Raw genomic sequence first — 515,000 nt, 5'->3', positions numbered from 1 at the left:
ATGGTTTCGTATTCGCGCGCTTTCGCTGAGGCAATGTGCGGCGTGCCGCCAAAAGCGCCATCTCGTTTCTCCAGAGCAAACTGCTTCGCGAAAAGGGTCAATATGGTCCGGCGTTCTGGTAAACGCCGGCGGACTGGGCAAGCTGCGTAGACGTGTGCGGCTCGACAGGTGCTGTCACGCCGTGGGGCAGAGCTGAACCAGACAAACACAGAGCTAACATTGAATCAACCAAGTAAATTCAACTTCGCTGCTGATGTTGGTGCTGATGTGATGCTGGTTGAGCTCTGCGTCACCAGGTGGCTGCACCATTCCGGCCGCTCACGTTTACGCCAAAGCCCCTCCGGTAAAACGCTCACTCGGCCTGCGTAAACCGGAGTACCGGACTAGCAAAAACTCTCTATTGTTGTCAGGAGGGCCTTATCATCAATTATGTAGTTCGGATGCTTGTTTCGTACTCGTTCTTTATTGAAACGAATGCTGTTTTGTATGTGGTATGCGTGATTACAAAGAATGTATGCAGTTTTAGCTTCATCTTGCTGAGTGCTTGAAGCCTGCTTAACCTCCGCCGCGGGTCAGTCCGGTATTGCACTACTTCCGGAATCTGCCCACATATTGCCCACAGACATGGACACGAAAACTGCCAATCAACAAAAGGCAAACAACTTCACTGTAAAAGGACAATGGACTTGCGGGGCCATGCATAATCACAGCCGAATTGCCTGTAATTGCATTAAGAAATTCACTTGCCTGTAGTTAAATCACACATTTTAACACCGTGCCCACATGTGATTTACCTATGTGAAACATTGTCACATATAATGCTTTGGGGAACTTGATGGAGACATTTTTAGCAAAGGTCGTACATTACCCGCACAAATTAAATTTCGTATGTTCATGAGCCACAATGTGTGGCCCATGGAGTGAAATACACTTGGTTATGGAAATATAATCTGTCTTTGCCTGGTTGAACTACGCGACACCAGGTGGCTGCGCTGTGGAAGCCACTCACGTTTCTCCTCTAAGTCCAGACGATTCATCATGGCAGTACAGGCATAAACGCGCATTTGCCCAAGGACATGGTGACAAGAGGCACTTTGACAAGAACATCACCAACATTAAGCTAGGTAATCTGCTCGAGCCCGCACCTTGCCGTCCGTCCTTCCATTAGCGCTGCTATACCCGGGCAGCACCGACTTGTACAAACCATTCCAGTTCGTGACCGTCTAGCAGGCGCCACTCTCTCAGATGTGCCAGGAAGAAAGAAAGCATTACCTCGATGACCCGCTTAGTTCTTACGAAATCGCCACTGCTGAGCATTATGTGGCCTCACTATCAACCCTCGCGAAGTTTTGACGGTACGCTTAAGGGAGAGAAATATGGCGCTAAGCATAGGTGAGCCGGCTGAGTGGTTCCAACGTCGTTGGCGCCACTTGCGACAACCGGCTAAAGAGCATTATCGTCTTTCCCATCGGGAGCCTTCAAATTGCTCTGTCACTAACGCCCCGGCAAGGAATGCGTTAGCCGCTGACGAGACTGTCTTTGCTGTATTTTCTTTTGTTCTTGCTGCCTGAAACGACAGCATTCAAAATTGCTAGAAAGAGGGGCTATTTACTAAATTAAGAGAGGTTTGCCTGACCGCCCACCTATAGCACAGCCCTCTCCAGAAGTATGTGATGACGTGTGAAGCAGATGCACATTATAGTAGGCGAGAGTGTCACGGCGACAGTGGTAAGTGGTGTCGCACCGTTTCTCTTTCTGAACCACGGCGGGTTCGTAAAGTGTAGAGTTGAATATCGCAGCAATGTTGTGTTTGCATCTGGGCTCATGTCTTGAATTACTGGCCACAGAAATATGGTTTTATTTGGGGTTTTACGTCACTGGCTCACAGGTATATTCAGTCCAGGAGGAGGAGCAAAAGTTTAAAGAAGAGACGAGAAAAGAAATAGAGAATGGAGATATGTTTGCCAGAAAAGCGTCCGGTCAGGTATACCCTACGCCGCAGGAAGCGAAAAGTGCAATAGGGAGAAGAGAGAGGAAGGAAAGACGTGGTTAGTGCGTACACGCGTGCACCTGTACCTTCCGTTCAGCGTGCTAACACGAAGGAGCTAGCAATAAACAAAATCCAGGTTTGGACGAGTTCGTGTATTCATAAGGTTTTCCAAGACCAGTTACCATCCGTCCGCCCGCACCCGTCCCGCCTTTGTGCGTTCGTTGCCCCGACCTTTTCGCGCTGTGTTTAGAAAGCCTGCTAGCAGAAAGTCGTACTCTCACTCATTCACGCCTTATTGATAAACTCTGGTAGTAATCGTCGTCACGGAGGTGATTAGAGCACAGCACTGTTGTTCTTGAGCGATTGAAATTCTTCCGATTCACAGCAGCCTCCCACTTAGCTGCAAGCTTCTTGTCTTGCGGGGAGCAATGGAACATCGTCACGGCCGCTGGTGTTCGTGCAACCGTAGGCTGCACAGAACGCCGGCATGATCAGCCCACCACTTCAATTGATGCTGCGCACGTCAACTAGCACTCTACATACACACAAACAAAGGAATGCAGGCTCGAGCGAGGCATATTATGACGGCACGCACGCAGAAACAAGCGCGGTCAGGCACGGTCGCGGAGGCTGCGAAGGAGCGGAACACCTGTGCTGACGTCACTACGGCGTGGTTTCCGGTCTCCACTCGGTATCGTCAGCGTCAGCAGCAGCGTGCGGCGCTCGACGGGGGGCGGAGCGACAGCGCAATATTAACCGGCGATTACGTCGTTCCTAAGTGAAAAATCCCGCCCAAAATTTCACGTGCATGGTTTATAAGGTTCCTGCATCAGTATATGAGCGCCTTATTGAATTCGACAGACTCTTCAGCTTCCCTTTAACACTGTCAGGTTTGTTAAGCATAAAGAAGTGAATGTAGGAGCTATAGTTTGTCCCGTGGTCTAGGCATGGTTGAAAGCTACTGTATATACTAGGTTTAGCTATAGTGTCGGATCAAAGCAGAAGCGTAGCTATTACTGCTCCAGTCGGTGGCTGAGTAACACGCGATCGCGCAGTGGGGGTTCATATTATCGAACGGCGCACTGTAAGGGTTGCGAATTTTGCGATTATCCTTATTTTGGTCGGTTATGAGGCAAGTGGCTGTGCCGCGAAGCGGTCGACATCCGTACAGTCTATACATTAAAAAATATATCATATTTTTGCTTGCCTGAGTCTTTGCTACCGTTTTTTAAAGGGCCCGGCCATGTTGAGCTGACAAGCGTATAGAGCATACAATGCGCGCTAACGATCGTATTTGCAAAGAATTACATCGCTAGGCGCCGCGATGTAATTCTTTGCAAATACTAAAATTTCAATCCGAACGCCGTTTTCCCTTTCCCTCACGGCGACCGCGCTCCAAGCCGGACGATGACGTACTCGTGTCCCTGAGCCTACGTACTGGTGTCCGCAGTGTGACGTCGCTCGTAGTGACACGCGACTGCGAGAGTTATTCAAGGCTGTTATTTGAGTGATATATTGCTTGAATTGACGAATTGAAGGTCGTACAGTCACGTCCATAGGTACCGAAACTATGCCATTTTTTACCGTGTTTCAGCGCGTAATCATGCTCTGTGATCCGCTTGTCCTGTTTCAGTATTCGTGTAGCGTCGAATTATACCACTAGTCATGTGTCCTTGTGCACAGCGCGCAAAATCGTGCGCTGCGCGAAACGAGACAATCACGACAGCTCGCGCGCCACGCCATCAGCAAATGTGCGTAGCGCAAAAAAAAAAAGAAAGAAAAGAAAGAAAAGGGACGAGAAGCAAAATTGAAGGTGGGGCCCGTGACGTATGTGTCACGCGATCCTCGAGGTCCGGTATGGGAGAACACAGGGAAGGAATTTCGCGTGCGGAGGCTAGACGGGGCGTGTGGAGAGTGTGTCTCGCTTGGCGGTGGAGCTCGCCTGCTGAAATCATGGGTTCGCGGCACTGAAATATTTATATCTCGGCTATTATTGAGCCGAGTTGAAAAATTTTTACTACAGAACGCTCCCTAGAGGACTCGTAACAACTTCCCGCGTATAACCAAAATTTGCTATGGGGCCTGGTGAAGGGCCCTTTAAGAATGGCTTTCTGGGTAGAAGACAGCCGCCGCGAAAAATACATTTTTGATCCTTCCTGTTTCTAAAAAAAAATTGTCTGCAGCTTGCTTCCGAGGGTCTGTTTACAGAGAGTTGTGAACTTTTTGGTTCGATTAAAGGTTTTTCCTTTGCATTACCGAAAATACAAAACCCATTTCAATGTAGAGGCTGTTGGCTTTGCGCGTCAGTTATGTTTAGGCAATTTCAGTTTATAGAGATTATACTGAATTCTTTATCTGACTAAAATTCACACTATTAGTATTACTGAGGATGTTCTCGCGATCACGTAATCTACAAAATGACGCAATGCACCTGTCAAACCCTCTTTGGCCCGCTTGTTACTGAGTGGCTGAGGGCATAGGCTAAGGAGAGCGCGAGCGATCAGCTATACGATAATGGTTCAAAAATCTTCAAAAAGTGTTTCGGGGTCGCTTTAGGAATTTCGCCAGGTCGACAAGGCCCTGGTATACCCCAACACCATGGCAAATATCTTATACCCACCACGGCATACATTATCCTAATCCTTAACATTGCCACTGAGAATCCTCCGCAACTTCGCAGGACATTGGCGAACCCCCCACCTCATTCCTCCCTATATTATGAGCCGTTCGATTCGACTTGAGCATGCCGATATCTTCTTGAACCAGCAAAAACAATAAACTGCAAACTTTATTATTCCCCCAAAATCTACGTGTTAATTGTACTGGCCAGTTGGGTTTCTTTTCTTGTGTGGATTTTTCAGCAAATGTGTATATGGCTAGGGTTACGTGCATTTTCGTTCTCCGCGAACAAAAACTGTCATCATTAATGGCTCATACCCCCGTAAGCATTCATGATCCCGTAAGCAAGCAAAAAAGGCAACGGCTCATAGTCCCGTAAGGCAGAGGCCACAAGCACTCAGCAAAGTGAAGCGAATAGTGCTTAAATTCTTCCTAATTACGCATACAACAGAAAGAACAGCATGTCGAAAACTGTCATCATCAATGGCGCATACCCCCTTGTCCAATGGCTCATACCCTCTTAAGCAAGCAAAAATGCAATGACCCATAGTCCCATGAGGTTCATGGCTAGTCACGTTGCGTGAATTAGCTGCGGTCCGACAGATATGTGCAGAGTCTGCCGGAAGGAAACCGCAGACTACATGCACATCTTGTGGGACTGCATTAAATATCCAGAAGACGCTAAATCAAGAACACTCCCACCGCGGCTCGAGGCAGCCGCGAAGGGCTACGACCGAGACGATCAGCTCTGGGCTGTCCAGCAGGTCCTCGAGGCGCTCGAAAGGCACGGACCCAGCGAGCCGGCAACGGCGAGCGGAGACCCGCGCCGAGTAACGGCAACTTCGAGGATGACGTAGGCCCTCGTCGGGGCGCGCGAGCGCCCATCTGCAGGCATAAATAAAGTTTCTCCAATCCAATCCAATCCAATGCGGTGGCGCTACCCCTGTTGTGGTTGTCAGTGATTTCAATGTGGATGTGACGGTACCGAAAAGGGAGCGGTTTGTGTTGCAGACATATCCAATGCGATGCCACACCTATCCAGCCCAACTGACCAGCCAGCGGCGTACGTGCATCGATTTGACATTATCAAAGATTGTGATTGCAGTTGCGAATGAATTAATACCACCGATCAATACAATAAATGACTGTGCGTACCTTTCGTGCGATAACCACTCTTCAAGACAATAAATGAGTTCATACTTTTGTTCAAAGTTATAAACGTCACCTCCGCGTCGTGTGCTAAACAGCTTCGCTGGTCAGCGACCTTCACAGAGTGGAATGTGTCATGATTTGTTTTTGTTGCTGTTGTGTTCGTCATGAGAGATAAACTCACACCTAGAAAGTACAACCAGGACAAAAAGTGAAGATAAAGGACTAGAAAGCAGTGCAATATTCAAATCGGTATCTTTTGGTGGGAGATATGTGCAACCAATCGGTCCAAACATACACATTGTTCGGAGACTTTTTCGTAATAACATTTGCTTTGCCTCGAAAAAGAGAATGTGGAAGTTATTGGACTCGACGGTCCACCTGAGGCCGCTCAAAGCAGGTGCATCGCTCGCTGGCAAGATAGGTGGATTGGAGACAGGCCGTGTTTAAGATAGGTGGATTGGAGACAGGCCGTGTTTCCCTGTATATGCCAGACGCTAACTCATTACTCGTACGCGTCGCTCATGATGCTGGCGTTCTCAGGCCGCATTAGGCGTACGGATATGAGGGCCGAGTTTCCATCGACGGGCTCTCCGACTGAGTAATGTAACCGGCGGCGAATAATCCACGTGCGTCTGTTGCCGAACGATATTAAGATTGGTCGAGTCCTTGCAGCATTATTTTTCCGGGCCCGCTGTGATGGCCACGCCCGTATCGTTCCTGTGAGAGGCTTGCGCGAGATCGATCAGACGCCCCCACAATGCCGCCAATGCCGCTAAGCGGTTGCTTACCGCGAGACTAACCCCGTAGGAGCGTCGCACGAACGCACTTACTGTGCGCACGCACAACAATGCATATTGCCTCCGGCATGCGTGAGTTCTGGACGGAAATCGATTACGGTGGCGGCGGCTCTGTTAGAGACAGGTTGCGATAAAGTTCCCCAGCCCATTCTGCCCTCGTCCACGAAGCGACCTAGGGATGATACGGCAACCGTTGGACAGCTTTGACATTGACTGGTGTTGGTCGATGTGGTTCATAACTTCATTGTGCCTAATACTCCATTTATTTTTTGGAATTCATAGGGTCTCATATATTTTCATGGATTTACTTTAAAGGAGCACTGAAACGATTTTGACGATTCTGTACAAACTTACCGAGTCGTTAGAGTAGGTCCTTCTGACCATTAATTGACTCATCTGAGTGCTTCGCGTAAAGCGCGTAATTTATTATAAGGTTTTAAAACTGTACATCGTGGCCGATCGCAGCACATCGCTCGGCTGAATTTTAAGCTGCCCCTACCCATTTGACGTCGCTTGCCCCAATGACCTTAGTAGGGCGAGCTATCCGATTGGCTGCCCAGGGCGCGTCATCAATAACTTTTCCAACTTTATGGTGAACGAATGTTGTCCGTAATAGTTAGAATGTTACTTGATTTGTTTCTATAAAAAGAAAGTAACAGAAAGGGAAGGCACAAGATCAATTTCTCACTATATTTAAGCGCTTCCGGCACACAGCAAGCATCGTCTGTTTGTGTTACAACGTGCTCCATTTTGACGAGAGCTCCGCGGTCAGAGTCGGTCTCAGTCTTTTCGTGAGCACCATGATTCGACTTTGTTGCGTTGTTGGCTGCAAAGTAGCCACTGGCAATATCTCAAGCTGCGACATCGTGTCCCTCTGCAAGGCAGCAGAGGAGCGGACTGGCTGCAGCGCATCGAACTGTCGCTATCCGATCGGAGCCAGGATATGCGCGTTTGCGGCCGTCACTGGAGGATTACTACCCCAATAGCATTTAGCGAGTCCGGTATTCGGGTAAACGCAAGCGCAAGGGGACATGGTCTGGCCGTTTGACCATGCCGTTTCACGATATGACCAGAAGCGCAAATGTGAGTGGTCTGCACGGCGCAGCCACCTGGTGGCACAGAGCTCAACCACACACAGTAGCAGTAACGAAATGAATTCTTCTTTGCTGCTGGTGTAAATTTTTCGCAGGAGTGTAATCGTTAACACGTTGTTTTTGTAAATGTTTAAAATGTTTTACACTTGGTTAGAGCAATATTAGCGCTTTGGTTGACTCGTTAAGCTCTGCTCCAACAGACGGCCGATTAGGCCCCTAACGTACGTCTGGGCTAAAGTTCCTTCATCAGCTTGAGTTTATGCCTCCACCCATCCGTCTAAACGCCCAGCTCGCCTGTGGTTACCGGAATAGACACGTTCGGCGCTCCGACAGAATGCTCGCAACGTACGCTGCTTCGATAGCTCTCGCTTGTGGTCGACTACCAAGCAGCTGGCGGAGAGTTTGAAGAGGCTTTGTGCGCTCGCTTTAGAGAACCGGAAGTCTACGAGACGACGTGCCATCATGACGCAGGGGCAGTGAAGGCGGAGCTTAGTCTCGATCACTTGGCGAACGAGTTGAGGAGAAAATGCATGACCATGGAGGAAGGTAACTTGTAATCGCCCGTAGTTCTCTTAATATGAGACGATTCACATAAATTATGGTGCGAATGATTAACTTTAGCTGTACCCTATGCGTCTACAAAATTTGTCCGAACCGTTTCAGGGGCCCTTTAACTGGTGTCACATTTTGGCGCGCCTCTCCCAATTGCGGACACATCTACAACTAGCCATGAAAAGAGAAGTGATGCATACTGCTTCCTGGTTACGAGTTCATGTATGGGCGCAACATGAATATAGCATTGTTGCTTTCATTTCAAATCGATTCGCTTTATTTGGTTCTCTTGACCGTTTTTATAGTAAGTCGGAGGTACGACGGTGGATGGAACTGGGCGGGGGAAGCTGAGGAAACGTGCCGATGGAAATGGCGCGTGCTCTCGGGCAACCAAGTAGCCCGAAGAGGTGGCAAAGAGAGGGAGGGGGGAGGAGAAGGGACCGTCACTCGCTCGCTCATTCATTCGGGCTACCCGCTTACATTGACAATTATTGTCGATGGTTTATGGATAACTTCTTTGTTACTAGTGAAGAAACTGTATAAATAACATTAACGCGTGTGCTGCTCTGTAGGGGAACAAGAAGTTCAGGGATGTGTGATACTTTCTATATCCTGCCATGAATCGAGCAGGCATCCCAGCCATGTATTCACGGTGACATCTTGCGTCATTGACGTCCATGTATGCAAAACATTACTTATTGCCCTTATTGCATTACTCCATTGCCGTTCTTATTAGAGCTTAAACCAATGCCATAAGAAAATGTCTGCTTCCGCCAGGTCGTCGACTAAGTCTGACCAATCCTGACATACGTGTGCTTTTTTGCGTGCTGCAACAGTTTCTAGGTATACTGCCACTCACACTCATATCACTGCTCGCACGTGTGTCGTCGTCTTCTTCCACAGCTGGCTCCGATGGCGCTCATCATACCAGCGTCAGTCTGTCAGTCCCGTCGTGGGATTAGCCGGGTGCGCGTTTTATCGCGTTTTGCTGGACCCAATAAAAGGTCACTCACTCACTCACTCACTCACTCACTCACTCACTCACTCACTCACTCACTCACTCACTCACTCACTCACTCACTCACTCACTCACTCACTCACTCACTCACTCACTCACTCACTCACTCACTCACTCACTCACTCACTCACTCACTCACTCACTCACTCACTCATTCACTCACTCAGCATGCTAGCGTTCCCACAACGCCAATCCCTCGGCGAAGGCACTGGCGTGACTAGCCTCCTGCCACACGGTGCGGTGATTTGAGTCTCAAATTATTTACTACAATATATGGCAAAATGAAAACAAGTGCAAAAGTGCACTGAAATTTCGTATTAGGGAGTATCGTAATCGTCGGGCATATTTTTGACCGCTGTTATGTACAGCACTGATAATTGTTTTAGGTGGCATGATATGTGTATATTGTATATTCCTTGTCATGCGCCCGTCTGGTTTTCTTCATATGTTTACCCATGTTTACGTCATGAAGTAATTATTGCCACAGCGCTTTCTGTCTCGTTATTCTGAACATTCGATACTATGCAATTACTATCTTGTATGCTCACTGTCTTGCTGGAAATTGAAAAATGTTGACAGTATCCTTAAGTGAGTAGCAAAAGTAAACCACCTTTGCTATATTATTCCTATTCCGAATATTTCGCTATAGTGGAAGCTGGTGTAGAATTGTGGCAGAGTGTGGGGTAACTCGATTGGTTTGAACTTCATGAACATTGAACCACGGCTTTCTCATGAACGTCGCAGTTACGTCCTTTCTCGAACTTCACGGGAGAAACGTACGACGTAACGGTGGAATTTCCAGTCATGCTCCAAATATGCCACGGCTACTCGTAAGAAGGAATGTAACTGCACAATGAGACCTCCCACCTGCCAGCAGGAAAGTCCATCAGGATTAGAGGTCGCACCGAATTGAAGGCCTGCAACGTTTGTGTCAGTGCACCATTCAATGTATCATCAAGAAAGGAAAACGTGTGGCTACCAGTTGACAGGAGATTACCCTTATGATAGTAGACAATGCGGTAGCTCGCGAGTGTCTTCTTTTCCTTCTGTCATCTTATTGTAAATTGAGGAGTCCTTGGCACGAATTGGCGATCTACCCTCAATAGAACGGCTAGTTCAATGTCAGCGCTCAGCCCTGTCACTTGTTGCTTTTCCTATACGCTTCGCGGGTGCTGTAGCTCAACTACGATAGACGCATTACTTTTCGTAAATCATGTTGCATATTCCTGGCGTCTAAAAGAAGTGAAAGTGTAAGCATAAAAGTAAAATGATCACAGAATGGACGAAGGTATAAATGAAGACGTGGCAGTGACGCAGGGAAACCTTTTGCGTTTGATAAAATTTTTGATGGACTCCCCGCTTTGCAATTCAATTGCTACTTAGCAAAACCTCGTTCCGACGGAGTTCGTCGCTTCCTTTTTTTTTTGGTTCTGCTTTCTTTTCTTGAAGCAAGTATTGCAGTCTACCAGTGAAACATTTATCGCGTAGTACTTACTTTCCTCCTCTATGTCATGAAATCGTTTTCCCCAAGTGGAAGAAACGACTGTAGAGAGAACATGAGGTGCCGAGGGGGAGGCCTCAGAACCTGACCGCCAAAAAACCTGCTATGCAAAAAAAAAGAGGAAATGATATCAACGAAAACAAAAAAGTGCCGAACGAATCCGGTCACGTACTGACGCAAGAGCATCGCCATTTGCGAACAAATGACTCACGTACAGGCAAGCGCGAGAAACGAGCCGTAAGAATCGTGTTTGAAGAGGCGACGAGACGGGCGTGATGGGATATATATATGGGAGAATGGAGGAAACGAAGGCTTCCCATCATTTCTTCAGCTGCAGTACTGTCTCCGCTTGTCATTCGCGCGGCATTTCCACCCGAAGTAGTGGCTTTCGATCGAGCTTAAGTGCATGCTCAAAGTGGATCCGCCTCATCAACATAGAGAGGCCCAACGAACGCGGATAATGTATGACAAGAAGTGAACGGCGTTGAAAGAGGAAAAAAAATAGATGTGGTCCTCCACGCTGCGATATTAGTGGTGAAGAAAAACGTACGCAGATTCAAAGCGCATGTTGGAATCACAATGAAGTGAAGCTCTCGTGAAGCGTCACTTCATATATATATATATATATATATATATATATATATATATATATATATATATATATATATATATATATATATATATATATATATATATATATATATATACGTATATATATATCTCTATTGCGAGCACGTCACGCGCTGAAGACGATGCCGCTGGCCATGGTAATGAATATATACAGATGAAGAAGATGAAGGGGTAATATAATGCTCACACAATTTGCCCCGCGCGTGGAAGCGGATGACCTGGTCGCTGGTTATGACGGCAAACGCCGTATGAAAGGCTTTAAACGCGAAACATGCGCAATCTCTGTGGCACGGCAGCGGCCGGCCAAAGGCAAAACAACTGGAGTGACCCGATAGTTAACTGACGAAGTCTGTTCCCGAACAATGTAGGGCCCGATAAAACGGTACTGAAATTTCTCGCATAAGCCAGGAGCGCGAAATGGGGTCCACAGCAACACTTCGTCTCCAGGGTGGAAGGAAACGACATGGTGGGATGCATCATAGCGAGTTTTGCGGTGCTGTTGACTGGCGTTGGGGTTGAGGCGGGAACGTTGCTGACACCGGGCAATGCGCGAAACGAACTGCTCATACATTGACGTGGACGAGGGCACGGGGACACCTAAGAAAGAAAAGTCGAGGATAGTGATCGGTTGACAACCATACACAAGGAAAAAGGGCGAGTACCCTGTAGTGCGTTGGATGGCCGTGTTGTATGCGAAAGTGACGAATAGTAGCATGACATCCCAATTGTGTGGTCAAGGATGATGTACATTGATATCATGTCGGACAGCTTGCGATGGAAGCGCTCTGTAAGACAATTAGTTTGAGGGTGGTATATGCAAGTCGTTTTATGGATGGTATTGGACGCCCGGAGAACATCGTCGAGAAGTTTAGACAGGAAGGTCCTGCCGCGGTCACTCAAAAGGACACGTGGGGCTCCGTGCCATAAAAAGATGGCTTCCAAGAAAAGTGCTGCAACCTTCCCGAAGATAGTGCGGCTGTTTCTGCGTACGGTGTGAAGTGGTCTACAGGTGTGAAGATGTGAACAGTGTTTACCGCCAGTGGATAATGGTAGCAGTCCATAGAGGTCGATACCAATGACTGCAAATGAGCTTCAGGACACGGGACAGGTTGGAGCAGTCCAGCCGGAGGTGAGATCAGTCTTTTGCGGTGCTGGCAGAGCGAACAGGAAGCCACGTATTTAGCTATGCTGGTTGCAAGTCCAGGCCAAGAGAAGCGGCTGCGAATTCGCTCATAGGTTTCATGGAAAGCAATGTGACCAGCCGTGGGATTGTCGTGAAAGGTTTCCAGTATCTGGGCCCGAAATGACCGGGGAACTACGAGAACCCAACCGTGTCCTTCGGCATGAAACACGTACCGGTATAACATAGAATTTTCAATCTTGAAGTCCTTCAACTGGCGACGGAGCCGAACTTTAGGTGTGCGAGATGACCCGCGAAAACGTTCCATAACGGAGTGGTAGTAGGAGTCCCTGCGTTGGCAAGATGCAAACGTATGAGAATGGCTGAGTGGGAGCCGGTCGAGATGTGCGAGTGAAGGGAATGCGGGCGATGCGTCCTGCGGTTTGCTCACGGAAGCTTGTTAGCAAGCAGCGTTTGAAGACGATGGTAGGAGACAACTAGAGAGAGCATCGGCATCCTGGTGTCTCTTTCCAGACTTGTAACCTCGAAGTCAAATTCTTGTAAACGAAGTATCCAACGGCCGAGACGTCTCGTTAAATTATTTAGCGCCGTCAACCAGCACAAGGCGTGGTCATCAGTAACTACCGTAATGTGGCGGCCGTGCAGATAAGGCCGAAATTTTAGGACGGACCAAACAACGGCGAGACACTCTTGCTCGGTAATCGTATAATTTTTCTCGGCAGTTGTTAGCGTGCGACTTGCATATGCAACCACACGTTCTTCAGAATTTTGCTGACGTTGCAGAAGAACAGCGCCGATATCGTGTGCGCTGGCGTCAGTATGTAGAAGAATGGGTGCGGTGTTGTCGAAATGACAAAGCACAGGTTCAGACGTGAGGGCACGCTCGAGGGCGTCTAAACCAGTTTGGCATTCGTCCGACCATGCGTAGGGAGCTCCAGAAGGAAGGAGTTGATGGAGCGGCGCCGCAATGGTGGCAAAATTACGTATGAAGCGCCGGAAATACGAAGCTAGGCCAAGGAAGCTACGCCAGTCTTCGGCGCGTTGAGGCCTGGGGAAGCGGAGGACAGCGGTAATCTTAGCGGGGTCAGGTCGAAGGCCCTCCTTGCTGACAAGGTGTCCGAGTACTTTAATGGCTTTGCTGGCGAAGGGGCACATTTTTGTATTCAGCCGAAGGCCAGCAGCTGAGAGGCATGTCAGCACTTCGTCGAGGCGCTGCGAGTGCTGATGGAAGGTCGACTAAAATGTGATGATGTCGTCAAGGTAGCATAAGCAAGTCTCCCACTTTAGGCCCAGTAGTACGGTGTCAATCATCCGCTCAAATGTGGCGGGAGCATTACACATGCCGAAAGGCATTACGTTAAATTCGTAAAGTCCATCGGGTGTGGCAAAGGCAGTCTTTTCCTTGTCTGCTTCGTGCATGGGGATCTGCCAGTATCCGGAGCGTAGATCAAGGCTGGAGAAATACTACGCGCCTAGTAATAAATCTAACGCATCATCGATTCAGGGCAGTGGATACACATTTTTGCGGGTTATTTTGTTCAAGGCACGGTAGCTTACGCAAAATTAGCCTATTAACGGTCATTTATTGCGGGTTTTGCACGCATCACCTCACCTCTCACCTACCTAACCAGAGAAGGTGTCACGTTTGCGTGGGGCGAAGAGCAGGAGGCGACATTTAACGAGTTGCAGCACCGTCTACAAACTCCTCCTGTTCTTGCCCACTTTGACGTGGACGCGCCGACAATGATCCACACCGATGCCAGCAACGTGGGTCTAGGCGCCGTCCTTGTTCAGCGGCAAGACGGCGCTGTGCGAGTCACCGTTTACGTGAGTAGAACACCGTCACGTGCCGAGTCGAACTACTCCACCACAGAGAAGGAATGCTTGGCTGGAGTATGGGCAGTTACCAAGTTCCGCCCGTACATGTGCGGCCCATCGTTTCAAGTCATAAGTGACGACCATTCTCTCTGTTGGTTGACTAACATGAAAGATCCATCTGCACGTTTGGCACTTTGGAGCCTACGGCTTCAAGAGTGTGAGATGACAGTGGTCTATAAATCGGGAAGGCAGCACTTAGACGCTGACTGCCTTTCCAGATCGCCGATCGAGTCGTCAGGCGGAGATGATGGTGAATACGCAGGCATTTTGGGAGTTGTTGATGCGGCCACCATCTCAACAACAGCAAGAGGACCAGGAGCTCGCTTCACTAATTGATTTCTTAGAAGCCCAAAAGCCCATTGTGAAATTTTCAGTGAATGTTTGGATGTTATGATGCAATTGTTATGTTGTGGTGACGTTGAAACGAATTCGTGTCCTGAACGGGAGTTACTAGAACAAATTCTGGCTGAAATTAAAGGGTTGAATACTGATGTGACCGACCTAAAGGCAACAGTTGCTAAGGTTGAGACTCTTGTGTCAAGATGAAGATTCACGGCACCCCTTACGCCTGGGATGACGTGAAGAAGCAATGTAATGCAATGTTATGTAATTTATCAGCAAAAGACAGACCCGAACGCAGCTGTAACTAATGCGTTTACATCTGACTGACGTCACCAGACGCGCAGGCTTCACTTGCTCATTATTAATGCCCGTAGCCTTTTAAACAAAAGCGTTGAACTGGAGTAAGTTTTGACCGAACACGAGCCCGATGTAGTGATAGTGACTGAAACACGGCTCTACTCCGAAGTCTATGACCACGATATCTGTCCGCCGGGGTACAAAATGATGAGGACCGACCGTAGCAGCCGAGGTGGGGCTGTGGCGATTTTCATTGATAGCAGACTGCGGTATAGAGTATTTGAGTATCCTTTAGATATAGAAACAGCGTGGTGTAAAATTTTTTGGGGGTAAACTAAGTTGTTATCGGTGCAGTGTATCGCCCACCTGGGACAAGCGCAGCAGCTATCGAGAGACTGAATGATTTCATGCATTGCCTGCGTGTACAACACAAGAACGTTATTGTAGCAGGTTATCTTTATGTTCCTGGACTATTGAGGGACAGCACGTTGCTTCGAAATAGGGAATGCGAGTCTGCCACCGCACTAATAGAAATGTGTTTTTCGCACAGTCTTCCCCAAGTTGTCAATGAATACACTCGTGTCCAGCAAGCCAGCAAATCTGTCCTTGACCTTATATTTCTGAGTAAAAACGTGTTTGTCCGGCCACACAAAGTTGAGATTTTCCTGGAATTTCTTATCATTCCATTGTTGGCATAACACTGACGTTGCAGCAAAATGGAAATATATCCAGACGTGTTTCGACTTACAGGGTCTACAATATGGCCGATGATACGGCTATACTTGACGAATTCGACATTTCTTTTGAACGGTTTTAGGCGCTTTATCTTCAACAAAATACGCATATAAAGAAATTTTGGCTAATCTTTAAAGCCCTTGTACACAAATGCATAACCCAGTTTGTGCCCTTGAGGGTAAAAAAGAAACATGTGCATAACCCCCGGATATCACGCGAGGTTATCCATTTGAATAGGAAGATACAACGATCCAAAACAATGTACAAACGTGTGCGTGATTTAGATCTGTTAGAACAGATTATTGCGCTCAAAAAAGAGTTGAAGGATAAAATAAGAGAGTCGAAACAGAAGTATTTTACTGTTACAAGGCCAAAGTTCCTTAAAGGCTCACCCCAGAAGTTCTGGAGGCACTTTTCAAAAGACAAAAAGGCAATCTCTGAGTTGAGTACGACTCAAGGCTTTGTTACTAATGGAGAGGATATTGCAAATGAGCTTAACAGTTTCTTCTCCAGTGTCTTTACTACACACAATGGCGAAGTAGACGACTTTTGCGTTTCTCGTTGCTTCTTTCCTCTAGGGGAACTCCAGCTTTCTGAGTGAGGTATATTTAAACTATTGCTCAATCTAAAGCAATGTAAATCGTCTGGACCTGATGAAATTCCTAACGCATTTTTAATGAGGTATTGTTGTGACGGAGACGTCTCAACGCTGCCGCCACTGTTGCGAAGGAGGATCCAAGGCGACGGTGATTAAACGAAACATTTATATGCAGTATGTACAAGGGCGTTACATGAACGTCCCAGAGGCCGGGGCATAAGGGACTCGCACTAAAGCGTGCGGTGAGAAACGGGAGCACGCCTCTGCTTGCTGTCGTCGTCGTCGTCCCGTGGTTCGGGCTTTTATAACCACAGGAGTCGACGCAGTTGCCATCGGCTCGAACCTCCAATCAGGACCCACCACGGGTTACTGTGCGAATTTCGACGAATGGACGAGAGGCACCTGCATCAGGCGATCCCGGTGAAGTGGTTCAACGGCGCCGCTCCGGCGGCGCCACCGGATGTAAACCGAACACGACCCGCCGTCGGGCCGGGCGAATTCGTTCGGCGCCCAGCTTCAGCCGCATGCCGGCAAAGCGAACCTTTGTTGTGAGCTCTAGCACAACAGTATGCAAAGTGGATGGCCAAATACCTCTTAGTTATCTTTCAAAAATCACTGTCGTCGGGGGTTCTACCTGACGACTGGAAATTAAGTAAAATAATCCCCATACCAAAAGGCGGAGATTCTAAATGTGTTTCCAACTGCAGGCCTATTGCACTAACGTCAACACCATGCAAGATTCTTGAACACATTGTCTTCAAACACATCAGAGAATTTCTGACGAGCAAACATTTCGTCAGTGAGTCTCAGCATGGTTTTCGTAGCGGCCTCTCGACAGTGACACAATTTGTGGAAACAGTGCATTTCATCTGTGAAGTGCTAGATCAAAGAGGCCAAGTAGATATAATTGATGTAGATTTTAAAAAGGCATTCGATACGGTTAGTCACACGAAACTATTATTGAAGTTAAGAGTCGTGTTAGGTAACTGCAAAGTTGTCCAATGGATCGAAGCTTTTCTAATAAATCGCCGACAGTTCGTTAGTGTTAAAGAAAGCCAGTCTACAGTACGTGAGGTTGCCTCCGGAGTGCCGCGGGGCTCTGTGCTTGGACCCCTGCTCTTCCTAATATATATCAATGACCTGATAGCAGACCCATCAATTCAAGCCAAATTATTTGCAGATGATTGGTATTTTCACTGAAGTAACCTCCGCAGCTGATCAACTTCAACTTAATTCTAACTTAGATCAAATACATGATTGGTGTAGGAAATGGCAAATGTCACTGAACTTGGAAAAAAGTGTATGCATGACAATATCGAACGAACACGCCCCTTTACAGTTCAACTACTCCCTATCGGGTACCCCACTAACTCGAGTGACAGAATACAAGTACTTGGGCGTAACTTTGACTGCAAATATGAGTTGGACGACGCACATTGACGATATAGTAGGCAAGGCAAATCAAAGATTAGGATTTATTCGACAGACTTTCATACAAGCACCCGCAGAATCCAAACTTATCGTATACAAAATGCTAGTTCACCCTATATTGGAATATGCATGCGAAGTCTGGAATCCGTACGACCAATAGAAGGCACAAACATTAGGTGTGCAATGGCGTGCGTTGCGCTTCATTTTTTCCAAATATCGAAGACAAGTCTCGGTGTCACCGCTTTATGAACAGGTAAACCTTCCTTTATTTAAAATGCGAAGGAAATGGAAAAGGCTGAGCCGCTTTTACAGCATTATACGACAAGAAGGGGGGTTAACCGAGGGGCCCGATTTTTATTCGTCATATCATAAGAAGCCAACGAACACTGACACCAAGGGCAACATAGGGGACATTACTTGCGCTTAATAAATGATATAAAGAAACGATGAATTAATGAAAATTAAAGTGGGTGAAAAAACAACTTGCCGCAGGTGGGAACTGAACCCACAATCTTCGCATTTCGCGTGCGATGCTCTACCAATTGAGCTACCGCGGCGCCGTTTTGACTGAGATGCCGTATATGACAGTAACAGGGATGCCGTAATTGTGGAGTCACCGGCGGAATAGTTTCGGTACCACGAGGCTGTTTAACGTTCCTCTAAACTTATAAATGCACGGGCGTATCTGCACTCCACTGCCAGTGAAATTCGGCCACCGCGGTTAGGAATGGAACCCTTGTCCTCCGGCTCGGCACCGGCACACCCTGTAGGCACTGAGCAACTGCGGCGGTTTTCAGTACCTTTGTTCTGTAGCGCTGACTTGACCGGGACGTCCAGTTGATCATGTCCTATATTTGAATGCCCACATTACGAGCGCGTGGTTTAGAGCTGTAGCTCCCATTGCCTGGTTATGGCCGTTCTTTATAAACTGGAGTGCTCTTTCGTATACTGCAATCAAATTAAATCCTGCGGATTTTACGGTCGGAAACCACGATCCTATTATGATGCGCGCTTTAGCCGAACACTATCGAATTAATTTTGATCACTAGAGGTCCTCTAACGGTGCACTCAATGCACGGTACACGGTCCTTTTTCATTTCGCCCTCATCAGATTGCGTCCGCCGAGGCCAGGTTCGAACCCCAGAGCAACCGCGGTGGGCTTTTCTTATATTGTAACCTGGTGACTTTCGAAATTTGGATGTCTTGCGCAACTGTTAGCTGTACTGCATATTGTGAACGTGCTCGCAAAACATTTTACCTTGAAGAATTGGCGAAACAGAAAGAAATATTTAGTTGATGGCTACACTGCCGTAGAGTTAGCGCAGAAGCCGCCTCAAGATACAGACGGCGTGCATAGTACACCAATTATGGGAGTTTCGCGTTTCACAATCCTAAACATATATTTTTTTTTCGCACAAGTGCTCTCCTCTTGCGATTGCTCCCTTGTAACGTCCACATGTTGAAGTATTATTTTTTTACGAAGGTGAGTGTACGCTTAACATATGCGTACTACGGTTCTAAGAACTACTGTGTTATCCTTCATGGCTTAGCTCGTAGTAAAGTGCCCCCGCGGCGCTGGCAGGCTCAATGAGATGCCGGCATGGGGGATTCTCATGGGAATAAGCCGACGTATACCATACTCGTCCCGACCTTAAGCTTGATCGTGGATTTTTTCAACACTGCCGGGTATGCACAGAGAACGACACTCGATGCTACCAACTTATTCTTTTTTTTCGCCTTTGGCGATGCCGTCGGGGACGCAGATGAACAGCAAGCTTGTAGACGAGACGTCGTATTACGAGAGCTGAGAAGCCTGTATGCCTGTTTGTTGAAATGCTTTACAAGGTGGCGCTAGAACCCTAGTCTGGAGAACGAATCGCTGTATGAGTCTTCGTGCTGACATCAAAGGTTAGATAGCGGCCGCCAAGAAGCCTCTGCAACGTCAAGTATTATTGCGAAATTCTCTGTCTCCTTCAACTTTGCCTGTTTTCTTACCTTCGTGTTTACACTCCTTCTCTTTTTTTTTCTTATCCCTTTTCCTTTCTTTCCTTTTTTCTTTCGTTTAAAGAATGGCATGCTTTGCGAAGGCTTGAATGCCAATACAGTGCACGCAGTGTTTTATGGTATGTGGCGGAATTTTTACACAAGCCAGCCTGTTTCACCCCACGGTTTCCTTGCAGTACTGCCTCGCCGATTTGAACGCCCCATTCTGGAGCGCATTTTTATTCCAGCAATACGCAGCTGTTTTCATTTCGCGACACATTGCAAACAAAGCTGCATTGAAGTTCGACAACCACAAAGCCGCACCAATTTGCATATCTGGTTTGCTTGTATGCTTAGGCTTTTCATTTTTCTCCTACGTCCCCATTGTGAAGCTCGTCGAAACTTCAGTCGTTCATTTGCCTCCGCCGTTCTCGCCCTTAATATTTTCGCGCACCACTTTCAAACACCCCTTTAGAGAATTCTACAAGATAAATTTCTGATGCCTGTACCTTTCTCGCCATTTATGTTTTTTTTTTTTGTTTTACGTGGGCAATATCTTAAAGCGAAGCTTTCTATTTCTCACTGATTCGTCCGTGAGTGCCGAAAACGCACTGCAGGAAAGCCAACCTACACATCTGCATAGAACACTACAATTTGCATTCGCAGTACCTCGCCAGCGTCGCCTGGCCGGCCGGTCTGACAACGGCGCGAATCGATTAGCTGAGCAAGAGCAGCGTATGGGCACAAAGTTCACTGGAAGCGCAAGTTGCATCAGCTAGGAATGACACCAACCATTTTGCTATTAACTGCGCTTCCCTTCTCATCGGAGACAGCATGTGCGTGTGAACACGGGATCATTTTAGAATCTGGGAAAAAAAAGCTGTCAACCATTCCACTCTGTGAACATGGAATGGCAGCGAAAGCTGACGACGGTCAAAGTTCTCAAACGAAAAGCAACGTGTTTTCGCTGCCATTCCATCTTGACAAACTGGAATGGTTGCCATTTGTTCGTTCAGCATTTCGGGAACGTTCTTCGTTGGTGGTCGTTTCGCGCCGGCGCCGTTTACATTCTCATTGCTGATCCCTCCGGCGCTCCTCGGACGCATGTTGTTCTTCGGGTGTACGATCTATACGTGTCCGCCCCATCGATAACGCAGCTGTTTTAAGCGCCAATACCTCTCCTGCTTATATACTGCGATGACCTTCACGTCACGCTATCTTTCATGGCGAGAGTTTAGTCTGTTCCGCATTTTGACATCTGCGCCACCGCACTGCACCCGTACGTGATCACACACAAAGGAAACAATGGAACCCATTGTGTATGGGTTTGTTAGAAATTGCTAGGTCCGTTTCTATTGCCGGACGACAATAGGTAGCTATTGCTAAACGGCGCCGTGGTAGCTCAATTGGTAGAGCATCACACGCGAAATTCGAAGGTTGTGGGATCGTTCCTCACGTGCGGCAAGTTGTTTTTTCATCCACTTTCATTTTCCATTAATTTATCGTTTCTTTATTTCCATTTATTAAGCACAAGTCATTTCCCCTATGTTGTCCTTGGTGTCCGTGTTTGTTGGCTTCTTATGATATGACTAATAAACGACGGGCCCCTCGGTTAACCCCTTTCTTCTCGTTTATTACATAACAAGGCTCTCGAATGCGGCAACATTGATGCCTTCAGGTAGCGTGTGTGGGTTTATTGACCGGTTGCCTTCACCCAAAAAGATCGCGTTCTCGTGACTCCTGCGGCAGAAAGGATGTTACACATCCGCTGCCAAGGTCTGTGAGTGATGGCGCTGGCTAACACTCCCAGGGTTCTCCAAGGAAAACATAAATACCCAAGAAAGTGGACGAGTAAACGGCGCCGCGGTAGCTCGATCGGTAGAGCATCGCACGCGAAATGCGTAGGTTGTGGGATCGTTCCCCACCTGCGGCAAGTTGTTTTTTCATGCACTTTCATTTTCTATTAATTCATCGTTTCTCTATTTTCATTTATTAAGCACAAGTAATTTCCCCTATGCTGTCCTTGGTGTCAGTGTTTGTTGGCTTCTTATGATATGACTTATTGAATCGTGTAGCACGCGTACGATATTCTACCTACGGGATGTGGGCTACTGGTTTACTGCGAAAGCCGGCTCTGCCAATGTTGCAACACAACTGCACTCTGAGAATACTGGACTCATCGAGCATTTAAAATAACGTCGAATGCGGTTTATTCGGTACAATAGCCAAGAGCATGCTGTACTCAACCATCACTTCGTCAAATACTACTTTAAAAGTGCTTCAGCATATTCATAGTTGGCCTGAATCCGTCCTGCCTTTTATGCTGTGTTCGAGATTATGTCCAAGAGGAGCAATGTTGCCAACCTACTGATTACTTACAGAAACAAAGAAACGTCACGAAAATATTTCAAGTATACGCAAAGTACGCGGATGCCACCAGCAAGTCGGCGAAATACACTTGTCATGAAGCTAGTTATTGCGGTACGAAATATCTCACTCTTAAGGCTGCTGCATTTTCCCATGGCTTAAACTTTAACCCTTAAGGCTGTAAAAAATTGTTGCACACGGCAGCAATCTCAAACTTCTCAAGCACCAATTATGACCGCATGGTACGCCCTGGAATAGGGGCGCTATAACGTAAAGCTATTCCAAACTTTTCTATTACAATTCCACAATCACTCCTCCGCGACTGGTCAAAAACTTGTTTGAACCACCCCTCCTTCGTCTGTCTGTAACGCGACGTCACGAAAACCGCGATAACTCCCCATCTGGTATGACGCGTACACACTGATTATGCATGATTTGACCGAAAAAAGAAAAACAGTTCTCTTTCTGATTTGACGCCTTTTCGCCATTAGCCCCCGGCTATTGGTCAAAAGTTTTCGCGCTGCACCCAATTCACCTGCCTGTAACGCGATGTCACAAAACCGCGAAAGCTCACCGCGTCAAAGTGACGCGTACGCATTAAAGATGAATTAATATGTCGAACAAAACTGAATTTTTCTCTGAACAGCCACAGGCTGCCCCGTTCCGAAAGGAATAAAAGATGGCTGCCGCCGATCACTCAGGCGCTGGCAACTCGCACCTGCCGGAGAGCATGGGCGTATTTGCGTATAATAAAACTTCTTTCGTGACCGTGTAACGTTTTCGAGAATTTTTGGCACGTTTACGACCTCATTCTGCCAACTCTTCTTTGCTGAGGAACCGTTTTAGCGTCATTCTTAAGCTTCCGTTGCATGCCGCCACGATTGTCGACGAGCCACCGCAAGCTACGTAAGAGAAAGCGTGCCAATCGCAGACGCCGGCACCACCCTCTTCATCCGGTTATCGATGTTCATTGCACTGGCTCGGCCCTATCGAATCCCTCTCCACTTGTGCATGCTCCTCGCCTCTTGTCAGCCAATTTGATACGACAAGCCGCTCACTGTAGGCAATGTTTTTCGTTTTTAAAGCAAACAAAAGTGACCTCCTATAAACGACGAGAGTGTTTGATTGGTCTGTCCCGACAACGCTGCGGGTCACCGCCCGACGCTTGCATCGGCGGTTACGCAAATTAGACGTCAGGACACTGGAATAAAAGCATATTGGAATAGTTTTACGTTGTAGGGGCCTAGATTTCAGTTTTCAAGTTTATTTATTTATTGTGCGCGTACATGAAAAATACATTCGTGACCTTACAGGAGGAGGTCCCAGAGCGCAGGGTTGTGTGTGGACCTTCTGTCAGGTCATTACGTAAAACATAAGTGAAATAAAACAGCAGTTTTACAGCAAAAAAAAAAAAAAAAAACGTTTCTAGTAGTCATCACAGACAATTACAACGCAAGAAACATAACGCCGAAGCAGAAAACAAAACTCAAACGAGATCATCGAAGGTATGTTGAAATGGGGACTATTAGATATTGATAGGAAAGCAAAGTAGTACTTTTTTGAACTGGTTTAATGAATACACTTTTTTAATACGTGGTGTTAAGTTATTCCAAATTGACAGTTCAGTAAACGCAGCTGTCGGCCTTCCATAATTAGTGTGTATTTTTGACAACAATAAGTTTTTGTTACAAGAGCATCAAGTTGAGTTTGTATTTACTGGAAAAACACAAACACAACTGCACAGGTATTAGCACAAGTATTGGAAAGTGATATCTATGAAAGTGTACTTCATAGAATTTTCGTGACGGTTGTTTAGTGTTTAGCAATTTATAGTCGTTATGTTTACGTGCCGCAGAAAGCCACCGGAAAATAATATTTGTGCAGAAACCATCAAAGATGATTGCCAGTGTAAGTAATAGGCCGAACGAATGAACGAACAAGCGAGACAGAGCAACAACGACAACAACAACAAAAAAGAACGTTCCCCTGCCGATCCCGACCATCGACAGTGGTCAACCACGAAAAGGGCCGAAAGATCCAAAGAAAGCTATTCGCTTTAAAAATTAATATTTGTTCCCATACACCATTCGACCTTGCCCCTGAAAAGTACGGGTATTTGCCTCGGGATGAACGAGCACCTCTAAGGGTAAAAAAAAATTTTTTACTCGGTTTGTTAGGCGCAATGTTGATTGAAGCACGCGTGGGTTGCACCATAACATACGAATCTCAACGTACTGGAAAATTGTAATAGGACCCAGGTAAACACGAACACTAATCCGGCCATATCTCCGCTCCTTTTGTGGCGCGCTCATTCGGAGACGCGAGCTTCTGGCGCTTTTTGGTTTTGCTCGCCGGGCAGAAAGATGAAACGAAATGTTTCGCAAGAGCCCCGACGGCTTGGTAATCTCGCGCACACGGAGCGTGGACGTTCCTACTTTTGTGAGCTTAACGCGATCCGCAGCGGGTGTTCGCCTGTCCCCAATAGACGGCTTGCTCTGTCAGCTTCCCGCTACGAGCCCTCTGAGGGATGCGAACGCCCGTACATTCCTTTTTTCATAACGGAGCTCTCCTCTGAAGCACTTCCTTTTGTGTGCGTGCCTTCTATTCTTTCCCTCGGCGGTCGTGTGAGCTTACGTGTGCTTTTTTTTTTCTTCTTTTCTCTGTGACACTTTTCTTGTTGCTCGATTTCATCATGTTCCTACTGGATGCCTTCTGTTTCATTCGATACCGGGATCGTGATGAAGTACACCTTTTCAAGAGGTGTGCTAGCCTAATTGCGTCTGGATTACTGGTGTTGGCAATCGGGAGCTCGTGAATGCATTAGGCGTGCTGGTGGTTCATTTTTGCGCTAGTTGTCTTATGTCACTCTCGGCTGCTCAGACATGATAGAATCTCGCACTTGAAACTTTGAGCGTGAAGGTATGGATTCTCAATAAAAGTAGGTAGTGACATTCATCATAGACTCTAAAACTAAACAAAATGACTGTTAATCTTGGTCACTGCAAAATAAGAAAATTGCAAACCTTTGCTGTTGAAGAAATGCCCCCTACTGGGGGCTTTTTGGTACAACCCAGTGCTTGGGTAGTTCCAAGTAATGTTTGGGATGACCGGACAACCCCTCTACTAGATATAATAGGAGACTCGCATTCTCACTTGTGGAGGTCCACAAAGGACTCTATTCATGTCGGATTCGAACCCAGCCTTCAGTATTGGTTCTATATAAACGATGCGCGAAAGAACGAGGCTACAAGCAAAGAACCACAACGACATCGTTGCTTCCATTCTCGTATTATCCCGCATAGTTTAGAGTCGCGCACCTCTACAACGAATATATTTACAACAAAATAAGGTGTATAACGAAGAAATAATTCTGTCCCGGGGTTCCACTGTGAGCTGTGCGATGCGCAACATTTATAACGAAGTGAACCTGTATACCAGTGATTTCGGAGGCGGCAAGCCCTTTGTTATAAACGCATTCAGTCTTACATTGAATGCATTTTGACTTGCCCAACTTGCAGTCGTTCATCAGTACAATATTCTTTGAGAACGCGAGCTCACGACATTACTAGCGCGTTATAACGTACGACTAACTAACAAAGTCTAACCCACCGTCACTTACTTCATTGCACTTAGTGGACTGATGGAGAAGCAGCACCGCTGATTTTGGACATCTATGCAGAAGAGTAGGCCGATCCTGCTCTTACTCTGTATATAGGAGAGTGTGGCCACCCAAGATGGTGGCCGTACTGATAACCGTCGGCGTAGGACAATTGCCAGTGCAACGCTCGCGTAATGTGGATGTTATGGGTTCGTATCCCACCGGTGGGATGTGATGCTTCCGTCCACTTAAATTTTCCCCTTTTTTGTCATTACTTTTTGCTTATCAATTGTAAACACAGTTAATTTCCCGTATGCTTTCCTTGAGAGAGAGAGAGAGAAAGAGAGAGAGAGGGGGCTCTTTATTAGAAAAACAGAGAATTTTGCCGGCGCGTATATAACCGCTGGCATGCTACTCTGTATAGGGATGGGGAATGGGATTAAAAGATTCCAGAAGAGAGTGGGAGAAAAAGAGGATAAAAATAAATATGAAATGTCCGAGTGGACCCGATACTAATATTGACAGGTGACATGGCGGGTAAATTTAGGCTTTTGTATATGGAGGGTGCAATTTTTAAAGCTTTCCTATTAGACCAATTTCTGATAGGTATTTGAACAATAAATCCAAAACCCGTCGCTGTTTTGAAGGGCCGGGCATTGAACCTAAGATGCTCGGTAACGTTAACGGTTGGTGGCAAATCATGTCCATTTTTTGCTAAAAAAATTGTCTCTCGTCGCGGTACGCGGGGCATTCTAGTAATATGTGCTCAATTGTCTCTAAGTTGCGACAGTTATCACAGTATGGGTTAGTGGTAAGCCCTATGCGGTACAGATAATTGTTCGTGTATGCCACGTTCAGTCGAAGACGATGATACAACGTCTCTAAGTGTTGAGGAAGTGGTCGTGAAATTTTCGGTCTCATTTCTGGGTCAATGTAACGCAGGAAGTTATCTTGGTGAAGCGGCAGATCCTAGATGCAGTCGTTTTCTTGATAGGCATATTTTTTTGCCATGTTTGAAGCGTCGGCTTTCCTTGGCTTCATGTCTGTTGGCTTTAAATGAACACAAATAACAAATCCAGCCCCCATATATATATATATATATATATATATATTTAAAGTCATATCATAAGAAGCCAACAAACATTGACACCAAGGAAAACATAAGGGAAATTACTTGCGCTTAACAAATGTAATAAAGAAATGATAAATTAATGGAAATGAAAGTTGATGAAAAAACAACTTGCCGCAGGTGGGGAACGATCCCTCATAATAATAATGCATAATAACCCATAATAATCTCCGTGATGTGCAGCATAAAACGGCGCATGCAAGACGATCTATGTATGTTGTATATATATATATATATATATATATATATATATATATATATATATAGTTGAGATTTTATTTTTGATTCACTTATGTTTAGCTAACGCAGCGCATCATTATTTAAGTTTTGTTATTCCTGCTTTATTGAATAGGTAGAGCCACTGTTTTGCTTTATGGGCAGGTGTTGCCATTTTCCTTTGTTATGCTGTCACTTAACCCTGCCGATTTTTCCAAGCAATCTTTGTAGTGTCGTATTAAATTTTTTTAAGTTGTAGCTGTTTTTAATTTGTAGCTTTTAGTGGGCCGTCAGCGCATGCGAATTCTCAGCTAAGCTCAAATTATCTCGCGAGAAATGTTGCGTTCTATGCTTTATAGTCTGCTTGTTCATCTCCGCTGCAGATTTGCATGGTCACGCAAGGGAGCGTGGTGGTGATGTGGTTCATTCGGGGGCCTCGGTGACTTTGTTTGCTGCGCGCTTTATTGTGGAGGTGATACCTATTTGCTGGTCTCGTGATGCGTATAAAGTTGGTATTTTCTCAATAAACCAGAGTTCGAAGTTAGCGCCAGTCCTGTGTTCTCGTCTCGTCCTCGTTTCTTTTGCGCTACTATTTCTTTTTTCGTTCTCAGCCACAGGACTCGGCCAAATACCCAGGATTCCTCGCTTCGCGTTACGTAAAGTCAGGATATACAGTTATAGGAAGCTTTCTACGCGCAGGTTGCGAGTGGGGAAGTGTTGCGAACGAGACGGCCTGAAAGTTGAACTTTGCCTTGTTCCTCTACGTCAGCGTTTGAAGCCGTCGACGTGAGTTCCTCCGAGCCACCACTAATGTTCGCGCATTGGCTGCGTAAACACGACAGTACTCAAGTTAAGCAGGGGGGTTGGGCAGTGAACACGCTTGCAATAAACAAATTAGAGGAGGAAAAAAGAAATTGTTGTGCGTTTCTAACGTTTACGGGTGTTCTAATTAGGGCGCACGGCAGCTGTGCCTCGTTTCTACGTAATTTCCTGTCGTTGTACAAGCGGGCCACGCCCGAGTAATCATCTTCAATGTTTGTGCTCGGGTTTCAGTTGAACGGACTGCCCTATATGGCCGTATTATTACGCAGCCCCGCAGGATGGCGTTCTTTACGGCGCTTTAATGACGGGAGCAGAACGTGCTCACCTTTCGTTTAACGACCTCGTTAGCTCCGAAGCACGCCGAGTCAGCGCTGATGGAAGTTTCAGCATGCCCATGCACATTCGCGTGAGCTTACTGACCTTACTTGGAGCGTCGTTTAAGACCAACTCACGATAACTGCCGACGCGTTTGTAGCTTCTTTAGCGTTCACTGCCTTATGTAAAGCCTTAAATCATGATACATGTAGCTGCTATCTAAACGAGGCCTTTCCTGGAGACAACGTTGCGACGAAACGTATGGCCTGGAAACAGCGAAGTAAAATGTAGGAATTATGTAGCCCAGAGTTGCGCAGCAAACGCCTTAACCGCCCCATTCTCTTTTTTGAATGAGATGGCTAAGGGTCAGCCAATGCAGTAACGGCTTGACAGCATTGGTGCACCTTATATGCGGTATCTAGGCAATATACTTTTTTTTTGCCGTATTTTTTCTGTGTATACTTGTTTTGGTGTCCTCAGCTCCCTGTCGCGCTACTAACTCCCTTTTTAACAAGTTTGCACTCATTTCAGGAAATAATTAGCTATGACATACTCCATTGCACCATACGTTCAAACGGACTGGTTCTCAGACGAACCGCCCAGCCGTTTCTAACCAGGAGGCTGATGAATAACTAGCCACTATACGGGTAGGTTTAAGGGGGTATGTTTGCATAGCGATGCTTTAGTCTTCTCCCCTATTTGTATCGTGGTCTTGTCTAGTACTCTCTTGTGCACGGTAACAAAAAATGAAAAAAGAAAGTGTGGAATATTGTGCAAGGGATACACGTGGGCTAGACACGATTAGCGATAATCCCCACTCGTTCTTTTTATTTCCGTATAAGCCGCTGGTGGGGCTGTAAGAAGGAACATCGTAACTGCCGAACGTCACATCTTTTACCCTGGCTCAAACCGCATGTACCGGTAAAGCTATCGCTCTTGCAAACACTAAACGGGCGTGAGTGGCCTTTCCAAGATTGCTTCCTGTACGCACCGGAAGATAACGAACAAGTTTCGAATCACTGACAACAAGCGGTCCTCAATGCGATGGGGATTCGTGTCCAGGGACGAGTCCTTAATTCTATCAAGGAGCAGGGGCCGAATTCACGAAGCTTTTTGTTCGCAAGTGCTGCTTGCTATTAACCGGCCTGCTTCCGTCAACAATATTAATCATCAAAAAATATTTCAATGACAACTTAATTAAATATCTACGACGTCGCGATTAGCTGGCATCTGATCTTTCAAACAGTTCTAGCGTAAGAACATTTTTTGGGAATAAGAGCCCACATGAATATGCAGTTAGTTCACCAATGGGAGTGAGTAGTGTATTTCTGTTCCTTGTATTAATGTGTACATTTTTTTTACTTTCGTGTGCATTTTTGCGACCACACCAGAGAGAGAAAAATTGTTTTGCAATAATTTTCTGCTAATTTATGCGCCATTTGCCATACGTTAAGTGTCGCCCGCTAAGTGCGCGATGCTGATGCATGTCTTATGCTTGTGTGGTTCTCCATCCTTGTTTTATTATTATTCTCTCTTCTCTCCTTCACTGACCATGTTTGCTCCACCTTATTTTATCACACGCATTCGGCTGAATATCTTTTTTCTAGTTACCTTTTCCCCTCCAGAGCCGGTAGACGTTGTGGCCCTTCTAGTGGCAGTTTCCAGCTAGCCTTTTCTGTCCCCTCTCAGATCATGTCGATGTATACAAATACATTACTGCTACTGCTACTACTACTACTACTACTACTACTACTACTACTACTACTACCACTAGTAATAATAATAATAATAATAATAATATTCCATTATTCAATAACTTATGTAATGTTCCCACGAACGACACTGAGGTCTGGAAGCTGGTGCGCAGAAAAACAAAAGCGATAGAAGGTATACATGTAATACAACTACTACTAAAAGTTATGGGATAAAAACAAATCAAATGAACCAACAGAATATGCCACAAGAAGTTATTTCGGCAACTCTCATCAGCACTACATAATCAGCAGGATAAGGGAAGACGATATTGCGGCATAGCCGAGAGACATAATTCTGTTTTTCGCTGAATTTAGAGTGAGGCCGGTTAACTTGCACCATTCAGAGAATGGCGATAGGGCCGTCTGCAGAGCGCGGCATTCCTCAATGCTGCGTACCTCCTGAAATATTTTGATCTCATCAACGTAAATATAAGAAAGTCGCAGTTTCGCCCGAAAGGCAATACTCGACTCGTTTGTCATAACAAATTAGCAAACAACCACAGGAGAGTACTTTTATCGGTCATCGGCCGTATCAACTTCTAAACGTTCGCTTGCTAACTAAATTAACAAGCATGGTGTCAGCGCGCACAGCAAACACGAACACATTCCGCTCGACGACCGCGGACACTCGCCGTCAAAACGCTGGCGCAAGGAAACGCGGCAGCAGCAGCGAGCGAAGTTATCTTCGTGCTGCCTATCGCTTCAACGCAAAGTGAGCGCCCAAGACGCACAGCACGCACAAATCTACGAGCCGCCGACTCAACTAGACTCTCCCCAACGCGGATCGCTCTCGGGATACGGCCGCGTGACCGCCTGCAGCCGCCGCCACATGCGCAGCTACAGCCGGGGTAGAACTCCGCCCCTCCTACCTGCCTTCCCTCCACCCCCAGGTGCTCTTGTGATCGCGTCCGTACTCGCTGTGCTCGCGTCCGTACCCGCTGGAAACCGTTGTATCTTCACTCCCAGGTGCTTCGTAACGCTGGGTGCGTCGCGCGCCACGGAAGACGGCGCGCTTCCTCCCCACTTCCGTCCCTTTCGCGCGATCGACATTGAGCCCCCATGCACGCTCTCCCTCCCACATACAGCGAGGGCGCGCGGCGACGGTGTTATCGCCGTCGTTAATAGGGAACCTCACGACGACGGCGACGCTGACGCCGGCGCCGAAGGCAAACATGCACTTGGAGTGTCCGCATAATTGCAGTCGCAATAAAATAAAGACTTCTGGGTTGCTGAGAAAACATAATTGGTGAAAATGAAGAGGAGAAGGGGACCTAACGCGGAACCTTGGGATACCGTGTAGACAAAAGATCCCGCCGTGGTTGGTCAGTGGCTATGGTGCTTGGCTGCTGAGCATGAGGTCACGGGATCGAATTCCGGCCACGGCGGCCGCATTTCGATGGGGGCGAAATGCGAAAACACCCGTGTACTTAGATTTAGGTGCACGTTAAAGAACCCCAGGTGGTCAAAATTTCCGGAGTCCCCCACTACGGCGTGCCTCATAATCAGAAAGTGGTTTTGGCACGTAAAACCCCATAGAAGGAAGGAAGGTAGACAAAAGATGACTGATAATTGAGGCTCAAGAAGCCGGACCTATCTGTGAGATAGCTGCATAGTAGGGTTACAACGGCATCTTCAACACCGTGCTGTGCAAACCTATCGAGCAGTAGGGGATGATTGACTTAGTCGAAGGCCTTGCTGGGATCGCAGTACACAGCATGAACTTGCCCACTTAGCGTGACGGGTGTGGAAACCTGCATCATAAAGCTGACAAGGCTGGTGTCGACTAGACAGAAACTGATGATGATTTGCAACGAGAACAGTTGTATTTCTTTACATTGAGCAACAATGCAGGTTGAATAGATAATTCGAAAAGCTTGGAAATTACATAGAGAAGATAAACTGGCCGATAGTTTGCGACATCCGTTGTGGGACTGAATTTAGAGACATGAAATACGTCAGTGGTTTTCCAAGCATGCGGGAAAGTGGAATTATTCACATAGTTATTAAAGATTGATGTCAGCACAGGTACGAAGATACTGCCGTAGGCTTTGATAATGGTGGCCGGGTTGCCATCTGGGCGGCAGGACAAAGATAGCCTCAGACGCCTCAGGCATTCGCTGATGAGGGTTTCGTCTGAGAACTGAGCTGGACAGTGCTGTCAGGTGATGGTTTACATATAGAGAAAGAACGGACAGCGAAAGAGTCAGTGACTACTTGCACTTCTCCGCCACAGGAATAAAGCAGGTGGATGCGATCTCCACGTTCACTGAAGTTCATACGAAAGTGTCTCTGAAACACCGCCTGTTCATTAGAGGCGTTGTCTCCAATAACCTAATGTGAAACTCATCACCCCCCCCCCCCTTATACAGGCTTTTACAGGGGGACCTCAACAGGCGGAATTCTCCTATCCATTTGTAAGCAATATATATATATATATATATATATATATATATATATATATATATGTAATTTGTGTCCAGTTGCTCCTCTCTCGGAGTAGCGCAACGAACCGAACACAGTTCTGATTTGCCTGTCAATCTTCCCTATCATTTTGCTCCCCGTCCCAGGCGTGGTTGCAGCGAATGCGCTGAAGGCTTTGTGTCTGATTGCCTCTTGCGCATCGTTTTGAATGTGTAAGTGCCGTCGACCTCGAAAAGTTTAATAAAGAGCGTGGAATCTGGGAATACAAGAAATGTCATCGTATCGAAGCTCGCATGGAAAGGTGTCGTTAATTCCGCCCCGACAGAAAGAAGTGCGGACCTAAATTGCTGAACGATGTGATCGCGAATTCCGCGCTGCTTGTATATGTGTTGTTGCGCTTCCACAATGGTCGCTTGCTCTTTATGCCCCGATAGCCGAATGCTCTCTAAGCCAGGACTAGTTCATTCAGTAAACGCGTGCAATGAGAAAACTACAAGGTTATGTTGCAATAGAGTACAAAATCCGTTTCATCAACCCAGACAGGTAGCAGCAAATCTCATCGAAAGCAAACTTAACTGCGCATTCCAACAGCTTACCCTGTTGAGCAGAGCGCAGCGTGACGTGTAATCTGCTGCCAGCGTGAACATGGTTTCGTCGTTACGCAATATAATTAATGCATCCAGGGGCGCGATCACCTGCCGAGCCTTGCACTCTTTACGTAACTCTTTCATTACCTGGACGGACTGTCGGGGTCCACTCGCGATGGGCGCTGGCCAGGTAACGGGCAATGGTAACGAGCCTAGCGTATCACGTGTTGCGTAACACGGGGTCGACGTTTACAACTGGCCGGATGCCGTCGCGATTGCACCCTTGAGCGACGAGCTGACGACTCTTGCGAAAGAGCGCGCGCGTTACCCATCGGCTCCACGTCTGAATTACTGAGGTCGCACGGTTCCGTGTACCGTGCAACCCTCGAATAGGGTGCCCCGACAGCAGCGCTTGCCGTTCGTGGCGGAGACACCCATTTAGCTGGTCGGTGCAGCCTTTCGAAAGCGCGGGCGCTATATTGGTTCTCTGTCTCGCAGTCGCGTATACTACAGTTGCTGCTTGTGGGACGGCTTTCTTCACCTTGTTTTAGGTTAGCTTTGCGTGTGTGCGGGTTTGTGCTTGCGCGTGTTTATGAGTGTGTGTGCGTGTGCGTGCGCACGTGTGTGCACGCGCATTTCATATAGTTCGCAGAGTATGCCTTCACAGGCAACACTCCTCTTCTGGTGGCCGAGAAAAGCGGTTTTACGTTTCACGTGTATTTAGACCCTGAATAAACCTTTCTCCTAAATGCCCAACCTTGTGTTTGGCGCTTTCTTGCGAATATAGTACGAACGGTAAACCTTGTTTTTCCAAATTATGACTCACGATTCACTTTTCACGGTCGAATGCGGACGATTCCGCCAAAATGACGGTGGCCTTCGTGCACGCTCAAAGGCGGTTCGGCGGAGTTGCGAACCGATGTGGCACCGGCGGGGGCTACGTCTCCACCGTGAAAGCCGGGCTCGGCGTCGAGGCGCCCTAACCTCGAAAGCGCGCAAAGCACTGAATTGCGGCCGTCTGGTGTGAACTGATGCGCAAGAGAATCGTTCGCACTGACGCGTTGTGAACGAAACTGAATGCATCTCTTTTACGTCAACAATAAAGGGCGATAGACATTTTTTTTCTCTCTTTTCTTTGTATATTGCGTAACCAACATTCGCTGGCGATTTTAAGAATGTTCTTTCGTTATCGATCTGTCGAGCTCATAACCGCTCAATATGCTGATTCATTGCTGGTGTCTTCCCTTCTCCGCAGCCAGCGTTTACAAAAGTTTTCTACATTTTCTCTTTCCTGAACCCACTGATTCGGAATATATCAGATATACGCTCTAACGGATTCCTCGCGCTCTCCGCCTCGCCCATAGGCAGATAAGGGTTCCATACAGGAATAAGAATTCGGCAGCGCTAAATGATACAGGCGTCAAAAAAAAAAAAAAAAGGGAAGTAACGCAGTCTTAACACGCGCTCGTTCTGCTTCTATTATATTTGCGCTATGCCTGATCCTTGGCAATTTCGTGAGTTGGTGTATATTATATTACTGAAATGTCTCTGTCTGCACTACTGCTCTTTTCCTGGATAATCCGCGATGTAGCCAATGTCGGCAGGCGACCACAGTCGGATGGTGCGACTCTTGGGATACGGCGGGACTCTATATACAACTGCGAAGCAGACCACGAAAAAGAAAGAAACGTTGTTGGAGTTCCGGCATGCTACGAGGCCGAAAGCGCGGCTTTAATGTAACCGAAGTGCGATAAGCACACCCATCTACTTCTTCCCTTCGCATCACCATCATTCATCGCCTACTACTGCTCCGTTTCCCTCTTCCCCATTGAGGAGTAGCATGGTAGAGAGCACTGTGCCTCAGACCACGTCACCGGCCTTTCCTGTAAATAAATCCTCGCTCTTCCTTCCTCAGATAAAATAAAAGCAAATAAGCTATTGCATTTATACGCACAAGGCAAACATACAGCTAGGCATACAGAGGAGTGTTCACAAGTGCTCCTATACCATCTCCCCTCCTCCCCCCCCCCCCCTTCCCCCTTGTGTTCCACGTAATCTAACTCGAACGGAGGAAGCTTTCCGTAGGCTTCGGGCAGGAGTGGCCCTTGCCCCTTCCGTAACCAAGGCGTAACCGTAACCAAGGCTCTGCACGTGCCCAGTACGTGCAGAGCCTCTGAAGCGCCCGAAATATATGGTGCCTAGTCATCTGCAGCGGACGCTCGTTTTCTACTGCGGCTGTGTTCAGGGGCAAAGTGCACGAAGAAAAAAGTGCGTAGAGGCACCGGGATACGCATAGACCGTCAACACAAAAGAATTACGCAGCTTTTTCACAAAAAAGACTGCGTACACATTTATTTAATAATTATACGCCGGATGAAACAACGCGCGCGATCTAAAAAAATAAAAAGAAATTGAACAGGGTCCCAATGTCGGAGGTGACAGTAGGATACTTAGCAGCAATGACAACAAAAAACTGAACAAGTAGCAAGTAATTGAAGTAACAAGTAATTCATATGGAATAAGAAACTCGAAGACACTAGACATAAACAATACAACCTTATATTTTGCAAATAATACGGAAGGAATGCAGGCATATGAATGGGAAAGTAAGGAAGAAAAGCAGTAAAAACAAGTGGCAACATAAAACACGTTACTTTTAATGCAAAATAAAAGACTTATGAGGCGGAAACAATGTAAGAAACGTGGACAACGATCTTATTGCGCCTTCGAAACTATATTACACAGTTTAATTGCCTGAGAAGCTGAAGTCATTTTCTCGTGACCAGTGCTCACAATAGGGAGCAAAACGTTATTGGCAGCGAATCGGGGAGCGTTGTTACTAATTAGTAAATTTCTGTCAGTGTACAGACATGAAAGTTGATTCGTGAGCACCTTGTAGGAAATTAGGCACAAGTTGTAGTAGAAATGATTCTTAACAAACCATGTATACTGATATTGCGTGGTTGGGAATTAATATCAGAAGTGTCCAAACTACTAGTAATGATGTGAACAGCTTGGTTTCAAGTGTGTTGCGTTGGAGACAAGCGACAACTGTCAGCGCCTCCCCGAGCGATAATTCCATTATTAATATAACTATTAATATGACTGTGAACAAAGGCAAAGTACAATGATAAGAGTGTTCGGGCAGAAATATATGATGGTTCTTTAATTTAAGCTGGTATACCGAACGTTGTTTTCTTTCTTAAATGCATAATGTGGTTTCGAAATGTGAGGCTCACCAACACTGAAGCGAAAGGACTTAAATGAAGCCAGTGACAAAATGAGAAACGTGGAATACGAAAGAACATGAAATAGCCGCGTTGCTCCCCAATGGAGTTTTCTTCCTCTTCTCCTCTACTGGAAATCGATCCGGGCACCATCTACCAATGTTTACTTCAAAAAATACCGCATGGCATTGTGGAAGGCTTACTCTATCTAATATTGGCGCTTCGCTTACACCACAACAGAAAATAATAACGCAGCTCGAGAGAAATGACTTACTGAGACACCGCGTAACAGCTGATCTGTAACAGCAACAATCTAAAATAGACAGGGAGCTAGAGAAGTGACAAGAGAAAGGCAGGGAGGGTAACCAGATCCAGGCCGAATGGTAACCTTGCGTTGGGGAAGCGGGAAACGCAGTCTGAAAGGCGAGAAGGTGGAGAGAAAGTATCCGTTCGCACGTACACGATGAAGCGTTCGTCGTTCAGTTCTTTGCAAGCGGCGAAAGATTTGAAACGAAGGCAACGGTAACAAGCGAAAGGCGGAACAGGAGCCAGAATTAAGTTAGAGCCGGGTCTCTCGCCCTGCTTACCAGCGGGGAGCGCCGACCTTGAAAGAGGAAGACGAGGTGGACTAGAGTGGACATTTAGAAAATTTCTTCTTCTTCTCGAAAGAAGCTTGCTCGCGCACGTCTTTGAATATTCATTCGAATCGATACCAGATGAAACAGTAATCAAAACATGCTCAGTATAACAGTGAGCCAGCCACGGCCTCAGTGTTCGGCATTATGAGCAACATGGCATTTCTTCTTTCTGCATCTCCTGAAACAAGCGGATATAAACCTTAGGTTCTGTGATTAGTTCTCTCAGCGACTTTTATAGAATATTTCTCGGGGCTCATATACCCAAGGACTCGATGGGGGTGCCTATCCCGAGGATCGAGCAGATTGCACGCATGTCGTTCTACGTCGGTTTAACGATTCGCTTTATTCTCATTCCGAAAGTGTCAGCACAAGTCACTTTTTTTGTGTCCCGCTTTTTGGCGTTTGCCGAGCCTTGCGACTGCTCGTATAAAAGAGCTGGCTTTCATGAAATATGAAATAGTCATTTCGGTGGCTGTTGTAGGTCATGGTCTTTCGAACGACGAAATTGGTTGCTTGTCGTAAACATAGCTGACTAAAGTATCTAGCACAGTGCTCTTGAGTATATATGCGCGAGTCAGCCTGTTTTTCATGAATAGTGAATTCGCGTATAGTGATAGAAAACATCGGAGAGGATGGCCTTCGCGCATCGCTGTAATCTTCTTCCCTAAGCTGGTTTTGCTGAATATTTTACGGCCCGACTCATCACACTGCTCGGCTAAATTATTTGGACGTTCTCGAATATTTCTTTTGTTCTTCTGCTTCTGAAGCTGCGCCGCCGCCGCCAACGCCAAAAACTACGATATGATTAAGACGCAAGCCGTAGTGGGAGACTTCGGAGTAATTATGACCACACGGGGTTCTTTACAGAGCGCATAAATCTAGATACACGGTTTATTTTTTTTATTTGTTTTTTGTATTTCGGCCCCATCTAAATATGGTCGCCAGGACCGGAGTCCGCAACGTGACCCCGAACTCGGCAGCGCAATACCATAGCCTCTGAGAAACTACGGTGTGTATGACACTTGTCCTGTCAACTTAACAGTCACGTGTTGAACATTGCTAGGTTCATTTTCTAACAACCATGCAGCCTGTTCACATCCAGGGATTCTCATTCCCGTCTCCTACGCAAGAACTCCATCCACCACCTTGGTGGAGTGCTCCTCATACACAGTGGATTGGTGGCCAACGGCTAACTACATGATTAATCGGCCAAAAGGTACACTTCACCGCAGCGGTGGCCTAGTGGTAGAGCATCCACCTCATTTGCGGGTGGTACAGGGTTCGAATACCGGTGCCGCCGGAAGCCCACCGATTTTTCTAAGGGGGTAGATGTGTCCCGGCCCGATGCTCCGGTATACTTGTGGGGGTTAATACCTCGAAAGGTGGTTCTATGGAGATTTCTATGCGTGGTCTCTGGGTACCTTGTACAACCGCAGACTGTTTTGGTGCATAGCATCCGCCGCTGCTGTGGGTTACAGAGGGGAGCAGCGGCACGGTATACCTTTCGGTAGAATAGGTACAAGTGCTCTGCCGGTCTGGTGCTCGGCCATTGCGGGAACTGAAGGCTTGGAGAGGGGTGTTTCTTTCCAAATCGAGCGCGTCCCCCACCTAATTGATGGTTTGGAACGCCACGTGGAAAATTGCTGCTGTGAGAGCAACCACAACCTCCGTTTTCGGAGTTTCGTTGTGTCCACAGGATTCGACGCGATTTGCATGGCGCGGTTTCCTTTCCCAGTATGATTCTACCCAGAATGAAGCTGTGTGTTGGACCGGAGTCACGCTTGTACCCGTTTTTATTACTGTTGGGTAACCGGCGGCAGCGTGGTTTTGAACCCACGTTCTTCAGCAACCGAGGCTAACATTGGAACACGAGGTCGCGGCTGCGGGCCGACGAAGAGCCTGTTCCGTGATGCTCAAAATGAGAAAATTGCTTCAGTATGCCAAATTGAACTCTTTGCTCGACAGTAGAACGCATAGTGGTGAAATATAACTACAATTGAACTTTCTTGTTGATCCCTACGTTTTTGAAGATATCTAGAACATTTTTTTTGTTTATTTGCATAACAAAAAATGAACGAGGCGCAGCGGTTATGCCGATTCCTTGCTCCCTCTTTACTTTTCGCTAGGTTTAGTTATCTATTTCGTCTTTCTTTCAAGCCACAATCTAACATGTGTTGAGACATGTGTTGACCCGAATATGTTGATACAATTTCATTCTTGCATTGGAATAAAGACACATTCATTCATTGAATATACACGAAAACATGTTTTGACGACAGCTCGGCGCTTTCCTGATTTTGGTGAGGCCAAGCATCACAATTTGCCGTACCCACATTTTCTAAAATAAATTTTCCTCGGTGACACATATCCCACCACTATGAGAAATGCATAGCCTTTGAAGTTTTCCAAGAAGCACCTGTTTTACGAGAACCCTTGTGACACTGGGAATCCCTCAATGAGCATGCCCGCACAAAGCATGCTCAATAACGAGAATGAAAAGACGTAAAGCATGCGTTTTCACGTGCTGCTTGTATAGTTTACCAGGGTTCACAGACAGCTCGTGATCATTTTACAAGCACCCATCAAAAGGTAGAAGTGGGCCATGACGCCACCTAATGCATTCTTTATGGAAAATTTCTTACATGGGCAGTGGGATTGTAGATACCACTTTTGTCATACTATGCAGAATGCTCATTATCTTTCAGATTTAACTTTTCGCGAACAATACCTGATCCAGTACCCAACTGTAGTGATTTAGACCTAAAATGACCAGTTCACTCCTTGTGTCCATCAGAGCGTAGCGCAATTTCATTTTCAATTAAAATACATCAAATAATAAAAGTAAGTGGGCAGAGCTTTCATGTTTTGCGACCTCTCACCAGCCCTCTGGCGGTGCAGTTGTATTGACCACCTTAGCTACTCACCACCTGAATCAAAAACACCACTGCCAGCATAAAATACGGCAACGACACAAAAAACGAAGAAACTGCATGCTCAAAAGGGGTAGGGAATAAGTCATCATCACAATAATAATAATAATAAACATCATCATCAGCAGCAGCAGCAGCATCAAAATAACTAGGAAGAATGCAAGAAACCTCTTAAAAATATTGCTGTAAATTTATGAACTAAGCAGAAAATTTTTCCGCCACTCGTGGGGTTTGACCGCAGCAACCACGTGCCTTCAATCTCGGCCAAATCAATTTTTTTTTCTTCTTCCAAGGCGATGCTCTGTTGCCGAGGGAAGCACATGTGTTTGCCTTGCGAAAGCTCGTGTTCTTTATTTAGTACATCGTTAAAGCATGTGGCCGGATGCTTGAGATACGCCGAGGATATTAATACACGTCGTTCCCATCGCACGTCTCTCATCACCGCATTAAAGGCCCACTTAGTCTCGGCCTACTTTGAAAGGACCCTAGCCTTGAAGCATGTTGCTTTGACGTGGCGGGCATCTTCGTTTGAAGTGCTTCTCAAGCTTCCTACCTTCCCTCAGTAGCTTCTAGCGTTATTGAAGTGCCTCCTGAAATTGCGGGGCTTCTTTTCTCAGACGAACCGTGAGAAAAAGTGATTCTACCTTTACCGCTCGATCAGGCCTGTACACAGACGCTACGTCCCCGGTAACTCTCTCTAATGAATTGTTTAAGGAGAGAGTAATATTCCATCCTGGTTCCGATACCTGGAGCCAGATGGTTTCAGCAGTTCAATTCGCATAAGACATTTTCGCAAATATAGCTTTTGAGAGTTTTCCGTTACCCTCTGCCTGAAGTGGTAGATTGTTGTCCAAGAGTTGTCGTCTTTTGCGCTAGTGAGAATTATCGTGTCATCAAGAATAGAAGTAGAATCAGAAAGTTGTGCTGGTGCGTTCTTCCTTGCATCAGCCAGAACATTCCATCATGAGAGTGAGTGAGTGAGTGAGTGAGTGAGTGAGTGAGTGAGTGAGTGAGTGAGTGAGTGAGTGAGTGAGTGAGTGAGTGAGTGAGTGAGTGAGTGAGTGAGTGAGTGAGTGAGTGAGTGAGTGAGTGAGTGAGTGAGTGAGTGAGTGAGTGAGTGAGTGAGTGAGAATAGATGAAAACATTTTTGGAGGATTTGCGGAAGTTCCGTGTCAATCACAGCGGCTAATAGACGGCGTTCTTTTACAGCATTCCTCTCCGCCTACTCTACCTGGGTACCGGTGTACTTAGTGTCAGCTGCTAATTCGCTTATTCCAGGTTTACGCAACGTACTCCTCGCTTCTCATTTAATCCAATTGCCATCAAATCTATGTTGGCCCCGTGTATCATGGGCTCTCTACTGGCCCCTTAACGATGGTGTGTGACGCACATGCGTGTTTTATTTTTATGTTGTTTTTCACCCCCCTCAATTTATGTAATTGTCTCTTCCTTGTAATATCTGTCCTGTTCTTCATACACTATTCTTTCTCTATGTACATTTTCTCTTCTAGAGCCCGCAGGCGTAGTGCCTCTCCTAGTGGCAGTTGCTACGTAGCTGTCTACCTCTTCTCTTCGATTGCTCTTAGGAGTGCAGACAAACAAATGGCTGGCTCTCCCGTAATCTACAGTAGATGGAAAGCTGAAATGGCAACCGGTAAAGCAAATTGGTTGGATATGATACTAGCCACAATCTTAAAATGGGTGTAGCGCATGTTCGAAGCGGCACACCCCACCACACCACGCCGCACCACGCCGCACCACGCAGCACCACGCAGCACCCCACCACGCCACACCTCACCACACTGCACCACACCGCACCACGCCACACTGTGCCCTGGTCCATATAGACGCTGTCCAGCTAGAAGAAGAAAACCGGCTGAAAGCCGCACGACAGGCAGTGAAAGATGCCACAAGGACAGAGCACACTGCCCAGCTAGGCAAAGAAAAGCGCCTGAAGGAGGTGTCACGCAGCGTGGCGCCATCTCTCGAGGCGACTGAAAACCCTCACCGCGGAACTCAAGGACCGCTGGCGTCCAAAAGAGCACAGGGAACCGTGTCTCAGCACCAAAGGAGGACAATGAAGTGTATGGTGCCCTGTGTCTGCTTTTTAACGACGCTATTGGAAATGGCAAATAAAATTACAGCGTACTAGAAGTTATAGCTTGGGTGATATTGTGAACAAACATTACGAAGAACTCGGAAGCAATGTTTTTGTTAATTTTTTTGGCAGTAACTAGCGTATGTAATGCGGTTCAATACAAAGGGTTGGAGGGCCAGATACAGCTTGTTCTTAAGTTTTGATTGGTTGCCCGGATGTTCTCGTTTGAGTGCCCAGATAATGGCTCTTGCTTTTGGCTCAAGGACGCCGACAACGGGAGCTAAACGCATTTCATGCCTAATAATAATAATAATAATAATAATAATAATAATAATAATAATAATAATAATGATAATAATAATAATAATAATAATAATAATAATATCTTTATTGCCATAACACATATACAGCATTATAATCAGGCCTGTCTAAGCCTACAAGGGCTTGTGGGACATGGCCCTGCAGAATTGGCAAGGCAATACATTGAAATAGGAAAACAATCATATATCAAAGAAAATAATGACGCTGTTACATAAAGCGCGCGACACTACATTTGGCTGCGCAAATTTATTGCAGCAGTACCTAGAGTTCAAGCTTACATAAAACGAACAAAACATACAACACAGAATGCAAGAATTCGAATCTTTGAAACAATTTCCTCATAAATGTTACCCGAGATGAGAAGGCAAAGCAATGTGAATATGGAACACGTTTAGCCTACAGAGCACGTATCATCTTTTTCAGTGATCTTTTCGAAGTTGCTGTGAAAATGCCCTCTGGTAGATTGTTAAACAAATTAGGAACGTACACACATCGCCGGGCCTCACCGTATCTCGTTGCGGAACGAGGCACAGTGAAACGCAAGCCCGAACGGAGCATGCGCACAGGTTTATGCTCAACTTTGAAATCTGAGTTCCAAAAATGACGTAATACCACTGTTTCAACAAACAATGAGCGGAACGTAGGAAAACTTACGGCGGTAAATAGGTTTCGAGAAGAAAGCAGAGGCGAATTATACGCTACACTTTGGAGCATGTTTTTTAATAGAGCGTCCACCCGGCTCTCCCAACGCGCAGAACAGAAGGCGAAAATTGTGATGCCATACCTTAATATTCCGTACGCAAGAGCGTTCACAATTGTTTTTTTGACTGAAAAAGGAACTATACTTTTACAGTGATAAAGTACCCACGCAACGCTTCGGAGTTTACTGCATAAATACGCTAAATGCGATTCCCACGACATGTTTGAGTCAAAAAATACGCCCATGTATTTTATAGACTGCACATATTCCACTGGAGTACAGCTACAATGCGAACATGACTTATTGTGCAAAAAGATATGTTCATCTATCAACGTCATCTTTAAGGGATTTCTGAAGCAAATCAACTTTGTTTTTGAATTGTTGATTACAAGAAAATTTTTAGAAAACCAATCAATTACGTTATAGACATCTTTTTGTAACATATTGATTGCTGATTTGTAGCATAAATGCTTTGCTAGCAGAACGGTGTCATCGGCATATTGAAAAATTGTGCATTTTGAAACAGTGGACGCAAAGTCATTCATGAAAATATTAAAGAGTAGCGGGGCTATGATGGACCCTTGAGGGACTCCAGCTTTAATAGGCAAAATAGAGCTAGAGTGATTGCCTAATACTACTGTTTGCGATCCGTTCGATAGATATTTTTTCAGGATGTCATGAAATGGCCCCCGGAAGCCCAATAAATGTAATTTGTTCAACAAAATGTCGTGGTTAACTGTTTCAAAGGCTTTACTAATATCTAAGAATAATGCAATGCTAAACAAATTTTGGTCGAAAGCGGAAACAATTTCATCCGAAAAGGATTCTAAAAGTAAGGTAGTACCTTTACCACCGACAGAACCAAACTGATGAGGGGACAAAATAGAGAACTTATTAATGAAGGAAAGCATTATTTCCAATAGAAACTTTTCTAACACTTTGGAGAGTATAGGCAAAATGGATATGGGTCTATAGTTTTCAATTACATCTTTTTTTCCTCCTTTGTGAAGTGGCTTGACTAAAGCAGTTTTGAGTTTTTCAGGGATAGAAGAATCGTCCAGAAACCCGTTAAGCATAAAAAGAAGAATGCCCGACAGGGTTTCAAAGTTTCTTTGGAGCATGCGCGCTGAAAGGCTATCAAGACCGGGTGGTTTGTTCTGTCTGAAGCTGAAAATAATCCTATGTAAGTCAAGTTCCGACAACTTCGGCAGGAAGGCTGAGGCAGATATAGATTTTTGAAGCGTGCAGTCCAGAGCATGCCCTTGACTAGCTCCGTCAGACGAACGAGCAAAATGACGGTTAAATAGATTAGCCGTTGTTGCGGGGTCGTTCGAAAACGAATGAATGGCAGATCTCGAGTCTGCTTTTCCTCGAAGGTGATTTATTAAAGACCAAGTCTTCGCTGGGTTTTTCAAAGCTAGATTAAATTGATGTAAAAAATACAGCCGTTTTGCCGATCTAATGAGGGCAACTACCCTGTTTCTAGCTGCTGTGTACTCAGCGCGAAGTGTTATATATAATAATATATTATAATAATAATATATTATTATTAATATATAATAATAATAATAATAATAATCAACAATGTTGGCTGCGTGTCGGTGAACCTCCCGACGTACTTGAGCTTCTGTGTGCACTCTTTTTTTGCATAAGTTGGCACTAGGCGCTCCGCTTTACGATCCTCAATGTAAAAGCGCGACGAGGTATTGGGTTGGTCTTTGTCTATATGTGCCAACGGTTTTACAACGCTGAATGTTATTGTTAACATAGCTTCTTGGACAGCCTCCTTATCTCTCTTTTTTTCTTTTGTGAACTTTGCTTTCATTGCTTACAAGGGCGAAATAAACATCAATCTCCCTTTGGTGGCTCGTGACGAACTGTCAGGTGGCGGAGAACACGCGAGTCGTACCCTTCGACATTCTCCCCTATAGTTACCAATTGTGCTTCAGTGGCAAAAAATATAATTAAATTTTGGGATAATACGTGTCAAAATGACGATCTCATCATGAGGCACGCCGTATTGGGGGACTCTCGACCAATTTTGACAACTTCGGGTCCTATAACGTGATACCATATTTATTTATTGACGAGGTGACTGCTGGATTTAACATAATGTTTTTAGCAGGAGTGGGCGACTAGTCATACGCATTATTATCAAAGAGCTACACAAATTGGAAGTACAAATTACACATGTCTCGCGCAAGAAGTACGGATATGGTATACAGAAATAGAGAAGGCAGCATAAACGCGAGCTACAGAAAGAAAAAAGTGAAACAAACTGTATGCAAAATATATAGCTTTATTTCACTCAGTTCAAAGCTCTGGCATAGCGAGCCCCGATAACAAATATGTGCCGTAGAGCAGAAAATAATGTAAGAAAAGCCACAAAACCACGAGAAGAGCTGCAAACTAGGTCAGTGATAACACAATGCAAGAATGGAACGTGCGCTTCAAATTACAGAAGAAATAAACAGAAAGAGCTGGCGGTGGCGTTGAAGGAAGATGACATATTTTGAAGCAATGAAACAAATGATGATACAGATGGCTGCTCAAAGATGTCTCGCAGAAGGCTGTTCTATTCGCACATGCTGAATTCATAGGAAAAAAGAGTTCCGACAGGTTTACTTTTTTAGAATGTCAGGCAGGCTTGTTCCGATGACTAAAGTCATCTACGTATGAACGACTCTTTATATCAAGCATATCATGGTAAAGCAAATGCATGTATTTCATTCATGGTATCGCCTACGATATAAGGAATCAAGGTTCACTCTCCTAATTAAGGCGCTTTCCGGCGTTTGCCAGCTGTAAGATGTGTAAGTAAATGAAACCGATCTCTTGTGGACTGCTTCTGGTTTCTAGATATTTATCCGGGTGTATGGATCCCCGATTATGGCGGAATATTCTCAAACGGGCCAATTGAAGGTTTTACATGCCAATAGCTTTATTTCTTGTTTCGACTGGCATAGTGATCTTTTGAATTCTGATAGTTTCCACGTTGCCTTCTTTGTTATGAAGGTAATATGGTCCTTCCACCCCAGATCAGACGTTATAGTCAAGCCTTGATATTATAACTGCTAACGTTTGAAAGGTATTGACTATTGATTAAGTGTGAAAAATGCAATGGTTCTTTTCTTTCTAGTTAATGTCACAGTAACAGATTTTTTAGTACTTACAGTGCATTGCCATGTTGCACACCCTTCTAATATTTTAGTTAACGTCGTATAAAATATAGTCTGATGTTTAGAAATCTGTATTTCCTGCTAGGGGGCACAATCTTCAACAAATAACGTAATTTCTGCGGGCATTTCCTGAAAAAGGTATCATTAAAGAATAATAAGAAAACGATTGCTCCCAGCACTGAGACCTGCGGACCACCTGACCGGTGCTGGCCCCGAGCTAGTGCTCCGAATAGACACACAGTGGCACCGAGGCATTAGATAAGCTTCTACCCATGAAAGTAGTGTAGTGTTTTTCAATATTGGATGTGCTTTAATAGAAGTTTTTGATGTGAAATATAATGAAACGGTTGACAGCACACAACAGTGACAGCACACTGAGAAGGAACAAAAACAGGGCAAGGCGCTTGACAAGTGCCTTGTCCTCTCATGTTTCTTCTTAGTGTGCTGTCACCGTTGGCGTTTCATCATTTGAAAGTTATGCACCAACAAGCCCCACAACGTGCTTTACTATAATGAAACGTCTTTTCGAAATTAAAAAATATATGATAGCGATCTGGCTTTCTTTGTCTGTAGCGGCAGAAAATTCATGAACCTTTTCAAGTAGCTGGGAGATTGCCGTGAATGTCTTACGGAAATCGTCTTGTCGAGGATCAATCCCGCTGTTCATCTTCAAGAAGCTAGACACATGTTTACATTCTATACGTTCTGGCAATATGCACCAGCTCGCCCAACAACAAGTCCTTCTAAGCTCTATGTATTTAATTGATGCTTTTCAAATCCTCAAGTTTATTAATAATGCTTCGGCCGTTAAACTGAACGCACAGGGAGGGTTTGCTTGCCCTAGCTTTGATTCATTGTCCCGCACCCTTTATCTCATGGCCCCTCAGCCGAACTGTTATCATCCCGTGCGAACAGGGCTTTGTCGACGCTGATTCTGTCGTAGAATAAATAGCTTGACCTTTTGACCCGGCTTCGATTTTCATGCGTGCTTTGCAAAACCTTGCTTGGCTTTTATGGTGTTACTTTTCAACAGTCTAGGGCCACCTATATGTTTTTTGCTTTTGGTTTAAAGCCATTTTCCTGCACATTAATTTTAATACGATGATAAATTAGCTTTATAATCGCCGGCCGGCGTTTAACTAAATGTTTGCGTCCCATTCTGTGAATCCTTTCAGCTGAGGCCACTCGCGCCCTTAAAATATCGGTGAATGCGTCCTTCAGCACGTGCTCATCTTGAGTTGTTTCGTTAATTTTTTTTCTGCCACTCCGAGCACCACGAGGTTGTTGCGTTGACGCCGCTCTTCAACGGGAGTGAGTTTGCTTTTCACGCTTCGCCCCCTTTGTTCTTGTTTGGACTATAGTGATGGTTCTCATCCCATTTATTGTCAATACGGTTTACACGACTTCTTTGAATGCGTTCTATACCGTCGAGCCGTTCCTGATTATTCTACCACTCTTCAACAAAGCACACTAACCAAGCTGGTTTACTGTGGTCGAACTTGTGCCCAGAAACTAAAGATTAAAACACTTTCGCACAACTTGTAAGCAAAGTTAACCGGAACCTAGTCAACAGAGTACGGGGACTCATGGTGCTCGATGCGTGCGCGGGCCACTAGAGACAAGCGCTGTGTTGCCATGCGAGAGGCATTGCTGGCGCTCTTCTAATGGCGATGAGATGTAGCGCTTGGAAGGGTACCTCGCAAGAGTGCTAGTAAGTTGCACATGGAAAGCTCTCTCTCTCTCTGCGGCAATATTTGCTCTGAACCTCAAGAATTTCCGCTAGCATATGATCAACCTTCGGCGCAAAGTTTGGTTCAACATCGCTGCAAAACACAAGCAGAGAAATCAACCGTTCACAAGATAATTAACCTATTGCGCACCGCCCACGTGGGCCTAGCTGACAGCTGGAAAGAAAGGGTCATTATATTCGAGAGAGAAACCATCATCCCCAACCTGCATGAAAAACACAAGCGGGTTTGATATGATGCCGACTTGAGGCCAGCCGACATACCCACGGAAGTGTGCTTATGGATACAGTGGCTTTATAGCTTGACATGACGTCATTGACTTGGTAACACGTGACAATCCCCAGCGCTCTCTACAGTATACTGAGTCCTGCGCTCAGCCTCCAAGCTCATCCGTGTGTTGGCCATGGGTGAATGCTGTGCTGCGCGCTCCGCTGGCCATCGTTTTCGAACGCAGAAGAAGCAGCTGCATGAAAAATACAAATGGGTTTCACATGATGCCGACTTGGGGCCAGTCAATATGACCATTCAGCATGCCGACACATGTCATGTGTCGACACCCACGAGCGTTTTTGCATGTCACCCCCATTGAGCTGCGGCCGCAACAGTTGGGATCCAACACGCAGCCTCGAATTCAGCAGCCCAAGGACATGGATACTAAGCTACCGCGGCGGGTTGGTCGTGACAAAGCACATTGCTTTTCCCTTGCAGTTGTCTTCGTAGTTCACGCCAATGTTTACTGCGAAGTGTTGGTTCTTATTGATTTCCGTAATGCCGTGTAGTGCGTTTAGCGTATTTGTCCACTTCATATAACGGGTATTTTATGGCAACTTTAACAAAATTAGAAAAAAATCGCCTGCGGCATTTTGCACAATTCTACTTATTGAGCTGGAAAACTCCAAGATATATACAATGCTTACACTAGAAATCAATACACATCATTGAATAATTAGCGTGGTCATACTAATTGACTTTTCAACTAATCACTCTAGAGCACCTTTTGCGATACAGGAATTGAGATCAGTGAGTGATTTCACAAGACACATCCACTTGGAACTTATTTTGAAACTAGCGCCTGTTTTGAGATAAGCGCAGTGAAACTTGTCGTAAAAATGGACTGTCGTTCCACTTACTTTTTAACAAAACGCCTTCTTGTGCTTTGAAGCTCGAAAGTTACTGGAGCCATGACGGCCGCATTTCGATGGGGGCGAAATGCGAAAACACCCGTGTACTTAGATTTAGGTGCACGTTAATGATCCCCAGGTGGTCGAAATTTCCGGAGTCCTCCACTACGGCGTGCCTCATAATCAGAAAGTGGTTTTGGCAAGTAAAACCCCATAATTTTTTTAAAAGTTACTGGAACACCAATGAACTTCGTCGTAAATTTGGGGAACGCATACTTCGAAACAGGTGATATCCTTCGAATTCGTTCCAAGTAGATATCACCATAAAGGTCACCGCCTACTATTTCTAAATTGCAATATGTGTTCTGAAGTAATTAGTTTAAGACTCGGTAAGGTAAAATTAGTTAATTAGTCATATGTTCACTTTCATTTGGCGTGAAAATAATGTCTGCCTCTCAGAATAACCTAGCTCAAGAAATAGAATTGTGCTACATGTCACGGGAGTGATCTTTAAAAAATTACGTTAACCATGAAACAAAAAGCCCCGTAAATTTCCCGTCTGCCTTTGTCAATTTGGGATGCCGATCCGGGATGAATTTTCAAAAGTGGGCTGAGGTGGTAAGAAGGGATGGCTGCGCAGATATCGGTAGACAAAGCGGTGGCCGAATTGGACGAAGCTCAATGGACACGCTTTTGCGGTTCAATAAGGTGACCTGTAACGCAAAACTGTTTCAGTCTGTTTTTATTTCTCTTCCGTGACGTCAAGCTCACGTAAACACCAACGCAGGCATTGGGCTGTGATCCGCAGCGTTGTTTCCACAGCCCAATCAACCGCTCCCCTCGTTTATATATCCGGTCACTTTTGTTTGCTTTCAAAGCAAATAGCATTGCCTACCTTGACTGGCTTTCATTATCTGATTGGCTGACAACAGGCGAGGTGAACCGTGAAGTGGAGAGGGTATTAATGGGACCGAGCTAGCGCAGTGAAAGTAGATAACCAGATGAAGAGGGTTGTTCCGGCGTCTGCGATTGACCCGCTTCCCCTTGCTTAGCTTGCTAGGGTTCGTAGAAAATAGCACCGGCGTAAAACGGAAGGTTAAAAATGCCGCTTAAGCAGATCCTTGGCGAATATTAATTGGCAGAGCGATGTCGTATACGCGGTTAAAGGCATGGACAACGTTATACTGCTGCGCAAATTTCTTTGTTATACGCAAATAAATCATTCTGCCCAACAGCTCCGAATAGCCATTGCCAGGACGATCGACGGGAAGACATTTTCTATTCCTTTTGTAACGGGGAAGTCACCGGCTATTAAAAAAAATTAGTTTTGTTCCGCATGTTAATGAATTTTTAGTGAGCACACGTCACTCCGGCATGGCCAGTTTCGGACGCCGCGTGACGTCGCGTGACAAACAGAAGTGGGCGCAGCGCGACAAAATTTTAACCAATACCGGTCGACTAAGAGCGAAAGAAGCGTATAATTGGGAAATGTTTATTTTTTGTTTTGTTCGGTTTAATAATTTATAATCAGTGTGTACACGTCATATCAGAAGGGGAGTTCTCGCGGTTTTCGTGATGTCGCGCGACAGAAAGGCAAAGTGGGTGTGACCCCAAAAATGCTTGACCAATCGTGGATGGCTGATAGCATAAACGGAATAGAAAAGTTTGGAACAGCTTTACGTTATGGCACCCCGATTAGGCGAAGCGTTTCTTCGAGTTAATGTTTAGCACGCACTGTTTCACTGCTATTCAAACAACCTGGTAACTTCATTGTTTTTGCCACCTGCAAATCAATTCCCCCCAAATTACAGTAGCCATACTTTGAACTGATCTTCGACTTTATCGTTACTGATTATGCGATTGTTAAACAGGTTAAAAACATACATTTTCAGTGCCGAAGAAAAACTAAGTACAATCGGATTCACCTGATTTCAACCTAAACATATTCTGGAATCCCTTACTGCGGCATGCCTCATACAGTCATATCGTGCTCTTGGCATGTAAAACCCCCGAATTTGATTCAATTCAACTTTGAACGACAGCCACCGCCGCAGTCTACGCCACTTAATCTCAGTCTAACTATTTTTTAAAGATTGTAATTGGACTCTAGTCTATCAAGCAAGCTTCGCTTTACGAAAGAGCGAAAATTGCCGGCAACCAAAAAAGTAGCTTCGTGCTTGCGCACCATGCTTTAGCGTAATTACCTCGTCGCTCTCTCTCCGCATGAAATCAGCATCGTTTCCTGGAACGCCAGGTGCTGACACTTCGCTCGAGTTGCTATATTCTACGACTGACGCAGCGAGACTCTCGCTTCCTGCCCATGCTACATTCTTTTGCTAAGCGCAGCCGCTTAGTTCGCCCCAGGTGGCCGATAGATGGGCTGCCAGTGGCATTCCCATTGCGCGTTGGTAGCAGGCGTGCTCCCAGATGCGGTGTTTGGCTCTCACAGCAGCTCTTAGCAGAATAATTTGTTATCTCTCTTCCATTTCCAACTCCTTTCTTTGGCGTGCCTCTCTATACATAACTGAACAGTCTGCGGCATGAAGGCCATGCTTGCAATCGCCGCGTCTGTTCTGCTTCGTAAAAGGTATAAATTCCTCGTAAATATTCCACATATAACGTCGGCCCATAGGCATATCTAAAACACATCGACCGACCTGTTAATGGAATAGCGCATTGTCTTTGACTATTATTTCAGTCTCTCTCTCTCTTTCTCTCTCTCTCTCTGTCTCATCCTTCCTCTGTCTTTCTAGTTTTATCTCCCTACTCCTTTTCCTGTCCAGGGCAGCCAACCGGAACTACCTTGGTTAACCTCCCGGCTTTTCTATGCAACCTTTCTATCTCTCGCTCTTACTTTTTCGTGTGTGATCACGTGATTGACGTGTGATAAATGCAGCATAAATAGTTCGGAGGAACGATAACAAAAACCGCTGATGCAGCCTCGGGCGCAATCAACACGCACTGAAGCAGAAAATTAAAGGGGCTGAGGCCCTTCTGGTTTGTTTGCTGTTGTTTGTTCGGCTTTCTGCTGGCTTACATGCTTTCCCTTTTTTGAGACACCTGTCTCACTTTTTCTTTTAATGTCGCGGCCATGTAATGAGGTACAGCAACGTGCTGGCTTAGAGAAAACTAGTGATTAATAGTGTGCTTTCATTCCTTCAACTGAACCATCGTTCATTTTCTACTATTGTTTATTATAAACGCCGAACAGTCCTAATGACTCCTAATGGAGGCCCTGATTATGCACCAGGCTGCACAGTAACAGGTTGCTGCGTCGTGCATCCTTTACATTGATGCTAGCAACTTCACTATTTATGTCCGCGCTGAAGCTTCTGATTTATTCAAACGGACATCGCTTGCCTTACGGGCGTTAGCGGCTTTGGCGGCAGTCATCTCTTTTCCTTATTTATAACCCGCCAATAGCTGCTTTAATAACAATAATCACGAGAAGCTACCATTATTTACCTGTTTAATACAGCCAGAACCTGTCCTCATTAGGCAAGCACATTGCTAATCGATACTGCTGACTTATCCTTCTGGCTATGCAAAGCCTACAGACTGTGTGCAGGCAAATTAATTTACAAGCGTGTTGTTACGCGGACAGGAGGAAGGTAAATATAGTTTAAAGGTTATTTATCGACCTCGTTCGTAATTTTACCAGTGGCGCAACTGACTCACGCACAGCTACATATTAGAGAGTTTTAGGCTAGGGGATGCAAGCGGCTTGCGTATGCAAGAACCAGGGACGAGGGTAGTGCGCATGCGCGTACTCAAACGTAGGTGAGTGCGCATGCGCAGTACCATGGCCTCTAGTTCTTGCGTACCAAGCCGCTTGCGTCCCCTAATCTAAATCTCGCTGTTATAGAGAATGTCGCATGTTTCGTGTATCCACTTGCGGGCGAATTGTGCAGTTTACGTTGGTGATGCTGGCGAATTAAACCCTGCTCAAATTGTGACTTAGGTGTGTAGCTCTCTGCTCGCCGCCGTATCTCGGAGGCGAACATAGCGCTATAGCATTCATCTGCCGAGCGCGAGGTCACGGGTTCGTTGCCCGCCCTCGGCGGTCGCATTTCGATGCATGGCTAAATGGGAGAACAGTCCTGCGTGCTCAGATTCAGGGGCACGTTAAAAGGACCCCAGGTGGTCAAAATTATTTCAGGGGCTCTATTCAATATACGGCGTCTCTATAATAGCCCCGTCGTTGATCCTGGAACGTTAAAAATAAATGAAGAATTTGATTCCTTATTCGGTGAACTAGCACCCAGATAGAAAACAACACGGCGGGGAGCACAGTCGTCCTTCGTCGAATCTAAACTCGCATGTCTCAGAGAAACGTTGGTGAAGCGCACGATCAACATCGTCTGCGAAATCCCGCTCACCCGAGTGAAGACCTACACGATGGGCAAGACGGGTCGGTGAGCGGCTACCTCCGACTGCTGCCAGAATGAAGGCAGCAATATGGTCATTCACTGTGGCACGTGGGTGTGTGCTCCAGACTTTGCAAAGTGCAAGGTGACAAGACGATACCGCCGGTCTTACGTTCGCTTGATTTCTTCCGCGCACGCGATCAATAAAAGCGCCCTATCGTAAGTGTTATAATTAAAGAAGAAGAACTTACATAGCATGACAGAGCATAGTAGCCTATGCGGACAGAATGTTGCATATTTAGTTTTTCGTTTTCTTTTATATATCCTTTTTTGTTGTTATTATTATTATTATTCGTGCTTCGTTTTAGCAGGCGTAATGTTCTCGCAGGAACAAGCTCTTACTGTGACGTACGTGTTTGGTTGCTACTGCTATTTATTTGCGCTCGTCCCAATAAACCCTTCAGTTATTAGTTAAAGCATTGTGGTGTCCGTTGTGTCCACTGTAAGTCTTCGTTTCTTGCATCGTATTTTACCGCTAGTCAAAACTGTCTTCTATCTATACCTGCATAAGTATCGCCATATACGCTCCAGAGAACCCGCCGTGGTTGTTCAGTGGCTATGGTGTTGGGCTGCTAAGCACGAAGTGGCAGGATCGAATCCAGGCCACGGCGGCCGCATTTGGATGGGGGCGAAATGCCTAAAGCACCTGTGGGTGCTTAGATTTATATGCACGTTAAAGAACCCCTGGTGGCACAAATTATTCCGGAGTCCCCCCACTATGGCGTGCATCATAATGGAATCCTTGTTTTGAGAGGTAAAACCCAATTTATTATTTTTTTACATTCCGGAGCAATTGCTGTAGCTCACCCATAATTACTTTGTTTAGCGCAAAACAACGGACACAAGAAAGACGACAGGACAAGGCGTATTTCCAGTGTCCTTTGTTTTGTGCTAAACAAAGTAATTATTAATTTAATTAAGTAATTATTAAAATTAATTATTATTAGTAACTAGCCCGGCAACGCACTGTGCTGTAACTCACTTACATTCGAAAATGTACAACACTAGTCGCGTCATGCGCGACCTATCATTAGGCAAAACTGCCAAAGCTCTCTCGCCGTAGGAGTCTACGGCGCTATTATATCAATTTTGGATCCAGTGTGCGGGCCTTGCGCCAAGCATTAAGTTGATAACAGTGATAATACGGTAAATAATGGTCGCTCACAAAAAGTAATACTATGTACGCGCGACAGCACTTTTTTTTAGCAATGTTGCTAAACTACTGCATTGCCCTCGTTCAGATGCTTACGTAACTGGATGTAACGCCAACGCACATCACCACCTTAAGTCAGGGTAGAACAATACACTAGCGTAGACACTTTCTGAAACTGAAGTTTCGAGACCTACAAAAAAGAAGAGGTTACGTCACTGGCTGAAGTGCCGACGTAACATAGATTATAATAAATGCGATAAGACAGTTTTACATGTTCATCCTCGCAGACACTGCAGTGTATGCGAACGTCGCTGGCGTCAGCAACCGCCGAAGCGGAATAATAGACAAAGGCCTTTTATAGAAAACACACACACAAAAGAAAGCTTATCGCTTCAGTGCCTCGAAATTTCAGAGCGCGACGTCACAAAATTGCGCTAGTGATTCTCCGAATTTCAATGCAGGCAAGATGAGTTTAGTAAGCATATTACTTGCACGAGTTTTCTCCAAAGTCATGTTTAATAGTTCGGTAGGCCAGTATTGAGAAGTTATTTGACACGCGTTGCCGTACAAGCGGTCGATAACCGAGAAGCAAAGTAATGTGACCTAATGGATGCTTCGCTTTCGGAAACAGCGCGACGTCATGGACCGTGCGCAAAGCGAAGTGTGAGACGCGTGCAAGGAGCTGGTGGGCACAAAGTTTCCCTCGTTCCACGACATCTGCTGCGATGGATTTATCCGAGAACGTGAGTTCGTTGCCATAAGCTGCCCGTCAGGGGGCACGTCGAGAAGCTATTTGCCTGTGGCGAGCCGTATCCTTATCCTTTCCTCATAGACGAACGGAAAAATTATCCGAAGTGCTGGACAAATGTGTGATTCGGAGACTAGTATTCTTATGTGTTTGCCTCGTGAAGAAGCCTGGAACATACGCTATACGGGAGTGATGAAATGGTACCGCTCGTGAAATACCGGTCGCAGATGTGTGGACATGTGCTCAACCGCACATGTTTGATTGACCGCAGTGAACATTGAGGCTGCAGATGATTCACTTCTACGATCGCGATGACGAAACTCGATTAAGATTGAATGAATCTGTCTTGAGCAAAATCGCGATCGGAAATGACAGTGTCGCTGCACTCTATACGGATCTGGCTCGGTCGCGATCGAATGTACCCGTTTGACATTACTTAACGCAGAAGAAGTTTTAAATGCTTGTTCGCTACAGTATCAAACCACTGTTCACATAGTTCACAATAATCTAATACAATATTTCAAGTAGAGAGCTGTCTACGTGACATTTGCTGTCTTTACCACGTAAGCGTGAACGTGACCGCATTTCTCCCCGGTGGTTGCCTCCTGCGTTCCTGCTTTAAGTTAACATCATCCAGCATGAAAGCAGCAGGTCACTGCCAAGGCAGCAGCCACTAAGTCCGAGTTTGAGCCACTTGGTTCGAGAGTTTGGTTTACGTACAACTTGTGACTGAGAAACAGGGTCTCGTATCCCAACAGCGTCGGAATGCGCTCGGCGGTCGTTCGTTATTGCAGGCATCAGCGGATAGTTCGTTCATATGGGCATGCTCCGTTAATCGCGACAAATATTTCAGGTGAATAGGTAAATGAGAGGTCGTACCCGCGGACAATTTTCTGTTGCAATGAAGAGAAAGCTACGCAGGCGAAACGCGCACAACCGAGAGCACTCGCGAAGAAAGTCCCGCGTTCTCATCCGCGTTAGCTTAGGATGGGGCAAAAATATTATTTCGATGGCAAAATAGGACAAACTAAACGCTTGTTGTTAAATTTAACAGATCTTTCGTTTCCCTTCCGCATCTGGGGCGACCACGCGACGACGATTCGGGTCGCTTTCCATGCTTTTGCCTTCTCCAGTTTTCGAAATATTTTGCCAAGTGCGCTTCCTTTTACCGAATCATTTTTTGAAATAGCGTCCCCAAACATATCTGTCGCTTCATTTGGCACGTTCTCTCCAACAGTCACTCTGCTATCTGCGCTTTAACTGACCAAATAATTTTTTAGTCGTTTCCTTTCTTTTGGTAAGCAGGATCTTCAGCACATGTTGCCACGCGAGAATCACAGCCTAGGAGCTGCAAAGGCGCTGCAAAAAAAAAAGAAAATTTTTTTACGATACGTAAAGCTACTTCGAAACACGTTCACTGCGAATCAATAAGAACTGTTTGCCTCAGTGGCTCAACCGCAGTTACCTTCTGCGTTTGGGCTCGAGGCCGCGCGTTCGACTCCCGTCCACGGAGGCCTGTCTAATAGTGGGCGTGGAGTGCACGAAGACCCGTTGGCTGAGATCCCTTTGCAAAGAATTCGGAGACTCTAAGATCATTCCACACCCTCCCAGCGATGCTTTTACGCACGCACTTTGATCGCAGGCCCGCGTCGTTTAAATCCTTTTGCATTCCTCGTGCCTAAGTCGTGGCCGGCGGGTATGTAAATTGGGTCCAGCTGGAGAGGCTGGCAGCAGCCTGCCTTCGCCTATTCTAATTCACTTATAAGGAAAACGAAACATTTTTTTTTCATAATGTGTAAATTAAAGTGAAAAAAGAAACTATAATTAAGGTGTAACTAAAGCACGCAGAAACAGCACATACAAGATAAAAAGAGAGAGAGAGAGAGACGAACCGTAAACAAGGAAGGTTAGTCACTGTATAAAATCGTCCTTAAAGGGACACTAAAGCAAAACAGGAAATCAGTGTAGACTAATGAATCATTGTTTGAGAACCCCTGCAGGCAGTCATTTCAAAAAAATAGTTTGATTATTAGATGAGAAAATGAATGTCCAAGTATAAGTATTTGAATTTCGCGCCGAAACCCCAGCGCCGGTACGTCAGCGTGACGTCAGGGATTCCAAAGTATGTTTTCGTATTCGGGCCGCGTTGGCTGAATAAAGGTTCCCGAAACTTGCCACGTTTAATACTTGGTTCCTTTATAACACAATGCAATCAATCTGTACCGCTATATATAGTTAGTAGGCCTTAGAAGATGACATCAAAATCCAAGACGTCACAGCCCCCAGGTGCGGGAACTTAAGTAGGTGTCGCCACCCGTATTTCGTTCTTGCGCTTTTTCTGGCTTACCAAACGTCCAGTCATTGTAAGAGCGGTGTTTTTGGTGTTGTACAACGGTAATTTACTGATGCAAAAGAAATAATTTTTCACTTTAGTGTCCCTTTAACATTTGGAGCACATGTCTCTATAATTGAAAAGTTGACAGTCACTTTAGCATACCCTAAAGATGATGAAGGTGAAAGCCGGCACACATTCATTCAATTACTTTGTCATTCTCGTTCGAATGCGTTGTTACTTTCAATTGTTTGTTCTCCCTTTACTTGTTTTTCTCTTTACTCGCTCTCTTTATTGGTCGCCTTGACATCGCCACCAGTTCTGCGTGGAGGAGGAGGTGAATGGAGGACAGGATATACATGTGCTGGATTGGATTTCATGGCTTTTGTCGGTGCTCCTGGCATGTAGCGCAAGCTGGTGCTAATCTTTTCCAGCACGTTTAGAGCCGAGCCAACACTAACCCGTAGTTCTCTCTGGACACGATTTTTCAAGGTTTTCCTGGAGGCACAATAAAATAAAAGCGAAATCGTTTGACCCGTACTCAGAATAGAAAATGGCCGCCCGTCTGATGTAGCGACGTGAGCCGCATGCTATTTCCGCTAGCTCAGTGATGATGTAAACGTGTAGACTATCATGCTCCTGGTCACGTAGGCGGTACAGCCGGCTTCCTACGGGGATAACTAGGAAAAGGACTTTACGCAATCTTTGTGCAGTACCTGTCGCTGACATTGTAGTCATTTATTATCATTGTGTTTTCTTGGCTGAAGAAGTCGTCAGCAAACTCCACTTGTCCCAGCCTCTCCCCCCCCCCCCCCCCCCCCCTCTAGGTTTCTAGGTTTAGATACCCGGTGTTATAAAATATGATTTTCCGGCGCAGGTTTATTCTCGACGGAGCGATATCCACCAAACTAATGCCTAAATTGGTGCCGGAAAATTACGTTCCACAACTAAAATGCAACTAATTAAAACATCTTTGTTGCCTGATCAGATGCCGCAGTGGATCCTGGTGACACCACAATAATCAATGAACTAGAAGCCAGCCAGAATCGCGCCCCACGCTTGAGCTCGCGCAGCTACCAACGCATGGCCACTGTGAGCGAAACGAAGCAAAATCTCAACATTCCTCTACTCCCGACTAGATGCAAGATCTCTCGCCTCAGGCTGTTCTGTGAAACTTAGTAAAGCCGCCTTCATTTATTTCGGCTCGCGTTGACCGCACACAAAAGATTCACGTTCCGTGCATCCTCCCCCCCTTCGAACTACTGCTTATTCACGATCATTTTTCCCCACACTAGGAGCGAGTATAAACGCCTCACACTGTTACAAACATTGCCCAGCATGACATTTTATTTCTACTTCGTTACTTCGAACATGCGCACACGACAACCGTCGTGAGATTTCTCTTTATTTATTTGTTTTATTTTGCTTGTTGTTTGCTTGTTTGTTTGTTTGCTTGTTTGTTTGTTCGTTCGTTCGTTCGTTCGTTCGTTCGTTCGTTCGTTCGTTCGTTCGTTCGTTCGTTCGTTCACTTGAATATAAGCACCAATATAAATTATTGTATACTTACGTATATTTATTTTTGTTTCTGGTCTAAGTTGCTCTCACATAATGGATGTGATAATTACCTATAGCGTGCGTTGTTTATTTACTGCTAACTATTATTTTACTAGACCGAAGTTCTGAACCAGTCGCAGATTGACACAGCTATACCTTAACTAGCTATTTTACCACTATCATCATGATTTGTTGTTCCATCTGTTTTGATTGTTCCCCTAATCGATGTAGCATGTTGGCTCGTTACCAGAGCCGTCGTGCTTTCTACCGTGTGTTTCTGTGCTCCTCCGCTAATGTGAAATATAACAATGTCGCATTTTGCTACGAGTTATTAAACGATTTATCAGTGAAACCGCTTGTTGCGTTTGCCACCTACTTCAAAAATGTAAGTCCCGAGTTAAAATTTACTCCCGAAACACCATCGGTAGGAATTACGTATCGGAAGGCGAGCGCAGAATGACAAATTCCGTATGGTGGCATCATAAAGAAGCAGAATAATAAAACGCGTGTCTTATCGCGTACGCAAGTTGCAGTATTTATTTCCGCGACGCGCAACCTACGACAGTCCCTTGGGCAATGCTCTGCACTGCACTGCAGCTCCGTGGGCACTGCAGATTCTGTTTGACATATGTGTGTATAGAAAACACTGGCATCATGAGTACTGCGAATTACCGGTTTTCGTTTAGCCGCGCAAAGAATACCCACCATGAAGCAAATTTCGGAAAAGTAAGGAAAGTAAACAAAAGTCGGAATGCGTTTACCCCAGTTCTGTCTATAGATTCCCGGTTGCTCGTGTACTTTAACTGTTGCACTCGATTCTCTTCGAAAATGACGAAACAGTGCGCTGCCTATACCCCAGTGCAGCATGTGGATGACGTCATGTCGATTGCTATGTCCTACCAATTGATGCTGCGTAGGTGGGCACACTCGCCACGGTGGGGTGACAGTCCGAAGCGAGAACCCCGATACTTGAAGAGCTGGCATAAAAACATAAAGAAAAATAAAAAAAAAACGAACTCGTTCGCTTAGAGCGAACTCAATAATACGTTTAGCGGAGCGAATAGGGCAAAGTCGATACCTGGAACGATCTCTGCGCGGCAGCGCTGTGTGCGTTGCTTATTGAAGTTCTTCGTGTGTCGCCCAGCGAATTGCATAACAAAGCTGCAGCGACGAGCACATTTTCTCACCTTTTGCTTCTTTCTTTAATTTTCGGAATGCAGCAGAAGAGTTCTGCGGATGAGATCTTGCAACATGCTTCGGCTCTAGAGGTCGTGGGATAAAACCGACCGTTGTACTGAGGATTTGTTGGCTGCTTTTCTCTCGTAGAGAACAGAAAAAAAAAAAGCGAGCTCAGGAGATTACGCGCATTTCATGAACTAATACCGAGGGTTTCGGGCATGCGAAACACTGAAACTTATACGACACTTCTTATAAGTTATAAAATATTGCCACAAGGCGAAGAAAAACTAAGACCAGCAGTATTTTCCGAGTGGCCGTGAAGAAATATCAGCGAAATAAAGAAAAAGATGTTCGTGTAAAATTTTGTAAAGCCTCCTCCTCCTTCTCCTCCTCCTGCAGTGACTTGCAAGTATAAAAAAAAACACAGCAGCGTAACACTGGGAATAAAGATTATGTGGGCTTAGCGTGCTCAGACAATCGAGATAATGCAACGCTGCGGAAGTGTGTTGCAAGATCTCACTTGCACGACTACTTCTACGTTTTACTTCTTCTTCTACGAACAAAACAAAATAAAAAAGCGGGAGGTTAGTAAGTTTGCTGGCCATTGGATCGTCTTAATGTAGTTCGCAGCGGGGTACACGAACAAATCCAATGAGCATAGCACACAGCGATACTGTCTCGGTCGTTCAAGGTAAACTGTTCGCACTCCTAATCACGTTATTGAAGTAATTGGATCAAAGCGGCCGCCTTTTCTTTTTCTTTGTGTTTTCATGGAAGCTCTTCGAGCGCCAATGTTTCTTACTTCAGAATCTGTTACCTTGAAACGGCAAAATTTCTTATAAGTTCTTTGTCTTCACGGCAGAGTTCACAATTCTTGGAATCCCCGGTATTGCGTCATATATAGAAAGACCCAAGTGTGTGCAACTGTCCATTCTCGATAGTATTAGAGAGCTCGTCACAGCGATGCTGCGGAAACGTCTCGATAACAGTTTAGATTGCTAGTTTGGTCGCCGCCGCCGCTCTGCTGTTTGCGTTTGGTCTTAAGGTCCGAGCCATGTTGTGTACTTAGCGCGTCCTGTTTCGAAACGACTTTGTCACAGTCATTCTTTTCCAGCTTATTTCTTACAATCAATCGGCCGGCCCCATTGGTCCGTTTGCGAAGTAGCGGAGATACGCAGCCTTTTCTACGAGGGAAGCACCGAGGAAAGACTGTCCGTGTTCTGATTCGCTATTCGCAGGATGTTTAGTTTGCCACTAGAAATTGTATTCTTTCTTTCTTTATCCAATTTATCATGGTGTTACGTAACATTAGCTCTTACAGAGCTTTCGAAGGCGTCTCCGTAAGCAGTCGAACTATCTCGCGCGTAAGAATTATGATCATGTTGCCATGTCAATGATAAAACAAAATGTTTACTAAAGATAAAATCGACATCAAACCTACACCCTGCGCCTCCTTAGACATAAAATTTCATCAGTAAAGTGCAATCTTTAGGCAACTTTTTCCTTCTTACTTAACTGGAACAATCATTCCGCTTAAAGCAGTGCAATTCACGGAGCGATGTTCCACATACTCGCATGGGAAACATTTACGTTTTCAAGTACTATTCGCGGAAAAGCTAGAGCATAATGTTGAACAGTGTTTTGGTAAACTAATCGCCATTATTCGTGATAGTGATCCGCACACCTGTACCGTAATTATGTTGAAGTGATTGGAACGACTGCAACGTACTTCGGAACGTACTTGCAGCGTACTCCGTAGTTTCGGGGGCATTTTATAGCACTTAATAATTAATACTTAAAAGCCTTACCATGCCTTGTTTTTTATATCGTTACGATCTCCGGCGTAACGATATGCGCAAATGATAAAGAGATGGCAAGGAGAGTGGCGAACCTTCCAGAAAGATATTGGCTTTCTTTAAGTACTGATGCGCTTGAATGCATGTATTCGCTGCAGTGAGAACATTTAGGTACATTTTGTTGCTTCATTGCGTGATTCCGTAAAGTACAGCTATGATCGCCAGCACATGTGGTGGTGTAGGGGGCTGTATAGGCCGATTTGTTATACAAGTCTCCAGCGGCGCGAGTGGCGGCGTGGAAGCCCGTTGGCCCCCTCATCTCTCGTCACCGGAGCCCTCCCCTACAGCTGTCAGAGGGAGAGAGAGAGAGAGAGAGCAGCGGTAGCGGGAGAGAAGGAGGGTTTTCGAGAGCGCTCCGGCATTGCTTTTTCCCTAATTATAGGCAAGATACCGCGTCAACGAAAACGCGCAGGGTAGCCAAAGAAAGCTTTTCGCTTTAGTATTGATTTACATATACATACCCCAGAAAATTACAGCGAAAGACAAACATTTAGTATCTCTTACCCTTTCTGCCAAATGGGACGCGAAGATATCGAACTCAGGGCACTTAATTTATAACCTGTCATTCTTTTTTCACGTAACATGCTTTTATTTAAGCCAGGGCTCATATTTTGCAATGAATCGTTAAGTACTAAAGATTTTGAATGGTACATGCCCTTTTGAGTGGTATACGAAATCTCTTAATCTAACAACAGTAATGGGAGCCGGAAAGCCTTCTGGCGACTCAGGCTGCAAGAGGCAAAGCGATGACAGCCTACATGTCTTATTGCAGGGGGAAAATAGGGGAGGCGCGCGTTTCTAAAGTTCAGCGTTGCATCACAGTGGTAACGCGCAAGGTAAAAAAGTGAGTCGGTTATACGGTGCCTGATTTCACAATGGCCCTTTCACATCTCATTATGATGTACAGCCGACCAAAAAATTATTGGCATGGCATTCGACAAAAACCTAAATTTTGTCGTGGCTTCCCCGCTAAGCCTGAAATTCAGCAATGCAGTGTTATGGTCCGACGGGAAAGTATGTTCTACAGCCAACACTTTTCAATGAAACACTTTATCTGCGATTTTTTTAACTGACGTTGTTCCAGCGGGTATAGCGACTTTCTAGCCTCTCGTGCACCACTGCGATGAACTGCTTCGTGAACTAACAATGTGTCCCCCTCGGACAAACCTGCGTCGACAGCAAGGCGAGACACGTTTGGTGGATCGAGTATTGTTTATTGGTTCGCAGTCGCCGTCGCGGACGAGGGAAGCAAGGAACTCCCGGAAAAGAGTATTCTACGGCGTTTCCTCACGGACTCCGGTAACCGCCACTGTCGTTTGACAGACGCTCCAGCTAACTTCTGGGTCATCCCAGGAAGCAAGACGCGCCAGTTTGAGTCAAGTGTTACAATCCATTATGCAAAAAAGGGTGAGATGTGCAGACAGGACACAAGAGAAGAGAAGTGGACAACACGAACGCCGTCTCTGTCTACGAAGCTCTCCTCCTCTCTGTGTGCTCAGTGAACAAAGGCGCGGGAGCGATTGTGTGAACCCTTGCCCTCAACGCGGTTACTTCGGCGACTTTGGTCGCTACGATTGGACAAGGAGGGGGGAGGCATATTTTCCTGGCCTAGGGATCTAGGGAGGACAGAGGGAACTTAAAGGGAAGCTGAAACACTTTTCGAAAAAAATGAGTTCTCTGCGGCATTCTACAGTTTTGAGTCCCCTGAACACGAATATCTGGTTCAAAAAGGGCGGAAACAAACGCAAGCGGCTGTTTTTCCAAGAAAACGCGCACCAGCGCCTCAGGGCATCGCGCGAACGCCGCTGTTGCCCGTGATTGGTCGGGGCCGCTGTGACGTCGTTGGCGGTAGTCGCCGGTCGGCGCCGCCGCATGTCTCCGTTCCAGAGCGTAGCACCATTCCTTTCTCTCTGGTAGCACGCGGTTCTGCTGTTCTGGCTTCATAGCTGAGTTGCAAGATGGAACGTTCTCGCTGTCTCCGATAGCTTGTATTGTCCCCGTACATGTTTGAACCCACAGCCGATACGGAAAAGGATGGCGGCAACAGAGTCAACGACGATATTGAGTGTGCCAACAGCGAGAGCGATGTGTGCACCTTCTCGCGCGCTGGAAATCTTAGCTGGCACGTATGTTTTTTTTTTTTTTTCATGTAGCTGCACGTTGCAATGACGGGAGAAAAAATGCGCTAATGTGTCACTGGGAACATGCTGCTGGAAGAATGCCGAAGCACTAACTTCTCATTAGATTTACACGGGTGCAATTCCGCGATGTCAAGCACCTCGCCGCTGCTTGTCTAAAGTCCCGTGGTTTTTTCAGCGTTGATACACGATCGCGAACATAAGTGCCGCGTTTCAAAGCGCGCACATGCAGTGCTGTGAGGTAGTCATGGAAGTTGCTTATCATACACATCCAGAGATGACCAGAGGTATTATATGTGCAATATTCATACTATGGTTCGACGACTTTGCGAGTGTGGCTCGATCAAGAATCGGTATGCGTGCTCCATGCTAGTGTTGACATAAAGATATTAGGCAATTTTAGCACCGCCGTGTGGTAAACACGATAACTGAACCAAGCGTCGAATGTCACTAGGCAAGCCTACACTCCATTTGATACCTCAGGTGCATCGCTGTGGAAGCTACGCTCGAAGTCCGGTCACCAAAATTTATTACTGCGCGCGTTTCCGTCTATGCTTCGCAGCGTGCCAGCGGCGTTTGCTCGCGCGAGCATGCACGTGAAGCTGCCGCGACGGGCTGCAATTAAAAAATACCGAAAAGAAATTTTTTTTAAAAGAACGTGTTAGCAGTCGTATAAGCTAGTACACGGATGGTTTCTATGGGTAAATTCTTTTTTTTTTTTTCATTCCGAACTGAGCTTATATATGGAAAGCCTTCTGAAAATCGGGTCAAGAAACACCGAACGTTTTCTAAGTGCGAACGCAGCCACTGCAAGAAGTATCTCAAGCCTCCACAGCGTTGCACCTGATGTATGAAACGGAGTATAGCAACGCTAGCAACAACGCGTTTTCGCATTTGTCGTAAGGCTATCCGGCTACGCTAAAACTGTGTTACCAGACGTTAATGGCTGCAAATGTTCGTATTTCTCCAGTGCATCAATGTGGGCCTAATCACGCTTTCATTAAACTAGGTGCACCTGCATGTGCTGCGTATTGATGGAAGATGAAGAGAACTGCTTGTGCTGCCAGGAGGTGCAAGAGATTAGGAAAAAACAGAAGCGCACGCAGTGCGTAACAAGTTCAAGACAATTCAGGACTGTGTGCCTCAGCAGGGCAGTACTGGAAGTGGCACTTGCCCAGAAAGGAGTCGAACCGGCTGGACAAGGCAAGAAGTTTACACACAGGTGTGAAAATGATATGGCCAATGAAAAAAAAGTGATGCAAAAGCAATTTTTTTACAGGCAGTTGAGGTATGCAGCATACCGCCAGTTTGTCTGGCTAGTATGGAAAAAGTTGGGAAAGAAGAACCGTCGAATTCTGCCAAGCTGTGTACTTGAAGTTGTTCGGGCTTCAGTCGCGCCGATTTAATTGGAATACCGATTGCCCGCATCGTTGTCAAGCTCCGATGATAGTCACTGTCGCGGAAATGGTCCGAGCACAGCGCAGTTGATTTCGTCGGTACGAACTTATCTCTCCTCACCGCATGTACCCACTGCGCTGCAAGCTTCTTTTCCTTCGGGAATTTGTGAAACACCACATCGTCTCGCCCGCCTGTGTTCGCGCAGCCGAATGCTGCACAGAACGAGGGCATGTTGGGCGCCCTTGGCTGTAGGCACTCACGCAGCACAGAAGGAAAGAACAGTTTACGAAAATCGCAAAACAAACAAGTGAGTGAGTGAGTGAGTGAGTGAGTGAGTGAGTGAGTGAATTTTTATTGGGTCCAGCAAACGTGTCTAAAACGTGAGCAATTCTCTTAAAGTAATAGCACATGATGTTGAACTACTTCTCTGACGTTCTTAATTTTCTTATATTTGACCTCCGTCTTTATTGCTCCTCAGGGCATGCGCCACGGGACACTCCAGCTTACATGAACGGTTGTATGAATGGATGGATGCATGGATGGGAAAACCTTATTCAGGTCCATTAGGTCGCGCCAGTTTCCTAGCCCGAAGCGGGCCGCTCCCACTTTGGGACCCAAAGGCCTAGCCTTTGTCGCTGCGTAACACGGAGCAACGCCAGAGCATAGCACAATATTTTGGCGGCTAATGTAGTGCCAGTGAGCGTACCTATATATGTTCTGCTAGATCAAACAATAAATCCCGACAGAAAACCTCTGCATATAATGTCAACTCGGAAGTACACCTAAAGTACACAGAACTTCTAATATAGTAGCTCATGATACCATATGGCTCCTCTGATTTCCTTATATTCTGCATTTGGTCTACCCCGTTCTTCGACCGCTGGGCATTTACGCATGCTTTGCCAGTCCCCCAGCACGCATATGTGCATGCCGCTGTGACGCTAGGGCTTGACACCTGTCATCACCACCCTTCCCTGGACAAGCATCATAAGTCACCGTCGTCGTCGTGACGTTATTGCGTCGACGTCTCACGCTTTGCCTCCACGTGACTTAGTGTTTGCATTTCAGCATAGCTGGTGAACGGTTGTACGGCGTATACATAATCATTCGCACAGCACAAGCATAGCGATAGCATGTTAGCATGCGCATACGCATACCCGTAAACGCAGACATGAGCATAAGTACCACCTTGATTTATAAACTAAAAAAAGAAGCTTCGAGTCATTTAGATGCCAACATTGCGTTGTATCTGCATGTCTTTCTTTTCTTTTACACGAATCCTCTACTCGTAAATGTTTTGAAGTCGAGGGTACGTGGTTTGCTGACTACAAAGCATGACACATCTTAACTAGAAATCTCCGAACCCAGTTTGTTCGTTTACAGCAGGCATCTGCCATAGGGCCGTAGGGCCGGACAATAAACAATTAAATAAGCATCAGTGAAAACAAATTTGCATATTTAAGTGACGTTACTGGGCGTAGACTAAGAACGTTGGTGCGAATAATTCATGTGGTTTGTCAACGTAATTTTGCATTTTATCAGTAGCAAAACTTTCGTGTACAACGTCCAGAAAAGGAGCAAAATACCTATTTTAGAATTAGAATTTAGCTTTTACCGTCAGGTCTCCGTCGATATGTCTAGTTGAAATATTATTAAACATTACTGCTGGCGAACGAGGTCGTCCGTGTTTAACGGTTGCACGCAGTATTTTTGCTTGTTCACAGTCGTTCTATCGGCACCAAGCATACAAGTACAGAATGTTCAAGTAGCCTGGGAAGTGTCACCATGCTTTACAAAGGGCAATCTGTTTTGCTAGTGTGTAGTTACCGTAACTTCGGTATTTCCATGAATCCGTGTTGACTTTTGTTCACGGTGTCTACGTTTCAGTAGTGTAGAAGTGCAGGCCTGCTAGCGTATCACTAAAAAAATAATAACATAGAGCAATACACATGACAGAGCGTGCTCCAGTTGTTTTGTCTTACTCTATCACCTGCGTATCGCACTATTTTATTCTGTTCTCTGTGATTGCAGACATGCAGCCATTACTAAATTCTGTATTTTGCCGGTATGTCATTTACAAAAAATAATCATTGCCGTACTGGATACCTTACTAATTAAGAAGACGAATTACTTCATGAGATATATTCAGGTGCGAACAAACATTTTTTTTTTTTTTGATGGCGCGCTAAACTAATTTTTTTGCGCACTTGAACTAATCAATCAGGTTGAAAGGTGAACTGCGATTTAGCAGCTAAAAAGTTGCTCGACAGTTCACCGGCCAAATCGTCAAGACCTGAAAACTTTCACGGTAGGTTCTGAAGGGAGGGTTAAACCCCACTAAATCACAGTTGAGACCAGTAAAGCAGGACACGATGGAAAATGTGTGTGAAGTTGGAAAGAAAACTTTGTCTAATTGCAAAGGCTTTCAATTTGCAACTAAGACGAATGGCGACTGCTGAATACAACCTACAACATATATAAGTCACTGCAACATAAAGTTAACAGATAAGGAAGCCAAGAAAAACATTGCCGAAATCATTTGTTCTCTGAATTGAAATGTAGTGATAATAAGGCAAGGGGAGATAAAAGTGGAGGTAAAATTATGCAGAAGCCATCGACGCTGATTGTCAATGTGGGCTAATAGCCGAAAGCTTGTAGAAAGTTATTCGCTTTATTAAAGGAAAGACGCGATGGATGGCGTATATTAATTCTAGTGAGGATATTTAGGCAGCGCTCGCTGTTTCGTTGCATAATTCGGTAGAGAACAGAGTCGTAAATCAACACATCTGTTCCGCTAATATGGGTGGCTTTGCATATAAGCCGATTGGCCATATGCGTGTGTTGTCTCCAGCGGTGCGAGCTCCAGCGTAGGTGGCGACCGCCATCCTCCTCTCCTGTCGCTGGAGCCTCTTCTTGCAGCGCCACGAGAGGACAGGGGGCGTCGTAGTGCTGTAATACACTCTGATTATGCCCAACCGCTCCTCCGCAGCATCTAAGCTTTCACACGCCCCAAATCTCACGTGCAGAAGCACGTGCAGCTCAAAGAGCTATAGAGGGTGTTTCGGCAAAGCGGGGCCATACATTAACAAATCCACGCGTTAGTTACAAGAATGAAACCAAATTAGCATTGTTCGCTGTCCTCTTGAGTAACCAAAATTATTTTTACTATGAGCATAGGTAATTAATTAACAATAATTAATTGACCAACTTGTATAGCATTTATTCAAACGTGAAATCTTCAATGTAGAAGTTACAGAGCCTATTCAAACAATTTTTTTTCGCGTGGTGATACTTGTTGTTGCTTTAATTTTCCTGGACTGCAAAGAAAGTGCGCGATATTTGAAAAAAAAAAAAATGTACCACGTGATTACGCACTTCCGCGCAGCGACAGTAGTGCCCTCAAACATGCTACCAACGAAGGATCGACGCTGCAGGCAGACCGAAGGCATGAACAGGCCTCAAGAATGAATGGCAGGCGACGGCCACACCCGTCGTCTCCGCTACATCACCATCCGCCGCCAAAACTTTCTCGCCCTTTACGCTATAGCAAAAACAATGGCGGAGCTTCAAGAATTGTCACGCGTTATTTATTGCATAGCTAATCGCTTCAACTGCCAAGGTTTGCAAATAGCCGTTCTGAAATAAAAGGACGGTTCCCTCGGAGACATGTCGTCAGCGACAGATGCCGGCAGCGGGGCTACAGGAGATACGCGGTAGTTAGTAGCTAATTGAGAAAGTCCATTAACTTTTCGTATTTCAGTTTCAGCAGGCTCACCGTGATTGGTAAATTGAAGCGAGCCCTCTGTTCAAGTCATATCAAGTTTTGGACATGGGAAAAAGGCGATTACCCGCCGAACTGAGACACGACGATTTTCGGCTAAACGGGAAGGCTGCAGCGCAAAGTCGAGCCTCTGGAGGTGACGTTCTGCTTACGTCACCCAGCAACGGGAAGCTAGCAGGCGGCTCGCACTAGCAAAAAAACAAAAAAAGCAGGTGATAGAACACTACATAAGATATAGCTACAAGCATCTTGTCATCGACATTTTATAACGTCACAACATTAATGTGTGTTTCTCAGCAATAAAATCGACTTATTAAGGAGAGTTTGCAGTTTAGGAAATTTACAGGCGCAAGTTGGAGTCAGCTAGCGCGAGAAATGGGTAATTGGAGATCGCTGGAAGAGGCCTTCGTCCTGCAGTTGACATAAAAAGAGACTACTGCTGCTGCTGCTGCTGAGGCTAACCATGATGATGATAATGAAAGAAAGTTATACAGGTTATTTATTGCTACTCTAATTTGTGTTTATGTTTTAGGTAACTTTCATTCATGTCTCGAATTGGCTGACGAAATATATCGCACTTAACACAAGAAACAGCGAAGCCTTACCCGCGTAGAATATTTTAGCCACAATGAGCTTCATTGTACAGCGTGAAAATGAGCAATAAGACATTGTAGGCCTAGAAACAGAAGCGTATTATTTTGAGAGATTACTAGATGTTAGGATGAGTTTTAAGAGAGCGAATAAAGAAAGCGAAAATATTCATTCTTAGCGACACTTTCGCAACGTTGGCTCCATGCTGGAGCTTGTGTTATTTTTTCACGGTTCGTCATCAATTCAAGTTCCTATCTCTCTGTGACCCGTTCGCCTCGCCTAGTAGATGCTAGCCTGTGTTTCATGCTCAATGTGCAAACTAGGGGTTTTGTGCTTTCACGCTGATAGTTGGCAACAGTAAAGAACCTAACAGCACGAAAATATGTTACGATGATATTTAAAATAAGGAACGCACATATACTAAAGCTCGCAAACCAAATTTACCAGGCCTGTTGCCTCGAGAAAATGTCGAAGAGCTTTGAGAACGTGACCCGACCAGGTACCAAGTACTTTCTGCAGAGTGACGGGACGTCTAACTAAAGCAATGAGACGCTGAGCACTCACATTCGGTCAATACTTTAGGTTCTACGTTTATATTTTACACTAAGTGGTATGTGCTTAACAGAATCTTTCACAGTTTCACAGAGCGTGTACTCGGGATATGTCTTTTTTCTTTTTAGACCATGCTAGAAGGACGTGTAGACCACTTCGAGGCGAAAGTGGTGTGTGCCTAGCCTGCGGCAAACTTTGGCGTTTTTCAGACGAGCAAAACAAGTGGTCAGCGTTGCATAATAGAAACGATTTGAAACGCCTGGAAATGCCAAGCTGCCCCTTTTTAAGGTATCATTCCACTTTTTAGGTGCGAAATAAAATTCTCGGAAAGCGATACAAAAGCCTGCTCCTAACGAGCTGCAACAGAAGGCGTAAGCCTATGAAGAGGCATTGTAAAATTAATCCAAGTAGCATACTTTCGATTAAAAAGGAATGGATAGAAAATGTATGGAGACGCTATATGCTTGATTTCCTAATGCTCTGTCCACGAGGGCAGAAGTTCTTCGCGTAGGACGTTTGCTATGATAACGTGATGAATGATGGGTTGAGGGTGTGTCGAGTCCTGAAAAGTGCTCTCGTGAAGCGATCAATACAGAGAGATTGAGAGAGAGAGAGAGAGAGAGAGAGAGAGATGGCGGTGAATGCCGCAGGCATCAACCACACCCGCCATTGCGGAGGTGGCGGGTTAGGGTAGTGAGGGGATCGTAGGCCTGCGGGACAAGAGAAAATGACGTGCTTTATATTTGCGTACGTAGAGGGGCGGTTGGGATATGAGGGGCCGTAGTAGTAACGACAATTGTGTACACGCGTGCCGGCGTGATCAAAGTTTTGAATTGGATGGCCCTGAGTGCGTGCACTTGGCCAGTGGAGAGGAAAGCGTGTGGTGGCGGAAAAGCCTGTAATGAATGCCGGAGGTATCTGCAATGCTGCTTTAGAGTTTCCATATAGAACTGCGCCTCGTCCGCTACGGGCAGGTAAGACCAGGGAATTGCCGGCACGCAGCTCTTAATCTCGCGGGCAAGCTCATGTGCACGACTTGATTGCCAGTGATCCCCGCATGACCGGACCCCCACACCACAGTGACCAAAGCTAGGGAGACGAGGGAGAGAGCGTCGGAAAGGTGGTGGCGAAGATTTTTGGGGAGTCTGTTGTCGCGAAGAGACCGGATTTCTGCGATGGAGTCCGAGCAAATGCGATACCCAGGAGAGTGACGGAGAAATCGGGGTTAGTTCTTGCGTCGCGCGAGCGATCGCGACCAATTCGGTGGATAGAGGGCAGGCAGGAAGGAAGAAGGGGGCCAGCAGTGGAAGCGATGGGAATGTCAAAGGGGATGAACAATTTGACACAAGTAGCGGACCGATGAACGCTTGATGCTGTGAGTGATTTCTTCCATCCCGTCAGTGCAAGTATGCCTGTGGGCGAACCTAAAGGAAGCAGTAAAGGAAATAGAATAAGTTGTAGTAGAGATCGCAAAGTAAACACTTTGTGCATCCGACGGTGAGAACGTGATAGAATTCAACATGCCTATAAAGCATTCACTGTAGCTGCCAATTTGACCGCCATAGGCCTCTAAAATCATTGCCTAGTATACCAGTATGGCTTTTAAACCACTGAAAACAAACTGGCCAGAATCGATGGATTAACAGTTTCATAAGACAGTCAGTATTTGATAGATTACAAATAATATCATGTTGGTGTTTCCGAGTGCCCTTTGAAGTGTAGAATCTCCTAGGATCGCAGGGACCTTACCCAATGGGTAGCATTACGTTGCGCTTATTTTAGCCACGTTAAGTTGTCTGGGGAAGGAACGTTTAAGAATACAAGATATGTGTCAGTAAGCGGTGTTCAAAGCCGTCCTTTCAGAGAGAGGCTTTCCTTCATTCATTCCCCTACATTGCGTGGATGGCTGCCTTGCCGAGTAAATTGTACTAATCCCGGAGGCAGTGTAATTCATGGTGGCGTCCCGGTATGCTGAACCTGATACCAGTGCACAGCATGCGTCCTCGCAAGAGCTTTAATGCACCTTGTATCGTGGTGGCCAATCTTGGAGGCAGTGCAATGTCACAATACCCTCACGCCTCCTATCATTAGCCAATAGAATTAAACCTATATACGAGTGTCCCCTGCTGCATACCTGAGCAGGCCTATGGCGGATAACAACATGCCGCTTTACTTTCACAATCCCGCATCATTGGATTTTCGCCCTTCCTTGCGCCTTTCGCTGAGTACTCTCACGCTTGGAAATTTTTTTTCCTATTCTTGAAAAGGTGCTGTGAACCAAGGGTTTGTTTAGCAGCACTGACGAAACCTTTCGAAAACGTCGATTCCAAAGGCTGATGGCCTCGTAGGGACGACCCAGTTAACTGTCTGGGCGCGTCGAGCGACGCGCTGGCAGGTCCCACTCCCGTGGGGCTTTCAGTGTCGGCGATAACGTTGGAGCCGAGCGCACTTGCCTGAGGGAACGACTTGATTGCTGCGTGCTCGGCACTACATAGGTTTGCGCGCACTTGGCACAAAACGACGGACTTGCTTTCTCCGCTTCTTTTCTTTTTTTTCGTTGTCGTACGTCACTGCCTGGGCACTTTAATAATGAACGTCCTTCCATGCAAGCCTCACGTAAGCACAGTTCTGGGGCGCTGTTTGCGCGCGTTCCGAAAGATCGGTCGGAGCCGATCACACGGTGCGCGAAGTGGAACTTCGATCGCGACCCGCAAATGCTAGGGTCGCTGTTTGCGCACCCAACTCCACCACTATGGCACCAATGTCATGCGGCCACTGGTGACGTTGATTTTTAATCGGTGAACTCCTACTTGGAGGAAAGCAAAAGAAACGCAATGGAACGTTAAAGAAGAACTCATCTGTATACCTTTCCAAATATACTAGTTGATTGATTAGATTGTGTAATTTATCATCTGACTGCAGTTTCTATCACTACAAGAAATTCATAGCTTCAGTATTTCAACTGAACACTGTGTTTTGTTAGGTAGGCAAACGTTCTGTGTTAAGCTTCTAATAGACGGTGGTGTGATAACTATTGTGACCACCTGATCAGAATATTTCACAGCAGTAATTTATTGACTCACGTCTTCTTTTGTTTTGTTTTTTCACAAAATAATGTGGGACACAGTTTCAGTGCCCTTTCTTGACCTGCAATCTGATGTTATGATAAAAGGCATCTTCATGATAATCACGCCATTATAGGAAAGTATTGGGGGCTGCATAACCAGACCGAAAATGTGCTCTGCAGAAGTGCTCCGTAGGTTTGAATATGTGTAAATGGGGATGGTTTTAAGACCCGTCGGTATCGCGAATGTCGCAGTCATTCCAAATAGTGAGAAATAGAGAGGAACAGAGAAGTAAACGTTGATTTGTATCAGTGGGGGGCGTCTTAACTCAGGGTCCCTCCTTTTGCTCGTGTCCACGAGCCCGCTGGAACAACCGTCGCTGCTCCTGCGGCTCTGAGCTGGTCAGCAGTTTCCCTGGAGGAAGCTGAGGGTAAATTAATGGGAGGGGTATGGGGGGAGGGGGGGGGGAGCCCGGAATGTGTGGTCAATCCCGAGCGACGGCTTCTTCTCGGCTAAGGGAATGGTGGTTCCAGTTTCTGCATCTTAGAGAACCAGGAAAAATTATTCGTGATTGTGATTGAGGCAATTTCATTATAAAAGAAAACGACGCTTTTTTTCTGTTCATTCTTTTTCTGGATCCTGACATCTCGCTAAATAGGCGGGAAGAGAGGGAGAAAAATGATAAATGGAAGGCAGGCAATGACAAGTCCACTGTGGAAATCACCGTCGTTGTAACAGTTTTCTGCTCTATATCCATACTGACAGTCACTCAGTCCAGATCCCAGACGGTTGCTCAATCTGGTGCCTTTCAAATTTTGCAGCAGCGCCTTTGTGGCCTTTTATAACTGCGATATGCGTGGCCATGGTCGCAAGATGTTGTTCGAAGTCAACGGTTTTCAATCCAACGGATTTTGAGCTGTGCATAGGTCACGTCTTTCATTTTCAAAAGATCAGCAGAAGTACAGCTGATAGTCTATAGCCTACTCGCTTCCCTTCCCTCCCCCCATATATGCGTGTGTGTGTCATTTTTATATTGTCAAACGTTTTTGTAGTGCCCTCTTTTCAGTAGATAGATAGATAGAAAGAAAGGCAAAGGAAAGACAGGGAGGTTAACCAGAGATTATCTCCGGTTGGCTACCCTGTACTGGGGGAGGGGAAAGAGTAACTACACCGAAAACTATTATATGCGTATATATGTGTTTGATTGTGAGCCTTTCATCAATTACTTGATCCCGGTTACAATCGGTTGTGCAGAGTTATATACAAGATATATGAATTCATAAAACGCAACATCTTAAACTACATGCTTGTTAGAAATAAGCTGTGGAGTGAAGTCCAAGTTGTGGAGCAGATGTCGTTTAAAAATAACTAGCTTTTTGCTTGTCACTGCCAGAACTTTAGCTGTGTTGTAACTGCATTAGTAGTTAATACTGGGCTCGACTTTTAAGAAAATGCCGTCATGATAAGTGTTAAACAAAAGATTAACCCAATACGCCGCACATCTTCAGGGCCTGTTTCGGGAGAGTGGCGCAAAGCCCGATATTGCTGGCTAATTGGTGTGCATTGCGTACTAGATGGGTTGAATTTTACGTACGCCATGCCTCCAGCATTGTTGCTTACATGCTTAATTAGGGAATTTGTGTTTACATGTGCGTGTGTGTGGTATCTGTGTGTTTTCCTCGTTCCATTTGACGTCCTTAAGTATTCGGCAACTACGTTGCCCAACCAACTGGCTCAGATTCTGACTCCATCCTCTATTCCATTACGCTGATGACTTCCGTATATGCAGCACGATTGCTGTTCAGAGAGAATGGCAGAACGAGATCAAACGCGAATTCTCAGTTCAAGTAGTCTCGGTACTCGCGGAATGCACACACATTGTGTTGTCTTCCCTCAGCCTCAGTGCAATCACTACAGTATATAGCGTGGCGGCTAAGGGCGCACTTTGTGCCTGGTTACCGTGAAATGTCGCTTGTGTACTGACCAGCCGTGGCTATCACGCCATGCACTCTCGTGCTTCTACCAAGTTCGTCTGCAACTACGCAGGCGCCTTGCTGCACCAGTTGTGCTTCGAGAAACAGGGCTCATCACGAATTCATCGCTTCGACCACCATGAACTTCCCTCGTTCTATTCTTCAAGAAGCGATTGCAACACCACTGTCTGCACTCCAGCGTGCCGGTGGCGTGTCCTCCCGAACCTGTTCAACCACGCTACCTCGACTACGACCAGTGCAGCAGACCCCCTCGTCGTCAATTGCTTCTCACGATAGTCGTTCGCTCGTTAGCGGACTAACGACCCGCCGCTACCCTCTTCCTCCCCCGCTTCCCTTCCATCTGCGTTTAGTTCGTTGTTGTAAGCACCGAATCACCACTCTTCTCTTCCGCTTCTGCAACTGCGTCATCCTCGTTAATTAGTCCATCTCGGTGGTTTACGCAGTCCTCAGGGCAAGCTTATCAAAAGGCCCATCCAGAGCATGGAATGGCTAGAACGTTAGTATAGTAAAGATTATAGTGTTTCTTTGGTCGCTATACGTGCGGGCATGGTTAGTGGAAACGGAACGACCCGCTTTGAAACGGTGTGTTTTACCAGCTTCCACTTTGCGCAGTTTCTGCTGCCTCCAAAAGCACAGAACGACGCGCCTGAAAAATTTTACCGAGGTACCATAAACCGGCTGTTACACGTAAAATACGGGAAAAAATGCACGCCCGCTCTAGTGGACTATAGCGAAGGAAACGTAAATAAAAGTATAATAAAGAACATGAAAACCATATTTTCCTGATTATAGAGCCCGGAGCATAGTTGTTTAAATGCTGAAATTTTGCGTAGGGAGGGGGTTCGGAGAGGAGGGGGTTCCCTTTTGGTTCGAAATGTATACGATTAAACTTTCTCATGTTGTAGGCACGTCTGAAAAAAAAAAGATTCTCGACCATGCGTGCAACCGTGCTAGATCGCACAGAAGACCTGTTGCATGTTTTAATTTCCAACTGCAAATGTTACGTTGCGTGTTGCATGTTTTAATTTCCGTGCAATATGTTACGGCAGAAATACGAGCGGATACGTTAGGAAAAGCTCACAATAACATACGACTTTGATAAAAGGACAATATGGCTATCACGCTATCCATTCTCGTGCTTTTTAGGCGACTTTTTAGGAACGTTTTAGGAGACTTATTTCCTAAACGTTTTCGGCTGGTGGACCAGCCTTCGTCACAGTACAGTACAGAAGGCTGGACCACCAGCCGAAAACGTTTAGTATCTTCCAAAAAAGATCGTCGTCTCTTTCCTGCGTATGTTATACGTCGGGTCTTGCGTGCTGAACTTTGAAGAAACCTCCTATATATATATATATATATATATATATATATATATATATTCCTTTTAATAAAATTGTATGTTTAGTGAAGGCGTTACGCACAATTGTGTTTGCTTTCATCCGATTTAATGCGCTGTTTGCACACCGTAAATGTGAGCATACACCACTTATAAGCCATGCCGAAATGCAAGTACCGCTCTGTTCTCATTGCCCGAAAAATCTATCCTACGGCGGTACGCGCGGGCCCTCATACCCTCGCCTGTCGTCTGCTCCCTTCCCCACAGTCTTACTCGGGGGGAGGAAGTCTCTCTCGGGAGACTTTGGGCTGGGGCGGCCCTCACATCAACCAGCACTTGCTCTTGAGGTCAACCTCTGAAAGATGATGTTTCAGCAGAGAGTTTCAGGTTAGGGGGCGCAAGCGGCTTGCGTACGCAAGAACTAGGGGCCACGGTACTGTGCATGTTTTCCGAATTTACATAATTTTAGTGATGATTGAGAGCACGGCATGTCTGGGTGTGCGCATGCGCATTGCCGTCGCCCCTAGTTGTCGGGTACGCAAGCCACTTGCGTCCCCTAACCTAAGACTCTTTAGTGTCTGAAGTCCAGCGTTCCGGCGTCTGGAGCGGATTATCGCCATCTACGTCGGACGTGCGCTGGGACGAAGAGAGTCCACGAAAGTGTACTTAGAGGCGCGAAATCGAACAGTCGCCAACACTGAACGCTATGCATTATGGATTGCAGACGACGCATTCAATAAGTCACTGCAGCATCTGCGTGAAACGAGCCGGCCTGACTATATTTAATTTCACACTGAAGCTATCACGTGTGGGCAACCAAACGAAAGAAGAAAATAATAACAATAACCTACGGTCACGCATTACTACCCCGACCGGCTTCGCATATCGTAAAGCGAACGAATTTGCTTCACAATGTTGTTTGACTTTCTCTAGCCTTGCAGGCGCTTTCTTTCTGAAAATGTTTAGTAACACCATGTTGATATCACGTCTGCGTTTGCTGTTATTGCTTAAATATGTATCCAATTGCTACTGGCTTTGCCAGTGTAGGAACTTACTACTTCAGTTGTTTTCATTTTTGGTTTTTACCAGCCTCGGTGCGTCAGCGGAAATAGCGTTCTGCTGTTGAGCGCGAGGTCGCAGGTTCGAATACCGGCCGCAGTAAACACATTCCTGTGCAGACGGAATGTAAAACCGTTCATGCCCCGTGATTTGGGTGCACGTCAAAAAACCCCAGAAATTCAAAATCAGCCCGGAGCCTCTCGCTATGACTACAGTGCACTACACTTGTACACTGTGTTCTACACGGCGTCCCTCGAAAGTGTCTGTGCCGAGTAAGAAAATTGAGTAGCTTCATCATTATTTTCGCTGTAAAGTGTGTTCGTATAAGGACAGCTGCAGAAGGGTTCGAAGTGCTTTTCGTTTACTTCAACGAAATTTTCACGTAACAAGATCACTTCATACACGGGAACCGAGCACATTCGGGAATGCGGTCCTGTGCTTAAGGGCAGAAGTTCAGTCGAGACTAGAAGTAAATCAGAGAGCTGTTGGAAGATGAGCCCTAGGTGCCCGCGGGAAAACCACAAACGAGGCAGTACAGGGGATATGGGCTGGGCATGGGTTCGAAGCACGGGAAGCTCAGAGTAACATCCTATACAAAAAACGCCTGAGGAAATTGGACGATAACAGGTGGGCAGCTAAGGTGTTTAAATACCTATACAGAAAGAGCGTTGACTCACAATGGCGGAAAAGAACTAGGAAGCTAACCAGTAAGTATGCCAGACACGAGGACGAATAAAGACAGAGCATTAAACGACAGGTTAAAAATGCGGAAGGTAAAAATTGGATAAATTCAATGGAGAAGAAGCGTAGTGTGGAACTATATCGATACTGGAAACAGCAGATCAGGAAGGAAGCGTTTTATGATAACTGAAGAGGCAGTGCCCTACTCTTTGAAGCTAGATCAGGATGTTTTAGAACGCGGAGCTATAAAAAGAAATTTAACGAAGAAGAAGACACTGTACTGTGTGTGGTAAATGTGTAGAAACAATAGAACGCCTCATGCTAAAATATGATGGTATCCATCCCGATGTCGATGCGGGCACAGTCACGCTTCCTGAGGCCCTAGGGTTTAGAGATAACAATAGTCATGTAAATAAATATGCGATGGAAATTAGCAAAAAGCGATTGGAACATTGGTGGCTCAAAAGCAGAGAGGTGACACGAGGTTAAAAGTGTAGGAATGAGTATTCAAAGAAAATGGCGAATTTTAATAGCTTACAACAGAGTCAAACAAAAATAAAAAGCTGAGCATGGTGGCAACTGCCCGCACCCCGTTTCAAAGGGGACGCTCCCACCTTCCATCCATCCGTGCCACTATACATGGGGTTCTTTAACATGCGCCCGATGCAACGGTACTCGCGCGCTTTTGCATTCCACCTTCATCGGACTGCGCCCGCTGTGGTCGGAATCAAATTTTAGCTCAAGTGGCCACGTTGACGTCTCAGTATTGAGATTTCTTTACACGTTATACAAACGCAGGTACTGAAACATAACTCGGAGCCCTCCAAAGCGGCGTCTGCTGTAGCCCCTTTGAGGCACGTGGAAATCAATCAATCAATCAATCAATCAATCAATCAATCAATCAATCAATCAATCAATCAATCAATCAATCAATCAATCAATCAATCAATCAATCAATCAATCAAATAATCAATCAATCAATCAATCAGTGTTATGGTCTGAAAGACGCGAAATCATACGTAGAAACTACAGGGCGGGCAAGAGCGTCACTCACAACCAAGAGTATTCAGCGAAAGCGTATATACTGGCCTATGCGCAGTAACGAACATTAATTCTTCGTTTTCGTGTTATAGTAAGCGCGCATTTTGACAATTTCATTAGCGATACCGTCTGGTCGGATTTCACTGCAAATTCGCTTGGGCATTCTCACATCCTAAAAAAAAAAGGAAGTATACTTTTCTTCTGTGAATGAGCATAGGTGCGAGTAGCGCTGTGTACTCTCTGGTCGTTTCTGAATGTATGTTCGTGTCTTTTACACAAGACAACCATAAACCAACTAGGCGAACAGCGAATAGCGATGTAACTAGTTCTTGCAAAATTGTGGTTCTACTCGCGCTTTAGCGCGATGAAAACAAAAGGAAGTCTTCACTGGAGGAGGACGACTACAAAATCACGATAATAATAATAATAATAATAATAATAATAATAATAATAATAATAATAATAATAATAATAATAATAATAATAATAATAATAATAATGTCGATCTACCGTACATTATGAAATCTATGTGAAGCGAAGCTTTCATGCAGCGGCTAATCAAATGCTGTAAATGTACCGATTTCGTTCCTGCGTCTTTGTCGTAAAGGGAACTGGCGCGCGCTCATGCGCTCTCATGCACCCGTTATACCGGGTGCTCGAACTGTCATGCACCGAGATTAAAAGATGTGCTAATGCTAGGTAGCTGAACAGAATCAAGGCAATGCTGTTTGCCCTCGCGTGGAGGTACTCATATTTTTTTTTTGCATTTCGTTTAATTACCTAGTTTGCCTTTATTAATGGATGAACTTCTCCAATGTTATAATTAGACGAAAAGTGTCAATGAGAAAATTGCGGAGCGACGTGAAAAACGCCCGATACAGCTTTCTGTTGCTCAACACGGGCTACAGAGAGAGACAGAGGGCTCTTTATTAGAAAAACAGAATTTTGCCGGCGCGTATATAACCGCTGGCATGCTACTCTGTATAGGGATGGGGAATGGGATTAGAAGATTCCAGAGGAGAGTGGGAAAGAAAGAGACTAAAAATAAATATGAAATGTCCGAGTGGACCTGATATTAATATTTACAGGTGACATGGCGGGTAAACTTAGGCTTTTGTATATGAAGTGTGCAAGCGTTAAAGCTTATCTATTAGACCAATGTCTGACAGGTATTTGAACAATAAATCCAAAACCCGTCACTGTTTTGAAGGGCCGGGGCATTGGACCCACGGGCTACATAAAAGCGTTTTTCCTAGGCGTGAAAGAAGCCCGCGAATACACCCAATATTGCCTCGCGACTCGCCGCTCGAGGCACTTTGCGTGTATTCGCAGGCTTCTTTGACGCTTGTAAAAACACCTTTATGTCGTGCATGCTCAGCAATGGAAAGCTGTATCGGGAGTTTGTGTCGCTCTACAATTTTCTCATTGACACTTTTCGTCTTCGCCCATCGCTGGTGTTGGAGTAGCGGGATTCGTGGGGTCTTCTCACACTTGTCCCGAGGTAGAGTCGGACGGAGCGTTTCTATACACTTCCAGAGCACATGTCTACCAACCATTTAATCGTTTCTCCCTTTCGCCGCTCCTCCTGAAGCAGGCTACTCAATCGGTCTCAGTCCTGGTGAATTCCCGCGGCTTTTCTTGCTTCCAGAGTCCTCAAACCTCATGCTCTCTACTCTGCATGGATGCTGTAAGCCTTCCCTGCAAAGCTGCGGACTCGCAGCGGCATCGGGTCCTTGACGTTCCAAAGGAATTTTCTCTTGACGCCTGGCGTAATGAGAAAGTTTGCTTGCGCTTTCCAAGTTCCGAAAGTCCTCGCGCGCGGCTCAGCCATGCGACGCCGGAGCTCTGACTCGAGGCAGTGCCAATGTGCATAATTCTGTGTTCCGAGCCGAGAGCAAAGTTTCCTTTCCGGGAAACACCCTCGAGACAGCTGCCGCTGATGTTTCATATTTGTAACGACAGATGGTTGTGGCTTCGTTTACTAAGCTTTCCAATTAAGGAAGCCAGTTGCGTCGAAGAAATCACACGGTTTTCTTTTCCGTTTTCTTGCCACGGGCACAGCTGGCGTTCTGTGAGCTAAGGCTGGTTTTCCTCGAACCTTCAGGGTTGAGTGGTACAGATCTCGCTTGCTCGATGGGACAAGTTATATCCGAAACGGCGCGAACCGCAATGTTTGCCGCCTTTAAATTTTGTTTTTATTCATTAACAGCGCGAAGGAACACTGCCGCTATTAAACGTTGAGCATTGCAATAATTTGGTCGATAGCAAAGCATGGAGAAATAGATAGATAGATAGATAGATAGATAGATAGATAGATAGATAGATAGATAGATAGATAGATAGATAGATAGATAGATAGATAGATAGATAGATAGATAGATAGATAGATAGATAGATAGATAGATAGATAGATAGATAGATAGATAGATAGATAGATAGATAGATAGATAGATAGATCATATCGTGGATGTTTCATTGATCGCGCGTGTCACAAGAGAAATCCAAAAGTACAATGTGTTGCATAAATTCTGCCGGTGTACTCTTGGTTACTTTGAAGTATTATAGATTGATTGACATCACTAAACTGGCATTCTTCAAAATTCGGTAATTTTGCGTGCTTTGAGATGGGTCACTATTCCACCCATTAATAGGTAAAATAGTGCTCCTGCAATGAATATAAACTTTTGCTTTAATCGGTATCGTCGGTGACGTCCATTTTTCTGGTGCCTATCTCGCTTTCCCTGCTGGTTTATTCTTCTAACGCTCAGGTGGACGTTTTCTCGTGCTTTTCCTCTTTCTTATTCTTCCGCTGAAGACTCACCATACATACGACGTAGAGCTTTATACGTATACTGGAAGGCCTGCGGTTTGGGTTCAAGGAGTGTTTTCTCTTACGTACCGGCAATGTGCGGCGTGCCAGCCAGCTCGCAAAAGACGGCAACAGTCCTCCTGCGGTGAGCATCTGCTTCCGTCTCTGTCATCTTATGACGTGTTGTTCAAAAGGGTAGCGCGCCTTCAAATCCAAGTTCTGGTGACAGCTGTTACAAAGGCCACCCCGGCACACAAGCGTCACCCTCTAGATGACGGGGCCGGGACTAGACAGCACACGGAGGGGGGGGGGGGGGGGGAGGGGAAGCGCCTATGTCGACGGAAAAGGGGAGGGCCTTACGGGGGAGGAGCAGGGAGGGAGGATCCAGTGCGGACCGGCTGTGAGCATGTAAAGCGCTTCCTCAGAAGTTTCCGCTGACAGCGGTGGTGACGGTTGGATGGAGGGGCTTTGTGTTCAACATGCCTTTGCTGGTCAACATCAACGCTGTAAGGTTACGGCACGTATGCCCGCACGCACGAAATATATATATATATATTAATTTAATTTAATTATGGGGTTTTACGTGCCAAAACCACTTTCTGATTATGAGGCACGCCGTAGTGGAGGACTCCGGAAATTTCGACTACCTGGGGTTCTTTAACGTGCATATATATATATATATATATATATATATATATATATATATATATATATATATATATATATATATATATATATATATATATATCTCATAGCGTTTACTTAAAAAAAAGAGTGCAGAAAGCGCTAATGGATGGTGCATAAATCCGCGCCCCAGCGATATTTGCGTCTGAGTAACGCATCTCGAAGGCTATGCTTTTGATGACTCCATGCGCCAGATAGGATTGCGGAGCTAAAGATATGTCATGGACGCCATCTTTTAGACAATGCTTATGATAGTAATTGTAAGGTGTTGTAGACGATACTCGATAAATGATATTTACTACATTTTTCGAGATCCGCAATCAATTCTGGCGCATACAGCTAAATGCCATGGCCTTCGAGATTGTTTTATGTTACCCAGCGAGAGAGCTGTCGTTAGGGCGTGGATTTGAACACCACCTTCAAGAACAACGAAACCGTGCTCGTTGTGTACCCCGTGTAGGGCCCCAAAGTTGATCAGGAGCGCTAACAGAATACGCTTAGCATTAAATTTAAAGATCTTTCATGGTCATTTTAAACACGTCGCGTAAAATAATGCACGGAGCCATATGGTTGATATATTGGCTTATATGACAAGCTGCACCAATTCTTCCATTCCTTTGACCCCGTGGACCCCGCATCACCGCAACACTGGCATATGCCACATTCGCAAATGACGATCGTGACTGTCACAAATAGAAAAATAAACAAATATCTAGGGGCAGTTATTAAACTTATGGCGGAAGATTATACTTTGCTTATGTTTGGTAAAAGTTGTGTCTGGTTCTCTCTAATGTGATGCGGTAACTGCACCAAATAACTAGACCGTGTTTCCGGTACTGACACCCGTGGTGACACCACTTAAGTGTGTTTGTGACTCGTCTTATCATCTTGAGATCCCTTGTAAATTAGATTACAAACTTCGTTATATCCTTCCAAAAATGAAGTAGTAAGCGGTAACGTAACACATACACATGATGCCAGATGAGTACGGTAGCACGTGCAAGTGGTTTCATCATTTTCTTGGCAACAGATTTCGAGGAAATCGACGCTAATTTGACGTAGAGAGTTGCTTTGCCCCAGACGAGGAAAAGCAACCATGAAGTCCGCTTCGAATACCTCGAAACAATATGAAAACGCAGAATTCACCGTCAACACGACAAAACAACCCCACGCGATGTTGCATTTTGATATCTACGAATGAGTCTTGATCTCTGTGAATGAAAATCGGTTTTTGCATTGTTACACGCGATGAGATGGTTACTTTGTCCGTATACGTGTAAAGATGGTGCTTCCATCATCGAACGGGTGCATTAAAAAAGTACTTTTCTATTTCCACGTTAAGTTAACATACTTGTCAGTAATAAGAAATAACCGACTTGAAGAACGACTGTGGCCCTCAGTTGTCTTCAGGTCTCAGTAGCTGAAGTGCGTCTTGTGCTTGTTCTCACTTTCGTCTTGTTATCTTCTTTCTTTTTTTCTTTCCTGAGTGGTGTTCCGTACATACATATAGACGGCCCTGTAAGTCCCACGTTCCAATATTTTTTCAGTTAAAGAAAGAAAAAAAAAAAGAAGAAAAAGCGAGACAAGAAAGAAAGAAAATGAAAAACGAGAAACGACAAACGAGAATACGCCACTATAACTTTTAGAACGCATTAATCCTGCACAAACAAAGCTTTCAGTATTATAATCGAACACAGCAGTAGGAGCAGCCGAGTAAGAAAGAAGGCGAAAGAAAAAAAATCGACGTACATTACTATGTTACAATGCCGATACAGGCACGCAAATTTTGCTTGCAGAGGTTATTTTTCAGCCGAGTGCCATATTTATAAACCAACCATATCTGAAAATGTAAAGCGAAAGCTTAGTTGAAATACGTGCGCAAACGCTGTTTCTGAATTGTACACCCCAAAGGAAACAGCACGACAGAGCCCGAAAAACGGAACCGAAACTGCCTCTTCGTAAATGCCAGCCGGCAGGGGACGCCACCACCGCGAAGAGAAAAAAAAATGTAAACATTGCAGCAGCCGCTTCCCCAAAATGGCGCCGCTCTTGTAAGCTGTGCCCCGGCGAGTTTCGCGAGCGAAAAGTGCGTGCTCCTTGTGTTTGCTTGTGCTTCTTCGTCTTCCGAGGCTTATTTTGGCTCTTCGCCGGCTTCAAGGAACGGAAGGTACGGCTGGAGGCTTTCCCCGTCCCTCTGCTTTGTGGACAAGCTTGCCGTAGTGAATGGGGCTCAGTGGTGAGCGTGTGAGATGGGGCCGAAATCAGGCGAGGAGATGCAGCCGAGTGTCAATGTATGAGAGAAGTTGGGCGCTGGCAGGTTGTGCAACGGCGCTAACTTTGAACGGTGCTCGCGATCACCACCGTGCTACTTGAGTAGTTGTTCTGGCGGTAATTTTCTCTGTCTGCCGTGTGCCGATGCTTCCGGATGCTTGTTTGTTGTGTTGAATATGTGCTTATCGTAGATGGTGCCCTGAAATCGCGAAAGGATTGTGACAATGTGACACGTTGAGTCCAATAAATTTTTTTTCCGGGATTTCAAACGCTTGTAGCACTGCTTCAAAAGTGTTGTTAAGCGTGCGCGCATGTTGCATCCTGAGTCTCGTACGAACGCAGCCTTCACAGCATGCTCGCACGTGTGTCGCGTGTTTAAAAGAAAAATGTAGAGGCTTGCTTTCAGCACAGTCAGCAATTAAAAAAAAAATATCATACGTGTGAAAGTAAAATTTCCTACTGATCGTTTATGGTTAGATTTAGTACACACTGCTTTTAATTTAACTTGTATTAGCATATTTCATAATGACATAACGTGCTCGTGCGGAAGCGTTTGATGCTTTGTGCTTCTGCTTTAATGTATGAAGTTTGTGCGCGCACTACTAGTTACTGACCCTGACGTTTTTCTCTTCGTTTGTTTTGCTTACCACACAACCAGGTTCCTTCATCAGCTGACTTGGTGAGTTTCTTATACTTTGTCAACAGTGTCACCCATCCATTGATATATACGCGTTCGTTATGCGTCATTTAATATGCTTACCAATGTGAAGTGTACTCGGTAGATGTTCATAGACAATTATTAGTTTTAACTAGTGCTGTGCTCCCAGTAGGTCTCGTTGCTTCAGTTCATGTGTGGCAAACCATGGGCTCAACAGTAAGTCCAGCCGCATTCGAGGTTGTCGGGTGGTTGTTACTGATCTCGTGACCACGTGATATGCGAAGGTTGTGGGTTCGGTCCCCACCTGCGGCAAGTAGATTTTTCATCCAGTTTCATCTCCATTAATTTATGGTTTCCTTATTTCATTTAAGCAAAAGCAATTTCCCCTAAGTTGTCCTTGGTGTCAGTGTTTGTTGGCTTCTGATGATATGACTAATATATATTACTATATGGGTGATTTCTTTGGCTTCTAGAGTTTGAACCCTCAGCACAAATGGTAAAAAGAAGGCAGCAGCAGGATAAAGGCTAGACTAGCAAGTCTTGTTTATTTCAAATTAGCTGAAAGCTTACGTGTGATAGAGGAGTGAGACTGCAGGAACCACATCTTGTTTAATCATATTCTGCGTTGCTCCCGAAAGCTGTGTTATTCTCTATCTGTTAGCATAATAGGCAACACACTAATACACTGCCCGAGAACCGTGCCTTATAAATAGGCATGCTTCCAGTGGCTTGCACTCCGAGATCATTTTCTTTCCCGCATCCTGTCAAAAACACGTGTTTAAAGTATCGTATTCAGCCAATTTTAGGCCAATGGAGGGGCAAGTGAATAACTGTTGACGTTAGTTAAGGAGACAGCAACACTGAAAGTTCGGTATCACAGCACTGCCATCTATGGCGAAGCCTGCCGAAATTGCAGCCCTGCAACAACTGGTTTGCAAATTGGGACCTAAAAAAAAAGAAAAAAAGGAAGGAATAACACAGGTCCACTGACGCGCTTTATTCAGTGACTTCGCTGCAAAAAAAAAAAAAAAAAAAAAAACAATAATAAAAAATGCATCTCTGAAGCGAGGAAAGCCAGAAGCATGCCTTTTATTTGTATGGAATCGGCAGTGTGTTTTTGTTCGTACCGTTCTCTCAAGGGAAACTTAATTGTGGTAGCAAAAGTAAATTGTCGTCACTGGTGTCCGGACTTAAATCGCGGCATAACGTGCATGTTGCTTTATCGCTTGAGCTATGGCAGTCCGTCCTCAGCTTTGTGTGTATCTCTGATTCTGTGTGTCACCCTAACCCCAGTGCTTTCGGCAAGCACTTTTGAAGCACAAGTTCAAGATGACGGCAGTACGCGATAAGATAGCAGGCACCTGTCTAGTGTTAGGCTATACTTGTCACTAAGGCTTCCAGAAGTGAGAACCCGCCGCGGTGGCTTAGTCGCCATGGCGTTCTGGTCGCGGGTATGAATCTCGGCCGCGGCGAGCACATTCTAGTGTGAAATCGGAGTGCAAAAAAAAAAAAAAGAAAAAAAAAGCGTTTGTGTACCGTGCATTGTGAAATCCAGATGGCCAGAATTAATCGATATCCCTCCGCTATCTCTTGCTCTGTGCTATTCCTTTCTTAGCATCCACCGTTGACGATCAGCCGATTTCGTCGATGATGCGGGCGGAGCGCCGCTCTGTTTTTTTAATGTAATCGTAATATTAACGTGGACCTAGATGTTGAAGACTATGCTTTCAAACACTCAAATCGACGAACGGAACAAATTGCAAATGCAATCCTTGTGGTACTCTCGAATGTCGGCGCTATATCGCAATCTTATTGTGTGGTCAGACGAAAGCGTAGGTTATACATTGAAACAGCATGCCATGTTGCTCTTGCTATGTAAGCTATCTCCTTTGCGTTGTTTAGTCCCGTGTTCGATGTTTGTAGCAGGCCGAATTTTCCTGCGTTCATATTGAGAAATTATTGTTGGTTTCTTTTCTAGCTTCCTCTAGATGCTTGAATGAATGCCAATTCTTGCTGGAAGTATGGATGGGCGTGCCATTTGAAAAGGGGGCCACCAAGCTGTTTTTATTACTTTACCGAATGTGTTACCTTTATTATTTTTTTATTTTTACAGACGAAAATTTCTGAGCAACAAATTAACTTTATGAAGAGTTACTGGGAACTTCGTTTTAGCAATGCTCCATTGTTTGTGGTCTCACTACTTTGCTGGCACCTAACTTCCGACCGCAGTTTACTACAACCTCTGTTGCGGACATGTTTACTTTTCCTCTGCTATCCCTGAACACAGCCCTTCAAGGAGGGTAGCGGAGCCTAAACCGACAGCTAGCACTTAACCACCTCCACCTTGCGGATTTCCGCAGAACACATTCACAGTATGCGTGGCCTCCGAGATCGCGCCGTTGCGATCTCGGAGGCCACGCGTTGTCTATTGCAGGACATTGTGCTTTTTTTGTCGATCTTGACTTTGTTTTCTTTACTTTCCATAACCTCGCGAGTAACGAAAGCCATGGCCGAGTCGAATGCCGCGGGAGATGTAAACACAGGTCGACATGCGCGCCCTTGAGCCAATGCCTCCTAGACAGGCCTGTTGACTGAGCCGGTTCGCCCCGGTAGTGACGGTAACCAGCCTCATCCCCTTGCTTGTCGAGACGAGCCCAGTTCGTTGCGTTCGTTTCTCATCTGTCCTCGTAGGAAGTTACCGAGAGCCATCGTGGTCAATGACAGTGACCGGAGGAGCCGCGTATCAGAGAGTGAGAGGGAGAACGCAAATAAAGAAGGAAAAACCTCTCACAGCCGTTGTTACTCGGCTCAGCTGTCATCACGCACTGAATAAAACGTCTTCTTTTTTTTTCTTTCTCTCATGTCTCGGCTGTTTTTCCTTCCTTTTCCCGCACGTGCCACCCTCGGGATCTCAGCTTCTTGTCCCTGAGGCTAGCCGTATCGGCCACGGGTCTGGAACGCGGCTCTGTGAACAGAGCAAGGCACTCTCTTTGTCAGATTAGTTTTAGCGAGCGTCTAACTTTCGTCTGTTGCTTCTGCGCCGTGTCCGCTTTCGGGCTTTCGCTTCTTCTCTGGCACTGCTCGGTGATGTCTTTTCCGGTTTCCCGCGCTTCCTTTTTTTCCCACTTCCGCGGCGAGACTTCTGGACCAATCGATACCGGCGCCCAGAGGAAGTGCCGCGCGCACGAACGGAGGTGTGTGTGTGTGTGTGTGTGTGTGTTTGTGCAGCGCTCGACGGCGGCACCCTGCATACGAAGGAAAAATGCTTTTATCTTTGTACGGGGCGCAGAGAGGAAAAAAAAAGTTATGCGCGAATTCCTAGGGCGTGGGCAATACATAGCTGTGTTTGATCGACGTGCACCATGAATACTAAGCAGAGGGTACGTACGTACGTAGTATGTATGTATGTATGTATGTATGTATGTATGTATGTATGTATGTATGTATGTATGTATGTATGTATGTATGTATGTATGTATGTATGTATGTATGTATGTATGTATGTATGTATGTATGTATGTATGTATGTATGTATGTATGTATGTATGTATGTATGTATGTATATGTATGTATGTATGTACGTAATAAACTTATTGCGAACGGTATATTCGTAAAGCGGTCGCTCAAAGACTTTGCATGGTGTTGTAAGAATAAAAAAAAAACTCTTAGCGGCTACAATTCGTAGATTACGGACAGCCGCCAGTGCCATTTGACTTATTTTTAGTGTAGTGGAAGGCTATAGGCGCGGGAACCGACGGAGACACAGTAGGCACACAGAGTACGCAGACACAGCGTCTGTTCCCGCGCTGTAGCCTTCCACCATGTTAATCCAACAAGCTCAACTAATTACTCTGTTCTTTTAGTTGTAGAAAATAAACAAAATAAAAATAAAAGGCAACGCCGCGGGCATCGTAACTGTCCCGTCTTTCGGTGTACACCTGTGTCGTCCCGCGGTCGTGAGGACGATGCAAAGCAGCATAAGATAATGGAGAGAATGAAGAGGAAAGCTACAATGAAGGGCAATAGAACAAAGAACATAAACTGACGTCATTTCATTTTGACGACTGCCTAGTGCACTGTGGGTAGCGCGGCGAGAGGGTTTCAGTATGCACTCCACTCCTTCACATTCAGCAATGTTGTTGACGGCAGTGGCGAGGAGAGGGGGAGTAATATCGAGACAAGGACAGAAAGCGGACAGGATCGGCACCGCAGTTCTGGAGACGCAGCGTTTCGCTGTGAACGAACGGTTTTACTCGATCGCGTACGAACCACGAGCTACAGCGGACGCCGTAGACATTTGTGCAATCCTTTCAGTAATTGTAATTCTTCAGTGATTCTTCAGTAATTGTTCAACACATGACTTTCATTCGAATCGTTCAGTATTACGCTGTCGATATACGTAGTCGCCATTCTTCACGAAACGGTGCGGAATTCGCAGCTGATATTGCTAGAACGAGTTGCGAAACTTACTGCGGGATCGGCAAGCCTGGTCTCCGAGATCTCTGGCATATCGAAGAAATCTTGGAGGCCGTGTTGCAAAATATTGGCTTCGCCGTTGCTGAACGCGCGCATGGACGTCGGCGGCCCTTTGAAGCGCCAACGAGCGCGTGGAGTCTTAGCCTTTGTCTATTGAAAGCAGGGCTAAATCGTGTCCTTGTGGCTAGCAGACATCGAAAGCTTCACAGTTGCCACAGCAACGAAACGGAGAAGGGGGTGAGAGGGTGTCTCTCTATTTAGTACGTGAGGAGAATGGCGCGGTGTCCTCTTTGCGTTTGCTTCCGACGCACGTGCTTTGCGTGCGTTGTCATCCATCTCACCTTCTGTCTGCCGAAAAACAAAAGAACCGTGCTGGTCTACTTCTGCCTACTTCACCGAGCACGCAGAATTATTCCGGGAGCCGGTCTACTTGTGGGCGTGCAATACCAAACTGGCCGCATGGCGTGCTCGCTGAAAACATTAAAACCACCTCAAAAGGGGATACCAAGGATGGCACCTGTGCTGTGCAGGAAAGAACGTTGGCAGGACAGCAACTGGGCTGAGCATGAAGCCGATAGAGGCAGTGAAACGCAAAAGATAACAAATGAATGAATGAATGAATGAATGAATACAATGCAAGATAACGTGGTTAGCTAGCGCACTTGCAAAAGCGGTTGAGCTTCGTTGACATGGTGACTGATGGCGAGAAGTCAAGGGAAAGGGAAGGGGTTCGTGTTTCGAGTCATCCTCAGTTGAATAACATACGTCTGAAAAACAAAAGACAGAAAAAGAATTGGCAGTAATTATATACCTGAGACGTATTCGGAAATATATGTTTCACTCTGCTTTAACAAACGTGGCCTAGCCACCAGAACAGCACTAGCAGATAGATCCCGCCCCATGCGCCACCCACGGCGGGAACCGCCCCAAAAGCTGATTTCAGCCCATTCTTTCCAAGAAGACGACAGTAGTTTGGACTTATTGATCGCACAACCGTATAGAGGAGCTTCGAAGTCTGTCTCCTGAATGAGCTATTCCCACTGCTGGGCTGCTGTCACTGGGGCAAGCGCCTTCTTTGGAATAGGGCGGTTGGCATACGACCTTTCGAAAACGATCAAGCTGACTGTACCAAGCACAAGAGCCCGAAATAAGGCGTATGGTTAAAACTATGATTGTTGTGTAGTTACCGCTTGATTCTTGCCTCCTCCATTTAAATATAAGGGGTGGGGTGGGGGGAAAGGGTCTTCTAAATAATCAACAATGCATTGTTGACTGATGCATGGTGCTGATGGCGATGCCGGCATCATGAGCTGCGTTGTGCTTCTCGGGAAAGCTAGCTTTACAGATCTCAAAACAATAAACAGATCCTTCCGAGCAACAGCGTGCGTTATGTTGCCCATTGCCTTCAATGCTTTTTAAGAGTTAACTTGGAAGCGATTGCGTAAAAAATTTATCCATAATATGATCTTGGAGGCATGCGTAACTTTCTGGAAGTAGTTTCATCTTGTTCTTGCCTCCAGCTTTCGAGATAACTGACGCTAATTTTATCTACAACTTCGAGTTGTCACACACAACTATGGGCAGCCGTGAGTCGAGCTTGAAATATACCGCGTGATGTGCTGAAAATGCGGGACGTAGCATCGACATGCCAGTCCTCTGTGCTGTAATTAACGCAACTTCATCCGTATGTATATAGGCTAACGAAAGCGTTGTTTTACCTTGACAGACGCGAGAGGACGGTTACTTTCTCCATGTACTCAGAGTAGCTACTTTCAGCATCTAACCGCGATATGTAATCAAGAAAGAAAGCATGTATTTGTCTCGTTTGTAACATACACTGGGTAATGAGAACCATATTGAAAAGCGTAATTACGCCTCTGAGCTATGTTTGGTTCTTATAAATATATGGCGGCTATCAGAAGAAGAATAAGAAGAAAACAAAAGAAAAACTGCCCCCCCCCCCCCCCGTCCGCCTTCATATATTTTTTTTTATTCTGTGCCGTGATGCTGGACATTATCTTAAAACATACAAAGCCGAACTTATAAATTCTTGATACGCTGCATTTTATGCCTAAAAACCAATTCAGGCGCTGGAAACCCATGTAGAGCTGAAGGGAGAACTATCCCAGTCGGGGATAGTTCAGCAATTCAATTAGCGTTTAAATTAATTACCGCACTAATTAATCTTTGTTCAAAATATCACTGTTTTCTTCGTGACAATCTACTCTCGATGACACGAAGTAAAGGTGAGAAAGTTGTTTTAATTTTCTTTGTTGTGGAACGGTGTTCGTACTTTGTGGACTTGAAGATCCGCGGTGTGACCGTATGTCCACCATTGCTGCAGAAGGGCCAAAATCTTAGGGGTTTGGCCTGTGGGCGGCGCTCAGTTTCGGCGTCACGCAACATAATAGGCCGCCGAGGATATCGTCTTGAAAGGCGGAGCACCAAATTAGTTTAGTCTGGCCGAGTATACCTCGAAAGCTCTACACATGTTCTTCGATAAGGAGAAATGAGAGGAGGTGGAAGAGGGGGCGGGGGCGAAAGGGCAGCAAGATGTGCCTATACACAGCTGCCTCGAAACATTGCCACTCAAATAAAAATATAGAGAAAAAGAAGGAAAAGCAGGACCAAATGAAAGTGATGGTCAGAGAAGCTCTTTCCTGATAACGAGACAAAAAAAAAGGGGGGGGGGGTGGAAACCCACGCATGTGTCGGAATTGGTGATACGCAAGGATTTATTTGATGCTTACTGAAATGTCCTCACTGCTCACTTAAGTTCTCCTTCTTCGCTTCTATGTAGCTCGACGCTTATCGCTCAGTGCACTTTCTGGTCCCATTATTATTATTATTATTATTATTATTATTATTATTATTATTATTATTATTATTATTATTATTATTATTATTATTATTATTATTATTATTCACTTCTTTCTCCACACTCGGCTGCTTTCTGTTCCCGACCTCTTCGATTCTCCACTCTTGTTCTGCTTGTCTATTCGGGCACTCGCTCAACAGCACGTACTATGCCCATTCTGCGGGATTGTCGAAAGAATTTTCAAGTACCCAGTGCCATGTGTATCCAGTCGCTCAAGTTGTATAATCGGTAAGACATCTGCGGCCGGTACCCCCAAAGTGGAGGGACTAGGCAAAGAAAGCGCAGCTAAAAATGAAAGAGAAAATAAAGAAAATTAGAGATAAAGAAAAGATGGTAGATATTTTTGTCCTTAAGCTGTGTTCTGCGCGAAACAGTTAGATAAAAGTGTTTCCGCATGTTTCATGTAAACACAGGCGAACCAAAAATTCGAAATTTCACTTGTATAGATACACATGTTTAAAAAAAAGTGAGAAATTGTAGTTAGTCTAATAGATAATGCAACTTGTAACTTCTGCGTCCGCTGTAACGCATTTCACAATGACTACAATCAGAAGATGTCGTTGATGTGTTGGCTCGGTAGTCTTCGAGATGAGCCTATATATCACCGGCGGCACGATAACGTTGACGGGGCGATGACAACTACTCGACAGTTCTGTTGGCGGGCGCGCTTTGCTTGGCGCTGAACTAACTGTTCTTTAGCAATTACGCCTGTGCTAGTTGCCCCCTCGAAATTTGCCAGTTCTCATCTACCTCGGCTTCAAGCCAAAAATCTTGTCTCCTTTTTAGCCTGCCCTCGAGAACGGCCTAAAGCACGCACTTTGAACGTTGCTCTACAGCGTGACGTCATGGACGTTCAAACTCAGCTACCTAGAACATTACTAATCTGTTCAACAAGAACAACAACAACAACAACAACAACAAAAATATACAAGTGTAGGTACAAGTGTTCGCTTTGCACAAACTTGAGGATTGGGGATGCGCGATCCCGGTTCCAAAATGCCACTTGCGTAATAAGCGGATGGATTTTGTTGTGGAAAGTTCCGCTTAAGCGAAACATTTCCCACAACGGAATTCGAAGGCGCGTGCTCGCGCTGTGAGATTTGCCTATAGACCCTTTGGGAAGGGCGCAGCTGTTTCGAATCGATCTGTAGGTCTCCGCTTGGCGAACTTGATTCCTGGCCCTTGCACAACACCTTTAGGTTAGGCGAATAGTACGCAGACAGTGTAATTTAGGCGGAAAGCTGCAGTCAATCAATTGATGTCGATTATGTGATCTTGTACGAGCACTATGCTCTAGTAAATGATGGGTCATATCGTCATCTACTTCGTCAGTACCAAGAGCCGCCAGTCTGTTCAGCCAACAAAATTTCATAATCTTTTTTCAGTTCTACCATGTCGCGGTTTACAACGAGAACCGTGCGCTAATTGTCTGGATAACACGATACCAATACAGACGGAGGTGCCGTGAACGTAGAACTTGTAGCTGGGCTAGTTGGTTATTCATCGTGCTAAGTTTCTTGAGAGTGCTAGAGAGCACCACTCACATACACGCACGCACTCGCACAAAATATGTATAGGATGACCCGTCAACAATAACGCAATCTCTTAAATCTTTCTAAGTACACCGCCTTCCGGATCGGCCAGCACTTCGTGACGAAACAGGTTGTATAGCGTTTCGACGTCGGAGTGCAATAAATCGATGGTCATTCCGACGCCGTAATTTCCTCCCCGTCGTAGCCGCCTTGCCGCTCGCGTCAAGCGCAGAATTGCTCGCTTTACACATGCGCGTTGGTCCGTCCGATGACGCTTTGAAGAAACCGAAACGATGCGAGATAGAGCTAGCTGCAAAATGCTTCGCGTAACGCCGGTTTCGATCACCTCTACATGAGCCCAATGCGTCTTCTTACAGTTCATCCGGTGTCACCATGTGAGCCACTCGTGCAACAATGTTCTATGTATAGCAGGATTACAGTGCGGCCACTCGCCGCTTTATGTTCCGGGCGACGCCACGCCGCCATTGCGGCGAAAGTGTGTCAGAAGTACGCTGCAAATGCGCCGGAAATGTACTTGAAATGTGACCAGAGAACGCGTCGGGGAATGCATACGCCGAAAATGCGCTACGATATATATATGCGCGGTCACTACGCAGTAAACGCGCCGTAAAATGTGCGTCAACGTTGCGCCACGAATACGCAGGAAATGCGTGGGTTTAGTCCGCTCCACGAGGTGGCCGCATTATAACAGCTTGCCGAGATGCTGCATACGTATAGACGACCGGGACGGAGAGGAACGAGAAGCTGTCGGGGAGATAAATCGTGGTCGGTGAGCGGGGGTCCTCGTTACCCCGAACCCCTCGTCGTCGGTTGATCGGTGCTGCTGTTTACGTCCTTGATCCGGTATGGTTTCGTGCTTGTCGTTTCGCTGTGCGCGCATGCGCGCCCCAATGCGCTCACCGAGCGTCGGGTCACGGCAGCTGCATCGGGCGTGTGGTACATAAAGCTGTCCGCGCGGGCCACCTGTCACGTGGCGCTATATAGGGATCTAATAAGGATCTGACGGCCTTTGCGCGGTTTCCGTGTTTCGCTTTTCTGAATCGGGCTCGGGCATTTGTGCATGTGCTTTTGTTCTGCGCCTCCCTGAGCGCGTTCTAAACGATACTGTCGTTGAAGAATGGTAGGGAATTAATCATCCGTAATCGATGACGAAGATATTTAACGACATTCGATTTTTCTTTTTTTTTTTTAATTCGATGACCATTCACTTACGCACAGCTGAGAGGACGACTACCGAGAGAGGGCGCCAGGAGTCTTGCGCGCCTCATGTCCCGCAGTTATGGGGATGCGCAATTTTGAAACAGCCTTAGACAAATATATTATCGTTGCACCTTTTCCTCAATCTCACACGCGTGGTGCAGACTGCATATAAGGGCCACAGATTATGCAGTCGGAAAGCGTATTTCCTTTGATCGCCCCTCTGTCTGCGGCACTTGATTGAAATGTGCGTGCTGGTTCGTTGTTGTCGTTGTCTCGAAAGCTACATGGCACGTAATCTACGAATGGAGGTTGGCCAAGTTTTGATGCATGCCAACACACGCGAAATTATCCCTGTAAAACCTACGAATCTTAATAACGAACTAGAAATGGGAGTAGGATCCATGTCGAAACAGAACAGAGAACAGAAAAGCTCCAGAACATGTGTGAATAGTAATCTAACAAACAGGTGGCAAGACTATAGTGACGGACACAAGGGTGGAAAGCGGAGGCCACAAAGAGCTGTTTGGTTAGAGTCAGCCTCCCCTCAGCCTCCCCTGTGTATTTTTCTCGCGATAAAACTTGACATTCGTTGGTACTGTATCATGTTTTCAAGTTTGCACCACAGTCTGTGATATTGAGACGTTGTTGTGACAGTGACAAGAGAGAGAGGGAGAGAAAAAAAAAAAACTTTATGAAGGGTCCTTGTTGGGGTCAAGGGGGGCGCGGGTCGGGAGACTAGGCCCACCAGAGCTCCCTTTCCTCATGCACCGGTACCGGTAATAACTGAAATAATGACGCGTGCCAATATAGTCTAATTATCGGCCTTATATCGATAAAAAGTAATATGGCACTTAAACATTACATGTATGACTTCTAATAAATTCGTCAACGCGCTTAAAAGACACATCAAGAGCGGTGTTGAAGGGAGCCGCGCAACGTTAGGGTAACACCGCGTTAAAGTAGAAAGTTGCTCTAGTTGCTTGGCTCAATTGTGTGACTCACTCATAACGCTTATTGATTGATTATTGATAGTATGACTGATTGATAGAGTTTAACGTTCCGAAACTGTACAGTACGTTACTATAGCGGCCACGGTCGAGGGCTCCGGGTTAATTTTGGCCACCCGGGATTTTTTTTGACGTGCACCGAAAAAAAAAAAAAAAATAAGAAAGCGGTAGACAGGACTATTCATGCATTCCTCCGCCTCCATCTTATTGGAACGCTGCTGGCAATCGAACCCACAACCTCCTGCTGAGAAGCAAAACGCCATAGTCACGCACAGAGCCGTCGCGGCGTGTGTACGGTTACAGCTCAAGAAAAAAAAAAAAGAACATAACATTATATAAATAGCTCGGGCGCGGAAAGTATAAAAACTGGGATCTGTGTCCTCGAGAGTGGGCTTACAAACATTGCGCTTGTTCTAGTACGAAGGCAGGTGCAGCTGAGTATCTAGGTGCAGCTGAGCATCTCAATTTGCCGCGGCGCTGCAGCTGTAAGCCTTTACGGGAACGAAATAATACCGTGTTGCTATGTGGTTCTTTGCTAAATTTTATTTTTTGCTTTTCTTGTTGCCAAGCGCGCTCGACGACCACAACCATTTGGAACTACGAAACCTTTGCGCACGCGCGCGCACATGAACAAACGCAGAGAGAGAGAGAGAGAGAGAGAGAGAGAGAGAGAGAGAGAGAGAGAGAGAGATGCACTTCGCTGCGTATGCACGGAGAAAAGGAGTTGATTTGGCGAAACAAAGAAGAAGAAGAAAGGCAATAAAGCTCCGATAGCTGCCAGTGGCTTCCTTAATGTGGCCCGCGGGAAATTAGGTGCGCTTGTTCCTCGCTCTAGCGTTTTTGCCTTTCTCTTTCCAAATTAACTCCCTTTTTCGAGCTTCGCTCCTTGAACACGATAGACAATGAGAGGCGCCGGGTGTTAAGGAGAGAATTTTGCGCGGCCCACTTTGGTGCGCTTTTTCGACCGACGGAGAGTCCCATTACCGCTCTGTGCATGCTCCAATTCCAGAGTATACCACTGCGCGTCTCTTCCCCCCAACCCCTCCCTCCGCTGCCCGATGCCTATTTCGCTCTTCGCGAAACTATAGAGGTAATGCTTCCGCGCTGGTTTGTTGCTCTTTTCCTTTGTATAGCCAGCTGGTGCCTCATAATGTGGCTACGTGGTGCCTTTGTTGCCGCTTATAGCGCAGTGGCAGTGTGGTACTCACTGGTCCGGAAAATTGGCGCTGTATGTCTCCGCTGCCCCGATGTGCGTCCGTATAGTCGATAGTGATAGGACATTTGCAGATGGTCCTTGTCGTTCCATCTTGTAGCAGTCACACGACAAAATAAAACTGCGGGTGGCTAATGCAAGATGGGGAATGAGAGGTAGAGAGAGAGAGAGAGAGAGAGAGTAACCTAATCAGAGTAAGGCCCGTTTTTATGACTCGCACTCGCTGTAGGAAGAACTTCGTCGGCCGAGCGCACTCTTATGCCAGCGCATTCCCGGTCCCTCCGCACAATTTCAGCGCGCACGAAGATGGCAGTGCCATGTGGTGATGGGACATCGCCGCAAAGTGCGGGCGACGGCCGGTCGCGCCGTTGTCGTATTAGGAATCTGCTGAAATGGCGGCGCTCTTATAGTTGTATGCAACGCGGAAGAATCTATGTGCCTTATAAGCGATTTAGAAAGGTTGTGCTGCACTGCAGTTATGTAGTACGGTGAAGCGTACACACTGTGTTGTGGCACCTCAGCGTCCTCTGAGGTTTAACGACGTACTTTACAAGGGAAACTCAGTTTGCTGGACAATACAGCACTCTCAGAAGAAAAGATCCTTAGACCATGGCCTATGCGTTGCTGCATGCAAAAGGCCACAAAAGCCCTTCTGCATTTCTTGAAGGACACTGGATTACATGAACGCTTGTGACAGTGGAGATTCCTCTGCGACTGACTGTGAATGACTAACAATTATTTTTATTTTCTCTCCTTATCTCTTCTGCGCTTTTGCCCTCCCCCAGTGTAGGGTAGCCAACCGGGCACGTCCTTGGTTAACTTCCCTACCTTTCCCTCTTCGTTTCTCTCTCTCTCTCTCACTGTGTGTGTTGCGGCGAAGGAAAGTGCGAATTTGCGCAAGTACTAAGTGTAAACAATGTGCCGTTATTTACAATACTTTGGTGGTGCCTTAAGCACCCAAAACGAGCAAGGGAGGCGCTAAAGCTAGAACACAGTGGTCCGTGGGTTCGTTGCCGAGGCCCCAACGCACGGATCGCCCTAATTCAAGCTTTGATCCCCCCTGCTGCCTATTGGATGTTGTGGAGAGCCTGTGCTGCACGCTTTGTTATAATATCAGGTTCTCTGCTGAGGCCTCCGTTTGCCGGCAATATTAAAGCGAATAGATTCTTTGCCCCTGTCGCCCGTTTTTGTGGTTGGTCGGTAGTCAGACTCGGCATTGTAGACGTCGCTGACGTAATTCAGTCTTTTATTACAGCGAATCTGTATATGGCTAGCCAATTCGTCCGTCCGTCCGTTGCCTGTGCGCCGAAAACTCTGCTGCAACCCCACGCGCATGCGCGAACAAAAAAAAAAGAAGAAAGAGGCGCGCGATTGGCTGTGCCAGTGGTGACGTAATTGCTCCCCGTTGCAGCCGAGCGCGCGCGCGCAGCAGTTTCTCTCCGGCTCCGATACAGATAGGCCACGCGTCATACGTACCCCTGAGGAGCAGGCAACTCTATCAGCAACGCCTCGAGCGGATCCGGGAACGAGCTCGTCTATGCCGTGCCGATACTGCAGCCTGGGCACAAGAACAGCTTCGTGCAGCCGAGCGCAGCAGCAACTGCGCACCGAGGATCTGACAGCCTACCAAGCCGTCGTTTAATGAACCGCCGATATTAACCCAGCGATCAACGCCGGGGCCGCACGTTTCAGCTTCCCTGGTTAACCGTCCGTACGGAGTGCTTGGGCGGTGATTTTTTTTTTTTTAAGCGAGAGGCATGCATTAGGAGAGACAGCAGCAGCACCCAGTAGCCACAGTCGACAAATTCCGGAAGGGTTCGCAAAGGAACCTTCGCTTTAAATGACGTATGAGCACTCGGTGTGCAAAATAAATCGTTAAGTCAGCACAAAATGTTGCGCCGTGGTCAGTAAACAGTATTTGAAAGTAAGCTCTTTTTTTATTGTTGGTGAAGGAAACAGTTCGAAAGTTTCTGCAGCATTATTGGATCCGTTCTCGCCCGTTTGTTAATGACAAATGGGTCAAATGACGAACTGACGCTTTCACGCATGTTGCTAAGTGTTGCTGGAACTCTTGCGATATGTTGACAAATCTGGAAACTAGAGTTTGGAGCTCACAAACGGTGCATCTCCCGTATGCGGAAGTCTGAGCATAAATTGTTTTCTAACCCCACTTTTACTTTCGTTCACGAGTTCATCCGTATACATATAACACGCAGAAACGCGCTTGGCATAAAATCAAGGGCGGGAGAAACTTTCTCTCCGAGGCCCAACAGCGCTATTTTGTGAACTGCTGTATCACGGACTGACATCTCTGGTGGCGTGCGTGCGTGCGTACCTCATTGCTAACGTATCCGCGCAGCAGGCCTGACCGCATTTAATATATATATGTATATATGTGTTCTTATATCGTCATCATCATCAGCCTGGTTATGCCCACTGCAGGGCAAAGGCCTCTCCCATACTTCTCCAACTACCCCGGTCATGTACTAATTGTGGCCATGTTGTCCCTGCAAACTTCTTAATCTCATCCGCCCACCTAACTTTCTGCCGCCCTCTGCTACGCTTTCCTTCCCTTGGAATCCATTCCGTAACTCTTAATGACCATCGGTTATCTTCCCTCCTCATTACGTGTCCTGCCCATGCCCATTTCTTTTTCTTGATTTCAACTAAGATATCATTAACTCGCGTTTGTTCCCTCACCCAATCTGCTCTTTTCTTATCCCTTAACGTTACACCTATCATTCTTCTTTCCATAGCTCGTTGCGTCGTCCTCAATTTAAGTAGAAGTCTTTTCGTAATCCTACAGGTTTCTGCCCCGTACATGAGTACTGGTAAGACACAGCTGTTATAAACTTTTCTCTTGAGGGATAATGGCAACCTGCTGTTCATGATCTGAGAATGCCTGCCAAACGCACCCCAGCCCATTCTTATTCTTCTGATTATTTCAGTCTCATGATCCGGATCCGCAGTCACTACCTGTCCTAAGTAGATGTATTCCCTTACCACTTCCAGTGCCTCACTACCTATTGTAAACTGCTGTTCCCTTCCGAGACTGTTAAACATTACTTTAGTTTTCTGCAGATTAATTTTTAGACCCACCCTTCGGCTTTGCCTCTCCACGTCAGTGAGCATGCATTGCAGTTAGTCCCCTGAGTTACTAAGCAAGGCAATATCATCAGCGAATCTCAAGTTACTAAGGTATTCTCCATTAACTCTTATCCCCAATTCTTCCCCATCCAGGTCTCTGAATACCTCCTGTAAACACGCTGTGAATAGCATCGGAGAGATCGTATCTCCCTGCCTGACGCCTTTCTTTATTGGGATTTTGTTGCTTTCTTTATGGAGGATCGACTACGGTTGCTGTGGAGCCGCTATAGATATCTTTCAGTATTTTTACATACGGCTCGTCTACACCCTGATTCCGCAATGCCTCCATGACTGCTGAGGTTTCGACTGAATCAAACGCTTTCTCGTAATCAATGAAAGCTACATGTAAGGGTTGGTTATATTCCGCACATTTCTCTATCACCTGAGTGATAGTGTGAATATGGTCTATTGTTGAGTAGCCTTTACGAAATCCTGCCTGGTCCTTTGGTTGACGGAAGTCTAAGGTGTTCCTGATTCTATTTGCAATTACCTTAGCAAATAGTTTGTAGGCAACTGACAGTAAGCTGATCGGTCTATAATTTTTCAAGTCCTTGGCGTCCCCTTTCTTATGGATTAGGATTATATTAGCGTTTTTCCAAGATTCCGTTACGCTCGAAGTCCTGAGGCATTGCGTATACAGGGTGGCTAGTTTCTCTAGAACAATCTGCGCACCATCCTTCAACAAATCTGCTGTTACCTGATGCTCCCCAGCTGCCTTCCCCCTTTGCATAGCTCCCAAGGCTTTCTTTACTTCTTCCGGTGTTACCTGTGGGATTTCGAATTCCTCTAGACTGTTCTCTCTTCCATTATCGTCGTGGGTGCCACTGGTACTGTATAAATATCTATAGAGCTCCTCAGCCACTTGAACTATCTCATCCATATTAGTAATGATATTGCCGGCGTTCTCTCTTAACGCACACATCTGATTCTTGCCAATTCCTAGTTTCTTCTTCACTGCTTTTAGGCTTCCTCCGTTCCTGAGAGCATGTTCAATTCTATCCATATTATACTTCCTTATGTCAGCCGTCTTACGCTTGTTGATTAACTTCGAAAGTTCTGCCAGTTCTATTCTAGCTGTAGGGTTAGAGGCTTTCATACATTGGCGTTTCTTGATCAGATCTTTCGTCTCCTGCGATAGCTTACTGGTTTCCTGTCTAACGGAGTTACCACCGACTTCTATTGCACACTCCTTAATGATGCCCGCAAGATTGTCGTTCATTGCTTCAACACTAAGGTCCTCTTCCCGAGTCAAAGCCGAATACCTGTTCTGTAGGTTGATCTGGAATTCCTCTATTTTCCCTCTTACCGCTAACTCATTGATCGACTTCTTATGTACCAGCTGCTTCCGTTCCCTCCTCAGGTCTAGGCTAATTAGAGTTCTTACCATCCTATGGTCACTGCAGCGCACCTTGCTGAGCACGTCCACATCTTGTATGATGCCAGGGTTAGCGCAGAGTACGAAGTCTACTGCATTTCTAGTCTCGCCGTTCGGGCTCCTCCACGTCCACTTTCGGCTATCTCGCTTGCGGAAGAAGGTATTCATTATCCGTATATTATTCTGTTCTGCAAACTCTACTAATAACTCTCCCCTGCTATTCCTAGTGCCTATGCCATATGCCCCCACTGACTTGTCTCCAGCCTGCTTCTTGCCTACCTTGGCATTGAAGTCGCCCATCAGTATACTGTATTCTGTTTTGACTTTACCCATCGCCGCTCCCAGGTCTTCATAGAAGCTTTCGACTTCCTGGTCATCATGACTGGATGTAGGGGCGTAGACCTGTATAGCCTTCATTTTCTACCTCTTATTAAGTTTCACAACAAGACCTGCCACCCTCTCGTTAATGCTATAGAATTCCTGTATGTTACAAGCTATGTTCTTATTAATCAGGAATCCGACTCCTAGTTCTCGTCTCTCCGCTAAGCCCCGGTAGGACAGGACGTGCCCGCTTTTTAGCACTGTATATGCTTCTTTTGGCCTCCTAACTTCACTGAGCCCTATTATATCCCATTTACTGCCCTCTAATTCCTACAATAGCACTGCTAGACTCGCCTCACTAGATGACGTTCTAGCGTTAAACGTTGCCAGGTTCATATTCCAATGGCGGCCTGTCCGGAGCCAGGGATTCTTAGCACCCTCTGCAGCGTCGCAGGTCTGACCGCCGCCGTGGTCAATTGCTTCGCAGCTGCTGGGGACTGAGGGCCGCGGTTTGATTGTTGTGTTCATATAGGAGGTTGTGGCCAAGTACTGCACCAGGGTGGCCAATCCTGCTCTGGTGAGGGAGTGCGTTACCGGTTCTGGTCACCGGGATCAGGCCGCACTCCAGGCTTGTTTATGAAATTTTATCAACACGCGGATTTCTTGTTTTTTCCTTTATCCGGTGGAAAATTGCGCGGCACCGGGATTCGAACCATGGACCTCTTGCACGCGAGGCGGGTGTTCTACCTCTACGCCACCGCTGCACCCTTATATCGTTACAGGGCGTTAAAGTAGGGTGTTACACTAAAGTAAACAATATTAATATTTGCAGGTGGATATACATGCATCTGTTGCCCGGGGAGATTGGTCTGAGTCTGTGTATCGGCACTTCCAGGCCTACTAGTCGTTAGCCGAGTCCTGCCGGCCAGCGTTTTGCACGAGGCCGATGAGTCCGATGTTTCATTACGATGAGCTCACTCGATCCGGCTTCGCCAGGTTTACGCAATCCCACCGAGCTTGCTCATATGCCCATTCCATGTTGGCTTCTATTCACACGCATTTTTCCTCACGTACCCGGTTAGAGAAATTTCTTGAGCTGAATTGTCGTTTCGCGGTTCTCGCAAAAAAAAAAAAAAAAAGAAAGAGAAGAATGCCGACAAACGAGGCTTGGCTACCCTTTTGGTAGGGACTTCTCTCGGGCTTTTACGTTGGGTAAACGTTTTCAGGGTAGTAGGAAGGAATTCTCGAGCCGGTGCTACACATTGTAGTTTCGCCTGTGACTGTGGGCTTCTCTGCGGCGATACAAGGGCAAAACGTTCGGCTCTCTGGGCCGCCACGCCAGGCAGAGATGTAGCAATATTGATCCGAGCGAGGGAGCGAAAAATTTATCGCTCGCTTATTTACGGTAGACTATAGCGTACTGGCCACGGCTTCAGCAGGACAGCCATTCGCTCAACTGACCGGCCGCGAGCCAACTTACCAGAACAGAGCTCGACTTTCGGCCGACTGAACATGCGCCGTGTGAACATGTCACCGTGTGAACATGCGCCGTTATTCGAACCTGGCGATGACAGTAATGCAATAATGGAAGACAATAATGGTTATTGGAACGACTGGCTTCATAATGCGGTCCTTACTATACATTCTACTGATAGACATTTCTTCTCAGTTGCCGAGTAAAAGAAAAGAAAAGAAAAACCGCACTGCTGGACGAACTAAGAGAAGTAAGAGTGCTGAGGGCTTGTTCAAACTAGGCTCGTTAAGTATTTCATGATTAGAGGGAGCATGCGGATAATGACTGGTGCTATAGCTTCTCATAGCTCGTCACAAATCCTCTAAGGTTTGCTGATTTACAGTTCTGTGATATTAAATGCAGCTGTATAGAGCCCCAAAGCGTCGTCGCCGCGCCTGCCTCGAAGCTGCTCAGAACGTGACGTCACTTTCGCGAAGCCTGTGCCGCGGTGATAAGAGAGGAGCATTACGAGGCCGCGCCTGTCGATCGGTGCCAAGCTCGGTGTTATTTGTAGAAGGAGCACGGGGCGCGCTTTGACGACCGTCTTGTGTGATGTAAAAACTGTGCAAACGGAAATGATCGCGCCCGCTGAGCTGCGTTTCCGATTTGCTTACGCGCGTCATCCGTCTTCCCGACGGCGGATCGTTCGTGATTCGATGCATGGCGTGCTATCGAGCGGGAGAAATAGCTGCACATTTTGCTGACTTGTGGCCACGCCGATCGGTCATTCAGCGTGCCAGATTTGCCAGAAGCCGATTACGTTTATCACGTCGAATGGTTAGTTGTATATCGTATGCTATGAAAAGGCAAGGGAGGACAGTACTACTAAGTGGTCGTGTATAAGCTATAAATCTCCGGTATATCAAGGATATATCAGGGACAACGTATTATGAAGGCCTCCGATTTAGTTTTGACCATGTGAAACTACCTAATGGGCTACACTCCGATATCTTCGAACTCTCTGTATATATATATATATTGCGAGCATTATTTTACCCCGTCATCTTCTTCATCTGTATATATTCATCATCATGGCCAGCGTCATCGTCTTCAACGCGCGACCTGCGAAATAAACCGTTGAGGCTTCACAGCTGTCTCGCAAGTAGTGGAGGCTGCTTTCGATCCCTTGGTCCTCTACGCCTTCGAATTTCCCTGGAGCTTCGTTCAGGCCGCCGCTTGCTCCGCCTTTCCGCCAGGATGTCCCAAGAAGATCCTCCAGGAGCCTCCGGCGTCACCGTCTCTGCCCCACCGGCCGTTCCTTCATGGACCGTCAGCACGTGGCAGCGCGATCCCACCATGTTCGCTGGCCTTCGTAGTGATGACGTTGATGACTGGGTGGACAATTATGACCGCGTCAGTGAGTCTAACCTGTGGGATGATATGCACAAGCTTCGCAACGTCGCATTCTACCTCACTGACGTTGCCAGGACTTGGTTTCTCAACCACGAGAGCACCTTGCCTGACTGGGCGGCATTCAAACACCAGCTTCGGCAGATTTTTGGCGCTCCCAACCTCCGCTCTGAGGTCGCCAAGAAAAGGCTTGATGGACGCACACAACTTCCCGGGGAAACATACACCTCTTATATTGAGGCTGTCCTCGCCCTGGGTCGCAGTGTTGAAGCCACTATGACGGAATCTGATCGTGTTCGTCATATCCTAAAGGGCATTGCCCACGTCGCATTCAACGCATTGGCGATCAAGGATCCTAATACGGTTAACGATGCGATCGCGACTTGCCAACACCTGGGCTCACTGCAGGCCATCCGTTTACAACCTGTCGCCGGTGACGCGCCTCCTTCGTCGGATACCGACCTGCGTATGCTGATTCGGACTCTCATACGCGAAGAGCTCCAAGCGTGTGGCCTGCTCAGTCCTCCCGTTCTCCAGCCTCAGCCTTCGGTTCCTGGCCTGCTTGACATCATCAAAGAGGAGCTGTCCTCCATGACCTGCGCTGCGAGCTATGGCCCTCCTTCACCATCCACCTCGTATGCTCAAGTTGCGGCTATGCAACCAGCGTTCGTTCGGACAGCGCCTCCTGCTCCTGCTACTGCCCCCAACCATCTGGCGACTCTACCACCCCGTCCGCCTGCCACAGCATTTTACACTACCCGGCCTACGCCACGCCCCATTTGTTATTATTGTGGTATTCGCGGGCACATATTGCGTTTTTGCCGAAGACGACAACAGGACGAACGTCGTGGCTACGATATTTATGAGCGAGACCCGTTGCTTCCTCAGAGTCCTTACCAGCGCCGGCTTTCCCCACGCCCACTTTCTCCACCTCCCGAAGCGCCTCGCAACTACCGTCCAGGGCGCCGCCGCTCGCCCTCCCCTCTCCGACGCTCCTCATCACCCCATGCAACCGGCCACCCGCACTCCTGACTACCGATCGGAAAACTAGATGGTGCAGTTTTTGGAGGGAAAGCTGCATGGGTCGCTCAGACTACAATTCCTCCAGCGTGCCCGGCCAATACTTTATCGGTGTGTGTAGAAGGTGTACCAGTTCCGGCATTGATTGATACGGGAGCAGCTATTTCTATTTTTCACGCTGGCTTGTGCTCTCGTCTACGGAAAGTTACTACACCTTACAGTGGAGCTCTTCTTCTTGGTGCAAATAATGTTGGGATTCGGCGATCGGCGCAATGAACCGTTAGAGTTTCGATCGACGGGATACGCCACCATATGCAGTTCGCAGTGTTGACTTCCTGTGCTCACATGCTTATAATAGGGTGGGATTTTCTCTCTTCGGCGCCTGTTTTCATCTCGTGCCGTCAACGCCTCGTTAACTTGGCAGAGACCGACATTTCTGGCGACGTGCACGAACCGCGCCTACTCTTCCGAACTGCCGACGACTGTATGGTGCCCCCTGGTCGCGAACAACTCCTTGCAGTTAACTCTGACATCACCGATGGTGACGTTTTAGTTGTACCCTCAGCCCGTTGCTTATCGAAAGGAATTGCTCTGGCACCCAGCCTTGTTCGCTTCACCGACGGCACGGCCACTTTGGCTCTACTCAACACAACCAATGAGCCAGTCCTGCTTTCTAAGGGCGCCGTTCTCATGTGCGTCTTGGACACTCAGCCTGTCTCTGCGCTTACCTCGACTACTGCTGTTTCACAACCACCCACAGCTATAGATCCGGTCCCTGCTTCTGTTCTCGCTAGTACCATAAGCTCCGATCTAACGCCACAGCAGACGGGGGAGTTACTGGCGTTGTTATCCAAGCATAAAGACTCCTTCGACGTACACTCTCCTCTTCTGGGACAGGCTTCTGCAACGGCTCATCGCATACACGCAGATGGAACTTCCATCGTGCGCCGGCGGCCACATCGCGTTTTTTCCGCTGAACGCCAGATCATCGCTACCCACGTCGCCAACATGCTGAAACGTAGCATAATCCGCCCTTCCTCAAGCCCTTGGTCCTCACCTGTCGTTTTGGTGCGTAAGAAAGACGGCTAAGTGCGATTTTGCGTAGACTACCGTGCCTTGAACAAAATAACCCGAAAAGATGTGTATCCACTGCCCCGAATCGATGATGCGTTAGATTCATTACAAGGCGCGGAGTATTTCTCCAGCCTTTATCTACGCTCCGGATACTGGCAGATACCCATGCGCGAAGCAGACAAGGAGAAAACCGCCTTTGCCACACCCGATGTACTTTACGAATTTAGCGTAATGCCTTTCGGCCTGTGTAATGCTCCCGCCACATTTGAGCGGATGATTGACACCGTATTAAGGGGCCTAAAGTGGAAGACTTGCTTATGCTACCTTGACGACATCATCATATTTTCGTCGTCCTTCCATCAGCACTTGCACCGCCTCGACGAAGTCCTGACATGCCTCTCAGCTGCTGGCCTTCAGCTGAAAAAAAGAAAGTGCCACTTCGCCAGCAAAACCATTAAAGTGCTCGGACACCTTGTCAGCAAGGAGGGCCTTCGACCCGACCCCGACAAGATTACTGCTGTTCTCAGCTTCCCCAGGCCTCAATGCTCCAAAGACTTGCGTAGCTTCCTTGGCCGTATTTCCGGCGCTTCATACGTAACTTTGCCACCATTGCGGCACCGCTCCATCAACTCCTTCCTTCTGGAGCTCCCTACGCATGGTCGGACGAATGCCAAACTGTTTTTGACGCCCTCAAGCGTGCCCTCACGTCTGAACCTGTGCTTTGTCATTTCGACAACACCGCACCCACTCTTCTACATACTGACGCCAGCGGACACGGTATCGGCGCTGTTCTTCTGCAACGTCAGCAAAATTCTGAAGAACGTGTGGTTGCATACGGAAGTCGCACGCTAACAGCTGCAGAGAAAAATTATACGATTACCGAGCAAGAGTATCTCGCCGTTGTTTGGTCCGTCCAAAAATTTCGGCCTTATCAGCAGGGCCGCCACTTTACGGTCGTTACTTATCACCACGCCTTGTGCTGGTTGGCGACGCTAAAGAATTTAACGGGACTCCTCGGCCGTTGGATACTTCGTTTACAAGAATACGACTTCGACGTCACCTACAAGTCTGGAAAGAAACACCAGGATGCCGATGCTCTCTCTCGTTGTCCCCTACCACCGTCTTCAAACGCTGCTTGCTTACCACCTTCCGTGAGGAAAGAGCAGGAAGCGTCGCTTGCATTCCCTTCGCTCGCAGCTCTCGACCGGCTCCCTTCCAGCCATTCTCATACGTTTGCCTCTAGCCAACGTAATGACTCCTTCTGCCACTGCGTTATGGAACGTATTCGCGAATCATCTCGCACACCTACGCTCGGCTCCGTCGGCAGTTGAAAAACTTCAAGATCGAAAATTCGATATTATACCGCTACGTGTTTCATCCCGAAGGGCACCGTTGGGTTCCTGTCGTTCCCCGATCACTTCGGGCCCAGATATTGGAGACCTTTCACGACGATCCCACCGCCGGTCACTTTGGTTTCCGTAAAACCTATGAGCGAATTCGCAACCGCTTCTCTTTGCCTGGACTTGCAACCAGCGTAGCGAAATCCGTGGCTTCCTGTTCGCTCTGCCAACACCGCAAACGACTGACCTCACCTCCGGCTAGACTGCGCTAACCTGTCCCGTGTCCTGAAGCTCCTTTCGCAGTTGTTGGTATCGACTTCTATGGACCGCTATCCTTAAAGGGACACTAAAGTGAAAAATGATTTATTCTGCATCAGTACATTACCGTTCTACAACACCAAAAACACCACTCTTACAACGATAAGACGTTTGGTAAGCTAGAAAAAGCGCAAGAACGAATTACGGGTGGCGACGCCCCTTGAAGTTCCCGCACCTGGGGGCTGTGACGTGTTGGATATTTATGGCGTCTTCTAGGGCCTACTAATTATATATAGCGGTACAGATTGACTACATTGTGTTCTAAAGGAACCAAATATTAAACATGGCAAGTTTCGGGAACCTTTATTCAGCCAACGCGGCCCATTGCGAAAACATACTTTGGAATCCCTGACGTCACGCTGACGTACGGGCGCTGGCGTTTCGGCACGAAATTCAAATACTGATACTTGGAACTTCATTTTCTCATCTAACAATCAAACTATTCTTTTGAAATGACTGCCTGCATGGTTCTCAAACAATGCTTCATTAGTCTAAACTGATTTATTGTTTCGCTTTAGTGTCCCTTTAACCACTGGCGGTAAACGATGGATCGTCACAGCTGTAGACCACTTGACACGGTAGGCTGAAACAGCCCCACTATGTTCAGGATCCGCAGAGGTGATTGCAGCCTTTTTCTTGGAAGTCGACTTTTTACGGCACGGAGCCCGACGTGTCCTTTTGAGTGACCGCGGCAGGACCTTTCTAAACTTCTCGACAATGTTCTCCGTGCGTCCAATACCATCGATAAAACGACTTCCGGCTACCACCTTCAAACTAATGGTCTCACAGAGCGCTTTCATCGCACGCTGTCCGACATGATATCTCATGTACATCAACCCTGACCACACCAATTGGGATGCCATTCTACCATTCGTCACTTTCGCATACAACACGGCCGTCCAACGCACTACGGGGTACTCGCCCTTTTTCCTTGTGTATGGTCGCCAACCGATCACTATCCTCGACGTTTCTTTCTTCGGTGTCCCCGTGCCTTCGTCCACATCAGTGTGTGAGCAGTTCGTCTCACGCATTGCCCAGTGTCGCCAACGTGCCCGCCTCAACACCGACGCCAGTGAACAAGACCGCAAAATTCGCTATGATCATTTCACCGTGTAGCTTCCTTGCACCCTGGCGACGAAGTGTTACTGTGGACCCCAGTTTGCGCTCCTGGATTGTGCGAGAAATTTCAGTCCCGTTTTATCGGGCCCTACATTGTTCGGGAACAGACTTCGCCAGTTAACTATCGTGTCACTCCAGTTGTTCCGCCTTTGGACGGCCGCTGCCGTGCCACGGAGATGGTGCATGTTTCGCATTTAAAGCCTCGCATACGGCGTTAAACTTCCCGCCATGACCAGCGGCCAGGTTGGCCGCTTCCACGCGCGGGGGAAATTGTGTGAGTATTATTTTACCCCTTCATCTTCTTGATCTGTATATATTCATCAGCATGGCCAGCGTCAGCGTCGTCAGCGCGAGACCTGCGAAGTAAACTGTCGAGGCTTAACAGCTGTCTCGCAATATATATATATATATTGCGAGACAGCTGTTAAGCCTCGCAATATATGTATATAGCGAGGCTTAACACAGCTGTCTAACAGCTCGCAGTATATAGACAGCTCGCAATATATATATATATATATATATATATATATATATATATATATATATATATATATATATGTGTGTGTGTGTGTGTGTGTGTGTGTGTGTGTGTGTGTGTGTGTGTGTGTGTGTGTGTGTGTGTGTGTGTGTAAAAAAGGAGACAAAGGAGTCCAATTTTCGTTTGTTGGCTTCGTAATATATATGATTAAAGATCGGGCCTCTTGGTTCCATTGCTTCTCGTTCATAACATTACGAGGGTCCCGAATCCGGCAACATTTAATGCCTTCAGACAGCATGTGTGGATTTATTGACCAGTTGCCGTAAACCAAATAGATCACGTCCTCGTGACGCCTGCGGCAGAAAGGATGTTCCACATCCGCCGCCAAGTTCTGTGAATGGTGGTGCTGGCTAACATTCCCAGGGTTAGTTATAGTAGATAAAGATATATACCCCAGAAAGTGGATGGGAAAACGGCACCGTGGTAGCTCGGTTGGTAAGAGCATCGCATGCGTAATGCGAAGACGCGGGTTCGTATCCCACCTGCGGCAATTTGTTAAGCATGAAATGCTCTTAGCTCCCGTTATCGACGACCTTCAAGTGACCTTCAGCGAAAAGCCAGAGCCGTTATCCGGGCACCCAAGTGGTTGTGTTCTGGGCTCTATTCCCACCCAGACCCAGATGGGCCAAATATTTTTTGAAAGCCTTTAATTTACTTTGTTTACAGGAACCTCTCTGCGAAATTTGACGTCAATGTGAGCATTTGCCAAGCGATTGGAACAGAGCTGACTTTACGCCTACTCTGACCTAATAGCTTCGTAACGTAATCGTATTTGTGGCATAAACATCCGAGCGACTAAAATATTTTCACCCTCGCTTTGACATGGACTCGTGTGCCATCGTACTCGCTTCCTCTTCAGCCGTGTAGCATTTCATTAGTTAGTTAGTTAGTTAGTTGGTTAGTTAGTTTGTAAAGCGAGTGACGTTGCGCTGACGCCGGTGTGACACTTTCCACCTCACGTCTGTTATCAGTGGCGCGCGCGCCATAACGCTCCCGTTTGCACCGAGTATAGGCTTGCCGCTGGCGTCAGCTGCTGCGGTTCTCTGTGCGGTTTGCGGGGCAAGGCGCAGCAGCGCGTTGTATATTACGCGCTCGCGCCCGTTCCTTCTCTCGCTGCCCCCTCTGCTCGCTCTCGGCACCCGCAGCTATGTAGCTTAGCGGTGCTCCGCGAGCGCGCGTCACTAATATAGCTCGAGCCAGCCAGTGCAGCCCGCGGCGGTTCCCGTCTTCCCCGCGGCTCCCGAACGCCGCAATCAATAACGCAACCGGAACGCCGAGCCTTGACACAGCATTATGCGACCTCGTCGGAACGTCGGTTTCGGGGGTGATAACCGCGCGCCGTTGAGGCCCGCAAGGGGACGGGCGTTTGTTTCGGGACGACGCCTCTGCTAACATGGGAGGCCGCCGCGCATGAGCGGGTTTGAGTCCGGTCGCGCATGCATCTCAAGTCGAACGCCGCGGGGGGCCGCCGTGCGCGTTGTCTCCTGTCGTCTGCAATCGCGAACGTTGCTCTGACAAAGACGAACCGAGATCGTTACGCAGATACAGCCTACATTTTCGAATATATTGAAGCGAAGCCTTTGTGAAGCTGTCAATTAAACGCTATCAGACTGCTCGTCTTCTACAACGGGCTTTCCGGCATACCAATTACGTTCCTGTCCGGCAAATCAGCAAAGCGTGGAAAGCCCACCCTCCACGCATCCCATGCTATGCACGTGACAGCGGATTACGTCGTTTCCGGCATCGGCCCGCTTTTCGTCGCGCCGATCTCCGGATCGTTCGGAGTGCGAATTACGGGATGGGACGAGGACGCTGCATGTTGTCCGTGTGCGTTCTCGTCCCTTAATTCCCGTATTTCGCGCTGTGGCGACGATGCCTGTATACTCTCCGCTTTTGCACCGTATGAAGCAGCGGCAAACAGCTGTGAGATCTGAACGGTGGAGAAAAAAAAATGAGCACGTGATTTAGCAGCGAATTTAGCAGGGTACGACGTGCTAAGCGATACTGTTGTATATCTAGTGGGTGTAGGTCAGTGGTTTTCGCGAGTAACTCGGCCATGGTCACGGTTAGCGCCGCCAGGCCGGCCTGCGCTCGGGCGCAGGTGTGCGCCTGCTGGTTACCGCTGAGAGGCTCATTACCTGGAGTTCTTAGGAGCGAGAAGATGGGAGGGTGTGTTTGTGTCGAGTGAAGAATGTTGTGGGCTTGGCTGCAGATCGTGCCTCTCGTCTGAAAACACGAGGACGCGCAGTCCCATTGCGAGTTGGCGATCATGGTCAAAGCAATGACAACGTCCTGTCCTTCCATGGTGGTCGTTTGGCCACTGGTGGCGGTCATGACTTCACGCCTTGGTTGACGACGACGCTCGCGGCGTGCCACTGGGTGTGTGAACATGCGCAGCCAATCTGCAGAATGGGTATGTATGAAAAGAAGAGGCAAGAAGTGAAGTCGCGAACAGAATTATAAGCAGTTCAGTGTGGAGAAAGCCGAGAAGAGAACACAATGGGATCAGAGTGGGCACTGAGCGAGGAGCGAAGAGTCACCGTCAGAAGTTATGAAGAAGTGAAGACAGTTGAGTGAAGAAAAAAACAACGCTTCACTCACTGATTCATACAAATGCGTAGGCTCTGCCTTCTCTTTATTTTTTTCAAAAGATCACCGATATACAGCAAATATTCCTTGTGATCTAATGGCGTCAAATGCCATTAGATCAACGCCAAACGCCAGTTTTTTTCTCCTTAGTAGATATTGTGAACCGTTAGCGTGCCAACAATGTTGAAGATGGGCAAGTTGCCATGCTCACGCAGTTCGTCTCCTTAGTATGAAGTTTTCAGTCAAACAGTGGCTGCATCCAAGTCCGAACAATAGTATAGTGATCCACTTAACGACGTCTGTTTCTCATTGGGATATGATAGCGATGCCAGCGTGAACGGCCTTATTTCTTATTGTATTTGTCTGATGCTGAAAGACGGATACCTCCGTATTCCTCAGTAATTAACGAGCCTCAATCGTTCAACATTTGTTTCTGACAAGACTTATTTTCCGCCCTGACCAAGGCGATATCGCTTGTGTAAACGGTGGCATCGGGGTTAGGGCCAACAGTTTCGTTCTACTTCAAGTCCATCGCCTGAACGCCCTCTGACACAACGGGGAAGTCCAGTGCCTAGGATGTTCTCTTATGGAATCCGAGGTCGGTAGTTGCACTCTCGAATGAGGTGTGTTCTGATTAAGTCTGCACGCTTTTCGCTTATCAGCAAGCACATCGCACCCACTAGACTCACATCCAATAGACACAGTCATGAGTTGTGTGTATCTCCTTTTCATCGGGGCACCGATGCGCTTAGATACATTTCTTTTTGTCCGGACTGTAGAACACTGGAATGCTTTATATGGTCGTATGTACGATCTTTGGCGCCTGTTGAATTCATTTTGTATATTTCAAACTATTTAGTTTACATTGTATCTTGTTTCCAGCTTTGCCGTCCTTGTGCCTTGTGCTTCCCACTCCTGCGATGCAGTATGTCGAAATAAAATAAATCCCGAGGTTCGCGGAGTTCGGAAGTGCCTGGGAACCGTGACATTGTTGCTGCTGAAGTGGTCAGAGGCAGTAGAATTCTGTCCCGAGGGACTCAGCTCGCGATCCTGATGACCCTCTACTCAAAGCGCGGTGCCCGAGGGCACAAGTTCTTTTCACCCAGACCACGTAGAAAGTAGGGATACGTCATAGCTGACAACATCGTCGCCTTGTCGAAGCGGTGAAGGCAATGCAGTGACCATGCCAACTGTCCGATATCACTTTCGCAAGTAAAGTGTCACGCGTGCAGAAAGGATGCGATTCCAAACGTGCCTCACCTCGTGTGGGGATGCGCATGACTCAGGACAGTCTGAAGCAAGTGGCGTCAGCCTAAAACGGTCACATCCTTCAAGGACTGGGCCGATCACTGCGCCAGCGTTAAAAATACACTTAACTAAAACACTTAGTTGAACGTAAGTGCTCGTCGTAGCTTTGTATCCTCCTTGCTCTGTGATCGTGTATTTTTTTTTTGGGGGGGGGGGGGGGGGCTAAATTCATTTTTGTTGTGCACTTAGATAACCCTACGGCTTCGCATGTGAACCTTGCACAGTGGGGCATGCCTTCCGTTATCCACATCCTCAAAGGTGCCTCGGGCCACCATTTAAATGTATTATTCTCTCTCTCTCTCTCTTTCTATACGTAAGGTCATTCTACGCAAAAGAATAAAATAAACAAGTCCCAGAGTATTGGGCAGTTAAGGTTGACTATAGTGGATAAACGAGTGAATAAAGGCAACTTATCGTACCTTCTGTACTACCAAAAGGAAGAAAGGATGGGTCGATAGGAAAACGTGAAATAGTGATGAGAAGTTCGCTGAGAAAAGAGGTGGCGCGCATGAGGGAAACGAAATGAAAAGGGGCCACAGAAAAATAAAAGGAAAAATGAGGAAGATAAAGGAAAGAGCTGGAAAGAAGCGAGCCGGCTGGGCAGAAGACAAAGCTTAGCCGAGGAGGGAAATATTGGCAAAGGGGCGGGGAGGAGGCGTAATGCGCGAAAGTTGGGGAAGAAAGAAAAGCGATAAAGTACGTTCCCCTCTCCCGCAGAGAGAAAAAGAGCCGAAGGGGTTCTACGCGTACGGGACACCGAGAGGCCAAAATGAAAAGGGGAGAAGGGCGTAAGGGGAAGGGGAAAAGCGCCGGTGGGGGCGCTGGGTGTTCTCGACTCGCCGGGCCTGGGGCCGCCGCGGCGGCAGCCGATCAACACACACACACGCACGCTCCACGCGCCGGGAAGCGGTTTTCGGGAGCTGGCTCCGTTCCCCTGTGTGTGTGCCGTGTGTTTGCTCTCTCGCGAGCCTCGCACGGCGCTCGCCTCTTTCCACTGTCCTCCTGCAACACAGCAGCGCGCCGGCGGCACCACGCCTGGGATACCCGCTGTCAAGGTGGGCATCTCGAGACGGGCCTTGGCGCTCGGCCTTGACTGTACTCGCTCGATGTTGTTTTGCGATAGCACGTTGCGTGTGGCTCGTCCGCAGTGTTTTTGATCACTTTTCAAGGCGAAGGCCTGTGGGCATGGGCTTTAGCTCGCCTTGCGACAGGATCGCTCGGCGTTGTCACCGTTCGTGCGTGCATGTTGCCTAGCGCGATCTTCGAACGAAAATGTTATAGTTTCTGGTCGAGGTCGGCTGCTCACTCGGCGCGGAGCTCGCACACGCGGCTTCGAAGCGCACGTGCTTTTAGCTTTCCCGCAATCGGCTCCAGCACGTCCGCTCTGGCGCGAACTGTAACCCCGACAGATTTACAGCGCGTTCGGTGTCCGGAGTCGACCCTGAACCGTGTTCCGCCTTGCGGTGACAGTTCGCAAACGATCCTTGATAGTGTGGGCGTACCGTGCGCATGTTTCGGAGTCGTTCTAGTTTCGTGCAGTATAGAAATATTGGTTAAGGCTAGTTGGCTTATAGCTGCAAGTTAAATCGCGTACTGCAGGGCGTTTACGCAAACGCGAATAAGGTCTGTCGAGTTGCATTGCCGGGTTTCATCTACCTGTTGGATTCACTTAAGCGTGCTGCGCTACTTGGGCTGACTGAGTGTCGTGGAATGCTTTGTCAGCCCGCTCGCTTGCATGCTAAGCTTAAACACTGTCAAACTGGTCTTGGGATTGTAGTCATTGCTAATGAAACTGGCGCTCTGTTCGCATGGCTTCTTTTATGACGATTATTATTTTTTGACACAGTGTACGGCTTGAGACTTTGGCGACTTCATGTAAACTCGGGCCGAATTGAGTTGAACTATACTTGACTCGGTGCCACTTTAATCTGCTTCATTGGAACGAAGGGAAGGGTACGAAGTGATCCTGGAACGACGCAACAAGGAAAGGGCATAGATAGAGAACGACACGGTCTGAAGCACACGCGAGGCGTCTGTGTTTATCCATGGCTGCGCTGCCGCTTCGGCGTGATCGTTGCGCGTTTAACGTTCCATCGTGCAGCTTCGACGCCTTTCGTAGGGCTTCCTCCCGGTACTGGATGCACAAATAACTGCGCCTGGTCGCGGCCAGTGCCCTCCTCCCAGGAAGCACACGTGCGGGTGAGGCGAGACGTTTCCTGCAGCAATGAAGAAAGCTTTTGCGCCGCCATACGTCAGTGTTCTGGCTGAATTGCACGTTTCGATTGTGTGTCATGTGTATCGTCGTGCTCGGGCGTGTATATATACTCGGTGCATGTACTGCATTGCGCTCGTTGGTCGCGCTCGTGGTGTGCATACTGCCGTATGTCGTGTCGTTTGCACGCGCCTGTAGTGCATACTGTTTCGCGCTCGTTTGTCGGAAGGTGATTGGGCGTGCTCCTGTTCGCAAACTTGTGTCGGCATATCTGGTGAGCCTTCGTCGATAACGAACGCTTAGTCGTGCTGCTCCCTTTTCTCCGTTGCTTCCGCGGTGTGCCATTTGAAAGCCGAATTTGTTACACCACCCGTAGTGACATGTAAATTCAGCTGTCGGTGCACTCACCCCGCGTGCGTCAGTAGCTCTTGGCTATGCAAATAATTTTTTTTTTTGCGCGTGCGGTACGCGTTTCACCGGAATGTTGAGGTGCTCTGTTTATGGAAAGCCGGTGAGCTGTAACTTTAGTAACTTTTATTATCCGTGTAACAATCTTTTTTTTACATTCGATTGGCTTGTTATATACTGCGACGGGTTTATTATAGCCGCGTTTGCTTTCTTGGGATAGCAAGGCTATATAGGAGTTCGCCGTATTTGCTCGTTAGGGAACAGCGATGCTCGGGGTGCGAAACATCTTACCTGCTGAATTTTATTTACGAAGTCTCATTGAACCCTAATAGAAGAAGATGGAGTCGCGTGTTAAGCTCAGTGCGTCTATGTTAAAGAACGTCGGGAGGTTAGTTGATGCGCAGCTGTAATTTCCTTCTCCATTCTGTGCCGTAGCTTTCGTGTCAGAATGTCGGAAGTGTCTTCTTAGTCGACATTCGGCGAGAAACGAGAAGCTCTGCGCTCTATAGACTTAACGCCGCGTCTAGGCTTTTAACTAGGTTACGTGTACTTTGCGTCCGAGTAAGCGCGAGTGACCTTTGCGGCGAGGCACACGTCACTCCTGTCCGACTCCTGTCGATCCATGCAAAAGAAGATTGCTTGAGCCAGCTGCGAAAAAAGAAAGGAAAGAAAGAAAGAAAGGGAGAGGTCGTTTGGCTCGAAGCGCAGAGATGGGGAGTGGCAGCTTTTGCAAGATTAAATGGAGGCCGCAGCCATAATCTGGAATTCCGGGCGCCGAACCTACATCTCCTTTTAGCAATTATGTGACATGCTAAGAAGATTTGGCTACTCGTTCTCCCACGCGTGTATTCAGGTCGGCACTTTGCCGCGCCGCTTTTCAGGGTAGAGCAAGAAAAGGAAAAAAAAAAAAAAAAACGTTTCACTGCCTCGGACGGCATGTGAAAATTACTTAGCCGCTTTGCTAATTCTGCTTTGGCGCGTACAAATGTGCTCGACATTCGCTGTTGAGGTGGGATTTTAGAGACTTGATCACATTTCGATGCGTTGCTTGAGCCACTACACAAGGCGATCTTTTTTTTTTTCTTTCTGGTTTTATACGGCACTCGCGGGCCTCTGTGGAAACGGCATGAGATGGTAATCAGGGAACTTTGCTACGCATTGGATATATTTTGTATAGAAACCAAAAGAAAGAAATATGACGCGAAAGAGGGTCGCCCGCAAGGAATGTGAGCGTGCTCCTGGGGCTTATGTAAATGTTGTAGCTGATTATTCATTCGTCGCAGAAAGCCCGGTGAGAGCTGGGACTACGCGAAATTTTGCGCTCAATGCGACTACAGCGTCGTTGAAAAGTGTCGGGGAAAAAAAAAAAAGAAAAGAAAGAGCGAGAAATCCGGCGCGGCTTGTTCTTTCGTATCTGAAAGGATAAACGGATTTTAGAGCAATGCCTTTGAAACAGGGTGGTAGCTGGCGCCGCGATGCTCGTTAAATTTACTTTTCTGCTGCGCTCAGTATGGTCCTCTAAAAAATCGTATACTTCTTGCTAACGAGCGCATCATTACCTCAGAAAGGCATTGTTTTTCACATTTTGCGTTTCGGTTACCTTCACTCCACCAATCATCGAGACATCTTTCACTAGTTGCCCCCTCCCCCATGTTCGCTCTCATTTCCCCTACTGTCTCTAAAGCCTGAGGAGCCGCGGGTAGCGTAACAGCGTTCTCATTTACTACTGGATGGAACACTGATAGCGCCGCCTAGCGAACTGTTGCGCAGGATGGTGCTTTTGTGAGCAATTCGTGCCACGGATTTCCCATGAACCTCTCAATAAACTATAAAACAGTGGGTGTAAGCAGGGTGTCCAACGAAACCGGAACTGAACCGAAAACTGGAGCCGGAACGTTATCTTCAGCTGAACCGGAACTGAACAGAACCGTTATTTTTCCGCGGTCTCGGAGCCGAACCCGAACTGGAACTTATTGCAGCAACCGTTCCGAACCGGTTCAACGAAGGCACTGCGAACGCTTTGCTAGGGCATGTCAAACTGGAAACGTTGAACAAAGGCTGGAAGCCTCCCGTAGTCTCGAACACAATTTCGACGCTGTATGCAAGACACAAGTAGCTTCAAATAGCTCAGTTGTGACGGACACTCAGTCGCTCAGTTGTGACAGACACTCGTTGTGTGCTGCAAATCCTTGTGCCACCAAAGCTGCCCTTTATGCGATCAAAGCTGCGGTCGTTTTACTTGTTTTCGCGCACCTCGATCCAGCAAAACGACCTGAACAACTCTGTTCTATGCTCTGTGTTCTAAGCATTATGGTCTGTCTCGACGCTATACATATGCGCGGTGGGCTGAGCTGCAGTTGATATCCAACTATTCACGGGAACGCTATAGCGTTTAAGCTCTCTAAGTTCTTTCCGGTGCTGTTTGGCATCATGTTTGACGACACACACACACACACACACACACACACACACACACACACACACACACGCACGCGCGCACGCACGCACGAACGAACGAACGAACGAACGCGTAGAATTGCTTCAGCGGTCAGACAGACAGACACACACACAGGCGCGCGCGCACAAACGCTATGAACATGACATTTAGTGTTAATTGCTTTGTTCTTGCGCGATTTTCTTGTCCTTGGCTCATCTTTCTTTTTCCATTCCGTGCTCTGTGACTTCTCGATGTCGTATTCGTAAACTTACGTTTCGCCGCTAGTGACGGCGCTTTGCACGAATTTTGTCTCGGCACCGTCTTGGTGGAAACCTTTCGCATTTCATTTCTACATTTTCACCCCGTTCAAAACGCGTTGTCTGCTGATGACTGTGTTTTATTTAACGAAGTTAACTGTGGTGCAGGGGAAGTTTCCTTAAACTCTAACCTTTAGAATATTTACACCTAGTGAAGGTAGTTTAGCGTGCAGCTTAATACAAACAAAACGGCTTACATGCAGATAAGTAAGAAAGAGCACCCGTTAATATTTCTGATGTTGCTTCCAAACCCTTACTTCAAGCCGAGAAATATAATTACCCCGCTGTTACTATAACACGTAAGCTTATCTGAGATGAGCACATTTCTGCTACATGTTCTTCGTCGTTCAGAAAGCTTTGTCTGCACGGACACAAATTAATGAAGGGGCCCCAGGCAACTAAACTTGTGGCTTCCTGCTGCATTATAAAAGCCAAACTTGAATATGCAGTGATTATCTGCAACCCGTACACAAAACAAAAAACTTGACGCCTTCAAAAAAATAAAAACAACGCGAAATGCTGTTTGTTTTATATTCTCTAAATATCTTTCAACAGTCTCGCCTCCTAACGCACTGAATAAATAACGTACTGAAACACTGTAGTTGCGCTGCAAAAATTCTAAAGCTACAGTTTTTCTTTCTCCATAAGAAAAGATAGCTGTATCTTAATACATCCAACCACTGATAGCACGGCTGACAACAAAGACACCGACGCGCTGAGTCGTTAAACCCGTACTTCGCTAGGACGAACATCTTTGTTTTCCTTGCTTCCCGCGCAATAATTGAGGGGACTGCGTTGACCTTATCCCTTCTTACTAGTACAGAATGTATTTAACGTGTGGACTCCTGAGCATGATGCATTGCACAATTCTATTCCTTTGTCTCTTTTCTTACTTTTTTTCTCGTTGCTGTGTATTAGCCGTTTTTGTTCTCTCTTTTTGTTCTTTTTTTACAGTGTTTGTCGAATTCGCGAATTTCATTTAACGCACAGCTATCGCCTTTTTTTTATATGCACCTATGCCATTGCTCCTCTTGTGCATTTCCGTAGATGATACTTGACTCTTCTTTTTGTACCAAAGCCCCTCCTGCATGGTCTCCTACAAGGCTTCCAGTATTCTCTAACTTCTCTGAAAATTTTTCCACATTTTGGGGCAAAATCCGCTGCACAGACGATTTCCCCGAGCCAAATGGTTCTAACATGATGTCATTGTAACAGTAAATATGGGGTAACTGAACGTAAGAGAACGCACACCATCGATGGTTTCTTGTTCGCACAAGGTGGAGGAGCGTCCTGACCTTGCATAGTCCTTGGGATCTTCACGGCCTTCCGAAAACGCTAGATCCACTTGAACACAGTTTATTCCTTTAGAGAATCCTTTCCATAGTCCTTTCGCAACGTTACATAACTTTATGCATCAATCTTGCCGAGTTTCACAAGAGATTTGGTATTGATCATCTGTTTCATCTGTTCTGTGTCTTCATGGGCCTTCATTTCGACAAAGACTTAGATGCACAAAAAGTGCGTGCATAAAATTCCGCCTTGTCCTGTAGAGTAGTTCGACCCGTACTAGAGGTCAGCCGGATTCTTTCATTTCATTTCATTTATTTCGAGAAATGGCCAAGAACATCTCTACGCCTTAGTATTAGTGCACTAGCAAAACGGAAAAGAAAACAGAAAACATGAAGAAACAGTGGTACAAAATTTAAAGAAGAAAAGATAGCAGCTGCACTACACCTCTCCCAATTCTTTGCTGACTCACTGTATGAAAGTTTGGGGCAGATCTCGTAGGCATGCGTAAGTACAGTAGTGTAATGGTATCTGGAAAAACTAATATGCCCCATCCCGCAAACAGGACTCACGTATGAAATGCTCTAGGATGCAGTCTGCAATTAGAGCTAACGTCTCACATTTCGTGTCTGCATATTGTCTCGAACAAGCATAGTCCTCGTACTGCATTTCTCTATCCTATATTTCAATTGAACTTCCAGAATTCGTCGCAGCCATACCACTAAAAAAAAAAAAAAAGAAACAGGAATGTGCAAAACAATCTAAAGGAACACTAAAGTGAAAAATTATTTCTTCTACATCAGTAAATTACCGTTCTACAACACCAAAAACACCACTCTTACAACGATAAGACGTTTCGTAAGCCCCAAAAAGCGCAAGAACGAAATACGGGTGCCGACGCCTACTTAAGTTCTCGCACCTGGGGGCTGTGACCTCTTGCATTTTGATTTTCATCTTCTAGGGCCTACTAATTACATATAGCGGTACAGATTGACTACATTGCTTTCGAGAGGAACCAAATATTAAACGTGGCAAGTTTCGGGAACCTTTATTCAGCCAACGCGGCCCAAATGCGAAAACATACTTTGGAATCCCTGACGTCACGCTGACGTACCGGCGCTGGGGTTTCGGCGCAAAATTCAAATACTGATACTTGGACCTTCATTTTTTCATCTAATAATCAAACTATATTTTTGAAATGACTGCCTGCAGGCTTCTCAAACAATGCTTCATTAGTCTAAACTGATTTATTGTTTCGCTTTAGTGTCCCTTTAATGTGGTATGTGTAAGTCTTTCATGCCAATACATTGAATACTTAATTTTTTTTTCTAAAAGCTTACATTTCCAGTCAGCATCATGACCTTTCGCATTTACGACGGGGAAACACCAAATCACTTGTTTGCTTGTTTGTTTCTCTAAGTTTCAAAGCGAAGAGCTTTCTTTGGCGCTTTCAGCTATTTTCGTGGCTGGTCGCTGCTTCTGATGGTCGGTGGTCGGTTTCGTTAAAGAAAACGTTCGGTCCCTTCGCTATCACGCTCTTTCGTTCGCTTGTTCGCGCATTGATTCGTTCCTTCGGGCTCTACGCTTACATTGACTATCATCATCCATGGTTTCTGCACAGTTTGAAAGAACTTTTGAGACAGGCTTCGTATACCGATCCGTGTCATGTAAGCTTAAGAATGACAAAAAGAAAGTTTTTTTCTCAAATTAACCGTTGGACCATTAGGGTTGCAGAATGGTCGCCAAGAGAAGGGAAGCGCAGTCGAGGACGGCAGAAAACTAGGTCGGGTGATGAAATTAGGAAATTTGCAGGCGAAAGTTGGAATCAGTTGGCGCAGGACAGGGGTAATTGGAGATCGCTGGGAGAGGCCTTCGCACTGGGCAGCGTACATAAGGACAGGCTGATGATGATGATGGTGAATTTGTGAATGAGGTTAGAAAACGTTTTCTAAAGTAGTTGGTTTTACTTAGTTCCAAACGTTTATGAACCTGTATGAACCGGTTCGAATTATAGCTTTGCTCCGGAGCTGACGGGAACCGGAAAGTATGCAGAATTCTGAACCAGAACCGGAACCGCGCACGAAAGCTATTTGTTTCGGCACACCGCGTCTGAGTGTGTCGAAGTGTGGAGGTACAGCATTCGACATTTCCAGCCCACTCTAGAGAAAGTAGGGCTGTGTCATGAAAAATTCTGGGATTTTGCATACCGCAGCCATGATCTCGTTGTAAGGCACGCCGTAGTGGGGCACTCCGGATTAATTTTGGCCACCTGGGGTTCCTTGACGTGCACCTAAATCTAAGTACGCGAGCGTTCTTACATTTAACATGTATAGTAATGAGGCTACCGCGGCCAGGATCGAACCCTCGACCTCAGCAGCGCAACGCTATAGCGACTATACGTTACCGCAGCGGGTGGACTGCGTCATTGCTTCCCAATGTAATGCAGGAGCTTATCTGTAGTAAACGCATCGGACTGGCTCGTGAGGTTTGTTTCAGTTAAACAATGAACCGCTCAGTTAACGTAAAAAAAATGATTGAGAACGCGAAGTTGAGCGCACTGATGTCGCAATACACGTGAACAGTGCAGTCATTGAATTTTACTCTATTTATATTCCTATGGGGAAGTGCCATAATATTCCTTAACATTGTGCGTAGTGAGAACCTTTCGTTGCTCCACGGCCGTACTTTAGAAGGTTTTGTCAGCTCGTATATGTAGTCACCTGGCTTATGATGTCGGGTTTCATCGCCTGGAGGACTTTGATCTAAAGAAATGAATTGGCTTTTTGATGACATTTTGTTGCAAGGCTGCAGTGTAGCGCGTCGTAAGAAAGGTATTCTGAAAAGCTGTAGACTTCGCGATTTCGTTTTTTGTTAAAAGCATCGCGGGCTTTTCACAGGATTTCTTTCCGCGTAGTTACTCGTGGGGATTTAGAACGCGGAAAACTGCCCAACAATGTAGAATGGCGGCAGATTTTGCCTTTTCATAGACAATACTGCGCAACCCACATATTGTACACTATAATACATTGTAGAACCGCGTACTCACTTGTAAGTAAAACCGCTTATCGTATAGTAAACATAAAATTTCTGCTCGAAGCTAAACTGGGTGGCAAAAGCAACTGAATTGCTGCGTTCACTGTGACAGAAAGCGTCGGCTTAGCGTAGCGTTGAAGCACTCACACATGACGTGTGCGCCTTACTCTGCTAAAGTAATTGAGTTCTGTCACCGATTTTCAAGCAAATAATTGAGTAGAGCAGTAATTGGTGCATGTAAAAAAATTTACTTGAGCCGAATACTAATTAAAAATGTGTATCACGTTTGGGAGGTATTTTCAAGTTAGATTCAAATCATTTATGTCTAGAGGGCTACCGCAAACTCCACTATTACATAAATGGCACATTTGCTCTCGAAAGAACAGTTTTCATATTTCGAATCGGCACAGCTTGCTGTTGTTATTCGCGGGCAAGCTGTCAGTGCCAAATTGAGGCAGCCGCACTTATGGTGTTGCGTCCTTTATCTCTAAGGAAGAGTGGGCGGTGCGCAGACCTTGAAACCTGCCGCGACAGTTATGAGGTGTTGGGCTTATTCTGTTAGCTCGGTTTGTATTGCGCAATGCTCCTACCTATAGTCGGTGACAACCTCAGATTTGAAAGGGTATATCTGCGCTGTCCAACTCAGACACATTTTGCATAGCTGCACCAGCCGATTAGAGTCGCTTATTTACCTGATCTCTAGTAGTTTTTGTGACTTTGGAACAACTATTTTCACCGTACAGACGTGTTTTTGTGTCAATAGTTGTTTCGAGGTGAAACTGGAATGTCCAGGCAAGTTTTATGGGTGATCATGATATCAGTGCTCAACCAAAGGTAACGTTTTGGCCCGGAACAACCTGCTTTTCTTCTGCAATTAGGCTAGCATTTGCTTTAACAGAACAATACGTCATTAAGCTGTGAGCGCATTTCAGCTGGCTCGGCTCTCTTTCAGAGCTGAATGGCAAGTGCGCGGCGGTTTTGTAGGCGGAGCTTGTTTGTAACTCTTAGGTTGTCACCCATGATAGTTTTTGCTTTCATCCACGCTACAACCTGCACAGGAAGGAAAAAGAAAAGCAGATGGCAGGGAGGTTAACCAGAACAACGTCCGGCTGGCAACCCTACACCGGGGAATGGGAAAGGGGAAAACAAAGATGACAGGGAGAGAGAGGAGGGAAGGAAAGAAGAAAATTAGCAGTGGAGTTTGCTGACGCGTGTGGTCGAATAGTAATTGCGCTAATAGTCACAGACGTTCGCACAAGCCCGTACAAGTACAACCTGTACAAGTAACGCGATATCTATGTGGGACAAGGGCGGAACGATCTGTTGCCAAGTGGCGCGCGGAATTACCTGCCTCAAACACCGCCTAACTTTCTCGCTCGGGATGGAGAGAGATAGAGACGAATAGGGAAAGGCAGGGATGATTGGCTGCCCTACACTTGTTAGGCTGGTTGGCCCCCGGTTGCCTGCCCTTCACTTAGTAGAGGAAAAAGGGGAAATATATTTAAGAAAAAAGAAAGTTAAGAAAATGTCATAGAAGCTGTCAGTGCGAACACACTTTTGCTAATAGGTACAGGCAACCGTGCAGTCCAGTCGCCTTGAAGAAGTGCAACCGGTGAAGGTCCCAGTATCTTTTCCTCCGAGATTGGTCTGTTATCCAAGTGATTGAGACTAGCGCGCTGAGCACACAGCGCAGAGCGCTGAAAGATGGGCAGGGGCACAGAAGGTGCTCTGTTGACTCGTGACCCCCGCAAAAATTGCGCGCGGCTCTGTTGGCGATTCCTCTTAGGAATGGATCGGCATTCGGGATGGAAAGGGTAACTGTCCCTATGACCGTCGCTGTCGTTTTCGAAAGTTCTTTTAGTCTTCGAGGATCGTTGCCCACGGCGGCTGGCGTGTCCGCTCTAGCAGACGTGCTTCGTCAATGCGCGTTTCTTTTTTCCTTTTGCAGTAATTTACTTTTCAGCTGACCTGCTTCGCTTGAACTCACAGAAAATGCGGGTATTACACTATCTGCGGATTATCGAATGTAAATAAATTGTTTTGCGCTTGAACTCGGCACCTTTTAACTACACACTTCAAATGGTTTCTTTTTCTTGCATACGTACTTGCATGGGGGCATTATTTAGTACTGATAATGATCCAGATGCCTGTGTGATGTTTGGACTGCCGGAGATAATGAAAGCAGTTCTTAATTTTGAACATGGGGCGTGGGTTAAAGTTCCTAATAGGTGGTGCATATATATGAAAAAAAAAATTGTGTAGTATTGGCGCAAAGCTTTTAAAGTTGTTGCCTCAAAACATGGCTCGTACCCACAGAGGGGATTGGCCACACTAGGTTTATTGAAAAGAGCATTTAAAAAAAAAATACCGAAAGAGGTGAAGGAAACCAAGTTGAGAGGTAGCGACGTCGCGCACCCGTGCTGTTTCCTATTGTTCTTTCTTTTCTCCGCGGAGGGAATCCAGTTATGTCCTGTCCGACACGCCGCTCGGTGAAACGCGTATGGAGCGTTGCACTTCCTGCGCTCGGACGCTTTCGGATGCACCCACACGCCAGCATGCGACAGAGGCGCATGTCACTAGACCGCTTTGATGTGTGCCGTCGTCATTCTCTGCTCCACACTGCTATATACAGTGACCGAAGGTGAGTCGACGAAGTTAAAAACGCCGCGCCAGCCTCGAATAAAGCGAAGGGAGGTTATTCCCGAAAGTGAAGCCTTCGTTGCGACGCTGTGAACATTTGTGCCCGTTTTGTTTTCTTTTATTATTTCCCTGTACGCGTTCTCTGAAGTGGCAAATTCAATTTGGAAGTGCTTTGAACGTTCCGCCGTGCTGTTGTAACAAATTTGGGCCTCTAATAAAACGTACCTGCTCGGCGTTCGCATTTTAGAGAGGCATAGAGAGAAACATATAAAGAAGAAAACGCAGGGGCTCAACCATGGTCGCGCCCAGCTCGCAACCCTGCAGGTGGGGAAGAGAAAAAAAAGAACGATAAGAACGAAAACTGAGCGCCAATGTTCGCACACCCGTAGATGAATTTTCTCTCACGTATAGCACATTTGCATTCAAGAACCGTATTAGCGCTTTGGTGGCCTCGTGCATACTATAGAGTTATTCCGCCAAGGTCCTACAAGATCGCAACTTTATGCTTATGAAGGCGCGTCTAAACGTTTTAAGTGCGCCAGCGTGATGCGTCGAACATTGTGGATGTTTGGAGCCGGCAGAGCTGGACGCATTCGCTTTGCTTATCTTGTGAAGTGTTGACCCCGATTGCGTGCTTCGTCTGCTTCCGTCGTGCGTGTTTATAAGCAGCTGTGCATGCATTTTCGCAGCGACGCAATCGCGTTGTTCTTGCAGCTAAACTTTGCGTGCACGCGCATAGCAACTGGTTCTGTGGCGCGCTTGAGAATGTATGTATGGCCTGCGACTCTTCCAGTGCCAGAGGTATTGGAAACGCGATGCGCGGTAGTAGTGCAAACGTTGTTGTGTATTGAATGACGTGATCCTGGGAAATATGCCATCGAAGGCTCGGCTATCCAACTACAACCAACAATACAACTAAAAACAAGCCAAGCGAATAAAACATGTTAAACAACAAGACGCCTGGCAGGCATGATCGTCAAGTGTTCCGCCTGCGCGTCTCATTCCCTGTTATGAAATTGAGCCACCGTGAATCGATTAGTGAAAAAAAAAAAAAAAAGAGTATGGGGTTTTACGCGTCAAAACCGCGATATAATTGTGAGGCACGCCATAATTGGAGACTCCCGACTAATTTTTAACACCTGGGGTTCCTTAACGTGCGCCTTAATCTAACTACTGGTGCGCTTTTTTGGATTTCGCCTCCATCTAAATGCGGCCGCCGCATCAGGCATTAAACCAGCTACCTGAACTTGCAGGGCAAGTTCGACGTGCACTGTTGGGTGGTCGATAAATCACTCGCATAAATGTGAGTAGAATGCGTGGCAGCTCCTTGCACACCATCCCCGGTACTCCTGGGAAAACTAAGTGTTCTTCACATTCACTAGGCGACCCTCTCCTCCTTATGCTGTCTAGAAGCCTCCTCGTTTCCGAATGGAAGCGCTGGCTCGGTCAGATAACGTGCTCTATAGCGCTCACATCGTTGCACTCACAGGGTGTCTACCAACCGGAAAAACCGGCAAAACAGGGAATTCTCAAGGATCTTGAGTAGTTTGGAAATACGCTTGAAAAACTCAGGGAATTTTTGCTTCTATCAGGGAAAATTTGCTGTAATTTTATCGAAAGGGAACGAAGGTCGTGATAACGCTAGCTGCCTCGAGAAAAACAGAGAGGAATCGCAACGAATCGTCGTTGACGCCGTGTCGACTGCTGGAGGAGTTGCCATTGTACAGTCAACGACCGACTTCCGGACGTCCGACGGCTTCGCGGCACCACCACGTATACCATAGGGTCAATGTATAAGAACGTCTGAAATTTCGGACGCAAGAACATTTCGCTGTCCGATTGTCCGGTCTTTTTGCCATGACCGCAGGTCCGAAACGGCATTAGTCAAAGCCACTACCTTCGATTTTGAGTATCTCGCCGCCTCGAACCGGCATTCTCACGCAGATCCGCTGGCAGCCGTAGCCATCACCTCAGAAACGCCAGGCGTAGCTGCTTCGACGTTCGCTGTTAAGATTCTTGCCGTTTGGTGCCGTGTTTTTTATTGAAAGGATTCGCCGCTGTCAGCAATGGCACCGACTCCGCTTTTCTGGTACTGGTCGAACTTCTGAGGTCGAAAAGCACGGCGCGTTGCATAATGCTAGGTCCTGGAAGTTAGCTTTGCCTCGATACAGAAATGTTACGCGGTGAAGCATAACAAGTGTGGGAAGGGGCAATTGTCACGGGACACAGTACGTATTCCTTAATTATACACGCGTGCACCCGCCATTTCCTGTCACAGTACGAGCACCGATATGCCTAATAAGTGTACTGGCAGTCCTTCAGAGCTTTTTCCGATGTGTTTGTGGCAATTTTGAGCCCTCAAGATCAGTAAAAGACATGCATTCAATTTTTTATCATCCTCCCTTTTTCGAAATGCCCGGTTTTTCGGACGTTCTCGCGGCCCCTAGGGAGTGCGAAAAATTGGACGTTGACTGTACAACTAACCAAGAGGATGCTTCAAATGGGCCGTGGGGCAAACGCGCGGCGCTAGGACAACGAGAACAGGAAGGACCTACACATTGAGGAATGAACGGGGAGGGAAGCGTGCCGCCTCTTCTTTGAAGGAGCTTGAGCTAAAAAAACAAAAAAAAACAAAGTGTTGGCTGACGCTGAGATGCAGTTTTCCCTCATCCAAACCAAAATAAAATCTTTAAATCAGTGAAATGCAACACTGAGGCATTGTGCGGGGGCTGAGAGTATGTCAGGACAGTTGAGGTTGACTTTATTACCAGCTATTGAGAGGTAATCTCATTTGTGACATAGTTCGGGCCTCATACCAATGAGCTTGCTATCAGTAGATAGAAATAGTTCATATTCAAAAGTATTTCACTCGGTATGCATCACCTTCTTATTCGTATTTGACAATGTTCAACTCAATTTGCACTGGGTTTTACTATTCTTTTCCAAGGTATTTTATTCACTGTGCAGTTTACTAACCCCTTCCTTCTGTTTTCTTTTTTGAACAACATAAGCGCTACTCCTTACTATTCAAACTGGATTAAGTCATTCTTATTCTTTAGCATGCTTAGTAGAGAGTGATAGCATTGGGCAACATGGTGGGTGAGCCCGTCTCGATAGGAAACAAAGTTCTGTTTCACTCAGGGAATTTTGCAAAGCACTCAGGGAAAACCTCAGGGAATTTGGAAATGTCAACTTGGTAGGCACCCTGACTCAGTGCAACACAGAAAAACAGCATAACCGATCTTAAATGGCCGTGCTGTCGTATAGACTGATACTGTCTACGTTGTGTTGTTGGCTTGAAGGAGGCGGTGCAAAGCACAAAAAAAAAAAGAAAAAGAAATAGGTGGCAATTTAGCGCTAAATGCGTGAGAAATGCGTTAACATAACGTCGCGCCTCTTAGAGGTCCCGGATCCATGATGTGAAGCCGCGTTCACCACATTGCAAAGTGCTGTTGTTCGGAGGCAGACCACCGGCACTATATATGCATATCGTAGCACACTTGACACACACACACACACACTTTTCTTCCACTTTGACACAACCTAATGCTAACGCATTAAAACACATTTCACGTGTTCGGCAGACCGGAAAGAGGATCCAGCGCGGCGGGGCCTCCAATAACGGCCGAGCAGGTAAGGCTTTGCCCGGCGAAAGCTTGCGAATCGAAAGCAGCATTATTTTAAACCGCTTACCGTAACACGTATGTGCAGGAATCGATCACAGAAACAGTTCGCGTTTTCGTTCGCGACCCCGTTGGGTTAGGTTTATCTCTCGTGTAACAGAGAAGCCATAACTGCGTATGGCAACAAGTGCATAGGGCGCAATTTTTTTTGGCGTACTTTTGAGTCGGCGAACGTCGTCTGGTGTCGGCGCTTCTATTTCTTCAGTGCGTGTTGGGGGCACTTCAGTGCCGGCGAAAATGCGTTCCGACATTCGTCGTCATAAAAAATGCGTGGCATTCTAACGCTTTAAAGTCGTCACACAGAAAGTTTTCATACTATCGTACGTCAGAAATACGGTCTGTGTGGTTAAAGAGGTAAATTTAGACGAGCTTTAGACATGCTCTGGTGCGCTATTGGGGGACGCGACTAAAACCATGTTTGGTCACTCTGTAGAGCATAATTGGCGGAATCATTAGTGGAGAAGAACAATCAACTTCGCAAGTCCTAAATTTAGAAACATGCTTGTTTCTATGTGAGGAAGTTTTAGAGCGTTCTGCGAAACTTACTTTTCGCTAGTGTCTAACTTCCTACCGATTGCGCAATTTATTTTTTAGCATCAAACAAAGAACTATCGATATATAACCTCAAAAAGAAAAAAAAACAAAGAGCGAAGAAACGAACTTTGTTAAGGTTTGTTTGTGGCCTAGTTGGTTCTGATTCCACAGTGAACGAATGACAGCGCGAAAGAAAGACAAGGACGAGAAGGCGATCTCGCACTGTTATTAGTTCACTATGGGAGAAAGGAAACGTTATTGTGCGTTTACAACACGTCTGACCTTACAACACGTACTTACAACACGTCTGACCCTGGCGCGTTCCTGCCGAGCAAGTGCCAACTAAACAGAATGCAAGAAATTGCGTAAGTTCTGTGCAATTTGGCTCCCTTTTTTTATCGCCATGCTGGATAGGCAACTATACGGGAGGCCCTTTTGGGAGTGCGTTCTCTCGACTGTGCTGTAATCTCTCACGCTATGAGGCAGTGGTGTCTTGCACCAACAGCAGCGATAATCCTTAAAACGCCACTGTTGCCGTTGGTGACGATCATTTAGGAGACCAGGCGTGAACGCGTCTCTCCCTATTCATCATCATCATCATCAGCCTGGTTACGCCCACTGCAGGGCAAAGGCCTCTCCCATACTTCTCCAACAACCCCGGTCATGTACTAATTGCGGCCATGCCGTCCCTGCAAACTTCTTAATCTCATCCGCCCACCTAACTTTCTGCCGCCCCCTGCTACGCTTCCCTTCCCTTGGGATCCAGTCCGTAACCCTTAATGACCATCGGTTATCTTCCCTCCTCATTACATGTCCTGCCCATGCCCATTTCTTTTTCTTGATTTCAACTAAGATGTCATTAACTCGCGTTTGTTCCCTCACCCAATCTGCTCTTTTCTTATCCCTTAACGTTACACCTATCATTCTTCTTTCCATCTCTCTCCCTATTATTCACTCGCAGCGGGGGGCATGGCGCAGCGCCGGTTATTGCATTTTCTGAAGTTTTGTGCGAAAGCACTCAAAACTGCGGTCGCCCAGATGTGTTATACCTTTCCTTTTTGTATACTTGCATGCTGACTGTAATAAAGGCTTAAGTATAGCGACGTAATCTTCGCATTTCTGTTTCTAGCGCGCTCCCGAAACGAGCCCTGCTGCGTATGAGGACGATTCCGGCGCATCATATGGTTGAGCGTAGCAACGAAATGGTCCTAATTTGTGCCAGTTTTGCCGGCTGTGACGCCCTGTCTTATTTGTACGACAACATCAAAGCAGGTCATCGTTATGATTGTCACTCAGTTAAAGTACGGTCGGCTGAAGCTTTGCGTGTTCAGAGCGGTGAAGGTCGAGCCGCGAGGCTGTGGACACGCAGCGTGATATTATGCAAGTCGATTTTAATTGTCCTTTGCGGAATGAAAAATATTTTGCGGACATTGCTTCATAGGAGGGCCTGAGAACCGATCTTTCCGCACGCAATTATATGCCTAAGGGTCGCGCTTAGGAAACCATTGCATTGCGGCCAGCGTACTGGGAACAGGAATGCGGAGCCAACAAGCTGTTTAGACTTGCCTAAGACGGGCGCGATAAGAGAAATATTCGTGTTTTCTGTAATGTCTTACTGTCCTCCAGGCGCGGGTAGGTGTGCTATAGAGCTGTCATTTTCCGATAGACACAAAGAGGCAAATGCTGCCCAGGTTGTGAGTGACCACTGCTTCGATAATTTCGCCAGTAATCCTGTTGTTCGTGCTCTCTCTCTCTTTTAGGAGTTTTATTCGTGGGAACTTGGCTGCAAGTGGCAGTCCCTGCAGTGGCAGTCCCTGCAGTGTCAGGCCTAATTACCGCTGTGCGCTGTTCGCGCAGTCGCAAGCTTTTTGACAGCGAACGTGGGAGCGTGGGCCACAGTGGACATGCAGGGCACTCTTGCGAGCGGCTTACGCACTCTCGTATAGTTTGTAGGTCTAGCAGGTGAGTGACAGCGGGTGAGTGATAGTGTTACGTCTGTGGTTCAAATTTAAATTCAGTTTTATTTCCTTTAGACGAGGAACCGGGGCACAAACGCTCTAATGAGCTTGACAGCGAACCTGACCCCGTTGATATGAAAGCAGCGCAGCACACACACACACAAAAAAAAAGAAAAAGAAAAAAATACCCGAATAAAATGATGACTGCAATAAATACAAACATAAATAATTACGCGAAGACAACATTGACCATCTCTTTTGCCACTGGCCTCGATTTGACATACCAGGACAATTAATGTGTAACGCATCACGGTGACCAGACAGCCGTCCACTGATCGCACAGACGCTATACTGAAACATCGTCCCTACCGAACGTCGGCCCAGAAGGCAGTGAATGCACTTCTGTACATTTTGGAGATGACTGGCTTGTGCGAGCGCCTTTGGCTGAGTGGTGCTGTCCGCGCACATACACACATTCACAGTCTTCCCCACACACTCTCTCCCTCTTCTTTATGTTCTCCTGTTCCCGCTTCCCTGGCGTAGGGCACCCAACAAGATGATTTCGTGGTTAAGATCACTGCCTTCTCTCTTCATTTTATTTTTTCTCTCCCCCTCAGCGGACGCACACCATAACAGCTCTCCCGCGTCGTCGGCTACCATCACTACGGCATGGAATCCGGAAATCATGGAACTTCCGGTTTCGTACGCATGTACATTGAATGCACTCAATGATCAAGACAGCGCCTCGTCGGCGCTGTCTTGATCATTGAGTGCATTCGCTGAACCCATATACAAACTAGAGAGTCTCAGGCCATAGTGACCTGCCTGTATGGCACGGCACGCGCCTCTCTGTCCATCGTGATAAACCTGGGATGGTGCTCGCGGACAGTGAACCAACCAGCCCAGCTTAGAGTTCTTTTCCGCTATACCTCGGCCATTCCCGGAAGGTGTGCCCGTTTATTCATTATCTGAGGAAGCGTGCAGTTCATAGAGCTGTCGCTCGAGTATCCGTGTCCCGAGGCCACTTTCCAGCGTCGCGTTCTAATCGCGTTAAGCAGGAAACGACCTATGGTTCTCGGAATCCCAGCGGGCCCTCAAATGGTGACGTGCAATAACAACCAGCCGCGGCTGGTTCTGACGGCGGGTTATAATCCGGGTCGGTTATAACGACGCAGCGTCGCCGGCCAACGAGAGCGGAACGTATACCGTCGGGACCGTTGTTTGCACGCCCCGAATAACGGGCGAGGGTTATCATTTCGCGGCGTATAGGTAGGTTTATAGAAACAGGCCTTGTAACCGCTGTTTGTTCGGACGGGTCCGTACTGTTGGCTGCGTCCGCACTGCGTGTCCCGCCGAACGCCGGTACCTTTTCCGCAGTGCGTGTCTTTCTTTTCTATTTTTTTATTTTTTTACGTGAGCGTGTTCCTCACGATGACACGCTGACAAAAAATAAGACGAAAAGAAATAAAAAAAAGTCACTGGTCGACTGCGGGAAATGTCATTAAAATTAGATTTTATGGATTAACGCCCCTTAATTGCGCAGTGGTTTATGAGGGACGCGGTAGTGGGGGGCTGCGGATTAATTTTGACCACCTGCGGTTGATCAAACGTGCACCCAAAGCGCGGTGGCATAAGAGCGCTTTTGCATTCTACCCTCCTTCAAATCCAGCCGCCGCAGCCGGTATCGCACCCGCGACCTCGGGCTTAGCAGCGCAACGCCATAGCCACTGAGCTAGCGCGGCGGCTAATCCCAATTGTCAACCCAAAAAGAGCGTCAGTTGGCTGGCGGCGACGATGATGACCTGAAGCAAGTCAACAGATAAGGGACACATGGCTGCAGAAAAAGAGCGCGCTCAAGAACAGTGAACCGAAAGTTTTCATTCAGGAAAATTTACCTCGCCTCCACAGCGAACTTCTTCGAGCTGCGAAAGAGCGGGCAAAAGCAAAAGGCTATGATTTCGTCTGGTATGTAAATGGAAAAATTCTTGCTCGAAAGTCCAGTGGAGCAGCTACCACTGTTATTAGGAGTAAAGACGACCTTGGCAAACTATAACTGATGACAAGTTTATTCTTTTGTGTTCAAAGAAAGCACGATGAATGAGACTCGCTATTATTTGTCTAATGATATTAACCAAGCAGTGTCAAAGTTCTCGACGGCTATTCACAAATGTATTCACCTCAATACTCGGTCAGTGAAAAAGAAAATATTGTGCTTAGAAGAATTCTTTGCCCGTTTCTCTTTTCAATTTTCTGCAATAATGTTAACAGAGACATGGAGCATTTGTGACTATGATGTTTTCAGATTGAAAGACTATATCACATACCACGTAAATAGACAAAATGTCCGCGGTGGTGGTGTTGCACTATTGCTCAGCAACGATATAGAAGGTCAATTACTTGAATCGTACACTGTAATAACCCGAGATTATGAAATTCTGTTGGTTTGTACGCAAAGCACTGTGTTTTCTGTATGTTACCGGCCTCCGGACGGTAATATTTCGTCTTTTCTGGAGTTCTATGACCTATTTATGGCTTCTGTTGTTGAGCGTCATAATCAGAAAACGTTAATAGCTTGCGGCGATTTTAATATTGACATGAATATTCCCAGTCCGTCTGCTAGAGATTTTAACACATCCATTGTGTCTAATGGTTTTGTTAACCTGATTGATATACCAACGAGAGTCACAAGTGAAAGCCATTCTGTGCTTGATTTAATTATCACTAACTCTATGCAGACGAATGTTACATCGGGCGTTTTATCGTGTTCCATTAGTGATCACCTTCCCGTGTTTGTTTGCATAGATAAGCCTGGTGCAATGGGTAGCAAATCCACATCAGTCACATACCAAGCAATTACACAGACATCACTGACATCCTTTGGGGACCAGCTTGTGAAAATAGATTGGAGCAAGATAGCTGAGCTAGATGACGCAGATTTAGCCTATAATACGTTTATTGATACATTTAAACAAATTTATCATGACTCAAAGTCGCAAAACCCGCAAGCCCTGGATAACGTTAGAGCTCCGCAGAGAAATACAAACCAAACAAAAGTTATACAGAAATTTTTTGTGCACTCGTCAGACTGAGGACCTTGCTGTCTTTGAGAAATACAGGAATAAATTGACTAAAAAACTGTGATCTGCAAGAACTTCCTATCACCTATCACTACTAGACGCCAAGAATACTCGACATAGTGCACTATGGGCAAGATTAAATACTCTCTTACAGCGTAATAGTGCACACACTGCATTAACCAAACTCAATATTGATGGAAAGGAAGTTTGTGGTTTGGAATTGGCTAATGTATTCAATACGTTTTTAACAAACCTGAGTACTAGCGCTGCTCAATCTGATGCTAGCAAATACATGCACATTCGAAATGATGAATCAGTCTTCCTGCATCCTGTTACAGAAGGTGAAGTAGTGTCAGTAATAAGAAATCTTAACAACAGTAGTAGCTGTGATATTGATGACATTCAAATTCGGCCAGTCAAGCATGTAGCTGAAGTTATCGCTCCTATACTTGCTCACATCTTTAACATCTGTTTAGTAACTGCAGTTTTTCCTAAAAAAATGCAATTAGCGAAAGTCGTTGTCCTTTTTAAAAAGGGAGATCGAAATGTTCTTGGTAATTACAGACCAATTTCAATTCTGCCAGTGTTCTCAAAAGCCTTTGAAAGGATGCTTCATCTAAGGCTGTCTAACTTCATTCATAAATTTAACCTACTAACACCATTTCAGTTTGGCTTCTGTAAAGGCAAATCAACTGAGTCTGCATTGCTCGAACAAAAAGAATATATAATAACACAGCTAGAAAACAAAGCTATTGTGATTGGTCTGTTAGTGGACTTTTCAAGGGCTTTTGACCTCATGGACCATAAAGTACTGCTTAATAAAGTACAGCACTATGGTATCCGAGGGAAAGCACTATCATTATTGAACTCTTATCGATCCTTTAGGCAACAAGTGGTATTAATTAATGGTATGCAGTCTGAACCGAAACCTCTCATGTGCGGTGTCCCTCAAGGAAGTAAGCTAGGACCTTTACTCTTCAACATTTATATAAATGATATAATAAATATTAACCATGATGCGAAGTTTGTCATATATGCGGATGACACAAGTCTGTTTTTTGCCGGTAATAACATTTCCAAACTTATTGATCAATGCAACGTTGCAATGATTGCCCTCGAGGATTGGTCCATTTCTAATTCAATGAAGATAAACGAGAGTAAGACTAAGGCAGTCATTTTCAAACCAAAAAATAAGCTTATCCCACCGCATGAAGATATTATTTTGAATTCACGTCCTGTAGAAATAGTAGAGCAGTTCAAATGCCTAGGGGTTATATTTTCCTCCAATATGTCATGGGATCATCACGTTAATTACGTCTCAAACAAAATAGCTGAAATCACTGGCGCTATAGGTCGTTTAAAAAACGTCCTACGTACACAAACTAAAATGCTGATTTACAACTCAATCTTCAACTCGCATTTGAATTATTGCCACTTAGTTTGGGGTACCACAACCTTCACTTACCTTGAACGCATTCACCTAATCCAAAAAAAGGTATCTCCGACATGTGTATAATACGTCATGCCGACATCCAAGTGCAGCTTTATTTAGTCATTCTAGAGTAATTAAAGTACATAATCTCTATAAATATCGTCTCACTGTCATCTTTAAATCAGAAATTAGGAGTAATATAACCAATCTCAGGAAATTAGCAGAACGAAAGAAAAAAACGTTAAGCTATCCAACAAGACATGGCGAGGAATGGATAGTACCGACACCTCGACTTAAACTTGGACAAGAACGCCTTCACTATATTCTTCCATCTCTTCTTAATGGTTATAGTCTCATTAATTTTGATTTGTTTTCTTGTTCGCGCGAGGAGCTTCATACTATGTGTTTAAATAACATGGCTTGAGTTTACTTGTGTGCACGTATTGCTGTTTCGTGTATACTTTAGTGATTACTTGATATACTTATCTGTTTGTTTGTTTTTTGTACAAGTTCCAGTACTGCCTCCCTGCTGAATTTTAGGTTTGTAGACTTGTCAAGCTACCCTGGTGTAGCTTCTTTCTGCAACCCCTCCATCTGTACTGTAAGATGGGAAAATAAATTGAAATTGAAATTAATTGCGCAGTGGTTTATGAGGGACGCGGTAGTGGGGGGCTCCGGATTAATTTTGCCACCTGCGGTTGATCAAACGTGCACCCAAAGCGCGGCGCCATAGGAACGCTTTTGCATTCTACCCTCCTTCAAATCCAGCCGCCGTAGCCGGTATCGCACCCGCGACCTCGGGCTTAGCAGCGCAACGCCATAGCCACTGAGCTAGCTCGGCGGTTAATCCCAATTGTCAAACCAAAAAGAGCGTCAGTTGGCTGGCGGCGACGATGATAACCTGAAGCAAGTGAGGCGAGTAGGCAGGGTATGCTCAATTTACGCGGTCGTTTTAATCAGCTGCGGTAATGACATTTACTAAGGTTACCGACGTCGCATTTCGTGGTTGATTCGCGATAACTTCAGGGGATTCGCTGTGGCGTGTATCTGCGGCGCCCTTGGAGACAAGACACGGGTGTGTCGGTACACGGGTAATTTATAATCTCACTCGTTCATCTTAAATGGTCCTGTATGATCTCAATGGTCGCGTGTTATCTCGTGTGTGCTGACTCGGTGAATTGTGTACTCGCGAACTGTAGGAGAAGATACACCTTCCACATGCATATTATCCCGATAAATAAAATTTTCTCTGTCGCTCTCTCTCTCTCTAATAACAAATCCTTTTCGAACAGAGGTTAATTTTTATGTTTTAGTAGTGAAGCATATTTGCCTAAAAGCTCACCTGCAACACCAGGGCCGAGTTCACAAGGCTTTTCGTTCTCGAGTGCCATGTTCAACGGGCTGGCCGCTTTAATGAGGATAGAGTGTGAGAACGCCGGCGCACTTAGATTTATAATGCACTTTAATAACATTAGGAGTCCCACGCTGTACGGCGTCTCTCATGACGGGTACATATGTTGTTTTGGGACACTAAACCTGATACTTTCATGCGACACGATTCAACGAGTGCAGAAGCATGCCTTTTGCTTTCTTGCAAGTTCCTTACAGCCCACACACCACGCGTCCCCCCAGTAGGAATCGATTACCCGATAAACGCTCTTTTTTCCTTCATACTGCCTCGTTACTGTCGCGTTGCGTGGGCTTCCTTCTATCTTTTCCCTATCGCCATCACGCAGGCGAAGCCTTAGTCTTTCGTAAAGACGGCCTCCACCGTTTGTCGGGGTCGTCGCTTAGGTTTCCGTGCCATGTAATTGCGTGGCAGCATCGCGTTACTTCGACTTGGGCGGCTGGTAAGGTGTACGTCATCGGAGCGCCGAGGTTCCCGAGGAGTGGGCGAGATGAGGCACGCTGTCCGAGCGCACACGATGCCTACTGGCCTCTTTTTGATGGCTAACGTAATGGAAGAAGCAAAGGCATTATGCCGACGTTTTCTTTTTCTTTAGAATATGTGTAATTGGTTTCCGACTTGGGTAGTCCTTGGGGCCCTGTGTACGTCGCTGTGTAATATGGCCCCAGTTGTTGCTGCTTGTTCGAAGTACGAACGGCTTTCCCGAAGTAATTGTTAGCGCTCTAGCTTCATCGTCTATAGGCAGTTGTGGACGGAGGGAGTCGGCAGTGAGTTTTGTTAGCGATTGCTGCTTGTACAAAAAAAAAAAAAGAAAAGAAAGGGGGAAAGCGTGCAGATGCCACGCACTGTGAGAATCGACGTTATACGAAGCATTTTGCTGTTACCTGGCTTTCTATAATTGTATTGGGTATCGCAAAGCGTTACCAGGGCCGCCAACGCGTTTGTCTGAATTGGGTGGTTGTGCGCTTGGGTCGTGTGCGTACCTGCCTGTAACGACGCCAGCACGACGACGACCACGTTGAAGGCGATGGCATGGCGGCAATGGCATGATTTCTACGCAGGCCGTTCGACGCGATCTTACATTACAATTGTTGGTTTTGACATAGGTAATGTACGAACGTAAACGAGAGAAACACCGACAGTAACTTCGTCAGCGACTACGTGTTAAGTATTCGTACGTATCTATGGCTGTGTCAAGTGGTGCACGTAAAAGGACAATAACATGTGTACTCTAGCGAATAAATGTTAAAGCATGATTAACTTGGACAATCATCAAGTCTCTGCAACGTCGCACGATTTCTATCTGGCGAGCTACAAGGACAGCACTGAGGAAAGCTGGCTGATCCCGGAGATAGTGCAGTCTAACACGGCATTTCTGCGCGCGAGCTGTGCCACAACGAAAGAATACGAGGAAGTGGCGCGTGGGGCACGCGCCGAGCGTTTGCAAGAGCTGACTGGCTTTGGAATGATAGAAGTAAGCGTTAAATCGAGGCCTAACGCTTAGAGTACCAGGCTGCTGTACTCGACTGCAGAGGCTTGATTCCACCGGCGGTCACGCAGTGTCTTCTTTTTGTTAATGCGAGGTGAGATAGAAAGATACCTACGTATCTACCGCAAAGTGCCACGAATGAAAGAAAGACTGCTTCATTTAAAAAAAAGAAAGAAGAACTGACACTTGCCGCGTAAACATGGCTGATGTAAACATGTGGGCACCTGAAGCTGTATCTGGGACGCCGCACCGGAGACACGCATATTCCACAAACGTAGTCACGTGTTCGTTTGTCGCATGGTGTTTCCTTTTTCTTTTCATTGCCCGTTTTCACTCCCATGCCAGATAGATATTGTGCCGCAGGAAGGACTGCGTACCCGCAGTATTTTCTTGGCCCCATAGTTTTGGTTATAGTATTTATAATACTTTATTTATTGCGTAATCCTTGTTTTGCTTGCAAGCCTCAGAAGAGGAGAAGATAGGAAAGGACAGGGACATTATCCACTACATAGACAGGCTGGCTACCATGTGTAGGGGTAACGGTAGCCAGTCTTCTAAACAAAGCACATTGTCCGTTTCAGGGAAGGGAGGCGACGTGCAAGTCTTGGTTGTTGGTGAACGGGACACATACTGTGTGCATTTTTATTTCATGTGTCACCATAAAAAGCGCTACACTATAACTGGTTTACTAGATAGATGGCAGAGGGAGGGAAGAATAATTTAAGTGCATAGACAGGCACATAATGAGAGTGTTAGTGTGGGTGGCGATTCGAAGCTGTAGTTCAATATTTCGTGCAAACAGTGCTTCTATACCTCGTTTTTTTTTGTGCGCTTCACCTCATGAAGAGTCTCTATGCGGGAAAGCAAGAGTTGCAGGTGTTGACGAAAGCTCAATTTGTCGGTCCTTGGTGGTACTTAGTGAGGTGGCAGAGGGTTTGATGATGAATTGAAGCAAATAGACAAACACAGTGAGAATGCTGGTCCTTAGGGTCATCCAAACCTGTGCGTCTAATTATCTCGTGCAGACTGTGCTTCTGTATACTTCGTTCTTCTAGGCTGGGCTTCTTCTCACGAACGCTGTTTGTGCGGAAAAACAAGAGTTGCAGGCGTAGAAGAAAACGCAGTGGTACTTGGCGAGAAAAGAACACCCCGAAAGTGAAGATGTACTTTAACGAAGTCAGCAGTTGGAGGAACATTGATGCATGATGTACAGCTTGCGTTACTGCTGCTGTAGCAGCGTTTCATTAACGAGTACCATCGTTGCGTTCGCTTAGGAACGCTCTCTTTTGCTTCTTTTCTTTCTAATTCTCGAATATACGCACTTATCGAGGCCAGCGGTGATATATGTAGAAAGAGCGCGAATGGAAGTAAATGAAAATGTGTGGCATTGAAACTTTAATGAAACTGCGAATTCGCGATGGGCCTTCACCCAGCTTTATGGGGGTCGTAACGCAGCTTGAGTGCATTGTTTTATGTGTATGTTAAGTGTCGTATGTCTCGTGTATCATTTCTTTTATTTTGACATTCATGTTTGGTAGCATGCCAGGCCTGCTTCTAGGCAAACATCTCCAGTTTCCATTAAAGAGCCTTTACTTCTCTCTCAAATCTGGCAACACCCTACTAGCCGTGCATATCCTGTCACGCCTGTCTATAACGCAAGAGTGGCGCTCTTCCGAGAGTTTTGGCGCCGCCTACTGGAGGAAGCTGAAACGACATAGTTGCTTCTGACGCTGCGCTGTCAGGTGGATAGGGTTGGTCACTTGCGGTCATAGCCGTGTGCCTTGTGAGCTCCATCTTTCTAATGATTCTGCCCTACAATAAGAGCAGCGGCGATATCCCCGAGGTCGCGTGAGAGGCAACTACGACAGAAACGGCTCTTTATCAGCGCGCGTGCTTGCACGAGAACCCATCCGCAGTGGAGAAAAAAGGCCGCTTGTTCGTGCAACCTGTCATCGGGCTACCGGTTAGAATCAATTACCCTGTCCACCCGGAAGCGCATGCTCAAATGCATGGATGGATGGATTGATGGATGGATGCTATGAGCGTCTCCTTTGGAACTGGGCGGTGGGTTGCACCACCAAGCTGTTATTATATTGCATAATGACCTACTTATATTTCCCAAAAAAAAAAAAAACACGAACAATTCCCATAACCAAACTTTCTGAACCCGTATAGGGAACTTTCTTTTGTACGCACGCCTCCGTTGTTTGTCGTTTCATCAACTGCATCGCTCGAACGCCCTCTGGTAGGCGGCACCAGGGGTCTCCGAAGCGCCCCTTTCCCTCTCTCTAGACAGCTGTGGTGGGGGCTGAAGACAGAGCACTACCTTAAGGATTTTACGTGTCTCTCCGGTGAAGGCTCCTGAAAACATATCGCGTCTGAAATTGTATACTTTGACCTGGACCGTTACACGACGGTCATTTCCTGTGATACCAGGCCATAAAGAATAGTTTAGGAAGAGGGGGAAACGGCTGACGGTCTCTTGTTGATAACCGTGGCCATCCTAGCCTAAGTGTGGGAGCTAGCAAGGCAATTGGTCACACGACCTTTAATTCTAGGTGCGCGGGAACACAGTGCGCATCAAGCCACCAGCTCATTCAACTCTCCCAAGCTTTGCACCCGCCGCAGATTACCTGCAAGATGCGGCGCGTTGCCCCCGTATGGGCTGAGTCACTCGGACAGCCAAACGCAACCAAGTCCCACGTGGAGAAGAAGACGCGTGCTCACCTGCTCCCCACGTACCGCGTGCTTGATAACTTTACCGCGCGCTTATATTCTTCCTTTTCTAGTGTTCGTTTGACCACGTGACAACCTTCGTTGAGTGCGCGGCAAAACGGCGCGCATCAAAGCACTATCCTTCTCGGCTCACATTTGCACGCTTTCCCCTACGTGTACAGCATACGGAGCATAGGGCGCGATAGGATCTTATCGCAATAAGACTTTATACGAAACATCACGGCGACTGCACGAATTCGTCTGGGGTTGCTATATCATTTATGTCGCAATAAAACACAGAAAACAAGCAGCTGTAGTACGGGGTTTTATAATTTGATGCAACAATGTTCTTTAATTTAGCCTTTTTAAGCTACGGTTGCTCCCACTGGCCTGAATTTGCCCTGGTTGAAGGCTAGCTAGCTTCAAATGAAATGGCACAACCAACCAAGGGGAATTGAATAGGCGAAAAATAGCGTAGTAGCAGGGACAAAAAGACATTCACAGAGTCTCTTATGTTATCCTTAAGACGACTTGAAGGCGAAAGCCCGAGTGCCTACGCATTAAAGACGGACACATGACGCACACATACACCTCAATTCGCTTAGTGTACTTGGCTTAGTCACCCCTCTTGATTCCAAAGGTCGAAGGTTCGACTCCCACCCAAGGTCGTGGGTTCGGGTGCCCTAATTAACTATGTCTTAATTAACTGTGTGTTAATGAACTTCGTATTATTTACCACCAAAGGTGGCGGGTTCGACTCCCACCAAAGGCCGAGTGTTTGACTCCGACCATAGGTTGTGGGTTTGAGTACCTTAACTCTATCTTAATTAGCTGTGCCTGAATTAACTTCGCCTTCATTAACACCAAAGGTCATGCGTTGGACTGCCACAAATGATCGTTGTTCGACTCCCACCGAAAGTCGAGGGTTCGTAGCCATAATGAACACCAAAGGTGTAGAGTTCGTAGGTTTTTTTTTGTAACTTTCGTGTCATCGACACGTTTTCAGTCAAGGTCGACTGACCGATGAAACATATAAGGCTTAATAATTTTGTGAAATTAAAGCTAATATATTGAAAAGGATTAGGATAGTACATAAGTGGATAAATAAGCATAAAAAGCGAACATGTTATATGTTATCGTGAATTTCAAGAGGTAAATTAAAGAAAAAAATTTATTCCATCAGACTTGTACGTAACGTATTCTATGTAATTAAATTCTTGTAACATATTACATTTTCTTTAAATCTTGTAATTCGACGATTACATTTCTTACTCCGTAACGCTCAGCGTAATTTATTTGCTATTTTCACAGCCAGTTACACGTAATTAGTTACATTACAGGTGAGACAAGCTCTGACAGGTGACGCAATCTAGGGATCCCGAATGCGGCGGGAACTGCAGTACAACGATCGAGATCGTGCCACGCGGTAGCCTCGCGGATGCGCATGTTCATATCGGCACATCCGGGAGCTCAGTATTTGTTTGCTCTTGTTAACGGCTCCACCGCACGTTGGCCCGACAAATGAACCGGCCTGCTGGTTCCTCTCCATCGCAAAAACCGCTTAGGACGTTAACGCCAAGATATCACCTGCGGTTGATTTTTTTCCCGTCTTTCCATCGGCCTAATCGGGAGGGTCTTCGTCGAGTGCCAACACGAATGAAGCGTTGCGCGTCACAGAGCAACTAGATGCGCAAGATATCCGTACGTTACACCTCCCTGGCTCCCACCCCGCACAGCGAGTGAGACCTTGGTGTCGCTGCTGATGTCTTCACTACAAAAACGAGGAAAGACGACCGATAAATTTTTTGTTTAAAAGCAACTTCGGAGGAAAGTAATTGAAAAAGTGATCGATTACTTTAGAGTAATCCTACAATTACTTTCCTGGGGCAGTAACCGGTAAGGGTAATGAATTACATTTTTAATGAAGTAATTGTAATTGTAATCGGTTATCTTTTTTTTTTTTTTACCCGTAGCGTGCACAAGTCTGGAAGCCATACATATTCTTATTGCCATGACATGTTGATGAAACGCTTCGACGACAAAGGGGCTCGGCTTGCCGAATACCCGCCGGTGCGTTTGAACTTTTTACGTTAGGTTCTTCAGAAAACGACCTTGAGCTACAAACGACGCTTTTGAAATGCACTCGGCAGTGACGGCGTCATTAGTGCTGCGTGGACCTCGACGAAGCTGCTGCCTTCGCCCTCTGCGGTGACGATCGTGTCAGTCTCAGCGGCCTTTTTCTTTTTGAAATTTCTTTTGTGCGAGTGTTTTGTTTGCACGTCCGCAGGTAATGACCTTGCGAGTTTGAAAGTGATGCTTGTTTGGGGCATACTTGATACCTGGCGGGCGCGGTGGCGACAGTGTGCCATGTCCTGCTTTCGGTTGCTTTATTTATTTATTAAAAAAGGGCTGTTGAACTTTTCAGCACGGGCCTATGCGAAGCTCAGTAGTACGAAAATCTGTACTTTGAACTGTAAAGGAACTTTCCGTTTGCTTTTACAGTGTCGGCATTCTGCGTTTTAGGCAGGTGAAACTTGCCGTGATACTCTTCTAGAAAGAAAACATAGAACTAAGCAAAACATCAGAAACACACGACGCGCGAATCAATTTATTTCTGAGCTATGGCTACAGCGGCAAGAATGCGTTCTGTTCGAACAGTTTGTTGTAATCTGGCGAAACGGGTCTGTCTGTCGTTGCGGGCTCAGGTCGTATTCATTCCTTTCGGCTGTCGTCGTCGTGGTGATCCTCCTCCTCCGCCTTCTCCTCCTCCTCTTGATGATAGCAATAATAATAATAATAATAATAATAATAATAATAATAATAATTCTATCTTATGTTCACTGTAGGACGAAGGCCTCAGCCAGAAATCTCAATTTATCACTTTTTCTGTGTCACCGGCCTTCATTTTACGCCTTTGAGTTTTCTAGCATTCTTATAAAACATCATGGGAGTGAAATGCTTGCTTAGAGATGTTTCTTTGCGCAAATGATGATTGAAGGAAGGCGAGCGCAGGTGATAGGTGTCGACGGAAGTGCCATCATTCCAGATTTATGCAAGTTTTTTGTTTGCAAACAGAGAAGTGTAACACAAATGAAATTTTATGTAAATACATGTCTCTCCCTCTCTGTCTGTCTGTCTGTCTGTCTGTCTGTCTGTCTGTCTGTCTGTCTGTCTGTCTGTCTGTCTGTCTGTCTGTCTGTCTGTCTGTCTGTCTGTCTGTCTGTCTGTCTGTCTGTCTGTCTGTCTGTCTGTCTGTCTGTCTGTCTGTCTGTCTGTCTGTCTGTCTGTCTGTCTGTCTGTCTGTCTGTCTGTCTGTCTGTCTGTCTGTCTGTCTGTCTGTCTGTCTGTCTGTCTGTCTGTCTGTCTGTCTGTCTGTCTGTCTGTCTGTCTGTCTGTCTGTCTGTCTGTCTGTCTGTCTGTCTGTCTGTCTGTCTGTCTGTCTGTCTGTCTGTCTGTCTGTCTGTCTGTCTGTCTGTCTGTCTGTCTGTCTGTCTGTCTGTCTGTCTGTCTGTCTGTCTGTCTGTCTGTCTGTCTGTCTGTCTGTCTGTCTGTCTGTCTGTCTGTCTGTCTGTCTGTCTGTCTGTCTGTCTGTCTGTCTGTCTGTCTGTCTGTCTGTCTGTCTGTCTGTCTGTCTGTCTGTCTGTCTGTCTGTCTGTCTGTCTGTCTGTCTGTCTGTCTGTCTGTCTGTCTGTCTGTCTGTCTGTCTGTCTGTCTGTCTGTCTGTCTGTCTGTCTGTCTGTCTGTCTGTCTGTCTGTCTGTCTGTCTGTCTGTCTGTCTGTCTGTCTGTCTGTCTGTCTGTCTGTCTGTCTGTCTGTCTGTCTGTCTGTCTGTCTGTCTGTCTGTCTGTCTGTCTGTCTGTCTGTCTGTCTGTCTGTCTGTCTGTCTGTCTGTCTGTCTGTCTGTCTGTCTGTCTGTCTGTCTGTCTGTCTGTCTGTCTGTCTGTCTGTCTGTCTGTCTGTCTGTCTGTCTGTCTGTCTGTCTGTCTGTCTGTCTGTCTGTCTGTCTGTCTGTCTGTCTGTCTGTCTGTCTGTCTGTCTGTCTGTCTGTCTGTCTGTCTGTCTGTCTGTCTGTCTGTCTGTCTGTCTGTCTGTCTGTCTGTCTGTCTGTCTGTCTGTCTGTCTGTCTGTCTGTCTGTCTGTCTGTCTGTCTGTCTGTCTGTCTGTCTGTCTGTCTGTCTGTCTGTCTGTCTGTCTGTCTGTCTGTCTGTCTGTCTGTCTGTCTGTCTGTCTGTCTGTCTGTCTGTCTGTCTGTCTGTCTGTCTGTCTGTCTGTCTGTCTGTCTGTCTGTCTGTCTGTCTGTCTGTCTGTCTGTCTGTCTGTCTGTCTGTCTGTCTGTCTGTCTGTCTGTCTGTCTGTCTGTCTGTCTGTCTGTCTGTCTGTCTGTCTGTCTGTCTGTCTGTCTGTCTGTCTGTCTGTCTGTCTGTCTGTCTGTCTGTCTGTCTGTCTGTCTGTCTGTCTGTCTGTCTGTCTGTCTGTCTGTCTGTCTGTCTGTCTGTCTGTCTGTCTGTCTGTCTGTCTGTCTGTCTGTCTGTCTGTCTGTCGCTTTGCAAACAAATTCCTGGGTGTAGCAAGTATTGTAACTGATCAGGCACAGTAATCGCCCTTGTTATGGGGCGTGTAGAGACTTCGTGTTTCTTGCTCGTGCGATGTCGCTTACATGGCAACGTGGTCATGGCAAAATTTTATTGTGCTCTCAACTTTCGCCGCTGATCCTCACCTCAATGTCTATAGCCTGTACGTTTACATGAACTTCGACTCGAACGGATGTAGGGTCTGAACCGAGCTGACCCCCAGCCTGACTCGACATTCGACCGCGCGTACATGCGTCTTGCTCTGTGAAGCGCGTTGGGCGAGTCAACTAACCCTGCCCTTGCAAGCGGCAATACGCGACTCGCCTCCATGCTCGCTGTGCCCGACCCGCTAGCGGTTAGGTGAATCCGACGACCGGTTTTCGGCCCGTTACAAGCTGGCGCGACCCGACTTTTTCGGTTTAGTCTAAACCTACCTTGTTTCTGCGTGGACGAAGCTCAGTAAGTCTTGCATACGCTACCGTGGAAACGCCGGTGGAGGAAGAAAAATGTCTCTTGAATGCCGTACGAAAAACCCGTCGCGCAGTTATGTACTACCGGCGGACGGTATCTCGTTGAAAAGGCTCGAGGCTTGACGAAACGGGGTATTTGGTCAGCGGATGTATAATTGTGGCGATTGTTCACGCGAAAGCAGTTGCCCAAATCCCACCAATCGAGCGTCTAGCGCCATCACTTCTTGTCTTTCCACTGCTCCCCCCTCCCCCTCCCCCGAGCTTCAACTCTTCGTTTCGGAAAGCTGGACGTCCTGAACAGAGGGGCGCGCCGTGGCACATGTCGGCTTTTCCTGCACAGCGCGTCTGCGGTATATTGCCTTCCGTGCGACGCACTCCTGCGCTGCTGCGTCCCCCGGAAAAAAAATGGGCGCGGCAAATTGGGTGAGCAAACGCGGCGTGCGATGATTGCTTTCTCCGCTGGCACTGGCTTGCCCGCACGGCCCTTAAACCGCAACTGCCGTAAAGCGTGCCTGCAGGCAGGCAGCGTTCTCTCTGTCCGTCCGGGCTTGCGTGTGTACATTTGTGCGTTACTTCGTGCGTGGGAGAACGTGTGTCTGTGTTCCTTAACGAAAAAAAAAAAAAAACGGATAAGTGGCCTCTCGGCTGAAAGATTTGCGACGTTCCGCTGCAGTATAACATTTAGGCGTGTCTTCCCAGCAGGTACAAAATACTCAATGTGAGTAACAATTCTACGTGTAGGTATAAAAGCAGACAAACGAAAAACGCGCAATGCGGGGAAAAATAAGTAAACAGCGAATGTAAGGAAGCACTTCTGCTCTTCTCTTTAATGGTATCCGCATTCGGGGTATTTCGTTCCTCGTGTCCAATAACTAAGTCCGGTTTGGATTTCTTTTTTTTTTCTTTCGTACTCTTACTTTCTTTTTTCTTCTTTGTTAGCTGGCCCTGATGCCCGGCGATGCTCTAGCATAAGTTTTTCTTGCCGGTGTATCCGGAGATAACAAGCTTTCATCCAGACGTACGCACATTAGTGTATACCTGCAGTCTGTTTCGTGTTCTGACCGCTTTCCTTGCCACAATTTTTTTCTCTCTTTTCTCTAATGTTTGAGAAGAAAGGCTGCTGCTTAAGGGGAAGGCGGCTCCTGCTTTTTGTTTTTCTTTTGTCCATTATGATCGAATCTAATTCGTTTCCTTGCGGGGATAAAAACGCACTCCAGTGCCGTTGCATGGTTCGGCTCGTTTTGTATCTTTACAGCCGACCAAGAAAGAAAGTGCTCGTGTCGAGTAGTTGGCCGATATCACTTCCATGTTTCTTGTAGTGAGGGCAGACAATAGTTTACCTACTTGTGCTCGTCAGCTGGTAGTTTAGATTTAGAGAAGAAAGCCTTTTTAAAGAAGAAAAAGACCAAATATATTTGCTGAAGAAATCTCTTTCAAGCGTCAGTCGTGTTATATCACCCTGGGTATTGTTCTATTTACTTATTTATTTATTTATTTATTTATTTATTTATTTATTTATTTATTTATTTATTTATTTATTTGAGTACCCTAAAGGCCCGTAAGGGCATTACATAGGGTGGGGGGGGGGGGGCGAAAAAGTTCAATCGTAAGTGCAATGTGTACAATGCAAATAATATAGGAACACAGTAGGAACAATAAGAAAAAAATATAGATCTACACGCCGAGAACAAACAAACAAAAAGGGAAAAAGAAAGAAAGAAAAGGGAAACAGAATTTATACAATATTTGGTAGCGTGGAAAACGCATAAGAAGCCTAAACGCAATGTAGACAACCAGTACCCATCAGAACACGAGTTTAAGGATACAATCGAATGATGATGTAGGTAAACAACCTACACAGATACATGTCAGATGAAACGGAATGAATTTTATGCAACGCCAAGCACATGAAAACACTGTTTAAGTAAATATTCAAGCAAGTGTGGGTTCGGACAGGTTGATACATTCTAAAAAGGTTCGCAGTGCTGCATGAAATGACGATGATGCCGCAAGCGAGGCAATGTTTGAAGGTAGCGAGTTCCATAAAACAAGAGGCGAATGTTAATAAGCGTTAGTCCTGGCAAATAATAGGTTTTACTTTATGAACATGGTCTGTGCGAGTGGAGGTGTGGGGAGCGGGAAGAATATGGGCTCGAGCGAATGCAATGTTGCTATGGTAAAAGCTATGGAAGAAGGACAACCGCGATAATTTCCTGCGCATGTCAAGTGAAGGGAGATTGAGTAATTTATTTAAGGCGGACGCACTTTGATATTGAGAGTATGAAGTTAAGATGGAACCGAGCAGCTTTATTTTGAACTGATTCGAGTAGGTTCGTAAGATAAGAGTGCTGGGGGTGCCAAATTATGGACGCATATTCTAAAGGGGGCCTGATAAGAGAACTGTATGCGCAAAGTCTTGTATCTGTGTTCGCAAGGTGTAAGAGCCGTTTTTCTCTATAAGGTGTAAGTAACCAAGTTTTTTGCATGCTTTTGTGGGGATATGTTCAATGTGAGCAATCCAGCTTAAATTAGAGGTAAACAGAACACTCAAGTACTTGATTGAAGATACTGAGTCAACAGTAATACCGCGTATTGTTTACTGGTCAGAGGTAGGTCGAGTTATCGAAGCAAATGTTGGGTGTTTAGTTTTGGCTATGTTAATTTCCATCTGCCATGTGTCACACCAGTCAGTTAGTTTTGTTAAATCAGACTGCAGCACAGAAATGTCGGAAGAGCAGCTTATTTCATTATACAAGACGCAGTCATCTGCGAAGAGACGTATTTGTGAAGTAATATTAGTCGTGATGTCATTGATGTATATTAAAAATAGCAGTGGACCAATGACAGACCCTTGAGGAACTTCCGAACTGATGTGAGTGCGGTTAAAGAAGCAGTGGTTTAGACTCCTTACGTGAAATCTGTTAGTTAGGAACTCCTCAATCCATCGCGTCGTGTTGTAGTCAAGCTATAGATATCTAACTTTCAGTTTTTGTTGATTATGAGGCACCCGGTCGAAAGCTTTCGAAAAATCAATAAAAATAGCGTCTGTACAACTCAATTTGTGTAAATAAATATGAATATCTGTTACAAGTTCATATAGTTGCGTCTGACACAAGCGATTTTGGCGAAAGCCGTGTTGCTTATTGAGGAGCAGGCTATTATGGTTAAGATATGCTATAATGTGAGAGTATAGGATCTTTCAGTCATCATCATCATCATCATCATCATCATCATCATCATCATTCTGGTTACGCCCACTGCAGGGCGAAGGCCTCTCCAATACCTCTCCAGCTACCCCGGTCATGTACAAATTGTGGCCATGTTGTCCCTGCAAACTTCTTGATCTCATCCGCCCACCTAAGTTTCTGCCGCCCCCTGCTAGGCTTCCCTTCACTTGGAATCCAGTCCGTAACCCTTAATGACCATCGGTTATCTTCCCTCCTCATTACATATCCTGCCCATTCCCATTTCTTTTTCTTGATTTCAACTAAGATGTCATTAACTCGCGTTTATTCCCTCACCCAATCTGCTATTTTCTTATCCCTTAAGGCTACACCCATCATTCTTCTTTTCATAGCTCGTTGCGTCGTCTTCAATTTAAGTAGAACCCTTTCCGTAAGGCTCCAGGTTTCTGCCCCGTACGTGAGTACTGGTAAGACACAGCTGTTATACACTTTTCTCTTGAGGGATAATGGCAACCTGCTGTTCATGATCTGAGAATGTGTTCCAGTAATTTGCAACAAATAGATGTCAGTGATGTAGGTCTGTAATTATTAGGGTCTGCTGTGTCACCAGATTTGAATACCGGTATTACTAATGCTGATTTCCAATCTTGCGGTAGGCACCCCGTATCGAGTGATTGCTGAAATATTAGAGATAACAAAAGTGAAGAGTAGTGCGAGGTTAATTTTAGAAGTTTAGCACTTATGCCATCAGGACCTGGGCTGGTTTTATGAGGAAGCCTGTCAATTGCACGAGAGACACCGTGTTCCGACATTATGATGGATGAAAAAGGGAGTTGAATAGATGGTTGTTCAAGTATGTGAGTATTATCAAGCGACTGTTCGTTAGCAAAAACTGCAGAGAAGCATTTGCTAAGTTGCTCTCTGCTGTCTCTTGTGTTAAGCACTGCTCCGCTTTCGGAAATTAGTAAGGGAGCAGTGTGATTTGGTTTTGGGTTAACTACTTGCCAAACTTTTTCGGATCAGTTTTTATCATATTGGAAAGGGTGCAACTAAAAACTTTAGCTTCGAGGATTGTAGTTTCTGTGTGGCGCGCTATGGTTTTATAATTTTGCTAGTCATCTGGAGCATTTGTTCGGGTGGCTTTTCTGAACGCTCTTCTTTTCTTGTTTGTGCACTCCTCCACTTCGCGGTTAAACCACGGATCGTTCTGCTTTGAGCTGATGGTCATTTTTGGTATACATGTAGTTTCAACTTCTTTGAGTTTATCGCGGAACAAGCTACAGTTATCATTTACCGTTCTGTTATGAAAATTGTTTGCAAGGTCCGCTGTAAATGAGGCTAACATACCAATCATTCTGCCAGTGTCGGCGCGTGCGTAGTTGAGAATACATTTTTTCGCTGTATATTTCTTGGCAAGTTTCAATACAAAAGAACATTGCACCACCTTGTGATCACTTAATGGTTCTCGTACGTGTGTCGCAGCAAGGCCTTGATGATTTGTTACAATGATGTCAATACGTTTTCGCCCCGAGTTGTTTCGCGCACGACTTGAGTGAAATTATGAAAATGCAAGGTTTGTAGAAAATGAAGACACTCAGATCTGTTGCTGTTTCCCTTCAGGGACGGCGTCGCCCACTCGATACCTGGCTAAATAAAGTCACCCCCTTATATCAATATGCATTTCGGGAATTGGGATATGACCCGTTGTACAGCATCATTTAAAAAATGAACAAATTCCAAACGGCTATCAGGTGGACGATAGGTGCTCGAGCGTGGACTTGAATTTCACGCTGTCGAGATATAATGCCTCGAATAACAGTTCAAGGCCTGCGTCGTGATTGCGGAAACACAGGAATAGGGGACGTCCTACTTTTATTTAATTTTATTTCTTTTCACGAGCTTTCTATTGTGTCGTTATTTTGCTGTTAAGGTCGTGTTGATTTACGCGAAGCAACATGCGGACCATGCGCGTTCTTGGCGTTCGTTAATCGGGAATGTGCGAGAACGGGCAATCGTGATTTCAACGAATAAATTAAGGACTGATCCTAATCTCAAATAAAGTCTCTATACAGCATTGAATGTTAAGCACGTTGCTTGCTTCAAGCGCGAGCAGGAGGTGTCTTTTGATACAGATAGTGGCAGCTTATTTTGCTTCTGTCGTGCCTTGAAGTTGCACTTCTTGGATCCTTGTGTGCCTAAGGACAGCTGAATGACGTGAGGCTAAAGGCTTATTCAAAGTATGTATTTCGATGCTTATTAGCGAATTCCCCTTCTACAATGAAAAAAAAAAGAATGAAACTGCGCCGACACAATCTATGATAATTGTCGATGTTAGCGAATAGCCGAACGCCTCTAGAGAGCTATTCGCTTCATTAAAGAAATGGTGGGCTTGAAGATCTATATTTGAGGCACCGAAGATATTTCGGTAGGGTTTCTTGTTTCATTGAGCAATTCCGCAGATGACGGAGCGGTTAACCTGCGCATCTGTGGTGGCAGTGTAAAAAATCGACGGCACGTGCACTTCGTAGTGACTTCGTAGTGCGACAATAGTGCGCCCGGCCACGTACGCACGCCTTTCGCAACCCAGTTGCACGAGGGCACTCGTGTTATTTGTATCGGCGCGTTTGTTTCGGTGGCGAGTGTAATAACCACTGCCAGCATCCCTCGACCACCTACAGCGACGGGCGACTGAGCGAAATGAAAGCGTATATGCTTTAAAGAAATGACGATCTCGCCGTGAGAGGAGGCTTAATGAGCCGGAAGTGACGCACAAACGAAAGACTGGTGGCGACGCCGCCTTGAGGTTTCCGGACCAGCTAGCCGTGACGTCATCATGTATTTCAGCGGCGTCTGTTTGGGCCCAGGTAATTTTTTTTATATCAGTAAGGATTGGCTGCATTGTGTTCTAAAAAAAAAAAAAAATCCGAAGACTGAATTTAGCAAGTTTCATGAAGTTTGCTGAGCCACAGTGACCCAAACACGACAAGGTTACTTTGAAACACGTGGTTTCACACTCACGTACTGACACCGTTCGGGCGGGAAACTTTAAAAAGAGCGTAATTTCGGTCTTCGTTTTAATAAGCAAATTATTATAGCGAAATTAATGACTCTAGATTTGTTACAGAATGCTTTTATTTTTGTGTTATTTTTTTCATTCTACACTGATGCGGTGTTTCCTTTTAGTATCCTTCTAAGTGTCAGTTGCGCATGACACAATTTCTCTCAAGGTGTGTTTTAATGAAACTGATCCGCAGTGTAACATTAGCACGGGGTGAATTCCGATTGCTTCGAAATGTAACTGCATTGAGTAGGTTTCGAACCTTCGACATTGTTTGAGCTATATAGGCGATGCTTATGCGCTGAATCACTGTGCCGGTACATCGCGCATTATCGTATGCTTCGAACACTGCACCCTCCTCAAGTCTATATGAGCGAAAACAGGAACGAAAAAAAAAAAAGAAAACAGACACAATAAGGAGACATACGTTGACGAAATATGGGCCTTCACCGCTTCGTGTGCCTGTTCTAGAAGGCTTACGAGCGACTTCTGAGGGCGCCCATTGAAACCCGGATGGACGGCTGCTCCCCCCCTTCCCCCCCCTCTCCCCCAAAGTGCGCATTCTGGAATGGCCGCTGTCTGGCACCACTCTCGTCTTTAAAAAGACAACAAAAAAGTAAAAGAAAAGAAAGAAAAAGAGGAGAGAAGAAAAGGCTGTGACGTTGACGCTTGTCAGGCGCAGACGCCGCTCGGCAAACCACGCAAGCGCATATTTTGGTTGCTTCGATTGCTCTCTTCGCAATGGGCGTCCGATTCTGGTACGAAGCCCCCACAGTGTTTGTGACAGATAAACGGGCCTGTGGTGCTCGTTAACCTCAATAGGCAAAAAAAAAAATTTAGAAGAAATATAAAAAATACAAAGAGCACAATTCAAGCGCTATTTCTTTCGTTAATTCTTTCTCTCTGTGTACTTTTTCTCGCTTGGCATTCGCATGTACTGAAAGAGGTGGAAGGTGAGCGTTTGTTCATTGCAGCGTTCTTTCTATTCTAAATTATTTGTTTTCCTTTTCGTCATCATGTTCAGCCTATTTTATGTCCACTATAGGACCAAGGCCTTTCCCTGCGATCTCCAGCGCCAACCGATGCCCGCGAATTTCCTAACTTCATCGCCCCAGCCAGTTTTCTGCCGTCCTCGACTGCGCTTCTCTTCTCTTGGCAACCATTCTGTAACACTACTGGTTCACCGCTTATCTATCCTACGCGTTACATGGCGTGCCCAGGTCCGTTTTTTTTTCTCTTGACGACAATTAGAATATCGGCTATTCCCGTTTGCTCTCCGATCCACGCCTCTCTCTTCCTGTCTTTTAACGTTACGCCTAACATTCTTAGTTCCATCGCCCCATATGTCAGCACTGGTAAAATGCACTGATTGTACACCTTCCTTTTCAATGCTAATGGTAAGCTTCCAGTCAAGAGCTGACAATGTCTGCCGTACGCAATCCAACCCATTTTTATTCTATGAATTTCCTTCTCATGATCAAGGTTCCCTGTGAGTAATCAACCTAGGTAAACGTACTCCTTCACCGACTTTAGAGGCTGACTGGCGATCTGGAACTCTTGTTCCCTTGCCCGGCTATTCATGGTTATCTTTATCTTCTGCATATTGATCGTCAACCCCACTCTTACACTCTCTCTGTTAAGGTCCTTAATCATTTGTTGTAACACGTCTCCAGTGTTGTTGAACAGGACAATGTCATCTGCGAACCGAGTTTTGCTGTGATATTCGCCGTCGATCCTTACTCCTATGCCTTCCCAATTTAATAGCTTGAATACTTCTTCCAAGCACGCAGTGAATAGCATTGGAGAGACTGTGTCTCCTTGTCTGACCCCTTTCTTTATATGTATCTTCCTACTTTTCTTGTGTAGAATTACAGTAGCTGTGCAATCTCTGTAGATATTTTCCAAAATACTTACGTAAGCGGCCTGTACTCCTTGATTACGTAATACCTCTGTGACTGCTGGTTTCTCTACGGAATCAAATGCCTTTTCGTAATCTATGAAAGCCATATAGAGAGGCTCATTGTATTCTGCGGATTTCTCGATTACCTGATTAATGACATGGATATGATTCATTGTAGAGTATCCTTTCCTAAAGCCAGCCTGTTTCCTTGGTTAACTAAAGTCCAGTGTTAACTAAAGTCCTTATTTTATAGCAAATTATCTTGGTGAATATTTTATATAATACTGGGGGTAAGCTAATGGGCCTATAATTTTTCGATTGTTTAACGTCTCGCTTTTTGCGGGTTTGTACAATGTTTGCATTCTTCAGTTTTCTGGGACCCTTGAAGTCAATAGACACTGCAGTAAAACACGTTGTGGGGCTAGTTGGTGCATAGCTTTCAATAGATTAAGCACCAAAAGTGACGGCACACAAGAAGAAATACAGACAGGTCCTGTCTGTATTTCTTCTTGTGTGTCGTCACTTTTGGCGCTTAATCTATTGAAAGTCAATAGACACTTCGTATAGAGAGCCCCCAATTTTTCAAGCATTATGTCTCATCGATCTTTGATTAAATCGACTGTTATTCCGTCTTCTTCTGCCGCTTTTCCCTGTTTCACGTCTTGCAAGGCCTTTCTTACCTCATCGCTAGTTATATAAGCAGTTTCAGTATCCTGTTCATTACTGCTTCGATGAGTCTCTGCGACCTGTTCATTACTGCTTCGAATAGAGGTATCGTGGCTCTTCTGGGTACGGTACAGGTCTGCATAGAATTATTTCGCTGCTTTCTATACCTTCGAGATTGCTGATGATATTACCTTGCTTATCTTTCAGTGAATATATCTTGGTTTGTCCTATGCCAAGTTTCCTTCTCACTTATTTCATGCTGAGTCCATTTTTTACGGCTTCCTCAGTCATTCTCACGTTATAATTTCGAATATCCCTTATTTTCGCCTTGTTGATCAGTTTTGGCAGTTCCGCGAATTCTATCTTATCTCTTGAGATGGGCACTTTCATTCTTTGTCGTTTCTTTATTAGGTCCTTTGTTACTTGGGAGAGCTTGCCTTGGTGCCTTACCTCCCACTTCAATTGCTGCCTCTGAAGCCAGCCTAGTTATGGTTTTATTCATGACCTCTATGTCGTCTTCATCTCTCTGTTCTAAGGCTGCAGATTTGTTTGGCCTAAATTTGTCTGCTTTAACCCTTACTGCATATAGGTTGGTCTGTTTCTTGGCAAATTTTGCTCTTTCTTTATTCAAATTGAGGCGAATCCTAGCGCTCATTATCCTATGATCACTGCACTTTACCCTACCTAACACTTCTACATCCTGCACTATGCTGGGGCCTGCAGAAAATATGAAATCAATTTCATTGCTTGTTTTACCATTAGGACATTTCCAGGTCCACTTTCTGTTTGTACGCTTTCTGAAGAAGGTGTTCATTTTTCGTAGCTTATTCCTTTCCACGAATTCTACCAACATCTCTCCTCGAGTGTTCCTAGAGTCGACGCCGTAGTTGCCAATTGCTTGTTCATCCGCCTGCTAATCCCCCACTTTTGCATTGAAGTCTGCCATTCCTACAGTATACTGAGTTTGCACTTTTCTCATCGCTAATTCGACACCTTCATAAAACTGATCTAGTTCGTCATTATCGTGACTGGATGTTGGAGCGTAGGCTTGTACTACCTAGGATCTATACCTCTTATGAAATTTGATTACGACTGCTGCTACCCTCTCATTAATACTGTAGAATTCGGCAATGTTGCCCGCTATGTCTTTATGGATTAGGAATCCTACCCACTATTGTTTCTTATCTGGGAGGCTTCTATAGCAGAGGACTTGGCCGTTAGTCAGCACGGTATAAGTCTCATGAGTTCTTCTAATCTCACTAAGGCCAATGATATACCAAACAATGGCTGATTGTTCTTCAAAAGCTCTTGCTAAGCTAGCCTCACTCGACAGAGTTCGGGTGTTAAAGGTTGGCAGGGTCAATTTCCGCTGGCGGCCTATCCGGGTCCAGAGGTTCTTAGCACCCTGTGCTGCGTTACAGGTCTGACCGCCGCCTTGGTCAGGTGCTCCGCAGCTGTTGGGACTGAGGGCCATGGGTTAATTGTAGGCATAATGAGGGAGGTAGTGGCCAAATACTGCACCAGGGAGGCCAATTCCTGTTCTGGTGAGCGAGTGTCTTTTGTTGAAGCTTAGTGGGCCTTCCTAATTTGGTTGTACCTGTATTACTATAGCGCCACTTGCTCTCGGCATCTTTTACCGGTGTCAGGTGCCACTCGAAGCCTGGAGATGTAGCGCACTGGAGGAGGTGAAATTCGACCTCACCATCCTGAGATTTAATTTTTTGTTTTCATACGAGAATTCAAACTTCCGAGTATGGCGACCGAGCATTCGACATAGCTGAGTTAGATAATCTTGTCAGCTTCGAAGCTACCTTATCGCGGAGAAGTCCAGCCCAGAGGACCTTACATGCCTAAGAGATCCCTTGATTTATCCACTATCGGTCGGTTTTTGGGTTGCACAAAATATAGTGTCAGTTCTCAATGGTCCTACCATCCTGGTTCCGGAATCTCACGTACGCGTGCTGCCATGAACGCGCTTAGGTACACGATATATTTTCGGGGAACTTGAACAGCCCTTAAAACGCGCGCTAAAAAAATGAAGGAAAAGGAAAAAGATTTCAGTGCTTACCGAGAAGCCCCGAGTCGCGTATACGCGGCGATGCGCCTGTCCGCTCATTGTCGTGTCTGCGTGCCTCTGGCCGTCTTCTTGCAGCCATTTCTTGCCCGTCGTCTGCATATATACCGAAACTTTCGCTCAGGAGTAAATACTAAGAGTGGCGAGACGGGCCTCCAGAACAATATGGTTCTGAGCCGCGCGTATAGCAGGCGACCTTGACAGCGCCTAGGTGTCTTCGACCTTTCTACACGTTCGGACAGTGCTTATACCAGAGCTAATGAGAAGACAGAAATGGCGGAACGGGCCCCTTAGCTTGCCGGGAACGCTGCAGACCCATACGCTAGGATGTCAGCAATGCTACGCCTCATTTACGCTACAGCAGTGTCGTCTGCGATCAGTCAGACATGGTTTGTGAGACACCCTTTTACCACGTACTGAAGGGAGTGAAAGGTTAGTGTTTATTTACAGCAGCGTTATTTATTAAGGCCAAAGCCTTATATGTCTCGCCAATCAGTCGACCTTCAAAGTCCTTGAGCGAAAACGCGTCGGCGACAGGAAAGGTGCAAAAGGGCTACCAGCCCTCGACCTTTGGTGGGCGTTGAACCCGCGGCCTTTGGTGTTAATTAAGGCTACGAACCCTCGACCTTTAGTGGGAGTGGAACCACGACCATTTATGGGAGCCAAAGCCATGACTTCTGGTGCTAATTAAGGCAATGTTAATGAACGTATGGTTAATTAACATAGTGTTAAGGCACTGGAACCAACGACCTCGGATTCGAATCATACCCTCAACCTTTGGAATTACGATGGATTGCTAAGCGAAGTGCACTAAGCGAACTAAGGGGGATGTATACGTCATGTGCCCGTGTTTAATGTATCGGCACTTGGGCTTTCGCCTTCAAGTCGTCTTAGGGATAATATACGAGAGGCTGTGAATATTTTCTTTGTTTATTTCTCTTTCTTTCCATTTTTTTTGCACATTCTCAGGGATGTGCAATACGAAAATTCACTTACAGCAATTGTAAACACGTTCGCAAGAGCCACTCTCACAGTTATTGCAGCACTATACGTCATTTCGAATTGCTGTCGTTTCTTTCGTATTATTGCATTTTGAACTGGCAGAAGGGGCACTTTCGTGGACTGTAAAAATTTATCACAGATAAAGAAAAAAAGAAAAACGAGAAACGAAGAGCCAGCCAAAGAGAGAGAGAGAGAGAGGGACAGCGAGATAGAGCAATCGGGCCCGATGTCCGCGCACGTCGTGATGTCCGAGCTGTCTTCACCCACTTGTCGCCTGGGTTACCGAGTTAGCGTGCTCTCCGAAAGTGGCGTGCGAATCTCGAGGAGCTTTTAGTGTGGAGCGGGTGATGTATTGAATCACTATTCATTGGACTCATTTGTGAAAATAGATTAACCTAAGTTGAAAGCAGCAAACTTGATTAGGTGTCCAAATTGTATTTCTTCGATGTAACTTCTTGTCGCTGCTTTTTGTTGCTGTTGTCGTTGACGTCGCTTACGAGATTTAAGTCTTAGGGAATGTTTCTACCAGGAGACCCAATAGTTAGCTCGTGGTGGTCAAACGTGATCAACTACCGATTCGATGGGTGGCTTTGAACGTGTTCGGGTGCATATCTATACTCTATAGGCGGAGGGGGCATGAGTGGAGGGGAATTTGTGGCCGTGCTTCGAAGCTTGCTGTTATGGAATTGGGACTGTGTACTTCGGAGACGCGCTTTTCGTAATGTACAAAAGCACGGCCCTTAAGGCTGTGTCTATACGCACTTCTAAATTCCAACTCATGCTAAACATTTACTGGAAGTAGTTTTCTCGTGTTTTGCAAATTCTGACGATTTTCGCACACTTGTGTAGCGCAAACGCCGTACAGGTGCCTACAGTAAGCTGTGCCGCATTGCACGCCACCACTACATGTATATACATGGTGTCCCACGTAACTTGAGCCAAACTTTAATAAGATATGCAAATGCCACGTTGCTGGACAGAACCAAGTGTAATGTTGTTTGCCATCGCTTGGAGATGCCCAGATTATTTCTTTCGTTCTACCTAATTAAATAATGAGTCCTAATTAATTAATCAACATGTGAAATATAATGAAATGAAAGTTCTCAATGAGAAAATTGTAGAGCAACATGAAAAACTAATGTGGCGTTCTGTTGCTCGATGCATGCTCCATAAAAGTGTTTTTCGAGAGTCAAAGAAGCACGCGAATACACGCAAAGTGCCTCGAGCGTGTAGTCGTGCGACAATTTTGCGTGTATTTGCGGGCTTGTTACAGTTGCATGTACGAGGGAGCAGATAAAAGCGAAACTGACTACGCAACAAGGGGGAAGCCACTTACGCAAAGGGATTATATTGGCCGACAAGGCGGCCAGGAGAGCAAGTCAGCCCAAGTACTTCGGTTTTACACTAGATCAGGCCTGGAAACAGAAGTGGCTGGGGCAGGATCGAGACAGCATAGGTGAGCAAAAAAGTGGTGTGCTAGATGTCTGTGTAATTCTGCTTGACAAGAACGTAAAAATGTAGCACTACAGTAATGTAGTACTACGTACCACTTGTACTGCATGGGACCTAAACGACCCCATTGAGTAAGTCTAACGTTCATAAGGCTTTTGTGGCTGAAGTGGCACTCCGACGTTGGTTTGTGAGGTGAAAAAAAAAAGTGGTGTTCGAAACAAGTTTACATCTCACCAGTGGTCAATATCGCGATCATTGTTGCAATGGTTTTGAGAAGAAAGGTATGATTTAGTTGTGCAATAAGATCCAAACGCCGTGTTGACGTGAATGTGAGAGGAAAGAAGGCAAGGAGGCAACGGATCTCTTCGATCTGTACTCCCGGACTTCCCGCGAGTGTCCGAGCAGCTGCATACGCCAGTTCCCATTTAAAAGCAGGAGCTTAAGGAACAAAGGCACATGCGTTGCCATGGCGATCAATGTAACCGAGTTCTGTCTCGAGGAGTTGAGATGGAAGCGTGGCCCACGGAGAGAGCGCCATTCTTGGTTGTATATGATACAGATGTATCCCAGCTAACGTTGGCCAAGCTGTTCAACGAAAAAAAAAAGCATTAAAGAAACACAATTCCAGATACGATTTTAAGATCAATGGTGTTTGGTCGCCCGGCCTCTGACGACCAAACGCCTGATAAGTTATAGTTGTAATTTGCACAATGTTCTTCTATTCGTTCTTTCTTTTTTTTTTTTCGTTGAGACGCTTGGCTAACGTTAGCCGGGACACACAGTATACGATTCCGGGATTTCTCTCGGTGTCTGGTCAGCTCTTCGAAACGAAATGGCTGTGCGCTCGAACATCAAATGGATTGGTAAGATTTAGAGCTCGGAGCGAGCAACTGCAATCCCACCTTTTATTGCGTGGTGCCTGTTGTTTGGCCGGGTTTTCTTTTTCCGTGTAAAGGGTTTTCGACATTTAACCAGCAGAATCCCCCCCCCCCCCCCCTACCCTTATACTTTAACCGGCAGCAGACCAGTGGTTGTCGCCACCTTTCCGCAATCTCCTCCCTCCCTCCCCTCGATTCTTCGTGTCCGTTTCAATTTGATTTTTCTCCACGACGCGCCGTGGTCTTAGATTTGGGGCGCTTTTCGTCTCTTTTTTTTCACATCTGCGAATCGATCGACGCAATCTTTGCTCTTGTTGTTGACTTTGTGGCGGTGATGGCGCACTTGTGCGGTGCTCAACACTTTTGGGTTTATCTGTTCAATTTATCTCAGTCTGTACCGAACTTTCTGATCCTCCTGTTTGCTCTTACTTCTCTCCCACATTCTGTCTCATCTTATTCGATTATATTTCTTGAAATTTGTGTTATTCTGGCAGAAACAGTCATACAATGTATGTACTCATATATAGACGCTCCTTGGCAGCGACTAGCTGAGCTTTTTCTCCGACGTTTGTCGTTAGGGCGGTTGCAATTTACGCCGCAGCGCTCGGCTGAAACTTCTACTGTACTGTCGCATGCAAAAGTAACAGACGTCCCTAGCATTTTATAAAACCGTGATTAGGCGTCACTCGATGGAACAGTTAACGTGGATTCCTTAATCTCTAGCCACACTCCCGCAGAACACCCTCACGGATAGAACCAACGGCGACATCTTTGATGACTGTCGCGTAAATTGCGGTAAAAACACGAAGGGGGATGTGTGTGTTTGTTTGGTATATATGTGTGTAGGTAGTGTAGGTGTATGTGTATAGTGTATATGTGTGTAGTGTATACGTATATAGTGTATATATATATGTGTAGTGTAGGCAGATAGGGGGTGGGGAAAGGAGGTAGTGGTGGAGGTGAGTGCTACTTTTACCTATGAGGGTACCTCTGCTAGATGTCTGTTGTCCTTTAATTGCGGAACAAATACGAATCGATCGATTATGGGAGGAGTACGAGGCGTTTTAAGGTCGCTTGTCGCTTGAGCCGATCGAAGCCTCCAATTCGGAATCGTCGCTTGCCACACCAAACAGGCGCCTGCGTGTGCGGATGTTACATGCACCACGTGATAATGATGATTACTATTGCGATACCCTTCAGAATGGGGCGGCGACAAATAGTCATCTAACTTATCTGAGGTATTCAAGTATTACACTGACGTATTTCAGTATAGCATTTTGCGTTTCTGTTCTGGATGTTTGCTCTCTTCATTAAAACCCCTGTCTCTGTATTTTACGTTTATTTATGCCTGTAACGGCTCCGGCTCTATCAGTCTCTCCTTATTTTTTCCCCACCTGTACTTTAAAGATCCCTTATTTATCTCAACTGCTGATAATAATGCTTCCATCCCAGCGCTTCGGGAAGGTGGACGTTTCCTATTGTTCGTGCTGAGTCCACATCTTGGCATTCCATTACGATGTGCTAAGTCGTCTGCGGACTTTTGCTGCAGCAGACACATGTTCGTCGTGCTGCACATATGTGGTTCCTTATGTTCTTTGCCCTCAGGCAGCCAGCTCGGACCTCGAATAGCAAGGCATTGCTGTTTGTGCTATCGTGCAGATTTTCTCTCCCGATGTCTTTCTTACCGTATTTGTAAATCTCCATGGACTTTTTCGCATCCGTCCTTTGCATCCAGCTTACCCACTCTGCTTCTGTCACTTCTCAAGAATGCAACAACTAGCCCATTTAGGCACACTCTCCCACTTTAGTTTTGATGACTCCCGAGTTGTCTATTTACAATTTCAATTGCCCTGTACTTGGTTACCAACTTTCCCCATTTCCGCCTCCATTCCGTGTCCGTGCTATTGAGGTACAGGTATTCGTGCAACTGAGCTGCCCGTGGAATTTATTCCACGTTTCTGAGTCTTTCTTCAAAACCAATTCCGCTCCGCGCTTCTCTGACTTCAAAAGAGGCCCAAGCCATGTCACCCCTGCACTGCCTCCGCCAGCTGCTATCGCGTATGCGCAGGCGGCACCTGGTGGTGTTGCTAGCGGCAACGTTAGAGTGGTCACGCTATGCTAATGGGGCTTCTCAGGCGAGGGTGCGTGGGGGCGCCTGAAGACGAGGAAATGATGAATGCGCGAACGTCAGCAGGAGCTGGAGACATGGCGACCTTTGGAGCGATGGTCGCGGGTTTCTTTATTTGTCTATCGTGCCTCGAAGGCGTTTGTTTCTTTTTTTTTTCTTTTTTGAAGAAAAAGAGGGGGGGGGGGGGGGGGCTTCCGGTGACGGGATCTCTTCTCTCTGTCGCTGTCCTGACGTTATCGGTTGCTGCGTCAGTCGCTGTTATTTCAAAGAACGCTGGCGGATAGCGCGGATCTGTTGTTCTTGGTCGCAAAAAACAATGCGCTAAATTAAACAGTAGTTTTCCGATTTAAACATGTGCGAACCGTTCGTCCTTGGAACGCTGTTCAAGCCGCCTGCTACAACAGGCGCCAATAAGCGCTGCTTAGTGTTGTGGACGCGGATATTAAGGAGCGCCAGCGGTCACTATATGAAATTGTCGTCACAAATTAGCTTTAAAAAAGAATCTTTTGTTCACATTGCTATGGGGGACAGGAGCAGCACGAAATGTGTTTGGAATGCACGGATATTTACACGGTCTTTAGCGACTGTCAAGTGGGTTGGTAGCTTGTGAAGTCCTTGCGGGTTCGTTGTCTTCGGGCTAATCTTCCGTGTATTCTTCGTCAGCCTGTCACATGACCCTCGGCGTGACGTCATTTACCTGACGCAAGGTTGTGCAAAAGTACTTTCTCCGCGACGGAGCCCAAAGACTAACAAGGACACTCAATCGGTGTGTTGATAGGCCTCAAGATGGCGGCGTTATACGGGGTGATCAGTTCTTAAATTTTACGCAGTTTTTCAATATCGCCTGTGGCAGACAGCGTAATTCTAGTCCTTGAGTACTATTACTCAAAGCGGACATTATTTGCCCGAAAAGTCGAAACACATATTTAACTAAGAAAAAATCACTAACTACTGCGTAGTAATTACCTCATGAAACAGATTATAATGTCGAATTGTAGCCGGTGAGTTCGTTAGGCGTATCCACTTTGAATGAATTTTCATGATTGCACCAGTTTCGATCTATTCATTGCAAACGTATGCGACTTTGACAATGGGCGTTCCAGTTACTTTTGTGCGTCATTGCATAGAAAAGTGTTTCGTTAAAGAAGCAAGGTTTGGGTACGGGCTAGTTTGTATTCCATGGTATCAATCGTCACTTACAGCGCATACATAGACGAGGAACAAAAAAAGGACGACGAAGACAAGCGCTGACTTCCAACTGATTTTTATTTTGGGAAAGAAACATATATAAATACTGAGACACCAAGACAAAAGCACCCCCTACAAGGCATCAACCGGACATGAGTATGCATTCAAAATTCATGACCTAAGATGAAGGAGAGCGCATGTGCGACCTCAGAAAAACCAGTTCTTTGTCTGTTAATGCAATTGATGGCTTGCTAACTGAGTCACCATCGGCAATCGCTGCTGCTTCAATGATAAGTCGGGTGCATTCATTAGAATGCCTGGCTAAGATAGTGGTATCTTCAAAAAGCGGGACACAGCCGCATTGTGCGCAATGAACACCTAGAAACCCTTCCCGCCCTTTGCGCACAATGAGCACAATGCGGCTGTATCCCGCTTTTTGAAGATACCACTATCTTAGCTAGGCATTCTAATGAATGCACCCGACTTATCATTGAAGCAGCAGCGATTGCCGATGGTGACTCAGTTAGCAAGCCATCAATTGCATTAACAGACAAAGAACTGGTTTTTCTGAGGTCGCACATGTGCTCTCGTTCATCTTAGGTCATGAATTTTGAATGCATACTCATGTCCGGTTGATGCTTTGTAGGGGTCGCTTTTGTCTTGGTGTCTCAGTATATATATATGTTTCTTTCCCAAAATAAAAATCAGTTGGAAGTCAGCGCTTGTCTTCGTCATCCTTTTTTTGTCCCTCGTCTATGTATGCGCTGTAAGTGACGATTAATACCATCGTTAAAGAAGGAAGTTGAACAACATTGCATTTTTACTGCGAGTTTGATGGCGCATATTCGAAACACATGCCAACCATCACCGGCTACAATTCGTAAACTGCAATATCTGCCGTAAATAAATAATTAAGAAGTTACTTAGAAAATTTTCGTCATTGATAATATATTTAGATTTCTCCCACAAGAAATATTCGCCTCTTTGAAAAATCCAGGTCAAGGGCTAGAATTACGCTATTTATTAGCGCAGGTAATTAAAAAAGAACACGTTAAAGTTTATAAATGGTCACTCAGTATAGGTGCCGCTGATTTTCTTGCGAGTCCGTAAATTGTCGTCGTGAATTGGCCTCTTGAAACTTGTGTATGGATTCACGAGCGTTCTATGATGTCGAATTTAGGCTAGCAGGGAAAGAGTGCATCGAAAAAGTGTAGTGTGTAGTGTCACGACCGGACGAGATTCGTGTAACGAGGCATAGATGATAGTTCGCTATATCGAGGTTGTAATATATATATATATACCAAGTTTGCAAAGCAGTGGGGCTGGAGAGTATTCAGAAGGTGTGTTCATCTTGAATCTGGCTTTACATGCGTTATCGATGACTACACGTAGCGGCGGCTCGGTGATTAGGGCGTAGTGCTGCGGAGTGTGAGGTCGCACGTTCTATTCTCGGTCACGGCGATCGCAGCATTTCGATGTCAATGCAATTAAGAGGCACTTTCGTGCTTAGTTTTATTTCCTCAGTAACCCTGCAATGTCCGAATACAGTTTCGCGTCAAGGAAATTTGCAACAAATGGTTTACCTTTATTTCAGGCCAGAGAGAGTACTACACTTTTCCCTCTCTGCAATGCCTGTCTTTGCGAGGAGACGCTAGAAACACATTCTGTGCGGCTGTCCTGAATATAATGTTCAGAGACAGTCCCTGGCGTCCGTTCTAGCGCACCTTGACAATGGACCATTGTCAGTTGAAACGATTTTCACATGTCGCCGACAGAAGACATCGCAGCTGAAGGCGACGAAGGGACTACTTCGGTTTTTGAAAGAGACGGGCTTGGACAAGCGGCTGTGACAGTGATGTCACGGTGCACGCAAGAGTGACCGACTGTAACTTACGATGCGTGTGCTATGTGCTCTCTCTCTCTCCTCCCCATCTTTCATCCCCCCCCATCCCGCTTCCATGTGTAGGATAGCAAACCGGTTGAGCTAAACTGGTTAACCTCCGTGCCTTTCCTTCTCCACTTTTTCCTTCCTTCCTTTCCGCGTCATGTGTTGGAATGTTAAAGATTGACCGTGCCTGTGTTATCCTCTCGTATTGTCGCGCTCGCTGCCCTCTCGGGGGTGCACGTAGGGCTCACGAAGTTTTGCGGTGTCGGTGATGGAACAAGGAAAGAAATAGCGGGTATGTTTCATTTCTGAACCAAAGTACATTACCGCAGAAGCTGTGAGCTCCATCTGAATTTCCTGCCGTCGATGCAGCAGTCGTTTTTGACGGAGGCTACAGGTTTGTCACACACGCCACTGATGCATAAAGTGTAGCCACGAGAAGCTCGCGCGTATACAATGAGTCGAGCGGAAGCTTTAGCTCGGGCCCAACTCCGATTCCGCCTATTGAAATACATGCAAAACGTAGGAGCGTTTTTCGGAGATGACCACCGGGCCAATTTTAATGAAACTTGTTGCATTTGAGAGAAACTCAAATTCTGGTTACTGTTTGAAGTGGAATATTCATTTAGGGCTTGAATTTTTTATGGAATTTTCGAAAATTGGTATGTTTGAATAAAAATATAAACACGAAGTTTACAAGTTCGTAGCTCTGCACCTAGAATAGATATCGAAATTATGTAAACTGCATCGATTAGAGCATTCAAAGGGCCCAAATTTGATATGTCAATGCTTGTTTACGTGAATTAGTTACATTGTTTACAATTATTTTGCAAAAGTTGTACTCACAATTTAGCGATATACTTGAGAGCGAAGTATAACACATCAATTTTCTCTGTTTTGGATGTACTATTAGATGCAATTTACAGAATTGTGATATCATCTTTCATTGATTAGTTAGGTTAGGAAACTTGATAGTTTCGGTTTCCCGGAAACTTGCGATTTTTGTCGATTTTTAATAAAATATTGACGACTAAAACAAAAAAATTCACAACAAACAGTCACTAGATTTTAACATTTCATTTTAAATGCAGCAAACCTCATCAAAATTGGTGCAGTGGTTGCTGAGGTAAGCGGTTTCTCCTTTCCCATGTATATAAATGGAAAGCCCCGAGCTAAAGCTTCCTCTTAAGGTGTCATGGAATGTTTATAAAACCGATTTCACAACGTCCATGCGTTGATGCACGAGCGAGGGCAGCATATGTGCTGGTGTACGCTGCCTGAAGCAATACCAGCATACATGCTGGTAAATGCAAGTCGTCTGCCGTGACGCAGCTCAAGAGAGGCCGATTTCTCTGCAACGCAACAGTAGCACCAAGTGTTACCGCGTGGCGTGTTTCGCTATGCTTTACGGTAGCGCTAACAGATAGCGGCACCGTCGTTCGGTTTCGGCGACATTGCGAGCTGCCTCTGCGTGCCCACAGGCTACGCCTTCGTCCCTCGAGAACTAATCAAGAAGATCGCTCAGATAACGCGTAAAGTTTGCTGCCGGGGCGTAGTGAAAGTCTACCGTACCGTTCGCGTCACGTCAAGGGGGGAAAATCGGTTCGAAATGGCTATGGCGTTCTGCCTGAAGCGGGCAGGCGTAAGCAGGTCAGGCGCCGCCATGCCAGGCGATGGCGTCATTTCCGGTGCACCCGTGCAGCGGAAGTCCGAGGGAGACTTCGAGAAAAACCGTTTATGCGGTGAAACAAGAAAAAAGAGTGCGTCCGCACTTTGTTACGCTGTTATTTTTTTTTCTTTTTGGCTACTGTAATTGTTGCTTTCCGATTTGCCCTTTGTTGCTCGTATTCGTTTGTACTCCTTGTTTTAGGTGCACACGCAACCATCTTTTGCTGCTGTTTCTTCCTTCCAACCTAATTGGCATGTCATCCCCGCAGTCTCCCTGTCAGTTTTGGCGTATGTGTCTTGGCGTCTGTTAGTTTCTCCTGTATTTAGAATCTCGTGATTTTGTAACCTTTTCGGTTGCGTGAGCAAATGTCTGTCTCCTATCTGACATTCAGTGCTGGTATTTCTTTCCCCAGAAGCGTTACAGCTGTACTTTGGTTTGTTAAAACCCTTCTTTTTCGCACTTGTTAAAAAAAAGGAAAGAAAAAACGGGAGCGTCTGAGTGCCTAGTCCATTGCTATTTCTTTTATTACTGATACTGAGCGAAAGATGTCGGTGCGTGTGCTTAGCAGGTAAGAGCGTTGGAGGGGGGCGAAAGGAAGGGGGGGGGGGGCGTTCACCACGCGAAAGAGAGCATTAACTTCCATGTTCTTTCTCTCCTCGGTTTTCTACATTCATCTTTGTTTTCTCGAGGGCGCTCCTCTATCACTCACGGGATGCTTTTTCCTGCTGATTTTTTTTTCTTTTCCTTTTGCTCCTTATCTAGCTCCTCTCACAGTGAAAACCACCGCAGGAAGGGCGCTCCCCGTCGTCATCAATCACGGCTCCACAACGTCTGCTATATAAAGCGCGTATTATGAGGCGGGACTACAATACAGATAAACAAAAGATGATGAAAAATACGGAAGGAGACGCCAAGGCAGAATACAGATGACAGGAGCTGCAGAGAAAGAGTGTGCCGTGCTTTCCTTCCTTTTTCTTTTTTTTTTCTCTTTTGCATCGTGTTGAGCTCTTCGTGCTGCACTATGGTGTTCACGAGGGCGCGCTGCGTCGTTCCGAAAGGAGCCTTCCCGTGCGTCCGCCAACTTCGAAGGAAGCCGTAGAGGAAGATTAAATTGATGCATATTACTTGTCTGCGCTTTTGTCATGTCGAGGTGGACACCTTTACTGTGAGGGAAGACCCGGTGAGCCATAAAGGTCGCTGAAACCAACGAGAGTGGCGACGCTGCCATGAAGTCGCTTCACCAATTGACCGTGACGCCATGGCTTTTCGCAGCGTTTACTCTGGTGTGTCGTTGGGGGCACGCTAACAGTCCTGCGAAAAATGGAACAGGTTCTCCAATTAAGTGAGTAGTGGTGTAGATGCGCCAGCCAACTACATTCGCTCATTTCGGAGACGCCAGATTGGAGGCGAACTTAGAAGGAACGTGGAAGGTGAACGTTTTTTTTCATTATCGGCTGCTCTTGGGGAACCATACCTTGTAGCGCAGGGTCACAGAGGAAAAGGTGCGGCGGGGTTTTATGAATGGAGCTTGTGTTCAAGAGGAAGCTTTAGCTCGGGTGGTCCTATCTAAATACATGTAAAAGGAGAATTCGTTTTTCTCGGCAACCACTCTACCGAATTTGGCGAGGCTTGTTGCATTTAAAAGAAAAACTTAAAATGCAGTGACTGTTTGGTTTCGAATTTTTTATTTAGGTCGTCAATATTTTATTAAAAATTGGCAAAATCGAAAATTTTCAGAAATCGACACTATCAAGTTTACAGCTCTAACTCAGCAATCAAAGATGTTATCACAATTATGGGAATTGTATCTAATAGTACATATAAAGCGGACAAAATTTGTGTGTTACACGTAGATATAAAAAAATTAGTAATATGGAAATACAGCTTTTCAGAACCCTTGTACACAACGTAAAGAATTCACGTAAGATATAAATTTAGATATTGAATTTGTCCGCTTTGAATGATCTCATCGGTGCCCTTTACAGAACTGTGATACCTGTTCTTGATGCAGAGCTATTATTTGTAAACTTCGTGCTTCTATGTTTTTTCGAACTTTCGAATTTTTGAAAATTGTTTTAACTAATTTCAGCCACTAAATCGAAATATCGCCTCCAGCTATGACTAGAATGTAACTCTCTCTCTCAAATGCAACAAATTTCATTAAAATCGGACCGGGGATTATCTCAGAAAAACGTTTTTTGCGTTTTACAGGCATTTGAATAAGCCGCGTTGGAGTTGGGCCCGAGCTAAAGCTTCCTCTTAATTCTTACGTTTTCACCTAATTGAGTTGATTGGTCAAGAAATACCGTAGGGCCATTTAATTGATGCAAGGACGCGATTGCCCTAGCAAGTTTCGAAAACCTTTCCTGGGCCAGAACGCCCCCGCGAATACGAGAAGATAACCCTGCTTTGGCATTTCTGACGTCACACTGACATACCGGCGCTGACGTTCCTGCGCGAAATCCGAAAAAAGAATTAAAATAAAGCAAGCAAAAAATTCTACGCGAACAATGAAGGAAGGAAACACCGGATGTTTTAATTCAGGGAGTCGAACTCGAGCCACATGTGTGACAGCGATAAAGGTATCTTAGCCTGGTCGGGGTTATCTGGAGTGGAGTTACTTACTTTAATTATGGGGTTTTACGTGGCAAAACCACGATTTGATTGTGATGCATGCTGTAGTGAGGGACTACGCATTAATTTTGACCGCCTGGGGTTCTTTCACGTGCACATAAATCCAAGTACACGGGTGTTTTTCGCCTTTCGCCCCCATCTAAATGCGGCCGCCGTGGCTGGGATTTGATCCCGCGATATCGTGCTTAGCATGGCTGGACTTCACTTTATTCAATAATAAGCAGCATTTGCCTGCCCAATGAATGAATACAGTGTTTTGAAAGAATACGTCACCAGTCTGACTTATAGTGTCGTTCTTTTGTAGCCCTGGCTGTGGTGTAGAAGCTGTTGGCGGCACTGAGTTACCGTTAGATGGTTGTTATTGCGTTTGCGTCAAGAAACAAGCACAAGAATAAATCCATAAGCAATAAGAAAAGAAAGTGCAGCTTTTTTTCTGGCCTACAATCATGTGGAAAGAAAAAATAACTGGGTTTAGTGACTGGTAATGTGAAGTCGCTCGGTTCGCATCAACTTGAACAGCTGTACTCACTTTACCGAAGTCACGGCCTTCTCATTCTTCCTGTTTTATATTCACAGCGTTGATTCTAAACATTTAAAGGAACCCATTAAAACTCACTTTCCGACAACGGAAATACAACGCAGGCCTTCCGAATCAAAGCCAGGCATCTTAGCCACTGGACCATGCCGTAGAGAGGTTGTGATTTTCTTTCATCTTGTCTTTGGCAGTGTTTCAGGTACGCGAGATGAATACTGCCACATACGTATTGGGCAATATTTAATTTGATCTTATTATATTCGTTCTTTTTATTTTTTAGCGCCCGAGCTACATTCTAATGTTGTGATGTTCGCGTCCCCGAACAACATGTGGGCTCTGAAAGTGGCTTCGGTTGAAGCCTGTGGTTTAAATTTGACCACCTAAGAACCGATTTTCGTCTTTCGCCGGTTTAGCAGCACAAGGGACGTTTTCGCTTTCGTTTCCCGTCTCCGCCATCGGGGCAATCGAACCCGTAACATAGCGGCCACAAGTAGTGGGCCATAGCCGCTTCATCATTGATCATTTAAGAACGCAGGCGCAAAACGATTTACTCGTAACGCCGGAGAGAGGCTTGGCACAAATTTAATTTGGAACCCAAGGTAGTTGAGGATACAGCTGTTCAGTGGTATTGCGATCCTTTATTAAGCAGTTCGACACAGTAAAGAAAGTTAGCTACTTGTTTAGAATAATTGATATCATGCGCATAAGTTGCGTATACGATGCTAGGATAGGCCTGTGTACATTACGTTAGATAATGCTGCTTCAATACATCTTGAAAACTTCTTAAGGGCAACGAATGCTGTGAGTGGAATAAGCAGCTTGTCTCGTTGTTCTTTCGTATACCGCCTTTCGTTGCACTTGAAAGCTATCAATATGCAAATAAACCAACTAGCTCGAATGACCATGTTGTTTAGACAATATAGACACAAATAATCACCAAAACAGCATAGGAAAAAGAAAAGAAGTAAGAACATTGCGTTCCAATTCAGGGAGTCGAACCCGAGCCGCACGTGCCAGAGCTATAAATTTATCTTAACAGACTCGGGTGGACCCGGGAGCTACCCGGGGTCTTTATGTGTAGGAACATGCGAGGGCACGGTTCCAACACGAAGGCCAGCTGCACTTTGAGGTGAAGGTAAGAAATTGCCGTTCATACAATTTATTTAAGCGCATCAATCATGAGATTGAATGAATCTGATAGCATTGTGTTCGGCGGTTTCCCGCTGAGAAACATTGCAAATGTGATGCGGTGCGTAGACACTGAGAATATACCCATGTTATGGAATAACTATAGATGTCTTTAAGGGCTCACGTGTTTCTCATTTTCTTTTCCTTTCTACGCACGTCAAGTAGGGCATTTTGGGAGAAGCTTTGCTGTGCTTCTTCGAATAGTTTTCCAATGTACAGTTTGTCTTCTTGCCGGATGTCAAAGGTAACGGCGGGTGCGCGAACTTGATAACGAAGGCTTTGCTATGCGGTGCGCCGTGTCAATTGCGAGCGCGTGTTTGTTTAGGAAAGTCTTTCCTTGTTTATTTATTTCATTCTTCCATGCATTAGTTTGGAGACGTTTCCAGTGTTTTGCCTTGAGAAGGCGATTTGTCTCTACGATTTACTTCCGGGCTGTAAGCTCACTCTATAATACTCATCCAAATGCTAGAAGCCATAAAATTAGAACAAATTGTAATTTACGACAGGCCGCTTAATTACGCGGAACACTAGGATTCAATTACGCGCTGAATTTCATTTGTACTGTTTAACCTCCTAGCTTCCTCCAGTCGCATAGGCGACTTCCTGAAAGGTCGGCTGCTGATGGCTCTGGCTTCTGAAGAAACTGCATTCGCGCGGAAACGCAAGTTCCACACGCGTTTGCCGTCGCCGCCGACGCTGTTATTGTCAGTGCGCAGGCGCGCGGGCGTTCGTGCCTTAGCAAAGCATGCGCCATGAAAACCTTAAAATTGTGAGGCATCTGAATCGCTGTGCTGTATCATTAGTGTTGTATATCCATATGTATTCGCTTACGGCGTTGTTTAACCTATCGCGCGCTTTTTTTTTTTGCTTTCTTTTACAGGTAGGTGCAAGGACCATATGTTCCTTACTACTTGACCTGCCCGTGAGTCTCTCTTCATTTCTGCTGCAAGATTTCGCTTCTTTTTCCTTTTTTTTTTGAGCGTCGTTGGAGCGCTTTCGCAATCGCTGTAATAACCACAAAAGTACCTAGCTTGCTTTTTTATATTTCGTGTGACGGCGCGTGATATGTACACAAGAAAGTTGAGATCGGTCACACGCAGCTCACTGTAATCGTACCTTCTTGACTGCCTTGAAGCACGTGGAGGGTATGCTTTGCCGCTATTGCTTATAATGACAGGTATCACCCTAATGGCCAACGTATCGGTTTTATTACATATTTGATCAGGCTCACACCCTGGACGCGCCATCACGAAGTGCCTGGGGGAAACCAGCTGAACACTCCTCCGGTAGCTTGCGCGTCGGGCGTTATGTTTGCAGGTTCCTTGCGATGAAGCTTTCCATAGGGACGGCTGCGCCAGACACACATAGCCTGGTGAGCGGCGGGGGCAAAATTGAATGGACGCGTTCTCCATTTGCCGCGGCAACCTGTGAAGGCTTATCACGGAGCAAGGCTGTTCGAGACCTGACAACGTCGAAACGTGCATGCTCCGCATCACGGGACGGAGAGGAGGTGAAGGGGGGAGGGAGAAGAAGAAAATAATGAAGGAAAGGAGAGGGTGGGCGATGAGAGAGAGAGAGAAAACTTTCGAAACCAAAATCAAATTGTATTACTATATATAAACGTATAACAAAACACGATATACAGGAGGTGGTGCTGGAGTTATACTGAGTTGGGACACGGTGTACACGAAAAGGAAAGTAATGTTATTTACATAGCAACGACAGAAAAAAAGGAGAGGAAAATATTACTTAGACTTATGTTTAATGGAAGAAAGGTGGAGAGGTCCACCATAGGAATCCCTAGCAAACATCGCTCATATTATTCGATTGAATTCCAACAAGAATTATATTCAGGACAATAAAAACTTAATAGAAACTTACGATAGCGCCCGTAACGAGTTTTGTACCTGCCTTTGTTCCGTTGCTCCTCCTTGCATGGGAAAAGGAATATTGAGTTAACGCATATTACTTGAAGAGGAATGTTTTCGATCGAAAGGGAAGCCATATTATGTAATAACTATTTTTGTCCGTCCCGCCGAGTGACCGACCTCGGCTCTAGATGAGACGCGGCTTCCTGCCAACTAATGAGTAAGAACAAGACAGAATGGGGAAATGAAAGGAATCGTTACGTAAGACGCGCCAAGAAGCGCGAACACTTCTCAGCATCAGCTCGGTAAAGCTCGTGGTACATTACACTCAAGCGAGTGACCAAGCAGGGATTGTTCTTCTTCGGAATAGTGTCTCAGTTTCTTCACTTCCTTAGCGGCGCCTAGGCGCGTTGCGTATAGTGACCGGAAGCACTGTTCACTCTCTCGCATCACGTGAACGAGCGAGTGTTCCTTGTTTGTGTTCGGCACACCATCCCCAACAGGCTGCACCCCGTCATGGGGTGTGGCCTGTGGTCCGCCACTTTTGCTTCTGTACGTGTACTTCAGTACGCGTACTTTATTGTACTTGGTGTCGCTGATGCGCTTTTGCAGGGGTATCAGATGGTTGAGAAAATTGCAGTGTCACCAAAGGGAAAGCCTTAAGTGGCGCACAAAACAAGCTTGTAGATTGGTTGACGGTGATGGTCACGATGAACCCCGTTTCTACAGCGTGCGGCATTTACAGGGAGACTACGAGGGCGAATTTTCCACCGCCATCCAGTCGCAATTATACCTTAAGTGTAAAATAACCGCACGCAAAACAGAGCCGCAGAAAGCGCCAACACGTACAGTTCTGTATACAGGTGGACCATCTTGAATGTAGTATGAACATCGGAGAAGCACGTTGTTACACAAATATATAATATGAGCACGGCCATGTTCGAGCGTACGTGCGCAGAAAAAAACAAAGCCAATATTTCGCAGGTGTGGAGGGTTTAGACGAAATGCACACATAAACACACTAACACGCGGTCCCATCAGTATACGTGAATATAGGAAATTAATTAACCGTAGAGTAATAAGTTGTATCTAAAGTCCATCCGAGCATGGTGATTTCTGCTACTAAACACATTCTGCTGCTAAATGAGACGGTCTGTTAAAGCTACAGGCAACTTTCTTTCCCGTGTTTCAAGTGTGAGAACTCCTAGCGAATGTACAAGCTTCGAGCACGGGCTTGCTTCGGTTCGGCGCTTACATCAGCAACTAAACTAGGTTGTGAAGAATGTTAATTAGCGCAGTGCTGCAGACTAACTTCATCTGTGTTGTAATTTGCTTGATTCGGAGTAATTTCCGCCGCCGAAGTAATCTGGCCCAAATAGCATGAATAGGGTTATCTGTAGTGCGAGGTTTAAAGTTTTGTAAAGCTTCCAACAAAAGAAATAAAGCAGAAGGAAACGAAGAAAAGCAAAAGCAAAAAAGAAAACAAGAAAGTAGTAATTGTTTGCGACGGTGCCTCGTCGCGGATGAAGCGCAACGGAAATTGAGCTGCCGCTCCTGACGCGATCCTCAATGGGAGTGAGCACTCTCCTGTCCTTTGCTTTGCAAAGAAGGCCACCTCCTACGCGATTGCGTACATGTATAATGTGCTCTGACGAAACGTCGTGCGCTGCAGAGAAGGCGAACTTTCTCCTCCGTTTGTGCAGCTCCGTTTGTGCAGCTCGCGCGGCTGTTTCCCTCTTACCCGACGGGTTGGCGATGGCACCTCTCGCGCCATGATGATGTTGATGATGATGAGTGTGGCTAATGAACACTTTGTAACGGGTGGACTCAGTATTAGTGTCCTAGACAAGAGATAGGAAGAAAAAAAAAAGCAAAAAAAAACACTCCACTGCCGCTGAACGCCACCTACACAAGCGGGGATGACGCGGACTAGAGTGTCGTCATGCAGTGAAAATTACTTCTACTTCTTCAGTGGTTATGACGTTACGCTGCTGAGCTCGAGGTCGCGGCTTCGAGTGTCCGGCGTAGCGGCAGCGTTTCGAAGGGGGTGTGGGGGAGGAGAAATGCAAGAGCACCTTTGTACTCATTAGATTTAGGTGCGGGTTCGAGAACTCCTCAGATGGTCAGAATTAATCCGGAGTCCTTCACTAGGGCTACAAAGTCGGAGCCGTCCACCAATATCTATAAACTCCGCTGTAAACTTAGCCCATAGTGACGTCTTTCAGGTGGAGCTCGAGCGAGATTTGTGCTGCAGATGCTTTAGCAAATCATTTATTGCTAATCTAATTACTGCACTACCTTAAGTTTTACTAATTAAATTTTACGAATGTAGATCCTCATGTCAAGCAACAGTGGTGAACTGGCTCTTCTAATTTTCCTTGATTGAGAGCGTTGTTCAGGCATTACGGGGTTAAATGAGAGTGATGCTCGAGCTGAGGCGCTGCGCACTATGCGTGAGCAGTGCGAGAGTGTCCTAGTCAACACGTATAATTATTTATTTGGTATTCTTTGCTTTAATTAAATATGCTTCAGCACTACTTAATACCTTTTGCATCGGTAGCGTCCGAGATAAGTGTAGATACTTGGCCGGCTCGTGTAAAATACGAGGTGGGAAGATATTTCACCGTGCAAAGCTTGAAGTAGCGACATCTCTATCGATATGGTTTACCCTATACGTAGCATACCCTATATGTAACATACCATACATGTAGCATATACGTGTTGTAGTATTCGGGGGTCGTGGCCTCGGAGTCTGGCGTCACAGAGCGGGTCGCTCCCAAGCCTACGCCGCCGGTGCGTCTCGTAGCGGGCAGCAGGCGTTGTGCCTGGCAGTCCTTCAGAGCGGGGATGCCCCACCAGTGACATGCAGTTGTCACGGTTCACGTTCACGCCGCATCATTCACTTCGTTTCAAGACAACAACGTCGCCCTCCTTACCGTCACGAAGTGGCCAATTATCGATGAAAAGGTCCTTCCCGGGGGAAAGCATCGGAGACAGGTGGTTGCCTCCCATTGTGACGCGTTGGAGACAGGTGCTGCACATGCACGAGTAGCTCACAGAGGACAGCACCCGAGCAGCACGCTGACGACCACAGAGGGCCGAGGGAGGTGGGGAACGATTCAGCGTTGTGATTGGCCTGTGAATTCCCTCAACGAGGGAAAGAGGGAAGAAAAAGGCATAAAAAGCGGGCGGCTGTGAGAGGCGATGCGCCGACGTGCATCGCGGAGAGACGCTCGGACATGAGGTAACCCTCGGACATGCGTAGAGGGATGCAAAAGACGCCACCATAGTGTGCTCCGATAGTTAGAGCCGTGTTGTAGAACTGGATCATGTAAATGTTGTGAATATAATCTTTTTTTTTCATTGTCTTCTACGTCGCTCGGGACCCTTCTTTCTTCCAGCACCTTGCCCGGCACCATCCTAGAACCTTCGGTGGCCGCACGGACCCCCGAGCTTCACAACAGTGGCTGGCAGCTTATGGGATCGGTCGGCGTTGGCCACATCGGTGTGGTGTGTGCTATGTGTTTGCTTCTCGTTTCTCCAGACTTGCTAGCGCAGGCAGTCGGCAATGATGTTCGATGTTGTAGTTATTTTGTCTCGTAGACCAAGAATTGAGTGTATCTTGGGCTAAATCGCTAATGGAGAAGAAACACAGGGTGTAGGGTGAGCATGGGTGAGTTTAAAATCCAAGAACTCCTCTAAATTCATGAGTAGATGGGCATTTCGGTTGGCCCTGCGGAATGCAAAAGGCAGAAACGGCAGCTTTTGAAGAACAAGGAGAGGAGTTGGGAGGAGGCCGGTGAGGCCAGTAAAATTGTTTCATAAAGAAAGAGCGCTGAGAGATTCTGCAGTCTCCTGACGGTAGCGATAAGGACGGGCTAACTAGTGCCTAATGTTTGCTCTTCATGTCGCCAGAACTCTCTCTAGTACAAGAAAGCAGTTGCTAGGAGAGTATGGGAGTTTTCTTGTGGGCACCGTTTTGGAAATTCACCTTCTTAAAGTAAGAAATTTCAGTTTTAAGGAAGGGTGAATTTTGAAGGCAAACACCTTCGCTATGCAGAAATTCGAAGTGCAGGACCTCCTTCTAATTTGCGAGGAATTAGGTTTTTCCGTCGGCTCCGCAAAAACGAAAGCAGCAGTTCTCGAAGTCATGAAGGTAGAACAAGTGACGGTCGAGAAAGCTGACGAGGCTAGGGAAAACCATTGTTGAAAGAAAACAAAAGGCAGAGGAGTGCGAGAGGCGCGAGCAGGAGGGAGCGCAACGACACGCTCTTAGCATGGCAGAGCTTGAGCGCAAAAGTCAGATACTTAGATGGCAGATATCGCGACGCCAGCCCCACACTTTCGAGGCAAACGAGGATATGGTTCATTTTCTCGCCGGTTCTGAAAGTGTGTGTTAGAAAAAGGGGTGTCAGCCGGTAATTGTGGACCGAGAGATTACCAGCGCTAATCCGATTGGCTGTCGCTAAGTGTTTCATGAACTGCTTGTCCGAGGAGAAAGTGCAAGATTACGATAAGGCTAAGAAGGCTTTGTTCAGACACTTCGGTCGGGAATTTCGGGCCGACTTTGAAGCCCACAAAGTGATAGCAGCAGAACTCGTCGAAGATTGCTGCACGCGCCGAAGTTTCCGCAATACGCAGCGACAACTAGGGAGAAGCGGCAAAGCGCGATTTGGTTCCGGGAAGCCAGAAGGTAACAAGTCTTTCCGTAGGAATTTTAAACCGGAAACTTCGAATTCTCCCGGCACGCCTCAGGAGAAAGAGGGTGACGCATCAAAAATATCGCAAGAAAAGAAGTCGCCCGCTGACAGTGCACGCGCGTTGGAGGTGCGGAAGAGACTTGTTTGTTGCAAATGCGGAGGAAAAGGTCACATGACCAGGAGCTGTTCGAAGCAGGCGGTATTTGCCACAGTTGAGGACTCCGATAACAACCTGCAGCTGTTGAAGCCGTTTGGGGAACACCTTTCCGAGAACGGCCAGGTGTGTACGGAGGCGGCAATTTCGGCCAGCCTGCCAGAGCAAGTCAGCTGTGTCTTTTTGAATGGGTCAGAGCAAACGCTGACGGAGCGAGCAGAACCCTTCTCCGATATGGCAGCATCCAGGCCAAAAACACGGGAGGAAACTCGGAGACTGATAGGCGTGTCCCCTATTGAGCAGCGCTCAGAAGACCATGGAACGATTCCCGAGGCAGCTGCGTGCAGTAACGAGTCCAACGTGTTAGTAGCCGGAAGCGAGGGGAAGGCGGTAGAGAGCGGCGGTTTTCCCGCACAAGAAACGGAGGGCCCCGGGTATGTACGGAGGTGGCAAGTTCGGCCGGCCTGCTGGAAGAAGTCACCTATGGCCGTTCGGATAGGTCAGAACAGATGGTGAAGAAAAGGCATAGGCCTAAGAGGAGAAAGGCGGACGCCGTCGAGGCGTCTAGAATCAAACGTGCAAAGCGCCAAGGCGACAGAGGCAAAGGCGCGAAGGTCCGAATCCACCCTAAGACTGAATAAGCGAAGGACGGTGATTCCCAAGCTTAGGCGTTTGCAGAGATCAGGGATCGGAGTGACGCATGTCGCGAAAAAGAGAGTTTCGCGAAGATTCAGGCGTAGTACACGCCGTCTAACCGCATTGAGGGCGTCTCGTAAACAGAGAGACAGAGGGAAGCGTCCTGTAGGCTGCTACAAGAGGTTGTCACTCGCGAGGGCAAAGAAAGTGAACTACCTAGCACATAATGGGAAAATGGGCGCGCGGGTTTGTGAATGTACCCCTCTCCTAGTACGCGGAGGCTGTTGGTCTTAAGTGGCAGCTAGGCGGTGCATCAGGCAAATTAGCGGCGTTTCTCCTTCGAGACCGCACCTTGCGAGAGCCCTAGGAGGCGTGGCTCACTCGAGCTCGTCTGAAAGGGTTCGTTTGAGGCCCGAAATGGAAATCAGGAAGACGCGTTGCAACATGGTTTTGATTTCTTGTGTTCATTTTGCATTCAGATTAGTTGCGTGTTGAACATTTGACAAGCGTAAGGAATACCACAATGTTTTTTTTTTGTTTTGTTAGGTTGTGAGCATTTTCGGGTTATGTTAGATCTCTAGTTTGGAGCGGAACGGCCTACGTGTCGACACTTGTAGAACTGTAAGGCAAACTGGGTCATTGTTGCATACAGTTTGGAAGGTCACGCGCAAGTTGCGAAAGTGGATGAGTTATGCTTCGACGCCAGTTAATAACAAGTCATGTTTGATTTGGCGGGAGTGCTCTTGGAGGCACGTATTGTAGATTACGTTCATGAGCTCTAATTTCTTCGATGACATCATTTTTTGAACGTTTAAGCTTTAGGAACTTTGGTTAGAGGACATTGTTGGTCTCTTCTGCTTGTGGTATGGCAGTTTTTTTAGTTAGGTTGATGTTTACATTCATGAAAACGTGACAGCTGAACGCTGGAGAAAGGAAAGCGTCCGTGTTTCTTTAGTTGCAACGACATGTAAACTGAAGATAAAAAGCCTCAGTGTAACTTCGATTACGACTTGTTTCGGATAGCTGGCACGATTTTTTAAAGTTTTTTTTTTATTATTGGTCGGATTTGGTGATTTATTCTAATCAGACTGCGTCGTATTAGCACGATCTAAAGTGCGCTAGAAGAAAGTCGAAAGAGGTCAGGCCTTCCGAGCCAATTTAGGAACGTTATCAGGGTTGTAGATGGTTTTCCCTTTTGCTGATTTTGCAATTTGGCATTATGTAATCATCATGTAGTTATCTGGCGCTAAGTGTTACGGATATGAATTAATCAAAGCCAGTTCTCCCTTCGCCTTCCTGACCTTAGGGAGCTCTAATTCATGATTACTTAGCTTCATTAGATAAACCCAGTTTGTGTCTATTTGCAAGGAAACATAATTGGAAGTTTCTTGGTACTTGTCCAAATCAACATGAACCTTGTGTCTCAGGGTTTTCTTTAGATACAGGGTTGTCCGATTATTTGAATTTGTACAGTCGGGCGATGAGAGTGGCTTGCATGTGGCGCTAGCAGGCATTGTGTGTGGCTGACAACGGTCGCACCTTGGCGCGTGTCATCTTGCATTTATGCAGTCCGGTCAGAGCCCAGCTATCAAGATGTCTTTGGCCAGAAGATCATTCTCGGAAGCTACGGCCCCATGGCTTTGAGCAATGCAGGCATCAAGCCAGCCGAGCTGCATCGAACAATAGTTGAATGAATGGAAGGTTGTTATGAGCGTCCCCTTTGGCCCGGAACGGTTCGTTGTGCCACCAGTCTCTTGCTATTATACTGCCTAGTGTCCTACCTAGGTTTTAAAAAAAGATAAAACGAAAAAAAAACCCCACGATGAATTCCCATAAAAAAAAATTTTCTTACTCCCTATTGTGAACTTTGTGTTTGTACCTCACCGTTTTTTTTTTGTAGTTTCCCTACTTTTTTTCCACCAGTCTTCCAATCGCCCCTTACTAATATCTATTGCGGATATGTTTACTTTCCCCCTGCTCTCGCTGAACTCAAGGGCTTTAAGGAGGGCAGTGGTGCCTAAATCCACCGCTGGGCAGACGTCACCACATTCTAATAAAACATGCTTCATCGTTGCCCTAGCTTTACCGCAGCAAACACATGCTTCGTCTTCCTTCTTATATCTCGCTTTATAGGTGCGTGTTCTAAGGCATCCTGATCTCGCTTCGAAAAGTAATGAGCTTCCCTTTGAGTTATCATAAATTGTTTCTTTCGTGATTACGTTTTTTCCTCTTAAGAAGTTACTCATAGCAGGTTTCCTTTCCATTGCCGCCACCCATGAGATTATTTCAGCCTCTCTGACTTTCCGCTTGACGTTCTTTGTTGCTGTGTTGCCCACCCTACAAGCCGCATACTTGCTGGTATGCTTCTTAGTCCTTTTCCTCTACTGCGAATTAATGTTTTTCCTGTACAAATACCTGAACTATCTCCCAGCCCATTAACTTTCTTCCATATTCCTCAGTCGTTCTTCATAACCAATTTTACTGTGAGCTTCCCTCACTTCAAAACTTGTCCAGCCCTGCACAGCTTCATTTGTAGTCATCCCGTGAGCGCCCAATGCTAGGCATCTTACTGACCTTTGGTTGCCATCGAGTCCTGATTATACTCCGTATTGCAAGCAAACAACCGCATTTCCAAAATTAAGTTCTGGAACCATTACACCTTTCCACATACCCCGGAGCACCTCGTACCTATTTTATCCCCATAGCGCTGTGTGCTTCATTATGGCTTCATTTCTCTTCTCCTTTACTGTTATTGTTCCTTCCTGTGTTTCCATATATCTATTGCCTTCGTTTATCCATATACCTTATATCCTTTACCCGAGGTATTTCCTGACCCTGTATTGCCACGGTCTGTTCAATGTGTTCATTGAATACCATAACACCCGATTTTCTAACGCTAAATTTCAAACTTAAATTCTCGTCTTCCTGTCCACAGATATTAGCCAGACGTTCCAAATAATTTTTCTTGCTAGCTAGCAACACCATGTCGTCCGCATAAAATAAACCTGGAAGCTGCTGCTCTACTACTGTGCACGCCTGTTTGTATGAAAGATTAAACCCGACATTACTTTATTCTAGCGCCATCTCCATCCTCACCATGTATGTCATAAACGCAGTGGGGATAAACGGCACCCCTGCGTCAGTCCATTGTTGATATCAACTGGTGATATCAACCTCACTCCTCATCCCTTCCCATTTAGCGTAAACAGTATTTTCTTGGTAAATCTCTCTCAAAAGCTGTAGACAACCGTCGCCTAAGCCTTCCTCTTTCAGAATATCCCACGAAATGTTGCGATCTACGTTGTCATACGCTCCTGTAATGTCTAAATAAGCCACATATAACGGTCTGCATTCTACTCTTGATATTTCAATACACTGAGTTAGAACAAATAAATTATCACCCAAAAGCCTACCTATTCTGAAGCCATTCTGAAGTTCTCCCTAAATGCCATTATTCTCTGCCCATGCTTGAAGATTTAATTTGATTGCCCGCATTGCTAACCTATATATTTCCGATGTAATGGTCAACGGTCTATCCGAAGGAATTCTATCTTTGTCCCCCTTACCTTTATAAATTACATTCTTTCTACTTTGTCGCCAACTGTCCGGTATTCGTCTATATATTAAAGTTTTTTCCACGGCCTTCACCAGAGCTCCCTTACTTTTTGGTCCTAGTTCATTAAACAGCCTAACGGGGACCTCGTCTAGCCCTACGGCTGTACGGTTAGGAATTTTCTCTTCGGCTTTCGTCCAGTTGAAATTTGTCAGCACCAGCTCCTTTTCCATCTGGTTTTCCTTCAAGCTATTTCTTTCTTCAGACACAACGTCGTCCTTGCCTTGGAAAGATTGGGCTGTTATTTTTTGCGGATGTAATTGAATGCCGCTTCCCCTTCCAGTTTATTTCCATCTTCGTCTCGGATATGTTGTATTGTTGTTGACTTCCTGCCTAACAATTTCATGTGGTTCCAAAATATTCAAGGTGCGGCCTTCTTTTTCTCACATATTTCTGACAACCAACGTTCACTTTCACATTTGATCTTTCCTTGCACCAGTATTTGAACCATAGATTTTTCCCTCGGTATATTTCCCATATATTGGCTACTTCATCGTGCGGTAACTGCACTTTTTTTGCCTGCCTGTGCTCTCGGGATGCTTTCTTTCGTTAGGCGATCGCTTCTCGTATCTCCCTGTTCCACCAGCTTTTCGGTTTCTTTTTTCCTTTCCAACGAACATGTTGTTTCTCTTTCCGTATTTCTGTGGTTATTACACTTAGAAGCTCACTATATTCCGACTCTTTACTTGGCCATTTGCCAAGGTCTTCCTCGACCCTAGTGACTATATTTGTTATTTTCTCAGCGTTCCAGTTTGGACTCGCCATTTTGCACTCCTTGCTCTCTTTCCGAACTACATATGCCATTTTTAAAATGGTGCGGTTATGGTCATTCCCTATGCTGCCATACCCTTCCTCGTCAATGATCATTTCTCTCAACTTATCATCAATTCCTTTTGTCATCAGACAGTAATCATTGGTTGATTGCAGGGTTTCCACTTCCCACGTGATGTGCCCTGCAGACTTAGGACATAACCTCGTTATCGTATTCACGATAACGAGGTTATGTTGCTCACAAAGATCTAGCATTGACTTCTCGTTGTCGTCGGTATAACCATTTAGATCCTGTATGTGGGCATTCATGTAACCAATAGAGTAATTTCGGCATCATTCCCGAAACCCTTAATATCAGCACTTAGGCATTCCACTAACTCTTTATTCTTCTCTGTGCAATTACTTCCGCTCCAGAAATACGTTACGCCCAGCCAAATCTTGTTTCCACTCATTGTACCTGATAACCAAAGATGTTCTTGACATTTTCAATTTACTCTTTTCAATTTGGCTCCCTCATGGATGAGTATTCCGACTCCCCATCCCTTTCTTTCCTGCTTACTTCTGTTGCACTCTTCCTAAACGTAATTCTGAATAACTGGCGGCTCTTCTGAGTTTCTAAGGTGCGTTGTGTGTAACTGCATACATCCCTATTTGTTCTCTATTTAACTGCTCCTCAGTCTCTGCCCACTTTTCCTTTCTTCTGCCGCCTTGCATGTTTATGTAGCCTATTGCATGGCGAGATCTATTTCTTGTTTTCGTCCTTTTTTTTGGTATTGACGGCGATGCTATTCTGAGGTTCCCCTAGGGGACCTTCTTCATTACTACCTACTCTGGCCTCCTGAGCGCCCGTGGGCCCCCTAAAGAAGCAACAGCGCGACCAGCAAATCCCCAGCCCACTTCTCGTTCAAGCCTTTAATTGAAGTCGATCCCGTCTCGTTCAAAACCACCACACCTTCTCACTTCCCTGTTTACTTCGACAACCTCGAAACCTTTCTCTCGGGTCATTTTCCATACCGCCTCATTAGCAGCCACTACGTCTCTTTGTACGTGACTGTCACGTACAGGCACCTCCGGCACCGGGCACACCAGGATCTGCAACCGAGGGGACAGCTCGCGCAAGTCTTCTACCCTCTTCGCCAAGCGATGGGCTATTCCTGTCCCTCTCCTGTTTAAGACGTCATTTAGCCCACCTGCTACTATGACAAGGCTGCGCACGTGTGCATTTTCCACAAGCTTTGCTTTTGCTCGCTCCATGACAGAAACCGGTGTGCGCACTGGAAATGTCCCTACCGCCACTATTTTATCGCCTTTCACCCTCCATGGTAGAATGTAGAAGCGCGACTGAACTAGGACGTAGAAAGAAACAGATACACAGATACTGCGCTTCACTTTCAACTATAGATTTTATTTTCGCACGCATCGATAAATATATACCGTACAAGCAGAAACAAACGAGACAACAAAAAGGAACATTCAGTGGTGCATTTTGATGAACCGTAGACGTGTGCAAGGCATGGTGAAAACATGTACTGCAATGGTCACAAAGATAAACCGAGGAATCGTATCTCCTTTTCAGATAGCGACACCCAAGCCTTGCTTACGGACTTTTGCTCTAATTTTGCAATCTCGTAGGCCTCCACAATCTCCCTCGTCATCCTGTTATGAGCCCTATGCAGAATGGAAGTACTTTCAAACATAGGCTTGCAGGAACAATCTCGGCAGTGAATAGACAAATGACCCGAGATTACCCTAGTGACGTTATATCTCTGTTCTTTTAATCTATCATTGGTGCATCTGCCCGTTTGACCAACATACGTTCTTCCGCATGAAAGTGGAATGGCATAGACAACGTGATGAGTGCAGGTTACAAATTGTTTGCGATGTTGAGTAGAACATGCGTGCCTTTTGTTTTTCTCTGTATATTAACCTGTCCGCATAGCTTCTGTAGACGCTCAGGGGCAGAGAAAACCGCGTCCACCGCCGATTTCGCAGCTGTTCTTCTGAAATTATGTGAGATGTAATGAATGTATGGTGCCACAGCAACTCTCTTTGCTCTAGCATTGGCACTGCTTCCATTTGACGCGTTTTCTGCACTTCCTGCTTAAGCCCTCCGTGACAGAGGTGAGCATACGCATCGGGTAACTAGAATCTGCCAGGCGCTTGTCCTGATCTCTGAAACTGGCTTCCACTTTGTGGTCACATGACTTCCTCAGAGAATTGTTGAAACACAATGTTACTACTGCACGTATTACAAGTTTTGAATGAGCGGAATGAAATGGTAGGACTGGCTTGTTGCCTCTCGGCTGATAACTCCAGCAGGTCATTTGTGGAGAAAAGTACAATCCCAAGTATAACAACCTTATGAAATTGCATAGTGTCAACGATAAAGGGGACAACACTTCAGTGAATGAGGTTACGGTTATTGAACCCAGCGAGTCAAAATTGTCCGATTCGTTATTCAAAATGATTAGAAAATCGTCAACGTATCTGAAGACTTTCATGACATCGGTGTCATTTTTTTAGGCGTTCATCAAGAACCTGGTCATAGTTAGCTAGATATAAGTCACTTAAGCAGGGAGCAATGCATGACCCAATGCATATGGCATCTTTTTGTTTGACAACATTTCCTTCCCAAGTCGCGTAAGTCGAGTTAACATAAAAACGAAGAAGTTCTAAAACTCTGTTGCAAGTCGAACCACAAGCGTTTTGAAATCGAACGCTCCAAACTTGTCAATGCAGTCAGTTACACATTTCATCACGTCATTCTGCAGGAGAGAATAGTACAAGTCCTTTAAGTCAATGGAAAAAGCGACAAGGTTCCTGTCTTGACAGTCTTTAAAGAATTTCACCACTTGTTCAGACTTGGTTACCAAGAATGGGTCATGGACTGGCAGGAGATTTAAGTGCTTTTGTAAAAACGTCGCTACATGTTTCTGCCAGGTAGCATTCTCTGACACTATCACTCGGAGGGGACATTGTGCGTTTTTGCTGAGAAAAACAATTCAAGGACCTCTTTGTGCTTTTTTCGATAAACCGGGATAAGCCATGTAGTTTGAAGCTTTTGCATAGCTTCTTTGCTTCATTTAGGACTTTATTAAGTGTTATGTCGTTGTGGACCCTGAAAGTTGACGTAATGGCTTCACGAGCCTTTGAATTATACACCGTCCTGTTCATCACAACGAAACCACCCTCCTTATCCGCAGGGATAAGTGTGAGCGCATTCTCTTCCAAGGACTTGCGCTCACAAGAACTACGCTCACATTTATTCTTGCTGATAAGGAGGGTGGTTTCATGGTGATGAACAGGACGATGTATAATTCAAAGGCTCGTGAAGCCATTTCGTCAACTTTCAGGGTCCACAACGACATAACACTTAAGGAAGTCCAAAATGAAGCAAAGAAGCTATGCAAAAGCTTCAAACTAGATGGCATATCCCGGTCTATCGAAAAAAGCACAAAGGGGTCCTCGAATTGTTTTTCTCAGCAAAAACGCACAATGTCCCCTCCGAGTGATAGTGTCAGAGAATGCTACCTGGCAGAAACATGTAGCGACGTTTTTACAAAAGCACTTAAATCTCCTGCCAACCGACGACCCATTTTTGGTAACCAAGTCTGAACAAGTGGTGGAATTCTTTAAAGATTGTCAAGACAGGAACCTTGTCGCTTTTTCCATTGACTTAAAGGACTTGTACTATTCTCTCCCGCAGAGTGATGTGATGAAATGTGTAACTCACTGCACTGACAAGTTTGGAGCGGTTCGATTTCAAAACGTTTGTGGTTTGACTTACGACAGATTTTTAGAACTTCTTCGTTTTTATGTTAACTCGACTTACGTGACTTGGGAAGGAAATGTTGTCAAACAAAAAGATGGCATATGCATTGGGTCATGTATTCCTCCCTGCTTAAGTGACTTATATCTAGCTAACCGTGACCAGGTTCTTGATGAACGCCTAAAAATGTCACCGATATCGTTGAAAGTGTTCAGATTCGTTGACGATTTTCCGATCATTTTGAATAAAGAATCAGACAATTTTGACTCGCTGGTTTTAAAAACCGTAACCTCGTTCATAAAAGTGTTGTCCCCTTTATCGTTGACACATCAAGTCCCCATAGGCAATTTCATAAGGTTTTTAGATTTGGGATTGTACTTTTCTCCGCAAATGACCTGCTGGAGTTATCAGCCGAGAGGCAATAAGCCAGCCCTACCATTTCATTTCGCTCATTCAAAACTTGTAAAGCGTGCAGTAGTAACATCGTGTTTCAACAATTCTGTGATGAAGTCATGTGACCACAAAGTGGAAGCCAATTTCAGAGATCAGGCCAAGCGCCTGGTATATTCTGGCTACCCGACGCGTATGCTCACCTCTATCGCGGAGGGCTTAAGCAGGAAGCGCAAAAAACGCGTCGAATGGAAGCAGTGCCAATGCTAGACCAAAGAAAGTTGCTGTGGTACCATACATTCATTGCATCTCACATAATTTCAGAAGAATAGCGGCGAAATCGGGGATGGACGTGGTTTTCTCTGGCCCTGAGCGTCTACAGAAGCTATGCAAACAGGTTAATACAGAGAAAAACAAAAAGCACGCATGTTCTACTCAACATCGGAAACAATTTGTAACCTGCACTCATCACGTTGTCTATGCCATTCCACTTTCATGCAGAAGAACGTATGTTGGTCAAACCGGCAGATGCCTCAATGAGAGATTAAAAGAGCATCGATATAACGTCACTAGGGTAATCTCGGGTCAACTGGGTTTTCACTGCCGAGATTGTTGCTGCAATCCTTTGTTTGAAAGTACTTACATTATGTATAGGGCTCATATCAGGATGACGAGGGAGATTGTGGAGGCCTACAAGATTGCAAAATTAGAGGAGAAGTGCGTAAGCAAGCCTTTGGTGTCGCTATCTGAAAAGGAGATACGATTTCTCAGTTTATCTTTGTGACCATTGCACAGATACGCACGAAATCTAAATCCTTAAAATGCCGCGAAGTAATTCTCACCAGTGTTTTAAAAGCAATCAATTCTGCACAGACTTAAGGTATGACACGTGTTCGCACGTGTTCCACCACGCGGCCATGCTCTCACTTTCCTACCAAAGCAATATTCCGGATACCAAAGCACACAAAGTAACACCACTAATAGCTATTAGTCTTGCCACTCCCAAGATGCTATTCAAAGGCTATAAAGACTTAACGTCTCACCCGGTTGCATGTGTTCAAGCACGTGGCGGGAAAGGGAGCTCTGACTACTCTACAAATCCGAATATACACGAAACACACCCGCGCACACGAAAAAAAAAAGGAAAAGAAGAAAAAAGAAAACTGCCCAATTATTATTTAAAGCTAGAAAATCAAATCAAGAGCTGAAGCAAGCTCAAAGAATGCACAAAAAAAACTCATGATTTCGTCGCCGCCACGGAGCCCTGGAAAAACACGTCCATCCGCCACAAAATCTCACGGCCATTCACCACAACCATGAAAACCACGCCGTGCTGTGCAGCTCTAGGCGTAAGTCGGCGTGCTCACTCATGTGCGCACTCGAATCATACTTGCTGACACTTATTTCTGGGTGTGAGTGAGTGCCAGTGAGTGTGAACTGCGACGAACGGCTCTGTCAGCAACGAGCAGTGGTACCGCGAATTCCTTAGAAGGCGATGTGAACGAGGAAATTGGCACTAGTTGTTCTGGAGTCGACACAAGTCTCAAACTCTATAGGATAAAGCTACTCGTATGGGCGACATGTGGACAGTGTTCAGCGTAATACTTGTTTTCACTCGCGAACTTGTCGCTGGATCCAGAGGCAGTGAGGTCACAGGGGCGGTGGAGGACACAGCGTTGAGACCCCCTCCCCCCCCGAAATTTTCTCGTGCTGTCCATGCACCGCCGACCAAAGCAGCCCCCGGCGCCGGAAATCATTCTGGATTTTATCTAGAATGTTTTTTTTCACGCTCGAAAAGACATTTCAGCGCAAAAATTGCGAACTCGGGCTTGGTTTCGTGGCAACGCCCATGCACCGGGAGTCACATAACGCAAGCAGCCCTATCCGAGCACAAAGTTTCAAGGGCGTTTTGATGGCGAACGGGCTCGCCGTGGCATCTCGCGGAGGCCGCGGAATCTACGGAGCACGTGGATGTCAATTCCGAAACTTTATGGGTATAAAGTTCTCATAATCTTTTGATGCGAAAGGTGCACTGACATTTCCAAGCGTGTGCTTTAGATTTTGCTGAACTTTGTGGGTTTAATGTTCCTATAAATATTTGACACCAAAGGTGCATTAACTTTTCTAAAGTCTTCCATCGGAACATACGAGAGAAGCCAAATCAACACACTATCAGACAAGTTGACAATGCACGCAGCGAGGTCCCATGAGAGGAAGCGTTGTGGTGGTTCATTCGCGCCGTCATGTCACATAAAAAAATACCAACATTTTTTTAACCTGCGCCAAAGCATCCATGTCAAGACTAAAGCCAGCGAAGGTAACTACGTTCTTATTTATTTTTTCTTCTTTGACTTTTATTCGCGAGGACACATTGAGTCACTTCAATTTTTTTGTACTCGCTACTCACAGGCTGCCAGAGCCAGCCAGAGCGCATGCATTTTTATCGTGTTGCCCTGACCGCTGCGCGGCGCACTTCGGCGCGCGTTCGGTTTTCTCTTTCTCTGGCCGAATGCATTTTTGCCTAGCAGAGTTTTGGACGCTTTCTGGCTAGCAGACGAGAAAAAGAAACAATGGTTGCTCGCCGCCATCACTGTGGGGACTCGACGGATTGCACCGCCTTCGCTTGAGTGCAACCTCTCCAGAAAGTCTTGTCTCGCCGGTTTAGGATACCAAGCAGTATGCACATGTTTTTCGGTGGACCAAGCGTCACGCGTTTTCTTCGATATTCCTTTGGTAGCCACAATAGGTACCCAAAGTAGGCATTCGATTGTGGCCAACATACTTTCCTTTGCGTTTTTTATTTCGGTTCCCCCGCCCCACAGAAGGAAAAAAAAAAGAAAAACATTGTTGCTGCGCAGCGGATTGTCGCACGGTGAAAGTTCGATTTTGTTACTTCTTTTGCGCAAAGCAATGGGCCATGGGACGCTTCAGTTGTCGGATACTCTTATTATATTATTTCGATAGAAATTATATGAACACTCAGGCGCATTCCTGTCGTCGTCGTCGTCGCCCTCATGTTTCGTAAAAGTCCAAGGGCGAAAACATTGTGACCGTGTGCCGCATGCTGTATGTGCGAGTGAAAGCGGGGGGGGGGGGGGGATGGGTGAGCCGACGATGGTGGCTCAGTCTTGTTTGCGCAAGGGAGAAAGGGAAGGAGCAGGCGCGCCGCCTTCCGTCGCGCGCGATACATCGGGGGGAGTGGATAGAATGGGGGCGGGATCTAGCATTCTGTGAATCTGTGATTTCACATGTTTATTTGCCTTGTTTGACACATTATATACAATGACTTTTTTCTTATATACGTAGATTTATTGGAGACTTATACACATATTTAAATATCTTGTTGCGAGATATTGTGTATACGTGCAGTCAACTTTGTTTCCAGAGACACTTTGTTGCCCTTTATCAAGCTGTGTCTTCGCATCTGTATATTCTATTGTATCTTCGCGTTTTTAATGTACGAGGGCGAGTCAAATGGAAGTGAGCCTACCCACCCCGCGCAAAAATAGTTCAGTTCATTATCTGCGAGGCATGCGCGTAGAACACAGGCATCTCTCATTTACAAAAGTGACGTGTAGGTGGGAGGATAAATGTTCTTTTTTTGCTCTCATACAGTGGGACATAGTTGCGCGACGTAATGGACGCTCCAGAAGTTGAGCAGCGTGGTACCGTTAGGTTTTTGACAGCTGAAGGTGCGTCCCAAAAAAAGAAATTAGTCGCCGTATGGCTGCCGTGTACATTCAACATTGCATTTCATTGGCCAATGTGAAGCGCTGGAGCAAACGGTTCAATGAAGGACGCGAAAGTTGCAAAGATGATCCGAGACCGGGGCAAAGCCATCGTGCAATCACCGCTAACAAAATTGCGAAGGTTGATGAGCTGATGAGGCAAGAACGGGGGACAAGCATCGATGAACTGGCAGAGCGGATGAGCATCAGTCATGGTTCGGTTCACGCCATAATTCATGAACCTCTCGATTATCGGCTCTTGTGTGCGCAATGGATGCCCAAGATATTGAACCATCGCCAGAAAAGGGAGAAGTTCGGCGCTGCCTTTACTCATCTGATCCGGTATCACAATGAGGGTGACGATTTCTTGTATGCAATAGTGATCGGGGACTAACCATCGTGTCACTACTGCGAGTCTGAAACACGACGGCAGAGTTTAAAGTGGAAGCATTCGAATTCGCCACCGCCAAGGAAGCAAACTTAAGGCTGTCATTTCCGCCAGAATGGTGCCGTTGACTTTTTTTTTTCGATCGTCAGGAACCATTACTGATAGAATTTGCTAAATCTAGAGAGACTATCAATTGTTTCCGATATTGCGAAACGCTGGACCAGCTGCTTGTCGCAATCAAGAACAAACTACGTGGAAAATTGACGAATGCGGTCATCTTGTTCCACGACAATGCCCGACCCCACGTCGCTGATGTGGTTAATACAAAACTGGCAAAGTTCAAGCGGAAACACTGCAACATCCACCATACATCTCAGACCTGTCGCCTTGCGACTTCAACATTTTGGGGCAACCGAAAAAAGAGCTCAACGGAACCAGATTCGTGTCGGACGATGACGTGAAATAGTCAGTTCCAGACTTTTTGAAGCGGCAACCCAAGGAGCTTTATGAGACGGGAATCACGCGACTCGTTAGTCAATGGAACAAATACCTAAATACTCATGGAGGCTACTTTTAAATAAGGTACCCCGTTTGTCATATATTCACATTGGCTCACTTTCATTTGACTCGCCCTCGTATATTTTGCAGAACTCATGCTTTCTATACGTGCTCTGTGTTGCGCCTGTAATTTCGGTGCAATTACTCGCGATACATGACCGCTGACAGCTGCTCCTGCGTAATACATTGGAAAAAATGACAGCGTCATTTAGATTTTTCACTGGCCGTTGCAAATCTACAAGAATGTAAACAAGGATCTTGAATGACAAAGTTTCATTAACATATTCGCCCTCAACTTGTTCATTTCATGGCCGTTATATTTTTCATATCAGCGGCATGCACTGCTTTGCTGATCTCCAACTGATATAGTTCTAAAGTTCATGTGATATTTTCTGTAGTTATTAAATAGACAAAAAACATGGAAGCATGGGAGTTATTCTGCGCGCAATTATTAGCATAGACGAGTATATTCTTTTATGAAAAAATACATATTTTACCTGTATTGACAGTGCGTAGCGTTCAAGAATTCGTTTGCAGCATCTTTGGCAATAGCAATGCAGTTATTATTCATGTATTTGATCCCTAGAAAAATTGCTTAAGAGGAAGCTTTAGCTCGGGCCCAACTCCGATGCGCCTATTCAAATACATGTAAAACGCAGGAACGCTTTTCTGAGATAACCCCTGGATCGCTTTAATGAAATTTGTTGCATTTGAGAGAGGAAGTTAAATTATAGTGCCTGTTGGAAGCGGAATTTCGATTTAGGGCCTGAACTTTGTTTTAAATATTTTGAAAAATTTGAAAGTTCGTAAAAATAGAAGCACGAACTTTACAAATTAATAGCTCTGCATCAAGAATAGATATTGTGGTTCTGTAAACGGCATCCATTTATAGACCATTCAAAGCGGACAAATTCGATATGTCAATTTGTATCTTACGTGAATTGGTTACGTTATGTACAAGGGCTGTGCAAAAGCCGTATTTCCATAATACTTAATTTTTTTAGGTTCATGTGTAACATACCAATTTTGCCCGCTGTAGATGTACTGTGATATGCAATTCACAGAATTGTGATATAATTTATCGTTGTTAAGGTACCGAGTTTTAACCTGGATAGTATCGTTTTCTGAAAATTTGCGCTTTTGGTCAATCTTTAATAAAGAAGTGACAACGTAAATGAAAAATCGAAACCAACAGACACTAGAATTTATGTTTTTCTTTTAAATGCAACAAACCTCGTCAAATTTGGTGCAGTGGTTGCCAAGACAACCGAATTTCGTTTCTACATGCAATTACATAGGAGTGCCTTAGCTAAAGTTTCCTCTTAAGGAGGAGGCCGAGCTGCAACGTGAGCCCCCCTCTCCCCCCCCCCCCCCCCCCCCGAACGAAATTTCTGGCTGCGCCACTGGTGGGGGTCTATAGGCGAACTCGCCTGCCGACCACGATATAGCGAATGCTCCGACCTGTGACGAATGATTCTAACGGACGCAATGCTTCCTTGCCGCGAGCCCCGAATCTTCGCAAGAGCACAGGTCGCGACGATATAAACAGCGCCTAAGGAATGCCCACGTTGCGCAAGTGCCACTAATACCTGCTGGCACTATATATGCGTGAGCGTTGAGAGCTCCCAGTGGCCGTGGCTCACAGAATGCCGCCAAGACAGTGGAACCGCTGATGGCCGATCGATGTTCCTCCCGCCCCCCTGCTCTCCCCCTCCCCGTTTTTCCTGTCTCCTCTTTCTTTTCTATCCGTGGGACCAGCGATGCGTGGCAAAAGCGCTCGAGCGGGCGTTAAGGTTTACTGCGCCCTGTCGCTTCACTTTACCTTGTGGTGAAACGGACCTGCCGCAACGCAGTGTTCGACGGTTGGCACCTTTATACCTATAGCGCCAGCGGGTATTGTTCTTGCTGATCGCTGACTTTCTCACGCCGTGACGCTGTCTTATGCGTTCGCTGTTCGAAATTCAAATTAGGATCTGGGCGCTGGCTGGCCTTCACTCGACGGCGAGGTGTGGTGATGGTGTCGCAGCTATTCGCGTTCCGTTAACGTGAACAGACATACCAAAGTGCGCGAGTTTTCTTATTAACCTTTTCCTACTATTCGTCGCCGCTGTTGGGTCGCTACCGCTGTTAACCACCGAGCGCTTCTCACGCGCTGACGCGGCTTGCTCATTTCATGCACGGCGGCTCGCAGGAGTGGTCTGTCGCTTTGTTGTTGTTCTGACACACCTTGAACGAGCGGCAGTGATGCGTGAAATTAGCCCGAGTATTCTCCCCTCCCCATGATGGCAGGTTTAATTTCTGCCGAAAAAAAAAAGTCTTGCTGAAAACGTTCAAATTAAATTATTTTTCCTCTTTGTTTCCCTGCGATTTCGCAGGATTGAAAGCGAGCATTTGTGTATGTGACTGTGCTGTGAAACTAAGCACCGTGTGTCAGTGGCTTAAATTCCGCTTTGCTGCTGATGAGCAGGAGAGTGAGCATAATATTTCGAAAACCAATACTGGCACTGAACTAGATGAGGAGCTATACAAAAATTGTAATCTTGCAACGTCGCGTTTGATCTGCCTGGGCTTTCAGGCACATTAGTTGTTCTTTAATTACGCGCACACTGGACTGTGTCCTGCATGAAATAATGCTTCCTACATGCCGCATAAGTTGACGGCATGAAACAATCGTGTGATGTTCAGAAAAAAACAAGTGCTGTAATTCTGGCTACCTTTATTTCGTGATGCGTTGCCTCCCTCGACGTAACACCGCCGCACGCTTTAAGCTCTTCTTACTTTCGCATATCCGCCGAGGTTGCTCTGTGGCTATGGTGTTAGGCTGCTGAGCACGGGGTAGCGGGATCGAATCCCAGCCACGGCGGCCGCATTTCGATGGGGGCGAAATGCGAAAAAAACCCATGTACTTAGATTTAGGTGCACATTAAAGAACCCCAGGTGGTCGAAATTTCGGGGGTCCTCCACTACGGCGTGTCTCATAATCAAAAAATGGTTTTGGCATGTAAAACCCCATAATTTTTTTCTTACTTTCGCACGATGGGATTGAAATTGTGCTTTATAGTGAAAAGCCCTCCCGCCTTCCTCTGTTTTCCCTTCCTCTTTTGTTTTTCTTCTTATTTTTTTTCTTCAGAGCGAACACATTGTCATACCGTGCTGTCACTATAATATTAATTTTTCCACCGTGTCGGTGGCTCAGGTGATGTAAGCAATATACTGGCACATTCAACAGTCCATTTAACAGAGCACCGACAGCTGTAAATGTGAGCTTCCAGGTGGAAGCAAAGCTGTAGTAGAGAGCGTAGGCTGCTTCGAATGGCGATGATGAAGCCCGATTGGAGCTACTATGTCCGGTTGTAAAAGCGGTACATCTTAAAGGTGACGTTTATCGAGTTTCGTATCACACATAGAGCGCTCTAAAACGACTGGTTGAATGGGCCATAAGAGCTCACAATAATTTAATTTTGGTCTTATCAGAACTTGGATTAAGGGGATGGCAGAGGATGTTTACAGCGCGAAAAAGGTTTGCTCGTTAATCTAATTTGCAACAAGACAGTGAAAAAAAAAAAAAATATCGCGGGAAGCAAGACATCCCGGAAAGGCCTTTTTCAGGGATGTCATGTTTCGCGGTCTGCAATTAGCATGCAATGAAAACGAACGCATAAAGAAGGCGTAGAGGGCCAGTTCTGTACATTTCAGCGGTACTCAACGTTTAAGCTTTGAATCCTAAGGACTGGCGTTGTTTTAAAGCTGCTGATCCCACGCGCAATAAGGAATTGTAGTTAAATTCTGGGCTTTATTGTACCAAAACCACGATATGGTTATGAAGTACGCCGTGATGGGGGATTACGGATTAGTTTTTACCGTGTACCTGGGGTTTTTGCACGCGCACCCAATGCGTGGTGCGCGAGAGTTCTTGCATTCCGCGCCCATCAGAACGCAGCCGTCGCTGCCGGAATCTAACGTGCGACCTCGATCTCAACAGTGCAGTGTGCAATAAGGAACAAAGTGCTTGCGGTCATGGTTTTAGAGCGATAGCTCGACTACTCCGGGTATAAATCGAGAAAACGCCTGGTTCTGTGAATCCAACCTTAGAGCTCAGCCAAGGTGAAACTGCAACGCGCAGGACGCCGATGGCGCTGAGCAGCGTCTGTGTGTTTTACGTTAATCCCATCTCGTGCGCCATCGAGGGCAACACCTGCAACACCTCTGGCACGCTCATCACGCCAGCTTCCTTAGACGTCTTCAGTGCATCGCTAAACCGTGCTATCGCTTTCAGTGCCTCACCTTCGGGTAAAACTGAGAATTTTAACGCGCTAGCGTTAGGGGCCCCGTGTCGCGAAAAATCTGGCGTCGGCGTCCCGCGGTCGGCGTCCATCGTAGGGCGTCGCGTCGGCAAAATGAATTTGGAACCACGCATAACCAACAACGCAGTCCTTCCATGTTGTGCAAGGAAATTACTGAACTAATTGAATTTCTCAAGGTAAAATACAGAGAGAAAATCGTAAAGAACGAGTTACACACAACCTACAGACATGATAGCGTCGTATTCTAATTTGAATATACGAGAAAACATAATTCTGTTACGCGGAAACTCGAGCACAAACTCCTTTTAAAGCGATAGCGTTTTAGAGCTGCCGTTTGAGGTCTGTCCCAGCAGGAGCGGCGCGGCCCCCTCGGTTCCTTGCACACCATCAAAAAAGGAACCACAAAGCACGCCTTCGTGCATAGCGGTCGCCGCCAGCGTTTCCCGATGAGCATTACGATTGCGTAAGCTGCAGTTGCCGGGAAGCGTGAGAAGCACTCGGGGACCTTTGAATGCCATCGCGTTCCACTCATAAAGGCGAAGCGTAAGCGTCCTCCAAATTTTTATTTTCGATGCGGGCCTGTCGAATGTGGGAAGAGATGAGTACAATTTTCACTAGTACATGCTGTTACCATCCTGTTAATCCCTCTCGCATAAAGAAAAGTAGAATTATTCGTTGTCACGCAATTGCTATATTTTTTCTGCATCTCGCAGGAGGCAGTGTTAATTACGGACGTCACGTGAGCAAACATTTGTACCACTCGTTTTCTGAAATGTCTGTCGTCCGTCTCAAGAGAGAAAGCGAGAGGGGGGAGAGAGTGTGCGCGTAAGCAAGGAGGCGAAAGGCATGGAGGTCAACTAGACGAGCGTCCGGCTCGCTACCCTACACAGGGGCCAGGAAATATCTCCTACCATCTCTACGGGGTTTGAGCAGCAACGTGTGCTAAACCTGTTCTCAGTTTTGACCCAACGTGTCTCATTCTGCATGCTGTGGAGTGTTATTCACCGCACGTGTCCTCGCCATATTCGTCTTGCTGTCGCAAGCATGATGTCACTCGAAACTCACTCTAAATTTAATAGCGCGGCAGGATTTCTGTTTTGATTAGCATGCCTTTACACCGCAGGGCGGACATCACTCAACCAGTTCTAGCAGTCCATCGCGTCCCTTCCTTATGAGTTAGAGCTTCATGCAGAGCCACTTTGCATCCTTCAGGTGACACATTAAAGGTCTGCATCAAACGAAGCTGTTTGGTTATTGCGACTTCGGACTATGTTTGAGTTCGTCCGTTGAACACACACAGCTTGGGCTTGGTTATACTGCGTGATCGATGCGTTAAGTCAGGACACACGCTGTGCCTGTGTGCCCCATAGTACGCACGCTGAAGGTACGTCGATGCCGCGCTCGGAAGGAAAGCCCTTTAGTGCCCGGGCGCGACCTCGAGCGTGTTTACTCTGCCTCGTCAGCGCGGGACGTGCACGCACAGTCAAAAAGAAAGTGGGAGAGGACAGAAGGAAAGGAAGGTGTCCTTGCTGGTACCTCAGATATTGCATTTGCCTGCCTTTCTAGCTGCATTTCGTTTCTTTAGTCTGACCTTTTGATATGCCATTGTATTTTCTCGTTCCCGCACCGGGCGTGATTATGGCTTGCCGGGGCTATCCCTTGGGACGCCGCGGACGTTTGGAAAAGTGCTCGCTGACCTGCAGGCGCGAGGAGCACTCGAGAATGATTGTGCGGTCGCTGCGTTGAGAGCCATCTCGTGACAGCTCTGCGAAGATCGGTCGTCTGTTTGCTTTCACTGGAGATGCCCATAAGCATCCTCTGCGAAGCGGGTGACTTCATTTATTTCTCTTGCGCTTTGCTGGTGAAGCGCCGCATATATTGGAGTCCACGCACGTTCATGGCAGGAAATGGTGAGAGCCTGAAGATGTTAGAGTAAATATCAGAGGACATCGTTGGAGGGGACCTCCCGCTGATTTACGGCAAGCTAACGTTCCTTAGTCATGGAGTATTTATACGTAGTTGGAAGAGAAGCGTTGCCGGGAAATCTAACGGTAATTGAGTCAGGCTACGTCGGAGAGCAAAGCAAATTTATTCCCACGTTTGGGCTGGCCTCCGGCCGAAACATCGACACAGATTTGTTCTATTTTCCTACACGGACTTACTAAAATAAATAAATAAATAGCTTTGTTTGGCAAACCAGATTGACGTAAGCCTTGAATATAGCCTCCCAACCACGCCATGCCTGCGGCCCTATAGGGGCCTATTCCCCTGGCTTGCCACCTAATGAGATCGTGCCGAATCGGATAGAGTGGCCCCCTCAGGGGCTAAACGAATAATCTCGCAGCACACGGCGGTCGCGGCGAGAAGGCCCGCATCCGCGACTTAATTATGGCTGCACGCTGCTGCTGTTCCCGCTGGTAGCGTCGTCACGCAGGCGTTTAATGAATGCACATGTAGCATACTGTAAAATACCCCGCATACCTTGGAGCGATCCGCATCGCCAGCGGCCAGAGGATACCAGAAGAGAAGAAGTCTCCCGATTAAAAGACCCCTCACCGGGCCCCATAGCAAACTTAGTTATATGGTGGAAGTTGTTACGTTTCCGATAGGGAGCGTTCTGCCGGAAAAAAATTTTCAAATCGGCCTAATAATAGCCGAGGAAGAAATATTTCAGTGCCGCCAACCCTTGATTTCAGGCGACGAGCTCCACTGCCAAGCGAGACACTCTCTCCGCTCGCCCCGCCTAGCCTCCGCAAGCGAAATTCGTACCCTGCGTTCTCCCATGCCGGACCTCGATGATCGCGTGACGCAAACGCCACAGGCCCCGCCTTAATTTTTTTTTCTCCTAGCGTTTTTCTTTTTCGGCGCTACGCACTTCCTCTGACAGCGTCGCGCGCGACCTGTTGTCTCGTTCGCGCAGCGCACGATTTTGCGCGCTGTGCACAAGGACGCATGACTAGCGGTATAATTAAGTGCTACACGAATACGGAGGCAGAACAAGCGGATCGCAGAGCATGATCACGTGCTGCAACACGGTAGAAAATGGCATAGTTTCGGTACCTGCGCACGTGACTGCACTACCGTGGGAACAAGCAGGCGAAGTGGAAGTACATTCTTGCTTCGGTGCGAAGTAAAACAAAAAACAAGCAGACATTCCGTTTGTATGTTTTATTATTTCTCTAAGCTTTAATTCGTCTATTCTAGCAACATATTACACAAATAACAGATGTTGGCTTGAATATTTCTTGAAGTCACGTGTCACAACGAGCGACGTCACAGCGTGAACACATGTACGTAGGCGCACTAGCACATGTACGTCATCTTCCGGCTTGGGAAAACGGCGTTCCGCTTGGAATTTCAGATCTTTCCGCGGCGCGTAGCGATGTAATACTTTGCAGGCACGATCGTTATCGCTCATTGTGTGCTCAGTGCTGGTCAGCTCATAATGGCCAGACCTGGTGAGGGGCCCTTTAAGAATGCCCCAATAAACCGATGCACTCACTTTGTATACGAAGAAACTGCACACTTACATTTCTTAAAGAAGCGTTTACGTTTACCTGGTTCGCCGTGTGCTTGAACAAAGATGCTATAGCAAGGCACGTGGCATAAAGAAATAAGAACAACATTGTAACTGTATGCAAATTCGAGAAATATGTGTACATTTCAAAGAAATGTAGCTAAGGTGTGAAACAGAGTTTTCATACTCTTCGGAAGTTCTGCGGGTTCCATTTGCTTCTGCCAAAAATCTACCGAAGACAATATCCAGTGTGATTCCTTCGCCCTACACCAGCCTCTTCGAACACTTCACTATATGCCGAGCAGTAACCGTGGTTCAACTGTAACCGCGTCATAATAACCGTTGGGGAAATCCTCCTAAGAGCTTCGCTCTAAAAATTACCAGGGCTTCCGTGACGTTGCAAAATTCAGGCGGGAACGCGAGTTCAAGCCGGGCGATAGGAAAAGCGGTGTTTTCGCTTTCGATTTGATCGCTTCCGTACGGTATTCTCGCCGCCGGTAAAGTATTAGGTAAACGTTTCGAAAAGAATGCGGTAGTGACACTATCTGTCGGCATACCCTATGTATACTGTAGGATTCGGGAGTCTGGCGTCACACAGAGGGCCGCTCTCTAGCTTACGCTACCGGGTGCGTCACACGGAGGCTTAGAGGCCCCACGCCGTCGTCCAAACTTACTTGACCAGGGTCGCTTGTTTCGTGAAGAGTACGAGGTCTAGAGGTGGGAGGAAGGGAACAGAACCCCGTGGCCGTCAAACGTGTCGCGCCGTGGTGTCACCGCTGCTCTGTCTGAGGCGACGTATTGCGAGCTTCACGAAGCGATTCGTCGCTGTAGGGCAGGAGAGGCTGGAAGGTGGCTTCTCCCGCTGGCCTATCGTAACAATACTACGTAACTCTTTTAGAATGCCAATATAGAGCGCGCTTATTAGCAAATCACTGCGGAACTGACTTAGCCAAACGAAACTTGTTTAGGTTAATGGCGGAGCTAAGCGAGGAAAGCTGGAAGCTGTCAGCGCTAGCATTTTTAGTTGCCCGCCTGAGGTCATGTCCTGCTGTGGACATAAAATAGGCGGCGGCTGTTGCTGCTGGTGCTGCGGCTGGTGCTGCTGCTGGTGCTGCTGCTGTTGCTGGTGTTGATGAGGTCATGTGCTTTTGCATGTGTTGGTTGTAAGCGCCGGCTCTGTTTTGATGCCTGAGAACTGGGCTGTGTTGTTTATTTAAGCCGTCCTTTGCAGGTCTCCATAGATGCGTCGCCAAAGATGGAGACAGAGAGAGAGAGAGAGAGGCTGAGAATAAGGAACTAAAAACTAAATATCCAAGCAAGTGTTGACCAGACAGCACCTGAGGCTTTCACGCAGGGCTTCGTTCTGGGCGATGCAACTTGCAACACCGCTTTAATCGACTTTCCGCCTGCGCGCCTTTTTACCGCGGTTCCTTCTCCCAGCGCGCTCCGGGGATCTTGTAAGGCAGGGGATTTTGAGTGTCACATGAACTCCGTGCGGCTGCCTTTCGGCGACATTAGGCCGCCCGAGAATTACCATAGGAGAGCGTACGTGCACGTGCCTATGGGAGCGAGTACATGGGGGCGCGAGTGCTTTTTTGGCGTCTGAAGTTTTAGACGCCGTGGCTGGTGGCGTTACTGTGTCGTGTTTATTTGCCGCTAAATATTTTCTAGTCTTTTAGGCCGTGCTCTCGAAATGTGCTCTTCTTGCACGGTATACTACAAATTTCTGCGCCGTTTACTTGCAAACCGATTTGCGACTACGTTTACTGTTGCTATGGCACTAAGCGGCTGCAGCTTCTCCGATAACCTAAGCTGGTTTGGAAATCGAATGATCCGAAATTTGTTGCTCACTGTGGGTTCGAAACTACAGGGCAGGCGTTTCGCGAGCACTAGTGTAAGTAGAGGGCGGGAGAAGAGGTCGATGCCCTCCGATAGAAAGATAAAAATGGGGAAGGCACTTGGTTAAGCGAAAAAAGCGTCCGATTCACCACCTAATGCTGCATGGGAGATGAAAGAGAGAGAAAGGCCGTTCGGCGAGAATTCGCGGTGAAGCAAGCGCGCTGCGTTGTGAGTGACACTTATTCGGACAGTCAGAGAGACCTTACTCGAGAAGCACAAGAAAAGGCGGTCACACTGTTTGGTAAAAGTGTTTCTCCCTCCTTGTTTTATTCAAAAAGGTGGAGCGGGGTCCTTAAAGTAGTCAGCCAGTAGAAAGTGGTCTTGGATTGAAGCCCTCTCTCTTATAGTGAGGCGGATAAATCACTTCTACAGGCGCAGCTATTCTCAAAAACTCTTTCGGTGGCGACGTTGTCGCTTTTGTTTGTTTTTTTGTCAGTGGAATTGCCCTGCACCTTTTTTCCAAGGATCGCATCGTAAGCTGTTTATTGAAAAGTTGTAAGTCTTTCGAGCAGACAGCACGGGAGCCCTGAGAACGTTCTCATAAGAAGGCCGGAAATGAGCGTAAAATTACAGGGTCATAGGATCGTCACTGCGCCCTGTGTGCAGTGTACTAGAGGCCATGGCACAGCTTAGTCTGTGGTTGCACTATCCTTACGCTGCATGGGATTGTCCTAACGCACTATATGTACCTCAAGGTTTGCACCTTGAGTTGAAACATGTATTTGGACTTTGAACCGTAGTGTCGTCAGTGCGTCCCGCGCTACGAAGGCGTTTGTAGCTTTTATGCGAGGGACGTGGGTTTGACGCGATACTTAAACAGCGTACGTGGTGTTATGCGTGTTTTAAGTGTCTTATGTCCTATGTGCATCGTTTCTTCTATCGTCGCATTCACGTGGCATTCGCCGTCCGGCAGACCTCTCCAGTTTTTATTAAAAATAGCCTCTCTCTCCCTGAAATCAAAAACAGCTGGGATCAAAACGCCATTTGATGTTTTGACCTGGTTACACTCTGCGCTGTTCAGGCCTACAGCTGCGGTCGGTGTGCACGGGGCCGTCCAGTTCTGACCCACGACGAACTCGACAGGGGTCGCTGGAATGCAACGCCGCATAATTACGAGTGTCTACTACGGGCGCAATACACACAATACAAGCGGAGGGCGCAAGCGCGAATGCGCTTGCGCCCTCCGCTTAGCCGCAAGCGGGCTAGCGGAGCTACAAACACGGTCCGTTTAAAGCTGCCTGAGCGGAGCGGGCTGCGCAGCACGTTGGCTAGCGTTGGCGTCAGAAAGGATTGGATTGGATGCAGAAAGCAAGCTCGCTGGCTATCGCGTGGCGTTCCCCAAGACGGCGCTTTACCTTCCACTGGATAAAATGGACCGGTAACGCATTACAAGTGTACCTCTGGATACTCTGCAGGATCAAATAAGTTACATATACTCGTTTTACTTCGTAAAAGGGATCAATGGGTGTTATTATTTCCTTTCGTTACCCTGAATTTGGCCAGAGGGCGCTGCAACTACGAAAGTCCGTTGTAGTAGAGCAGCAACTCCCAGGTTTATTTTATGCGGACGACATTGTGTTGCTAGCTAACAAGCAAAGTGATTTGCGACGTCTGGCTAATGTCTGTGGACAGGAAAGCAACACTTTAGGTTTGAAATTTAGTGTTAGAAAATCGGGTGTTATGGTATTCAATGAAAACAGTGAACAGGCAGTGGAGATACAGGGCGACGAAATACCTCGGGTAACTGAATATAAATACCTTGGTATATGGATAAACGAAGGCAATAGATATATGGACACACAGGAAAAAATAATAACAGTAAAGGGGAAGAGAAATGCAACCATAATGAAGCACAGAGCGCTATGGGGATACAATAGGTACGAGGTCCTCGGAGGTATGTGGAAAGGTGTAATGGTTCCAGGACTTATTTTTGGAAATGCGGTTGTTTGCTTTAAATCAGGGGTACAATCAGGACTCGACGGTTACCGAAGGCCAGTGGGTCGCCTCGCATTGGGCGCTCACGGGAAGACTACAAATGGTGCTGTGCAGGGTGATATGGGCTGGACTAGTTTTGAAGTGAGGGAAGCTCGCAGTAAAATTGAGTATGAAGAATGGCTGTGGAATATGGAAGAAAGTGAATGGGCTGGGAGAGTGTTCAGGTGTCTGTACAGGAAAAACATTGATTCACAGTGGAGGAAAAGAACTAGGAAGCTTATCAGCAAGTATGCGACCTGTAGAGTGGGCAACACAGCAACAAAGAAGGTCAAGCGGAAAGTCAGAGAGGCTGAAATAATCTCATGGGTGGCGGTAGTGAAAAAGAAACCTGCCATGAGTAACAACTTAAGAGGAAAAAACGAAATCAGGAAAGAAACCATTTATGATAACTCAAAGGGAAGCTCATTACTTTTCGAAGCGAGATCGGGACGCCTTAGAACACGCAACTATAAAGCGAGATATAAGAAGGAAGAAGAAGCATGTGCTTGCTGCGGTAAAGCTAGGGAAACGATCGAGCATGTTTTACTGGAATGTGAAGACGTCTACCCAGCGTCGATTTATGCACCACTGTCCTCCTTGAAGCCCTTGGGTTCAGCGGGAGCAGTCGTAAAGCAAACATGTCCGCAATAGGCATTACTGAGAGGCTATTGGAGGATTGGTGAAAGAAAAGTAGGGAAACGACAAAAGACGGAGACGTACAAAAGCACAGTTGGCAATAGGGGATCAGAAAATTTGGGCGTGGTAGTTCATAGCGTTTCTTTTTTTCTTTTTTAATTGTTTAACCTAGGTAGGATATAGGCAGTATAATAACAAGAGGTTGGTGGCGCAACCCACCACCCCGTTCCAAAGGGGACGCTCATAACATCCATCCATCCATCCATCCATCCATCCATCCATCCATCCATCCATCCATCCACCCATCCACCCATCCACCCATCCACCCATCCACCCACCCATCCACCCATCCATCCATCCATCCATCCATCCATCCATCCATCCATCCATCCATCCATCCATCCATCCGTCCGTCCGTCCGTCCGTCCGTCCGTCCGCCCGCCCGCTCCGCTACGCTGAACGTACAACTGAAACGTACAACTAAAATGGCCCGCCGCTCCGCTATGGCTTAGCGGGGTAACTCGGAGCGTAGCGGAGCGGACCGTAAATACGCTCAACTAAATCACTCTATTGACGCCGGCAAAGCGCCGCGCGCGATAATTAGCTTCGAAGGTTAGTACAACGTATTTCTTGACTCCAGCAGCTAGAGGCCGTCGCCCCATGCCCTTTTCTCAGCGAGCGGCGTTGAGAAGTGGGCTCAACTTTCTCTCCTAATAGGCGTATTGTGTTTTAGCTGGAGCAAACGCTGGGAAACCCCATGAGCCTGATTATGTGCAGCCATGAAGTTTCGCTCATGCTCGAGCCATGGGTACAATAGAGAGTTTTAGAATAGTGGCCCCAAAAGTTTGGGGCCCCGAAGAGCTTTACGGGTGTTAGCTTTGAGGCACGCAGAAGTGAGGAGATTTAGAATATTGGGGCTTCGCGTTGCGGATAGCGTCTTGCGCTTGCAGCGCCACTACATCCTCAGAGAAAAGCTGTCTTAAACAATGAAATACAATGTACCATTTTATGATGAGAAGTGTAATTTTGACATACGAATTTCCGTGTTAAATTACAATTTAAGGGTCATTTTGTTTGCAGCAAGCAATCTTCTTGCGCTTAGTTTTGAGTAACCAACTTTTCGCGCCTTGACCAGCCAGGCTAAGCCCTGTTAGGCCTACGAGCAATGAAATCGACAGTCGAATTCGGAATCAGCGCCCTCTAATGAATCAATCTACATAAAACACGCCACTTGAGAGAAAGCGATAGCCGCAGTCACTTCGCCTATATACTTGCCAACTTCATGCGTTACCACGAATCGAACCCTGTTTGGTGCTATATAAGTTAAAGCCGTCGGTTCGACGGGTGCCTCCATGTTTGTTGAGGCAAAGCTTTTGGGGCTCCCGCTAGATCAGTGAAGTAGCCTGCCCGATGCAAAACCGAAACGCACTTGGCGCCTCGCGCATGCGCAGAGGCTTCGACGCGATTTCTTTGGGGCCCCGAAAGTTTGGGGGGGGGGGGGGGCTATTCTAAAACTCTCTAATGTGTTGTTTTGGTCGCTGTAGTACGTCGTGGGCAGAAGGCGCGACTAGGCGTATAGACGCGCAGCCACCTCAATATGCCTATTTGGCGAAGAATAAACTTGGGCCCACCTTTCCATTATCTCACTGGCTGCGAAAAGGCCTGGACGCGACATTCTCACTTACGGAGTCCAGTTCACGGCGTCAATGCCGGCCGCCGCGGAATGCGACGTCATGTGTACCGCGCCTCGTATATAATTCAGCGGCGTCGCATCCGAACCGGCCGTGTCGCTCGTCGTGGGTCAGAGCTGGACGGCCCCGTATCATTATACACACACCCCGCGGGCTCTCGGCAGCAACGATCGTTGGCGGTTCGGCAAATGGTTCGTGCAGCCGCGTCTCGTATGTGGATGGCTCGCCTTTAGTTTTTTTTTTATTTATTTATGCGGAATGCCTCGAAAGCAGCATGATACAACTCTGGCCACATGCGAGTAAAGTTTTTCGCTACGCAGTAGAAGTGACTACGTCATATTTGCCCTCTAAGAATACTTTTTTAGTGTCTATAATAATTATCTCGTGTTGAATAGCGTACCCTTACCTATTTGTTTATTTATTTATTTATTTATTTACCCTCAAGACCAATTGCATTACAGAGGGGATGAAGAGAACAACAAGATACAGTGAGTGGTAGTAACAATTTCGAAGAGGCATGTACTTAAGAAAGGGTGGTTAGTGCCTCGCGAAAACGTTGGTTATCAATGATTGATGCAATGTCAGCAGGAAAGAGTTAGCCATGCGAAATTTCCCGGCGTGCATTTTGACTCGCACTTTCCGAGACGCGTTCTCGTGTACATGAAACCGCACTTAAGAATTTACAGGAAAATAACGGCTTAACCTGCCAGTCAACGTTGAAAGACCTTAAAGTAGCTCTGAATAAAGCACTACGTTCTCTTCCTTATGTACGAAAAGGAGACTCAATAGCGTACGGTTATGGTATTAAACATGCAAACCCGTCATAATTTCAATCATTTATCAAGTTTTATTACCTGCTTACAAAGTTTTACATTATGCTTTTCAATGCGTTCAATCACGCTAGCATATCGAAAGCACCCATATTTACTAGTCTACCTGTGCTGGATCGTGCCCCAACTATTGAATATTTTCATTTTCTTGCGTTGCATCGAAACATGGGAGCACTTAATACTATGATTTATTAAAAGTACCCCCACCGTCAAATTCGCATTACCCAGGGGAGGGCGTTATGCACACTACGAATACGAAATTCTCTTACTATACAACGTTAGCTAAAAATTTGATAAATTGGTCATCACCGTATACCATCAAATCATCCACGTAATTTTATTTGTATAAATTTTTGTATAAAAAATAAACCAATATAAGCAACTTGTTCATTTAACCTGTTTAACTTACTGAAGTAACTACTATGCTAGCGAAGAAAAAATCATTTTGTTCTTGTTTTGAACAAAAGGCATCGTAATTTTTGTATGCGGGTGTGTTCAGATAAGGACGGACTACTATAAGGGGGGTCCCGACTATATTTAGTTTTGAGCAAGGTTGTTATGTGAAGTGGAAAACTGTCTGTAGAAAGGAATCATCCTTCGTTTCGCGAAACTGAGCACGGATTTCTTGAAAAATGTTTGTATTTCACTAAAGGTGAAAAAAAAAACGCGTTTCAGTGGCTTGCAGATTTCACATTTGGAACCCCTATCACTCTAAAATAAACGCGTTGTCCCGCAGCAAATCTTTCTTTTTCCATAAATCTACACCACAAGTACTATTGACCCTTCGGGAAGTTAAATTTATGTCGCCCACAGTGTATTGTTGAAAATTTCCCAAATATTGGTTTTTAGCAACAGCCCCTGACTGATCCCCCAAACCGGGGGGGCGGGGGCGTGAGGGGGGTTGAGGGGCACTTTAGCTAAGGCGATGAAGCTGAAAATGTTCTTGACAAATTTTCAGATTTCTTGTAAACTAAAAAAAAATGAAGTATGCAGCTACACCACGTATTTGTTTCGTTATAAAATCCCAAGAATGCAAAAATTGTAAGAATATCGAAAACTTGCTACATTTTCGAGACATTTAAAAAAATAATCATCGTCAATTTTTGTGAAGATTGTATCGAACGCCCGGCCAGGACTGGCAAATCTGCTACCGCGAAAAACATGTCGAATTATTTTATTCTAATTGAGAAAATTGAGCCTATTTTGACACCCACGTGTGGTCATCTTAACGATGTGTCTCTTTCTAATAATAAAGTGAAAATCACGCTCATATTAATTCTGAATTCATTCTTTTTGTAGTAGTAAAGAAGAGTGACTCAGATTGCGTATTTTTTGCCTCTTGTTTTTGACTCAGTTGAGCTTGACTTTTCGGGGATCCAGCGTCCGTATTCCCAGTACGATACGTGGAGGCAGCAGGCACGTGAGAGCGCGTATGGCACTTTATTTAAAGACTAGTCGGGGGAACCTATTTCTGGCATTGATCTCTAATTGCATCTGCTCTCTGAAGTGCTGCCCGTATACGTGAGCGATGCACCAGCTTATAGCGGGAAAGCGCGATGGCGCCACTGGAGCGGATGATCCAACTGGGTATGTTCTGAATGAGGACGGTAGCAAAACGGGTCCCGAATATTTTACGTCTTCACTTAATTTTTTTTTTATATTAGGCGTAACGATCCTTCCACACCACGGAACTGCGACTCCACTTCCTACGTAATTTTTTTTTTCATACACAAGAAATCCTCAATGATACAAGTGCAAAAATCTCGTCATCGAGTCGCAAAACGTTGCAAGCTTCTTTTAAGAGCACGTGGTGTAGAGAACGCAGTTTTCTGCGCGTTAACCCTTTTACTCCAGATCAATACCAGCTTTCACGTGGAATTAAGGCAAACTGAATTCACCAGCGGACGCTGCGAGCGTGCGTTCACGTAGGAACGACTAGCCGCGTTCATTGCGTCGACAAATACAATAGCGGTATTTCATTAGGCGAACTAGTTCGGAGCAATCTGCCACTTTACCATGGAACGACAAAGTGTAAAAAAAAAAAAAAGAAACATGCTGCCTTAATTTTGTCTAAACTTTCTTTGTCAATGACAACCGCTGTTCGGGCTTTAGACCCTTGTATGTGACGCAGACCAAAATTGGGCGCTGCGCGACACTCGAGTCGCGATGTGTAAAACTCGATTTCGGAGCGTGAACTTCGCGCTCTTTCATCGGCGTTCGACCGCTCTAAATTAAAACGGCGAGATTTGCTCGCCATGTTGTTCTTTTAATCTTCGCTTTTCCTTCGTTACATCGAGGTGGATCAGGCGTAGCGCTGAGTCATGCGCGCACAACGCAGCTGACTCCTGCAATTGGAGAGGGCGCTTTCGCTAATGCGCGCATTTGTTGCCGCAACTTCCTGCCTTGTCGAAAAAAAGAAATAAAGACTTCGCCTTTCGTTCTGGTGTTCGCGCTCGCTCGAGGCATTGCAGCTTCTATAGAGTATATATCGCAGCTAGAGAGGGAGCTCAATGAAAAAAAAATAATTATATAGGACACGGTGGAAGATTCGATTTAAGGCCTACTGTGATCGGTTGCCAGAACGCTGACGACCGAACATCGCAGGTTCTATAATTGTGTCTTGCGCCGTGTTTCTCAAAGGAAGCTTTCTTGCCGAGTTCCAGGCACTTTTTCGTACTTATCTGGCCATTAAGGCTTAGCCCGTTTAATGGGATGGCGCCATCAAGGAATGGTGGCGCGAAGTAGTAGTTTGCTTTTTGAAGCATAGAGTTTCGTATAGTAATAGAGTGAACTGCGGCGCTAGCGTCTATGGGAGACCTAAGGAGCCCTATAGGAACCATTCAGGAACCGCAAGCGTCTACGGGAACTACACGGCGGAAAGAAAGCGTAGGAGAGGCACTGGCTAGACCGAATTAGTTGGAACGTGTGTGGTGGAAGTCACGTGGTGTTTTTCGCAAAGTAGCACTGTCAGTGGGACTGGTGTGCCAAACATCAACGTTGTCATAGTAACCGCGCTCCTGGAGCTCTCGGCCTTTGAAAAGTGAGCTAGATCTTTTGGCCCGTGTCTTTCTCGCGTGCGCATTCTGTTAGCGAGACAAAGTCACTTCGGAGTGTGGTGCGTAAGCTTGAAAGTTGGGTTCGGGGTCTGTGAGTGTGTCAGCCAGCAACAAGCCCGCTCAAGTAATCACGGCGCGGTTCTTCGTCGTCTTCTTCAATGTGCCACGCAAAAACACAGGAACGCGTCTGCTTCACTTAAATTGCTACAGAAGTTTAGTAGGTTTCGTGCTGACGCGCGTCAGCCGCACACACTTCCGGCGACTCGTAGCAATGCAAGCCCAAAGCTGGCGCCTGATCCTCTCCGGCGAGCTTATTGGAGGCGCAAAGGAAGATGGCGCACCAACATGGCTGCACCTCCTGCTTCAAAAACGCAACGCCAGAGTCTTTCTTATTCTGTTTCTTTGTTTCATGGGTAGCTGCAAGCAGCCGGGCGATTCCGCCAACATGAGATTAATGGTTAGCTCATGAATTTGTCTAAACTTCGTCCTTTTGGCTTCAAACGGCTTTGTGACTTTGCATACTTATCAATTCCAACAAAGTACGGTGTTACAAATAATCAAATAAACATTAATAAATTTCTTCGATGACAGGATTCGAACACAGGATCTCTAGCGTGTACACAAGCTTGACATTGAAACCAGTACGCCATGGACGCATGCGTCGACAAGCGGCATCGAACACCCTTTGTCGCGCGCGAGCCAGCGCGTATAGGATCCGTGCATAGTTGCACAAGAAGAAATCGACGCATCAGAAGCGCCACGGGCGCAACGCGACAATATGGGCACCACTCAAAATTTCAACAAATGATATATTTATGATATGGTGCATGTAAATATGTCTATATAATATCCGTTATGTCTATAATCCAGTGCAAACAAAATAATTTCGTCTTTTAACATGCGGCTCTTTAATACTAACATTTATATTTCGAAAACCATCCTTCGTATACAAACATTTCATGAGCCAATCACACCACGAATGCTTCGCTTTACGTAGATGTCAACTAGAGTGGAGTCTGCCTTTTCTTAAATCTTTTTTTTTTCTAGTTGAACAGCTTGGCTAACGTGGGAAACACGGTACACGCTGCCTGGGTGGCTTACCCACTAGCCGTACTGAAATGACAGGCCCCTTTGGCCTCTTCGGTGTTTTCTGCCACCATTGTTCATGGAATGCTGCCGAGGCGGAGTTGATAGAATGAACGCTGTAGTCGAGACGCAATTTAAGGCATCCGCGGTGGGGCTTTGACGTTGTCCTGTATTGTGTCCTTCAGGAACGCGTTCTTTGAAGCGGCAGATTGAATTTGGAACCGCTCTGACAACACCGGCGAGCTTCTTAAGTTTACTTTGTTCCTTTGTACGAGCTCGGGATGTTGTTTCTTAGGACGGCGGTCGGCACTGGTATGCTGTCACCTTAAGGTTAGACTACCGTGCCCGGCTCAAGTTACCTGTCTCGACCTTGGCTCAAGTTAGCTGGGACACCGCCTAGGTACATACCATCCGCCGGCTCCGCCACTGGAATCCGTTAGTGATTTAGCGTGACAACGGACGTATTCTTTTTCTTATATTTATTGATGCGTCAGCATTAGAACACTGATGCGAACGAAAACCCGTCTGTCGGCTTGTGTACGGCAAAAGAGGCGTGTGGAGAGGAGGCCGACGCAGGTGGAAGCTGAGGAGGAGGCGCCTGACTGAAGCGGCGCGCCCGACCCGCTGCAGAGTGCGGCCCCGCGCAGCAGGGTATACACTCGGCCGTCAGCAGATGCGCTTCGCTCGCGAGCAAGTGCGGACAGGTGTCGCGCGTTCCTATAGTCGCGTTAGTTGGCTGCACTTGTGTTCTGTGTGCTGTGTGCAGTTGGAGACAGCCTGAGAATTACAAACAAGCACCACCCACAAAAGCGCGGTGCACGTGACCTCCTCCTCTGAAAGAGAGCAGAGCCAGCTGGAGTACGCTCACAGCTCGATCACATTGCTCTGCCGGTGTACGCCTGCTAATGCAAAAGCTAGTTGATTCAAGCTGAAATGTTACCTTTGGCGGAGCAGGGATGTCAGGATGAACCACGAAATTTGCCCTATAGGCGTTCAGGTTTCGACCTGAAACCAGCGACACGAAGGAAGGCCGATTGTAAGGAGAAAACAGTTGCTTTAAATGCGCGAAACCGCCTGACGTCAGGATACATACATATACGTAGCATAGATATAACCTTTCATTTCTTATAGGTTGCCACCGACGATAGTTAAGCGTATAGATCGACACCGCGCCTTCTACCAAGGAAAAAAAAAAAAAAAGACTAATGCTCACACATTACTGTCGTGTGAATCCCATTGATCGCCCTAATTTTTCTTCCTTAACGAATGGCAACGGCTTTCGAACACGCTACCTCACTCACTCACTGGCGAGGCCACTGCAGCTGCACATCTCGTGAATAAATATCAGTTGGATGCGCGGTGTGAACGGCATTGATTCTCGTTGCTGTTCCAAAGGGGATGCCTTCTTTTCAGAAACGCAATTTGTACCGGCATCATAAAATCGAGCATGTGCTGCGAGACAAGTTACTCGCAGGAAGCGCAGGAAAAAGAAAGAAAGAAGCGAGCCACAGAAAGGACAGAAGACGCTACGTTTTTTGTGAGGCAATAGGGAAAGCGCGACGGTGCGCACGAATCGGACGAACAGCGAAATGCAAGAGTCCGCAAATAGAGGACGCTTCTGTTGGGAGCCATTGACCGGCGTGCAGCAGAAACGGCAATCGAAACAGATTGCCTTTTTGTTACTTAATCGTCTAGCGCGGGCGGGCTGTGCGACTATAAACACCACGCTTGCGCAGTCTCATTCAGGGCCTGTACGAGCAGTAATAACAATCAGACTGTGTTGCTTCGTAAGCGAAAGGATGGGGAGATAGCGCTTGCCGTCTCCTATTATTCCAAAGGGAAAAAAATCTTATATATATATATATATATATATATATATATATATATATATATATATATATATATATATATATTCGCGTGTGTATATGTTATGGGCGTCCCATTTAAATCGGGCGGCAGCTGATACCACCGTGCTAGTTATATTTTCTTTTTATGTTGCGTTAGCTTAGGTGATAATGGTTGTTATTGACATCACCTTCTAAACGGATCGGCGACTAATAGGCACCTAGCCTGCTTGAGATAATCGGTTTCAGCCGTACGGGAAGGTATAGCCCACCCAATCGGCGCGCGCAGGATAACTTACTCTAGAAAAAACAGCCTTAGCGCCCACATTCAACATGCGTCAAAGAGTGTCATTTCTTGAGACAAGATATCTTGGTCCATCGACTAACGCTAGCTGTGCATCTCGCGCAACTAAGACACTTTTAAATTTCCTCAAAGACACTCGTCTCCATGATATACTAAATTTTTGTCGAGTGCTGTGATGTGTTTTATGTGTGATGTGTAACTGTGACATGCAGTGTGCATATCATTTCATTTTTCATCGTACCCATCTGGAGTAGCATACTAGGCATGCTGCCAAGCAAACCTTTCCGTACTGTGTACTCCATATTCTATATATGAAATAAGACATCTGTATTGTACACTTCATTATTTTTGTAACAGCCCTGGCTCCGTATATTCCCTGCGCTTGTTCGACCTGTGCTCTAATACCTCTTACTTATGTCGATCGGTGACATGTCAGCATATACACTTAGATAGAATTCTCAGGATGACACCAGTTTCGAGAAATTAATTTCTTAACTGCAGTGGCGTTTCAGGTACTTTCGTGCTTCAATGCGTAAAACGACGTTTCGTTGAGAAAGTAAGTGGATCAACAATGAATTATTACCGCAAGTTTGACGGCGCAAATCTTGTAAATGGCGTCATCCACACAATTATTTTCATGTGAATGTGCCTTGCAGTCTCACCCGCTAGAATTTGTAAATTGCAATATGTACCATAAGGTAATTAGTTAAAAGCTTAATTGGTGACTTTTTGGTAATCAGTAAATACTGCATTTCAATTTTTCCGTGCTAGTAATGTCCGCCAAGAATCTTGCTATCTGCCATAGGCAACCCCCCCACCCAGAAAAGAGAAGAAATGAAAGTGTTCGGTGAAACACCCTGTAAAAGAAGTGGTCACACGTACGAAAAAAGAACGTTCACTTGCCAACGTGGCATCCGTGGCACTGCCTTCGTCCGAGCATCCTGACGAAGGCCGTGGGCGCGCACGCACGCACGCACGCACGCACGCACGCGCGCACACACACACACACACACACACACACACACACACACACACACACACACACACACACACACACACACACACACACACACACACACAAACACACACACATACGCACTACATGGGAGTTTCATTTACGTTTTCTTCAATGCATAGTGTAGCATTTTGTTAAATTAAGTAAGTGGAACAGAGCATTTTTACGGAATTAGCGTAATATATAGCGTAATTAATTACGAAGCTAATCAGTGATATCTTAAATTAGTTGAATATGCGTTTCGATTTTTGCGGGCTTGTAATGTGCGCCTCACTGAATAATACTGCTCAAGGACTAAAATTATGTTATCTGCAACAAGCATCTTTTAAAATATTCCTCAAACTTAAAAGTCATCACCCCGTGTATTACCGCACTGCAAAATAGTTCCCCTGGGATGCTGTCATCCAGATATGTTCGCCACCACCACCGTTACGTCACGTAAATGAGCGAACGCACTTGTTTGGCTCAGTTATACAAATTCGAGAACGGGCGCGTCGCTTTATTTTTTTCGCCGCTACGCTGTTTGTATTCGTCGATTGGCCGAGCGCTGAAAGCGTAACTTGTGTGATGGTTCCGAATTCCCTAGCAACGTGGCAGTTAAAGTCGCAGTGCGCTGTGCGGTATATGCGTATGATATGCTACAGTGGAGCGGCCAAACTTGAAGGAAAAAGAAAAAGAAAATAGAATGTCCGAGGCCCATACTCACAAAAAACAGCACGTCTGCTAAAAATTAAATTCATGGGTTTTAGATGCAACGCTCATTATCTGGTTATGAGGCATGCCGTAGTGGGGTACTGTGGAATAAATTTGAACACCTGGGGTTCCTTAACGTGCACTTAAACTCAAGTGCACGAGCGTGTTTTTCCCGTTTCGCCGCCATCGAAATGCGGCCGCCGCGTCCGGGATTCGATCCCGCGCCCTCGAGCTGAGCAGTCGAACGCCGCATAGCCACTGGTCTCGTGCGGCGGTGGCTGTGAAAACGACATTTGTATTCATTACGGGGATAAATGTTGATTAATAATGGGGAAAAGCGGCTGCCTTCGAACCGACAAGCTCGTGGAGCTGTTGTTCCCGCTCACCGACGAGGCCGCTGCGATCGCATCCCCCGTGAATACGGAGCAATTGGATGCACCGTGGGCACCACGGCACTGGCCCCGTAGAGGACTCGGTTGCGACGCCCTAGGGGGTAATTTTACTCAGAAACGCGATTTCCAGTGGTGTTGCAAGATCAAGCGGTGTGTTGTGAGGCAATTGAGCTGCGCAAAGGACGCGGTGTCCAAAGGCCGAGCAACAGGGAGGGGCAGAATGCGCGATGCGTTCATGGTGCAACAAGGATAGCTCGATAACAGTGAACATGTGCTTAGACGAGAGTTCTTTGGGGGAGGGGGGGAGGGGGAGGGGCGTTGTGCGCTCACTTTTGTTAGCGCACACTGCCGCCTCCCCCCCTTGTGGCCCACCCGTCCTCCTCTTTCGCGCCTTATTGCACTCCAAACTTCGCAATTTAGCTTCATGTACTTAGTTTCAGTGCCCCCGAAGTAATAAATCGCGTAAAAGAGTAACGGACGCTTCATTACGAACGGCTAGTAGCGAGCAAACAAATCTCGGCATTTTTAATGCGTAAGCATTCTTTGGCGAGTACCCCGGAAAAACCGTGTCTGTCTCGTAACGCCTCCTAACTGGGAAAGAAGTTCATAATTGGTCAAGTTAGGATATTTAATCGTTATAGTAGAGTAACTGTATATCGGCAACTTTGGGAGCGATTAGAAAAGAAAAATAAGACTGGTCACGTCGCCGCAGCCTCGGCATAGTGATTTGATGCAATAAAAAGTATAAAATGCAACTTATAACTGATTGCCTTCTAGTATATGTGGTTTGGCAAGAAAACATCTTCGCTTAAACTCAGTTTATAAATACTATCGCTATGAAGGGGTTGGATGTGCCGAGACGAGTTCTTGCAATGGCGCCAAACAGCAGTAGGCTTGGTGAAACGGGGAAGCAGTGTATAGGAACGCTGAACGACAACGGGAATATCGTATTGGGCAGAGAGAACAACGCGAATGGCGATGAGAACTGGGAAATAATCAACAGCAAGAAGAGGAAAGGAGGTGTTCAAAAGCGGTTTGGAAACGACGTTATAGGGCGACGATCGATGAAAAAAAAAAAAAAGATATGCTACAGAAATTCTGAGGATTATCTACTAATGCGTAAGTATTGTTTGGCTCCGGAAAAAGCTATGGGTAGACATGCATAAGCTGGCAACATAATTAAGCAAATGCGAAACAATAGGGGAGCCAAAGAATGCGTACGCCTTAGTTGACAATTCTCAGATATTCTACAGCATTGTTTTCTGGCTCTCTGCAGTCCGCACCGCCACCGCATCTTGACGGCTCATTACCGAACTACGCACGCGTCGTCCGACTTCGTTCCCGCCCGCCTCCCCCCCCATCTTTTTTCATTATTTCTTTCACCCTCGCAAGCCTCACGAGTCAAGAAGAGAGTGAACCGAGCGATTTACGCAACAAACGATCTCATGTACGATTCCCTTGGCGGCTGCCTTCTAGTATTTCCTGTCCTTGTAATTGCGCGGCCGATCGCGTTACGGGAATTCCGGTGGCTCGTGCGTTGTTCAAGCTGCGCGGAAGGAATCGGAGCGCATGGCTCGCTGTGAGGATTGCGCGCCCAGTCGGCCGGGCTCTGTGAGACGATCGGGATCCCGCATGCGGTGTCGCTTTCTTTGCGTGGGCGAGCGCTTAGTGAATTGCATCTTGTCGCTGTGATTTTGTCTTGATTTCACCGATATTCGGCCTCGCTCCATTTCGTAACGTTGCTCTCAATACTTGACCTGGCTCAGTTGCTATATGACGTCCTCTTGCCTAGCGCGGCGTCGTCGGTTCGAGATGTAAAGAGAGACGGAGAAGCAAAGGAAAGGCGGGAAGATAAATTGAAAAATTCTGCTTTGCTATTCCGCACGGCGGGGACGGAAAACTGGATTTAAAGATAAAGGAAAGGATAAGGACGAGTACGGAGAGGATGTTTCAAGGGAGAAGACGATCAGGCACCTCCGGTGCGCATGACTGTCCACGTTATAGTGTGGCTAGAAAAGGCGCTCTCGACCGTGCTTGACAAACGGGACAATCGCTCTTTTACGGAGGAAAGAGTCCTATGGGGCACTGGTCCGGACCAGGCTTAGCTTTCGTGAACCTTCAAACGCTTTGCGCCTACACTTAAAGGTTCGAGGTATGCTCGAGGTCACACAATTCGCACAGTTGTAGCGGTTGTCAGCTGGAGCGGAAATCACACAGTTGTGCGTTGCGTCGCGTTAGCTTCTGCATTTTCTTCTCTCTGTTTTCTATTTCTTATCTCCTTCCGTCACCCTTTATTCCCCTTAACCCTTTTCTGAGCACAGGGCAGCGAGCCAGAATTTACACCTGATAACCTGCATGTCTTTCAATCTCTTGCATGTTCCTTCTCATTCTTACATCTGCGAGGGCTCGAAGATAGCTCCCGGTCGATTATCCTCAAAAATAAATGCGTTCTTTTGTTTCGGATCGTTTGACCGTTGATTCGAACGGGGTGCGACGACATCCGTTCGCCGGTGAATACAACCTAAAGATCACTTTTTCCCGTGAGAACTTCATGTCTTGTTTGTGTAGGTACGCGCATGCCTTTGTCGCTGCCTTTTCGGGGAGGTTAACCAAAGCGTAAAATCTGGTTTGCTACACTGCGCTAGCGAACCAGGAAGCTAGAAAGATAAGGAGAGAGTTCAGAGAGACATAGAGCACAAAGACACGATCTCAGCCTGTCACGACCACCGTGAACTATCACAGCACAGGATCAAGTCAGGACATCAAATGTAATCGGGCGCTATTGCAATTCCCTAGGCACACTAGCCTCAATGACCGGTTGTGCTTCTGGTGTGTGTTTTACTGTGTGCGTGCAGTGCTCACCCTCTCCATAAATTTCTGTTTACATTTTATCTTGCACCCAGTGTAGGGTAGGAAACTGGACGCTCGTCTGGTTGACTTTCCTACCTTTCTTCTCCTTGCTCTGTCTCTTTCTCTGCTTTGTGTGATGAATCGTAAGTTGGATGCATTTTTTTTATTTGTGCTTGTGGAAGTCTGTCTTTCCTTGAAAACTGTAGCAGTGCCTTCGTCGCCCTCTGCTGTGATGGCCTTTGAAGTCGGCACCCCAAGATAGTTTGCTCTGATAATGGCCTGTGATCAAAGAGAGGAGGACAAATGAAGGGCCGAAAAGTTGACCAAGACTGAGCCCTGTTAATTGGCTACCTTGCACAGGAAGAAAGGTGGAGTGTAGGATAAGGTCCAGGGAAGGAATACGAAAATGTCCCTGAGCTGATATTTTGGGGCACGCTATAACGAAATCAGGTGGTAGAAGTTAATCTGACCCCTTTGTTAACGATGGTACCGCCTAGCCCGATTGCAGCTTTCGGGCATTAAATTCGTAGATTTGTTTTCTAATTTGGGGGAACCCTTGGTAAGCGATATGTTCCGAGGTGCAGAACCGTACTCGGGCGCTACTGCAATGTCTATAGGTGCACTGGCCTCAATGACCGGTTGTGTGTGTTTTACTGTGTGCGTGCAGTGCTCACCCTCTCCATAAATTTCTATACACACTTTCTCGTATCCTCAGTGTAGGGTAGGAAACCGGGCGCTCGTCTGGTTGACTTTCCTACCTTTCTTTTCCTTGATATCTCTCTGTATCTCTCTTTCTCTCTCTCTGTTGTGTGTGATGAATCAGAAGTTGGATGCATTGTTTATTCATGCTGTTTGCGTGTGTGATCGGGCTGGTGGATATTCCACGAGCAAACTGTTTACTTGTCTTACCCCTTCTGCGGCCATCGTTCTCAGGTGCGAAAAAACGTGATAAAAGAAAGTTTAGTATACGACTGAGGATTTCGGTTTTGATAGCGCCACTATCACTGCTATTAAGGGTGAGCGAAGCGAAGTGGTCAGTGCTGTAGCTTGTCGCATTTGCATTTGAATTTCCAAAGCTGGAACTTTCCATTTTCATCGTGCACCGCATTTCTTTCCTGCCGCTTTTGACGGGAAATCTCGTTGGCCGCGCAAGGAAACAGAGCCCAGTGTATACCGACGTTCGTTCAATTCGCGCAGCTAGCGCAGAGGAAGGCACTTCTCTGTGCTTAAGCCGTCGACTCGAAAGAAAAAAAAAGTATATACATACGTTTGGTGGAGGTCTTTACCATGGTTAACACATTCTTCGACAAACAAATCTGTCGGTATCAGTACTATTCGGGTGCGAAATTCTATGGCTTACCTCTTGGTTTCTTCTACAGGTAACTTTGTGTATAGCTAAGAGATAGGGTAGTAGAAACAGATTTTAGGAAAACCACGCACAGGGCCACAAAATGCGGCATTTAGTATAGCCTAGTTACTTAAATTCTTGAGCATTTCGCTGTAATCAGGCTAATAGCACAATTGTTTTCTGTACTCTGCATTGATGGAAATCACTTAGAGATAGGTATGCCATACGCGTTTCTGTATGTGTACTTGTTTGTAAATAGCATTAGTTAAGTGCACTGATTTTAGTTGGGTTACTGCAATAGATCTTCGTTGCAGCAAATTGCTCTTTCGTTTAACACATCGTATCATATCAGGCTTTGTTATCAGACAGCTTGTTACCCGCCGTGCCTGCTTAGTGGCTTTGGCGCTGCACTGCTAAGCACGAGGTCGTGGGATGGACTACCTGCCGCGGCGGTCGAATTTCGATGGAGGCGAAATGCAAGAAGGCCCTTGTATGGTGCATTGGGTGCACCTTGAAGAGATCCAGGTAGTCCAAATTAATCCGGTCCCCTCGTTATGGTTCCCTCCTGTTTTTCGCCACAACATCGCATTATATATGGTGTTCTGAGTTGCATCGCTGTCCAATAACATCCTGTCTTAATATTTTGGCAGTTTCCCACAAAGGGGGAAATTAACAGCTATAGCAAGTTTTAGTCCTGCGCTTGCAGTTCTTTGATGCGGTTTTGACTATACGTTGGGGCTACATGTTGGTGCGACGCAGCACACAATACAGCTGCTGCTGTGTAGAAGAAACAACGACCTGGCACCACATCAGGCATCTCACAACGCAACGTAGCACAGCCAGCGCAACCTAGCCACATCTGTTCGTGGCGATGATGATGACGATGATGATCTAAAGAAGGAAATGACGCTCGATTATGCAACCCCCGAGGGAGCGCGGCGAAGCGTCATCAAGAAAGTGGGAATTAAAAGTGGATGGAGAAAGAGGGAGGACGAGGGGTAATAAGACTCCACCGTGTGCGAGAGGTGGCGGTCCTCAGCAAAGGGGCCAGCGTTGTAGTGGTCACTCACAAGGTGGAGATTCCAGTTGAGTCTGCAAACTCTAGCAGGCTTCGCAGAGCAGGGAGTTGGGGACACACGGTGACAGGTCAGTCTCTGTGGCCCCTGGAAGGCCGTGGCGTCTGTAAGTGGTGATGACTAGGGAGCGTTCCTGCTCCAAGGATAGGCAGGCACAGAGAAGGTGCTCCATAGTCTCGGAGTCCCGGAACCTCTTGCAGGCAAGTGACGTGGCGCGGCCCCTGGCACACTGCTGGGCCGCAGTCTAGGTGCAGCCAGTGTATAAGCGCAGGAGCGTGGTACGGTCTCTCCTGGAGAGGCCGTTCTCTAGAAGCGGCTTGGGGGCATTGCCACTGGCCTTTCGGGTGTCCGGGTGGAAGGAGGTAAGCGGACACCGTAGCCGATGTCTTGTGTAGTCCGAAGCCGCTACCGCTCTGGTAACCGGGACTGCATCGTGGTGGGCAACTTTGGCGTAGGTGTCCACCTGCTCGTTACCGGCTATCTCTACATATGAGGGCAGCCAGTGGAAAGACCGTGTGTAACGCCCACCGACGCCGCTACGTGCGGACGCCAAAGGTCGGAGCTCTCGGTCGGCAATGCAAAAAGATGAGGTAAATAAAGTTGGGCGATACGGGCTCGCGGCGCAAGCACGGCACGCGCTAGTCGGTTCTAATAGCCTGCTATGCTGGTCCTCCGGTACTGGCGCTCCGCTGCGACCTCTCGTGGGCGTGGAATAGCTTCAGGCGGAAGGTTGCCTGAGGGAGGTAGGTTGCTGGGGTCGGTCATCTTTTAGTTCGGAGTCATCAATGTCGCGAACCGAGGCGTCGTTGCAGAGCGCCAGAACCAGAGGACCAGCGTAGCAGACTCTTAGAAAGGACTAGCGCGTGCCATGCTTGCGCCGTGATCACCTGTGTCAACGGCATCGTTGAGCGGCTCCCACGGCAATCTCATGACTGCCGACACTGCACGCCTGGATCGGGAGCATTGGGTCGACCATCTGCCTGTGGTGCTTCTCGGCCTAGGGACTGTCCTTCGTCGCGACCTTGGCTGTTCTACCGCCGAAGTCGTCTACGGTGCACCCCTACGGCTTCTTGGAGAGTTCTTCGTTCCTTCGGACTCCTCGCCCCAGCCGCTACAGTACTTTCGATGCCTACATGACTGCATTCAGCAACTGCGCCCCGTCCTGCCTCGATCTTCGGACCGCAGCATCTTTGTGCATCCGGAGCTTGCGTCTTTGACCCACGTTTTTTTTTTTCAGACGAGACGCTGTAAGGAACTTCTTACACCCTCCTACGATGGGCCGTACGATATCCTCCACAAAACGCTGAAGTCCGCCACCATCCTATTAAATGGTTGCGAAGAGGTAGTCTCATGTCGCCGGCGTATCCGCGGATCTGCATGTAATCAAGACAGCACCATTTACACTTCGTCGACGAGCACATCTCGCCGTTCCATCTGGGCAGAGGGCCCTGTAGCGCCCGCCAACGCCGCTAGGCGCGGACGCTAAAGGTTGGCGCTCTCGGTCGACAATCCAAATGATTAATAAAATAAAGCTGGGAGAGAGAGAGAGAGAGAGAGAAAAAAAACATTTATTCGAACCAACGAGGTGGTTGCTCTTGAGGTCGAGTGGGTGGTGTCCTCATTCCAGGACTCCACTGGCCATGGCTGCTCGACGTACTTGCTGAACGAGAGCTTCTTGTCCCGCCAGGGTGTCGTCGGTCAGCTGGGAACGCGGGCTTGCGCCGCAAGCACGGTACGCACTAGTTCGTTCTAAGAGCCTGCTGCGCTGTTCCTCTGGTTCTGGAGCTCCACTGTGACCCCTCGGTTCGCGATAAGTTAATACGGTAGTGGCTAGAGCCGTTAGCTTGACAAGCAACAGCATTTGTTGCGCGCCTCTGTACCGGCGAGTGAAGCGAGAATAGGAGGCCCCAAGCCAGTAGCAGCCAGCGAGCGGGCCTATGGGAGTGCCCGCACCTCGGTGACAAGCTCTGTGACCTTGGACGGCCTCGTGTTTGACCTTGGCTTCGACTAGGCAAAAGAACGCTTCGCATTTAACATATCGCTATAATTTTGAGCAATTTCAATGAAAACTGGTCGCTGAAACTTGTGAAATTTAAGATTTACGTGATATAGATTTCAACCCTATATTTTGTCTAAATGTTACAGAATATAAAATATTAATTACTAGAAAAAGAAGACGAAGTGTAAAATCTTAGTATGTATTCGTTTCATCTCACAGAAAATTGCAAAGCGCATCAAAATCTTTCCTATAGCTAAAACCCAGTTCGATAGCACCGAAATAAAGGGCCACCGGGAGAGTCATCATGCGAAATTTTACGTAATGTCTTTGCAGCAATCTTTTTCTTTGAACCTTAAAACAACGACATGCTAAAAAGAAAGGCTCTAGACACGCACTCCCATTGCAGAAATAACACAGCGCGTTCATTTCGCTTCGTCGTTTTAGCCGCCAAACGCACTCAGTGTTTCTGGAGACCCTCTAACCCAATGGCAGCGACGATGGCGTAAATGCGCCGCGAGCGTCCATGTGATTGCTATCGCACTAAATTTAATATTTTCTTTCTTTCGTTCTTTTTATTACTTTTGAATCCGGGAGCTACAGAAATTTTTCTGGTGCATCTCGAAACCTTAGAGCAATGTGCACCGTATTCAAGCCGGGACGAGCTGGTTAAATAAGATTTAGAGCTATAGTATTTTTCACGTCCCATGTTTCGCCCAAATTGCACGTCCCATTTTGCGCAACTCCTAAGAAACAACATAACAATGATAATAATATTAAACACGCCAAGTTCTTCATTATTCTTTTTCTTCTTGGGGATTGGGTGCTCGTTAGCTTATCAAGATAGTCGTATGTCACCGCCTGGTAACCCGGGCGGCCTACTCAATGCTATAATTTTACGTAGACAAGAATGCAAAAATAAATAAAGGAATAAAGGAGCGAGGCAAACGAACTACTTTCGATGCAGCGCCATGTGTCTGCGCGTGCGTCTCCTAGTATTCGCCTCAGTCTGGTTCTCGATGCTTTCAGGCGCGCTCACGCAACATGTCTGGCCTTTCCCGAAAATTGGCCAACGTCGACGACCTCACTTGAATAGGATTCGAAGATGGAGATGACTTGTAAAAAGAAATAAACGAAGACCTGTTTCCATACACAGCTCATAGGCATCGCTTTCTCTCCTGTCTGGATGTCACTGTTCCCAGAGTTGACCCACGGCCCGGTATAGTCTCGACCTCCTTCTGTCATACTCATTCGGGACTGAAGGAGAGAGATGCGAAGATAAAAAAGGGCCAAAAAGTTTAAGTGGAGACAGATCCACGTTCGCTAATGATACCGACGCAAGGGCATGCAGCGTCACCAGTCAAAATCTCAGACGGGCACGGCTATTCAGATTCGCCAGAGAACGAGGCCGCGGGCGCTTCTATTCTTTCCTCACATCGTTTCTGTTCTGCCAGGCATTGATCTTGCTCTGCAGCTATCCTAACAAGGACGGTATCCCCATTTTCATATGCTGGCGTTTGTGTCCAACCATCTTTCTTTTCTTCTTTCTTTTTTGTTATTCCATCCCCCCCCCCCCACCTCACCCCATCGTGTTCCCTCCTTCCCCTCCTTTACCTCTCCTTGCTTTTGTTGTCGACCTCCCGCTCAGCATCTGGGCTTCGTGGTATGGTATGGTATGGTATTCCTTATGCGATGGCGCACACCCACTGTGGGGGATTGGCCAAGATTTGGGTGAAATTAGGCTATCTTTATTAAAAGACTAAAATTGGTAAAGCTAACTGGAGGAAATGAACAAAAATAAAATGTTTAAGAATTCAAGACAATCTCTTTGTAGCACTTATAAAATCCTCCACGGTTGAGCAAATATCTCTGTGGCACTTTCCAAGAGAGGAGGCTCCTAGAGAAAGGATATTTATAATTGAAAAGCTCAAACCAAGCTGTGTAAATCTTGATTCTAGATTTTTTCTTAAAGAAGTGAAACGGCGGCAGAATATGAAAAAATGATCTATTGTTTCATCTTCTCCACAGACGGGGCACATAGGGGAGGGCACCAGACCAGCCCTGTGACGATAGAAGTTTAATTTTGGTATTCGACAACGTAATCGGGTAAAGATGACTTCAGTTTTTCTGGTGTGAAAGGAATTTTTGGGCGAAGGGAATAGGAGGTGTCGATATTCTGAAAAATTTGCTGCAGCTGGGTTCAAAAAGCCTTGAGTAATTGTATATCTCCTGAATCTAGTAGTCGTCAGGTAAGCTATTGTAGGAAGTAATGGTAATACAGGGCCACTGAGGGCCTCTCTCGCGAGACTGTCAGCCATTTCGTTCATGACTAATCCTTTATGTCCAGGCACCCAAAGCAATCTAATTAAATTTATGTGGGCAGGCACTAGAAAATGAAATGTACGTAAAAGGTTAGTGACACCATTTGCTGTGAGCGAGGAACATAAGGATAAAGAATATGTTATTATTACTACTGCCGATATTGACAAATTTAGTTTGCGTAAGGCTAGGACTACAGCTAGAAATTCAGCCAAAAATACGGAATAGAAGTCCGGAATCCTGATTGCAAATGACCAGTCTAGAGCGGGAGAGAAAATGCCAATTCCAGATTTTTCTTCACACTGTGAGGCGTCTGTCGCAATGACCGTACTTATAGATAAACTCAATAAATGGTCCTGTAATAAGCCGTTTAATATATTATAAGGGAGATGTTTTGCATTATTTGGGTAGATGTCATCATATATAACTTGTAGGTTCTCTCGCACATCACAAATAGGCGGTACCTCCCAGAGACGTACATTTAAGGGATTTATCAATGTTTGTACGAAGACCACCTGTGGTGTATGAAAACGATGCCAGTGTACTCCGAAGAAAAGTGCAGGGTGGGAAATGAATATGTATTTCAATCTCGTAATAGGGGATTCATACAATTTGAAGACTGTTTGCACCGTCAGTAACCGAAATCTACACAATATTGAGGTCAACCGGACTTCTTGGTGTAATATGTTATTGGCAACATATTTCGGTAACCCGCAACACAGTCGTAGGGCTTCCCGCTCAAGTAGAACAAGGGGACGTAATTTATAAGCTGGAGCACCAGAAAATAAAACACATCCAAATTATAAAATGGACCGTACATACATTTTGTATATAATTAAAAGTGGATCTCTCCGCATTCCGGACCGACTGTTGCACAGCTTACGTAGCATACCAACTGTTCGCACTCCTTTTTTAACTATATGGTCAATATGGCCGAGCCAGCTGAGGGAACCGTCATATACTACACCTAAGTATTTCACCGACTCCACTTGAGGTATAGTCTCGAGGCGATAGGATATCGATATATTAACGGGATTGTTAAGAGGGAAAACCAATATCGAGCATTTTCTAACGTTAAGAGAAAGGCGAATTTTGTTTAACCAGGTTTCTATGGCGTTGAGGTAGTTTTGTAGTCGACAATATAGAGAGTGAATATCACTGTCTGATGCAAAGAAAGCAATGTCATCCGCGTATACGTATGTTTGTACATCTTGATGTAGAGGAATGGAACACATCAGAATATTAAATAGTAATGGTGAAGTGACAGCTCCTTGAGGAACACCTCGTGATTGATTATATATACTCGAGGAAACGCCTCTCAGACTGCAGTGAAATGTTCTTCCATTTAAAAATTCACCAATCCAGTTTGAAAAGTAATTTGGAATCTCTAGATTTCGCAATATACCTAATAAAATTAAGTGTTCTACACTGTCGTAGGCTTTGGAAATGTCTAATGTCACAAGAGCACCTATTTGCCTCTGTCGCCGTCCTAATTTTATTCTGCTTTCTAGGTCCACGTGAGCATGCCAAATTGAACATGATGGTCGGAATCCAATTTGGCAGGGGCTAAGCAAGTCCTTGTTCTGTATAAATTTAATCATGCGGGCATATAGAATTCTTTCAATTAATTTAACCAAATTTGAGGTTAGCGCAATTGGTCTAATGTTATCTATTGTATATCCTTCCCCATGATTTTTAAGAATAGGGATGATTTTAGCAATTTTCCACGCAGACGGAATCCATGAGAAGCGAATTGAGTAATTTACAATAGCTAAAAGGTCATCAGGAGCTTCCTTAAATAAAATTCTGATCATAGTAGATGTTACCCCATCCACACCGGGAGCTGAATCTGGAAGTCGCTCCACGATCTCAGCCAATTCTAACATGGAGATTTCTGTAAAATCATCTGATGCCCTTCCTAAGCGAGAACAACTTGGCAAGACAGAAGAAAATCTAATTTCTAATCCCTTCGCGATTTCTTCTAGTGATTGTTTCATTTCATCGCTACTTAAGATTATAGAGTCGATATTAATTTGACGCGGAAGAACTTTTTTACCGCGGAGAAAACGGAACAATGCATGGTTATTTTTATTGTTAGACAAGAAATCAAAATGCTTACAGTCGAATTCATCTTTGGCTTTAGAAACTGTATGTTTAAAGACAGCTAGCTCGAATAAATTTATAGTCACTCCAATTTTGGGGACTCTGGTTATGCAATAATTTTTTCCAAGCAGGTTTTCTCTTTCTGTAGTCTCGAGTGCATTCTTCATTCCACCAAGGACTGTAAGAATTTCTTTTATTCAATGTAATCTCAAATTGAGCCTTTTTTTGAGAACTTTCCAAAGCGGAACAGATAATCGTGGTTTTTTGATCTGTAGGTGCATCAGACAGAGATGAAAGAACATTTCGTAAGCATTTTTTAAAAATGTTGTAATTTATGAAAGTTCGAATTTGGTCACTTATAAATGTTAACGGACGTGCAACGTCAAATACTATTGGAAGGTTATCACTGCTTGTCGAACAATCAATAGTTGACCAAGAAGTTACGGAGAGACTCGGGCCAGAGAATGTAAGATCTAGTGAAGAGTAAGATCGGCCTCTAACAAACGTAATAGATCCGGAGTTTGCACACGTGAGTCGATTGTCCAACGACCAGTTCCACAATCGGGTGCCGCAGAAATCTGTTCTTAAACCCCATGAGATATGGTGAGAATTGAAATCACTTGAGATTACAATGTCCCGTCCACAAGAGTTAATAACACTATCCAGTGTGCTAGTGTCCTGTACGCCAGATGGAAAATATGCATTAACTACGGTAAAAGGACAACATCCCGGGAGAACCAGTTCTATCGCTAGGATTTCACACTCTGGAGTAGAAACTTGAAATGAAATTTTAGCCTTATGGCAAAATTTAGATGAAATAAGTGTAAGTAATCCGCCACCTCTTGTAGGACGGTCTAATCGGAATGACCTGTAGAATTTCAGTTGAAAAGATTTCTCAGGATTTAGTCACGTTTCTTGTAACATAATTAAATCAGGATTAGATTGAGAAGTTAAACAAGTTAAATTTACTGATGCCGAATATAAAGAGCGGCAGTTCCACTGAAGCACTTTTAGTGATCCTATGTTTTGGAAAGTGCCGCAGTCGAAACTGCCTTCTGTAGAATGTTATCCTTTAGCACAACACTGGACTGACTTTTCTTAGGTTTTGAGTGAGGACCGGGGGAGGAGTCTTCACTAATAGAAGACATGGTTCTTTTATATGCTCGAGCATTTTGTTCTACCTCTGTCATCTGCAAATCTGTATTAATCATATTACAAGTTGTAGGGCCCGCGGAAGAGGGAGTTGAAAGTCCAATATCATTGTTGCAAGGACTGGTGTCTGATCTTTCATGGTTAGTTTGGTGCTCAGGATCAACTGTTTGCGTTGGTACAGGAGCTGGGCAGGTAGTTTGCATCAAATTAGATAAATGACTAGAAACGGCTTGTGAGATACATTCACCAAGGCTCATTGCCAACCTTTCCATAGCTTTAGTAACTGCCTTTTCCACAGCGGCCTCTATAGTTGCAGTAAGTGATCGGTCCGTGGTAAGATTTTGTCTGCCTATTGTCCCCGCATAGCCAGATGCCCTTTCTTTCACAATGTTTATGGCCTCCATCCTAGAGCAGCGTCGACGATCAATTATTTCAATCACCTGTAATTCTTGAGCCCTAACAGAACAGTTTAAATAATTGGCTGGATGATTTCCATCACAGAGACAGCATCGCTCTTCTTGGGCATTACAATCACTTTGAGCGTGTTCTCCCCCACATGCGCAACAACGTTGTCTTGATTTACACCCTGCCATACTATGGCCGTATCTCCAGCAATTGCGGCATTGAATCGGACGCGACGCCAGGGGTTCAACTCTGAACACAAGGGGCCACACCTTTAGCTCTGACGGGCAGGAAGTTCCAGCAAAAGTTGCTATCACTGATTCTGTTGGGACCCGCTTATTGTCTACCACTCGATTGCATCGGTAAACAGCGGTTACTCCAGTCCCAGACAATCTCTCAAGTGTTTCAGCGGGAGAAAGACCAGCATCGACACCTCTGACTATTCCCTTAGTGCAGGCGAGGTGAGCAGGGATGAAGGCACTCACCGGTAATGACGCGAATGATGAGCACTTTAGCAAATCCGCGACACAGGACTGGTCTGGCGATCGACACACGATACCTCCGCGGCCGAACTGCCTCACTTCCGTGACGGTCTGGTATGAAGAGGTAGCAGCTTGCAGAGATTTCTGGATCGCATGGGGGTTGGTCAGGCGTATAAAGCCTCCATTTGAAGGAACCAGAGCCACCGGGATGTTGCTCACACCACTGCGGATGAACAAATCTAGAGGTAATTCATCCGTTGGAATAGAGGCCGCCCATGGGGAAAAACCCCTGCCTGGGGAGTTTATGGACATCAGCCTAGGATGAAGGTGGCGTTAGAATTAGTGAGAGCTCAATAAAGAAGATTAGTAAAGCCTAATATCACCCAAAACCTGGCCAAGTGACACAAGCCGTAGCGAGCGAGCAGTTCTTTTTTTTTTCTTTCTAGGACAAGCTTTGTTTGCGAACCCTCCCGGACTTGACCGACCGTGGCTGCTACTGTTGTCTGGCCTAACAGCCCACATACCCCAGAACAGCACTCAGTTTAAGTTTTTCATTTATGCCTTGTTTGCTTGTGTGCGCGCGTGTGCGTGCGTGCGTGCGTGCTTGTGCAAGCCCATATTTTTACAGCGTAAGCTGTTATGGGCTCGTTCCAATAGCCGTTTCGGTCGGCGATGTTCTCCATCGCTGCCCCTTTTCGTCGCAGCTATCGTGAGGAATGAGCAAAAAAATACCCAGTTCCCGCCGGGATCGAACCCGGGCCTGCTGCGGGGGAGTCAGTTACTCCACCACCGAGCCATGTCAGCGCGTGCATAACTTGTAGCGGAAGCATGCCCTACAAACGCGTTCGAGCGCGCGAGGAGACACGCGATGCGAAATGCGCGCCGCGTAGCGTCTGTACGTGCGCCCTTTGCATTCCAGTTGCACATTATTACACCAGGCGGCACGCCATGTTGCATTTGCATAGGTAGGGGTACAAGGGACACAAGTCTTGAGGAAGGAAATAAGATCATGGAGATGTATAAAAATTGCTACAATGAAAAACATGTATGGCATGCCTGATTAAATCAAGTAGGCTAATTGAGTGTCACCGCCCTGTTTCGAAGGGGATGCAAATAAGTACTTATTATCATCGCCATCACATTCATTATAGCATCGTATCATGCCACTTTCACGCGATGTGAGATGCGCGCGCCGCTTAGCGTCGATACGTGCACAACTTGTATTGATGTTGCATGCTGTTGCACCAGTTGGCACGCCATGTAGCAGCTGCATGCATAGGTGGCGGTTCAAGGCAGATAGAGAAGTCTTCACGAAGCAAAAGGAGATTATGGCTATGTGTAAATATTGATGTAATGGAAAACATGTATGACATACCTGATTAACTCAAGCAGGCTAGGTGACAGTTTGTCGCCGTCCCGTTTCGAAGCGGTACGCCAATAAATCATCATCAACAGCATCCGATCGTGCCGCGGGATGTGAGGGATGTGCGCAAGGGATGTGACATGTGCGCCACGTATTCTGGACATCTGTGCTTACTCTTCGGTACACGTTATGGCGCCTCTTCTCAAGGTACGAACCGCTGCTGAAGAAGCGAAGCGTACAGTTATGCGCGCGGCTGCAATCAGGCGACATCAGGCTCAGCAGACCGCTGCGCAGAGAGCAGGACAAGCCGCAGCTCGCCGTCGTCACAGGGCGGACGGTTTAGATCGTTCTCGCAAAAACGACGCGATGAGACTTCGCCGCGAAGACCCTGTTGTGCGTGGTGGCGAAAATGCAGCTCCTGTGAAGCCGCCCCTCTAGCTTACGCTGGGACTGTGCTGCGCGTGCCTCGCAAGCACACGTAGCACAGTCAACGCAGTCAAACAATAAGATTGAAGAAAATAAGTAAACGAAGAAGAGAAGAGGAGACGGTGAAGAATACCGCTGTTTGTCTTATTGTGCGTTTGTTTCGCTTTAGAAGTACTGTGTTTCCAAAGTGCGCTCACTGTGCGCAGTTTACCATGCTTATTGCGAGTTCGCTACATTTAACTTATTTACTGCGTAAAGTTTGCGATATAAAACTATATAAACGGTTGCGGCATCACTTCCTAAAATGGCTGAACGTAGAATGGCTGAAGCTTGTGCGAATTTTTACCGGTCCTTCATTCATTATCGGAACTTTTTGCGGGCACAAAAGAGGCAGAGGAGTAGCAGAACAGGGGCATGAAAAGTGCTGATTCATCAATTTGCCGTCTTGTGGGCTGATTGCGTAACCTGACGCACTCCGCGCTGGTAAACAAGCGGTGCAATTTTCGCGACCAATTTACTCGCCTTGCATCCTTAATTGAGAACAATGCATGCCTGTGCCACAGAATCATTAGCCCGCGCTACAAGTCAGAATTAACGAGCATGTTTCAACGTTAATTAGGAACAATACGTACTGTTTTACATAGCAAACCTCAGTCTGCTGCTAATGATATGAGCGCTGCAGCGTTCATTTAAGCAGACTAAGTAAGAACATGGCCACCACTTTCTTTTGCCAAATAAAAGCGAAGTGTGCTTGTTATTCTTTTTTTTGCCATTTGGAATAAATCGAGATAACCGCCTCGAAATGTATACGTCACAGCCACTCGGTCGATACCGGAGAGTCATTCGTAAGCTTGAATGCAAGTTTTGGAACGCAGAGGCGGAAAAATGAAATAACTGAACGCTATCTTCCCGAAACTCGCATACTATAGCCAAGATTAATGCGCTGGGGAGCAAACCGTGCTCATCGAAACACGCTTCTCGTCGAAATTTATTGTCGCGTTCCCTGCATCCACGACTTCGACGTTCTCGTTACTTTGGCAGTTCAGCGCGATAGGAACATCAAGAATCGACGTGCCTTTGCCGATGCACAGTGGTCTAAATAAAGGGAAAGGGGGTGGGGATGTTTTATCGATGTTGAGATACTTACTGGCTGTACGTGGACGTCTTATATAATATCACAATATGTTCCTTAAGAGAATCTGCGTCCTGGAAGTCGGAGGAATACTGACGTTATCTTGAAAGTAAAAAATATTGCAACGTTAGTACAAAGAATAAGGCTAAAATATGCGACGATGTCTTCGGCCTGATTTCTGATTTCGATGGGTAGCATTGATCGAAGATACCAAGAGCAAGCTAGAGCTTCGACGCTGTACGCGCTATATGCGCTAAAGCTTTTTGAACTATATATATATATATACGCGCCTTCTTATGTGACAATATGTTTTTTTGTATTTGTGGTGTAATGCCTTAAAGCAACGGTGCGGCCATCAGGGATGCCATAGCATCTAGGAGCTCTGGGTCCATTTTCTATCACCGGGGGCTTCCTTATCTTATAACTTGCGCTTACGTGCATGTAAGCGCACCAGTGTTTCTTTGCCTTCCATCCTCATCGCAATTCGGCAGATAGAGATAAAGAAGTATGCAGATAAAGAAGCATGCGTGTCGATATAAACTACAACTTCACAAACTGCTTTAATGAAGGTGCGTTCCTTGCCCAGTGGGACAACGTTAGTAGATTCTATGTTTATAAATGCGTAAGCAAATAACAGAAATATTGTAAGTTCAATTTCCGTCACTTCTCTTTATCGTAAGCAGCAGCTTCGCTAGGTTCACTGCCGCACCAAGGCCTCTCCTAGCTACGTATGCTCTGTGTCAGTCAACCTCAACCTTTGCGTGCGAATTTCCTATTTCCGTCATTCCGCGTAACCTTCAGTCGCTTTGTATTGTCTCTCTCATCTCTTTTCAACTGTACGTGATCTTCCCTGCTGCAGTTGTTCCACCTAATTTAGACTGCAATATCAATCGCGTGATTTGGCTGTGTAAATCATCGGACTGTCTCTCTATCTTTTCTCTTTGCAGTTTATATTTCTGCCGCATATTTTGGGTTACCGTTTATCAGAGTCCTCAACTTTGCGTTGCAGCGACCGTGCCATTCAGAAGTCCACGCTGAAAATCGTTGCCATCTGCAAGAGGGACAGAGCGCTTTTGCTGTATTCTCAGACCTCCCAGTATTCTTGAAAAGAACATGGCGAACTAAATTTGAGTGCCTCTGGTAGACAGACGAGAGGTACAACATCTGCGCTAACTTTTTTTTTTTTTTTTTTGCAAGGGCGCTAATGGAAACACCTTCTCAAGGAACGTGATGGTGCAGGAAAGTAACATTCGCTGGCGTACAGAGCGATGTTTTTTTTTAAACGAAGGTTTCGCTTTAGGGGAGATGAGCCTCACCGGTATATTTTGCTTAATAATAAAGCTAATTGAATGAAATTGATGTATTGAATAGAGTTTAATCTTCCTGTTTCGGAAATGTTTTATTTTATCGCAATCTTAGTTATTTTTCTTTGCCCCATAATAGTGGAAAAGAAGTATGGTTCCTTCTGCAATTTTGGAGCTTTGTATCATGTGTAAGATAGGGTCGTAGCCTACATTGGCCCACATAGAGCGCATATTGCAAGGAAAGTGAAAAAGTTTGTTTCGATTTATTATTAAAATAAACATTTTCTAATCTCAACCGACATTTTCTAGGTCATTGTCGAATGCTTTCCCTGAAAGCCCATGACCAAAATTGCCGAAAATAATAATAAGACCTACATAATCGCATTCTACACATCCTTTTGCAAGTGCATGCAAAATTTGGTTATAATTTTCGGCAATCGGAGATGAATAAATGGGCGGACGGACGGACGTATCTGGAGGCGAATTCACAATGCTCTTTGTTCGTTGGAGCAAAGCTGTAACCCGCTTTTACGTGCAGTTTTGTCGTACGAATTGAATACAACTCAGCGCAAATAAGAGCACAGCTATAATCCAGTCATTAAGGTATCTCTGCTTTCATCCCAATATGCGTTGCTTCATTTGCAGCTGGTGGGATCACACACAGAAGCATGTCCCGATCCGCAATCAACTAAGCTTTAAAGTTTCAGCGGGACTCCACGTGCTGTCTAATTGCGAAAGCGGGCGAATCGTTGATTTTTTTTTTTACATTTTTTTATGCGCATGCAGTAGCTGTAATACAACCGTGCGCATCGGCTGGGAAGTGAACGATGTCGACGGCGGCCACGGACCGACGCTTTGATAATTATTTTGTTCCAAATACGCAAATCCGAAAACATGAAAGTGCGTTCGTTCGTATGTCGTTATTCGGCTAGGCTGTTTCACGCTAACATTTTACTTTTCCTTCAACGTTACAACTGCGGAAAAACGTTGAGAGGATGCAATTGTTGTTGCGGCACAGAAAAGCGTTTTGCTTTGTTTCAGGCAGCGAACGCGCGCTTGCAAGCTCAACTTCGATTCGAGCGGAGTGAAAGACAGGGAAAAAAAAAAAAAAAAACGCGTTTAGGGGGAATCCGCAATTTGCCGGACGTAAAGGTGAGACGCTCTCTTTCGTCTAGGTTCTCATTGGCGACTGATAACCTTAATAAAAACATGGGTGGCAAAAGACGAACCAAATTAAAAAGCGATACTTATTGGAACGGCATTACGGCCCCGACGTTACTGAGGAAGGGCTTATCGCGGATTGACCGTTTTTAAAAGCGGCATTGATCCAACCGGAACTCTTCCGCGTTCCAGAACTTCGATCCGATGTACGGGGGGTGCGTCGTGGATTCGCGAGATGCGTTTTGCCCGGCGTTTCTTGCAGCGCTGGAGAGACAACGTACTGCTCCTTGAAGCGACAATCGACCACTTTTGAAACGCACAAGGCAACGTCTCGGAAATAAACTTCCTCGTTTTAGTTTTCTAGAAAAAGAAAAAAAAGATCACTCAAAAAAGGAGTTCAACGAACTCGATGCGCTAGCCTTTCTGGGAGAGCTTGACAATTTGTTTTTGTAAATAGGATGCCCTAGCTAATGTTATCCAAGCTGTTCAAAGAAAAAATGAAATGAAATAAAAAACCACAGTGCAAGTTAGGATTGTAAGACCGACAGTGTTCGGTCGTCAGAGATCTGATGGCCGAACATCGTAGGTCTTATAATTGTATCTGGCACCGTGGTTACCTTGTTTTTGTTTTCTTCGAACACCTTGCTAACGTTAGCTGGGACACACGGTAAACACTATTGCAGGAGTTCTCCGAAATAACGGCCATTCCTAGCCATCGCGATGTCCTTCATCTTTGGCATTGGAATGGGCGACAACGCTACGTGTGATTACTGCGGTAGCACACGTAGCGCTGTCAGCGTTGACTATCCTCGCTGTGTACAGTACAGTGTACGGAGACGATCGCGAACCAACACGCTATGGCTCGCGCTGATCACAGACATCTGTCAGGACAGACCATTTTGGAATGCCGGCCTCATAAGCCACCGCATCGGAGGTCGACGAAGCCGCTGCTGCAATTGTTATGGACAACAACCGCCGTCAAATCTTTAGTCGCCAGAAAGGAAGAGTAGGGAAATAACGGAGGTTGGACTCCGGGCGCGAACGTAACGCGGCCTCCCGACTCTAGTATGGAAGAACACGGGAAAGGAACGTCTCTTGCGGACTATGGTCGGGGCAAATTTCAAAGTTGGTCTTGGAAGCGAAGCTCAGGTTTTGGCAGCATGGCGAAAGGACATTCCAGTGTCTTCCATTTCCCCTAACAATAAACCTTATTGAAATTTTATCTTGGCATAATGTTGCCTATAGACGGCGCTTTACAGCTTCTAGTGGACAACCGAAATTTCCGATGCGGCCTAGTTAGGAGACTTTTAGCGCATTCTTCTCTCATAGGCGAGACATCCTTCTGGGCGTACGTCTATAGCTCGTAATCATTCATGCATTGCATGTGGCGTGAACGCGTCTATGTTGTTACAATGTAGGTGTTCACTTACGTATAGTTCCGTATTCTGTCCAGCTTTCCTTCTTTTGTTTTGAAACTCAGCGGAGTTGCTCGCGCACTGCTTTTGTTTCCGCGGATTTGTATTTTCTTTTTCTTCCCTGCTACGTCCGTATTTTTTTTCTTTTTGTTTCTTTCTTTTTGTTTAGTCCAACACAGAATGAGCGGAGAAAACAAGACACACAATATGCGGATCCCACGCACTGTGGGAATCGATGTGAGCAAAGCTTTCTGGGCCGTTTCCTTTGATTGACGATAATTAGCGGCGCTTCACGGCGAATGCTTAGTTACTTCGACCTTTACTCCATTGGAACACGAGAGTGGCGAGTTGGTGTTAAACGTTACCTTGCGTGCACCACTACTGTTTGTCTGCGTAGTACGCAGAACACAAAGGGAGACGTGTTTACTTCAAGCGTTGTTGTGTGCCATTGTTCATAATCTCTGAGAGTGTTGAGCATTATAATTGCCTCACATGACACATCGCATCGTGGCAGAAGTATTAAACTTTGATTTAATTATGAGGCTGTAGGTGCCAGACCCACAATCGGATTATGAGCCGCGCCGTAGTGGCGGATTCCGGATCGATTGTGACACCGTGCTGTTCTTTAACGTGTCTCTAAATATAACTGCACGTGCGTTTTCTATTTCGTCCCCGTGGAAATACGGCTGCCGCTGTTCGGATCAAACCCGCGACTTCTAGCAATGCCATAGCCGCAATGCTACCGGGGTGGGATCAGACGTATTGATTTGACGTGCGACCGCTTCCGTAGTGTCGCCTAGATGCTACGGTGCTTTTATGTGGCTTTGAGTCTGCACGCCGTGCGTCAGTTGTCCGCTTGACAAATGTCCATGGCGTTTATTTCTCAGAAATAGCAGAAACGTACCGTTCCGTACGTCCAACCTATATTTATCCAGTTTCTCTGCAACCGCTTTCGTGTCTAGTAGTAGGGTTTCCTATAGGCTTCTCACGTCGCCTTCTCACTCTCCCGCCCTCCCCCATGTGTGCGAGTTGCGAGCGAAGAGTGCCAGGTCGGTTCACTCGTTTCGTAGATGCGCCGGTTCCTCCCATTCTCTGCCTCCTCCCCTCTTCCTCTCTACCATTCTAGCTAGCTTCCCTCCGATCGGTTGCACATTAGTAGAAAGGTAAGCGCTGTAGTTTGTGGAATGCTCTCGCGGGGGCTCACGGATAATTACGGCTGTCAAGAGGCTAATGTGGAGACGCCGAGGGAGCTCCAGGGCGCATTGTGCACATTCGACGCGACGCAAAGGTTCAAACGAGTTTCTGTAATCGAGAGTTCGGCGGAAGGCCGTCTGGTCGGGGTGAAACATGACAAAGAAAGTGGTTTGGTGTTTTTTTTTTTTTTTTAAAAAAGATTTATTTGGTCGGTGTGCGTCTCTTTGTCAAAAGAGTTTCTCGTGTCGCCTTTCCTTACTACCGTGCTTCTGTCATTTACACTCCCGCTCTGAACGACCCGCCTACGCGGTGTGCCAGACAGCAGCAACAGCAGCAGCAGCAGTGGGAAAGTCGAAGAAAGAAGCAAAAAAAGCTTCGCTTTAAGCGAAATAAACGCAGGAGGCGGGAGAGCGCTAACTTTCCAACTTTGTATGAAAGCTAACGCAGGAGTCACGAAATAATCAGTTAGAACATTAGCGCCCTAACCCTCCCCCCGCCCCACCCACCCCATCGGGTCCTGTTTCTTGTTATGTATTTTGTTTCGTCCGCTCATTGTGATTTGCGTTAATTCGTTAAGACGTCATGAATTACCAACTCGCCCTAACCACCGCCCTTCAATGCCTGCCCGTGCCTGGATTCGAAGTGTCCTTCGTGGCGTCGAAGCTTCGTTTTGTCATTGCAATCTACAGGGAACTTCACAGTGGTCCATTTGCTTTTTTTGTTCGTTTTTCTTGCTTTTTTATTTGCTTGCCAGGCCCGTTGTCGCTCGGTGATCTTTCAAGCCACGAGGCAGTGTTGGTCGAGGCCATGTGCGTGTGTGCATTGCGTTTCCACCTGGAGGCCGGACGCAGACATCCGTTTCCCTCATTTGAGGAAATTCTTGGGTGCCTGCCACTATCGGGGGGTCTTTCTCTTCCTTTATGTACTTTTTTTTTCTGTGACCACCCTACGCCTCTTCCGATTTGCGCTTCGTCAAGTGCTAGTCCCCAATTTGCCTTGACGCAGTATTCGGTTTGGACACCTCATACGAGACTGAGTGAATGTCTGGAGGAGGGTATTGTGACCGCTGTCTTGCAGTCTTACTGGGCTGTAATATTTTTTCTCCGTCTACCTTTTTTTTTTGTTGCCTGATGCCGATTTTTTTGGCTCACGGTCTGGATGATCAATACCAACGTTTTATGGCGCTTTATTTAATCTTTGAACAGTTATTAGTTTCTTTCTACTTTGTTTCTGTGTTCATATTCTTGTTAGTAGCGTCGCGTACTTCTCTGTTTCTTCGTGAAAGCCGTGCTGTCGACCTCGATTGCAGCTTTTGACGGTCCAGGCGTTTATATGTCATCCTGCCGTATGATACAGAGCCTCAACTGCTCTGGTTTTCACATAACGGGGCGCATGGAATAATCTGAAAGGAAGTTGAGCCATAGTTTCGGCACTCGTTGTCCCTATGCGCTTGTGATAGATCATTGCTATTAGTTAACAAGCCTTATATGCCCAGTAAAGCGGAAAATACGGCGAGTGTCCGGCGTTAACATCGGATGGCAAGAATACCCACATGACTAAGTGATGACGTCACGTCCCCGGCGCTGTACCTGCTGCGGCTCGCACTGCGAATTTCCACGGTGAACAGCCACGGCGTCGGACGGAGGCCTTGGCCCACTCCCAAAATTGGATCGAAGTGAAGTAAGGCGGATTAAAGTAGATTAAGGCATATTAAGGTTGATTAAGGTTGGTACGAAATAGAATAAGATGGATTAAGGTGTATTAAGGTTGGCACAAAGTAGAAAATGTTGGATTAAGGTGGAGCTTTAATTTAACGTGATAACTTAGACAAGTCCTAGTGTTTTAGAATTCAAATCACATAAGGATAATTGAAGTGCAACTCCGATGATTTTTCGATGTCAACGAATGTCGATGAAATTCGCTGGGTACCTTCCTCTGACCACTTCCGTCATGTCCTGAAAAAAAAGCAGGTTTGAGAGTGGCACAAATTTTTCACGAATGAACTTAATTAATTCCCTCGAACACCCCACCTTACCTCTCCCTCAGTTATAGGGCACGTTGTGTATGACGTCAGGCGTATTCCCTGCAGAGCACACCGGGATCATGCGGACGACAGCGACGAGAGCGTTCACGATCGTGAGCTATAGTGCATGGCGTGAAAATTTGTTGTCGCGAGAAGTTGGGTTCCCTGCAGATGGACAAGCGATGGAAGGCTCGTGGTGTTGCGTTGTTTGCTGCACGAAACTTCAGCCCTCCCCATCTGCACACACAGTTTGAGCCGATGCCGATCACGTTCAGCCGACGTTAAACCTATATATGCCACAGTCGCGCAGTTCATGCGTCTGCTGCTGGCGGACCTGAGCGACTGAACTGAAGCTAATTAAGCCGTCAGGATGAAGAAAACTCATTCTGTAGTTCAGTTTTGACCATTCGCATTTGAAATATACCATTCTTCATTTCGTACAGTGCACACACACAAAAAAAGCGAGAAGCGACGACAACGGAGCAGTATCGACGTCGGTACGTTGCCGTTTTCGCCGGAAAGCTGCCAGCCGCACTCACCGGCACTTCCCTAAATTAAATGCGAGTACGAACAGGATGTATTTTCACTTATTGTCATGCAGACTCGTTACTTAGCTTCCGACGTGCACTGCTTGTCTCGAATCCCAAATGGGCAGCAAGCCTATGCGCCTTCGATACAGCAGCCTGAACAGCCGCCTCGTTCAGCTGTCGACGTTGTCAGTACTGGCATCGGCGTTTCCGTGATAAAACTACGCGTTCTCTAAATGAACGATCATATCGCGCAAGGTCCTCATCTGTGTCTACTTTACGGAACATATTGTGTGAATGAAGAGAATACGAAGAATGATAAGTGCGCAGCATAAGAACGATCCCGTACTATGGTCTCCCGCTCGCTCTTTACGAAGGTGTGTGGTCGCTCATATCAGCGCGGTTCAGAGTGATGCAACGCTGCTTACATGCACGAAGTCTTCCTGTTTTGATGCCTTCTTATATCATTTGATGTCAACGATGAGCGGCTAGCATTATGTATCCCAAGCGAACGACGAGTGGTCACTGTACCTGCCGATGTAAACAAATGCGCCGGTCGGTGCTTTGGACTGTTAGCGGCGTTCTTGCGGGATGCAAATGCGGAAAGTCGCACTCCACATCTTACACTGAGCATGCGGAGCGCTTTCCCGAGTAGGGACAAAACACCTAAAATAGCAAGCAGCACATATATACGATCAGTGGTTATGGCTACCCTTGGTCTTATGCTGCAGCACGATACGCATGGGTGGCGTATCGGTGGTGGCGGGTCGAATGTGAACGGCGATTCGCGGATATTGCACTCTTCAGAATCATAACTATCGATATTTGACAAATCCGAAGAACTGGTGCACCTGAAATTGTCACCCGAAGGTCCAGCGCGGCCGCAAATCAGCTGAGCGTCTGCTCATCGCTTAGATTTGTGTGCACGACAAAGAACTCCAGCTTGTCCAAATTAATCCGGCGCCTCGCCCTTCGGCGTGTCTCATAATCATTTCGTGGTTTTGGCACGTATTACCCCAGAATTTAACTTTTGCCAAGATGGACATAGAAAAGCCAAAGTCGCTCATCCAAGATGTGCGCATAAACTAAGCGGGTCGCGGGCAAAATATTGCGTCTGTCAAGGGCGTCTTGCGCTGTTATGACAACACCGCAAGCAGAGCATGACGCTGGTGTTTAGCTTGACCTAGTGCGTTCTGTTTAGATGACGAATCACCACCTTTTCGCCCTACTTTCGTAATCGCTACACTCTTCTGTCGTTTCCTTCTTTGCTCCCCTTTTGTACTTTGTGCACCTCTGAAAAGACAGAGAAAGAACGCCTCGCCACGTGTGTATAGACTTGTGCTTAAACATTGAGGAAGCCGTGCAGCTGCTGACTTGACTCCAGTCTACGTAAGAAAACACGGGAATTCCACTCTTGTTGCCGAGGCGACCATTGTCCGGTCTTTTTGCCGCTATTGCTGCAGTCCGCCTGGGGAGCTAGCAGCTTCGGTGAATGTTTAGTTCTTCGTGCGAGCTCTCTTGAGCGAGTGTTCGCTAAAGAATGAATGAACTGTCTTTCAGACAAGGCAGTAACAGCGTCCCATTAAAGTAGTTCTTGTATTAACTCAACGGAAGGAGAAAATGTATCATTCGAGCGGCAGCGGGATCAGGAAGAAAAATTATTCAGTTGAGATAAACAGACGATATGTGTGGGAGGTACCGTGGCTCCCTTGCCAGTGATAAGTCGCATTTCGCTTCGATCCCGAGCCCCATTGGATAAGTTTTGATCCATTTGCTCTGCTTTATTTCGGTGTGGCTTGTAGATAAAAGAGATAGAGACTGTTGTCTCCTGCATTTTTTACATTCGACCCAGGAAGATATAACACGCTTACGTTCCTTGACATTTACGTTCGGTTACGAGCCACCTCGCCCTCTTAATGTTTTCCCTTTTCGACATTCTTTGCTTCTTTATTTTTTTCGCGGCTTGCACTAGAGTAAACGTCGGTGTCCTGATGGCAACACTGACCTAGTTATTCACTGAAGATTGATTGTAGCCGTTCCCCGAAGAGATTGCGCGTGTCATATTTGGATAGCTTGTTTCTGCGTGTTTGAGTTACCGTGATACATACATGGTACGGCGCGCCATGCAGGATTGCGCTCTTATGGTGGAGCCGTCCATTATACTTTCCAGCTCACTTTACACTTCCTAGATACACAAACCGAACTTAGCTGTCCCTTCCCACTGCATGTTTTGATCCCCAAGAAGAGTAAAATAAAATTATACTGAATGAAAAGACAAGACAAATTATTCGTTTTTATTTTTTCGCGATTGCCTAATCGGTTGAAACAGGACTTGCATCTGGTATGGAAGGCTAATAAGTCTGCGGTAACCGTAACGACTGGCTCAAAGTTAGTGAGAAAGAACGAGAGAGCAAATGGAAAGGAAATGCAGAGATGTCAACGAGACGGCGTGTGCGGTTTTCTACCCTGCACTGCATAGAGAAATGGTATAAATGGATTGATAAAGGGATTGTAAGGTCGTAACATAGCACTAGATTTCCCCAGCATAATTTAACTTAGAGAGCCTCGAAAGGATGGTGTTGCTATTGTCTGGAGAAATGCCTGCCCTGTGCAGAAATCATATCGAAAACTCATTATTCATTATCATCGTCATTTTATATGCATGTTGCGCATTGGAAACAAAGGGGCATGGTTCCTGCGTTGCATGGGTTGAGTTCACATCTGTCCGGCGACAACACAGGAACGGAAAGTAAAAAAAAAAAGAAATGAGGAAAAACATTGAGGATGTCGCTACATTCAGAGCTGCACGTCGAACATATACAGTCGCTCACTGAGGTCTGTCGATACCGCGTTGAGCGGAGCAGACTGACAGCGAGAAGTCCACTATTTCGTGCAGCCACCTATCGTCGCCTCCTTTATTAAAACTTCCCACTCTAGCAATATGTTGCGTGTAAGTCAGTCTAATTCGCGCGAGGCTGTTTGGCATCCATCGAGGCGCCGTATACGTTGTCATGCTTGTCGCGTTTTTATTTTTTTACATTTATCAATCGTTGATACCACGTCACCTGCCTTTCCTTTATTGGTTTTGTTTGTTTCTTTTTTTGTGTGTGAAGCAGGAAGCGTGGTTACGATCCTCATGCCAAGAACACAATGTTTACAAATTTTTGCTGGTATACAGGATGCGCGTTTGAGATGAATAACTGTATGTCGCTCTGCGGGTTCACGTACACCTCATACGACGAAGGAAATCAGTAAACCCGCAGTAAGTGCGGTATTTGCTTAAACGTTGCGCGGCATATGCGCATCACTTAGTCAGCGCACGTGATTTCTTACACAGGCGTCGAGTGCAGCTCAGCGGCAATAAAACAGTTCCACACAGACAGTCAACCTTCTCAGTCCCTCGAAAGTTATTCTATTATTCGCTTAAAGAGTCACTAAATCTGTTTTTGCCAGTAAAGCTCTGTTTTTCATTCATTTGGTGGTAACGCGTTCACTACCAGCGGAGTGAGTAATAGCCAAACTACTACCTTCCGAATCTCGCGCCGAAACCTCAGTGCGGTTACGTCATTGTGACGTCTTGAATAGCAGTGACGTCACGGCAAGCTAATGCGGCTACTTCAGTGGTGGCGTCGCCACCCGTCTTTCGTGAAGGGTTGCCAAGCCTCCTGGCATTGTAAGATTGACGCAGACGCTCATCTTGGGGAAGTTTTAGCTCGCGGGTGCTGCTATCTAAATACATCGGAAAGGAGTAATCGTTTTTCTCGGTAACCACTGCACCTAATTGGATGAGGTTCGTTACATTGAAAATTTTAAAAAAAGGTGACAATCGAGTGATTGTTGGTAGCGAATTTCTGATTTAGGCTGTCAGTGTTTTAATCAATATTGTCACAAACTGGCAAATTTCCAGCTAAACGAGACTATCAAGTTTACAACTCTGTAGCTCAAGAATGAAAAACGAAATGGCAATTCTGTAACTTGCATATAATGTTACATCTCATCATCATCATCATCAGCCTAGTTACGCCCACTGCAGGGCAAAGGCCTCTCCCATACTTCTCCAACTACCCCGGTCATGTACTAATTGTGGCCATGTTGTCCCTGCAAACGTCTTAATGTCATCTGCCCACCTAACTTTCTGCCGCCCCCTGCTACGCTTCCCTTCTCTTGGAATCCAGTCCGTAGCTCTTAGTGACCATCGGTTATCTTCCCTCCTCATTACATGTCCGGCCCATGCCCATTTCTTTTTCTTGATTTCAACTAAGATGTCGTTTACCCGCGTTTGTTGCCTCACCCAATCTGCTCTTTTCTTATCCCTTAACGTTACACCCATCATTCTTCTTTCCATAGCTCGTTGCGTCGTTCTCAATTTCAGCAGAACCCTTTTCGTAAGCCTCCAGGTTTCTGCCCCATATGTGAATACTGGTAACACACAGCTGTTGTACACTTTCCTTTTGAGGGATAGTGGCAACCTACTGTTCATGATTTGAGAATGCCTGCCAAACGCACCCCAACCCATTCTTATTCTTCTGGTTATTTCAGTCTCATGATCCGGATCCGTGGTCACTACCTGCCCTAAGTAGATGTATTCCCTTACCACTTCCAGTGTTTTGCTACCTATCGTAAACTGCTGTTCTCTTCCGAGACTGTTAAACAGTACTTTAGTTTTCTGCAGATTAATTTTCAGACCCACCCTTCTGCTTTGCCTCTCCAGGTCAGTGAGCATGCATTGCAATTGGTCTCCTGAGTTACTAAGCAAGGCAATATCATCAGCGAATCGCAAGTTGCTAAGGTATTCTCCATCAACTTTTATCCCCAATTCTTCCCACTCCAGGCCTCTGAATACCTCCTGTAAACATGCTGTGAATAGCATTGGAGATATCGTATCTCCCTGTCTGACGCCTTTCTTTATAGGGATTTTGTTGCTTTCTTTGTGGAGGACTACGGTGGCTGTGGAGCCGCTATAGATATCTTCCAGTATTTTTACATATGGCTCATCTACACCCTGATTCCGTAATGCCTCCATGACTGCTGAGGTTTCGACTGAATCAAACGCTTTCTCGTAATCAATGAAAGCTATATATAAGGGTTGGTTATATTCTGCACATTTCTCTATCACTTGATTGATAGTGTGAATATGGTCTATTGTTGAGTAGCCTTTACGGAATCCTGCCTGGTCCTTTGGTTGACAGAAGTCTAAGGTGTTCCTGATTCTATTTGCGATTACCTTAGTAAATACTTTGTAGGCAACGGACAGTAAGCTGATCGGTCTATAATTTTTCAAGTCTTTGGCGTCCCCTTTCTTATGGATTAGGATTATGTTAGCGTTCTTCCAAGATTCCGGTACGCTCGAGGTTATGAGGCATTGCGTATACAGGGTGGCCAGTTTCTCTAGAACAATCTGACCACCATCCTTCAACAAATCTGCTGTTACCTGATCCTCCCCAGCTGCCTTCCCCCTTTGCATAGCTCCTAAGGCTTTCTTTACTTCTTCTGGCGTTACCTGTGGGATTTCGAATTCCTCTAGGCTATTCTCTCTTCCACTATCGTCGTGGGTGCATCTGTTACATCTAAATGTTACATCTAAAGTGGTAAAATTAATACATTATACATGGCTTTCAAATGTGCCACTAATATGCGAGTAGGATTTTCGAATACCTCTTGTCAACAATGCAACTAATTCACGTACACTATAAGTTGGTATATCAAGTTTGTCCGCTTTGAATGCTCTAACGGATGTAGTTCACAGAACTGCGACATCTTTTGTTGGTCATAGCTACGAATTTGTAAACCTTGTGCTGCTATATATTTTGTTCAAGTTTACCAATCTTTCAAAACTGATTTTAGTAAATTCAGGTCTTATATCAAAATCCCGCATTATGCAGTTACTGCAGTTACTGCATTATGCATTATGCAGTTCAATGCGACAAACTTAATCGGAATTGGCCCAGTGGTTATCTAAGAAAACCGTTTCTTTGTTTTGCATGCATCTGAATAGGCGGCATGGGAGTAGGGCCCAAGATAGAGCTTCCTCTTAAAAGCGCTTTGCTGAAGCAGAAGCTTAACTTATACTAGCGCAGCTTACTGTATTATTCCTGTTTAATTGTGTGCTACACGTCATAGCCTTTATGAAACCGTTATTGCAGATAGTATCGTGGCGCGAAGACCAGCAAAAGCAACGGGAGGGTTCGCAGTGGCATGTATCGTGGTGTTGGGCCAGTGTGCATGCAGTACGGTGCAGCTGTTAAAGCGGAACACGTCAATGTGCGTTGTGCCCCCTTTCGGCGGCAGTTGCCAGACTGCTACCTACCTTATTTCACCCACTGTTCCTTGCATGTATGTTTTCATACCGAGTAATCAATCAATCGGTCAATCAATCAGTTTTTTATTCACCTTGCCCAGGAACATTCCTAAGGCCTGAGTGCTGGTGCAAGCATACATAAAAAATACAAACAAACAAACAAAAGCTGCAGGATATTTAAGCAAACAAAACAATGAATGAAAAAGTGAACAAGTTTGAAAAGAAGGCTGTGCATGCATTGAAGCGCAAGGTGCAAGAACAAAATAAAAAGGAGAATAAGGGCAGTTGAACTGTGTGTGAAAGTATGACGCAACAAACGCAAAGCTCGGAAAAGAACAATGACAGAGACTTATAAAAAATTTCGATACCATAAACATAAGCGTTAGAATGAGTCGGTATTCTGGTGACGGTTGATTGTTATTGATGACAGGCAGAAACATGGAAAGGTCTGTGTTCCCTGGTGAGGTTGCGCGCAATGCGAAGCATAATAATAATAATAATAATAATAATAATAATAATAATAATAATAATAATAATAATAATAATAATAATAATAATAATAATTAATACAACCGCAAGTGCACAGTGGCGTCGAAATGTGCCAACGCTGCCATCGATAAGTCGTCTGTTTCAAAGCCGGGCGCTTGTTCACGGTAGAAAAATTTGTATGCTTTCGATTCATTGCTTTGTTCCTTGGCTAACACCGAAATCTGAAAAAGGAAAGACAATCGTTGACGGGCATGAATGAAGTTTTCTTTTTTAGCCGCGGAAAATGGGAAGCCTTGCGGTCACTTGACATGCCGATAACAGGGACAGGAGACACGAGAATTACGTGAAATAAGCTTCATGCAACAAACAGCTATGGCTGTCAAACTTTTCTGTCACATATTTCGGTGCACTCTATAGCTGGCCAGAATGAATGCACAGTTTTCGGTAACGGCTTGTGTTATAAGTGGCTTTATTTGAGCTTGCTGTCGTGTATAGAGTAAAAAAAAACGCAGAAGAAAAAGAATTACTGCCTTAAAGGTAACTGTGTTTGCCATGGCTAAGACCAGCACCATAGAAACGTATAAGTGTTTGCGGTTTACACTTGGCAGAGGGGTTAATTCGGAAGCCTTCTACACTAAGGTGTCTTTTTTCTCTTTCAACATTATAGTCTTACTCTGTCGTGTGTTGCCTTATCTTTTCTTTCCCTTTCCCTGGTACATGGTAGCCAACCAGAGTTACACCTTGATTAACGTCCCTGTCATTCCTTAATAATGATTATTTTTTTTTCAGAAGTGTGCACATCAGTGTACATCACTGGGGCGTGTTGCGCAATCTCATTTCCTCTTTTTATCGCCTTTATACTGCCCTCTTTCGTCCTTCTCGTGTTCTTGCCGGCCGTCCTCCCCTCTCACCCACGCTGCTGCGGTTTCTGCCTCCCTTTTTAGTCATGCTTGCGAAAGCCACAAAGCCACGTGTCCAAGCCGCATCACTCTCTGCTTCTTTTCTGTCCTGGCGGTGTCCGCCAGAGAGCGTTCGTCTCGCTTTCCTCCCCGGAGCGGTCGTTTCACGTGTCTCATCGCGAAGGCGCGCTCGCCAAAGGAGGCACTCGAACCGTCACGGTCCTTTTTCGATGGCGGCCTTTCTCGTCCGCTCTTACACATTTCTTTCGTACTTTCTCGTATTCGCGAATGATGGGTTTGGAGAGGGAAGGTGAGAGAAAGGTGGAAGGTCCGGTCGTATTCCAAAGCGCGATGTGTCGAAAACCTTCAGCTCGGATTACGTGTGCCTTCGCGATAGGTGTTTTCTTGTCGCCTGGCTGTGCATTGCGAAAGGCTGGCGACTTCCTCTGCCGCTTCGGTTACGGATGAAGCGCACACGAGTGGGGATCAGAGGGTTTTCCGGAGAAACCTTCTTTTTTTTTTAGTGCAGGGAAAGCAATAGGTTGAGCAATGTTACAACGGTGGTTGCTGCTCTCTTTTCCGCCGAGGAATCTGACCCATGTAGGAGCGTGAGAAATGGGAATGGAGGTTTGGGAAACAATAAGAGGGGCAAAAAAGCGAGCGACGTCGTGCGGCCGTGCCTTGAAGTTCCCACTGTAGGTCCCCGCGAGCTTATGAATTTCGACAGCGTGCGATCAGGATCAGCGAACATTTCATAACTAAACGATGCTCGCTTTGTATGCTGGAGAAGCCAAAGGCCGGATATTTCAAATTTTCATGACATATCTGGCATAGGAAAGCCGCAGCACCTCACGGATACATATATATCTATACCTTAATTCCCTGCGACGGCGCATTCGACTGTTTGTGGGTTTCTTCGATTTGTCGTTCCGGTCTGCTAAAGACGTTGCGGGCTCGCCCAAGCTTAATGACTGAAATCAGCGCCTCGATCAGTCCTGGGCATTCTGGCTCGACAAATCGAACACAAATATACTGGCTCTTCTGTTTAGGCGTAAAATTTAAAAAAAAAGAAAAACGAGGAAAATGTGACGTTCACTTCTCATCATCATCATCATCATCATCATCATCATCAGCATCATCATCATTATCATTATCATCATCGTATCATCATCATCATCAGCCAATTCATGTCTACTGCAGGACGGAGGCCTCTCCCGGCGATCTCCAATAGCCCTCTCGTGCGCCAACCGATCCCAACTTGCGCCTGCGAATTTCCTGATTTCATCACCTCACCTAGTTTTCTACTGTCCACGACAGCGCTTCCCTTCACTTGGCACCCATTCTTCAACTATAATGATCCACTGGTTATCTATCCTACGCATTACGTGGCTTGCCGAGCTCCATTTTATTCTCTTAATGTCAATTGGAATATCGGCTATTCCCGTTTGCTCTCTGATCCATACTGCTCTCTTCATATCTCTTAACGTTGCGCCTAATATTCTTCGTTCCATCGCTCTTTGCGCTGTCCTTAACTAATTCTCGAGCTTCTTTGTCAACCTCCAAGTTTCTGCCCATATGTTAGCACCGGTAGAATGCATTGATTATACACCTTTGTTTTCAATGGTAGTGGCAAGCTTCCAGTCAGGATCTGGCGATGTCTGTCGTATGCACACCAACCCATTTTTATTCTTCTGTAGATTTCTTTTTCATGATCAGTGTCCCCTGTGAGTAATTGACCTAGATAAACGTACGCTTTCACAGACTGTAAAGGCTGATTGGCGATCCTGAACTCTTGTTCCCTTGCCAGGCCATTGAGTATTGTCTTTGCCTTCTTCATATTAATCTTCAACCCCACTCTTACACTTTCTCTGTTAAGGGCTTCAGTCATTTATTGCAATTTGTCCTCAGTGTTGCTGAACAGCACAGTGTCATCTGAAAACCGAAGGTTGCTGAGATATTGGCCGTTGATCTTCACCCCTAAGCCTTCCCAGTCTAATAGCTTGAACACTTCTTGCAAGCATGCAGTGAATAGCATTGGAGAGATTGTGTCTCCTTGTATGGCCCGTTTCTTTATAAGTATCTTTCTACTTTTCTTGCGGAGAATCAAAGTAGCTGCGAAATATTTGTAAATACTTTCCAAGATATTCACGTATGCCTCCTGTACTCCTTGATTACGTAATGCCTCTGCGACTGCTGATATCTCTACTGAAGATTAGATTATGGGATTTTACGTGCCAAAACCACTGTCTGATTATGAGGCACGCCGTAGTGGAGGACTCCGGAAATTTTGACCACCTGGGGTTCTTTAACGTGCACCTAAGTCTAAGTACACGGGTGTTTTCGCATTTCGCCGCCATCGAAATGCGGCCGCCGTGGATATCTCTACTGAATCAAATGCCTTTTCGTAATCTATGAAAGTCATATAGAAAGGCTGATTGTACTCTGCGGATTTGTCGATTACCTGATTGATGACATGTATCTGATCCATTATAGAGTACCCCTTCCTGAAGCCAGCCTGTTCACTTTGTCGAGTGAAGTCCAGTGTTGCCATTCTTCTGTTGTAAATTATCTTGGTGAATATTTTATATAGTCATGGAAGTAAGCTAACTGGCCTATACTTTTTCCATTCTTTAACGTCTCCTTTCTTGTGGATTACCATAATGTTGGCATTCTTCCAGTCCTCTAGGACCCTTGAAGTGGATAGGCAGTTCGTATAAAGGGCCGCCAGTTTTTCAAGCATTATGTGTCCTCCATCTTTGATTGAATAGACTGTTAATCCATCTTCTCCTGCCGCTTTTCAACGGTTCATGTTATGCAAGTCCCTTCTAACTTCATCACTATTTATAGAAGGGACCTCTGTATCCTGTTCATTACTACTTCGAATGTAGGTAGTGTAGCCGCTCTGAGTACTGTAGAGGCCGGTATAGAACTCTCCTGGGCGCTTTTACTATATCATCAAAATTGCTGATGATATTACCCTGCTTATCTTTCAGTGCATACATTTTGGCTTGTCCTATATACCAAGTTCCCGTCTCGCTGTTTTCATACCGTGTCTATAATTTACTGCTTCCTCAGTTTTTCTCAAGTTATAATTTCTAATATCCCTTACTTTCTGGTTGTTGATCAGTTTTAACAGTTCCGCGAATTCTATATGATCTATTGAGTCGGACACTTTCATTCTTTGTCGTTTCTTTATGAGGTCCCTTGTTACGTGGGAGAGCTTACCTACTGGTTGCCTAGGTGGCTACCTCCCATTTGATTTGCTGCTTCTGAAGCCAGTTTAGTTAAGGTTTCCTTCATTACCTCTATGTAATCTTCATGCCTCTGTTCTAAGGCTGAATATTTGTTTGCAAGCACCAGCCTGAATTGGTCTGCTATTACCCTTACTCCGTGTAGGTTGTCCTATTTATTCTTGACTAATTTTACTCTTTCTCTCTTCATATTGAGGTAAATCCTTGACGATCATTGACCTGTTATCACTGCACTTTATCCTAATTAGTACTTCTACATCTTGGACTATGCCGGGCTCGGCAGAAAGTATGAACTCTATTTCATTTCTTGTTTCGTCATTAGAGCTTTTCCCGGCCCACTTTCGGTTGCTACGCTTCTTGAAGAAGGTATTCATTATTCTGAGCTTATTCCTTTCCGCGAATATTGCCAGCATCTTTCCTCTAGTGTTCCTAGCATCGGTGGCGTAGTTGCCAACTGCTTGTTCACCAGCCTGCTTTTTGCCCACTTTTGTGTTGAAGTCGCCCATGGCTAGAGTATACTGAGTTTGCACTTTTCTCGTCGATAATTCGACATCTTCATAAAGCTGCTCCATTTCTTCATCATCGTGAGTGGAGGTTGGATCGTATGCTTGTACTGCTTTTATTCTATACCTTCTATTTACTACACTCTAAAAAAATTTACGCACGTTAGGGCTTATCTTCTCCGCAAACAATAATTGTCATCTATCTTGCGCGAATTCCCTTTCTTTAACACTTTGTTCTTGCTACTTTCCTGCCAGGAACGCTGTGCCACGCTTATACGCTCGTGCTAGTCGTGACCTGAAAGTGCTGGCAGGTCAGCATTAACAAAGGGGAAGGCCTGCATGGATGGGTGGTGATTATTGTTTCAGGCAAGATATCGACAGGGTGCACACTTTCCTGAGAGTGTAGTTGCTCGCTCTTTTCCGCGTAATAAATGTCCATAGATTTTCGTAGAAGTAGTTCACCAGTCTAAACAGGTCTATCTGCTGCACCTTAGTATCTCTCTAGCTTGTTAGGCACGCACGCTATATCGGTGAGTGACAGTGACTGCCATGACAACCGAGACAGCTTCCGATAAACCTTTTTTTTTTTTCTGTCGAGTGGCACCAGCGCAGGTGTACTTCTGCAGACTCTCGCAGCTGCCCGTCTAAGAAACATACTTCTCTACATACAGCTAACGCCAACTAAAGGGTACAACATAGAAAGAATCAGGAAATTATGCGAAGGGAGACCATCTGTTTACGAAAGGCCGCTCTCGACTGAAGTCGCCAGAGCTTTCTTGTGACTGTGAAAACAAAGTGAAAGCTCTTACGTTTCTGCCGCTAAAAGGTGCCAGAGGGTGTGCGTTTAGAAACGGGCGTTGTCTGCAACCCGTTGTTTGAAAAGGCGTCCGCGCTGAGACTTTTTCGAGCACACACACTTTTCGGCGCTCGTCGGGAGCCCGTGATATGTGCGCGGCATAGCTATGCTCTCGCTGGCTTCACGGGAGAAAAAAAGGAAGATCGGAAACGCAATAACCGTAGCTCCCCGAGTTTTCTGTTTCCTCTTTTTCTTCCCGCAGGCGTGCTTGTGCATAGCTGAAGGGAATGGACGCTTTCTTATGAGGAGAGACGGAAAGAAAAATAAATACTTTATTTTCCCCCCATCCCTTTGATTGGGAGGGGGCCCATATATAGTACAGTGCGCTTCTTTATGGAAGCGCAGAGCTCAGTGTAACAAAGAAGCTTGACCTCCCGCTTGCGGCCATTGCCTCATTGTGGGCGAGTCTAGACTAATTCTATTCTTTTTCTTTTTCCTTGCTCTCCGCCTTCATGTGTTTCACTTTCAACGCAGATTGTGTTCGGAACTAATGGATGCTTTGAAGAGGAGTGCTCTCAAGCTGACCTTTATGCGTTAACTCTCCGTTTTTCCCTGAGATGTGCCGCGTTCACGCATTAGCCGTGAGTACGGGGAATTATACATATAGCGAGTTCGGACAGGCATCTGTCGAACGCAGACGCTTCCATCGGGCGTTGCACCCATTAAGTGCGCCTTTAGTCTTATTGCGTTGAAGCCATAATAGAAGGCACAAATGCACTGCCATTAAGGCGTTCGGATTGCAGGAGTACCAGGACAAGGAATGCAAATTCGTGGTGGTTTTGCAATGCAGATTGTGTCGCGCGCGCCGTTTGCATTTTTGTTGCGGCCACAGTACTGCCAGGACGCCTGCAGTCCGCGTATTTTGGGGCGTCACGTGTTCTTTTACTTCTGTCCTGTGGTGGAAAAAAAAAAAAAAAAAAACACCGGACACCGAGCCACGGGTAAATTGCAATCTTTGCTTATACAACGTGGCTACTCGCAGCGGTAACTCTATGTGGCGTAGCGCTGCTGAGTCTGAGGTCGTGGGTTCGAATCCCAGCCATGTTGGCCGCATTCCGACGGGGGCGAAATGCAAAAGCGCTCGTGTACTTAGATTTCAGGGCTTGTTGAAGAAGCCGAGCCGGTAAGAAATATTCCGAAGCAATCCACTGTCGCATACCTCACAATGCCGTGGTTTGGCACGTAAAAAACGCGGAATTTAATTTCAGTTTTACAAAACGTGGCTCGCATTTCGCTTCAGTAGGCCAAGTATTGCTGCACACGATCATCTTACTGAAGGCACTGCTATGTATTGCAGGATGTTAACACAGACAAAAGAATGTTCTTCTCTGTCTCGTAGTGCTTTCAGTCAATAATTAGCTTTATTCATGTACATTGAACCGCTGATTCAGTACTCTTTATGAAGAAACGCATTCTGTTAAAATTTTAGTTAACTGAGATGATGTAGCCAACGCCCCAGAAGGGCATTGGTCCGAGCTTTCATCCCAGGACCAGGACAAATTATTCTTGAACTGCGAAGCGTTCTTTATGAGAAACCTGCAAGGGTTTCTGTTTTAGCTTCGTACTGTATATGCAGTCGGATGGATGACAATTTTCCGTTTCAAGAACCTTCCTCCACCTTGCATGCATCCGCAGAACTGCTTTGCCAATGACTGTTCACTGACTCAATGGCTAATCACTCATAAACTATAAGGACTTAAAGGAAAATATAGAAAGCAACATCTTGCCACCTTGGCTTTCTTTCAGTGGAATATTCATCGCCTTGGAATAAGATTATCTAAATTTGACAAGATTACTGACAGTCTATTATAAGCGCGTAATTATTATAACTTAAGCGCGAATGTAAGGGCGCGTAATACTGCAGTCTATAAGTAACTTAATCACTAATGCGGGCACATTGCCCGAAGCTGCACCCTTAGCGCTCTTTTCACTCTCCGCTTGTGGTGGTCCTGGCTTGACCACGAGCACTATCGCGGCGCTCGCTGCTGCCCTTGTGATGTTTGTGAGTTGTTTACGAAACAAGTAAGTTCTGCGGTATACCGTGCGGTTGCGGCTGTCAAAACTTTATGCTGCAGTCTTGTGAGCGGACGTTTTAATTTTCAGTACTTGGGTGTTCTATTACTTGCTTCCAAGGCAAGCTGCAGGAGCGTCTGTGTCTCTAGCCCCAACCTGAGTGCGGCATTTGTGGCCTGGAAGTTTTAAAACGCGACATCGTGCTCCCCAATTCTGTAACGGAACCACGTATCCTGCGGACCTCTTTTGTTAGGCTGGAACTTCACGTCACCGCAGGACATTCTATTCAGACGCGAGTGCAGGCCGGTGTGTATATGTGCTGGACTTAGGCTCGCCGAGACGGGGCTGTGTCTATATAAATTTCAAACTGAATTACTCTTGCTCGTTCAGCATTTAAGAAACGACGCGCAAATTCATGCGCACATGTTGGAATCCACGTGGAGCGAAGCTTCTGTGAAGCGGTTAATGGAACGCTGACACAACTAAATGCGATGCGTACATGTGCCTTTACTGTTATCCTATGCAAATGTGTAAACTGAAGAAATCTTTATGCACCACACTGTTTACAAGTTATGCCGAAATGGACATCGCAGTTCACGTGAATGCACACTGCGAGGCATCCGCGCGGTGATTCGCGGGGACGAAGGCAATGTATGGTTGCTCGCCGAGGGGAATAATGGGGAAGATGGGGAAGAGAGGCGCATGCAGAGCGAAGTGCGACGCGGGAGACAGCGGTAAGGCTGACGACTATTGTTCGTCCGTTTCATTCTTGTGTCTGTGGCTGAATGCAAACTGCTGGCCGCGCACACGTCCTACGTGACGTCATGCACGCGGCTGTTGCGCAAGACAGCAGCTGCTGACACGGTCAGCAAAGGCAGGGCGGGTTCACACAAGAAGTGTCTGCGCTTTGGCACGGCATGTACGCGTAACTTTCTTTTGCCCACAATTCGGTGCGTTACTCAGAGGGTGTCGAACCGAGAAAAATACAGGTTCGGTTTCAACGCGCTCCGATGTTTTGCCGGTTGATTTCTGGTTCCGGGGAAATGAAGGTTGAAAATGGTGCGCGAACCGGTTCGCCGCAGCAAACTGCCTTCCCCATGGCGACCATGCCGCGCAGTGCCATCGACTTGTCCGCATGGCGCATGTGCAAGTTTTTTGTCCGGAGGGGGAAGAACTCAGCTTTCTCGCACAGACAGGGTAGCAAAAAAACGTTTTGGCATGAATGTCAGGGAAGTTTAATGTTATGCAGCTACAGCAGGCATACACGTAAACACAGCCATCTTCGGTAGTGGTATCGCAGAAGTGTGAGGCGCGCGAGAGAGTGAGAGTGTGATTGCAGGGAGGAAGGTACGCTCTTGTCTGCAGCGCTTTAGGGAGCACGTCTCAGCGCCTCTCGGTAAGCAATTTTTTTTTTTCTCTGAAAGGATCCTAAAAGCAGAAAAAAAAACGAGACACAACGGAAATAGTTGCTGCTCACTCGATTTCGCATATTTCTTCCTGACGCTGTGCGGCATCCTCGCCAACGCTGCCTCATAAGTGAGATGGGTCCGCCTGAGCAATTCGTTAGAAAGCCTAAAGTAGCATGATGCATAAACTAAGTGTCATACACAAAAGAGCACTGCTGAAATCAGGCTCACCTCCCTGCTCACCTCACTGACCTTGAGGATGCAGTGTACCTCCACGAATGAATCCATGTACTTTGTGATGCCGAGAACGCGAAGAATGGTGTGCGGTTCCATGCTGTTTATTTATTTTTTTGTGCGAAAAATAAAATGGCCCTTTGGGCGAAAAAATCCGGCGTCTATATAGCATCGAAATGGCACCCAAATTTCCATTGGCTGCGACGCCACGCCACGAGCGCGCCTCGAAGGTGCAGAGCGGCCTGCAGCCGTGCTGACGCGCCAGGTGTTGGGTGAGGGAAGAGGCCATCGCCGCGACGCCCTGTCACCCTCCCTCTTGGAAGTATGTGTTATCCGCGCCTTCATTGAACGCGCAAGCTCTCGACTGCGCTGTAGCTTCGCCTCTGTAATCGGCATAAAGAAGTTATTGCAGAAAAAAAATTCAGAGCTCTCCCACTGTGCGAAGGTGGACAACCAGCGGAGCTGTATGTAACTATAAATAAAATAAAACAACAAAACAATATAGCACAAATGTACACGTTGTTGTGTTTATTTGTATTTATGTTTATCTCGTGACCACAGTAATTAGCTCTCGAAGACGCTGAAGACTAGGGGGGGGGGGGGGGGGGGGGGGTATTCTGTGAGAGTCCACCTAGTGGACTGTCCATTTCGGCCGCTGCTGATTGGATGCAGCTGTACGAGTGAGGAGGAGACGAGTGGCCCTCCTCGAAATGTACGGCGCTGCCCCGACACGTGGGGCGCCACTCGCCCCATGATCGCGTCCGCCTTCATGGCGCGTCGGGGCCCGGCTATCTGTGCCGATCGCGACGTTTGGCTGGCGTAGCGCGTTTGAGTAGGCGGTGCGACCGGGGTGCGATAACGCTATCGCGTTCCACTCTTGAAGGCGAAGCTTAAGCGTCCTCCAATTTTTTTTCTTTGTACGCGCGTTCGAAGCATGGTGCGCAAAATAAACATTTTGTGTTGCCGCCATTGCCGCGATTTTTTAGCCACAGGTTCTCCGAAAATGAGACATCGAAAATCGCCCTATCGATCGATCGAGGCACCGTGATAACATTTAGTGAAGTAGTTTTCGTTACGACATGCACTTTAAATGAGTTGCGCAGACACAGGGACATTTCTATGTAAATGTCAAGAACAGAGTGAATTATTGAGAACTCTGTGTCTGCATGGGATATGTACATATCTCCTTACGCCTCGTTGTCTTAACAGCAGATTGTTAGTTAATTCTTCTGTTGCTTCACTTAATTATTACTGGAGTTTTGGTGAGCTAACTATGGTACAAGAGTATAGGAGCTGTGGAGAGTTGGAAGCAGCGCAGACTGACATTGAATTACGCAAGAAACTACCGCGAACTTCTAGCCTGTAGCAAATAAAAACGCCAGAAATTGACATTTCTCTTAGTTTTTTGCTAAAAGAAAGAAAAGCCGGTGAGGACATAGATGTTTTTGATCGATAAGTAAGGATCGACGGACTGCGCTCAAAATTACGACGATGTTTCGTAAGCATCTGTATACGTGCACGTCTTGCGCTGATTGAGTACGTACGAAAAGTCCAAAGCACGCGCATTATGTCCAGGAATGATTTGTAGAAATCGAATAGCGTTCTCCCTAGTCGGCAAATTTGCATTGAACCGTGGCATGTAACAAAAGCAGATTTCTCCTGCCGTTTACAGCCGTGGTTAACGTGCGCTGAGAAGGTAACGGCACTCATTAGCGTACGCTGCGTTACGGTTACATGAAGCCGGGCTGCTGAACGAATTTGATTTCCTAGTTGTCCTCCTCGAGGACACCGCGTTTCGTGCTCTTCGTGTACACTGCTCTCAAGTAGTTTTGAAGTTTTATCTAGTAACAGTAACGAGCTAATCTAATGGCAAAATTGGGAGCATCAACCGAAATCATGATTGCGCGGAGCTCCTGAAGCAACGTTGCAGCCATAGAACGCAACTGGCATGTCTAAGTTTGCAAGTGTAAGCGTCTCTGCATATGTTGCCTTAGAAGTACGTGCTTATTTATACCCATTGTCACAAACAACGCAACTCATGAGTCGTAACAATCTGCTAGTGAGGTGTACCGACTGAAGTAATTATTTCGAAGAATCACTGATCTTTTAAGCACCGGTTGTCGCCCTATATGCTGCAACCATTTCGTACTGAACCGGTAACCGTTATTATTCTTTTTTCGGCTCAGGTTCGGTTCGGGTTCAGGCACGTTCCAAAAATACTGGTTCAAGTTCAGTTCTTGCACAAATTCCGGTTCGGGTACGGTTCTTGGTTCGGGTTGTGGTTTATGAGAAAACGGTCGATATTAAGCGGCTTTCAACGGTACCTTAAGGCCTTGATCATTATTATAAAACGCACGTTTACGTTCACCTGTGATGTGCCTGCAGAGGCGGTCTTATTGTTTTACCTGAAATATATCGAGCGCTCTGTGCCTCGTACGAAAAAAAAAACCTGGAAGCAATGGCCTATAAGAAAAGGCATGTTAGCGTTTGACCGTAGGCAGAGATCTCTAGAGGAGCGAGCAAAAACAACGTAGAACAACTTACACGTACATTAAGCAGAGAGCCAGTCAACTGAAACAGGGATATTGTGATTTCAGGACAACATTTCCATATTTTAGGAGAAATTTATTTGTAACGGAGAAAACGGAGGCCATCACCCGTGTCTCAATCTCGCGCCCACAATTCGGCACCCATGACGTTATACTGACGTCACTAACTTCAAGGTACATTCGCGCATATAAGACGCGCGCGCGCGCGCACGCACGCGCACGCACGCACGCACGCACGCACGCACGCACGCACGCACGCACGCACACACACACACACACACACACACACACACACACACACACACACACACACACACACACACACACACACACGCACGCACGCACGCACGCACGCACGCACGCACACACACACACACACACACACACGCGCACGCACACACACACACACACACACACACACACACACACACACACACACACACACGCGCGCGCACACACACACACACACACACGCACGCACGCACGCACACAGCGCGCGCGCCCCAATCAACATTGGGTAGCCCAAAGGTATCCTTGTTTCGTGTTCACGTAATTAGGAATTCGAACCGTGTCTTGCGTGCTTGCGTTTCGTTTCTTCTTTCAGGATCGTGTTGTGGCGATTTCTTCGCACTACGAAACGTGGCGAGTATCTGAGTATCTGAAGCGGTGTAAGGAATCTGGTTTGTCTTAACATGATTAAATGGCGTCGAATGTATGCGGACTGACGTGTTTCGTAACCTCGTACTTGCTACTCAGTGACGTTTAATTTTCGCGAAACGCCCACGCGTCACTCTTTTCACGTGCAGCGGCAGTGTGTCACTAATTGCGGGGCGCCTGGTGCCCCTTGCGAGGGCTGTCAAGTGTGGGCTCTTCTTTCGTCCATGTCGCGTGTGAGGTCCGCTGTTCGGCCGGCTCTAGCACGCGAGTCTGTCCCAGCTTGACCATCGGATGTCTTCGGCCTTCCCCCGCTCCCCCACTCCTCCACTTGTGCTTGCCTTCTGTCGCACAAACGGAGCGTGATGGACCAGGAGCGTACGAACCACTAAAGAAGGATGCGGCTGGCTTTGTGCGTGTGTAAAGAGTCCGAAGCGTGTTTTTTTTTTTGTCCTTCTTGCTTTGCTTGGCGATCGATCGCCGAGATCCCAGCAGTGATTAGCAGAATCTGCAGTGGCTCCGCGCGTGTTCGAGAGGGGCCACTCGGTGTGCCGGCTTCTGTCTTATTTACTTTGTTTTTCGCCCATTTACTATGATGCAGTTTATGTAATGTAAAGCTGATTAATCCAATTTTCTTTTCCCTATCGTTCCATCTTCTCATCTCTGATATAAATTTATTTTTTTTTTGTTCTAAGGGTTATTTGGTTTGTTATATTTTGTAACATTCATTTTAGTTTGTCAGGCGTAATATTTTTTTCTCCGAGAGGATGTTCTCCTAGTTCTCTTCACAAACTAAAAGTATGAGAAGATGAAATACTAAAAGCGAGAGCCAGGGAAAGACCGCCAAAATGTGAAATCCCAGAACCGGAGCTCTGCCTGAATGGAGTGCAAATACCTAAATTAGAGTTGTAAAGGATTCGAATCCTCGGCCTACGGATACACAAGGGCGGATCGGACGCCGCCGCGCTACCAAAACTGCAAGAACCCGCCACGCAAGTAGCAAATTTGGCACGACAAATAGCAAACAGAAGGCACGGTTTGAAAGAACCAGACGCAGTCAGAATCATCCAAGCCCTCAACATCGGCAGAATCACCTACGGCACCCCTTACTTAGATCTCAAGAACGCAGAAATCTAAAAACTGAACGCGATCAAGATTGCCATAGGGACATCCGAACGCACTTCCACAGAACGACTACTCCGCTTATGTCTCCGCAACACCTGAGAGTAGCTAATCGAAGCACACAAAATTAACCAACTGGAAGGTCTCAAATTTAATGAAACGGGTAGGGCAACACTCGGAAGATTAGGATATACTGAGGCTATGCAACTGCGAGGCGAGAAAAGGATAATCCCAGAGACAATTCGAGGGTACATCTATGCAGCTCCCATTTCGAGAAATATGCATCCAACCCACCACGAAGGAAGAAGAAAAGCCAGGATAGAGACTCTCCGAGAAACCTTCCGCTGAAATCCGAACACACAATACACCCATGGAGCGAAATATTGTGGAAACTTCAGCACATGTTATTAGCGTCGTCGGCTGCAAGAGCAAAAGAGAGAGCGGCAGCTAGCATATCTTACAAATAGGTACGGCAGAAGAAACAGCAGTATCCCCGGCCGTCTCAAACTGTGGGAAGGGAGGAATAATACTCGCTGATTCACGAGCAAATTGCCGAAATTTTCAGAAAGGGAGAATATCCAGGCAAGCCCTACAAATCCTCACAGCAACGGCAAAGTAATGCCTACCAGGTACATACATAGTTTGGACTCCAGGGCTCGAGCCCCCTGCTGGGGGAATGAGGCAGCCGACGCCTCCGCCCGAGCTCACGTTCACTGGGCTTTCCACAGGACGCTTCAAGGAGGAAGGATGAAGTTCCCGAAAAGTACGCTAATATTTTGCAACACTACAGGACAGACAGAAGAACTTACCAACCACCTTCACGCCTGCCAAACTAGCGAAGAGGCAGTAACCCTCAGGAAATTGCCAATCAATATCTACTTCCACGGTATGCTATTGCACCAAAGCTCACCCACTCAGCGCTCGTACATCTGCGCGTACTGTGATGTCCCGGATACCTTATGCCTTATGGTATGGGGATGCGTACGAAAACATGGCACCGTGGTAGACACCCATACACTAACCGAAGATTAGTAGGTGGTGAAGCTATCAGAACCGGACCCGAAGAAACAGCACAGCCTGTTTAAACGGGCACGGGAGATCACCATGGCCCGCGGCTACCTGGAATAACGAGGCCGCCCACCTAGGGCGCACACTGCACTTGCTCAGAATAAAAGTTTATCCTCTCTCTCTCTCTCTCTCTCTCTAAGAGGGTTGTGAGTGTTACCGCTCTTCCACCAGAGCACATTGAAGAAGGCGATATGACCTGCAGTGTGTAGCTCTGTTTCTTGTACATTCCATCAATGCTTCAACTTTTTGCCTGAAAGTAATTCTCGGTTAGTTTATCTTGGAAATTCATGGCGGGGGGAGGAGGGGTAGCGGTAGTATATGTTTATTATTTTTATTTTTTTTTTTGTAGCCCTGGATGGTTTCCAGTTTTTGTCACAGACATATCCCTCCTCTTCTCTATTCCTCTTCTCATCCCACCTCTGTTATTCCCCAAACCCCTTCCCAAGCGTGGAGTAGCAGGCTAGAGGCACTTCACTCAGGCCGACCTCTCCACCTTTCTGCCATTAAACATTATCTCTCTCTTTTTTTTGTAGCCTTCTCATTTATAGTTTCAGTCTGTTATTGATTCCTGATCGTGTTCTCCACAAAAAATTTAGATAACCACGGTAGCTTCGTGAATGCGACTCGCTTCTTTGTATTTCAGTATTTTTTCACTTGCGCTGTCTCGCGTAGACGCAGCTTTATCCTGTATGTTGCGCACCGGGCTACGTCTTCGTCTTTCTTGTTATTTTTTTTTTCACTGTAATTTCATTACGCTAATGCCTTATATATATGTTCCTCGCTCTTGGTCTAACGAGGTTTTCCCATGACTACAGACGCTCTAAGAAAACTTCACATATGTGACACACGAGCGTGGATGTGCATTCTGAAGTTAGATGTCGGCGTCTGGCTGACATTTCGACTCGTAACGACACAAAACGTTTGTAGTACTTTGCAGAACAAATGTGGTTTAAAGAAAGAGAAATCTCTTGACTTATCTCCTCCTTGATTTGTTGTCTTTTCGGATCTCCTCAGTGTCATTAAATTAATGCCCGCAATCTGTCTGACAGTGCGGTGTTTTCATCTTTCAGGATGCCTTAATTATGTGTGTGATTTCGAGCTCACTGCGTACAGGGTCATTTACATCACGGCGTTGTAGATGCTTCCGCTTTTTACAAACAAAACCCTGGATGGTTTCCAGTCTTTCCCACAGACATATCCCTCTAAATTTAACGGAGAAATGTCAGTGGCGAGGGGCTGTAGTTAAATAATATAGGAGCGCATAGATTATCAACACACTTTTCCCTGCAGGTAACCACAATTTCAGGGAGCAATTTTGCCGTAAGTTGCACTTAAGGTTATACATTTCTGTGCGTGAAGCACAAAACACACTTCGTTTAAAAACGTAAATGCGCACTTTGCGTGTCACATGCAAACATGAAAACAACATGTAAATGGCTTTTTTTTCTTCGGTGTACTACTAGACCGATAGGATACTCGACCGCAAGTTTATTTGGCCAAAGGCTCACCGCTACCTCGCTGCAACCGAAATTCTGAAACGCTGGTTTCCTGCATACGTTGCTGCTTCCCCATGGTTTGTGCCATGCACGGTGCACGCCGCCCTTGTGCGCGAAAGAAAGATTGCTTGCGTGCGCGAGCGTGCGCGCCACGTCGAGGCGAACAGAGCGAGCTGCGCATACACAGGCAGATGATGCTTACCACGTCTGCTCGAGCCACTGCCGGCGCCGTTATATGAATAGTCTCTCCTCTCGCGTCCGAGCGAACCGTTATGCGAAGGCGCCATGCGCAGCATGGCGAAAGAAGCAATTAATTCGGAAGAGCGCGTCTCGGCAGCAAAGTATGCACAGGTGTCAAGCAGAACGGGCCGCGTCGTGGAACCCACACATATTGAGCGCGGCGTGAACGTGATGAGGCCGTATTGACGCTGCATGAATAAATGTACAGAGATGCGGAGGGCGAAGGACGCGCGAGCATTTAGGCGCACTTGCGCTGGCGGCGACATATTTTGTTGGCTCGATGCAAGCTTGCTCTTGTGCTTTTATATACTCGACGCTGCGAAGAAGCTATATACGCCAAGAAGCGCCACTTCTTCGTGGTTTTGCGTGTTAGTTTGCGTCTACGTTCTCAGTCAGTCTCCGTCTTGTCCCTAATAGTGTAGGTGCACCGTGCATAGCGCAATAACAACGAATTATCAACACTAACTATAGTCCGATTCATCGCTGTGTTAATTACGCGTAATGTATGCCAGAGCGTACACAGCTGCATATGCCGTCGATAGTTGTGGACAGAATGGATTTCGTGAATGCGTGAACATGATAACATGCACGCTGTGGTCCGCTTGTGAAGGGGACACGTAAATGATAATAAATGCATGATCACTGCAGCGTTCTTTTTTTCTTCGATGGCGTTTCAGAAAACTGTCCGACATGTTGCATTTGGCAACCATCTGTGCATGAAAAACAGCCTACGGGTGTCGAACACATGTCTAAGCTGTAGTTTATTGATGGAATACTCAAGTGTGGAAGATGTTGTACGTCTATCGAATATTATACGAGTTTTTTGGTGTCTAAAGGCTCGGAAAGGTCGGCATTTTGTTGGGAGAGGAGTCTGTGTCGCCCATCCAATAGAACGAAGGAAATGTCTCCGGCCAGCCCCCTTAATGTTGCTTTTGTTCCTTGGCACTCGAGGGTGGATTGTAGTCGGATATCTTCATTATTTTCTGAAATTCCTCAAAACCGAAATTTCATAATATTTGCAGGTGCTCAGTAAACGCATTTCTCGTGACGCGTACAATGTTCTATCTAGAAATATTGAGAAGTCTTGTAATCGTAATCTTTTATATCTATACATTTTAGTACTTTGGTCAAGGAATATTACAAAAAAACTTATTTGCTCAATTAGTGCTTTGAAATTTCTGTCAAATGTTCTTCACGAAGTGGTATTTTGACAAAACTATAAGAACACTTCTTTTGCAAATCCCTTCAAAATATTTTTTTTTCGAAATTGACACTTCCGTGTGCGGGCAATTAGGCAATGGCAATTTTTGAATAAATGTTACGTAAGGTGACACAATTGCTTGACTTCTGTAGATGCATTGCATAACTTACAGCAACTGGGCAACATCCTGCACTGAAAATGTTTGTTGCCGAGACAACGTTCCTCAGCTAAAACAGGGTTTTCCAGAAACTACGTTTAAGTGTTCAGTTCTGAATCATCAAGCCAAATATTAATTAGAGGCATCTTTTCTCACATAATTTACCAGTCATTCCTTTGCGAAATCCTTCCTGGCAATCATTCTAGCTTTTCTCTTTGGATTGCCTTTAATTAATTGAGCGAGGCATCAGCGTTATTCATGGGGCTTGCCTTCGTGTCCGTGGCTTGACTGGGTACTTGTTGCGAGGTTGGCTACCGGTTTCCGCGGATTCAACGCTTTTTCCTTAGGTTTGACGACAAATGAGTTATTCGTGTTTTTTTTTTTTGTGTGTGTGTTGCGTGTGAGCACAAGGCTCTTTGTATTGAAGACATTATTTTTCAATTTTAGTGAGAAACGTCGCCGGCGCACGAACAAGCGCGATGCCGCTATCGTTCAGTAATGCCACTACTTTTGAGCGTTCAAAACTCGGAGAAGCTAAATCAGTTACAAAGCCATCAATCTCAATTATAGAAGGAAAAAAAATCCTTTTTGCTCCTTTTGCTTTAGAAGACGGATCCGTGTCCAACCGGTATGAAGCCAGGCTAGCTTTTATAGAGAGGAGCAGACCTTGGCGTCACCTTTGAAGTATTTCAAGTGCTCAGTTCCGCATCAAAGTTGGAGGACATATTTTTCAATAAGTGTATTTTCGGCAGAAAAATTAAAAAAAAAAGACGCGCTTTGCAGCTAATTGCACCATCCTCACTTAAGTTATGTTGTTTCGTTACGCGTTCACTTTATACACTTGTTATGTCTCTCGTTTCCTTTCTTCTTTTTTCACCCTATAATATTGCAATTCTCTATTTCTTTGGCACATCGCACATCAACAACTTTCTACTAGCTTTGTACTAGCTCATTAAAATGAAATGCTGCGCTCCGCGCGCCATCACCCATCACGCTTCCGAAGTTGTCGGCTATATATATATGGAGCTTGCATCACGAGTCGAAAAAACTACAAAACTTGTAGGAATGATAGGACGCAAGAAAACACTGAGGGAGGCTGTTTCATTTTGCTTGCTGCCATTCACTGTCGTCAGTGACCTTGATCGTACGCCGAGGAAGACTGCCCATGACCGGGCCGATGATATACCTCGCTGCGGCTCCTATGCGGTCTGGCCTTGGAGGCGGCGTTTGGTGCGAAGAACAGTGTTTGCTGGGATATATATATATATATATATATATATATATATATATATATATATATATATATATATATAAAAGAGCCACGGTGGTAAAGTCCCTCTGCCGCTGCATTTGAAAGGAAGGTGTTGGGTTTTATTTATTTACGTTGCTGCTTCTTTCCCCGTTTTGTTTCTTGCCAGGCCACGATGCGCAGTAAGGCAGTTTTATTTTACTTATCTGATGATATCTGAAATGTTGATAACGTTCGTCGCCGACTTTTCCAGTGCATCTGATTGTGCAATGAATGAACATACAGGTGTGACATGAAGAGATGTGCAAGTAACAACACACGCGCACAGGCAACACGCCTTGACGAGCGCTGATGACGTTAGCATATGCGCCTGTCAGCTTCGTTCATTCCTGATCAGTGTCGCCTGCGGTGATTTTGTCGGCGCGCACTGATGTAGACATTCTTAAAGTACGCTTGCGCTTGCTAGTTCGTTTTTGTTATCTCTGTCAATAAACGAGACGTCATCTATCTTAAACGAAAAGTAATACAGTAAAACGAAGAAATAAGCAAAGAAACGAACGAACAATATATTTGGACACCGCGAAACACACATAAGCATCCTCGTTGAGAGCCAGGTGTACAAAGTCTCTTATGTTCCTGATGTGCCGATTTCGGCGTTCTTGAAAAAATAATAATAAAATGGAAATAAAAATAAAAGGAATTGAACAAAAATCTGAACCAAAAATAGATATCGCGAACCTCCAAGCGGGGCACAAAGGTAACTGGTTAGTTAAAGACTTACGGTAAATTTTGTTCTGCCTGAGTCTTTCGAAAGTCATACGGAAAACTTATTTGGTACTTAAAAGCAGTGCAGAATACCTACGTTTTATCTCCTATATATAGAGGCATGCGACTTGCTGATTTGTGAAATGTGTCTCTGTTCCACAGTCTGAATCCTAAACTCGATGGTTCTGGTATTCATAATTCCCGATATACACTGGAACCCCTGAACAAGATAAATATAGGCCTCAAAACTGTATCTGCGCATGCTTGCAGAAGTCATTATGATGTGACTTTTTTATCGTGTTTAAGCGTAAATTTTACTCGTATCGGTATAGTGATGGCTGGAAGAAAAAAGACTGCGGAGAAGGAATAAAAATTATTCTACTACTCCGCACATGAGAACATGGACAGGGGTAAAAAAAAGCAGCAACGCAAAATGACGAGGAGGAGGAGAGGAAGGAGAGACGAGTATTTGTACAGCAACCCTGGTGATTTTCGTTAAGTCTCGAGTTTAGTTAGACGCTCTGCAAATAGTAAAATAACAGTCTTCGTAGCTGTTCTTGCTGTGGTGTGGTCGCTCACAGGGAACAGGGCTGCACTTAACCGGCATCAGAATCGCTAGGGCTCGAGCCAGAGCTTCTATCAAGCGAGAACCGCATAGAACGCGTTTCGATCATGGTTTTGGCTTGATAACATTAAGGACAGACAAGCTTTAAAAAGAAATACAAGGAAATGTTCTTGTCCTTATATCTTTGTCGACGTCGCTGGTACTCGTTATGAGTAAGCTTAATCCTTGTCATTGTGTAACGCGCAATGATTCATCGTTTACACCGCATGCGTCCGTTGAAGCCGAAGTTCAAGCCAACGCGATTCCTTTTGTATGCTCTTTTGTCGAGGTGTGCAACTTTGGAGTCTTGTGCATTCGACGTGACGGAGGGCTACGAACCCCACCATGTCGCCGAGAACGCGAACCTCCCCTTCGGATCATTTTGTTCGTTTGCAGGTGCACGAAGTGGCAACAGTTACTGAGCATGGGGTGCACAGGGACGTTCAACGGAAGTCCAATATTGAACATTGTTTATATAAGCGTTTGTTCGTTTCTACTGCTGGGATTGGTAGGCCAGATGCAAAGGAGTACATCGAAGCAGAACTGCTTATTGCAGTTATCGTATTCTTATTGTTATTATTATGTTGTATCTATAATCAACTCCCTTTTACGTCCGCCCTCCTCGTGTTGTGTTTCCCTGTTTCTTTCTGTTTCACGATCTCGCATTGTTTTCGTACAACATTTGTCTTAGTACGTTTTGCCTCGCGTATTACATTTTAAGTGCACGAGTACGAAGGCTCCGCAGCGCTTCCTGAGTGCTATAATAGGCATTTGATTTATGAAGGCCAAGACCTTATATGTCTCATTAGTCAGTCGACCTTGAGGAAAAACGCGTCGACGACGCGAAAGGTGCAAAAAGGCTAAGTGCTCTAGACCTTTAGTGGGAGTCGAGTCCATGACCTTTGGTGTTAATATTATGAACACTCCACCTTAGGTGGGAGTCGAAGCCATGACCTTTGGTGTTAATGAAGGCGAAGTTAATTAAGGCACTTGAACACACGACCTTGTGTGGAAGTCGAACCCACGACTTTTGGAATTAAGAGGGATGACTAAGCGAAGTACACTAATCGAATTAAGGGGGATATGCTCTTCATGTGTCCGTCATTAATGCATCGGCACGTGGGCTTTCGCCTTCAAGTCGTCTAAGAGACGATGTGAATTATTATTATTATTATTATTATTATTATTATTATTATTATTGTTGTTATTATATTGGCCTTTCATGCCGTAATGTGCGTATTAGCGTGAGTGCCTGTGTGTTCGTATTTGTCTTTGTTTGCCAGCGAAAATTGTGTCTCTTGCCTTTCGGTTTCCTTACCCGCCGTGGTTGCTCAGTGGCTATGGGGTTAGGCTGCTGAGCACGAGGTCGCGGGACCGAATCCCGGCCACGGCGGCCGCATTTCGATGGGGGCGAAATGCGAAAACACCCGTGTACTTAGATTTAGGTGCACGTTAAAGAACCCCAGGTGGCCGAAATTTCCGGAGTCCTCCACTACGGCGTGCCTCTTAATCAGAAAGTGGTTTTGGCACGTAAAACCGCATAATTTAATTTTCTTTTTCGGTTTCCTTGTAGGAAAAGGAAACGCAGTTTTGATCGCGGTAGAAGCCTGTGATGAATGAATTGCTGGGTTGTTCTGCTTGTGTGCTTTCTTCTGTTCTTTCGCAATATATATATATATATATATATATATATATATATATATATATATATATATATATATATATATATATATATATATATATATATATATATATATATATATATATATATATATATGTCAAACACATTTACTTGTTTGCCTTTCTCGAGTGACCGCTTTTCACCGGCTAACAAATGTTAAACGTTATGGCTCAGCGCAGGACGCGCCTGCATGTATCGGAAGTTTCTCGAATGTCATCGATGGTTCTATCCGTTCTCCGTGTCACCAAACTTTGTGTAATCTGCATTCGCTACGCTAATGTGCATGGGCTACGCGAATAGTGTAGTACTTTCTGGAATGCACGCGGGCACCAGCGATTACTCTGGAACCTTAGACGAGTCGTGTATAAAAGCCGATGCGCTTGGCCCGCAGATCAGATTTCGACGATCGTCGACTGTGCTCGCCGCTATCGTTCACCTTTGAGTGCCACTTGTTTTGCTGGGCACAGGCTCGCGCAATAAATAGTTAACCGTTTGAAGTTACGCATTTGACAGCGTGTTAACCTATACGCCGTCACGACAACGTGACGGTATCGATAACGTGCAATAAATCATTCATTTGTTAGTAGCACCGCGTCCCCGTCTTTTCTGTCGCCAGCTGTGTGCCTTTTGCGCTACGGCGTACTTGATGTCTTTGTGTGTGCGTTCAGTGCATTCTGAGATGTTGGAGCGGTCAAATTTGAATGCAACGGTTTCAGATGGTCTTTTCAGTTCCTTTCTGGTGGCGCTATTTGTTATTCTTTTTTAATTATTAGTATTTATATATATATATTTGTACAACCTTCTCTGCCTTGCTTAACTGCTTTTCGGTGTCCTTTTTCAGGTATGTACGAGAACCAGCTCTTGTAACTCCCAAGTCCTCGTGAGTTTTGCTTCGTTTTTATTCGGGTACCCTCATGCTCAGAAGGCCTTACATGAAGGAACGATTGCGGGACAACAATCAAAACAGATAAATATGGAATGGAACAGTATGGGGCACATAAACAAACCAAGCATGTATACCCATACAAAAACGCAGTACACATTATGAAAACTGCTGTAACGCTTTGAACATGCTGCATGTTTTTCCACCGTCGGCTACCGAGCTTCTCGTCATCTTCCTCCGGAGAGAGGAGAAGAACAGCGTGTTTGCAGTCTTCGCTATTCCAGTTAATTCGCTGCAGTGCAATGCTGACGCTGTGGCGGTGGCTGGCGCCATGCAGCTGAGGATGCATTTTTTCTTCCTGTCTTTCTATTTTTCGTCCACGTTGTACTTCTATTGTTCGAGGTTGGGGACAGCCGATCTTTTAAAATTTGGAGTTTATGCTGATTCCGTAGTTCACTAGACTATAGCACGAAAGATGGATCTAGAATATAACGTTCGAAGTTGAAATGAAATATTTTTTATTTTTCATTTTACGGCCGCAATGGCGAGGAACAACTTATGTATTGCAAGCTTACATAGAAGCACTCGACACACGCTGAATTTGTAAACGGAACACAGGTTAAACCAGTGTACTAGATGGAGGATTTTATAGATACAGTGAGTAATAATGATGAGACAAAGCAGTGGTTCACATAAGGGTACAGAAAGTTGTAATACGTTAAGGTACATGAAAGGAGACTGAAACTAAACTCTATATCAGAAGTGAACCGTCCGCAGGTTCTCAAAAAATTAATTTCTTCGTTTCTGATATCCACAGGAGAGAATTGGGGAGCATTGTGATGTTTGTGTGGTGAAGCTTGGACCGAAGTGATTGTCAATTTTATACCTCGTAACTAAGCATTGAAAAACTTCAGTTCTTTTTTTTTTTGTCTGAATCCGTGGTCTGTACATTTTTTAAATTGAATTGAATTCTTTGGGTTTTATGTGCCAAAAGAACGATTTGATTATGAAGCACGCCGTAGTGGGTACTCCGGATAAGTTTTGACTGCCTAGGGATCTTCAGTGCGCCCCCAATGAACGGGACACGGGCGTTTTCTCATTTCGCCCCCTATCGAAATGCGGCCCTGCGGCTGGGATTCGATCTCGCTACCTCGTGCTTAGCAGCGCAACACCATAGCCACTTAGCTACCACGGAGGGTGTCCGTACAGTTTTGATCATGTGTGCACAGTTTATGTGCAGTTGTATGAATCTGTTAGTAGTTTAACGCAGGATGGGTAGGGCATTCATAAACTGCTTAGCTCTTATTCCCATATCCTTTAATGCGTAAGCATCTCTATGCTTACTAGATGAGAGAACCGTCCGTCACGTAAAACAGAAATGTGGGCTGCGATCCTGGAGAGTGTGCAACACCGGGCCGGCCCGTGGCGGAGGTGAGGCAGGCTTCAAGCACTCAGGAAAGTGAAGCGAAAAATGCATACCTTCTTTGGAATCACGCGTACAATAAAGACTGAGCCCGCAGCAGCGAGCGGCTTTACCTTCGTGCTGTCTGTCGCTACGCGAACGAAGCGGCGAGAACACAGCGCGCGAAGCTATCAGCAGTCGGCACTCTCTGTTTGCATCGCATATAGCGTTCAAGATATGGCCAGTGCCTCGCATAATGGTTCGAAGCGGATGGATAAGGTGCTCAAGACCTATACCAGCTTATAATGAAGGGAGTGTCATCAGCGCATCTGGCGCCACCGCATGCAGTAGTTTGCTTGCCTCAACAATTCACCTTGCGCCGCCGTTCGCAGCAGTTCGTGTTGCCGCAGCGCTGTTGTTTATACCGGTCGTATCAAGTTTCTTAACCCGGATAAGGACACCGGGCTGCTTGGAGATGAGCAAGTGGTACAATGCTTACGCAAACTTAGAGAACTCCCAGAGGAGTTTCTACGTGATTTTTTTGTTGCTCTTATTACAATTACTTTTTTATGTACGTTGTCGCACAGTCTGAGACACTGTGAACTCTTGGATCCGCTTCGACAGATGCACCCAATACGAGATATTGGAAATAACACCGTGCTCTGACGTTGCGCGCTTCAGCCTAATGCGACTAACGGAACGGGTGGACATGCTGGCGCCATGCTACCAAATTGTGGCACGGTTCCTCGGAGAAGAAGGGATCCGAAACGGGGGTCGGCAGATAAGAGGATTAAGGCTACGAACGTCGCCAATCTTTCTGGTACAATCGGTTTACTCCCGCGGAAACACGCTTTCTGTCGTTTTAGTTATTTTATTTTTCGCCCTTCTGCCCTTCAGATGAGAGAGGCTGCTCGACGCCGTATGCAGGGGGTCACTTCAGTGGAATTATTCGAGTTTTGTTTGAGGCTTTCTTTGTACTCGGTCGTGTATTGTTTGCCTGCCTGTTCTATCTCGCTTTTTTTCATGCTGTTTTATTGGTTTGATTGCCATTTCTATCTGTTGGTTGTGCAGTTCGTACTCACTTTGTATTACGATAGCAATTGCCGTCGTGCTGACACGGTATCGACGCGCATGCGCGGACCGCACGTTCATGGATCAGACCATCACGAGAGGCGCGCCGTGCGTTTTGCTGCAAAAGCGACGAAGCCAAAAGGCCGCACTTTTACGCTGCGCTCAATTGGCTCTACCGGAGCTACAGCAGCGTTGTGGCTCCCACTGCTGGCGTGAGCGTTGTGTGCGCAAACACTAGCAGCTAGGAGGGGGCATACCGCACCGTTGTGCACGTGCTTGGCTGAGGGGAACGGACAGTGCAAACTTTGAAGCCACATCTTTGTGATCCTTTCACTGGGCCCAGAAAAATGCTGGCGTTTTCCCATCGGTGTCGCCCTCGTGCACCGTTGAGAAACGACGCCGGTAATGTCGCTGCCGGCTTTCCTCATTGCGCTAGTGTCGTGAGACGCCTTCGCGTCGGCCAGGGCGCTGTTTTTGCCGCTCATCAGCAGTAGTCTCGCGGGCTGTCTAGTGCCATGTCGCCTACGCGTGTTTTTACGGCGAAGCTGTTTATGCGGACCCTGTGCCGTCGTTGTCGGGCATCGCTAAAAACGGGCCACGTGACCGTTTTTTGCGATGGGGGTTGGAGTTACAGCTTTCCCCCCAGTGAGAATGTTTTCTTATACGGGAACCATACGGTTGTCACACGGTGTATTTTCGGCGATGGAGCCAGATCGGCATCGAATTCATTGACCATATATTCCATCCTGCCGCGAAAGAAACAAATGCTGTGCTGGCGGTTTGTGGCCAGCGAACAGTGCTCAGTGATTGATTGAAACCCGATAAGGAGCATGTGGCTGCCGGTACTCCTTGTGCAAGCAAGCAATACCTTCAGCTACGTCAATCGCCAAACCAATCCAACCAGTCGTCAGAGTCATTGCAGCGCCCGCATCTCCAGTGGTGGGCCTTGCGCCCAATATACGGAGCTTTGGATTAGTGGTTCCGCGCATTTTATCCCAGCTACAGCTATGGGAAGATAACGAGCAGTGCGTACTCCTGAGTAAGAAGCTGCCTACCGCGAGCGTCGGCGAGAGTTGGCTCGTGAACGACACAGCTTCGCTGTTCGACCATCTTCACGGACTAAAATGGGGCGGCGATTTTTTCTTTTGTAATGCATGCATACTATGTCGAGCTCGGGCGGTTTGAATCGGGAAGAGCGAGAACCTCCTCTGGACTGTGCTGCGCGAGTACGAAGGCACGCACAGGAGCTTCTGTAATGCTTTTTGCCCTGGGGATTCACGCGCAATTAGGCATAGCCCAGAGGGCATCGTGCCGGCGCCCAGGGCGTTCTCGTTGATAGGTGCGCACTTGCCGTCGCTTGCAATTATCCTTCGAAGTAAACTTGCTTTATCTTGCGATGGCAATTATACGGATATACTCCAAGCGCATTTCTGCCGTTGGTGTCGCCGTCGCTGTGATGTTCCGCATGGACGTCTCCGGGCGCCCTACGCTGTATGTGCTAGCAAAAGCGTGCAAGGGGAACTGACAATCGCTGCTTCATCTCGCCCGCGCGAAAGAGACGAAAGCGGGGAGGAAGCGCGCACTCTCCCGTCGCGCGCGAGGCACCTAACGTTGCTGGAGGGGGCGGCCTTCTATATTCCGGCTGCAACTGCGCATGTGGCGTCTGCGCACTGTCGCGCGGCCGTATCTTGAGGGCGATCTGCGTTGGGGGCAGAGTCTAGGTGCGTGGGTGGCTCGTAGCTTTGTGCATGCCGTGTGCTCTCGGCGCTCACCTTGTGTTGAAGCGAAACCACGAATGTCGCCAACACTCGCTGCTGCTGCCGTGTTTCCTCACGCCGGCGTTTTGACAGCGAATTTCTGCGATAATCGAGTAAGGTGTATTTGTTTGCTCTGTGCGCGCGTGGCACCCTGGTTGTTAATTTAGTTAGTATGTCTATGTCTACAAGTTTATACGGCCTATAAAATTACCGTCTTTACTTCGTATAGCTGTCCTCTAATTTGCTATCGCAGTGGATGCTTCACCTTTCGGGCGAAACTGCGGCCTTTCTCGGCACCTTACAGTGATGTAAGTGCATTTCTTTACAAACTGCTTCGTATGTAGGTCTCGTGCCTATCGACGCGCACAAAGACATAAATTTAAACGTTTGAAGAATCTACGTTTGCGTATGTCTAGCGCGTTAGTTTATTAATAACTGAATGGGTGCGGCGTGTTGTGACGGAGACGTCTCAACGCTGCCGCCACTGTTGCGAAGGAGGATCCAAGGCGACGGTGATTAAACGAAACATTTATATGCAGTATGTACAAGGGCGTTACATGAACGGCCCAGAGGCCGGGGCATAATGGACTCGCACTAAAGCGTGCGGTGAGAAACGGGAGCACGCCTCTGCTTGCTGTTCTCGTCGTCGTCCCGTGGTTCGGGCTTTTATAACCACAGGAGTCGATGCAGTTGCCATCGGCTCGAACCTCCAATCAGGACCCACCACGGGTTGCTGTGCGAATTTCGACGAATGGACGAGAGGCACCTGCATCAGGCGATCCCGGTGAAGTGGTTCAACGGCGCCGCTCCGGCGGCGCCACCGGATGTAAACCGAAAACGACCCGCCGTCGGGCCGGGCGAATTCGTTCGGCGCCCAGCTTCAGCCGCATGCTGGCAAAGCGAACCTTTGTTGGGAGCTCTAGCACAACAGCACCCCCGCCGCCAGACCATGCGCCAGGAAGACGAGCTGCTCCCTCGTGGCTCGGATGCCGGGCGCGCTTGTTGGTCAGGCCCATCCAGGTTCCCCTCCGTGCTCCGGGGAATAGGTGGCTCCACGCTCCTTCCCGTGAACAGGCCCCACTCGCCAGGCCAGGGTCACTCGTTCTCCGGCTTGTCGCCCAAGTGTCTCGACCAGCTTTATTTGGCAGCTCCGACAGGCTTTCTTCTCGGCACCGGTAAGCGTTAGTTCTGCAGCATCAGGGAACCAACCGACAACAGGCAACCCCCAACACGAGCAAGTGCCGTTTTGTCACCCGTCAGAATACCAGACTCAAACGTATCGAAATGGTTCTAGCTTTGTCTCTGTCCCAATTTATTTCCCTCTTCGACAAGAGATACATGTGGTATACAGAACTCTCAAGCGCGGCACAAACAATGTGTCACTACATGACACGTAATGATTACGATACAAAACAAAATTTTGGTTTTCTTGAGATCACTTGGTCAGAAAACACTAAGCTGAGGCTGAAAATGAGGTGTCTAAATTTTGCCCTCAGGTAATAACAACACCATTAGCGTTTCGTGAAGTAACGAAATGCAAGTTACGAGGAGTTCGAAGGCAGCACTGTTTAGAACGCACGGCTCAATGCGTCTTCGTTCGCGTTCAACTTTCCTTTCTTATAGCGAACGACAAGATTGTGCTGCTGGAGCGTCATACTCCATCTTAATAACCGGCCGCTTTTAGACGACATATTATTTAACCAAGTCAGTGGGCAGTGGTCGGTCTCCACCACAAACTTGGAACCGGCAACGTAGCAGGCCAATTTCTGCACGGCCCACACGACGCAGGCGCATTCCTTTTCAGAGGTGCTGTAAGCCTCTTCTCTGCAAGTTAGTTTACGGCTCAAGTACAAAACTGGCCGTTCATGGCCGTTATCATCCTCTTGGCACAGCACCGCTCCCATACCACGGTCGCTCGCATCGCACTGGATCAAAAAACCTTTTGAAAAGTCTGGCGCCAGTAGAACTGGTTTCTCGCTCAAGGCTTGTTTCAGCATTTGAAATGCGTTCTCTTTTGCCGTGTCCCATTGCACCTTCACTGGCTCAGACTTTCTAAGTGCGTCAGTTAGAGGACAAGCAAGCGCAGAGTAATCTTTCACGTAATGCTGGTAATATCCAGCCAAGCCTAAAAAGGCCCTTATCTCGGACTTGGTGGTTGGTCGGGGGTAGTTCACGACCGCGGCTACTTTGATTTCAGACGGTCTTCTTCGGCCGCGCCCCACCACATGCCCCAGATAAGTCACTTCGGCGCAACCAAGGTGACACTTCACAGGTTTTACCGTAAGACCTGCTTCTTTCAGCCTGCTCAGCACGACTCGTAAGTGCGCCAGATGTTCGACCCAAGTGTTTGAAAAGATGGCGACATCGTCGAGGTAAGGGAGTGCGTACTCAGACAGGCCACGAAGCACTTGATCCATTAGACTGGTGAAACAATACGGCGCGTTTTTGAGTCCAAAACTCAACATGACGGGGCGGAACGTTCCGCTCGGGGAAACGAACGCAGCGTAGCGACTGGCCCGCTCTGTGAGGGGGACTTGCCAATAGCCTCGCACAAGGTCTAGTGTGGATATGTAATTCGACTTCGATACCGTCTCCACCCTTTCCTCGAGGTTCGGTATCGGATAGGTCTGATCTCGGGTTATCGCATTGAGGCGTCGATAATCGATGCACGGCCTCGGATCCTTTCCCGGTACTTGGACTAGTATTAGAGGGGAGGTGTAGTCGCTCTCACTCGGCACAATGACTCCTAGGTCACACATGCGCTGGATCTCATCCGCTATAATCCGTTTCTGTACAGGAGAACAACGATACGGCTTACTACGTATCGGCTCTTCGCACGTTAGTTCAATGTCGTGCTCAATTAGCGTCGTCTTTCCGGGCCGATCGGAAACGACCTCTTCAAACTCAGAAACGATTATTTTCAAGTCCTCCTTTTGGGCTTCGCTTAGGCGAGGTTCCAACTTTACTTGTTCCAGCAGGACATTCGGACCACCTTCTTTAATGTCCGCAGTGGTCAGGATTTCCGTACCTTCCTCGTCCTGAACACTCAAAACTACGTTCACCACTGCGTGACGCTGAATGTATGGTTTCATCAAATTGCTGTGGTAGATTTTGTTCGGTCGTTTGCCTAGTTTCACTTCGTAGTTTGTATCGGAAAGCTTCGATACAACCTTCGCTGGCCCTTCCCAATGAACCTCGAGTTTATTTTTCTTAGAAGGCCGCAGTAACATCACTTGGCTACCTGCTTCAAAAGTACGCTTCCTTGCTGATCGGTCGTAGTACACCTTTGACAATGCCTGTGCAGCCTTAAGGTGGCTCTCGACAAGGTCTTTAGTTCTTTCGAGCCTCTGAAGCAAGTTAAGAACGTACGCAACTACATTTGGGTCCTCCTCGTAGCCTTCCCACGCCTCTCGTAGCATGCGCAGCGGGGTTCTTAAACTTCGACCGTATACAAGCTCCGCTGGGCTGAAACCCGTACTCTCGTGGGGAGCAGATCTCAAAGCGAACATTGCGGCTGGAACGCATGCTTCCCAATCACGTTTCCGCTCAAAGCAAAGAGCTCTCAATATTCGTTTCAACACTGAATGCATTCGCTCTACTGGATTGGATTGCGGGTGATTGATCGAACTGTGGAACACTTTGATTCCGCACCTTTCCAGGAAAGTAGAGGTTAGGCAGCTAGTGAAGACGCTACCATTATCACATTGAATTTCCGAAGGAAATCCGACTCGAGCGAATATAGAAAGGAGCGCGTCAACGACCTGAGGAGAATTGAGCTCTCTGAGTGGCACCGCTTCCGGAAACTTCGTTGCGACACACAGGGCAGTTAAAATGTATCGACATCCGTTCTCGGACTCGGGCAGTGGCCCTACTATGTCGATTACCAGCCGACGGAAAGGCTCAGTTATGACTGGTACCAACTTCATTGGTGCCTTCCATTTGTCAGTACTCTTGCCGACCCTTTGACATGTATCGCAAGAGCGCACAAACTCTTCAATGTCCTTCCAACAACGAGGCCAGTAGTACTCTTGGGCAAGTCGAGCTTTCGTTTTCTTCAAGCCGAGATGCCCTGCCCACGCGTTCTCGTGCGCGAGGTCCAGTAGTTGTCGGCGATACTTTAGAGGGATTAAAAGCTGCTCATACTTACGACCCTGTACATCCGTATAACTGCGGTACCACAAGCCAGATTTCTCATGGAATGAAACATTCTTTCTCGCTGCTCTCAGTTTCACATTATCAAGCAAGTCCTTTATCAAGATATCCCCCTGCTGTTCTCGAATGAACGTCGCTCGGTCAACGTTCAGTAGCTCATTCCAGCTGTCAGAGACTGGGGTCAACGTCGAGCTCACCTCGCCCAACGGCGCTGGTTCGGTTTCTCCGCCGGTGGGGACGATGCAACCCTCTTCCGCAGCAGACGGCCCGACTGCACTATTGCGGGAGTTCTCCAGCCCGGTCGACTGACTGCTCGGGTTACGCTGCTCGGCCGCTGTTTTTGTCTCACTCTCTGGGGCAGCATCAAGTTTCTGCGTAAGCTTCCGCGCTTGCGATCGCGTGAGGGCCATGCACGCCAAGCTGGCAAAGAACGATTTTCCTTGTTCTTTTAGGAGCTGCTCCGAGCTGTTAGAGAAAAGATAAGGAAAATGCTCTGGGAGGGCTGCAGACACGGCCGCTTCGGTACTAAGCTTACCAAAAGTGCCTTCAATGATCACCGTAGCGATCGGTAAGCAAGCACACTGCTCCTCAGCAACCTGCTTTATCCACGCGCATTCTCCTGTGAAGTCGTTTGGAGAAACTAGTGAAGAGTGGACCACGTCCATAGTGGCCGCTGAGTCCCGGAGTGCTCGGCATTTTTTCCCGTTGACGCTTATCTCCTGCATATAGGGTTCCAACAACCGCATGTTCTTTTCTGTTTCTCGAATCGTTGCAAAAGCAACCTTCTGTTTACAGTTTGCCGCGATGTGCCCTTCCCTTTTGCAGTTGTAGCAGATTAGCGGCTTCCGCGTCTCAAATGCACGTGCGGCATCCGCTCGCTGCTTGACATCATCGTTTGATTTTTGCGATTCATATAACTCTTTCCTCACAGTCTCTTTAGGAGGAGATGAGTCCTTCCGAAAACTGCGGTACGCGAACGGTTTCCTTTCATCGGACTTTGTAAAAGCGTCCTTCCTCTCCGCTTTTTCCACTCGCACGGCCCTATTATGCAAGCTTCGGCGGATATAGTACTCCTCAGCTAGCTCTGCTGCCTTGTTCAGCTTTACTTCTTGAAGCCTATCCTGCAGCCAGAGCCTGACGTCATCTTCGATGCAGCGGTAGAATTGCTCCAATGCTACGCACTCTACCACTTTATCTCGATCGTCATAAACTTCTTCGCCCTTAAGCCATTCAATCAAATCAGCCTTAAGGCGGAATGCGAAGTCGATGTGCGACTCACTGCCCTTTTTTGCGAACCTGAACCTTTGCCGGAAAGCCTCGGGTGACAATCTATACTTCCTCAATAGAGCCTCTTTGACATCATCGTACCTCTCAAACGCCTCTTTTGACAGGCACGTTATCACGTCAGATGCCTCCCCAGGAAGCATAGCTAACAGGGTCTGTGCCCAAAGAGACCTCTCGATGTCGTTTCGTTCACAAACGTGCTCGAATTTGACGAGATACTTTGCCATGTCTTCGCCAATTACGAACGGCGGCAGTTGGTCCCGAATTCTTGGACCGCTCGCCTGAACTGTCGTAGAAGCTACCGCCGGCGAGGACTGCCCAAGCTCTAACTCCAACCTCTTTGTCGCGAGCCGCTCTTTTCTATCGGCTTCCTCTTTACGTATACGCTCCTGCTTCTCAGCCTCCTCTTTACGTATACGCTCCTGCTTCTCAGCCTCCTCTTTACGTATACGCTCCAGCCTCTCGGCCTCCTCGAGCTCGCGTTCACGGCGCTCATTGATCGCAGCCCAGGCCTCATTGGCCTCCTCAGCAGTTACGTTCTCGTTCTTCATGATATCAAGAATGGCTTGCTTTCGTTTCGCACGGCCTACGGTAAGGCCTAGCTCCTCACAAATTTCGATGAGTTCCTTTACCCGAAAGTTCTCCATTGTTCACAGTGGCCTCTTGCCGTTTGCCCTTGCTAGAATTCCCTTGCCTTTCACTACTATCGAGCTACTAGCGTGACACGCGCAGGTAATTCTTTACACTGTCTTGTTTATTCCCTCGGCACTAGCTTTGGTTTCAAAACTCTCACTAGGTCAGAAACAATCAAAGCTCTCCACAGTGCTTCACACAGCCCTACTCTAAACTACGATAACCTGTGCTAGAGAAGTCTGGTGAACTGAGGGGAAAACATCAGGCACTCACCGCGCCGGGGTAGCTGACGCCGGTCGATCCCGCAGCTGCCAACCAACTGTTGTGACGGAGACGTCTCAACGCTGCCGCCACTGTTGCGAAGGAGGATCCAAGGCGACGGTGATTAAACGAAACATTTATATGCAGTATGTACAAGGGCGTTACATGAACGGCCCAGAGGCCGGGGCATAATGGACTCGCACTAAAGCGTGCGGTGAGAAACGGGAGCACGCCTCTGCTTGCTGTTCTCGTCGTCGTCCCGTGGTTCGGGCTTTTATAACCACAGGAGTCGATGCAGTTGCCATCGGCTCGAACCTCCAATCAGGACCCACCACGGGTTGCTGTGCGAATTTCGACGAATGGACGAGAGGCACCTGCATCAGGCGATCCCGGTGAAGTGGTTCAACGGCGCCGCTCCGGCGGCGCCACCGGATGTAAACCGAACACGACCCGCCGTCGGGCCGGGCGAATTCGTTCGGCGCCCAGCTTCAGCCGCATGCTGGCAAAGCGAACCTTTGTTGGGAGCTCTAGCACAACAGGCGTCATGCTGCATGAAAAACTCTCACGGCAATTGGTGACATTGCGCGCGCGCGCGTGTGTGTGGGAGGTTTCGTGCCTGCGTCCGTGCGCTGCTATTGGAATTCGTTAAAGACCGCTGGCTATGTAAAAATGGAACCCATTTGACATTTTTTCTTTTGCCTATATAGCAGTCTGTCCGCTGCATGCGATAATGCATTGCACCATCGATCTGTTGGACCGTCGTTGGCCTGAGGCGTGCCACGCGTATACGTGCAGGCATAAGTATACGAAAGGTCGCGTGGCATCATCTAGCTCTAGCTTGTGCGCGCACGAAGACAATGCCCAAAAGCGAAGCTCACGCATAGACAAATTCACTGGGGCGCCCCCCGTGTACACAAAGTGCCACGTGCGTCGGGTTTTACTTTTGGCCGATCGAAATTCGTTATAATTGTGCCGTTAGTGTTCCAGACTTTGGTGGCGTTTGCGACTGCATTACGACGTCGCCCTTTCGTCGTGCGCAGGCACCGAAGTCTATCGGCCTGCTCTGTCGCCGTCGTCCCCTTCCCGCTCTCTCACTTTGGTAACCCCGCTATACCCATGTCTGCTGCATCGATCGCGTTGGTGGATACCCGTTCGATAACTTGGCGCAGCACCTTTTTGCTGATCGTCTCCTCGCTGGACCGAGATTAGCCCCGCTTGCGACATGTGCCGCCTGCTCCTTTAGCCTAAAAGGCGCTGTCCTGCCTGTAATTACGTTCTCAGCCTAATTTGCACGATGCAGTCTGATCCCCGCTCGCACGTACACTAGTGCCGCCAGTGAGGTGTAGTTTTGATTGATTCTAGACGAATGAGCAAAGTATACGGCGTAGAAGCGTTGCACTCAACAAAGTGCCTCGCGCGCACTGCCGCGATTTCCAAGCGCGAACAAGGCGGTGGTGTAGACGGAAAATCCGCTCACGCCATGCGTTTCTTTACCGATGCAAACTTCGATCGAGCATATTGCGCAATTTATTTGCCGTGATTCGCGTAACTTAGACCTTGACGTATCGCATGTGAGGTTGTCCGTAGCTCTTAAACCTTTGCAAGTTCAGAAACACCTCTTGCGTTAGAAGACATGAACCTCTTATGCTAAAATTATTCGTACGGCAAATTTTCAGCCAATCGTGATGCTAGACAATCTTAGTGGAGGCGTTCGGCCTGTGGCAAAGGGACCTTACGAACGAAAGGCTTTGTAAATTAGGCCCCTGTTTTGTTGGCAACACGCGTAAGTCTATACTTCACCTTTATGTATATGCAGACAGGCGTCCTCGCTTTTATGAAAAAAAAAAAAGGAAACTCGAAGCAGCCTTGGAATTACTGGAAACGTGGATCCGAAAGAGGTTATAGTGGTGTCGGTCTTGTGAAACTCGACGATACAACCTATATAGGATAACCTGCTATTGCAATGAGCGGTCGCTTTTACTTGTCTGCTGGAAGCGTAAAAATATGTTTCTCAGGAATTCTAGTCGAACAACTTGTCAAAAACTACCACGATCTCTGGCGCTTTTCTCTCGGGATCGCGATAATATGGTAAATGTAACTTGGACGGTAATACCGCATAGGTAAAAGAGGCATCTAACTACTTGTTGCTAGATGTGTTGCAGGGCTCCTCTAATCTTTGTATTCCGCGGGCTCGCTGGTTGCGAAATGGGGATGAGCAATTTCTATTTACGCTTTTCTGAGCAATGAGAGACAACCAAAAAATTGAAGATGGTGTCGTGCTGGAGCGGCTGACGACACGCATAATCGTAACCATGCACGCCCGTGTGCGCTATGTAAGTGAAAGCTTTTGCCGTGTTTGTTGAGTGGCTCGCGAACTTCTTGCTTTCGCGAGTCTCAAGGCATAAATGAGCAGCTTATAGCGTCTGTGCCGGGTTTACGCCTGTCGCAAGATCAGAGTAAACACACCTCCCTCGCAACAGCTACATCTCCACTCATAGTCAAATTAGGAAGGAAAGAGCGAACGAAACCAGGGCAGATATACGTATATACACAAGTAGAAAACGCACTTTAAGCGAGAGATGCGGGCCTTAACGAAACACATTCGGCAAGATTGCTGGAAAACGCTGTGTTTCTTCATAACGTTGTTATAGCAAAGCATTCCATGTGTTTGTCCCTTGCGTTGTGCGACCGGGACTGTTTATCGGCCAGTGTGTTTGCTAATTTCCATATTGGCTTGCATTCACACTCGTCGCCTTAATATAGTCTGTGCTCGTCTTTCTTTCTTCCGGCATGTCCTATTCGCCCCTATACTTGCGATTTTCAAGAACTAGCGCCGCAAACATAGAAGAGAAAAGTTCATCTAATGTTGTGTGCACACTTGCCTCCAACCTTCTCACGCGGTACGCAGGAACTGCTTGAGCTTGTCGCCTTGCGCAAACAGTGAGCCTTTTGAAAGGACGCCCGTCGCCTCTGCTTTTCGGCTTCTTGAAGGGAAGCGCGTTTTCCCGAGTGCTCTTTTCCGTGCCAGCTTGTGAGTCCCCCTCACTGCACCTTTCGCCGCACTGCTTGCGTTTCGCACAGCACTCTGTACCTTATCACGGAGAAAAGGCAGCACTTATTCTATACCATTGAAAAGCGGGCAGTCTCGCTTTTTTTGACCCTGCAATTTGCTTGCTTTTCTATCTATCTATCTATCTATCTATCTATCTATCTATCTATCTATCTATCTATCTATCTATCTATCTATCTATCTATCTATCTATCTATCTATCTATCTATCTATCTATCTATCTATCTATCTATCTATCTATCTATCTATCTATCTATCTATCTATCTATCTATCTATCTATCTATCTATCTATCTATCTATCTATCTATCTATCTATCTATCTATCTATCTATCTATCTATCTATCTATCTATCTATCTATCTATCTATCTATCTATCTATCTATCTATCTATCTATCTATCTATCTATCTATCTATCTATCTATCTATCTATCTATCTATCTATCTATCTATCTATCTATCTATCTATCTATCTATCTATCTATCTATCTATCTATCTATCTATCTATCTATCTATCTATCTATCTATCTATCTATCTATCTATCTATCTATCTATCTATCTATCTATCTATCTATCTATCTATCTATCTATCTATCTATCTATCTATCTATCTATCTATCTATCTATCTATCTATCTATCTATCTATCTATCTATCTATCTATCTATCTATCTATCTATCTATCTATCTATCTATCTATCTATCTATCTATCTATCTATCTATCTATCTATCTATCTATCTATCTATCTATCTATCTATCTATCTATCTATCTATCTATCTATCTATCTATCTATCTATCTATCTATCTATCTATCTATCTATCTATCTATCTATCTATCTATCTATCTATCTATCTATCTATCTATCTATCTATCTATCTATCTATCTATCTATCTATCTATCTATCTATCTATCTATCTATCTATCTATCTATCTATCTATCTATCTATCTATCTATCTATCTATCTATCTATCTATCTATCTATCTATCTATCTATCTATCTATCTATCTATCTATCTATCTTTTCCTTCCTCTTTCCTTCCTTCCTTCTTTCTCTGTCGGTCTAATGTTCGGCCTGTGATTTCGTTGTTCTTATTTTTAAAATCTTTAATGTTATTATTTCTTTATTTTTCTTCTTTTGTGAGGAGGGGTAGGGCGGTAGCTTACCGCACTCGTCTCCTTCCAACGGTTTTATTTGAGGCGAGAATCAATTGAATGCATTCTGCATTCCTTCTGGCTTTCCTTCTTACGGATATGTTGGCCGCTATTGTTCGTACAATTTGTGCGAACGCTGCGGCAGCTTACCCCCGCGCTTTCTGGCCCTACAGAATCTCCGAACGGCTATGGATTATGCAAATCAGAGGCCTTTGCCAGGCCCGCGGTCGTGAGAGCCCGCTCGTGCGCGGAACAAAATAAATGAAAACAAAAGCACCTCTTCACGTTTGAAGGGCGATTTTGCCGTCTAATGCATTTAACTCACCTTTATAGCGTCCACAGTTTAACCACAGTTTCCTTGTTCGCCTCTACACAAGAGAGAGCACTCACCGCGGTGACTTGGCTGTGTCGTTGCTCAATGGCGTTATGTTTTTTAAAGAAAACGCTGTGTTATGCACTGAAGCACAAAAGTAACTGGAACAACAAAGCATTTCGTACGTCGGACACTTTGAAAATTAATATCTCGAAACTAATGCACTCCTTAGAATTCGCTCCAAGTGGGTACGCCTTGCGAATTCAATAGTTCCAATTCGTAGGTTAAAGTATGTGCCGTAAAATTATAAATTGAAAAGGTAATTAGCGTAAGTATGTTAATTATTAGATTAGCTGTTTTGATTTCTCGTAAAAGTAATGGCCGCCTGATCGAGTAATTTAGAGAAGGGTTAGAATTGCGCTGTCCGCAACAGACATTTTTTTAAAATTTAATGCAAAAAAAAACTAAGAAAAAAAGACACTCTCTATGCGTATAGTGCAACTGAGGGGGGTCGGGTTCCGGATCTACGTCAGCTGCACTTCGCCTCTCCGAAGATGGAGGACGTAGGTCGACACCTCAAAGTGGTGCGACGTAATGCCCACGCATTTCTCTGTGATTTAGCGCTAGATCGCCGCATAATTTTTAGCGATGCGACCAGGGCTTGTTTGTGAAACGTTTTACGAGGGAGGGGGCTACAATAATGAAGTTGCAAGTAAAAGATGCGGCAAAAGAATACGAAAGATGATGTTTGGAGACGTTCTTACAAAATCAGCAAAGAAAATAAGGGGGCTCAGTGAGTGAGAAAGCTGAAGAAATTTGCTTGTTTTGTTTTTATACAGTGTCGGAGCGAGTCGCCGGCACGCTGGCTTAGCGATACAGCGCGCGAAGAATAGTAGGCACTAGTGTGAAGTAGTAATGGACAATAGTGTGAAGAATAGTAAGAGTTCTCCGCACGTCGTCTTCAAGATTTCGACACGACATTTTGAAGATTCATAGACCTTTTTTTTTGTTACCAGAAATTGTCTGCACATGGGAATGATTAGTTTACGTTTCGAGCTATTCTAACCGGCTGCTTGAGAATGAAAGCGCATGTCATGTTATCTCTCCTTGCGGATCCAAGCAACGAGGCATCTCGTTTTCCAGTGGCCTTGTCCCGAGAGGTTATACGCAGGCCGGATTCCTTTGTTATTAGTATTGCTCTTCTTCTTCTTCTTCTTCTTCTTCTTCTTCTTCTTCTTCTTCTTCTTCTTCTTCTTATTATTATTATTATTATTATTATTATTATTATTATTATTATTATCGTAATTTAAGCAGTGCATTCTGGTATCCGTTGTCAGCTGGTCGTGGTACTGCAGCGGAGACCGGTTCGGACCTGAGCGTTCTGCTTGCATGCCTGACAAGTCCATGCTAAGTGGTAAGCATGTTCTTCCGTCACTGAAATGGCGCAGCTTAGAAGCGTTGCGCCCTGTGGAAAGTGCGGTCAGTTACAAGTAGAGGCGAAAGCCGCTGTAAAGCCGGATTCCTCACGTGCCAGAAGTTTCTGTTGTCGAATGGGCTATGCTGCAACCTGCACCGGATAGAAGCCGCTGCTCTCTTTCAATTTATTACCGTAGCTTCGCTGAGAAAATAAAAGTACAATACAAACGACAATGACCCATGCTTCATCATCTGTCTGTTATACACCTCGCTTTGCTCAACTGAAGCTTTCTTTTTTTTAGTTTGAACAAATTTTTTTTTAAACCATCTGTGACAGGTAGCACCGTTGCGCCTTTTCAGGTGAATTTCTGGAAGCGGCCCAAATTACCTGCATGACAAATCGCAATGTCCAGTTAGCTACCCAACAATATTCACAATTAACTTTCTTTTTAAATTTTTCACATTAGATCACCTGCTGCACTTGTGAAATTGAAGCGTAGTAGCACGGAAGTCATGTTCGCTTAAGAAGTCACAAGGCTATAGCATCATTTTCGAGATATCAGGCCTTAAGATGTACCTCAAAATAGTACATTGGCGTTCGGCTAACAGTCTTACAAAAGCGTGCCATGCACTTCGAGACGTTATTCACTGGAATGCCAGTTCATTTCATAGTAGACTTTGAGGACGCTTTTCTCCGAAGTCGCACTATAGTCAAAGTTTCTGCTAAGCAAGCATGACTTCACTAACTGCTCGGTTTCAATTTCACAATTACAACACCTGTGTCCTCAATTGAACTAAAAAGGGGGAATTACTAAATCTTTCTAATTAGCCAGCAGGACATCGCGTTTTTCGTGTAATATCGGCCTTTTCAGGTAATCCATCTGAACAAACCCAAGTGGGCTATATTCTGCTTTCGAAAAAAAAAAAAAGAAGATAAGAAAATGTTCGAAAAAGAAAACAATCGTAACATGCACCACGGATGTGCATTTTACACGGGTTTCGCGTGCACGAGGCCTAGAGTTTCTCGCCTGCGTTAGTTCGAAAAGGGTACTCCTACTCTCGAACAAGGAGGTTTCGAAACACCATATGTGCAGTGCCTCTAAACAAAGGTAACTTGGCATGTTTCATTTGTGACCCGCAGCTATATAGGCGGAGCACGTAGAGGCGAGCAGATGCGTGCGTATACGCTTAGGGAAACAGCAGCCTCCGCACTTTACTGCAGGCTTCACAAACCCGATGCTTACGAGGCACCCGTGTTCACCGCTGTTTCGGTGAACAAACGCGCACGTTTCTGGAACGTATGCGGCACGCGCTTCGTGATCTCTATACGTTGGGAAAGCCAGCGTTAAGTTCGCCCCATACCGCTGTCTCGCTTGTCGTTTTCGGGGGCGGGGCCTTGCACGGCCGTGCCGGTGGTTGCATGGCGCGCGGCCTTTGGCCCCGCACTGATGCTCCATCATCTGCAGCAATGTTTGGAGGATCGCGTGCCGCACGTCAGCGCTAATGGAGTGGCTTTTTTTTTTTTTGCGCGGCGTATCTTACGACCCGGTTCTCCGACAGGTGCCGTCCCGCACGTGGGCGCATGGGCGAAAAGTGCTTGCACGCTTTGCCAAACGTATACGCCTTACGTTGCTTGCGACATCCCTGCTGCATGCATGCGAGATGTTTAATGGAGTCCCTGTGCGATGTCATAAGGTTCAACGCCCCGGGGAACGAAAGCATCCTTCGTGCTTACCATCCAGAGGTGGTAAGGAGCGCCACGGTGCACCGCACCACTCAGAGGAACAACAGAAGCGCCAGTGCACTTTCTAACAAAGGCGGCAGATTTCGCGATGCCGATGGGGCATAGTGTTCATCGCACGGGCGCGAGAGAGGAACAAATGGGCCCGCCGCGAAACGACAAAGTCATGCGGACTCGCTTTTCGCTCAATTCGGGAAAGGAGTACGGAAATGAGTCTTCGTTTCGGGTGATGAAAGTGCGCGTGCGATAGGAAAGTTTACGAAGAAAAATGGCGCGAACGACTTGCGTTTGAGCGGGCCCAAGGAATAGCTTCGGTGAGACTGCGCATACGTGGAGTCCCCAAGTTCGGCTTGAGCACTGGGGTTGTTAATCAGTTACCGTTTAGGAGCACAGCGTGCTTGTGGTTGCCATATTCGGTGATGAAAATGTTCAGGCATCCGCTTTCAGTGGCACAATCTGCACTTGTCCGCAAATCCATCTAGTTTAACACTCATCTAAACATATAAACACTCATCTAAGCAATACTGCGAGGACACCACCTGAAATCCCTAAAAAAAAAAAAAAAAAAAAAGAGAATGTCTAACGCGAATGTTTCAGGCACCCTGACTTGTGTACTCGGTGCATGCAAACAACGCATTTACTGCTTCGATAAGGCACATTGGATGCACCGCTATAAAGAGATGTTGCTCGTCGAGTGCTCGACGATGTTGTGCATAACTCGGTCATGCAGGCGCCACGCATGTCAGAAGAAAAAGTACAAGATGCTACCATCGGCGTTTCCAAATCCCGCTCTCTTCTTCGTTCACAATAGGCAGGGTACCGACATGGCAGGCCTAATAGGTTGCAAATATGATTCCTACGAGATTTCCTTAGTCGGCATGCGGAAAGAAACTTGTCGTAAGGGTGGTCGCTTTTCCCATTTTCCTTCGCGACACAGTTTCCTAGTTTTCCCCAGTACGGGGCGAGGATCTGTTCGGCCGTCATCGCGAGTTGTCAAACACGGCCGACAGTCGTGTGGGAAGGAGCCTTTGTGTCATCCTGCCCACGTGCTATCCTATAGCGACCGCTCCTTTGTTGCCGCTGTATTTGTGATATATGCATCTGAAAGGCACACTGACGCTGGCGACTGGCAGTCGATCAATATCTATACGAGTATATGGAGGCCGCACTTCTCGTATTCGTTGCCGTCCGAATAGAATGGACGTCGTGCGAGAGACGGAAGCGTACAACGGGTGTATCGCAGCCTCCGTGGCGATCGTGGGGCTTTGTTAGAACATGGCAATCGTAGCGATCATAAACGTCCTGCGAACACGAGGCAACCGCAGCCCTCTCCATGACGTCCAGTGGTCGCGTAACTAACGTATATGTTCGTATCGGGTGTTTTGTTTTGCGGGCGTCGTAACTGACGCATGGCATCCCGACGTGGTCGCCCTGTCACTGCGCCCTTCAACCAGCGAACGGTTTGCTATATAGGAATGGGTTGTTTGCTTCTCCCTGGTTAGGAGAAGCGCCTTTCTTTGTTCAAACACTCATCGCCATTGTTACTGTCGAAGCGGTTTCTCGAGAGATCTCCTGCAGACTTCCGTTTCGCGGAAACTACGTCATCGCCTGGCGTGGCGCAACGCAGGACAGCACACATATATAGAATTGATGTATACGTATTTGTACTACTCCTGCAACTGTGCTGCTTTGCGGCTGTGTTTATACTAAATTACACATTAAGAAAAAAAAATGCCGCCTAAATATTCTAACTGAAATGAATACGTGCCGGCCCCGCATCGTTCTTCTAATAAAGCGAATTCACTTTCCTGGCGCTTTCTTTTGTTTTGATGGGAATAACTTTGTTTGGCTCTTTCGTCCGTTTTCATACTCGAATGGGCACGTTCGTCGCCGAACGCCAACGTCTTTCAAACGCGTTTGCTGTTTCGCCAGGGCTGTCTGTGTCCACGGTCGCTGAAGATTCAGATGCTTTGTTCACTGGTGGCGCTCTGTCGCATTTCTCTGCAGCTAATAATTTTCATACTTTCCGGACCGTGCTCTTAAAATGTGCGTTTGTTTCATGGGTAATCCACATTTCAATTCCATATACTTGGAAACCTATTTGCGACCGCATACAGTGTGTCTTTTTTTTTATGTGTCACCATTAGGAGTCAGAGTGGCAAAATTTAATGGCGATGTAGCGGTAAATGCCAGAGAAATGCATTAGCAACACATCGCACTTCTTTGAGGTCCCGGATGCATGATTTAAACCGCGTTCACCACATTGCACAATGTTGTTCAGGAGATCATTGCACACCTGCGCTGCCTCTTCGAGGGGTGAAGTGCAGCTGAAGCTGGTCCGGAGCAGTGCCGACATTCGTAGGGGGATGCAGGGCAGATGGAAGCATGTGTGCAACCAGTTGGTAGCAGAGACGTAATAAATAAATGCAGGGACTGCATTTAGCCGTTCATTCCGTTAGCTGAGTGTCTGCGAGCAGCAATCGTAAACCTTAGACAGCTCGATATGTTTAGATACTTCTATATGATCTTACAAATTCTACGTGATTGCTGTATTAGATGCCTTATTTCTTGGTTCTTGTTTATGATTTAGTCAAAAAAAGAAGAAAAAATTGCTGGCTCTTCCGTAATCGATAGTAGACGTAAGCATGAAATTGCAACTGGCAAAGCAGATTGGTTGGAGATGATAACTAGCTACAATCTTAAAATGGGTGTAGAGCATGTTCGCAACGGCACTCTCCAATACACTAACAACACCACGCCATAATGTGCACTCGCCGAAAGCGGCAAGACAGGCAGCGAAAGACGCCAAGGGGACAGCGCACTGTCCAGCCGGAAAAAGAAAAGCGCCTGAAAGCCGCCACGCAACGTGGCGCCATCTCTCGAGCTGACGCAATACTCGCGCTGCGGAACTAACGGACCGCTCATGGACCGTCGCTATCGGAAATGACAAATAAACTTCAGCGTACTAGAAGTTTCAGCTATAGAGTGATATTATGAACAGACATTAGGAGGAACTCCGAAGCAATATGTTTTTTTAACTTGTTGGGGCAGTGACTGGCGTATGTAATGCGGTCTTGTATGAAGGGCCGGAGACCGCATTTTCTTAAGTTTTGACTGCTTGGAATGATCTCGTTTTGTTCTCGCAACTTGCCCGAATAACGGCTCTTGCTTACGGCTCAAGCTCAGTTGAAGGCCGCCGACAACAGGAGCTAAAAGCATTTCACGCTTAAAAACCAGAACTGGCGGACACGAGTGAAACGAGAATATTTTTCGTGTGTGGACACATGGACGTGGTTGACAGGTTGGCGGTGCCTTTCCCAGAACATCCTCAATTTTCCCCCGCGATGAACTGTGCTGGGAAAACTTCTATAACAGCTGCCGCTCTAAAATGCCAGCGCAATTAGAGAGTTGTGTGTTTCACATATGTTTTGAGTGGTCAGGTTTAATCGCTTTATAAATGAATGAACATTTAATCATTCTACAGCTTCTGTCGTGCTTTCTTTTTTTTCTTTTATTACGTTTCCTCTGACTCTTTTTGGAGATCGTACTTCGTACCCGCCGGGGTTGCTCAGTGGCTATAGTGTTGGGCTGCTGAGCACGAGGTCGCGGGATCGAATCCCGGCCACGGCGGCCGCTTTTCGATGGGGGCGAAATGCGCAAACACCCGTGTACTTAGAGTTAGGTGCACGTTAAAGAGCCCCAGGTGGTTGAAATTTCCGGAGACCTCCACTACGTAAAACCCCATAATTTAATTTAAATTTTAATCGTACTTTGTGGCATACGCGTATCTCGGTCGGTGTGCCGTGGGTTCCAAAATGGTCGCCAGTAGGCATACGTGCAGTAAGGGAACGCAGTAGCGGCAGTAATAATAGACATATAGTTGCGCCGACGTAATATGCAGCATATGCCGGTCACGTAAGTACGATTTCGCGTTCTCATCTTGCTGCATCATCGGGCAGTACGCGAAATCTGAATAATTTGGAGGTCGCATTAGCTTCGGCTTTAAGAGTAGCACGGGATAGGATTAAAAGTTCCCTGACTGCTTTTCATGCTCTCATTTCTTACCACGACCTCAAACATACAAATGCGGCCAGTTCACTGAACCACCCCACGCCTTTACTTCAATCTAATTACCTCATTCATAATAAGTATACTCACAATCACCATGTACGCGTCAGTACGTTTCTCTAAGACACTTTACCTAGCCAGAACACAACCTGCTTATCGATACATCACACATACACACATATTCATTGTTTAAGCACAAAGTACCACCCCAGCACTCGCATTCACTTCAATTTAATTAGGCCAGTTTAAATGCGAAGCATTTCTTGGCGAACGTTTGCCACTTTGACAGTCTCTATCTAGCCGCCTACGTCTTGGTGCTCTCATGGTCTTTTCGTTAACTTGGTATGTACCAAATTGGCATAGTATGACAAAACTGTATGAAGAGCATAAATGATCGATTGTGACATGACCATCGTGACATGTGCGTCATGTAGGCCATGAAACAGCCGTCTACGCATTTCTGCTCTCATGGTCGTTTCGTTAACTTGGTATTTACCAAAATTGGCATAGTATGGCAAGAGTGTATGAACGAGAAGAAAGGGGGCTAACCGAGTGGCCCAATTTTATTAATCATATCATAAAAAGCAACATAAATGATAGATCATGACGTGAATGTCATGACGTGCGTGTCATGTAGGCCATGAAACAGCCGCCTACGTCTTGCTATGTACCAAAATTGGCATAGTATCACAAGAGTGTATGACGAGCATAAATGTAGGCCATGATTATGACATGAATGTCATGACATGCGTGTCATGTAGGTCATTAAACAGCCGCATACGCCTTGGTGCTCTCATGGTCGTTTCGTTAACTTGGTGGGCTCCCCGCACACTGCTTTGCATAACATCGATTCCCACAGGGCGTGGGATCTGCCGGCTTTTTGTATATATACCGTACTCATAATTACCATTCACGAAACAGTACATTTCTCTTGGCACTTACTAACAAAACCTTATTTGACCTGTTTGCTTGACTGTATTAAAACTGCTTATGCTTCTAATTGTTCATTGAAATATCTATGCTGTGTAATTGTTCTTGTAATTGCCATTTGTGATGGAAGTGTCTGATCGTTTCTTTAATTGCTGATGGTTACATAACTCAATCCTTATACCAAATCGTCGTGTCACTGCTGCTGTACGGGTGGCTAGAGCCTAGTCAAGCTGCACAGATGCAGCTTTCTTCTCTGGCCCCCTATTTTTGCAGTAACAATGTACTGTCTGCGGCGAAAATAAATATTGATTGATTGATTGATTGATTGATTGATTGATTGATTGAGTGATTGATTGATTGATTGATTGATTGATTGATTGATTGATTGATTGATTGATTGATTGATTGAACTCAGAGACCGCAATGCATTCATTGCGACCCCTCTAACACGCTTGAACCAACGAGCCTTCATGACCGTCTCGCATTCCGAAAGTACTGGGCTCGATTCCCACCTAAACCCTTATTTTCTTCTTAGCTCAATTACTTTCCTTTGATTACAGAAACCTCCCTGCGAAATTTGGCACCGCTTTGAGCATTGTTTGAACGGTTTACGAATTTTAGTAGTTGTTTCCGTCCATCGGGGAGTTTTCACTCACGTCCAAATCGCGGTCAACGCACGGTCAACGCCGACGACGCCCGTTTTTATACGTAACGGGGCCTTTAAAAAAAGCTATTGCTTTAAAAGCGTCGTTATAGCAAAACTATAGAGATGCAAGTAAGGTATAACGATTGGCGTCAGGGCCATGGAATGACAGTTCTTCTGTCTCATTTTCTATGTTTTTCGTTTTCTTTGCACGGCGCGTGTGGCGGGGAAGTGTACGTACGCGTCTCTTCCTGCGCAGCCGTGCTTTCAGCGGACGCTGCTTTCCAATGGGAGAGCGACGGTGACATTTCTGACAGTGAATAACGATTCGCGTGCCGAGGCAACACCTCCTCGGGCGCTGTTCGTTTCAGAACCCTGTGTTGCGTTGCGTATTTTTCAGGTCGCCACTTTTTTTTTTTATTCCAGCGCAGTGGGCAAGATTTCTTTGGCGTGTCGGTTGTTGCCTGTGAGCCGACGCCAGAGGCAAGATGTGCTTGCTTTGACCCGCGATATATGTGTGGAGAAACGATTTTGTGAGCCTTTCTGCCCCATGTCAGAGCGCCGCACTGTGTTCCGTTGTTTCTTTTTTTTTTTCCCCTCCCTGTTTAATGTCAGACGTCTGTTTGAGCGCGCTTTCTATGTGTCAGGCTGCTCAGGATGTATCGCTCGTACGCGCGTTTTGGCGTCGCCTATACCGCGTCCATTTGGACGTGTAATTCGGGTAATTGACTCCGTCACCGATATACTTGCTAGACATTAATTATGGTCACATGAAGCCAACAGACAATTAAGCCATGGAAGGCGCAGTGAAATATAACTGTTCTTTTTAATTGAACTATAGAAATAACAAGAGACAGGATCGTGAAAGTTCGGGAAAAAACAGTTAGCCTGTTGGCTCACGTGGTTGTGGGTAACGAAATTTGAGTCAATTCGTTCCCCTTATTATTCGTGCTCGTTGTTAGACATTAGACACTTTTTTTTATAGCTTACGCAAGCAAGCGTGAATGTTCCACGGGTATAGCGTTGTCCTTACTGCGCGTGCTCCAAACGCCATGTGTATTTCTGTGCTTTATGTACGCTGTAATTACTTGCGGGATTTGGCGAGCTTAGCGTACGTATGGTGCTTACGTACGTTAAGAAATAGCAGCAAGGAGTGTAGCGATCGACGACTGGTCACGCGGAGGGAGAAATTGAAATCTGAAACAGACCAGTTTTTCTTCAGTGGCAGCATGCTTGTGGCGATAATCTACAGCGACCATACCGGCATATTTGGCTCGCGTGAGGATAATCCCTGTGGCGATTCCCATACAAAATACTGTGTGACAGAATTTCTGAAATGATAAGAAAGGACTGAGGTGGACAGTTGAGCTGCGGGTATGTTGGGAGCGATAATTTGGCTCACTTCTGTTCGTTGGTTGTCAGGTGATCTCTCGAGTGTCCCAATACGTCGCCCGATAATGACCTTGTCCTCTTTTTGACTGTTAGCGCTGCTGCAGATAACTAGAATCAAACTTTCTGGTATGCACTTCTGGTGCAACTGCCCGTTAAAGCGCTATGGGAATGATGGTGGGAAATGTGGAATCGTTTGTTCCTTTTTCCTTCCAGCAACCGTTCATAACTGCATCGTGGCACCATATATTTTGTTCTGCTATTATGAGCTGCCTCCTATTCGTGATCACGCACACGCTTACACATAACACGCCCACGTACTTGCTCACGCGCACATATGAACGCACCCGGCCAGACACTCGGAGATACGAAACACCGCAAATAGGAGCGCGTGTCGCGATAGTTATTTTCTCCCGGCCGCTCCTCATCCCCAATAAGTCTTCATTCGTCCAGGCCTCTTTCGCGGATCTCAGGGTCAAGCGTATAAGGGAATAATATATCGGTCATTCTCCTTCGCCGCACGTCGTATCGTGCATGCATAGTAGCTGCGATGCCTGCGCCTCGAGGTTGTTGCCCGTATATAGATTACGCCCCGCCATTCATCGTCGCACAGAGACGAGCTTGTTTGGATGGGCTAAGTCTGCTGCGAGGAGCTTGTCGGCGCGGGCGGCTTCCGCCAGCTTGCCTTTGCCGATGACTGAGTTTGGCGACGTTAAGTCCCCTTGGTAGTGACACTCTTCGCGTCACGTGATGCGCAGACAATCGAGGCCCAGACGCTCCTCCAACGGTGGACGCGATCGTTCTTAGATATTGAGGTTTGACGAAGCACGGTGTGGTGGAACGCGTCGTAGCGTTATACGCTGTATACTACGCCTAATTGCGGAATAACAACAAAAGAAAAGTGACGAGTGGGGGTGAGAACAAAAAGCTTGCTCAGAGGGTACAGTAGTGTGTTTACTTACAGTCAACCAAATTTAATATGTACAGGCGGATTCAAGTAAACTTAAGAACTGGGCATGGGTCACGCAATAAAGTTTTCAGGCAATCAGAATACACTACAAATAAAGTTTTCAGCGTCACAACACTCTCTTTTGTCTTGGTAGGAAACGCCTTCACGCTTTTCGCTTAAGAGTTATGCAAGCCTGCTGGAGCGCTTCAAAAGTATTCTTGCCTTTCTGAAAATTTATTTTCGGTATAACCGTGTCGGGTTCTTGTAATCTTGCACGACAAACGAATGTTGCGGAGGGGCCAGCGCAAAAATTTACAATTTTTATTGCTGTTATTTCATTCCCTATGCCACGAAATAAGTCAGCGACATGCTCCGAAAATACGTTCTCAATAAGTGGCGTCGAAGTTTCCACCTAATTAACCGTTCTCCCTTCCTCGTATACGCCGTGATACGAGCATTGCGACCCTCCGTTTTCTTTTCTTTATCATTTTTTTTCTTGCCTTTTCATGATCCTTTGCAATTCTTTTATTAGCTAGTGGCCTTTTCGCTTCGTTAGGCGCCACTTTCTCTCTTTCTCTTATATTCGCGACAGGCGTCACTGCGTATACTCCAAGCGGGACGTATGTGTATCTTGTTTTTATGCGTAGCCATGGGCTGCGCGCTCTCCATCTTTCCGTTAGCTTAAGCGTCGTTTATCGCTGAATTTCTGGTTCCTCTATACGGCTTCACACTCACAGCCGATGTTTGCCGTTCGAAGCCCACTCTTCGCAGGTCCTCGTGGAAGGGCGAGTCCCTGTTTGCAGTCCTCGAAGGGAATATAATATAAGCGGCAAGTTTTAATCTCTGAGCAAGCTTCGTCGCTTGCTTGAATGACGGGCCGGCCTTTAGGAAACACGACTAAGTCTGCGTGTCTCTTGACCCCGCTTTTTGAATTCTTGTATTTCGTATTGCCGTCGCGTGGCGTTGTTTATTTTTCTCGGTACCTTCTTTTTTTTTTCATTACGCTCACGCTTCGTAGATCTGTATAGGTATAAGCGCCTGTGTGAGAAATCTGCGCGCGCTGTTCAATAGCGAAAGCATTTATATGCGCACTTCAGGCAAATGTTTGCTGTCGTCACCGCCGTCGCCGTGATGTTCCGTGTAAAGTCCGAGTGCTGTAAGATAAAGTGCCCCGTGTGCCGCGTGCTGCGGGCGCGAAGGAAAGCGCGAGAGGGCGGTGCCGAAAAGGATGGTGGCAGGATGCGCGCCGTCTTCCCGCGCGCCCAACGTTATAGATCACGTGATCAAGTGGGCGCTGGGAGAGGATGCGTCTCTACTAACCCGGCCGTGGTTCTCTATGGCTGTTAGCGCGTCGTATGTCGGGGGTAATGTACGGTGGGTACAAAAGCTGAGGGAGGGATATCTGAGTTGACTTTCTGTCTAAGTGTGTCTAAGCTGTATTCCCGCGCGCGTAATGTTGCAGGTCACGTGATCCAAAGTTTGAGAGACGCGAATGAAGCCAGCGGCAGCACGGAGCTTTCGCTCCCTGCTGCCGCAGCTCTTGATTGCGCCAGTGTTGCGATAACGAGAAGCTCGCGCCCATCGAGCGAGGTCCTGATCATGTTCGCTAGTGCGCTCGTGGCACCGTGCTTGCTATGTTAATCAGTAAGCGAATGTGTGCTGCGTTTTATACGGCCAATAAAATTGCGAACCTTGATTCGTTTAGTTGCCCGACGCCTTGTCATCGCTTCAGTTGCAGTTGGATTTTCGGACGAAACTGCGACAATGCTTCTTAATTAAGCGATGCCTATACGTCTACTAAACAAAGCTTATGTCAAAGCGGAAGATGCACAACTTCGGCGTGCTCCTTTAGAGAAAAAAATGAAAGTCAAAAGAAGTCTCTTCGAGAGATTGCGAAATATTCACTTTGAACCCGTCCGTGCGTGGGGCATGCCGGTGATTTCGCTGCGAAGATATGTTTCTTTTTTCTTCTCTCTGCTTTCGCCAATTTTTCGCAGCATTTAGCTGCTGGTAAATCACTCTCTCTCTCTCTTTCTCTCTCTCTCTCTCCGTGCGTGCTTGCACTGAATGACTTTTTCTTTCTTTTATTTTTCTTTTTTTAATAATAGATTGCAGGCTTTAATAAAGCGCTGGAAGCGTTCTGTACACTTCTTGGTTTCCTTGAGGTGAGGCGCCGAACTGCCCCCCATCCCGATGAGCAGTGCGCGCGAGGCGCTATGTAGTTTTCAGCTTCGTGTAACGTATACGCACGTCGCCGGGTAAATGCAAGATAACTATACGTATGAGCAAAAGGACGTAGGGCAAGCAGAAAAAAAAAAATAGAGGAAGTTGGCGCAGATGAAAAAGTCGGATTGCCAACACCCGCTCTTCGTTCGTTTCCTCGAGGAACGACGACGTATACGTGCCAGCGCCGAGACAATGGCAGATGATCTCCCGAGCTCGACGTAGCGTGTAGGCGTTTGCTGCCGACGGCAATTAAAAATGGAGGAGGAAAGGCAAAAGTGTTGTTTTGTACCGCTTGTTTTATTTCCTAGAAATGTGAAGGTCGTTGTAAAATTAACTGTCATGCTTAATTAAATGTGACGTTAAAATGAACGCTTGATATTCTCCTTGTTTTACTAGCTTGGCTTCATTGTATATATATATATATATATATATATATATATATATATATATATATATATATATATATATATATATATATATATATATATATATAATAATCTCCTTAACATGTCCACATGGCATAGTACATACGTATAGTGTTGTGCATTGCAGGGCTCACACTCAAAGGCAGTATACTAACGCGCAGCGTCGCTACCCAAATGTCGTCTAGCAAACGCGGACAACCTTATTGGTGCATTGGCGCAAGCGCAAGGGCCAACCGGAGCTCGAATACGTTAGTGTGAAATGCTTGCTAGAGGATTTCGTGTCATCGTCGTAATAAATTATCCAGGCGTTGGGCGATGGTACCCGCGGCGTCTGAACGTGTGCCGCAGCGAATCGTGTCGCCTCCAGTATAATCTTGTTAGAAACTATATATCGCTGGTTCTCTCCTGCCATCGGCTGTCCGCGCCGCTCTTGCGACGTCGGCGAAAAGCGTGACGCGATGCTTGTCGGGCATCGCCTGTCAGCTGCGCTTTTTCTGCGGTCTGCAATAAATAAGAGCAACTACAGAAAAACACTTTCGAGAGTCGGAAAATGTAATCTAGCCTACGCTTGCCAGCGTTGTTGTTCAAGCTTTCCGAAAAGTTCTGCTTATATGTTAATGCACGTCATGTTACGCCTTGCATAGTCGTGCGCAGATTCCCACCCACCTCCCTCTGTCACTGCAGAAACGCGTGGATTCGAGCGGATTTAGAACATTTTGTCGTTGTGGTCTGCTGCTATAGTGCGAAATATGGAAACGAGTATCTGGAGACGTCTCGATCGGAATGTGTTCCCGCCTGCCACTCGAGTTTAGCATTGTACGTAAAAAAAGAAAGAGAGGAGAAGAGAAAGAAAGAACGATCAATGGGAAAACGGAGTTCCGAGATAAAGCTTAGAGAAACACTAAGGGCGATCGAATGTAAGTCTGTATTGTTAATGTAGTGTTTACGAATACTACGAATGGGCCTTTTTTTATCAAAGTCTATATTGGTGAATCAGAAAAGACGCACAAAGCAAAAGTGCGAGGCCTTGGTGTTCTCGCAGTATTCCTCCTCGTCGCGCACAGACAAATTAGGCAGCGGCCATTCAGCTCCTGTTAACAGATTCACTTTCATTTCAAAAATTGGCATTGCGAACTTGTTTTTATTAATCTTCTTGTTATTCTTGTCTTTCTTTCACTTGTTCTTATTCTTCTTGCTGCTGCTCCTCCTCCTCAAGTCGCTATCAGTTATGGCCAGTAATTATTTGTATTCGCAGGTGCTTCAATCAGAAGTAGTGCCGATTAGAGAGAGAGAGAAAGAGAGAGAAAGAGAGAAAGAGAGATAGAGAGAGTTTTGACGACATTGCCTTGCTATCACGAGACACCCTAAAGCAATGCACTAATTAACACTACGTCGCCCAGCCTCTTCTTTTACTTGAATATTATGTTCACTCTGCGACGCTGAAGTATTTATTTATTTATTTATTTATTTATTTATTTATTTATTTATTTATTTATTTGTGATACACTCGTGGCTTCTTTACGAAGCATTATAAGAGGAGAGGCTGCAAAGCGGTGATATAGGTACAAGGTGCAGTAGTACACAATGCATACAAGTAACAGAAAATGACTTAATTAGCGACACTGTTAGAACAAATAGACAATCCACCTACAATGCTAACAAAGGAAAATACAAATACGGCAGTATAAAAATGGATCATGACATACATATGTCCAGTAAGTAAGCATGGTTACAGAGAGAGACAAAGAAGGATGCAAAGAATGAATATATATATATATATATATATATATATATATATATATATATATATATATATATATATATATATATATATATATATATATATGTGTGTGTGTGTGTGTGTGTGTGTGTGTGTGAGTGTGTGTGTGTGTGTGTGTGTGTGTGTGTAGATAAATAGATAGATAGTTAGATAGATAGGTAGGTAGGGGGTGGTGGATGTTACAGAATCAAACAAAAGGGCATGTATCAGAAAAATTTATAATAAGTTTGCGTGAGCGATGAAGCGTGCATCATATAATGTTGACAGTAACTACCTCGCGAAAGTGGTCTCCGTTAGTGATCTTCACCAATTTGGCAGGTGAACGAGATAATCAGTGTGATTATACATCTTTTGGAATATATGCACAAACGTGATATTTTCCTGTGAGCGGCCAGATTAGGGAGGGCGAGAGCAACTTTCATGCCAGTAATACTGACAAAGCGATCACAGTTGCTTTGGATGAAACGTGCTGACCGATCCTGGATTCTTTCCCAACGATTGAGTAGGGTGATGGAACCTGGATCGTAGATGCATATTCTAAGTTAGGTCGAACGCAAATAACGTACAACTGCTTCTTCATGGACGATGGTGTGAAGGAGAAGCTATGTTTTAATTAGCCAAGCATCTGATTAGCCTTGGAAGTTATCTGATCGATGCGCAGTTCCCATAAGAGGTTGTTAGTAATGTATGATATTGTTAGTCGTAGGTAGATATTTGTAAGGTGTAAAGGGATCAAGTGGCAGGTTATTAAGCAAGTACTGAGCACAAGAAGATCGGTGTCGCGAAATCGTCATCGCCTTACATGTAGTAATGCTTAGTTCCATATGGCCATATCCCATACCAAGCAATAATATTATCAAGGTTAGTTTGAAGGGCCGCGCTCTCCGATTCATTGGTACTTTTGCGGTGCACAACACAGTCATCAGCATAAAGACAAATACAGAACTAGGAACATGTGTGGGTGAGTCATTAATTTAAAGCGAGAAATGTAAAGGATCTAGAATTGGGGACCCTGAGGCACTCCTCAGGTAATCGGCACTTCGGGAGAGTCACTAGAAAGATATTGAGAATGCTTAGAGATAAATGGGGCAATCCACCGGCAGAAAGACGGGTGAACGCTAAGGCAGCTAAGCTTTAGCATAAGGAGCTTGGGCTTAATCTCATCAAAAGCTTTCGCAAAATCAAGGAACGCGCAGTATCTTACAAAACCAGAGTCAAGAAACGAGTGCAAGTCATTGGGAAATGTTAGCAATTGAGTTTTCCACGAGAAATGTTTCCGAAATCAATGTTGTGAGTCACGGAAAAAATAGTTTGACTGCGGGTGGTTACGAGGTGGGAGTAGAACGCATGCTGTAATGTTTTATATGGAACAGAAGTAAGGGAAATGTGACGCTAATTGGACGGAATATGCGTTTCATTAGATTTATGAAGAAGTGTAACTTTACCTACTTTCCATTCTTTCGGCAAGCAACAGCCATTAGGCGATTTCGAAAAAAATGTGGTGTGGTATGATAGAGCTAAATAGCTTGAACGTTATTATCTCGAGAATACTAGTTCGGCTACCACTGTTACCTGCTGTGGTTGGCCGGATCCTCTGTTGTCGGAAATGCAGTAACGATGGTGGCCTGGAAACCGTTAACGTGCATGAACTGGCTCTTGCGAAATAAATATTCTCTGTTTCAAAGTTTCAATTTTTGGATATTAGACGAGTCCATCCGGCATTTCTATAATTTTATTCCTCCCCGTTGTATAGGCTTTCTTGGTTTCCATCGTTATGTTGTATCTACTTTTATTTCCTTCTTTTATTACTTCTTTTTCTCTTTTCTGTTATTCTTTTATGTTTATGGCTTGCAGTTGTGCGTGCAGTTATTCGTGTCAGCATTTTGCTTTGAGATTCAGGTTTCAGGATTCAGGAGAACGCCCTTAAGTAGGAAAGGTGGTTGCGAAGGCCCGTCTCATCCGAGGCGTGGGTGTCAGATGTCGGGTGGAGAAAAAAAAACCTTGAAGCCTGTCCGTGCAACTTGTCACGGAAACGGAGTGGGACGAAGAATAAAATAACATGACGTCAAAGCAAGAGACGGTTCTTCATTACCAACTTCTGTGGAAACCGATGAGCTAGCACTTTTCGATCGCCAACGAAACGAGCGAGTCGCCTTCCGCCGGTGACGTAAAACAAATGGTTTGCCAACGTGCTCTCGAACATTGGCGAGAACGAAAAGAAATTGCCGCATTGTCTTGTCGGACGCCGTGGAAATGTCTATAGGCGTCCTTCTGCGTTCTCTTCGCGCTAATGTTTTCTTGATATCGATTTGTCTCTTCTGTACGAGCTAAGTGTGGCGCCTGTGGACGAGTAGTAGCGCCGGTATGGCTGAAACATACATACAACGAACGAGAAGAAAGGAAACTGAGGGACCTGTTTTGTATTAGATCATAAGAGATCAATGACACACGCACACGCACACGCACACACACACGCACACACACACGCACACACACACACACGCACACGCACGCACACGCACGCACACGCACGCACACGCACGCACACGCACGCACACACGCACGCACACGCACACGCACGCACACGCACGCACACGCACACGCACGCACACGCACGCACACGCACACACACACGCACGCACACGCACACACACACGCACACGCACGCACGCACACACGCACGCACGCACACACACACGCACGCACACACGCACGCACACACACACGCACGCACACACGCACGCACGCACGCACGCACGCACACACACACACACACACACAAACAAACAAACAAACAAACACACACACACACACGCGCGCGCGCGCGCCAAGGAACAATTGGCCGCCTTTAGGATTCGCATTACGCCTGCGATGCTCTTACCAACTTAACTACCGCGGCGCCATTTTGCGGTCCACCTTGTGGGGTATTTATGTTTTATACTAGAAATAACCGTGGGAGTGGTAGCCAGCGCCATCACATGGTGTTAGAGCTTAATTGCATGGAAGTATGACGTGTACGTAATCGTTCTGTAGCCGTTTTTTTTAAGCATGATGTAATGCCAAGTCTACGTTTTGGGATCTGTATTAAACCGCTGTTACAAATGCTGGTGAACCTAGAATTGAAGTAAGGCATTAGAGTAGTTTCGCGATTGTTCTTGTTTAAGCTGTTTGAGCACTTACGTATGACATTTCCACACTTTACTTAAAGACAAAAAACATTCTCCCCCTTCAAAGAAGTTATTTATTTTATTTATTCATAGAAATCTGAGGTATCACTGATAACGTTCCGTGGAATACGGTTATCTTCATTGCATGAATGAACTATCAGTGATATGCGAGTACTGGTGAAAAACAAGAGCTATGCAGGCAATATCCGTCCCCAAGGAGCTAGAGGGAAAAGTGGGGAGAGGGTGGGGCGACTCAGCTTTCCTCTTAATTCCTCTGAGCACACGCCTCTGACGCACGAGCGTGTGATGGAACGACGAGTGCCTTGCAACCGGGCCCGTCACGTCGCCGCACTTTCTGCGCACAATCTGCGTCCGAGCTCCGACGTCGCTAGTGTCCCCTCATTAGGGGACGAGGAAATGGTTGGTGAGGGTATAGAGTGAGTTGATTCGGAAGGCGAGGGGAGGGTATTGATCAGTGCTGCTGACACTGTGACACCTGAACTATTCCTGCGCAGACTATATACATGCCTGGAGACGCCGCTTCCCGGCAAGTATACAACACGATATAATCATCGCCGTTATCTTCGCAGGGACTGTTTTTGTTTGCGATATTCATTTCGTGCCAGGCACGAATATCGTGCGTCTTTGTTACAAGGGTGGCTGAACGTGCATGTTGATAAAAATAGTTTCAGAATAGGGAACCCAATAGTCTTGGGCCCCAAAGAGCTTTGCGGGTGTTAGCTTTGGGGCACCCAGGAGTGAAGAGTTTTAGAATAGGGCTTTGCTTTTGCGGATATAGCGTCTTGCACTTCAGCACCATTACGGCGTCAAAGAAAATCTGTTATCAAAGTGAAATATACCATCTTATAATAAGAAGTGTAATTTTGACTTTCGCGTTTTCGCGTTTAATTACAATTTAGAGGATATTTTGTTAGGAGCAAGCAATTTGTGTCACTTAGTATTGATTAACCAACTTTACGTGCTTTCACAGCCAAGTTAAGTTGTGTTAGGCCTAGAGCCATGAAATCGACATTCGAATTCAAAATGAGCGGCCTCTAATGAATCAGTCTTCATTACACACGTTAGTAGAGAGAAAGCGATAGCCGCAGTCACTTCTCCCAGCTTCCGAACTTCAAGCGTTAACGCCAATAGAACGCAGTTTGGTGGTATATTGGAGCCGTCGCGCTTCGATGGGTGCCGCCATGTTTGTTGACGCAAAGCTTTTGAGGCAGCTTTTGGGGCTCCCGCTAAATCAGTGAAATAGCGTGCCCGACGCAAAGCCCGAACGTTGTTTGAATCTCGCGCATGCGCAGTGGCTTCGACGCTTTTCCTCTAGGGCCCCAAAACGTTTGGGGCCCCTATTCTAAAATTCTCTAATGTCGCACCTGTGGTTAGAAGCATGACTGTCTACATTGTAAGTATGAGAAGAACTAGTGGAGCGTTACCGTATACCGGCTGCCACGACTGCGCGTATACGCGGAGTTCAGCGTACTGCGGTATAGGTTTACCGGAACGCTCCGCCGTATACCGTGTTTTCCCAACGTGACAGCTCGTGCTGCCTGCTTTGATCCTAATTTACCTGTGATAACCTCCATTGTGCCGCCGCCCAATGTTTACGCCATCAGCGAGGTAGAATACACTTGCTAACAGCCGTAATAGCTCTGTGTTTGTCTGGTTGAGCTCTGCACCACCAGGCGGCTGCACCGTGCAGACCACTCCCGTTCGCGGCTCCGCTCACCTTCTGTTCCACCCGATCTGCCTGCGTTTAGCGGAATAGCGGACACGTTAAAACTCTCAATTATTATTGAAGTTCGAACAAGAGACCTGGATTTGGTCACCTATAATGGTGATGGCTACTCGGTTTCGCATAACGGCAATAATAATAAGAAATATATTGTAAAATAAAAGGTAGCGTCACAGGTCCTCAAAATCTAGAGCAGTGTTAGCTAAAGCATTAGAAAAGTCCGCATAGGCCAACAGACACACTGTGGTGCACCTTGCTCTTTGTATTTGTGCTTACGAGGCTCCAGACGACGCAATGCAGAAAGTTCGTGTCGTTTACTGTCGGCAGATAGGTTGCGCGTCTTCGCTATAGCTAAGTGCACACGTGCGACACAATGCTGCACGCTACGCTCGCGGACTGTACCGCGTGCCGAACTGTCAGCGTGGCCCAATGGCATTATAATAGAGCTTTAGAATTGAGGACCCGAAACTTTGGGTCTCCAAGGCTCGTTGGGTAGGCTGCTCTTGGGTTGAGAGGAGAAGCAGAGTTTGACAATGGGGACTGCTGAGTCGAGCACACGGTAAGCGGGAGTGGAGAAAATAAAAAAGTGCTTGAAAGCAAAAAGAAGAAAAGATTTCCTTACAAGTGAAAACGAACAGAAGTCATTTTTGAGAGAAAAGGGGCAAACAATTAGATGTAATGAACTTAATTAATGGTTTAGTACTATGAATTAAGTGCTCTTCTAAGCCAATGAATGTCAGAGAGATAATGCCTTTGGATGGCTGCGGCTCGTACGGCTCTCCTGGCTATACCCCGATTTCTCGTCGCACGCGAAGGCGACCTAAGACGGCTTGGGAACGTACGCTAGTTTTCGAATTTTGGCTCTTGGGTCAACGCGAACGGGAGAACCCAAGACTGGCTTGAGTTCTGCGCATGCGCACTTGCGGCTCGCAATTTTCTTTTGGGTTCCCAAACAGCTTGGTTCCCCAATTATAAAACCCTGAGGGCGGGCTGGACGTTTCATTCGCGACTTTAGTCGTCATTATATGCGTGCTGTCTTGACCGGTGGCGAGAGCCAAATTGACAGACTAAAGGCTAATACCGCGTATGTATATATCCTAGAATAACGCCAGCTATGTAGGGATCGAAGCATCATCTGCACCACTGTGAAGTTTCTGTCTTCTTCCTCTTTTTCTTTCTTTTTTCTTTAACTGCTACACGTTCACTGAAGCAGAAAATTCAATTTCGGAACCACTTTGAAGATCCCGGCGCACCTCCTCCTACAACTTCGCTTTTCATTACGCGCACCGTTTGTCGGCATGTCGCTTTAGGATTAAAGCGACGTCGAAGAGCGCAGGTCGCTTTAGGAGCATTCCGCGCTTGCTTGCGGTAATTTGTTTAGCCGTTAATGCCTGCTGGGTATTGTGGGCCTTGTGCTTCTTTCTTTCTTTCTTTCCTTCTTTCTTTCTTTCTTTCTTTCTTTTTTTCTTTCTTCGTTGTTCTTTCTGCTCTAAAAAGCGGTTCGGCGGTATGCGCCTTTTAGTAGGGTTGCTCGGCAATTGTTCGCGAAAGTTCTCCGGCATTTGCGATTCGCCAACTTGTCGACAATCTTCTCCTTCTCACTCTAATCGGTTTATCATTTATGACGGGCGGTGTTTGAACGCTGGCCAGTGAGGAACCACTTTATGTAAGGTAATGGCCCCGCAATGTTCCTGTTGATTTTTCTCCTGCGTTCAGTCCTATTGTCTCGTAGCTACGAGTGGGAATTCGAGCAGGTACGGGCAGATTTAGTGCGGCGTACTATACGTAAAAATAGTCTGAGCGCATTAAAATAGCGGGCCAAATAAATAAATAAACCTCAATCACGACCTCGCATGTTGCTTCGGGTGCTTTACGCATAGCTTGTGCATGCAGGCGTACAGCGGTATTATGCCGTGCTGCGGCGTCCACCCACCACGTAAGCTGAATCCGCCCTTTCGGCTGCTCTCTTTGCCGCGCACTTTCAGAGAATGTATAGATGGGTAAATGGCATCGCTTAGCTTCGCCTGGCTTCGGCGACAGGCTATACGCCAGCCTTAATTTGTAGCTGACTTCTATATATCTTGGCTCCATCGGCTTTATTAGGTTATAGTGTACTAGAATATTCTTCTAGTACACTTTTCTAGTACACCGTTCTAGTACACTTTAGTTGGGCGTAACAAAAGGCTTTCACAGTTTTCACGGGAATGCGTCTGTTCCTATCTGCCAACTGTCGCCTCGTCATTATGTGCCAGCCGCGCGCAGCCAATAAGGCACTCTCTGTGTCAAAGAACTTTTCGAGAAGATACGTGTAACCGACCATGAACATTTTACGCGTGGTCGCGCTAAGAGGCTGAAGCGCTGTACTGAAATGAAAATGAACGTCGGAAACAGAAACTATACTCTGTTTTTACGCGTTATGGCAATGCAGATGAGAGCATCTGAGTCGAAGACAGTAACGAATGCACCGCGTGATTGCGCATGAGTGCCTGATTGTAGCGTGCAGTGGATGTCTTTGAGTGTAGCATGTCTAACGCGCTTGCCAATTCTCGGGAAACGAAAGAGCTGTGAGCGTGGTTAGAGAGTTAGATTGCGTTTACTTACACGAATAATTACTGCCGCGTTGCTCAATTACTGATTAAGCAACATGCACTTACTGCGATCTGATCTCCTTGTGCCTCCTGCGCGAACTCGCCTCTCAGAGTCCATGGGAAAGGTATCGTGAGGCTTATAGCGCGTGAAAAAGACAAGGACGAAAGTGAGACGTGACACACACAGGCGCTATAAGCCTCACGATGTCTTACCAACAAGCCCAAATCACTGCTGGGAAAGGTACCAACACGCCTCTCCCCCTCCCCCCGGCAGAGAGCGCAAGCAAGGAGGCCAATCAGGATCGTCGTTGACCGGAACCAGGGAGGCCAATGCCAAAGAGATTCAAAAACACGCACCCATTAACAAGCAGGTTTCGCCGCGTTGAAACTCGACGACAGCCGTCTGCCCAAAGAGCTAACGACCCACGGACAAAGTGAAGACTAGCACGAAACTACCGAGGCAGCCGCTAGACTTTTGATGAACTGTTTGTACGAAGCGGAAGATGATCGTCTATCTATAGGTCGACAGTAGGATAAACTCGGGCGAGTTCCAGGCGGTAGCGCGGTTGTCCTGCCGGGCCCTTAGCAGCGCAGTGGGCGCTTCCGCTTTCGACTCAGATTGCCAGCACTTGGTCCCCCGATGGTGCGAGAAATGGCATTCTGTCTGTGAGAAAATGTAAAGAAAAAGAAAGGAAAAGAATCCGAGACAGGTGACAAAGAAGTGTAAAACGGTCATCTACGTATCAATACATTGGTGCTATAACCGCAGCCAGGCTGACTCCAAGTTAAGTTCTTCTTGTTCTTCTTCTTCTTCTTCTTCTTCAAATTATTATTATTATTATTATTATTATTATTATTATTATTATTATTATTATTATTATTATTATTATTATTATTATTATTATTATTATTATTAAGGGCATTTGCAGGAGAAGGTTGGCATTAAGGGTGATTCCTGCTGCTTCTTACCTGGGCAGAGAGTCCTCATAAAAAAATTTGCCGGCTAAAATAAATAAACGAGAAAAAGAAGGCAGAGAGAGAGAGAGTGCGTAACAAAGATAGGCTGGCTAAAACAGGCACAAGAAATAGATGCAATGCCAACATAAAAAGGTAAATACAGGTCCGAAAACGCTAACACAGAGTTCACATAAAGTTCAAATTGGCGCATCGCACATCACAACACAAGATTTGTACAGAAAGCAACGTCGTTTATTAATATAGAACAGTCGCTTATAATTGACCCAAAGTTACACTTCACTGTTCTAGTAACTGTTACGGGTTCTCTTGAAACAGCAATACACAGATTACATTGAGGCACGCCGTACACAGTGTTTTTCACCTAGAATAGGACAAATCGAAAGTGATGTGTGCTCTTGTTCGGAATCAGAAGATATCGAACACCTCTTGTTGCACTTCAGTATTTGTGCTCACCATAGGAAAAAGAATTCCGGGATACATTTTACGTCCTGGACAAACGGCCACTCTAAGCTACGTTGTTGTTCAAACGTGTTTATTATAAGTTCTCCTCCCCACTTTGACCGTTGTCGTCATGGGTTGACGATAGGCAATAGTAGTCTAGCTGGCACCTTAGAGTTGGGCCACGCGAAGCCCTGCTTGGCCATACTTAGGCTCTGTTACAAGGAATAGCTGCTTGCATTTATGCACCAGTTTCCCACTTCATACCTGAATAACCTTATTAAGCGTGCCGCACTGTGCAATTGCGATATGCCATAATTTAGCTTCTTCCTAACCAGGACTTACGTTCTGCGACGCGCGCTCCCCGAAATCTCGGGGATAAACGCAGCATTTATTTATTTATTTACTTATTTATTTATTTTATTTACTTATCTTTATTTTATTTTGTTCCGTCAAGTATCTCTTCACGGCCGTTGCAAGGAAGAAAATTTTTGGGGAAATATATGTGTAAACATTGCATTCACAGATGTAAACAGTACTCCATTTACACAGAGTTTATCAGCGACTTTGGAACTACCAGCCATTGCGCCACGTTAAGCAACACCACAAAATAACGCAATTATCTCCAGTCACGATAGTTGCTGGACGATTATTGCATGCTTCTGTAGCGTTTGGAAAATATTATAGCTACCGCAGTAAAGTAGAAATGGTCCATGCTGGCTCTGCGGCTGTTTGGGCTCGGCCTGACGTGCCCAGTGATTGTGGCGTTGCGCCGCTAGGCTCGAGGACACGGGTTCGATTTCCACGGGGGGCGAAATGCAAAAAGGCTCGTATACTTGTTTTGAGTGGGCATTAAAGACGCCGAGGTGGTCAAAATTAATACAGCGCCCCCCAGATTACGGCGTGCCTCATAAGCGGACCGTGGTTTAGGCAGGTAGAGCACCAGAATTTTTTAAAATATTTTGTTCTGGCTTATTGGTTGGCAAATCATGGAAAAACTAGACAGTCACTTAAGCTTCCTAACAAAAACGCATCGCGCACGTGAAGCCGTGATTAGCGTTCAATGTAAATGCGGTTTGCAGAAGAAAAAAAAATACTATGTTAGTATAGTTAGCGCTCGTCTGTCTCGTCTCTCTTTCTTTTTCCCTGTTTGTTTCTACGCTAGAATCGGTCGTGATTTGCTTGCACCTTTTCAGTAGTAGCGAAAGTATTACGACAATCGCTTTCAAAAAAAAAATGAAGTAAGGGAAAATGAAAGAAAACTGCTCGCGTGGAGCCTTGAACGACATGAGACCGGGTGAAAGGGCCCGCCGGGCATAAAATTTCGAGAACCGCTGGTTCAAACGGCTCGATTCGTGCTGCAAGCAGCCTCTCTTCAGTGTGCGTGACTTGCCTCCCCTCTCTCTTCCCTTTCTTTTCTCGTCACATTCCTCTCACACCCTCAGGGCAGGCAGCAAACCGCACCCATTTCTGGTTAACTTTGGCGCCTGTCTCCGTCTGCGCCCGTTTCCGTCATCTTGCGTTAGACTGCCGCAGTTTGTCTCTGATTTTACAGCCGAACTATGTGCCTTGTTTATAGCCGTAAAAGAACTTTAGGTTAGGTTAGATTAGGTCAACTTTTTTTAGGAGACATTTTGCGGATGCTGCGAAGAACAGAGGAACATGGCAAAATAATACGCCCGGCCTGGATCCTGTTATCCCAGGAAGCGAAAGGGCAGATAAATTAGCAGCAACGGTGGCACACGAAACATCAGTAATCATGAAGGTGCCTTTCAAAGATTGTATCCACAGATGTCGCACAGCGTTCAACTCAAAGTGGCAGGAAGAACGAAACTCTAGGGTACACGGCGAACTTCAAACCGTTAAGCCTATTCTACGTGAATGGAATTCGTGTTACCACCAAGAAAGGTCTATTGAAGTTATTTTGTGTCGTCATCACGTGCGATACACACGCACTGTGCTGACTGACATTTTTTTTATTACTGGGAGGAGAACAAAACGGGGAGTGTGAACAATGCAAAGGAACCTTTCACTCTGAATCACATTTTAATCACATGTCGGCCGTTCGAGAAAGAAAGACCTTTCACGAACTGCACAAAACAGTAACACCACTTTATCCGCATCCATTACTGTCAGAGCGTCCACTAGTACCCCTTAATGACGTTTCTAGGTTTTTGGAGGCCACGAGCCTTGTAAGTACACTGGGACAGAAGGTCTTATTCCTTTTATCGGTTTCACAAAACTCCTAATGAAAGACATGTTTTTCGCCTCAAGTTAAAAAACACACAAAAGGAAGACACGTAGAGGGCAAGACGGGTGGCTTCCAACTGATTTATTTTGGACGGTGACCTAGGAATATATACACACATACACGCATGCGTAGGCTATTCACGAACCTATGTTATCCTGACTTGGAAAGCATATTTAGCGTCAGCGAACAAGGACAGATATAGCCACAATGCGCTAACAAAGTTAGCGCATTGCGGTGTCGTCTCCCTTCTATCCTTGTTCGCTGGCGCTAAATATGCCTTCCAAGTCAGGATAACATAGGTTCGTGAATAGCCTACGCATGCATGTTCGTTAGCGCATTGTGGTGTCGTCTCCCTTCTATCCTTGTTCGCTGGCGCTAAATATGCCTTCCAAGTCAGTTACCAACTCGGCAAAGAAATGGCAATGCTATGTTATCCAGCGGTCGGACAATTTCGTTTCCGATTTGTAGAGCAAAACAGATGTATCGCTAATACAACTTGAACCTTTCTTTATTTTATGTAATAAGCTTCCTCCCGTGTTGTCCCCTGTGCGTTTTCTTTTTGTGTGCATTTTAACTTGCGGCAAAAAACATGCATTTTAGCAAGCACCAACTAGGCCAGCAAGCAGTTCTGGTGACACAAAACTCTTGATTGAGCACAACGTCGCGGGCTGGTGCGCCATAGCCGTATAGTCGCTTTTGCGCCATTAAACTCAACATAACTAACTAACTAACTAACTAACTAACTAACTAACTAACTAACTAACTAACTAACTAACTAACTAACTAACTAACTAACTAACTAACTAACCCGTTTCCGTCAGCTACAGAGGCTGCCCGAGACAATGTCACCATCTTGCTCATAACCAGCCTAAAGCAGTTAATGAATGATGGGAGAAAAAAAAAGAAATATATTTTAAATTATTTTTTATTTTATTTATTCTTCCATCTATGGCGGGCGCGCTAGCCAGTGCGCTATCGCTCAACGCTCAAAGAAAGGTGAAATAAACATCAAAATATCCAGAAGATGGCACTTTCGCTAATGACACAGCCGGGGTGTCGTGTGCCTTCACCAATCATAATCCCAGAGGGTGCGGCTCGGAGTTTTGCGGGGGGGGAGGGGTCGTTTTCGTTCATTTCTCACCTTGCGCCTGTCCTGCCATGAATTGATGCTTCGGGGCTTTTGTTAGCAGCTATCTGTCCAGGTCGTGTCATTTAATCTTATTTTTCTCTGCCTTTTTTTTTATACGCGTAATCATTTCTTTATTTTTTTCTCCTTTCATCTTGAGCGCTACTTCTGTTTGCTATCGGGGATGTGCTGGACCTTTCTGATGTAATAATAATGTATAAAAATGACGATCAATCAGACTCCCTGTGCGCGATCTTGGGTGTTCGTTAAGTGTGTCTGTTCGTACTAAGACACCCGTTGCGAAATTTTATCGCGAAAGTACTCGTGGAACATGCATACTTTGCCGTCACATGAACGCCCTCAACGAATAATTCGGAACTCACCACTCCGTATCTTCTTTCCGCTCTAACCCTGACAGGTAAGTTATTTCTATAGCAGAGTCGTAGCTATTATGTTTGCAGTACTGAGATTCATTTGGTTCTTTTTCATTTCTTTTCTTTTCGATGTAGAGCAATTTTCGGTAACAGTTACCATATTTTGAAGTGGTTAGCTTTGAAGCTATTAATTACGATAATTCAATATAACGTTGATGGTATTGTGTATTAGTCTGCAACCGCCTGCGCTGCAGTGAAGTCGCTCGTAGTATTTCTGGAAACTAAATGATTTAACAAGGCTCTGTGTGAAACGTTCTCACATGTGTCCGCGCGACATTAGTTATATGGAAAATATATCGCTCCGTATATCATATTTTTGCACCCCACATCTGCAGTAGCTTGCCAGGCCATCTGTGAGGAGCCATCCTTAGTTTTTAATTAAATACGGCATATCCGTCTCGCTTTCCAAGCAAAATTCGGTGTATTCCGTGTCGCCTTTATATCGCCGGCAACCTCTCCCGGACGGTTTATGCCGTTGACATGTCATTTTGATTCGAATATTTACCAACAAATAATTGTTGCTTTGGCTGCCGAAAATTTCCTGCTAACCGTCTCGCATGGTCTTCGCTTGAAGCCTCGGATGTGCACGGTCGCACGAACGCGCTGCTGCACTTGTTCGTGTTCGCCAGCTTATGCGATCATCTGTGAAATACTGAATGATGAACGCTTGTGCACGTGTGTGGCGTGCCTACAGTGAACGTTTCTTCCCACCTGCTTCTCTCTCCTTTTTTTTCACTCCCCTCTTTGCCCATAGAGCAGGGTAGCCAACCGGACTCGGCCTCGATAGTCTCAATGCCTTTCCCCTTGGCACTCCTTTCTATCTCGCATCTAATTTCATTCATTGTCGACCAAGGGAAGGTTTCCTTCGTCGTCGGGGTGGACCCTACCGCAGTTCTGTTTGACCTCTAGTTCACCCGAGAGGCTGAAAGGGACACCACTGCTCGATCTCCCGAACTTTTGGGTGTCGCTGCTCGCGCACTTTTTTTGTTGTTGTTGTTCAGCTGAGACGGAAAGTTGACGGTGATAGAGAAATGGAAACACGCCTGCAATCCGCTTTTTTTCATTTTCCTGTGCTGCCCTCTTCTGCGCGCCGCTGGAAACGTTTTGGAAGGGTGCCGGGGCATTCGCCGGTTGATCCGTTTACCTGCGCCCATGTTGAGTGCGCGTCGGTTGGGCGTTTGGTGGATCGCGAATCATTAATGGCTTCTCCGGGGCAGCATGCCGTTCCTGGAAGCCATGTAGCGCTAGCCGACTACTCGGTGAGCTGCAGGCCTGAGTGCGCTGTTGTGCAAACAGTGCAGCCGATAAAGGCACGCTGGGTTCCGTTTGCCGACGCGGAAGCCTTGGAGTTTGTTGTCGGTGATTTCTGCTCTTGGAGCTCGCTTTATGTATTCACTTTACACATCGTTCAGATGTTTCGCATATTCAAGAAGTCTTCGAGCGCAGCCTTCCGCGTCGGGTTTATCAAAGTGGTGCACATGTTTACATTCACATCTACAGCCACAGATCGTTGATAGAGTCAAATATTGTGGAAAAGATGCGTCATTGATATGAAACATTGTGAAAACGTAGCACAGCACACATTTCTGCGCATATGGGCCGTGTTGTTCCACCCTGACACTAGTCAATATGAGCGGCCGAACCACTTAAAGGGACACTAAAGGCAAATATTAAGTCGACGTAGACTGTTTAAATACCATTCGAGAAACTTCGCAATGCTTGTTTGGTGCCAAGGAAGCACTTAGTTCACGAGAAGATTGCATTTGAGCGGTCTGAATACATTTTTCGAATTTCAAAAACCCCCCGCCACCCAACTGTGGGAGTACTCCGGTGGCGTTGCATACGCCATGACCACCCTTTGCTGCCGTCCGTGATTAAAACGGCGCCCGAGAGACGGCGGTACCGAGCCAGGACTGAGCGGTGGATTCCCAGCTGCAGCTGCTTTTTGGTTAATTGGCGTAGGCCGTTCGGGCATCCCGCGACATCACATGGAAGCTGAATTATTTGCTATTCGCAGTTTGTGAGAGTTTCGCGAGTCACCAAAACCAGCATGCACAGCACAAGGCTACAACGAAGCTACTCAAATGCGAAACCGTGGGCGGCATGGAGTCGAGCGAAAACGAAACTCTTCGACCGCCCGCGTCATTGTCAAGGGTAACTGCAATCAGTTTTCTTTTTCTAAAAATGAAATAGAACTGAGCAAGTAGCATTTTATTTCTTCTTATAATACAATACAAGGGTGTTTTTTGCAATAAGTGGTTCAATACTAGTTATAGAATTTAACTGAGGAGTGCTTTGGTCATCGGGCAGGTACTTGAATGTCCCGGGGGAGTCTCTAATCATGACCTGCATTTACCTCAATTTCTCGGTTATTAAGGCTCATTTCGCGATAATATTGACGCCTTAGAGATTCTCGAGCACCAATCTATCACTACAGCTTGACTTAATATCTGCCTTTAGTGTCCCTTTAAGTAACGGCAACTGTGATCCAGATACATATATTACGGCTGTTAATTTATTACCGATTCTTGCTTTTGTTTAACTCCATCGTACTCGTAGTTTGCGCGTGCCATAAAACATTATTAGCTGAGACTGTGCTCGGCATAAGCGCTCATTTATAGTCTGTGTTGTTCTCTCGCGAAAACGCGGATGTCATCACTGACACTGTTGGTATAACTGAGCGAGACGGTTTTTATGCAGCTGTATACCGAATGCACCGTTTCTTTCTTCCCGTTTGGCGCAGAGGTAAACAGCGAATCTCTGGAATTGAGAAATGTGTCAGCATAACAACACGCGCAGACCCACCCACCAACGTAGCGAATGCGACCGGCCGTCTACGGGTATACGGTAACGTACAGATGTTGGCACAGCGCTATGTCGCCGCTTGCCGCTTATTGTGTACGCGCCGTGCGAAGTGAAGTGTAGTTGATTTCAAATCGCTAAGGCCAGAACTGAACTAGAAAAGCAGCTTCCTTCGTCCTAACTGCTTACATATCAGCTTAGGACCGTCGGTAGTGGGCGCACGAACTCCACGGCACCAGGCTTAACCTTCGCTGAACAGTATTAACATTGACTTAGACTTAATGTGCGCGGCTTGAGAGTGTTTAAGCTTGTGCATTTCAACTGGGTAAAAATGTTTGACTCATTTTTAGCGCGATTAATTATATATACAAGCGAAGACGCTGTCGCTATCGTGTTGTGGTTTCGACGGCCGATCGCGCGGGGTTCGGTCGAACGATGGGCGGCACGCCGATGTTGTCGGTGCCGTCGACAAGAAAGTCCGTCGCAGTACGACAACTCGCGCTCGTTGGTTACGTTGTATGTGCTTGCGTCGTTGTCGGTCTGGTATGGTGGTTTCAGTGGCGCACTGTGCTGAACATACGGTCAATCGCTGGCGTGAGCGTCTTGTCGGTCTCGTGTCGACCCAGTGTTAGCGTGCCTTCAACCAGTACGCGAAGTAAGGCACGCGCTTCCACCACCGCCAGTAGAGTGAGGGCGGCAACTACACGGCTCACGGTGTAGTCCGGACCACTCGGACGAAGCCCTGGCCGCTTTCTGTTTCAAAGTGGAGTTGCAGTCTTGCGCCACGCACGTTTTCGGCACCCCACCGACATCGAGCTGCTAGTGGAGTCTCAACGCGGTACACAGCACGATTGTTTGCAACAGGGTGCGTCCGAGCGCTTTATTCTTTTTTTTTTTTGACATTCCGGTGCGCGGCCATGCGCGCGACCCTTCCAAAATGTTTCGCGACTAATCCGCTAAAGCAGAGCGCATGCGTCGTCAAGCCATGAAAAAAGGAGGGTTACGCCACGAAAATGGCGCGCACATGGGACTGTCTACCTCAGTGAAAACGCAGTACATGCTTTGTTTTTTGTCTATACTGGTGGGCATTGAGGTACGCTTTTCCAGTACATTTTTCACGGATGCACGCTGAACGCCTTACTAGCTCAATCGAATGAGGGGTGACTTTGTCTTTGTAAGTGTCTTTGCTGCAGAGTGCGGGCAATAACGTAAGAGTTGGCATGTCGTATAAGAGTCGGCTTGTCAACGCCTACCTACTCTTCAGAAAGAAGGAGGAGACAGAAACATATAAATGGAAGGTAGGAACAAGGGCAGGGAAGAGAAAAGAAAGAGCAGAATGACAAATGTCAAAGAATAAAGTAGTACACACAGTAGAGGTCACACACAGCAGGGCCGGTCACTGCAGGTTACGCCACGAAAGAATGTCGAAACAGAAGAAATAGTGTTTGAGGTCCCGTCACCCGAAAACGGAAAATTGGAAGAAAGCGGCTATAACTCATAAGTATGTTTTCACAATAAAGCGAGTGTCTATTGAATATTTATTTTATTTCCAGTTCTCATAGCAGAATATCGGGTTCTCACTTTTCCCTAAGCCGTTGGCACGGCACGCATTGAAGCCGAGTGAGTACGATATTTTTTTTTGCCCTATTCTTATCATCCTCGCGTGAAACGAGAGTGTATGAAATCTGGTTGCGTTAATTTCTGCGTAATTCTGCGCGACTTTTGCGGCGTTAGCGATGAGGCAGTCGGTGTTGCATTTACTGCTCGCATTGCTGGGTGACCGCAGAAAACTACGTTTCCTGAAACTCCGTTCGGCAGTGGACCGTCTGCTGTCATGACACGCATTTTTTTTATTCTCATGCACTCTTGATTCGTGACTTCTTGCAAATACCTTGCTCCTGACTTTAAACGGTTCCTTCCCAGATCACCATTCATAGCTTCGTTAGCGCTGCCGAAGATGGGCAGATTGCACGAGTGGGCGGCTTCTCACCACACCGGCGTGCATGGCTGCCGTGACAGCCGCTGCAAACAGCACCCGACGTCCCTTGGCGAGCGCAGTTTTAGGATGAAATGCGACTGCTGTGCGAATTGAGCCAGAAGGATGTGCAAGCGATGAAGTTATTTCGTCCAAAGAAAAGAAAACGCAGCTTACTCGGTGCCCTGTTATCGACCTCCTTTTGAATTCGCTCTGCCCGGTAGCTGACGAGAGAGAGAGAGAGAGACAGGTAACTTCGTATTCACCATTTGGATCCTTTCCACACCGCCAGAAGTTCAATGGACAGATCACGACTCAAGCAGGACTCGCAAACATTCGCTTTCTTAGCGGATTCTTTCCTTTTTGACGAGGGTTGCACACCTGTGTCTGCCAGCTGCTTTGGCAATCCAGTTTTCGTCGCCCGCTTCTTAACGGGGTTTTCCTCTCTTTCTTTCTCTCGGCACTTTCCTGCGACATTCATTTGCGAGCCGTCCGGTGACCGTGTCTCTCTCCTGTTTTTTTTTTTTTTACTTTTGCCCTACTTGTACTTTTTTCTGTGTGTCTGTCCCTCTCGTTAGTGTCATTTACTTTCCGTCTCGGTAAGCATCGCTTTCCCAGCAGTGTTATTCCTTTCCTAGGCTTGTCTCTCACTCTCTCTCACTCTCTTATCTCGTTTCCTTCGTTGGGGCCGTTCTTTTCACCCTTCCCGTACGTAGTCCGCCCCATTACTCTTCTCTAGACAGGCGAAACGACGTTAGGAACTTTCTCCCTGGCGTCCACCGGTGTGGCCGGTAGGTTTTGGTTCCGCTGACCGAGCAGGACATAGTGTTCGAGTCAACCGAACTTCGGGTAGACGCGCTCACTGGGTCCTGTCCGTATCGCCATCGGTGCGTATTTTCACGTTTTCTATTTCTGCCTTCCCCGCGTCACTTCTTTCTTCCCTCTGGGTTCTGATTTCGCTTGACGAAGCAAAGTTCGTTATCCGGTGCATTTCGATGACGTGCACTTTGTGTCGTTTAGTTCTTTCAAATGTTTCCCCTTTGTAAAGGGAATAATATTTCAGGTTTTCATGTATGGGATATGTTACGTTCCTTCTCCGTTTTCTTACACTAACTTTGATATCGTTTCGACTTATGCGGTTTCCAAATTTCTGTCATGATTTCCCATTTTTTTTACAATACTGCCCTCTATACCCTAGCGGGCCCTGTATATCACTGTATATATCATAATCATCACCTAGCACCTGGGGTGGCATGTCAGAGGACCAGCCAGGCTAACATCTCCAGCATACCATTAAAGCTCGATTCTCTCTTTCTCTCTCTCTCTCTCTAACGGGCCCTTTGGGTAAACAAAGATAGAAGAAATGGAACTGCGCGGCGAGGCGGACAGTCTCGCCGGTAAAAAAAAAAAAAAAAACAGGAGTTAATAAAAAGGTAAAAAAAATAAGAGTTCCTATCATTTCCGGGGCTTAACCTTCCGAAACAACGCATTAGGTCATCCGTGGCGCCATAGTGGAGAACTCCAGAATTAGTTGTAATCACCTGGAGTTGTTTGACGTGCGCCCAAAGCGCGGCACGCGAGTGTTTTTGTATTCCGCCTCCGTCGAAATGCGACTACCGCGGTAGGTAACCGAACCTGCGACCTCGTACTCAGCAGCGCAACGTCATAGCAACTAGTCAAAAACATATAAAACAAAGTCGAAAGACGAACGAAAAAGGACAACACAAATGCCTATATGTCGATTATTTCTTAAACGCTTTTTTTATATGTGGGGATGTTCCTGGAAATAATAGGGACAATTTTATGCACATGATCGTTCTATCACTTTTTTTCTTTCTTTGTCGGTGTTATGGTCCACGCGTGTTTAAGTCTCAATTTTATTACCAATATTTTATTTTCTTTTCCTTTTATTTAAGTCATCTTTAATGCAAGTTTATGTTTTGCATATCGGTAAAATGGAGTAAGCCAGAGGTATACTACTGCCAGCCTCTCTGTTTACACTCTGGTTAACCGTGTCTACCTACCCTGACCGATACACATGCCGTATATTGTTTTCTCGCTGAAAAACACTCCTCTTGGAATATTATTTTAGAGTAGGAACACGTTACCAGCATTAAACTCAAATATCGTGTTCCTCTTCATACTCGCGCTATGTGTACAATGTGCAGGTTGCAAATTTTCTCGAAATATATATGTGTAATAATCCTCAGACATTTAAGTTCCATTGTTATCGGCCTAATTTAGAGGGCCTACGTTTGCCTATGCATTGCTGGGCTAAGCGAAAAAGAAGCAATTGCGTCTGCAGATTTTAATATTTATTTCATTAATACTGTTATTTCTTTTAGAGTTAGCTATACATTTGGTCATGCACTGCTCGACCAAGCGAAAAAAAAAAAAGAGCAGAAAAGACTAGCTGTTACCACCCGTGGTGCCAAGCTTCCTTGCACTCATAAAAACAACGACGATGTCGTGGCGGTACGATTATGTCACCACAAACTTTTGCCTGCACTGCTGGTACTGAAAAACTACGGGCACTGCACAAGGTTTTGTAATGATACTTCTTACATTTGCGTGAGGTCCGTTTTTGAAGTGAAGCCTGATGTTCTTGACGGCCCTTGGGTTCGGCGTAGCTGCTACTGGGCCTATCGGTATCTCGACAGAAACGTGTTTATATATATAGATATTAAGGTTTAGTCAGCCAAAGGAGAAGCGCGTTAGAAGCATCTGCTCTGATGGAGTTGAACTAACGCCGCACCACGGTATATATATATATATATATATATATATATGTTTTTGATTACCGTCGTGCGGCGTTAGTTCAACTCCATCAGAGCAGATGCTTCTAACGCGCTTCTCCTTTGGCTGACTAAACGTTAACGCGCTTTCTCTAACGCGCGCTGGGAAACGCGTCGTTATTTACAGTGGCCCCGGACAGACGCGTCCTTGCCTGAACGTAAACAACACCGACGGCGCACACCGCTCGTGGCCTTCCGGTTCGAACTTGGTGCCGCGCCGAGAGGACAGTCATAAATAAAGCTACAAAAAAATAAAAAGGAAAACACCACGGCGCTAGGTTGACGTGGGTCCAGGTGCGTGCTTCAAGCGTCGCTTGCCACACGTGGAAGGACTCGCTAACGACACCCAGTAACTACCCGCATTCTTTCTTTCTTTTTTTTTTTTTTTGCGTGTCGACCTGCTTGCGCTCACTCTGCCGCGACAGGAGAACGCGAGAAGCATTGCGGTCATTAGCTGCCGCTGTCGCCGCCTTCTGACTGTTGTGATGACAGTGCCTGATGACCACCGCATAGTGGAAATGGAAGGAGGTGCTGACAGGGAGCGTTCGAGAGGGATAACGGGCTGAACGAAGAGTAGAGGTTGTCCGAGAGGTTGTCTGAAAAATGATCAGTGGGATATGCGTCATTCCGTCGTGCGCTTTAAGGCTTTTCAGTGGATGCTAGAAGCGTGAATGCTAACGCTGGTTTAGAATGGCAAAATTGGTTCCTCGAGCACGTTGCATCCAAGCTGTGAGCGGTGCTAGTTGGCCTATGTTGCTTCCTAAAGCGGGCTGAAGTGATAAGCGCAACTGATAACAGAGACGAAAATAAATCGTTGTCCGCGCTTTGTCCTCTACATTTCTTTTTCTGTCCTTGTTGGTCATGTTGTGCTTTTCGTTTCAGCGCGCTTTAAATCCACGTGCTTCTGTTTATCTGGTGGAGAATGAATAACTATGAGTGAATAAAAATGAACGAAGCTGCAAAAACGCTCTGCTGCGACCGTCCGTCTCTCCACCGCGGCCTGCGTCGTACGCCACCGTCGTGTTGTACGTATTGTGCCGCTTGCTTCGCTGCGCAGGAAATGAAACGTTGGGGAATGTGTCTACGTCGGCGTCTTTTTCAATTTAGCGTCCTGTTTGCGGCGTCATTGATTTCAGTCGAACGTAACAGGATTTCATAGTGCAGTACTTTCCCACGTCTAAGTCCTTATTGAGGAGCCCGCAGTAAATTCACAAAAATTGTCCAGAAGAAATTGAGTTCACTTTCGAATGGAACTCTTTCTTTTTATCGGTAAACGATTGACTCTTGTTCGTGTTTCAGGTTAACTTCATTCTACTGCGCTTCGTATGCCGCGATTGTTGCCGTCCAAATACATTTTCAGTAAGCAGGGCTAAATAATAGTCGCCATATTTGTTTGTGCGTTCGCGTGTTTGTTCGTTTCCTTTTTCCTTTCTTTTTTTGGGGTGTGTGTTGGCTCTAGGGTCGATTAAAATTTTCGCCGATTGTTGCTGCCTCTTGTCAAAGCGCACGAACGCAATTGTGCGAAATAGGAAATTTGTAACGCAGTTGTGGGAAACCACGTTTTCTGCGTCGTGGAAGCGACATTAAGCAGCTTGATAGATGAAGTACAAAAAGTGTCGTTGCCGTCTTGTTCCTGACCCATCGGGTGTAGTCGCTAGGCATAACGCGACGATGGCTGTTTTCGGAGGAGTCGAGAAGAGGCTGCGTTTACTCGATGCCTTCACCTCTCAATATGGAAATACGATGCGCTGTGTGACGGGGAAAGGTACGTGGATTTCGTATTCATTCTGAGGAGAAACTCTAGACTGCAAACAAATTTGATGCCTCTCTCTCTTTCTTGTTTTGTGGTATCCCGTGATCCAGACAGTTTCGTCGTCGTATGTACCCCAAGAAAAACTTGGCACAACAGGAGAAAGAGAAAAGGAGATCGGGAGTTCGCTTGCGCTGGCTTCTCCTCATAAATTATCATACTGCGGGAAAGCCAGAGTTTCAAGCTTATATTGATGTGTTAAAAATTAAACGAATAAAAGAAAAAAAGATGGATACAGACAAGGAGAAAGTAAACGTACACATGAAATCAGGGGCCCAGGTATTAAATTAATTTATAAGGCAGGTCGCTTCTTATCAAACTCAGGCGGCTTGTGTAGGCGGGTTCCGACGTACACCATCACTTAGAGGCCTCGTCGTCTGCACCACGGAGAGACATTCCTTAGAGGGTCTGCTGTCTCGGGGCGGCCCACATTCGACGCTCCCAAGAAATGTAGTTGAAATGAGATGTGGTTTAAAGGCTCACAGGGAAGTAATATTCGGCGCGCTCATTGCGAATTAATTAGCCCTAAGTGCACTTCGAGAAGCTGGTGATAGCAGCACTACCTGGCGAATGTCCTGAGTTTTTCTTTCTCGATGTTTAAGCCATCGCTCTTTATCGAGCGCTTCTACATATTGCTGTTTTCTTTTTATTATTTACTTCCCTTCTACTTATCTTCGACTTGCTTTTTTTATCCCCTCCATCCCACGGAGTAGGCAGGCCTTGCGCCCCTCTCAATGGCAGTTGCCAGCCTGCTCCTTCCCTATTTCCCGCTCTGTGTTTTAAATAATAATAATAATAATAATAATAATAATAATAATAATAATAATAATAATAATAATAATAATAATAATAATGCCTCTTCTTGCTCTGTGGCTTGCTGTTCTTGCCGGCCAGCGACCGTCTTTTGGCAGGTATGAGCGTTTCATTTCGTCGGCGTCTCCAGCGTATGCCTGGACTCCTTGCCCACTATCTTCGCTAAGTGTTGTCCAGTCGTAACGCTTATTGCTACTTCACCAAGGCTGGGTCATCCCACTATGTACACGTCAACTATAGGACTTGCGGCTCTCCTGTGTATTTCGTGTTTTATGTCACGTCTTATTTAGCCATGCTAATTTTGTGTCACGTCTTCTTTAGCCCTGTTAACATGTGTCATAATGTCAGTAACAAACTCGCTGAGCTTTCAGCAGCGGTCCACCCTCCTCCTCCTCCTCGTCCTTCTCCTCCTCCTCCTTGTGTTATTTTCCCCTTTCTCCGCGTAAGCTAACTAACCGGGTTCAGTCTCTGTGAATTTAATGTTGCTTAGAAACCTCAGCGGATAAAAAAAATTACCCCTCCGTCCTCAGCACCGCATCTACCACAGCCGCTTGGCGCCTAAACACTATTAGCTCGGGTTTCTCATTTATATTTTAAAAGTAACTAGTGCTGCAATACGACAACACTATGTATAAGGTAGCTAATCTTTCTCACTGAATAATTTTTGTGTTCATTCCCAGTGTCCATTTCGGTGCCTATGTATGTTTTCTATGTTCTTTTCTGTAACCCTTTTACTGCCGCCTTGTAGAGGGGGCTGCGGGCTCCTGTCAAGCTGCCGTTTGTTCGTGCAGCTTTTACCTGCAGCCTCCTCCATCTTGCTTGATGGGAAATAAACATTATTATTATTATTATTATTATTATTATTATTATTATTATTATTATTATTATTATTATTATTATTATTATTATTATTATCATCGAGCAACCCCAATATGTGCTACGCTTACGTTTCCTTCTTCGTTTGCTATGTCGCATTCCAATCTGTTGGCCTGTCTGTAGTATCTTGTTATATCTTTTTTCCAGTGAAACGACACAGCTGGACGATATTTACTAGCACTTCATTGCTGAGAAGTTTAGTTACGTTTTGTCGTTTGTTCCTCAATCGGCAAATTATCGTTGTAGTGAAGCCGATGACGCGCATGCTGGCCAAATTTTCATGTACCGTCTGTCACTGAGTACGATCGATCAATCAATCAATCAATCAATCAATCAATCAATCAATCAATCAATCAATCAATCAATCAATCAATCAATCAATCAATCAATAAAGCAGCTAATCAATGAGTCATTCACGCAGCAAGTCATGACCTCGCGCGTGCCCACGTTGTCCTTCACTATAGCGGTGCTGCTCTTGCGTCACCGAACTGTTCGATCTCCTTGCGTGTCTGCCTGAGTAAATGGAGTGTAATTAGGGCACCTTCACCTTCGTCTTTGTAAGTTGGTTCTTCCTATCGATCGTTCCTTTTCATTGTTCTTTATTGTCTTTCTTTTTTTGTTGCTTGCTTGCCATAGTTTACCTGGAGCCGTAAAAAGAAGAAAGCAAAAGCAAAAACTGGCAGGAAAGCCCCGTGTGCTCCTATTCCCGACTACGTTGCATTTCACCCAGGCAGACGCCCCAACTTAGTGCCCGGTAAGCGATGTTCGATCTGGTTTCCTTACAGGAGGGCAGTGAAGTAGGGGGTCGTTTGGGGGTCAAGGATCGTTGGGAAAGCGACCTTGTAACTTTGCTTGACTAGCTGCTTTCTTCGTGCTTTTTCGCCCCATCGGATTTTACCTTTCTGTGCCATCTGTTCTGCAAGGCTAGTCCTTGTACGATTTATTCCCGCTTTCCTCTGCGCCATATTGATGTACGGGAGGTCATGGTTCGGCTTCTGAAATATTTTTTCTCTCTTCTTGGGTTTCCCCTATCGATTTTCATCTTTTTGCCGTCCAGTAAGCGCGAACACGCAATAATGTCTCAGTTTAGTCTTCTTTCTTTCTTTCTTTCTTTCTTTCTTTCTTTCTTTATTACCTTATTGTTCTTTTTTGCGTAACCTGCTGCGTAGCCTTCTACCTGAGTTTGAGTGATTACTCCGATATTTTTTCGTAACTGCCCGTGTCTTTTGATTTTTGTCTGTTTCTTCCAGCGCATTCGCTATTCGCTACTCTTTCAGAGGCAGAAGCAAGCCGTCGTGGCGCCCCTTTCGAAACGATCTGTCAGCCTGTGCTGCTTCATTAGTTTGTAACTTCTTGTAATAACAACAACATAACATTAACAATAATAACAATAATAATAATGGTGCCACAAATGCCTCATTATTCAGACTTCATTATTCTTGCCTGAATATCATAATTAGGATTTTTTGAATAAGCGGCCTCAAGAGGTGTTCACACACACACACACACACACACACACACGCACACACACACGCACACGCACACACACACACACACACACACACACACACACACACACACACACACACACACACGCACGCACGCACAAAGAAAACCGATACGCTGTTCGGTAGTGTTCGGTACCATGTTCGGTAGTGGGCGATAAGTTACAAAGGGGACGGCAAAGGGGACGGTTTAAGTGTGTCTGTCAGTGTCTGCTGACTGCCAAGCTTTAAAGGGACGCTATAAATAGTAACAGTAAATAATTGTCCATAGTCTCTCTGTCCGTCACTTTCGGAGATGCTTTCTTCTTTTTTTTCTGTGTCCAATCATCGCGCACAAGAAAGTACTATCCTCGAAAGTTAGAATACGAATTGCGCTTCGATTAGTTCAGCATTGTTTCAAAACACTGTGTTCATTGATTTGGCGCAAAATGAAACAATGAAGGCAGTACTTGTTTTTCTTGAATCTTTCGCTGAGGCGTCGTGTGTCAGTGTGTCGTCGGCGGTCTCCAAGCACTTTCTCGCATTTGGGTTGTTTTGGCGCAGCTATAACGCTCGAGACAGTGTACCAATGGGGTAGTTCTCAAATGTATGTTTTAGCGCCTGAGTTAAGCCAGTGCTACCAATCTGGGCGAAACTGGAGACGCGACAGCGCATTGCAGTCGCATTACTGTGCCCGCTTTTGCATTTTTGCGTATGTATATGTATATATAACACTGCCACGACTTGCGACATACGTTTTATAAAAAGGAAAGGCTGCGCACAAACTACGGCACCCACAAGCTTGATTACTTAATACCAGATTTCTTACACAAACACCCTAATGCATTGTCCATTATCGAAAGAAGCACGTCTGTCCACGCCCTGAAATAAACTATGCATACCTACCTATTATCATTGCAGTAGGGACGGACTATGTAGGCAAATGATCACCTTTGTCGTACGGAATTGTTGTTGTCATGTTTTCACTGTTGTTCATTATATCGTCTAGTGTTTGTATAATTACTCTTGAGGTCATCATATTTTAGATATATTGTGTATCCTCGCAGTTATATGTGGTTTCTACTACTTTTTTAACTTTTCTTAACTATTAATTGCCGTTTTTTCTTACCGTTCTCTTCTTTTTTGTTATTCGCATTAAGTGTTTGTGCTTATGGGTTGCTGGCGCTTTCTCAGGCATTTATTTGCCTTTTCGACAGCGTCCACGGAAAATCTGTGCATGATTGTCCGAAATAAACAAACTTCAACCAACTTGTATATATACATATATATATATATATATATATATATATATATATATGGAGAGAGAGAGAGTGTGTGTGTCGCTGCTCGCGTCAGCGCGGGAATATCCAACGCTAATGCACCATGTCTGGGATGAGGGGAGGGGCTGCAGGACGTAGGAAAGGGGGCATACCTGGATATCGCTAATTCCTAAGTTTGCGACGACTTGGGTGTGCACCTACTTGCTGCCGTGGCCCAGTGGTTTCAGCGTTGCGCTGCTGAGCGATAGGTGGGCGGTTCTCGTTACCGAAGCTCGGAACGGGAGAGGAGGGGCCCGTGAGCCGCAGCCAGTCAGCATACAGGCTCTCGAGGAGGCTAAAGTAAGGTAAAACCCTCGATGTAGTAAAGTTATTGGTTCGAGAGGTCTGCTCTGCTAAAAGCGGTAATGCTCTGTTAGAGCCATAGTAGGGATGGACGTGCACTCCAATAGCGTGAGGGCTCTTAAAACGTACGTACTGAGACACGTCCGTGCTATGGAACTTAGGAACTTTATTTCCGACAATTTAACAATTTGTTGGGTATACTTCAGGTGAAAGCTGTTGTAAATAGCGTGAAAGTGCTTGAAGCCCCTTGATGGCATCACAACAGCCAGCGTACAAGAAATTAGAAAGTATATGTTGTAGTGTACACGCTATAAAAAACTTTAACGTATTAGAATTGGGTTAGAAAAAAAACAGCGCTAACTACCCAAAAATATAAACTGTCGTTAAAGAATAAACTTTACCACTTCATAATAAGAGAGAACAAATAATAGACGCAATAAGTATAGTAAAGACAAATTGCCATAAAATTGTACCACTAGAAAGCATTAGCGAGAATCCACCTACATGTGGTCACGTACAGGTTCTCATAAAATACAAAAGAAAACAAAACAGGGTATAGTTCTTACCAAAAAAAAAAAAAAACGCTGTAACATCTCTCTTCATGTAAAGGCGATAGATTGCGAGTGCCTGGCAGCGAGAAAATTTTACTGTCGACCACGACCAGCTGCTTTTTTCTCTCTGTTACTGTCAGACGATTCAGTTAGATCCAAAGAGCGGCTGCCACGCGGTGGAGCGGTCTTCGCCGCGCCATTTACCGCTACAGGTTTACTCGAAGAAACAGAAAGGATTAACGTGCGGGCAGCACCGCGCGGTTCTCTGCGGATTTTCTGCTTCGCGCTTCACTTGGTTCTAAGTAGAATCCGACGCGAGTGCGCTTCGAGTAATCCACTCTCTCAAAAAAAAAAAAAAAAAAAGAAACGCATTCATTGTGGTCGCGGGGAGCCCGGAAACTTCGAATAAAGCGGTGTTTTCGGATAAAGCGATTTCGTTATAACGATCGTTTACTGTGCACGCGGGCGCCTTGTAAAGGGTTGTTAGATCTAGTCCGCAAGGCCGTCTCGCCGCTCTCAAGTTTGTTCAAGGAGCGGAAGATTTGCACCAACGTCGGCTGCGGTCCGGTTGGCGGCGTCGGCCCCATATTGCTTCGCGTGCGCCGTTTCTATGGGGTCCGCCGGGTATAAGACGGGCGGTGCGGCAAATTGGAACAAACGCGGCGTGAGGTGATTGCTTTCGCCACAGGCGCTTCGCGCGGTCCTCTCAGACCGCAATTGCCGCTGTGCTCTCGGCACATCCGCGGCGCTTGCGGGTGAGCGAGCGAACGAGAATGCGTACGTGTATGCGTATCTTGATGTGTTGAGAGTAATGAATACGGAAAACGGGGACAAAAAAAAAAAAGGAGAACGAAAAGAAAAAGGAAGTGCCTGCTGGACGAAGAAATGGGAAACTTCTGTAGAATCGCCGGCCTTCGCAACTCATTAGGAGGAAGAATAATAATACGTCGGCGCGAACCGGAGGAATAATTCTCGAAACAGACGAGGAACGATTCCTATTTCGTCTGTGGTATATACAGTAACATCAGCGGAATCTTTATTCTGGCGAATACTTTCAAGTAGATCTAATTATCTGTTCTTTCCAAGTTCTTTGGTTGCTTTCGTTTGAGTTTCGTTTCGTGCTTCTGCACTTTTTCTTCTTCTCGCGCTTAGAGCGAGAACAGCTGTGTCATTCATCCTCTCCTCTGCTATATTATTCTCGTTTGGCCACGGAGATAATAGTCTACTTTATCCTGCAATACTTACTTTATTTTTGTGCGTACCCGAACTTTGTGATTTAGTCCTGCATAGTGTTATCTTGTTTCGCAGATCATGCACGCGGATTTATACGAGAAAGAACTGCAGCAAGCTAAAGACCACCTCATTCTTGTGTTTTCTTTCTTTTTCTTTTCTGCCTATATTCTGATATTATCTTCCTTGCTAGAATGTAATCTGTAATTTCTTTCTTGTTTCTGTTGATGCGATATATCGCAGTGCACCGATGATGCTAGACGATCCTCTCGTATTCCAATGAATCCTTATTATTCGGACTGCCTCTGTATAATTTAGGGAGCACTAATCAGGCCATGCAGCTGCGCTTCGAGTTCTCTTATTACTAGGCTACGCCGGCCGAGACTTTTCCTTAGCAATGAAACTTCGAAAGACACTGAGGACCGTGCAACGAGAGCGAAAAGTGAGAAATGATAGGGGTAACCGTTAGGTGAAAAAAGAAACGTGTGAAGGTTGAAAACGTGAGTGGGTGAGAGCAGTAGGAGAATAGAGAAAGTTGTTTCGCAGGCAGCATGAAAGCGCGGAACAGACAGCCGGTGGCGGTTCCGAATAACTGGTGCCGAGAGAAGGGAAACGAACTCGAGACAGGTGATTAGGTGTAGCGATGAGACAGGGATATTTGCTGGCATATCGTTGGCTCGAATGACGCAGGAAGGAGTTATAATTTCGTATCTTTGAAGCGTACGTGGCCTTCGTTGCTGAAGTATATGCATAACTAGAACAACCATCATGACGACGGCGATTATGCTGATGATGAACTAGACCAACCTCGTTTTTCCAAGCTTTTTCCTAGCTGCTTTTAGTTTGGTACTCTGCACTGGAGAGGTTGGCCCAAAGAATGCAGAAGGTCGAGAGGTGATGAACAAGGCAATATGCGTATGGGCAATGTATAAAAAGCGCTGTAGCATCGCTGACGCCACTAGCGCAGTTCGAGATACACACAAAATAAAAAAGGCCGCACATTTCACTTCCTTTTTTAGAGTGCAGCACGACGAGCGCAATAATGTGTCTCTGGATGACTGCGCCAGACTCGCACGTCTGAGTGTGGAGAAAAATATATATATATACGAAGGGAGCGGGAACACTGTTTCACGGTTACGCAGTTTATTCGCGTTTACGTACGCGTGTTCACAAACGTCAAAATCACAAAACTGACTCCGATAATACCGCATGAGAACACTGCCGGCTCTAGAAGAGAAAAGGTACATAGAAAAAGAATAGTGGACGAAATACCAAAACATACATTGAAATTCATGACGTCATACCGACGTAAGCAATTTGTTTTAATGTACAGATCACAGAGACGAAAGGACGTGTTACATTAGTGGAATAAGGTCTGCTTTCATATCGCTAGGCCTAGGAATCATATTAGTTTTCATGTCTTCTCCTTTAAAGCAATGTCAATTAGATAGCTTTAATGTTTCTTTTGTATTCCTTGGAGACTTGACTTAATTGACAAGCTCTAGCCCATTTATATCAATACCACCTGAATCTCACCTGTACACGCCATGATCGTATACTTTCTTGCCTCTTTATCTTCCCTCCTCCTCCTCCTCCTAGGGTCGTTCCGTCTCCGATCCCCTTTCCTATGTTGAGTAGGCGCTTCCATGTACGTCGACCAAATTTTCTGTGTTTAATTCATGAGCTTCCTCTTTCTGCGGCGCTTAACTTTATAGTAACATATATATTCAATACTTTTCTGCCGAGGAATGAACATGTGGTTTCGAAAGAGTACGACCTGCCTGAACTGAGTGAATGTCGGTCTTTATGACCTTCCTTGAGCCGACGAATTACTTTTTTTCTTTCCTCATCACTCGTTCGCTTCTTTTTGCTCCTCTTTTTATTGCATTATTTTTACAGCCCTCCGCGAACGGTGGACCTCGCGAAGCGTTCTTGCGGCTTTTCATGCCCGCGTTCATTCAACTTGCCCGTGGTGGCGGGTTCTAAATGGTGGCATGCCGATGTTTGGAAAGGCCAAGAGGTTCGGCATTTTCGCCGAGCTCCCCGTTCCTTGCCGTTGCTGTCCCCATAGGCTTCGGAGCCGGAGCTTGTCAAGTGCAGCCACTTGTCGGCGGGGCACGGAAGCTCACGTAATAAAAAGGATGCAGTTTGCAGATCGCTGTGACCTCGATTGCCCTCTCCAACGGCCACTGTGAGTACCGGGCTTAGGCGAATCCCTTGACGCGTGACGCAGAGAGGTCGATAATACTTACCGGCTTCAAAAGTGAGAACGAGAAGCAGAGAGTGAAAGCCAATAGTAGAAATTGGGCAGGCGTCGAAGGAGCGTTCTATTTTATTTTTCCTTTTCTTTTAGGTACCGCAAGTTCTCGATGAAGCGAAAATTTGGAGAAAACTGAGTCTGAGTCTTTTATTACAGACGTACATACACAGGTACACTGAATGGAAGAAAGAAAAAGCTGCTACAGCGCAGCTTGACGGTGCTTCCTTCCTCCATCTACACGTCGGTAAATCAGTACGCACAAAAAAAAAAAAAAACATAGACAAACAGGTCAAAGCTATTTACAAGTAATACTCAAAACAAAGAAGAACACGCAGTGCATCATAAAATGAACCATACAACAGATACAATAACATCTGTTTGCAGACATACAATACAAATTATAGAGAAATAGCAGCGGCGCAGTGCACAAACAAAAATAACGAAATATCTTTTGAAGGCAATTAAAAGAAACTTCACACTACAAGGTGCAAAATAAGCCAGACTTGTTTAGTAAAGAAGGCAAAGTATATTTTAGAGTTTGAAAACAGTAGTTCGCACGTGAGTGAGCCACAGACCAGTATCCATGGTGTCGTGTAGGGTAGTAGTGAATATTGGTGAGGAGGTGAACAACTGTGGATAAGGCCGATATGCTGTGTTCAGACTGTGATTTATACTGCTGTAAAAGAAAGTATTGGTACATGTCGGATAAGCGTACGATGCTATAGGCGGTAAACAGTGTTTCAGATTATGTTCTGTACAGAACGGCAGCAATTGCTCTACGCGCATTCTTCTGCATAACTGAGAGCTTAATAATGTTTTTCTCTGCTGTACTGCCACACACCGAAACGCAGCATTTGAATTGAGATTCAAATCATGCGTGGTAAAGGTTTGATATTACAGGCAATAAATGCTGAAATTTTCTCATGATTCCAACTATACGGGCAAGATTACCTTGCACGTCCTCGGTGTGAGCATCCCATGACATGAATTCATTGAAATGTACTCCCAGAGTTTTGACTGTGCTTGGAATTTGTCTTGCATTTCCTCCTAAGGTAAGAGTAGCGCTCACAGAAAGCTCTTGTAGGGGGGGGGGGGGGGGGGGGGGATTCGCCAGGAGGATGTAGGGGGCTGGTTTGTACACCCTATCCGCTCCAAAGTTGTAGACGGAAGTTTTTGAGTCGCTGACTCACACCTTTCCCTCTCCTCACCTCTTTCAGCTCATCTACCCCTCTCTCTATCCCTCCTCTAGCTGTAAGTTTTGCTCCGCAACCACAACCAATCTTAATCACATCATGTGGGGTGTGCCCTAAGCAGCCCCTACCCTCCGTAAATTAATAGGTGTCGAGGAGCGGTGGGAGGCTGCCTTGCGCAGCTGCAGGCCCGATATCCAGGCGGCCATACTTGAGTGGGCTTAGAGGGTTGCGAGGGACTTCTCTGCATAGCACCCTTCTCCCTATATCCCCCTACCCCTTTCACCAAAATAAAGTTTTCACCACCACCACCACCCCTAGAAAGAGCTTGATTTTTAGCTCTCGAAATGTCGCCTTGATTTTGTTGGGAGTTCTATAAGGAGTGGATATTTATTAGACCAAGAGTGCAGCATATGTAAGATATTGTTCGCTTGTTTGACCAAATCATTCGCATTAGTAACTGATAGAATTAAGCACGCGTCGTCAGCGTATATAATAGGTTGTATAAACCAGTATCTATTTCTATTAAGTCAGCAATATAAATAATGAACAGCAAAGGACCAAGCAGGACACGTTGAGGAACGTCGTGTTTAGCAGTATTACAGGACCAGTGATGGTCGCCAATAGCCGCATATTCACCACGATCGCGCAAGTACCTAGATAATAAACCTAAGGAAATACCTCGCACACCATAAGCCGGATGATTTAAAAGAAAGGCTTTATGGTTGATTCTGCCAAACGCTTTTGAGAAATCTATAAATATTTCTAAATAAGTTGTTTTGTTTTCTATATTGCAGTTAAAAATCAGTTTAATGAAACCCGATTTTACGAAATTTCCGATCTAACGAAAAAAAATTTCCATTCCCCGGCAAGTACTGGTAAGGTTCAATGCTGTCATCAAGCCGAATTAACGAAACTAGGTTGCATTAAACCCGATTTAACGAAGCTTTTTTATAAATAAATGAGCAAAAAGCTGTGATTTCTTCCTAATTTTGACGCAGATTGGTTTTTCTTCGAGCGTGCGCTCTAACCCTATTGCGTTAAAACAGCTAGACACCCTAGTCATGGCCCTAGCTTTATTTTGACGAGGCTGCAGGCCGCGCCCATGCACGGAACAACACACCCGGCAGTCGTTAGCGTTTAGCGTTCTTCCGTACCAGATGGCGCTAGGGGCGGCGGTATTTGGCCCCCCTAGCGGACTTTTTATACGCGCAGGCGTGGGTTAGCGGCAAATACAATGCCGCGGTACCTTTTGGGTGTCGCTACGTTACAATTTTAAATTTCGAAGGACCAAAAGATACCTTAATTGATTTTGCGAACTTCCCGATTTAAAGAAACAATTCGAGCGTGGTCATCACTTCGTTAAATCGAGTTTCAGCTGTATTAAGAATGTATTCTTTTTGTTTGAGGAATGCAACTTCAGTAGATGACGTATTTCTAAAACCAAACTGTTTACTGTATATTAAAGCATGTTTAAAAAAATAAACATTAGAAAAACGCAGATAGATAATTTTCTCGAATCCTCTGGAAAAAATTGGTCAAGTGGATATGGGCCTATAATTATTTAGAACTTCCTTAGCACTACCTTTATGAAGAGTGGCCACTTTCCCCTGTTTCATCTATGATGGAAAAATACCGCTGCAGAAAGACAAATTATAAGTACACGTTTAGGATTAAGAAGACAACTTCTATGACATGTAATACAGGTTGCATTTTCATTCGAAAAGCGTCTGCGCATTTGCTGATTTTCATACGCCAAAAAGCGGATGTCGCAATCACTCAATAAGGCCTATGGTATCATGTGCCAGATTTTTCACGCCATCAAAAAACACTCAGGTCATGCTCACTCTTAACCAGAGAGGTGAAATAGCAGGTAAACTTGCAAACTTCTCTTGCGGTAGGCCATGACGTAATCGCTCTAACGCTAACTTTGTGTCCGTCAGCACCACATCTCGGACAGAATAGGCCCGTAGTTTTCGCAAAGTCGCGGTAATTGCGGCGCTTTTTTACTGTTGTCGACGAAACTACGCGCTCCAGGCGGCCAGACCAATCTCGGGCACTCAATAAAGATCTAATGAGCAAGGGATTTCAAATCAAATCAAATCTTTATTTTCCATCAGGTGCTACAGATGGAGGGGCTACGGAAAAAAAGCTGCCACTTGGCGGCTTGACGAGTCCGCAGACCCACATATAAGGCAGCGTCTAGACAGCACCAGAGCATAAACCAGCAATAAACAAATCGAGACACTTGATCAAAGCAAATAAATAAAATAAAAAGTCCTGAGCAAGATCAATCAAACACAGTCAACACAAAAGAATGAACAAGCAATAAGCGTATCAAGGCACTTGATAAATGCAGAAGAAAAGAAAAAGTCTTGAGCTAGATAAAAACAAACACCAGAATAGCTGAAATCAGGTTAGTCAATAAGCAAACAGGTCTCTAAGTGTAACAGTGGAGCAACTAAATAAATCAAAATTCAGTGACTGATAATAGTTTAAAAGAGATGGCAGAGAGAAACACAAACGTTCCATGCCAGAATTCAAGCGTGGTACAGCAACCTTCCAGTTTTCTCCACGTCTAGTATTGTAATATTTCTCATTTGTTTCTAAATGTGCCAAGGCATCGAGGCTATGAATATTTTTTTTCACTTCATATTTAAACCGAGCACTCAAACGGTAGCGGTATAGCTTGTGAGCTGTAATAACATGTGCCCTGTGAAAGAATTCTGCAGTGGTTGCATTATGACGAGCATTGTATACGTGGCGTAGATACCGTTTTTGCATATGGAATATTTTTTGTGTGTTAGAGAAAGTAGTTGTGCCCCAGACAAGTTGGCAATAGTTGACGTGTGGATAGAAAAGAGAATTGTAGACCAATATTTTTGTTTTAGTAGAAAGCATGTACCGGAGACGACCGACTACACCGGTTTCGAGCAAGTTTGGCTAATACAAATTCACATTTAACGTACAATTCTTGTAGACCCCATTCCAGATAGGAATTGAAGGAAATGAGAAAGCTGGCGCTCTTGCGCGCCTAGCGCTTACATGTGTCCCAAAAGTGAGTGCGCGAAACATTTTTCAGAACTCTAAGCATGCCACCCGGTATCGCTTTAGGGCGACCCACGATGCTCCACATCAAGCCTGTGTGATCCATGGACTTGCTCGCCAGGAAGCGACGCGCTTGTACCACATCAGAACCGACTCCGCCTACACCCCTGGCTTGGTTATTCAAGACTGGACGATGCGCTTCCCCGCTCTGTGCCTTCTGTGGCGATACCGGCGACATCGAACATTTTATTTGTCTGTGTCCGCAGTTCGTCACAGAAAGAAAAGCGATGATCGACAGCCTGCAAAAAGAGTGTCCTTAGGCACAAGTCCATTGAAGACTTCGTTTTGCCCGGAAGGTTCGCGGCAATCAGGAAGAGAGTGCACTGACTGCTGATTGCATTCCTGCGAGACAGAAAAGACTCATCGACACCTGGTTACGGATCCCAGATCTCAACTAATAAGAAGCTCATGCAGAACAATTGCCGGCTAAGTATGCCAGGCTAACCCCGCCTGCTCCAACGCCACCGCCAACATCACCACCATCGTTAACTTCCAAGTCTCTGCCAGCATAGTTGACACCGTATGTTATAACAGAAACAGGTGAACGAGATCGTTCAAAACTTAATGTAACAGATGGCCACTAGAGCGCACGCCTGTGCATTAATACTGTTGTGACTAACAAATGGCGCATCCGGCATATTACGTCATTGCGATGTCGTTATAGAAAGAAGTGCGTGCACGTGAAAATAAAAACAGACGTTTTCCTTGGTGAGCAAGGGGCAGCATATCATACTGACCGCAAATAAAGACGGGGACAGTGGAAGAGAACACAAAACCGACACGGGCATTTGTGTTCTCTTCCACTACCCCCTATTTACTTGCGGTCGATGTGATATGCAGTAAATACCAACTAGACCAAACTGAAGTTCTTCTGGAGCAAGGAGCTGCTTTCCTTTGCCGGCTACTCCCGGCGAGCTAGCTATCACACTTAAGACCATGTTTATCCATTCCAGAGGATCTTTTGATCACTGATCCCTCCAAATAGGCGAAAGTGACATTTGGTTTTAGATATCGTTCATGTGAAGCTTAGTTTATTGTGGAATTTTTCGAAAACTATGAAATCAAGGGGGTCACGACTCGGCACAAACATTTGCCATAGCTTATTATTTTTAGAAATCATTTTAAGGATGTGGGACTTTATGCGCGTCGCTTATGAGATTTCTGTTTTCTTTTGTAATCTTGCATGGGAATGCGTTATTATAAAATAATGTGAATTGCGCGCATACTTCCTTTTGTCCTTCGTCCGGGTGACACTGCCCACCCCTAGGAATATGTTCAGTCACCAACTCGCCCAGCTTTCTGTGTTAATTCATTTCATTTGTTCATACTGTCAGCCTTTTATTGGCTTCTACAGGAGATGATAGCGTCAGCAACGAAAAATTTTGAGGACGCTTAAGCTTCGCCTTTAAGAGTGGAACGCAACAGCATTCAATGATTCCTGACTGCTTCTCATGCTTCCCGGCTACTGCTGCTTATGTAACCGTAATGTTTCCTGGGACACGCTGCATGGCGGTGAGCGCTGTGCACGAAGGCGAGCTCTCTGGTAGAAACGTGGCCTCTTGCGTGGGCCGATCCCGGAGGTAGTGCGCAGCCGCGCTAAAGAAAAATACATCATATTCAGGTTTGTGTTACTGTTGCGTACTTTTAATATCTAAGTGTCAGAAGATTTAACATAAAAGCATGCGCTGTCGGCGTTTTGTTTCATGACATTTGTCTGTGGGCTGTAACTCTCAAAATTTCGACGAATAACTTTGTTAAGAATGTCAGACAAGGTATGACTTTAGTGATATAATGGTGGGACAGTATTACACGATGTACTGCAAGCCATATAGCAAGGCTTGGCGTATACATATAGCTAAATATACGTATGACATTTTTCGCTTACGGACAACTCCGCCGATGCACACGCCGACACCGGATTTTCAGTTACCCGGGGCCCTTAACGCCATCGCGCTAAAAGAAGTGCACTTGCAAGAGAAACAAAAACGTCATTTCTGATACAGCGAAGGCGAGGGATTAAGCACACGAGAACGGGCGAAGGGGCGAACCAAGGAAGAAACTAAACGAGCCAACAAACCACGCTCAAATGATAACACTTTTATGATAGAGCATCACAAGGTGATTTAATGTATCTAGAAATTTATTGGGAAAAATTGATGTAACAACTGAGTCCGGTAAAGAAATACAGTATTTAACTGTTGTACGGAAGAAACTATGTTTAAAGCACTTAGCTCCCTTGGAGGGGTACGCACATAATGTCTCGGCGTCTGGATCTCTCGTCAGTGTTTATTTGAAACTATTTATCGTAGCCTATTACTTGATTCTGGATCACTGAGAGGAACATTTTTAGTCTGTTATTTTCGGTTCGTTTTTCTAGCTCTGAAAGTTCAGCGAGTTTACATAGTTCTTTCTGAGAGGAACAAAAACTATAATAATTAAATATAATCCTGGAAGCAAGACGTTAGATTTTCTCAAGTTTTAAGGGGTTTGTTTGAGCATATAAGGATCCCATACAATTCTAGCTTATTCAATGATGGGTCTTTACGAGGCCTTGTATGCTAAATATCTCGTTTATGGTGATCAAGGCGCAATGCAAGTTTCATCTGAATTCCCAGAATACTTTCTCAGTTTTTGAACGAATTTCTTGTATATGAAGGTTGCAATGCAAGTCGGATGTAAATACGAGGACATGCCTGCATGTTGTGTAACTGGACATTTTTGGCATGACGCGTGCGATACTCAACCAATTGAGCTATATACGCTTTTGGCTCCCTGCTGGCACCTGTGCAACAACACCTGCTGGCACCTGTGCAACAACCAAGTTGACATCATATTTCATTGGAGACATGGACAAACCGAGTGGAACATGCTCAGTACTCCTATTTGACGTCAAAGAGGTTCTTTGAAGAGCTGTACTTACCCAGTCCCACATGACCAGTGACCCACGTCGGCGTCAATGAGGTTCATTCAAGAGTTGTATATAGTTACACTTACGATTATGAGAGATTACGATTACGAGAAGATTACGAGAAAGCGTTTGATTCAGTCGAAACCTCAGCAGTCACGGAGGCATTACGGAATCAGGGTGTAGACGAGCCGTATGTAAAAATGCTGAACGATATCTATAGCGGCTCCACAGCCACCGTAGTCCTCCATCATGAAAGCAACAAAATCCCAATAAAGAAAGGCGTCAGTCAGGGAGATACGATCTCTCCAATGCTATTCACAGCGTGTTTACAGGAGGTATTCAGATACCTGGATTGGGAAGAATTGGGGATAAGAGTTAATGGGGAATACCTTAGTAACTTGAGATTCACTGATGATATTGCCTTGCTTAGTAACTCAGGGCACCAACTGCAATGCATGCTCACTGACCTGGAGAGGCATAGCAGAAGGGTGCGTCTAAAAAATTAATCTGCAGAAAACTAAAGTAACTATTAACAGTCTCGGAAGAGAACAGCAGTTTACGATAGGTAGCGATGCACTGGAAGTGGTAAGGGAATACATCTGCTTAGGACAGGTAGTGACCGCGGATCCGGATCATGAGACTGAAATAATCAGATGAATAAGAATGGGCTGGGGTGCGATTGCCAGGCATTCTCAGATCGTGAACAGCAGGTTGCCATTATCCCTTATAAGCCGGCATTTCTAGATGGCATACTCTGAAGGCAGCTGGTCGTCCAAGCGCGGCAGTGCTGCTGCAAGCGACCGTTTATGCATCGCCGGGGCTAATCTCTCCTTTGTCATATTTAATCGATCTTGATAGAAACGACAATTCGACAAGTGGACTGTCATTTGCAAATCTAAGGTTCCGCGAACGCGGAAGATAGTTGAAGCGGCAAGAATTCAGTGTATCCAGAATCGCAGTGCGTCAGCGTGGCCTCCATGCACCTTCTTCGGAAGGAACGCTAGTTCCTTTCACAAATAGTGAATTCACAAAGCTTTTCGATCATAAGGGCTTATTTTCCAGTGGCCTACCGTCCTTGATAATATGTCCAGAATCTTGATTGGCTGGACTTTACTCTCTTACACAATTCAAGGGCGAAAGCTCTTTGTGAAAACGGGCCCTAAACTTTGATCGTGGACGTGCCGTGTTTGCACATACGAGATAATTTTTATGAGATCATACATAAATAAAAAGAAATCGCCTTTGGCACAAAGCATAATTTTAGCGATTTAGCTGAATTAAAGAGGCTCACCATACTTGCTTCAGAAATTGAAATGCATAACTGACCAAGTAACAAAACATCACTAATTAACGTGTTAACTAATTATTTCACGGCTCATATTGCATTTATGAATTGTAGCGGGTGCGTTCGCCAGGGGCGTGTGTACACTGAATAAATTTTCAGGATGACACTAGTTTCGAGATATTCATTCTCAAGATGCACGAGGAAATACATGGGCGTTCAAGTTACTTTCCTTTTTGAACCCCTAAAATAGCGATGTGTTAAAGAAACTACACGGAATAGTGCACTCTAAAGCGAAAGCTTTACTGGCCGCGAACATGCGATTTCGCCGTGGCCGTGCTCCGGGGAGGCACATGACGTCACACCGCGTTCCTTGTCACACCGCGTTCCTCATCGTTGCTTTCGCCTCCGCTCGCTTCGCCAGCTGCGTCGCATGCCTGATAACATGTAGGAGGATTGAAAAGGAGAGCTCGCGTTCGCCGCAACCACAGTTGAGGCGGCAGTATGGACGGCGACAATTCTGATAAGCAGGAGGAGGCCTGGAAGCGACATCGGAACGAGATGAAGAGAAAACGAATCGCCCAGGAAACAGACGAACAGCGCGCTGAACGACTGGCTAAACGCAGCAACATAGCTGGACAACCAGACTAACATGGACTGGCAATCCAGATTATCCAAGGCTAACCATGCCATGCCTTAGCTTTCGTTACGTATATCCTGGCATAGCCGAGCTAAGCCACTGCCACTTTTCTTACCGCAAGTTTCAGCGCGCATATCTCAAAACCCGTTCCATTCTTAGAAATCGTTCCAAGTTGATACGCCTTTTAAGCTGACTGATTACAATTCTTAAATTGAAGTATGTGCCGTAAAGAAAATAATTTTAAAAGATTGATTTACTGTTTTCCTTATTAGATTTTTATGCACATTGATTTCTTGAGTAGTGCACGCAGCTTCGAGTAATCCAACTCAAGGGCTACAGTTACGAAATCTGCCACGTGGGTTTTAAAAATTCCATATGGTCTAAAAAGATCACCCTTTATACTTTTACTACTCTCGCCGCCTTTTGTCATTATAAGGCGCTCACATGCTGTGCGCTCGTAACTGTATATGCTAATATACAATAACACTAGTGTGCTCTGTGGTGTCCTGAGAGGCTCGCAAGGAGGACACCGAGGCACACCACACTGCGTTCTTTGTCCCTTCTGTCCTTGTTCGCTGGCGCTAAATATGATTTCCAAGTCTGTTTACCAACACGCCCAACAAATGGCAATCGAGGCACGCTAATGTGATCGATGCTAACGTGATATTATGATGTGGACACTGCAGGCGCGTTTTTGCCGTCGGCGTGATGTTCTGTCTAAAGTCCAATGGCGATAGCACCGTCGCTGCGCGCCGTGTGCAGCATATACGAGTGAAAGCGCGTGAGGGCAGTGGGTGATCGAGGCTCAATCTGGCGCGCTTAAGGGAGCAAAGCGGGGGGCGGCGCGCTGTCTTCCGTCGCGCTCATGCTCTCCGGGGGAGGGGAAGGAAGAGGGGCGGCGTTGTACTCTGGCAGCAACTGCGTATTCTGCTGCCGCGCGTGGTCGCGTGCGCCCTGTCCTAAAAGCGGTCTGTAGAGTGTAGGGGCTTCAGTGGCTCGTAGCTTTGTGCGTGCTCCTTGTTCTCGGTGCTCACTTTGCGTTGAAGCTTTAGACAGCACGAAGGTAGCTTTGGTCCCGGCTACGGCAGCACTTCTTCACGCCACCGTTTTGACAACGTGTGCCGGTGGTCATCGAGTGTGATGTGTTCATGTCTGCCTGTGCGCGCTGACACCATTCTTCTTAACTTCGTTAGTATGTGAATGTTTACAAGTTTGTATGGCCGATAAAACTACTCTGCTTACTTCGTTTAGCTGCCTACTAATTAGCTATCGCAATTGATGCTTCGGCTTTCGGGCGAAACTGCGACTTTGCTAGCACTCGTCTCACCATTGTCGCTGTGCTCTTGCGTGCTCGGTTAGTTTCTTTGAGGGCACCGCATTTCGGCCATCCGTGCGTTTTCTACGACGGTGATACAGACGGACAGAGAGCCTGCTATGGATACCACGAGTCGACGCTGACGCGTACATTGCGTAACGCACTTTTACCCCACTGCACAAAACGAATGGTTATGCCTTCCAAGATACGTTACCGTTGCCGGTAACATCCCATTTGTTCTCCCCTAAGGAGGTTTTCGCCACAAGAATGGAGTTTCCTTTTCCTGCCTCCTTTACGTTGCGTCTGTGGTAATGGACGGCGCGAGCGAAGCAGTGGGCTGCAGGGCATCTCGTTCCGTCGGCGCAGTCGTTGTCGTCGGTATTCTCGCTGCGATCCGTGAGTCCCAAATGGTTCCTCGTGCATTTTTTACGAAGGCGCAGACGCGTTCATTATGGTGCGACGTCGACGACAACGGCGGAACGTAATATGCTTCGGAAAAGGTGAGGACGCGGGAGATGGCAGCTTGCTGTTGCGGTCGCGGTATAATGCGAATCGGTGCACCCTGAGAGCATATATATATATATATATATATATATATATATATATATATATATATATATATATATATATATATATATATATATATATATAGGGTGTTTCAGCGAATTTCAGAAATCTTTAAGAGTTGCCTGTGGCAGATATCACTACCCTAGTTCATGAGCTGGTGTACTTGAAGCGGCGGACAATACTTGGTCAAAAAATTCACATGCAAAATCGAGTGAATAATAAAATGTCGCTAGTTAAGTTTTTAACTAATTACATTAAGTCCCATATTGCAGTTTACAAATTCTAGCCGCGGAGTTCGCTAGGCGGATCCACTTGGAACGAACACCAGTGTCGAGATATAAATTACCGAACTTTGCGGAGAAATGCATTGGCGTTCCAGTTAATTTGTTATAAAAACCTCGTTTTATGCATTGAAGCACACAAGTAACTGGAACGCCAATGCATTTCTCCGCAAAGTTCGGGAATATATATCTCGAAACTGGTGTCGCCATGAGAAATCGTTCCGAGTAGATACGCCTTTCGAAGTCCACTGCTAGAATTTGTAAATTGAAATAAGGGTCATAAAATAATTAGCTAGGAAGTTAATTAGTGAATTCTTGTTAATTAGTTGATTTTGCATTTCATTTTCTTTTGCAAGTAGTTTCTGCCGCTACGAGTAGGCCGGCTCACAAACTAGAATTTAGCTATCTGCCACAGGCAACCTTTAAAAATTTTTGAGAGTGTTCGCTGAAACAGCCTGTATATATAATAGACACGTCAAAAAACAGAAATCGAACAATTCATTCGGTGTTGTGGCGCCGAAGGCGAAGTTTACAAGCACAGATATTTCAATGAACGCATTGTGTTTAGAAGGCGGTGCTTATGGGTACAAATTTCGACATTGACAGTGTTAAATAACTTTGTTTTATTTTACTTTACTTATGATTCCTTTCACTTTGCATTCTGAAGGTCGGATTCGCCATATATGTTTGCTCAGTGAAACACAACACATACATTAACCAACGAAATCACGTTATTCACTTGTGCCCGTACTTGATTGTGTATATATCGTTGGGCTTGCTATTTTCTTTCTTTTTTTTTTTTTCGGTGGCCTGATCACACTCTCGTTATTCGCTGCTTCGGGGTGATATTGGAGCTTTTCAGTTTGGGAGCCGTTTATGTATCTTTCCCGACATGCCGGAAAATTTTCCTAGAAAGCGTTAGCGCTCAATCGGCCGGCGCACTTAAGAGCAGCCGTTGAGAAATACGGCTGTCTTTAGCAAATCGCTCGAGCGAGGCCTGCGCTCTCACGCGTGCCGGTCCGATGGTCGTCGTGTCGTGCTCCTCTGTTTGCCTTTCCTGCAGCCGCGGCCTGCTTTATTTAGAGCGCCGGAGTAAGAGCGGAGGGAATCGAGGCTGCTTTCGTCATGATTTGCTTCGCAGTCGATCGCCACCACCTTCGCACTGATTGCTGGCTCTGAACTTAGGCAGCGTAATTGGTTTCGCTCCTTGCTGCCGTTCTCACTCCCCCTTTTTGTTTTAGTTTTTATGCGTTACAATTCATTTGTTGACTCAATTCTCGTTGCGCGTGCGTATACTTGCGTGCCTTTTCAGTTTGTTCTCGCCTTCCACAATCTGTCAGGCTTCTCTGTCCTCATTACGCCTGTCCAAACACATCCACGTTGTTACACTAACATTTCGAGGAATCGCAGCTTCGATACGGCCTTTCACTCGGAACAGTCGTGAAACGTCTTTATAATTCAATTTGCGCCTGGAGCTTTCCGCACTGACAGAAACGTTAGAACATGGAGCCTTTGTAGCAACCGGTGGAAATGATACGGGGAGAGACTGGCTGCGGGAATTCGCGCCGACGACGCTGACCGCTCATCACGAGGCCAGAGTGGCCGGAGGTCGAAAAACGTTGAAAGGCTCGTGCTCTGCGTATACGAACCAGGGGCGTGCTCCTGCGCGAGATGCGAAGCGCTAACCGCACAGTTTTGCACTAAAATAAGTAGAGCGAAATCTGGCGCTATATAGCTGTTATTTATGAGCTCCAACAGTATCGGAGTGTTCGTTACTCAAGAACACGTTATCCCAAAATCGTGCTAAAAGGTTACTAGTCGAAGAAAAAAGTGCAGATAGAATAAAATTGAAACAATCAAAAGCTTTCACAATCGATTGGAGTGAAAGAAACACACTGCGTATATACTGTACAAACATACAAACAACTTGACATGAAGCTGCAAATCTATACGCATCGTGCTTGCGCTTAGCCGGCCCATCACTTGTGACAAGCATGCGTAGCATATGCTCATGGTGAAACAGTTCAGCTCAAAGCAAAGCGCATACAAAGTCACTAACGTGCCAAAGTTATCATGATAATAAACCAAGATGAAAAAAAAGAGCCACACGCTAAAGCACACCAAATGTTATCACAATTGGTTTTCAGCAGAACGTTCTAACACGGACAGAAAGAGACGACGACATACGCTGGGCTAGCAACTGAATATTTATTATTGATTATACCTACACTTTTTATAGCTTTGTGCAACCAACGAGCTCAGACAAACACTATTCTGAAACACCAAATGTTAATTACACGACAAAGTCATCAAGACACCGCGAAAAAAAAATGTTTCGCAGGTGTATGTCAATCTGAGCAACTGATGCGTCAAAGACAGCTATACGCTGGAGAAGCGAGTATACTTACCTGTCCGAGGTATACTAGGAGTCTGCTTACTGGCTGTCCTTAGCGATGATTCATCACCGACACCGCCTGCACATTCTCACCGACGCCCTGGTCATGCGTTTTCTTCCGCGGGCTCCCATGCAGGCAGCGTTACTGGGTCTTTTTGACATTTGATACTCACCATGCCGTTAGCTTTCACCTCCTCAGTCGTACTATACTCCTATAGCTGCACTTCCAACGCGTGGTGCTCGTAAAATGCGACGTCAGAAACATAAATGCTGGCTGCAAGACAAAAAAAAATTCAGAAAACGCGCGAAGGAGTTCTCGTGTATTCGAGTTAAGTGTGCGCAAGGTAACTTTTATTTCATAATACCTGATAATTATACGTTTCAAAGCGAACATTCTATACTCCGACGCATGCTGCACGGCTGGTTGTTGTTTTACTGCCATTTGACGTCGACCAGGCCGGCACACGCCGGCCTTCGCGGCTGTTCGAAAACAGCCGCGAAATGCGCCTTAACAGCGTTGCAGTATAATCACGCAAGGCGTCTTAACCGTCTACGCGCGCCGCCGTCACAGCGGTTCATCTGTAGCATGATAATGGTTTAAAAAATTAAATTATGGGGTTTTACGTCCCAAGACCACTTTCTGATTATGAGGCAAGCCGTAGTGGAAGACTCCGGAAATTTGGACCACCTGGGGTTCTTTAACGTGCACTTATAAATCTAAGTACACGAGTGTTTTCGCATTTCGCCCTCACCGAAATGCAGCCGCCCTGGCCGGTAATCGATACCGTGACCTCGTGCTCAGCAGCCCAGCACCATAGCAACTATGTAACCACGGCAGCTCGTACTCCTTAGGAGCAGGCAGCTTTCGATCAGCAACGCCGCGAGCTGAACCGGGAACGAGCTCGTCTGCGCCGTGCCGATGCTGCAGCCGAGCGCAAGCAGCAACTACGTACCGAGGATCCGGCAGCCTACCAAGCCGTTGTTTATACTAACCGTCTGGATTGACCCAGTGATAAACACCGGGCCGCACGTTTCAGCTTCGCTGTTTAACAACCTTTGCGGATTGCTTGGGCGGTGGCTTTTTTTCTTTTTCCTCGTACGGCCGCGATTTGGCGATTTCAGTAACAACAGCTTGAAAAGATGCTTATTTTCCGGACGTTCCAACAAAGAGGCCGCGCTTAAGCAAACGCAGAGTGAAGGCGACGTGTCTGCCGCGTGCATCGTATAGTCGCTGTCACCGTCGTTATGAATACGCTTGGTGGTCGCCCTCCACTTTCGCGAGCCAACTGTTATTGGAAGGCAGGCCCGCTCAGCGCGATGAAAGACGCTGTTAAGCCCGCCTACCCATGGAACCGTGGATAAAAAAAAAAGAATGTGCCCCGCGAACGTGCAATATATACATATGTGTCAAGCCTGAGGGGGCAGCGCGGGTGTTCATCCATAATGAACAGCGCGTGGACACTGGAAAGGTGTGGCCATATTAGAGCTTCCGAGCGAGCACACATGGAAGTTGTGAAGGGGAAGGGGTTGACGAGCAAAGTGATGGATGGGGAAACACCAGGAGAAGCAAAGTTGGTAGCCTGGCTGGACGGGGGCAGCCTCCGTGTCTTTACCATCGCCCCTCTATAAATATTTATGTTTTCGTAGGCCTTCTCTCGTGACGTCATGACTTTTCTCCGGTAATGCGTCCGTGTGTTATATTAGAGGGAAAAAGCTTCCTGTGTGATAACTTTCTGTAGCGGCTGCTACGCACCCATTTAAAGAGCTGGTTGGTCAGCTCTGTGTTTGTTCTTGCTCAGAAACGGGCACTGAATGAAAGTACACTGAACTGATTTACACCCTTAAGGGTGCTTTTTATTGAGGTAGCAATTATATTGACACGCCAAGCGCATTTCTGCCGTCGGCGTTGCCGTCGCTGTGACGTTCAGTGTAAAGTCCAAGGGCGATAACACCGTCGCCGTGCGCCCTACGCTCTATGCTGTATGTGCGAGTGAAAGCGTGCGAGGGGAGACGACGATCGGCGGCTCATTCTCGCCCGCGCGAGAGGGACGGAAGCGGAGAGGAAGCGCGCCGTCTTCCGTTGCGCGCGAGGCAACCAACGTTGCGAGGCACAGTGAGGGGGGGGGGGGGGGGGGGGGTGTCGGCTGCCTACACAGGCTGCAATTGCGCATGTGGCAGCTGCGCGCGGTCGTATATCGAGAGCGATCTACGTTGTGGACAGAGTATAGGTGCGTCGGCGGCTGGTAGCTTTGTACGTGCTGTGTGTTCTCGATGCTCACTTTGCGTTGAAGCGATATACAGCACGAAGATGATTTCGCTCGCTGCTGCTGCCGCGTTTCCTCATACCGGCGTTTTCACAGCTAGTGCCCGCTGTCATCAAGTGTGATGTGTTCATGTCTGCCGTGCGCGCTGACACCAAGCTTCTTAATTTAGTTAGCAAGCGAGTGTTCACAAGTCGATACGGCCGATAAGAGTACTACCATTACTTCGTATGGCTGTCTGCTAATTTGCTCTCGCAATCGATGCTTCGCCTTTTGGGCGAAACTGCGACATTTTGTTGATGACTGACCCTTTCACCCATAAGGGCGTAACGATGTCAGTTAAAGACTGATTTCCATCCTTAAGGATCCTGAAGGGTGTAAATCGGTTTGCGGTCTCGGCACTGCGCAACGAAGCTGAATTATCACTTTCTGTAGGCGAGCGGTGCTGGTGTTGGCTCACCGACGCTTTTGGCGCAATCTTCTGGGCCCGGCCACGCAAAAAAGAAAAAGAAAGCCGGGCACACCACCGGCAGCTAATGTTGATCTGTGTAAGCGCAAGGCTTTTGAGAGCTTTGTACAATTTTTTTGACCTCCTAGTTGACGCCTGAATAGTAGCCGTACGCATGGTTTGGGAGCAGAAAAATGTGGAAGCCTTTGAGTCTCAGAATGCTTATGATACCGCCGGATGGTTCCTGCGTATGAAGGATGATCTCTCAATTGGGAGAAACACTGTTGCTTGTAACAGATTGTAATAACCAGAGTTTTAAAGGATCCTTGTAGTACGCAGCATTTCTCGAGCTAGTGCACGCACAAAGTGCATATCGCATTGGAACAGATTTCCACACATTTATTGTCATGCGTACTTAAAAAGTAAGACAAAAATACAGTACGTGAAAAGCCGTTCCATTTAGGTAAGCAGAAAACATTTGCAAAATGTTTCAACTTATAACTGGAGTACCAGTGCAACAATATTAAGAGTGCTGTGCCGCGAGTTCGCGCACACAGAGGCGGTGTACACCATTGGTTGGTTGCCATTGGTTGGTTGCAACTAAGCCACCACTTGCTTGGTTGTAGCATAGTACGGAACATGTAGCACGGCTAAAGCACGAAAAAAAAATAATTCTAAATTAGTCACGACGTATAGTGTAATGAGACTGAGATTTCGTAGCGAAATAAAAAAAAAAATAGTGACCCTGATTTGTTGCGCAATGGGGATCGACCGCTTGCACCAAATGAACCAAAAGAGTGTCTTTAAAGAATAAGTTATCAGCCGAAAGATTTATTTGTACAATTTAGTTTTCATATAAAATATTTATTTCCGCATAAAACTCGCGCTTTGTACTCTTGCGTGTGAGAAAAATAAAAAATATATAGAAAAATGGTCAGTGACGCGGTGCTCAAGCTTCCTTGGCATCACAGTCTGCTACAGTCTGCTGCGATGTCGGGCGAGGGATACAATTCATTGTGTTATTTGTGCACAAACGATTAAACGATGTGGTGAAAGAACCAGTCAAAATTCGTCCTAGCTACTTCGGTGCAGCTTTCTTGTGCAAAAATGACTCTAATGCGCGACATTTAGTGTTTTGTTTGCTGTTTGAGATGTATTTTTGTGTTCTCTGGCGTTTGCCTTTATTGTTTCCTTTTTCTTTCTTTCCGTCGTTTTATTTTCATCGGAACATTAAAATTGAATGTCGGCAGCACTAGGTTTAGGTGGGTTATCTGTTGGGATTGGCAGCACTAGGTAAGAGGGTTAGCTGTTGGGATTGTCGGTACATGATTTCTAAATTGCCCGGCACGGTTTCATTGTGCTTCTTAAATTTAGGTTGTGTGCATTTGTGTGTAATCGCGCTGTTGTTAAAAGTCCTATGAAATTTCAACATAGAAACTTGGATGTAACAATTGCGGTGGAGCGACCTGCTAGTGCAATGCAGTTTTTATTTTATGTGTGCAATTCGTTTCATGGCGGTCCTATTCTATTTTTTCTAGGTAGGTGCAGAAAACACCTGTATTCTACTTTGAAGGACACGTGAGTGTGCTTTCTCATTTTTTTTTTTAATTCTCGTTATGGATATTTTGGACGCGCATCTCTGCAACACCTCTGCTTGAAACCACGACTTAGCTGTTCCTCCTATTCCTCAGTAATGCTGTCGAGAAGATCGCGGAACGTTTTGACCGTGGTGTACGTAATAAAAACTATGTGAGCAAAGAAATACCGTAGACGTTACGAGAAGGAAGTAGCTTTTACTTTGCTGTACGCGGAAACTCTACGAAAGAAATTCATCCTGAACAGGCATAGCACTTTCGCCACGTATTAAAGTCCCTAAGTGGCCATAAATCATAAGTGAATTGATCTTTAAGTGAAGTAATGGAGAAATATTGAAATACCGGATCTGCGAAATTGGCATTATCTTGACGCGATCACCATGTATATAGCGAAGCCCGTTGACGTCATGTGTGAAGCTAGTGATAGCACGTCACACTTAAAGAAAGGGGGAAAAAAGAAAGTAGGGAAAAAATGGAGCCAAGCGCTCAACTTGAGCGATATAGCTGAAGTTGTGAACGCGTCGTCGAGTTTCTAGCTATATACTTTATTAGTGTGGGGTGAGTCGGATCCATGGTGGCGCGAGTGAGCAAAGTTTTATTCTGCATCGCTGTGCGATGAACGCGTCAATTTTACATGTTTTTGATTCACGACGACTATCGGCGTAATGTGGATCCTTTCAAAGATGTCGCGCTCAGTGAGGGTTGTATAAGCAATTGATTATATAACTCTCTCCACAATTTGCATAGTGCGTTACTGCCGTGGAGCGGCGTTCCTGATATGGCGAGGCCTTACCCTATAGGATGCCCGGCACCGCGAAAACCAGGAAAAAAATAAATGGCAGTTTCACCCGAAAGGCGAAGCAATAATAGTCATAGTAAAGTATTATACAATTACACAAAATAAGGTTCTTTGTTTTTGAAGCCTCACAAATTGCAGTAAGCATTCGCTTAGGATCTAAACGCGCATGATATCACGCGTGCTCGGACATGCATGTTGAGAGCTCACTCAATGACCGCGGGTACTCGCCATTACAGCTGGCGTGATACGGAGCGACAGTAGCGAGGAGCGGGCGCTTGTACCGAAGCGATCCTTTTGTGGTGCCGTTGGCTTCACCACTTCAACTGTGCCGCGTCTTCCTAACTCGAATTGCGCGACCTCCAACATCAGGTGCGCGGAAAAAGCGCGCATGAAGACGCCAGCCATCTCAGCTTGCCCTTCGCCCTTGCACCCTCGTCAAGTCATCTCCAACGTATGGCGCGTACGCACTCGGCCACGCGTGCAGCCACAACTGGGCTAGATGAAGACACCCGCTCCCCTCCTCTAGCCCGGCCGTGGGGAATCGCGTGCTCGATCTCGTGATCTCAAACACCTAGGCGTGCGGAAATTCGGCAGCGCGCATCAAGCCAATGAGCTTCTCCGCACGCCCTCGCATTCATGCCTTTGTATCTGCCACACATACTCCGAGTGGACTGCTCATTATGGCTGCGCTTGGGCTTTATTCGGGACAGCACGGCAACGTCGAAAATGTGCCTGGAGTGTCCGCATAGTTGCTATATAGGCTATCGCAATAAAGCAGCACTGTACCTGTTAATTAGTATCCAAGGGTTAGTAAGGCGAACAGTCCTGCAAGGTCCCCCCTACAAAGCCCTAGAAATGATTTCGCGCACAGTTTTGACGTGATTTATCGGAAAGACTGCGAGTTTTTCACTCTCCATTTTGACTTCCTACGTTCCGACTCCGGCGTGGCGAGGGCAAAACGAACTTTTATATTTTATACGAAGGCGTTTGAGCATCTTCTTCACAACCATGTATAGCAAGGTCGCTACCCGACCCACGTATTCCTCGTCGGAACCGGAGTGTACTCCGGAAATTAAACCTCCGCTCCTGTGTCGAGCGCTTGTCGACTTGCACGAACGGCGTCCGCTCCTTTGTGCCGTCGTGGTGCTTGCGCGAAGCGTATAACTCGTTTTAGAAAGTGCAGCCGCGGCGCACGCGTTCATTCCGCGCGATAACGAAAACAGCCGCGATGCAGGACGTGGGCTCTGTTCGAACAACGGATGTCATTGAGGAACTGAGGTCGGGCTTTGTGCTGGCCGCAATGTCTGTCTTGCCTTTGTTGTCGATATCAGATAACCTGCGCTAAACGTCGTCTCGCTCTATAAAAAGCAACAAGGCCGCACGATTGCGAATAATGTTACCTGTAGAAAAAGCGTTGGGTTTCTCTTGCTTACCTCCGCTGAGGTCGGTGTATCGATCGCTCTTTGTCCTCTCCAGTGCTCTTTAGACACACTTCAGTAAGCGCCTGTGGCTTTTTCACATACTATACGAGAGCGCTTCTTCAGCGTCTGGAAGGTTAAAAAGCTTTAGAAATAGGGCACGTAAGCGCCTGTAGCGCGCAACAAGCCGAGCTTCACGTACACGAAGGTTAACGTTCAGCACTACGCATGCGCCGAACCCGACTCGTGAGTTCTTTTGCACCCACTGCCGATGTGTCTCACTGTGAGGACAGACGCGAGCTCTCCCGCGTCATGTCTTTTCTACGAGGAGTTCAAGAATTCAATCTCATGGACGAGGTTTGAGAAACTGTTGTCCCTTAATGGATGCCTTCCTCCTCGGCGGTGCACTGCAAAAGAAATCACGAGTGATCCGATCCGCTGCACGTCGTCGACTGCGCGGTGGCGCGAAGAGTAGTGTGCGAAACACGGATATGGACTCCAGCGCCTTGTCGTGTCCCACGGGCATTGATTGCTCCGTCGATCGCCGATCTTCTTTGTGCCTTCGGTTTGTCTCCCGTGCTGTGTAGTAGACACTAGGGTTTTGATTACCACACATTCTTGTGGCTAGCAGTTATATGTCTGTGCAGCTGATGTTTTCTTTATATATATATATATATATATATATATATATATATATGGCGTATATTTCGGTAACTGCTTAATCGGGAACATGTTGCAGTTATTAAATGTTTAAAACTTTCCATACTTGGTCAATGCAGTATCAGGTCTGTGTTTAGATGGTTGCGGTCTGCGCTACCAGGTGGCGTAACCGCTCGGCCCACTCTGGCGGACGCTTGAGCTGGCTGCCTGAGGACAAAGACTTACGGGAGCGAATATTCGGAAATAGATGACGCATGTATATGCTGCAGCGAAAATCCGGAAACCTCTCAGCACATCCTAATGGAATGCGAAGAGATTCACCCACAGAGAACCATAGGTAACGTACAACTTCCCTAAGCGCTTGGGTTTAAAGTGGACGGGAGCATCAACCGGTCGGCAGTCGAGATAAGCAAGAGACGTTTAGAGTATTAGTGAAAAAAGAAAGCAGGGATGAGATTAATACGCCCGGATCCGTTGCAGATATAGGTAGCGACACAGTGTAGTAGATAGAGACGTTTTGAGGAAGCAAAAAGATTATGGAGATGTACGAGTATACAGAAACGCTAGAATGAAAAACATGTACAGTGTACCTGATTAAACCAAGCAGGCTAGGTGACTATTTGTAACCGCCCCGTTTCAAATGGGGTGCCAATAGATCATCATCATCACCATTATATCATCATCATCTCGCTTTTACGCCTACCCTTTCTCGGCAATCCACCAAAACCGCCACGCGTTTGCCATAATACCGGACACGCTAAAGCTCTCTAATGTCGAAGAGACGGGAAAGAAAGTTCCGTGTTTCGGTAGCAGGCAAGTGCGGCAAAAGGCGGGTATCAGACCCTTTCAGAAACATGGAAGCAATTGTGCGAGCTCGATACCGTGGCCGCCTCTCGTGCTCAGCGCTTCTTTCTCTTCTACATTTGCGACAAGCAGTACGAATTTAGAGAGGAAACACAGGCACTCGACACTCTAAGGAGTACACCATGCGTTCGTCTCACAAAACCGCCCTGCACTTGTCATCTGTGCCAGAAACATAGTTCTCAATAATCGCCGACATTGAAAGATGCTCGCCTGCGCGTTGACGTCACAGAAACGAGCGAACGTGATTGGCTGCTGCATTTATGCGAACTGCTCCTCGAGTTTGACGGTGGTGAATTTGTCACTTCAGTCTTAGGATCTCACCGACTACACATTGTTTTTCGAACACAGTGGCAGCAACAGTCGTTCACCCCGCAAAACCTCCGGTCACGTGTCCTATATCACTGTGCTGTGAGAAAAAAAAAAGTATTGGTTCAATGCACAAACGCCCACCTATGTATTTTGAAGTAAGAGAAATGTGTTCCATATTCCTCAAGTACAGATAGTTATAATTTTCCCTCTAATATACGGCGCACTTGATTTGTAGATCTGTTATTGGCTTTCGAACAAAACTGTCGAAAATCTGCGGGCTTCTGCTTTGCCACGCTATTGCGGCTCGCCATTGTATTTCTTACTTGCTCTATTTCTGTGAAGAAAATCGGAAGCTTGCCTGTACGTTTGGCAGCTTATGTCATTACATGTTATGTCATGTTCTTGTTTTATCTCTACAGACGTTATCTGTTTGAATGTGTACTGTAATTATTCTTGATTTATTGCAACACCCCTACGGCAATGCTCATGCGGGCCTTCAGGGTACTTGAACAATGGAAGAAGGAGTAGAATAACAGTAGTGCACAGGAGCAACAGAAAACGTGCCAAGCGAGGAGAAGCGCAACTGAGTATGATAATTCATTAGCAAGTAATCAGACGTAAGATGCAGTAGACCGATGCAAGACGGGTAGATCGCTGTAATAGGCTTCTTTCGTCCTTCAGTGCGCTTGAATACCGAAGGCTGGACAAGATGTACCACTAAACTGCGCTGAAAACATTTCACACATTTTTTTGCCCGTCTACGGTACATTCTCTCCCTCTGTATAGTGTGTGTGTGTGTGTGCGTGTGCGTGTGCGTGCGTGCGTGCGCGCGCGCGCGCGCGCATGACGTTTTAGAATAAATGAGCACACTTCCGCGAGCAAGGCATGTTTACTTGCTGACCATTCGGCGGCGCGACCTTCGTTCTTTTTTTTTTGTCTTTTTTGAATGAACGCGCATAGCTGGCGTGTTCTTTTTCAAATTTGCAGCTTGTGCTCGTTGCACTTAGCCTCCTGACGCCGGCGCGCTCACGTGCCCAGACCGGCACGAATTTCCACTGTGTAAGCAGTCGTAATAAAATAACAGGCAAACCACTTTATCCCAAGCGTATAGCGACTCGCCCACGTATGTAGACATAAGTAGTGCTCTCTTCCGTTTGCCCGTCGTCACTCCCTTTCGTTTTTTTTTTTTTTTGTCTTCGTTATATCTACTCGAAATCACGCAGTTCGTATCCTTTCTTTCGGTTTTTCCAACGTCGATATCCGTTGTATCCTTTCGCTCGGTTCGATCTCTGGCAACCGTTGCGCCCACTCAGTGAGACTGAATCCGAAGCAACGCTGCTTTTTTTCTTTTGTCTTTTTTGTTACTTTTGGCCTTCTCATCAATAAAGTTTTTCACCACCACCACCGAAGCCACGTGGTTCGAGCGTCGCGTCTTTCTCAGAAGGGTTCGCGCTGCCGCAGGTCCCCCTTATGGCTCGGCAGCGCCCCCTCGAGTATAGCGATCGAAACCTTCGGCCGACGAATAAGGGGATTAAGGGGACGGAATTGCCGATCTCTTCACAGCAATTTGTTCCCGCGTACGTGTGCAAGCCGTCTATATCCAAATTATTGATTGATTCGGCGCCCCTTGTGCCCCCGGGACGTCGGCGGCTTCGGTAGGGAACTCGGAGCCTGCCTTTCATTGTCGGGCGGAAGTTGTTTCTTTGTCCCGCATTTAGCGATCGCTGCGAAAATAGTCCGCTCTTGCAGCTGCTCCTCTGATTGCCTCTCTCTAAAATATCCTCTCAAATGCATCTATATCCGCGCTTTAATCGTCCGTCGTTATCGTCATTACACTGGAGTAGCTGTTCTATTGCGACCTATCTTTGTTAGTGCTTACTACGAACTTGCCATTCCATGGATTTCCTACTGAGGTATATATATATATATATATATATATATATATATATATATATATATAGTGTGTGTGTGTGCGTTTACTTTTTTAGAACTATTGAATTTCGTTTACACTTCTGTAAAGGTATACTGAATATACTCACTATATCCAAATGTAATGACTAATCAAAGAATGAACTGAACTTGGCGCCGAAGCGCAAGATTAAACCAATCCAGCCTGAATTCTTCTTTTTTTTTCATATCTTGTGAGCAATGGGTTCAAGGTAGCCTCATTAATGTGCCTGATTCCATCCAAGGCCCTGCTTCTGGATTCATCATCTTTTATTACTCTAGCCGCATAAATATATCTATGTACAGTAAAATTAAGTCTCGGCTGCAACTTCCTCCCTTTGCCTCTCGTCGTAAAATTGCGCGCTTTAGACTGTATCATAGGTTTTTCTTGTCCTTGCCACCACACAAGAAATTCATCGCACCAGCCCATCGGACATCTTGCCACATCCATCCAAACACCGTACACTCTGCACTCATTCGTGCAAAGACCTTTCAGAAGTCTTTTATTTTTTTTCACTCGCGGCACAAGACTGCAAGAACCTTCCCGCCCGCATCGCCATGGTAACAGATCGTACCCAGCTAATTAAGAACAGCCATCGACGGTCAACATCAAACACGTTAATCGAGAACAAGTGTATCCTTTGTCCACCCCTCAAGTAATGTCCCTCCGCGGGACCCTTGAGGTGTGAATAAGTTAAAATGAATGAACTAATAAATAAATAAATTATTATGGTGCAAAGTCAGGACCCGAGCACGCGTTATTGTTGTTGTTTCTTTCTCTCTCTCTCTCTCTCTCTTGCCAACTTGACGCCGACACTTCAGCGCTCGTACGTCAATGTGATGTCATGGGTTTCAAAGCGTAAATTCGTACTTAAGTCTTAAACAGAGAGCTTGCTGAGAGTTGAGGGTTTGGTTTTGTTAGTCTGTAATGTTCTTCGTTTTTACCGATAACCAATTAATGGAATCCCAGCATAAACCTGTGATGGTGTAGCTTTCTTGTGCGAGAACTTATAGGGCGGCTTAAGGTGCCTCGATACCTTGCTTCTCTTTACAGGGTGGTGACACGTTCGATTCCACCGCCATATTGTGTCGGAACGCGTGAAGGCGCGCCATGGCTGACAACGGAAATTGGGGTTCTTCGTTCGCGCTGACAGCGAAAAGATTTGTAATTTTCGCAGTTTTAACGCTTACATGCATTGCAATATTTAATCTCGCCTGAAAAACAGAGGTGGAACGCTTACTGTAAAGCAATGCTAGAATAAGCTTCCAGCCCACCAGATAACTAGTAAATTTTTTTCCGCGCTTTCGCTTATGCTCACAAATTTGTTTTGAAAACAATGTTGACGTATATGGTGTATACTTAAAGGTTGTGCTTCAAAAAGGCTCACGCACCTTTGGCTACAACTGTATAGCTGAGCTGAGTGAAAGGTAAAAATGATAAAGAGCACGTGACCGCAAACAGTCTCATTTTGGCAAAGTGCCAAGCACAAAGCTTCAGGTCGTAGTTTCGATCATGGCCGCGGCTGCCGAAATTCAATGATGGCAAACTGCAAAAACGGTCGTGCACGTAGATTTAGGTGCACGTTATAGAAACCCAACCGATCAGAATTCTTTCGAAGTCCCCCACTACGCTGATTAATTAGATCGTGGTTTTGGCATGTAAAACCACAAAATTTATTATTTTTCTAAGTCAAAAGCAAGATACGCTATCTCGGTCATGCGACCTTTAAACACTGATGAATGAACAGCGTCGTTGCAGACACCTAGCCAAACGTATTAAATTTAAATTATGCGGTTTTACGTGCCAAGACCACTTTCTGATTATGAGGCACGCCGCAGTGGAGGACTCCGGAAATTTCGACCACCTGGGGATCTTTAACGTGCACCTAAATCTAAGTACACGGGTGTTTTCGCATTTCGCCTCCATCGAAATGCGGCCGCCATGGCCGGGATTCGATCCCGCGACCTCGTGCTCAGCAGCCCAACACCATAGCCACTGAGCAACCACGGCGGGTAGCCAAACGTATAAATCCATGCGTTCGGCTTGTGAATATTTTCTGTCTGTGGTAAAGGTGTTGCCCGAAAAGTGTTGCCTGTTATGCAGCTACCCATAGATGAGTACAAGCACAATGTGAGAAAGAGCAGCACATAGTAACACATCTCACCAAGTGAAAGGGAAGCTTTATTGCCCAAATATATAGCTGTCACTATATATATATATATATATATATATGGCACACACACACACACACTCACACACACGCACACACACACACGCACGCACGCACACACACACACACACACACACACACACACACATATATATATATATATATGTGTGTGTGTGTGCGTGTGTGTGTGTGTGTGTGTGTGTGTGTGCGTTCACCTGCCTGAAGCAAGAAGAGGCCATGCACATAAACTTGAGAGCGTTGACAAAAAATTCACGTTATATGCTTCTTTCAAACATGAAAACCTATCGGTCTACGATTACAGCTGCGGCGGTATTTCTTCCATACTCCATCCCCCTTTTTGTATCTGACTAGCACAATCCGTGTAAGTATAAGTGCTGAGCCGCAACACGACAAAACTCCTCAAGAATATTTTCCTAACATTTCGATGTTCAGTGCATGCGACTGTTCAACATTACGCATAGGACTCTATAGCAGGTTTCTCATCGCCTTGAATAAGTGACTACGACGGCAAACGCCTAGTGCTTTGGAAAATTTTGTGATGACCAATTCACGGGAATACACAAATTTAAGCATATCAGCTTAGCAGAGCAAGGTTCTTGCAGACTTTCTCCCGCGTTCTCGGTCGCGAGAAAATTAGGTCATAGGTGTTGTACTTTCGTTTAGCTGGTGCACAGAGCTGTGCACCAAACTGGCATTACGAAGTGTTTGGAACTATAAAACTCCCACGCAGTGCTCGTTGCACCTTGGAAATTGCAAACACCAGGCAACACGACAGCGCCGCACTGACTAATTGCGGTCGCTTCAACAGTTCCGACACAATATTGGCGGTGGTGCTCCACGGGCCAGGTAAAAGGGTGTGACCACCCTGTACAGCAAGAGGTGGCACTGGCATTGAGGCACCCTATAGGACGGCTAGCTGTCACCTCTCCTGTCTCCTCTCACGGTAAGAGTGGTGGTTTTGACGTTGAACAAGCGTAAATCTCGAAAAGGACGCACCTTCTTTGAATTGGGCTTCTTTCTTGAAGCGATTCAAGAAATGTTTTCTTCTTTTTTTCTTCCTTCTGTATAGAACACGGGCGAAAGGACACCGGAAAAAGAAAACTAAATAAATAACTGCCCATATCTGCAGATTATTACTATCGTTGTTATTATCATTATTATTACTTTCAGATTGCAATCGCGCAGCTTTTACAATGCGTACATAGTTGAAGAAGTATGAAAACACATAAGGCAAAAATTTATATCGTTAGGATTTCTGAAAGAAAAAACTTTTGCTTTGCGTTATAGCTTACAACGGTGTTTCTTTGAAATGAGGGAAGCGAGTGCCTACTTCTTCGGGTTAAGAAACGGCAGTGAAAGGGAAAAAAAAATTACAGCGTCAATAATGCGCAGCTCGCGGCTTGAGAAACCGGAAATTTGGTCGCCGTTTTCGCTGCCGCCTCTAGAATGGCGTCGACAGCTGCGGGTCTTGTGGCAAAGCCATGCGCGCGCTCACCTCGTCTTCTGTATATGACATGAAAATGCAAATTGGGTGTTTTCCTTGTTCCCCCGCTTTCTCGCGCGATTTTTTTCTCGCATCACTGCCTCAATTCACGCGAGTCGCCTTTTTGAATCCAAGCTTTCCAGTTCTGTCTTCCGCATTGTATGCATATTTGCTTTCACCGTAGCGTGTCATGGGTCGAGTATCTTTGGCGATTAACAACGCGCTATTTTGTTCAGATAATGTGCGGTAATTGATGTCGAATGCCTCTGTTGACACTCAGTAATGATGTCGTAATGTTGCAGTGGCTTATGAGCGAAACATAATGGCGTTGAAGTGATGCAACCGTGAGTTATATATTCAACCGCCATTGCAGACCCGTTCGCTGTCCTTGTGAGCAGCCCGCTTCGACAACGCTGATCAGGCGTCGCTCGCTCGCAAAAGACAACTTGCTCTGACGCAATTCCACTCTAAGTAGGGTCATCAATGAACTTTAAATAATGCCAGCCTTACAATGACAAACATTTAATAGTGGCAACAAGGGTGTGGGCGTCAATGTCTTAGTTAAGCTTCGTTCGGTCTGAAGGTAAAGCATTGATGTTAGCAAAATTTATATGTAATATACACACGAAGCGTCGGTGCGAGGCGTCATGTTGTGCATGCTGTTACATAAATCCTGTTGTCGCAATCTTCCTGAGCTTTGCTTTTGTGAATTTCGCTCTATTTGAGCTTTAAGCCTATATGAAAAATATTCATGTACGGAAAGGCCGATCGGATGAAGGCCGCTCCAGTGTGGCTGCAGATACTATAGATGAGGAAGGTAAGGTGGCACCGATTGCTATAGTCGATCGCGGTAATGGTCGCGCTTGCGCTAGCGTTGCATACATATAGCATGTAAATAGATTTGTGCCTAGCTGAGCTACATGTAACAACATTAAGGCGTATATTGCTATTCTTTAAGATGAAAACAACTTGTTACATTCGAAATATGCAAACGGCCGCCTTAATAAAATGAAAAGGAAAAGTCTTTACAGTGCAGATATGTGTAGCAACCTGGCCGCGCATGCACCTTGCCTCGTTATCTCAAGCCCAATAGCTGCCGCCAGGTGTCACACACTACACATACCTAAGAAAGTAAGAGACAAGAAGAGCTTGGTGGCGCAACCCACCGTCCTTTCCAAGGGAACGCTCATAGCATCTATCCATTCATGAGCCTAAAGTCTCCTTACCTGCCTCCTTGCGCTGTCCACACGGCAGTGAATTAATTCGGAGTCCTCCACCACGGCGTCCCTTATAACCTACTGTGCAGTAACGGGACGTTAAACTCCACGGGACCATAAATGTATTTTTCTAGGCTTAATACCGATAGCTAAGTACAACATGGTTGTTCGCTGCAATTACAGCTGTGTGTTGTCCTGCCCGTATATACTGCGCGCCACGCGATGGCGCCACCAACACTCACGTTATACTCGGTATTCCGTACGAACAAGATAAAGCTCTTTCGCCGCATTCATATATAGAAAAGAAGCGCCATCTTGCGCCTTCCCTCCACCCCATATATCCCATAGTCCGCATCGATCGCACCTGCCGATAGTCGTTCGATACCGCGGTTCACCGTGGATCCGGCTGGCTTCTCTCCTCTTGGCGGATTCCTATTGCTTTGCTTGTGATGGGCGCGGTTGTCTCCAACTTCTACGCACAGCATTGCCCTGTGCCAGCAAATTTGCACGATGACGACAGGCCTCGCCTATGCGTGAGAGAGAGAGAGAGAGAGAGACAACAGATGAAGAACAGGCAGGCAGGTTAACTATATTTTGTCTAGTTTGGTACACCGTACACGTGGGGAGTGAAATAAAAAGAAAAGAGAGAGAGAGAGAGAAGACGCGAGTATTCGGGCACTCGAATCTTGCCTTCAGGTACTTTGCAAAAGCTCGAGTGGCTTTATGGGCTGATGAGAGAGAGAGAGAGAGAGAGAGATGCAAATGAGAGAAGGGCAGGAATATTAACCAGAGTTAAAGCCTCCGGTTTGCTACCCTGCAGTAGGGAAGGTAAAGAGGAAGTAAAGACGGGAACAAAAGCGGAGACAAAATAAAAGATTAAAAAAAAACCAAAGTGTATGGGCTGATGAGCTGTGAGGCCGGCCAGGCTTCCAAGACCTTTGGTTCTGTGAATGGCCGATTTTCCAGTCCATTCAAAGCGCACTGCAGTCTGGTGTTGTTTATCGAATCGAGAACAATAGCACAAGAGATCATCCGTGATCTCTCAACACCTGTACTATGCGCACATGGTTTTAGTCAGCCATATCAATGCGATAGTTGTGAGAGTTAGTGACGGCTACTCCTACTCATAGCCTACACAGCAGTGTTGCGTCACGTCGTAAAAGCTTTGTTGGCAACTGCAGTCTTAGTTATGGGTCTGAGGCTGTATAATCGACCGGTTATTCCAATATCTCAGCATGATGGTACGCGCGAGATGGCGAAGCTCTCTTGCCGCGTGTACTCTTCACAAAGGTATCAGGAGTGTCGGTGCTCCAGCCTTAAAGGGACCCTGAAATGTTGCACAAATGTATTGAGTCCTTAGGGTTTGCCCTTCTGATCATTAAGTGACGCATTTAAGCGTTTCACGTAGCGCGTGCAATTTATTGTAAGGTTTTAAAAATATACGTCTCTACCGATCGCAGCACGCCACTCCCCTGATTTTTTAGCCACCCCTGACTAGGTGACGCGAGGTGACCATATGACGCCAGTAGGGCGAGCTATCCGATTTGCTGACCAGGGCGCGCCATCGATAATTTTTCCTGTTTTATGGTGAACAAATGTTGTTCGTAATAGTTGGAATGTTTGTTAATTTGTTTATAAAAAGAAAGTAACAGAAGGAGAATGCGCAAGGGCGATTTATCACTACACTCAAGCACTTCCGGTGCACAGCAAGTGCCGTCTTCTTGTGCTGCAACGTGCTCCGTGTTGGCGCGAGCTGCGAGGTCTGTGTTGGTCTCGATCTGTCATTTCGCGAGCACCATGATTCGCCTTTGCGTTGTGGGCTGCAACAATAGCAATCAGTGACATGTGAAGCTGCGACATCGTGTCCCCTCTGCAAGGCAAACATGCGAGCGGAGTGGCTGCAGAGCTGCTTGCTGGTATCCGACAGCCACCAGCATCTGTGCGTTTGCTGCCGTCATTTCACGCCGAAGGATTAATACATACAACAATAGTGTTTCGCGTGGCTGGTATTCGGGTAAACGTAAGCGCAAGCGGACTGGGCCTGGGCGTTTTACGGGATGAGCGGAGGCGCAAATGTGAACGGTCTGCACGGTGCATTCATCTGGTGGCGCAGAGCAGCGCAGAGATCAACGAAACAAAGAAATAATATAGCAATAACCAAGTGTACTCTACTTTGCTGCTGGCGCAAATTCTTGGCAGGAACGTAATCGTGAACGCGTTGTTTTTTTTTTGCTAAATGCTTAAGATGTTTTACACTTGGTTAAATGTTGGCCCTTTGTTTGCCTGGTTAAGCCCTGCGCCACCAGGTGGCTGCACCATGCAGACCAATCAGGCCGCTCACGTGCGTGTACACTTCTAAGCTAAAGCTCCTTCATCACGGCAGTGGTAGTATGGAGGGCTTTAGTTTACGCCACCACCCATCCGTCAAAACGCCCAGCTCGCATATGGTCACCGCAACACCGCACACGCTCGGCGCCTCGACAACATGCTCGCAACGCACGCTGCTTCGATAGCTCTCGCTTGAGATCGACTGCCAGGCGGCTGGCAGAGAGGTTGGAGAGGCTTCGCGCGCTGGCTTCAAGACAACCGGAAGTAGACGACACGACGTCCCGTCATCACGCAGAGCCAGTGAAGGCGGAGCTTAGCCCCGATCACCCGGCGAATGAGTTGAGGAGAAAAATCATGGCTATGTAGGAGGGTAACTTGCAATCGCCCGTAGGCCTCTTGATATGAGACGCTTCACACAAATTGTGGTGCGAATGATTTACTGTAGCTGTACCTTACGCGTTTACAAAATTTGTCCGAACCGTTTCAAGGACCCTTTAAAACCCTCTTATAATAAAAGGGTTTTATCCAGCCTCGTCACGCGTACGTGTAGGGGCTCTTAGGAGGAGATTTTAAGGACAAGAAAGGAGGAGAGGTCGGCCCGGAGAGCGCGTTTCTAGCCTGCTACTCCTCACTGGGGAAAGGGCAAATACAGGTAAGGGCAAGGGGCAGGTGATTATGTTATGGTACGAGTGCTCTTAGACTTCCTGCGCTCGTACAGCGGGTGGCCTACAGCGCGTGAATGGGTATATACAGGGTTTTTCACGTGATTTCAACGAAGGATTTTAAGATAGGGGCCAACCGCAGCTGAGTGAAACAAACGACATTTTGTTTGCCGTCATGCGGCGTTCCTTAGAGTATTATTTTATTTTCCACTTAATTAGTAAAGATCAATTATGCAATTTGCTTAATATACACTTTAGGGCAAAGTGCGTTTAGTTACGTTGTGGAGGGGATTCAGAAACGACCCATTCAATTTTTTGTGGCAACGTACATGCTGCGTAGCGATCTTTTCCGGCGTTTACGAAACACGAAATAAAGCCACGTGACTGCGCCCCTGCGCCATCGTACTGCAGCACTCTCAACCATGCTTCTAGCGAAAAAACCGTGTGCAGCGTTGATAACCGTGTGCAACCGTGTGATAAGCGTTCGCTTATCGAAGAGTGCGATCCGGCTGTCTCGCGTGCCACCGTGGAAGGTGCTGACGAGCTGCGAAGCCGAGCCGCGGCCGCTCACTCCGCTACGGTCCGTGCGCACGTTTCTTTCGCTCGAAGCACGGCTGACAGCGCTGCAGCACGATGGCGCATGGGCGCAGTCACGTGACTTTATTTCGCATTTCGCGGGCTTTCTTTAAACGCCGAAAAAAATCACCATGCAGCATATACGTCTAAAAAAAAAATGGATCGGTCGTTCTTTCAGCGCTTGTCGTCGTCGTTCTTTCGGTTCTTTTATCTGAGTACGCGCTGTAGTCGAAGTTTGCAATGGAATGCCAACTAACCCGTACCCAAACCCTGTTTCTGAACCCCCTTCACAACTCAACGAAGCGCACTTGGCCCTCATGGGAATATTACAAATTTTGAATAATTGATCTCAGATAGTGAACTAATAAGCGGAACATAAAAAAAATATGCTTTTAGGAGCGCCAGATGACGGAAAACCGTATGTCGTTGGTTTCGTTCAGCTGTAGTCGACCACTTTATTGAATTTTCTTTTGGTTCAAGTTACGTGAAACATCCTGTATAGTGACACACACCCGGCAGGAGAGCTGCGTCACTCGAAAACCTCTAATGTAACTGACAATAGAGTGAAGCCTGGAAGGCAGTGGAACGCGGAGCGACGACATAGTGCCGTGTTTTAATTAGTCTCTCCTGCCTGTCTGCCGCATTCGCGGGGATATCTTTTTCTTTTCTTTCTTTTTTTAAATCTTTTGCGCACTCAAACTTATTCAACTTGCGATGTGTTCCAACATGAAAGGGAATACCTAGCTAGTAATTAAGTGACGAACTCAAGTTATGTGCGGGTTTGAGCCTGGCTGGGTGATAGTTTTGCACTATTATGCAGCCTATACTTCAGTATTTGGTTACACAATCGAAAAGTTACGCAATCGAAAATTTGCTCCTGTTAGTCACACTCTCTTCTGTAGTTCTCCCTCTCTCTCTCTCTAGACAACACGAGCGTTTTTTTTTTTCTTTCCTTCGCTTCTAATTTAACTTGTGTTAAGCGCACCTATGCTAGTTAAATAGGTGGGTGCTGCTGACAGGGGCAAACAGTTGCAAAGTGTTAACTCCAGTCAAGTATGAATGATTTGGGCAAAATACGTAGAATAAGGCTTTCTACAGAACGTCAGTGTATAAGCGAATGCAATGCAGAATTCTTTTTCTGTACTCCAAATGTATACATAATGGGTGGAAAGCGGTCAACTGTCAAAGAAATCTCACTTTCAGACGTTAAAACCCATCGCCTATCTTCTAACCTGAAATCTGAAAAATATCGCGGGTCGTATTTTTCGGCACAGTTGTTTCGAAAGATATTACCCGTGAAATCGATCTTTCTGAATTAAGATGGTTCATATTTCAGATATAACTTTCAGTGCGTTCGGTTCTTTATAACGCGGATCCAAATTTAAGTGCACGAGACTTTTATGCGTATCGTTCCAATCGGTGTGCGTGCGCGGATACCAGGAGTCCAACATAGTCGTTTTCAGTTTCCTCCCCTATAAAGGAAAAAAAAGAGAAAAGAAAGAAATGGAAAAAGATATAATGGAATATTTTTTTCTTTGAATTTGAAAACATGCAAATGACGTGGCGCACCGGATTTTTTTGTCTTTTTTTTTTGGTATGGAGGAAATATGACATAGTGTCATCTGTCGTCCAGTCGTAATAAACATAGATCGACTCTCTTTCGTAAGCCTTTCGTCTCCTTACAAGGTGGATTCTGTACTTATTACAGAAAACCTTGCCGTCTGCTTAGAGAGACAAGGTTAATCGTATTCTGGGACATTTTTTCATCTTTCCCAACTGGTTCGAATTCAATACTTTCTTTTTTAGGTGTTGTGGTACTTAGGTTAGGTTCAGCGTCAAACCTCCCCCAAACGACGCACCCTTGAAAAAGCCCGACGCTCCAGGCCGAGAACTGCTGCTTGTCGCGTCAGCCCTCATTAGGCGTTAACCCTTGATGACTTGGGTGCACCAGTTTGAGCAGTAGATCGATGGCCTCTGTGCTAAGCCTTCAGTACTGTCATTGCGCTGGTCCGAGAATGAAGAGAAGGAAGGACGAGTTGAACGACACTACCTCTGAAGCTCGGAGAAAGAGCTAGGCGAACTCGGGGCAGAGCGTGTAATCTGTAAAGCAGATTACGTGAGCTCTCGCATATTATGGGGCAGCAGAATGAGGGTGCCTCGATGAGGGAATTAAATGCAGTATGGGATAACTCAGGGATCGGGTGGGTCGAGGAGATTAGCGAATATCCGAAGGCGTCGAACGCTCGCGGTTGCGCAGGGCATAGGAGTAATCGGGAAGGCATTCGGCGAGGGCTCTTGACCCGCGGTGCCGTGAAGTTGCCTAGATTCGGTCGTCGTGCTGGGCTTCCTAGCTTTTCCTCATTCTACAGGCCTGACTCGATTTATTGATCCATTCATTGGCACCTTATTCAGCTGTGGCGGTAAGTTGAGTAGCAATGGATTAATCTCCCCCGCCGTGTAACCTGTATAATTACTTACGTTCGTCTAATTAGATCAGTGTTGAATCGCTGATGGACCTTGATCAGTTCGCTACGCGCGTTGGTTGCGGGCCGTGGCTGGTTTAATTACTGTATGTTGACGTTCTTTCAGCGCGTACACGCTTGTATACTTAACCGTAATCAAATTATGTGATCACGGCATCCCAGAAAGTGAAACTTGCATCTCTGCCTACTATCTTGGAGGCGGCTCGGCGCACGCTCTTCCGAAAGCACAAACTGCTGCGACGGCAACGTGCAGCTGCCGCGTTAGAACTTTGCAACGAAGGCGATAAATGAATGTGTTGCAGTAAACGACCAAACTTCCAAGAGCATATCGGGAGAAAATATGCACGCAGTTATTGAAGAAGCACCCAAACAACTGAGTATTGATTAAAACCTGCGGGGAAACCAAGCCCGCCGAGTCGAGTCCGTCGATCGAGCGTGGGATCACGCGTGGTGCCGACTTTTTTGAGAGAGAGAGAGAGAAGGCGAAAGGTATGGCCTCACAGAGTTGTGAAGGCTGGCTGCATGACCTAATGCTCCCTCTTAGTGTCTTTTCTTCCTCCGTGGGCTCTGTCGTTCTACGTCGTCGTTTTTCTGCCATCACTTGTCATCACAAAGTGCACGCTTTAAATCGTTCTCAAGGGTGGGCCATTAGCCCTACGAAGTCGAGATTAGGCAGATAAAGTCGAAGAACGCGAGTGAGAACACAAGATGAGATTAGAGAGCTTATGCCACTCATAGTACGGTCACAATTCAATCATATATGAGCCTGGTATTATAGTGGGGTGACAATTACTCGCAATTGCTCGAAATGGCCACTTCAACGTTTCGCGAAGCGCGGTCTTCGTTCTCATTCGTACTCAGCGCTCCTGTCTCTTAGATGTCACTTGAAAAAGTGTTCGTCGTCGTACCGTTGGCGTCACTGTGCCGCAGTCGTTGTCGACGTGCCGTTAAGTTGTTTGCGTAGTGGGTGAATTAAGAATGCCAGAACTGTATAACTGTGTCTCTCTATCTCCCGCATTCATGCTGTCAGCGTCGGTGGCAATGTTTTGCGAACTGCTGCGTTGACAGCATCCCCGAGAATGCTCTGCGACACAGACAAAAGAGTTCTAGAAGAAGCGAGAATGCTGCGTATAACTAACAAGCGCGCAGCGAACAGCTTCTAAATTCCAGGCGGCCCTTACATGCGATGCGCCGTCTAAAATGGGCTCGCAGTCAGGGCCCGCTTCTCGTAGTCATTGTTCTCTTCGTCTCTCACTTTGTTCCTCTTTCTCGCGCTGGCCGGAGCTTTCTTTTATTATTATTATTATTATTATTATTATTATTATTATTATTATTATTATTATTATTATTATTATTATTATTATTATTTCGTGCACACATGCTACCAAGAATCGCGCACCTCAGACGATGGCGGGGCATTCGAATGCCGGAACCCGCTGCTACTCTCCTCCTCTCCTACTAGAAAAGAAAGATAAATAAAGCTTTCTTATTCCCGAAAAGCACGCAGTCATACTACACATCTGTAGCTGCCCGAAATCAAAGAGCAAAAAGAAAAATTGAAAAAAAAAAAATAATGGAAACAAAAAATAGAAGCCTATAGGTGCGTGAGGGATGCGTTATGTGGCGCAGAAATGGGTTTCTGCTCGCGTATTTGAGCATTTTCCGGAACGTGGCGTGCTCTGCGTTGGCACGGAAATGTGGTGCTTTTCGAGCGAGAAAAAAAAGAGAGAGAAAGAAAGTTACGTAAAAATGCATTTTAGAGGAGCGGCGGAGAAAGTATTCCGATGTGTGCGCGGACATGCCACGAAAGCAATTTCGAATGACTCCTGCAGTCTTCCTGCTCTCGACGTCGCTTTCATGCACGGGTATTTTTTTGTTTTCTTTATTAATTTCGTCTTTTTCTCCCTCGATATAGAGAATGCGCCGATGAGGATTTGGCTTTTTTGGCGACCTGTTTCGCGCGCTCCGTGGTCCTTTGCACGAGAAAATGAGGTTGCACGGTTAAAAGAAGGAAAGGAGAAGATCCACGAAGCTTTAACAAACGCGTAAGCCGCGTGATAATAATATAAGCGTTGTATTTCGAAGTTCGAGGAAAGCGGAAGAGCGTTTCGCCCGTCCGCGGCTTCTGTAACAGCTGGGCTCGGGCTGGGACCCCGTTGATATTGAAAGTTGCACAGGCGTGGGCTGTTCGGAGAATGCCTTCTTCGGGGCTCAAAGTTCGGAATGATAAACGCCGATATAGGATCAGGGATTCGCACAGGAATCCCGGCTGTCAGGTGGCGTGGAACGCGGCGATCATAGGAAATTGCGAGGGAGCAGTGCCTTTTATCATTCGGGATCAAATATAACCCATACCATCAATTCGAATCGGTCGCTGTTTCATTTCTTTTTCTTTATTTTTTCTTGCGCAGAGAACCCATCACATACTCACCAACAGCATTACTGAAAGGGGCAGAACTTCTAACCATGCATAACAGAGCCAAGCTTGCTAGACTAAAAATCATGTATCAGTTAATACACAATCAACTTAAACTGCCTATTATGAAATACATATCAACGTCATCGAATAGAATAACTCGTCGTAAACACACACACAAATTAAGCGAATTTCCATTCCGCACTGATATTTTCAAATACTCTTTTTTTCCAAGGGCGACACGCGAATGGAATAATCTTAGCACAAGTATCACTGACAGCTCATCCTTAGATACGTTTGGTACCCTGATTGCGGATCAACTATACGCATTGCAGCAATAATTCTTCACATTATTTACGTAGTTCCTTGTTGCCTTGTTATTTTAACGGTGTTTGTGCTTGACTATAATTACGGCAATGATGCATTACATTTCTTTTCTTGTTGGCATTATTGTAACCTTGATTGTTGCGGGACTGTTATTACCTCAATACTGACCTTGTAACTGGTTTCTGTAACTGCAATTATCTTTGTCATAACCTCTCCGTTCTATTTATTCTCTTGTATAATCACGTAATCAAATTGTTATATGCCCAAGTTTTTTATTGTATAAGATTTAGTAAGTAACACCTTATACCATGTTCCTATGTATAACATACAGCCCTTCCTGTTACAATCCCTGATGGGATTCACAGTATCAATAAATGAAATGAAATGAACTAGCGTAACTATCTGCTCTCCCACGTCCCTCTCTTTTCTCGGCATTGTCCTCGTGTCTCCACGCAAACTTTTTTTCAGTATGCGTTTCAACTAACTAACCCAACCATCTGCTCTCCTATGTCCTAGCGAATTGAACTTCAGCGTTTGTGGCATCAGGTTGTAGTGAAAAGTTGCGGCCACGCTAACGCAGAAGCGGGCACATCTCGCTAGCTGCGGTTTAATGCCGAGCCCACAGTAGCGGGGAAAAAAAGAAAAAGCATGCGGCGCGCCGTTGGAGACACCAGACACGGGCCGCAAAAACGAGTCAGCCGAAACGTTTTCTTTCGACGTGCCTCAGTCTAGCGACAGAGGGGACCAACGAGAAGCGGCCGCCATATTCGCGTGGGCAAGCGGGGCCTAGGTACTACCGCGCTATAGCGGCCAAGGGTCGTAGCCGACCTTTGCCACCCCGAAAAGTGGGGCCGAGCCGTGCTAACGTTGTACAATTTCTCTCGCCTGCGCTGCGGGGCGATAACCCATACTGAGAGGCCGCCTCCGGCGGCCGTTTCTGCGCCGGCGCCTCCCCAATTTGTCGCTGTGCCGTATAGAGGCCTCGGTCACTCGGCGGCTGCCGCATACTGCGGCTGTGCACCAGCGCAGCAGTGATTTTTGGCCGCGATTCGATGGGGGTGGTTTGCGAAAATGTTCGAGTACGTATTTATTTATTCTTTTGCTGCATCTTAGCGAACTCGGGGGATCAAAATGATTCCTGGTCCCTCCGCTGCTGCGCCAGTAACGTTTGAGAATCGTAAATCAATCAATCAATCAATCAATCAATAAATCAATCAATAAATAGGGTGTAATTAAATTCCGTCACTTAATGCGCCTGTATTAGAAACAAGGACAAGTCGATTTTGTAGTAGTAGAAGTAACCTTTCAGAAAAAGAAGCTCCATTTAACTCACCATTTATGTTTTTGTTTGTTTGTTTGTTTGTGTTTGTTTGTTTGTTTGTTTGTTTGGGTCTTACTGAAATGCACGCAAGCAACCGCGCCTGCACCAGTAGTCTCCGAACGATGTCCGAAACCTGAGGCAGCACGTCGAAGTCAGCCTGTTGACGAGCCTGTGTAGGTGAGTGCATATTATAGCAGCTTGCACGCTGTACAGAGAGGGCAAGTTCCGCGCCTGCAGTTCGACTCACCTGAAATTAAGACAAACCAAACGCGAAAGCCCGCGGCACGCGCTCACGTAAGTGCCTATCGTGCTCCACGTATAGGTACATGTTACACTGAATAAGCAGCCATGCTTATTAAGGAAATGTAACCAGTTATCAATCGTTACTGCGTGAGTATTTTAGTAAGCGTTCTGCCATAATTTTGTGCTATGCGTTCTTGGTGTTCTTTGTCTTATTTCTCTCTTTCGCGTGCGGTATGTGAATAAGCTCTTGTCATGGCGACATACGCGATTGTTCCGGTACAAAAGCACGTTATTATATCGAGTAGACCTCTCTTTACGGTTTTCTGTACACATGAAAATTGACCGTGTACATTGGATGGCCTCCTGGATTCGCGAACGGGAGGGGTCAGACGTGCTTTAGCACCGTCCGGCACTTCCCGGACGATGCTAAACGGCTTTAGCACCCGTTAATTATAATGAATCTTCTACTCCCATCTCCCAGACGCTTTCGTCGAGCACTTTATCGTGAATTGACGGGGACGTGATCAACGGCGGGTGCATTGGCGCAATGATTTGAGCCACTTGGACAGACGGGATTGATATATAAAGACGATACTCGTTGCACGGTGATGCCGGCGCTAAACAGAGGTGTGATTTGACAATCCTGCGGGATTTCTTTGTGGACTGACACGCTAATTGATTTGATTTGTACGTTTTCGAGAACTGTACTTAGTATTTGCGTATTTTGCTTTCCATACTACTTGAACAATGATATTCACGCGTGTGTCCATGTTATAGTGTTTTCATTGCGCACGAACATCTCTTCGTTAACGTGGATACATATGGGTCGCTTCTTCTGGGTAGCTTTATTTCTTGTCTTGCTTATATTTACGTTTTCTTTTCTCCCCCTTTTTTTTTTTGTAAACGTAGCATGTTTTTATTTTCGGTTTGTGGTATGTGTGAGCCTATTATTGGGGATAGGCGTATAGCCTCAATTTTTTTTTTTTTTTTTTCATGCAGCCTGCGTGCCTTCATGCAACCGATGCAGCCTGCGTGCCTCCCGAGATGTTTACAGACATTAACTAACAATACAGCTTTCCGCGAGGCGCCGTTATCGAAAGCCCTCATGTGTCTCTACGGGCGCCTATATATGTCGCGCATTGTTTTTGTCTTCGTGCGCGTACTCCATGGCCCACTTCGCCACAGCTGCCCTCATGCGTCTCGATAAGCGCCAAGAGATATCTTCCATCGTTTTGAGTGCGTGTGTGTGTGATGCGGCCGTGTGTTTGAATTCATAAAGACGAGTGCGGCTCGTGAACCTTGTCTGAATGAGTGCCGCAGCACCAAAAAAGAAAAAGAAAGGAAAAGAAAAGAAAGACAGGGGCAGAATCTCATTACAAAGTGGGTGCGTAATATATATATTATAAGCATGCCTTGAGCGCACTCCACGGACCAGCCAAGCGCCCTGCTCAAGTATTACGCAAATAGCGCGATGCGCGCTCTTACAGCGGTGCCTGCAGCTGCTCTTCGTCGAGCGAACTTCGCGCGCGCTGATTTCCATGCCAGTTCGAGTTCGCGTGTGCGCGTTTGAATTTCCTCCCTCTCGGCACAGAAACCATGGCCACGAAAAACATCGCTGCGCGCGTGCTGTAGGCGTGGTTGCCAGTTCAGTTTGGCGTGGGTTGCCAGGTGGACGCCTTTCATCAAACATTTTAGCGCGTAAGCATTCTTTGCCGAGTACGCCAGCAAAATGCGTCCGTCACGCGAAAAGTGTAATGCCTTGTATCTGCACAAAAATGCGTGATTTGCGAAGACATTTGATCGTTATAATAGCGTAAATGTAGATGATTGGTAGCGTGAAAAGTGATAAGGAACAATTGAAACAAAAAAAATTATCTAGTACCCATATGATCACACTTATGCATAATCATAGGGATACATAGGGCTCCATAGAAAATGCGTGGGGAAGGCTATAGTAGGGGTGGGCCAACTGAAATTTGGGGTTAGGCCAACTTGAAGTTTCGGGGAGGGTCAATTGAAATTTGGGGATGGGTCAACTTGAAATTTGGGGGTGGGCCAACTTAAATTTGAGGGTGGACCAACTTAAATTTTTTTTTGGTGGGCCAACTGAAATATGGAGGTATGCTGAGCGTACTTGGACAACTTCAGAGGAGTTTCAGCATAATTTTTGCATAACGTGTTGAGCCTGTCTGTCTGACTGTATGCATTCGTTCTCAGACTGTCGTCGTCACACCAGCTTCGTCGTCGTACAAATTTCATGATACAGTCATCGTTACACCACTGTCATCATATAATTGTAGTCATCCCAGTGTTCCCATGCCGTTGTCACTGCATCGTAGTCACTGTGTTGTTGTCATACTGTCGTTGTCAGGAATTCGTTGTCATATCGTTGTCGTGATGTCATCGCGGTCGTTACATTCTCGCCACGCCATCGTCGTTGCGCTGTCGTTTCACTATCGTCATCGCTTCAGTAAGGTCATTAAATTTTTGTCATCCCGTCATCGTCATACCATCTTCGTCGGTCCATCCACATCATCCCTTCTTTGTCATGCTATCGTAATCAGGCTGTCGTCTTTCAATCATGATATACCACGTCGTCGTTAGACAAGCGTCATGCATCTATTGTCATGTCACCGTGGCCGCGTTATCGTCGTTAGTCTAGCTTCTTTGTACGGTTGTCGTCAAACCGTTGTCGTCACGCCATCGTCGACATAGGTATAATTGTCATCATCGCATGGTCCTCATGTTGCCACCACTAAGCTAGTGTCGTTACATCATCGCTTAATTTAGGAATCGACATGCATTGTCGTTATGCCGTCCTCGTTATACGCTTTCATCATTCCATCGTCACTGCGTCGGCGGCACAGTCGTCATCATGCCGCGATGCTCTTGGACGACTTGCCAAGCGAATGTCATAGCAAAGTGGTATGATATCGGAGTGTATGGCCTGTGAACGAAGCAACGAAATGGATAGATGGATGGATGGGAAAGCTTCATTGGTTATCCTGCAGATTAACGACCCCGGTTCAGGTCTCGTATGCCGGGCCGTCAAGGCCATGCCTGTCCGAAAGAGTGAGAAAATTTTACTTCTACACGTGTTAAATAAACGTGGCTTCGGGAATGCGGTCTGCCGCTGCACTGACCTAATGTTCTCATATTACCATCGACAGGCGTCGTGAGATGAGTTATGCCGTAGTTTTTCTTTATTCTTTTTTTAGAGTGCAGCTCGTAGGCGCGCGCTCCTGCGGTGAACGTCGGCGTAACCGAGCGAACGAGCACAGCGAAGGATGAAAGAACGAACGCGGAGCGCAGCGGGGTGTGAAAGACGCGAGAAGGAAAGCAGAGGAGGAGGGCGCAGCGGGGCCGTGAGGCGGGAAGTGGTGCTGGATGGCACGGCGAAAGTGTGAAAAGAAAAGCGTAGTGCGGCGACGATGACGGCGAGATGGCACCAAAGTACCGCGCGTCGTCTTAGAGGTGTGTCGTCGGCGGCTGCTCTGAATCGTGCCCACGCGTCACCCACGCGCTGCCTCTTGCGATCTCCAGATTAGCGAGGCAGTCGCGCCACACGTCGCTCCGTTTTCAGCGTGCCGCACGAGACAGATTGTCCATGCCAGCCAATATATCGCGAAATGAAAACACGTACAGAGTTGCGCTCAAATTTGTCAGTAGGAGGTATCGTAATCGTCGGTTATTGTTTTTTTCTTCTGAATGATTCGGAACCCGCAAAGACACCACTCGTTATAGATCAGCAGCATGATTGAGCTATGCTACAAGACATCGCACGTCCACGCACGCGTCCGTTTGCTTCGACGCGCCAATGTTTGCCTGCGGAAAAAAGAAAACTATGTGTTTTTCTTGGTGAACAGTGCATTGTAAGAGCGGCATTGCTGCTTACTTGCTCTCTTGCTTGCCTCGGCTCGGCTCGGCTCAGGTCGGCTTGCTCGCTTGCACGGTGAATATCGAGTTGTGTTCTATTGTACAGGTCCGTGTATACAGTGACATTACCCCGCGAAGTGTCTCGCATGCAGGCTACCACTGACAATGGCATAATTCGGAAAGCTTTACGCGGCGAACATGTTTTGTTTACGGCAGACTAATTGGGGAAAGCGTAACAATACGATTCACACTTGTACGAACATTGCTTGCTCATGCTGAAAGGTGCTGCCCGTGGAAACTGTACATATATAGCGCGGCGGCAAATGCGTCATTGTCCCTGTTCACCATGTTGTGCTCGCGCGTGAAATAACGTCCGCGTGTTAACAATGGCGTGTAGTTTGTTCATATTTGCATTTCCCGTACCGTTTTGTTGAAATCGAGTTGGTGGAAGCAATCACCTTCGTTTTCTTCCCCATTTCGTTGTGCGTACTGAAGTTAGCACAGAGTGCAAATCCAGGTGAAGCCGGTGAAGGCGTTTGAACTCTTGGAAAACAAGCACGCTGACACAGTTTCATGTTTTCTTCTTGCGCTCGTGCTTTGAACTTCCGACCCCGCGCTGTGTAGTCATCTTAGAAAAATGTGCCTTTCGTTTTTTGCATTGTATTGGTGTGTGTATGTGCTTGTGTGTGTGTGTGTGTGAGAGAGAGAGAGAGAGAAAGAAAGAAAGGAAGAAAGAAAGAGAGAGCATATGTGATTATCTAATAACCGAGAGGGCATATCCCAGGCTTCGCTTACGCAGCCAAACTTGTTAGCGGTTATAGTGAGCGACAGCAAGATGGATCACTGCACGGCTACTTGGACGTCAACGATCCCTCGAATTGGTTGGTGTATAAGCTCACCGGATATTGCGGTGGTCAGTCTTTCCTCATTTACTTGAAGCGTGTAATCTTTCCTTGTTCCATAGCGCACAAATTGCGGTTGGTGCATTCGTGTTGGCCAGGATTGCCGAGAAACGCAATCCGCGTAGGCGAATTGCGTTCTCGCTCTTGTGGGAAACGCAGTGTGCGGCGCCTACGTCAGTGCAACTGTCTACAATGAATGGAACGCTTGCCTCGCACGTGGTTGCGAGGAGTCTTCATTCAATTTCATTTTAGTCGAACTAAAGTTATCGTACAACTCAGGGACTGCAAAGTGGGTGGACTTGTTGAAGCTTTCCACATAATGAGGCGGCATAATAATTGCTCATTGGAACCTTCCATCTGTTTCCTACATCATGAGATGCTGCAGCTCGCTGATTTATTTCGTGATCTCTCCGAATCACATGCGGCAGCAGGCAGTGTTTTCCTTTATGTGTGTGTCTCTTATTTGAACTTCAGTTGTTAACAGCGCATCTGCTGGCGTAATTAAAAGAAAATGCGGTGTGTAATTGCTCTGTGGCCGGATTCTAAAAAAAATTAATAGTCTCGAGTGTAAGTTCTTGAGTCTGAGTTAAGCCAGAAGTACTTTGTTGAGGACTAGTTTCTTCATAGTGAACGAGTAACCTACTGCGCCAAATACATCAACGAGGGTGTCATGAGCTGTCCCACTTGTGAACGGAAGAGTGTGCGTATGTCGTGTTACAGTGGTGGCAAAACGATTTTATGTCTTGCGCCTGATGAGATTGGCTCTATATTGGCTTCATGTTGCTTCATGCAATAAACTTTTCGTAGTCTTCGTTCTGTTCTGTCTCTCTTTCCACCCTTCTTCATGTATTTTGTACGGTACTTTACTCGTTCTGAATTAAGCCACTATTACAAATCCTGGTGAACATTGAGACGGAGCAACGCATATGAGCAGTTTCAGAACTGTTCGTGTTTGAATTTAAGCCGATTTTACATACATACATACATACAAACATACATACATACATACATACAAACAAACAAACAAACAAGCAAACAAACAAAGTGGGGGGGGGGGGCAAGCAAAGTCAAATAAATGTAAGGCGATCCTTATGAGAGCACGCGAGGCTTACACGCACACGGGCGGGATTGCGTGTTCGGTAACTGGCAGCACGCTAAGGGAAGGGAGCAAGCGAACAAAAATGCAAAAATGCGTTGGCGACATGATGAGCGAAGGGGAAAAAAAATAATGCACGCGAACGCGGTAGGTTATGTGCACCGAAATTTGACGCACGAGGCCTGCGTACGCCGCTTTCGTGTTCCTTTCGCCGTCCTGCGTCTTCCGGATGACATATGGCAGCGTCACGCTCTCGGCAGCCGTGCTGCGCGCAGACGTCCTTCTTCCAGCGACGGGCCATGTTCGTGGCAGCGAGTTCTTCGTGTGCCGAGGTGGGACTGCGCCCTTTCGTGTGCGTGCCGGCTCTCTCTTTCGCCGTGTCTTTCGCCGGTTGTCGCTAGCGTGCTCCGCGCGTCGCGCCATCGCTCGGCGAATGATTCGGCCGCGCTTGGCGAACCCTTCTTGCACATTTCTTCCTGTCGTCACTCACGCTGTTTGTATGCTGTGCAAAAAGAAGAAAAGAAAGCTATACGATATACGTATAGTGGTGCAGGCAAAGACGTATCGTTGCGACGTTCTAAAAGCGAAGCTTTGCGAATCTCGCCGGGTTTCGTGACCGTGATTGCGACCTGGCTGTTCCCTTGCCGAATAGACGAACCAGTCACAGCGGTGTACGCGCGCCGCTGGGTTCTTTTTACAACCGCCAGATGGCGCTCGCTTCCGCGCGTCCGTTGCCATGGCGACGGTGGCCGTACGGGGGAAATAAAAATAGAACCAGAAAACTGGCCTTCGCGCATCCGCAGCTGCGCGGTATTGAACAAATAAACGCTTTTGCGTTAAAATGGCTTCGAATTCCGCGATGTACGTATACGCATGCTGCCCCTGAAGCCAGGATGAATTCAAGTCGTACTCGATCGCTAGTGGTCAGTAACTCCGCTTAACAAAATTGGGAGGACGCTCGAGCTTCGCCTTTAAGAGTCGAGCGCGATAGAATTCAAAGATCCCTGACTGCATTTCATGCTTTCCGGCAGCCGCTGCTTTCTTGAGGTTGTGCGGAGGCGAGCGCCATCTTGATGATGTTGCAAGGAACCGAGCGGGCCGCGCTGCTCCTTGAATGTAAGAAACGCTGGAAAAGAGGTTTGTGTTAGAGTTTCCGCGTAAGGGAAGTATGGTTTCTGGTATGCTCAAATTAAACTCCGACGCTATCATTATTGTAAGTTGTGATTAGATCATACTTTGCAATTTTTTCTGACGCAGCCCAGTATAAAGTTGTGCAGTTTCATTTGTTATGGTCATGAACTGTGCGCGAATTGAACTTTTACTCAGGTTTCGCGGTCCGTAAGCTTTTGACGCTGGCTGTACGTTCTCACCGACACACAAAAAACTTGGTGGCGGCATTTCAGTGAAGGCGAAATGCAAGAAAACTTGGTTGAAGTGCCCGGTAAAAGGACGCCAGGTGGCAAAAATTAACCCGGAACTCTCCACTACGCCATCTGTCATATAGCCCCAGTGTTGCTTTGAGACATCAAAGTAGCACCTAAAGGGAAACACGAAGTCAGTTCAGAACGATGAAGTATTCTTTCAGACCTGTATTTTCAACAATTTTGGTGCAATAGGCCCGTTACCTTAAGAGAAACTGAAAGTGAAAGGTATTCTTTTTTTTTTATCTCGCGCCGTAACCAACAGCGGTGGTCCGTCAATGTGACTTCACACATTTCAGAGTATATATACATATATATATATATATATATATATATATATACATATATATATGTATATATATATATATATATATATATATATATATATATATATATATATATGTGTGTGTGTGTGTGTGTGTGTGTGTGTGTGTGTGTGTGTGTGTGTGTGCGTGTGTGTGTGCGTGTGTGTGTGCGTGTGTGTTGTGTGTGTGTGTGTTTAGTGTTCTTTTAAACTGCATGGCAGTGCTGTGTGCTATATCTCCTGCTTGCTGACAAATCTCGGACGAGTATTCACGCTTCGGGTATACCAGGGCGCTTACAAACTAGACAAAAGGGGATCGAGTTGACTTCTCGGGCGGAGGTTTGCCGGTCGCGCTCATGTAAACGCTGTAGCCGGTCGGGGTCAGAGCGAGAGTCGAGTCGGGCTAAGCCATGCCCGACTGCACGGTGTAGGTATAAACCCGGCACAACCCATATCTGAAGCGCAAGCGCGGACGGGTCGGGTCGGCGCGCGGCTGGCAGTCAGCAGCGATTAACTGAACGCGCCGCGTTATCTCTCGCCTCGACGCTGGCTACTGCGGCAATCTCGGCCCGTCAGGCATGCGAGTTCGTGCAGACGCTGTCGATGCGGGCTGTCGCGGCCTGCAGGCTTTTCTCGGGTTGATGTAAACTGTAGCGTATGTTTCTCTCCTTGGGGCACTTCGAGAGATAGTTGTTCCTGCTGCTTCAACGTGAAACTGCAAGTGTCGCATCCTAAAGAAAAAAAATGTGCAGGTACCACTGACGGTGATTGTCAATGTAAGCGAATAGCCCGAACGAACGAGCAAGAAGGCGAGCGAGAAATTGAGACAACGGACGTTTTCCTCGCCGTGTCCGACCATCGACCGTCGACCGACCGCCGACCACGGACAAACCACGAAAGCGGGTGGAAAAGCCAAAGAAAGCTAATCACTTTAAAAAATAAAAACACAAAAAATGAGTCACGTTTCGCTGCAAGCACGGTAGTTACGTACGGCATTTATTTATGTATTTATATATTTATTTATTTATTTATTTATTTATTTATTTATTTATTTATTTATTCATTTATTTATTTATTTATTTATTTATTTATTTATTTATTTATTTATTTATTTATTTGTTCCTCCCATTGACAAAATGCTGTATGCAGGCGTCTCCTGTATTCAGCTTCTTGCAGGGATTAAAGCGTGTGCCCGGGCATTGTGTGGGTGAGTGGGCTTTCCTCCAACTCTGCGTACTCCGCGTCCTCGCTCAGAAACGAGGGCGCATTCGCGAAAGTTAGAATCCGAATCGTGGTAATCTGCTTATAGCATCGGAAGCAGTGCCGCCCCGGTTTCTGTCTAAACAACGTTTTCTCGGCGTCCGCCATCAAGTCGCGTAAACGAAGCCTGTGTTTGAAATGTTGAATGTGCCACGCGCCATATACTTCTCTGTGCAAAAGAAAACAAAAAAAGAAAACAATGGAAGACCGAGGTGTGCAGCGCTTTAATTCACGCCGCTATACGAAAGTCGTTACTCCAGCTCTTGCGTGATCCGTTAGCTTAGTAATTTTCAAAATGATTCGTGTAGAAAGGTTGTTATTGCGTCGTCGAAAGCTGGCGCAAATTGGTATTTTTCCTCGGCGTTCCTCAGACCGACACGGCGACAAGTTTCACCGCTGCCGTCGCTGCCGCAAGAGATGCCGCGGTTCTCAGCGGTCTGAAGACAGATAGGATTCGGAGCATATACAGGCTTAACTTTCTTTTGCTCTGGTTCCCTTGTTTTATTTATTTATTTATTTATTTATTTATTTATTTATTTATTTATTTATTTATTTGGTTCCCCGTGATGATCCGACTTAAACTTTTTAATCAAGGAGAGCGAGAAGGTGGGACCTAGATTATGGACAAACAATCTCTTCAACACGTCCGAGAATGAGAAACCCTGCAGCCGTCAGCCCTACCCTCCCCCGCACCCCATATGAACAATCCGGGGACGTATCTCCACAATGTTGCAAGCGTCGCCAGCTCAAGCGAGCTCAAGCAGCTGCTCGAGTAGTTCAAGCTCAAGCAAGTTCGAACTTGCATTGAACTAACGTACGGCGGGAGAGCGACTGTGGCGACTATCGGCGTCGTTGCACTGCGAACGGGGTGAGATCGGTGTATAAATGTAGACAAGTAGTCTAATTGGTTTACCGAATCGTGTGACGACATTTAAAGCGCCAATTACGAAAACGAAAGACAGCATTAAATTGGTGGCGGAGGAGGGTTGCGAGACACAGACCGGTTTGCTAAAACAACGGAGAGCTTGAACAGTGCGAAAAAAGAAATTTCTCGATTTGGTATAGATACTTAATATTAAATTATGGCGTTTTGCGTGCCGACACCACCATCTGATTGTGAGGCACGCCATTCTGTATACACTTGAAACAGCGCCAGTTCTCCGCTGTTTCAACTATAAAGATCGAAGTGTATAGATCGAGCTCGTACAGTTTCAAAGCTTCAAGAACAAATAATTTTTAGCTCCGACTTCGTGTACAAAGATTAAAGAGGGACTATTATATATATATATATATATATATATATATATATATATATATATATATATATATATATATATAAAAGAAAATTCGCGCTGCGTCTGGCGCTGCTCCTGTGCGCTTTGTGACCGCGCCTCGCCTCGTCCTGCTCCTTTCTCTTTCTTCATTTCAATTGACCGTTCTGCACTCGTCCACGTCGGGCATCGAATCGCGCGCGCTCTGGTATTTCGTGTGATCTTGGGCTTCTTTGGCCCGCTCCCTCTGGGTCTTTCGCTTCACCCTTCGTTAACCTTGTGTGCGCTTCGTTAGGTATCGTTTCGGAGCGCACGGATCTCTCTCTCTCTCTCCCCACCGGCCGCCCGTCTTTCCTTATTTTTTATTATTATTTTGTTTGGTCGTCCCCTTGGCGTGACCTCTGGCGCGTTTCTCCTTCAGTGCAAACAACGGTCCATGTCGCACCCGTTTCGTTACAGCGACGTTTCCCGCTTCGACCCTCGTTTGCAGTTTCAACTTCGCCGGCGATGTCGGCTTTTCGGAATGTTTACTGTCTCCTGTATAGTCGTAGCTATGTAGACCCCCGTTACGTACTGGCCCTCCAAGGCCTCCCTAACTTAAAAAAAAAAAGATATAACATAGTCGATACCGAAACGTTCTGAGAAAGGAGAAAGCGAGTGTATATGGGCGCTCGCAACTTATCGTGTAGCGTATACACAATTACTCTATCACTAAGCGTAATATGCGACGAGGAGAACAAGCACCGCTCGGTCCGACGCGACGTTATCAAACTTTGTTACGCAGCCTGTGTATACATACAGTAGATTGACATTTCACGGACGCCGTTAGCTCTCCGTTGGCGCTTTTATTTCTTGATCTCGTCAATTGGCGTATTTCTTTTTCGTCTGGGCTCGCGCGCAGGATTGAGAAATGGGCGCCAGCCATTTTTTCGACAGCTCGTATTGAATACTACGAGCGACAAAAAATGTGCAAAGCGCCCGCGCGCGCGGCCAGCGCTTGTTTCTACAAGGCGCGCCCGCCGTCGCTCGCTTTTCACCCTCGAGCGAATTGGGAAATTTCTTCGCGCTCGGAGGCCCATCCGTGCGTGAATATTCAAGCGCTGTGCCTCGAAGAAGAAACGGGAATGTAATGACATGTTTATCTTTTATTTTTATCTCATTTATTTTTTAGCTGCCGTGTATTACTTGTCTTTCTGTTTATATATATATGTGTGTGTGTTACATCGGTCGTCGTTCTTTTTTCTGTCAGCTTAACATTCACGTGCGCATGTTATATTTCTCGTGTATATATATATATATATATGTGTGTGTGTGTGTGTGTGTGTGTGTGTGTGTGTGTGTGTGTGTGTGTGTGTGTGTGTGTGTGTGTGTGTGTGTGTGTGTGTGTGTGTGTGTGTGTGTGTTATTTCCTTTACTCAGTCGCCCGCTACAACTCCGCACACGTGCACGCCTAACGTGTACTGTCATCGTCGTACGTGTGTGTACGTAGACGGCTCGCAGTGAAAGGTCTAAGGCGGGAAGGGCAAGAAGGAAATGGAGAGAGAGATGGAGAGAAAGCGGACGGAGGATGAGAACAAAAAAATGACAACAACTAAAAAAAAAAGCAATCGACATCCTCTGGGAGGGGGGCGAACTACGTTGTGCCAGCGCCGGGCCGATGATGAGTGTAGCTGAAGAGTGACGGCAGGATCACCTGCGGCGGCGCGACAACTCCCGTGGCGTGCGGTGTTCGCTTGTGCACGGCGCGTTGAAGCAGCCTCAGCCCGTCGGCGACGTTGTGCTGCGAGAGAGAAAGAACCCGAGTGCGGTGTTTCTGCGGCGGCATACATAGCCTGGGATATTTTTTAAACGTTTGACCTGTGTAACATTTTTTTTTTTTTGCTTGGTTCTTCGCCGCTTCGCGGTGAGGAAATCTGCGTCCGGATTTCAAGGTGAGGCTCCCGTAATTATATCACCTTCAGGGCTCCAATTCGATTGTGTTTGTCGATAGGTGGTCACGACGCGATTACTCGCGTCTTCGGCATTGTTAATGACGTGTAGCAGCAGACGCATTGGGAATGTTTAATTTTGCAGCCACTCCTCTCGCGTCCATAAATATTCTATAGCCTGCAGCCCAGCGTCGAGCGACAGTTGATTTTTCCTGTCTCGCTCTTGTGACCTCGTGCGCGGAGCGCTTGCCCGGTCGCTATAAATACCTCATGACCGAGCGTTTTCTTTTTTGTTGTTCTCTTCTTTTTAAGGGTTCCATGATGTGCGCAAGCAACAAATTCTTACCGCGCGGTGCTTATCATGAATATTTTATCATGCTCGTAAAGTTCACGTTCCACATTGCGGGATGATTTGCATTTTAAAAATTCCTCCGCATACATCCACCGGATGGAATTACGCACTCACATCGTTACTGACTATTGAAAATCACGACGCGCCTTGGAAAGTGTTAGCTCATGTTATACGATAAGGAAGCTACTTTTTTGTAGCATGTACTACAGGGCTTTTACGTCGCCCAGCATTGTACAGTTAAGTTTGTCTATGTCTTTCTCGTTATAATTGTCTTCTTTTCTAGAGGAATCCCTTCTGACGTGTAGCGACCTCTTGTTCTACATTTAATGCACATTTTGTTATGACTATTTTATGTAGCCATTCCTCTCCTATAGAGTATATTAAATAAATAAATGGTAACTGTAGCTTCACGAGTCACTTGTGCCGTTTCCAGTAGAATACTCCGCATAATTCTTTTTTTTGAATATTTCTGTCTATATTGCAGTCGTGAAAATCGGCTCATCCTCTCTGGAAGTATGCCACAAACATCGCGCTTGTGCAGGCATTGCAACCGCGCTACGTCTGTATAAAGGAATGTATGGAAGCGGGCTCTCTTTTGGCTATATTGCGTGATATACATAGTAACGCAATAGGGGATATGCTGTCTACTGCGCGTATTTGCTTCCTAGTGTGTAGTATGAGTGTATACTTACCAGAAGACGTATGCATGCGCGTTCTCATACACCTTACGCCGAAGCTTGCATGGAATGCCTGATCTAGCCCGTTTATTTATTAGCCCTTTTGTTTACCGCTCGTGTGTCTATGTGCCCGCTTCCTGGTCTTTGGTAGCGCACATGCATTCATATCGCGTTTCGCGACGTCGCCATAAGTCGGCGCTTTATTTTGCGGGTGTGCCCATGCTTGTCGATAGTGCCGCCCTTGAATCCTAGTAACATTTTTCATTTATTTTATTTTTCATTTATTTATGAGTAACATGAGTAATGAATCAGTCAATGTAAGCAAGATGCCTTAGGTTCATTCTGCGCAAAGTTACGGCAGGCCCGAGAACTTCACGCTCAGGTCTTATGAGTTACAACGTGGCAGTTAGGACTCATGAGGGCGTTTGTAAAGCCGCGGGCAGGATTTTTACAGCGAAGCTGTATATGGCTCAGATCCGGGGTTTCGTGGCGTATGCGGGCAGAAACTATGATGACGTGGGTGACCTTGGCAGGGTGATAGTGCAGAAAGGGTACGAGCTCAATGCCACATACCTCTGTGGGCTTAGTTACCTCTAACGTGCCATTTAACTACCCTTGTCACACCTTGGACCTAAAGAGATCCCAGGCACAAGGGTAAGGACAGTTTTTTTTGAACAAAAAATGTTTTGTGCAATTTTTTCAAATTGGAATGTTAAGAAATTCTCAGAGCCAACCGCGCGAACGCGCTCGTGCCACTGCTCGCACGTTCGTTGTCGTCGTCTTCTTCTACAGTTGGCATCGTTGTGCAAAAAATATCATCCTCAGCAATGGCTCGAGCGTCGTTGTCTTCTTTCAGAGCTGACTCCGTTGCCGCTCATCATTCCAGCATAGAGTTTCATTTCTCCTTCTTTTGTTGTAATGGGGAGGCCGCGTTTACGGGGGTATGAGACATTCATTAGAGAGTTTTAGCCCAGCGGGTTTACGGCCAGCGGAGCGGAGCGGGCGAGCGCAGACGCGACTGCGCATGCGCACCACGCTGAGGCAGCCAGCGGTTTTACGGAGCAGCGTTTACGCCCGCTGGAAAGCACTCCCCAGCGGAGGGTATACGCAGCGCGCGAGCGTGCGTAAGCGCGCGCGGGCGTGTATGGGAAATGCAAGATGGCAGCCGCGAACATGAACGCCGGCAGTTCTGCATCGACGACGGCGACTGCGGCGCTGACCCGTACATTAGTACTCAGTACATTATTAACAAATAATGTACTGAGAACATGTAATATATCTTTATTCAACATTTATTGCATAATAAAAGCAAGCGTAATTCAAATTCATTTCTCAGTAACTCCTATTCGGACCACTAGGTGGGGCAGCAGAGCGCCCCGCTCTTTACCCCGCTCGAGCGGGTGAGTGATCCGCCGGGCTAAAACTCTTTTTTTCGCGAGCCGCTCCGCTGGCGCAACGGTGCAGACCGCGAGCGGAGCGAAACGTAAACCCGCTGAGCTAAAAGTCTCTATTGTCTTACGTGACGGACACATTTAATAACAGAGTTGATACGCGAATGTGCGGGCGTACCTATATCGTTACGATGACCACGAATTAGAACAATGAATGTGTTCGTACCTTTGTTCAAAATTATGTATCACCTCTGTGTCGTGCGCTAAGCAGCTTCGCTGGTCATACACCTTCACAGAGTGGAATGGCTTATGATATTTTTTTTTATATATATACTTGAGCATTTCGCGAAGCTTATATGCGCTTGACAACGCAGAACGAAATCAGGCGCACGCTCTGTCTTATCGAATCACGAGCTCGCGCTTCCATTTGAGCCAGAATTTGCAAGCGCACGAGTGACTCCGGAGCGCAAGGTGACTGAAGCCCCACCCAGAAAACTTCAAGCGTCGCCTTGCCTTCCGCTTGCGTACATGGGAAACCGGAGGAGTCGCTTGTCACAACTTCTCAGGAACAGTGCGAGTTGGAGAGGCGGATTGGGGATTGTGCGACAGTGACAGGTGACGAACACAACAACTCGTCGCGGGATTGTTTGTGCAACCTCACTTCTCTCGTAATTTCGAGGCAGCCTTTGTGGACGATCTGACAATGCGTCATACAACTCGGCCGGACTTGTATTCGTGTTGGCTGCGCTTGATCCCTTCCAAGTAACTGCGGCCGGGGGAAGTAAAACAGCCGTCGTAATGACTGGTGCTCGAGCTGCGGCGTTACCCTCCGGCTTCAGCGGGTGTGAGCCTTGCTAAACCACTGGAAGATCGTTTCTCTGTAGCGTGCGAAGTCTCGTTGAATCGTTGTTTCGTTGACTTGACATTAACGCAAGCAAGTAGTTTTCTGTTTTAAAGGAGCACTAAAGGTAAATAAGTTCAACGTTGACTGTTAGAAGGACAGGCAACCGCTCAGAACGTGAATCGACATAACCCCACTGATGGAAAGATTGCCTATTCTACTGGCTAAAACGAGCGATGTTTTTCTCATTAAACGAGAATTTATATTTCTTATTTCTCGCTAAAAGTCGCGAAAAATGACCTCTGGTGCCCACGTGCCAAAAACATGAAGATGCATAAGCGGCCTACCACATGACCTTCTATTAGTGTACGCCGTTCCTGATCCATCGGCAGATTAACGATGACGGGCGCCAGCCAGCCATGGCGTAGGCGTGAACTTGGGGGAAAACGTGATACAAAGAATTCGTCCATGATTACGATACTCCGTAACGCGAAATTTGATTGTGGCTCCATATGTGTTTTCATTTCGCGATATATTGGCTGGCGCGGACAATCTGTCTCGTACGGCACGCGTTGCAAAGGGAGCGAAATGTGGCGCGACTGCCTCGCTAATCGGAGAGGTCGCGAGAGGCAGTGCGCGAGTGACACGCAGGCGTGATTCAGAGCAGGCACAGCAGACAGACGTCCGCTCATGCAGCGCTTTGTTTTGCCCTGCTCGCCGCATGTCTTATTGATGGCGTCATCGGTGAACAGAGGACGCGTGCTATTCTGCCGTTATCTCTGAGCGATCGGCGCCTCAGAAAGCCTCATACGCACTAGCGGTAAAGCGCGCGGCGCTCCGTTGGTATGCTGGCTAGAATGGCCACCATGCCAACGGCGTTAAAACGCAGCTGCTGCAGAGCAGGCACACCAACTGGCGGCGAGCCGTTGCTTCAGCACGAAAATATAGCCTCCTTTCTGTAGGTGCGAGATGTCGCGTGCCTTTTCCTTCGTCTGCCGACAGGTCGGCGCTGTGTTTACGTTCCCCGTCCTTCGTTCTTAACGCGAGTCATGTTTTATGAAGATGACGACGTCGTTGCAACTGATCACAATCATGTTAGTGTGGTCTGTTCCGTTGCCGAGGCGCCGCGTTCCAATGTCAAGGAGAATGAGGTACTGGGTGTCGCCTCCGCGTCATTGTATTCAGGATCCGTCTTGTAGTACAGAAGCGGATATGGCGTACTGTCTTCAAAAAAACCCTTCCATCAGGATGTCTCGGTTTAGACTCATCATTGTAAAAAACAATCGCAAACCACGACAATCAAAACAGTAAGCTCGGACGAGACCAAACCAAGCAAACAAAACAAGCGTCAGTGAGAGCTGACTGAAGGGGCCACTCTCATTGGTCTCCGCCGTTCACAGCTCCTGCCTTTCATCTCCCGCTCCGCGTTCGCTGTTTCATCTATTGCTGTGCTCGTTCGCTTGGTTCTCTGCCGCAGCCGCTGATGCTGACGGTCGCCGCAGGAACGGGCGCAGCTCTAATAAATGGAGGGTCCGCGTATACATTTAGCGCAATTAAAATCGGCCGCTCCCGAGTGGGACTGGTGACGTTGCATATGCCATCACCGCCCTTTACGCCGTCGGCGAATAAAACGGCGCCCAACAGGCGGCGCTACTCGTTTCCCCCCCCCCCCCCTTTTTTTTTTGCGCAAAGACGCAATGCGTATTCATGGAGAAACCGAGCCAAGAAGAGCGTTGGATTTGCCGCTGCTGCTTTTCTTGGTCAAATGGCGTGGACCGTTCGGACAATCCGCGACATTACATGGACGTGGAATTCTCTGCTAGTTGCAGTTTGTGTGAGTTTCACGAGCCAGCAAAATCAGCGCAGGACTCGCGATAACGAAACTAATGAAACGCGAAAGCACGGGTGGCGCAGAATTGTACGAAAACGAAACGTTTCGATAATTGTCAAGGGTAACGTCAGTGAGTTATTTTCTCCAAAGATCAAATAGAACTGGACAAGTAGCACTTTCTTCCGTCTTATAATCAGTGCGATGATCTTCTTATTACAAGTATAGTTGAATACTAGTGGCCCAGTTATAACGAGGAGTGCCTACGTCATCGGGCTAGTACTTGCATGTCCCGGGTGAGTCGCAAATCGTGTCCTGTATTGACCTAAATTTCCCAAATAGTAATACTTTGTTTCGGATAATATTGTTGCCTTATATGTTCTCGAGCATTGGTCTATCACTTTAGGTTGAGTTAATGTTTGCTTTTAGTGACCCTTTAGGTTTCAGCGTTACGCATGGTAACGGCAGCAGCTACGTGACAAACTGAGGGGTCTTGACGGACCACCTTTGTTCATTGGAACAGCGTTTGCACTGCTGCAGGACATCACAAAAGGGTGTTTATTATAAATAACTACTTTTTAACACGCATGTTCGTCGGGGATTAGCTAGTACGGTGTCTTTGGATTGTCCATCATTTGTGTCTTCGAATTGCATCAAAAGTACCTTCATCAAAAGTGTTCTGGTTTATGAAGTTGTGGCGTGCACATGGAAAAAGAAAATCATCGAACTTCAGCAATTCTACTGCTTCTGAATTAATTCACTGGGATGGCAGTAGCCCCACAAATATTGATGTCAAATACAGCTACTTCTTTCCGATGCGCACAACATTGTCCCCTACAGTACTGGCTGGTGTGGCTACCAAAAACATGCAGGGCACCAGCAGTCTCAGAGTCTGTGGCTAGAGTAGCGACATCTTTACACTCGTAGAGGCAACCAATGGCGACGACGGCATGCACGTCCAATCGCGGGGTGATTCGCAAAGAAAGCTTAGCTTTAAATGACACGTACGCGCACAAGCTCACCACCTAAAGAATTGCAAACATCCGCATTTTTTTCGTATATCTTTGTGTACCTATTTAGTCCTTGCGTAGTAAAGGGTCTGTGTCTGTATGCATTAGCATACACATTTATGACCGTTTCCGTCCCAAAAAAACATTTATAAGCTGTCGGCAGTCCCGTCGCCTGCTGCGCCGATATGCAAGTGTAGCCGCTGAAAAACTGCATTAAAGTGGATGTTTCGTAATTCTTTAACAGGAACATGCGTGACGTGCGCAGAACGCAATTGCCCAGGCGCAGCCAGCGTTGTAATAATATCAGCGCAGGCTTTCTGTCTGAACAGACAAGACAGGCTGCGGTCGGCAGGACTTCAGTTTCTGCAAGACTGCTTGAAAGGCGACACTTTCGCATGCCGCATAGGACACGACGTGGTCAAGCCTGGCAGCCCATGCATGATCAATTGAGAACCGCGATCACATAAGCCGCTGCAGTAGCTCCATTCTCTTCGTCAACGGATTTGCCAGCGTATTATGACTGGAGATGACGATCGCACTCTCTGTCAAGGCGTTTGAGTGCTCGAGATCTTGCTTCCGGCACAGGTGGAAGACGCTTGGTGAACATATGTGCACAATACTTAGCCAACATTCAACACTCTGGTACGACCGTAGTGGCTTCTACTAGGTCTCAAGTAAATTTTAGGGAAGTTTGGAGTGCCACAAGAGCGGTGAAACTGAAGCCAAACAATGACGGCTCCCGAGTACCCAAAAAGTGTCATAAAGCAGGCTCTTTTAAGTCACTTGCGTTCCTTGTAGTCTTCACCGCATCAACTTTGTGACTGAAGCATCCCTCCTTTATCGCACCCGCACAGGATCAGCTCAAACTCCGGAGTGGCGGTGCAGGACAGCGTATATTTGTAGTGCGTGATCGCCGCGTGTGCATTCTCAAGCTCCTGGTAACGTCAACCATTATTTGTTAGACTGTCCCGAATTTGATAAAGAACGTGAAGTATTGGATGGATTGACAACCAATTTTCATGGTACCTATTTTTTTTTTATGCAATGGAGAGATTACCGGCCAGAGTGTCTAATCATGAAGTGGTAACGCGGAAAATGTAGTCGTTCACGGGGGGGAAGCATGCTGAAAACAGTGATAAGTGAATGCGATTGTGATTATACGCCGGCATTTGTGGGAGGCAGGCGACAAGTGCGGTCATACTGTGAGAAAGTATTATTATTTTTTTATCAAATCGATGTTCCTGCAATTCATCTTTTCCGAAGTGTTAAAGTACTTCTGCGATAACAGCTACACGTTCTCGTGATTGCCTGTCGAGCAGCTTTGGTATTTAAGAAGTCAAAACGAAACCAATTGAATCGAATACGAAACGACGGTCTTACACGTGATAAGTAGTTCAGCGTGTTGTAGAAGTCATGCGTGCGCTTTTGATTTCCGAAGCGTAGAATAAAACGCAAGTATCTAATGATATAGCAGCTACAATTTTAAGCAATAATTATGCCGTACTTAATCTTGGTACTACATCCGAAGTACTCAGAGTTCACTGCCAGCCCTCGCCACTTACTGGTTTTTGAGACTTTATTTGCCAATTTAAAATTACGATCCCTACTTAAATCGTGAACAGCGTGCTGGGTTCTATCACTATAAATCATGGTCATTTCATTTCCATCAACGTTTCACAGCACATTCTGGCCAGTTGTCAGTCCCTTTAATGTATGGATCGAAGTGCTAAATGGCCCAACACACAAGAGCAAGTTGCATTTTGTTAACGCGAGGACAATGGATATTTAGAAAAGACATGTTTTGGCTTCGCGAGCTGCTCCGCCTTGGTTTATACCTGACCTACCCTGGTGTTACCGGGTGCCCTCATGTTATTTACGAGATTACTTTTGTTGCCAGATGTATTGTGCCAGACTTCATATCCACCGCACTTGATTAGTCCTGCTAGGGTATAGCGATTGCCGGCAGATTTCGCATGACTATAGGTTAGCGAGCAACATTCCTACTCCCGCTCTCGATAAGTGAGAGACACCGAGTCGGTCGGTAATGAAATGGCATAGAGGGCGGGCTATGGTCGAGGACTCCAGCCTGCTACTCCGTGCCGGAATAAACGGGATGGGGACAAAAAACGGATTTGTTTGTTTATTTTGCTTCATGTATTTGAATACCTTCAAGGGGCCCGAAGACAAGGAGCGGGTAACAGGCAATCCTTACAAATACATGCAAAACAGTCCGGCTACGAAGACTATTTTCTTACGCCCCTACAGAGTGTCTGCGTCTGAGCGAAACGTCATCCAGCAGGAAGACACGAGGATGCTTGCCATAGACGTTACCGAGCCTTCCTCCAGTTCCTGGGCATCCCATGTAGCGTCAAAAAGATGGATCATGGATAGATCGTGGCAATTTTGCGTACACTATCACCACGTGAACAACATTACAAATAAAGGCCCCCACCCAGCACCTCCACCAAAAATATAACCTGGAATTAAAGTAGGCAAGGAACTATTTACACGGTATATCTACAACTGTAGCAACCACTGGGCAATATGGGAGCCGGCCCAGTTAAAAGAAAGGCACGTCATCGTCTTAGTCCAGTGACCGCTGTCTTCTTCGAGTGTCACGTATCGGTATAAATAATCAACTGCAGCCTTATGTACAAAAACATCTGTCAGTTCGGCGACAAAAGCGGGCTAGTGTTTCAATCGTTGGATATGTTGTAAACAAAAGAGTTGCGAAAAACCTCTGTGGCGAGATAACTCTACGTGTACTTTATGTAAAGGATCAGTTATGTTTTATATATAGGATTGGTCTGAAATAACGTCATTTATTAATTGTGAATTATGATAGATCTGGTGAAATAAAAGCTTGCAGGACCGTTTTCGGTTTAAAGAAACAGTTGGGTGGCCTGCATCTGCTTTACTAGATTATACTTGTTGGATATGCGTGCATAGTGTGACGAAATGAAACGTGCACTTCAATTTTGGACTGATTCCAAAATATTTACGAGGAATTCGGGTTATGAGTTCTGACGCTGTGGATCGAAGACATGCGTAAATATATCTGTCAGATGGGCCTGTCACAGTTGGAAGTCATGCCCCGTATTGTGCAGGAATGCAAGTGCACGAAATGCTCAGTAACTTGCTTTATAGTCTGTTCGTTAATTTGGTCCCAAAAGTGAAATGGTACAACCAAACGCATGTTAACTACGTTTCCATATCAACCTTCCAGTTTAGCCGTTATGCACCAACTGACTGTTCCTACGGCGAACAAAGTGCAGCTCGTTTTCCACTCTTCGCAGCGCTGGCGCAGAGACGCCGTATCGCGCTGCGCCCGGTTCCTTCTCGTTCTCAGAAACTCGGTCCTCTCGCGACCCTTCGTTTTTTGTTGCATTGGCATTGCGCCAATTTCCATTCAGGCTGGAAACGGTTACTGTGTTGTTTCTGAACGTTCTACTTCCCTAGTGCTCAAAAAAAAAAAAAAAAATTGAAGGACCAGCGAGAGAACAACTTTTATTGTTCAAAGGTATTCTGGTAAAATGATCGGATCACCTTTAGCTCAGGTCCCCACTGGCCTCGGCCGCCCGCTTGACCTGGTTTACGAAAGACTGTTGTTCGGACAGATATGAGCTGGTTAGCTGTGCCTCTCATAGCTTCATTGTGTATTCTATGGCCTGTTTCACGTCCAACAAAAAGGTCACGAGTTCGTTTTTCAATGGGTACCTGGCCATTGTGGAATCAGTGGCAATGATTCCTCCGATAACGCTGCTCGCACAGCACATCAAGAAGAGCACAGCGTTCCAATTCCGCTTTCGAGGACAGACGCCGCAAGGCAACTTCGACACCTGGCACACAGTCTTACACTGACCGAGTGGAACTCGCCAAACTTACGACTTACACGACCGCATCGACTAAACCCCTCCCTGCAATTCCGACCTCCACTCGGACTTCCTCGACGTGAAGCTACGCTTCTCTGTCGCCTTTGGTTAGGAGTTGCCTTCACAAAGGCATACTCTACATTAATTGGAGTGACTGACAGTGGAGCATGCGAGGTCTGTGGCCCCGAAGAAAACATCGACCACCTGCTGTGCCACTGTCCACGATACACCCCTGAGAGATAAGAACTTGCCAAAGCTTTCCAAAAACTGGATAATCGGCCGCTTTGTGTGCAGGTGCTGCTGGAACACCGCCCCCATCGCCCGTCGGCCCATAAAGCGGTGAAGGCGCTTTTGTGTTTCTTAAGGACGGCCAGCTTGTGCGACCATCTGTGATTATTAAGGCAATTTCTGTAAGACCACACAGTTCAGCGAACTCACTGCAATTTCCTTCTTTCCTTCCCTCTTCTCTCTCCCTGTTATTTTTGTTTGCCCCTTTCCCATTCCCCGGTGTAGGGTAGCCAACCGGACGTTATTCTGGTTAACCTCCCTGCCTTCTACTTATCTCTTTCCCTCCCTCCTCCTATGGCCTGTTTCACCAAACGGATGTGATTTACAATCCCATGTAAGGAGTTGTAGTGTCGCTATGCCGCCGCACCACGGGCAGTCGGCCCTAGTGAGTGGCGAACGTGGCATGTTCTAATTTAAGGTGGGGGAATACCCCAATCTGATTTCTTGCTCCGACTCGCGGCTTCCTCTCCACTAGGTTGTGGGTGAGGGTATTTTTTTCTGCTTGTGCGCTGATGAGCGAGAATCTCTCGGGCAGTCGTCGGATTGGGGTTCTTACGGTGGATCCTCAGGACCGTCCCAGTCGAGTCTGCCCGGTTAATAATCCCTCGCTAGCGAATCGGCCAATTCGTTCCTTTCCAGGCCATTGTAGCCTGTCCACCATGCGATCCGGTGATAACGGGCGATTTTTGTCGGTATTGTTGAGTGACTTGACTGGTCGCGTGGCCCCCAAGAAGCATGCGACATGCTTCTTGCGAGTCTGTGATCACGGTGACGCTCTTCTGGGCGCGTTCCGCGTGAACGAGGGCCATTGCCCCGGCGAAAGTTTCGGCAGCCGCCGGCGCTCTGCCCTGACGCATGTCGCAAATTGTTGTTCGGTATTCGCCTTGACGATTGCCACTGCATACCTGTTGTTCTTTTGTGTACCGCTGCCGTTCGGGTGTAGGTTCGGATACGCGGCTGCGTACGCGTGTATATTGTGTTGTGCCTGGGATTATTTTCATACATTATTCTAATATGCTGTTTGCGTGCTTTACGCTTTGAATGACGAAGAACTGAGCTCAGATTGCTTGCGTTCCTTCTTTCTGTTCCATGTTTGCTTCAAGTACGGTGCAAACAGCGAGCTGCTTTCGCCTGTCTTTTTGGAATGCGCGGTTGCATGTCTTGCATTTTTCTGTAAAGAAAATAAAGCCAGAAAGTGAATGGAAAGTAGTTGTGGTACATGGCAACCAAACACAAACAAACAAGCAAAGAAACAAAAGCTTTCTTCATAGGTGCAGCATTGCGGTCTGCTTCTCTCTCTTTCTCTCAGTTGTATTATTTGCCTTGCCTATGTTGGAACCATATGAATTTCAGTTCTTTGCAAGACAGCGTATGGTTGCTTGCGGCTTCGTTCGTTACGTTGCAGCTAGATTATTTCCTTGCGACGGAAATCCTGCCCGCCGCCATATTTGGGCCTTTGAACGTCCACAATGCAACGGGCGCGCAGTCACCGGTGAGTAAACACTGTCCTGGAAAATCCAAACCGTTACACACGCATCAGCGCTCTATCTTCGCGGTACCTGACATACGTTGTTGGAATCGCACCGCTGGCCCGAGTTGTTGGGGTCTCGGTGCTGACGCCCGTTATTGCCAATGGGTCGCAAGCCCCAAGGGTAGCGTTGGCCTGGCGGCCTGGGGCACTGGAAGCATCCGAAGGTCCCGGCAAGCATGAGAAGACTGGTAACAGAACAACTTGTTTATTCTAACATAGCAAAAGAGCGGCCGGTCAGGTCGACCGAATTGGAGAGACGGGAGAGCACGTAACTCAACAGTACAAATCGGAGCCTCTCTCTTGGCGTCCGGGGGCAGCTGCTCTTATACTCCCGGCGTCGCGGTCCAAAAGGGAAGGAGGGAAGGTCACGGGATGAAGGTCACGGGACGGCGCAGCAGGAGCCCACGACGGCGCGAACTGTCGGGCCGAGAGACCTGCTGAACCGAGTGTAGTGACGCATCGCCAACCCTCACCCACACGACGGCGCGAACAGTTGAGCCGAGAGACCTCCAGGCTCCTCATTCGGGGAACTCCGCTCCCCGGCTGCCGCGCTTTGACAAGCGAGGGCACACACACACACACGCACACACGAAGACACGTGGCACTGAAACACGCCTGGGCACGCTTGGCGGGTAGGCGTTGCGGCGGCGTCGAACAGGCCAAAATGTCCGCCGCTTCGAACAAAGCCCCGGCGTCCGATGCATCCGCGCCGGCATTACCGCGCGTTGTAGGCGAAACGTAACAGACCGCCCCGCCGGGGGAAGGAGATCCCGAAGGTCAGGGGACTGCATCCGCTGTCCGGAGGGATGTCGCTCGATGATGCTCATAACCGAAGTTGGGCGTCCCTGGGCGTTTCTTGAGCGCAGCGCACAGAGAAGGCCTCGTTCTCACGTTCAGGTGCACACAGGACACTGCAAAGTGACTTCGGGAGAGTTGACATTTTTGTTCTCGTTTCCGGCAAGCGTTAGAACCACGCCAAAAGTCAACCGCTCAGTCAGCAAGCACGGCACAACCCTCACTAAGCCCTGCCAGGCTCTTTCCCCTTTTTTACTGCTGCCTAGTTCCTTACAGTAGTTTAGCAGCACTCAGAACGCGTCCACAAATCGGAAAAATTGCACTAAAAAGCACATCATCACTTTGAAACACTACACAAAAGCAATAAGTTAAAAAAAATCCTGCCTCAGGAAGAAAAACATCAGTAACAAGCAATTTTGAGGCTGATTCCCACGTTAGGGGCTTCGACTTAAGCCATCGGCGTTACCGTTGAGACTCCCCTTTTTGTAACGCACCTCAAAGGAATATTGTTGCAAAGCGAGGCTCCAGCGCAGGAGGCGGCCATTTTTGGGAGAGATGGTCTGCAGCCATTGGAGAGGGCAGTGATCCGTTTCAATGATAAACCTCGAGCCAGCTAGGTAACATGACAATTTCTGAACGGCCCACACGATACACGCACACTCTTTCTCGGTGGCGCTATACGCCTGCTCACGACTCGTCAGCTTACGACTAGCATACAGGACGGGGTGTTCTACTTCTCCATTTTCCCGTTGGCACAGTACAACGCCCATGCCTCGCTCACTAGCATCACACTGAACAACGAACCCTTTTGTGTGGTCGGGCGATCGTAGCACAGGCTGGCTTGTTAGGGCGCTCTTTAGGGCGCTAAAAGCTCTTTCCTTCGTCTCATCCCAGACGACTGTTTGCGGCTCTGTCTTTCTTAGAGCATCCGTCAAGGGAGCCGCGATATCAGAGTACCTGGGGATGTACCTCTGATAGTAGCCGGCGACACCTAAGAACGACCGAATATCGGTCTTCGTACGCGGTTGCGGGAAGTCTCGCACAGCGGCCACCTTTATTTCAGAGGGGCGGCGTCGACCCCGACCAATCACGTGTCCGAGGTAGACAACCTCGGCCTGTGCTAACTGGCACTTGGGAGCCTTGACTGTCAAGCCCGCATCGCGCAGGCGGGTTAGCACTGCCCGCAAGTGCGCCATATGTTCCGGCCAGGATGCGGAGAATATCGCTACGTCGTCTAGATACGGTAAAGCGAATTCTTGCTGTCCCCGCAACACTTTATCCATGAGGCTTGAAAAGCAGTATGGCGCGTTCTTCAAACCAAAACTCAAAACTTTAGGACGGAATGTCCCCATTGGTGAAATGAACGCCGCATACCTACTAGCCTCTTCTGTAAGTGGAACCTGCCAATAACCCCTGACAAGATCTAGGGTGGAAATAAACTGAGCGCTACTCACTCTCTCAAGGCGCTCCTCGATGTTAGGGATCGGATAAATTTGATCCTTAGTGATGGAATTAAGCCTGCGGTAGTCGACGCAAGGACGAGGTTCCTTGCCCGGTACCTCAACTAAAATCAAAGGGGAAGTATAATCACTCTCACCCGCTTCAATAACACCGAGCTGTAGCATTTTCTTTACCTCAGCCTCCATAATATCGCTCTGGCGGGGTGACACCCGGTACGCCTTGGATCGTACTGGCTCTGGGGAGGTAAGTTCTATGTCATGAGTAAGGACAGAAGTCCTACCAGGCCTCTCAGAGAACAGACCTTGAAACTCTTGTAAGAGCTGGTGTAGTTCTGTTTTCTGCTCAGGCGACAGCGATGCTTTACTTATTAAGTCACTAATGACTTGATCGGTGTCTTTCCTGTTCGTCACTGAGCCTAGTCCCGGAAGCTCGACCGGAAGCTCTTCTAATTTTCCCGCATCGGGAATTTCCTCTCCAGTATCTGGTGCCCTTAACGCTACAGGCTCAATTTTATCCCGTTCGGGCGTGCTCCGAATACCAGCTTGCTGCGCCTCTGACCCTTTTTCATCGTTCATCAACGTCGGCCCCGCAACTACCGCCTTTGCAGCGAGCTCCCGAACCTTCGATCTGGTTAAGGCCTGAACGCTAGCCTCACCAAACAAAAGCCCCTTCTCGCGCAGGAGGTGATCGGACCTGTTCGAAAATAGGTACGGGTACTGGGGGGGCAGCATGGATGACACTGCGGCCTCCGTCTCAAGTGCTCCGAAAGGTCCTTCAATAAGCACTTTTGCTACCGGCAGACACACGCTATGAGCTTCCACTGCTTGCTTGATCCATGCGCACTCGCCCGTGAACATATCGGGTTCTACGTAAGAGGGGTGAACGACATCCATCGTAGCTGCGGAATCGCGAAGCACTCGGCACTCTTTCCCGTTCACGAGGAGGTCTCGCATGTAAGGCTCGAGAAGCTTCATGTTCTCGTCAGTGCTGCATAAAGACAAAAACACGACTTTTGTTTTTGTTTCTGGGCACTGCGCCGAAAAGTGACCCGGCTTCTGGCACGTATAACACAGGCGCGCTTGCCTCGCCTCGAACCGCTTTCTGCGTTCGGCTTCGGCTGCCGCCGTCTCCTTACGTTCGGTCGGACACTGCGCCGAAAAGTGACCCGGCTTCTGGCACGTATAACAAACGCGCGCTTGCCTCGTCTCGAACCGCTTTCTGCGTTCGGCTTCGGTTGCCGCCGTCTCCGTACGTTCGGTCGGACTGCTTTCACTCGCATCCGCACTACGTGTATCCCCCTTTGCTCTCATGGGTGTGAACTTCGGCCTCTCAAACTTGGAGCCAAATTCACCCTTTTGACCGTCCTTAGCTCCGCGAGCCCGACGCGTCACAAACTCCTCGGCTAACTCAGCGGCTCTAGCCACCGTACTAACGTCTGGCCTATCCAAGACCCAGTACCGCACGTTCTCAGGTAACCGACTATAAAACTGTTCTAGCCCGAAACACTGCAGAACTTTCTCGTGGTCACCAAACGCTTTCTCTTCTTTGAGCCACTCCTGCATGTTTGACATAAGCCTGTAGGCAAACTCTGTATACGACTCACTTCTGCCTTTCTCATTTTCCCGAAACTTCCGACGGAACGCCTCCGCTGACAGCCGGTACTTTTTTAGCAGACTCGATTTCACTTTGTCGAAATCCTCTGCCTCCTCTCTCTCCAAGCGAGCGACTACGTCGGCCGCCTCGCCGGGTAGCAAAGTGAGCAAGCGCTGTGGCCACGTTTCCCGAGAGAACCCCTGCTTCTCGCACGTTCGCTCAAAGTTAACCAGGAACAAACCAATGTCCTCTCCAAGCTTAAACGGCCGCATCAGGTCAGTCATTTTGAACAATACTCGTTCTCCTGCACCGTGTGCCTGACTTCCATTACGAGCGCGTTCCATCTCTACCTCGAGACGCTTCATTTCCAAAGCGTGTTCGCGCTCTTCTTTTTCTTTCTGTTCTTTTCGTTCACGCTCATCTTTCTCTTTCTGTTCTTTAAGTTCATGCTCATCTTTCTCTTTCTGTTCTTTAAGTTCACGCTCCCTCTCCTCAATGGTCTCAAGGCATTCCGACAGCTCGTCATCCTCAGCTTCTAACTCAAGAATAGCCCTTAGCAGTTCTGGTTTTCTGAGTTTGTCTGAGACATCCAGACCCAACTCTCTTGCAAGCTCCAGCAATTTCGGTTTGCGCAACGACTTCAAATCCATGGCTGCTCTGAATGCTGCTTTCTCTACTGCCTACTATTGTCTTGCCGCAAACTAACCCGGTAGCAACGACAACCACAATTACCAGCTCTGTTTCTAACACTAACAAAAGCCTGGCAAAACTCAGAAGAAGAAAGTCCCGCACTCACCAAACCTCGCAGCCAAGACTTCAGCGCAGTCGTTCCGCTGCAGGCAACCAGTCATCACACAGGGCTCGTTGCGCTGCTCCCGGATGGTCGTTGTGCTGCTCAGCATACAGTCAACCGCATCTCTTCGCTGCTGGCCTCCGTTGTCGCGATCTCACCGCTGGCAACCAGATGTTGGAATCGCACCGCTGGCCCGAGTTGTTGGGGTCTCGGTGCTGACGCCCGTTATTGCCAATGGGTCGCAAGCCCCAAGGGTAGCGTTGGCCTGGCGGCCTGGGGCACTGGAAGCATCCGAAGGTCCCGGCAAGCATGAGAAGACTGGTAACAGAACAACTTGTTTATTCTAACATAGCAAAAGAGCGGCCGGTCAGGTCGACCGAATTGGAGAGACGGGAGAGCACGTAACTCAACAGTACAAATCGGAGCCTCTCTCTTGGCGTCCGGGGGCAGCTGCTCTTATACTCCCGGCGTCGCGGTCCAAAAGGGAAGGAGGGAAGGTCACGGGATGAAGGTCACGGGACGGCGCAGCAGGAGCCCACGACGGCGCGAACTGTCGGGCCGAGAGACCTGCTGAACCGAGTGTAGTGACGCATCGCCAACCCTCACCCAAACGACGGCGCGAACAGTTGAGCCGAGAGACCTCCAGGCTCCTCATTCGGGGAACTCCGCTCCCCGGCTGCCGCGCTTTGACAAGCGAGGGCACACACACACACACGCACACACGAAGACACGTGGCACTGAAACACGCCTGGGCACGCTTGGCGGGTAGGCGTTGCGGCGGCGTCGAACAGGCCAAAATGTCCGCCGCTTCGAACAAAGCCCCGGCGTCCGATGCATCCGCGCCGGCATTACCGCGCGTTGTAGGCGAAACGTAACAACGTGCAGGGTGTTTCAGAAAATGCGTTTGGAGCTGCTTAGAAACGGGGAAGATGTGACAATTAAACAAATTCCTCTGGATTGCCTTTACCGCAGAAGCATACAATAAAAATTACTCATGTAGTCATTGTACAAGTAATCATGCAAATTCGACTAACTTTTTACCCGAAAGAGCCAGGCAAGTGATCCCTATGTATGAGACTTGAATCCCATCACCCGAGGAGTTCACCCTAATGACAAATTTGAGCGCAGCTTTTATACGTGTTTTAATTTTGAGCTATATTGGCTGGCGCGCACAATCTGTCTCGTGCGGCACGTTGCAAACGGAGCGAAGTGTGGCACGACTGACTCGCTAATCTGTAGATCGCGAGAGCCAGCGCGTGGGTGACGCGTGGGCGCAATTCACAGAAGCCGCCACCAGACACACCTCCAAGACAACGCGCGCTCTTCTGACGTCATCTCGTAGCCATTAATCGCCGCACTACGCTTTTCTTCTCACCCTTTCGCCATACACTCCTCCACTTTCCGCCCCATGGTCCCGCTGCATGCAGCCTCCTCATCCGCTTTCCTCCTCGCGCCTTTCATTTCCCGCTGCGATCCGCATTCGCCTTCATCTTTGGCTGCGCTTGCTCGGTTACGCCGACGCTCGCCGCAGGAATGTGCGCCTGAGAGATGCGCTCTAAAAAGTCACACTAATAATTTCTAAAGTGAGCTGCCAAGAGCGCAACTGTCGTGCCCTTAGCAGATACCTCTGAGTGACGTGAATACAGCGTTTGTTCCCCACTATGGCCTCTGAGATCTGGCGGTGCCGCAAACTGCACGATTGCGTGCGCGGCTCAATATCGGAGGCCATGGTTTCGCCCATAAAGTTTGCTACAAAACTGCTAGAGGGAGCTCTGAAGCTAGTGCCTACTGGATCCGCAAGTATGGCGAGCCAGCACAGGAATTAACGGGCAGTACACGAATCTGCCTAAATTTTCTCCTCCTGTCTCCAAATGGCTTTGTTACTTTGTAATATGTAATGTCTGAAACATGGCGTCCATGACGTGTATCCGGCTCTAAGGTTGCTTCTGGCGCGTCCAGTCAGCAAATGCAGTCTTCGAGATTGGTTTCTGTTACTCTGTGCGAACCGTCGTTGAAGCGTGGATTTGGACACCACCTACTAGCCGATAATCTTCAATGGCATATTGCATTATAAATGTCACAATTCGCATTGATTACCTAGGTTTGCAGAAACTTATTGCCTCGCTATGTTTAGAAAACAATGAATGCGTGGTAAATTTAGTAAGATAAAGCGTAATGAGGTAATATCACAAAAGCGTTTAAGCCACTAGCGTGTGAAAACGATACAAATCCGTCTACTAACAATAATTTACATAGTAGATAGACGATCCAGAGCCATAGTTGTCTTTCGTAAATTTCCTTATAAACCGTAAGGTTGCATTGTGGCCTCCGAGATTGCGTGCTGGCAATCTCGGAGGCCATGGGTTTACTGCCAGGCGAGCATGAAGCGAGCGCCCTTTTGAAGACGCGATCTCGCTTGCTCATGCTCGCCCAACGTTGAGGTGAAAATCAATTTCGAACGCATTTCCTCTTCCGTATAGCTTGAAGAATTTCAGCCAGTGCTACCAGCTATATAAGGTTGTTATTGTTTCCGCTTAATACATACTCGAAAGCTAGTTGATTTGACACGTTTACGCACCGATTCTAATGTGTTCTTGTCCTTCGTCCGAATTCGATATGCTCTCTTCATTTCCTTGAGCGCGAACACGGGGACGCATCAGCCACAACGCCTTTTTAAGCCTGTAATGTTCAAACAAATTGAGGCACATACGAGTATAGATATACAGTAGGTACAGTCAAACGCCTTAATAACGAAGTATTTGGAACCTTCCTGATCTTAGTTATACTTGCGCACATTCAACAAGCGAAAAGCTATACTTAACATGAATTCAAAAAGGAGTTGGAGAAATAAGTCGAAATTTTTTTTACGTACACTTTGTTTGACCGAATATATATGCGACTGCAGCTGGCCTTATTGCACATAGGTTCACGGCATACTCTTTGCGACGCAACGCGGAAGTGAAAAGAGAAGGTGGAGATCGTCGAATGTTGCTATCGAATTCCTGACGGTGGAATTTTTGTAGCGGGAGCTACACTGGCCGAGGTTGAGCAGTTTCGCGTGGCTCCTGGAGAGCCGTGCTGCGCATGCGCGAGGGGCAGTGACGTCACACGGCGCACAGCTGGCGCGCCTCGCCGGTCTGCGCATTCCAGAGGAGTGACGTCATAGCCGCGTGCCCAGCTGTGCGCCTCCGTTGCGCAGTAGCCAAGTCTGACGCTGCGCCGGAGCCGCTTGATAGCGCCTCTCATTTTGTGCGCATGCGCATAGGTATCGGTGGGGCTATACATATAGCGGGGCGTTTGCCAGTGTGGTATAGCCATGGAGGAGGAGAGCGAAATTGCTGCTCAGCGGCGCAGAAGAGCGGAGAAGCTTAACTCATCGGATTCCGAAGTAGTTGCCTGGCAATTAGCGGTTGAACGTAAAAAGAACGTACAGAAGAAGGCTAAACGTGCTGCGCAGACACCGGAGCAAAGCGAGGAACGTCTAACAAAGTGGCGTCGCCAGGAGACTGAGCGACGTGCTCACGCTACGTATATCCTGGCATAGCCGAGCTAAGCCACTGCTAATTTTTGCTTCAATGATGCCTTCCTTGACATTCGAGTCCTTTCCGTCCTAGATGGCTTTGATGACGTCTTCGGTAATCAGTTACGATTACACCACCACGTCGTCATGGACTGCGACGTTATTGTCAGACGTCGCATCCGCGGTGGTACAACAAACAGCATACGAGTTGAGTGATACTGGGCCAGAGCAACATGAGTGTAATTTGCTATATATGGCATCGGCACGATTGTCAAGTGCGTAGTTAGCCCTGACTCGTATGCTGTTTGACGTGATCGTTCGTTGCAAAGTAACAAATCAGCCGCCGGGCAGGCTTACATACCTTCGTTGTACAGGCAAATTTGTTGTAGTGGTCTGCGTTGTATAGAGGCATTCGCTATGCATGTTAAAAAATAAATAAAAATTCGACCGGGACATAGTCATTCGTTATACAGGTTATTTCGTGGTTGAGTTCGTTTATAGGCGTTCGACTGTAGTTTGCAGCCAGCGGAACGTTGGCTATTTATTACGTTTGCCTGGCGCAATCATTTCTTACTACCCTGCCCGCTCACGTGAATAAGCAAACTAAACTGGAGCGCGCTTTCTTCTTCGCGCGAGTTTGCGGTATACGAAACCGCAGTTTGCTCGCTTGAAGAAAAAAAAAACGCACTCGCAAACGACATCACGTACCCGAGACACCCACGACACGCGCCTTTCATTTATTTAGCCCGGGAGCCTAAAAGAGAGTTATATTCAGACATTTTTCTCCGCCTCTTGCGTATATCTCGGGTCTCCTGAGCGCCATTTTTCTTTCCCCGCTTCGGGCGTACACGCAGTAATCCACGGTCCCGCTTCACCCTTCCAGCGGAGGTACCTCGCTGAGGATCAAGGAAAGACGACCCTCTTGAGCAGGAAAAATGGTCGCGAACCTTGTCTGCTCGCAATGTTTCCACATTGAGGATGGAGCAGTGTGGGAAACGCGGAACACAAAATAAGTAGATAAATAAGTAAAAGAAACTAGCTAGTTTTCTGTTGCCGGTTTCTGCGGGAATGATCCAGATAAGGATTTCTTCCTTTTTCTTTTTTTTTTTTATTCATTTCCTTGCCCGTCGTCTCCGAAATAGGACGTCTGTGCCCTGTCCCACGATATATAGGCTGTGCAGCAACAACGTGCAGTTTCTTGTGACACGTCGAGAAAAACCGCGCTCAAATGAGAATGAGAAATAATGGAGGGGGTGCATGTGGTAAAACAAGTTGCATTCTGTTGTTGGTGGTCAGGTCAGTTGTAGATCTCGGCGCGAACAAATTGAATATACAGCTGCAGTCTCATCGGTGTTGGGAGCAATAGGGAGCCGTATACTTTAATGGAAGCCGAAGCAAAACCCTGTTTCGAACAAACCTCAGCCTGCAAAGGTGGTTCTTGTTACGTGGTTTTTCCACGGGTTCGAAAAAGCCCGGAAACACTCAGCTTCGACAACTGGAAATATTTGCTGCTTCGCAATCAGATCATCTAAATTATATAAAATGTATCATGATAAAAAAACACAGACGCAAGCGCCGTTGCGCTGTTATTTACGACGACGAGAGTCAGGTCAGGCGCAGGCTACGTTCTGCAGTCTAGACGCTGACCAGTAGTCAAGCGTTCTTTCGACCTTCACGGACTTGAGTAAAATGAAGAAATAAATGAAAAGGTATAGCATCGTTCACTATGTGCCGCAACACGGTGTCCGTGGTCGAAGGGGCTCCAAGACTTGACGGCGGAGCCGTCATACCCATACGCGTCTGTCACGTTTCCCACACACCTCCCCCCTTGACTAGGCCCGTGTCAACGTGCAGGAAATGAGGCGAAACCCTCCTGTCGCTGAAGGCGATGACTAGACGTTATCCGGCACTCGCTTCACCCCTGGAGTAAGTACGCTCCAGTTATCTGCACTCGCTAAACAGCAAAAATAACTCCGTTGTGCACTTTTCATCGTTATTAGGACCTCATTTAAATGTACTGCTTGCGCGTTTTCGAGCGCTTCGTTGCGGAAAAAGCGGAGAAAAAAAAAAGAAAACTGAGATTAAAATAACAGGTGTCAGGTTGCAAATGTACACGGAGTGGCGGCTGCTCGGTGAAAAAAAAAGTCAGATTGCAAGAGTTCCCACAGAGGTCGGCGTATACAATAATCGAGATTCCTTATCATTCAATCATATATGAGGTTGTTTTTCCGTAGAAAGCGTTGCAAATCAACCCAGCAGCAGTCGCCTGCTGCGCCTCACCATGACGCACCCGCGGATATAGTTAGAACCGTGGTTAGAACACTGTCTTACGAGTTCGAGAACAACGCGATACCTTGCTATCGCTGTCAGTTCTTCGCCCTAGGGGTGAAACTGTCTGTTTCCTTTTTTTTTGCTTTCTTTGTTTGTTATCCTTTCTTTTCTTTTTTTTTTTTTTGATGTCGTTATTCTAGCCATCCCCTGCCTTCGAAAATTTTGACGACCAGGAGAGAGAACGCCGGCGTTTCGAGCTTCCTTCGGGCGGTTCATGAATTTGATGGTGTGATATGATGCGCGGATGCATGCACTAATCAGTTGATCAGCCATACTTCATGATCTCCGTGCATAAAATCAATCTGCACAATTTGCGTGTCGACTTAACGTATATCACAAAATTAGGCTTATGTGAACATTCAGTATTTTCGAACATTCGACTGAATGTAATGAAATACACTATTGATTTAGCTAGTTCAAATTTCAGTATTCAGAATTTGGGAAGTACTGTTCAAAAAGATATGAATGCGAAAACATGTACAACCGACAGTTTCGGTTTCGATGAGCAAACCGCGTATAATTATTGACATAGCTACAATGGGCTAGACTATATAGCTAAGACAGGCCAAGCTGGCAAAGACGATTGAATTCGTTCACAGTCACCACAATCACCGACAATTTTATTGCGATAGCAATTATATGTACAATGCAGGCGCATTCTGCCGTCGCCGTGATGTTCCGCATAAAGTCCAAGAGCGATAACATCGTCCCCACGCGCCGTATGTTGTATGTGCGAGTGAAAGCGTGTGAGGGTGAGCCGACACTGGCGACTCAATCTCGCTTGCGTAAGGGAGGAAAGCGTGGAGGAAACATGCCATCTTCCGTCGCACGCAAGGAACCGTAGAGGGGAGGGGGGGGGGGGGGCGTTCTACTCCGGCGGCTGCTGCGTATGGCGCGGCCGCGCAGAGCCCTACCTTTAAACCGATCTGCGACGGGGGTAGGGCCTATAGACGTCTAGGCGCACTGAGGGCCGAAAGCTTCGGGCGCCGCTTAGTTCGCGTTCAAGCAAGAGGCAGCACGAAGGTCAATCGCTCGCTGTTGCTGCCGCGCTTGCTCGCACCAGCGTTCGGACAGCGAGTGTGCGCGGTCATCGAGTGAGATGCATTCATGTTTGCTTGTGCGCGCGTGACACCATGCTTGTTACTTTAGTTAGTAAGCGAATGTTTACATGTTTATACGGCCGATAAAACTATACTATGTTCACTTCGTATAGCTGTTTGCCAATTTGCTATCGCAATCGATGCTTCATCTTTCGGGCGAAACTGCGACTTTTTTCGGCTGGCTTGATTACTGGAACACCCCCGCGACTCTGCGGTGCCGCCTGATTCGCCCGGACGATGGTGGTAAAAATGGCAGCCGCGAAGAAATATGGCGCCATTCACGTTGTCCTCCATACTCTCGTTTTGACGGGTGGCGCGCATGGCGTGGTTTCGTGGCTTTCCGAGAGCCGTATGCGGCAGCTGCAAATAGGTTGCATCCACACGGCACCAAATAACTTTGGTCGCCGACATGAAGCAGCTCTGGTTATGCAGCCAAGGCAGCGTATGGCCGTGATGAAAATTAACAGTTGCAAAAATTTTGCCGCTCTGCTGATGTATTCGTACGAGCGGCTCATCGGGGACGAGCCTGAGATATGACGCGCATGGTCCAGCGGCGCTCGAGTCTGCTGGCGAAGGATGTCGCTCATTCGGTGTCGCTGATGTGAGAATTTCTAAAGTCGTTATGAATGTAAAAAAGAAAGAAGCATGATAGCATTACAGATGCGCTTTACATCTGCACGCAGCTGGGGTGCAACGAGTCCCGGTGCGTGGCCTGCCCCGGCAAGAGAAAGAACAAAGTGCGCAGCCAGCTGCCGAAGGGGGCAAAGGTCGATGGCACGGCATCACGGCAGCAGCAGCAGGGCACCAGGCCACCTGACCCTATGAACACCAGTGCCAACAGCCTCGCGCCCGGAGAGCCCAACATGTCGGCCACTGGCTCTGGTACGTTTCGTCCTATTTTCATTTGTGTGCTCCCTTTATGTCTCGAAGTATTGCCGTGCACGTTGTTCTAGCATGATAAAAGGTGTTATAAGGTTCGCAGACCTATTATTTTTGAAGGTGGCACATTTATACTCCCGATTATAGCCAAACGTGTACATGTTAGGCTATAATATACAGGGTGTTTCACGTAACTTGTTCCAATTAAGGATCTTGAAAAAAAATAGATTAACCGCAGCTAAATGAAACCAATTACCATGGTTTGCCGTCATGTAGCGCTCTCTAGAGTATTTTTTTTTTATATTCCGCCTAATTAGTTACCCAAGATGAATTATGCTGAATCTTTAACATTCACTTTAGGGCATGAAATGAAATTCATGAAATTTCTTTTTATGATATGTAATGACAGCATTAATATAGATAAGCGAGATTACGTGTAGCCACCACACCGACACTCCAATAGAACCTGTCATAATAAACACATCAGGCAGTATCCGACACAGTGCGACACGTTTAGGTATTCATATTTCCCATGGGCAATTGAAATCTGGAATTCGTTGCCAAAGGAAATTGTAGAATCAGATTCTGTGGATGGCTTTGTCGCAATATTGGAGCCATAGTTTGGTTGTTCATGAAAGTATTCGAGTGCGTAGTTCAAAGGTAATGCGTTGGTTGAGTGATTGGACACTAGTGCACGTGTGATTGCATACTGCCTTATGATTTCAAATGTAAATATTGGAATGTGCTGAATAGTGGTGTTTTATAGATCTACGATAACTACAAGAATGTTATACTGTGGTGTTCTTCCAGGCAGGCAGGAACCAGGCGGTTGCAGGGACAGTACGCAAAGGGAATTGCTTTATTCCATTGACAAGGTCACTGGCGAGCACCAGCACAGCTGGGCCGCCGACTGTGATAAGCTGGGAAGAAGTGCGCCGGCTACGCTCGGCGCCGCGGTATATAAGCTCTTATCAAAGGGGCGTGTCGCAGTAGCGCACGTGTAGGTTATCGGTAGTCGTACAGCCACTACACTGCCATACACAGCCACGACACTGCACTGTGTCGGATACTGCCATCAGGCAGTATCCGACACAGTGCGACACGTTTAGATATTCATATTTCCCATGGGCAATTGAAATCTGGAATTCGTTGCCAAAGGAAATTGTAGAATCAGATTCTGTGGATGGCTTTGTCGCAATATTGGAGCCATATTTTGGTTGTTCATGAAAGTATTCGAGTGCGTAGTTCAAAGGTAATGCGTTGGTTGAGTGATTGGACACTAGTGCACGTGTGATTGCATACTGCCTTATGATTTCAAATGTAAATATTGCAATGTGCTGAATAGTGGTGTTTTGTAGATCCACGATAACTACAAGAATGTTATACGACTAATATTGCAATTGTTTTGAGCACCTTTTGTTATTCCTTGATTCATGAGAAACAAAGAGTCTTGTGTTGAATACCAGTGCTGTTGTATGGCAGTTTTTTTTCTTTCTATATTTTTGTTTTCTTTTTCATTTTTCCTGTTTTTCCCATGCTCATGTGTATATTTTACAATCCACTTCCTGTTTGGGCCTGTGCAAAGGCCTACAGTATTGTTAAATAAAAATAAATAAACAAGGGCCAAGTGCGTTTTCTTCCGTGGTAGAGGGATTCAGAAACGACCGATACAATCTTTTGTGGCAACGTACAGGCTGCGTGGCGATTTTTTTCGGCGTTCAAAGAAAGCCCGCGAAATGTGAAATAAAGCCACGTGGCTGCGCTCCTGCGTTGTCGTATTGCAGCGCTCTCAACCGTACTTCGAGCCTATCGCTTATCGGGGACCACGGCGCTTCCTTTCCGTGTGCCACCGCCAAAGATGCTGACGCACGGTGAAGCCGCTGCCTGGAGCCGCGGCCGCTCACTTCGCCACGGTCCGCGCGCACGGTTTTTTCGCAATTATTTTGTATAGTGCTGCTAAGGTTGTTCTTTAATATGTGGTTAAAAAAAAGCGGAACTAAACCCTTAGGTCAACGTCTACGCTGTTCTTGGTAAAGCATTTCTTAGTACAGAAAGAAGTTGGCTGCATTTACAGTCAGAATTCGGGATAATAGCACGATACGTAACGGGTTAATTTCTCCCATTCTTCACTCAATATTATTTTTCTGTGTACCTTTTCTCTTCTCGAGATAACAGGAATTGTGCTCCTCCTGGTGGTGGCTTCCAATTGGATCTTTCTTCTCTCTGCTATCGTTTTTATGTATGCAAATCAAATGTAAATAATAATCTTCATGATGTGCAGCATAAAACGGCGTATGCAAGACGACAGAGGAGGCAAGGACACGGAATTAGTAATAACTGACGGTTTATTGGACATGTCAATAATATATATATATATATATATATATATATATATATATGTGTGTGTGTGTGTGTGTGTGTGCGCGCGCGTGTGTTGTAACAGGATGCAAAGAGTGGGAAAACAACTGAACATTGATCAGACCCCAGCAAGACCATTTGCCGTGCTTTCACTAATCTTGCAGCACACTGCGTGTGCTGCCTTAATTTGGTAGAGAAAAAGTGCTGGCCAAGAGCATAATCAGTTGACTGGAGAAATCGTGAAGCATTCGAAATAAACAGTACAAACGAAAATCCCCTGAGTTGCTTGTGAATTAGTATGTAAAGAACAATGAATGGGTGACGATTATGATAAAAACAAATCTGTTTGCTTTCTTGGTTATGACCTATAACAAATGGTTTTGCTGCGATGCAATCTGGTCTTTCTCCCTTTTTGCTTCCTGCTTTGCTGTGGTACATAATGTGTATTGACCACGTGCAATAAACCATCAATTGCAGGTAGGGCCGTCTCTTCGTCTGTTCTGTTGTCTTGTGGGCGCAGTTTCGCTCTACACACCACATAATTCAATATCAACTAGCCCATATCAATTTGTCCTTTAAAAATTTTTCAGCAGAAGCATCGAAATTCACTATACAACGACATAAGGAACAACCCCATATCTAAGCGTTAGCCAACCGGAGCAGTGAAAGTAGAAAATACAAGCAAGCCAAACGTACGTCAGCTAGCGCAGCAGCAATATTGATGCGGTGTTCATGTCATTCAATGTAAGTGCGCTAGGCTCTGCTAGCGTGAGTGGAGGTTACATATAGACTGACTAGCGCATTGATCCCTCGTGCTGCATTCCAGGGCGTGTCAAGGTTTCCCTTGGTCCTGGCCGGTCTCTCATGGACTGGATCCGGTTGACCCACGCCAATCCAAACCTCTCTGGGGTCAACGGCCGCTTTCTGGAGATCACCTACGAGGAGCTGGTCAAGCACAACAAGAAGGACGATGCCTGGATTTGTCTGAAAGGTGTGGCGGAATTTTCGTGTAAAGAGATGTTTGACAACATGGCACTGCTGGTTCACAGTGGCAGCAATGGGGCATAGAGTTGCTTTCATTTTATAAGGTCAAGAGGAACAAAGTGACAGGTTTGAATTGTAGAGTTCCTCACAAATACCTGCAGAAAGAAGTACCTGTGGCAAACATGTCCGCTGCAGCCGTGGTAATACTGGAGAATGGAGGGCTTCAAGTTAGCGGGGGACTCTTGGGTGTGCAGGGCATTTCTAAGGCATATCTCGAAACTAATGTGGTGTATGTCAGAATAGATCAGTTTATTCTGTACAGAATACATCCGTTAGTTCGACTTCGGTTAATTCGATGCCGACCGAAGGTCCTGCCTGGTGATCATGCATTTCTGTGGGCCCAAACCTTCGTTGTGTTGATCCTAAATTTGCCTTCGCATGATAACTTGAACTGGACCAGTCAGCATGCACGCGCTTAACCCCTATGGTGACCCCAATAGTGACCCCTATATTGGCACCGTCTGTCTCGCCAGAGCTCATAGGAGGCAGGGAATGCGTTGAACACATGTGGGGATCACTCTCAAAAACTCCAGTCTCTGGCCTATCCTAGGGAGAATGTTTATGCAATAACGATAGCTAACAACCTGATTACGGTATTTACCCGATTCTAACGTGTGCTTTTTTTTTTCTTTTGGATTAATTGTGCCGAAAACCGCGTTCGAGGCGTTTGTATGTTCTGCCGCATAAATTAGTTGTATTGCGGCGAAGCTCACTTCAGGAAACCGGTCGCTACTGGGCAACACATATTAGGCCCTTGCCCATTTTTCTTGCTAAAATAATTGAATGCGCGTTAGAGTTTTACTTTATTCAGAAGCTTTAATATTATCTGTACGTTAGTTTTCTACTTTGGACACATAGAAAGCGGGTAAATACTGGGAAATAAGTCAGTGGTGTGGTCCTTTTTCTGCATATCGCCTAATTCGACCCGCCGGATAATTCGATCAACGTCCTTGGTCACTTCATCGTTTAGTTCATGGAAGCCTACAGTAACTACGTGCGTGATCCGGTTTTTCTTATGATATCAAAATTCTACTTATAAGCACTTCTGCTTCGGTGTATTCATTCTTTGGAATTTCAATACTGCAAGCAATGGTTTGTGAGGTATGATGGGAAAACAAAATGTTCTACGTTCACTGTGTGTCTGTTCCTTCTTTGACTTGTTATATTATATGCAAGCAGCCATTTATACGACCTGTGTTATAATTATGATCTTTTGAATATATATTTCAAAATAAACTTCACCTGCGAACAGCCATGACTGTATTTTCAAGCTGCACTCAAATTTTCAAGAGTAGGACAAGCTGAAGTGCACTCAGAATGAGGCAAGCCTTTTATATCGCGACATTACCATGGTGTCATGTTTCCCTTTAAAAGCTTGCATTGACAATAGTAGCACATTTCCCTCTAGGTAGTATTGTAATAAACTCTATAGATTGCCTAGTCGAAAGATTTGCAATTTTTCTTTGGGAAAGTATGCACGAAAATGCAGCACTTGTCATGGAGCGAATATTTAGGGAACTCAGACAAACATCCTTTTTTTTTTTTTTTGCAGTTGCATGCATGTCAATTTCTGCAGCAAGTTTATCTAGTGTCTGTGATCTGTGATGTCACACTGACGTACCGGCCCTGGCTTTTCGTTACGAAATTCGAAAAAAGAAACTTTGACCTTCACTATATTTTATCTTCTAAGAATTAGCCTATTACGGCGATATAAATAAATAGAGGTCATTAAGAATAGTTTATCAGTCTAAACTGGTTTAGTGCTTCTCTTTAGCATCCCTTTAATGTCAACTAGAATATCTGCTGCCCCTGTTCGCTCTATAATTCATGCTACTGTTTTCCTGTCGCTTAACGTTATGCCTATATTCTTTCGTTCAATCATTTGTTATGTTGTCACTCAGTTATTCTCAAGCTTCTTTATTAGTGTTTTAACGTACAGTGACATTTTTCTCCTTTAGGTCGTGTGTACAATGTTACTCCATACATGGAATACCACCCCGGTGGTGTGGATGAGCTGCTCAGAGGTGTCGGGACGGATGCCACTGACCTGTTCAACCAGGTAACACAAAAGTAGTAGAACTGGGGCTCTGCGTCATATTTTACAACTTGAAAGATGTAGCCCTAATGTATCTGTCTTTTATTTTTGGATATTGTGGAACAACGTAGCTGTCAAGCTGCCAAATGCATTAATAAGTGAAGGCAGTACGAGAATGCCCATATATAATTTCCAAGTCCTGCAGACGCCTGGATTTTCTCGTGGTGCAGAAGTCTGAAGCTGGCTACTCACCAGCCCATTGCGTACCTCTCTAAGCTTTGTTGTGTTTTATATTGGTTCAAGCTTTTATATATCTAGCCCACTTGGTTATCCCGCTAAGGATTGTAGCTAGGCAGTGTGAAAGCCAAAGATGGAGTGAGAAAAAAGATTAAAATGGACTGATTAATAGCATTTAGTGTCCCAAAGTTGCACTGGTGCTATGAGAGACACCGCAGTGAGTGGTTCTCAATTGAACTTCAATGAGCTGGTGTCTATTTTTTTACAACCACCCTGTCCTTCGTAACATTACATTCCACCCCAATCAGAATGGGCCTCTTGCAGTTGAGAATTGAACCCATGACCTCATGTTCTACAGCACAGTGCCAGGACCACTGAGCCGCCACAATAGATGATTACATATAAAGTAGAGAGTACAGCAATGATTAGATATGAAGATTAGTAGAGAAATTGTGACAAAAACCTGACCCCAGTTCACCTGTTACTTCTACTGCACTGAGTCTATTAAGAATGTGATAATGTGTATGATGTCTGCCTTAAAGTTTCGTGCAGTGAGTCATTAAAGAAATGAGAGAATGTGTGTTGACAAAACTTTCATTCTTCCTTTGAAAGGACCTGGTTATCTCTTATAGTGTGACGGACTGCTATATGGTAATGCAGAAATTTATGAGTTGGTTCTTCGTTCAGTCCATTTTTACACTTTGTGCTAGGGGAGAGTGACCATCCAATGTGACAGTAGATCAACGTCAAGTATCTTGTGAGCTTGTGTAAGAATGATGCAGATTCATAAAATGATGCAGCAGGACTATTAGGTGGATGTCCCATAGGAAGGAGCTGTTTTCAAATGGGCTCTGCATTCTCGGGGCAAGAATTTACCTGAAGGATGTAAGAATGTGTCCTTCCACTTTGTGCAAAAATGAAGTGATGAATCATGCATTCTCTCATGCTCAGTGACCGTTGAATGTCTATTAAATTGATATTGAGAGCACTTGGTTTGGGAGCATCTTTTCTTCAGGAGGTTCTGATGGAAACATTGGAAATGGAAAATGTTTGTGCTAACATAGCTCTGGAACTGGTGACTCCAGAGAAAAAGGTGCAACAAGAAAAGAATGTTGCTTTGTTTGGCAGATTTCAAAGGAATGCGAAAAATTCTTGCCAGAAGTATTTATAAGCAGTCAAACTTGGACTAGCAAATACAACATTGAGCTGAAGTTAAAAAAAAAATTAAATTATGGGGTTTTACGTGCCAAAACCACTTTCTGATTATGAGGCACGCCGTAGTGGAGGACTCCAGAAATTTCGACCACCTGGGGTTCTTTAACGTGCACCTAAATCTAAGCACACGGGTGTTTTCGCATTTCGCCCCCATTGAAATGCGGCCGCCGTGGCCGGGATTCGATCCCGCGACCTCGTGCTCAGCAGCCTAACACCATAGCCACTGAGCAACCACGGCGGGGATTGAGCTGAAGTTGCGTAGCAAGGAATGAAAAAAGGAAGGTCACCCAATGCCAACAATAAGAAGGAACAGAAAAAGAAAAATCAAGGCCAGGTCGATTGTGCTTTTTGTTTTACTGTCATGGAATTGTGCATCAAGAATTTGTACCTGAAGATCAAACCGTCAGTGCAGTTTTCTACATGGGGGTTGCGAAGCATTTAACAGGTCATGTACATTTCATGCAACCACATTGGTCAGACGTGGGGCGTGAGATTCTGCACCATGAGAACGCCCCTACACACTCTACATTGATAGTGCAGGAATAATGCGTGTGCATCTTTTTTTGTGTGTGTCATAGTATTTGAACACCCTACCTACTTGGATTTAGCCTGCTGTGATGTTTCATTTCCTCAAATGCAAAGTGGTGCTGTGAAGGCAGCATTCTGGGAATGTAAAAACTATTAAAAAAAGAAACGACACTGCTGCTGGAGGGTGTGAGAAAGCCTCCATGGGTGCTTCCAGCAGTAGAAGAGGTGGAACAAAATGTATTGGGTCTGCCGGGCAGTGTGTTAACTTCATTGATTGTGTGACGAAGGATAATTATTTCTTTGTTATACAAAAGATGTCGATGTGCCTGAAAGTTTCTAAAATGATTCTTTAAGTAGATAAGCTGCGTGAACTTTTTTTCAGCAGGTCTTGTTATTCAGAAATGGGATTTTCGCATTGCCTAATTTCGCTGTTGCTCATTTTGTCATGATTCCACAGGTGCACAAGTGGGTTAACTTTGAGTCCATGCTCGAGAAGTGCCTCATCGGCAAACTTGTTGGCCCTGCCATTCAAGTTCGCAAATGTGAGTTTGTACGAAACTTTTTTTTACACCATCACAGATTGGGTTTGTGCCACTAACGTCTAAGATCTACATCTGCATCACAGAGTCAGCACAACAGAGCCAGCACAACATCCCACTTACTGCAATAGTGTCATTGAAAAAGATGTGCAGGGTCAGGCTATGCATCAGACTTGGCATTCTAGTAATGTGTATTGGAACAACAGTAATTTGTCAAGGTATGAGGGCTAATCAGAAAGTGTGCCCCTATTTTTTTTTTTAGCCAAATTATGGCTGTAAATGCAAAATCAACATATCTGTTCCCAGCAGTGGACTTTCCTTGGGATGACCTGGCCTTATCTGCCGATAGCTCCGCAGCGCAGCGTTGCTGTCAGTTGAAGATGGTGCTTGTGCTTCACATGTCCATGACATATGAGCAAAAAAGGTTAAACGAAGTGTGATTCGTTTTCTAACGCCCATTGAAATCCATGGGAAAATGCAGCCCACATATAGGGAAAAGTGTCTCGCTTTAAGAAGTGTGAGGGTGGTGTTGTGAGTTTGCAGAAGGTCATGAAGACTTGCATGACAATGAGCCTGCAGGGAGGCCGTGTGCGTCGCTGACTGAAGACATTTTTCAAGTTCAGTGCTGCGATGGGACAAATGTCTAAACCAGTGCGGGATCTGTGTGGAAAAATAGTGTAAGGCACGTAGAATAGTACACATATTTGTAATTCTCTCTATGTACCTTATTTTGGCTAATAAAATATAGGGGCAAGCACTTTCCGATTTGTTCTTGTACGTAACATAGACAGTCACACGTCATCTACTCTTATTTGTGCATAGATATATTTTTGTAACAAATAACAGATATTAAAAAGCTATTTTTGTGTCAGATTTGACTTTGTTATAAGGCGGTTCAAATGTATTTCCAAAGTATTTGCTCTAGTCATAGTCTCAGCAAAAACCACTCAGCAGAGGATGAGCTGTCAAGCCACAAATGGCAGAGCATGGACAATCCTGGGATGACTTAACCGAAGTTGAAAACTATGTTAGTTGGTTACAATTTAGGAATGCAATGGGAAGTACACTGCTGTCCAACTCAAATAAACTTTTTGTAGACATGTCAGCCCAGTAAGTTCACTCATACATGTGATGTTATGATGTAAGCGAGCTTCTTTCAATATTGGCACCTCTCAGGAGTCTTCTTTTGGAGCATGAAAGCACACAGGATAGTGCAGGGATTTTATGGACGGAGTTTGTACTGGGGGCTCTTAGGTCGTCAATAAGTATAGATATTTTCTCCCATTGAGGATGACAATAGATTCCTGATGATATGCCTCAAAAAACGAGGCATAAGGGCAACTGTTGTTGACACAATAAAGTGGTTTAATTCATACAACATGGCCTGTGGTACTTGCATGTATCTCAGACTAACATCATCAAAGTGGCTATTTCAGATTATCATGTGCATTCATCTTTTATGCAGTAGCGACTGGTTAAAAAGACCAAGATGCTGTGGTCACTTCTGGCTAGCTGGCTACAATACCCCATGCCACTGGGGCACTTGTGATCCTCTAAACATGTTTCGTTATTTAAGTGTTCAGTAAAATTCAGATTTTCTTGGTACGCTGTTGAAATGCATCACCGCAAGGTACAAAGTGCAAAGACATGGGAGCATCATGGAATGACAGTGTATTTTGCCAGAATATGGCAGTCCCTGAACTTGGTGCTGGGACCATACAAATGGGGTATAGCAGCCCAGGGAAGACAAAAAGAAAGCCACATACTAACTAAGTTCTACTGTACTACACTTTCTTTCTGTGCTGTACATATTCATAAGTATGCAATGTTCCGGTTGTTCTTAATTTTAAATGATGCTAAAATGTGTCATTTTCCCTTTCTATCACAGCTAGTTTTCCAGTGCCAAGGATACCATTCATCAAAAAACTGCAAAGGACCGACACAGCAACCTCTGAAGGTAACTGTGAACTAATGTTCACCAAGCCTATTGGCAGCAGTGATGAAATGTCTCACAGACAAACTGACAGCATCAGTAAAATTTCTGTTCTCCCGTTTCTTTTATGGCTCTCAGATGTTCCAGACATCAGCCAAGAGACATCGCCTAAGCCGGCTGTTAGGTGAGCACGGTCGTTGTTCCCAATGCTCCATTGTTGAATACATCGTAGTGCTCTTATTACATACAGTCGACTCTTGTTACAACAGACCCTGATAATCCAACAATAGATGTCCGTTTTATCCAAAGTCCATAATACCACAATAATCGAAACGCCTCACTTCCGAAACTTTCCTCACTATGTCTAACAACTTTATTGCGAAGAGTGAGTGACGAACGTCCAAAGTAAAAAACAAACAAAAAAGTCGCAGTTTCGCCCAAAAGGCGCGCCAGCAGCAACGAGCGAATTGACCTTCGTGTCATCTCTTGCTTCAACGCGAACTAAACATCGAAAGCACAGCTCATACGAAGCTACCAGCACTGGACGCACTTTGGACACATCGCAGATCGCTTTCAAGGTACGACGGCCGCGCCGTAAGCAGCATGCTGCCGCCGGAGTAGAAAACCCCGCTCTCTTTCTTCCCCACACCGTTCCTCGCACACTAGAGAAGACACCGTGTTTCCATCCTGCCTTTCTCCCTCGCGTGTGCGATACTGAGCCGCGATTGTCGGCTGATCCTCGCAAGACAATTGTCAGCCCGTGTCAACATGGCAAGGTCCGTTTTATACGCCCGATATTGAAAACAAATGCCTCTAATTTCATCCACTGTAGCCGATAGTCCGTTGTAGTGCAGTCCGTTAAAGGCAAACTTCGTTGCATTAATAAAATAGGTGGAACAAACTAAGGCTGAAATATAGTACCTTATATCCGAAAGTCTGTTATACGTGGGTCCATTGTAAGGAGCGTAGACTGTATTGCTACACCAGTGATAGCTAGCATGGTACATGGCCATTGCTCCTTGTTGCTTTGGGCTTGGTAGTAGTTGTTAGTATTTAGTGCAGGCTCATATAGCTTGCTTGCAATGATTCCAACCAAGTTAATTCGTAGTACCAGTTTACGTGCACAGATCTCAATGTATTCGTTGTGCCACTCTGCTTTTCAACGCAGTTTAAAAGGGTCCAGCAACTCTTCTCACCAAAGTTGTGGAATGTACTACTTGGTATTGAAGGGCATCATTTCACGAATATCCTCCTGCAAGAAGTATTTCAATGCATTGAATACGAGCGGAGTCGTTGGCAATCAAAGATTACACTTCAGTCCTTCCGCAATGCTCCCGCTGTTTCTTCCGCGCTGTGCATGGCTGTGGAGGGGTGGGTCGTTGCCCCCAGTGCTCAGCCCATGGTACGTCACCATGACGTGGTTTTTTTTTTCATTTGTTTTGTTTACCTGTTTTGCACTACCAGCTTGCAGTCGAGAAACGGTGCCAAAATTTTCTGAGCTGACAGCAACTTCATAAAGCACACAGTGCAGTAATGTTTATTAGAAAACGTCGCAGGTTTGAGACCGACTTGACTTCAAGGGTGCACCCACTTTTGTGTTTTCTTTGGGTGGTGGACACAGCCTGGCTTGCATACCAACAAGTGCTAAAGCAAGGACACATCCCTTGTAGCTTGATACCCACCGGGATGGCTTAGCAGCTATGGTGCTGCGCTGCTGAGCACGAGGTGGCAGGATCGAATTCTTGCCGCACAGTGGCCGCATTTTGATAGGGGCGAAATACAGAAACGCCCGTGCTCCATGCATTGTGGGTACGTTAAAGATCCAGTGGTGGTCAAAATTAATTCGGAGTCTCCTACTACTGCATGCCTCATAATCAAATCATGGTTTTGGCACATAAAACCCCAGAATTCATTCATTCATTCTCGTAGTTTAATATTTTGTCCCAGCTTTGTAGAAATGCAGGCAAGTAGCATTGTGAACAGCTAGACGGACTCTTTGCCCAATGTACTCAGGGTGTACTTGCCAGAGCCGAGAGAGAACAAAGCGTGGGGCTTGATTGTTGGTTTGTACTTGAAACTGCATCAAGCCAACAGGCAATGAAGCCAGGGAAATAACACGGGAAATGAACTTCATTGTTAAATATAAATGTAGAAATCATATAGAAAAAGGAAGATCAGTGTGGCCAAAAAGAAAACTAGCGTGGGTGGGTGCCGAACTCAGGTTGCATCTTCCATGTCCTGTGTATGATGCAGGTAGAGCATCACGTGTGTATCATACAGAAGCTGTGGGTAAGCACCCATCTGCAACAAGTGGTATGCTTGCCTACTGCCATTTTCTTTTTTCTTATTATTTGTACTTTTCAATTTAGAAGAAGAGTTAATTTCCCCTATGCTTTCCCTGTCCTTGCCTGTTGGCTTCGTGTGACAGAGCTCAGACTCTCGTGGCACCCAACTACAAAATTCAACTTGCATCTAACGGAAACAGAGGTTCATTACGTGTATTGTAAATTCAAGTTGATCCTAAGCACAGTGGTTGTTGAAGTGTGTTTCATGAAACTTGTATAGTAACTGTAACAAGGTGAATGAAGGTGTCATGCTAGGCACCTTAAAAGGACAAACATAGATAACACTTCTGCCAATCCTCAGATGATTCCAGATGTCTGCAGAAAATTCATAAGCACAAGCAAGTAGCAGAGCGTGCAAACACAAATAAAGCGTGGTGACAAATGAAACTTTAGTGATATAATAACCTTGCATTAAAGTGGAAGTGTCATACCTTAATATAACCACTGAAGAATGGAATTTCAAAATTAACATATCTGCTATATTTTTTAAAGCGTTGTTCATTTATACATGACTAGGAAAAATGGCAGTTGTTGACAACCTTATTCGTTTCTCACAATTAGAATCTCATTAAATGTGACCAGAACTCCAGCCATAGCCACGGAATGTCCCCATTGTAGCCACTAGGTGCACTGAAAGATGGCGGGGATTCGGAGAAGTCACAGAGCTTTATTGCATGCAATCTTCTTTGTGCAAATGAGTAATATTTCGCTCAGGCTATCACAACAGCATCATCATGTATCTATAGTGTGGCTTATATACCATGTTTGATATGTGTTGCAAGGTCCCTTTGTGCCCACCTAATCTTATTCGTGTGCTTAGTTTTGCTCAGGTTTCTGTAGAATGATGCAGCTCATGTGTATGCTTCGTGTGCAAACACGTCCAGCTAGCAATTTGATTTACTCAAGGGTCATATTTCATTCACTTGCGAAATAAATCCAAGCATTTATTCATTCACAAATACAGACATAAGAACTGTCATCCTGGAGGGTGTGAAGTCATGTGAGTGATCTGTGCAGGGGGACCAATGCGACCGAGATTGCTGGTAATCTTGTAAATATACAGGGTGGATGAATGATGACTTCCCTCAATTTTTCAAGGTGGGATATTTGGGATTAGGAGGAAATTTTCGCTGCACGAGATTAATTGCAGTGGCAAACATAAGTTTGTAGGATGATTACTGATAAAGTAATTAACCATAATTAACAAAGGTTTTTATTAGTTACCTTAACGTGGGTTTGGGGGGTCTTATCAACCCATACGAGCAGTTGTTCTAACAGTTGTTCTGTTGTTCGCAGTGTGCAGTAACTAGTACGTTTGCGTTCTATCAAAGATGGGAATTGAACCTGTCACCTCAGCAGCAGGATGCCAGAGCCGGGAAAAGAGTAATTAGTTCAGGGCACGCGTTGTAATTGGGGAACACAAGACAATCAGTGCTGAGGGCTCCTGAGACAACCACCAGTTTTGATTCTTTCCCATAACCTGCTGTAAAAGTACATTAGGGCTTTCCATGCTTTCCACCCCGCAGTGCATAAAGATGCCTTTCTGGGAAAATTAGTGGAACGCCACTGCGCTTTGTCAAAACTAATTAGAGAATAAGTGGTCATTGCTGATCTTACTGGCAGTTATCACAGATGTTTTTGTGTCCACCTCAGATGTGAATCGATGCCAAGGAAAAATTAGCATGTTGTCCAGAATTCCCTGTTCTTTAATAATGGGAGTCAGTTGTCACTGTAACACTCCACGCAGTACTGCAACAAGGTCATGGCTTATACCTAGGTCACTGACTTGGAATCATGAGCTTTATAATGTGTACCATCAAGAAGTCACAGCAGCATTATACAAAGTGAACTGCCTGTGGTTATTTAAAAGTGAAACCCATCTTGCTGTTCTTGCTTTCTACAGCTACGAGTGGTTTCAAGATGACTCGACGGTCACCATCACCATTCAGTCCATGGGTGATGCCTTCATTGAAGAAGATAAAGTTGTGGCGGACCTATCAGGGAAGACTCTTCGGATACGAATTCGAATGGCTAAATATTTTTACTTATTTCATGTCGGTGAGTCATACATCAGCTTAGTACATAACAAGTTCTAGAGGTAAGGCTGTTGCTAGGCAGGGGCTTATGATGATAGTCACCAGACTTATCTATTCAAAAGTGTATAGCTATATTGTTAAAGTTATCTCAGCTGTGTTAGCAAATTAATGCCAAGAAATGTTACTCTTATTGTGATAGGAGGCTTGGCAAGCCAGAAAAAAAAATGCAAAAACAGAAGGCAGGTGGCAACGCAGCCCTGAAGTTTCTTCACCGGCTCACTCTGACGTCACAGGTTTTGACAGCTCTGCTTGGGCCTAGTTATCTTTTTATCACTATAGAGGGACTACACGGTATTGTAAGAAAGCGAAGGACTGAAGTTGGGTAGCTCCAAGAAGCTTTACTGGGTGCAATGGCCCAAGTGCAAATAAGTAGTATGTACTTGGAAATAGTGATTTCACAGTGACATCCTGACACTGGGGTTTTGGCATGAAATTGAAAAGAAATGGAACTTTAATGTTCACTTTCTCCTCTAGGGAACAACCTTTCACTGCACCACTAACAAAAATAAAGTTTAGGAAGAACCCTTTATCAGCTAGCCTAATTATTTTACTGTTTCAGTTCACGTGTCCCTCTAAGTTGACGTAAGCTAACTTACCTTTTGCTGTTTTTGAAGCATGTTAATGTGCCGGTTGATGTGCGTGCAGCTTTTTATGAGAAAACACTGATTAGCAGAATCCAGAGACTGATACTGAATATTGTAAACAGTGGAGGATCAGTAACAACTAGCACATAGTGACACCGGTAGTGCCATATGTGGGAGCACTGGATGTTTGGTTTAAATGAGACCAGTTGGAGTGTGCAAATACAAGTGCCATAGACTCTAAATTTTGCTTTGATCTAAACAAGTAAAAGTTTTCATTCGCCCAGCATTTCTTAGATGTGCCCTAAAGCCACTTAATTCCTTAGCATGACTCATTTAAAAAGAACCTTCTTATGGCACATTTTCTTTATGGCCATGTTTGAATGCGGTAGTCCACTGTTTTGTCTAATAGAATGCACAGCTTCTTTATACAAAAGGTGTCTATTGTTTATTCTGTGTGCTGTAAGGCAAAATAAATGGCTTTACCATGTAGGGAGACATAGGTTTTAGAAAAACAATTTTTATTCTTAGAGCTAAGTTGCTGAAAACTTTACATATGTCAAGTTATTGCTTATTTTGTATATGCAATTCATTTTTGTTTCTCTCCTCTGGTTCTCATTTTATGCAAAAGCTTCCTTTAAATAATTCTTTGCCAGATATGAAAAATATCAGTTCTTGCAAGTTTGGTTAACAAGGTGCCAATGGCTTCTGTGTTATTCAAGGAATCCCATGAAACCAACCTTATTGCTCAGCCTTATCTAAAGCAAGAGTTGTGAGACGTCTGTTTAAAACTGTTTATTATCTGCGGACATATTTGGCCAAAACATTACACTGCTGGCCCTCGCTTTTAACGTCAAACTTAAGCACTAGAAAGAACACTTTTTCAAGTTTGAACTTCAAGCGCTCGCAACTCATGTTCTAGATAAAGCACAGTGATACAGTTGGTCTTATGGCATTCCTCAAATCTTACAGAAGCCGCTGATACTCTGTCTAGTGAAATCTCAGGAACAGATATTTTGCAAGTGATTGCAGAAAATAATTAAAGGAAGCTTGCATAGAATTAGCCCGAAAGGAGATAAACTAAACTAGACGTCATAGTAGAAATAAGCACATGACATTACATATAGGTAGAAGTTTTTGGCACTATATCTCGAAGAAGAAAGATTTAAAAAATTATTGGTCTAAAACCATTATCTTCCTAAAGCAAGACATCGACATTGTTTTGAATCTTCTTAAAGCAAGACATCGACATTGTTTTGAAGTGTTTGCTTAAAGGGACACTAAAGTCAAAAATTATTTCTTCTGCATCAGTAAATTACTTTTCTACAACACCAAAAACACCACTCTTACAACGATAAGACGTTTGGCAAGGCAGAAAAAGCGTAAGAATGAAATACGGGTGGCGACGCCTACTTAAGTTCCCCCACCTGGGGGCTGTGACGTCTTGGATTTCGATGGCATCTTCTAGGGTCTACTAATTATATAGAGAGGTACAGATTGACTACATTGTGTTCTAAAGGAACCAAATATTAAACATGGCAAGTTTCGGGAACCTTTATTCAGTCAACGCGGCCCAAATGTGAAAACATACTTTGGAATCCCTGACGTCACGCTGACGTACCGGCGCTGGGGTTTCGGTGCGAAATTCAAATACTGATACTTGGACCTTCATTTTCTCATCTAATAATAAAACTATCTTCTTGAAATGACTGCCTGCAGGGTTCTCAAACAATGCTTCATTAGTCTAAACTGATTTATTGTTTCGCTTTGGTGTCCCTTTAATTAAGTGCATAAGCACCAGTTTGCACTTTTCAAATGCACATCTGCTGTTGCAACAGGTTAAAAGCTAAAACAGTATGTTTATACCGTGCTTTCTTAAAATCAGTTTATGCGTACATTTATTGATGTTTGCGATGATTACTGTTCTTATACAGGGATTATTTGCAAGTACGTACACAGTAAACAGCCAAGTTCGACTTGTTTCCACTGGGCAATGCCTCACTCAGCATAAGCATGTATCATCTAAACATGCAAGCCCCATGTATGAATATGAAGCTATGACTACAAATAAATCAGGATGATGGAATGAAAGCAAGAAAATGACAACAATGGCGTCACAATGATGCCATGACAGCAATAATATCATGACGACACGATAATGACAACAGCATGATGATGCCAAAATAACGTTGGTAGAACGATTTATCTTGCGCGACAGCAGTGATATCACATAAATACAATGATGACAGCGGCATGACGATGCCTGAATGGCATTGGGAGAATGACGGCACTTGTGTGACGACCACATAATGACAGCAAACCAGCAAGGATGGAATGATGATGATGCAAAGATGAAGGCATACATGATGAAAATAGAATGACAAAGACTAGATGGTGGTTGGCAACGGTGTTAAAAAGATGAAGGAATGAATACAATGGGGCGACACAGACAAAATGACAATGACATAATGATGACAACAGTATGGCAACAAAGCAATGACAGCAACAGAGAGACAATGATGGAATTATAACATGGCAACAAAGGAAGGACAGTGGTGGAATGGGGATGATGTAATGATGATATTGCAATGCCGGGGATGGAAGGACGACAATGTCGTAATGACAAAGCCATGATGGTAACAGATTGGCGGTGACAGAGTAGTGATGATAGAACGATAATGATGGCATCTCGACAATGGAATGACGATGACAAAAGTAGGCGGTGGAATGGTGATGACGGGAGAAAGATGACGAAGTGACGATGACAAAGAGTGCATGTTTATTTTATATTGGATGTGGCGTCTGCTTTTATGTACATCACATGTCACCCCAGGCTGCCTTGGCTTGCAATATGTCTGGTACTGCTTTGCACTATCTTTGGAACCAACCTATCGTGCAAAATAGCAGCAGCCAGCAGTTTGAAAGCGGGGGAATGAGGCAAATGCTTTAAAGAGGATGCCTTTTTTCTTTTCTACTGCTAGGTTTTCGAGGCTCAAGCTATGCAAAAAAGTACATAGATGTTATGCATTCTGATCAAGGGAATTGTGTACTCAACTTTCAGTTGCAGCTTGAATGATAGTTGAAAGCTAGTGATTTATCCTAACTTTCTTGTTCATTCCTTGCTCTCCTGCCCTCGGACCTCTTATGCATTCTTTTTTTTTTATGAACATACACATTTTTCACTTTGTAACCACCAGCTATAGACTTCGTGCAGCACTGTTTACAGAATCTTTTTAATATAGATAGTGTCTTCTTCCCAATGCTTACTGTGTTACGTAACATGAACAGGGAATTTCTTTTACTGCTCGCTAGTAATCTCTTTTTTTGTCATTTCAGAATTGCAAGATAATGTGTATAGTAGCTATAATGGTAAGTAGTACTTTGATATTTTTAACCTAAGCACTTTTCTGTTTGTGTGCCTGATTGCTAGAGGCCTGCATGGAAGCTTGCCAATGTATTGCACGTTCTAGCATAATGCAAAGGGCAGCTTCTTACCATGGTGTGCTTGAGAAAAACATCTTGAGGATTTAGTTGGTTCATGAGTATGATAGTGAATTACTGCGCAAATGTAATTAAGGGGACAGCACTCAAGAAGACACGTACAGAAATAGTGTTACACTATTTCTATGTCTTCTTTGTGTGCTGTGCTTTTATTTGCATTTGCACAGTATAATTTCCTATCACAGTGTGTGCTTGCTTCAGCCCTGGCACTTGAGGTCCTGTGCAGGAAGCTCTATTTTAAGCCCACGAATCTGGCTGCATTTAATCTGGTTTAATGCTTCTCTTTAATGTCTCTTTGTATTAGAGGTGGTGATGCAAAAGTTGCCAATGAGTGTTGTTTTTGGAAGGCCTGCGAAATTGTTTTGTCGTGATGTTCAGTCCAGGTAAAGTGCAAGCTAAAATGCCTGGAAACCCAGCTAGTGAAGGAAAGAAATTGTGTGTCCTGGTCCAGCTTGGGCTCCTTTTTGTCCGACCACAACCAGCTAGTGCCTTTGAAAAATTCTGGTAAGTTTATTAATATGTACTCTCCAGGTGCCAAAGAATTTTCTCCATTAAAGGGGCTCTGAACCACACCTTGGGCTTGGTGAAAAAACACTCTGTGGATATATCATACGCTGCTGTGAATATCTCAGTTAAATTTTACAGTCGTGTGTGGCGCATGGAGCTCGCGAGTGGATTGCGAAGTCGTCTTTTTCTGAAACACTTATCAACAGAAGCCTGCTCCTCACTCTCTTCGAGCTACTATATTTCATCGCATAGCATATACCCATACACGGCTGCTGTTGACCAATAGCCGACATCAATGAAGAAGGATGTTTGGATCAGTGCGCTTCTTCCTACTGTTACTTTGTATATTTATTGACAATGTTTGCTGATGTCATGTTGCAGTATGTTAGGTAAGAAGATCAATCATACAAATCGTATGATCTGTATTAGTCACAATCATTATTCTTATCATAAGAAGCCAACAAACATTGATGCAAAGGACAACATAGGGAAATCACTTGTACTTACTAAATGAATTAAAGAAATGATAAATTAATGGAAATGAAAGTGGATGAAAAAAAAAAAACAAATTGCCGCAGGTGGGGAACTATCCCACGTCTTCGCATTACATGTGTTGTGCTCTAACCAGTTGAGCTACCACGGTGCCGTTTCCCCATCCACTTTCTTGGGTATTTATGTGTTACTGTGCCAGTTGAATTCTTCCCTCGTGACAGTTCGTGCTTTGAGACGTTGGGTTAAACTGTAGTGCCTTCGGTATTGGCCAGCATTTTTCATTGGATGCACTTACTGGATACCTCCAAAGTGGGTGAGCTCCACCCGTAATGCTATTGCATTCAATGTTTCCTGTAAAAGGTTCAATGTGCCCATTGATCTGAGAAAAAATATGTTGTGTTAGATGTGGACGAATACTCACAAACTCTGAAAGGTTTTGGTAACACCAGATCAGCGCTGTGACAAGTGATCTCTCTTCCTCTTCTTTCAGAGAGCTTTTCCCGTAGTTGCACCCTAGTGAATAAGGACAGTGTGACTCACGACGTCACATTGTTCAGCTTCATGCTGCCGCAGGGCTCGTATATGTGGGTGCCCATTGGGCATCACGTGACACTGGAACATGATGTCAAAGGTCAGTGCTACATCGAGTCCATGACAGCATCTCGCCTCAAGTAACTGTTTGGTTCCAACTATTGTCAAATTGCTGTGTTCTTATATCATGGTAGGAACTACTAGAAACAGCTATGATGAGACAACAGTGATTGCTCTGTATTAGTGCATAAGCTGGTACTAGGAATTCTGGCACATAGTATCTCTTCTGTTCTGTCCTGGCATCTGAAGGCTCATTCCTCTGTACTGTGTGAGGCGAATCTACTTTATTTAAATGGTTGCCGCAGAAAAGTAAAGAGGTGTGTCACAAAGAAACTTTGCAGAAACCAGGCAGGCATTATTGTACCTATATAGTGGTTGTAATCTTAAGTAGTTGATGTGCTAATCGCGTAAGCTGCCATTAATAACAACACTGACTATATATCCCTTTCAGTCACGGTTTCCAGAGAGAAATTCTTTTTGACAATTCTCTCCAATAGCGGCAATAAAAAAAAAAGGATACTGAACTGTGGATCATTTGATCCTGTTGGTTTTCCAATGTTGCTCCAATTTTCTCTAGACTGCTGAGTGCTATACATAACCGCTTTACTAAAGCCACTACCATGGTTGGCAGGATGCTTGATGTGTAGCATTCTGTCAGCTGTGGGGATACTGTAGTTTTTCACTCCTCATTATGCCAGCAAATAGTGCTTAACTTGTACATGTTGTTTGGACCGGTCATTTAAACCTTTCTATGAAAAAAATGCGAGATTACAAACTGTACACTGCAGTACAAATTTAATTGCTCCCTAATTATCAGGACTCACCAGGAACTGCGGAAACTAGCTTTCTAACACCTTTGCTTTCTTTCAAGAGCATGCACCTTGAAATAAAATTGTGTGACTTTGACAGATTTATTCATAGTACATCGTAATATGTGACTGAAGGAGATAGATTTGCATAACAAGCGGCTCTGTACAGCGCAGAAGTATGTGTGCAATTTTAAAGTACCACTGCAGATAGAGGAATAAAGCTCTGCAGTTGAAACGTTGCACAGGGCTGGTAAAAGCCCTATAAACTCTAATCTGAGTTTAAAGGGGCCATGCCATGAATGCCCACCTATTGTAACTATTGTCTATAATTGTAACTGAGAGCAGAGGGATGAATATGATTATACAGTCTACACTCGTTACAACGGACCCGCATACAAAATATTTTTGCATATAACGGACCATATTTCAGCCTTAGTTTGTTCTACCTGTTTTAATAATGCAACGAAGTTCGCTTTTAATGGACCATGCTACATCGGACTATCGGCTACAGTGGAAGAAATTAGCGGCAATTTTTTTGGAAATCGGCCTTATAAAATATACATTTGCCGTGTCGACACGGGCTGACAACTGACTTGCGAGAGTTAGCCAACGATCGCGGCTCAATATTGCGCGTGTGAGGGAGGAAGGCAGGGCAGAAGCGTGCCGTCTTTCGTGTGTGAGGCACAGAGGGTGGGTGAGAGGTGAGAGAGAAGGAGTTCTAATCCGGCGGCTGTTGCTTACAGCGCAGCTGCCGTATCTTGAAAGCAGTCTGCAATGTGGACAAAGTGCTATCCCGCACGGTTCCTGTATATTGAAAGCAGTCTGCGATGTGAACAAAGTGTGCCCAGTGCTGGTAGCTTCGTATGCACTGTGCTTTTGACGTTTAGTTTGCGTTGAAAGGAGAGACAGCACGAAGGTCAAGTCGCTGGCTGCTGCTGCAACGCTAACCTTGCTTAATTTGCTATCGCAATCGATGCTTCACCTTTCGGACGAAACTGCGACTTTCTTGTGTTTTTTACTTTGGAAGTTTCTCACTCACTCTTTGCAATAAAGTTGTTAGACATCGCGACGAAAGTTTCGAAGTGAGGCATTTCGGTTTTTACGGACTTTGGACAAGACGGATCTTTTTTGTCGGATTATCGGGGTCCATTGTAATGAGAGTTGACTGTATACGCCCAAAAAACTGAGCTCTCAGCATACATTTTAACTTGAAATTTAAATTTGAAATCGCTAACTCTAAGCTCCTCCCAAGAAGAGTGACCACCTTTTTGGCATGGTTTGTGTGACGTCGGTGCTGGGCTCGCTGTGCCGTCTGCTCAGAAACATTCTGAAACCACATCAGACGTCTTGCTCCACATGCTCCGGCACCCAGTGAAGCAGCAGGGGCCATTCAATTATGCCTGTAATTCTTTTGTTGCTGCGATAAAAGCTGCGGAAACTAGAGAACACCCGTAAGAACTATCTTGTGCTAACTGCCGAAATGTACATGCAAAGAGAAAACTGTACACGGCGATCCTAACATAATGGCACTTGCAGTCCGCAAAAGCATGGCCTTTGAGATTACCTTTTGTTACTTCAAGGGAGTCGTCGCGTTCTGTGCGATTTCATTTCATCACCTGCTAGCATTTCCAGACTGCTGTATGATTTTACTGTGATACAAAAAAAAAAATTCTTATACCACGTTTCTGCCACACCAAATATATTCAAAGTTTGCCAGCTTGCTGCGGGGCATGTACAGTTTTAAATGCAATTTCAAAAATTTGTTGTCTTGGCCCCTTTAAAGAACTGTATCTAAAGAATTAGTTTGTAAATTCGACCCAACGCTTATCTAATAGCTCTTCACTAGGGGCCGTTGAGGTAACAAACAAATAAAAATAATAATTCTTCTTTAAATATTTGTTGCACAACTACGAGAAAATAATAACAAAACTCTCACTTAGGCGAGCGTGTTGTGAGGAGTTTTATGACGTCGGTCAGTTCAGAAAACAATGGTACGCTGCATGACTTGCTTTACATCATCTCTCAGGAGCAAGTAGGACTGCATGGAGGCAAAGCTGACACTGCCATTGATGCATGATTCCTAGGAAGTTGCCGAGATCTGAGATTCATTTTCTTTTCTTGGCCAATTTAAATGAAGGAATGCGAATATCTCGGAGTTACACCCCAGTCATCCCTGCGCTGAAGGCTGAAGAGGCCGGGTCTGATGGGAAGACAGTGCACCTGATGATCAAGGTCTATTCTGAAGGGGCCCTGACTCCCGTGCTGAACACCCTCGAGATCGGTATGTGGCGAGCTCTGTCTGCTATGCCGGTGCATTTTTACACATGAGCAAATTGTGCGTTACGTATTATGATTTCACAGCATTTCGAAAATCACGGAAATCGACACTTTATTTCATGCTGCTTTTCGATGATCAGATTTCGCTACAGTTTTTAAATGTGCCACCACCTGCGTCATGTATATTTGATAGTGACATGCTGGCAACGGCACAACTGATGTTTTTATTGTGTCTGTCTTGTGCAAGGACTAAGACATTGATAGACAGTACTTGATCAAAAGCCAAAAAATTTTTAAAAATGGTACGCATTACAAATGTAAAAGTACATATATACTTATCCCCTTGAGGTAACAATTCTGCCTATTGGAAATCTATTTTTGTCACATTTCTTTCATACTATATATATAGAGAGATTTGGCATTGCTTGAGAAGATAAAACATATTGAAATTTTGTGTGAATTTCATTTGTCTGCACCATGACTAAACTCTAAAAAATATTTCAGTTCTGACTGTGTGCTAGGAGTATGCTTATCTGTTTAATTAACTTGCCAAGTGTAAATCATGGTAATTAAGAACAACAAAAGGAAAAAAGTAGTTTTTTCCCATCTCAATAATTTCACATACATTAAATTATTTTGCGGTGCAAATGTCTTGTGAAATGTATTCATAACATTTTCAACGTTACTATTTTCTTCATTAATGGCAATTCTGAACCATTATTCTGGCATATGAAATTACAATACGCAATAAGCTTCTCTCCAGGTCAATACTATGAAAAGTTGAACGAAATTTTAGTCATAAATTGGGAGGTGTTGTAATCGCCCCGCTGGCACGAGTTTTTGGGGTCTCGGTGCTGACGCCCGTTATTGCCAATGGGTCGCAAGCCCCAAGGGTAGCGTTGGCCTGGCGGCCTGGGGCACTGGAAGCATCCGAAGGTCCCGGCAAAGCAAGAGAAGACTGGTAACAGAACAACTTGTTTATTCTAACATAGCAAAAGAGCGGCCGGTCAGGTCGACCGAAGTGGAGAGACGGGAGAGCACGTAACTCAACAGTACAAATCGGAGCCTCTCTCCTGGCGTCCGGGGGCAGCTGCTCTTATACCCTCGGCGTCGCGGTCCAAAAGAGAAGGTCACGGGATGAAGGTCACGGGATGAAGGTCACGGGACGGCGGAGCATGACCCCACGACGGCGCGAACTGTCGAGCCGAGAGACCTGCTGAACCGAGTGTAGTGACGCATCGTCAACCTTCACTTGGGGAGCTCCGCTCCCCTGATGCCGCGCTTTGACAAGCGTGGGCACACACACACACACACACACACGAAGACACGTGGCACTGAAACAAGCCTGGACACGCTTGGCGGGTAGGCGTTGCGGCGGCGTCGGACGGGCCAAAATGTCCGCCGCTTTGAACAAAGCCCCGGCGTCCGTTGCATCCGCGCCGGCATTACCGCGCGTTGTAGGCGAAACGTAACAGACCGCCCCGCCGGGGGAAGGAGATCCCGATGGTCAGGGGACTGCATCCGCTGTCCGGAGGGATGTCGCTCGATGATGCTCATAACCGAAGTTGGGCGTCCTTGGGCGTTTCTTGAGCGCAGCGCACAGAGAAGGCCTCGTTCTCACGTTCAGGTGCACACAGGACACTGCAAAGTGACTTCGGGAGAGTTGACATTTTTGTTCTCGTTTCCGGCAAGCGTTAGAACCACGCCAAAAGTCAACCGCTCAGTCAGCAAGCACGGCACAACCCTCACTAAGCCCTGCCAGGCTCTTCCCCCTTTTATACTGCTGCCTAGTTCCTTACAGTAGTTTAGCAGCACTCAGAACGCGTCCACAAATCGGAAAAAATGCACTAAAAAGCACATCATCACTTTGAAACACTACACAAAAGCAATAGGTTAAAAATCCTGCCTCAGGAAGAAAAACATCAGTAACAAGCAATTTTGAGGCTGATTCCCACGTTAGGGGCTTCGACTTAAGCCATCGGCGTTACCGTTGAGACTCCCCTTTTTGTAACGCACCTCAAAGGAATATTGTTGCAAAGCGAGGCTCCAGCGCAGGAGGCGGCCATTTTTGGGAGAGATGGTCTGCAGCCATTGGAGAGGGCAGTGATCCGTTTCAATGATAAACCTCGAGCCGGCTAGGTAACATGACAATTTCTGAACGGCCCACACGATACACGCACACTCTTTCTCGGTGGCGCTATACGCCTGCTCACGACTCGTCAGCTTACGACTAGCATACAGGACGGGGTGTTCTACTTCTCCATTTTCCCGTTGGCACAGTACAACGCCCATGCCTCGCTCACTAGCATCACACTGAACAACGAACCCTTTTGTGTAGTCGGGCGATCGTAGCACAGGCTGGCTTGTTAGGGCGCTCTTTAGGGCGCTAAATGCTCTTTCCTTTGTCTCATCCCAGACGACTGTTTGCGGCTCTGTCTTTCTTAGAGCATCCGTCAAGGGAGCCGCGATATCAGAGTACCTGGGGATGTACCTCTGATAGTAGCCGGCGACACCTAAGAACGACCGAATATCGGTCTTCGTACGCGGTTGCGGGAAGTCTCGCACAGCGGCCACCTTTATTTCAGAGGGGCGGCGACGACCCCGACCAATCACGTGTCCGAGGTAGACAACCTCGGCCTGTGCTAACTGGCACTTGGGAGCCTTGACTGTCAAGCCCGCATCGCGCAGGCGGGTTAGCACTGCCCGCAAGTGGGCCATATGTTCCGGCCAGGATGCGGAGAATATCGCTACGTCGTCTAGATACGGTAAAGCGAATTCTTGCTGTCCCCGCAACACTTTATCCATGAGGCTTGAAAAGCAGTATGGCGCGTTCTTCAAACCAAAACTCAAAACTTTAGGACGGAATGTCCCCATTGGTGAAATGAACGCCGCATACCTACTAGCCTCTTCTGTAAGTGGAACCTGCCAATAACCCCTGACAAGATCTAGGGTGGAAATAAACTGAGCGCTACTCACTCTCTCAAGGCGCTCCTCGATGTTAGGGATCGGATAAATTTGATCCTTAGTGATGGAATTAAGCCTGCGGTAGTCGACGCAAGGACGAGGTTCCTTGCCCGGTACCTCAACTAAAATCAAAGGGGAGGTATAATCACTCTCACCCGCTTCAATAACACCGAGCTGTAGCATTTTCTTTACCTCAGCCTCCATAATATCGCTCTGGCGGGGTGACACCCGGTACGCCTTGGATCGTACTGGCTCTGGGGAGGTAAGTTCTATGTCATGAGTAAGGACAGAAGTCCTACCAGGCCTCTCAGAGAACAGACCTTGAAACTCTTGTAAGAGCTGGTGTAGTTCGGTTTTCTGCTCAGGCGACAGCGATGCTTTACTTATTAAGTCACTAATGACTTGATCGGTGTCTTTCCTGTTCGTCACTGAGCCTAGTCCCGGAAGCTCGACCGGAAGCTCTTCTAACTTTCCCGCATCGGGAATTTCCTCTCCAGTATCTGGTGCCTTTAACGCTACAGGCTCAATTTTATCCCGTTCGGGCGTGCTCTGACTACCAGCTTGCTGCGCCTCTGACCCTTTCTCATCGTTCAACAACGTCGGCCCCGCAACTACCGCCTTTTCAGCGAGCTCCCGAACCTTCGATCTGGTTAAGGCCTGAACGCTAGCCTCACCAAACAAAAGCCCCTTCTCGCGCAGGAGGTGATCGGACCTGTTCGAAAATAGGTACGGGTACTGGGGGGGCAGCATAGATGACACTGCGGCCTCCGTCTCAAGTGCTCCGAAAGGTCCTTCAATAAGCACTTTTGCTACCGGCAGACACACGCTATGAGCTTCCACTGCTTGCTTGATCCATGCGCACTCGCCCGTGAACATATCGGGTTCTACGTAAGAGGGGTGAACTACATCCATTGTAGCTGCGGAATCGCGAAGCACTCGGCACTCTTTCCCGTTCACGAGGAGGTCTCGCATGTAAGGCTCGAGAAGCTTCATGTTCTCGTCAGTGCTGCATATAGACAAAAACACGACTTGTGTTTTTGTTTCTGGACACTGCGCCGAAAAGTGACCCGGCTTCTGGCACGTATAACAAACGCGCGCTTGCCTCGTCTCGAACCGCTTTCTGCGTTCGGCTTCGGTTGCCGCCGTCTCCTTACGTTCGGTCGGACTGCTTTCACTCGCATCCGAACTACGTGTGTCCCCCTTTGCTCTCATGGGCGTGAACTTTGGCCTCTCAAACTTGGAGCCAAATTCACCCTTTTGACCGTCCTTAGCTCCACGAGCCCGACGCGTCACAAACTCCTCGGCTAACTCAGCGGCTCTAGCCACCGTACTAACGTCTGGCCTATCCAAGACCCAGTACCGCACGTTCTCAGGTAACCGACTATAAAACTGTTCTAGCCCGAAACACTGCAGAACTTTCTCGTGGTCACCAAACGCTTTCTCTTCTTTGAGCCACTCCTGCATGTTTGACATAAGCCTGTACGCAAACTCTGTATATGACTCACTTCTGCCTTTCTCATTTTCCCGAAACTTCCGACGGAACGCCTCCGCTGACAGCCGGTACTTTTTTAGCAGACTCGATTTCACTTTGTCGAAATCCTCTGCCTCCTCTCTCTCCAAGCGAGCGACTACGTCGGCCGCCTCGCCGGGTAGCAAAGTGAGCAAGCGCTGTGGCCACGTTTCCCGAGAGAACCCCTGCTTCTCGCACGTTCGCTCAAAGTTAACCAGGAACAAACCAATGTCCTCTCCAAGCTTAAACGGCCGCATCAGGTCAGTCATTTTGAACAATACTCGTTCTCCTGCACCGTGTGCCTGACTTCCATTACGAGCGCGTTCCATCTCTAACTCGAGACGCTTCATTTCCAAAGCGTGTTCACGCTCTTCTTTTTCTTTCTGTTCTATAAGTTCGCGCTCATGTCTTTTTGCCTGCTCCTCAATGGTCTCAAGGCAATCCGACAGCTCGTCATCCTCAGCTTCTAACTCAAGAATAGCCCTTAGCAGTTCTGGTTTTCTGAGTTTGTCTGAGACATCCAGACCCAACTCTCTCGCAAGCTCCAGCAATATCGGTTTGCGCAACGCCTTCAAATCCATGGCTGCTCTGAATGCTGCTTTCTCTACTGCCTACTATTGTCTTGCCGCAAACTAACCCGGCAGCAACGACAACCACAATTACCAGCTCTGTTTCTAACACTAACAAAAGCCTGGCAAAACTCAGAAGAAGAAAGTCCCGCACTCACCAAACCTCGCAGCCAAGACTTCAGCGCAGTCGTTCCGCTGCAGGCAACCAGTCGTCACACAGGGCTCGTTGCACTGCTCCCGGATGGTCGTTGTGCTGCTCAGCATACATTCAACCGCATCTCTTCGCTGCTGGCCTCCGTTGTCGCGATCTCACCGCTGGCAACCAGATGTTGGAATCGCCCCGCTGGCACGAGTTTTTGGGGTCTCGGTGCTGACGCCCGTTATTGCCAATGGGTCGCAAGCCCCAAGGGTAGCGTTGGCCTGGCGGCCTGGGGCACTGGAAGCATCCGAAGGTCCCGGCAAAGCAAGAGAAGACTGGTAACAGAACAACTTGTTTATTCTAACATAGCAAAAGAGCGGCCGGTCAGGTCGACCGAAGTGGAGAGACGGGAGAGCACGTAACTCAACAGTACAAATCGGAGCCTCTCTCCTGGCGTCCGGGGGCAGCTGCTCTTATACCCTCGGCGTCGCGGTCCAAAAGAGAAGGTCACGGGATGAAGGTCACGGGATGAAGGTCACGGGACGGCGGAGCATGACCCCACGACGGCGCGAACTGTCGAGCCGAGAGACCTGCTGAACCGAGTGTAGTGACGCATCGTCAACCTTCACTTGGGGAGCTCCGCTCCCCTGATGCCGCGCTTTGACAAGCGTGGGCACACACACACACACACATACACGAAGACACGTGGCACTGAAACAAGCCTGGACACGCTTGGCGGGTAGGCGTTGCGGCGGCGTCGGACGGGCCAAAATGTCCGCCGCTTTGAACAAAGCCCCGGCGTCCGTTGCATCCGCGCCGGCATTACCGCGCGTTGTAGGCGAAACGTAACAGAGGCAAGTTGTAAAAAATGGGCAGCAAGAGAAGTAAGATTAAGCAGGTGTGTTTCTGAATATCAAAAGAGTGCAACGTGGCATTTTAATGTTTTATCTATGTTTTAGACGAAGTTATAAAATTCTAAGGCTGCAGCCTTGCAGGTGTGAGTTCTTGTTGGTGATTTCTACAAGACTTCAAAATGTTGCAATGTTCTGCATCACCATACCTTAGTGGTTCTGCACTCTAAGACTCTCTAGAATTCAGACAAAGAAAAATATAATTAAATGAGTAACAGAGAGGCGCTGCCAATCCAAAAATTTGTGACTTGCAAAAAATACTTTTTTTGAAAAACATGCAAAAATTCAACAATATACATTTCAAGCTACAATACCAGATAGGTTTCTTCTGAAGCAGCATAGAAGGTTTGTTTTTGACAGGAAACCAAGCCGGAAAGATACCCTTTTATACGAGATTAAGATGGCCTGGCTCTGATAAGTGGCCTTGGAATGTCAAACGCTACAAAATGGGTCACTTTCAGTGATTTCATGGGTGAAACTTAGCATTTCAAAGTATATATGTAGCATTGTTTCTCAACGACATGGCGCTTTGAGTTGGGTTATTTCCAGCAGATTTGCCACAGTATGTAAGAAATCATTACAGAAATGAAAAATATATATTTTTGTGATTTTTTGTTTCCGAGACTCATGCCCCCCGCTTATGTTGTTTCCAATTTTTAAGCTAAAGAGAGACTTGTCTAATCATATTGCCTGTGTGTGATCCAGATAATGTCCACATTCTCAAATGTATGTGTGAGCATCAAAGGTTACTCTGGAATGTACAGAGAAACCTGTATAAATAGTAGACAGACTTGGCCCATAGGATCCAGTGACCAGTGGCTGTTCCCACCACTTTCAATGTGCTTTGAGTGTTGCTTCCTTTTCTAGGTACAAGTTCGCCCAGTAAAAAGCTGGATTTTTAACTCACACTTTTGGCAGTGTTTATTTCTTCACCATTACTGACATGACCTGACAATATGAAAAAAAAACCGAAGAGCTCAATTAGGGCATAAATCTGCTTATTAACTCACTGAGCCTCTTCCATGGTATTGCTTTTCTGAATGATCACTTCAGTTTTGTGAAACTGTGGGGATAGCTAGCAGCATGTGTGAATACACGAAATTGGCTATTTCCTTCTCTTGTTTACCCGGCCCAGGTGACAAGGTGGACATGAAGGACACAGAAGGGGACTTCGAGCTGTCGACCTTGGAGAGGTGTCAGAACCTCATCCTCCTTGCTGCTGGGACAGGCTTCACACCCATGGTGCGACTGCTGCATTGGGGCCTATTTGTCTCCAAGCAAATGTGAGAGCACTTTCGTCTATCATGTTTTGGAGCACAGTGAACACCAGTGTTTCTGTTGCATGTTTGGGTGATTTGAAATGAAAGGTGCATTCCGTCAAAAAGTAAATCTCATTTGGCGCTGCCAGTTATTGATGTAAAGGGAGCATCCCTATATTACTAGCCTTCAGCTTCGTGAAGCAAATGATGTAGATGGAGCAAACGGTAGCCAGGTGCTGTGAATTAATCTCAGTGCATTGGTGCAAACTTTGAAAAAGCCACCTCTAAGCTGAAGTTTTCAAAGTGGTCATTTTCAGGCACTGCTAAGACAATGCTAAACCTCGTGATGGCCTCTAAGCCTTGCATGTACCCCCGACCACAAAATATTACGTACCATGAAATCTGAGAAAAAGCTGGATATCTCTGCAACTTCACAATCCAGCCTGGTATTTGCATTTGCGGCCTCGACTAGAATGTGCTAACTTAATTTTCGTATACATTTTTGCTGGCTACTGCTACAGGCTACTCGGGAATTGAACGTTTTCTGAGATTCCATAGTCTTAAACTTTTGTGGCCGGGTGTACATCAAGTCGGCACAACATGGCTAGGACACACAAAAAGAAATCAATAATAAGAGTGGTTGCTATAAATGAGGTCTCTTGTAACAGGTATACACACGTGTAACCAAAGCAAGACAGTACTGAACTACATTGTTTGCAATTGGCTTACACACCTGAAATGCTTCAATGAAGGGTGCAGGCTTTAGTAGTCAAGCCAACTTGGCTTCTTGGTAGGGTCTGTGATTCAGCAGCAGTGAGTGCCATTAGCATAGTCGAGACACGGTCTGATGACTTAACTTATGGACTTAAATGAACTGCCTAGCACTTGAAATGAAGTCACATTACCAGCAGTTATCACCAAATTCTGACCGTTGAAACTTAATGAGAGCAGCATTCCGGGCAAGTTGGTAATCCATTGCTTAAATGATATTGCGCGACATAAAAAACGACACGGACGTGAGAGAAGACGACACACCAGATGACACACCGTTGAACTTTGGCCTTAATAAGACGACTACCTTGTGATTGCCTCACTAGCCCTTCATGAGCCTTCGCCATGCTTGCTTCGATTTGTACAGAGCCTCACATGGCCAATTTGCCATTACTGTAGATGCAGCAATGTCACACAGTGGTAGTTGCCAGTGCTCCGTTCCAATGAGCAATCATGCAGGACATCGTCGCAATACTGACAAAGTACAACATGTGCAGTTGGTGGAATGATACTCCATTTTGAGCAAAGCTTTGCATACAGAAGATTTGTTTAGCAGTTATCAGAATTTCTAAGGATGCCACACATTTCTTACATTGCATAAACACAAGGAAGTGTGCACATAAAGCGAAATTCATTGTAACGGCTTATTTTCATTCAGCAGACTGCTGCAATAAGTTTGCAAGTATGTTTGTATAGTGGTTAATAATATGGGCTTTGTTGATCTGAGTTCCAGTAAAGCTCTCGCGTTTTCTTTAATGTGTGCTTCCAAGCTTTTGACAGCGTGTTGTGTCTGTCTTTGTAATTACTGTCGCATCATGAGTTTGGCTTCTTTGTTTTGCTTTGCTTTCCTCAGTAACATAAAGCTGATGACATTCAACAAGACTGTGAGAGACATCATTTGGAAAGAGGAGTTGGATCGACTACAGGAGGGACATAATCGGTAAGCTGTTTCTTTCGCCTCACAACACAGACATGAACCCTCACCTCACCCGTCCCTGTCCTTCTGAGTGAGGGTCACTATCGTGCCACATAAACACAGACGGCTGAAGGTGAATTATTCAGCAGAGTGTCGCATACCCTATTAGATAGTTGTACAAGATTTGTTTTTCTTTATCCATGCTCACATTATCCAGAATAGCTGTTTGGAGGTGTGGCAACCGAGAATGTGCCCAGGGTAAGTGGGGTGGTGGGGTGGAGGGTAGTACTGATCACCTGATTGGGGATTGGGCTCATGTAAATGAATCCACTCTTTGGGAAATTCATTCCGTGGCTTATGTGAAGGACTTCAAAGTTTGTCGTGGCATTACACAATAGGAAACGGTCTCCTAGAGTGGATGTAGCATTTGTTGCGAGAATGAGGTCATGGGTTTGAACCCTGGCCGCACTCCGATTGGCAATATAATAAACTCCAAGTAGATAAACTTGATTGAGAGCCCTCTTTTACATCACTTCTCATAGCCCGTTTATTACTTTGAGACATTAAAGGGGCCCTGAAACACTTTTATAACATAGTAAAAGAAACTTTGCTGATCTGTACAAGAGGCTCCTGTGAACATGTGAACCAAATATTATTGCACTGCTTGCAACGAGGGATTTACAGTCTCGTTTTGAAAGTAGTAAAAACTTGCTCGCTCTCGCTTGTCCAATGTTGTCATGCACCGTCATCGGAAGCAGCTCAACACACCAATAGATATTGGCCGATTTCGTGATCATGAGAACATTCTCAGTAATACCTAGTTGCTAATTTCGAGTTAGGTTAATGAAACTTTTACAGTGGATTCTCTCTAAACAGACACTCAAGGGACCAGGGAAATCAGTTCCGTTTATCAGGAGTTCCATTTACTGAGAGACAAAGCTGAATACAATTGCATGAATACAAAACCAACCAACCATGAGGATGGTTTTCCATTTAAGGGGCAGTTCTGTTTAAGCAATTTCTGCTTGTCGAGATTACACTGTATACATATCTGCAATCTGAAAAAGCAAAAAAAAATAATTTCATCATTGCGCTGCCGGTCTGCGCACAGCAGTTATGTGTAGCTGCGTCTGCTGCTTACGGCCTCCGAGAAAGCCACGGAGGGCCATATTGAGTTCTTTCGTCACCTAGACAGTCACCTTTTGGGTGAGGTTTTGACCCCTTCGATTCTCCCCAGTGTAGCTTCCAATGCACTATCAGAAATGAAAAGAGAGAGAAAGCTGCATATTGGTGCACTAATTCTATTTATAACTATTCATTTTTATTGATTTATTTATGAGGGATTAAAAATACTTTTAAGTATAAAATTTATAAGACGACATCCTTTAATAGTCAGGCCATTTTATGATTAGATAGAAAAGTATTTCAGATCCCCCTTAAACGCCACGAATCAATTAGCCTACCTGGGGAAAAAATAATAAATGGTCACTGTTTCTCAAGCTGTGATCTGCAAACCTTAGGGGTCCACGAGGGAATTCTGGCAGGCTTTGTGGTTCACTCTGGAGATACATATAGGGCATGTCTGGTGAGTCCTTGAAATGGGTCATCTGCTCCTGTTGGCATTCTGCATATTTGTCCTGATAATTTTGAAAGGAAAGTGTGGAATTGACGTACATAACCAAAATCAGCCACCTACAATTCTCAACTGATGTCATTTTATTCGCTGTCAGCATGAACTTAATAACTTTGCTAACATTCAGGATATGTGCTGTGGGGGCAGAGAATGCACTCGCATCATGATCTTGAACACTGTAAAATTAAAATAATTGAACCTGTGATGGTATGCCCACATACAAAAAGCACTCTCTGTGGGTTACTGTGAAATGCGTGTAAGTGGCTTCAGAACTGATACACTCAGGCTAGCACTTGTTTCAAGAAGTTCATTCTCAGGGGTGTGGCGATGTGCATTGTCATTCAAACTATGTCTTCTTTTTTTTTTTCAGAAAGCCTTACTTATGCAACTTGATTGAAATGCTATAGTGTGTTTCTTAGCAGATGTTGTTGGGGAGATTTCAAAACAGGTGCTGCCTTTAGAATTCTTACCACTTGCAGAGGGCTTGCACACTGACCAGCCTCAGTCATGCACTTTTAGTATGTGGCTTGACACAATTAATTCAACACTTTATTAAAGTCTACTTGCACATTGTTCATTGTGATGTGTTGTGTAAAATATTATCAGACAATTTTTTAAAAGCCTGTGGCATGTGGTGCTGCTTCTCGCATTACCCCTTCAAGTGCGATGACACTCCAGTGCAGTCATATGGTAATTTTGTGCTCTTCTTCAAACAAGGCAATGTGTTAAATGTGTGTACAAGTTATATTGTGTGTGCATGTATTTATTTAATTGCAATTGGTGTTCTGTAGATAGGTGTGCTTGTGTCCTTAGGCTTATCTGCTTTATCTGCTCTGTAGGAGGTGGCCAGGTTCCCCTCAACTTGCAATTGCAGCTTTTCCACCTGCTCTTCCTTCTAGATTTTTTGCAGAAGAAGTGGAAATAACATTTAAATCATGTTTTAGTTGTGCACAAATATAATGCTTTACTTCACAAATCAGTGATGTTCTAGGAAAACGAGTTTGAGCTATAACCCTGGTAGTATATGCTATAGCTAAATAGAGTAATTGCACAAGGAGTAGACAAACAGGTGGCACAGCAAGGGGCTGTCGGACATCTATTTAGCTGTAATGTGTACCGACGAGCCCAGTCATTCCCCAATCTTCTTCGTCATGATGTCGTGTCATTAACTGCTTCACACAGTAGAATAGTTAAGGCAGCTAAAGGTGTCCTAATCTGTGCCCTTCAGTCTTTCTTATTACTGCAAATTTGCATAATGAACTCAACCGAGACATGCTTGCATGTGAATATATTCGGCATCACTGCGTTTACTGCAGTGCGACGATAGGACCAATCGTACTTTGCGCATCTAAGCGCACGGCCTGTGCGTTGCTTTTTACAGGCTTCATGTTGAGCACGTACTGTCAGAACCTGATGATTCTTGGGAAGGCGCCCGAGGCCGTGTGCGGAGTGAACTGCTGGAGCGCCTGCTTCCTGAGGACATCCGGCAGAGCGACTCCCTGCTTGTTTGCATCTGCGGCCCGCTGCCGTTTACCAAGGCTGCGCTGAAGTGCCTGGAAGACCTACAGTGCCCTTCAAAGTCCGTGCATGCTTTTCTCGGTTGAAGGACACTCAGCAATGCGTGCAGAATGGAGCCGGGTCACCATCTCTGCGCCATCAATGTGCCATTATTGCTGGGCTTGAGATTCTCGTGCCGTGAAATAGGTAGTGGCAGTGACGGCCATATTTTGCACCGTGGCATTCAGAAATTTTTTTATACGTAATTGCTTTGTAGTGCATAAATTACTGGCTACTTTCGTGTCGATTCTCTTGCGGACGTGGCAGTTCTTGGTCCCTGTTCCCTTGCAGATATTGTGCTACAGTTCGAAGTTTGCTTTGTGCGGCCCTGATCATTGAAACGCCGGTCAAGCCAGCTTCAGTGGATTGTCAGTGCTGTGCACTGGTGTTTCCCTGTGCCCGTGTTGTTGCAGAAGGTTGCCACAACAGGGCACACAGCTGTCTTAAGAGGAAGCTTTAGCCAGAGGCCAACAGTGATTTCTCTATTCAAATAGCATATAACATGCAAAAATATTGTTATGAGACAACCGTGCTGGACAAACTTGAATGAAATTTGTTGCATTTGAGAGAAAAGGTTGCATTCGAGTGACTCTTGCAAGTAGAAATTTGATTTGCAGCTTGTAATATTTACGAAAGTTCTTGAAGATTGGTTAAGTTTAAAGAAAGCTGAACCACAATGTTTACGAATTCGTAACTCTGCACCAAGAACAGTTTCTATAAACTGTGTTTCCTAGATCATATAAAGCGGACCGATTTTCTACATAGACTTGCAGCTTTTGTGAAATTGTTATAATGTCTACGAGGGTCTTGCAAAAGTCCGTCTCGTGCATTAGTGGTATAATTTGGAGTTGTGTATAAAACATCCATTTTGTCCACGTTAGATGCCTTAACAGGTAGAGTTTACTGAAATGTGATATTGTTATTTATTAATGAGCTGGAGTCGTAACCTTGGTATATGAGCTTCTTTCAATTTTGCAGTTTTCAACAATTTTGTACAATGATCATGGCCTAAATTTAAAAAATCTGCTTCCTGCAGTCAGTAGATTTTAGCTTTTTCTTTTAAGTTCAACAGGCCTCATCAAAACTGGTGCAGTAGTTGCAGGGAAATTTGATATCTCCATTCCCATGTGTTTATTTAGGAGGTCCAGAGCCAAAGCTTCGTATTGTGTTACTGAGGCCTGAGGGCAAAATAGTGGTTTTTAATTTATGTCCCACTTCTTTGTGAAGTCAGTACAGTGTAAAGGCATATGGTCATGGGACACCCTGCAGAGCTTCACCAGAAACTGCACCCCGAAACTTCACAGTCCACTTATCAGGAAAGGTTTCAGCAAAGTGCCCTTTCCTTATGCGGCAATTTATTAGGCTATTAGTATTAGTAGGTGCTAGAGTGCACACTGTAAAACCCTTTGTGAATTTTCTCCCACTGGATTATGAATTGTAAATCACAGCCAGTTATTTAAGCACAAAATTAAACTTCCTGCTGCAAAAATTTTTTGTGATAAAACATTTCCCAGTTCCAGTCCAGATATGTCTGACCCAAGTGGATCTTACTGCTTATGGTCATCACAAGTTGAATGTCCTTTGTGTCGTTTTCGTAGAAACTACAGGATTGAACTTAGTGCCAAGAAGTCGATGTTTAAGAAACTTCTGGTCACCGGAGACCAGTGAAACTGGTGATTGCACCAGGTTTCGTGGTTGCCATATCAGATACAGTTGTTTCAGACAGGAGAATCTTTAGCTCAGCACCTAGTACTGTATGCCATACACTTGTGCGTTACACCATGCCTGTACGTTTCCAACAAAAAGGCAGAACTACTTCATATCGCCTAACGAATTTCTTTTGTACATTGCTCAGCAAACCCAATGATGTACATGAATGTGGCACACGTGCGCTGTTATAACCATTTCAGAATTATATTTCGAAGCCTGTTCCTTTTTTGTTGTCTTTCATTGCACAGCCACTACGCTAACACAGCATTGCTGTGTCAGGAGCGAACAAGGCTGATTCACTGCACTGAAATGTGGAGTTCTCCACACTCCAGAAAAAACACCTCATATGTATGTGTTCTGATATATCTTCAGTACTTCTATATAAAAGAAATGTTAAGGATAATGTGACACAACGAACTGGTATCTAATGATTCGAAAGTGGATATGTAGACTTTCATGACAAGCTAAAGTGGTTATCAGTGCTTGAACACTAATCGGATGTGTCGCCAAAGGTTGAACAGCCAAGTATGAAAAAAAAAAAGAATGCTATAGTACAATAAATTGAGGCTGTCATTGTCCTAGGTGGCCCTTAGTAAGAAATTGACAAGACTCAACAGAAATACTTTACAGCGAATAATGCACATGGAAATATTTTATTTAGTTAATAGTCTACCTTCAAGACCTGAGGGTAGTACAGAATGTAGTGGGAAACAAGCGTTACAGGGAAAAAACAACAGAGCTTCTAAGAATGCAAGTACAACAGTCAGTTTTGTGATAGAGGTGGGCAGGTGGTTCTGTTCTAAGGATGTATTGGGAATAAAAGAGTCATGAAATAGCTTTGTCTGGAAGAATGGCATGCGCACTTTATATTGGTAATTGGTTCTATTTAATATATAGAATGGTTCTGAAATAAGATGATGTTTTAATTTATGTTATGACAAATCTTATGAAATAGAAGTATATGGGAAAGTTTTCAACGTTAAGGAAGTCCTGGTAGGCCTAAAATTGTTTTATAGATGATAGATTATATGCGTGTGAATAGTCTGAACAAATTAAGCATACATTGTAATTTTGGATGGAATCCAAAATATTTAAGAGTCTGTCCATACCAGGACCTCAAACAGAGCTGGCATACTTGTGTTTTGATTGAATAAGGGTGCTGTAAGATGTTCAAGTGAGGAAGGTGACTTGTAAGATTTTCTACGTAGATAACGAAGTGGCCGATTGGTGTAAGTAATTATGTAGTTCATACGAGCTTGCCAAGGAAGATTAGAGATAATATTAGCACCTAACTATTTATAACATGAGACATTCTCTAAATCACAGCCAGTAATAAGCCATCATCATCATCATCATCATCATCATCATCAGCCTGGTTACGCCCACTGCAGGGCAAAGACCTCTCCCATACTTCTCCAACTACCCCGGTCATGTACTAATTGTGGCCATGTTGTCCCTGCAAACTTCTTAATCTCATCCGCCCACCTAACTTTCTGCCGCCCCCTACTACGCTTCCCTTCCCTTGAAATCCAGTCCGTAACCCTTAATGACCATCGGTTATCTTCCCTCCTCATTACATGTCCGGCCCATGCCCATTTCTTTTTCTTGATTTCAACTAAGATGTTATTTACCCGCGTTTGTTCCCTCACCCAATCTGCTCTTTTCTTATCCCTTAACGTTACACCTATCATTCTTCTTTCCATAGCTCGCTGCGTCGTCCTCAATTTCAGCAGAACCCTTTTCGTAAGCCTCCAGGTTTCTGCCCCGTAGGTCAAATATAATAAGCCAAATACAGCCAATTGGGAATGTTAGCATTGGCACAATGTGAAACTCGCTATAACTTGCATTTATTTTTTCTACTGTGGCTTGCTTTTACCCATCAGAGTTTTGACAGCATATGTACAAGCCATTATGAGCAATCCTTCCTGTCATGGGGGGTTTTCACTCGCACAAGAGCATGCTGTCGATTTTTGACTGACTTTCAACCGAAGCTTGACTAGCAGTCTAATACCTTAAATTTTAACACCGCCTGTGTAAGTGCCCTTATTCATTACCGTGCAATACTGTACAATAGTCCATATTACTGTGCCTAAATAATGCAGCCAAAAAGGAACCAGGTGCCTGCTGCAATGAGTAAAACAAATGCTTATGTAGTATAGGAACTTACCCTTTTTCACATTTGCAAAGCTTCGACTTTCCTGTGTAGCATGGGCATCACCAGAGGTATTATTGACGCCCACAAATCTTCATAATTTTTTGGTGATATCTAACTCACAGAAGCTGGGAAGTAGAAGCCAGGTGCATATTTTGTACACTTTACTTTCGGTACTTATAGTAAAATAGCAAATCATTTCTTTGATACGTGTCCCTCTAAGTGCTTCTTTGAAGTTTCACATAAGAATTGTCGAAAACTGCAGGAGCAATTTTTCTGCATTACATCCATCTAAAATGCCAACGATCAGGCCAGAATTTTATGTTACTAGCTATGTGTTGCGACTACTACGTCTCCAAATAAAGCATTACAACATAAAAGCACTGAAAATAAGCACATTTCTAGCAGTAGCGAAAGAGTCGAGCATTCCACTTTAAAATTCGTCCTGCTGGAGGCTTCGCAGGCAGCCTCTGCAGAAGAATCACCCTGCCTAACTGCCACTCGCCGGGACAATAGCTAAACGCGAGTTGGAGGAACTTGTTGCTGGCCGCTTATTTCCCACTGCTACACACGAACCCATTGCAACACTCCCAACACACCGACCATGCCAACCGCCGCCGTGCACCCTTCTGAATGAGTGAGTTCTCCGTCAGCACTCACATCTTGAGGACATGCCACAGTACCTGGGGACGACAGTATCATCATAAGCAGTCAAAATGGCCTTCAAAACAACAGCAACACCTGCAAGAATACATCAAAACGTATGAAAAGGAGAGGAAATGCCACATTCCAAATTGCTTGAGGCATGCCGCAGTCATACACATAGAGGATAATCTAGTTGATTCTAACTCCAAGGTGACCGGAAATCAATTTGAATAAAATGGAGTTCTAAGTAAGCAGAGTCCGTTTAAATGTAGTGCCCGATTAATGGGAATTTCGCCTGCAGGTGTGGCTTCGTGGCAGCACTCATGTCGCTGCCGTGAAGCCACAGGTTAAGGCAAAGCTCTCCGCCATCCCAGGTTTTGTTATCTACCAGTAAGTCTAAGTAAGCCCGATCTCCTTCTTAGCCCCCTATGTTGACATCCCCCTTCTCCCCTCTTTCATGGTCGCTCATTCTCCTTCGGGTCGCCATTTTGCCGTTTGGTGGTGTTGCCGACAGCGCACGCCGCACCGGTAAACCAGAGCTCTGCGTTCAACGGAAGCAGAGGCTGAGGATTATCAGCGTCGCCGCAGAGGTGAGGAACAGACTCGCCGGCTAAGAAACGACGTGGACGAGTCGTGCGTCTGCGAATGGATACTGCTTTTGCAAAGATTCGAGCGTTGTTGTATGCAGTTAATTCCTTGTGGATACGGGTGGCTTTTCAGGCGAAGCGTGCATTGCCTCACTCGTGTCGGCGTAGGTGTTGCCGTACGAAAAAGCTCAAACCGCGCGAAAATAAAAATTCCCTGTCAGGCAGCGGATTCGATCCACCGACCTCCGGGTTGTGAGACCACCACGCTAACCAATTCAGCCACTGTCGGTTCGTCATACGCGCCATTTAAAGCGAGATTTTATATGCATGGAGAAGTAGACGCAGCGCAAGGCGCAAGCCAATCACAGGCGTCCCCTCCGTCCGGAGGATTGAAAGGCTGTGATCGCGTGTTCGATAGCATCGCGCCCGCTATTTTCCGCCAGTTCAGGCCCGGCAGTCAGATGGGGAAGCCGCGTTTGGTTCGTTCTGCCGAAGAGCAGGCAGCGTTGAAGGAACGGCAGTGGGAGCGGGCCTCGCGTTGTGCGTTCGGCCGAAGAACAGGCGGTGTTTGATTAACGCCGTCGGGAACTCGCTTGAGAAAGCGCTCGTCGTCGACGTGCCGACCTCGCCGTGAGGGAGCGCGAAGCCGAGGCGTTACGACAACGAAGAGCCGCGGATCCCGAACTTCGCTTGCACCCCTCTTCACAGTAGTGGAATGGCGGTCATTTTTTTTCCTTCCTTTTCTTCGGCATGGTGTAATTGTGGATGCGGGCTATACATGGTATGTTTTCTCCAACAGGCGACGGCATATGCCGGAAGAACCCTCCTCCTACATTTTTCTCCATGATCTTTATTGTTTAAGCCGGTTTGCTTGTTCAGGTTCGGTCTTGGCTCCGCGCGCATCTTCGTCATTTCTACGGCAAGCGGAATCACGATAGCTAGTGACACATGAAACCTACGCATTTGGCTCGGGGTTTTTCCTTACAAAGAAAGAGACTAAGAAACACGTCATATACTGGTGTCCGGCACACTTAGGACCAAAGATCGGCGACGTCCCCAACCTTAACGAGGCGGCACACGAGGCTGCGCGCGCGCTTACAGGCCGCGCGGCTTCATCCGACCACTCGGAGAACAAGGACGCCCCCACTACATACAATGAAATCACTAAACACTACTACCTACAACGTAGAGAGTATAGCACGCCACACCGCACGCTCACTCGATCTCAAGCGGTTACACTCAGAATGCTACAAACAGACACATACCCCACGCAAAACAGACTACACCATTACATGCCTGAGCTCTACGACAAGTCTTATTGCACCAATTGCAATAGATCCCTCAACGTCTATCATTTACCCTGGGCGTGCTCGCAAGCTCACATAAACTGCGAACAGGACAAGCGCAAGTTTGGAGAAGCAATCCGGAGCGAAGAGCTCGCTCCCCAACTCTGGGCCGTCCAGCAGGTCCACGACGCCGCCAAGAAACTCAACCTCCCGGTTCCGTCGTGGGAGACGCCCACTCCATGAGAGCCCAAAGCTCTCGTGGCCCGCAGGACCTCGAATAAAGTTGATTTCCTTCCTTCCTTCCGAAAAATAGTTCATGGGGGCAAGAAATGTCGTTCAAAATAACCGTAGAGCGGTATTGGATTTCGAGTTCGCGGTAGTTTTAGAGCGCAGCCCTTAGGCGCCCGTTCCTGCGTTGAGTGTCGGCGTGCCTCGGCGTTGTTGTACCTCGTAACCGATCGAACGAGCACAGCGAAAGATGAAAGGGAACGCGGAGCGAAACGGGAGGTGAAAGAAGTGCGCACGAGGAGGAAAGAGGAGAAGGAGGCTACAGTGAAAGCATGAGGCCGAAAGCGGACGGGAGACGGCATGTGCTGAGTTGCCGGCGGCCACGGCCTCTGCAGCCGCGTGGGTGATCTCATCTGCGCTTCCGAGAGGGGGCCAGGATGGCGTGAGGTGGGGAAGGCTACACTCGTCCGCGGCGTCAGCTGCTGAGGTCAGCCCACGGTACCAGCGTGTGCGGCGGGAATCGCTGCTCCTGCAAGAGGCGATGGCGAGCAGCTACTCCATGTGACACTCCCTTGAGTGTTGCCGCCTCTGACACTGGTGGCACGATTTCGCTGCGACGAAGGACCGCTCTCGTCGTCAGTGGAATCAAAATATGAGAGGAAAAGCGCACTCCCGCGCAAGACGGGCTGTGTGGCGACGATGGCTATGATATGGCGCCAGAGTAGCGCGCGCCGTCTGTATGGAAACAAAACGCTGCATTAGTTGCATGGCGGCTGTGGTGGAATGAGGCTGTGAATCACGCTCACTCGTCGCTCGCGCGCTACCTCTCGCGATCTCCGGATCAGCGTGGCAGTCGTGCCACACTTCGCTCCTTTTGCAATGTGACGCATGAGACAGATTGTCCGCGCCAGCTACGCTACTCACAAGAGTTCTCTTCCTAATATAAATAGTGTGCCTATATAATTGTAATACAAAATACTGACATGCGAAATGAAAACACGTATAGAGCTACACTCAAATTTCGCTTAGGGAGTATCGTAATCGTCGATGAACATTTTCTCCATTCAATTGCATAAGACTGCCGGGACAAACACAGCAAATTGAATTATCCATTTATTGAAATTGAAATTAAGAAATTCGAATTATTGGGAGTTCATTGTGCTAAACCAAGCATGGCATCTTACAAGATCAGCAATTTTTTTACCCGTGTCATTCAAGATAATGCTCTGATAAAATCACGAAGAAAATTATACTCGTGCGCCTGAGCGAGCTTGCAAGACCAAACGGGCCAATTTGTGCACATTCCTAATTTTCGCCAAAACTCATGCCCACAAGGTTCCACATACATTACACACTACGTTTACGCAGTGTTTAGGGTGCAGAGCGTATAGGACCGTCGGCGTAACTGAGCGAATGAGCGTAGCGGGGGAAGAAAGATGGCGGTAGCAGAGAGCGCAAGAAGGGAAGCGGAGGAGGAGGGGCCATCGCCTACGCAAAGCCCCTCGTGTGCGGCACTACGCTTTTCTTCTCATGGTTTCGCCATACGCTCCTGCTCCGCTTTCCTCCTCGCACTCTCTTCGCTCTCGCCGCTTTTTTCATCCCCCGCTGCGCTCCGCGTTCGCTCTCACCTTTCACTGTGCTCGCTCGCTCGGTTACGAGCACTCTATATTGTTCTTACACCGTGGTTACGAGGTAGGACGCCGACGCTCGCTGCAGGAACGGCCACCTAAAAGCTGCGCTCTAATATGAATGGGAAGATGGCCCTGGAAAAGCTCTAATTGACAATGACGCAGAAGAGCTGTCTGGGAAAGCATGCCAGTTACCGCGAAGAGATTAGGATATTTTTTCAGTGTTTCCAAAATTTTCAGGGAGGAACCTGTTACTTTTTCATGTTCTTTTTTTCACGCCTTCAAAATTTCGGGAAATTTTACATCTCTAACGGCGCTACTGAACGCATTCGCTTCCCGCGTGCCCTTTCATACAGTTAATCTCCGATAGATGCAATGGTTGGGCGAGCCGAGATTGCTGATGGCTTCGTGTGCGCTGTCTTTCCACGCGCCTAGTGTTGGACGTCGTGTAATCTCAAATATCGAAGACGCATTGAAGTGACCGGGAGCACGAAAAGTTCGCTCCCCGCTGCCAGTGGTCTTCAGCACGCCATCATTTTGAGAGCCAGTGCTCGGGGTCATCGAGCGAGATCTGTTCATGTTTACCTGTGCGTGCGTTATACAGCACTTGGTAGTTTAATTAGTAAGCGAATGTTTAGTGGAATATATACAGCCGATAAAACTACAAACCTTACTCCGTGTAGTTGTTTAATAGTTTGCTATCACTATGAATGATCCGCCTTTCGGGGGAAGCTGCGCTTCTTTTTGCTTTTTGAAATGGAAATGATGGCGTTATTTTTTACTAGTTGCTGGCATCAAATTTCTTTAAATTCGGAGATAAACGTTCATGCGCGCACATAAAGCGTTATACTATGGCGAAAACCTTTTGGTAAAATTCCAAGAGCGTTTTTTTTTTCTTTGAAAACGGTGATTGTGGAGTGCAGTGAACTGCATCGATGTGCAATGCTCGCTATAACTAAAATGCGTGCAGTAGGAGCAGCCGCTGTCTCGGTTTTGCAGTGACTTTGACAAAGACAATTATCGTCGAAATACGTTGTAATAAATATGGTGGATAACGATGCCTTTACGCTGGTGTCTCTCGTCGGAAGCGCCTACGTCTGTGAGTAGGATTTTTCCCTAATGACTTTGAATAAAAGCAGCTTTCGGTGTTTGAGGACAGACGTGACATTACAAAAGGCACAGTGTACAGCGGCGTACGACGCCAGACTGGCTTTCCAGAAACGAAAGATGCAGTGTGTATCACTAAAGCTTGGGCCCCCGCTAGTTTTGAATTGTGCAGCCCTGCAGTCTGTAGGCGAAAATGGTGGCCTTAAAAAGAAAGCGACTTCATCCAGGTTAAATCCCTGCGTCGACAGATGCGAGCTAAGCATCTCTATTTGGCCCATTTTTCCCGTGAAAAGAACGCATCTTCACATTTGGGGAGCGGAGTTTGCTGCCCTTACCGCCCGGTAAGAAACACGCCACACCATAAACACGACGAATTCGGTTTACCTTTCCAGTAAGCAAACTTTCAACAAGTGCCACGAAAGTGGTGGTGCGCTCGCGGAGCGACAGAGCTCTACACGGCCAATGCGAAACGTTCTTGAGAATAGAAAACAGCCTACGACAACTACGGCCGGAAGAAGCATGCGCGACCGGCACAGAACACGCTAGTGAAATGAGCGCCGCGACACATTGTTTCAGCAAACACATTTCTTCACACACATTGAGCGCGGGGAACGCCTAGTCAACACTTTGGCATATTATGATGATGATGGACCTCTGTCATGGCTCGCACCCACTACGGGGAATAGGCCAATAATCGGGCGGCAGGAGGTGGCTAAAGAAAGTTCTCATTTGAAAACGAGAAACGCAAAGTAAAATGAAAAAACTAAAATAAAACCAGAGGAGATGTTGCAATAAGTTAGTTGTGAATGCGAAAGGATTAAGTTCCAATTAAACGGCGCTGAGCGGTTCTTCGAGTTTTGCGCTGCGAGTAGTGTGCCATAATGGTACGTGCTTCCCGAGCCAGCTAGCAGCAGCAGCCTGCGGTGCTAGAATTACTAGAAAACATTCTTGCAGTGACTATACCGCAAATCAGAAACCGTGACGGCTAGTGCTCACGTCGCAGAAAGGAGCGTCACTGGCTTTAGCCAGCGGGGGCGCGAAAGCAGCCAGTCTTGCAAAAGCTGGCGTATCCAAAGCTCCCAAGTAGTTCGGAATCAGAGCCGGTCCTGAAGCGGGAGATCAACGCCTCATCGAGCCTAGCCCTAGGACGGGATGTTTGAGATTGCTGGGGTCATTGTGTGCAGGGTATACTGGGGCAGAACGAACTGCGACGCGTTTGCTGGCTCTCCTCTGGCCTGCTTATTTCTCTAAAGCGCGTGGTAACGGTAGCGCTTCTTTTTCGTATGTCACAATGGGCAATGACAACAACGTAGGCATAGGGGAAACTACTTGTTTATTTGTTTAAAACGTAGAAACGATAAATAAATGAAAATGAAAGTGGACGAAAAGACAACTGGCACCAGGTGGGATACGAACCTACTTGTTCGCATTACGCATGCGATATTCTTAACAATTGAACCACGGCGAAGTCGCTTTCCCGTTCACTTTCTGGTAGTAAAGATAACTTTGGGCGTGTTAGCCAGCGGCACCACACGTGGCTTTGGTGACGGATGTAGACTACCTCAAGGTATCACGTGGTATGTGAACTTAGGAGCGGTTGTTGTGGCCTGTAAACCGCAGGAAAAAAAAATATGTATATATATATATATATATATATATATATATATATATATATACCTCAAATACCCCATTTGGGGTTTTGTGTGTGTGTGTGTGATCGTAGTGCGTGTGCCGGCGATCAAACTCGCCGTGGTTGCTCAGTGGCTATGGTGTTGGGCTGCTGAGCACGAGGTCGCGGGATCGAATCCCGGCCACGGCGGCCGCATTTCGATCGGGGTGAAAATACCCGTGTACTTAGATTTAGGTGCACGTTAAAGAACCCCAGGTGGTCGAAATTTCCGGAGTCCTCCACTACGGCGTGCCTCATAATCAGAAAGTTGTTTTGGCACGTAAAACCTCATAATTTAATTTAATTTTTTAATCGGCGATCAAACGAGGATCGCACATTGGATAAAATACGTAATACTGTAATGTGTCTGTGTCCTGGCGCGCGTTTCTGAGTACATGCGTGCGAACCAAGCCATGCATGCGCGTTCAAACGAGGATCACGCATTGGATAAAGTACGATGGAAAAGGAGCTGTTTCAACATAGCCGTCCCATCGGCCGCGGTGGCCTAGTGGCTATGGTGTTGCGCCGCTAAGGTACGAAGTCGCTCAGACGAATCCCATCCGAGGCCGCCGCGTTTCGGCGGGGCGGAAATACAATAACGCCCGTGTACAGCGCATTCCGTGCACGCGAAATAAATCCACGTCGTAGAAATTAATCCGGAGTCCTCCACTTTGGCGTGCCTCATAATCAGGTCGTGGTACTGGCACCTAGAACCCCAGAATTTTCACATACATGTCTATAAAAGTGCAAATATGCCGCTAAAAGTAAGCAAAAGGAGCATTAGGGCCGAGGAGGTGCAGCGGCGCCCTCTCGCGAGTGACGTCAGGGCGAGGACCTCGCTCGCTTCGGCCGGCTCATCTGCCATGCACACTTCTTCGCTTCGTGCATGTTCAGACTACCGAGCGTGCCAGACATACTTCCTGAAGGCTTTTTGGGCTGCTTTATGCGGTCACGCCTAAAGTCCGGTTTGATTTCCGAAACCGGCTTTGTGGTGAAAATTTGCGGCTCGGATATAAGCAAGTTATTAGAGCTGAATGCAGAGGTGCACCGTGTCTGTCCATAAATTTTGTAGAAAGGGAATGCCTGCAAATGCAACATGTAAAATTTTGTATGATGTTTCGCTCGAAACATAAGCATTCCCTTATTACTCGGTAATGGAAGACACCGTACTTTACACTGAACCATCATTTTATTCGGTGCCGACATTCGAAATCCTTATGTAAGACGGATACTGTATGCGAAGCTTTAATCAAGCTTCTTATTACTCTGGTGAGTTGTTCTAGTCAAATGCACGCATTGTAATAATTTGCGTGTAGAAGAGCTTGGAGCTCATTTTGTATGAATAAAATTGCTGCTACTACTTTCCCGTATTACGAAACAGGGCCCCGGAAATAGCATTGTTCATGGCTGTTAAGATGACTACGCGTAATATATAGTATGTGCTTCGTGAATACCATAATAGCAATCGCCTGAAAGAAAAGTATCGATCGATGGCCAGTACATGACAAGCGATTGACAGTTTGATAGTGGCCTGCAGCAGCCTTTATTGATTATGTGGCACACCCCTCCCGCAATGAAAGCAGCCGGCTATGGTTATACAATGTAATACCTTGGCACACATTGTTCATGAAATTCATCCATTCACTGAATCTTCGAATCAAAATCCTGAAGTACCTCTTTACAGCCTCATTTGCTATGACTAAAGTTTATTCGAGGCACTGTACAGCAGCTTACGCTGTTTTCAAGAGGAAAATCCAAGTACCGTCCGCATAACAGTGCATCCATGCGGTAATCGAACAGTCAATACAATAAACGAAGCAGCTGTACTCAAGTGTGTATGCGTACACCACATTTTTACATATATATATATATATATATATATATATATATATATATATATATATATATATATATATATATATATATATGTGTACTACAGGTTTCAAGGTATAGCGTCCTACAGTTGCACAGTGGGTTATCAGGGACACGGCATTGCTGGAGCTCCGTATTAATTTATACCATCTGGTATTTTTTAACCTGCACCTAAATTTAAGTACAGGAGCATTTCTCCATTCCACCCCTTTCGTATTTCTTGCATTTCACTTCGACGAAACCGGAAATTGAACCACCACGAAGGCGGCGCGAGAGGTTTCGAGCCATGGTCTTGAGACAACAAATTACTAGGCGTATCCGTTCATGCTAAGCGAACTAGACCGTGAAAAGGTTCTATAGCTGCCGCATAAAGACATCACAATTAGCCTCCTATGAACTCACCTAATTTTGGCCTCCTTCAGTGAATGATGTTATCTTTTTGGACCACTAATGAACGAGGCTTCAATTTCTTTCTGGCTGCAGTCAAATGGTCTCAAAGCCACATCTCGCCCAACAAATTGGGCCGAGCAGCTGCGGCAGTATTGCGAAACATATCCACGTTAACTGCTCCTCAAGCAACAAAAATGTGTTGATCGCTTAAGATCAGTTGAACGCGTAGCAATGAAAGGGAAATAAATACTCGTCCGTATACTTTGTGTGCTGTAGACGGCTGAAAAGTCTCAGAACCGGAAACAAATAACTTAATTTTGGGATTCAGCTTAAAAAGCAAAAGGCGCCGGCGATATCTGGACTGTGTAGTTAGTTCAGTAGTTGGGCTACTGCCGAAAGTTTATATTAACAAATGCGAAATCTTGATTGCATACCAAGAATGATTAGTCGTGAGCAAACAGGCCTTGAAGTCTGTGTCCAAGCAGCCTCCTCATGAAGGTATAGGAAAGAGTGCGCCATCCACTCCTTCAGGTTCGCAAACGTACGTGTAGCAGGTATGCGGCGCTCTAGACCCATTCAGGGAAGCAACAAAATAATTTGTATTAACGGCGGAAGAGCCAGGTGACTACAGCATAATATTTCTATATATACGATTTGTTTTCAAGACGTGTCACGCGTGCCGGAGCTACGCTCGTCCCCCAAAGAAATGTCTTTTGCGGTTTTCTTCAGCACATTCCAGGTTTGTAAAACGAGGCGTCACAAAATAATGTGTGCGAGTTTTCCACAGAAAAGTGTTTTCACCACAAGTTGATAGGCTAAAACATTCTGGATGTCTCACCAATGTCATGTGCAACGTTGCTGTAGAAATGAAAAAGGGTAAAAAGCAGTAAGAATCATCACGGTCTTCTAGCTCAAAGACTGCTGTTATGTCTGTGTACACTGCGTGTCTCACAGCATAACTGTGGTAAAGGGACTTACTTCTTAGTGCCGCTGACAAGCTTGGAAGATTATGCAAGAGAGTAAATCACGAACAAAACATAAAACAACCCTGTTCTAAGAAGCCCGCTTGTCCTTTAGTTTAGTGCCACATGCAGGTTGTATACAAGACTGCGTTCGCGTGCTGTTACATCGGGCGAACGCAAAGATGTGTCAGCGACCGCAGGCCTGAACATACGGTTTCAATTAAAGGCTTCCAACACAGTCACCTCACTACCCATTGTCATAGAGGTGTTGCACCCTATAATTGAAACCCGTAAAATAGCTTGCGTGCCAACATTACGCATCTAGTCATTATAAATTATTACTTTTATGAGTGAAGAGACGAAATCATCTTTGTGCAGCACAGCATCGTTTATGGTGAGGCAGTGAATTGCGCACATTAGTGTCGGTATCGCACTCGGAAGAAGACTGACGTTTCTCGGAGCAGCGCCGGTACTACCTATAGTGTAAGAGTTGAGGTTGGGCAAGTCAAAAGGGGCAGGCTGGCCCATGCCGTCGTCCGACTCATCCACGCTAAGGATGTTGTTGAAAGGAGGAACATGTTCTTACCTAGGACGAGAAGTACTGGGTTTATTTACGATACCTACATGAGGAGTGGAAAACGTTACGTCTAAACAGTCTAGCACGACTGAACTGAAGCACAGTGTGGAGCCGAAATGTCCGCTTAGACCCGCTCTGTCCGCCCTAGTTCAGGCCTATCGTGCTGCAATCACTTTACCGAGAGAGCAGATAAAACTCAAAACCGGTTTGCTGCGCCCGTTTTCTTCTTCCGTTACGCCGTTGTCACCGTCAGGCCATTTCAGTTTCACCTTCACCACATGTCGAACCAGTGTAGAAACCTGAGGTCTTGCTAAAGTTACATTTGACACACACACAAAAAAATACCAGGAAAAACATGGCTGCCAAAATATAATGCATTATAGTCGACTGGGGGACATGTCAAACATGAATCCCACTTTCTCACTTAGGAAGTCTAATGGACACCGCTCGTGGGCATAGAAAGGCATTCATTAGGAGTGGTGTGTACTCAGTCGAAAATTAGTGTCGAGGGCTTAAAAGAAACACATTGAATCACATGTGAATCAGTAAATTAGGTTTGCACAAAGGGGTCTTGCAACGCTTATTTAAGCACACCATTTCTGCTCTAGATTACTTTTGAGGATATAAAATATAAGAGCAAAACTAATTATGATAATTAATGCACATGGACCGAAGTTATTGGTCCTAGAAATGTCAAAATGCAAGCAAAAGGAGAAAGAAAAATAAGAAGACCCGAGAAGCTTGAATTTATTTATTTATTTATTTATTTATTTATTTATTTATTTATTTATTTATTTATTTATTTATTTATTACAATACCCTCAGGGCCAACAGGGGTATTAGAGGGGAGGGGTATGAAAAAACACAAAGATTAGACATAAAAAATGTACACGCAGAAAGCAAAAATCACGATGCAGGTGCCTGTTCGATGATATGCTTGGTGATGACTGTCTTGAGTGATGGCGTCTCTTCGATGCAGCCAGTAAGGGGCAGATGGTGGTTCCACTCTGCGCCTGTCATAAGTAAGAAAGAATTAAAAAGCAGATTCGTTTTGCAGCTTTTCGCGTTTTTGCGACGTCTTGCAACTTTATGCGGATGATCAACACGTGATGGTATGTATGATGGGATTGAAGAAAAAATTGCTGTTTTAGTTTCTGGTTATCAAACAAAAAGAACAAAAAAATAAAGAAAGCTGTGGAAAATACCACGACGTGAATTTCTTCAAGCTTAGTTCGACCAAGTTTCGATTTTGCGTCACAGCCACAAAAATAAAGACACTGAAGCCGTAGAAAGCATAGGGGAAATTAATTTTTATGGTAAAAGGAATTACATCAGCGCACCATTAAAAGGTAAATCAAAAAAAGAAATTGAAAGGTGGGGGTGAAGGTATAGAAAAATGAAAGTGGACAAAAAGATATCTTGCTGTCTGTTACTTAAACATAAAAAAATCCCTATGTTTCTATAGCTTCACTGACTGTTTCATTGTGTGGTTTTGACAAGCAAAGTTATAGTTACCTCAACTCAAATTTTCGTGACTCTGGATGCTACATTTCGTCCTCACAGGGCGTAGAACAGCGTAGCCCAATAGAAACGAGACATTCTTGTTAAATAGCGAAAATTCGCGTGCCAAAGTTGTCTATTCTGCTAAGCTTAATGGCGCCGTTCTCAGGGCTAAATCTGTGTGTTGCCCTCGTGATAATCAGACGACAATTGAAGTGTCTGACAAACAGCAACGTCGTAGCTTTTCGCAGTATACTCGCAGTATCACACGAACGTAAGTTGCACATGACATTTTTAATCGAGGATCATAGTGCTACAGATGGAAGCCACCTCATTGCACAAAGCGCACGAAATCACTACATCGTGATGATGCTATAGGTGCTATACAACAAGTTTTCTTGGCTGCACTGATGGGTCACTCATTCTGGCTAGCATAGCCCCAATTTACTCTGCCTGTTTCCGGCTTTGGCCCACCCTTAGTCACCTAGACTAACTCAGGTTCAGGTTGCAACCCACTGAGTTCACTGCAAGCCACCAGCGAATCTGAATCTAGAATTGTGAGCTATTTCGCTGAGCTATGAGTGAGCGTTCAGTGCGTGAGTGAACGCCGATAAATGTCAGTGGACATTTGAAGTTGAATGAGTGCCAGTGAGTGGAAGGAGACATTAAATACCGCTGAGTGGGACTTGGCATGGGCGTGAAAGAGGATGTGTACCTGTGAATGCGAGCGCACACGGACGGGTGAGTGTGAATGCATGCGTGGGGTTAAAGTTGAGTGATCGTTTGGTGAACCACGTGCGACCTTTGGGTGGTTTTTCGCGAGCACTCATTCTCGGTAGAGCGTACGGCATGAATGGGCCTACAATTGGCGAAGAACTAAAGTTGACGGTTCATCATAGAGAAACATACCTACGTGAAGAACGGATACTCGAGCCATTTCGCGGCCGAGCAAGTAAGAGTCAGACCACCCGCCAGGCGGCGTAGCGATTTGTACGCGCTTGCACTTTACCTCAAAGGTAGACAGCTTTTCACAGCTCTACGGGGTTACCTACTGGCATCCCGTTTCCATAGAGACGTTGATGCGGCGCCAGTCATGTGACGCTGGTTACGCTTACTCCACCGCGCTTTTCCACGCGCCGCCTCTCTCTTGCGGTAAGGTGTTTCCTTTTCTCTGCAGAGATGATTTTGCTGTTCATCGCGTTAAGAACCATTGTTAGCAGGACGGTTGTTATGCTGAGTGAGCGTATTTTGCACGTGTAGCATTGAATCTGAGCCGTGGCGCCCGTTTACCGTGCAGCCACTCGTTTGTTTTTGAACCCATCTTTCGCGGAAGAGCATTAGCATTCTTTCCAACACGTAATTTTCCAGAAGTCACTTGCAAGACCTTCAGTTTAAAGCACAGAACTTGTTATATGTGGCTCACCCGTACCATCACACAAATGAGTCATATGGCGCAGCTGGAGCAGTGTAATGCGCATTTGGATTCGTTTTGTGAAGGATGTTTACTCCACTGCTTATTGCATGCGCCTGGACCTGTTCGGAAGTGACACTACTAATTGACGCGTTGCTTGTCAATGCTAAAACATTTTTCTTGTAGTTTGTGTATTTAGCAAGTGTGTGATCCAGTATTTTTTCGGTCCAATTCCTTATGCAAACAAGAATTTTTTTTTTTTTGTAGGCAACCACTGCTTCCTATTGAGTGGAAATGGGAGAAAGCGGCTCAGAAACTGTAGAACTGCAGTAATGAGAGCCTTGATCGCATTACTTTTCCAATCTGCATGAGCTGATTCAGCCTTGCTGGTTCCTCGAGAAGCTTGGCGGCTTTTCCAGTAAGATGTTCGCGATCCCCGACTTTATTACGTTCATTCGTACAACTTGCTTCAAAATGAAATATTAAAGCTCTTGCATTCCACTAGAAGCGACGTATTTAACATTTTTGTAGCCAAAGGTAAATCAGATTCGAAAGCAGTGTTATTGAAACCGAAACAGGAGCATAGCTAAAGAACGGGTCTAAAATCTCAGTAGACAAAATTAGCGGTCCGACCAGCTGCTCGGGGCGCTCGCGGCAGTGCAGCAGCTCGGCCGCAAGGTCATCCGGGTGTGTCCACTCTTTACCAATCTGTTTTTCTATGGGTTCATGTTTTCAGTGAGATGAGTTGCTGAATCGGCGATCATCATGTTGACGGTACAATAAAGAGATACACTGTATTAGCTTAGAAGGGTAACTTGTTCCTTGAGGACTCTATTTTCGTTAATTTCACGACAGTAGATTGTATATTAGAAGACAAAATTAACTATAAAGTTTTATTTTTTTAAAATTCACGCCGGAGCCCGGCGCCGGTTTGCCAGAATTACATGCTGAGTTAAGGGAAAATGCGACAACCACTCAATCGTAGCAATCGCTACAAAGGAAACCCATACGGGTTCCTCGAAAGAAAAGCCTCGCAGTTGAAGAAAAATTCATCCTGGTCCGGGAAGAAGTACATGTTGCTGGGCTAGTCGGTTCATATGAGTAGGCCATAAATATGATCGCTTGGCGCGAACAAGGAAGCACGGAAGGGAACAAGAGGAGTGCTAACTTTCGACTGTTTATTCTATAATGTATAACATCCAATATACACACGCCAAGTGAATGCACAACATACAGAACAGCTTCAACCGCGCAACACCCTAATTTGCAGCCGGCTATTGAAAAACTTTCTTTCTGCATGCAGAATTAAAATTGATATGTCGCTAATACAAGACGAACCTTGCTCTTTATTATGAAACGCCTCTAAGAATTGACGTGACGTACCCCGTGCTGTCCGCGCCGGTATGTCAGCGTAAGGTAACGAATTTAATGGTATTTAATTTTTCGTATATGAACTGTGTTTGCTGAGTAAAAGCTTCCAAAGCTTGCCGTATGCAATGTTTGAATCTTTCAAAACACAATGTAGTTCATTTTTGCCAGTTAGAAATTACGTATTACCCTTGTGGACGGCGTCTAAATCATCACGTCATGGCGAGCTGGCGCAAGAACTTCAAGGTGACGTCGCCACCAGTATTTAGTTCTTGCGTGTCTTCTGGCTTATGAAACGTCTTCTCGCAAAAAGAGTCGGTTTTCTTTTTGCTACTGTAAAATTTGTAATTGGTAATAGATAGTGAAAATGTAACTAGCTAACACGGCTCAAATTATTTGTTATTTAGTGTCCCTTAGAAGGGATGTAAACGCTGACAAACGAGAACATCGCTGCCAGGAGTCGGTGACAGGTGCCGAGATATGACGTCTACGGGTACGTCGGGCCCCAGCTCAAAGACTTGAATCTAACAAAGGCACGTCTTTGCCCGTTGTTTCTGCCGACCTGGGAGTTGTTCGTAGTTTTTTTTAGACGCTTAAGTGGGAAGCCTGCCATTCCGGGTGTGATCAGCAGTGCCACCCGTCGACAGCCAGTCGTAAGCACATTATTCTTTCCTGAACGTGCCCAGTTGCACATCTTGTATGATGCCAGGGTTAGCGCAGAGTATGAAGTCTATTTCATTCCTAGTCTCGCCGTTCGGGCTCCTCCACGTCCACTTTCGGCTATCCCGCTTGCAGAAGAAGGTATTCATTATCCGCATATTATTCTGTTCCGCAAACTCTACTAATAATTCTCCGCTGCTATTCCTAGTGCCTATGCCATATTCCCCCACTGCCTTGTCTCCAGCCTGCTTCTTGCGTATACCTTGGCATTGAAGTCGCCCATCAGTATAGTGTATTTTATTTTCACTCTACTCATCGCCGATTCCACGTCTTCATAGAAGCTTTCGACTTCCTGGTCATCATGACTGGATGTTGGGGCACAGACCTGTACAACCTTCAGTTTGTACCTCTTATTAAGTTTCACAACAAGACCTGCCACCCTCTCGTTAATGCTATAGAATTCCTGTATGTTACCGGCTATATTCTTATTAATCAGGAATCCGACTACTAGTTTGGCAGGCATTCTCAGATCATGAACAGCAGGTTGCCATTATCCCTTAAGAGAAAAGTGTATAATAGCTGTGTCTTACCAGTACTCACCTAGGGGGCAGAAACCTGGAGGCTTACGAAAAGGGTTCTACTTAAATTGAGGACGACGCAACGAGCTATGGAAAGAAGAATGATGGGTGTAACGTTAAGGGATAAGAAAAGAGCAGATTCGGTGAGGGAACAAACGCGAGTTAATGTCATCTTAGTTGAAATCAAGAAAAGGAAATGGGCATGGGCAGGACATGTAATGAGGAGGGAAGATAACCGATGGTCATTAAGGGTTACGGACTGGATTCCAAGGGAAGGGAAGCGTAGCAGGGGGCGGCAGAAAGTTAGGTGGGCGGATGAGATTAAGATGTTTGCAGGGACGACACGGCCACAATTAGTACATGACCGGGGTTGTTGGAGAAGTATGGGAGAGGCCTTTGCCCTGCAGTGGGCGTAACCAGGATGATTATGATGATGATGATGATGATGAACCTGCCCACATCATTGCCGTTCATCCCGAAAGGCACAATAAAAATATCGCTGATAATATCGCTTACGCTCCCAGCTTAGTGCTCGAGCGAAATCGCAGCGTTGGTCCCAACATGTACGCGCTTAACTGTTTTTTATTACACATGCAAAATTTAATGTCCTACCGATGAGCAGCTCTGTCTTCTTTCGCATTGAGACACTGCTTCAGCTGCATTAAAAAATATTAGAGCAGAACTTACGACGAATATCCAAGTATGCAAGTAAACACACTTTTGACATGAAAATGAATTTATTGTAACCTGAATGAGTGTTTGTTGCCACCACCACCACCACCACCATCATCATCATCATCATCATCGGCAGCGGCGGCGCCATCGGCAGCGGCGGCGCCATCAGCAGCAGCAGCCGTTTTTATGTACACTGCAAAAAGGACGAAGGCATCTCACAGCGATATCCAATTACCCCTGTCTTGCGCTAGCTGATTCCAACTTGTGCCTGCAAATTTCCTTATTCTCGACTGCGCTTCCCTTCCCTTGGCACCCAGTCTGTAACTCTTATGATCCACCGGTTATGTGCCATACGCATTATATGGCCTCCCCAGCTCCATTTTTTTTCTCGTAATGTTAACCAGATTATCGGCTCTCCCCATTTGCTTTCTGATCCACACCGCTTTAGTCCTGCCTCCTAATTCTACGCCTAATATTCTTCGTTTCATCGCTCTTTGCGCGGTCCTTAATTTGTTCTCGAGCTTCATTATTAACCTTGAAGTTTCTTCCAAGTAATTTACTTAAACGTACTCCTGCACGTGGTCTAGAAGCTGATTGGCGATCATAAGTTCTTGTCGTGTTTCTAAACCATTTAACATTGCCTTTGTCTTCTGCATATGTCTTCAGCCCTATTAAACTTTCTCGGTTAAGGTTTCCAATCAATTTTTGTAACTCGTTCCCAGTGCCGCTAAACAGGACAATGTCATCTGCGAGCCAAATGTTGAGATATTCGCCGTGGATCCTTTATCGCCGTCCCATTCAATAGCTTGAATACCTTCAAGTGCGCAGTAAATAGCATTGCAGAGATTTTCTTCGCCTGACCCATTTCTTGATAAGTTATCTACTTTTCTTGCGGCCCGCGGTGCTGCTATAAGTGCGACGCCTCTCAGGACCTCATTAAAGTTCTTTGTCCGCCTGTCTCTCTGTCTTGTGGAAAAACAAGGTAGCTGTGGAAGCTCACCAGCCATAGCTTTCAGGCCAGCCCGCAAGAAAAAGACCCGTTTGTTTGAAAAATGAACGACCCATTGTTTATTAAAAATGAATGCGAAGAATGTGCATAATTTGCGCGAATCGTCGAGAATTGTTGAGATGAAGATGATGAAAAGAAATGACAAATTCGGAGCCCTACGTAAGCATGGTGAAAGGGGCCCAAGTATTCAGGCTGCTTCACGTAACTTGAACCAATTATTTTAAGACAAAGTGGTTAACCGCAGCTGGGTGAAACCAATGACATGGTTTGCCGCCAAGTTGCGCTCCTCAAAATAACGTTTTATATTCCGCTTAATTGGTGAATTAACCGAGATGAATTATTCAAAATTTTGTAATGTTCACTTTAAGGCCAAGTGCGTTTCGTTACGTTGTAGGAGGTTCAAAAATGACCGATCCAATTTTTTGTGGCAACATACCTGGAGCGTGATTTTTTTTTCGGCGTTTAAAGAAAGCCCGCGAAATATAAGAAACCCCCGTGACTGCGCTCCCGCGCTATCCCATTGCAGCCCTCTCAACCGTGCTTCGAGCGAAAGAACCGTGCGCGCTCTACAACGTATCAAAACGCACTTGCCCCTAAAGTGAATAATAAACATATTGCATAATTGATCTTCGTTAGTTAACTAATTAAGCGGAATATAAAAAATACTCTTAGCAGCGCCACATGACGGCAAACCATACGTCATTGGTTTCATTCAGGGGCAGTTACCCACTTTTTTTATGCTTTGTTCAAGTTAGGTGAAACACCTTGTATAGTGTGGCTAAAACAAGAAGCGTGCACATGAGGATTGAAGCACGGAAAGGTAGTTTGATGGCAAGCCAGTTCGGGTACCGCCATGTGCACATTGTCAAGGATGGAAAAACTCTGGATGGCATGGATGTTAATGTCGAGCCTCGATCAAGGTCGCTGTCGCACAGTCGACACCCTGTATCCGTGCGACCGCTTGCGGCCGAGCCAGCGCAGCAGCAACGGCGTCCTCTGGCGTCCGGGGAGGGCGGAACTGCTTCGTCCATTGCCTTGTGCTGTGGGACTGGATTGCTGCAAGGGTGAAGTGAGCGTGCACGTGTGGAGCTTGTGGGTACAACGCCTCAAAACAGCACAGCACTGTGTTATGAGGGAGGCCGAATAATTTTGACCACCTCGGGATGTTTAGCGTGCGCCTAAACGTAAGTACACGAGAGTTCTCGCATACCCACTCCGTCGGAATGCGACCAGCGCGATCGGGAGTCGAACCCGCGACTTCGCGCTCGGGAGCGCGATGCCATAGCCATTGAGGCATCGCGATCGGTGCTAAACAGGTATGTGTCCGAGTCCACGCTGACATAACACAGATGGTACCAGAAGCCCTAAACTCGGCAGCACAATGATATGCTATGGTATATGTTAATAAAGAATGCTGTTTTTTTGTCAGTATTATATTTTATAAATTATAGCTCATACTCTGGTTTCGCTGCCGTTGCATTGTAAACATGTTGCAAGCCTTGGTCAAACCTTGCCTTTTCGATCGTACCCCTCAGCATCACTCTACCTGCTGAAGTGACTTGCTTTGCACATGACGTCGTGCACAACTTAGTGCAGAATAGCGCTAATAGCATCCGTACTGCTTCTCAGCCTAAATCAGTAAGAAAAAAAAGAATCATGAATGGTTTTCATAATGCTCCCGATTTTCAAGCTTAGCAGCAGCGATGGTGTTATTGCGATTCGAAGTAGCATCGGCGCCCAATAATATATTATTGGGTTTTACGCCTTAAATTCAGAAGGGACGCCGTAGTTGGCCGCTCCATTCTGTTTTGAACGCCGAAAGTTATTTTCTTATCGTACGCCCAAAACACAGTAGACGATTTCTTTTGCCATTTACCCGTATCAGTATGCGGTGCCATCGAAGACGGGAATCGAACCTTCCACCTCGTCTTCAGGAGCGGGACGCCATAGCAACTGAGTAACCGCAGCGAGTTGCACTGAGACCCACGAGTAGTAGTTGCGCACGTAGATGTTTGGTGCCTCCGCGAAGTGCCAGATTTTTAAAAGTTTGTGATCACCCTCTGCGCGGACCATAACATCCCCGGCTGCAAGTCAACGCAAGGGCACCATCACATTGTCGTCCTGGCCCACTCTTGAAAATGATATCGAGATTATTCATTTGTACTGTGGAGCTTACACTTTATATTTTTCGTATAGGCTGGGAGCTGTGAACGTGCCCTGTCGATTTTCTTTAAATTTTGTAACTTATTTCTTTTTGGTGCTGGTTCCTAGAAAAAAAATAAACTATATATATATATATATATATATATATATATATATATATATATATATATATATATATATATATATATATATATATATATATATATATATATATATATGACCATAACACAGTGGGTGACCGCTTGAGCTTGCTCATGGAGGCGGCTAATCTCCCGTCTACATAACGAAGGCCGGTGAGCTTAGCTTCGCCCGTGCGTGCTTGAATAGCTTGTTTTCTGCTCTTTTTATTCTATTCTGTAATAAAACTTGCACGGTAGTTCTTTGAAGTAGCTGCCAACATAATTACGAAGCTGTAGCACACGTTTAAGATAATGTAAATCAAAAGCTTCCGGCGAGCTTGGCAATGTAGGGAAAGATTAGAAGGCGATCCACCGGTTAACGACCTTTTATGTTCCATTAGCCTCTGATTGATACACTGCCAAGATTGTAACTGCACGCCAGAGTTAGATGAATGCGCGATATTGTACAGACATAAGAATGAAGATATACGCGTCTTATGGTAGAGGCATGGCATATATATATAATGGTGGAAGTGCGTGCGTGAGTCAGCCTTCGATTGCTTTACATAAAGAAAAGATTAAGTGCCTTAACAGTTATCGCTCACGTAGACCGGCACGCGTACCCGGCTGACACGTGGTGTTACCATTCCTGAGCTTGCGTAGATGAGTTTTGTGTCTTTCTTTTTTCGCCTCAGTGCTCCCTTCAGTTGATAGTCAGCGTTCGTGTTGTCCACTTCTCTACTCTTGTGTGCTGTCTGCATGCCTCATTTATTTTTTGCATAATGAATCCTTACCAACTAGCTCAGCTGTCTGTCGTCCTAAAAATAAAGATCCTTATTCTCTCCAAAGCAGTGTCATTAAAGACAACATATTCTATCAGAACTTTTGATATAACCATCACCTTTTCGTATACCGTTAATGTTTAACGTGCCAGAAGTGCAGCGTTGTGCGTCACGGCTTACCTTGGGCGTCGTATTGAAGTTGAGCCATGAAGGCCAAATGCCTCGTGTAAAGAAACGATCCTCCTGCGGCTCCTTAGCAGTCCTTTCGCGCACTAAACGGCTCAGCAGGGCGGCAACCTTGCTGCGCGAGCGACGAACCGGCGCCCTCGGCTTGGGAGAGATCGGGCTCAGGTCACATCTGCTCGATAAACAGCAACGAATGGGTAAGCATTAACCAAAGGCCGTCGCCTTGAGCTCGGATACTGACTCGAGAGCAACACTGCATGCAGTTGAAGGTGTAAATAACCTCTTTAAAGCTTACATATGTATCTTCCCCTATGTTCACAAATAAATACAATCAATAGTATACACGAAATTAGATTAGAATCCAAACTTTGCGGATCCTCCGTATTTTATACGGAAGTACAACTCTCCGTCTGTCAGTATTACTTGCCGCTTTGATATTATTTGGGGGGCATCGGACCAAAATGGCCTGTTTGCCCGCACAGGCGCACGCACGCTCGCATACACGCACAGGCGAACACAAGCATGGGCATACATTTCCACGCACGCACGCAAGCAAGCCCACAAGTAAATGCAAAGACGTGTAGGAATCGTAAGCACTTCCAAGTTAGCGGCATTGTCAAATTTTATCACAAGCTTCGCCACTGAAAGACTGAACAATGCTCAATACGGCGTCCATAACTTAAACCAGTTAGAGAAGTGCATGCGGGACCATACTTGGAAAGCCTGAATGTCTTGGGCGTCTTGCACGTCCGCTTGGAGGACTTGGTTTTGACGCTGTTGGCCTTGCCCGCACTGCTTATCTCTGCACAGGGCAACGCTGTGGTCTCTAATGAGTCCTGGCTGAAGGAGGCATGACATGACTGGTTCCAAGACGACGTGTCCCATGTGAGCTGTGCAGTATGAAAGTGCGTGGAACCGGTGAAATCCTCTAAACAGGAGTCGAAGAGCTGCCTTGAGGAGCGGTCCTGGTAGTGGGACAGAGACACCCAGTCTGGCTGCTCGGCCTGCGAACGTACGTTGTACGCAAAAGGGAGTTGTAGCACCTCCGTATACATATTACCGCTATCATTTCACTTCATTACTTTAGCCCCAAGGGCCCAGGACCTGGGCATTACATAGGCGAGAGAAACGCAGAAGAGTTTTACCAGAACTAGTATCCACACCAAGAAGGTAGTGAGAAGCTTGAGAGCAAATATATAGCACAGAAATTGAAAATTATCGAATACAGTACATCTTGTAGTAGCACAATATTAAAATCGTGCAGTACAATAATACATAATGACACAATAAAAATACTTGAATACAATAAATACAACGCAGTAATACAAAGAAGCACAAAAACAGGAACGGGATAGCAAAACAAAGAATAAAAAACAATAAAACGATGCCGGGTCGTATCTGTGAACCATGAGAATGTTGGAGACATGTGACGAACTTGAACCAAAGCTTGAATTACTTGCTAAAATGTATGCTGTGTTTTGCTGGTGCGCTCGCCTAAAGGTTTCGGTAGCAACGTAGCCATTTAAAGCTAGGTTTCACGTTTTTGAAGACTAGAAAGAGAATGCAAGAAATGTTCTCTAGAACCTGCATAGTGTTTAGACTGCCTTGCCAGATGTCACTATCAGCGTAAGTATAGCAGGCTACGTCAATATATTCCTGCGCACCGACAGCACGTACGTGATCATATGAAAGTAGTTTTTGCCAACTGGAGTAAAATTCGGAACCAGACCTCGATGCTGAAGTGAAGGTCGGACTTATCAAATATTCCTGAAGCGATAATTGCGTCAGTTGCCCATCTGTATCGCTGTGAGAAAAAAACACCGTTTCTTTCCAGATAGTGGCCTGTGAGAGATGGATTGCTGGGTTGTTCCGTTTGTGTGTCTCTTCCTTTTTTTTTTTTTGTTTCAGGTGGCAATTGTGACGGAACTGGGGTGTTACGGGGCCCTGATGCGGACGCGGAGAGGGAAGCTGACGGCGGGCGACGATGGCGTCTGTGATCGCTTCCCGCTGGGGCTGCAGCGATTCAGGAATTCCAAGTAACTGCTGAATCTCCTCTAGAACAATGTCAGCAATCGAGGCTATTCCAGGCTGCATCGGAGAAAACACCTTGCGCAGTCTTTCGCTTACAACGGTTCTGATAGTCTTCCAGAGTACGTCGGAGCCTAGTACTTGCATTTCGCTTTTTGGCGAGAGAATTTGGTGGTTATATTGCTGAGGGCGCATTTCCAACGTCTCCTCGATGCCCGTGGCTTCCGAGATGGCCTTGAGTAGGTAGTGAATCAATCGGGCGAAGAGCTCGTGCTGTACACCGCGCATAAGGAAGCGAACATTCTTGCCTTCAAACTTGTTAAACTTGTTCGGGTCGGCGTGGTATAAGAGGTGGATCATCTCTGCACTGTAATGTTTTCGGCAATCTTTCCATTCGGGAGCTTCACTCCAGCTTCTAGCAGAGCTCCTGAACTTTCCTTGCGCACGATGCTCGCAAATGTATGCAGAAAGCTGTTCCTAAACAGTTCCCACCTAGTTAAGGTCAACCGTCGGTTCTCGAACCAGGTCCTCGCGGCGTCTCCCAAAGCGAAGTATAAACAGCATAATTTGTCCTGAGAGTTCCAGGTGTTGAACTTCGCGACCCTTCCGTACGTCTCCAGCCATCTTTCCGGGTCTTCAGCCGATGATCCGTGAAAGGTCGATGGCTCCCTGGGTTGTTACACGGCGATCGGAGACGAGACTGCTGTCATTTCAGCTGTTGACAAGGGCTTGATCCTCCTGGATGTTTCGGATAGAAGTAGTCTATGCTCCGGGGGTTATTTTTGCAGCCTCTGCGACTAGCACGACGGTCCGTGACGACGTTGACGATGTCCTCACGGCTTGGGCTTGCAGGGGGTTTCCGGCACACTACGAAGCACTTCCACCAGATGTCACATTGTAGTGACGGTGAAGAGCACAGTAACCAGAACTGAATCACGAAACTAACTTCATTTGGTGAAACTGTGCCCTGAAAGACAGGTTACATCCAAAGCACAACGATAGCGGTGAGAACCGTCGGCGATTCTACAACATCTGATCAGCGGGTCAAGCGCGTCGGCCTTTATACATGACTCGACGGAAGTTCCAGTGTAATCGTTGGTTCCCGCATGCCTTCCATAAAGTACTGCGCAATTCGCGTCATGCCTACAGTCAGATTACACAAGGTTCGGTGACGACGAAGAACGTATAGAGCCAGTGATAACATTCTAGAAACTTCCGATCCACAAAGGTGCGTCTTGCACTGAGCGATAACATTGGAACATAGACTTGTGAAAGAACATTCACCGAAAATAGAAACAATTTAAACGCGTGTCAATATAATCGCGAAAATGAAGAAACGTTTTCAGGATGGGCGATAGCTTTTGATCACGCGGGTATGCAAACCGAAGTGGGCGCGGTAGAAAAGAGGTGTTGCTTCTGACGTGCTACTTGAGGCCTGAAGAACAGTGCACGCACAATTTCGAGTCTGCACTATCGAGTTTCTGTACAAAATAAATTGATGCTGTTCGCCAGTAATCAGTCTTACATCATGCGAACCACCATATGCTAGTTTTAGTTCTAAGTATTATTTGCCTCTCCGGAGTTGAACCGGGACTGAACCGTTTTTAATAAACTGGGACAAAAAAAAGAGCTCCGTTTCGGCAAATCAGCTTAATATTACCAATGTGGTGCATTTAATACACACGGATCTGAATTCAATTCACGCTTATTCTCCCAGGATATATCCTGGGAAGGAGCAAGGTCTACAAGTTCAATAAACTTAACCAGGCTCACCCGCCGCGGTAGCTTAGTGGATATGGCATTGCGCTCCTGAGCTCGAGGATGTGGACCTGGCCATGGTGGTCGCGTTTGAATGGGAGATGAATGTAAAAACGCTGGTGTACTTAAATTTAGGCTGACCTTGAAGAACCATAGGTGGTCAGAATTGCGGCACTCCGATTGAGGCACACCCCCACTACGACGTGCCTCAACCGAATTGTGCTTTGGCACGTAAAATCCCAGAATGCAATTTGTAACTATGTGCGTAGACCCCCAATACAAAGCAGTGGCGTACAATAAGACGTGAACGCACGCATTTAAAGTGCACTGCGCTTTTAAATCATTAAGTAACTAGCAAATTATGCATTAATTATACCAATAAATAATGTGCATAGCTGTCTCACAGGACACGGGGCACACATAAATAGAAAAGCAATAATCCTTTCTCGAGATGAGCGTAAGCTAGGGTGGTTGCTTGGGCTAGTTGGCAATTCACGATAAAAAATGACGCGTACAACGCGAAGGACAAGGATTGCTAGAGACGACATACACTGCACTGTGTCGGTCGTCTCTCGCAGTTCTTGTCCTTCGCGCTGCGCATCATTTTTTATCATGAGCGTAAGCCTTTGTGCGCAGCGCTCACCTTCATGCGCTGCACGTAGAGCCATAGCTCCTCCTTGTGGGCGTCGTCCAGCTCGACGCCCCTCTCGGCAGCCAGTTTTCCCACGCGCTCGAAGGAAAATTCCAGGAGCTCTTCCATCTGGACGCCTTCATCTGGAACAGTGCATAATGCGCGCTTTGACACCACAGCCCCTAGCAAAGGCGCGCCCTTTGGCGTAAATAACCGCCGAAAAGCTTGAAGGCCAGCGTGATTTCCGCTCTTTGAACCCTACACGCAAACTCGCGCTTATACAATACTATTTTGCCTGATGGCTTACCGTGACACTATCAATTCATCTATTTTTTTTTAAAATCGCGAACAGACTACAGGCGAAAGATTCGATAACACCCGGCGTAGTGTTTTTGTTAACAAGTGCTTCCAGGGTGTAAGACGCACGGAAGGAAATATAGCAGAGACGGCCGACAAGCTTACGTATTTCGTTGAACCGAGCGCGTCGCAGGCTTCACAATGGGTAGACATAGGATAAACCAAGTAAAAATGTAAGAATGATGCCGTACCCCACAGAATCTGCAGTATCTTCTCGTCTAAGCTGAAGCATGGAAGCGAAGCGAGGCTGACGTCGGCCATTGCTCGAAGGAAGGAGAGTGCTTAACGCCGAGATGCTTTTTGCCGTGGCCACGAGATGAAGTGATAGCTGGCCGCCTGCGGATTATTCTGGATTCGTATGTCCCGTTGCTGATTCAAGGCATTTAGGCGCTTCGATCGTATAACCTTCGGGCGGAAACGGTTGCGCCGCGTTCCAAAACGTGGTCATTATTTTTTTTTATGACATTAGCCCTTCCATGCCTAATATCCCATATATGTTGGAGTTGTTATATATGTTTTCCTCATAGTTCGATAAGCCAAAAACATTTGCCAAAGTAATATTACCAAAAAGTAAAAAAATAAAGAAAGACGAGCGTGTTGCTGTTCTGTAAAAGCGATAATGGCGAGCAAATCTCGCACGAGAGAAACTGCAGCCCTGTCTCTTTTTTTTTTCCCTTACCGACGTAAATGTCCTGTACCTGTAAAGCCAGAAACAGTGTCTGTTGTACTTGAAATGAAATAACGAAAAGTTAGTATCTTTGGCCGAAATAACAGAAAGATGAACGAAAGTAAAAGAACTGGTCGTAGAATAAATGGGCCGGATAGGAATATTTAGGACACCATGAAAGCAGGGTGGCTCAAGTTACAGTATAGACCAGAAATATATGTCTAGCATCAGTTATGAAACATTTATTCTTGATGTGTGTGACATACTTTGGCTTTTCGTACAGACTACCGAACTTTTGAAATCGCAATTTCAATGACGAAGAAAGCGTGGTAGCGGTTTAGGATCCAAAGCCAGTAACTTTGGCTTTCGAAGCAACCGCTTGAACTGTAAGATGGGTGCTGAGCGTTACGCCGTTATTTTTCGTTTTTAAGATAATATATGTACCGCTCTCATTTGCGTGCGGTATGTAAGTCTAAGCGTTTTTATGCCACTTCTACTTTTTTTTATCGTATTTTCCCTCTTCAACTTTCCGGAGAAGAAGAAAGACATACGAGTACAGTTCGTGCTGCAATTTTCTATTTCACTGAGCGCAATTTTTCATTCACTTGGCTCGAGCAGTTAATTACTCCCCCCCCCCCCCCCCCCCCCCCCACTGTATGATCTTGTTCCCAAACTTTATCTTCTAGTTCTTCGTTTCATTATATGCGCGTTTCTTACAACCACGCAAGGCACATCACCATCACGATTATCGAAATGACGGCAGTGTCGCGTATCTTCACGTGTACGTCAGCGTATTTCGCATGCCAGAAATTAGGAGAGAATACATGTGAATACAAAGCGAAAAGCAGCAATAAAAAAAAAAACGTAACCTAACTACATTCTCCTATATGAATGACCGAAAGGAGCGAAGCGGCTGTGTAAACAGGACAGCGTAATTCAGTGTATCCCAGTGTTCAAAAAAATGAAAGCAATAATACGGTGATTACCACGCTGGTGGAAAACTCTTTATTAGATACCACTGGTGGTTGGACTAAAAAAAAAAAGGCACGCATGATAAGAATGAATACTAAAGAAACGAACGCCAAAGAGTAAAGAAAAACAAGGTATTTACGCCTATTCCTAATTTTATACTCAATGCAGCACTCGTCAAATCAGGCTTTACGGGGTTCAAGCTGCGGACATGCCACTGAAACGGAGTGGCATTGTATCTTTTTGCTGAGCTTCTGCGCAACAACAAGTTCCTTATATGAGCAATCCTATATGAGCATTGAGTCTGCTGCAATAAACGGGAGAACTGGTAACAGTTTTCGTGTGTTTTATTGAGGTAAGCACGCTTTACATTGTCATGTAAAAGTGACAATACAAATGTACATAACGATGGTCTGACAATTAAACGCACTCATGCGTGGCTTGCGGAATCGAAAATGCACGCTGCACGCTGGCACAATCCGTCGGTTTTTCTTAGACTCGTCAGCAAGGGGTATTAAAAATACCGGACTGACTGGCGTGCATAAAAATAAACACAGATATGCACATTTGCGCAGAGTATTTCAGAGTGATGCTACCAGACGTGGGTGCTGTTCTTTAGGCACTGGGTTATTAGCTGCAGGCGTAGGTCATACCTTCAAATATCGAGTGCTAGGCAAAATGAACTGTCTTAATTGTTTTTTTTTTTTTTTGCCATTAGCTCAACTCAGTAGCGAAACGTTCTGAACACCGATCGTCTTCGGAAAGGTACACTTTGATGTGACCAGAGTACCTAATATAGACACGAGTAATATGTAGTTGATACATCGTGTTACAGGTTTGCAAAGCTTGAGCTTGGAAGCGAAGTGCACGTAAGTGATTTTTTTTTTTTGCCTTTTAAGCACGGTAACGTCTACGGCGAATGTGAGCGAGGATTCTGTACACGGTAGGATTTTCGCCTGAAGGAGCGTCTGAAGAAATCTGGAAAACGTTCTGGCAGTGGCCGATGTTGAACACTCCGGGCTCGGCAGGTAGGCTGAAACAAAAGAAAACAATGCAATTTATTTAACACAAGAACAAAGAATGACACTGAAAGAAGATGACATCGAGATACGTATTTGGTGCACTTCACGATAGAAAAGAGTATCCGCATTGCCGACATTGAAATGAACATGAAATATTATTGAATGGGACATATGGGCTTGTGGTAGAAATGTTCTTACAATGCCGTTAAAGAAGCGCCGTGAAAAAAAGAAGCTCAAGCACTGAAAAGCAAATTCAGAAAGCGGCGTTGTCCTGTCGCATGCCGGAACCGAACCCTAGCTGCCTCGGCGCAAAGTATTTGGTTGGTTCCTTTTGCAAGTGTTCCTTGAAAGAAAGCTGGCGCGCCCGGACTTCGGTCACCGCGAAATGAGGGGCCTGCCTCTATCAGATGGCAATCGACGTTACAATCTCTCGGCGCTATGCGTCGAATGCACGGAAGCCATAATCGAGGTGCACAACTCTGACCGCTCGGTTGCCATACGCTCGTTTCAACACTGCAAAATGCAAATTGATTGCGATACGTGAAGACAGGGCATTGTGGGCGTCGCTTCTGAAAACTACCTTGGGAGGTTTTAGCTCAGGGTCAACTTCGATGTCACCTATTAAAATGCATGTGAAAAGCAAAAATGCGTTTATGAGACAACCGTTGGACCGATATGGACGAAATTTGTTGCCTTTGAGAAAGGAACTTCCATTCTAGTGACTATAGTGATGAAATTTCGGTTTGGGACTATGCAACTTCTCTAAAAGAAGCTTCAAAATATTCATAAGCTTGAAAGAAACTGAAGCAAATTGAAGCCCGAAGTTTGCATATTCATAACTCTGCAACAAAAACATAACGCAGTTCTGTAAGTTACATCCATTAGGCTATCTAAAGCTATCAAATCTGATGCATGAATTTACAAGTTGCGTGAAATTGTTACAATATTTGCGAAAATTCTGCAAAAGTTCTACTCACAAATTAGCGGTACATTTCAAAGCGGTCTAGATTGATACATTTTGTCCTCTTTAAATTTGTTATGAGGTGCAGTTTATCGAATTGTCTTGTTTCCTTGCTAATTTGGAAGTGTAAACATTATAGTTCAGTTCTCTGAAATCATATACAATATTCAAGAATTATAAGAATTGACGGCCTAAATAAAAAAAAGTACTTTCTACGGTCAATATAGCTGACCTTTTCTCTTAAGTGCAACAAATCTAATCAAAATAAAAGCAGTGGTAGCAAAGAAAAAAAGGATTCCGTTCCCCTGTATTTACATGTCATTGAAGCAGGACTCAGCTGCGTACGAAGCTCTCACTCGTACTCTCTATTTCCGCTTGCCATGGTACTGGGGAATCTCGTGTTTTGCGCGAGATGATGCTACTGTCTACTGTCACTACGCTCTTTTACAGCGAAGCTGTCTATGCGGACCCTGTGCTGTCGTTGTCGGAGTTCGCTAAAACTGTCACCATCAGCAATGGCTCGATAGTCATCTTCTTCCATAAATGGCTGCGTTGCCACTCGTCATTCCAGCGTAGAATTTCACTTCTGTCGTCGTAATAGGGAGGCCGCGTTTACCAGGGTATGAGTCATTGCTTAAGGGGACATGAGCCATTCGCTGTCTTACGTGACGGACAGATTTAATTTTGAAGCACAGGGCTGTGATTGTGAAATGTATACGCCGTCATCTGCCGCCAACTCAAGAGCAAGCAATGCAAGATTCAACGTGTCTAGACAAAGCACTGCAAGCGAAGGAGGTACACCGAGCAGTGCAGACACAAGAGTGCAGACACAAGAGACAACTCAAGATCAAGCGGTAGAAGAGACAGTACAAGACCAAGCAAATACAACATTACACACAAAATGAATAACAAAAACAATCAGATGGTTTTCATTTCACGCCAAACCTTGCACTCATTATGGTTGTAATGTGGGCTTGTTGGTAACGAATCTTGAATAGGTGTAGGGTGGCGCGATTAAAAGACAGGACAAAAGAAGGCACACAGTGACTGGGTGTGTCCCGGTGTCTTCTTTTGGCCTGTCTTTTATTCGCGCCACCGTACACCTGTTCAACTTGCTCTCATTACTGGCGCGCAATAAAAGGGGCGGAGCAACTTGCACGCCAAAAAAAAAAAAAACGGAGCGACAAAATACAAAGAAACCTCACGCGCAAAAAAAAAAAGAACGAGAACACAGCACTCCTAAAGCATGCTCAGCACGCTAAGCACGCAAAAGCGAAAATGAGGTGAAAGAATTGTCAAACAAACGATTTACGATATAGACTGCTTGCGAAGTTTGACTCGCATGGTGTAACACTCATTGGACTAACACAGCTTCGCTGTTCGGCCATCTTCATGGTCTGGAAGAGGCGGCGATTTTTTTTTTTTTTTCACTATCTAGGGGTGGGGGGGGGCTGCTTTCATGAATTCCACTCATCGTCGTACATTTACCGGAGCTATAGGCACAGCAACTACTTTAAACGCAGAATCGGCGGCTTTCTTTTAACGACAATGCTCATGTTGAAAATTTACATCTGCATCGAGTTAAATGGACAGGTTGAATTAATGACCGCGCAAGCATACAATGAAAACATACTTGTCTTAGGAACTCTGCCAAAGCGCTGTTAGCATGCTTTGCCGAAGTGCACGCAAAACAGCGCGACTAGGCAATAGAAATTAAAAGAAATCACGAATGCTATAAATACTTTTGCTTGATTGTCCTTTTTTAGTTTTAACTGTGTAGTTTTTATGTACTTTAGCCACACCGATGCGTTATGCTCACGATTCGTGAGCTCACCTAGTTTTCATAGGTCTTTGAGGTGCGAACGGACAATTCGACAGCTCTAAAAAATAAATTTGCACTTACTGTCCACAGATCGCCTGTCACGTACGTGGACGACAGCTCCAGTTCTTCCTCCTCTCGTCCACCATTGCGCTTGAACATGTCGATAACCTTGTTCTTGAGCGTTGACGGGGATTTCGAGGGATCCCTGGCAAGCTGAGAAGCGCATTTCGTTTGTTGCGCGGGGAGCGACCTACGACTTGGTCGAGGTGGCGTCGGAGCGGGTAGCTCACACAAACTGGGCGTTTCGCTCGAGGTCGGCGCTGAAGCGCGCGTCGACTGATCCGCTGTTGCGCTGACGTCGTTGTAAATTGCCCACAGGCCGATGTCCACAGAGCTCGATCTTGAACTTTTCGAGTCGCGATCTTGGAACAGCCGGCGGTTAGTCTTTTGCCGGCAGGTGGTCGCCATTATAGTGCACTCTGCAAGAGGATTCGTCGTAAGCGTTTACTCACAACAGCGTTTACTTCGCATACTGGCACGGAAAACCAGTGCTATGTAAGTTAACTGCGCATGCGCGGGACGATAAGGTAGTGGATAAGAAGAACTTTGCTTGCGTTGGACCGATAAGACTCGTATCTTCGGCTAAACGCAAGATGCCTTTTCTGAGTTATCTTATTTTAGAGACCAACATTTGCCACCTTCTAGTGTATGTTCGAAAACATGCTTGCACGAGATCCCTTGGAGCCGGAAGACTGACACCGAAGGAGAGCAAGCACAAAAGGCTTGCAGCGGTGAATCGTAACGTCAGAGGACAACGAATGTACTCAATGCACAGACCATCACAGTACCAAAAGGATTGAGCAGATCTGCGCAAATTGCAACAGGTACACTTGACAAAAGCGAACAGCTGTTATATTGCAGGCCCAACAATTAATGGTAACACATTGGTATTACGCGGACATCGAAACGTTCTGGACAACGAATAGCATGGCAATTCCAATTTTACTATCATAAAATGATACATATAGGGTTTGATGCTGCTGCGGTAGATTGTAGTGATGATGACTTCGAAATTGTGGTGCATAACCCACTAAATAAGTTAGGAATCGAGTGGTGCAGACCCAATTCAATAATTGAATATTGGAAGATCATTGCGAAGCTGATATTTCCATACATATATATATATATATATATATATATATGTGTGTGTGTGTGTGTGTGTGTGTGTGTGTGTGTGTGTGTGTGTGTGTGTGTGTGTGTGTGTGTGTGTGTGTAATGTAGACCGGGAATAATTTGCAGGCGCATTGTGGCCTTATTTTCTGAAAGCACGCCTAAATCTACAAAAATTATTTATTTATAGTCCATACCCCACTAAATGTATAGTTCCCAAATCGTATAGTCAAATGACTACAGTGTGGAAAATACGGTATTCGAAGTTAACATTCAAACGCACCCAAAGCTGAGCACCCACGAAGTACAATGAACACATTGCCGAGCAAGCTTCCTCTGGCGTCCTCTTGCCGAGCAAGAGGACGCCATGGAAAGTTGGCTGACAGGAGTTTTACTTGCAGTGCTAAAGAGGAAAGCTTTAATTGGACGTTCTGATCACGAATAACAATTGACAGGCTACTCCTGAGGCTCGAAATGGTTCCGGCAGGTAAGCGTTAAGCGTCGCGAAACTTGTAGTCCTGCAGATACAACGTCCGTTCGACGACACAAGCATATCAGGCCAATATATACTTCGGCCTCCTTTCAGGGGCGCTATCCACGCACGTCCTCTTGCAAGCGGCCTCCGAGAGGAACCGGTTGGAGCCAATAAGGCAGCGATGGTCGAGCAGACGCGAAGCCGACGACTTCAGGCAGCGCACGCGGCCGCTGCCGGGCGAAATGTCCGCGAAGTAGGGAAACTTGACCACGTCCACGTCGCAGGCAGCGCCCGCCTTGGGCCTTCTGCACGGAGCGCGGGGCCTCCTGCCGGCGTGCCTTCTGACCGACACGGGGCGCAGCGGGAAGCAGCGGCGCATGCACTCTTGTTGGCTGGCGAACACGTCCGTCTCGGCGAAGTCCGGACAAAGGCCCTTGGGAAAGTGCCACGGCCGGCAGTGCTTTCCGTCGAACGACCACCAGGTTTCGCTTACGTCTTGCCTGCATTGCAATGCATAGGTGATAGTAGCTGTTGCTGTAATACAAGCCAACGATGGAACGCGCTTCAATAATACTTATAATACTTCCCATAATACAAAGCTGCTAGCGGTAGAAGCGAGCGCATGGGTCCGAGAAGCCAGTCAGCTATAAAAGCCCTCATGGAAAGATTATTATGCAGAAGATATGCTCACGGCGAGGACCATAGGGACTGCAGATGATAGGCTCATGGCGAAGATTATAGGGATTCAAAGTAAGTAAGCGTGGTCTGTGAGTAGGAAATTGAAACCTGTATGCGGTTTGGTAGCAGCTTCACTGGATCAAGCTTTAAAGGGATGTGTGGTGTTCACAAGGAAATTGAAGGAATGCTCTCGTAATAAGCAATTTTCTTGCAGACATTTATTGCCACCGTCAATTTGCTTCCTTTAAAGTACAACCTGCGCTATCTCTATAATTATTTGGCTCGACCGCTTCGAAGCATCTCCACGCAGTCGCATTTTTATTGTGAGTGCAGAATCTCACAAAATGACAGTCCGTGTGACACGAACATTTGTTTGCCTGTGGTGTCGGTGTTCTGAGTATAGCGTAGGCAAGGGAGAGTGTCCTAACTTGGAAAGGGACTTTGCCGCACGCCTAAAAGAATAAGTGCAACTTGGCACACACAGCTATAGCCAGGCTTCGTACGAACTCATGGCCTTCACATTACATTTAACGCGATGGTGTATACTTCACGGGACTAACGTGGTCACCTGCTCTCTGGGCCACCATAAAGGGGCGTTCCAAAGCGCTCGTAGATCCTTATTTGCACCAGGACGGAGCGTGGAAGCAGGAAATGCACCATGAAAAACTGGCTTGCACTTTCAATTTAATGCCGTAGAAAAAGACTCAAAATTCTGATTCTAAGTGGTTATAAGAACCGATTCTTTAAAGCTATGATATAAGAGACCAGTAAACAACAAGTGGAAGAAAAAGAAATTGACCACCGACTACAATCGGAGCTTCGACGGTGATGTAGTGGCGCTATACTATGACTGCAGCGCCTTTGTACGAGGGACGTTCTGAAAGCCAAGTTTCGTCATGTATTTTTCCACGGAAGCTTTATTGCAAAAAATACACCATGAAATCATGAACTATGCACCTTGCACTATTTTTTCGCATAGTCGCCACCGACACTGAGATATTTGTCGTAGCGTGCAGTCAGTTTGGAGAAATCACTCTGGTAAAACTCAGTGCCCTGCGATGCAAGGCCTGAGACATGACCTCTTCACCATGCACGATTTGCAGGTGCTCATGGATGACGGACACACTAGTCCCAAGTGTCCATTCATACCGCGTAACAGCACGCACTTCCACTGGCGACCACGTCGTCAGCGCACATGTCTGCCATCGTGATTTGCACTCGAATAGCCTCGGGCACGCCGGTGTGCATGCTGCTACCCTCTCTTCTTCGGCGCTCTGCTCATGCGTTATTCCTCCTCCTCCGCTTTCGTCGTTGAACAATAAACGGGCATGAATCCTTATGGCTATTGTTTGGTTCACCTGGTGCACCACCTTCTCTTTAAAAAAAAATGAGAAAACTTACTTTCTGAACGTCCTTCGTAGTATGCAATATAAGGCGGAAATGTGACAGCATTTTGTACGCGTTGCTCCCACACAGCTGCCATGATATACTACGGTAACTTAATGCCCACTTTCACTGATAGTTGTTCTAGAAGCTCAGACAGTGCCAATCACACACATTGTAAAACCGACACCTCACTAGCGCTAGCTAGCGCTAGTGAACGCTAGCGCATTCAGCTCGGCCGTTCACTTCGGTCTCGCAGTGTTTCCCTACAGCAGATTGCGGTACACTCAAGCGATAGAAGAAAACTATACAATGAAATAAGTAGCGTAGCCACAACGCCACTATACACAAAATGTAATTCGAGATTCAACTTTAGGTCGACTCTATACCGAGAAAGACAGGGTTGGCCCTTGACATTGGGTTTCAGTAGCCACAATCGTCGAATTCCTCAATGAGAGGTTGCTTATGAAACACCTTTAGACTTCTCTGCACCATGTAAGCGCTGGACAGGGATGGACAATGTGCTGGTAGCACTTATCGTACTTTTTGCGACGAGGAGTTGCTTGATAAATGCGTCAAGACTCCTCTGCCACTCAACAAACGCTGAACGTGGACGGTTTTACAAGGCGGAGAAGAGTTATTAAATAGCGGCGCCCTCTTCAGCAGCTGGGTGGTAGCTAAGTAGCTGAATTGAAGTGTCAAGTAGAGAGAACGCACACGTAATAGAAACTCTGTGTGGAAACTTCTGTCTAAAGCGACGTCTCGTAACAGGAATCGCCAGAGGGCGTCAGTGAATCACCGACGTTATTCAAAGGGCAGTGCCACCCGATGTTTATGTGGAAGAAACGAAGAGCTCCAAGTTGAGATCTGCTGTTGCAATTAGCATTCCTAGGGTACTTCACGTATTTTGCGGGGCCTGCCTATCTATGTGTCTGTAAACGTTTTCACGCCAACATGGGCCATCGGGTAGTTCATGATCAAATGGGTAGCAAATCGGGTTACTGTTCTGAGAGAACAATGTTCGAAACCAACCATCGGACCAACTCGGGTCTCTTAGCATGTCGCGCTGTTCGACGAACCTCTTTGACCCAAACACGGCCACAGGAAATGCAGCACTGGGCATGTGGCAGAGGGTATGTACCGTTCTTCCGGTTAACCATTTCGACGCCGACTTGAAGCACTGAGTATGTGGCACTCGGTCTGGACTGCTCTTCAATGAACCTCTTATACTAACTTGGGTCACTGGGTATGGGCCTCGGGTGTGTGCCGGTCTTCAAGGAACGTTTTGACGGTGACTTCGATAGCTGGATATGCGCCAGTTTACAATGACAAAGCTGATCCTTTAAATTGTTGAGGTGCTCGGCGTAAGTGAGGCTGCGCCACGCGAGGATTTCACAGCCGTGCCACTAAATGGCGCAACGTTTGCAGTAAAGAGCGCAAGAGAGGAGTCCGGCTGCATACATGTTTCGACTTTGGCGATGCACAATGTTGCTACAGTACTTCAATGCTGATCGCGTTAACGTCAACATTCACAGAGAGATGAGTTCTGGCGGATTTATTTTCCTCAATAAGACGGTGGGACAGACTACACTGGCATCGTGAACCTCGCAAATGATTCCCCATTGCTTCGCCCGTTTTCCTATCATGTCGTGGCCCCTATATCACGTCACGAACATTCTTTCCTTGCTCACGGCTTCTGTCTGTGCCCAAAGCTGATTTTAATACAAGGTATAACGAGACACAAACTTCACAAGAAAGTTTATGGTCAATGTAATGCGAGTGAATCAGCAACGTTATCGAGATTATATATACAGAGAAGGCGTGTCAGATCTCCTGCTCCTTCTCGGCTCCACTTCGAAACGACTCGCCACAATTAGAGCGATCGTGACATACCGTTTGAGGAGCACCCGTACAGTGACTCTTGAATGTGTGCCACAACGAAGGACGTTCCGTACCTGCTGCACCAGGAGAACAGCGTCTTCTCGAAACACGACTCCGAAGGCAGCTCACTGTGGATGCAGCTCTGCTGGCAGGCCTGCAGAGTGGCGAACCTATTGGGCGAATGGTTGCAGACCTGCACGTGGTCTGTCAGAGTGGGCACGCACGATCGGGTAGCATGCAGGTAGTAGACGTCATGGCGGGTCTCCGAGCAATACGTGTAGAAGGCCACGCCGCACCTGTGCTTTGTCTGTGACATCAGAAAACAAAAGAAGCGTGGGCCAGTAAGACTATCTCTTATGTGTGTAGCTTATTTGTTTTATAAAACCCTCGCCAAGTCGATGTCAATCAGCGCAACTGCGGCACGCCGAAGACATGGAAGCTGTGTGCGACCTCTCAGACTTTTCGTGTCCTGTCTTTATTTCGCTCTGCTGTAATTTAAGATTAACTCTGTAAGTAAAAGCCCCAGCCAACACGCCGAGCATGCTACTAGCGTTAATCAAATGTTGCCGCTCGCCACGTCCTCGCGGCGTTTTCTCCCTTTTCTTTCCTCGAACTGCGAACAAACCTTACAGCGTGCTACTTGCAATGTGCAGCCCTTTAAGATTCGTCCTTACCTTACAGGTATTAGTAAGGTCAGTTCAGCAGGCGCGCAAGGATAGCTTTTAATCGTTTAACATCTACTCTCATATAGACGGTCAGAGTGAAAGCTTTCTAAAATAGCAATAATTTCAGCACATTTATGCAAAATGGAAGCAGGCATACATCGTGAGGCCCGTCAGTTTAGATCGATCCTCCGGAGGTCCGCAAATATATTCAAGTACACTGTTTATCTGACGCGGAAGTCTTCACGTATATATAGTTACCACTGAAGCCCGCATAAGCTTACTCCAAGACGGTTAGAAATGTCGTGAAAGCTCTCAGCCTGCATCCGCTGTGCCGGTCCGCTCTAACAACGTTCAAAGTAATGCTTAATCGCGTCCTTTTAATCTGAACTAGAATATCTACTATACCCGTCTGCTTTCTGATACGGACCGCAGTATTCCAAGCACATAATATTAAGGCTATCGAGAGTCGTTCTATTACTCGTTCCAGGTTTCTTAGCTTCTTCTGCAGCATGTACGCGGCAATACTGTGGCCCTATAAAAACAGTCCCTTGCCTTTGTATCTATAGGTTGCAAATAATTCTGGGTGTCAACAATAAAACAAACAACTTAATGAGTCCCAGCTCATAAAAATTACTTACAGGCTTCTGTATTGGAGCCGACAGAACATGCGGGCGAGGCTTGGAGACAAATGGATTTGGAGAAGTCGTTACCAAGCGCTGACTGCTGTAGTTCGCGTACAAGCGTCCAGGCTTCGATAAGCTGGGCGTGTGCGTCATTATTGCGTGTCCCTTTATCCTTCTGCCCGGTAAGTCGACTGCGCCTTTCGCCGACAAAGCCGTGACCGACTCGCCCTGTTCTTGCACTTCTCGCTCCTCCAGCGGGCCGACATTATTAAGCGCCAAATATCTCTTTCCTAGCTTCCGTGGTACGGGCGTCGCTGTCGATATTGGCGTCGCTGTCGATATTGGCGTCGCTGTCGATATTGGCGTCACGGACGATATCGGCGCCGACTCCGACGAAACTACGTGACGCTTTTCGAGGTGGCTGTCGGTAACTGAGGCAGTGGCAGGCGCATCGGCGTAGCCGACCATTGGGCTCTGGTCACTGGCGCCCTGGGCTCGCCATCTTATATCGACGAAGGCAGCTGCGGCGCATACGACAGCAAGCGCCGTTAGGAACGTCGCCAACGCGCACCTGGGGCACGGATCTTGATGACCGCTGTGGCGGACTGGGGAGAGCGCGCGCTGCATTGGCGTGGCCTGTTCGAGCTGGTCTCCATTCTTAGAGTCGGAGGCCCGGTAATTCGCTTCGGGTAAACTTGAAGGGAGCTCGCAGGACGCCGAGAGCGACTTCCACTCCTCGCCGTAGGCGTCGACGTCGAAGTCGCGACCGTCCGGCAATGGCGGTGGGGGGTGGAACCAGTGTAGACCGAGGTGATCGAGGGTTTGCTCAGCGAAGCTCGCCTCGGACCACTGTGTCCTCGCCTTCTCCCCTTTGTGGCTCGCAGGAGACGACCCTCGATCGCTCGCACCGTTTTCTGCGGACCAGTACAGGGGTTCGCTGCTGTGTTCGAGTCGTTCGAAGGAGTCTCTCTGCGCGATTTCTTCTGGAGGCTGTTCGCTGATCGCAGTGAGATCAGGGTGAAAGTGCGCGGAGAACCGCACTGCTGGCCAACGTTCCGAATCCATGACGGTTAATTTGTTTATGAAATGCAATTCACCGACGACAATATTTGGACTGCTTCGTGGGTTCGTAGGTCTTCATCGAAATGGCGCGACCCACTATGGAAGAAGAGCCCCGAAGCAGGGCTCAGAAGTGTAAAAAAGAAAGAAAGAGGAAGATATAATAAAACGAATAAATGAGTGAAAGGCCACAAAGGACGAACTAAGGGGGCATTCGCCGAGGCTAGTCGTAGAAGTGGCACGGTTTAGTTGGTCGCAAGTAGTCGCATGTGGTCGAAAAGTGACGATTCTTCGTGAAGTCACTAACTAACCGAATGTTCAGCTTCGAGACCGGAATCTCAAATTTGTTGGACCAATCAGCGGAGCAGGAGCACGATGTCGATACTCGCTGATGCCTTTTTTATGTGGTGGTTACGGCGCAAGCAGCTGTGAACGGCACCAGATCGCTAGATATTTCACTGCAGCGACGGCCACGTCTCGTTTCCCGGTGGGAACATAGGCCACCGTGAGTTACTCCTCGGTCGCCAGTGGCAGTCGGTAGCGCCACCTTTGTCAATCGTCTATGGGAATGCGCCCTATGAGCGATGCTATAATAGAATCTATATTTGAACTGCGATGTCATTACAGTCAGCAGAATTATCATTTGAACACTGTGAAAGACTGTAAGAGAACCGGGCAGCCTACATAAAGTGCACTAGAAATGTTATTATGTTGTTGGATTTCGCCATCAGTGCTAATAATAAATGGCGATTCGAACGGCAACAATGCTTTGATAAGCTTTTTTTATTTTTTCCTGTTGTCTACTCTATTATATGACTGCTATTTCAAATCTGCCAGAATTTCGAATGCCTAGTGTAGTCATTATCAACATGGAATACATTTTAAAGATTTTCCAGCTTCAATGATACCATCGACTGCCCCTATGAGCAAGTGTATGCCTTTAATCGACTTTGTGTGTGTTATTACTGTTACTTTTTATTCTATTCGATATTTTATTAGCTACAACAACCTTAGTAACGCTGAATTATCCGCACCTATTTCGAACTGTCACAACAAACTGTAGTAATGCAAATCAGCCGTACGGAACACACCATCTGTTGCTGACTATGAGTATCGTTCACTATCATCATCATCATTGTTCACTACATGGTAAACCACAGTGGTTATGTGCCGCAGACGTCGAGGAGAACAACCTTGCTGGCGCCGCGCCAGCTTTTTATGTTGGACTACTTTAAGTAAAATAGGAAGTGGTGAGAATACTTTGGTACACAGAATTGTCTTAACGTATGCTTTGCCACCCAATATTCTGTTGAAGTTATGTGTGAAATTGAGTAGAGCTTGTGAAGAAAAAAAATAAGATTCCAATGGCATACCATGTGTCATTTGTGCTCCTTGTTATTGCTATTGTTTTACTGACCAACCATGGTATCTTAGCGGCTATGAACCGTGAGCACTGGTAAGCATGGAATCGCGGGACCGAATCCCGGCCACGGTGGCGGCATTTCGATGGGGGCGAAATGCAAGGACGCTTGTGTGCCGTGCATTGGACGCACCTTGAAGATCTCCGGGTGGTCGAAATTTCCGAATTTCCCCGCTATACGTGCGTGCCTCATGCCAAATAAATTATTTTTTCTCATTTCTGTACGTGAGAGTGCTTTTTTCTTCTTTCTTTAACAGGGCATTTTTACCTTATTTTGCAGTGAGAAGAACTACCAAATCTAGACGGTCATCTTTTATAAACCTGCCATCGATATTCACGCTATAGAAAAGAGTTTTCAAAGCTCCATTCCAAGAACTAGGCATTTCTGTACTGGCACTGTAAACACTGAAACTACTCTTTCCTTTGGGGCGTCTAGATTTGCTTTTAGCCGCAGGAACGTATGCATGGCCGTCTGCGTATTCATTTGCGACATAAGGAGAATACCTGGTCAGCTTCCTGATTTAATAATTGATGTTTCACAAAGTCGTAATTCGAATTTGAGAACAAATTAATACCTTCCAATACGCTATGCTTTGTACAGCGCGCTTTTTCCTCTAAGAAAAAGCTCTAAAATTAGTTTGTGTACTTTAATTTCGTATGCGATTTCAACTTTACTCTGATAATGCCCGCTATTGTGGGTACGCGCCATCATATAGGGAGCAAGCAAGCAAGCAAGCAAGCAAGCAAGCAAGCAAGCAAGGCGGTCCCTTCTCCCTTTCCAGTTATTGCCATATTCCACGCAGTTGCGTCATTTAACGTTGATCTAATCAACCAGCCCCGTGAAATCTGTTCTCTTCATAAATCTCAGCAATCAAGAACCAACAAAAGACAAGAATATGTCCGTGCCTCAGGCCTACTTTTTTAGGCCGTACGACAGCAAGTCTGTAAGGGCTATGCGGTCCGGTTTTCAAGGTGTCCAGCCACAGCAGACACATTCCGAAACGATGGAACGGGACCAGGATGCCGCCACCGCACCACCAGGTAACGCAATAACAGGAGGCAGCTGTTTTCTTTGCAGCGAAGCCGTTAAGGTAAGCTCCGCAGCCGTTTTCTTGGGGCGGTGAAGACCGGCGTGCAGCAGAGTGCTCTGCGTGTTGCTCAAAGAACTGCCACAGTCCAAGATGTTTGCTTCGAAACGTAATGACCAATTATAAAATAAAAATCAGCTTGCGTATACCTCATTACACAAGGAACAACTTACGTAACAGTTTTTATAAGCAGTAATTTGCAATTTTTGTTTCTCACGTCGCGTTTTGTGGACTCTACGTTGTAAGTCAGCTGGGAACTTGTACGGTTGCTGCGGTGCAACCTGACGGCTTGGTGTTGCAGTACAGCTTGCGTGGCATCCGTCATTACGAAAAGCCGGCAAACAGACACAGTACTTCCGAAGGGTGCGAGAACTCGCCTATACAGTTTCGCTGTCTTTGATGTATTTGTTGCTGAGCTATACGCATACATCCGCAGTATAGCTCAATCTTGAAGGCATCTTTCTTTGTTTTTGAAAAGCACATGTAAATGGATAGAGTAACATCTATGTCGCAACATATGCGGCAACAGAACGTCACCGTAATGCCTGATGCCAATTTAGAGCTTATTTGGGCAACGTGACATTCTTCCGTAAATAGGCACAAAGCATTTACACACAAGTTTCATGTCACTTGTACGGAATCTGCTGAGAGCGTCTCTTATAGACTTTCACTTGCCGGCAAGGTGCCCCTACAGAGCCCAACAACATTACCGTCTTGCAATCTTCTCCATATTTTTGTTCTGCAGAACTAAAAGTTTCACTGAAGGAACATGTTTCTACCGAAGCGTCTTTTCAGCTTTTGCAGAGCTATCATGTTTGAGTAGTTCAGAGAACCACCCAAGCTCTGACATTACGGAACTGCTTGCCTTCAGTAACATTCTTCGGCGTCTCCACAATTTAAAGCTCACCTGGCTTGACACATGAGTATGAACGTGTGTTCTTCTGTATTGCATAATCTGGTCCAATTCTATGAAATAGCTAGATTGACCATAGCTGACATAGCATTCAGTTTAGAAAGCTTAGATGAAAAGAAAGGCACTGCGGCATTGATGCGCACTGTTACAATAACAATGACGAAGTGAAATAATTACGCGCCTGCCTCAGTAAAAAGCGATATTTAAGCTTTCGGAATTGGTAATCTTTCCTTCATTCGCCAGAAACGGAAGCAAGTGCCTCGCCCGGGCCACATGCACTGGCGCCTGTCCCGGGGAACGTTGGGCATGAAGCCGCAGGACGAGAACCAAGCACTCCGTGCACATCATCCAGCAGTGGCCAGCCTTTGCCCTTTTTGGCTTCCAACTCCACGTCCACTCCGGATGATGGCGGATCGTTCGAGTGCAGCAGCGCGGCGCCGTACTGGATACCGGACGAGATCAAGCATTACTTCTTGCACCGCCACTCGCTGGCGGGGATGGCTGGCGGCGACGACAGCAGCAGCAGCCGGAGGACGGACTGGGCGCTGCGCGAAATCGGTCGCGAGCGGCAGCTCCCCATGGACGAAGGCGACTGGTCCAGGTTAGCCGATCGCACATCGCTTGGCTCTCGGTTCTCGGCGCAGGTGCATGAGTTCAATATTAGAGCCCAGCTCTTGGGCGCCAGTTCTCGCGGCGAGCGTCGGCGTCCTACCCTGTAAGCGAGCCGGGTCGAAGAAATATGTGTCATGCCCGCTTGGTCATTCAAGGGCATTTATGCAAACAACTAACGCATATTCAATTTGGGATATAAATATTTTTTCTTTATTTCCTTTTTTGTGAAAAGTTCCGTTGATACAGGAAACTTTGCAATCTGCATAGACTATTGCCAATAAATACATCTAAACTACAATAACCTTGACTACGGACTTACCTGCTCATTAGGGTGCCAGTTTACGGTATGGCGGCATGCGTTTTCTTTTCTTTAAGCGCAGCTCTTAGGCGCTCGTTCGTGCGGCGAGCGTCGGCGTCGCTTCTAACTGCGTGAATGTGCACAGCGAAAGATGAGAGTGAAAACGGACATAGTGGGGCATGAGAAAAGCGGCGAGAGTGAAGAGAGCGCGAGCGGGAAAGCGGAGGAAGAAGGTATGGCGACAGCATGGGAAGAAAAGCGTATGCCGTGCACCAGGGTAACGAGGAGCTTTGGGGCGACGATGGTTACGAGATGGCGCCGGAGTAGCGCGCGTCGTCTGTATGGAAACAAAGCGCTGCATGAGCATAGGTTGTCTGCGGCGGCTGCTGTGAATCGCGTCCACGCGTCACCCACGTGCTTCCTCTCGCGATCTCCCGATCAGCGAGGCGGTAGCGCTACACTTCGCCCCGTTTGCAACGTGCCGCACAACACAGATTGTTCGCGCCAGCCAACATATCGCGAAGTGAAAACGCGTACACAGCTGCTCTCAAATTTCGCATTATGGAGTATCGTAATCGTCGGGGAATTTTTGTTGTTCTTGTTGTTGGCAGAGCGCGGAAGATGAGGTCACGAGAAAGAAATACGTGCATGAGCGTATTTGTATGATTGCCTATTTATACATAATTTTTCCACGCACTGACGAAGCGCTATTATACTGTCATAACGAACTAAGTAAATTACAGAGTTTTACAGCACCTTTTCTCGTTCCGAGGGAAAGGTTATCCAACTGTAACACAGTGACACAGATAGATCGCTCTGTGGAACCAGAGTCATGTGGGACCCTAGAAAACAAAACTTCGTAGCTGAGCGCAGTTTATAGTTTGGTGGTCCATCGCTTCGAAATGTCAATTGATTCTGCTGTCATCTGTTGACTTTTTCGCAGAGCGAAGATCCTACTCCAGTAGTGCCATGTCACCTGTTTTTATACGAGGGCCAACCTTCTCGTAAAAACTGCGGAGTTTGTTTTTCGACGAAGACGTATGGACTTACCTTTCTACCAATATGCTGCTGTCAGGCGAATGAAATTTTCCCATGTTGAAAGATGCTCCACCTTGCGGATTTTAGGAGAGTCAGTTTTAAAAATCCTCTTGTGTGAGTTGAGATGAGTGGTTGTAGGCTACTCGTAGGGTTAGCCTTGCAGTTGCTACCGGAAATTACTCCACCGTAGCGACACTTAAAATAAATAAATCACATAAATCAGACACAGATCTCACAATTACAAATAGTCACTCCTAAGGTCACCATGTGGAGGCCAAATTCGTGTCCTGCAGGTAATTTAAAAGAAGGCGAGGAACCTCCTTCCTATACAAGTGGTTCCCGCGCCGGAAAACAATGTCTTGAAGAGAACTGTGAGGAACTTCTGTCTTCTTGGGGGACCCGAATAACACACTCCTTTCCGCGTTATACAGAGTACAGCACATAAGGTACTGTTCTATGTCACCGCACACACACCACGTTGAACATAATGGAGACAACGCCAGGCCAGTCTTATACATCCACGCAGGGGTACGAGCAGAGCCCGTGCGAATGCGGAGCAGTAAAGTGGCTTGGTTACTTTTGAGGCCATTGGTCACACACGGTTTGTGAGGTGAGCTCTACACAGAACTGAAGTGCCACAACACCGCTTCTCTGAAGAGTCTATTGTCCTCTTGAGGCACTTTTCTCAATGGATTCACAGACAGCGCTTTATGGGCGAGGCTGTCCGCCATCTCGTTGCCTATAATACCTATGTGCGAGGGCACCCATTAGAAACGTACGGAGAAGCCTTTGATATGGAGATTGTGCACCGAGCGTAGGGAGCTAAGACATAAGGCATCAGTCGGGAAACCGTGCTCTAACCTTTGAAGGGCATATTTTGAATCTGTAAGAATGACAACAGGTCGAGGCGTACAAACCGTAGCTTCTTTAGAGCTGCCTCAATGGCAACGCTTTCGGCCGTTGTGGAGGACACGACTGCAGTGAAGCGAACAGATTAATCATACTTCAAAGAGGGAATGTGAACAGCAGCTGCACTAGATCCTCTGACCTTATCCACAGAGCCATCAGTAAAAATTTGAAGATGACGTGCATATTCAGTCTCAAGATGTTCTAGTACGAGCGAGCGCGTTGTCGCCAAAGGAGAACTCCGCTTAGCCCGAACGTGAGGAATTGTCAACGAACAGTCGAGGCTCGCGAATGACCAAAGTGTTTCAACCTCTTAGTTCGACCTCTAGCGTCAAGACCCAGGTAACCAAGAGTATTAAGAGCCAAGTACGCTCGGGACTCAGACCTCTTTCGAAGGCGCTGTAGAAGGGCTCGCCCGGCTACCGTCTGTGTGAGGCGGCTAATTTGTATCAATAACCTTTGTGAAGCGACTAAGCAAAGAGGTACTGATAGAGATTCATAAAGTACTGTATTGTTAGGAGCAGTCTGCGGAATGCCAAGAGCCCTCCTTAGGCCCTTTCTGCGCAAAACCTCAAGTCGTTCCAGCTGTGATAGCGACGGGGAAATTAAAGGGAGCTGGTACATTATTCGACTCGTCACCAGCATATCATGCAGCATGATCATTGAAGAAGGGTAATTTCCCTGTTGCTCACTTGCAACGCTACGGATCACATTGAGACGCGAAGATAGTGATGTCACAATCGAGTCCACAGCCCGTCGCCACTGTAGACGGTAGTCAATAATGACGCCCAAAAAGCGCTTGTGATCAATTGACGAAGGGAACATTGATCAAGGTCTATCTTCAGCCGCGCATACCGTCTTCCTCTACCTGGAAACATGATGAAGCCAGATTTTTCCACCGAGAGCGTCAACCCTACACCTTGAAGGTAATTTTGAACTGAAAGTAATGCCTGTCGAGCTATCATAGCTAAACGCTTGCGTTGATATCCGGTTAACCAAAGAAAAATGTCGTCCGCATATATCGACAGATGGACATGCCTGCAATGTTTTTGTACTTTAGCGGGAAGACCAGCCATTACAACATTAAAGAGCGTTGTGGAAAGAACACTTCCCTGAGGTGCACTTCGCGATACCGCCGTTTCGGTGCTTATGGTACTTCCTAACCGCACTTGAATTTTACGATCACTGATAAATGAGTGAATGAATCGCAGAAGATAGCCCTGTACGCATATGACCTGCAAACTATTTAGTATTGAGCTCTGAAGGACGCTATCATAAGCCTTTGATACTTCTAGGAAAATAGCTAGTGTTGAAAGGCAGAAAGCTATATGATGTTCAATGTGGCTCATTAAGTCTAAGACGCTACCTTGCGCGCTTAAACCTGTGCGGAATCCAGTCATGCATGTTGGCAGAGCTCTTCTATCCTCGAGCCACCAAGATAAACGCTTACTTGCCAGCTTCTCCATGAGCTTAGCCACAAACCACGCCAGTGATATAGGACGATACGAGGCCAAGTCTGTCATTTCTTTGCCGGGCTTCAGCACTGGGGCAACACAAGCCACCTTCCATGAAGGAGGAACGTCGCCAGTCTCCCACACTCGGTTGAGATAGCTTAGGAGCACCTTCCGGTGTTCCAGAGGTAGGTTCTGCATCATCTGGTTGGCAATGCCGTCAGGACCTAGTGCACATCAATGCCTCAGGCTGCTGAGTGCAGTCTGTAGCTCTCGAAGTGTGACAGACGTAGATAGACAGACGTAGATGTTGGAAGCAGAGCGCAGGAATGAATTCCTGAACTTTGACGTAAAAATGCATCTGCAAATTCCTGTGCCAAACACGCGAGATGTTTCTGTTTGCGCAGTGCAAACTCTTCGAAAGGCTTACTAGTACGAGAATCACCAGCAAGACTGCCAATGACTCGCCAAATTCTCGTCATCGGTGAGAAAGCAGTCAAGCTAGCGCAGAAGGACGCCCACTGCGCCCTACAGAGCTTTTTCGTATGGCGTCGACTGGCAGAGTTAAGCCTATTGAAGGTCGTCTTCAAGGATCTGTTGTCCTTCTTCCGCATCGGTTGTCGCTCCGCCCTCTGCGCGCTGCGCAAAGGTTCCTGAGTTTTAAATCCGGAGTCGGAAAATGATTATGCAATTTGACCGCCGTCGTATCAGCCATCTTACCAGAAATCATTTTGTCTATCACATCACCAGAAACACAAGTTGCTCCCTGTATTTGTCCCAATTAACAACATGGCTAAATTTAGAGCCGCGCATATAGAAGTCGGCAGTAAACACTAAAATTGGATAGTGATCACTTCCCATGCGGTCAGGTGCAGTTGATAACACGGACGTCAGGTGAATGCAAGGTTAGGTCTATAGATGTGGCTGAGGCTGGAGGCTGGAAGAAAGTGGGACTTCCGTCATTGGCCACGTACAGGTTCAAATTGTCGATAACTTCTACAAGTTTGCGTCCGCGGGAATCCGTGTTCATGTCACTCCATAGAGTGATAGGCATTGAAGTCACCACATATAATTCGTGGCGCTGGGCAACGGTCACAAAGCTGCTGAAGAAACAAATCCATTGCTATCTCTTCCGCGGAGACACGTATACGGACGGAACAGAAAGAGTTCGGAAGCCGAGCCGTATCCTCACAGCCGCTACCTCAATACTTCGGTGCAAAGATCGATGACGTTCAAACCCACATGAGGAATCTCTCTTCGTATGTAAAGGGCGGCACTTCCTGCGGGAAATGACTTTATGCTGCAATTCTTGTAGGCGACATATCCAGTCAAAGATCTCCCGCTTGGTAGGCCAGCCTCAGAGAGGGCCAATACTGGAACACAAGTTTCTTTCAAAAATAATTTCAGTTCTGCTAATCGACTTATAATCCCAGTGCAGTTCCACTGCATAATAAACGGCAGTTTACGGTGATCTTTAATTGCACGAGGTTGAAGAAAACTAGCCATACTATAAGGTAATGTTCGCTGCGAAGGCGGTAATCACGGACTCAAAGGAAAGAACGAGCTGTAGAAAGTTCTTCAGGGTGCCAGTCTGCATCGCTTTAACATATGAACGCAGGACTTCAAACAAAACTCGCAGAAGGTCGGACGGATCCCGATTTTTGAGCTCCTTATTTTGCTGTACGCACTGCCTCACAACTTCAACAAAAGATGCGGACTGGAACCCACTCTTGGTCACTGCAGCTGGTTTCTTAATCTCTTTTGAGGCAAAGGAATGTCCTCCATGTCGCTGAGTCTGGCTGTGATCTGGTCGCTGAGGAACTTGGACACTTTTTGCTGAAGCAGATCGAACAACCGACTCACCCACAGAGGACTTTGCCGTCTTGCTAGGGTCAGGTCGCTCACTGACGTTGCTTGTTACCACGCCACGAACTTCCGACTCTAACGCAGGGAACTCGTCACTTCCAGGTATCGGCTTCTCAGTAGGTTGTGGTTTGGGACCACTAATGAAGGACACTCGACGGTGTAAGGCGCTTACACAGAAGGGGCAGCCATCGAAACTCGCTGGATGGTCGCCCCCTGAATTAGCGCAAACAAATTCTGCCTTGCAGGCTTTGTAATCGTGGGCGCCACCGCATCGTTTGCAACGTTGATCTTTGATGCAAACTTTGGCTACATGCCCAAGGCGTTGGCACCTAAAGCATCGGGGAGGAGTTTCAGCGAATTCTTTGACTGCATGCTTGGTAAAACCAAGGTCAATTTTTGGGGGGCGCTTGGTGTTGGGAGCAAACGTAGCACGACAGAGTTAGCCGGTTTCGCTGCCCATTATTTTTCTTGAGTCTCCACCCGGCGTATCAGACGTTTCACGTGCAGAACACCTTGCGGTTTCGAGTAGTCAAGAAGGTCGCTTTCCGAATACCACACTGGTACTCCCCTAATAACACATGTGTTAGTCATGTAGGAGTAGGGCAATCGGGCTTTAACTCTTATGCCACCAATCTGAAAGCACCGGAGAAGAATGTGAACTTGCTCTTCCGTTGCGATATCTAGATGAAGAGCACCTTGCGTTGTGAAGCGACTGCGAATCGGAGCAAATCCCAGCAGTATTTTAATCGCCTCGAAGAGCCTGATAGGGTTCCGCTCTCTCAATTCAACACCTGTCTCTGTTGGCAAAACTACCACTGGGATTCCGACCGTTCTTTGCTTCCGATGACTCACCACCTTGAAGCCGTCGCTGTCCACTTCCGCCATATCAGCCACTTCCTTGTCAGGGTCAACGATAGTTGAGTCGTCCCCACTGAGCGATGATGACGCATTGGACTGCTGATCGTCCCTGATGACTGGCAGCTCCACGCCTTGCGAGACCATGGCCGCCTCCGCCACGCTGGCTTCCTTCGGATGGCGCTGTCCCTTTAAAGATGCCGGCGCTGGACCAGCCGTACCCTTCCCATAGGTACAGTACCGCCTTAAAGATGCGTCCGTCTTCAAGGGTATAAATAACTTACTTAATGAATAGCAAAACCTATGTAAAAATTACAGAGCTGAGGTGACAACAGATCAAACAGCGTCGTCTTCCTCTTCTTCCCTTTCCTCTAGTGTGCTCTTTACCATGTCCGAGTCCTTCGTAACCTTTCCTATGCACACTGGCACTTAGTGTTCACAAACGTGTCAAGGAAGACGGGAACTACCTCTTCGCGAATATTCTAGAGAAGAGCAGAGCACAGCCATTATGCAATAAGAATAAGAGAACACTGAAGAGACGGCAGGCATTAGTAACAGGTCATATAAGCCACAGATACCATGCAAAAACTTACCGTTCGCATTTCCTCTATGCTTTAGGTATATATTCCGCGCAAAGAATGCTATCGTTGTGTCGGTTTCCGAGTTGAAGAATTTCGTACCTAAAATTTTATTAAATGATGGGGTTTCATGTGCCATAACCACGATTTGATTATGAGGCATGCCGTAGGGGGGGGGGGGGGGGGGTCGGGAGACTCCGGCAATTTTCACTACCTGGGGATTTTTAACGTGCTTCCAATGTACGGGGCACGGGTGTAATTGAATTTCGCCCCCATCGAAATGCGGCCGCCGCGGCCGGGATTTGACCCCGTGACCAGAATTTCATACTTACCATTCACTTAGAAACAGGCAGTTAGTCGCCGCCCGCCATGCGATATTCATACTAGTACTTCAGCTGGCTGAGATACATATCAGTGAGTGGTGATGGCACCTTGCGTACTACTGGGCATGTCGGTATTTTCTAACCTTTATCCTCTGCTTCAACGCAACTCCTCTTGCGTGGTGCAGCGAGTGAGTCGTCATTTTAATTGACATGGTTGTTTTATTGATAGCAATTACATGGACACTCCAGGCTCATTTCTGCCGTCGCCGTCGCCGTGAGGTTCCGCATAAAGTCCAAGGGCGATAACATCGTCGCCGCCCGCCGTACGCTGTACGTGCGTGTGAAAGCATGCGAGGTTAAGCAGCCGATCGCGGCTCAATCTCGCGCACGTAAGAGGAAAGCGGCGAAGAAAGCGTTTGCCGTCACGCGCAATGCTTCGGGGGGAAGGTAGGGTAGGGGGCCGCGTTCTACTCCTGGCGACCGGAGCGGCCGCGCGCGCCCGTCCGGACCACTGTATTTTGAAAGCCATCTGCGATGGGGACACATATGGACGGGGACGGGGTCCGCCGCACGCTCTATTTTCGCTGCTTAGTTCACGTCGATACGAGATGCAGCACGAAGGTAAATTCGGGCACGGCTTCTGCCGCGCTTCCTCACTCCAGCGTTTCGACAGTGAGTTTCCGCGGTCATCGAGGGAGATATGTTTATGTTTGTTTGCGCGCGTGACACAATCATTTTTCAACTTAGTATGCCTATGCTTACAAGTTTACACAGCCGGTAAAATTGGACTCCTTATTTCGTATAGCTGTCCCCTAATTTGCTATTGCAATCGATGCTTCACCTTTTAGGTGAAACTGCGACCTTTTTTTCACTCCTTCTTTCTCTTCGTTCTTAGGCTCTGAACCGATACTAAGTGGGCGCAATTCCTTACTAAGCGAACGCCTTAAAGGGACATTAAAGAGGAAAGTGAGTAAACTTGTGGAAGTCGATAGCCCTTCAACAAAATAAAGAAGGACACCTTTGCCGTTAGAGAAGAATAGCTAAGACAGAAAATATGAAGACTTACAACGGTACGCAAAACCACCTTGAAGTTCTTGTACTAGCTGGCCTCAACGTCATAGACTAGGAGTTGTCTATTTGGGCCTTATCGTTTTTTACCCGTAAAGCTGGAATACAATGTGTTCTAAAACAGCCAAATACTTAGCAAGTTTCAGGGACTTTTACTGAGCCCCACAGTGGCCACAATAAGAAAAAGTATTTTTCAATCCGTGACGTCACACTGGCGTTCCGGTGGTTCCGGTGGCTCCGGTCCCGGCGCTAAGATTACGACGAGAATTAAAAAAAAAATTAACCTTCTTTTTCTTTACTATAGTATTCGATCTTTTACTGCGAACTTATCGGCAATACGCGTTTGAAGAAATATTTTATCAGTCATAACTGATCTCTTGTCTCTAGTGTCCCTTTAAAAAATCGCACAGGGTACACAGGTGGCGTGCAGCAATCGTCACCTTGCCGTAGGATATCGAAGCTTTATGAAAAAGAATGTATGAAATCTATAAATTGTTTATCGATATTTTGTAGGCCACTGTGCCCTATTATAGACTTGTCTTTTAGGCTAATGAAGAATGCATGACGCTTAGCAAAGTATGTAACAAGTTTTTTTGTGTGTGTGTGGGAAAGCGTCAAATGGACAACTGAGGGAGAAAGCTGACGTGGGTCGTCTGTAGCAGCGAAACGGCACCTAAAATCACATTGCCACTGGCTGCGTCGCCACGTCACGAGCTGTGCCTCGACGGAGCAGAGTGAGCGAAAAAACACTCCTGCTGCCGCGATAGCGTGCCAGATGTTGCGCGAGGGGAGAGGGTGTCTCCACGACGCCACGTCACCCGCACTCTCGAAACAAGTACGCCTCTACGGAGCACAGCCAACGCCTCCTAGGTAACAGACCTGTGCACTCTCATTTATGACGTCATGCTACTTTCACCGAAATTTACACTGTCAAGCCCGGCATGACGAAAGCGGTGACGTCAACATTACCGCTGCTTACTCGGGAGCATCCCCGTCATATTCTATGGCAGTCGGGCAAGGTAGCATGATGTGATGGATCGAAGTGCACAGGCCTTGTGCTATCTAGGAGGCGTTCGCGAAGCGCGTGAAAAGGAACACCTGCTGCGGCCGTGGCGCTCAGATGCTGCGTGAGGCTGCATAGTCGAGATGCGTCGATCGATAGGCATCGCCGCGTTCTGGCATGCGGCGTTGGCACCGGAGGCTGCTGCGGCTTGTTGGCTCGGGCAGCACGTACGGCTAACGGTACATTACTCGCAACGCAAACCTCGAAGGACTGCACAGCACGGTTCAATTGGACGTTATTCCTTTCATATGCACAACTCATAAAAAATGCTTACGTGTCGTCGTATTGTTTCTTCGTGGCATTAGGGCCCATGTATACTTTGAAGATGTATACTTTGAAGCCACTTGTTTGCACGAAGTGTGCAGACGTTATTCCACAAAACCAATGTGAACGGCAGCAAATCCACAGGCTCTCTTTGGACAATCGAAATAATTCACGACAGACGTTTATAGACACATTGGCGACTGCTAGAACACAGATTGTTTAGAGAACTTCACCTAGATATTGTTGAGCGAGGTTCGCCGCGAAAAAGGCAGTTTCTCTGGAGTAATATGCCTTTCGCTTTGTCAGGGAATGAATTATGTTTTACTATATGTAACAAACAAAGGGGAATTATTAAACTTTGTCTTGTATTACGCGACATTGCGCGGCACGTGCCACACTATACTGATTGTGTCTGTCTTCGGGCTCTCCTTACGTGTTGTCGATATACCATCCCAACTCAAAAAAAAGAAAAACAATTATGGGATATTACGCGCCAGACTTACGGTCTGATTATGAGGCATGCCGTAGTTTGGGTACCAGGATTCTTTAATGTGCACCTAAATCTAAGTACACGGGTGTTTTCGCATTTCGCCCCCGTCGAAATGCGGCCGCCGTGGCCGGAATTCAAACCCACGACCTGGGGCTTAACAGCCCAACACCATAGCCACTGAGCAACCACGGCGGGTCCCATACCAATTCGTACCACTATCACGTCTTGCTGGTACTGATACCTACATGACACCGCGTCATTACAGGTGGACCACGGAGTGCCTCGGCACCGGAAAGAACGCCGTCCTAGCGTTCGTCGTCACATTCGCGGTCGTCATTCTGCTGCTGGTCCTTGTGCTGCTGGTGGCTGACCTCCCGCGCACCGGGGCAGGATTTCCCGCTGCGGCCGCTCCCCGTAAGGACGACTCAGGGGCAGCTCATTACAGTGAATTCCCGCGGCCGTTGCCTAAGGACGACCTCGATAAAGACTACCCAGACCCGAACAAGGCTGATAGCGGGTCCATTAAGCAGGAAAGCGACGAGGACGATTCCGACGAAATTACTGGCAATGACGAAAGAGGAGACACAACTGCGACGGGTTCTGGAGGCTCGCGAGCGAAGGGGAATGCGGCACCAGCTTCCGAGGAAGCGGTCGAAGAGCCGGAGGAACTCGCTCGATCAGGCTTCCACGGATCGGTGAGAGTACATTTCACATGATTTCAGTGTATGAGAGTATATATCACCTGTATCACCTGTACGCATGGAGACTGAAGTTGCGCAAAGTCGATTTCTAATGTTGTGCCTCTGCTTCTGCACACGGAATGATTAAACAAATACGACACGTTGGTCGCAAGCGCCTTTTAACGTACAAGCAAGCGGAAATTTCATTTGCATGGTTCTGCCTTCCTGTCAGAGCCCTAGGACAAATGGTTGATCAAATATGTTGGCATAGCCTTCCTACCACCATCCCCCCCTTCCGTTTTTGTAGAACAAAATTTAAACAATTCTTTTTGCAGCATTGTTCGGGCCGTGCTTTGAACTGCAAATCAGCTTACTTCTGAACAAAGAGAGTCAGCTCCTGGAATTAAAGTGGGTTGGCTAGGGTGCATTAAGCAGCGCCACTCCCAGGTCAAAAGCGGCAGCTCAGCGGTACGCTTGAAAAAGAAATGTATTTTGTTATATGCAAACTTCAAACTTATATATATATATATATATATATATATATATCAGAATGCTTATAAAGCATTCCGACGTTCCGTGACCGAGTCGGCCATGAGTTTGGATTGAAAATTCATGTTAAATTTCAAGTCGCGTCGTTGTGGAGGTTCCTTTTTAAATCATCATTTCAGTATTACATTTTGTTTAGTATGCTAAGACTGGCTTACCTGCTTGCACAATATGCTTTATCACTTGCCTGAGTACACATCCTATTTATGCCCCCTATACTAACTGGTTGTGGCTTCTAAATGGTTTGTGCATGTTTTTTACTGTTCTAAAGGAGAGTAAAAATTTAATTAACAATAACTGCATCAGTACAATAAAACGCTTTTTGTTACTTGGATAATTTCATATTGTTTCACACAGATAACAGAGCTGCGGTGATTTCAGTACATTAACAAAACTGAACTCAGACCGCGCAATCAACGAGTCTGGCAGTACACCTTATGACGCTGGCTAAGTTACGGAAGGCAACTTGTAACAGCACTAGCTTCTGCGCAAATCGGTATCTATGCATGTGGTAAGAAAACGTAAATAATGAATGGTAACACGGCGAATGGCAGCGATCTCTCAGCATCTAATCTTGTGTTTCGTTATGTGCAAATCGCCACGACATGCCTGTACAATTACTGGCGCATGGACAAAGTGTACCACCTAAGGGGAGGCTGCAGCATATTCACCGCTACTTGGTTAGTTAGTGTGAGTAATATTGCTGCTAAAAAGGCGGGCATAGAAAAAAATTCACCGATGATTACGATGCTCCCTGATTGCGAAATTTTACTGCAGCTCTATATGTGTTTTCACTTCGCGATATATTGGCTGGCGCGGACAATATGTCTCGTGCGGCACGCTGCAAACGGAACGAAGCATGGCGCGACTGCCTCGCTATAATTTGAGGATCGCGAGAGGCAGCGCGTTGGTGACGTGTGGCAGTCGCTGCAGACAAGCGTGATCCACGCCTGCCACAGCAGCCGCCGCAGACAGACCTCCCAGGCGCTACTCTGGCGCCATCTCGTAGCTATCGTCGCCGCACTACGCTTTTTTTTTCTCACGTTTTCGTTATACCCTCCTTCCCCACTTTCCGCCTCATGGTTACGCTGCACCCTCATCCTCGCGTCCTTCATCCTCCACTGTGCTCCCCGTTCGCTCTTCCATCCTTCACTGTGCCCATTCGCTCGGTTACGCCGACGCCCACATCAACGCTCGCCGCAGGAACGGGCGCCTGAGAGCTGCAAAACACAGATACGAAGAAAAACTATCACGTCGACACGAGTGGCTGTCTCGTATTGGTTGATAAGTTAAAAGGGGGACAGGAATCGAGTGCTAAAGATTCTTCCTGTTCATTTCAAACAGCTTGTTGGCGTTGACGCGATAGAAGTATACATACATGCGATTCTGGCCTAATGGGTAGACCATCGGGCTGCTTGCTGGGCTGGGGGACCGATGTTCTATCCACCATCGGGAACACAATTAAAAAAAACGTGTGAGGCACTCGGCGGGACAGCAACGGCACCCCGCAGCCACCGTCAGGAAAGTCCAGGAGGGTTCGCAGAGAAAGCGTAGCTTTCTTTCGACATGCGTCGGTGGACGGCATCATGACGATGGCGGTGTGACGAAGACGGAATGACGACGATGGAGTTGGTGACACCGCGACGACGACGACAGCGTGACCAAGATGGCGTCACAATAACCAGATCACGACAACGTGTGACGACACGACGACGGCACGACAACGGCTGCGCACTTGCGCTTTAATCTTATCCTTGTTTATTCCACAGGGGCCAGATATTGCTCCAGCCACTCGGTTTAACATTACGCATATCCTACTCGGTGTGGGAGTCGGTCTAAGCGAAGCCGTGGTCAGCTGGCAAGACGATATGGTGCATCTCTGACAAGGGCGTCCGCAATGGACTTCGGCAACGTATACGCTCCTCGCAGCCGTGTGCCCAGGCAGCGCAGAAACGCCGTACAGCGCCACGCACTGGCCATATCTAATTAAATTTTCAGACGCCGCAAAGCTCTTGGGCGACAGGGCGACTGCCTGGAAAGGGTATAATGGGCGTTCGGCGACGAACGTGCCCTACAACTCAGTTTCACGAGAGCACGGGCCCTCTGCATCGACACTTTTGTATAGGCAGAGGAATTCCGGCCGGGCGGCCACCAACCACTACGAAAACGGGCGAGAGAGCCCAAGAAAAGCTTTTCATTTTAAATATTGTCATGGCCCACGTTCGCACTAGCATCCCAGCTTGATTCGACGAGCGCATCGAGGAACAACATCGTAATATGCTCGCGTGCGGGAAGTGCACAAACATTCTTCAACGGTGAACGAATATCGGTGTACGTGCGCGTTTATTTGCACTTGTTTTGTCGAGGATTTAACGAGGTAATGCTTCAGACATGTTGACTGTTTTGGCGGGGCAATATAGTTCCCTTATGAGTTTGAGAGTAGTGCAATCACGCCTTTTGGTTAAGCTAATGTTGCCTTCTCATTTGTAATTAAGCAGCGCTTTCGTTTCTCTTCGAAGGTGCAGCGTTCGTACTTGACCTCCATGTTTTAAATTAGTTCTAAGACACGTATTCTCACAACCATGTCATACGAGCGAAAAATAATGACAATCATGAATACATGCGCTGTTATAGTTGCCTTCCCTAGGAATGAATTCGGGAGATTAAATGAAGGTAATGGTCCGCTATTGGAGTGCGCTTAATATGAATATGAAAATGCGGGCAGTATGTAAATATATGCGTGTTTTTTGCTGTCACGTGTGTCCTTCACTGGTGTGTTATCCGCCTTTACTTACAAAATTATCTTGTCTGCTGAATACTGTAAACAGCAGGCTGAAGCATATGTGAGGTCAAAGAAAACAGAAATATGTGTGGTTTCCAGCAGCGTTAACTCATATATTGATTTTTATGCACGTTTATTTAAGCGTAGGATGCATATTTATTTCTGTACTGGCGCTCGACCTGTTTCGCTGCTCTGCTTGCCCACCCACAAACAGTGCGTGCTTAGACGTGGCAGTGAATGCGTATTTGCTCTGAACAGCTATAAATATAATATCACCATTGAACGATTGTTTTGTTGTTTTTCAGATGCAGCCATCATGCGGAAGTTCAGCATTCGCACTGTGCCCCACTGGGCATTCCGAATACTACTACAGTGGCTCAGTCAACGCTTGCGTAGCAATCACCGCCGACAGGGTGGGCCTTTGTGCTCGCGGTCGGAACCGCTTCTCTTCGATGGCGAGCTGTCGACGAAACTGCGTTGACGGTGAAAACGTCACGGCTCCCGAGTGCTACCAGAGGGCCATATTCGAGGAATGCCAGAGGTGAGCTTTAAGGTAAAACTGTGAAGTCTGCGCCAGCTCGAAGTGCAGAAATACAAGATTAGGTTGCGTAGCACTCGTAGATTTGTGTGTGTCTGTGTGTGTAGCTATAGTCGTGCAATGGGTGTCGTCATAAGCACCCGCGGTAGCTCAGTAGCTAAGGCATTCTGGGGCGCAGCGCGAGGTATAGGTGGTTCGATTTCCATCAGTGGCAGCCGCGTTTCAACGGCTGCGAAGTGCAAAAATGCTCGCGCACTTAGATGTTGGTGCACGGTTAAGAACACCCGGACGGTCAAGATTATAACCCTGCACTATTGTGTCTCTCATAATCCCAAAATTGCTTTGGGGCGTTGAAGCCTATGAGTGAATGAATGAATGAATGAAACCAACCATCAATAAATATTTTTATCATCTTTCACAAACTAGCAAAGAAGACGGATAGCGTCATCGGTCTAATCAAGCGGGTAGCTAACAGAAGGAGAGGCCTGAGCGAAAAAAATCTGATAAGGCTAGTCCACGTAGCGGCCATGCACGTCTGGAAGAGGGCCGAGCGAGACAAGCTAAATGCCATGATAAGGAGGGGGATCAAGAGCGCGCTCGGACTACCAAACTACACACGCACTGACCGACCCCTGCAGTTGGGTATTCATAAACCCTGGAAGAAATAGCAGAAGCACAAGAAAGGGCAGAGATTCTCAGGCTCTCCGGCACCAGGGCGGGCAGACGACTCCTAACAGAGATGGGCGTCCCCCCGGCCACTGTCGAAGACGCCTACCAGGGCCTTCCAAAAGAGCAGAAAGATAACATCATCATATCGCCCGCCCCGCGCAATATGCATCCCCAGCGCAACGTAGAAAGAAAAAAAGGCCAGGGCGGTGGCGCTCCTACGCCACGCGACAGAACTCCCTGGCGGCAGCTGCTTCATTGACGCGGCCCAGTATGGCAACAGCAACAATTTCACGGTAGTGTCGATCAACCACAGGGGTTCGGCCGTTAACGCCGCTTCGGTACGAAACACGTCGTCGCGTGCGGCCGAGCAAGTGGCCATTGCCTTGGCCCTCCTGGACGACAAACATGCCAATATCTTCAGCGACTCCAGGGCAGCCATCCGCGCCTTCAGCGTTGCGCCGTGTGTAAGGAAGCCTGTCGCATCTTCGACAGCAAAAGCATCGCCATCCACGCTCTCACGTGGTTCCCCGCTCACATGGGATCCATCATGGGAGGCCCCAGAAACCTCAACGAGCTGGCCCATTCCAAGGTGCGAGGTCTCGCTTTCCGCAACCATGGAGAACTCCAACGCCGGCCCGCAGTGGTGGAGAACCGAGATCAACCGATCACATATAATGAAATTACGCAGCACTTTCATCTCGGCAGGAGAGACTTTCCCCTTCCACACAAGAAGTTAAGTATAGCACAGGCATTTACCCTCAGATTATTGCAAACAGGCTCGTATCTCAGCCCGGCTTTATTCCACAAGCTTTATCCCGACACCTATGCGACTAGTTCTTGCAGGCACTGCAATGATTTAGCTAGCCTAGGCCATATGCTCCGGCGTTACCCCTCGTTACGAGGCACAGAACAAATAAATGAGGACAAGTGGCTCTCCGCTATCAAGAGCCCAGATGCCGGGGCGCAACTATGGGCTGTCCAGAGGGCCCACGATGCGGCGGTCGGGCATGGCCTGACTGTCCCAACGTGGGAGCGGCCCGCAGCGCGCTGAGTCGCGTACCTCAGGACTTTCATCAAAGTTTTGCGTCCATCCATCCATCCATCATCTTTCACACATGTTTTTCGGCGAAAGAAAGGTAGACAGACATTCCTACCTCTGAAAGTGCATCAAGTACCCTAACAATGCTAATCACATTAAAACCATGTGTGTTCTTTGTTGTTCGTCCCTTCGAGTAGCGGTGTTCTCATTTAACCGTCTAATACTTGTAAATGTGCTGAAAGTTGGACGCTCTGTGTGCGCCGCAGTATAACAGTGAACGTCTTATACCTTCTTGCGCGTCGTGACAGGAGAGACGTCCTGAAGATCTGGTGGTACTCCGACGGCCGACTGTGCCGCCGCTGGCACTTCCCTCGCGGCCTCTGCCCCTCCGGAGGCGCCCACGTCTTCCACACGTCGGCAGACTGCGCTCGGAGATGTGCCGACCGCCGACATCCCTGCCGCGTGCCGAAGACTGTGCACTGCAACGCCACCTACTTGCGGTTCGCGTACTTCGCGGACGCCGTCTCGAAGCGCTCCCGGTCCAGGCGGTGCCGAAGGGTGCCGGCGGCCGGCGGCGACAAAACTCGCCTGTGCCTTACCGGTGCGAACCGGTTCCGCACGATGAACGCCTGCAAGAAGAGCTGCAAGCGCGCTCGGAACTAGTGTGCGTTTGTACCTCCGATAGTGAAATCTGTTAGAGTAAATACGAATGATATTTAAAATGAAGTTGAGCGCACCTTTTCTAGCGCCTTACCGACACGATGGAGTTCGGGGCAGTCGCGAATATATTGGCAGCTATCGCAAGCTAGCGCATATTGAATTCGAGGCGTTGATGCAACAGTACACGAAGGCGCCATGCTAAAGCGTAATTCGCTTTCTTTCCTCTTTTGACTCGCAAGTATTACTTGCGCTACGTGTAAGTACAGCTCGAAGTGACGGCCACAGCGCTCGCGTGTCTTGCTTTATTCTTTCGGTCCTGTGCGTATCGTACTATTTTAAACGCGCCGTGGTGGCGCACTGGCTGTGGCGTCGCGCTGGTAAGCCCGAGGTCGCGGGATCAAGTCCCGGCCGTGGCGGCCGCGTTCGAACGGGGCCGAAATGCAAAAACGCCCGCGGCATCGGTTGCGCGTTTAAAAGTCCCACGTGGTCAAAGTTCACCCGAAGTCGTCCCACTACGGCGTGCCTCAAAGTCATGTCTTGGTTTCGGCACGCAAAACCCCAAAATATAAATTTTACTATTGTAAGTTTTTTAAGCACATGCAAAGTATTTGCTGTGCACTTTGGGCCATGCGTCGTCTAGGCCTGCTCGTCGATATTACGTGGTATCACGACTGCACCGTGTTTTAGTTGAGAGAGTGCCCGGTCGGTCTGTGACGAAGGCTGATATACAATGATGCTCGTTCCGCTGGCTACAATGGCTACTGCGCTACGTGAAATAGGCTAGTCGACGCAGGCGACGCCAGAGCACATCGGAAATTTGCTTTAAGTGGTTGCCGCTGAACAGACCACGAGTCATTTTCTTCCCACCGCTGAAAAGAACAAGGTGTTAATGCTCAAGGAACGATGGACAACGATGGACAGCAAGGAAAGAAAGAACGAGAAAAAAAAAAGATTGATACGTAGTCGTATTAAAGGATGGCGGCAGAGCTGGAGCATATAGGCGATGCGTAGAGTGAGCAGGAAAGAAAAAGAAAAACAATACAAATAGAACCGAAAAAGTGGGCCACAGAACCGGGAAAGAAAATATTCTGCGCAGCATTGGTTCTGTGTAGAAATCTCTGTCGAGTCGTCTACGATAACGTCTGCAAAACTAACACATTACCTTGTTAACGTTTCCATTAAACACTCCATGTTATGTTCCCCACGACTTTTCTTCTCCAAAGCTGAAAACAGGTATTGTAAAACGCGTTCAAAATATTCGAAAACTCATTTTACGAAGTTGCACTTATCTTTTCTCCCAACATAAAAGTTTATTGTTTTGATTTGGCGAGTACTGTAGCCTGCTAATAGAAGTAATTTTCTCAATGCGTTTTCATAGCCATGGACTTCAGTACTACCCGGGATGAAGAGTAAGTAGGTGGCGTTATGGAACTCCTGACGCAGTGCTTGATTATAAAAGAAAATCTTACGAAAAAGTGAGACAGAAAATCTTTCTCATAACTAAGTGTGGGAGGCCAACAGTCGAATTCGTCAGCGTGACACTAGCAGTTCGATCACAGGTATTAAGACTAAAACCAACTCATAGGCAGCGAACGGATTCTAAAATATTAAATAGCGTAGTTTGAGTTGGGTGTCATATGGCTGTAGAGTACTTAAGCTTTGAACTGAAGAATGATAAAGCATCAATTTAAGGCGTGCGGTTTCTTGACGAAAGCTTCGACGTAGGCAAACCAAAGTACGACTTGCATTGCTAGTGATGTAAATTATGTGAGAGCGCCAGGACAAATCGTTGGTTATATCAATACCAAGTAATTGTAAATAATAACGCATTCAAGTTTGGTGCCATTCACATTGAGTCAAAAAGTTAAAAACAGTTAAAAAATTAAATTGTTTGGTCTTACGTGCCAAAAACAGGATTTCACTGAGGCACGCCATAGTGAGAGACTCCGGATTAATTTTGACCACCTGGAGTTCTTTAGTGTGCACCCAACGTGCGGTACACGGGCGTTTTTTCTTTTCCTTTCACCCTCATCGAAATGCAGCCGCTGTGTCCGGGATTCGATTCCGCGCCCTCAGGCTTAGCAGCCCAACACCACAACCACTACGGCGTGTTTCAGAAAAGTTCGAATAACGCGACACTTTATTGCTTTACACTTGGTTGGGTCAAGAATCATTAGCCAAGTACTACACCAGTTAGATATGCAGTCGAGATAGGTTTGAAGAAGGTAGCTGTTTTTTTATTGGTAATTGTACGGTACAAGACACGGTCATCAGCAAATAACTTTCTAGAAGAGTTAGGTTATCCGGCAGGTCATTATCATAGATTAAAAAGAGTAACAGACTTAGTACTCAACCTCGAGAAACGTCAGATTTCACTGCACAGGGGTGTGAGGAACAATTATTAGCTATTACATACCGAGTGCGGTTAGTCAGGAAGCGTTCGGTACACTTCAGGATGTTCGAGCAACAGTTGGTGGGACACCTTGTGAAAGGCTTTTGCGAAGTTCAAGAATATATAATCAAGTGGTATTCTATCATCCAAAGCTAGAATAACATAACGACCAAATGGTAGAAGCTGAGTTCCGCAATAACACTGCTTACAAAAACCGCGTTGAAGATTACCAAAAAGCTAGTTGGATTCTAGAAATGTGATGAGGCTACTCTGAAATAATTTTCACCACCTGTGCATGTTTAACGTTCCCCCAATGCACGGGACACGGGCATTTTTGCATTTCGCTCCCATTGAAATGCGGTCGCCGCGGCCGGGATTCGATCCCGCGACCTCGTGCTTAGCTGCGCAACGCCATAGCCGCTAAGCCACCACGGCGGGTTGACGAGAACTGCAGCTTACGCGACCGCAATTTTTACCTGGCAAAATGCAAAAAAATAATTTGAGTGTCTCTAAGGGACGGCAAACAACATTACTTTGGTTCCGTCCAGCTACATCGCATTTGCATATTCTTAAGGCTTGGCTCAAGTTACGTGAAACACCCTGTAGCTTAAGCCTTTGGAAAAACAACTGCGAATAAAGGGTCCTGTAAAGCTGTGCATTTGATAAAATTAGATATAACCTACTTACACATGGGGCATCTGAGAACGCTAAAATCTGTCCATGTACTCAGTTCGAATTCCTCAACATCCATTACTATGTCATGCAGAAAGGCAGTTGCGTACATCACAAAAAAAAGGAAAGGTCACAAATTGTCTAATCTATAGCATTATTTTTGTACACTCGCACATTACTCTATTATTACACTACGTACACTACCTCATGGGAAGCTACTGCACAACTTATAACGCACGATACTTTAGTTTACATTTTATACTGAACAAGAAATACTCGAAGTATAGTTTTGGTTTAAGATAGTCAGTATTAATCGCCCAGCAAGAAAAGATCTCAGCAAGAATTGAACGCTCTGAAAGGACTATAATGTATGCAGCGTTAGTCTCTGAATATTAGCATTTGTCGCGCCAAACAGTAAAATACACGTTTTGAAACCTCCGAATTACTACACATTTCACATTAGAGGTACACACGCGCTACACCCAATTGTAAAAAAAGCTTGTAGCAAGTTACATATTAAAATATACTAAAACATTTCTCAGGTTACGTTTATTAAATCCGTTTATTAAATTTTCAGTAATACTTTTATATCGTAATAATGATTTTTCGTCGAGCGGGCGCGTGAAAAGATATTTAGTATTGTGAACGGGGCTGCTTTCGCAGTTAGCAAATGTTTTTATTTTACCGTGTGGTATTCACAGAGGCATTCTGTTGTTCTAAAGCTCTGCTTTGTTCGAGAGCGGCCGCTTTCAAAGTAACGCACACAAGAAAGAGAGAGCCTCGGACGCAGACGGCTTCAGATCTCCGTAGGCAGCTGCGTACGAAATCAAACGAAGCGCGTTACTAAGAGCTCTCGTGACACGGCTTTGAATGGTACTTTGTTTTGGGGGCATCACGCAAGGTATGATGTTTCTCCTTTTCTTTCATTAACCTTCCGTGCATGTGAAATATGTACATGCGACAAAGATACGAAGGGGATGGAAGACAGTGCTAGCGCGAAAGTTTAGACACGCAAACGACAATAAGTGAAAGAAGTAGATGGTAAAGAACTCAATGTCGGAGAATCACCGTACGTCTTTTACTAGCCCGTGGATTCTTGCCTTCATGACCCCGGAGGAAGGACAGAACAGTTAATAATGTACCTCCTGCAAAGCTGGCGTGACAGATGCATTCTCAAAGTTGAAGTTATCTTTTCAGCCTAAATTTAGCTTAAAAGCTAAATTAGGCGCCCCTGCGTAATGTATAGCAAAAGCGATAGCAACGGCTAACCTGTATTAGGGAAAAAAATGAATAAATAGACGTTTGACAGCATAACTTCTAACCCAAGGGTGCTGGACAATTCGAACAATCCTACATTGCCTTCCTTGCTAAATAATCGGCTAGCGTATTTCTTCTTCATGAGAGCGTTCCTATTTTGTGGCATGTAGGCACACATTAGAGGTGACATAATACGCATACAGACATTCACGACATTTAAGATGTCGGTTTTCGACAATGTTAAAATGTTTCGGCAACAAATATTGTTAAATCCGTGGTGAAGTCAGTTAATAAACCTGGTGACACTCATGAGTCAATGACTGCAGCTCTCTAAGCTAAATCTCGTGACTTACTCCAGTAATCTTGTGCATGTGCTCGTTTACGATACAAGCAAAATACGTGAGTTGTAATTCGAAATTGTTGTTACCTTGGAGTGTCGCTTCCTCGTACCAATAAGAGCCAGGACCGTTGCCTGTTACTAATTTATAATTGTCTTCGTAATTCTTTCCTATTTAATTCACGTTACACACATCTCAAGAAAGTTGTTTGCTAATGCTCAGATTGTTGTGGACAAATTAGCATTTATTTCTTTTCCTGTTGCAGTGATACAGAAGATATGCAAAGTGCTGTAGTCGCCGTAATAATGTGCAGCATTTTGGTTTGCCTAAACGTAGTTCAGTATTCAGAGAGTGATATAAGACCGGTAAGTTTTGCTCATGTCCTCTTCTACGAGTCTATACACTGTGTAAAATAAAACTTGACGTTTATGATTTCGCAAGTTGCACTATATGGATTGAATTGAGAATAGTGGACTGAATGCTAAGCGAAGGCGTACTTAGATGGTATATCACTCAATCGCAGGCAATTAAGACGGGAGTCATTTAAACAGAGCCGTTCTAATGGCTCTGTTCGTTCTGTTTCCTGGCCTAATGCACCTTAAACGCCTCATAATGACAATTTGTGCAAAGAAAATTATCAAATACTACATTCTACAGACAGACTACATACGACAGACAGACAGACAGACAGACAGACAGACAGACAGACAGACAGACAGACAGACAGACAGACAGACGTCGAACGAGTCTCTCAGCCACCCTGATAGGGTTTGCAGAGCGAGCAGAAGTTTTAATCAGCATGAAAATTTGCTGAATAACAAGACATGACGTGTTCAGCAACTAACACGTCCAGTAACTTCTATCTTCATCGTCAGCTTGAAAATGCACGCTCTCACTTTTT

The 515,000-nt window shown here is 46.2% G+C and overlaps 2 protein-coding genes and 2 long non-coding RNA genes across 10 annotated transcripts in view; 2 read left to right on the top strand and 2 right to left on the bottom strand.

The window, feature by feature from the left end:
• Positions 1-85,100: 85,100 nt before the first annotated feature.
• On the top strand, positions 85,101-446,816 carry LOC126522473 (cytochrome b5 reductase 4). 7 transcript variants are annotated; one of them, XM_072288774.1, is made up of 20 exons: positions 85,101-85,474; positions 86,237-86,257; positions 175,569-175,610; positions 272,354-272,392; positions 351,942-351,981; positions 409,368-409,566; positions 412,748-412,912; positions 414,924-415,024; positions 417,438-417,522; positions 419,408-419,476; positions 419,591-419,636; positions 420,621-420,854; positions 423,701-423,855; positions 427,811-427,843; positions 428,354-428,479; positions 429,465-429,605; positions 432,512-432,655; positions 439,880-440,027; positions 441,628-441,714; positions 444,705-446,816. In XM_072288774.1, exons 6-20 carry the CDS (start codon positions 409,506-409,508, stop codon positions 444,925-444,927), a joined length of 1,818 nt encoding a protein of 605 aa, XP_072144875.1. In that variant the 5' UTR covers positions 85,101-85,474; positions 86,237-86,257; positions 175,569-175,610; positions 272,354-272,392; positions 351,942-351,981; positions 409,368-409,505; the 3' UTR covers positions 444,928-446,816. The 7 variants fall into 7 exon arrangements, with proteins under 7 accessions (XP_072144875.1, XP_072144876.1, XP_072144878.1 ...); XM_072288775.1 differs by lacking the exon at positions 175,569-175,610; XM_072288777.1 differs by lacking the exon at positions 420,621-420,854.
• Positions 446,817-466,925: 20,109 nt separating this feature from the next.
• Positions 466,926-475,288, bottom strand: LOC126522476 (uncharacterized). Its single transcript, XM_050171226.3, has 5 exons — positions 475,110-475,288; positions 474,574-474,704; positions 470,859-471,148; positions 470,139-470,316; positions 466,926-467,950 (listed from the first exon to the last, which is right to left on the bottom strand). The coding sequence occupies exons 1-5, from the start codon at positions 475,177-475,179 to the stop codon at positions 467,810-467,812; spliced, it is 810 nt and encodes a 269-aa protein (XP_050027183.2). The 5' UTR covers positions 475,180-475,288; the 3' UTR covers positions 466,926-467,809.
• Positions 475,289-476,887: 1,599 nt separating this feature from the next.
• Positions 476,888-480,994, bottom strand: LOC126522477 (uncharacterized). Its single transcript, XR_011894941.1, has 2 exons — positions 480,441-480,994; positions 476,888-477,587 (listed from the first exon to the last, which is right to left on the bottom strand). It is a non-coding gene; the product is annotated as an uncharacterized lncRNA (long non-coding RNA).
• Positions 480,995-513,281: 32,287 nt separating this feature from the next.
• Positions 513,282-515,000, top strand: part of LOC129382380 (uncharacterized) — a 5,996-nt gene continuing 4,277 nt past the window's right edge. Inside the window, exons 1-2 of the long non-coding RNA XR_008610448.2 lie at positions 513,282-513,405; positions 514,365-514,464. This is a non-coding gene — a long non-coding RNA (uncharacterized lncRNA). The remainder of the gene's footprint in view (positions 513,406-514,364; positions 514,465-515,000) is intronic.

Source organism: Dermacentor andersoni, chromosome 6 (assembly GCF_023375885.2).
Source record: "Dermacentor andersoni chromosome 6, qqDerAnde1_hic_scaffold, whole genome shotgun sequence".
NCBI classification, from domain to species: Eukaryota; Metazoa; Arthropoda; class Arachnida; order Ixodida; family Ixodidae; genus Dermacentor; species Dermacentor andersoni.
The sequence above is the reverse complement of the archived record's forward strand: the minus strand, read 5'-3'. Positions and strand labels throughout refer to the sequence as shown.

Bases quoted from the DNA above. Each gene is read 5' to 3' on its own strand.
- LOC126522473 (XM_050171219.3), top strand. From the start codon at position 409,506: ATGAACACCAGTGCCAACAGCCTCGCGCCCGGAGAGCCCAACATGTCG. The intron at 429,606-432,511 runs GTCAGTGCTACA...ATTTAAATGAAG, and splicing joins ACTGGAACATGATGTCAAAG to GAATGCGAATATCTCGGAGT. The intron at 432,656-439,879 runs GTATGTGGCGAG...TACCCGGCCCAG, and splicing joins GCTGAACACCCTCGAGATCG to GTGACAAGGTGGACATGAAG.
- LOC126522476 (XM_050171226.3), bottom strand. From the start codon at position 475,179: ATGGCCGACGTCAGCCTCGCTTCGCTTCCATGCTTCAGCTTAGACGAG. The intron at 474,705-475,109 runs GTACGGCATCAT...GCACTGTTCCAG, and splicing joins GATACTGCAGATTCTGTGGG to ATGAAGGCGTCCAGATGGAA. The intron at 467,951-470,138 runs GTAAGCCGTGAC...TCACCCTTGCAG, and splicing joins ACTTCAATACGACGCCCAAG to CAATCCAGTCCCACAGCACA.